Source organism: Copadichromis virginalis, linkage group LG20, assembly GCF_057382275.1.
Source record: "Copadichromis virginalis isolate Kocher_CV1m ecotype Utaka linkage group LG20, C_Virginalis_male_GT1.1, whole genome shotgun sequence".
Taxonomy (NCBI): domain Eukaryota; kingdom Metazoa; phylum Chordata; class Actinopteri; order Cichliformes; family Cichlidae; genus Copadichromis; species Copadichromis virginalis.
Genome location: NC_140637.1, coordinates 9,300,001 through 9,807,500, shown reverse-complemented (window position 1 = coordinate 9,807,500; position 507,500 = coordinate 9,300,001). Strand labels below are relative to the sequence as shown.

At 40.1% G+C, this 507,500-nt stretch overlaps 16 protein-coding genes, 1 long non-coding RNA gene and 3 other non-coding genes across 42 annotated transcripts in view; 11 read left to right on the top strand and 9 right to left on the bottom strand.

The window, feature by feature from the left end:
- nphp4 (nephronophthisis 4) overlaps positions 1 to 43,704 on the bottom strand; it is a 181,523-nt gene extending 137,819 nt beyond the window's left edge. For 3 of the 5 annotated variants that reach the window (XM_085444895.1, XM_085444896.1, XM_085444898.1), the window contains exons 1-6: positions 43,418 to 43,560; positions 43,161 to 43,343; positions 42,507 to 42,644; positions 15,842 to 16,011; positions 15,046 to 15,110; positions 696 to 845 (exon numbers count right to left, since the gene is read on the bottom strand). In XM_085444895.1, the coding sequence (XP_085301021.1) occupies positions 696 to 845; positions 15,046 to 15,110; positions 15,842 to 16,011; positions 42,507 to 42,644; positions 43,161 to 43,343; positions 43,418 to 43,438 (727 nt within the window). In that variant the 5' untranslated portion in view covers positions 43,439 to 43,560. Of the gene's footprint in view, positions 1 to 695; positions 846 to 15,045; positions 15,111 to 15,841; positions 16,012 to 16,717; positions 16,859 to 42,506; positions 42,645 to 43,160; positions 43,344 to 43,417; positions 43,561 to 43,667 lie in introns of those variants that run through there. The other 2 variants (XM_085444897.1, XM_085444899.1) reach the window with 2 other exon arrangements.
- Positions 43,634 to 48,275, top strand: dffb (DNA fragmentation factor, beta polypeptide (caspase-activated DNase)). Its single transcript, XM_085444909.1, has 7 exons — positions 43,634 to 44,644; positions 45,298 to 45,424; positions 45,537 to 45,722; positions 46,580 to 46,659; positions 46,757 to 46,930; positions 47,289 to 47,389; positions 47,480 to 48,275. Exons 1-7 carry the CDS (start codon positions 44,531 to 44,533, stop codon positions 47,727 to 47,729), a joined length of 1,032 nt encoding a protein of 343 aa, XP_085301035.1. The 5' UTR covers positions 43,634 to 44,530; the 3' UTR covers positions 47,730 to 48,275.
- Positions 47,926 to 51,549, bottom strand: lg20h1orf174 (linkage group 20 C1orf174 homolog). Its single transcript, XM_085444910.1, has 4 exons — positions 51,263 to 51,549; positions 50,299 to 50,370; positions 49,719 to 50,087; positions 47,926 to 49,035 (listed from the first exon to the last, which is right to left on the bottom strand). The coding sequence occupies exons 1-4, from the start codon at positions 51,272 to 51,274 to the stop codon at positions 48,895 to 48,897; spliced, it is 594 nt and encodes a 197-aa protein (XP_085301036.1). The 5' UTR covers positions 51,275 to 51,549; the 3' UTR covers positions 47,926 to 48,894.
- A 2,511-nt stretch (positions 51,550 to 54,060) lies between these two features.
- Positions 54,061 to 56,397, top strand: b3gnt7l (UDP-GlcNAc:betaGal beta-1,3-N-acetylglucosaminyltransferase 7, like). The gene has a single exon (XM_085444907.1). It carries the CDS (start codon positions 54,274 to 54,276, stop codon positions 55,507 to 55,509), a length of 1,236 nt encoding a protein of 411 aa, XP_085301033.1. The 5' UTR covers positions 54,061 to 54,273; the 3' UTR covers positions 55,510 to 56,397.
- A 9-nt stretch (positions 56,398 to 56,406) lies between these two features.
- cep104 (centrosomal protein 104) lies at positions 56,407 to 95,177 on the bottom strand. Of its 6 annotated transcripts, XM_085444902.1 has the most exons (23): positions 95,119 to 95,177; positions 93,971 to 94,097; positions 93,531 to 93,704; positions 93,055 to 93,193; positions 92,103 to 92,165; positions 89,440 to 89,516; positions 88,917 to 89,085; positions 86,401 to 86,556; positions 86,023 to 86,250; positions 85,001 to 85,216; positions 83,931 to 84,098; positions 81,147 to 81,320; positions 77,598 to 77,774; positions 72,981 to 73,181; positions 70,423 to 70,518; positions 70,056 to 70,143; positions 68,864 to 68,936; positions 68,561 to 68,669; positions 68,276 to 68,414; positions 66,345 to 66,412; positions 61,878 to 61,965; positions 60,933 to 61,003; positions 58,213 to 58,300 (listed from the first exon to the last, which is right to left on the bottom strand). In XM_085444902.1, exons 2-23 carry the CDS (start codon positions 94,081 to 94,083, stop codon positions 58,274 to 58,276), a joined length of 2,814 nt encoding a protein of 937 aa, XP_085301028.1. In that variant the 5' UTR covers positions 94,084 to 94,097; positions 95,119 to 95,177; the 3' UTR covers positions 58,213 to 58,273. The 6 variants fall into 6 exon arrangements, with proteins under 6 accessions (XP_085301026.1, XP_085301027.1, XP_085301030.1 ...); XM_085444900.1 differs by lacking the exon at positions 60,933 to 61,003 and having other exon boundaries at positions 56,407 to 58,300; XM_085444901.1 differs by lacking the exon at positions 60,933 to 61,003 and having other exon boundaries at positions 56,407 to 58,300; positions 95,103 to 95,140.
- Positions 95,178 to 95,637: 460 nt separating this feature from the next.
- On the top strand, positions 95,638 to 100,200 carry lrrc47 (leucine rich repeat containing 47). The gene is made up of 7 exons (XM_085444906.1): positions 95,638 to 96,259; positions 96,611 to 97,072; positions 97,174 to 97,290; positions 97,374 to 97,489; positions 97,939 to 98,041; positions 98,291 to 98,380; positions 99,720 to 100,200. The coding sequence occupies exons 1-7, from the start codon at positions 95,690 to 95,692 to the stop codon at positions 99,939 to 99,941; spliced, it is 1,680 nt and encodes a 559-aa protein (XP_085301032.1). The 5' UTR covers positions 95,638 to 95,689; the 3' UTR covers positions 99,942 to 100,200.
- A 180-nt stretch (positions 100,201 to 100,380) lies between these two features.
- LOC146684337 (L-rhamnose-binding lectin SML-like) lies at positions 100,381 to 106,398 on the bottom strand. 4 transcript variants are annotated; one of them, XM_085444494.1, is made up of 11 exons: positions 106,294 to 106,398; positions 105,653 to 105,715; positions 102,749 to 102,909; positions 102,353 to 102,385; positions 102,213 to 102,275; positions 101,743 to 101,878; positions 101,530 to 101,639; positions 101,403 to 101,447; positions 101,172 to 101,304; positions 100,868 to 100,971; positions 100,381 to 100,727 (listed from the first exon to the last, which is right to left on the bottom strand). In XM_085444494.1, exons 3-11 carry the CDS (start codon positions 102,777 to 102,779, stop codon positions 100,705 to 100,707), a joined length of 678 nt encoding a protein of 225 aa, XP_085300620.1. In that variant the 5' UTR covers positions 102,780 to 102,909; positions 105,653 to 105,715; positions 106,294 to 106,398; the 3' UTR covers positions 100,381 to 100,704. The 4 variants fall into 4 exon arrangements, with proteins under 4 accessions (XP_085300620.1, XP_085300621.1, XP_085300622.1 ...); XM_085444495.1 differs by lacking the exon at positions 102,353 to 102,385; XM_085444496.1 differs by lacking the exons at positions 102,213 to 102,275; positions 102,353 to 102,385; positions 102,749 to 102,909 and having other exon boundaries at positions 106,261 to 106,398.
- A 1,566-nt stretch (positions 106,399 to 107,964) lies between these two features.
- casp9 (caspase 9, apoptosis-related cysteine peptidase) lies at positions 107,965 to 110,878 on the bottom strand. 3 transcript variants are annotated; one of them, XM_085443321.1, is made up of 11 exons: positions 110,753 to 110,878; positions 110,501 to 110,651; positions 110,209 to 110,404; positions 110,037 to 110,102; positions 109,907 to 109,959; positions 109,642 to 109,818; positions 109,472 to 109,561; positions 109,118 to 109,265; positions 108,850 to 109,038; positions 108,658 to 108,767; positions 107,965 to 108,558 (listed from the first exon to the last, which is right to left on the bottom strand). In XM_085443321.1, exons 2-11 carry the CDS (start codon positions 110,630 to 110,632, stop codon positions 108,454 to 108,456), a joined length of 1,266 nt encoding a protein of 421 aa, XP_085299447.1. In that variant the 5' UTR covers positions 110,633 to 110,651; positions 110,753 to 110,878; the 3' UTR covers positions 107,965 to 108,453. The 3 variants fall into 3 exon arrangements, with proteins under 3 accessions (XP_085299447.1, XP_085299446.1, XP_085299448.1); XM_085443320.1 differs by having other exon boundaries at positions 110,501 to 110,878; XM_085443322.1 differs by having other exon boundaries at positions 110,037 to 110,093; positions 110,501 to 110,878.
- A 39-nt stretch (positions 110,879 to 110,917) lies between these two features.
- LOC146684335 (dnaJ homolog subfamily C member 16-like) lies at positions 110,918 to 117,789 on the top strand. 2 transcript variants are annotated; one of them, XM_085443319.1, is made up of 15 exons: positions 110,920 to 111,268; positions 111,615 to 111,796; positions 111,878 to 111,944; positions 112,479 to 112,803; positions 112,914 to 113,098; positions 113,215 to 113,319; positions 113,399 to 113,557; positions 113,869 to 113,999; positions 114,103 to 114,286; positions 114,409 to 114,588; positions 115,124 to 115,200; positions 115,369 to 115,449; positions 115,608 to 115,697; positions 115,788 to 115,958; positions 116,059 to 117,789. In XM_085443319.1, the coding sequence occupies exons 2-15, from the start codon at positions 111,624 to 111,626 to the stop codon at positions 116,504 to 116,506; spliced, it is 2,376 nt and encodes a 791-aa protein (XP_085299445.1). In that variant the 5' UTR covers positions 110,920 to 111,268; positions 111,615 to 111,623; the 3' UTR covers positions 116,507 to 117,789. The 2 variants fall into 2 exon arrangements, with proteins under 2 accessions (XP_085299444.1, XP_085299445.1); XM_085443318.1 differs by having other exon boundaries at positions 110,918 to 111,796.
- A 1,432-nt stretch (positions 117,790 to 119,221) lies between these two features.
- trnaa-agc (transfer RNA alanine (anticodon AGC)) lies at positions 119,222 to 119,294 on the top strand. Its single transcript has one exon. It is a non-coding gene; the product is annotated as a tRNA-Ala (tRNA).
- Positions 119,295 to 120,334: 1,040 nt separating this feature from the next.
- Positions 120,335 to 120,407, top strand: trnaa-agc (transfer RNA alanine (anticodon AGC)). The gene has a single exon. It is a non-coding gene; the product is annotated as a tRNA-Ala (tRNA).
- Positions 120,408 to 125,720: 5,313 nt separating this feature from the next.
- Positions 125,721 to 125,793, top strand: trnaa-agc (transfer RNA alanine (anticodon AGC)). The gene has a single exon. It is a non-coding gene; the product is annotated as a tRNA-Ala (tRNA).
- Positions 125,794 to 139,570: 13,777 nt separating this feature from the next.
- Positions 139,571 to 225,870, bottom strand: mtcl2 (microtubule crosslinking factor 2). Its single transcript, XM_085444865.1, has 24 exons — positions 224,506 to 225,870; positions 219,491 to 219,592; positions 219,085 to 219,207; positions 206,295 to 206,444; positions 171,618 to 171,680; positions 168,973 to 169,140; positions 168,693 to 168,846; positions 167,787 to 168,357; positions 162,659 to 162,959; positions 162,126 to 162,347; positions 159,753 to 159,890; positions 157,221 to 157,334; positions 156,839 to 157,069; positions 156,509 to 156,625; positions 156,261 to 156,428; positions 151,774 to 151,926; positions 150,969 to 151,085; positions 149,415 to 149,479; positions 149,130 to 149,292; positions 148,384 to 148,980; positions 147,996 to 148,263; positions 147,320 to 147,538; positions 145,818 to 146,248; positions 139,571 to 145,546 (listed from the first exon to the last, which is right to left on the bottom strand). The coding sequence occupies exons 1-24, from the start codon at positions 225,487 to 225,489 to the stop codon at positions 145,412 to 145,414; spliced, it is 5,754 nt and encodes a 1,917-aa protein (XP_085300991.1). The 5' UTR covers positions 225,490 to 225,870; the 3' UTR covers positions 139,571 to 145,411.
- Positions 225,871 to 229,374: 3,504 nt separating this feature from the next.
- LOC146684330 (uncharacterized) lies at positions 229,375 to 231,581 on the top strand. Its single transcript, XM_085444622.1, has 3 exons — positions 229,375 to 230,094; positions 230,411 to 230,546; positions 230,829 to 231,581. The coding sequence occupies exons 1-3, from the start codon at positions 229,499 to 229,501 to the stop codon at positions 231,579 to 231,581; spliced, it is 1,485 nt and encodes a 494-aa protein (XP_085300748.1). The 5' UTR covers positions 229,375 to 229,498.
- Positions 231,582 to 231,799: 218 nt separating this feature from the next.
- LOC146684329 (uncharacterized) lies at positions 231,800 to 234,755 on the bottom strand. 2 transcript variants are annotated; one of them, XM_085444095.1, is made up of 5 exons: positions 234,581 to 234,755; positions 234,155 to 234,246; positions 233,582 to 233,776; positions 233,417 to 233,493; positions 231,800 to 233,160 (listed from the first exon to the last, which is right to left on the bottom strand). In XM_085444095.1, exons 1-5 carry the CDS (start codon positions 234,729 to 234,731, stop codon positions 232,521 to 232,523), a joined length of 1,155 nt encoding a protein of 384 aa, XP_085300221.1. In that variant the 5' UTR covers positions 234,732 to 234,755; the 3' UTR covers positions 231,800 to 232,520. The 2 variants fall into 2 exon arrangements, with proteins under 2 accessions (XP_085300221.1, XP_085300222.1); XM_085444096.1 differs by lacking the exon at positions 234,155 to 234,246 and having other exon boundaries at positions 231,801 to 233,160; positions 234,581 to 234,669.
- A 4,484-nt stretch (positions 234,756 to 239,239) lies between these two features.
- On the top strand, positions 239,240 to 264,896 carry LOC146684328 (oxysterol-binding protein-related protein 2-like). 3 transcript variants are annotated; one of them, XM_085443478.1, is made up of 14 exons: positions 239,240 to 239,342; positions 255,279 to 255,652; positions 257,855 to 257,981; positions 258,517 to 258,592; positions 259,016 to 259,150; positions 259,464 to 259,561; positions 259,654 to 259,836; positions 260,006 to 260,113; positions 260,803 to 260,892; positions 261,197 to 261,317; positions 261,735 to 261,860; positions 261,960 to 262,083; positions 262,507 to 262,597; positions 263,310 to 264,896. In XM_085443478.1, the coding sequence occupies exons 2-14, from the start codon at positions 255,616 to 255,618 to the stop codon at positions 263,410 to 263,412; spliced, it is 1,419 nt and encodes a 472-aa protein (XP_085299604.1). In that variant the 5' UTR covers positions 239,240 to 239,342; positions 255,279 to 255,615; the 3' UTR covers positions 263,413 to 264,896. The 3 variants fall into 3 exon arrangements, with proteins under 3 accessions (XP_085299604.1, XP_085299606.1, XP_085299605.1); XM_085443480.1 differs by lacking the exon at positions 239,240 to 239,342 and adding an exon at positions 249,553 to 249,674; XM_085443479.1 differs by lacking the exon at positions 239,240 to 239,342 and adding an exon at positions 252,186 to 252,334.
- Positions 264,897 to 264,977: 81 nt separating this feature from the next.
- Positions 264,978 to 398,601, bottom strand: bsna (bassoon presynaptic cytomatrix protein a). 3 transcript variants are annotated; one of them, XM_085443476.1, is made up of 16 exons: positions 397,999 to 398,601; positions 357,832 to 359,214; positions 308,723 to 309,187; positions 299,651 to 305,023; positions 298,047 to 298,217; positions 297,593 to 297,843; positions 296,231 to 297,161; positions 289,445 to 291,938; positions 288,079 to 288,576; positions 286,393 to 286,745; positions 282,850 to 282,943; positions 280,956 to 281,087; positions 280,682 to 280,737; positions 279,540 to 279,669; positions 279,222 to 279,315; positions 264,978 to 274,580 (listed from the first exon to the last, which is right to left on the bottom strand). In XM_085443476.1, exons 1-13 carry the CDS (start codon positions 398,584 to 398,586, stop codon positions 280,697 to 280,699), a joined length of 12,774 nt encoding a protein of 4,257 aa, XP_085299602.1. In that variant the 5' UTR covers positions 398,587 to 398,601; the 3' UTR covers positions 264,978 to 274,580; positions 279,222 to 279,315; positions 279,540 to 279,669; positions 280,682 to 280,696. The 3 variants fall into 3 exon arrangements, with proteins under 3 accessions (XP_085299602.1, XP_085299603.1, XP_085299601.1); XM_085443477.1 differs by having other exon boundaries at positions 290,273 to 291,938; XM_085443475.1 differs by having other exon boundaries at positions 298,047 to 298,208; positions 397,999 to 398,475.
- On the top strand, positions 311,720 to 313,980 carry LOC146684327 (uncharacterized). Its single transcript, XM_085443482.1, has 4 exons — positions 311,720 to 312,186; positions 312,328 to 312,579; positions 313,148 to 313,237; positions 313,411 to 313,980. Exons 1-4 carry the CDS (start codon positions 312,057 to 312,059, stop codon positions 313,668 to 313,670), a joined length of 732 nt encoding a protein of 243 aa, XP_085299608.1. The 5' UTR covers positions 311,720 to 312,056; the 3' UTR covers positions 313,671 to 313,980.
- Positions 314,373 to 315,803, bottom strand: LOC146684326 (uncharacterized). The gene is made up of 2 exons (XR_014917117.1): positions 315,298 to 315,803; positions 314,373 to 314,642 (listed from the first exon to the last, which is right to left on the bottom strand). It is a non-coding gene; the product is annotated as an uncharacterized LOC146684326 (long non-coding RNA).
- Positions 398,602 to 446,576: 47,975 nt separating the features above from the next.
- LOC146684324 (helicase ARIP4-like) overlaps positions 446,577 to 507,500 on the top strand; it is an 85,797-nt gene continuing 24,873 nt past the window's right edge. Inside the window, exons 1-2 of one of the 3 annotated variants that reach the window (XM_085444337.1) lie at positions 446,577 to 446,593; positions 470,632 to 470,789. In XM_085444337.1, coding sequence (XP_085300463.1) covers positions 470,681 to 470,789 — 109 coding nt within the window. In that variant the 5' untranslated portion in view covers positions 446,577 to 446,593; positions 470,632 to 470,680. Of the gene's footprint in view, positions 446,594 to 470,631; positions 470,790 to 490,809; positions 491,026 to 494,958; positions 495,236 to 507,500 lie in introns of those variants that run through there. The other 2 variants (XM_085444339.1, XM_085444338.1) reach the window with 2 other exon arrangements.

Here is a 507,500-nt window from a genome sequence, read left to right as displayed (position 1 = left end):
AGTAACAATCCAGCCACATAAGCTGAAGGCAAACAATTTGAATTCACCCAGCTGTAAAAACCAAAACTCAGACTTACAGATATTCAATTCATTAGGGAGCTTTCGTCTTACGCTGATCTCAAAACATATCAATATTTTTCTAAAGTAGTTCACACAATGAATATTCATACGTATTTTAACTGACATGCTGCTTTGTACTCTTGCAGGCTGACATATTAACACAAACTCTGACGAGGAGTGCATAACTAAGTACACGTGAGTACTCCTCGCTATGTACTAGATGCGCCTGCTCCCAGTCATTCAAAACATGTACAGTATCTCACATCGATAAAAAAGAAAGCTTAGATGCTGTCCCTACTTGTGAAAACTGTCGTTTCCACAACACACTGCTTTCCTCCCGAGGTCCTTACATGCACATAAACTTATGTCATAAAGTTTATTGAACTCAAATAGGCACAGAATCAACTTTTCTTTCTTCAGTTTTGGTACATTGTGTGGTTGAATTTAGAACAGCTCTAGGCTTCATTTCTTTTGGTTGCATGAAGGTATGTCACAGCATGTAGCAGTCAAAGTTGGGTGAGTGACAATTATTGTTTGGTGGTGCAAGCAAAGGAAAAGAATGGGTTTCAGGGCGCAGCATGTCCTATTTAAAAGGCCCTTAAGATCCTAAAATTTCTCAGTGATGTAAAGTTTACCTGTCGGGGAAGCTACTAGTCCAGGAATGTTCTCTTCCCCGGATACAAGGACATTCTCTGGAAAGAGCTGCAGGACAGAATCCAGTGCAGGATGTTTTTTCAGGACACAGGCCAAATGTGCTCCTTCAATAATCTTCAACATATTATGATCTGCAAAAGGAGACATACAGCAAATTTACATTGAATGTTCTGCACGCATTTCATGACAAATAGGCAAACTCTTCTTCTGAATCCAAATGAGAAAGATATGCTGTTTTACCCTGTCATTATCCTCAAGTTCCCCAGAAAAATGTTATCCATCTCCTTGGCACGATGCAATCTAATATTTCTCCAGAAGCAGGGATTCACCTGACACCCAACACACATAGACGCTTTCATTTTTCAATATTCCATTTTTGCTGTTCGTGACTTATGTGCAATGTTCCATTACACTCCAAGCATCATTTTCCAGGGCTGAAACTGAAATGACAACAATTCAACTTGGAAAACACGCTCGTCCCGAGGGGCACTGCAGCGTAGATGAGACACAAGGTATGAGCAATAAAGCAGACATCGTCATCATTCAAGGAGGTCGTCCAATGACAAGCAACAACCCACAACTCCTGCCATCAACACAAAGCACAGATCATTTGGAAGGTGAGTCAAGTGGAGTTTGATGCGCTGCGTATGTTGGTTTCCTTCAAGCCTGGCAAAGCATTGCAATCTTTCTCTCTGACAGGGTTAATGACTGCACCTTCAACAGCATCAGTAACAATCAATACATGATGCTCCATTCACTTCAGTAGCTTGTTTCAAGACAATGGCATTGAGGAACCTAAAGGTAACACATAAGCAGTAGAATATGCATATTTTTGAAAGTGGTTGCTGGAAATCGCTGTGAAATCGATTGCTAAAGCTCCAGGCACACTGACCTAGAGGCTGGTCAGTGACCTGCAGTAATAACTGATCAACCCAGTTCCACCCCATCTGATCCTTGTCCTGTTTTTAATGCCCATATCTAACCTTTCATGTACGAGTGGTGACATATACCAGCAAATATATATATGTCTACAAATGGAAATAATGTTTTTTGTTTGTTTGGTTGTTTTAATGATAGTGGTCATGACTGGATATGACTGATATATAAATATAATATATAGTATATTTAAAGGGGCAAGATCTGGGTATTAGAATACAAACACAGAAAGTTTTGAAAAGCAGATGATTTACAGTCTTGTAGAACCGTAAAGTGTCAATAAACACTTAATCATATTTTACCAAATTTACAAATACTAAAAATTACCCTTATAGATATATTTTTTTATTTAGTTATTTACTTTTCCAAAATTATATAATCTTAATTTTAGTTTTCATCTTAGGCGACCAAAATGTTTTGTTCCTGGCTATTATTTTCATTTAGTTTTAATTAATTATCATAACCTTGTTGCTAACTCTTCACCCACCATGTCTTCAGCCTCAAACTATTCAGGAAAAATATAAAATTGAAAAATATATTTTTACATCACAAGTTGGATCCATAACAGAGTGCTACAGTGTTTTACAAACTCTCAGGGAATCCAGGGTTCAAGATGTGATTAAAATTTAATGGGCAGATCCAACTGAAGGCAGTTTAACTTTAACCTCTAACACAAATAGACTGTTTGACTTTGGTTTGCTATTGATGTTAAATTCTACCACTTTGCTTTGAAAAATAATAATTAAAAAAATTACCTTCTACGTTTTTTTTCTTTTCTTTTTTTTGATTTTGTAAATTCATCACAACAGTTAGAAAAGGCCAAACTACACTACAGTGTATGTTTCCTACATACAAGGTTAAAAATGCGCTCAGCCCTAACAGCACTGCAGTATGGTTAAAGATCTTTAATGCTTGCGAGTACTCACTCCGACAAGTAACCCCCCTGCAGTTTGGGGTTTTATAGGATTACCTTTGTGTCATTTCGGATCTTCCACAGTATGAGCCCTGCCAAAATATTCTCTGCAACTCCTCCTATCCTATTTATGGATACCCTTTTGTCTGCTCTGTGGAAGGCACAATGTTGTGTTTGAAACTCTCATCAGATTTGTACATTTCCTTTTTCGCCTTGCAAAGGAGTTGTGCAAACGATTAAAGACTGTTAATGGTATATGTTAATACAAATACAATGTCTGTGAATGTGCCCGCAAAAACTCAGTCTACTCTCTTCTTTAGACCAAAGCACCAGGCATCAAAATATGATGAGGCAGCACTGCAGTTATAAGAAAAACTACTCAAAATCCAGTAGTCTGGAAAAATTGCTGAATCTCAGCCACACAGAAGCAGTTTTTCCCCTGTATGCATCAGAGTTTGGAAAATAAAAAGAACAAAGTTCACTGGTATAAAAATCTATCACAAACATGTATATTTAAGCTAAAAAAAATTAAATTAAAAATAAAATAAAAAAATCAGCAAAACAAACAATGTTAGTTTTTCTCATCCAACTGCACAGAATAATATTTTTATGAAAAGCTGTTGAAGTCCCAAAAAGGATGGACAGAACGTCCATTTCGGATGTAGACTGCTTTTCATTCATTTTCAGGGCAGCGCTAGTACCTTTATCGCTAAAGTCATTGAAAGGGGATTGAGAAGGAAAGAAGATGATGGAGTATATCACTGTGTTCCCCTCCCTGTCTATGACTCATCCCACACAAACCCTTTAACTCTCTCTACCAGTACAAAAAAAGTGCTTATGTCAAAATCCAACAAAAAAAGATGAAGTAGAAGAAGAAGAAAAGGGGTTTGGGGAAAATTCTAAGATTGTCGTACTGTGTCAACTGTTCTACAGACGTTTTTAGTGGCAACAGCAGCTCTCGCTAAAAGGGTGTTTCTTACCATGAACACACAGGAGGGAGGGAAAAGTAGGATGGGCAGAGAAAGGAAAAGGGAAAAGAAACACAGAACTTTCCTGACACAGATGGTGCCCAGGTGTCTGCAACTTTTTCATCTTTTATTTCGTGTTATTCATTATGCATCAAGCTTGGGTTTCAGTCAGATGCTGTGCATAGATTAGAAAACTACCCCAAAATTTCCTTACAGCAGAGTGTGGTACCGCAGAGTCAGTTGAGCAGCAACTTGGCAAGAGATGTGAAACCGAGAAACTGGAGAGCGGGGGGAGGGGGGGGGGGAGAACAAAAAAATGGCTCGGCATCAAACAGAGGTAGTGGTTTTGGGAGAAGGTTGTGTAGAAGAAGTAATAAAGATGAGAGCTTAGGCATTACTGAAAGTCAAGCACATACAGGGGCACTTGTTAGTTTAACATTTGCTGGCTTTATATTCATTTTTTGCAGTGAATCAAACTTACTACATTAAATACATAATTCATTATGTTAGGTTACAGAGTTTTTCAGTACAAGTTAAACTATGTCATTTTGATTGGAAGAGTGTAAGAAACATCAGATCAACTTTAGTCGTTTTGTTTTTTAAGATGCTCATTTGCTTCAACTGAATGATAAATAGGTACCGCAGCAGCTTGTGTCTACAAATCAGGCTTAACTGTACTGCATTCAGGTTCAGGGTGAATCAGAGATCACGGTGTGACAGCGACAGCCATATAATACTCAGCAGTGTGAAGCAGGCGTGTAATGAATGACATCACTCAACTGTGAGGTGAGCTATTAAGGTAACTACCAGCGGGAGGGAAAGATACTGTCGTCTGAGACATGATGAAGAGGGAAATATTGTACACAAGGGTGTAGAGACCACCTGTGAGATACAAAGGGATGAGTGAGAAGAGGATCAATCGCTTTTGGGACCTTGTTAATTCTCTTTAATAAGTGCAATGTTCTGGCTGTATTTACAAGACAAGGTACTAAATCATTACCAATATGATTATTAGGATTTACTATAATTAGCACATCTGAATCATATGGACTCCTGCAGGGAGGCGATACACTGGATAAAAATCTACAGAACTACTGGTTTATCTGTCGAAACCAATTCCTTTTATTTTGACTTTTTTAATTTGTTTTCTTTGATCAGAATTTAGAGTATACTCTAAATCAAGATCTAACAGTTTCCTAATGTGTGTGCATTAAATCATAATGACATTGGTGATATAGCTAATTACTCAGGACTATTTGGCAGAGCTGTTCAGCAGGAAATTTTTCAGTATTTTGGGGGGTAATTTGAGCTCCCAGACTATTAACTAAGTAAATAGATTCAAATCCAAGTCATCTGGCAAGTCCAAATTTCTCTCTCAAGCCTCACATCAAAGGTTCTATTAGCTACTTGTCCACTCACATTACTTAAAAATTTAAAACATTTATTTTATCTTAAAATGAATTCTAATAGGCCTGTGGTGATTCATCAAGTAAGTCAGATTACAAAAAACTGATGCAAATTCTTTGCTTTGCTGGCTCGTTTCAATCCACACAAGAATGTACGGCTCAGTGGTCACTCTCACGACCCGATCCAGAAACCCAGTTGGTTCTACGCATGAGAAAAAAATGTCTGTATTACCTTTACTGTATTATGTGCACTGTCGTTTTATTAAAAAAAAATAAAACGTCATAATAACATATTTTTTAACTGTCAGGTGGCAGCATGGTGGCGCTGTGGTTAGCACTGTTGCCTCGCAGCAACTCCACATCTGCCTGGGGTGTTTCTGTGTGGAGCTTGCATGCTCTCCCTGTGTCTGCGTCTGGGTACTCCCACAGTCCAAAGGGGTTTAATTTATTGGTGATTCTAAATTGTTCATAGATGTGAATGTAAGTGTGAATGGTTGTCTGTCTCTCTGTGGGCCTGCAACAGACTGGCAGCCTGTCCAGGGTGTACCCTGCCTATGGCCCTATAATAGCTTAGATGGGCTCCTACCGTGCTGGTGCAAATAGGCACCAGCCTATCTAGAGGAAGTTGATCTAGCTGCGACCAGTGCTGTGTTTAATCAGTTACCAAGAGATATACAGCAAGAAAAACCTCACCATGATGATGACTTCAACCTAGCTCAATTTGAGCCTCAAGGAGTTGCATCCGATAAAAAGCATTGTTTAAGTGCAAACTAAACATAGCAGTGACAAAAGCAAACACTTTTGTAGCATTTACAGCAATAACTCTGCTGAAAGCACTGAAAAACCTCCTTTTTGGCCACAGATAGGATTTTTAAGTGTGTAATTGACAAAATCTGTCATGACACAACCTTTCTATCCTCTTATGCTCAGACATACACAATAAATTAATGCATCATGGCTTCAAATAAGGCTATGCTAATGTGAACACAATGTACCATCTGTGTGTCCTCTCATCACATTAACAGGTCCCCAGAGCAGCTCTCGATCCTCATTTCAGTTTTTCTTCTCTCTGCGTCTTCCCCTTTTCTCCCAGTTGGTTGAGAGGAGAAGCTTAGATCAGGCCAATGAGCATACTGCCTCCCTTCATGCTTTTATCCTTTAAGACTTTCAAAAGCCCCACGGCAACTTCCTTCCTTTCATTTTTCCTCCTTTTCCCATTTCCTGCCTCTTGACCCTGACTCCAGCACTGGAAAATGGGGGGTTTTTGACTTCTTTGCTGCCACCATTTTCTCCTGTCTTAAGCTCTCTCCAATTCAAATTGTATAATGAAACTCAATACGGAAGGACAATTGTATGCCTTTTATATGAACTGTGTTTTATAGACTAGAGCAGTGTTTAACCATTGAAGCAAACTTTATCTTCTGCTGGAAGATGAAATATGTTTATCTAAGGTGTCATGTTTTTAGAGTCATGAAACACTTTTGTTTGTCTTCTTTTAATAAGGCCAGGCTGCACTAGTCTTTTTTTCCCAACATCTGACCTTATTTATCAGATAATTTACCCTGATGTTCATTTCAATTATATGACAAGAATTAGGTGTCTTTTATTTACTTTGCCAGTGTTTGTTCAGCAAAAAACAGAAGAAAATGAATAAAACAATTCTTAAAAAAGAATTACATTTCATCACATTATGACTGAGGTTCTTCACCCACAGGTGGCGCTGAAAGAGTGAAGTTAAAGCCAAAGTAGCTTGGGCTGGTGTGAAAATACTTTTGTCATATTAATCTTTTGCTTTGTCTACATCTTTGCTCCACTGGTTTTCTGATATAAAGGTCACCAAGCCTATGCCTAAAATTAGTAACAATTTAAGTGTATGTGGTCTAGTAAAAGAAAAATCTAAATGTCAAGACAATTCACATACACTTAAAGAATAAAAAAGATGCTTGCTTACCCAGTATCACGGGTTTCAAATAAGTCTACAGCATTTCAGAATAATAATTCTCCCCTCATTTTATCACTGAACACTGTAGGTGCTTCACATTTAAATAACCCAGTTTTGCAATCCCCATAGACTGAATACAGAAAATGGACAAAGCCCCATGTGGCATCTCATATTGGTTTGTGATCTCAGTTTTGAAGCCTGTATTTTAGCTTATCACTATCACAATACTTAGATCATACGGTAGAGGACATAGTTATGCTAGAGTTTTGCTAGAAATCCTGGTTAGTAAGATGCATCTATAGACTGTATAAGTGCATCGCCAGACATATCTTGTAATTGCTAATAGACATATAGTTAAAAAACAAGAATTTCACTCACCAAAAGTGGAGTACAGACTTTTTATAAGGTATACAAAAGTAACCACACACCAATTTACATTATTTGACAGTTATAATAAAAAGACAGACACAACAGACATAGTTGAAAGCACAAGTTCACTGACCAGAATTAGCTCAGCTGAAGCCCAGCAGAACACTATCGCTACAGCTGCCTGTGTTGCCATCCATTTTACTCAACCAGAGGCAGACAGTCAGTGGTTATATTGGCACTACGACCTGCCATACTAGGCATTCATTATCTTTATAAAATTATGTTGTTATAACAGACTGTGAAACTTTTAAATACATCCATTAACCTTTACTTTCTATATAAACATACACAGAACACAATTTACTGTATGTGTGGGGGGTAAAAGCTCACATTTACGTTTCAGTGGTTTTAGGTGACAGTTTTCAAATAACTGATATTCTTCACTTCAACTTAAAGTTTTCTAGAATCAAAAAAAAATTACATGTTGAATGGGTTTAGAAACTTTCAGAGCATCAGTCAGCGAGGCCTGTCAGTTTTAAATGCATTTCCCGCCTTGCTTTGTATGCCATAATCTCGTAATAAGTTATATTAAAGAAATGAATCCTCTTTAATTAACTCAAAGTAATAGTGTGTTGGTCAAGTAAAAGCATAGCGTGACCATAATGTCATTTGAATGTGGCTGTAGAAATCTGTCACAACCTTAAATCCCATTTCTTTTTCTCCTGTCCAAAAGCACATGAACTTGAATTTGCTGACATTTGGATTGATTGGGTCCATTTTCAAACGTACGCTTCACTCACTCTTTCCATTGATCTATCTTTATTTTTATGTAGAGAAGAACCCCATGAATGCATTTTCCCATGAAAAATTGCAAAAAGGAAACAAAAGTTGCTACTGATTCATTTTAAGGCTTTATATTGTGATTTAGCAGACAATTCTCAGTAGATTGTTTTGATAAAGGCTGCATTTTGCCCCGCAAACAGTGGAAAGAATGCTTGTCCGGCTGAGTGTGCCTACAAATAAAGCACAAGTGGTGGCCTCAAAAAAGAAAATTAGGTCTATTCAGGGCCGTAGAGTGCGACCAATTTGGTCGCAAATGCGACCAAATTTTTCAGTGGTGCGACTAAAAATAAATATTTGGTCGCACACTGTTCCGGTAAAAAAAAAAAAAATCTCTGCAACTCTCCTTGTGGTCAACAACAGACACACATTATGCCCCTATCGTGGACTAAACCAATCAGAGATAGTCAGGGGCGGGACCTCTCTGATTGGCCGTGGTCTAGTTGAAAGTGCAGGTGGAAGAGAGAGCTTATAGCTTGAATAAAGCGATATCAATTCATTAACGGATTCCACACAAAGACCTAAACACAGAGCGGACCCGACACATCAGAATCAGCTTCGTCTTTCTCGGCTTTCTCACCCGACGGCCCGAACACGGACACGCTGTCGGAGCTTAGCGATTCTTCGGGTCCGCGCTGTGTTTAGGTCTTTTTGCGCTGATTCTGAGCTGCAGGTTTTGTCTCTCTCCAACCAAAATTCGCCGAGCCAGCAGCAAAAGAAGCAGCAAACTGCGCTTCACATTTGATCAATGTCGTCATGAATTCCCTCTGACTTTTGCTGTTTTGCTTCCACCACGATAAAAATCCCACTTCCTGCACAGCTCTCTCTCTCTCTCTCTGTACTTCAGGAACAGTTTCCCGTCTCAAATCTGTTTTCTGCATTATTCATTCGCTTATTACCCACCAGTCTACCGTTGTTTACAGCGCTTTTTCTTTTTCCACTTAAATGACCTCGGACAAGAAAGCCTAATTTCTGCTGTTCAATACTGAAGAAATATAAATTTCTTAAAATTATGCAAAATTGTAGAATATTGCAGAATATTTTTAAGGTTATCTGCTATTAAAAAGCCAGACCAGGAAAATCTCCTTCATGTTTTCCTGTGTTTTATTCTCATTTACTTTCACACAAAGGCATCTGCTGTGATTTTCACAATTCTGATGAAGTCTCATGTGTATCAGTACTGATAAATGATCAGAATTATAATATTTCTGACTGTCTGAGGCTAAATTGAATCAAATCAGGACTTTGAGAACCGTAATCGAATGGATTATAGAAATCAGTGATGATACCTAGCCCTAGTGAGCAGCCTAGGCCTGAGAGAAGTGGATGTAGCTGTGGGTAATAAGAAAAGATGAAAAGAACTATTGATAACTTTTTTGTTAAGTTAAGGCCTGATCTGTCTGAAATTCATAGCCAGTGCTCTGACACGGTGCCATCAATATTTGAATGCTGAAAAAGCACAATGTATCCAGAAAACACATTATATGCTGCAATAAATGCACTGCCCAAGTGTCCCCTCTCCCCACGGCCTTTCAGCAGCAGACAGCAGCAAACAGGTCGTCGGAGGAGGCCAAGATGATGATTAAGTTTAACATTTTTTACAATATTGACAAAGCACTTGAAGCACAACTTTGTTAGTTAATAATTTAGAAATTAATATTGTCTGTATGGACTCCCCCCCCAAAGAAAGTGCACATGTAAAACTGCGGTGTTAAGCGATGCGGTTGAAAAATTTGAGTGCGCCTAACTTTTGTGCCGGTACGCCTAAATTTTTTAAAGTTAGGCGTACCGGTGCGCCCATGTCAAAAAGTTAGTCTAGAGCCCTGCCATTGTATATAGATGGCTCAAAGTTTTCTTGATGTTTTTGAATAAGGCAGGTTCACACAGTATTTACACAGTACACACAATCACAAAGACATAAATAGAAGCAGTATAAGGTTTAATACATCAATAGACAAGAGAAAAAATACTACAGATTTTTTTGTTTATTGTAATTTTTTTTAAGCTTTTAGCACTTTCATCTTTTTTTCTCCCCCAAAGGGAGAGACTATGTAATTCCATTTGTTCATTTGTCTTTCCGCCTATCTGTCTGACAGATAGGAAAGATTTGATGCTCAAATTTTGTGTGATGGTATAAACCCATAACAGCTAAAGCTGATTACATTTTGGTGAAAATCAGGTCAAGGTCACACACCAAATGTAAAAAGCTTTATATTATCCACAGGTTTTTCATGGATCATCTTCAAACTTCAAACCAATCTACCAGGCCTTGAGGGCATGAGTACCTCAGGTGGCTTAAGTGGTTGACCTTGACCATTAGCTCCCAAGGTCAAAGTTGACCTTGGAAAAAAATTAAAGACACCAAATTAACTATAAGATATATGATGAAAGGCCATGGAGAGAGCTGTACGACATACTTTTTATTTTGATAAAAGTATTTGATAATCACACACTGCCTAAAACCATCACCCTTCAGCACCATGCTTGAGAGCTGGTATGAGGTGTTTGTGCTGATATGCTGTGTTTCACTTTCACCAAACATGGTACTGTGTATTATGGCCAAACATCTCCACTTTGGTCTCATCAGTCCAAGTGGCACTGTTGTAAAAGTCTTTTGTTGAGATACAACTTTGCTGCCAGATTCTTTTTTAGAAAGAACAGGATTTCTCCTGACAACCCTTCCAAACATGCTATTACAGTTCAGTCTTTTCCTAACTGCACTGTCATGAACTTTAACATTTAACATCCTAACTGGGGTAGCTCTTGGGTTTTCTTGCAATTTCTGAGCATTGCACAAACTGACCTTGGGGTGAATTTGCTGGGATGTCCACTTCTGAGAAAACTGTAGCATTGTGCTCCAGACCAGCAGGCTGTCAAAACTTATTATTTTATTCAGATGGTCACACTTACTGAAGATCAGTTAATCAAGTGTATCTATATAGCAACACCTGCCTGCTACTTACCCTTTTATTCCTAATGGAACCAGTAAGTGTGCTATTATTTTTTCACAAGACTGCATAGAGTGCATAGAGATGGAAAAGTGATGTGTTTGCTGTGTGTGGTCATTTCTGGACTAAAATGTGTGAGCCCTTAAGCTAGCAGCTTTTATAATTACTATAAGGAAACACCCTCTAATGGTTGCTATCAAGCAAGCATTAGAGGGTTTATAATGCTTGCTATCTCTGTAATATAGCAGACGTGTGGAAATTCAGCCATTTTTTATTTAAATTCATTCACTTTTATTCAATTCAACTTTTAACCCCAGACTCATTTGCAACACATCAAGACATAAAAAAAGATATTATCCTTCTCTAGAGCTACAGTATTTTCAAAAACAAAGTCAGGGAAATTACATAATGTGGAATTGCTAATGAATGAAGGGTAAAAAGTAGGGGTGGGTTTTTATAATCGATTCATCGATTAAAATCGATTCTGGCTTGGATAACGTAAAATCGATTCATTAAAATCCTGAATCGATTTTTTAATATAAATTTATTTTGTCCGAAATGCCAGAATCTCTGGTGACATCTCACAAAATTTCAAGAACCACCAAACAGTATATGAGAGCAGGTACAGGGATTCTGCACATAGACTTAAACACACAGCGCGACCCGCGGATCAGAATCAGTTAGATGTCGCCTTTCTCACAGTCGGGGCTGAAAGCCGACAGCTCGCTGATTCTGATCTGTCGGCGGGTCCGCGCTTTGTGTTCACGCCCTTTATGCGCTGATTCTAAAGCTGTTAGTTTGATCTCTCTCCAAACAATATTGACCGAACCAGCAGCAAAAGAAGATCCAAACGCTTCACATAAACATCGTCATGAATTCACTCTTTTACTGTTTTGCTTCCATTGCGATGCGCAGCTCTCTCTCTCTCCCTCTCTCCCTCCCCCCCCTCTCTCTCTCTCGAACAGTTTCGCTTTCTTCATTATTCGCTTGCTTGTTACACACAAGTCTACTGTTGTTTACAGCGCTGTCGGCCGCTGTTTTTTTCCCTTTTACATTCTTCCGAAAAGAAAGCCTCATTTCTGCTGTTCAATACTGAACAAATTTAAACTTTTTAATATTATTCAAAATGCAAAATGCTTAGCCGTGTGTCTAATAAAACCGCTGTAACGTCAGAGGTAATGTTCATTAATTAATGGTTTTCTTTCGTTTTTGATGTACTGCAGAATATTTTTATAAAATCCCAGGCCAGGAAAATCACCTTCATGTTTTTCTGTGTTTTATCTTCAGCTACTTTGACACAAAGGCATCTGCTGTGATGCTCACACCTTGGATAAAGTCTTGCGAGTGTCAGCTTCCTTTTTATAGATACAAAAATATGTAAATGTTCTGATCTGAATTATACTTCTGACTGTCAAAATTTCCCAGATTTAAATCGAATCGAATCGAATTAAATCGAATCGTGGATCGAATCGATTTGGGACCTTGTGAATCGGAATTGAATCGATTCTAGAAATCAGTGACGATACCCAGCCCTAGTAAAAAGAAACATCCTCTAGGGAATGATTTCTCATTATAATTCTTCCACACCATAAGACATGAATGGCCACTATAAGAACGTGCTTAATTCACTTCTGCACAAAATTTTTTTAGACACTTATTTAAAAAATAAAATAAAATAATAAAACCACTCCTAAGTATTCCATGTCACCCAGCAGATAGGGACTGCGGGTCTCTGTCACAGTGGATGAAACTAAAAGTTATTAAAAGTTAAGAAAAAAGGCTTTGGACACAAAAGAGCTACAGCAAAAGCAGCAGCAACATGGCTCTTAAAAGAAAGAAGCAACTTTCGACTAAATAACAGGCTTATGTTTAATAATTCAGAGAGCATAACAGTCCGTTTGAGAGGAGGTTTTCTAATATTCATGTGACATGATAGCCAAGACAGGAACTCTGGCTCTCACTGGGCACCGTGTTATTCATACTGTGAGGCACGTCTGTTTTGTAATTCATAGCCTTGGCTTTAAGTCAAAGACAATTCTAGATCAACCCAGTGCTTTAGCAGAAAACCCAAGAATTATCCAAAACAACTCTAAATCTAAGGTAAACCAGATAACCAAAACTGTCAGCTTTTACCAGGGAGCGAAAACCTGCATTTTGTCTCAAAGGGGGAAAATGGCCTTTTAAAAAAAGCCATTGAGGTCATATAGTCAATAATCCACTGACCAAGTGCTACCTAGGAAAATATTTTCAAGGTGAAGAAGGTGTCTGCTTCAAATGTGTGGCTTAAGCAGGCTTTAGGGTCGGTACAACTGCTGGTGTCAGAAACCCCGTTACATCACACCTCTCTCCTCTCTAACATCAGGTAGGGGATGCCTCTGTCAGCCTATATAAATTTGCAAAATTGATGACTAGATCGTCTACGCTAAGAAATGCCCACTCCGGGAATCAGGTTATGTTAGACTTTCTCTTTGTCGATTTTAAAAAGGTTAGGGTTATAAAAATTATGTCATAATGTACCTACAATTTATTTAATCTGTCTCTTTTTCCATTAGCACTAAAACAGTTTTGAAGTGGAAACATTTCTCCCAGGGGAAAGGATCAAAAGTTGGCAAAAGCATCTTAAAACAGGACTTTCCAAGCCTGCCAGGAGTGGCTTCACCAGAAGGAAATCCTGGAGGCTGCCCTTCTTTTGCACAAAGGTGCAGCTGCAGCCTTCTGTGACCCATGGTCCCAGACTCACTTAAAGTCTTTGAGTGAGGATTCTACCATGTAACGCTTGATGTTATGTTAATAAAACAACTGTCAGCTTGAGCACTGTCCTTGAAAATGATTCAGGTCAATTACTCGATGTTACTGTAGATGGACCTCGGAGTTGTAATCTGTCAAAAATGACATGCTTAAAAAAACTGTATATATTTTTTTAATTATTATAACTCTACTGCCTCTGCTGTAAAGTGTTCCTCTCTTTCTAGCCCTTGTTCTTAGTTTGTTACACACACACCTTTGTGGCACTTAGATGTGATCGACCAAATGGAAAATATTTCTGAAAGTTTGCGTCATGATCACTATTTTTAAACAAGATTCAAGCGCTGAGAGGCCATAAAAAAATCTTTATCATCATTACAGTGTGACGTCTGGCTATCTGTCACTGCCTTTTCTCTCTTGAACACCCTCTTTCATGTAAGCTGACCAAAGTGCTATCTTTATGCGATGGTACCTGGTTAAAAAAAAAAAGTTAAAATACTAGTTAACAAATGACACATCTTTGCGTCACTTTACATGGCAGAGGGCCCACGCAATGCTTCCTGATGTCCCATCATCTCACTATAATTACTATATCTCTGATCTCTATTTCGCATTTGGCTGTCATTCTCTATTATACTGTTTATCAGCTGTAACTTTTTATTCTAGCACCAACTGCAAACAACTGTTTGATTTTCCCCACCAAAGACTTCTTTAGTCATCATTCAAGTTTTAGTATCTCTGTGTCAGTTTAGCGGACCTAAAATAACTTCTGCAACTATTTTATTTTGCTTCCCTGAATTTTGTAGCTCATAGTACAGAGCATTTAGTTTTGTGAGTTAGATTTATGCAGATTGACTCTGTACAAAGAAAAAACTGACAGAACAGGTCACCACTACAATAACGGTAACCTTTCCAAAGGTTACACCTGATGACATAATCCCTTCAGATAGTATGAGCAGCAAATGAATCACAGGTATAACGCACTTTTTGAACAGCTCACATTTTTGTAATGTAGCAAAGTTCAAAACTGTTCAGCTCAAAACATTTGGTTGACAGCCGTTTCTCTAACCCAAACCCCAGCTAAAAATTAAGCGGGCGTCAAAGTTTTATGTCAAATACAGGTAGATTCGCTGGCCTGGAAGTAAATACTGCTAAAGACCACATGCACTGTGGTCCTAGCAGCTTTCATGCCAGAGTACTCTAGTGAAAAATACCTAAAGTGAATACACCTGATAAATAGATAGTATGAATAAAGTATTCTTACAGTCAACAGCGTCCTTTATTAGAGGGTGAAGCAAGGCTCTTGGTGATCCGTGATGTAGATTCAGCCTAGGACGTAAAATAACACCAACACCCATGACTTCACACGTAAAGAAAACTCCTATAGATCCCCACATAACAAAAACACACAGGCTACATATAATTCTACTACAGTGGAACCCAGACTTACGAATACCCCATTTAATGAAAAATTCAAGTTATGAAGGCACTTAACGGCAATATTTCTGCCTGTGTTACGGCAAAATGCCAGCGTAATGAAATCTGCTGGCTCTGATTGGCTGAGCCCAGAATGCCTACAATGCCTACAATGCCTTCCGAATCATGTGACAACCCCCTTGGCTTTCGTAATTGCGCTTCGCTGTTCCACTTGAACGATGCATTGTTGTTGCAGTTAGCAATTAGCCTATAGCCTATCGTTCACTCAAAAGGCGCGATGGGTGCTTTGACTTACGAAAATTTTCGACTTACGAAAGACCCTCAGGAACGAATTAATTTCGTAAGTCAGGGTTCCACTGTACTTACCAACATAGCAAACCCTAGTTGATTTAAACACCTTACACACAATAGTAGGTCTACATGGAGTAAAAAGCCATATCTATATGTTACACATGAATACTGATCTAAAAATTTGAAAGACCAAGCAAACTAGGTGAACTCTAAGTCCCTGGATAATATTCTGGCAGAAACTCTTTCACTCTAAATACACCTGCTCTTTAATAATCTCTTCATGAGAAAGTTCATTAATCCTTCGGCAGAGGAATTAAGAATGGACTAATCACCTTCTCTCCCCATCAGCAGCTGGGGTGTCTGGCCTGTTGGTGAAAAGCTCCAGGACAGTAAAGCCTCGTCCCAGAGCCTGGTGAGAGCAGTCTGGTCTGGGTGATAATGACACCAACTCCAGAACCAACAGTGTGCTGGGTAAAGTCAAAGAGGTATGGACATACAGTACCTAGAAAAAGAAACACAAGGAGTAAAACAAGATCCGAAATTAAGCCAAAATGAAAATAACAGGACCAATGATTTGTGGAAACCTGGTTTTGCCTCCTCTTACGTGTTGGCCATCATCATCTTGTTTAATAGTTTTTTTAACCTATGTGTGGCATCCAAGGTGTAAATTTCTATATAACACGGTACAAAGGCAGCAACCTGTCAATCACAGACATCTGGGATCTAAACTGTACTGCTTAAAGAAGACAACAAAACTTTCAAATCACTTAGCTGATGAAGAGTTGCATCTACAGGTGAAAGGTACCCCAACATCTTTCGTCCTCCTTATACTTCATGACTCAGCACATGGTTTTAAAGTAAATTACACTAAACACTGTATGCAAATTAGTGTTTACATTAACACTATATTAATAAACATTTGCTTTAAAAATGTATTTTACAAAATAACAGGTTACGAATATTAATGTAATAAGTGTAACAAGTAACAGAACAATGAGAACAATAACTAGGCAAGCAAGCAATTTTAATACATGTTTTTAGATGTATGTTCCATATTTAGCACAAATTGAAAGCATAATGCAGACAGTACTAAGCTCAAGAAGGTTTATATGACATATAGCCATTAAACTGTGTGCGTATGTTGAAAATCATTTCAGGGAAATGACCTATAAACAAGTACAGATGGTGTACAATCCCCTGGTACCTACTTCAGCTTGAAGCATCAAATGTTGCTGTCATTTGAGTTACTGCAGTACAAGGATAATCAAACTAGGAACAAAATACACATTTACTATTTGGACTACGAAACCAGGATCCCGGGGACACTGAGAATAAACAGCTAAAAACAAGAAACTGATTTACCACCTTACAAAAGTACACCATTAAAACAAATTGAAAGTTGCCATGACTACACAGAAATTCTACACATAGTTGTTCTGACTAGGATTTTTTAAAGGCACATGGCTTCCCTCTCCCCAGGTCATTAATTCATTTAAAAAACAGTGAAAAAAATACCATACCACATAAAACACACAGTGCAGAGATATTTAGTGTGCACCTGGTATGCATTCACTTCAGATCACTGTGAATGAAATCAATGTGGCTATTAATAGCCACTTCATATGGTAGGAAATAAAAGGTACATAAGTACAAAGAGAAAGAAACAAACAAACAAGCCAGCAAGCCCGAAACATGGTACACAGAATAAATACGTCAACATGCAATCAAGCTTCATTCTTGAATAATATTGACAGGAAAACAGCAACAGCTGTACGGGTTGCTCACAAGCATATTTCTTTGATTTATTTAATTGCTTTGTAATTGTAACAGATTGCTTGTCTTCGTTCCAATCACGATAGCATACATCTTGTTAGATGTTTTTCTTTATTTTAAAAAGACTTCAAAATTTCTACCATTTACCATCTTCGGATTCTCTGTGGTCACTCCAAGCACATCTGTGTCAGTCTCCATATTGCAGGTCTCTAAAAAGAATGAGCCAAACATCCTGACCAGAATACCTGATTGGCAAATCTAACATTCAAGAGGAGGGAATGTCCCCTGATAAAGAAACCATAGGATTATGCAGGTGAGGATGACCTTGGTTTTTTTTTTTTTATTTAACTAGTTCAGAAGGGACAGTCATTCAAATTCGAAATAACAGCCTACCTACAGCAGAGCCACACTGATTTACATGCACAAAGGCCTGAATAAGATAAAGAGGCCCACAAATTCTCTCTGATCCATTCGTCCCTGAGCACAATAAAGCCTGTTGTTTTTCAAAACCATAGAGAAGAACATGACGGCATCAAAAGGAAAAAAAAAACAAAACGGTATAAGTAGACATGAGCTATCTTGAAATATAGAACCAATTTCTCCCAGCCTACTGAGGCAGACCCTGTTCATCTTTAGACCCAGCTATCAGCCACCACTGAGCCATTTATTCAAATTCAAAGCCTCTGAGGCATTCCTATTTCGGCCACATCGCTTTTATCTCTATGCACGGTGAGTTTAAATGACTTCTTTTCAAAATACAAACACTGGTGAATGGTGAATACAAATGTAAAACATGGGAAGTAAAGGTACTCGTATGGTTTGGTTTAGTTATTTGTCTGCTTGTATCTACACCCACTAGTCTTTGCCTCATCAACAAGGAAGCTGACACTTACAGAATAGTGTGGTTCACAAACTGGTGTCTCTGCTAAAAAAGAAACTCCCTGTTGGAAGAAATTCAACAATGACATATTTCCCTTTGTTCAAAGCCTAAACATAGAAGCTGAGAACTGTTGAGGAAATCATTTTGATCAACAAGCTTCCAATGAAGAATTTTAGAGAAACTTGTATTAAATTTTAAAATACTCAATCTGTTTTAATCCAAATCCTCCCTTATTCTCAGAAATGATGGTGTACATTTCCTCACTGAGCATTTACTCTGTTTGCTGAGCTGGAATTCAGACAGATATTTTAGCAACAACAAACACTGGCTGAGCTGAGAAAGTAAAAATATCCCACATCCCTAGATGCATGTCATTCAGTATTCATGGACTGAAAACTTTACTTTCACTCAGTTTATTTATTTCCAACCTTAACTCCCAAATCAAAGCCTCATTTTTGAACGAACTTCTTTTGAACCTATCCCCAAGTTGTATAACAAGACATTTTGGGTTTTTTTTTTTTTTGGGGGGGGGGGCATATTCTATCATGTTCACCCAAGTTCCCTCCCACCGTGATACTGTAGAATCTGCATTGCGGTTAAAGACGCAGTCCCCAGTCTAAAAGCAATCCAAATATGGACATTGTTCATGATGAATTTCCAGCTCAAGCTTGAATTCCTTTTTCATACGCTCCAATGCTTTGATACAACTCCAAATTGATTTCAGTCCAGTCTCTGGAACAAAAAAAAAATCCCACTTCATGTCCCCATAGAGCAAATAGCTCCCATATTCAATTTGCAATTATTCAGATTTACAGACGAAATGTAGTCAGAGCTAAAAAGAACAGCCGTGACTGAACATTTTGAAACAGACAAGCTCAACTAAAGATAAAATAATAACAAGTGTTCTGACTGATACTGCTGTAGCTATACTGAGTCTTATTTAGGTCATTTTCTAGTACAAATTCACAGGTGGAGCGTTCTTCGCTCGTCTGTGTTGTTAAGATCCTGCCTCTATTATCACTTGCTTACAGGAGATACGTTTACCATCAATAATCAATAATAATATAACAATTACTCTTCATACAATAACGGTGTGATAGTTAGTACTGTCTCCTAATAGTTCTAATAGTTCCTAATAAGTTCTCCCCAGATACTCTGCCTTCCTCACACAGCTCAAAGACATCCATGTTAGGTTAACTGGTAATTTTAAATGGCCCTTGAGACTGTATGGTTATCGGTCTCTGTACATTAGCCGAGCAACAGATTGGCAAACTGTCCACAATTTACCCTGCCTCCTGCCCCAAGACAGCTCCGCAACCATGTATTGCATAATAATAGTGATGGCTGGATGGACTGTTTCTGAACAGAGCCAAAGTCCAAACACTGTATAAAATGTATATAAAAACAAAAGACAAAGACTTGAAAATCTTATAAACCCAAATTTTATTTACAGTAGAACATAGAAAACATATCAAGTGTTTGAACTGAGAAAATGTATGATTTTAAGAAAAATATTAGCTTGTTTTGAATGGCAAGCTCAGGCAAGATCAGTAGCACATTTGGGCATATCTGAAAAGGCATCATCAATGCTGAGGGATTTATACAGCATGTGCTCCCATCCAGACAAAATATTTTTCAGGTAAAGTGTTGTATATTTCAGCAAGAGAATACTAAACCACATAACCACTGCATGTATTATATGAGCACGCTGCTATCGTAGCAGTCTGGGGGTTGAACCGGTCTTCGTGCAGTCTTGACACTGCCAGCAGAAAAAAAATGTGTCACAATATGAAACAAAACATACGACAAAGCGTTTACACTCAACCTTCTGTCCATCACTTTGAATAAAAACACAGCCATCTCTGTCAGGGTGGGCCAAATAGTGACTTGTTTTTCCACAGAAGCTCACTTGCTCCTTTACTCCTTACAAAGGTAGCAGTGGCAAATACCAATAGAACTTGGACAAGTATACCGAGCAACCAATCGGCCAGTTGTACTGGAGGCTATGGCCTTTACTTTATCAAAACTTAAAAAGGACAAATTTGAACTCTGTATGTTCAGCCCCATATATGGATATATATGTGTATTATGTTCCAACCAGCAATTACACTGCCACATCTCTAAGTTTGTACTATCTACCATCCAACATAATAGCAGTTCTTTCCCCACAACTTTCACTTCAAGGCAGTGTTGTAAGATCTTGCTCACAACGCCATGGGAACACTGGGAGATGTCATTGAAAAAACAGCTTGCATCGGCAGCAACGCCAGGCGCAGCATATGTCGGCTCTAATGAGAGGTTATACTCTGCGGCAACCGTCAACAGAGCAGTAATCGATTCTCACAGGGGTAAATATTCAATGCCCATAACTTGAGTAAAGAGGGAAGAACAGAAACGGGATGACATTAAAACATCATCAGCGCAGAGGCATGTGGCTGGAAGTCACTGTCACTGCTAACAACAAGCTTGTCCGCAGCTTCTGGGGAGGTTTTCTGGGACCTCTTTGTGGGTGAAAGAGAAGAGGCAAATGAAACCATGAAAGACTGATGATGTGAGATTTAAGGCTATAGAAGAAAACACAGAACAAGCAACATGAATTGCTATATTATGGGATATGTTTATATTTAAAGAAGCTGAATAGGCACTAGTGACACATTTATGATCCTGTCTTTGCATTGTCAGAGTATAAAAGCTAAAGCTAATTCTTCTTGCCCCCCTGAGGTGGTCATTCAACTGTTCTACTGAGGCAAGCACTAAGAGGAATTTCATGGGCAATGCACAAAAGAAAAAGGCTACAAATGAGCATTGGTTTTGCAAACAGAGGTCCAGAGCAACTGGAGTATAATTGACATCGACCTGTTGTTCAACCATTGGAGGCTTCCCAAAAGAAAAGCAAACAGGGCATTTCCATTTAGCCCACACATTGGCTAGGAGCCTGGGAACAAAAGTGTAAGCTACCTGGGATTTAGCTAACCAGCCAGTTCCCTATGTCTGCATGCCTGTGTTATTCACATGTAATGCATGTACCTGTAGGTAGCTAAGCTGACTAAAAGTCATTGTTATAGCTAAAACACAATAAAAACAAAGTACAATGAATCACAACTAGGCAATGCAGTAAGCTAGCACACATATACATTTAACCCTAAACTCTAGATGTACAAGTAGATGTGCTGTATACCATGTGCTATTACCCTTGGACTTTCCCTGTTGAACTCAAAGTCATACAACTCAGCTCATGAAGATTTATGAAGTTAAGCAAGCACATGTGCTCAGGGAGATTCTTAGCTGTAGTGCTTTGATACAAGTTTTGGCAGCATAGCCAACGCCTTGAGGTAGAGGGAAGAGAGGGAGCGGGAGAAAGAGAGCGCAAAAGCAAGAGAAACGCAGCACATCATTTTACAGGCACAGAACCAGCGGGTGTAAGCATCACAAATCCTCTTGGTATGAAATTCTATAACTGTCGCTAGCATAGGAGAGATGAGAGATGGTGGTGCGGATGATAGAGAGGCAGAGAAAATGACAGTGTTAGAAGCTTCGGGTTTCCTTATGGCCAGTAATAAATGTCACTGATCGTTTCTGGGCTGGTAAGACTGGTATGTATATGTGTGACAGACAAAAAACACTTTCAACAAGAGGTCCTCACAGGTCCAAAGTCTGTTGAGTATCAACAGGACAGATATGTCAGCCATCATTCTTCCTTGTCAGAAAATGATCATCTATGTGAAGCACACTGGGCTCCAGCACAGAAATGATCTTAATCATGTTATGAAAAACGATCACCGAATCCAGCTGCAGTGGTTTTTGTTCCTGGATAAATGTGGAATTGAATAAATGACTAGCACTTATACTCTTACCTTTGCCAAAATAAGCTTTTGAAAATTTACATAGTTCTTAAAGAGTTTATTAAATCATCACCCAATGTAAGGTTTATATCAATATTGGTAATTAACTAAATCATCTGTGGAGTTTGCATGTTCTCCCTGTGTTTGCGTGGGGTTTTTTCAGGCACACATGCTTCCTCCCACATTCCAAAGGCATGCAGTTAGTAGGGATAGGTTAATTGGTAACTCTAAATTACCCATAGGTTTGAATGTGGGTGCCAATGGTTGCTTTCTCTATGTGTTAGCCCTGCGACAGACTGGCAACCTGTCCAGGGCATACCCTGCCTCTCGCCCTAAGAAACTAGGATAGGCTCCAGGCACCCCACAACCCTGACAAGGATAAGCGGAAGAGAATGGATGGAGTCTGTTATGTCTGTAATGTTTAATCCAACAGTAGGTGCGAGCTCTTTAATCAAAATGACATTTTTATCCATGAATTTTTAGTTTTAAACAAGGTTTTGATAGATTTTGTTAAATATTTGTGCCTTACTGTTTTCATGACAGGCGGCCTAATAAATTTGTTATGTTCTATTCTTTATAAAGAAAAGTTCTTTTTGGAACACTGAAGACAGAGGATGCAGCAAGCGAGAGCCTAAAGCTGGAGCTGATGAGAAAATGTGTTTTTTTTTCTATCACTTCGGCGATGGGTTTAAGTGAAGGGGGGGCCGGCTTGGATTGCATTCACAGTGGTAATAAATGCTGCATCCCAGGAGATGTGTAATGTGGCTGAAGTTGTTTAAAAAAAGAGGTTTGATATGTTATAAGGACAAAAAAGAGAGGGAAAAAAAACAAGTGAAGGACAGGCAAAAGCCGAGCTATCAGGCAAAGAGGACTGCAGCAATTACTGGAGAAATAGCCCAATTATGTGGAATCCCTCTGAGGAATGAGGTGACAGTGATGCGATTTCTATCCAGCAAGAACTTTCACAGGGCAGTAATTCTCAGTGTTCAAAAATCTTAGGCTATTTTACTACAGAAAACTTTAACAGCTAGTGAAATCACTTAAAATATAAGTAGACTAAATAAGAACTACATTTACTTTCTGTCCACTGAAAGTAAATGTAAATACTTTTGTTGATATGAATGTGTGGGGATGATCAAAATGTAGAATTTAATTGTTTTCTTCAAACAGCTTCTGATTTAAATCAGAATTTATTCATTATAAATTCACTATCAGGAATTGTCAATAAGGAATGCTAGAATAATAAACCATTCACGTTTGAGAAAAGTGTCTGGTGATAGGTTTCTTATTTTTAGTTTTATTTAGTAAAATTTAAAGTGATGAAATCCTTTCAAAATGACATCCAACGAGAACAAAATGTGAAAGTAAAATATATTGTATGTGAAGTCTTCTGGTAATAGAATGTCTATTGTGCTATGTTGTCTATGTCTACCATCTTGCAGCACTAAATCACATACACATAACTGTAACCAATCACATTATTCAAATGGTGAATGAAATATCAAGAAATGTTGAAGTTTTGGCCTGGATTTCTGGATATGTTTCTTACACTACTGTGAAAAAGTCTTAAACCACCCCTCAGTTCTGTTGTTAAGAAAGTGGGAAATAGTTGCAGCAATTCATTGAAATGTGCAACCATAAATGGTGGAGCTTGAATGGCAATATTTGGTATGACCACCTTTATTCTCGAACACAGCCTGAACTCTCCTAGGCCAGTTTTCTCATGATTCCTCATGATCAGCACAACATTCACAATCATTTTCTGACTTCAACTACTTCGGTTTGTCTGCCTCTGTTTGCAGCTTTGTCTCAAACTCCGACAAAATTCTACAACATCCCAGCTTCGCCAGCAACAGATCTCAGCACTCGCTCTAAGTCTTAGCTTGTCACCCAGGTTTTGGTCTCCTGACATTTTGTAAATCCTGTCTGAAATGCCTCGCAAACAAACTGTGGGCACTGTCTGAATCCTGGAAATGCATCACAATACAGAAGGAATGCAGGAAATATAAAACAATGAAAGAAAATAGAGGAAGTCTGCCAGACTTCAGATACAAATAGGTAAAGATTGAATTGACATGTCTAAGCCTGAAACAACAAAGTATGAGACAGACAGATTCTCTTTCTTTTCTTCTGTCTGAACACACACACAGAGGCAGTGCAGACCCCGGGGAGCGCTGATAGCCGAATTATAGGGACGAGCTCTGTGTGTATGTGTGTTTGTCTGTGGAGGGAAAAGAGGGAGTGACAGAAAGAGAAATGAGATAGGGATGGAGAAAGAACAGTCAAGTAAGAATCAAGTCAATACACAGCACACACAGTAGAAAGCAGCCACACACACACACACACCTAAAACCTCCTCAAGGCTCTCATCTCTCCCTACTGTCACCTCGGCAGTAGTTCTTGCGGCCCTTGAAATCCCACGATCACACATACACACACCCACAGTATATAGCTGCATATTACTGGGTGTGCCACTCTACTGTGTAAAGCTGTTAAGCAGCAGCTGCTCCGCTAGATGTTTGGTCCCCTTGGAGCTGAAATATTGATTAGTTCTCAGGCAAGGCAGAGCAGCCTGTGCCCCCACCGTCCCCATGTATAATTGAAGTGTATATCTTTTAGTGTGGAATGCCAGTCGGGAGAAGGAATTAAGCACAGAGGTAAGCTGAAGGACTGTCTATGCTGCCATGGCAGCTTCTTTATCCATCAATCATATAGCTTTTCAGACAGAGGGTTTTCATTAGCCTTCTACTTTGACTTGAGAAGGTGCCATACCCTATAAAAAGCAAACAAAGAAGGGAAGACAGGACATAGCAAGACCCACATATGTGTTGTACAGCTAGTCATTATCTGAGCTCTCTTTTGAGTCATTCTGGGGAAGCAAACATTCTTAAAAGGAATTCATTTCAATATATAGCAGATGTAGTTATATTTCCAGCAACAAAGAGAAAGAACCAAGAATGCAACTCAACTCATCAACACTTTGACTTAATATAGTCGCTCTCAAGCACATCCTTAACAAAACAAAAAAAAACCAACCCAAAAAAGCAGAATTGGCTTTAAAAATCAATTCAAAGTGATACTATTTTCCCCAAACATTCCTGTGCACTGTAGATAGCGCATAGTAGAGCTATTTTAAGCTACTCTCTTGCCACAAGGGGTCACCACAGGAGGTAGCTCCGGACATCCTTCTTCAAGCAACCCAACATGGGATACATGTCTCCAGCTGGAATGGAACCAGCAACCTTTCACTTGCCAAGTGAATGTGTTAACCATTGTAAGCATCTACTGATATTCTTTTTTTTAAATATCAAAAGACAGAAATTAGAAACACTGAACTCCTAGAACAGCCAGCTTCTTGTCTTTGAAAAATGGCAGTATCTGTCCTAAAGAAATTATTAAAGAAGTTAAAAACACAATAACACAGTAATAAAGCTGTTTATAATATAAACTGATTGAAGTGCCTTTAATGGTGCAGTCAAAAGGTGATGTATAAATGTCTTGCAACCAACTTCTCAGTTTAATACCTATGTGTAGTCGACTGAATATTCAAAACCACTGAAGCAATAGCAAAATATCTATCAAGGAAAAAGTTTTTCATTACTTCTTTAGGCCATCTACATGCCAGCAGCAGACCTCTAAACTCAATAAAACCTCTCTGGTTAGGGCAGTTGCATAAAAATACAAGATGACGAGCTCATGGGCTTTAAGTGAATGCCAAGCATAGAAAATAAAGGTGATAATTGCACCATTAAAGCAGACACCACCCACACATTTACTTTCTCATTTATTAATTGAAAAGGTTCATTAAATAAAGTATAGCCTTGCCAAATTGTTTAAAAAAAAAAAACCAAACAACAACAAAAAACCAAGTAGTGTGTCCACAGTGTTTTCTAAATGCATGTGATAATGACTTTGGGTAAATTTTCAGCTATGTGCCTTTAGCATAAGAGCAATGGCATTGTCCGTCTGAACTTCAGGTTAGACTATTTGGCCCACACAGAAAAATATCAAGGGTGGCTTTAGTGATCCCATTGAAAACCACTATGAGATTCACATTTTTGGTTTTAAGTGGAAAATACTTAATAGGTATCAAACACCTCAACATAAAATTCTATAAAGACACTCAAATGCCCCTCAAGATAATTTGCCAATGCTTTAGTGATCCTCTTAACTTATGAACCTCCTTCAACAGCACTAGCGTAAAGTATTTTGCAACCTCCCAATTTAATTATTGGTGCCACAATTTAATTCAGGATCAAAACAATTTGGGTTTGAAAAAAAAGAAAGAAAAAACAATAACAAGGAAAGCATTTAGGTTCCTACTATACTGTGCTAAACTTCTATCATTTGCCCACTGAGCTGCGAATGAAACATAACTGACTGCTAATTGTCATAACAGAGTATGCTGCATGTTTATTTCAGTGATTTTTCAAGGTTATTTTGCAAGTTATTTATTAAATATATGAATTTTAAAGTCTTCTTCCAGTGTGAGTTTTTTCCCAGCAATGCATTTTACTGCCCATTAGTAAGAGTAAATTACACTCTGCTGTCTTGTAATTAACATGTCTGCTTCAGCTTCCTGTCTGCAATACCAATACTGGAAAAAGCCATGGCTGTGTATAGATGGATATTTTTTCTTTGGCCCAGCAGAGCTTGTTTTGGTTTAATAAAATCTAAAACTAGTGCAAGTTATGGTCTATTTTTAGATATACACCAGATGCATCTTAGGAGCCATAATTGTGTTATTTCTAAAAAATGCTTTATTCTAAACATAGGACAGTAGTAGTCAATAGTATGTTGCCATAACTCATTATAGAGTGATCTAGTGAGAAGTTTTACCAATCTGTGGACATTTGTAGGGGCAGAAACAGTGGCATGTTTGATTCTGTTTGGTTTATGGGCTTACTTTTCATTGCATATATTGGTGTTTATTTTTACTTTAAGTGTTATTGCTGCAAAAATGAATTTAGCAATTCATTATTTGTTCTGTTTTTGTTTTGCAAATTTACATTAAATGAATTTGTAGCCAGATTCATGTATGAATTGAGTGGACAAAAACCAATCAATACCAATTTGCCATCAAGACAGGCCTAAAATTAAAATGCTCACTCTGCATTTATGAGGCAAGTGCTTTCTCAATTAAGTGCTGGCAATTTAAGGGCATCTCCACACAATAGGGACAAAACACCATGAAATTAAACGTGAAAAGCATAAAATCTGTTAAAAAGATTCATGCTGTGAGTTAAAAATTGTATCTGCTGTTTGTTAACACCAGATAAAATTTTATTATGCTATATAATATCATATTTTTATGGTCCTATATACTGAAATGGTATGTATTAAGCACACAGTAGTCCAACCTTTCTTACAGAAATTACATTTGGAAGTGGATGTCCTGAGTAATTGTCCACCTTTCTCAAATCTACCATTTTTGTCTAAAGTTCTAAAACTCACGAACACTCTAAAAAAAACAAAAAAAACCCTCTCTCAGTTAACGCTAGAAAATATTCCTCTGTATCACGAGTTATGACATCTGAAGTTCTGCAAGGATCAATCTTGGGGTCTGTTTCTTTTTTCTTGTTCCTCCCACCAACATAAAATCTTGTAATATCATTTATCTGTTTTTACCTTTAAATATTGAAAATCACTGTTCCATAATGCAGCTCAATGAGTACATTTTGGATATTAAAAAATAGATGGCTTACAGTTTCTTTTTCTTTTTTTTTCTTTTTTTTTTTTGTTATTCTCTTTTTATTAAACAACCTATATAAACACAAATAATCCAAAATAAACATATAATCAAGAACAGACGTAAATAATAAAAAAATAAAATAAATAAAAATAAGAAAAACAGACGGGTGTACCCTCTAGTGTGTATGTACTCGCACACACATATTCACTCACACACCCATATTCTTAAGCATACATACACATACCTACTTACATATGTGTTCACTTGTAGTCTCATACATACTAACATATACATATAAACACATAACGATTCAGAAATGTGGCATATATAGTTACAGAGATTCAAACAAGATCGGGTCTCCTTAACCGGATGTAGTGTTTCCATTTACCCCAAATTTCACTAAATATATCAAACTGGAGTCTTTTAATGAAGGTAATTCTTTCCATTTTAAACATCCCATGTACAGTCTCATGCCAATCACCCAGTGATGGAATTTTCACACTAAGCCATTTCTTGGTAATAATTTTACGGGCAGCCAAACTCAGGATACCATACAACTGCTTAGACATTTTATCTACATTTACTGAGTATAAATATCCAAACAAAAGTTCGTCCCAATTAAAGGGAAGCTGCATACCAAAAATAATCTGCAACTCTGAGTGGATCAATACCCAAAAAATGTTGATCCTTGGGCAAGACCAGAACAGATGAAAATGTTTTACTCCTTGGGCCCCACAATTTCTCCAGCAATTAGAGTGATTAAAATAATGTTTACTTTGTGCAGGGGTAATAAAAAACCTACAGATACTCTTCCAACCGTAACATCTCCATGTATTAGAACTAGAAATTCTCCACTGAAAAGCGCACTGCTCATACCAAATGTTATCTGATATTGCTATATTTGTTTCATTTTCCCATTTTTTTTTGATGTAGGTAGTATTCCACTTCTTAACCTCTTGTATACCCTTGTACAATCTTGAAATCACCTTAAGGCCTGTGTCAGCCTGATAAGCCTTGACAAATATACTCAGAACAGGTAAAGAAAAAAGATCTGTTCTCTTAGGTATAAAATTATATAGATGATGCCTAATTTGTAAGAACCTAAAAAAGTCCGTTTTACTTAACTGGTATTGATCTTTTATTGATTGGAAGTCCCTAAGAATTCCCTTATCGTAAAACATACAATATGCCGTTAAACCTTGTCCAGACCATTTTTTATATCTTACGTCTAATTCATTAGGTAAAAAATCACTGTCAAAAGCGCACCATCTTAAAATCCTAACCTCTTCAATCCAATCATTCTTATTAAGAAATTGTAACCAGAGTTTTAAAGGTAGGTTAATCCATTGGTTTCCTTGATGAATTTGTTTTTTAATAAGTGTCACATCCCCTAGAATTGCCTGAATTGGAGAATCTTTTAAGGTCACTGTTTCTAGTTCTTTCCATCTCGCTTGATAATCTACATTACACCAACACACTAATGTCCTCAATTGAGCAGAAATATAATAGTCTTTCAAACATGGGAACCCCAACCCTCCTTTGTCTTTAGCCAACTGAATAGTTTGGTACTTAATCCGTGGTTTTTTCCCCTGCCATATAAACCTAGAGATTATTTTGTCCCATTCCCGAAATTGTTTGTCAGTTATTTCTACAGGGAGTGTTTGGAATAGGTAGAGCATCCTGGGCAAGATATTCATTTTAACTGTATCTATACGTGATTCAAAATTTAAAAATGGTAATAAATTCCATCTTTTAATATCCTCATTTATTTTATAACTTAAAGGATTAAAGTTTGCATTGTATATCTTAGACAGATCTTTAGTAATATTTACTCCAAGATACTTCATCTGCTCCGTTTCCCATTTCAAATTGGCTTTAGCCTTAATTTCATAATTGGGCTCATAGTTAAAAGTTAATATCTGAGTCTTCGATATATTTAGTTTATAACCTGATATTGAACTAAAGATCTCCAGAAGTGACAATAGCTTGGGGAAAGTAGTGTTTGGATTTGTCAAATAAATCAAAATATCGTCAGCAAACAAGGAAATCTTATGCTCTCGACCCCTAATCTTGACTCCAGTAATAGTATTGCTTTGTATTACACTTTGACTCAGGGCCTCTATGAAGAGAGCAAAGAGTGAGGGGCTTAGAGGACAACCCTGACGTGTCCCTCTCTGTAGGTTAAAAACATTTGAAAGCGCCCCGTTAACTTTGATTCTTGCCTTTGGTGATTTATATAATGCTTGTATAATCCTGATAAACGATTGATGGAATCCGAATTTATCCATGACTTTGTATAAAAATTCCCAATTAACCCGATCGAAGGCCTTTTCTGCATCTAAGCTCATAAGGACCATCTGAATTTTATTTTTCCTAACATAATCAATAACGTGTAGTGTTCGGCGAACATTATCTTGCGTTTGTCTCTGCTTAATAAAACCAGTCTGATCCAAACTAATTATCTGAACTAGAGATGGCACGATACCACTTTTTTATGTCCGATACCGATACCGATATCATAAATTTGGATATCTGCCGATACCGATATGAATCCGATATAGTGTTTTTTAATCAACAAAACTGTTTTTTAAAATATCTTGCTGCATTTTGCAAGTCTGCAAGTTCATACTCAAGTTTAAAACAACAACTACACTAAAGCTATTCTGTTATACCTGTATACAAAAAAAATATTTCATAGTTCAGCAATACTGATCAATCTAATAAACTTAGACCTACACCATCCTCCCTATTCTGGTATTTTAAAGAGTACTTAGCGTAAATATTAAGCAATCTAACTAATAGGGTTCCAACTCCCAGCAACAACAAAAATAAATAAATAAAAAATAGGGAACCACCCCTCACGCTCCACCTCATGATGCTTAATCAACGTAATCAACCTTAATTTGATGCAGTGTGAAAAAAAAATGCACAGAAATCAATTATTTTTCAAGAAATATTAAATAGATTCAACATCTTTCTTCAACAAAATTGCAGACTGCACAGATGGTACCTTCCCAAAGGAAAATGTACTATAGCTTACTAGGGTATATATATTAGACTTAATAGTCACTATATACAGTAATTGACTTCTATTCATTTTACATCAAATTAAAACTTTGGGTGTCAGATAATTATTTATTAAAAGCTAGACATTTTAAATGAGAATAAGAAAGAAAAGTATGTCTTTGTGCCCCCTTTTCCCAGTTAATGCCCTATCGGCCCCCCTGGCTAAACTTTGCTAGATCCGCCCCTGCACAGTTACCAGCCGTCAGCTACGTAGAAAAAGATCCTGGTGTAGAAAGTAATATTAAATAAATTGTAACAACAGCTTATCAAGCTTAAACGTGCTGCTGTTGTTCAGCCGCTGGTTTCCTCTTTCTGGCTCAAAGTTGACCAAAAACAAACGAGAGACAGACTCGCGACAGAAAAGCCGATCAGCTGATTTAAGCAGTTTCACGATTGAAGTAGCAGCTGGAGAGCGAGAGGCAGTCGCTTGTTAAGCTTAACGTGGGAATGCTTTACAAACATTCAGAGATGGACTTACACACTTGCTTTACTTCTCTCGGGGATAACTTTGTCGGAGATGAAATGCCAGGTTGCTAGCGAAGCTCCACATGCTATCCAGACCACCGACAGGTCCCGCATGCCACAGCTGCTCTATCACGTGATGCATACTGCTCCGACGTTCTGAGGCGAGTTACGGCGTGTTGCAAGTTTTGTGAGGTGCTTTCGTGATATTTAATGGATCGGATTACATTTTTTATTTTTCTCCGATATCCGATCCAGTAATTTAGGTCAGTATCGGACCGATACCGATACGTAATATCGGATCGGTCCATCTCTAATCTGAACAAGAATATTTTCAATTCTTTTGGCAAGAATGTATGTAAATATCTTAAAGTCCTGGTTAAGAACACTAATGGGGCGGTAATTTCCACAGTCAAGCCTGTCCTTTCCTTCTTTAGCTATTATAGAGATAGAAGCCTCATTCCAAGATGGGGGAATTACTCCCGTCTTTAAAATATAGTTGAATGATGTTCTCATCAAAGGAATCAGTACCTCTTTCATTTCTTTATACCAGTCTGATGGGAATCCATCTGGGCCTGGGCATTTATTCGGTTTCAATTTTGTAATAGCTTTTTTAATTTCAAATTCAGATATGTCCTTGATTAGGGTTATATTCTGTTTTTCATTCAACTTTGGTAAGTCGAATGAATCTAAAAAAGATATCATACCTTTAATATCCACTCTAGGTTGTGTATATAGTTCTTTGTAGAATTTTAGGAAGGCTGACTGTATATCTTCAAGTTTATACACAATGTTATTTGTTTGAGGGTCCTTTATTTTATATATTGTATTTTCTAATTGTTGTTTTTTTAATTTATAAGCCAGTAATTTAGCAGATTTGCCTCCTACCTCATAGTATCTTTGTTTTAAAAAAACCAAATTTTTTTGTATTTCACTTGAAAAAATTTCATCGATTTCGTTTTTCTTCTTTTGTATTTCTAATTGTAAGTTTGTAACTGCGCTTATTTTATGGGCATCTTCAAGATATTGTAGTTGTGTCTGGAGTTTTCTTAAATGCTCATTTCTCTTCTTTTTTAAATTAGCGCTGTAACCTATGAGTTTTCCTCTTATCACTGCTTTTAGGGCGTCCCATAGAATACTTGGGGAAACTTCTTCATTATTATTTTCCGCTATATAATCTATTATATCTTGACTAATTTGTTCTTTCATCATGCTTAGAATACTTGTATTTAATCTCCAGGATGTAACTCTTCTTTCGTATCCAAGGACTACTTCCAGGTACAATGGGGCATGGTCTGATAAATCCATCACTCCTATCCTGCAATTGATCACCCTGCTAAAATCTTTTTGGTACATAAAAAAATAATCCAATCTAGAATAAAATGAATGAGGGTGAGAAAAAAAGGTATAATCCTTCTTGTTGGGGTTTAGTTCTCTCCATACATCTATGAGCCCTATGTCCTTTAAGATTAATTTGATGTTTTTGGTTGTTTTATTCAATCCCGGAGCATGTGGGTTTGATGAGTCCAAGGACGGGTTGAGGCGAACATTCCAATCTCCTCCCAAAATCAGAGTACCTTGTGCCTCTCCAACAATCAATTCAAAAACCTTTTTGAAAAATTTTATCTCTGATCCTGGGGGAGCATATACATTTATAAGAGTAATCAGTATACCCTCCAGGTACCCTTTGACTAACACAAACCTCCCCTCCTTATCACTGATTTCTTGGATGCATTCAAAATTTAACCTACTAGAGATTAGAATTACCACACCCCTTTTAGGACTCTGAGGGCAGGAAGAGGAATACTGATTAAATTTCCATTTCTTTAATTTATCATGTTCGAGCTTCGATAAGTGAGATTCCTGTATAAAGGCAACTTCTATTTGTTCTCTTTTTATTTTTGACATAATTTTACTTCTTTTAATATGGCTCCCCAGACCATTTACATTAAATGACACTATTTTAGTTACCATTACAGGGCATTGATGTACGACCTTATATAATTCCAATCTCTGTACATAGCCAAAGATCGAAAGGTACTCCCCCAAAACAGAAAAAAAAAGAGAAAAAAGAAAAGAAGAAAAAAAAAAAAAAAAAAAAACCCAAAAAAAAAAACATTATACAACGAAAACATATAATCATGTTGACTTCCAAAAACATAATCGCTATATTAGCTATATTTGGTGAGGGAAAAACTCTTCTGTCCACTTGTGGAAGAGTGCCCTCTCCGGCACACAGGCCGAAAGCCCAGTGGTCTGTAGGGTCCAACTTATTGTGCAAATAAATGACCCGACTTTAATGTAATTTTATATGCCCTCTTTATAAGATTAACTAATTATATAACAAAACAAGTAAATCGAAATAAAATTCATATTCTCAGTTCATCTTAGGTCTCAATATTCTTGAGTTTACCTCTAGTATAGTGCTCCGTCACACACTTGCTGTTTATCCACTGTCATCTTGGTGCCTAAATATCTGAAGGCGTTCCTTGAAACCCAGCTTTGGAGTCGAGTTTCCACCTTTCTTCTTCGTACTTGTTTGCCAAGTGTGCTGTTTTATTTGATCCAAGAATGAGTCTCTGTCTTTCACAACTTCTACCGATAATCCCCTCTTCACCATATCGATGGCTTACAGTTTCATACAGTTAACTAAGTTCAAAACAGAGGACATATTGTTTGTTCCTCCACTATTAACTGAGAGCTTGATGAATAACTTGGGCACTTTTAACTCTTTTTTTTTTTTTTATTAAAACAGCTATGTCCACATTCTCCCTCAAAATCATTAAGGACTGCTTACCAACCACTCTTGAGTGCTGCTGAAATTCATTTTAAAAGGAGTTGGTACTCCTCCCATGTGACCTCCAACCTTCAGATCTAAACTAAATATATACCTTTTTTGTCAACCTTTTAGAAAATGCTAATCTTTGGAACTGTGGCTGAAGCACAAGTTATTGTTGTTGTTGTGGTACTTTATGTAAATAGTGTGTACCATGAATTTTTAGGAACCCTTTTATTTTTTACTGTACTTCAATTTCAAATTCACTATATAAATAAAATGTACTTACTTACTTATAGACTTATCAACTGATGATTATATTAGCGCTAAAATACTGCTCCAGAGCTGTCATCCTCTCATCAGTATATGGACACCACTGAGTCATTTAAGTCTTTTAACTTTAGGCATTTTCAGACTGCCTACTGTGTAATTAATGTTTTCTCCCAGTCACTCTAACTTTGTTTACAATCTGTGGACTATAGTTAGAGCAAAGAGGGTAAAACATGTGGGCTAACTTTAACAAAGTAAATGAAAAACACAGTAAATGCAATAGTTGCTGTGGCATAGATATAGCCTCCTTTTAGAAAGGCTTCTATTTACAGAATTATGGATGAATATCAATTCAATATAAAAGCCAGTACAGATACTAACATCAATTATACCTATCACCGTGTGACGGTTTTGGGTTTTTCTTTTTTAGTCAGTCAGGGTATATTTTTTTTAATGGAATTGCATTTGAAAAATATACACTCACTGGCCTCTTTATCAGGTAAACCCGTTCAACTGCAACAAACAATTATCTAATCGGCGAATCACATGGCAGCAACTCTGTGCTGTTAGGCATGCAGAAATGGTCGAAATGGCTTTCTGAAGTTCAAACCAAGCATCAGAATGGAGAAGAGAGAGACTTAAAGGGATTAAGTGACCAGCAGCTCTCTTGTTGATGTGATTTTCACCTGGAGGTTAGGAAATAATCACTTGTTACAACCAAGGCTTGCAGAAGAGCTTCTCTAAACACACTGAACCTTGAAACAGAGAGTCTAGAGCAGCAGAAGACCACACCAGGTGCAACTACTGTCAGCTAACACACCATGTCACATAGCTTAAATCATTTAAAACCGGCTACTTTAACATTACAGTGAGTTCGCTGGTAGTCAAATGGCCTCCACAGTCATCAGCTCCCAATCCAACAGAGCACCACTGGGATGTGGTGGAACAGGTCACGTCAATATGGATCAATATCACAAATAAATATTTCCAGCACCTAGTTAAGTCCATGACACTAAGAATTTGGACAGTTATGAAGGCAAAAGGAGGTACAACCCAGCACTATCAAGGTGTACCTAATTAAGTGGCAGCTAAGTGCATATATTTCTTGCTATATGAATAAAATATACATAAACTGGTATGGTTACCAACATACAGGCCATGCAATCCATCATCAGAGAAAAAGTCTGGTAAACTGAAATGAATCAGTGGAATAATACCATTACAGATGTTTCCTTGTATTCAACCTAAAACAGCTAAAATTACCAGGGATGAACATAATTTATGTTAAGCTCTTCTCTTCTCACGGAGTATGTGACAGCTCGATGTCCACGGTTGAGTGGCTGGGAATCATGTGTGGAGTCATACGTGGCAGACTGCAAAACACTGTGCATGGCACACAACAAATACACCAGACTTCAAAGAGAAGTTTTTTCCCCCTCATCTGAGCAAGCCTTGCTGGAGTATGTCTCTGCTTTAAGAAAGCAAGGAAAAGTAGAAAGGGTTGAGGCTTTAACTGTGGCTTTGTTACAGCTCTGACAGCTTAAATTTGGCAATCTATTGTATGTTTTAGAAACTTACACTTTGCAGATGAGTGTGTCTGCTGCCTTGTACTCATTACTCAGAGCTCAAGTTTGAACCATAAGGGATTCTTCACTTTGAAAGTAGTTTGTTCTTAAGAGAAAAATGTTTCAAGAAACAAAAGTGGCGGAATTGCACATCTGATGTTTAAATATTTTCCCATCGGTGAAGCACTGTCTGCTTTTTACTTCTTTGAAGTCATGTAATAATGCGTGTGTGATGATGCGTATGCTGGTATAAAGGGTACTGTTTTTAGTAACATTGTGAGGAATAAACATGTGTGTGTACACACGCGTGTGTGTATGTTACTCTTAGTTTATAGCATGCAATGCCAAATAGCATTTGCAGACCTAGAGAAACAGAGGTTGCACGGACACGAACAAAGCTTGGCCTTTTCTCTCAAGCCCATCTGTCGGCCTGATAATGTTGCACATATGAGAAGAAACCACTGGCTCCCCGTGAAGGCAGGGAGTTCAAATGGAGTGATCACAGTGAGAGACAATGCAGAAAGATGCACATTTCTCTCTCTACCATTCTCTCGACTCCTAAATCTGTGCATCTGTAGCACAACATTGCCCTCTACTGATCACAGCGCTCCCTTTGCCTCAATGTGTTCAAAGGAGAGTTAAAATATCCCTATACCTCACAAACAATCTGAGTCATGATTTGAGAAAACCAACAACCGGGGAAGTAAGTGTAAGTTTGATAATTCAGGACATATTGAGTTGTACAACAACAAAAAGATTACAAAAAAATAAAAAAATTCTCAAAAGGGACATATTTGACACACAAGTCAAACACATCACAAAACAAGGTTCATTTTGATTCAGAAGGTCTGAAACTACGACTGGACTTCACAGTAGTTTCTGTTTTGCATGCATAAATCTTTTTCAGACCCACTGAAGGCTTGGCATGGCAATTAAAATGGCACTACTTTCAAAATAAAAGCCTAATAAGTCTGACCTAACAATTAAAAACAACCCACGAAGGAGCTGGCACAGTTGACAAGATGTCATTCCTCTATCGGGAAAGAAAGAGATGCAAAGAGAGGGAAAAAAATTAGTAAGCACTCTCTTTTTAATCACCGTGCATCTTAGCTTTTCACCAGATATTAAAACCAATCCATCATGGCTGACTGGGGGGAGGGGGGTGCCTTGCAATTTTCCCTGTGCCCCCGTAACATAGGAGAGAACCCCCCCGACGTTATTTGGATATCAAACAGCAATTTGCCACTCATAAACACCAGCATGAATGCAAGTGCATTGGGCCAAATCCAATAAAAAATTTAAAAAAAGCTAGCGGAGCTCTTGCGGCATGACACAGAGAGGGCCAGGCCCACTTTATCATCATGATAGGATATGATGTGGTTTATATTATTACCCTGGATGGATAATTGGATTTGGATGCTTATTGGGACACCAAGCGGAGTTTTTTTTTTGTACAGGCTATGACTATTACGGCGGATCAAAGTAAGGCCATTCACTGTGAGATATTGTTCGATCAAAAGAACATCACGCAGAGGAAAGGGGAGAAAACAGATGGTGACAAAACTGGAAATCATGAATGTGCCATAGCTGTGACTCATTGGTGTCTCTGCACAAAGACTTATGCAACACTCTGCATTTACCAGCCAGCCACAGTTCACAATACTCCTTCCATTAAAAGGGTTTCTCAAAACACCATGTACAACAGTCTAAACTCATGAGGCACCTTCAAATTTGGAAGCTACAGAGGAGCTTGCATTGCTCTGATGCAATCATAAAAACAGTGGGTCGCTGGCTTCCGACCAGGAGGCAGAGACCTTCAGATGTTTGATTGAGTGAGAGAACACACACATCCAGCTGTTCTCCAGAAATCTGCTCAAACATAGCAAAATGCCCAGTAAATTATCGTAAATATGATGCAGGGAGACAACATTTTCAAGGAATGCGACTACACAGGGGCACCTTATGTAGTTCACAACTTAAGGGCTTTTCAAAAGAAAGCTTCTGGCAGGTAAATGCAGTCACTCGTCAGACAAGAAGATAATACAGCCCCACCATCAGCAGGGTGACTATTCTGCATCAGAGTGGTTTTAGTTACTGCACAAACTGAAGGTGGCATCCCCAAGATTCTCTTATAGAAGATGTCTTATATGCAAAACTAAAAACCTGACTTTTCTGTAATTTAGAGGGAGGTACATAATTCCTGTTTCCAAAATTTAGCAGTTTAGCAGCTGCCAGAGATCTCTGGATTTAGATGGCACTTTCTTGTAACGACATTAGGGCTCTGTAGGGGTCATACCATCTGCTGAATGGCTCTGGCAGTACTTTTACCTCAAAAATTCTATGTCTAATCTTTTGAGACTTACACGTTGACTCTGCTGTCAGTCCTTTTGAAGGACCTTCTTAGAACAAACTCACTGCTTGCCAGGACCAGAAGCTCACCATTTTGGGGTACAATGCAAACTTGCATAAATTAAAATTAAAATGCAACATGCAATGTGGAACTTCAATATGGCATCCAGTCACAATCACCACATGTAGCAGTCTTTGCAAACTAAAATAATGTATTCATGTAATACATAAAAGACACATTACAGCCACTTCAGTTGTAAATCATTTAACATCCAGTGTTAAAGTAGCTGTTAAGATGAGATGGCTGACTGGCGGACTAATCTACAAGCAAATCTAACAGCACGTCGTGATTTAACAAGACCTCTGTTTTTAAATCTCAGTAATGGCTGAAATATAAAAGCTTGAACTTTTTCACCGCATGCACACTTACATTAAAAAAGCGATTTAAGCAGGTGGGTGGGTAGATGTGTGGATTGACGGCACAGTTACATTTGAAATAAAATACTGTTTTTAAATCGAGGGGATTTATCAGATTCAGCTCTGATCTTACTTGTGGTTTGAAAGTAGAAAGGAGGCTTGACATTACAAGGAAAATTCCAATGCTGCCAGCATTGATATAAAGTGAACCCTTAGTAAACTGCATGGTAGGGGCATTAGATGTTAGTGCATCAGTGGGAGCTTCTTTGGCAAACTATCCTCACACCTAACCAATAAAGCTCTGGTGATGCACAAAAAGCTACTTGTTGCTATCATGAGTTTACTCACAGTACAGGAAAGTCCCTGGTGGGTTCCTGGCTGAAAAGAGGATCTTTCCATTTGAATATATGGATTCTTTCATTGATCCACATACGAAAATTTGTCCCTGTCTTAAGTATTTGGAGCAGCGTGCAGACACCATGAAGCGCCTAGGGGACTAACTCCAGACATCATCCACTCAATCAAGATTTGACCTGGTATATTTCTCTTGTAGGAAACCCACCCAACGGATGAAGATCATCCAAGTTGCGGTGCACTTCAATATCAGTGCGGTATATTTTATCTTTTGTATCTCAAGTCTTTGGCTGTCACAACATTCCCTTCGGTATTTTCAATAAGAAATTGAAAATTTCATCATCAAAGCAGATCTTTCACAGAGTACACCAAGCAGCTTGACATCAAAAATACTTTTTTGTTCCCCGTTTTTGTTCCCCTTGATTACAGAGAAGAAAAGACTCAAAGACTCTGAACAGACTGAGACCATGTTTGGAAAAAAAGAAAATGAATCGTAAACACTAAAGTGCAACAAATCTGACCTTTGACTGAAACTGCATACAACTACAATCCCAAGTCAATAAACATAAAAATATTAATACATGTGCTAAATCACACCAAGCATTACATAAGTACTTGTAGCAATCTTAGTTATGTTGCACCCCTCTGCAACTCTGTTTTCTGGATTGACTGATTTTAACTTCGCCAATCAGAATAAGCCCTCACATGAGCCTGGTTATCAGCTCACTAAGTTAACCCAGGGTTTCCCATGCAGGAGACCAACTGGCTAACCAATTACAAGCATGGATAAGTGTACTGGTAGCAGATCAGCTGATTGTTAAACACACAATGCAGACAGAAAGCAACACATCTGCTACAGAAAAAGCAGCAGAGTGTGTGTGTCTGACAGCGAGAGAGAGAGAGAGGGAAAGCACTATACAACAGTTTAATACTAAAAGTCCTATATAAACACGTGAGCGCTTTAAGTGCTTTGCAGTCAATAAGACTGGACAAGATCTATTATAGTAATATACCATATTTGAAGCCTGGGAAGAGAGCTGGCAAAAATACTGATTGTATAATTTAACAGATTTATCCGTATCACAGCTCTATCATTAGGCCACAGGAGAATCTGATGGAATATAATTGAGTATTTAATTCAATTAATTTTTAAAAGACAGGTTTTAGCTTTTATTCTTTCAGCTGCAGTCTCAGTGGTGTTTTTAAGAGTTTGAGACCAACTAAAGAATAAAAATAAAAAAACAGATTTCTAATGTAGGACATTTGATACAAAAACCACAAATACAAAGACGCTCTGAATAAATGTGAGACTGAATAAATGTGAAAGTCTAGAATTGGAAGTTACTGGGGGAATTCTTACTGGGGGAAAATTCCTAGATATGAGATTTTATTTTAAAAAAAAAAACTTTATCCCATCCTACTACGTGGGTACAGTGGGCAATGGCTCGTCCAACAATGGTGTCGCTATTTTCCAGAGAATTGAAGGGTCAGGGGGCAAACTCAGGGTTAATTAAGAAGTTATCTGGATAAGACAAAATCCTGCTTTGTACTACAAGCCTCTGGTATCTTCTGAGACTCAATATCTCACTAGCACAACACAGTAGGATAACACTAAACGCCCACTGTATCTTTTTTTTTTTTGAGTAAACAAAAAAAGAGTGTTTTGGTTGGGAAGCCGGCTTCCAGGGTGCTGTACTGTAATTCAGTCCAGGCAGAAATGCTACCATGGCCAAAGACTCCTCACAAGTTACTTGGCCCATTTTATAGTTCACTGGGTCTTTTGCAGGTTTTGTGTATCAATTGCAAACAACCTCATGCTGATTTCTTAGCAGGACTGCTGATCTTGTTGATTGCACAAGTAAAATCCATGATGACAGTTATAGCAAGGTAGCAGACATGTTTGTTCTTGTTCACTTGTGTGCATGGGCAGATAACTAATGAGTTGCAACTGCGCGATTTAATGCGCAACTGAGTTGCACATTAAATGAGGCACCCTGCTATGTGCACTGTTAGATGTTAAGTTTTCTGTAGCTAGTACACAGTCTTGAGTGAAAAGAGTTGATTGATTTTTCAACCACATCTGTTCAGAGAGAGTGTGAAGCAGAGAAGGCTGAGCCAAAGTAGCACAACAAACCAAAGTCTCCACAATGTTACACTGGCAGCTTTTTTTTTTTTTATGATTGGTTGTCACACAATCATAGAAAGCAAATCACAGCATCTCCAAGGGCAATGGCTTACTCAAAACCCCCCAGCTGGTGCTTAGCAGAACTGCTGAACAGTTACAAATGGACAACTTTCTTTTTTGCCCTGCCGCTGTCGGTCTCATGTGGTCACTCACACTTATTTCAGCCTGTTTGGACTTCACCTAATGGCCCAGAAAGGGCAAAGCTCTCATGTCATTCGTTTCTAGATGAAACTAGCTCAAACACATTTGCTGGCGGCTGAAAATTCCATCACTTTGCACAGAGGTCATTCTGTCTGAACCTGACACTAAGAGTAATACAAAGTATTGAGAAACATGATGATGTTGCACTACTACTTTTGGCACCATAACACGTGAATTTCAGCAGGCAAACTTCAGTCTCACTGATATGGGGAGATGCGATCACATACTTCTGAGATATGAATCTGTCTGATCCTCCTATTGGTTTTGGCACTGCTGTTACAGGATGAGCTGTACAGTTTGTCTAGTTCATTAAGCTGAACAACTACACACTGTATATTACTCCACACAACTTTAACCTGGGCACACTATCCAAAGTGAACAAAATCAAAACGGGCTAGTGGGGGGTATTTTTGAAATAAAAATTACAAAATTGAAAAACTCTCATTTTTCAATTTGTATAATGTTGTTTTTTGGGGGGGTTTTTGGGGGGGGGGGGACTAAGCTATTTATTACACCACATTATATACAATTACCACTGTCAGACAAGTAAAGACTAGTTAATGAACGAGTAAAAGGTCTTTCTAGCAATACTGGACATAATGTGATTTTTCTATCAATGTAATGAATGACGTGCTTTTTCAGTTATTAGAGTTTCCAGGACTAACTGATCACTGCCATAAAGTGGCACACATCTGTAATACAATCATGATATTTTCTATGAAACTTTGTCTCAAAGTTCTCTCTAATACTAAATTTTTACCTCACAAGGAAATTAGCTCTTCTTCAACTTGCAGGATGAGAAAAAAGAATCGAAATCATCAAATGCAACTGGAATCACTTATTGGCAATCACTTCAGTTTGTAATTTGCTGTGCTTTAGCTGACAGGATCCTCAAGAGCATAGCAGAACTTAGGGAAATCAATGCTGCTAATTTAAAGACGGCTAATTGGTAAAGCTTTTGAGTTGCTTTTAATTAAATAACGGCTGCCCTAAATGAATGGAATTTATGGATGAATACACATTGATTTTACTACATAATCATCGACTCGCTGTTTGCCAAAATAACATGAGAGGGGTTTTTAAAAGAGCCTATATATATATGCAACAGCTGTATGCTGTTTGGAGTAAACTTGTTTCAGTGGGATGCCTGTTAGAGAAGAGTTACCTCATTAAAAGTGATCTTGTTGTTTTTTATTGTCTGAGGTGAGCTCTTCCATGTTTTCCCAAAAAAGTGCTGATGATTTCTGTCAAACAGCGTTGCCCGTAGTTGGTAAGTCACACTTTGTTCTCCCACTGCCTTCTCCTATGAGCAAAAAGGAAGCATATGCATCTTAGAAAAGTCACTGTTAACAAGTGAAGAGTTAAACTTAAATCCTCCTTTATGACTATTATCCAACTTCATGAAAAACACCCCAGAATGAGGTTCCCAATATCTGAATGCTCAGTTTTGCATCGCTGTAACTGATAATGCCAGCAAGTAGTGGATGTCAGATTCACTTTGGTACTGTTTGATGCTCTACATATAGACTGAATTTACTAATAATCCCATGACATTGATTGTGTGTCTGATTAAAAAAAATGTATGGTTGCCTTCAAATATAACATTTTTCAAAGGTTCGCGAGATTTCTTCAGGCGCAGTGTCACAGAGATGGATACTGAATAGGCCTTATCGTGACTTTTATTTTGACAGTCAATACAAAGTCAAGCTCACAGATTAAAATACATTGAATTTAGGTTTGCTAAACCTCTAGTGAATTGCTATAGCAGAGTTTTTTCTATGTTTTTAATTAGCACTGAAAGCTAACTGTAAACAGTCACCTGGGATGGGAGGTGAGTTGCAGTGACACGGTTGAGGGTGAGCTGGAAGCCGTGGGACTGGGTGAAGCGGCTTTCCACAGCCAGCCTTACGGTTTGGCTGTGCGGGGGAACCATCCGGTTCCTCTCAAACACTTGCTTCCAGTCGTCCGCCATGCTGGGTATGTCTTCTATTTTTACCATGTCCTTTAGTTAAAATAAACATTAGCCTGACATTGAACAAAAAAACTCAGAAATGTTGAACGCAACCAATGTTTTACTCTGAATTTAGTCTTCTCCATCCGTTCAGATGTTTAAGCCGTGGCCGCCATATTGAAATCAGATTCTATCATTTAGAACAAAGGGGGGATATGTAATAAATTATTTCATCAGGAGCGTTCACGAGGGAGAAACATTATTTGAAAATATACTTAATATACGAACTGTATTTTCTAATGCAAGTCTACATTTTATTCCCAAAATTTAAAATATACAGAAAAATTCGTATTGGCCGCCTATAATCGTTCATACCTTTCAGTTGGTATTTCCCGTCGTGCTGCGTCAGTTGCTATGGTAATACTCATCTTTCCATTTAGATCTTGTATGAACGTCAGCATCTCCAACTTAAAGTTAGTTTATTGCCACACTCGCAATATAAATGTTATTTTCTTTTTAAATATACACATGTAATAATTATCTTTAATATATTAGTAGAGTATAATTTGTAGGAGGAGCTGTAGTCTTAAGCTGATATGGCGAACACATGAGCAGCTAATTCAGGGGGGTGCTTAGACTCAGTTCCCCCAGAAGGACACACGCTGCCCATTCTCACAAAACACTGCTGTCTAAAACCAATAGACAGAAAAACTAATTATGCACTGAAAAGAAAAGAGAATGTCAGAATAATCTATGTATTATGATCTGGCAAAAATAGCTCCACTTTCAGAGATATATAGCAGAGAAAATCCTAACCAAGTACTGGCCCAGTGTTTGAAAGAGGAAGACAAAAACAGAACTGTGAGAATCCAATGAAAATTTCAAAAGGGATTAAGACAGATGTGTGACTTGTTATCATGTGTTGCATAACCTATATAAACTGTAACGCTAATAAAGCCATTTGAATTGCATTATTATTGTAATCATTAATATTAACAACGTGTACTTCATATCCAGTGTGTCTACAACACGCGGAATGTTTTCCCCATGAAGATATTACTGTAATGTAAATAAATATAAGTTACTTTCACCACCAATCACGCCACAATAGCAAAGAAAGTAAGGAAAAGCACCAGTAGGGGGCAATCACACACTTCCGCTGCTGCTCCGAGCCTCAAGAGGACAAGAGGAGGAAGAAGAAGGAAGCGGTAGGTACAAACCGAAAACAAAACAGCGAAATGTTCGGGAAAATTAAACCTGTGAAAATTAGGAGTTACAGTGAAAACAGGAAATACGGAATTGCCGCAAAAGATGTGAAGGAACTACTGAAGAAGGCCTGCAATTTGCTACTGGTGAGTCTTGTGGGAATTAGTTAGTTTTTAACAACTTATACGGCTGTTCCGCTTTTTTATCTGAGAGGATGTGACATAAACGTCATCGCTGCTAGTAAACAAAAGAAATTAGGCTTTTATTTTTCCTAATTAGTAGTAGCTCGATACGTGATTGGTTTGGTCCCAGATCATCTCCACTGTGAAGAAGATACGACATAAAATAATTTTCGCATCATTTTTAGAGAACTCTGTAAACAGGATGTAAGTGAAAAAGCAACAGTTATGTCACGTTCAGGTCAAAGTGACATGTAGCGTCTACGTTCATATTTCAAGATGCTTTTTTTATTCCGTTTATATTAAATTCTGTTTATGATGGGCTGGGAGCAGAATTCGTTCATTATTAAGTATGGCCTCGGGCACATTTTGTATAAACTCGCTGAAACAAAGAGAAAATGATCTGTTGGTGGAAATCTGTACTGCAGGGATTTGGTTTAATTGGAGTTTACATCGGATAAATAAATCCATTTAATCTGAGCAGACTCTCACAGATGGCTCTCTTATAAAATATGTCAAGTTTACAGATTAGTTATCTGGTCTAAAAAGCTTTCTACTTCTAGTCCACACAACACATTTGTCATTGGTATTTTTACCTGTTATGTTCTCCACGAGTCCAGGTGCCACTCTCTGGTGCACGTGTTTGCTTGTATGAGGACGGGACAATAGTGACGGAGGAGTTCTTCCCAACTTTGGCGGATAACACCGAATTGGTTCTTATGTCTAAAGGGCAGACCTGGAGTGGAGGTAGGAGGATCAACACCAGACAAGTTTCTACTGTAAACCTGTGTTTTTATTCTCCCAGTCAGCTAAACTGCTGGATGATTGTGATGTTGCCTAATCTTTATCTGATTTTTAGTTGTGTGTGACATCAGTCAGCTACTCCACACAGACCGGCATGCCGACAGCCTCATTGAAGCAGCGAAGGGGCTCCTCTCTGATGAGAAGTCTTCAAAGAGGCGTAAAATCCTGACAGACCTGCTACAGAACCTGGAGGATAGGTCGGAGCTGGAGAGCAGAGAGGAGGACGAAGACTGGTTCCAAGGTAGCAGCCTTCATCCTCTTGGAGAAGCACTCTTTGTTTTGTTTTAGAGTTCCTCAGACTTTTCCTGTCGTGGCTTCTTTTGAGGTCAAACTCCCAGCCTGTCTGCACAAGACTCAAAGATTACAGTTAGGCCTGTAGGAATTTTGACAGTGTTTTGTGAATTTGTCTCTATGTTCCACCACAGTGGATTTTAAAGCAAACAATCAAGATGTGATTGGAGTGCAGACTTTCAGCTTTAATTCAAGGGATTTAACAGGCTTGCTGAGCCTTGACCTATGAGGGTCATAAAGGGTGGAGGCTGCCCTGCCCTACTGCTTTCTGCTGGACTTTGCTACTTCTTCACATGTACTGTGAATAATAATATAAATTATAATAATTAATAAATAAATAGATTTAAATAAAAAAACTAACTTTTGAGCCTCTGAAAATGGGGCTTATGTATAAAAACGACTCGAATTCCCAAACAGTTAATGCAACACTTTGATCAAACCCCTTGAGATAAAGCTGAAAATTTGCACTTTAATCACATTTTGATTGATTTTAAAATCCATTATGGTGCTGTACATAGGCAATATTACAAATATTGTGTCAATGTAAAGAAATCCCTTTAAAGAAAAGCACTATAAGACATGTGCTACTGTTACTAGAGAACTGGGAAACCATGAATAGATTAAGTCAGTCATGTGTCTTTTTCCAGTATAAAAGCATTGTGAAGACTCAACACCATTATATTTGGGAAAAAAATGTTTGAGCAGTGTGACTACGTCTGTATAATTGATCACTTTTTCACAGATTTTTCTCTTGATGTGAGTCTAAATGAATCTGTTGAGCATCTTGTTATTTGTGTTTCTCTTCAGGTGTTGATTCTCGATTTAAAACAAAGTCTGCCTACATGAAGTACAACTGTGAAAGCAGGATACGCGGCTACTTGAAAGAGGTAAACTTGGGAGCCAGGTAACACTCTGTACCTGAGGTCTCTACAGGATTGCTCCACAGTCAGTTGTTCTAACAGTTGTGTTTTTTGTTTTTGTCAGCTGGATGATGCCACCAAATCCATACAGAAAGCAAAAGTGAGGGCAGAGTTTTTGAAAACCTCCCAGAGCCTCACAGAAATGCTGAAAACAGCCAAGTATAATGGCTGCTACTTTGACAGGACTGAAAAGCAACCAGATCGCCTTTGTACTCAGGAGGGATGGTTCACCTGCCAGGTACTACAAGAATACAAGCTGTGAGGTATTAAGAGGCCTAACAGAGTTGAATGGGCATGAGAAACAAATGCAGGCAACATGAGTTTTACACTGTCACAGACAGGCTTTTGAGCTCTGAGGGAAAGACTCTTGAATCTGTACAGAGTAGCTGGGATCTGCTCCAAATGACTTGTCCGAGGTTAGTTGTATGTGAACAGAAGAGTCGGAGACAAAAGTGCACTGTGGTGTGAGAATCAGGGCAAAGATAAAAAGTAGTGTTTAACTCGGCTTAACAGTCATTACATTTAAAATGTCTCAAAAATATGAAGTCCAGATGTGCTTCAGACTAAGTTCCTCTTCCTCTAAATTGCATCCTCAGGGATCATTTGATGAGAACGTGTGCAAATCTCTTCACTCTATCAACCCCTATGGAAGCCGCGAGGGCAGGATTGTCTTCAGCACTTGGAATTTGGACCACAGGTTCACGCCACCTTTAGTTTATTTACAAGATTTTTTTGAGGGGTTTTTTTTGCTTTACATCCTTCATACAATTCTTCAATTTGTTTCCAGGATTGAAAAGAAGAGGACAGTTATTCCCGCTCTGCTGGAAGCTCTGCAGAATCACAGGAGCACTGACATCAACCTGAACTACTTCTACCAACTCCTGTTCACGAGGGAAAACCTGAAGCTGGTCCACATCGTCTGCCACAAAAAAGGAGCTCACAACCTGCAGTGTGACACCAAGAAGATCTATAATAATGCCACCAAGGATCTAAAAGCAAAACAGAAGCCCAAAGTAAAGAAACGGCGCATGACTTGAAGTCCTGTGACAAATGAGTGGACTGGGATTTGTTTGATGGACTTGGTAAATAATTAACTCTGAAAAGAACCCATCACATCAGCTGGAAAGGTAAATTTGCCTTTGCAATCTCCTCGACGTAGTCGTGACATCAGCTTCTGAGCTCCAAACCCACCATGCTGAGCTTTAATTTCATATTGGAAGTGATCGACCACACTTAAGAAACCATGAAATTCATTTATTTGTTCACTGTATTGGCACTGTGATGTAAAGTACACAAATTAAGTACAAAGATGATAACGAATCATGCATTTACTGAGAATGCTGCATAAATGTGAAAAGCAAATTGACATAAATAAGGCAGTAAATATATAAAATATTTGGACGGTTTAGAACAGTCATGTAAAAAATACAGGCGACAACATCTAGTGCAATTACTGTTAAACTCTTGATTAGATTACATTTTCACTCAGGTTTAAATTATCCAGTCTTTCAGACTGCAGTCTTGTATGAGGAACCTTTGTTTTGTTTTTTTAAACAACACTCTTACAAATTTTAGAAGAACCCTCTCAGGGAAAATTAATTCATTACATTGATTATGTATTGATACAGATGTTATATATTTCAAAGCTGCCAGAAACGTGAGCACACACACGAGTTGAGGATGAAGAGACACTTGGTGAATGACTTTTATGCAGAAAACTGTTGAAGATGTTCAGCTTAAGCAATGAATTTGTGCTATTGAAGCTCTCAGTACAGATGTTCATGCTCCATCCCTCCTCATTACAGACGTGTAATCTAAACTTAGACTGAAATTGTCACTCTGTTGCTCTTGTCAGCATGTAACATCGGCAATTAATCAGTTTATTTGTATGGGAAAACAAAAACTTAAATCCAGCATTTTCTTTAGTATCTCAGAGGCTAATCTGAAGCTGCGCTCAGGATTTCAATTTTCTACACAAAGTGCTATAAACACTTATGTGAGCATACATTCAGCAATAATTTCACAAACATTACTGCATTTACTCACATTGGCCATTTTCATTTTACTATTGCAGTTATGACTTTTTAAAAATCTAATTACTGATTGAATGCAATGTTTGAGCAGGTAGTTTTCTAAGTGCTGAGAGGTTTAATGTCTTTTCACGAGCAGAACTTTCTCAGTTATAAGAGCGGCAACTCTTCACTAAGTGCCCACCCCGTTGTCTCGCTGCACACTGCTAAAATCCACCTCGTCTTCATCGCTGTCCTCTCTAGCGTAGTAATGTCGCCTCCTGTTCTTCCTTTGGGCGCGGCTAGAAGACGAGGATGATCTTTCAGGAAAATCCTGTGGGATGAATCCGTATTTAGAATTCATTTAATGCAACATTATTTTCACCAATTGTGCTGAAGATATAACTGCAGGAATGATGGGCCTAGAGATGTGGTGGGAGTGGGGGGATAAAAATCTATGTGTATTGATAAAATTAAAGTTATCAGTGAGTAACAAATCTAACTAGGGGTTGTTACTGCTCTCATATTACTCCAGCCCTGCTTATAAGAGGGTGAAATGTCAGTTTATTTAATGTTAACTGTGAGTGAGACCAGAAAAAGAGAAGGAAAAAAAAAAAAATCAGCAATCACATTTATTTGAGAAAGAATCCAAACCTCAAGGCGAACTTATAATGTATACGTTAGGGACTCCTGGCACAGTGAGGCTTTTATGTAACAACTCGTGGTCTTCTACTCTGCACATTATTGCCCATCTTTTGTGTTTTATTAGCAGGAAGAGCCTTTTGGTACATCCAATAATGCACCAATGTCAAGGTCCAAATGTATAACAAGTCTAACATATCTTTCAACTCCCATGTCTATTGCAAAACACCCTAGAAGTGCAGCTTTAAATGAATAGATATGGATGATGATTCTTCTGAACTGATCATCAGTAAGCAGACGTTTTCTTTACCAAACAAAAAAAAAAAACAACAAACAACCCTGTTTCCCCCAGGAATTAAAACAAACGTGCCTCACCTGTACAGCATCCAAGTTTCCAAAGAACTGCTCCACAGGAAGGATCTGATTACTGTCATCATCTGGGAACATAATTCTGCTCGTTTCTTCATAATCCATATGCTCAGGCTCATATTTGTCCCAGATGCTATTCATTACGCAGCTGTCTGAATCCTGTCCCACCATCAGCGTGTTCTCTTTACCTTCCTGTCCTTCATGCTGTGGTGATGCTGAGCACCTCCTCCTGCCAGAAGACTGGTGGCATTCACAGCTGATGCAGGAGTCTCTCTCCAGAGGACCAGCTGCTTTAGTGTTCCCAACTGCTGAGCTGCTCTCAGATGACGAGTTCGCCATTGGACTTTTCACACATCTCCTCCTTGCAGCAGATGTCTATGATACAAAAGTTAAGGAACAAAGTTAGGATGATGTTGGGGTAACCACAGCGGGACTCCACTGCAGTAATCAGATCCAGTTAATTTGGAGCAACTCACAGCTGTCCGGTGTAGGGGTTACAGCTGTAGGGGTGTAGATAACTATAACTCCTGCCTTTCTTTTTGACTCATCACACATCTGCAGCATTATGTACACAGACAAAACAAACCTTTCTGGAGTTTCTGGTCTCAGAGCTGCTCTTCCTCTTTCTTGGCTTCAAATGATCAACTTCACCAGGCATCTGCAAAGTATCATGATGTTTGTTTATATCAAGTACTTTATTAATGCAATGACATCGTGGGGAAAAAAACAAACTATGGTTTTAGTCAGCTGAGAGGAAGCCGTCATAATGCCAGCGTTTGCTCCTGCTAAGCAGAACATTAGCAAATGTTTTCACTCCACTCAGTAAAAGAAACTAAATTTATCGGACAGCTGTTTAACGGGGACAGTTTTAGAATTTTCGCTTGCATACAGATTTGTCATTTTCCATTTTAAACACTGTCTTAACAAAAAAAAAATTAAATAGTGGACAACGTCAATGGATAGCTATAAAGCTGGCTCTGCAGTCCCGCTGAGCTGCTTAAACCCTCCAACAGCACCCCTCTATCCTCCGCCGGCTAAACTCCTGCTAATTTACTGGCAAATTAAAGTCACGTTACTCGTCAACTATGACCCAGTTCTTCCAGTACATCCCTAATCCCTCCAGCGTTGCTTTTTCACATGTAGACGTGCCCGAGCTACGCCGAATGTAAGTCCATAAAAGGCAGCTGATAGTTGAACTGCTAAGACAACAACACCTGCTCAGCACAGCAGCTAGCTTTCGCCTAGAAAAATCAAAGCAATATCGTCGGAAAATAACCCACCCACCCCCAGTCAAAAATGCCCCGGGTATCATAATGTGAACCATGCTAGTTATGTTGCTAGAACAATGACTCCAGCCGTCTGTATCGGTACAATAACACCAACACGAAGGTCACGACGAAGCTAGGCGTCACTAAACACAACAAAAACGCCTAATTTCGACATCTCGGCAACAAGCTAATGCGGCCAGCTACGAGCTAACAGTAGGAGAGAAAAAAATAACTAATTTGACCTGCCTGCCGGTTTTCTCATTTAATTAAACATGTACTTACCTTATGTATCATTTGCCGGCGTGGATATTTAGGTTTTTCAGCTACGATATTGAAAGTTTACACCACCTTGGGGTTTTCTGGCTTTCCAATCGGCTGGCTTCAACTAGCGACTAAACAACGGCGATAATTTTACGACGTAAGCGCTCCCCGCCGCCTACCCGGTGTATTTCCTGCTGGTGAGGTTCACTCAGAGGTCTGCAGTTTCAATATCAGGACGTCCTCTGCGCCACACTACACCGCCATCGACGCCACCCCGTACTAAAGAGCATTAGAGAAAATAGAGAAAAAAATAAGTATATCTTAAAATGCACGTGTTATTTTATATTTATATATATAATATTAGATTTCTATTACAAAATATATATGTAATTAAAAGTAGTTTAGTTCGAGGGGTTTGTAAATGCTTTTTACTAGATCTATTTTTCTATGTATGTTATTTTCGTTTAGGTTTTTTTCCCCCCACTATTTTAATATTTTATTTTTTGACAAACTTGGCTTTCTCCACTTTTACGCCATCTCAGTGATTCTGCGGGAGTTGTTTCCACCCATCTCATGACTTGTGCTAATGAAAGGGGTTCTCGTGACACGCTGGTTCACAGTAAGCTCGTATTTCTCCGTGTTATTTTGAGAGATTGGACAATCATACGTAAAATGCCAGTTCACGCCATGTTTCAAAGTTTGGCTTTTGTTTAGCAGTGACGTATGAAGGAGGAGATTCCGGAAGTCGAATGCAGTTCCAATCGATGTCCACAAGATGGCGCAATAAGGTTTTTAAAGAAGCGTCTAATTCTTTTAGTCAGCCAACAGATCACACTGGCTTCGGTTTTAACAGCTATGTAATAATTTAGAACATACAGTTGACTCTGTCCGGTAACAAAACAATAAATAAACATAATTTAGAAATCATTTCATGTTCTGTCACTGACATGTGCATATATGCACTCAAGGAAATAGTCAGGTTGTATAGGGCTAAAAATTCATCTGTCCTCATGTGTTTCATTGATGCCTCTAAGGCTTTTGATCGAGTGAACCACAGAAAACTTTTTGATAAATTGAAGACACGGGGAGTTCCTCAATACATCGTGAGGATTCTCTCTTACTGGTACGCTCATCAGAACATGCAGGTTAAATGGGGAAGCAGTATTTCTGCCCCCTTTGGTGTCAGCAATGGTGTCAGACAGGGTGGGATTTTGTCTCCAATTTTATTTAATTTATATGTCGATGATTTGTCCATACAGCTGAGAGCCTGTAACACTGGGTGTATATTAGGTGAAGCACTGATAAATCATCTTATGTATGTAGATGACCTGGTTGTTTTTAGTCCAAGCAGTGCTGGGTTACAGGATCTTCTTAATGTCTGTACTGAATATGGTGTGCAATATGACATTGAGTACAATGCTGCTAAAAGTGCTGTTTTGATATGTAGAACCAAGCAGGATAAACAGCTAAATTTCCCTTTGTTTAAACTGGCACAAAAAACTCTTGAAGTTCATAAAAAGGTGAAATACCTCGGTCACTTTATTACTGAGCAAATGAATGATGATGATGACATATACAGACAACGATGTAAGCTCTATGTGCAGGCAAATACTATTGCACGCAAATTCAGCTTTTGTTCACTTCCAGTTAAAGTGGCTTTGTTTAAAGCGTATTGCACACCGCTATATACTGCCCCCTTGTGGTCATCCTACAAACAATGTAGCATGCAGAAGCTGCATGTTGCATATAATGATGCGATGAGAATCCTTTGCAGGATACCTAGAAGTGGTAGTGCCAGTCAGATGTTTGTAGCTGTGGGTGTTTGGACTTTTAAAGCACTTTTAAGAAAGTTAATGTTCAGTTTTAGAGAACGACTGGATGGTTCGAGTAACAGTATAATTTTAGCACTTACAGATCCGACAGTGAGTGGTTCCCGTTACTCATCCAGTCTCAGAAAGCACTGGTTAAAGTGTTTGTGTATTTATTGATTTATTTTAAGTAATTGTGTTTTATGTATATTATGGTTTTATATTTTTACAAATGCTTTATATACTTATTTATATACATATATATATTTAATGGTATACCTTGTGTTGTGTGTGTGTGTGGGAGGGGGGGGGGAGTTGTGTGTGTGTGTTTCTTGTCTTGTTTTTATGGACATGTAGTCTGCCAATAAAGATTGAATTGAATTGAATTCATCGAACAGTTCCAGTCAGGAGGCTATTGATTGCCTCCCTCTCCTCCAGAGCAACCGACAACAACACGCGGCAACAGATGGTGGGGCCCCACGGATCTCGGCGTCACGGACTCAGTGGGATTGTTGTACGTTAGGAGACAGAAAACACCGAGACAGCTCGAGGAGGGCTGTAGTCCAGTATTTCTCACCTAGCACTGGAATTAAAATTGGACTGTCAAACTTCTTTAGAAAATCATCATCGCTGTTCCTTTATAAACGCTGTGGTGTTTGTTTTATTCCTCACACGTAGATGGTTGTTGAATTATTTCTGAATCATTGCGTTGTATTCTAGTACTGTTTTCTATCACTTGTAATCATGAAAATTAACGCGGATTAAAGGAGCTACTGATATTTAATATTAAGAATAAGATAAGGTTGTGGTGGCTAGTGGATCGCAAAACCTGGTGAACAGTGTGTGTGTGTGTGTGTGTGTGTGTGTGTGTGTGTGTGTGTGTGTGTGTGTGTTAGACAGAGAGAGAGAGAAATGGGATATCTGCCGGTCCCAGATCAGTTTAGTTCATTAAGGGGAGGAGATATTTGGGGGGTGGGGTGAGATAGTGGTATCCTCCATCAGGTCTCCAGATAGTCTGTGTGGAGCCAAACCCTGAGAAGAAGCTTCGGGACGAACTAGACAGCAAAAGGGACGAATGTGTGACTTCACTCTGCGCTGTCATGGTCAAGAAGTGGCCAAGGAGACACTTGACTGAGCGCTCTTACCCGGTGTCTTCCTGAGGTGCGCTCAGTTGTGAAACATTATGAAGGCATCTGAGGGTCCCAGCGTGTCACGGTGACAGCAATGGATCACTTTTTTCGTAGAAAGCGGATCCCCGCTTTTCTGAAACCTCTGTTGAGTCTGTCTCTGATCTTTGCGTCTTTTCTCATGATCCAAAAGCTGAAACTGTCGGAGAAAGACGCAGTGGGGGTTAAACATGTGAGGGATCCGGCCTGGTGCGGCTCTGAGTGTTTTTCATTCAAGAAGACAGTTCTGACCAGTTCGGGGACCTCAGATTCTCCCGTGTCCGTCAAGGATTTGGAGATACAGCGGGTCCCGAATGTAACTCGGTCTTCTTGGGACGCGCAGGTTCTCAACTGTAGCGCGGACGCATCGGTGAGGACCCAGGACTGGTTCCGGCGCTTGGACCAGAGATTTCACCAGTTTGTGCTTCACAGACACTGCAGGTATTTCCCCTTGCTCATCAATCACCCGGAGAAGTGCGCCGATAGAAACGTTCACCTCCTTGTGGTGGTCAAGTCCGTTATCGAGCAGCACGACCGGAGGGAGGCCGTGCGTAAAACCTGGGGGAAGGAGCAAACCGTGAATGGGAAGAAAATTAAAACTTTGTTTTTACTCGGAAGCCCAAACACTGGCAAAGACGCCAAGAACCTACAGAAACTGATCGAGTATGAGGACCAAATCTTTGGGGACATCCTGCAGTGGGACTTCATGGACACTTTCTTCAACCTGACTCTGAAAGAGGTAAATTTTCTCAAGTGGTTCTATATCTACTGCCCCAAAGTGCAGTTTATATTTAAGGGGGACGATGATGTGTTTGTGAACACGCACAACCTCCTGGAGCTCATCGACTTCAAAGTGGAGCAGCGCAAAGCGGCCAACTTATTTATGGGGGACACAATCTCCAAGGCGATCCCCATCCGAAACCGACAGAGCAAATATTACATCCCCAAGGAGTTGTACGACAAGCCGTATCCACCCTACGTGGGAGGTGGGGGGTTTCTGATGTCCGCCTATTTAGCCCGAAGGCTCTTCGTGGCCTCGGAGGGCGTGGAGTTGTACCCCATTGACGATGTGTTTTTGGGGATGTGCCTGCAGAGGCTCCACTTATCCCCAGAGATGCATCCGGGCTTCAGGACATTCGGCATTACCAGACGCAGGGCGAGCACAATGAACACAGAGCCCTGCTTTTATAAAAACCTAATCGTGGTCCACAAACTGAGCGCGCAGGAGCTGCTCAGGATGTGGAGCGTGGTGCACAGCCAAGACCTGATCTGCGCACAAAAAACTTCGATATGATTGACAGAAAGTATAAAGTATAAAGTAAATGCATTCACTAAATCTGAGCTCACGGAAAGTCTTCTTTGGCCGATCACACTTGATGATCTTTACGCAATCTGCGGAGTCACGTTAATTTTTCCTTTACCGTTAGACATGGAAGATGAACTGAATTTAATACTGTGTGTCACATTAAAACGGTTGATTTGTTTTCAGCTGACTCGGCAGGTTAGCGCTCTCCTCTCCACTTCTGTATGGGTTGATTTTCCGTTTTGTAAAAACCACTAGAGCACAGCTTTTGCATTGTGAAAGCATCCGTGTTTCTGTGCCATTCCAGACTGTATTGCCTTAATCTGAATTTAAAAACGTATTTAGAGACGTAGATGTAATAAACCCACGGGTGTTCGTGCAGGTGTGAAAAAGACTGACTTGTTACATCTAAGTGTTTCCCTTAAGCTTTCTTTTCCGACTTCAGGATTTCATTGCAACGTTCAAGTGCAACATGCGACTACATGATTTACAGCATAGAACACACAGCTGCATTCATATTTGAATGATTATTTTATTGAATAGAAATTGTAAATTGTAAAAATCTAATTATGGGTATTTTAAAGATAATATATTGGTTCTGTTTTACCTTGTTTTGTAAGATTTACAGAGGCAGCCTTGAAACCAAAGAAACCACATGTGTAACACTGTAAATTCATGTGTGTTAGTGTCAATAAAACCAGAGCTCTCTTGTAAACACTGAATAACGTTGCAAAACTTGATTGATATGTGTTTTATATTGCTCAACAATAATCCTGGAAGTTGGACACTGCCCATTTTTTTAATACACAGGGGGCTCCTAAACAGAGCCGTGTATTACATGTAACTTTTATGGGGAATTTTGATTACATGGAAGCACATGTGCAATAATCCCTGAATAATGATTTATTTAACAAATACATCTGCAGAAAAAAAGAAGTCAAAATGCTGTTGACTACAAATGCATGAACACAACTTTTACATCTACTTTTGCTGCAGCTCTCAGTACAGAAGCATACTAAAGCAAGTTGTTTCCCCACTAATAAAACATACGCTCACATTAACGTTATTACCGTTTCCAGATACATCACAATCACTTTGTCGTCATCATAACACTGTGCAGCACAACAGGAGCACAACTGAAGAGATAATTATAAACCAGGCTTAATGTTATATGTAGGATTTAACTTTTTAGCTTGTGATTCTATCAGTTTGAAGCCAGTGATGTGATTCTGAACACTGGAGGGAAAACCATGTGGTGTACATACAGTATGTAGCATATTCATGTCCACTTCTTTCCTCATTCTAGCAGTGCTGTTTCACTCAGAGACCTACTTTGTCTCATTTTACTTCTACTTCATACTATCAGTAGGCATTGTGGAGGGAAGTAAGTCACTGCAGTGTGCTAGAAATTCAGCAGTAAAACATCATCCTTTGGCAAAGTGCTATTTCTATATAGAATTCTTATAAAAGGAAAGCAAATATGTAAACAGTTGGCTAAGTGTGAAGTCGACAGCAAAGCTTCCCTCAAAGCAAAGAACATCTTCTGCTTGTAACTAAACTGTGATCTCGTTCCGCCTCCTGTTACTGGGTGTGCAAGAAGGTATGAGTCATCGTCTTCTGAAGGGATGTAGCAATTAGACATATTTTTACTGAAACTGCGACGGTTACCCATAGAAGTTTCTCAACCCATTCATCTGGTGTAGTCCGATTCTACACAAGAAACTGTTGATTTTAGTTCCATGGGACAGCTAGCTATCTGCAAGGTGCATGGATCAGAGGATGAAATCTTAAAAGGTCCAAACTTGCACTAGCACATTTACATAGATGAAGGCAATAAGCCTCTTCAAACTCTACAATTTGAAGGTTAGGATAAAATAAATGTTTACATGCTACACTTGTTTGTTTGTTTTTTAGGTGTGAGAAAATCGTTGCGATAGCACGTTTATACGCGAGAGCTTGTACTGCAGTTTAAGGATGTATAAATTATAAATTGCAGATAACCACTCAGAAACTAATCATAAAACCTCACTACACTGGTTGCATTATGAGGGGTCAACTTCTAAAACACAAGCCTAAAGTTCTATCACCCTGTACACTGCTGCTTTACCTTTACACAAACTCTGTTTAAAATCCATCTTGTGAGTCACACAAAGTCACAGTTGGGAAGTGCGGTCCAACAGTGAGGGACTACCCATTAAAGCTGTACAATTCCTCTAAATGGCAGTGAAAAAAAGAGCCTCAAAACCAACAAATCCTATAAGGGGATTTCAGCAAACAGCACTCTGTGTGCCTATGTTTACTTGACAGGTGTGTGAGAGGCTAGAGGCTTGACGTGTAGTGAAAAACATTTTCTGTTCTGTGTGAACTTTGTCGCACATAACAGGATTAGAATTTACGTCATCGTCTCAACAATGGGTAAAACACCGTGTTGTAATTCTGTGATCTTATAAGACTTTAAATATATTAATGGCTTCAATCATAAAGTAATAATGGCTTTAAATATATTGCATATGTCAGTGAATACATCTGAAGCGTCTCAAAAGTGCCCGAATGTGGAAATAATGGAGTGGGTGGGGTCGTCTGGTACTGTTGGCTTTCTCCTGTTGAAGTGTGAGGGGACGTCTCTGGGCTTCTTCAGACCAGCTTTAATGCTTCCCTGGTGGATACCCTCTGGCTAAAGGAGCCAGTGATGGGATTCGGCTGCCCCTGCCCATGGGCCTGGCTCTGGCTCGGGCTCCATATGACCTGACCTGCTTTAGCTTGGTTCCACCGAAAGCTCTGCCTGGAAACACCAAAACACATATGCACAAACAAAATGGTACTTTACAGTAAACTGATAGAGGAATAATAAAGCAGGGAGCCTTTATATTCTTGCATGCACTTTGTCATTAACCTCCCAAGACCTGGCCTAAAAATATTATGTAAAAGTATTATGTAAGAAAGGGCTTTGAAAGAACCAGTAAACCTGTATCCTAGCTTATCTGAGTCATTAACACAAATATGCTGAATAATGTTTTACGTTATAATGCTACCAATAAAAATTAGCAACTCCCTTTGAGTCGTGTGATCTGATATAAAAATTTTTTCGAAAACCTGGTTCACTATTGTCTGTTTGATGTATTCAGAGGACCAGCTATCTTGGTGATAATGGTTAGCATCATCCTGTTTTCCTGTTTAATGCTACATACTGCAAAATGTAGGTACTGTCTAAATATTGAATTGATAACGACAGGGGAGCTACAGTTTAATGCGCTTGTAGGATAAATATTATTAATCATACTGATCAACAGGGTCAAAGAAGAAATCAAACTTTTATCTGATCTGTGTGTGTGTGTGTGTGTGTGTGTGTGTGTGTGTGTGTTCTTATTACACATTCTAGGAATTATTATACCACAAAACTTCAAAGCATTAAATAATATGTATTATGTAAATGTAAGGTGAATGTGATCATTTTATCATTGCCCAGGCTCTTCAAAAGCTGGTGTATCCTCCTTTGAGCTTTCACCTTCACACTCTAATGTCTGGCCCTCCTCCACTTCCTCTCATGACAGCGCTACGTTGCACAATTTTGAGTAAAATCCTTTCCGTCTCACCTTGTCCTCCACCACAAAGGACACCGAATGAAAGTAACTATGTGATTTTTAGTAACAGAATCATAACATCTGTAAAAACCTGTTAGCCCAGCCCCAACAAATGAGTTGTCAGCAGATAGCACAGGATTTCCTCTTGGCAGAAGACGCTGTAGATTACATAAAAGTTCTCAGTCGTGCCCTCCACAGAGGACAAGAATAAATTGTTCAGGAGACAGTGGCGTGTCTAGAAAATTTTTGTTGGGGGGGCCAGGTAGGGGCACAGATTTGGAGAAGGGTGGCAGATGTAATTGGCAGATAATGTTTAAAAAAAAAATTCTACCAACCGTTTTCCATAATTCAATAACCCTATAAACCTAATAACCGAATGCACTTTTAACTCTTATTAGAATGAGATTTTAACCACTACGGTGCAAAGTTTTTAGATACTGTGTTGATAAAGTACAAGAGATACAATCAGTGCTTTGTCAGTGTTTATTCAGCATTCAAGGACTTCAATATTTGCATAGTATTTTTACTGACATCTAGTGCACATATTTTTTTGGCAAAAACATTTTTGAATATTAAAATACGAACATTTGTAACAAACAATTGGCAAATTAGCCAATGCCAATGTAAAACTTTATCTGCCTGTTAAAAAAAGAAGATAATCTTCTTACAAACTGTTGTTTGATTTTGAAACAGGAAAAAAGTGGGGAAACAACTGATAAGACTAACATTTGAATAAAACCTGAAAGCAAGTAAATACTTTCTATGCTGCCTTATGGTAAACTTTAGTAATATTGATGTATAAAGAACAAAACTGGCTGATGATGAAATACAGTCAGCTGGCATGGTGACACTGCCAGTATTAACCTGCAGGGCTGGACTGGGACAAAAAATTGGGCATTTTGACTACAGACCGGCCCCCCAGGTATTAAAGCCATAAAGCCTTTGAATGAAAACAAACGCTGTTGTGACAGTGATGTACACTGTCTTTTTGGTATATGTATGATTTCTATACATTTTAAGATAGATAAAAACTTTGTTCGCAAGATTCAGATAATTATTTAATAAAAGCTAGATATTTTAAATGAGAATAAGAAAGAAAAGTATTTCTTTGTGCCCCCCTTTCCCTGTTAATGCCCTACCTGGCCCCCCTGGCAAAACTTTGCTAGACCCGCCCCTGCACAGTTACCAGCTGTCAGCTACTTAGAAAAGGATCCTGGTGTTATTTATCTCTCAGAAACAGTTCATAACTTCCCTTCAACTCATTCATGTCACCTAAAAGGTAAACCTGTTTCTCCATCACAGCTCTGATGATTCAGTAAGGACATCTCCTGGTTTCATCTTCATGTTTCCCTCTCACCAGATAACCAAACCGACATCATGACCAGCAGCTTTTACGGCTGTGGCTCCAGCAAACATCAGCTGATACTAGAAATTAATATTAAATAAATTCTAACAACAGCTGATCAAACTTAAACGTGCTGCTGTTGTTTAGCATGACATCCGCTGGTTTCCTCTTTCTGGCGCAAAGTGGGCGATAAACAAACAAGAGAGAAAAGCCAATCAGCTGATCATTGATCAGTTTCATGATTGAAGTAGGAACAGGAGAGGGAGGGGAGAGAATGAGAGAAGAAGTTATTTTTACACATCGGCCAGCATCTGGCCAATCCACCACCTGTCATTGTTCATGCCGTTACAAAAAAAAAAAAAAAAAGTCATCAGCCCACCGGGCAAATGCCCGGTATGCCCGAAGACCAGTCCAGCTATGTTAACCTGTTAATCTTTCGCCAAAAAATTGTTTTCTGCGGTGCCGTCTTTTGTGCTTGGCTCTCCTACCTTTGCTAACATGATGCTCATAGTGCAGAAGCCGATGCTACATTCACTCACACTTGGATATCTGAGTTTCACTGTGAAAACATAATCATACATTTGATATTTCATTGAATTTTATTGTTTTAGCTCCGGGGTGGCCAGTCTGGTTGGGGGGGGTGGCCTGTGCCCCCCCCCAGGCCACCCCGTTGGACACGCCACTGTCAGGAGACTTAACAAAGAAACCTGTAATACTAGAAAGGCCAGTATAAACAAAAAGGTTTTGCGATGTCAGCATAACATGGTGATGTCATTCTGATTAAATCAAACGCTTATTGTTTGTGCTATAAACCAGTGATGCACCTATACGCCACTTTTCCAAATGTGAGCTGGAAAGAATTTCAAAGACGGCCAGTGAGAATGAAAACATGAAGATCAACTGCAAAAACAGTCAACTTATGAAGCAACATTTTTCAGAGCAGGTCCCTGGTTTCATATGTTTCAAGTTATTCTCACGATGGTCATTTGGTGGTAGTAGCATGCCAAAAGATTAATAAAATGTAGGTGTACACTGTCAACAAAAAAAGCTCCACAGGACAGCTTCAAATGATCCATGGCCCTAAAGTGTACAGTGAACTAAAGGTTCTCTGGCATCAAATAATGTAAACAGTAATACGGGCTATTTTAGCATCACCACACAATCAGGTATGATACAAAAAAACAAAACAATCAATCACACATCCAAAAAGGAGGGTTCTAGCATACATCAATCTAAATGATACACTAAAGCCCATTACACTAGACTCCAAATTAATCTCTCACTATAATTTACATACATCCTTTTATCAACTAGGGGACAAAACCACAGTGGAAAACTGCTGAACGTGGGTGCTTTCTGTACCTGTCACAGTAAGCGTTGGGAAAGTGGCTAAAAAAGAAGAAAAAAAAACGGGATGTGTATGAATGCTTTACCTTGTGCTGGCTGGGTTCTTTGGGATGCCGCAGTCCTGCGTGAGTTTTGTTTACAGCCCTCTCTGCCCATGAGGTGAGCCTTCCAGGCCTGGAACAGGGACAAAGTAGCTCAGTGAGTTTGCTCCTCTCCCAGGCACTTTCACGACTGCGACAACCATGGGGTTACTGTAGGCCCAGTCAAGGCCTGAATGGCTGCCCTCCCTACCTACTAACACTGCAGTCTTTCATTGGGCTTACAGCCTCTCCTCCAGCAAAGAGAGTGCAACTTTCTGTGAGTTTTTTCTCCCTTATGTGAGGGCGTGAAGTGAGAAACTGCATGCAGTGAGTCAAACTTTTAATGAGAGCACAAACGCATCGCAGGAAAGGCTCAATAATACTTTGCACGTGTCACCATAAAGTTGGAAAAAATGATGTGTATAATCTATATCTCGTGTTTTGTTTAGGCTGCAAGTGATTTTTAAGGTTTAAGAAGTTTAATCAATAATTATTCTTGTGATTCTTTGTCTTTTTTGAATCGTTCTTAACTCATATTTTGTCATACCAACAGGACTAAATGGATATTATTAAATACACCTGACAAGCAAGCTGTACTTATGTCATTAATATTATTACAGTTAAAAATATTTAGTGAAAACTCTGAAACCTCTTTCCTCATTCTAGTAATTCCGTTTCATTTAGAGACCTTCTTTGTCTCTTTTTACTTTGACTTCAGATTGTCAGTATGTACTGAGGAGGGAAGTTAGTCACTGTAGTGTGCAGTAAAGCATCATTCTTTGGCAATGTGCCTTTCTACATAGAATATTAATGAAAGGAAAGGATATTTGTAAACAAAGGGCGATCGAGTCAAACTGTTGCATTTATCCATATATAAAAAGGACCATTACTACATTATGTTTACAACTTTGCTTTAGTTACATTTCCTTTTTTTTCCTTGGAAAAAATTAAACATCTGCTCTACAGATTCTGCCAAGGGAAATTAAGTAATATATGACATCCACAAACTTTCCCAACAGTCACACCTTTAGGTCTTTATGCCCTGGTCTATTAAGTGTCTCAACAATGTTGCTGCTAACTGAGGCAGGCGGGGCGAGCACACTTGCAGGAAGACTGTGTCTTTGAAACATGAGTTGCATGATTCATTAGGCCCCACAAAGACACAAACCAGAACGAAAGATGAATGAAACGGAGAACCAAGCGTTGCGTCTCCTTGTGAGACAGAGAATCTTGTTCGCTCCGTATCCGTATCATTACAAAAAGAAGGTAGAAGAACACTTCTCCAACTCCAACCCCCGACGCATGTGGCAAGGACTCCAGACCATCACAGACTACAGGACCACCAAACCCTCCCCCGCATCCTCTGATGTCTCCTTCTTCAACGAGCTCAACAACTTTTATGCTCGTTTTGAGCGAGGGAACCCCACAACCACAACCAAAGCAGACATGACGCCAGACCACCAACCTATGACTCTCTCCCCCACCGATGTAGGAGCGGTGCTGAGCAGGATCAATGTCCACAAGGCTGCAGGCCCTGATGGCATCCCCGGGCGTGTTCTCAGAGCGTGTTCTGGGGAGCTTGCAGGAGTGCTCACAGACATATTCAATCTGTCCTTGGCCCACGCTGTGGTACCGGCCTGCTTCAAATCCACCTCCATCGTCCCGATACCCAAAAACTCCAACCCATCTTGCCTCAATGATTACCGCCCAGTAGCACTCACCCCCATCATCACTAAGTGCTTAGAGCGACTGGTCCTAGCACACTTCAAATCCTGTCTCCCCCCCACGCTGGACCCCCACCAATTCGCATACCGCCGGAACAGGAGCACAGAGGATGCAGTCTCCATCGCAATGCACTCTGTCCTCTCACACCTGGACAACAACAACACCTACGCCAGAATGCTGTTTATAGACTTCAGTTCAGCATTCAATACAATCCACCCCTCACAACTCATCAGGAAACTGACAGACCTGGGCATCAGCTCCCTCATCTGCAAATGGTTACTGGACTTCCTGACCAACCGCCCCCAACATGTCCGGCTGGATAACCGCTGCTCATCTACCATCACAATGAACACCGGTGTACCACAAGGCTGTGTGATGAGCCCTTTCCTCTACTCCCTCTTCACCCACGACTGCAGACCTGCTGATGGTTCCAACACCATCATTAAGTTTGCAGATGACACCACGGTGATTGGCCTCATCAGTGACAACGATGAGGCCGCCTACAGGGAGGAGGTGGATCGTCTGGCTGAGTGGTGCGACAGAAACAACCTGCTGCTTAACACCGAGAAGACCAAGGAGCTCATCGTGGACTACAGGAGGAATGCTGACCCACATCCACCCATCCACATTAAGGGGACGGCTGTGGAGCGTGTGAGCAGCTTCAAGTTCCTGGGAGTCCACATCTCCGAGGATCTCACCTGGACGACCAACTGCTCCAAGCTGGTCAAGAAGGCTCACCAGCGCCTCTTCTTCTTGAGGACTCTGAGGAAGAACCACCTGTCCTCAGACATCCTGGTGAACTTCTATCGCTGCACCATCGAGAGCATCCTGACCAACTGTATAACAGTCTGGTACGGGAACTGCTCTGCCTCGGACCGGAAGGCGTTGCAGAGGGTCGTGAAAACTGCCCAGCGCATCGCCGGAGCACCACTTCCTGCCATAAAAGACATCTACAGGAAGCGGTGTCTGAAAAGGGCTGGGAAAATCATCAAAGACCCCAGTCACCCATCACATGGACTCTTCACCCTCCTGCCCTCTGGGAGGCGCCACAGGAGCCTCCGGACTAAGACCACCAGGTACCGGAACAGCTTCTTCCCCACAGCTGTCAGACTCCTGAACTCTGCCTCCTGACATCTGACCCACGTTAAACTCATGGACTGAACATACACACACCCACAATGGACAACTGTACCCTCAAACACAATAATAACATGGACTGAACCACCACTCACAACCACTAGCACTTTATATAGCCTCTGTAGAAACTATCTACACCCTCACTTATCTTAACTGCACTACTGTATAGCTCTGTGTAAATAATCATTCTGTACATTCGATAATCTTTAATCCTACAACTGTTTACAACTTGCATAGTTCCCATTTCTGTATAGCTGTATATCCCAGATTCTGTAAAGTTATTTATTTCATTTCATATTCTGTATAGTTTTTCATATTTATATCCTGTTCATATCCTGTACATAGCTTGTACTCACTACAGCCTGTACATACTTATAGTTATAGAATATTCACAACATACTTCATACCGTGTACATTATAACATACCATAATAGACCCATTTCTGTAATATACTCACATATCTATATTATTGCTAATATATATTGTAATATATCTATATCACTAAAGCACTTCTGGATGGATGCAAACTGCATTTCGTTGCCCTGTACCTGTGCATGTGCAATGACAATAAAGTTGAATTCTATTCTATTCTATTCTATTCTATCCACTTTCACCTTCCCAGACACACCAAAGAGAAGCATGGATGGCTGTGCGACTCCAAAAGCACTGAAATACGAGCACTGCTTTTTAAAGATGACACAAAACTATTATCCCTGTGTTTATATTACATTCAACAACTTCTATTCAAATGTGTATCCAAGGTTTATTTATATTTCCCATTTGACGCAGTGACTGTCAAATCTTGAATAGAAACAAACGGGATGAAACTTTACCTGCATAATACCGAGCTGTGAACTGTGTCAGCAGCCAAACTGCCGCTGTTTCAAATAAAATGTGGTCTATTTTGCAATTGTAGGAAGATGAGATGTGTTCATTGTCTATGTGTGAATGTGTTTCTAATCCACGCTGTAGGTATTATTAATCTCTGGTTCTCGTCCACAGGGCATCTTTGTTTTGTATCCCTCCTCTCGCCCTTCCCTAAGCCTGGTTCTGCCAGAGGTTACTTCCTGGGAAAAGGGAGTTTTTTTCTTCCCACTGTTGCCAAGTACTTGCTCAAAGGAAGTCATCTGAGTGTTGGGGTTTCTCGGTATTATTGTTTACCTTACAATATAACTTGCAGCTTTGCAGTGACTGCTGTTGTGATTTGGTCGTATACAAATAAAATTAATTAAACTGAATAATCTGTATCCGGTTAAGTTTTATCTATGAGCAGCTAATCAGAATCTTTTGTCTTTTGTTCTTCTGAGACTAGCAGGAATGTGAGGAATGTGATTGTACTTACTTCATCTTCTCAGTGAAACAGCCCATTAAGAACAAAGGCTTTGCTTTCTTTGAAGTCCTTAAAGGTCAACATTAGCTGTGCTTTACTTCAACACCTGTTTGCTGCTAAAGCCTCGTTTGTGAAAGGCTTCTCTGTTTTATTATATGTGAAGCATTTCTACTTCTGCTTCTGACAAAGAAGATTTCTGCATATGCCAATAAATCAATGTTGAAACTTGTTGCCATTATTTCATAATTAACTAACTGACTTGTGCAAGTACACAGTCTCACCTCCTCTCCGGGCGTGAAGTTGTTGTGACACAGAGGACAGTGGTTGGAGCCTTTACCCAAAACGGGGGCTGAAACACAAAGATGACACCTTCAAGTCAGCTCTTACAGAATTACAGAAAAGTTCCCATGAATGAATTTACAGTACTGAAAGAAATCTGCTTCAAACAAAACACAGCTTTGAGCACTGGGTCTATTTTGGGAAACGTATGCTTACGCACAAGTGAAAGTTTTGTTTATCTGCCTAACCAACAGGAACTACTGTAAACAAAAGGCTTGCCGTGTCAATTACTCATGGAACATTTGGAGAAGTGGTGTAAGCCTTGCAGTGTTTTATTGCAGAATATTGAAGATGCTGGCTTTGTGAACATGTGTAAATGCGATGGAGCAACGGTACCCAACTATGAAAAGAGAGGTTACAAACTCTCAGACGGAACGGTTCAATAATTTGAGTCAAACGCAATCAAAGAAATGTACAACCACAGGGTGCTAAACCCAAAGTCAGTGGAAGAAACCCAGAGAAAATCGAGTTAAAACCAGGAAGAAAAGTACACGAGGGGAAGCAGGTTTATCTATAGGGGAATAATTAATCACTATTTCAGGAAGTATGCCTTCTGAAACTAATAAAATGCTGAAATCTGACAGAGGACATTTTGCAGTAAAATAAGGAAGGGAAAATCCCAACACAGACATGGATTAAGAGAAACGTAACTAAAGGATAACTAAATAGCTAAGTTACTGTAAAACTGCAAAAAACAAAAACAAAAACAAAAAACAAGGAAGCTGTGGAGCTGGCTGCTTTGCAAACCTGATGTTTGCAGGCCTACGACAGACTGATCATTCACTCCAAATGATATGCAGCCAAATAGTCAAGACTTTATTTGCATGCTAGTTTGTTTGTCATGTTTCGGCTGTGTGCAGGCAGGAATTGGACCCAAACGCAAACTCACGAGAAACGGGATTGAACTCAAAATGGCAGCTTTTTATTACCGTGAACGTTATGATATGGCCCAGCCCTAGACCCAAGGGAAGCGAAACTCAATACATTCACATAGGACACAGACCTTCAAAGTAAAACAGGAAATGTAACATAGACGCAGACTTGACTAGGGGAGACAGAGCAACTAAGAAACACAGAGAACAATAACAGGGAGACACAGAGGGCGGCTAACTAAATACTCAGAAAACTAAAGAGAATACAAGAAAGCCAAACTAAGACACTAGACTAAAGAATAAACTGGGGCAACAAAGAGAACTAAGATCATAATACAAAAACTCAGACACAAGAAACTCAAAACACTGGGTCACCGACCCAGGACCGTGACAGTGCTCCAGGATTACAGAGTTAAAAATGTAAATAATGATGTAAATGAATAAATAAATAGTACATTTACAGAGAGCATGCAGCTCAGTAGAAATCTTCTTTTAGTGTGTATTAGTTATTATTATTATTGGACCTCACCTCCTGTCACCTGGCTAACACCTGACTAACAAATCCAGGGTAATATACAAGGTTAGGAAAATGACATGTTTTTAGAATGTAAATGTTTTGCTTTTGTTTTTATCAGGTCAAATCTTTGAACTGTTTTTTTTCTTCCCAGTTTATTATTTCATGTAGTTAAACCAAAATAGATCCAACCTTGAATTACCAAAGATTAAAAAATAGCTGCATTATATATTGTGGAACTGCTGCCTTATTACTATTATTGGATATTCACTGGTTCAGTTTTGATTTTATGAAATTGTCATTCGCTGTCATGTACAGTTTTTTTTTCTCAGTTACACTCATATAAGTGAGGCCTACCATGCACAGACCAAGCTCTCACAATCATTCCTGCCTACCATTTTGCCACCTAATAATGAAAGTGATAACAGAGAAATATTAAAAAAACCGAGTCAGTTTCCTGCTGCATGGAAAATCAGAGAGAACTCACGATTGCAGCCAGGACCCTGAGCGTGGTGAACCAGGTCCTCGCTGGCCACAGCCTCTGAGCAGAGTGGGCACTGGCTGAATTTGGACCTGTTTTCACATTCACCCAGTAGGTGCTCCGTAAGGCTGGCTATTTCAACTACCTGTGAACACAATGCAAAGCTATACTCAATCAACTTGGTAATGCAGAACAGATACTTTCAGCAGCTGGATCTAACTCTTTGACTTCAGCTCTATAACAGAAGTGAAAACCTAGTGAGAAAAATAAATAAAAAAATTAGCAGTCTACCTGTCGACATTCGTCGCAGCGCTGCAACATCGGACAATGTTTCCAGTAGTGAAGGTCCAATCCGTCTTCTGTGAAAGACTCGTCTTTTTTACCGCAGAATATACACAAGCTACAACAGAGTGTAAAGTTAGAGGATCAAATGGTACCAAAGTTTACCATAGGACAATTACTGAACACAACATGAAAGATAAATGAATACCTCGACTGGAAAAAGCAGTGAATACACACTAAAAACTAAATCTCTCAAAAATAAAGGCCATTTGAGTCATATATATATAGCTTACAAGATTTTAAGGAACATACTTGTCCAGACAGTTGATTGATTGTTGGACATTACAACTTTCCATCCTCTTGTTCTGGGACCCTTTTGTGACAGCTGGAAATTAATAAGACAAGTTATCTGTAACAGCCAGCACTACTGAATCAAAACCCATATTGTAATTCAGAATTTGCATGACTGATGTGTTATTCTATTAACCCTACAATGCCCTTTGTAACGTATTTGATACATGAGTTTCTGAGACCTCTATCTCATCAACATGATCAATACTTGCCATAATTTCAAAATGTTATGGACAAAACTATTTTTTTTGTCTAAAATTAACATTGTTGTTAACAAAAAGTTAACAAAAATGCCCAATCTATTAAATGCGATGCAAAAAATATATAATAAATATATAATAAAAATATGTCATACACAACATGATATGCAAAAAAAAGTGGATTTTGTTATAAGGGTTAATAAACATCTCAGTTGCAAAAAATCCTAATTTTCTGGCTATTTTTCGATGGGGTGGGTCTTACAGGGTTAACAGACCTTTGTGTTTCTACACACTTTAACAAACCCTACCTGTCAAATTTTAAAGCTATTCAAGCAAAGGTAATGCTCACACATGCTGATATCAATTTTTTACACCATTATTTCTGTATCTAAAGGCACAGCTGAAGTACTGGGGTAATAGGTCATACATAATTTAGTCAAGTGCGTGAGGGACACACTTTAGGTCTCTATCTCAAAATCTGTCAGTGGTATAACAATTAGATTATAAATTCTGAGGTCGTAGATGCCGTCTGCATACTGTTGTTATATGATGTCTTTTTTTTCACATATAACAATAAACTTGAATATAAACACTTTTTCTTTTCATTTTTAAGCTCTCATATCTATAAGACCATTGATCTGATTATCGTAGTCTTATGATACACAGTAAAACACATAAATGGAAATCTGTGTTACAAATTTCAATCCCCTCAAAGGCCTCAAAATTGTTCTTTTGTCAAAATTGCTGGAGGGTCAGGTAAATTACAGCTCAACATAAAGGTGACTTGAAAACACCTTTCCACCTACTGTTTGCATATGAGCAGGGCCTATTTCAAAACACTGAGCTTATCGGCACATCCTTGTCAGCACATAGAAACAAATTTCCCTTTTGTGCATTGCCTCAGACCTGCAGATGTGAGTAGGAACTGAAGTGTGATTTATGTAGGTACATACTTCCCTTGCCAGCTTTCTGGGAATCTTTCTCAGCTTTGTGAACTTCTCGTTTGGCTATTTGTCCTTTGGTGCTTTCATTGCCTCTCTCCTTTACAAGCAGACAAAATATATATATTTATATATATATATATGTGTGTAAGAACAGTCAACGTCAAAAAGCAAAGTTCCAAAAAACAAGACATGCAATCATTCGCCTTTAATTGAGACAGGGCATAAAGTGAGGCTATAATGTGTAAGTGTTATATGCATGTGAATTACTTGGTGTGTGACCACCTACGAGGTAAAAATACAGTCTGGAGTCATAAATAGAAATTAACAGTTGTTATGAGATGTGATATCATTGCAGAATGATGACAGCGCAACATACTGTGATCTCTTTTAAGGCAGCCAGCTGCTCCTGAAGAGAGTGGATCTCCTCCTTCTCCTTCTGTCCGTCCGGCTGACCCCCACCTTTCTTTAAAGTCTAGGAGAAGGTGGCATGCCATTAGTCCATTTCATATTCAGTTCTCTACCATGCTTACCTTCTATCAATTCATTTTCATTCTGTAATTGTTAGCTTTTTACACATTATTACCCTTCATTTCTTAAGTTATGGCATCTCTTGTTATTAAGGTCTAGAATTAAGGTTACACAAACCTAAAGCTCTTCAGATTGAGGCTTTAGGTGCTATTTTACATAGCCATTCAAATTCTGGGGTAGTTTTAATATTCTTTTTTTTTTTGTGCCTGTCCCATTTGGTTCTTTAGCCGTCAGAATTGTTGTCTGAAGACCAACAAGGATACCCAATGGATTTACTTTGCCAAATGGATCATCACGGCCTTGCCGTATTGGTCCATTTGATCAACCTTTGTTGTTATTATTTATTTTATTTTATTTTCAGTTGTTACAGATGGGACAGACATGACTGAGGGATAGGAAAGGGAGAAAGAACGATGAAGGAAAAGAAAAACAGAAGGGAAGAAGGACAGTGAGAAAGGGCACTTAAAAAGAGAAAGAAGAAAAAAAATCTCCTGGATCACCTGTTGAGAGAAAAAGAAGAGAAAACAAGCAAAAAAACCAGAGCAACATACTAAACACAACACCATCACGTTAATCTAGCTAAGTGTAAACAGCAGTAAATACTAAATATTGAATGTTGTTATGTAACAAGCAGGACCGACAGCGCATAATGTGCTTGGAAATAGCAGCAAATAAAGGTGTAGTTTATGTCTATGAACAGTGAACACCTGTGTGCACACCTGTGTGGCTCAGCGTGCTTGTACTCAAAAGGTTTCCCCATGTAATGGTCTGCAAGAGGGTGTAGAGAGCCATAGCCCCGTCCCCCAGGGCATGAAGCAGGCATGGAGGAGATCCAGGCTCCAGACATCCAGAGGCCCCAGAGTGCGAGAGCCCAAGGAGGACCACCGGAGGGGCATCCGTGCCACCTTCCTGGGAAGAGCTGAAGAGAGCCCCAGATGAGGGGTCACCCAGTAGCCACGGAGCAGAAGTCAGAGGAGGCTGCAGTGGCGTGCCCGCCGGCTCTGCTGGCAGCCAGCTGTGCCAGAGTGAACCGAGCCGCAGGCCCAGAAGCTGGAGGCCCGAGGGCCCCCTTTGCCCCGGAAGAGGCCTGACCGAGCAACAGGCACCAGGCCCCGCCAAATAGTCACCGGGAGTGAGCTAGTGCTTACCTGAGCGCCCAGCCCCGGACACCAAGAACCACCAACGCACCGACCCCTGAGGGCATCAGTTACCGGCAGACACAAACATGCATTCCCACCCTCATGCACACATATACAAATACTCAGCACTCACCCAACATAGGGATAGACATACATGGACACTGTACACACAATCACACTCCCCAAACAAACTCTATACCCCAGGTCCAGGTACCCTCACTTCTGGAGGGGGAAATGGCACCTAGACCCAGGAGATGTTACCCTTTCCCCCAGGGGTGGAGGCAAGCATATTGCCCCAGGCGCCCCAGCTGCAGGGAGGCCCCGCATCCCAGATCCCAATCGGACGGCCAACACCTCCTCCCAGCCCCCCCGCCCCGATGTCCAGCAGAGAACAGCGGTGTGTGAAGACCCCAAACCTCCCTCCTCTCGCTCATGTGTAGTGTTGCTGCGTGTTGTTCTAAGGTGCATTTAAAACACGGGAGAGCATGGTGCTGCTGCCAGAGAGCAGCAGGTGTTAGCACGGCCCCTCCCGAGAACCCTCAATGTCTACATGGATTTAAAATTGAGAGGTGGGCACCGGCACCAGAGGTGGGGTTGAATACAGACCGTCCACTGGACGCCGTTAACGTGCCCACCCTCAAGGCCCTATATGTATGTCTTACGAGAGTGTGAGTAATGTGGATGTCTAAGTCGTGGAATAAAATTGAGGCACAGGTGGCCAGAAGGGGATGGGGGTGGATGCCTCCCCTGCACCCTGGTGACACACCCGCACCCCAAGGCCTTAATTGTGTGGGTGGGTGTGTTGGAGCGGGAAGAGGGAGGCAGCCGGGGATGGGGAGGAAAAGAAGGGAGGAGCAAGATGCCCCTCCCTGGGGCCAGCTCCCCCGCTGACCCCAGTAGGCACCCCCGTCCTTCGGCACCCACCAAGGCAAGGGAGCCCGGGCCCATCCTACGGCAGCAGCCCCACAGGACCCGGGGCAGCCCACCCGACCCCACCGCAGAGGAAACTGTACCCACCCTAACATTCAATCATCTCCCAGACTGCACAAGACAGTAGACACCCAGGTTAAGTTTATTCTCCACCTCTCCTATACTCTCCCCCACCTGCAGAGTGGACTCCTGCAATGATGGAACAAACTCCCTGTCAGTTGAAGAGCCCCCTAGTTAGGCCGATGCGCCAGAGGCCCTCTTCTCTTTTTTTAAGAAGAGAAGATACCAAGTATAAGATAAAAATTTAATACCAGCAATGGGGAAAAGAAACACTTGCCTGAGTCTCTACCAGCTTTCCGTCAATCTTGGCAAAGCCATCAAAGAGGTTTTTGTAGAGGAAGTTCTTTCGGACTGCAGCATCGTTGGGTGGAAGGTAGATTAGGATGGCACTTCTCTCCTTTTGGTACACAGATAAGATGATTCGCACTGCTAGCTCTCGAACTGTTGATGTGCTGTGCGCCAATGCCGCTGTACAGAACTAACAGGGAACAACAGGGTTTCCACAAACATGAAAAGGTCTATATTATTATTCCATTTCTAATCCAAAATATGCCAAAAAAAATTATATAATACACTGAGGTTGAAATATTTAGGGATAATTAGGGATCATCACTTGAGCGACAAACGGCAGTCCATTTATGTGCGGACGTCACAGTTACAATTCAGATTTGAAAAACTATGTGAAAAATCTTTAAGCTGCATTTTTCCAAGCTAAAAACAAAAAGCCAACAGCAAAGTGCTCAAAACAGTCCAGGCTATACCATTTAAAATAGCTAACGTCAGCTATCAACATGCTTACAGACTGGCACAATGAACCATATATAATATCCATTTGGGTGGTCAATGTTTTTGTTTTAAGACATACCAGATTTCCAGAAATACTAAAAGTACCACACAGCAACACCAATGTCCAGTTTAGTACGTCCAGTCCAATGAGCTATCATTTAGACGAGTGAAATCCTAGTATTTTATTTGCTTGTTACTTAGAACATACAGTCAGTTGGTGCAGTTTAATAAACCAAGCCTGCTATCATTAGTTGTTAAATTAATACTGTAACCTGAATATGATCATTTTTGGTTAAAAAAGAAAGAAAAATATGAAAATGAGGTATCAAAATGTCCATAAAACAGTGTGTTGTCACTGTGGCTACATCCATCTTTTGTATACAGTCTACATGCAAAACACTACAGGACAGTGTTTGCATATTTGGAAGTGCGGAAGACAGTGGATGGATGGATGAACAGACAGACCTGGGCTAAGAGAAAATCATTTAAAATCTGATTACTGACCTTCTACAAGCTTACCTTGTTAACTGTTTCAAACCTGATTTCTTTGGGAAGATATTACATCTAAGAACCAAAAAAAGACTGTGCATTACCCCTTTCCTTCTACCATTAAACCTTTATACTGGAACACATACTTCTAAATGATATCTAAATGTATTCACAAAAAAATTAATAAATGAAAAACTCATCTGATTTGGAAAACCACCCCATTTAACAAACTAAAGAGAACTTGTTCGATCGATATCTGCAACAGATTCCGTCATCTATCTTTAAACATTTTTTGCATTTGAAAGCCACCTCAGGAGATACACACCATTTGTCTTTCTTAGAAAGGCCACGGATGTGTTAAGCTACATCCATATTTACTTACACTCTACAGTATCCGATTTATGCCCAGTTTAGCTTCATGTACAACGTTGTTGAGAGTCCTTTCAGAGGAGTGACACTCATAATATAAAATGAACTTATTATCCAGCATAATTGCTGTGAAGAGAGGGATGATAGAAAGGCCATCCTGCCAGTGGAGGACATTAACATTGAGAAGTAAAGTGTGTACAAAGGCCACCCATCCCTCGCTCAACCGGCTCAGGGACAGCATGCCATTATTCTCTGTTGTATCTTCCAACCCCTTTTTCACTCTGGCTTCCACCTCAGAGTAGATCACCCTAGTAACAGTGGAAGAAAACGGAAATATGTTAGCTAAACCATAGCTGAGCTGTCGAGGGGGACAGTCACAGGAGCCCAAAGACACAATAAACTAGAATTACTATCTAAGGGCCGTGAACACGTGAAGGTGTGGTTAACAGTAACATGTATGGAAGGCTTTGAATGGAAATAATATGTGGGGATTAAACATGTTTGTAAGTTTTGTGAAATATGCTCACATTCCAAAAAATGACTCTTCACGCTCAATAAACTTGAAATGAAATTCTGAGTAAAATGCTACTGAAATATACATAGTCAAATATGTATTTTTTCAAATAATTACTCATTATGGAAAATGTGCTTAGTATGAACTGAATGTATACCAATCAAGTAAATTTCATTTGACCAGATTTCATTAAATCTCACATTTTACGCTGTACTGATGTAACAGAATTGAAAAACTTCCATGAATGAGGATGGAGTTTTCTTTGCTCCTGAGCTGTGGCCTTAAAAAGTATTCTGAACTACTACAACAGTGAAGTTGACCTTTTGCATGTAAAACCTTATCACTTCAAAGTCTGTCATAATCAGTATCTGGGCTTTTTCCAACTGAAAATGACCTTGATATTCAACTGTCATCAGTTCATCCTTCATGTGAATTGAGCACTTGTGCTCGTGTCTTTTTAAAGGGAAAAAACATTTTAGGTGCTTCATCTGCCAGATTCAGTCAATTCAGTAACTTACCTAGCTGCTAGAGCAAATCAAATGAACATAGATAAGCTATGTATGTTTTGCAGTATCATTCAGATCTTTCTCCCTAAGTGTGACAGAAATACGATAACATGGGAAAGTACAGTACTGCAAGGAACGCTCACATGCGCAGTCACCACAATGATGATACGGGCTCAGCTTTGTGGTTTGTCATGATTGCTTTTGTACCCTCAGGAAGAGTGTAGCAGTTCTGTGTTTGCGCAACAGGGATAATTCAAGCAGCCAGCCTGAACACTCTATTCTTTCAAAAAGAAAGTTGCATTACTTATTGTTATGTATCAGACTGAAACTAAACCAAACCATTTCTATTTTTCTGTCTTCACCGTGAGAAATATTAACACCTCTGTTGCAATTTCTCTGATGATGGTTTGTTAAAAGTGCCCGATGTTAACAAGAAGAAGTCTGCGGGTAAAATAGCTCCAAATCTGATTAGCAAGGTGGATTAAGGGATATTGAAGGGAAACATCGGGGACAAGGCAACTAAGTAATAAAAATAACTGGCAATTCATAAATTTCTCATTGACTTTCAGTTTAAACATGCTGTCTGCTCGTGTTTTACATGAAAGCAGAAAGTGTGACAGTCAGGAAAGAAGCGCAGCGGTCCTGTTACATCTCAATTCAGGCAGAAAATATTTTCCAAGCAAACACATGTGGCAGTCAATACAAAAAAGGGTTAGGAGCTATGCAAGCATGCCCAAGCATGCAAACACAGTCCGTGCAGTTCCACCTATGTGGCTTTGGCTTCAATAGGTGGAGAAACTCAGAGGACAAACCTAACAATTTGCTCAAGACTAGAAGACTAGGGTTGAATTGGGAGTGGGACGGGGCGGTGCGCGGGGGGGGGGGTAAAGTAGGAGTGGTTAAAAATTACGCACATTTTTAACAGATTCATGAAATCCTTTCCATGAATCCAAGAGGTTTACTTCATATCTGAGTTCACACACTGGTTGGAAAAGCACCAGATTACAGGCATGCTTTTCTCTCTCGTATTTTGACTCGCTCAGCTAATTTAAAAGACCAGGATGTCTTGGAGAAACATGATAATAATGACACGAGGGAAGAAAAAAACTTTTGGAATGAGACACCTGCCATAAGTGTCTTGATGTAATCTCTAATCTCAGCCTCAAAGCTGGTCCAATATGATAAAACACTATGTTAAACTGCACAGTGGACATACATCTGAACATTAAGAAATTTTCACATTTCAGCACCGGCGGTGGTACGCGTACATCACAAATTCTGCAGTTTTTGCACAGTTTGTGAGCCTTTACCACGAGGTGCACACAGAAAAACGAAATCACTAAATACCTTGTTCATATTCGGAGTTTTCCTCAACAGAAATCCTTTAGCTAAATTAATAAAACTGACCTCATGTCATATGTGTCCCTAGACATACTGTCAATCTACCGAACAGCACATACTGTAATACTGCAAGACTGTGGCTTTTTCTTTTACTGTTGCCAGAATAAGTTAATAAAATTGAGAGTAACATTAATTTGAAAGTGACGCATGTCTGAACAAATGACTAAAGCCAGCAGCATTACATGTACTGGTTCTCAAAAAGGTTTCGGAGAGGAGTACGAGACAGTTTGTTGGCCTGCTTCAGTTTAACAGTTGGATAGTTTGCACATAGATATTAGGTCACTGCTGGAAACCAAAGGAGTGCAGGAGACGTTAAAGAGGGTGCCAGCAGTGACAACATTGACTCAGCTGACTGGACATTACTGAGGGCCTGTTTACGTAAATGAATGGCCACAGAAGGCCTGGGAGGGACTGCTGCTTTTCTGTAAAGTCGCACCATAACTACTGACCCAAATTTAACAGAAAGTCAGCTTATAGGATCTTTCCTTATCCTTTTCTACTTTGAAGTGGAATGACACAGATTTCCATATTTTATATAGTTTATATAGTACATATCATGCTGTAATTGCTCTTTCCAGACAGGAATTAACTATGAATTGAAACACTGCCTTAAAGAAAAACGGCAGTCAATTGTTTAATTATTTATCTGTGAATGTGTATCTTTTTATTTGAGCTTTTGAAATGTTTAATTATTTAAACAAAGTTTGTCCTACTTGACCTAGTAGGCTTTATTTAATTGCACACCCAAAGAAAACACATTAGTACATTCATATTTATAAGTGACATAATTATCACACCAAACATATTTATTATGGTTCAGGTTGTTTACCGTCATAACATTTTCCAGGGTGAAGCCAGAGTTTTCTGTACCAAGTTCAAGGAGCAGTTTCTCGAGTAGCTCAGCCCGACTCTCAGCCAGGCGAGAGGGAAAGTTGGATTTGAAGGGTTTCACCAGCTCACCAGGGATCATCTGCAGGGCCCTGACATCCTTCAGAACAGCAATTTCCTACATGAGGGACAAGAGAAATAGACAGCAAGTTTTAAGGGGGCGTAAATCACGCAATGTATTTGTAGACTTGCACCTGCAAGTCTTGTAGACTTGTAGTACAGAAGTAATGCAAGTGCTATGTACCTCAAACAAATTACAGTGTATGCTTGTGATGCTGCACACGGTAATTTGTCATTCAACATTGGCCTCTGGCATAGGCACAAGTCGTGACAGAAAATACAAGCTGACAATCGGAGTAAAACTGAAGAAGGGTCTTAGAAAACCCTGTCATTGTTTTAACCACATCAGGTGAGTGGAATGTATGTCGGAAATATAGGAAGACACGCAGAAAAGAAGTGTGCAACTGGCCCTCGACACACAAAGAACGATTCAATCAGTCCCTGAGTCAAGCTCTGAACACAATCCAGCAGAAGAGGGGCTGCGAGCTTAAGTCTGCGAGCTACTGAGCGAAAGGGCACCCACCCTTTCTTACTCAACACACGCCCATCCATGAGCACACAGGAACGAATTTGACTAACCAAATACACAAATATACAGTGTACGTCATCTGTCCATCCAGCAGCCAAGAAACATTTTCTTCTTTCAACCCAAAAGTCCAAATGAAAGCGTGCTTGTGCAATAAAGAGAATTTCATAGTTGAATTACAGTTAAAACAGAATAACTGACATCAAATGATTATTGTGCTGCATTATGTTTTGTTATCTTGTTTGTTATCTTGCACCAGTACAGAGCACAAATTATACCTACCTATACCACTCCACTTTGGTAATGAAATCACACAAGTGGTGACTTCAGCGTCTGGGGCCTGTCTGAAGGTTGTGCAGTTTGTTGTTTCTAGCTATCTAAAATGCAAAACTCCCCATAATTAAATTTATTTATAATTGACTGCTTTGCACAGATTCAAATTTGCCAAAGATTGCTTTGCATTTGCAAGTAACTCTTTCTAGCACCTAAAAGAAAGCAAGTTTTCTTCAACCAGTAATACTTGCTTTCATTCAGTGGGTGATTTACAAGACTCTATGCACTCTTGCGAAAAATACACTCTTGCTGCTTCCATAGCAAGAAGCTAAGTGTCCGGTGCTGCTAATCAAAGGCATTTAATGACTAATTGATTAACATCATCATCAGAAAGTGTGAGCACCTCGATAAAGCCAGATATTTTTGTGGTTTGTTGATCTGGAGCATTCGGGTGTGTTAATACAATGCCACAATATTCCCAGCAAAGTTACCAAAAGCTCAGACCATGCACTGCTCAGAAAAAATGAACAAAAAAGCAATAAATAAATAAATAAACAAGAGATAGATTATTCAGACTTTACAGGCCTAATTTAAATGTTCATGACAGTACAATTAGAAAAAGCTAACCGTGAGCTAACCAGAGAATTTACTCGCTTCAGATGTGGTCTAGTTATAAGAGTGATTTAATGTCATGGAGATCTCTTTTAAATATAACTTGTAAGCGATCGTTTAGCCTCCATTTGAGCACACAGACCTATCTTAACGGTTGTCGATTTACATGTCAGTGCATGTGCACTAAGTATATTTAGCAATTAATCAGTTTAATAATGAACCTGTGAAAACACTGCAATACTTTCCCTGAACAGTGCTGCCATCAGACACACCTGATTTATCACTGCATCACTGTTTCCATTCCTTAGTCTTGCAATAATCACTTTAACACTTAAAGTTACAGCATGTAAGAGCCGAAGCGTTTCACTAACTCAATGCCATTCAGCATTTTAAGAGTATGTCTTCTTTCTTTTTGTAGTGTTTAAGCACTGCTGACGTGTACACACGGAGCTTAGTAGTTTCTACTCATTTCCTGACCACTAATATTACGTGATGCAAGTTTATACGTTAATGTCAAATCATCACTACATGAATAGTTCAGGTCTCTCCATCCATGTCTACATCAACCGGGTTTATAAACAAACAAAGCAAAAACTAAATGCACAGCTTGCATCTCAAAGCCAAGCCAGGAGCTACAAAGAACCTGTAAGAAGGAATGTTGTCCTGCGTGCTACGTAGTGCATGCTTCAAGTCCACAATCAGTCACCACACCTTACATTAATTATGCATGAAACTGCTTTGTCCATTGTCTTCTTTTTATGAATGCCTTTAGAAATATTGGACAGATTAGTCATGGCTGGAGTTTTCAATGCTTAGAAAAATTAACTGGACTAACTAGACCTAAGTGTTGCTATGATGTTTTACCACTTTGCCCTTCCTTTTTTTCTCCTCAGTTTAAGTTTCATAGAAGTCATCTTCCACACTCCTAATAGTATTTCTACTTAAGGGGATAACTAATAATTATTTTAAGAAGCATTTTGATATATTTACCAGTATTTAGCCCCAACTTTAAAGTGACATTCTAAGAAAACATCATTTGTTCATTTTTACACTGGAATAAGGACCTTGGATGTTTATGCACAAAGAACAGAAAATATTATACTTTGCAACAACCAATCCAGTTTTAGGGAGATGAAACAGCATATTGTGCTAAAAATGGTGCCTCAATCCAGATATACAGAGGCATCACACAAAAGTAATACTTTTTGGAGGAGCACTGGGAGGAAAGTTGGATTGAATTTTGCACATGTTGGAACTCTTCGGTGTCTTTGATTATAGTGTAGTATTTATTAATACTAATTTGAAAATAACTTTGAATGCAGACTCATGGTGGCTGCCTAAATGAGAAATAAGCAAAGATTTTTACCATTGTGTCATTGTGTGGGAAATTTAGTACTCAACAGGGAAAGCTGTTTAGCTTTAACAAATCCCAGCTATAACATTAGACTGCCATATTTTCTTTATGTACCGTAATTATAAATGGAAAAAGCATGACCTAACTCAAGATGTGACGTTTCAACACACCCACATGCTAATCCTACTGCAGAATATTTTAGTGCTGGCTCACTCTACCATTGTTATTTGGTTGGATATCAAAGCAAAACTTGGAATTTACCAGTAACCTACCAACAACACAAGCATGGGAATAATGTGAGATGACTCATCAAAAGATTCTGAGAATCTGTAGAAATCTCTGTGTAACTTCTAGCTTCACTGTTGAGCAGCTACAATGTCATACCAGACAAGAATAGGGCATTCCTCTGGTGTAAAAACTGTGTAAAACTATGCATGCCAAAGGTTGTTACTGCTGGCATTCTTTTTTCTCCAAGTTCACCAGTTCATCCTGTGAGTTAGGTGACTTTTTTGTTTGAATGAATCATAGGTCAGTTGGTTTTTCTAACATATCATAAATAAAGGTTTTCACTTAGCAAACACACAATAAAAAGAAGATGGGAGAGAGCAGGGTGACACAAAAGACCGAAAGGTTGATGAATAGTGTTGGGTCTAACTGTACAATACCTGTATGAAGGCAGAAACTGTGGCCCGAACGCGAGTAGTGGAGTCTCCGGTCCTGGCAAGCAGATTAGGAAAGGTCTGCTCCAAGCAGTGGGTCACCTCAGCTCGGCCCAGTCCTACACCTGGGATCAGCTGGCTTAGCATTAGCCGCAGCAGCTTCAGCGAGGCATGTAGAACCTAAAGCAAGATCCTTTTGTAATGAAACTTAAAACTTGGTGCTCTTTCTAAAATCTTACTACAATGGTAGCACCATATGTACTCATATATCTCTGTATGGACCTACCGCCTCCCACCAATTAATGAGCAGACACAGTTATTAACATCTATGTTTGATATCTTTTCTCTTTTTGTTTTTTAAAAATATGTTAAAGAGGTCTGAGAGAGACACTGATGCTAAAATCCTCATAAAGAAGAAGAAAAGCCGCAAATTAAGGCTGTAAAAGAAAAAATATTCCAAATTAAGCAGAGTAAAGGTAGTGGAAGATTAAATTAAATTTAAAGTACATTTTGATCAGATTTATATGTTAAATTAATAAATAGTCAGTATGATTGACATTTTAAAAGTAATAAAAGTTATGCATTTTGCACTAGTGTATGTACTTGAAGACCTAATCGCTGCTCATACATTTGTAATTTATCCCTTGCAACAGCTAAAATAAAAAAAAATCTGATGCGCAACACAGGTCCTACCATTACACAAAAAAGTCGACCCTAATGGCCTAAATAATCGGCATCCCATCTCAAAAATGCCCTGCTTATCAAAAGCCCTTAGATTCCTTTATAAGTGCTGAACTGTGACTGTACCTGAATTTTAACATCAGAACAGTCAGAATTTAAATCATGCCACAGTACAACGAACCTTAATAACCATCAGTATTGTGCTACACTTTTCGTACAGTTAACATTTCATTCAGTAGATCATGGCATTCTGATTGAAAAGTTATGCTCAGTCAGTTTACATGAAAAGTCGTTTTTATGGCAGTCTTTCTCATAGAACTCTGAAAGGAGTCTTCAGATTTTTCAGGTTAGTCCATTTTTTCTTACTATAGGTGTTCCACAGGGATCCAGTCTTATATACCTCTTCTGTTTATGCCATATACTATCTCTGCTACCTATAGCAGCAGAGCTAGTATGCATAAACTACCATGCTTATAGAGTTTTTTAAAAAATTATTATGCCACTGACTATTGCAAAACTACAGTCTGCTTTTGATACATTTCCAAAAACAACTAGTCAATCATAAGCTGGGAGAGCTGAACTGGATCTAAACTCTGCTAAAACTGGGTGTGATCTATTCACAAGATTAGGTAAAAGTAAAGAGCCTTTGGTTTATATTCCAACCCTTCATCGTCAGAAATACTTTGGACTTTTTTAATGCTCTTTCTCTTCTCTATAAAATCACTATACAGTAAAAGGTTTTGTCTGTACTTGTTTATAGTGACACTGCATTGTAATAAAAAAGTGTGATGGTACTCCATATCTAAGAGAAAAGAGCAGTATTGCATGTTTATTTACCAAAAGCTCTGCAAAGATTTGCTTACATCTGCCTAATTTGGATGTCAGGTTTCTAAAATTAGCCATTCGCCTTGTTCACAGCTGAACAAACTGGTTTTAAATACATTAGAACATTGTATTAGATCTTTTAGAATTTGCATAAATATTGCCTGGGCACTGTGAGTGCCAACGTCTATTTAGCATATACATTTTATTCAATTCCACAATTGTGTATAAATTTAGGACAAAAAGTATGCAAATGTGTGTTTGGTTAATTGTCTTTGTTGTAACAATCCTTCTTGGCAATAAATCTTATACCATTTATTTATAAGCCTGTTTAAAATAGAAAAAAATAGAATAGTCCTTTACTGTGATTGTACATGTACAACAAAATTGTGGCATTTCCCTGAAACAGTGCCACATTTTGCTTTTATTAAATATCACTATTAGCAATTAATTAAAAAAAAAAAAGAACACTTACCTTTCTGTTGAAACAGACATTTCCTTGGCCTTACTGCGTCTCTCAAATAATTTAGATTGTGATGGTATGTCTATATTAAACTTGTGAATTTAAATTTATGAAAGTGTTTCTGTTCTTCACTTTTCTCAAAAAATGTCAATCAGAGGGGGGTCCTCAAATTTTGGCTAGTGTTTTTCTTGCATCACTGCTCTGTTTGGCTGGGCCGAAGGACTCATACACACCCACAGATACACACAAAACTGAAAGCCCAGGACAAGATTGGAAGTAAAGCCACTATAAATGACAGCAAAATTCATGGCATTGCTTACATGGCACTGGAGTATCATCTTTTAGCTTAAACGAAAGGTTCTCCCTACATCAATAAACCTGCTCTTACAAGATTTCTGCAACAACTACCCAAGGTTAGATTCAGAACCAGGATATAATAATATTTAATACAAACCAAGGTTGTTAAGCGTGAATTAAACAAGCCCATTTCTATGCAGTATATTAACCAGTTAACATCTTAATGGAGTATTCTGTGCATCAAAGTGACTAGGAATTATTGCAGCCAAGCCTTTTTCATCCATTTTTACCATTCCACGCAGAAGGATTACAAAGCCATCCTTGTCAACACTATTTGTTTAAAGAAGCTAGCTCTGGGAGGCTGCACGTGGTACAGGGGGAACATTGTTCAGGGGGTGGCTGTATAAGCGGGTGCTGATTTTTAACAATGTTAAAATGTAGGTTAGCACTGCTTGAAACCTATGTAGTATGTGTTAATTGGGCTTATTTTTATGTTAAGATTAATTTCTTTTGAGGAAATGACTCACAGATGTGACTTTATCCAAGAGGGCTTTTTTGACGAGGAACACAGCAGCTCTTATCATGTTCCTCAGCTCTTCCTTGGGGGTGGTGGGAGAGACCTCCAAAAGCTTCTTATACACAGAAAGCAGGGCGTCCACTCTGTAACACCAGGTTTTAGAATATACCCCCGCCACCTGGGAGTGAATGGCAGCAGATTTACCAAGAGGATGAGAATATACATATTAGTTACATTGGTATTGTAGCATGTGGAAATAAAAGTGTGTGGTATATGCTGTGAGATTTAAATGCAGCAAATACTCCAAAGGCATTCACTTATTAATTTAAAACAACTTTTTAAAAGGAAATGGCAGCTATTTGTTGCATGGTCATTCGAACAGTGATGAACTATAATTATAGTTAGCGTGCTAATAGCATCTGTATAAAATAGGCTATTTAAGTGTTTTCAAAAGAGTTCAAAATTTGTTTTTCCTATTATACTTATTTTTTTAACTCGAAGAGTACTTACATTATCCAGTGTTAAAAATAAGCCAACAGTTAGTTGGGTTTTCTCTCAAATATACATTGAAATCTTTCTGACTGGGCTACTTATAAAACTGACTAAATACTAAAAGCTGACAGGTTTTATTTTTGCACTGACAGTAAGAAAGTAAAGTACTCCAGTGACATAAAATAACACAATGCTCTAGGTTTGTTTTTCTTCTCAGTTTTTGAAATACACTATGACTTTAACTGACTTCATACACCCACTATGACCTTGGAACTGGCTTAACAACAACCAGAAAAAGCACAATAACAATAATAATTACTTTTTTTAAACTACTTCTGTTCATTTCGGTATGTACCCAAGGACAATACCCATGATTTTTTGCCAAAATTGTTGAAAACAGAAGCAACTGATTTGTGCCAAAAAAAGGTCAATGCCTTTGCTACACAAAGAGAAATTGTGCTTATGAGTGTAGTCACTCCCAGAGGCCCACTGAGATCCTGACATGTAGGAATATAAACACAGCGCAAAGTTAACAGCTATCGTTGGCTTAGCTAGCTGTTTGTTTCACATATGTTTATCTTTTCTTACCAGGCTTTCTCCAAAGACCTCTATTGAAAGACCAGCCTCTCTCAGCACCTTCTCTGTCAGGGGTTCTGGTTCTCCACTCATTTCAGTGCTCTGTGGAGTCCTTTGCACTTCTGATATCGGGGAGTGCTCCTCCGCAGGGCTCTGAGTGGCCTCCAGTGGCTGATCTTTCCTCTGAAGGGCTGGCAGCGGCCTTTCGTCGTAAGGCACACTGGTAACCTGTCACCAGAAGAAAGCAGAAACTGAAAAAATATTGACACCACATGCTGAAGAAAATATAATGTATATTATATTTTCTTACTACGGCGGTTTGATTTTGCTATACTGTTTAATGTCTCAGCATCCAAAATTATGATGGAAAGTTTAGAGAAAGCTGATCTGCATTTTCCCTCCTGAGAAATACTTTTGAAAAATTGATTACCTCTGCTCTTTCACTAACATTCATCTAGTGAAAAGGTCAATCATTCAACATAAGGATGACAATGAATATTGAACCCTCTCTGTTCAAGCCAAACTTCCAGCCAGCCGAGCAGAGTACTGTCTCCGGTGCCCCTGGGCCAACTGGCACACTGCTGCCTAGTGCAAGGCTCAAAGCCCTGCCTTGAGGCCAGGTTGGGAGCCGCTGCAGTCAGCCAACTGTTGCACGCTTTTAATTAAATAGTGAAACCTAAACCTGCACTAGGGGTAGTCTTAGTAGGTGGTGAGTAAAGCACAAAGGACCCCACTGGTCATAATCTCCTTGTGTGCCCTGGGTTTCAACACTACACAGGAGACTTTTTCTTAAGGTGCTTTCCTATTAATATTTTTTTATAATAACACAGGAGTTCATGGAATTCAGAACAATGTGCACAACTGGACCAATAAAAAAATCTTTGTGTTTATAATCAGTGAAGATTGTCATGTCTAAATAAGCACTGCTTATTTAGAAAAACTGTTGTTTTGATTATAAAGTATGTTTGAGATGGACACGTTTCATGCATTATTTCTATAACATCTAAACACATTTGATACAGGAAGATGCTTACATCGATTTTGAGTACAGCAGCAGGCGTACAAGGTGTGTCAGGTTGGCTGCTCAGGTTGGATGTGATAGATTCTTCAGCTAATTGTTGGTTTTTATGAATGTCTGGATTTTTCCCTTTGCTGATTGTGTCTGTGGATACAAGAGGCTTGGTATAGACTGAAGAACGACCTGAAGAAGACAGAACAGGAGGAGAGTACTGGGCCAGGGTTGATTCTGCTGCCCTCGTGACCTGGTGACATGGAAAGATAGAATAACAGAGATCATTTTAGATCAAAAAGAGCCATGAATAATGCAAGATTTCCCCCGCATATTTTCTCCATCTTTTACAAAACAATAACAGCCCACCTCGCTGTTACCAAACCAGTAGCTGTTGACATACCATTGTCATATCTAGCAGGTTGTGTACTTCCAGCTGCTGGTACACACTCTTCCTGTACTCCTCCATCAGCTCCTTCTTCTTTTTGGCCAGATCATAGTCTTCCTTTTCAATCGCACATCGCTTCTCCACATCGTATCTAGCCAAACGCTCCCCGACCTGGAAGTGCAAAGAATATGGAGGTAAAAGCAGCCCTGCAGCTACACTGTGACTCTACACTACAAGCTTGAACAGATGAGAACAATTTACGAGATAAGATTTATGTCAATTTGTACCTTTAGTGACTGCAAGTCTATGTACTGTTTGCTGCGTGCTGTTTTTTTCTTCTTCTCCTAAATTATAATTTGAGCTGTCAGGAGAGATAGCTCAAATTATAATTTTCCATCTTGTAAAGCTGCGCTATTGGTGAGAGATTTACTACACTTCAAATCATGAGCCATTATTAAAAAGAATTTGCATTTAGTGTTGAGGAGGCTATGGGTCTTTATTTATTTGTTTATTTAATTGACATGTTCTTTATTGGAACAAACTATGAGTGTCACCTGACAGGTTTTACAGGATGTAAAATTGACATCAACTTCAGAAACTCAGACATAACATGTGAATGAGGAAATTCTAGTGAACTAAATTCAGTAGCTAATTTGTTGCCAACTGAAAGAGTTTCATGAACTCTGAACTTGCATCTACTTACAAATCTAAGTGTAAACAGAAAATCTGCATCTTCAGTTTGATGGTTTTCATACGAGAACTCCTGAAAAACTTGTGCAGCTCAGGACGGGCAGTTTATACAAAGCTGACCTTTCTGACATGTACCACACAGTGGGAGACCGTCTCACTATCAGAATGACCCCATTTTGATTAGATAAGGGACCTGCCTGGACACAGCAGGGAAGAGTCAGCAGACATGATGCCCAATGAAATCACTAAAAAATGACCAGTGTTGTTCTCTTGTGTATATGAGAGAACATGTAACAGTGAACATGGAATATGGAACTGATAAAACAAAACTATTAGTGTCACCTGACAGGTTTTACAGGATGTAAAATTGACATCAACTTCAGAAACTCAGACATAACATGTGAACGAGAAAATTCCAGTGAACCAAATTTATTAGCTAATTTGTTGCCAACTGAAACAGTCTCATGACCTCTGAACTGTTTCGATTCAATTCAACTAAGATATATAAATATATGTGTGCATTCGTTCAACATGAGTGGTCTGGTAGTAGATCAGTGACCATCTGTGGAGGCATATCCATGAAGGGACGCACAGCCTTCTACAGGCTAGACAACGGCACCCTGACTGCCATTAAGTACCAAGATGTCTGTTGACAGATGGCAGTACAACAATGCCTAGTGTCATGAAAGAATTGATAGCATTGACTTGTCTGACCTAAATTCAATAGAACACCACTGGAACATTATATTTTGGTCCCTCTGCTGCCACCAAGTTGCACTGAAGGCTGTCCAGAAGCTCAGTGATGCCCTGGTTCTCCAAGGACAGCAAGTGCTGTCTCATTAGGAGGATGCCCTGATGTTGTCAGGTTTACATGCAAGCAGTTGGGGACCACACAACCTATTTAGTACTATTTTTAGCTGCTGCAATGAAATTTGGACTAGCCCGCCACATGTTTTTTCACTTTGATTTTAGGGGTGTCTTTGAATTCAGTCATCTGTAGGTTGATAATTTTCATTCCCATCAAAAAATGTGGCCTCCATTCATCCCCAGCTCGTTACCTTCTCCATGTCAGTTTAGACATCTCACATGAGTTTTCCCATAGAGATCTGATGTGTTTTCTCAGCATTTCTTAAATTTTTTTGAGTAGTGTATAATTTGACTGTCCAACGTGAAAGAAATACAGCAAGCCAAAACCTTCTCTTGTCTTCGTCTTGTATGTCCTTGCGTTTGTCAGATATCATGTGACATCATAAACCATTCTATGACATCCTGAGGGTGTGATGACAAGGGATTTACAGGATGACTACCTTGGCAACCACCGCTTTTATGCCATGCTAACAAGGTGTCTGAGTGGGTGTGTATGTTATCCAGTTACAGAATGGCTTGCAGTTGGAGATGGGAGAGAAAATATCCAAGTTCTCCCTTGCTGCAGCTGTCGAGCTTATTAAGAATTCATGGTCTGCATGGTAACGTTTTAGACAAAGGAGGTCTGCAACAGGAATCTGAACAATGTTTAACAACTCCTGTTACAAACAGTAGTGAAATAAATCTAGATATCTGTGAAAAAAGTGGTGCAAGTGAGTCCACAATTAAACTAAATTCCAGCAATACAGTTGTTGGAATTTTCTGGGAAAGCCTGTTGTTGGAAATAGATGCATGAAGTAAGGCGGGGCATTTAGCATATATTTGCTTGTCCATCTTTACATCTGTCTCTTCATATACTATGTGTGTGCTACAACAAAGACTTATTGCCCAAATTTACACTACTATCCGAATGCCATAGCTCACTGTACAGTACCTATTTATTAGTACCATGATCTAATTCCTAGCAGCTACAGTACCTTTTGAAGGTCAGCAATAGCCTGCTTTAAATTCTTGGCTTCCTCATATTTCTCTTGCCGGACCATCTCTTGTTTCTTTTGGTCCAGGAGACGAATGATGTGGGCAACTTCGGGGTCCTGGTACATATCAAAGGCCAGATCGTCCAAGGGGGAAATGGATTCACATTTGCTGAGTTGAAAACAGGACAGACGGATAACAAACATTGGAGAAATTAATTATATGGCTTGACACACCTGTCTTGTTGAAGCCGAGATCATTTCAGTGTATTATCTCTTAATTGTGCAATTCTTCACCAGCCCCCAAGGGATGCTTCACCTCTAGGTGAAACATCCCTTGGGGGTACATATTAAAAAAACATATATTTCAAAAAGTGTTTTTTCCCTGTACTGGCCACCACCTGCATCATCTACCAATGCACGTGACCTTCAGTTCCTGATTGGTTGTCTTCCAGACTAAATGGCTTTGTTACACAATGTTATTGTCACAAGAAAAAGAAACCAGGGTTCAATGACTTAGCCTCACCCCATGAAGGTCGACTCCAAGGCAGCCTCCAGCTGGGTACTGTTGAGGTAGTGTTCGATCAGCTGCTCTCTGCTTGGCTGGGGGTAAACAGATGGACAAATTACACACACGTGCGTACTGTGTTGAGGAAGACATGACTTTTAATCCCACTGGCTTATCCTAAAACTAATGATCCCTCTGTATCTTTAAAATGTGTTGATCAAACAAAAGTACTGCACCAGCAACCACCTGGATCTTACAATGGTATTAAGATAAGAACACTAACTCACTCAAATACACAAACACATGCAAACGTTATCATCACCCTCAAGGCTATGGCCATATGGAGACTAAGAGCAAACACTGCTTTTACCTTGAATACTAAGCAAGGCATTACACAAAACATTGCCACTGATGACATTCTTGCTCATTATCAGCAGAATTAAACTTAATAGTAAAGAAGACAGACTTTTTCACAGAATATTGTTCCTTCACAGTAATGTGTAAGAACAGTCATACCATGTTGCTCTTATGCTCTCAATAAGAAAAAATACTGCAAGAGAAAAAGACACGTTTGTGTTTTTATATGTCATTTTTCATAGTCTTTGCATGATTTATGTTTAGAATAGAGATTCTTTTTGGTCATATTTTTTAGTTTCGTGGGGCACCAAATGTTTTGTTTGGATTGTACGCCGGTCCAGACTCTTTTAGTGCAGAGACATGCTCTTGTAACAGTATGTCTCTGTATCATTGTCTTGCTGAAATATGCAAGGCCTTCACAGAAAAAGATGCCATCTTGATCAGAGCATACGCTGCTCTATAACCTGAGACGATGGCAGCGTTTCTAGATCATGTTCATGTATGGCTCCTTCTTTGCATAACAAAGCTTTAACCTGCACTTGTGGATTTCTCCACGAGCTGTGTCCACAGACAAGGATTTCTGGAAGTGTATTTAAGCCCATGCAACAATTTCCACGACAGCATCACATCGGCTTTTAAGCCGCGTCCCTTCTACACAGCATTCTTGAAAATTTCTGATGATATTAAGTCTTCATAATTTAACACTGAGGAACGTTATTCCACAATTTCTAAACACAGTTTTCTACAGATTTGTGAAAATGTGGCTCTCTGATGTTCTTTTTTTACCCAACCATGTTAATGACCAGTTAACATAATTAGCTGCAAAATGTTTTTACAGCTTTAACTTGTAAGTATCACTTAAAAGAAACCTTTTGTTTCTCCCGTTCCAACTTTGAGATGTGTTGCAGCCATCAAACTGAAGATGTAGGGTTTAAAATAAAAAAAAATAAAAAACTAAATCTTTTATATATACCGTTGTGAATAAAACATGGCTTTATGAGATTTGCCAACCATTGCATTCAGTTTTTATTTACATCTCACATACATCAGTTACTAATATTTATTTTCTACTGTGAAAAAACAAGTTAAACAAAATTAATTTTGATATTTTTATGACACTTTGCACAACCAAAAGCACAGGTAAAAAAAAAAGAAACATAAAGACAAATATGGTTTGGTATTGTATATGTTCGCTCATTGGTACACTTGTATAGCGCAGTGGGACCACTGCATAAAGCATAGTCATTGTTAATATTATTAGTAATATGTGGTAAATGTCTTTTAAAATGCACATTCTAAAAAAAAAAAACTACGGTAACAGAAAAATGGCAACCGTAAGTTTCAAAGGTTAAAGTTAAAGAAGTTGTTATTAAACTGATCATTGTAGTTGACGAGCTGCTGTGATTTTTTTTTTCCTTTTCACAATTTGGATTGCTAACAATTTAAAGCAGCCAAAAGTTAAGCTTTTTCTTTGTATTCACACCACAGTGTCTCTTCCATAACTTCCACCCATAAGGCAGATATAGGAGAACAAGATCTAGCCGACCCTCTGGGCAAGATCACTGCTGTGATGGAAGTGCTCAGAGTCGGATTAGTAGACCAACAATGCAAAGCTTGTTCACTGGAATCTGTGCGACAGTGTGTCCATGTTTTTCCATGTCTGTGTTTGTGTGTGTGTGTGTGTGTGTGTATTTTAAGGTGCTCTCACTCCTCCAGGAGCTGTCCATCTGCAGGACTATCTGATTACACTGACTAACTAAAGGCCTCCTGTTTGATACATACTGTTGCATACTGCCCTCCCTTTGTTTCTCATTACTAGATGCCTGACACATATATACAAACCTACGCACAAACACACACACACACACACACACACACCACTTAGGTAAACACGGGTGCATCCACCACATATAATCACATAGCACAGTAACAACACAAAATACTTCATTTGAAGATAAAGTGACTCAACAACTCCAATCCAATTATATTGAGTTGATGTTTATAAAATTAATAAGTAAATATAAGTAAGTCTGCACAGATTAAAACAATAAAAAGAGGGGAAAACTGAAGCTTTGAAACCCAGTTTATTGTTTAATGATGTTCTGTGAATGATAAATAAACGCAGACAACATGTGAGGAATACTTGACAAGTTCTGTTTGACAGACATGTTCATAGCTGTGGTTGGTTCAGCGTAAGCAGACGCATGATAAGAAATGAATCCTTCTCTGAGCGACTGTGACTGAATCACAGCACAACATCGCCACCTACTGCTGAGGGGATAAACATAAGTGAAGGGTGATATGTGAGGAGAGTGCTCACTTACTATTGTGTTAAAAGCATTGCCATCCAAAGCATCTCCCAGAACATTAATGGCAACCAAACCAACCTGAAATCATTAAAAGAAGATGACGATGGTGAGCGAACTAAAGTAAGTAAATCAAAAAGTAAAGGAAATCATTCAAAACAAAAATCAATAAATAAATATAATGAATGATAGGTAAGTGTGAAGCAAATAGAGGACCCATCTAATTACAGTTAAAGAAAATGCTCTCTGACAGATTATCTATGGTATTGAATTTAGCCTGGTACACAGACACCAACAGACCCAAGCACAGACAAGACCCGCCCTCCGTTAGGAATGTGTGGGGGTTCTGATAGGATGTGTCCTGCGATGACACAGCAAGGCACAGAAACTTTACGGTGTCGAGTTAAGGCTGACCCACACCTAGAGGAAAACATGCCCATAATTTCTGGTGTGTGGGAGTGGTACCCTTTTCTTTGTCCAATGGCTGAATGACACATCCATGGCGCCATGTAAAATTACTTGAACCTTTGAACGATTAATAATAAATTTTCACAACCTTTATTCGTCTTCACTCATAAGAAAAATTAACCCGACATATAACACCCCATATTTCCTGTTTTTAATGACACAAGCAGTTCAAAGTTCAATAAATAACGAAAGAGAGCTGTAGGAGTTCAAGGTAAATAAAATCATTATAATAATGTAAATTCTATAGATTTTTTAGAAAACAGGCTTCTTCGGGGATAGCATAAGAAGAAAGCAAAAGGATTCAATCGGGCTCTTCTCCACTAATGTAAATGCACATAAAGCTTGTGAAGTATAGAATATAACTGACAACGTGATTACAGCAAATTAATTCTCTGCATAAATAAGCAGAATTCATAAAAAATGCAAGCCTTAACCTTCTCAGACCAGACTACCCTTAAATAACTCAGTGGCCACAGTGCATTGTTACCATGTAACAGAGTACCTGATTATGGTGATTGTAACGGTTGCCATAGTTTCTGTGGAAGGTTATTCTCAGATATGTTCCAACGGCATCTACATGGACTGACTTCAGTTCCCGAGCTTTGAAGCCTGTCTTCTCATTGTCCGACAAAGACACATACCTATGTGAAAGTAAAGTTTTGTTAGTCTGGGTCAAAATTCCTTCTAAGATATTGATGTAAATGACATTTACAAGAGTAGAAATGATTACTAAATTTCAGTTTGGTGATTATATGCTATCAAGATAGTGCACGTCTCAGTGTGGTAATTCTATATATTCAACAGGAATGGACAGCTAGTCTGCAGAATAAGACCGAACCACAGAGCAAGCCTGCATCTATCCTGTTTCTGGTATGTTAGGTTAATAAACAAAATGGATCCCAAATGAAATGATTCATATCAACCTAACGTCCAACAAAAGGATGTGGAAATTAAGCCTGGCCAAGTCTTCAGTCTCACCCAAGTCTGTGAAGCTGCCTGGGGAACCCTGGAGAGCTCGTTTCAGGAAGAGTGTCACCAATATAGAACTCAACCTTGGTTGAGATCATGTACTGATGAGCCAATAGCTGCAGCTTCCTTACCCTACTTCTTTCAACCAGCTGGAGCGTGATGTGCTGAGGGTAGGAGCACAGCCTGCAGTAAAAGTGATCAACACATGTTTCTTTAAGTTGAAAAGTAAAAAAACTTAGAAGTCACAAGAAAAATGACAAAGGGTACAGCCTTTGAGTACTAGATGCTGGCCTTCAGTTTTACAGGAAATTTCCTCTTGACTACATTCTGATAACAACCAGTGTTGAAATTTTCCATCTTACAGATGAAGTAAACTTGTCTTATGCCTTTATTCAGATTAAAAAACTTGCCAGAAAAAAGTTTAACCTTTATGGTATTTTTTATGGTACCTGCTGGATCTCCAGCCGTTGACTGTAGGTGCATGCACCATGAGCTCCTTAGCACTAAAGTTGTCCTCATGACTGGAAGAGCTGACCACAGTGAATCCTATCTTCCTTGGCATCCCTCTGTTGGACACTGATAAAACAAACAAAAAAATGAAGTGTTATTATTTATACATATATGTCCTACACCTGGGTGTGCCTACCCTGCCTTTTGCCCGTGCAACTGGGATAGGTTCCAAGCTCTCCAAAGTATCCTGCAAGCAGCATGGACATACTTTGTGAGTGGCGCAGAAAACCACTTCATGCTGCCTGGAATAAGTTTAGGTTGGGTAGGGTAGGGGTTAACTGGTTTTCATGTTAGCTGGTGGAGCTTGTTTACACTTTCCACTGTCCGTTTTACAGATGCTGCAACCACAAATTTCAGAAAACAATACAAATTATACAAATTAAAAAATATATTTGAATACATTTAAAATTTAAAAAGCCCATTGATTGGGCTCATATATATTTGTTTTTGTGACTTAAATCACAAGGGAACACTTTTCCCTTGACACCACCGATCACCTTGATCAAAACATGTACGTATTATATGCATGCATCGTGTCAGCTGTTTAACACCTGTTAATGTTAACTGATGATCTTCATAGGCAATTAAAATTCGTACCTGGGTACTTCCATTTTATAATTCCCAGAAAGGCACCTTTGTTAATAAATTAGTGTCTTCCTTCCTATATGGGCTGTTGAGATTGTGACGATTTACGAAACATTCCTGTGTTAACTGCTAGGATCCTGAGTTTGAAACTGAAAATCAAAGGGGTTGTGTTGAATGTTGTCAGTGTATTTGCCCCACAGGTTGGATGTTAGCATAAGTTACCACGGTGATTTAGACAGATAGGTAGAACGCCATGTTCTTACTTTGAGCGCTACGTAGTTCGCTGCCTGATTAATCTCACCTCGTAGTACAACCCTTTATGGGTACAAGCTAACCGTTAACTATCAGCCCACATACCGTAGCTAACTAAGGTAGTCTAATGTCTAGGGGTTTTGAAATCTGATACATTTCCTGGTGACTATGTTTCTTTGCGTCCCACAACATTTTTCTACATTTCTGGTGTAAACAGCGTTTTCCTGCGTTTACCTTAAAGGTATCTTACCACAAACATCACCGCAATGTTGACAGCTCGAAGCCCCATGTCTCCATAACCACCGCTGACAACAACCACTGCAGACATGCGCAGTCGTGAACGTCGCAGTCTAAATGTATTGTGGTCAGTGTAGTTTTATCAGCAGCATTGGCTAGCGACGTTTATCATTTTAATTCGTCTTTTGCACGTTCTTTTGTATGTTTTTTGTGCGTATTTGGATACGGTAGGAATTTCAATAAATTCATAAACGTTTTGTATTGTGCTTCAGAACAGCAATAATACGGCAACAATAATAAAGGAAGTTTGATCTCACCTTCAGAATAAAGGCATAAAGTAGCAGTAGCTTCAAGATTTGTTTTTCAATTATCTTAGCAATAACATGACGACAGCAAAGGCAATAAAATGCAAAAGAGACTAAAACACTAACTCTTTGCTTAATTTCTTAAAGCTACATTTTGATACATTTACTAGAGTTTCGTACACACGCCCATACGTGTATTTCTTTTAAATGATATTCACTTAGTTTGAAAATTTTAAACGGAAGTTGTGAGCTTTAGCACACTTGCATCAATCTAGCAGCATGGATGACACGAAGAAATGGCCAGAAGTAGAAAAAGCAGCGACAGAGAAGAGGCGTGAGTTGGTTTTACAGGGGCCCGCTGTTGATAAGAGAATTTCCTCAAACGGGGGACTCGACTCCTCCATCTACTCTCTGACACTACTGAATTATCTGGAAGTTAGCCAGTGCCCCAGTCTGACAGAGATCCACGAGGATATCCGGCATCTGACAAACCTCCAGAGTCTCATCCTGTGCAGAAACAAGCTCGCATCCATCCCTAATGTCATCGGCAACCTCAAGTCTCTAAAGGTCCTAGACCTGTCAGTCAACAACCTTACAGTCTTACCAGAGGGGGTCACCCAGTTAAGGGAGCTGAACACGCTCAATGTGAGCTGTAACAACCTGGAGGTCCTGCCTGAGGGACTCTCTCAGTGCACCAAGCTCTCCTCCATCAACATCTCCAAGAATCGCGTCATCGGGTTTCCTGCTGACTTTTACTCTGAGAAACTGGACCTGCTCAGCACCGTGGTGGCCTCTGACAACTTAATTGAAGAGCTGAGTAGAGAGATTCACAAACTAGCTGCTCTGAAGGTGAACTCCATTCACAAAAATGTTGTTTTCCACCAATCAACAAGTGTAAACCTGCCTTAATTTTATTTTGCTCGACACATGGCTCACCACAATATGAGCCATGTTCACCAGGGCAGGAAAGCTCTTAACATATGATTTAAGATGGCTTTCACTTTTTGCTAATATTATATGCTGGATAAACTGTCACATTTTTAAACATGCTTTGTAAATAGAAGGTCCTATATGTGTGCCCGCTTGGTTGCTGTAAAAGCTTAAATTATGTACACTTAAACTTCAGGGTACTTTTTTAGAGTGTGAGACTCCTGTGACACTCTGCCCTTGTTTTTGTCTTCCTCTGGCCCATCTTTGCAGGTCCTGGATCTCTCCAATAATAAGCTGAGAGAGATTCCCTCCGATCTGAGTGACTGCCCCAAGCTGAAGGAAATCAGCTTCAAAGGCAACAAGCTGAATGACAAGCGTCTGGAGAAGATGGTCAACGGGTGCCAAACCAAGTCGATCCTCGATTACCTGAGAGGAAAAGGAAGAGGCAAACAAGGGGAAGATAAAGGTGATGCTGACGGAGGACGCAGCACAGACAAGAAAAAAAGGCAGCAGCAGAGGAAGAAGAAGGAGAAGGCATCAGATGAGCAGGATGAGGTGGAAGAGCTGAACAAGATGGTGGTGAGGGTTCTCCATGTTTCAGATGCTCCTACGGCACTTACAGTCAAAGTGAGTGCAGAGGTGAAAGATGTGAGACCCTACCTGGTGTGCTGCATAGTCAGAGGTATGAACCTAAAGTCTGGGAACGCTCTCAAACGGTTTCTGATGGCTCAGGTAAGATCCAAAACCTCACTATGATATTAATTCGGCATCACATCTGACATACCCAAATATGTGTTATAGAGTCCATAAAGAATAGCTTTTTGTTTTTCCAGACAAAACTTCACGATGACTTGTGTGGTAAGAGGACCATAGCAACCATTGCAACTCATGATGTGCAGCAGCTCAAAAGTCCCCTTATGTATGATGTCAAACAACCTACCCAGCTCAAGGTACAAATGACAGAGAAGTCTTGTTTGTTAAACACTCTTTAAAAAAAAAAGACTCCTAATTTCACATGTTTATTCACCATTAGATTGTTGCGCTGGGTCGGAAGGAGATGACCGCCGTCGAGCTTATAAGGCATCTTCATCTAGAGGCTGAAGAGCTGAGGAAGCAGAAGAAGAGGCAGAATGTTACAGGCCTCCACAAGTCAGTACTGCATGTGACCTTTCCACACAGCACAAGCTTTGTTAACACTGGGTCAAAGATCTCCATTAGTCAGCCTCATAAAACCTTTGTGTTCAAGGCTCGAACCAATTTTAAGGACAAAAAACAATTTATGTAAAAAAATCCAAGGGACTGTTTAGATTAGAGGTGTGCGAGATGTTTAAACACATGAGGGCAGCAGAGGTGTGTCAGACCACAGAATTGGTTTGAGTATTTTGGCCTTGAGCACTAAGTATTGTTCTGTTTAAAAAAAAGTCAGGGGCAGTGCCAAGACTTCGGCTGAGGTTTCAGAAATAAATACCAGAACACCTAAAAATGAGTTTTAAGTTCTGCAAGGTTAATGGTTTTAATTGCAGACAAACCTCTCGCCTATTCTGTTGTCTCTGTCACCAGCCAAACAGTTTTTTGTTCTTTTTGTGTTGTTTTTAAAGATACCTCCAGCTTCTGCAAGGAAAGCCACTCTATCCATGTCTAGTAGATGCAGAAGGTGACGTGATTTCATTCCCACCAATCACCAACAGTGAGAAAACCAAGGTGTGTACATGTGGATATTCTCCCTATCTTATATTAGTCATTTACATTAATATTTACATTACTTTTACAGAATACAATGGATTTGATTTTTAGAGAAATAACAAGTCAGCTTGCATTCTGTCCTGATTTAACGAGACAGAATTAAAGCTCATCAGAGGTGCTTATCAGCTGATGTTCTGTGCATCATTGTGCTGTTTTTATGTCTTTTCGTGATCTGACGGAAATAATTACATGAGCTTTACTGTACAGATCAAGAAGACGACCAAAGAGTTGTTCGTGGAGGTCACGAGTGCGACCAGCCTGCAGACCTGTAAAGATGTTATGGATGCTCTGATTGTAGTAAGTGCACTGCCTTTTCTTTAGTGAATGATAATTTATCTCTGTATCACAACACGAGACAGGGATGCACAGTTCTGACTGTAATACTTGTTAGAGAGACCCTGAAGGAAAAACAGTGTCCTGAGGGTAGCAAGAGGAAAGTCATTCAAGGTTCAGTTCTAAGTAAATTTAAGGGGAATGTTTTTGAGCAAGTGAAAGCCTCAGTCATGGTAATGTGCTTGGTAGTTAATGGAAAACCTTTTAGTAGACTGACACTGCGAGGATAATGCTACTGGTAAGGCCGGAATGGGGATTGATGATGGTACACACGTCTGGTTTAGGAAATCTGTTTAACAGAATCAGTTTTTTTGCAGTTTGCAAAGTCCACTAATTTTTTCTCCTGAGTGGTATTTCTAGGCCGTTAACACCTTGTCATGAGCGGTACTGTTTGGAGGAAATGAAGAAAGTTGAAGAAGAGAGCTCAGAAAGGTGTTGCAACCTGTGAGCAGTGTACAAAGCCGGACTTTCTTAATTGTAGAACTGCTTAAATACAAAAAGGAGTCAGTGCTGTGACATGAAGTGCTTTAAATTCCTAACAGAGGTTTTTGAGTAGAATGAATCAAAGAAAGCAGAGACAATCAGTGACATTAAGAAGTACCTTTACTTCTATGTGTGTGTGTGTCTGTGGAGCAGTTTTGTAGTGTTACACAGTATTTGCACCTTATAATTGGCGTTTTCTTACTACACACCTCGCAGAAGAATTGAAATTTTCCATGCTTAGGCTGATTATTTAATGTAAAGGCATTATAAAAAAATTATTAAAGGAGAAATTTTCGGTGAGTGTTATGCAGCGCATCAAGTTCCAGCCTTTTTCCAAAATGGACAAATTAATTTTCTTTATATAAAAATGGCAAATTGAAAAAAAAAATGCTTGAAGTCCTTGCAAATCTTTTGAAAGTAAAAAAACCAAACAAAAATCTAACGTGTATAAAAGAATTCACAGCCTCTTCTCAATACTTTGTTGAAGCACCTTTGGCAGAAATTACAGCCTCAAGTCTTTCTGAGTATGATGCTACAAGTTTAGCATACCTGTAGTTTTTCTCATTATTCTTTGGGGAAACCTCTCAAGCTCCATCAGGGTTCAATGAGATGTTGAGCGTCATGGCAAAGGCTGTGAATACCAATGTGTTTTTAGTTTTTATAAAGAATTTAAATCCAACCTTTTTCAATTTTACATTATGGGGTATTTTGTATAGACTTTTGAGGTGATCTGATCTCTCTCTGAGGGACTTCTTGGTAAAATAACAATCGAAAAAAATTGCATACACACATTTAACAGGCAGTTCATGTTTCTCTGCAGAAAATGGCAGAGTTGAACAAGTTCACAGCAGAGCATCAGGAAGAGGCGGGGTCAGATGGAGAAGGGGGTGGCCCACCAGTGCCTGCTGACAGCAGCGAGGCATCCAGCCAGCTGATCATCCAGCAGGTGCGAACGGTCGACCAGGACGGGAACCTGAAGGTGGTGTACCCGTCAAAGACAGATCTCTCCAACGACATGAACAACTTGACTATTATTTGGTAACAGTGCATTGGATTAAACCTCATGTTTGTACTCATTCACATGCTACGTGAAGTTATTTTAACAGTTTAAAGGATGGGGCTGTGTGAGCATTGAGGCTCATTTTTATGACTTTGACTTAAACGTGCTTCAAACATACAATAACAATGTCGAACAATGGTTTATTTTGAAAAACTCTGACATTGTTAATACATGTTGCTGATTCATGTAAAGCTTTTTGAACCATAATTACTTTAATAAATCCATTTCCAAATTCAGCGATCATGCTGTGCATCTGAGGCATCATTTTTAAAACGGAGATAGCCATTCATGTGGAAATGGTGGTTGATTTTAACTCGGGGTAGTCACTTTTTATTAGTGGCAGATTTTATTGGCTTTTTTCAGAATTCCTTTAAAAAAAAACAACTTTTCAAGTAAGTCATTCCTAAGTAGGTTTTAATAAACTTTATTTCTGATTGTAGATATTGACATTCTTGATTACAGCTGCTCATGCAGAATACAACCCAAACAGGAAAAATAAACCGCATCATTTCCTGTGCAGCAGCACAACATAAAACAAGACTCAAAGCTTTTATAGTATGCAAATTTGCTATGTTTATTGTGTTATGCAGATTGTACAGAGTTGACAAATATTATATATTTCCCAGTGAGAAACCACAAGAATAACAAAGTGTCCTATTCAAAATTTGAATGAGACAGAAATTTTAATCTTATATTTGTGAAAGTAAAGTAAATGCTTGTGACATGAAACTAATATCAGAGACGTTTATGGAGTGATGGTGACAGGATCTGCAAAAGAGTGGAAAACAAAGGTATGGTAAGATTGTTGCCATATTCAGTGTGTATCTTGCATTTCTCCACACCCCGACACAAAAACTCTTTATGGCTAGATTGGCTGTTTGCACTGACAGAGCTAAACAGGTACTTACAATCACAAACGTAAGACACCTCCAGGTACTTGTACGTGCCAAAGCAGGGGTCTCCAAACACTGAGCTGCTGGCGCTGATAGTACAGCTATTTTTCCCGTTACACCTGTAAACGTAGAATGGCATGACTGAAAAGGGCCATTGAGTCACTGATCCCATGGAATACATTACTAAATATGGGCAACATCTAGAATTATTTTCTTTTTTTTAATCCTCGTATATAAAACCTCCACCATCGTGGTTCATTCTTTGCCTTATTTCCTTCCGAAGTGAACAAGGGAACTTGTTTATGCTTCACTCACTGACCTCTCAGCGACTTTGGGAGTGGGGTTTGAGCAGTACACATTTTGAATCTGAGAGTCAGGCCGCCCGAAAGAGCAGGTGGTCTTGTCAAGGCGTCCGTAGTAAGCTCCGTAGACCAATATTACCTGCCCAACATCTATGCCAAAGAAGAGGAAAGAGGCACGGAATGAAAAGTAGCTCATTTGTAGGTTCGTCACATTGTTCCAACACAAATACAAAAAAACATAATCTTACCACAGTACAAATGTGCCAAAGAACCATCACAGGTCACTGTTTGAACTGTTAGAAAAAACCCAACAAAAATAAACATCAATCACATCACACAGACTGGTTAGCAGACTCATGCAGACATGTGACTGACTTGCTGGGAAGCAGGTGTAGTTGGTCGCCAGATATTTGAAGATGCCGACGCAGGGATCCGAGGTACGAACGACATTTGTGTTTATCTCGCACACCTTCCTGCCATCACACCTTTAGGAATAACAGTGAGTGTTATGTACGTAGTGTATATAACATAAAATATATAGAAAAATACCTGAAGACTCACTGGCAGTTGAGCACTAAAATATAATACCTTCTCTTAAGGATATCCACGGTGCCGATTTGAGAGCACTGTGTATTTTGAAGCTGATTCTGAGGCCTGCCCTCACTGCAGGTCTCACGGTCTTTACGTCCGTACAGTGCAGCCTGCACTATGATCGCTCCATTATCTGTTAAACACCAAGGAATGTCTTTTTGCACCCGAGTACAACTATACTGTATACTTTGTCCTTAAGCCAAGATTATATGCTCAGCCAAAACTGTAAAGCACTTTTCACAGCTTTATGAGCTTTCAACACATTTCTGGAAAAAATGTTACTAAGGCAGTATTTTTAACCTGACATCTTTATCATGTTATAACATTAACATTTTCAGGGTTATTTAAGCTGATGTTTAATGTACAAAACTACAATGCTGGTTGATGACAAATATTTATGCTTTAAAAATCAAGATGTGCTGTTTGTTGTGGATGCTGACACACAGTCTTGGATATTTTACACATACCACAGCTTAAGTGCTGGACATTGAATCCATCATCACAGGTCACTGCTGTCTCCGTGGAAACAACTAAAGCAATAAATATGAAAGATTAAGTATATAGATTAAGTATATAGAGAATAAATGCTGCACTATCAGATATTTACCTGATGATGTGAGCAAACAAGCTGTTGCAAGCACTGAAAACAAACATCAGTGTCTATTTTTATTATAAAAGAAAAAATTGCACTTTTTAAAGTTTGAAAAATTTCTCTATTATTGCAGAGAAGCATACATTATTTATTAATTTTTTATAATACATAGAACATATTAACAACAATATTAGTTTCTGCAGATTTTATTAAGTAAAGTTTGTAAATTGGTAACAACAGTTTCAAATCAATCAATTCTTCCCTCATTCTTTACTCCATAGGTAGCAAACACTGTAGTTTATTCTGTAATGACTGAAATCATAAAATAAAAAAATTTACCTCCAATGCATCCTAATTTGAATATGAACCCACATAATTGTCACACTGGCAGTGAATCATTTGTATACTCACGCAGTGTGGTGCAGAGTCTGAAGGAGAGCATGGCTGTAGAAGCTCCAGTCTCAAGAGGCTTGCAGAACTGATAGTGGCTGGGACGGTTACGCTGGTATTTATCCTGCTGGCTCAAGAATTGAACAAGATCTCAATCTTGCACAACTACTGGCTCTTACTTCCTGGTGAAAAAATGTGAACATGAGACCAACTCGCATTGTTGTTCAAGTGCAACAAAGGCAATGGACAATGACTTGTTGTCTTTGGGCTGTAATGATGATGATGGTAAGAACTTCACATAATCAAAGTGGTTTTTGTTTTCAAGCCCAACAATGGGCTCATTCATTATTCTTGAAAATGAATCTGTTCCGAACATATTTATTACAGCTGATTCCTGGAAGGAGTATCCATTTCCCTTCAGGTGTGGTTAGATTTCAGGCTTATGGCTTGGTGACACACTTTACTATGTTTACACGAGAGTTTAGGTTTTTAAGAGGTGGCTGTGTAAATTTGTAAAAGGTAAATGAGTCAGAACTTCAGGTGTTTAAAAGCATAGGATAAAATGTGTAAATAGGCGAATGAGGGTTGTAAAAAGCAATTTGAGTGCTCAGAGTAGAAAAGCGCTTTGTAATTAGGTCCATAATTTGTCTGACACATTTTACCTCTCTACACTACTAAAGTGGATTTTAAATCAAACAAAATATACAGCATGTTTTTAGTCCCAGTACTCCTATTTAAACATTTTAATTTATGCCTTTGAACACTTTCTGATTTTCTCACACAGGCTCAGATGGATATGTCAGGACAAATTTGCCTGTTTTTGTTTGCAACTTGAAACAGCATTTGCTTATGAAGCATCTTTGACATTAAGTAGTCACAATAACTTCAGATAGCTCTTTGAGTGGTTACAGTTTATTGTTTTAGTGAACTTCCTGCAGTAACACCTGTTACTGTATTCCTGTCTCCGCCTTCTTAAAGACCCAGAATTACCGCACATCTTGAATTACTGCAGCGAAACTGTACCAGGAAGCGTACATTAAGGATTTTGAACTATGATGTTTAAGTGTTGTCACTGCTAAGGATTCGTGGACACAGATCCTTATTTACTACGCTGCTGTTTACAGTTTAACTTTTCATCAGAACAAGCACTTCTAATTGTACTTTGCTCCTCACTGACAAAACAAGTCCAGTAAATTCACTTTTATCTTTAAGTTTAGGACAGTAATCTGTCTTAATTTATTTTGTTGTTTAGTTAGCATATGGGGAAAAGTCCTGTGGTTATCCATCCGTCCTGTTCGAATAAACCCAAAGTTCAGGAACATCTTCTTTAGATCTGTTCAGTTTTATTCATGTGGCACCACTTAAACAGTCAACAAATTTTGACTCAAATATGTTACATTGTAAGGTAAAGACCCCAAAGAGTTAATCTCAGACAAATGTTCACACAAATGTGAATTACATTCACTTCATTAATGAAGTGAATGCAGTTCAGTAATCAAAGGTGTTTGGCTATAACTGACTACATGTGTATACTGTATCATAAGTGGACAGACATGGATGTAAACCACACCTTAACCATTTGGCTGAGGCAAAACTACCACAAGGCAGTGATTCTAACTAAAAGGTACTCTGGATATTATTAAATGTGAACATGTTGTTAAATATGACATTTTTTGTTTGTCAGGTGTCCTGTTTGAAGAAAACACTTGGTAGCCACTTGAATGAATGTAAATAAACACATTTACATGAGGGCAACCTGATTTCAAGGAAATAAAAATGCTCAAATTTTTTATACATTTTTAGACATGAGTTTAAACGGCTGCCATTTTCTTTCTGAGTATTTATTACACGGCGTGCTGCGAGGAAAAGCCTGTTCTAACGTTTGAGTCTAAGGATTATTGTGAGCACCTAACAGCTCTTATTTTCTCTTGAAACTCTTTCATGTGATTCTTGTGTTGGTGGTTAAAGAGGTTTGTCCTGTTTGAGTGGTGGTGGGGACCAGTTTGTGGCATAATTTGGATAGTACAGTTTTCTGGGGCGTGTCAGACTTTTCATAACCAAACCATGTCCATGCAACAGGGGGAGCCCCTCGTTTAACAATAAGGTCCTCGATTTCTTTTGACTGCTCCTTCTGTTTGGAGCTAGCTGGTTCTGCCTCATCCTTGCTGGCCATGCTGGTATTCTCTGTGCCTTCATCTGCGTGGTGACTGTAAGCGCCATTTATAGTTACTTGATGTTTTTATTTGAGGTCATTTATTTGATGCATATTCTGAAATTTTATGTTTGAGAATAATGTATATCATTTCAGTTTATTTTGAATAGTCTCAACAGAAACTTGAGCTTTATTGTGAAAGGTTTATGTGGAAAATAAACAACACAATGGTTTTACCAGGGGCGATTCTAGGATCAGAGCTTTGGGCGTGCTGAGCACCCAGAGAGTGTGCTTTTGGAAAACATTTAAAGCTGCTGTACAGAATCTTTGAAACAAGCTAGCTTAAAACATTTTTAGAATATAAACAGAGCACCCTGCTTCTCTTTACAGCTCCTCACTCCACCAGGGCACCGTTTGGCACTTTCTGATAGTGTGCAAATGTGATGTATGTACTGCGGCAGTCATACAGACAACTGGATGGTCCAAAAGTTAGCCGACCTATTACTGGCTGAGGTTTTAGTAGAGTTGTGGCTGAACCACATAAAAATATATAATTAATTTTAATCTCCCCGATCAATTATAATGTTATGTTGGAATGTTGTTAAAGAGGGTCAAAAATGTTTCAACCCAGTTTGTTTAGCAGATTCTGTATAGCAGCTTTAATATAGGGAGAACACAACTTCCTGATTGTGTGAGTAAAATCAGGTTTTTTCTCTTTGTCAGTTTAACACTTTCTGTTTTTGCCTGTCACTGTTCCCTGTCTGTTTTCTTACCTGGTTCTTCCTGACCTTGTACTTTCTCCTCACGTTCCCCTCTTTCCTCTCTCCTTCTTTGGACTGACAATCATACACAAATAGATTGTATTCAATTAGATGAAAAATTACATTAATAGGAAAAAATAGTATTAAGATCACTAACAAAAAGTCATCTCTCAGTGTACTTTCAACCAAAAGGCAAATAACCAAACCACATGAACATCTAATAAAAGATAAATATTGAAACACTCATCCAACATTATTCTTGATTGACGGATCATTTGATTTTCCACTTTTACCTGGATGTGGCTCCTTTTTTAGAAAAAACTTCCTTATATCCATTATTAACCTGGCTATCTCTTTGTACACAAACACAAACACACACACAACAGACGTTATAAGGTTAATGGGCATCCAGTCAGTTAGCTAGTTAGTATCCATTTAAAACAGGACAGTGGTAAAAACAGTAGGCTACGGACAATTTTAAGTTTTAGATTTTATATAGGCTGTATACATTTCAATGGGAGCAACAGGACGGTCAAATGTTGCTGATTTTACTACAGAGCAGGACGGATTGTAGGGTAGCAAACATTGTCGGAAAACACGTTTTCAACACTGCAGGTTACCTGGGTGTAATGTTTTCATGGTCTGACTCCTACCTAACTATATGAAGAGTAACTGGAGGTTAAATGTAGCTAGTATGTCCTGTTTTAAGCCAGGCACTTACACCTCCGCTCCACTGTGCCACCATCGCTCTAGCAGCAACGGCGCTAGAGCCAGAGTAGGGAGGAGGCGAGCTGGAACAAACCATTATGGGAGGGGGGGGGTTAGCTATACTTTTGTTGTTAAAATGTTACGTCTCAACCAAGTACTGTATGCTTTTTATATTTTTAGTAGTGTTTCACACAGCAAATATTGTCAAAAAAGTAAGAAATCTTTGGGGGTGCTTTGATTCATTTTGGGGGTGCTGAAGCACCCCCAGAAATGGGCTAAAATCGCCCCTGGTTTGAAACGTTTTCCTTTTCTAATTGTATAGAGACCCCTGGTGGCTTTGGAGGGAATAAATTTCTTAGATGGTAAACTGAGATGCAAACGCCAAGTCCTGGATATTGTTGTAAAAACTAATAAGTAAACATTTGATTCTTATAGTACCAGACCTACATACTGTAATTTATGTTGCACACGCAAAAGCAAAAGTATGTTACCAAAATAGGGGGAAAAAAAGAGAAAGGTGTCTTGAGTTCTTTAAATACTTTTTCAGCTGTGTGAAACCATGAAAGGTACTTCCCATGGGAACAATTTGGACATGCAATGCATCTGATCATCCTTTCTGAGCAGTACACTTTCAAATCGTAACTATTTTTATTGTTACCGCACTACTGCGACTATTACACTTTCATTTTGTAAGAAAACCCTCAGCCTTCGAAGCTACCCTATTTTGCAGAACTTAAAATCTTGGGTTGCAGTTTCACACAGCCAAATTGCCCTCGAGTGTCTGATGCTGGCTTCCTGAGAGTTTTGATGAGTCTTGTGTGACTTTCTTGTATGTATTGTCTGTTTCAAATCCCTGCAAAAAGTTTAATGATATTCAAAACTGAGATGTAATGATTTTTTCTTTTTGAGATGTTTTTGGTGGACGTCTTACGCTTTACTGTTGCTATTAATTTCCCATCTTGAAGAAGTTGGATTTGTTCTATCCCAAACACAGCAGTTACTGTGGCCACATTCTCTATTAAATCTGGGGGGGGGGGTTTATTCTTTAATACACTCTCAACACACTGTCACACTCAAAATCTGGTCAAAAATGTTGAGTCTGCTGTAAGAGCTACCTGTAGAACTTGTGATGAAAGTAGGTGGGATCATGAGACTTCCAATCAGTTCAAATACTTACAAATGTATAGTTGATTTATACCACTTAACAAAATCCTTTTTTTTCCTAACAGGCATTACAACTTTAGACATTTCTATGGCTGAGTGTGGCCAGCCTGGGTTCGAGTCCGACCCACGGCCCTTTGCCACATGTCTCCCTCTCTCTCGCTCAGCTTTCCTGCCATTTCTTGACTGTATCTGTCAATAAAAAACTTAAAAAGGCAAAGAAAAGCAAAATTGTGTTTAATTATTATTTAACGTTTAAAAGAGGATTCAGTACTTCAAATTTGTTGAAGTCAACACTTTCTCATTCCTACATAAGCACAACAGACCAAACAAAGAGCAGTGAATGCTTCCACTCTCAGTGGAGATTTCATTTAATAATTGTATTCTTTTATAATTATTACAATAATTAATAATTTAAACTTTTACTACAGACAGAAAAAAAGAACACACAAGAATCTCACTCCTCCTTTTATTTGAGTCTGATGTGTGACTCATATCTAGTTCACGGAAAGTTATCCCAGCATGAACAAAACAGCATTTTATACATGATCAGTGCACAAACAGCCAGAACAGGAGAAAGAGCAAAAACAATGGAGAGTATAAGTTACACATTATTGGCTCTGTGAAAGAGCTGACGCACATAAGTAGATTGAAGGTTCGCAGAGTGCATGGAGTGCATCTTTCCTCTGTCAGCTGCTACTGCATGTGTGAATTAAAACAAAAATAACCTGAACAACATTTTCATAGTAATAGTTCAGTATTTTAAAAAGCTCATTTAGAATCCATTAACCCTCAGAAAACACAGAAAGGTATTACAATTACAAGATGTCATCCATTCAGTTATAGCAGATTCACAGCAGAGTCAGAAATCACACACACTGTAACTGTGCCGAAAAAGAAGTTACAGTGCTGTGAAACTGAAAGAGACTACTGCACTTATTCCATTACGTTTGGGTTCGAAAGTAGAGGAGTTTGCGGAGGAAGTTAAAGGAACCGGGCATTTGTTTGTATAGGCCTTTTGCAGAGTTTTGGGAGACTTCGTTGTTAACCTAAAACAAGAAGAGTCAATAATCAGACATCACTGTGTCTAAAGCCAAAATCTCTTAAAGTCCTCAGTTATTTTTTCTGATATATTAAGAGAAGCTCACCATCATCAACATTGTGACTAAGTCAACAGTGGCAGCGTTTTCCTCAAGTATACAGTCCAGTGTCTGGACGTACCACGAGCCCGACTGGGTCTCTCGCCAAGAAACATAACCTGTATTGGTCACATGGCCAAAAAGGTATTAAGGACACATAGATCTGAAAGGCTGTTTTTGTTTGAAAGAAAAAACACGCACCTGGAAAAGTAGAGTAGGACACCAGGATGTCACTCGGCGTGGGCAGGGTGGGTCTGGCGTCTGGTTCATCGGACATGCTCAGAGAGTCGCTGCTGGATGACATTGGAATAGCATCCGTCTGGTCATCCATTCCACCAGAGGATGGTTCGACCTCATCGGGGGACACCTCGAAGCCCATGTCTCTCTCATCTTGGGGACAAACACAAGCTCATTTTTACACCTCACTTGTTCCTATTAATTTTTAAACTGTGCGTTTTCTGACAGCTACCTCCTCCACAGGCCTGGATGAAGAACAGTTTAGGTTTGCCTTGCAAAGACGGGCAATGCTGGCCATTGAGGTAGTTTGTGATGTGCTGCACTGGTACGTACTGTCCGTCCACACCGTACACGGCACCAGGAAAGCGGTTGTGATTCACCTAAGGAAAGAAATATTAGCAAAAATCGTCTTACATGTCAGTCCAGTCAGATGTAGATCACATAATGGCATTTGCCAGTTAAATATTAAAATATTAACTGTAAAAAATATTAAATCCTGTGTATTTCCAGAGTATTCCAGCTGATTATTCTGAAGGGATGCAATGTTTTTTTTAATGAACATCAGAATCAGCTCAGCATGTCTTACCTCAGTGCCATGGGACAACATGATGACCACGCAGCAGTCATACTGGGAATGATCCTTCTTCGACAAAGTCAACAGCTCATGTTTGATTTGCTGGAATGTGGAATTAACCGTTAGGTCCGCAATCTTTAATACCCCTCAACACACACAGAGGCAGAAGACCCGATTCTTACTTTTTGTCTCAGGTTCGTCCTCACTTCCACGACAAAGTTGAGTGTCTTGAATCGTCTCTCCAGCTTTTCACAGTCTATGTTGGAGCCCTTGCGATTTTTCAGCATGCTGTGAGGTTCAAACTCCATGTTGTTTATGATGAGGCAGTAACCACACGGGCTCGCGTCCATTTTATAGCCCTAAGGCACAGAGAGGCGCAGAATAAAAAGAAAACAGAAAGGGCTGTCACGTAAACATGTAAGTGTGCAGCACGGAAATGGTGCTTACTTGAAGGCTGTCACGTCTTACTCTGCCCGGTCCTGGCTTTCCCCCCCCAGGCGCTGTGGCACACACATTAATACACATTAAGCACAAATAAACTTACAAGACTGTTATTTAAATGGATAACATAGCTTACGAGAACTAGAAGGGATTTCTAGCTTTTCAACATCTTTTCCTGGTTTGTTACCATCCACTGGAGAGGATGTCAAAGAAACAAAGGACACACAGATGAGTCAAATTCTTATCATCTGAAAGTGTTTGGCTCTAAAGACTCTCACATTAAATATTCCATAATGAAATACACTTACTAATTGGAAGAGGCTGGATTACAGGGCGGACAACTTGAGTGGGTGTTGCGGCTGGAGCTCCATTTTGTAGGAGCTCTGCCAAACTCTCCTGACCTGTCTCCTGAAGGCACTGCAGAAATAAGGGGAAAGCCCGACTCCCACGGGTTTCCAAGTCCTGGACTAACTGCCTGGCCTGGTTTCGTCTGGTCCCAGCGCTCTGATAATAGGAGACATAGTCTTAATTGAGTACAATTATGATATTTTTACTCCCCCTCTAAAAAAAGGAAAAGAAAACCACAGTCCCACGACCTACCTGTATCTCATCGATCATGTCCTGGGTGAAAATTCCTTTTTCCAGAAGGCCATCATAGAGTTTTGATGGATCCAAGTCTTTCACCAGGTTACTCCTGTTCCGCTGAAGAATATTCTTGTGTATTTCATCCATTGTCCATTTAATGCTAACGCTGGAGACACAGGGAAGAAAAAATCTGTAACTAAAAAATTGTTATTTTCGTTTTCGATCACGGGTTAATTCTGTGTCGTCAAAGGAGGAAAATGATCCTACTTCTTCGTAAAAGTGAAACGGGTACTTTGTTGTAGGAGTGTCGTTTACAGTTCGTATTTTTTTTGTCGGTTTCACAAGCTATTTCCTTGTTTACATCAGCGTTGCCTGTGATTGGTCCACTTACAGCGGATGAAGAAAAAAGCGAGGGTGTGTTAGATTTATTTACCCCGCGTTCGCTTCCGCGCGGGTAGCGACCGATGGCCAGCTGAAGCTTAAATCGCGTTACGACGAGCATTAAACCAAACGCACAACGAAGAGAAACGTAACCTGTCGACAAAACACTCAATTTCCCGAAATGACTTTCGACACCGGACTCCACCCCCTTTTTTACTCTCGCTCCAGCTTCACAGCAGCAGCAGCAGGTTATCGGCTTGCCCTGGAAGATTTGTGGGATGCTGCTGAACACACCCTTTACATTTCGCTGTCGCTTCGACTCAGCGTTGAGTCGGGGCAAATAAGGGGGCAAAACCTTCCCCCACTATGTGGCGTTGTACCGGCTGACTGCATCTGCTTCAGGTGACTAGAAACGTGGAGATGTCGCGTTGAGACAACCGCTGTAGCAACGCCACTAACACTAAGGGTTTATCCTCGAGGAACAACGTTACTGTCACGGCCCTGTAACATGACACCATAATTATATTTGATTTTCAGCTGCCGTATATCGCCTAGCTTGCTTGGGTGCTGTATGTAGCATGCTGTAATACTGTTTTTAGCATATCGTGCCTGCCTTCACCGTTTTCCCATCATCAGAAAGCTAATGGAGGGAAAGGTTTCTCAGATATGCAAGCCATCTAAAATATAGGTCCTAAACATTTTTTGCCCACTTTAAATGAATGGCGATCGCTCCTCTGATGTGTTGAAGGTAACTGTGATGGCACGGTCAAAACTGTCTCTGCCACTGGCCATTGTGGTGGTCCTCCATGTGCTGCTGGCGGGACTTGTCTATGCTGAGCCCGAGATGGACCCATACAAAATATTGGGAGTAACGAAGGGGGCAAGTCAGGCAGAGATCAAGAAGTTCTACAAGCGTCTTGCTAAAGAATGGTAAGTATTTCCTCACGACACTTCGGGCTTCAGGTTTTAAACCTCATTGTACTCTGAGCTAATAGAACTGATCTTCTCTAGGCATCCTGACAAAAACAAAGATCCGGGTGCTGAGGACATGTTTATAAAGATTACTAAATCTTATGAGGTTAGTTGGTTTTATAAATAATATTAATGGTGTGTTGCATATACAGATGAGGACAAAATGATTCCCAGGTTTTGTCAACATTTTCCCAAGCAAGAGATTATCAGCATGGCATTTCTAAAAATACTAGTTTTCTTAAGAAAACATAAATTATTTCCTAATGCACATAAGATTCGTATAACTTCATAAAACAAACAAACAAAGATTACCAGGGTCAATATTATTAACCTTCTGAAGAACTAACCTTTTTATTGAGTCATAGCACAAACCACTGCTGTGCAATGATATGCTTTAACTTTGTGATGCTCAAAGCTTGTAAAATCAAGTTAATACTGAGGCTTATCATCCAATTTACTCTTTCTGTGTGTGAAGTAAAATATTGTAAGCAACCAAAATACAAACTGAAATGTTTGGAAAAATTCTCATCCAGAGTGCTAATATTTTTGTCCTCATCTGCATTGAAGTAAAACTTGAATTAGGTGGTGTGAGTCAGTAAAAGCTAATAATATATTTATATTTGTTCTACCGCAAATCCAGATCCTGTCCAATGAGGAAAAACGTGCCAATTACGACCGTTACGGGCAGATGGATGATACTCAGCCATATGGCAACACTCACTATGGCCATCGCCACGATAGCTTTTACTTCGACGAGTCCTTCTTCAACTTTCCCTTTAACAGCAAGAATCACAGAGACTTTGCTGACAGCAAGTACACATTACACTTTAACCAGTACGTTAATGACGTTGTGCCTGACAGCTACAAGAGACCGTACCTGATAAAGATCACCTCCGACTGGTGCTTCAGCTGCATCCATATTGAGCCCGTCTGGAAGGAAGTGGTGCAAGAGATGGAGAGCCTAGGTTTGGAGTGAACCTATAAATCATCCAGAATTATCATGCATCCCCTTCCTGATGTGTAAATGTATAGAGTGAGTAATGATGTGTGTTTTCTTGGTATCCTGTTTATGCAGGTGTTGGAGTAGGTGTGGTGGATGTAGGCTATGAGAGACGGTTAGCCAATCACCTCGGTGCTCACCGCACTCCATCGATACTCGGAGTCATCAATGGCAAAGTGACATTTTTCCATTATGCTGTTGCGAAGGAGCACCTGAGGCAATTTGTAGAAGAACTGCTTCCTCAGAGACTTGTGGAGCGGGTAAATGTCTGCAGGTCTTGCAAAAATGAAAAAACAAACAAACAAAAAAACGACATTGCATCGTGAGGGATTTTTAGACTACATTTATTAAAAAGGATTTGTTTTCTAAACTACAGGTAACTGACAAGAATGACCTGCAGTTCTTGAACAGCTGGCACGAGCTCAATAAGCCTCATGTGCTTCTGTTCGACCAAGTGCCTGCTGTTCCTCTGCTATATAAAGTAAGTGTTTGCTCATTTTTATGCTACATGTAACTGAAGTGCATCAACATACCAATCACTTATCTTTGCATCTACACAGTTGGCAGCTTTTGCTTATAAGGACTACTTGCAGTTTGGCTATGTGGACCAGGGCCTTTCAGAGACTGCTAATCTGCAAAAACAGTTTAATATTAACACTTATGCTCCAACAATGCTCGTCTTCAAAGAGAACATTGACAAGCCGGCTGACATTATACAGGTAAATTAAAACAATACTTGAAATAAAGTAGTGCTGTGTGATACTGCGATTTTTGCTATGGCGCCAATACCAATATCAGTACTTTTAACCTAAAAAACACAATTCAGTGCGCTATATAGTGAATTTAGAGGATATTGTGCTAGCATCCATCCAATGCCACTATTGGTATTGATACTATTAACATTTAGGATCAATCCGATCATCTCTAAAATAAAGTAATTCCTTTATTTAGTTTCTTAAACCACTGTGAACTTCATGCAAAAAACTTGATTAAAATGTCTCTTCACTCTGTTTTTTTTTCTTCTTGACAGGCAAAAGGAATGAAAAAGCAAATTATTGATGAGTTCATGTCAAACAACAAGTTTCTCCTCGCACCACGGCTGGTCAATCAGAAGCTCTTTGATGAGCTTTGTCCTGTCAAACAGTTTCATAGACGCAGGAAGTAGGAAAACATCTGTTTACTCCTGATGACTCTAAGCAAGTTCACCGGTTTTGTTGCAAAATCATATTTTTGTCATTCACAGTAACGTCTCTCCTCCTTTCAGATATTGTGTCCTGCTGATCACGGGTGATGAAGAGATCTTTTCCTTTGGGAATCAGGCGTTTCTCTCATTTGCTTCTACCAATACCAGGGAAGTTGTGAGGTTTGCCTATGTCTACCAACGGCTACAGCAACCGCTTTGTGACATCCTCACACAAAACAAGGACAGTGTGCAGTCGCAACCACAGGTAGAGTGTCATATATTGTATTGAGAGTGTAGTGTCCTGTTGTAAGCTATACCTTTTTATAAATTCTTTTCTTGGGTTCCCATCCCCCATCTTCTTTTGGATGTGTTGGGGTGTGTGTTCAGGTGGTTATCCTTGAGCGACGTAATGCTGCAGGAAAAGCATTTTTCAAGCCAGTTACCGCCTGGAACGGCAGTGAGGAAGACAAGCAGTGTCTTCAAGAGGAGCTGGAGCGACTACAGAAGGACCCATCCATTCTCATCCATGACGCCATGCTGCCTGAACTCAACAATGAGTTTGCCTCTGTATGTTCTCTTTGAGTGGAAATCATGGGTATCAATCATAGATTGTATCTAAAGATGGATGTAGCCTCTATGCTTGAAAAGTGAAACCAGTGCAGAAATGCCTGAAAACTGCAGCTTTTTTAATGACCAGCAGGGGGCGACTGATTGGAAGTCTAATTATATGGAAGCCTTTGAGAAAACAACATTACTTCTAACTTAATTTATGACATCAGTAAATACTTCCCTCATGAGTTTGTGGTCTCGATTTTCAGTTTCAAGCATTTTTTTAAAAAAGCGTGATGTTTGTCTTGTAAATAACATTCTGTGAAAAACACAAGTTGAAACAGGATGTATTTTCACACGTGGCTATGATAGGAGAGTGTAATTTCCTAGGTTTTCAGAAGGTAACAAAGAGATTTCTAATTTAATGGATGATATTACCTTAACTACGTTCATCTTTCACTTACAATTTAAAGTCTGAACCCTGCAATCTGCAAAGATTCCTGTTTACCAACCATCAGTTCTACCAAGCCCTGTTAATGCTTTTGTTCTGTAGATGTTTATAATCCGATGGATCTATGCATCTTATGATTACCTCTCTGAAGTCATTGATGATATTCTGCATAACAACTGGTAAGTAGAACAAACTTTTATTTTTTATGAACAGAAGTTGTTGAAGTTTTGAACTGCTACTACGGCAGTGTTTAATTTGCAAACAGTGCACCCCGTACGTTCTCTTTCTGATACGGAGGAGTACACATTAGCGATTTAAATACACTGTGTCTCATTGATGACTTGCAGGCGTGAGATGATGCCCCTTCTGTCCCTCATCTTCTCTGCCTTGTTCATCTTGTTTGGGACCGTGGTCATTCAGGCCTTCAGGTTGGCTGATTTAATGTACACATTTTTTGTTTCTGTAATTTCAACAGTACAAAGAAAACCAGGAGGAAGGGGTGGGGGGGGGGGGGTAAAGCAGCAATGCTGTTAATCTCTGCTATTCCTGTTCATGACTTTTGGAATTTCTCTCCGTGTTTTTTCAGTGACTCGAGTGATGATAAGCAGACAAAACCAAAGGCAAAAGATGGAACAAAAGCAGAAAATGGGTCATCAGGGAGCAGTAGTACATCAAGGCAAGACTATAATTTTTCCTCTGTTGCTTGTGGGAGCGAAATGCACGAAAAATGTTTTTCAGCTCTGCGTTTTTTTTCTGTGGATTTTAGTCGGCCTCCCAAGAAGAGTTTTGTGGAGGTGACTGAGTTGACAGATATCACCTACATGAGCAACCTGGTGAAGCTGAGGCCAGGACACATGAACATAGTGCTAGTGCTCACTGATGCCTCCAAGAACATCCTCCTTAGCAAGTTTGCCAAGGAGGTCTATTCTTTCACTGGGTAAAACAAACATTCACTCTGGAGTAACTTAAATCCAGTGTATGTGTGAGTTTCTTTTGTGTGTTTATCATATTTCTAAATCTTGTTTGCACCCTCCTAGGAGCCTGACACTACATTTCTCCTTCCTGAATCTTGACAAGCACAGCGAGTGGATGAACACACTGCTGGAGTACACCCAAGATGCAATGCAGATTGATGCCGATGACGACGAAGGGGCAAACCGCAAGATGGACTACACCGGCTACGTGCTGGCACTTAACGGTCATAAAAAGTACCTGTGTCTGTTTAAACCCGTCTACACCGGGGAAGACCTTGACAGCAAGTCGTCCGAGGATGAAGGAGCCGCCTCTGGGGGGAGGTCCAGGTCCAGGTCCCGCGATGACCACCCACCACGTAAATCCAACCGAGCTCGCAGCATATCCACCCTACAGATCCACCACAAACTGGACCGCCTGGGGTTGTGGATGGAAAGGCTGATGGAAGGCACTTTGCCTCGTTACTACATCCCAGCCTGGCCAGGACTTGACAAAATCACCCCCAATAAATAGATGGCAGGTGAAAGACTTAGTATTTATCTACTGTAACACTGAAATGGTTTCATTCATTACTGAAGATTTTTTTCTTTTTGCACTTGAGATATATATTAAGTACAGATTTTTCCTAAGTTGGGCCAAAATTATAAACTTGGCTTTAGTCTAACTACTGTGGAGGAGGCCTTTTAGCGTACCTCCAGTACTCGTTGCATGCTGTATTTTTTTTTAAACTGCTGTTAGTCATATTTTTATTCAGGCAAATGCTGCTTCAGCCTTGTGAAGAGGAAACAGAATCACTGTGGTAACGTCTACAATCTGGATTTCATGGCCATAAATCATATTTACTCACACTATGAAAGAGGCCGATAGAAGCCTTAGAGTCAGGTTATAGTCTGTCAGAGCTAGTTCGCAAGACGCTCCAGGACTTCTACAGGCTTGGACTCAGTTATACACCTAAAATGTGGCACAAATAGTAGTGTAACAGATTAAATTAGGAAAGCTGTAGAGAGAAGCTCAATGTCAGCTGCCCAACTGCAGCGTCACATTTCACTTCTGCAAAGTTAGACAAACGGGGGAAGGAGTTTGAAACTTTCACTGATGAATACTGTGAAAAGAGATGCGTCAACCCAACATTAAACATCTTTGCATTTGTATGCATCTCACTCATAAGTTTATACATTATCTCCATCGTGCTGACTATTCCTGTGCAATATACATGTCATGACAATGCCTTTTACCCTGGACCTCGAGGCATGCTCCTTTTTTTTTCTTGTCGCTTTTTTGTTATGGGGTTGTTGATACACACAAGATTTATTCAACAACCTTGGCCTACTTAGAAATCTTAGCCAGTAGCTTTATGTAGCAAACATAATAAACAGGCTCTCCGTTTCATCTTCTGAATGTTTTCCAACTGGCTGAGGCTGACTAACATGCCATCTTAAATTACATACCCAACTGAAAGTGGAACTTAGGTTATGCTTGCCTAGTTTATACATTTTGTTTTGTTCACATTCAATGTAAAAAAAAAAACTGTTACAATACTTTTGTTGGTACATAGTGATGTGAATATTGCACATAACCATGTTATCTATACGACGTGTATTTTAAAAATGACTTTGTTTGAAAGATACAGTGAATGTTTTACACTACTGAGACTACAGTTACTTGTTTTTGATTAAGTAAAAAAGTGTCAGCTGTCATAAGATGTTTCAGGTGGTCTTTAATACTGTATTTATCCTCTTGTTAGTAGTAATTAAATGCATTATGTTTATGGATTAAAAGTCATTGTAATGTGTTGAGAGATTAGTTTATATTCCAGTTTAATGATCTGGGAGTACAGTTGCCCCAGGGGCTTCTTCTGCTGTAGCTGGGGGGAAGTAGATAGATTAGCTTATCAAATGCAAGAATCAATGAAATTTATGAATTATTTAAATAGCTACCAAAACCTCCCCCAAAAAACCCCAAGTTGTTTGCTAATAGTGCGCATAAACTGGTGAAATTTGTTTCTAGCCTATCACAGGCAGGAAGTGATGTACGCCTTGGACAGGTCTGACATTCATACTTCTGGGCAATTTATAATCACAAAGTAACCTGACCCCACTAACTGAATGTCTTTGGACTATGGCAGGAAGCTGAGGTATCTGTGTGCAAGCTGCACACAGAAAGGCCCTGGGCGCTTGGTGGATTTGAACCTGGACCTTCTTGCTGTGAGGGAAAAGTAGATAAAATTCTGAAGAAAGGCTTTCTTCTGTTTTGTATTCATTGACTGTGTTTAGGCTTGGTTAGGCTAAATGAAAGATAATGGTCTTGTTAAAAAACAGGGTTTCTACAATTTTAAACACACCTTAGAGGGTGTGTTTGGCAGAAGGTTTTGAAGGCATACTTTCAAGTGCATGTTTGAACTGGAAAATTTCATAATGCTTTTAAATCAGGTAAATCTAATATTAATATAATAATAGTTTCCATGTTGCATCACTTGGTTATAAATTATTATTTGTTTCATTTCAACAGGGAGCTTGGGCTTAATGTGGGCTACTGTATTAACAATCAGATTTCCCACATAACACAGCCTTTCATGAATGAACAGTGGTTGAGATAAGCAACAAACATGCATGCACACAGCAACAGGCATATGTGTAAGAAACTGGAAAATATTAACAGCGTATGCACTGTTTCACAGTGGATCGTGGCATGTTGAAGTGTTTCTGCTCTCTCTCATAGCACTCCTGTTACATTCAGGTAAATCTATGCATAGAAACAGAGAAACACACTCCTCACTCTAGTAGTCAGCCAAGAGGGAGGAGCCAGCGGTATCTCATGTGGCAAGGTAGTATTGGAATATGAAAATAACCATCTGTCAGATCTGTTGAGGTCATCCAATCCCTTTCCAGCAGATGTTTTTGCATGTCAGCAGGTGTGGTTCTGAATATGGATATCTAACATTGGCCTTCATTTCAACAGGGAGCATGCCAGGAAATAAAGTTAGTAGATATGAATTCTATGTAACATACCTTCTTTTTGCACATTAACAAGTCTCACTCTGCTTGCCATTAGAATGAATACAGGCTTAAGACTTCTATCCTTTCATTACAGGATATGGGAGAGTTCTCAAACATGCTTTAATGCGATTTCATACAAAAATACACACTTCCAGATACATTATTTTAACTTTCTAAAAGCTTATCTGACATTTAACCTTGTTTCCCCTGAGCTGCGTTGTTGAGAGCACCAGGGGGATTAGCTCAAATGGTAGAGCGCTCGCTTAGCATGCGAGAGGTAGCGGGATCGATGCCCGCATCCTCCAAAATGTTTTTGACTATAGTCAAAATTGTGGCTATTTAATTGAGCGTATCCAGATTAAAATTTGATAAACTGTGCAGTCCCAGCTCCATCAAATGATCACTTCTGACCGAAGGTCTTGCAAGACTTTGAACTGGAGGTGGATCTTACATGAAGGGTGACCCGACAACCCGTTTTAAAGCAATTTTAACTTTTCAAAAATATTCGAGTAAAGCTAGTTACTCTTACAGCTTTTGTGTGGTCATGGAAAGTCACATTTCCCATCTTTTTTTCCCCCTGGGCACTACATCAAGTAGTAATCAATAATCCCTGAATCCTCGAATTCTTAAATAATATCCTCAGTAAGTTACAAAAACAGTGCATTTCTGTTGCATGGTGCGGTTGAAGCATTCAGAATGCCTAACCAGCTTAATGCACTTTTAAACTTTTAATTATACACTTTTGTAATCATACCGAGCAGCATTTGAAAGTTATTCAGCAATAGCTTTCAGGTCCCCTCTAACAGCTGTGCCAGCACTCCCCGAGTCCGTATAATTGCCACTTCGCATATTTCACAGTGTGCCATAAGAACTCTTTATGCTACAAAATATGTGAGTTATTAGTAAATGGGAAAAACTTAACATCTAATTGTGTTTTAGTTTGCTTTGTTGTCTAAATGAGCCTCTTAACCATCAGTGTTAAACCTTTAAATAACATCACACACTGCAGTAGGGTATATTAGGGACACTGTGTGCACATTTCTTTCGAACAGTGAATCGATGACGCTGTGTCATGACAATGTCAGTCATTATGAAGAATATGACACAAGCACAGGAACTACTGATTAGAAGTGGAACGCTTGTTAAGTTAATGTGCATGTGTAGAGCAAAAATGCCAGTTCTGCCTTTTTGGCGCGTCTCATATTTGAACAGTTTCAAATGCGCATTTTACAGACAGATCCGCTGTGCTTTATTTATAATATGCATACGTACAATGGAATTAAAATGTATCAGGGTTTTGTAGTGTTCAGTTCATCATCGGGTCACAACCCGCAGTATCAAGTAGGGGGGATTAGCTCAAATGGTAGAGCGCTCGCTTAGCATGCGAGAGGTAGCGGGATCGATGCCCGCATCCTCCATACGCATTATTCTTTACAAATAAAAGCAAAGATTTTCCGCTGACACGGTCGTCTTACTCCGCTATCATTATAGAATAGAATAGAATAGAATTCAACTTTATTGTCATTGCACAGGTACAGGGCAACGAAATGCAGTTTGCATCCATCCAGAAGTGCTTTAGTGATATAGATATATTACAATATATATTAGCAATAGTATAGATATGTAAGTATACTACAGAAATGGGTCTATTATGGTATGTTATAATGTACACGGTATGAAGTATGTTGTGAATATTCTATAACTAAGTATGTAAAGGCTGTAGTGAGTACAAGCTATGTACAGGCTATGAACAGGATATAAATATGAAAAACTATACAGAATATGAAATAAATAACTTTACAGAAATCTGAGATATACAGCTATACAGAAATGGGAACTATGTAAGTTGTAAACAGTTGTAGGATTAAAGATTATTGAATGTACAGAATGATTATTTACACAGAGCTATACAGTAGTGCAGTTAAGATAAGTGAGGGTGTAGATAGTTTCTACAGAGGCTATATAAAGTGCTAGTGGTTGTGAGTGGTGGTTCACTCCATGTTATTATTGTGTGTTTGAGGGTACAGTTGTCCATTGTGGGTGTGTGTATGTTCAGTCCATGAGTTTAACGTGGGTCAGATGTCAGGAGGCAGAGTTCAGGAGTCTGACAGCTGTGGGGAAGAAGCTGTTCCGGTACCTGGTGGTCTTAGTCCGGAGGCTCCTGTGGCGCCTCCCAGAGGGCAGGAGGGTGAAGAGTCCATGTGATGGGTGACTGGGGTCTTTGATGATTTTCCCAGCCCTTTTCAGACACCGCTTCCTGTAGATGTCTTTTATGGCAGGAAGTGGTGCTCCGGCGATGCGCTGGGCAGTTTTCACGACCCTCTGCAACGCCTTCCGGTCCGAGGCAGAGCAGTTCCCGTACCAGACTGTTATACAGTTGGTCAGGATGCTCTCGATGGTGCAACGATAGAAGTTCACCAGGATGTCTGAGGACAGGTGGTTCTTCCTCAGGGTCCTCAAGAAGAAGAGGCGCTGGTGAGCCTTCTTGACCAGCTTGGAGCAGTTGGTCGTCCAGGTGAGATCCTCGGAGATGTGGACTCCCAGGAACTTGAAGCTGCTCACACGCTCCACAGCCGTCCCCTTAATGTGGATGGGTGGATGTGGGTCAGCATTCCTCCTGTAGTCCACGATGAGCTCCTTGGTCTTCTCGGTGTTAAGCAGCAGGTTGTTTGTGTCGCACCACTCAGCCAGACGATCCACCTCCTCCCTGTAGGCGGCCTCATCGTTGTCACTGATGAGGCCAATCACCGTGGTGTCATCTGCAAACTTAATGATGGTGTTGGAACCATCAGCAGGTCTGCAGTCGTGGGTGAAGAGGGAGTAGAGGAAAGGGCTCATCACACAGCCTTGTGGTACACCGGTGTTCATTGTGATGGTAGATGAGCAGTGGTTATCCAGCCGGACATGTTGGGGGCGGTTGGTCAGGAAGTCCAGTAACCATTTGCAGATGAGGGAGCTGATGCCCAGGTCTGTCAGTTTCCTGATGAGTTGTGAGGGGTGGATTGTGTTGAATGCTGAACTGAAGTCTATAAACAGCATTCTGGCGTAGGTGTTGTTGTCCAGGTGTGAGAGGACAGAGTGCAGTGCGATGGAGACTGCATCCTCTGTGCTCCTGTTCTGGCGGTATGCGAATTGGTGGGGGTCCAGGGTGGGGGGGAGACATGTTATGGTAATTAAAACTTGTATAAACGGTGGTATCTTAACTTTGACCAGGTAGGTCACCCAGTCCCTAAGAAGACCGAAGACCTCAGGCCACACATCTGCGCGTACATCCCAGAAGGAGAAGGGCCCCTGGCATGTTAACAGTTTTGATGCTATCATGCTAAAATGATGGCAGTTAAAATGACTGACTTATCAGACAGCTGAGAGACAAAGTCTTACAAATGAAAGGCAGTACTTGGAAAAAATATCCTATGAAAACATGTTTCTTTTTTTACAATTATATGAGCGCATATAATTATATAAATAAATAAATATATCATTACCATTAGCAGTTTACTATTTACCGCTGAAGACAGACATGTTTTGTTTATGTTTTACAGAAATAATAAAAGGACCAAAAAAAGAAGAAGAACAAAGAAATCACCAGGGCCATATTATGAATAAGAAAATGTCGTTTGTGTAAAAAAGGACTTCAGAAGGAAACCATTTCAGTGGTTAAATGCCGGTAATTTAGTTTTTAGGTTTGTTGTTGTTGTTGTTGTTTTTAGAAGTTTAGAAGAATGCCACACACGCAGACACTCGCTCCTTAATCAGCTGCGCACATATTCAGCTCACAGATCACGTGATCCCTTACTAATAAAAGTTGTCTAACGTGATAAATTGCTTAAACAAGGAAATTACAAATGTGGTTGCAAAGTTAAAAACAATTAGTTACTTTTTAAAAAATGATTCACAACCTGAATAGGTAATAAAGCAATAGATCTTTCAGCCCAATTCTATTTTTTCTGCATAATCCATCATATAAAATGTAATCAAATGAAAAAGTCTCTTTTTGAAACTAGTTTTATTAGTTTTAATCTTTTAACTTTACCCATGAAGCAAACATTAAATTATATGCAACATTCTCTGACTGGAAGAAATTTGTTTAACATTTAAACCTATTTTCTGCATATTCCAGCATATAAATTACATTTTTTTTTTCTGTGCTAGTGCAAGGTAAGTCCAAATAACATAAAAATGAATGCTGTTTCATCTCACTCACATCTGTCTGGTGTTGTGTTCATGTTTGGCTTCGCAACATTTGGTTGTATTCAGTCGTACATGTTTTGTGGAAATTCCTTCTGTCAGTTTATTTTGTTTTTACAGTCAGTGATTAAATTCTTTATATAATTTTCTCTCATTTCCTACATGAATATAATTAGCACAAATCCACAGACGGCCTGTCATATTTTCCGTCACAAGATGGCACCACACACCGAGTCAAATCAACTTCCTGTCAGTACGCAGTTTCCAAGAGACTGGAAGAACTATTCTCTAAGATACATAAAATTAAACGTAAATGATGTGAAGATTATATTTTAAAAAATTAATTGCAAAGTGTGTGTGTGTGTGTGGGGCAGAATATTTTACTGGTACAGGAAGGAAAAGCCCATACTATGTATTTATTGTTTTGTTTTTGTCTTGATAGAGTTTTATTAATTGCAGTTTGCTTATGGTTATGTTATCTTATATTTATCTAATATAAAGAAGTTTCATGTGCTACATGGTCTCTTGTCTTTTTTTTTGATCTATTGGTGTTTTTTGAACCAGACAGGTGCATAACACTGTGCTGTTTGTGTGCTACAATACAGTCTTGGCAGGCATAGCAACAGTAACTAAGGGCGAGGTTTATCATCTGATCATGCATGTCTCTTGTGATCTTCCTCTCTCTTGCTTACTTGTGCTCTCTGGCCCTCTGTATTGAGCTAATGCTATCAATACAGGCTTTAAGGTCATCCGTCAACATTTTCCTGTATGCTGGTTTGATTATCTGGTACAAAAAAAAGTAAGTGGAAGTGGAATCACACTGTGTGTCTCGTTGCTCTTATTAGTACGCTTTTTTATCTTATCTTTTCTTTAATGCAGAAGTTGGTGATCACTTGAGCTGGATTTCTTATGAGGTCATGTGTTTATATTTTTATTTAAAGTAATAATGACTCAAAGGGAAGTCACTCCCTTCCTCTTAGAGTAGGCATGTGTGTGTGTGTGTGTGTACATTTGGGCAAGTGACGAGCCTATGTTCAGTTTTAATTAGTGGAGACTCGTTGACTGTATCCTGTGTTTGTGCATCTGTTCCTGTTTGTGTGTGTTAATGTGTTTTCAGTTATATGGCATCAATAGGACCAGAAAGTGAAAGCTCATCCCTAAACCAAACGTGTTACATGAATGGTAAAAATCAAGTTATGAGTTACGCTTTGAAGGATGAATTTATTCTTATTCTCGACACTCAGAGATACCAGCTCCGACTGATTGTACTGCTAGATTTGTTGGCTTGACATTTAGGCTTTGACTGCACAGTTTGCTAACTGAATGAAATCACTGATTGTATAAAAATGTTTTCTACAGTCACTGCTTGGAATACAGGTAGCTCTTTTACTGTAAATGTAGTCATGCGAAAAAGAAGGTGCACCCCGTTTCAATCCTATGGTTTTACATATCAGGACATAAAACAATTACTAGTATGCTATCTGGTCTTCAGCAGGTCTTAAAATCAGGTAAATATGACCTCAGATGAACAGAATCACATGACATAGTACCCTGTGCCATTATTTATTTAACAAAATGCAGAAGGACTGAGTGGAAAATTAAGTTCACTCTCAATGCTACCGTAGGAATTAAGAGGATAAGTAGGAGCAACGTGCTGTTAATAAAATACACTCGACTACCTGATCACCAGCAAGTGTGAGCACCTTTGCAAACACAGAAGTTTTGGTACTTTGCTAGTCTGCAGCATTCAGGTGTGTGTTAACAAATTGCGAAGGAGAGACAACAGCAACGGCCAGCAATAAAGAAAAGAAACTGTTGCTGCCCATCAGTCTAGGAGTGTCATAAGTTCATTTACAAACAATCCATCAGAAAACATTCAAGACAGCTGCCAATTTTTTTAGGAGTGGCTATGTCAGGAAATTCGATGATCTGATGAACTTGTTGTAAATGCACATTATATCGAAGTGTAAGCATGTATGCCCACTCTGTTGGAAGTGAATGGTATAATGGTGCAGCATGGTGGTCTGGTTAAATAATTAAATAAATTTGTAATCATACCGAGCGACATTTAAAAGTTATTCAGCAGTATCTTTGAGTCCTCTGTAACAGCTGTGCCAGCACTCCCCACTTTGCTACAAAATATGTGAGTTATTAGTAAATAAAATATATATATCTCATTGTGTTTTAGTTTGGTTGGAATCTAAATATGCCTCGTCACAAATGACTAAACATCACACACTGCAATATGCATTTGTGACAATCAGATCCGCCGTGATTTATTCAAGTAATGTATTTATTTATGTGCACAAGTAGATTACTGAAATAAATCAGTTTGTGTTCAGGTCATCATCGTCTTGTAACGTCATCACATGGTCCTGTTTTTATTGTTTTTAACTTATGTGCATACATACACTTGAACATTACCTGTGTCACGACAAAAGGGGGGGTTAGCTCAAATGGTAGAAACAGATCCCCTGTGATTGAAGTAATGGTTTTACTTATGTGCATACATACATGAACGTAACCTGTGGCATTGCAAAGAAGGGGGATTAGCTCAAGTGGTAGAGCGCTTGCTTAGCATGCGAGAGGTAGCGGGATCGATGCCCGCATCCTCCACACGCTTTCTCTTTCTAAAATGAAAACATTCCACTGTTATATGTTATGGTAACATAGACATAATCTTTATGTCTATGGAAAATGAAACTTGTATAAACTGTAGTATCTTAACTCTGATCAGGAAGATTAGGCGCTCCCCAAGAGTACCAAAGACCTGAGGCCACACATCAGTACATCCATCCCAGAAGGTGAAGTGGGGAGGCCCCAATACATTCAGCTATTATAGTTCTCTATCGTTATTTTATAGTAAATGAAACTTGTATAAACCGTGGTATCTTAACTGTGACCAAGAAGATTAGGCAGTCCCCAAGAGTACCGAAGAGCTGTGTGAAGTTCCCTCCTGCTTCAAACGCTCCACCATCATCCCTATTCCCAAGAAACCCACCATCACAGGACTGAATGACTACAGACCTGTCGCCTTGACGTCTGTGGTCATCAAATCCTTCGAATGACTGGTGTTAGCCCATCTGAAGGTCATTACAGGCCACCAGCTGGACCCTCCGCAGTTTGCTTACCGGGGAAACAGGTCGGTGAATGATGCAGTAAACATGGGGCTGCATTACATCCTGCAACACCTCGACTGCCCGGGAACTTATGCCAGGGTCCTGTTTGTGGACTTTAGTTCGGCTTTTAACATCATCGTGCCTGAACTTCTCTCCTCCAAACTCTCCTAGCTCAGCGTGTCACCAGCTACCTGTCAGTGGATCACCAGCTTCCTGACAGATAGAAAGCAACAAGTGAGGCTGGGGGAGATCACCTCTGAAACTTGGTCCCTCAGTATTGGTGCCCCTCAAGGATGTGTCCTCTCACCACTACTGTTCTCCCTCTACACTAACGACTGCACCTCCAAGAACTCGGCTTTTAAACTCCTAAAGTTTGCAGATGACACCACCGTCATTGGCCTCATTCAGGATGGTGATGCGTCTGCATACCGGCAGGAAGTTGAGCGGCTGGAGCTGAACACTCTTAAGACTGTAGAGATGACAGTGGACGTCAGGAGACATCCCTCAACTCTGCCCCCCCTCACCATATCAGATAGCCCTGTGTCGACTGTGAACATCTTCAAGTTCCTGGGTACCACCATCTCCCAGGACCTGAAGTGGGAGACCAACATCAACTCCATCCTCAAAAAGACCCAGCAGAGGATGTACTTCCTGAGACAACTGGGGAAGTACAGTCTTCTACAGGAGCTTCTGATCCAGTTCTACACTGCGGTCATTGAGTCTGTCCTGTGCTCCTCCATCACAGTCTGGTATGGAGCAGCCACTAAACAGGACAGGAGCAGACTGCAACGGACTGTAGGGGCAGCAGAAAGGATGCCCCCCTGCCCTCCATCCAGGATCTGTACCTCTCAAGAACCAGGAAATGGGCAGGGAAAATCATCACAGACCCATCACACCCTGCACACAGACTTTTTTATCTGCTGCCCTCTGGCAGACGGTACAGAAGCCTGCAGACCAGGACCACCCGACACAGGAACAGTTTCTTTCCCCTCGCCATCTCCCTTCTAAACAGTTGGCCTGTCACACTGCTCCCACTGCCAGACTGCAACTGCACCTTATGTACATTCTGTAGTATTCATTCCACTTCATTTCTGTATTCTATGTATATAAGTTTAGATTGGTTATTTATACTTAGTTTACACAGCTTTGTGTATGTATGTGTATGCATGTGCAATGTATATATAGACACGTGTGTGTGTGTGTGTGTGTGTGTGTGTGATTTACATTGCTGTGCTTGAGAGCCTCCATCTACCGGAACCAAATTCCTTGTATGTGTCTGCACATATACTTGGCCAATAAACCTGATTCTGATTCTGATTCTGACCTGAGGCCACACATCAGTACATCCATCCCAGAAGGCGAAGTGGGGAGGCAACAGATGGACTGTCCATAATCAAAGGGTATCAATCCCAGAGAAGCAGAGCTACGGCCTACTCTGTAAGTTTCAAAGATGCATTTTTATGGAAAGATCCCCTGTGATTGAAGTAATGGTTTTACTTATGTGCATACATGCCCTTGAACGTAACCTGTGACACAGACCAGGAGGGGGATTAGCTCAAATGGCAGAGCGCTCGCTTAGCATGCGAGAGGTAGCGGGATCGATGCCTGCATCCTCCACACGCTTTGTTCTTTCCAAAGCACAAACAAAAATGGTCTGCTGTTATAGTCCTCTATCATGATGTTATAGTAAATGAAACTTGTATAAACCGTGGTATCTTAACTGTGACCAAGAAGATTAGGCAGTCCCCAAGAATACTGAAGACCGAGAGCACACATCAGTACGTCCATCCCAGAAGGAGAAGTGGGGACAGATGGACTGTCCATAATCAAAGGGTATGAATCCCGGAGGACCAGAGCTACAGCCTACTCTTTAACTTTCAAATATGTGTAGCCTGGGTAGCCACACAGGACACAATTACTGGGGTTCTTAATGTGCAGTTTTATTGTCAATGACGACTGAATAAACCAAAAAAATGTCCTTTGACCTTTACTTTTGTCAAACAGCGGCCATATGGACTTGTACTGAACATCGACAGCACGAGAGGTAACGTGGCAAAGTAACAGAATAACCGATTAAACAAAGATGTGCCAATACAATACGAGGAATAAAAGAAATGAAATGAAATACAAAACACAAAAATACGGCAGTGGCCTCTGTCTGTGCAGAACAAAATACAAAGAGCTAAATCACACAAGGCTCCTTTAAAAAAATGTGGAAGTGTTACATACATTTTTATAAACACTTACATTCCACAGAAATCTAAGCTCACTTGCAATACTGGAGCACACAGACGATCTCGCAACTTATCCCTTACATGGAGAAAATGGCCGCTCCACGCTGCACATACAGGTCCTTTGCATCATACATTTAAGAAATACATCATCTTGTTAAAATACTGACGTTTTGCCACTGCACTACAATTATACCAATATGTTTCAATGAGCTATGTGCATATTTAACAATTCCTTACCAACAATTTAACTCATTCACAACATTCCCGTTCCACATCCACAACAAAAAGAAAAGATGCATTTCTTGTTAAGTTTTTTTGGAAAACTGCAGTTAACCCTTAAGCAAATATTATTATTAATTTACCATTCGGCTACATATGCAATTTTACAAACAGATCCCCTGTGATTGAAGTAATGGTTTTACTTATGTGCATACATACAGTTGAATGTAACCTGTGTCATTGACAAGACAGGGGATTAGCTTAAATGGTAGAACGCTTGCTTAGAACGCGAGAGGTAGCGGCATCGATGCCCGCATCCTCCACACGCTTCATTCTTTGCAAAACAAAAACATTCCGCTATTACAGTCCTCTATCATTATGTTATAGTAGATGAAACTTGTATAAATAATTTAACTTTATTTTATCATAAGTGAGCTATGACCGATGAGCTAACACTTGAACTGAAATTATTTAGGGTTTGCTTGTCTTCAGATCATGATTGTGTTATAATGTCACAACATGTGGGGGGATTAACTCAATCCCTCTACCTCTTGCTTAGCACGCGAGTAGTAGTGGAATTGATGCCTGCATCCTCCACATGCTTTGGTCTTGCAGCGTGAGAGACAATTAATGTAAGTTTAATTCATAATAAGTGAGCTGTGTGGTACGGGTGACATGGATCTCATTGTGTTTGACCTTCCGTTGAGCTTTTTGTGAATGCAGATTATGTAGAAGTGTAAACAGCCACCGTCTTGGACTGAACTGAAAGTGAATGTAAAATTAAACAGTATAGTGGTCCAGTATAGTGGTCCAGTCCAGTGGTCAGCGCTGTTGCCTCACAGCATGATGGTCCTGGGTTTGGGTCTACCATTGGTAGGTTCCTTTATAAGAGGAGTTAGGATGTTCGTATAACTTTATTTTGTGCTTGTACTTACAGTACAGGCACTTACAGCTTACAGTTTTGGATTAAAAAAATTATTATATTACACTGGCATTATTGCATCCCCTCTGTGACTGCTCTTGTATAAGATATATAGACAATAACTCATAGGCTTCCTCTAACGCTGACCTATTTTCTGTTTTTCTATTTTGTTTTACACACACAGACACAGGAATCTACATCATTAATCTCAGCACATCCAGATTCTGCAGTGCTCCCAAATGTTTGTTAAATCCGTTCATTAGTTTGAGCCAACCCTCTACTGCTAGGTTTAACTTTTCAAAGTCAGAGAAAAACATGTGGCAAATTTAGATGTTTTGGCCTATTGTAATCCCACAGCCTGAGCTGGTATGATTAACAAGGAATCAAACAGCCCTGAAGTTAAAGCTAAACCTTATTTTGACTCTTGCATGGGGATTTTGAGCTCAGGTCAACTGTGTTTTAAGGATAATCCACAGAATCAACTGGTGTACTGTGATATTCTGGATTAGGCTCTTAAAAGGATCAGGACAGAAGGACGTGGATAGGTGCCTTTATTGAACAGCAGGACATCACACACTAACTTGTTGTTTCTTAGCGGTGCAGAAAACTACCCTTTTTTGTCGTTATATATTGGTCAACCAAGAACTAGCCCTGTAACAGGCACTTCTGTATTTTACCACTGGGGGGCAACAATTCACTCTATTACATTCCTCCCCTTTTAGATTTGTAATTGAAGTAAGCAACCCTTTAAAGAATGTATTTCACTGCCCCCACCAAAAAGAAATATTCTGTGGCCCTTACGAACAATGAACAAATGTAGCCATTACTTCCATTACTAACTCTTCACTTCTAAAACAACTGGCAGTAAATAACTAAAACATAACTCTACATTTTCAAAGATTCAGTCTCTTTGGGGGAACTCTGCGTCTCTCTGGGTATCTGCGTTCCACAGATGGGCTTTGGGTGGTTTCTGGGTTGGATACTGGTGGTTCATCGGTTGTCTGTTTAGGTGGTTCAGGAGGTAAGGAGTGTGATGTTAAAATCCCAGGTGGACTTGGTGGTATCTCTGGAACAACACCGTCCATAATCACTTCTGGCCGTCCCTCTGAAACCGGTGAAAATATAACTGGGGGTTTCTCCACAGTCTGTCTCCATGGTAACAGGTGATCCACATGTATTGTGCGTGTTCTCTGTCCCTCTTGTATCAGGTAAGTAACACTTCCCATTTTCTTCAGAACCGTTCCCTGAGTCCATTTTGTTTCCCCCCCCCTGAAGTTTCGGATACGCACAGCGTCTCCCTCCGAAAAAACACGAACAGGTTGGGTTTTGTAATCATGGTGTCGCTTCTGCTCAGACTGTTTCTGTTCAATGTGTCTGCTTAGTTCAGGTTTCAGCAGGCTGAAGCGAGTCCGGATCTGACGTTTCAGGAACAACTCTGCTGGTGTACGACCCGTTACAGTGTGCGGTGTACTGCGATACATGATAAGGAAGTTTGCCAAACGATGACTGAGTGGCAATGTGGCCTTACCATCTGCTTCCAGCACATTTTTCATCAGGGATCGTTTCAGGATTTGTACTGACCTCTCTGCTGCCCCGTTTGATGCAGGATGATAGGCAGGAACAGCTGTGTGTCTGATCCCATTTAACTCCAGAAACTGATTGAATTCCTTTTCACACAAGTTGAGGTCCATTGTCTGAAACAAGCTCTTCTGGAAGTCCATATGAAGCAAATAACCCTCTCAAAACCTCAATGGTGTTGTGTGAGGTAATGGATGGCATAGGGAACACTTCCAACCATTTTGAATGACTGTCAATGACAACTAAAAAGTACTGCTTGCCTTTTTCAGCGAAATCAATGTGAATCCGTTGCCAAACTCTCTCAGGCCACTTCCACGGATGGAGTGGTGCAACGGGTGGTGACTTCTGTACAGCCTGACAGACTGAGCAGCTTTGAACCAGTTCTTGTATATCACCATCACAGCCTGGCCACCACAGGTAACTGCGAGCGAGTGCTTTCATACGACAGATACCTGGATGTTCATGATGCAGGTCTTCCAGCACTTTCTGTTGGTGGAATGATGACCCGTTGTCCCCAAAGAACACATCCTTGTTCTGCTGACAGCTCGTGTCTGCGTGTAAAGTAAGGCTTAAGTGATTCGTCTTGCATATAACTTGGCCACCCATTCATGGTGTAGCTCCAGACCTTGCTGAGGATTGGATCCTTCATGGTTGCTCTCTCAATGTCTTTAGCTAATATTGGTAGCTCTTCCACATGTGAGAAATAGAAGATACTTCCCTCAGCGGCAATGTTGTCTGGCGTATTCCGAGGTAGACGTGACAATGCATCTGCATTAGCATGTTCAGCTGATCTTCTATATTCAATGTCATAATTGTATGCCATTAGAATAAGAGCCCAGCGTTGCATTCTTAGTGCAGCGAGTGTTGGGACAGCTGACTTTGGCCCTAGTATAGCCAGCAGTGGCTTATGATCTGTTATGAGGGTGAATTTCCTTCCATACAGATATTTATGGAATTTCTTTACTCCAAAAATTATGGCAAGGGCCTCTTTTTCTATCTGGGCATACTTTCGCTCAGCTTCAGTTAATGTTCTTGATGCGAAAGCCACAGGCCTTTCCTCTCCATTTTCCATGACATGAGAGATGACTGCGCCCAATCCATAAGGTGATGCATCGCAGGCTAACTTCAATGGCAGATTTGTGCTGTAGTGCACCAACACTTTGTTCTGCAGCAGTAGACTTTTTGCATCCCTGAATGCTTTTGCACATTCCATGGTCCAAATCCATTTAGCATCTTTTCTCAACAGGTCCTTTCTCAAAGGCTGAAGAATGGTGGATGGATTTTCCAAAAATCGACTGTAGTAATTTAGAAGACCAAGAAAGGACTTCAGTTCAGTGACGTTTGTTGGTTCTGGTGCATTTGCTATGGCTGCTACCTTTTCCTCTAAAGGATGCAGACCATCCCTGTCAATACGATGTCCCAGGTACTCCACACTGCTCTGAAGAAAGTGGCACTTGGAAAGCTTCACTCTGACACCATGCTTCTCCAGACGTGTGAGTACTTCCTCCAACCTCTTCAAATGATCCCTTTCAGATGAAGCAGTGATGAGGATGTCATCCAAAAAGCAGGTCACATGCTCCATCCCCTGAAGGATTTGATCCATCACAGACTGGAAAAGAGCCGGAGCACTGGAAACACCATAGCTGAGGCGATTGTACTTATAGAGACCTTTGTGTGTGTTGATGACCAGATACTTCTCTGATTCTTCATCTAACTGTAGCTGCTGATAGGCATGAGAAAGGTCAAGTTTACTGAAGGATGTTCCTCCAGCTAAAGTAGCAAACAAATCTTCCGTATTAGGAAGTGGATATCTTTCCTCTTCAACACACTGGTTGACACTGACTTTGTAGTCACCACATATCCTAATTGTTTTGTCTGCCTTTGGCACAGTAACAATAGGGGATGCCCACTCACTTTTCTCAACCTTTGAAATAACCTTCACCTTTTCCAATCTGTCCAGCTCCTTTTCCACAGCTTCTTTTAGTGCATAAGGAACTGGGCGAGCTTTACAGAAAATTGGTGCAGTGTTTGGTTTAGTGTGGATTCTAGCTTTAAATCCCTTTATGCAGCCTTGGTCATCCGAAAACACTGCCTGATGGCGCTGAATCACTTCTAGTACTCCTGGCTTTGCTTCTTTCTGCACCAGTACCTTGTGTACTGTGAAAATCTGTTTCCAGTTCAGCTGTAGTTTCTTTAACCAGTTTCGTCCAATCAGAGCTGGTCTGTCTCCCTGAACAACGATCAGTGGTAGGGTGATGTTTTGAGTCCCATACTGTACTGGTAACATAATATATCCACGCACAGCAATGTGTTGGCCTGAGTAGGACTTGAGCTTTAGCCCACTGGCTGGTTTTATAGGGAAATGAGTGAGATGCATCTGATAATACTTGTCTGATACTACCGACACTGCTGATCCTGTATCCAGCAGCATGGTGGTGTTCTTGCTCCCAAGCGCAACATCCACTGTGTATCCCTTCTCACTGGAGGTGATGGAGTACATTGAATAAACTCCAAAAAGTTCAGCTTCATCATTCCTACTTGAGCATTCATCCTCAGTTTCCAAATACTGAGTTTGCTGACTGAATTTTTTATTCCTGCAAGCACGTGCAATGTGTCCTATTTTTGCACAAACATGACACTTTTCGCTCCTAAATTTGCACTCACGTGCTGAATGCTTTCCACCACAACGATAACATGGTTGCTTCATTCCTGTGTCTTTTTTAGGTCCCTTCCAGTTCTTTGGCTTGTTATTGCCCTCTTGCCTGTTCTGTCCTTTCCATCCTTTGTTGAAAAAATTTGGAGCATTTGTCAAGGCATTTACGTGGTGAGGGTCCTGGCGTCCTGAGAACTCCATCGTATTTTTCGAAGCGAGTTCCATGGATACGGCAATCTCACATGCACGTGGAAATGTAAGATCCTTTTCTGATAGTAGCTTGCGCTGCACAGCATCAGAACGCAGCCCACTAACAAAACGATCCCTCAGGGCCTCATCCAAATATTGTCCAAAATCACATGTGGCTGACAACTGCCTCAGGGCGACAACATAGTCAGAAACTGCCTCCCCTTCTTTCTGGTTACGTTTCTGTTGAAAAAATTTGGAGCTGCTGCCTCAAAGCACACTGTGCGCTGTCTATCTTGCGTGCTGCACAATATCGTTTATTATTTAGTAAATATTGATATCTATGACTAGCTAGTTTATTGTGATGGTGCTTTGTTTTCTCTATTATTATGTTGCTCTTTGTTGTTTGCTGTCTCCTCTGTTTGTTTTTTTTGTTTGTTTGTTTTTTTTCTCCATACAGGTGACCCAGGAGTTCTTTTTTTTTTTCTCTCTCTTCCCCCCCCTTCTCACCGTCTCTTCTCCCCTTTGGTTTTCTTTCTTTCTCTCCCCCTCTTTCTCTCATTCATTCCCCCTGTCCTATTTATTTAAAAAAAAAAAAAAAAAAAAATGACAAAGGATGAACTGAAGCTCTGCCATCACGTAATGTCGCATACTGCTGTTTCTGATGTCATTTAAAAAAGAGAAAAAAATAAAATAAAATTTGGAGCATTTGTCAAGGCATTTACGTGGTGAGGGTCCTGGCGTCCTGAGAACTCCATCGTATTTTTCGAAGCGAGTTCCATGGATACGGCAATCTCACATGCACGTGGAAATGTAAGATCCTTTTCCGATAGTAGCTTGCGCTGCACAGCATCAGAACGCAGCCCACTAACAAAACGATCCCTCAGGGCCTCATCCAAATATTGTCCAAAATCACATGTGGCTGACAACTGCCTCAGGGCGACAACATAGTCAGAAACTGCCTCCCCTTCTTTCTGGTTACGTTTCTGAAAACGAAAACGCTCAGCTATCACCACTGGAGTCGGCTTATAATGCGCACTTAACGCCCCAGTCAGCGCTGCATATCCCATGGTACTCGGTACCCTCGGAGACACAAGATTCTTTAGCAGCCTGTATGTATCTGCTCCGATCACAGAGAGAAACGTGCACACTTTCTTCTCATCGGAAACATCATTTGCCAACATCCATTGCTCCAACCGCTCCAAATATGACTCAAAATCTTCCTTCGATTCATTATACTCTTCAACACGACCCACATGCATCGCCATGTTAGCTCACCAAAAGCCGTTCCGCTGCAGCCGTGAAGAAAACGTCTTGATTTGTCTTTTTCTTTACATGTGAACACAACCCTCCTACAGCCTCTGTCACGCTGTGGAAATCTTTAGAATCCTCGTCGCCAGTTGTGATATTCTGGATTAGGCTCTTAAAAGGATCAGGACAGAAGGACGTGGATAGGTGCCTTTATTGAACAGCAGGACATCACACACTAACTTGTTGTTTCTTAGCGGTGCAGAAAACTACCCTTTTTTGTCGTTATATATTGGTCAACCAAGAACTAGCCCTGTAACAGGCACTTCTGTATTTTACCACTGGGGGGCAACAATTCACTCTATTACATGTACTAAGTTGTGAAATGGGTAAATCTATACTTGCTGAAGTATTATTTAATTGGTTTATCTACTATTATTTTTGCACTTTCACAAATTGTAGCTGTGGTTTAGAATTTGAAATGTATTCTTAGAGTGATCCCTCATGTTATTGCATAACAACAGTATTAGAATTTGGTCTTTGAACAACACCACAGCAGATTTTAAAGCAGTTGAAACTGTAATTAACGAAATAAAGCATCAACAGTTTAAGAATTACAGCAACTTTTGCACAACTACTCCTTTTACTCAGGTTTGGAGAGATCGAGGAAACGTCTCTAATACTCAGATGCAAATTTCTTGCACTCTGTGCCTGGCGGAAATATGGGACCCATAACATTGAATGATTAGTTTAATGCTCTACCAGGATTTCAGTTTCTGCTTGTTTGTGGGTGTTTTTACCTTCATAAATTATGCTCAGTTGCCCTTTTTATAACTTAATAAGTTTGGGTTTTGTGTTGCTTACACCTTTTTGGGCAGCTATAAAACTGAATTCAACACTTGCAGACAACACTTGGAAGTCTGAACTTTAGTCTTGTATATTACTTCCCTTTAAATTGTGGCAGTATGGAGTAAACATTAAAAATCTTAATAGACCTGTCTGTGAGTACTTGGTGTTCATACAAACATATAATAGACAGTTTGGAATTATTCTCATCAAATGAAAGCTGGAACTATCCGCATACATCAGTCACCCTGCAAACCAGGGCAAAAAACCCTGCTAACATTATGTAATGTTTTATACCAGAAGAAAACTTAATATTGATTATTTGGTATGCAAACCTAAGAAGAATTTCCCTTTAATAATATCATGCACATCCTGTGTATAAGAGTGTCTGTGTTAAGGAAAGAAAGTAAAAAGAGACCATAACATTACAGTTTAAATCATTAACAGAATTAAATCATTTGTTTGAATGAAAGAAAACAAATTGTAATCTAGATATTGGAGTATCTAAATAAATTATCCACTAAAAAAACTCACTACCCCACACTACCATATGTTTGGTCAAAACAGGAAGTGGTTCCTTTGTTCTCGAATGTTGCTATAAAGAGGTCACTTCCTGTTTCTCCAGGACTGCTGGTGCTTGTTCTCTACTTTGTTTTTGCTCTTAGAGGATGTGTAGATGGAGGAAGAGGTAGTAAATCAGACTGAAAGGTACACCAAGGCAGATCAAGGATCTTAAATGATGGTACACAGGAACAGAAGTAATAAAGTGCAATATGGATGGATGCATTAACCCTCTACAGCACAGCGTTGCTCCAAGGCAACAGAAAGTTTTTTTTAACCCTCATGCCCAGTACACGTAAACTGAAATGCTGCCAACCAATCAGGGTGTTTGGAAAAGTGAAAAACTTCAGTCCAATGCTGTGTTTGAGTCACTATCAACTCAAGCATGATTTGAAGGTGGGGCATCCTTTTCTGACACATGGTCCTAGGACTGCATGGTGTCAGAAGAAGGTAAGAACGTTTGCCCTATCGTGTTTAAAATTACATAAACTGGAAGTTAAAAACTACGTGTGAGTGTAAGAAGATGCTTTAGGTTTTATTATGTTAGGTTTTATTAAGTGTTTTAAATTTTACCTTCTCAGAAATCCAGTTTCTCTTTTCATAGTGCGATAAGGGGTACTTTTTAAAGAGACTTTGATAACAGTGTGTTCGTATGTAATTATATGTTATTTCATGTATTTGTGCACATTTCACTAATGTGATCCTTCTTGCACGGTAAGAGACAATCAAACATTTCCTCCAAGTGGAAATTTGGCCCTAAATACAAAATTGCACAAAGTCTGTGCAAATCCAAAAATGAAGCAAGAGGAGAGGGTGAGTCTCTCTCCAGTTAATGCAATCTAGTAGTGACCAAACTAAAGGGGATTTGATGTGTCACCACGCTAAACTGTAATACATGGAACACCTGCCTGCTAAATGTGCACGTTAACATTATTCTTGTGAGCATGAAAGTGTGCTGATGTTATTAGTGCACTCAAAGCATAATTGTTCCTATATAGAGCCTCACAGGGATCCTACAGGAAACACTCTTTCTTCCTTACTCCCACTCACGATCTTCTTTTGCAACACTTTTCGGCAGCCCGAGAGTCCATCTTCACTTTCCTCTGCTTTAGTCGTACAAACAAGACTGATGGATTAGATTGTTTCACACATTGTTGAGGAGCTTTTTACTCTTTGTTGTTCCTCTTCCATTCCTTGGAGATATTTTCTTCTTCCTATCCTTCTGATCACATTCACATTTCATTCGATCTTATTTCCTTCCAACCTACACAGTGTTATTGTCACTCAGAGCCACATGGGGGTTTAAAGACAAAGGAATAGAACTCTTATAGCTTCACACAAAACTAGATCAAATGCTATGTTGTTTAGCAAGCAATTTTGGCTGTTTTTAAAGGGAGCAGGAAGTCAACTGCTGCCTAATTATTTTCCTGTATAATTCGAGCTTTTATATTGTGTGCATTTTCCAAAAGCTGAGTCTCAATAAAACACCATCTGTCCAGTCCACCTAATCAGATGGAGCACTGCTAAAGCTCTTCTGCATCCCCTACCAGAGATGATAAATACTTATGAATTTAAGCATGTCAGTAAGATCTGTTTTTTTTTCAACAATTTTTCTACACTCACAAGCCACTTCATTAGGTACACCTCTTCAATTCAGTTTTGTTTATAAAAAAAGAGCCCAGTTTATGTCATACAATGATCAGACTTCCTGATAGTGTTGAGAGGAATGCAACAGTAACTCAAACAAGCACTTACAACCAAGGGATGTAGAAAAGCTCTGAAGGCATAATGAGAACATTAAAGCAGATGGGCTGCAGCAGCAAATGACCTCACGTCTGACAGCTAAGAACAAGAAACTGAGGCTACAGTGTGCATGGGATCCCCCAAAAAGTGGACAATGGAAAATAGGAAAAACATGATCTCCAGTTCTGCTGCAACATTTGGATAAGTAGGATCACAATTTGGCATTAACAAAATAAAATGGATTAAAATGTATCAATGACCCTTGTATCAATGATTTGGCTTGTTAGTGGTGGTGTAATGGTATGGAGGATTTTCCCCCTTAGTACTCAGAAGGGGTTCAAATCAATACCAGCAAGATGTAACTAATGAAGTGGCCAGTGAGTGCATGTATATGTATGCATGCTTCTGGACATTTATGGCCAGTGTGGTCAGATGAGATAGCGCTTGATAACTTTGAGGCAAAGCCGGTGTTGTGCCATTTAGAAAAATACACAATAACAACAATATAGTGTCATTTATGTGCTAAACTCAAGATACTGTGAGGGGTTCAAAGTTTCACGTTACCCTTTCTGCTTCTGTAAATTCTTAAAATATTTGTTTTGAAAATCTTTTAATTAGATTTTTAAAATTTTTCAATTTGAATTCTTACTCCTAGAATTGCAATAAACAAGTACAATTCTTATATCAGGTCCAGTCATTCAAGTAAACCAGGAGTGCAGTTCATTAAAAACAAACCACTAAAATTAAATGGACATTACCTATAGACATTAGTTTCCTGGTGTAGAATTGACAAAAGCTGCAGCAGTGAGCATTTATAAGACATCTTATAAATCTTGATGCAGGCAAGATGCAATGCAGGCATCTTGATGTCTTTGACACTGGTGCCTGCATTGCATGATCTGACCTTAACTTGGTTTAATTTGCCTAAACTTAAACAAACTGAGATGGAAAGATCCACTTGATATGAAACTACTTCTGTCTCACTTGACTACCGGCAACTGAGTTTGTGTCAGTGAAACACTGCAGAAGTCAAAATGTGTATAGAAAAAAAGAAAAAAAAATGTACACACGACAAGAGAACAGCTCCTTTAAAATTCAACAAACATTTATTTGTGAAGTCTGTGACAAACAGGAGGCAGTTTTAATGTCATGTTTTACAAGCTACACTGGTTGGATAAAACAAAACAAAATCACCAACCCCTTTAAAAATCAACTTGGATCAAATTTTCTCATCTTCCTATTAATGTTGGCTGCCACATTTTATTCTCCATCAGCTTGAAAACGCTTCTATGTACAGAAGAAATGCTCAAGTGTGGCCTATAAAGGGAGAGAGCTACATACGTCCACAGTGACCTGGCTCAGATCAGCTGTTGATATTCAGCTTTTCTCAAAAAAAAAGAAAGAAAAAGAAGTAAGGACAAGGACAGAGTACAGACCTTTCTTTTCAAGTTGCAATACAAGGGACATGTTTTCTTACTGTGTACTCATTTTATTTTGCTTTCATAGCATTCCCCTTTTATTTAAGAATCAAGCAGTATTAAAAAAAGACAAGAGTATAGGCTATATAAAGCGAATATACAGGCAGTTTCTAGGTAATAGTTTAGCCAACATTATGAACAGCTTAATATTCACGTATAGATTCCCAGCATGTAATGATCATAAGAACAGATGGTACAGATTAAATGGAAACAGATTAAAAAAGCTGGGGAAAAAACAAAAACGTTGCTTCGACAGGCTTACAGACACACAGGAAACAATAAGACTTGCAGTTTGCATCATGCAACCTGTAAGAAGTCATCTGTCAATGGCTGGTGATGTGTGACCTGCAAATCTGTTCTGTAGTGGCTGAAATGCCTCATGCTTATAACCTGAGGGGGTGGAGCATAAGGAACACCTGATTGGCAGGTGAGAAGGCTGGAGAGGCAGAAACAACTGACTGAGGAGGTCAGAGTCAGAGAAACTGGAGACGTTTCATTTTATCATGGGACGGTTGACCTCAAAATGAAATTCACATCTGGCCAGTGGAACCAGAGGAAATAGTTCCAAGTAGTCCCTGCAGGAAGTTATTTATTTATTTGAGTATCCCACAAATGATTAATGAAAAGAGACATTTATGCATTTATGACAAGTTTTTCCAATCATAATTTGTCTCTTTAAGCACCACAAGAGAAGAAAATTAATTTTTATCATATTTAACATAAGGCAGAAGACATTTCTCCAAATCTTACAATAAGTTACAATGAAATAATCTAGGCAGGCCAGAGGTAAAATATATTCATTTCATTTTGCGGTGAACAGTTCTGCTCATAGAAAACCAGTTGGTAGTAAATGTCATCTAATATTCATGTCCAGCTCTGACATCCTGCATCTTGTATTTGTTCTAATAAAAATCAAATACAATAGCAAAAATATGAAAATACAATAAGTTATTATCATGGTTTAAATGAACACAAACCAATTAATTTGTTTGCATTTTTGTGAAAAACATAAAACTCCAGTAGTCCCTGTTGTTTGGCGAATGCAGCAACGTGGCAGTTATATGCACGTGCTTTGAAGATGTGCCAGGACGTCATGCTGTCCGTCAAAAAAAAACATTGAACTAAAATGTAAATTGGTCCACATTGTCATTCAGCTGTAGGTCTGCACACAAAAACCCCTCCTAAGGCTGCGTGTCATTTAGAAACTGCCGGACATGAATGCACAAGATGATAAATTAAGACGATTAAGTCCAGGTGTAACTATGTGTGGCGTCATCATACAGAACGTACTTAGGTGGAGCCAGACATTTGCAGAAAAATAAGCCTTAATTGAACCGAGACATCTTTGTAGAGGAAAGGCACTAAAGTTACCTTCTTGTGGACAGTGAGCATATAAGACAATGAGACTATAAGGCTAAAATGTCCAATGATGATCAATATGTTGAAGAAACCCGAATCAAAGTGTTTAATGACACGTGTCAGAGGTAGAACAGATCCCGGTAAACTTTCCATCTAGAAATTTTGTTTCATGTGTGTCATCAGGAGTTTCAAAATAAAAGCTTTAGCGTTATTTCAGTAAAGAACAAAGTCTTCCGGCCTGCTTACGGCATCCATGGCACTTTCACCTTTTTACGTGCTTGAATCTGAAACTCAGTGGAAAAGGTTTCGAGAACCGATCCAAGACCGTGATTGATTTTATAGTTGTGGAGTATGTCTAAAAAAAAAAGATATAGTGGCAAAGTCTCATATTAGTGCAGGATAATAGTTCCTTTGTGGTTTGAGCCTATTCATTCTAGTGTTTAGTGGGGCAGACTGTGGGATGACTTAAGCACTGGTTTGTGGCCGTTTCAGACATGCCACGGAGATTAATTTCCGACATAGTCTGCTCCTGTTAGATTCTCCACAGTGTAAGAGCTTCTGCCTTTTTAATGGATACACAGACCTCTCGTATGAGGAGCTCACTGAATGGAAAAGAAGCGCAGCAGTTTTATCAATGCTCATCATTACTAATATGTCTACACAGTCATCAGTGTAGTTAGCGGGTACAATAGCTAGTCACTTGACTGCTAACTTAGTCACAAATGTGTCAAAGCCAGTTTTAAGCATATTTAACCATGAATGGAAAAAAAATGTAATACAGGACTTCTATAGATAGTTGCACGAACCTCACTTTCTTGCCATTCGGAGCCTGTGGTATCTATTTAATATGTCACAAGTCTTTCCAGTATTTATTTATCATTCTTGGTCATGTTTCTGATCAACAGCACCAGTATCTTTCCTTTTTAGGTCTTGCTCCCTTTCTTTTGCTTTTCTCTTATTAAGAATATGTTTTAGGATTCAGTTCATTTCCTGTATGTGCTTCATAGACGTAAAATGACAGCGTGAGGGAGAGTAGGTCTACAGCAGTTCAGTTATTCTTTTATAATGAAGAGTCAGCATCGGCAGTTGGCCAGACGTTTATGCTAAAAATTGCTGTTGGCACACATTTCCACTATCAGTGCATCCTTCCTGCAAAGCCTTAAATTACGGAAATGTCACGGAATGTCGAAAAGGCTTGACTTTTCAGTCCACTTGGATGCACGGGGTTATTCATTTTCGGTGGTTTATCCAATCAGACTGCTTGGGTAGGACTGCATGTTGTGTAATGCTGTGGTTAAAAAGGAAAAAAAAAATCAGTCTAGCCTTGTGGTAATTGGGTCCGTAGCTTTTGAAGCAGCGCCTGCTTTCATGCAGTTGGGTTTGTACCAGTTGTGAGGGTTGGAGAGGAGACAGCAACATTTAGACTGTGGGTTTTCTTCGGTGTGTTATTTAAATACACGCACTGTTTGTGTAATGCCCTATTTTAAACTGCTGAGTCATTAGAAGCCGAGAAACGCTGGTCTACTGCTCAAACACGAAGTGAAAGAGACGCGTTAGAATAGATGGATAGAAAACTGAGTGGACTGCCTTGTCAAAGGGCAGCAAGTCCAGAGCAGACTTTAAACTGAGTAGCACCATGACAGAAAGACTAGAAACCGGCAAAATTTCAGTAAAACGTCCATAAAAATAAACATAACTAAACAAAAATAATTTACTCTCCATACAGTGCAGATAACCCTTGATATAAAAGTTCTGCTCTTACATCTGTTTAAGTACTTTATGCATTGTAATTACATGCATAAAAACAACCCTATTCATTTAAAAAAGGCCTGCTGGGTTTGCAGTTTTCTTTAACAGAGTCCAGTTTTGGTGTGAGCTGACTATTAATAAGTGATCTGACAGGCACTTTGAATATCTGTTTATTGATTGAAAAAAGAAAGACATGGCAAAAAATAAAAACAGAGATAAAAGCCAAAAAAACAAAATGTTATTCAAAACCCTGCCAAATATGTTTATGATTAAATTACATTATTTTCTAATGTTCAATCCACTAAAAAGTATCACTCCTTAATATTTCTGTTGCGAATGAAGGATGCGAATATATCCTTCAGAAATATATTTTATATTGTTGTAACTGTCAGTTAGGGGGGAAAAGGTGATATATGTATAAATTAATAATATATCTTTAAATTTAAAAAATCTAATACTAAATAAATAAAACAAATCTTTGAAATTATTTCATGATGAGTAAAAAATGTCAGTGCTGCTGAGAGTTTGTTGTTTACAAAACTGCATTTATGCTACATTTTTAAAAAACGTGTATGGGTTTCTACACTGCGTCACCAGTGCAGCCTTACAATGCAATGCAGGCGTGTGTCAGAGAGCAAAGGAGGTTAAGGGTGCTTTAAAACATCTGCCCTTCACCAGAAAGGGATTTATGAACTAATAAACCAGAAAACATGACAGCCACACACATCTAGCATGACCTCAAATAAAAAAACGGAATGCAGAAAAGACAGTGAGCAGTTTGAGCTCAGCTACACTGTTTCACTGATTCTTTAGTCTGTTGTTGAAGCTGCTTCAATATCACGTTTTTAAAGATTTATCGAAAGGTTCCTTCCAAAACCCAGCAGTTAGTATATGGATGGATTGGATTTGCTTTGCTAGGAAAATGGAATGCATTTAATGTGATGGTTTTGCCTCCGTCTGTGGCCTATTAGCTCTGAATATAGGTGTAAAAAGGTCAATTGTAATTGGTGCATTTCTATCTGATGCCATGCTCTTAGACTTTGGAATGGTCCCCAGTTAGTGTAACCAACTGAAATGTGTTGGGAAAGTGTGCTGTGGGACTGGACACCATGTCTTCATCACACCATCACTTGTAGGTTAAAGGAGGAATCTTGACATCAGCGAAGGTAGATCTCGATAATAACAAACAGGCACTTTTTTTGCCTGCGGAAAAAGAGTCAAACCAAATGATAATTTCCCAACTGGACTGTGGAGAATAACCTACGCTAATCTATGAGGTTTAAATTATGGCTACAATGCCAGAAAATCTCTTCGTATTTGTGGCCAAAGTTCTTTTGGAAACCAAGCCTAAGAGTATTTTTGTTGCTTAGGTTTGCTAAGAAACAAAAAATAGTAGGAGGTCGTCTCTGAGATCACTTATAGCAAGAAGTTTCTAGCAATAAGTGCAGTCATGCTGAGATATGCAGCCTAACAGTCTTTAAGTTCTTCCTTTAGGAAGGAAACGCTGTAAACGAGTCCTCGACTTAAAACAGATGCAGAATTTTTTTAGATCCATGTTGGAGACACTTGGTGGAATGTTACCGTGCTAATCAATCTAAGCGGGATAATTTCATGTGTTTATGACAAGGTTCGGTGAGTAACTGTCTCTGCAGGTACCATCTCTGGAGAAATCACAGCTCTTAACCAGATTGCATCTCGGAGACTGATGGTTTCAGAGTTATGCAGAATATCTCTGTGAAGAATATCTTGTCTATGGTTGTATGTCTCCTACAGAAACATCCGCACTTTCATTCCATATTTTCTTAACCTTGATTGTTTTTATATCTTAATGGCTGCTTGCTCAACAGCAAGGTGGCAGGTTGATATCATCAAGTTGGATCTTCCATTCTGTTGTAGTACCTGTCATTGTGCAAATCTGATGGGGTGTTTAGTAGCTCCAGTCCTGACATCTTTGTTTTATTTTGTAGCGTCTCTTTAGGTCATTGTTAGTTCTGTTATGTATGAAAGCATGTGTCTTTTCTGCTCTGCTGGTAGCTTGTATTGTTTAGATCTGATTAGGAGTTTTAGTCCCCCTGTCCTTGGCATTAGAATGGTACAGTCCAAGACAACTGATGCATTGCTCGGTGTGTTTGTGTGATTTCTTTTATGCGCATGTGGCAGTAGGTTTTTTTCAGCAGTCTATGCAGTGTGCTATCAGTGTGTGTGTTACGTTTGGCAGTGTGCCTACATGGCAGGTTTTAGGGGTGTGTGATGTGACAACAGTGAGTGTTTTCATGGCAGTAGCGTCTGTGAAGAATCGTTGTTTGCTTTCTGTACGTATGCGTGCGGCAGTAGTGTTGTCACTCGTTGTTGGTGTCTGCCTTCTCCTCTGTTGTAGGCAAAGACTCTTGTGGACGGTGCTTGCAGTGACGAGTGGATGCTCTTGATGGTCTGGCAAAGCAGGCAGACTGGGCAGCGCAGTCGCAGGGTGCATCCTGGGAAATGGAAAGATTGGAAATGGAAGTGTTATTTCTCCAAACATGGCGGTATGAATGTTTTTCCTGTTGCATGCTGTGTACAGTTTTTAATTAAGCTAAAGTGTTAAAACTGTACCGAGGCCAATTTAGCCTTGTGTCGATTGCATGTTTCCGAAAAAAATATTGGGGTTTGGAAATTAAACGAAGAAGAAAAAAACAGCATTGAAACTTTGAGCTTTTATTATTGATCTAAAACAAGCAACACCAAGGTATCCTACATGAACCTCACCTCTGTCCCTGATCCAGTAGCAACGGCGTTGCTCACGGTTTCCTTGCCTCCTCCCATGATGCTGATCATCTCCTCCCCAGCTGTCTGTCTCATAAACCTCTTATTAACGATTCTGGTCACGCTGTCGTTGCCTCCACCCAACCCAGCCAGCGTGCCAAGTCCCCCAACAGCCATTGACACGCACTCTGGCTTGGGCTCATCAACGCTGCTGAAGACACCCAAACTTCCAAGGTTGCCGAGAGATTCTCTTTGGGCGCTTTCCCCAGACAGGGGGGCTCCTCCAGGGCTACGGCTGCTGCAGACATTCCTGAAGAATTCCTGGACCACGCCACCGTACCGCTGAGAACTGGGGTCTGATCCACACACCGCCACCCCCGAGGGTTTTCCTGCGGCAGGAAGGTGCCGAGCTGGGCTAGCAGTCTGGCTTGGTCCTGACGCAAAGTGAGATCAACAATGGGTATGGCACTAAACAGGATCAGCTGATAGCTAGAAGCGTGCTTGATATTAAAAACATTTTCAAGATGTGATGAGCAGGAATTACTACTCACAACAAAAGTTTGTGCACTCCTTTTCCTTTCTAGTAATACATTTATACAAACGTTAACATCTCTTCCTAGACATAGAAGGTTCATGTTTCACACTTGAGGTTTTCCTTCCTTGCATATTGTTACTGGTACAGGTGACTATTGTCTATCTTGCCTCTTTCCTGCAGTGGATGTTTGCTGAGTTACTTTTTAACAAGCTACAGTATGCTCATGTGCTCACTTTAGATAAGAAGGAGACCTACAAGGGAAGCAGCTCGGTTTGGGACTTTCCGTACAGCGGAAATGTTAGCTGTGAAAGTTCTGAGAAGAAGCTGCTCTTTAAAACGTTTGCTGTTAGCAAATACACGCCTTCTCTGAATAACTAGGCTTTGAGGGAGTTAAGTTCTAACTTAACAGATGTTTTTATGGACTGAGTGTTACGTACTTATGATTCAAAATATCAGTCTTTCAAAATATATGGCTCCCCTCCTTGAGCGAGAAGCTTCTTCCTGTTAAAAGGGAGTTTTTCTTTGCCACTGTTGCCAAGTATTTGCTTAATGGCAACTGGAGCATTTCTCTCTATTGTTATATTGTAAAGTGTTTCTGTGTAAATTTCCCTGAGATAATGTATGATGTAACAAGTGACGAGGAAAAAAAAGGCAAAAAATAAAAAAAAGGTAAAAAAATTTAAAACTGCACTCATGTTAGCAGAGTTTACTCTTACTATTTCTCATTTGTGCTTTTTCTACTGTGAAAGAATTAAAATATCTTTTGATGCAGCTTAGCAACCAGCTGGTTCTCTGACATCTCAATCTGTTCACAAAACTGTATTAATTTGGTTTTACAGTAAAACTAAAAGTTAACAAGACTACATAACCCTGTGTCATTTTTTTAAAAGTGACTGTTTTTATTGGCACTTAATACTTCTGACCATCACAGAGTTGATGTACAGTATGTGTAGGTTTGTTAAGCGCTTACCTACGTCACCCCTCCACAGGGACTCTGTGCTCCCAGTGTGTTCCACAACACTGAATAGGCTGGAGAGGCCATCAGTGAGGCCGCTCAAGACGGGGCTGTCTCGGGTGGTGGTGGAGCGAGCCCAGGCTGAGCCTCCACCACCACCAATGGGTCTCTGCTGGAGGCTCCATAGGCTGCGGTCTCTGGAGGAGGAAGCCTCATTCAGTCTGGAGGTAGAGCCTAAAAACAAGGCAACAATGTTAGTCATCTCAAAACTTGAAAAGTATACATAAATAATCATCATCATCAGATCCTGGATACAAGCGGCGGAAATGGGCTTCCTCCGAAGGGTGGCTGGCGTCTCCCTTAGAGATAGGGTGAGAAGTTCGGCCATTCGGGAGGGGCTCAGAGTAGAGCCGCTGCTCCTTCACATCCAAAGGAGCCAGTTGAGGTGGTTCGGGCCTCCTGGGCGCCTCTTGGGTGAGGTGTTCCGGGCATGTCCCACTGGGAGGAGGACCCAGTGCAGACCCAAGACACGCTGTAGAGATTATATCTCTCGGCAGGCCTGGGAACGCCTTGGTGTTCCCCTGGACAAGCTGGAGGAGGTGGCTAGGTAGAGGGAGGTCTGGGCTGCTGCCCCTGCGACCCGGATAAGAAGATGGATGGATGGACATTAATAATCATAAAACAAATTTACCAGAAGACACTCTGCGTTGTAGTTTTGGTGATCCGTATTTGGGCGAGCAGCACGGCCTCTCGATGCGGCTGTGAACTTTATCGAGTGATGTGGATATCTGCCGAGTTCTTGCGGATGCCAAAGAGGAAGTGGCTCCTGAAGAGGGACGAGGAGACCAGACTTTGGAATGTAACCCGGTGCCTCTGCTGCTGGGAAGGTTCTCAGTTTGAAGACCAATGCTGACGTATTGGGTTGCAGTCTGTGTGGACCTGGTGGACACAGCGACTGCCTGTGTGGAGAAAATAAATATTTATTGATAACAAGCAAAAAAGTGAACCCCTATTGGAATCAAAAAACAAACTTGTTTTCCTTTTAATAACTAACTGAGAACCTTAATAAAAAGCATTACCTGACTCCCAGGTTCCTTGCCAGATTTTCTCTCCAAAGATGAAGAGCGAATGGCCTGTCGAACACAGTTGGTCATTTCCTTCATGTCGTCACTTAAATTGGCTGAAATCTCTCCGATCTCCAGGGTGTGATAAGGAGAAGAGGGCGACATCCCATCAACCACATTGTTAGCCGAGCCGCTAACAGTGTTACTGATGACGCTGGGCATCGATCTGGCAATACAGCTGCTTCTGCTCTCCAACAGCTCCCTGTGCTGGTTGGACAGGGAGCTCAGCCACTGCTCATAGGAGGACGAAAAGGAGGATGCAGGTTGACGCTGAATGTCCAGGGTTTCCACTGCAGCTACGCCAGCATCTGAGCCATTCACCTCCAGCAAGAAGCTCCCATTCTGAGTGTGCTCTGGCTCTTCGGCCTCCTGGTTCCTTCTCCAGTGATCAGTGCGTCTCACGGTGGGAGGGCTGTAGTAGATCCGGATGCCAGTGCGGTCTGGAGCAGTGTAGCTCCTCTGCACAGGCTCCAAGTCCAGCTGTGATCCTACTCGACTGCAGGAGCCGCTGGGACCATCCCATGTTTTACAGGTGTCAATGATCTTAGGGGTCTGAAACAAGAGACAAGAGAATAATAAGACAACTTTCTACTTACTTGGCTAAAACATTACAATATATACAGCTAATTATTAGGTAAATATAGTAAATAATATACTATAAGCTGCATGGATCCGTAGCTCTGTATAAGTAAGCTGTTAACCTCATTGGTTAGGCAGGTCCAATTTTTTCTGGTGTTGTCGCCCAGATCAGAGGGAATGAAAAGAGGCGGGGCAGCAAGCTGTATTTTCTCCCCCTGATTGGCTGTTCCGTTGACCTCCGAGCACTCCAGCTCTAACGTGGACTTGATCCTTTTCACCAATGAGCTGATGAGAAAAGAGAACTTATGCTTAGCTATCAAGACAACACACTGATATAATTTTTTTAAAATTACTAGAGTAATGGGCTAAAATTGATGATCTAGCTGAAATTGATCTATTATTGTTACCTTGGTGACCCCGTTCCGTTAGCAACGACTGAGTCCGGAGACGATTCACCGCTCGGTGGCTTTGACTTTAAGAAGAAAAGAGATCCAGGCTGTCAGTGAAAAGGAACTCGCTGGATCTGCTTTTTAAAGAGCTTATTAGCATTTAAATAACCTGCATCATCTACACAAATTATTCCTGTAACATTCTTTATTTATAGTTTTTTTTCACACCCCAAAAGACATCAATAGGTTATTCTGACAGGAGAAAGCGGAGACCTTGTCTGGTATAATATGTCTGTGGCAAAGTGTATCCAAACACACATACACACACACAGAAGGTAATGCTGAGTCAGTGTGTTTTACACTTGAGGAGTGATCTCACACTCAGGAGCTAATACACCATGGGTAAGATAAAAATGAGAGACAGTGGGAGGAAGGAAAAAAGGACTTCTGCAGGTGATGTGTTGTACAGATGTACCGGTGGATTTTCACTTTCAGCTGCAAGGCAGGGAAAACAAAATATATTTCTAAATATATAGAATATGTGATTCTAAGAGGACTTAATTATCATGTAATGTTAAAAAGAATCCTAGTAATCGTTACAGAAACTGGCCTAAAGGGGGCACTGAAACCAAATGTCAGAAATCTGTGAAAGCTCTGACACTGTAACACAAGCATGTGAGGTCTGCGTTTGACAGAGTGCGACACAGACACACAAATGTGCACACACACTGAGGAGATTTAGACAAAGGCAGGGAGCAGAGTGAATAAAACAAAAAGACAAGTTGTGTCCTTTCCAAAACGCCATGTTTCAAATAAAATAGGATCACTCGCTGTAGAGGAGGAATTAATACCAGGATGTTAGAAAGCAAAGAGAGCAAGAAAGAGTGCACACACCAGTTTAAACATCTAAAAAACAAAAAAGCAAAACAAAAAAAACTAAACACAGATGACAGGCTCCTGTCTGTGTGTCTGGATTTTAATTTCTGCCTGTGTGTTTGAAGAAAAGACCTTTAATGACCACTGATGCAATCCCTCATCATCCTTTCCCAGACATGCTGCAGGAGCTTGGCAGTCACTGCGCTGGTGTATAATCAGCAGATATGACTGACTATGTTTTCCCGGTGAGCTCAGCTCAACCACAGCAAGGCAGTCACACAAGTGAGGGTTCTCCTTACTCACATCATGACATTACCAGCTGTGTGGTTAAAGTCGGAATCAACCAAACTTGTCTGAGATAAAAATAACAACCCCAAAGATGGCAAATGTAGTCATCTAAACTTTAAGCCTCGGTGGTAAACGTGACCTGCTCAGCATAAATGAGCCGACTTAGTTTCCGAAAGGCATCTTTTTAAAACATTGAGACCAAAAATAGAGCTGACAAGACATTTAAGCTGCTGCAAAGCTTGCAAGAAAAACTGAAGTTCTTTGAGAAGTCGGAATAACAAATAACCAATAATCAATACTTCATCAGTGTACTCCTTATCTCTGACACGCACCTTCGTCCTTTTAGATTTTATCATCACAAGATAAGCTTTGACATTTTTCTCCCTAACACAAGCCCACCCATCATACCTTCCCCTGCTGCGCAGTTGCCTCTCTCAGTCGCTGCTCCCACTGAGCTCTCTCCTGGCTGAATCTCTCCAGCAGCTCCAGCTTCTCTCTGCCCCAGTTCCTCTCACCGATCTGGAGCTGATTGGTCCGCAGGTAGGTTAAAAGAGAAAGGCGAGAGGAGGTGGATGAGGAAACAAACTGGATGTGATGTTGAAATTATGTGAAAGTCTCCTTCTATTATTATTATCTTGCCTTTAAAGCACTTTGAGTGCTCGGACAGAGAAGAAAAGTGCTATATAAGAACCAGTCCATTTACCATTACCATTTGCCTTTTACTTTGCAACCTAACTTGGTCACCGACTTTGCATACGAAAGTAGCTGTATAGATTATATTTAACATGCACACACTCACAGCAGCTGTGCTGTGCATTTGTGTATTACTGTGCAGATAAAGCAATAAAGCAACTAAGTAAATTTCAGAGGAAATAACAAATAACACTGATCCGTACACCAGTTAGAAAGAAAACAAAAGGAATATTAAATGGAAAATTAAATGATGTAATAACACTACTAATAATTATCCATATTTGTTCATCTAAATAAGAACGTTTGCATTTCGTAGGGCTGCATCTCTCAATCTCCCTGCAAGGAAGAGATACAAGTGAAAGGAGTGGTTGAGCCAAAGCAATCAGGGACTGAATCAGAGCCAATGATGAAGTCTGTCAGGAGGCTAATCATAGTCATATAGCTGAGGTTACATCCAATATTTTTCTTGTAGTCCTTTATTTAAAATTAACCATCACTCAACAATTTTCTCAGGCATTACCTGTTTAGTTAGGTCCATCACTGCTGCGTAGGATTCAGCCAGCAGATGCTGATGTTCTTCGCGTTCCCTCTTCAGTGCCACCTTTAGGTCTGGAGGGTCCAGTGCGTCAGTGGAGGACATGGCTGTTGCTGATTTGCTGGCTTTGGTCTCGAGCTGGAAAGTCAGAGGGAGACATAGTAAGCACCAAAATATACTGATTTTCCTCAAAGTTCAGGGAAATAATAAAATGGCAATGGTGACTACTCCTTTTCTCAGTAACAATACACTCCAGATCCGTTCAACACTCCATCCCGACTACGCTGGGATTTTCTGATAGCTTGCCTTCTTCCCATAGTGCATCATGGTGCCAGATGTTCACCAGGCAAGCATGGCAAAGCAGCTATCTGATGTAAAAGAAAATTTGCTTGATCAGACCAGATCACCTTATTCCATTGTGCCGTGGTCCGGTTCCGCCCATTGTTGGTGCTTTCGGCAGTAAAAAGAGGTCAGTATGGGCACCTTGACTGGCCTGTGGTCATGCAGACCCATAAACAACTAACTGTGATGCACTGTGTATTTTGACAGCTTTCTATCAAAACCTCTTTTTTGGCGATTTGAGCTACAGTGGCTCATCTGTTGGATGGGACCACATGGGCCAGCCTTTGCTCCCCACATGCATCTGTGAGCTCTGGGCACCCATGATCCTGTCAGTGATTCACCAAGAAGAAGCTGTTTCTAGTAAGCTGGAAACACTGAAAATGACGATAGTCTGCTGCTTCCCCGAGTTCAAACTTTGTAACACACGCAGTTAATGGTCTTTGTCAAGATTCAAACTGTGACTCATTTTGACCACACTGAGATTTGCAATTGGGAAGTTCCAGCGTGTCTCCATGTTTCATCCACCTCTATTTCCCCGTTGCCATCGCTTCTGTCAGAATTCCTCCCTGCTATTCATTCTCTCCTCCTCTCTAAAGCTTTCTCACCCCACTCCCCGTCTGCCTCACCTCTTCTCCCTCTCTCCACAGCTTTCTCACCCTCTATTTTGAGCTCTACCACCCCTTTTTTCACTCTCCATAAATCTGGCCTTCTGTCACGGAGCCTGTAGGTGGGATAGCTTGAAATTTTTATGAGCAGTCCTGCTTCTTCTTTTTCTCTGTCTGAGCCTCATAGCTCACCACACTGCCGGTCCCATCAGTTTGACATACAGGCGCACACACAAAACGCACCCACCCACACATCTCCGGACCTATCAATCCTCCTTCGATTCATCCGTTTATGGTGCTAATGGAACTGTCAGGCCATCGCACATGCTAAGCCCAACTCCATGTCTCCAACGCAAAGTAGTATTTCTTGTTAATGATGAAGATGGCCTAACGAGCCCCACGTCTTAACGAGGTTTACTACTGAGGCGGTGAGGGGGAGGCTATTTCACAGGATGACTGGCATTTACTGGTGCATCAGAGCCATCTGGTTCATGACTCGTTACCCACAAGTTAGCAAATTCAATTTATTCAGCTAAAACTTTAATAATGAAACAGCAGAGTTGGATGAGAGAGCTGCTCTCGGCCACTCCTTTATTCACAAGGGATCCGCACAGCCGGTAGCTCTGCATGTTTGATTTAGAAGATTTCATTTATTTATTTTTTAGACCAGATGCAGCCCCAGAGGGATCAGTGCCTCCTCCCAGGATCAAACCACATATGTTCTGCTTGGTAGGCAAATGTGTAAATCACTACATCGTGGTTTATTAACCAGAATCCCCCAAAATACTTCAGATCATGTGTAAAGAATCGTTTTGGGTATAAGATTGTTTACCTTCACATTTCACACATCCATCATGCGGCTTTTGAGCAGTTTTATTCAATTTTTTTTTCCCACTTAATATTCAGTCTGAACATGTGTAACTGCTCATAGAAGCAAATATTTTCAGAAATACAACAATGGCCTCACTGTGTATATATGTGCTATTTCCATATTTACTAAACAGCAAAGTTATCTGTTAATAATTACCTTTATCCTATACCAGCCACCAGCTGTTAAACTAACTGATGTCTCTGTGGACTGTTTGACATCACTCATGGAAACAAAGCAAAGAAGCCTCTCCACCAAACAGCTCTTGTTGCTTGAATCAAACCAGACCTTTGTACCTATTATGCTTTTCTACTGAATTCTAAGCTCATATAAATATGGCCGTAATTACATATACTGATGTCAGATTCTGTAATAAGAATAAGTAATGCCTAAAAGCCAAAAGCTCAGGCTTCAGACTGCTCTCAGTTATATTTCAGACAGTTCTTTTCTTTTCTTGGCTCTACGTGATGTCTGTGAGCATGTGCTATTCAAACCCTCTGACTGCAAAAATAAATCTGCCTTGGGGGTGGGGCTTTAAAGTAGGAGGAGCTACACTGACTTGTTTTAGACAGATCAGCTAAGGGGATGTCTTATTTAAAAAAAACAAAAAACAGTTTGTCTTTTACTTATGAGTTGCACCTGCTTTTGAGTGGCAAGAGCGAAGGGAACTCAACAGATTTGATGAACGAGCGATCAGTGCTTCCCGCTGTGCACTCTGTCATCACGGAGATCGCAGGTGTTCATAACGTGCCCTACAGTCAGTCATTACGGATGAGTGATTAAGAAAAAAACTAAACGAGACGGCGTTGTCCTGCATGCTTTCGGGGTTCTGCATATGCTTTCTACCTCGCTGACAGTGTTTGTGTATTGACGCTGAATGGCGAAGCTATCTGTCAAAGCTGTTTGACAGATAGGACGGAGTTTGAAATTGACTTGACTCGTCCAATGAAGCAACAGCTGGAGGATTCACTACGTGTTGCCAGGAAGCCTTGGCAATGATGTGGTCGACTAGGTGCTGAATGTGCGCACACACACTCACACTCACACACATGCAAGCCAAATTGATGGCATACTTTACAGTGTGTGTTGCTGGCTGAGGAGAGATTGGTTCCAGCTGTGGCATCTCAGCCAGGGTAACACATACTTTGTTTGTAAAGGGCAGGAAGGGGAATAAGGGTGTAAATGTGTAGCACAGATGTTCGTTTGTCATTCTGAGAACATTTGTGATAAGGTGGAAAATGTTCAGATGCAATAAATGTTTCTTAAGTGTGCGCATGCTTTGGCAATGCAATAAATTGCCTCACCCGTAATGAATCACAGCCAGGTGGAGTCAATCTTTGATTAAGGCAGCAATCGTGTGTCAGTAAATTTGTTCTTGGGAAGCAACCTGCATCTACGTCACAGTGCTCTCATCTCCAGCTGCCAATCAGAGGACTTGGACACCAGCGCAAGACCTGAATCTCTCTCATCATGACAATGATTGATGCCTCCATCGGTCTTTGTTTGGATTCTTTTGTTTCTTTACAAACGGGGACCAAATCAAGCATTATTTTAATCTCATTTCAGGTCAAATGTGGAGTTTGGTGCTTTTCTGTAGATGCCTTTGAAATCACCGTGTGCTTTTATAGGTTCTAACAGAAAACTGCACGTGTGATGGACTTTATTTCCAAACTGTATTTGTAATTTAATGACCGTTTACAATTTAACTTATAACCGGGTAGCAATTACCACATGCATCGGGACATAGAAAATATGTTTTTGCAAACTTAGATCAGGACCAAAATAATAGTAATCGTCCTCTGTGGGCCAGAGCATGACAGATGTGTCCGTGTGTAAAGTGCTTTGTAGAACCTAGCTAAGGTTAAAAGTCGCTATATAAGCACGGACCATTCACCATTTAATTGCTTAACATTAAGAGGCCTCTCCGTCTCCTCTCATTTATCGCTCTTCCTTCTCTTTCCGTCTCAATTACTGGGCGGTAACACACAGCCAACGTTCTATCTCAGAGGCTGTTAATTAACAATATTACCGCCTCGACTGCTGTTATGAGATAGACGGAGAGACAATGAGAGAGGAGAAGGGGGAGGAGACATTAAAACCATTACTTACTGCCTGTAGACAAGACAGAAAGGCACAGGAGGGGGGAGGTGGGGTGGGGGATAAAAAGCTCAAATGGACAAACACAAAACATGCGACAGATGGAGAAGATGAAATTGAACCCTTAGGATGCCATTAATTTTAAAAACCACTTGTCAAAAAGACTATCGGACACTTCAAAGCAACACGTGGCCCAGCTGGTGTACAGTATGGTTATACAAAATGCTTGTGACAGAAATCACTCAGATTTAGAAGTAGTTCATTTTGACCTGGGGGCATTTCACCTACACCTAATACTTGCACTACTTTTTTCCTTGCTCAGTATTCTTTTCGCTCTACTCAACAGTCTGAGCATGAATAGCTCATGACTGTTAAACGCCAACATCTGTCTAATTTGCACTCCAAGCAGTAGAAATTAAACCAGCTGTTTACAGGACAGGAAAATTGAACCGTTACGATGCATTTTCTGTATTACTGGACCTCATTAACACGTTTTTGTTTAGCGTCCTAATGATCAGTTTGGAAACTTCTTTACAGCAGCAGCACTTCTTCCTCCTTACCTGTGTTATGAGGCTCTTTAGTTCGGTCCTCTCCACTTCCCATGATGCCTTGGCCTTTGCGAACTGTTGAGTGAGTTCCTGTGAGCCTTGTCTCTCTTGTCGCAACTCTCCGCTTAGGTCCTGCAGCGCGACCTTTAGGTCTGCCAAAGTGCTGCTCACAGCGCTCGACTGCAAGGGAAACACAAGTAATCCACGTAAGCGTGTGCGAGCATGCGTGTGCGCGTGTGCACGAGCTTCACTTGTCCGACCTTTATAGTCGGGCTGAGTGGCTGTTCGTCTGCAGGAGCTCTCTTGTCAGTCTGGTGGGTAGGGCTCGGCAGGTTCTCCTCTTCCAGTAGCAGGTAGAGATCTTTCAGGCTGTTTATCTAAAGAACCAATCACAGAACAGCAGCATCTGAGATCACATATTCCAGTATTTTAGAGGGAACCTGAAGCTAAATCTTGAAGCTTGGACATTTTAAAGAAAAAGTAGAATTACACACAGACAAGCTTCATATAAATAAATGTTTCTGCTCAAAACAACGGCAAACTGAACTATGGACCGGCTTCCACAGATTGCAGTTTCCACTCCCTCGTACCTCCAGGACGTCCTTCCACTCTGTGTCTTTCTTGCAGCCAAGCCTCCACTGTTTGAGGAAGCAGCGTAGTTTGAGGCTGAGCAGTAAAAGGGCCTGTTTGAGGTGCTGCGACTCCTGGACCAGCAGAGTCCTCTCCTGGCACCACAACTTCTTCTGAAGCCGCGCCTGGAGACCCAGACTCTGTAGCTGGAAGTCTCGTCGGAGCATGGCTTTCTGATGCTCCTCCTGGAGCTAAGAGAAACAACAGTAAACACACAGTAGCCCAAGCAGTCACCAAATGCCTATTCATTCTCTTAAAACACCTAAATAATTTGTTAAATCTTTAGATCCAGTCAGAACAGATCACTGAGACAATCAATTGTATTCAAGGGTGCAAACTGACCTGTGTGAGTTTAACAGCAATTTCTTTATGACCCTGCCTCTCTTTTTTCAGATCCTCCTGAGTTCCTCGAACCGACTCCTCCGCTTCTGAGAGCCGAACCTGAAGATCGCTGACCTGCATGGAAGACGGGACAGAAGAGTGAGGAGGCGTTAAAGGAGGCAGGGGAAAACAAACAAAGGAATGGCAATCGCAGTTGAAAGGGAAACATGTTGGTAGGATAACAGATGAAAGTAAGCAATCAAAGAGAAGGATGATGAATAAGATAAACGGACACCGTAATGGGAGGTAAGTGGTCAAGAAAGCAAATGGAAAAAAGTAAGAAACAGCCAAGAGTGAGTATCCTAATCCATATTACGGTAGGTTTGTGATACAACAGCCTTTAAATCACACATCAACTGTGGCGAGCTGCTGTAAGCCTACACACACACACACACTGGCTTGATCTCATGCTCTCCCCATGCCTCATTTGGCTGCTGAGTGAGTGCGATCCATCGACCTGCTTCTGTACCCTTAATGTCCTGTTTCACCCTCCACTGGGCTCAGCTTCCGCCCTCCATCACCCTCCATCAGGGGCACCACCCGGCCTTCACCTTCAGCTAGAAAAACTACTCAGAAACTCTGTTCCAACAGTGACTCACTCACTCACTCTGAAAAGGTGGCAGCTACCCACGGAAAATGCGCTACAGCATCAGAGGCTGATAATAGCAGAGCAAATCTTGTATCGAGGTTTGGGAATAATTTCAATAACTCATCACACTTTTATGCTTTTAAATATGGTGATTTGAATTGGAATACAATGCTAAAAAGAGTTTTCCAAGTATTTATTAGCCTTTTAAGAGCCTCTCTTTATTTGTGGGATCAGTTCCACTCTCATAATAACTGGATGATGTGCCTTGTTTAATCGGCTGAAAACCATAATATAAAAGCAGCATGTTATTAGGGTTTTATAATTCTTGATCACCAGCAGCTGTGCCTTAAGTCACTGACTTAAGTCCCCTGATGGTGTGACCTCATGTGTGATGGCAATAAACCAGGTACCGGTAAATCTATCTTCCCACTGTTGCCAAGTGCTTGCTCATAGGAGATCATCTAATTGATGGGGTTTTTTCTCTAATACAGTAGGGTATTTCCCCCATAGTATTAACAGCCTTGAGGTGACTTTTGTTGCGAACTGGCGCTATATAAATGTAACTGAGTTAAAAGTCAGAGTATTCAGGTGAAAAAAAGGCTAATTCCTGAATGCTAATAGGTGATTTTTTTTAATATATTTTTTGGTCAGAGCCATTCTTACTGCTTCATCCAGCTGTCTAATCTTTATGCTATGCACAAACAGTGAAACTATTTTTGGCTAGCTTAGCTTAGTATAAAGACAACAAACCCAGCTCCACTGCCTGTACAATATAAACAGTGCCATTTATTATTGTACAGCATGCAGTACAGTACAAAAGTCCTGACCCATCGGTCATGTTTTATATTTTATATTTGGAAATGGGAGCAGCGATTTACTGAAAGTAAAGTTCTTAAAGCTCTTCTTTGGATGTTGGCTGCTTTTTGTTCTCTGTCAAAATGATCTTGCATGCTTCAATAACACTGAGGTCTATTGTATGATCAGGTATCCTGTTGATATACTTTTACTTCATTCTCAGTGTGTTTGGAGTCATTGTCATGTGGAAAAATGAAGCTTTTGCTAATCAGCCACTTTCCAGATGATATTGCGTGGCGGATAAAATCTGGTGGTACTTTTCTGTGTTGACAATCTTATGACAACACCACTGATTAAAATGCTGCACCAAACCATGACAGCACCCCTACTGTGTTTTACAGATGGCTGTAGACAGTCACTGTAATATCTCTCTGTCTCATTTATAGATACTGATGTCAGTTTGAACTAAAATGTTTACATTTGGATGAATCGCTCCATAAGACACTATTATTGTGAAAGCAGCAAAAAAAGACCTCAAGAAACGAGGGGGTGGCTCGAGACTTTTGCACTGTACTGCATGTTTCTGCTGAATGCTGGCTTCTCCCCATGCTTTGTCACTGCTCTACTCTATTTTTACTATTTGGCATTCAATATTTTTCCGTCATTCTATTTTAGTCCCCCCCTTAGATAAAGAGGCAAACACACACAGGCTTGCTTATCACGGAAACACACCACCAAAAAGTCAACCAGACAAAGGTCTTCCTGTCAGTACCCCGGCTGACAGTGAAGTCACTGTTTGTTTACAACACTGTGTTGTTAGCGTGAGGTTGCTACAAATGTAAGGCACCAGTAACCTCAGGCTACAGTATGTCCTCGTACACCCACGCATGTGGAAAATCCAATCACATAACAAACATATTCAGTGATAAATAAATATTAATACTCAGTGTTAAAAGAGAGTAAGAAATCTGATATTAAAGCACTGGTTCCAGGCTCTAAGTAACTGTGTTAGCTGTCAGCCGCGAGATGGACCAGCTCTGAAATTTCAGGCCTCCTGCGCATCTTTGTGCATGTCACAATGTCACGGATTGTGCTTTTGAGCCTCTCACCTTTGCACCATCTGTCTCCTTCTCCTCATGTTGCAGCTGGATGGTTTCCTGATTTTGCAACTCGTTGCTGTCTGATTGGCTGTTCTCCTCGGTTTCATCATTTGCTTCTGGCTCCAACTGGTCCCTAAAATCAGGCTGCTGCATGCATGCATGGGCAAGTTAATGAAGAAAAAGAAAACAAACAGAAAAGAATCATAGAGGAGAGAGAGAGAGGGAGAGAGAGAGAGGGAGAGATGGGGGAGGAGGAATTGTGGAGTAAAAAAACCCAAACAAACAAACAAACAAAAACAAGCAAAACAGAGGAAATGACAGAAAGCAGGACAAACAAATACAACAATAAGAAAAAACAATACAACCAAAATGGCTCCTATCAATGTGACAATATTACATAAAAACTAAACAAAAAAACAGAACAAATAATGACTTATGGGACTCACAAGACAAAGAAGAGGATGTAGAGGAAAAAGAGCTTGGTCAGAGAAGAGAAGGAAAGAGTGGAGAAGAGAAAGAAGAGGAGGATGGAGGGTAGAATGAACGGCTGAGGGGGCACGACAGAGGGAAGGTAACGGGACGCAGAAGAGCATGAAGGATGGAGAGACGGGGGTAAAAACAGCAATGGGAGGGAGAGGAGGAAACGGAGAAGGAGAGAGGGGAGAAAAAGACGAATGGGAGGAGAAGAGAAGGAGTAAGGCAGTTAGGATGAAAGGTCAGAGCGGAGGGGCAACAAGGTGAGGAGGAGGAAAAACGGGTTTTGATGCAAGATGTGAAAGGAGTTGGAAGAAAGGGATGTGAGGGGTGCGAGGAAGAGGACGGGTGAGGAATTTATGTGAGGATGTGTGGAGCAGTGGCAAAAAGAAGGTTTGAGGAAAGGTGGGGAAGGGTGAGGTCAAGTGCAGAAATCGATCGGATATGGTGCCCGTGCAGAGAGAAAGAGGGGAGAGAGGGAGGAAAAGGGAGATCGGAGGGGGGTTGGAACTCAGAATTGGCCTCTAATGGAGTCTAAACATTGCATTTTACTAGTTTCACTTAAAACTACGTAGAATTTCATCACAGTGGCTTCCAAGCAACACCTCGATCAGATCAGAGTCGATACAAATTTCTCTCCATGAAGGCACAACAAAACATTCCAGAGGTCTCCATATTTTGTCTGCTAATAAGTTACGAAAGACTTGAATTTTAAACAAATGGGGGAAAAAATGGTAATGCAGTGGTAGAATTTACCCCTGACCCACCCTCCCACCCCAACATTACTGTTTGAGTCTCATCAGATTTTATGTAATTTTAAAATGTATTCCCAACAGTTGATGGCGGGAAAATAAAAACGACTCATCACATTAGGACAAGTCAGCCGAGTAAAGCCATAGCCTCGACTGATTCCAGTGCACTTTTTAAAAGAATCGTGGATCCCATATTGGACTTTTTATGGGCCATCTGATAGTTGAAAATACATTTGGTGCTGAGAGTAAATCCTCAGTGTGTGACAATTGACTGTGCGCCAAGAACTTCCGAGTGGAGCGTTTCAAATGAAGCATGATTGGAAATCTTCTTAGAGCGGCTTCACTTTGGCTTTCTGCTGCTTTCGACAAATCAGTTTGGACAACCTGGATTCTCACATCGTCCCTAATCATTTCAATAGCACAGAGTTTTTCGTTCTCCGCATTTTGTGTTTGTGACAAAAATGGATCGCTGTGCAGTAAATAGAAACTAATATAAATAAAGTCATAAACTGAAGAGCAACTAAAACACACAGAACACACACAATTATTCTATTTTTGGTTTTTTTTTAAATTTTCTGTTAAGAGATGATTATTCTATAGTCAGCTTCTGGCTTCTCTCTGTGTATTTGGTATATATTGATTAAACAGAACTTTATATAAGCTTAATAATGTCACTATATGCATGCATCAAACAGGCTCCATTTGAGGCCTAAAGCAGCAGCTAAATACAGGTTAGGAGACAACTCAACGGCATGCAGAGGACACGGATAACATCACGTGGAGAGGCTTACACTGGCAGCTCAAATCTGATTGCATCAAAGTCAAGACATCTTTGTTTTTCCCCTTATCTGTAGGGCTTGAATTACTGAAGTTAATTTAAAATGATAAGAGAGAAAGACATGAAATTTTATTTTAACGTTTGGGATGATTTGAGCGTGCCGTGTAAAGCTCATTCTTCACCGTGAGGAGAAACTAAAGCAGCATGTTGAAATGGAACTGGGAGTGCTGGTCAGCCAAACTAACAGTAGGCACTGAAAGAACAGAGAAATAAACTAGAACAGAAAAATGACAGAAAAGCTTGAAAAAACAAAAACATACGGAATAAAAGAAAAGCGTGATGATTAGTGAGAAAAGGGGAGTGTTCCTTTTCTTTTACCTTCTCCTCCACCCTGTTCTGTGGATCCTGGCCGTCTCCAGAGCAGGAGGTGGAGGTGCAAGGCGACTCCCCTTCCAACTCAAGGTCCCTGCCACCCGCTGGGGTCCTACCCAGGCTGTCTACTTTCTCCACAAAGGACTGAAGCTGGCTGTGCAGGGCCTGAAGCCTGCTGGTCAGAGCACCAACGAGAGGATGGTCGGCCAGATCAGACAGCCCTGAGATCTGAGGACGCAGAAATAACTGAACTTATCCTACAGTCATTACTGGCTGTGTGAGGGACAGGCTAGAGTTGATAAACGATGAGCTGCAGGGCTTAATCTGCAGGTGGCTGCACGACCAGTAGCAAAAAAATTCCAGAGAGAATGAAGCAGACATTTGTCTCCTAGGCTAGTGTTTCACACTCTTGCAGTAACCCTGAATCAAAGAAATGCAAAAAGCTCCACTTTGCCACTATTTAAAATGCTCATGAACTTACTGAGAAGCTGTGTCTTTTAATCTGAAGAACAACAAGAGACAAAACAGAGGACACGTACCTGGCTGTGAGGCTGCGGTTTCTCCAGATCACACGGCTCTGCTGCCTCACTGTTGCAGACCTTGTGAAAGATGGATGGGGATGAAGAGAGGCAGTTAGACTCGGGGGAGGTCAGGAGCTGTATAGCTGTAGAAACCAAGCGAGCCTGGTCCCTCATGGCTAGCAAGGCATCATGGTCCTTCTGCCCCAGGCACACAGGCAGCGATGTTGTGGCGTCAGCATTGTCCTCAATCTTCTTTTTCTGTTCCTTAATCTCAAGGGCGTCATTCTCACCCCCTACCGGCTCCTTGCGCTGCGGTGGACTGATGGAAAAACAAAAAGATTTTAGTATTAATAGCTGATATGTGGTGTATATATTTTGCACTTTTTGCAAAATATTTCAACACATATTGATGTTCCCTACAGGATAAATGCTTCCCTTTCAATCCCTGTAATATTGTTCTGATTCCTTTATTAACACTGTTTTGATTTGGCTGTTGGGCCTTAATGTGAAGCCGTCTGTCTGTCAGCTAAAGCCCAGCCCAAACTGACTCATGCAACCAGACAGGAATCCCCAAAACAGCAGCAAATTAAAGTGTTGCAATGGTCCAATCAAAGTAGAGACGGACGTGAACCTGATTAAAAAGCTTAGGAGAGCTGCGCAATAAGCCTGCAAACCCCAATGAACCGAAGCAACATCATAAAGAAGAGTGGGTCAAAATTTCTCCACAATGATATGAGAGACTGAGGAAGTCATACAGAAAATGATGACTTCAAGTTACTCCTATTAAAGCTGTTGTATAAGCTGCTGAATGATAGCAGCTTATACAGTTTTTCACTGGACTCTATGTACTCATATGAAAAACATTCTTTTTCACATGCTCAGATGAGCTACCATTTAACTCAAAACATTGTGCAGCACCGGCTCATAAAGTCTCTTAAGTCCAGTTCTAATGTTCACCCAACGCCCAAAACACGAAACCCTCACAGGTTTGAATGACGTCGCCTGTGTGTGCAGCAGCAGTGCCGCAGTGTGTGAGTTCATGAGCCTGCAAATAGTATTAATAGAGCATTTTGAGACATATTGCAATGATGTTACCTTAACAACGTCACAACATGTTTCTTATAATTGAAGGCGTGAGACTTTCTTCGTTTACATTTTTTAGTTAATGCACCAGTTCTACTTGAACAACATGGCTGCTCCTGTGATCGTTTCCTTATCATTATGTCTGCTCGTCTATAATTACGATCAGGAACCCCGTGTTTCGCCACAATGTTATGAAATTTGTGTAATTCCATTTAGGTAAAATTTGCAGAAATGCAGATTTACTGAAATTAAATAAAAGACTCAAAAAGTCAACTTTAGAGTTTTTTTGCATGTTATTTTCACAGTGGGACACCCTTAAGACCTCACAATTTTTTTTTTTTTTTTTTGGCCTGTCCCGTTTGGCTCTTTTGCCATCAGAAATGTTGTCTAAAGGCAAAGAAAGATGCCCAACGGATTTACTTTACCAAACTGACCATCCCAGCCTTGCCGTAATGGTCCATTTGATTCACCTTTTATTGTTTATTTTATTTTCACTTACTGAATACGGGACAGACTTGACTGGGGGAAAGAAGGGGAGAAAGAAAGAGGGAAAGAGAAACAGCTGAGAAGAGGGACGGGGGAGAAGGGCAAAAGACAAAAACCAACAGAACGGGCAGAGAAAAAAAAATGCATATATCAATCACCTGGATCACCTGCTGAGAAAGAAAAAAGAAAGCAAGCAGAAGAGAACAAGAGTAATAGAATAAACAACATCACAATGATATATGGGAATATGACAGTAAATACTAAATGTTAAACATTATTGTGCAGCACATAAGATCAACAGAACACAGTGTGCTTTGAGGTAGGAGCCAAAAAGGGTGTAGTTTGTGGGTGTGATCACCCGTGTGTACACCTGTGAGCATGGACGCGCTTGTTTTTTGTTTTTTTAAAAGGTTCCTTCATGTAATAATCTGCTAGAGGGTGTGGGGGGGCCACAGCCCCGTCCTCCAGGGCATGAAGCAGGTGTGGAGGAGATCAAAACTCCAGACATCCAGAGGCCCCCAGAACACAAGAGACCAAGGAAGACCAACAGAGGGGCAGCCGCGCCACTGTCCCAGAAAGAGCTGAGGAGAGTCCCAGATGAGGGCTCACTCAGCAGCCGCGGAGCAGAAGCCAGGGGGAGTTGCAGTGACGCGCCCGTGAGCTCCGCCGGCAGCCAGCTGCGCCTGAGTGACCGAGCCCCAGGCCGAGAGGCCGGGGGCACCCCACCTCCGAAGTGGCCCGAGCGAGCCCCAGGCTCCAGGCCCCGATAAGCGGCCGCCAAGGAGTGAGCCGGTGTGTACCTGGACGCCCATCCCCGGACACAAAGAACCACCAACGCACCGATGTCTGAGGGGGTCCGCCACTGGCAGGGGAAGTGGTGGTAGGGGGAGATAGGCCTCCAAACCTTGGAGGGCCTGAGATGTCCCCAGAGAGGTGGCGCCTGACACCCAACCTGACATATAGACACAGACATACAGCCACACACAGATACAAACATCCATTCCCACCCTCATGCTCTCATATGCACTTACTCCACACTCAACCAACGTGGAGACAGACATAAAGAGACGTTGTACACACGATCACACTCCCCAAGCGTACTCTACAAACCGGGTCTAGGTGCCCCCGCCCCTGGAGGGGGGAACTGCACCCAGACCCAGGTGGTGTTTCCCTTTTCCCTGCGGTGGGGGGAGGCAGACCGCCCCGACTCCGCAGCAGCAGGAAGGCTCCACACTCCAGACCGCAGTCGGACGGCCAACTCCTCCTCCTAGCCCCCCTGCTCCAGCAGGTCGCAGAGAACGGGGGTGAGAGAAGACTCCGAACCTCCCTCCACCCGCTCATTGTAATGTTGATGCATGTGTGTTCTAAGGTGCATTTAAAACCCAGGAGGGCATGGAGCTACCTGCCAGAGAGCAGCAGGTAAGCGCATGGTCCCTCCTGCTAGCCCTCAATGTCTACGTGTATTAAAAATTGAGAGGTGGGCAACGATGCCAGGGGTGGGGTGTACACCCTGATGGTACTTTGGACTCCGTGTATCGTGCCCACCCCCAAGATCCTATATGTATGTGTAATGAGAGTGTGAGTAATGTGAATGTCTAAGTTGTGGGATAAAATTGAGGCAGAGGCAGCCAGAAGGGGACAGGGGGGGGGGGGGGGGGGTAGCCTCCTCTGCACCCTGGTGACATACCCCTACTCCAAGGCCCTGCATGTGTGGGTGGTTGTGGTGGAGCGGGAAGAGGGAGGGAGACCTCACAATTGAAAGAAAACGTGACTCAAAATCTGTGAATCTGTACAGTGGGGCAAAAAAGTATTTAGTCAGCCACCGATTTTGCAAGTTCCCCCACCTAAAATGATGACAGAGGTCAGTAATTTGCACCAGAGGTACACTTCAACTGTGAGATACAGAATGTGAAAAAAAAAAATCCATGAATTCACATGGTAGGATTTGTAAAGAATTTATTCGTAAATCCGGGTGGAAAATAAGTATTTGGTCAATAACAAAAATACAACTCAATACTTTGTAACATAACCTTTGTTGGCAATAACAGAGGTCAAACGTTTACTATAGGTCTTTACCAGGTTTGCACACACAGTAGCTGGTATTTTGGCCCATTCCTCCATGCAGATCTTCTCGAGAGCAGTGATGTTTTGGGGCTGTCGCCGAGCAACACGGACTTTCAACTCCCGCCACAGATTTTCTATGGGGTTGAGGTCTGGAGACTGGCTAGGCCACTCCAGGACTTTCAAATGCTTCTTACGGAGCCACTCCTTTGTTGCCCGGGCGGTGTGTTTTGGATCATTGTCATGTTGGAAGACCCAGCCTCGTTTCATCCTCAAAGTTCTCACTGATGGAAGGAGGTTTTGGCTCAAAATCTCACGATACATGGCCCCATTCATTCTGTCCTTAACACGGATCAGTCGTCCTGTCCCCTTTGCAGAAAAACAGCCCCATAGCATGATGTTTCCACCCCCATGCTTCACAGTAGGTATGGTGTTCTTGGGATGCAACTCAGTATTCTTCTTCCTCCAAACACGACGAGTTGAGTTTATACCAAAAAGTTCTACTTTGGTTTCATCTGACCACACGACATTCTCCCAATCCTCTGCTGTATCATCCATGTGCTCTCTGGCAAACTTCAGACGGGCCTGGACATGCACTGGCTTCAGCAGCGGAACACGTCTGGCACTGCGGGATTTGATTCCCTGCCGTTGTAGTGTGTTACTGATGGTGACCTTTGTTACTTTGGTCCCAGCTCTCTGCAGGTCATTCACCAGGTCCCCCCGTGTGGTTCTGGGATCTTTGCTCACCGTTCTCATGATCATTTTGACCCCACGGGATGAGATCTTGCGTGGAGCCCCAGATCGAGGGAGATTATCAGTGGTCTTGTATGTCTTCCATTTTCTGATGATCGCTCCCACAGTTGATTTTTTCACACCAAGCTGCTTGCCTATTGTAGATTCACTCTTCCCAGTCTGGTGCAGGTCTACAATACTTTTCCTGGTGTCCTTCGAAAGCTCTTTGGTCTTGGCCATGGCGGAGTTTGGAGTCTGACTGTTTGAGGCTGTGGACAGGTGTCTTTTATACAGATGATGAGTTCAAACAGGTGCCATTCATACAGGTAACGAGTGGGGGACAGAAAAGCTTCTTACAGAAGACATTACAGGTCTGTGAGAGCCAGAGATTTTCCTTGTTTGAGGTGACCAAATACTTATTTTCCACCCTAATTTACGAATAAATTCTTTACAAATCCTACCATGTGAATTCATGGATTTTTTTTTCACATTCTGTATCTCACAGTTGAAGTGTACCTCTGGTGCAAATTACTGACCTCTGTCATCATTTTAGGTGGGGGAACTTGCACAATCGGTGGCTGACTAAATACTTTTTTGCCCCACTGTAAGTGTGGAGGCTGGGATGGGGCCTAAGTCTTGTTATCAGACTGAGGCCCAGTTTGATGGCTGTATTATGACAAATCTGGTTTTTGATGGTGACTTTCTCTTGATCATTTTTGAGTTCCACTCAGTTCCACCCAAAAATGTTGAAAACCGAACAGGAAAAGAGAAAATATGAAATTACCTGCTGGGGAGGCACTCAGCTGAGTCTCCAGCCTCTGCATCCGTCTCCAGAGCCAGTCTTAATGAAGAGGAGGAGGATGAAGAGGTGGGAGAGTGATAGGAAGCCAGATCACAGCGCTGTAGGTTGGACAGAAGCACGCGATTCTCATACTGAAGCTTCTTCACCTTCCCGCTTAGTTCTCCAATCTGAAGCGTCGCCAGTCGGAGCTCCTCCTCCTGAGTCGGGGTGTCAGTGCTGATAAGCACCGACCCTTCCTGTAACGTGTGCACCGGACTGTCGTTGAGCATCCCGTCTGTCAGCGACATTAATGAGTTGGACGACAGCGCGGATGCAGGAGGCGGGAGCTCAGATTTATAGCGGTTTATCTCGTTCATCAGAAGTTTATTTTGTTCCTCCATCTCAATGAGAGACCTCCTCAGCAGCTCTGCCTCTTCCTCCACAAACTGCAGGTGTCTCTGGAGCTCCATGACGTTTTCAGATGAAGCCCCGCCGCCAAGCACCATGGCCCCTGCTGTGAGGCCAAGCGCTGCCCCAAGACCGCCGCCAACACCACTGAGCTCTTGAGGACCATCTAAGGGGAAAAGCAATAAAACTTAGATGCTAAAACAAACAAGGGCAAAAATTAAAAAAAATAATAACATACTTTTGGTATCTTCCTTGAGTCTTTGCATTGTATACTAACTGGCTACTGACTCTAGCCTCATCTTTACTACACAGCTAACAAGGACATATCAATCTTATCATCCCAGCAGCAAAATCACTGAATTTACAAAACAGTCTCAAAAGCAATTTAACAATATAAAATGAAAAGAAAAAAATTAAAATAAAGAAGCTAAGGACCTAATATACATATAGAGATCAGATGAAAAATGGACCACAGAATAATTAAACGATGAGACAAACCACCTTGCGGGCCCTTCATGTCGTCCATCTCAGCCCGTAGCCCCCTGTTCTCCACCTCCAGCTCCACAATGCGTCGACTCAGTAGGTTAGCCTCCTCCTCGACCAGCTTTAGGTGGACTCTGATTTCTGCCTCACGGGTGTGGGGGGAGTCAGCAACCTTACAGATGAGATGAGCAGAGAAAAGTAATTCACCTCCTAATTCTTCATGCTTTAATTTTAGATAATGCAAACTGGCTCAAATGTCTCTGTAGCAAATTGTCAAGGAGCCCCATCGTTTCCTCACCTCCTCCACAGTGAGGGAGGCATTGATGTCTCCGTAGAGCGACCTGTACTTGGCCAGCTCCTCCTTCATGGCCTCGCTGTCCTTCACCAGTTTGGTCAGCTTCTTGCACATCAGGGCTGATTCCTCTTTGGCAAAGTGGAGTTGACATTTCAGGTCTGAACTGTCCTCCTGCAGCGACGGGACAAGACGAAAAGAGAGCACAAAGGTGACGATGCTATAAAAAGTGCTGCATCACAAAGACACCAAAATGCATACAAGCGCATTATGGAAATGTCAGAGGGCTGTGTCGTCATTTGAGTATCGAATCATCTGCATTAAAAATAAAAATTAATTCAGATTCAAAAGTGCATATGACCAAATGATGAAAATAATTAAATCACATACATTTAATAAAGGCACCGGTTGTTTGGGTCTAAGATATAATTGAGAGTCACCCTCAGACCTTTCAGTGTGATTGTAAAAATGCAACGGCAGTCCATCATATGATTAGAAAGTCATAAAAATATAATTAGCTGTTATTAAGCTGTGTTATATGTGTTACAATAAATACATGATAACGAAAAGATAATTAAATAATGCTCCATTAGTATAATTTATGCAAAAACTTTAATGGAAAAGTGAATGAAGACAAGTAAATGAGAGAAAAAAAGAGTAGATAAGGTTCAGTGAGTAACGACGACAGACAGTCGAGCTTTGACAGAGGTTATACAGAGCTGAACGAAGTGACACACACAAAGTCAAAGCTGCAGACACACTCAGACACACAACAAGAGAACCGGTCAGATCACTTCATGAACAGAATGCAACCTTTAGATCCATCCAGACTGAGACGTGGATGACATTAGAGGTTAAGGTGAATCATCTGAGGACTGGTTTATATTCTGATGTTGATAGGTTTAATATCTTGGGCTCTGTATTTCTGTCAGCTTGCTGGTAAAAAAGAAAAAAACTAAACAAGACAGTGCAACATTAAGGCCATGCTGGCTAATGGTGAAACATTATGGTCCCTTTTTCAAGGTCTTTATAGTCTCTCAAAATAACTATATAAAACCACAAGTGCTGTATAATAACCTGATTCAATTTTCCTGTGCTGTTATCCTAAACTCAGTACTAAGCCTTGTCGACCTGAGGTGACCCCGTGCAGCCATTCCTCAGATGCAGCTCCGTGGTTGTATTTGTTTTACGGCCTGTGGAGCGATTCCAACCACATTAAGCTCGACGAGGGCCGGCGAATTTACAGCCATTTATGGTATGTGGCTTGGAATGGGAGCCCGGGCCCGGCTTGTGTTAGCAGCCAGAGAGATGGCGGTGTAGATAATTACCTTCACTGCAAACACCTTCTGTGGTGATTTGTTAGCCTGCTGAGTTTTTATTCTGCATCTGTGTAGTTTGTTCTTGTGTAAAACCTGAGCTCCTACACCACTTACTTCTTTAGTCCCTGTTTTCACATTCTTTGGGCGGTGTTTAAACTCTTCTAATGACTCAGAAGATTAATGAGGGGGGATCGACTCAAAAACAGTGGAGGAAAAAGCTACAGAATCAAAAGGAAGGAGAGACTGAAAGTGTAATCTTGAGACTTGAGCTGTATTCCCCAAGCAAACAAGAACTGAGTAGATAAGGATTACAGGAAGTACAAACACCTGCAGGACAAGATGGAGAAGAGTAAAGATGAGAAGGAAGAAGGGAACTGCTGATCTGTCTGCTTCAAACTGCAAGCAGCCCGTTTGGATAGCTAAGAGTGTGATCCCCAGAGGAAATCGCTCAAAATAAGCAGAGACGCGCAAACAACAAAGTCATGAGTTGTAAGGCCAAAACACAGAAAGGATGAGAAGTTTCCTAACTTGACACATTCAGCGTCTATTCTGAAGCTTAAAACACAAGTGAAGGTTTGGACTGAAACAAATAATAAGACGTACGGAGGAGATGTTAGGGTTTTTCTAGTGGTGACTAAAATATCCGCATTCAAATTTATTTGTTTGCCTGTTTTCAATTATTAACCACATAAAAATTAGTCATCATAAAAATGAGACCATAACAACTCCTCATGGCATGTTCCATATGCATGTTACACTTTACAATATCATACTCTAGTGCAGGGTATGATTTATGTCTGGGAACGTTCATGGAGGGCAGCTTTTCATAATTATTTCAGCGCTGTTCTGTTTTTCCTGCTTGATCAGGGCTAATAACAGTCATAGCCCACCTGCAGCACATGTGATTACATTCCCAGAGAGGTGACAGTTGCCTGCGGCGATGCTGACACTAAAAGCTACACCACAATATGATACAGTTTAATATCTATATTTCATATCTTTAGCTGTTATCGTTAGCTGTGGATGTCTGGACAGGCAGGAATGGAGCTTCGCTGTAAGAAATAGAAATATCCTGAATGAGTGTTTATCTATTAAAGAAAGTTGTATTATATCACAGCCTTGCAGATGCTTTTGGAGGAGTTATACTCTGTGTTCGCAAAGAGTGGTATAGTTCTGTAAAGGTTTCCCTCCGTCCCTGAAACCTACAGACGTAACTTCTCATGCCACTTGCTCTCCTGCTATAAGTGTCCCAAGCTGCAACACATTGTGTCTCGTATTGATTTGTTAAACCTTCTGGAGGAAAACACAGACGTGTGCGTGCTTGGTTCTTACCTGTGCGGCGAGCTTTTTGTCAGGTTTGTTGTTGGGTCGTGCTCCTCGTTTCTTCTGGGAGTTCTGAAACAAAGACACACACAGAGCCTCATTAGTAAGTCTTGACACCATATCGACTGTGAACTGTTTCAATAAAATGAAGAACGGACTCAGGCTGAAATGAAGAGGAGAGAGCAGGGACTTAGGGCCATCAAAAAGTGGTAATCTCAACTGTCAGCATCAAGACAAAAACAGATTAGGATTGTTTTGTGCAGCAAATGGGACGTCATTTTTGGGTTCTTTTGCACTTTAATATCACTAAATAACAGATTTAAGTCAGTGTAACTGCATGAAGCCGCAGTCTGGAGACTTAAATCCTTAAATTAAACATAAATACCAGAAAAACAGCTACCCTGGCTTCGACCAAACGTGACCACATTGGACTGCGAGCATCTTTTAGGTCCACTAATTACCATGTCCTGTTGTGTTTGTTTAAGCTGTACAAAATCAATCTCTTCAGATTCCTATGTCAAAACATCCAAGTTAGAGACATTAAAAATTCCATTTACAGCATAGTGCAGTGTAGTTTTCCTTTCAAATGATTTTTTTTCCTTTCTTTTAAAACCAATTCAGAGTTTATTGAGGCTTAAAGGTAGGACTGAGATTGCTGCCACAAAAAGATGCATGGGTAGAACAAATTGGGTTTTCTCTACTACTACAAGAGCAGTCACAATGTATAAATGTCAAGGACTTAAAGTGTGAAAGGCAACAACAGAGAAAAAGCCCTTTTTACACACATAAAGAGCAAAATCAGACTTGTGGACCGGATAAGGACATTAGTCATTCCTGGTTTTTTTAAAAACGGTGTCAGCACAAACATTGACGTTGTATCTTCAAAAGTACAAAAGGTAATGGATGATGAGACATTGGCTACATTGGATACAAATCTGCTTTTTGGCAGATTTAGGCCTGCATTAGAATTAGAAAAATATATTTAAAATACTCAAAACCTATTTTTTTAAATTTCATCGTGACGGCACACCAGAGTCATTAAATGCTTTTCTTATCTGTCTGTGCTTGATGTGTACCTGTAAGTGGTAAAATATCCAGACCATCTTTGTTTGAGCAGCTCTTTTCTTGTCATCTTATTATCTTACAAACAATACAATATTGTATGTACAGCAGCAAATCTGAGCCTTAATCTGCCACTGAACATCATTCTAGAACCTTATAAGCCACACACACACACACACACACACACACACACACACACACACACACACACACACACACACAGAAATATGAAATTCCAAACACACTCTTTCATATGACACACTTCCTCTCCCTCTTGGGCTAAGCTTTGGATGTCACTGCAGTGGTGATGTGTATCATTTCTGTGGAGACTTGAATCAACACTGATAAGAGCGTGGAATTACAGCTGTGAGGTGGAGGTACAAGTGCTAGAATAAAGAGACACACAGACACATCATCCACTGTTTGTCCAACTATCTTCCCAGTGCATCAGACTATCATAAATCATCATCCTTCCCTCTCTTTACAGCCAATCATCACACATACACATGTACACACAGGACAGACGCTGCAGTGCAAGCAGCCAAGCTCATCTGGCTCACTCCGTTTCCATGGAAACAAGCTACTCTGCAATGAGAACTGCCGACAACAAAAGAAAGAAACGGAGGGATGAATAGAACAAAAAGGTGATAAAGGACGACATAAATATATAAACAAATGCTACTGCTTGGGTCATTTTTTAGATCTACAGTGTGTTTTTAATTTTCCCCCAAATGACCAGGCTTTAAGTGAATTATTAAAATGCTCCGCGGACACTATCAAGTGGAGGAAATTTCAAAATATGTTATCTTATAACCAGGTGTACTGCAGCGAAGCATCAGACTGAAGGACATTTATCTATCTGTCTCACTTCTTTCTGTTTTTTTTATGCATTCTGCTCTTTTATTTCTTCCAAATGATCGACTCATCATTCGTTGGGCTATTTCCTGATTTTTAATTTTTCATCTTTCCATGTCCTATTTTACTCTCCCAACCCATTTTATAACCATTTTATTATCGAGTGCAAACAGTGGTTAAAAGCTCTGAACTCACTGATCGATAGGCCTGCCTGATAATGGAACCATTGATTATGGCTGGAGGTTGAACAGATGTCAGAACTGTTGGATCAGGTTTTCAGCTGGGCAGCAATCACTGCGATCCACGAATTTCCAGCAACAGCAAACGCTGCTCTGTCTGACAAATTGTCATTGGAGTTGAAAATGCAGCAAATGAATAGTTCCTCAAACCTTTTCTGAGGAAAGGTGAGCAGCAATCTCCCGAGTTAAAAAGTGAGACCAATGAGGAAAAGGGCCAAAAAGTGCAGTTCTGTAAACGGCCACTTAAAGCTGGCTTCTAGCTGAGTTCTGATATGGATTTCTCTTATACCAGACAAATAAAAGGGGCTGCTGTTCCCACATGGGAGGCAAAATGACATTTTGATGTTAGAGACTTTTAGAGACACATCATTGATTACAGCAGCAGGGAAAGTATAGCTTTCTTTGCAATACATCTGGTCCATTCAGTTGTCCCATTAGGTAGTGATCTTGTGGAACAACCTAATATATATGATACAGTGTCACAGAGTAACTGCAGGTCAGCCAGTGTGTACAATAAGAGGAGAGAGAATTCTGGCATATTTTATTATTTACTTGAGTCCATTTCCTGTCTGCATATCTGTTATTTTCCAGTGTGCCTGACTTGTTTAAACCTGCTTTACCTGCTGATTCTTTAGCGAGCTGGGCAGGAGCACGACAAGCTCTAAAGAATACGAACTGATATGTTAGGAAACTGTTGCACATTTGCAATAATCCAACAGACTGTCAGTCATCTGTGTGATCCTCTGACTCTCTACACAACGGAAAACAAAAAAAACCAGCAAACAGTACAGGCTGGATTGCAGAAACTGATAAACCGATATGTCAGAGGTTCTTCTCGCTGCAATCTGCATCAATCTGACCAAACTATCAGTTTAACAGCTAAAATGAGAACTTCACTGTCTGAATCTGGAATAAAAGGATGGTGATGGCAGCTGTTCTTTTAAATATAGTAAATATATATGTTTCTGCTGATCATTGATGCAATGACATTAACATTAACTATGACAGATGGAAATACCTCAAATACCTGTGTGCAGGATTTTTATACCTCAGTCATTACCCTTCTATATAAAAAACAACCTAACAAATTTCTATTCCTGTTCCTGGCACCCTGGTGTATTTGATGTGCAAACCCTCATTTTCACATAAGCATGCTTTGAAATGTTCATTATTATTTTATGTAAACGCACACACACTGTGCCTGAGCCTGCTTCTCATGTTTCTCAGCCTGTAGGTCTACGGTTACGCTGCAGATACGGTAACAAGTCAACTTCCATGTTATCTGATAACATATTTAGGTAGAACTTAGATCAGATTGCTCGAATATTGAGTGAAAGTGTGTGTTTGTGGTTGCCAAGGGGATTGCGCAGGTTTCTGGAAAGAAAATTGATTTATTTGAAGTGGATGAAGCTCCAGACTCTCTCTCTCTCTCTTTGTTTCAGGCAGAGGAGCCGTCTCTGCATGAAAGAACAGGACATCACTACTGCACACCCGGGAACAAAGACTGGCCACAACACAGCACAATACGAGTTGCATAACCCGGGTGTGTGTCTGTGTGTGTGTGCAAGATAAGAATGGATGGTGGTGCAGAGAAATGGAAGAGTGACAAGTGGGAGAGGAGGAGATAATTAGAAAGTACTATCCCTCCTAGTGCTAACAAAACACAACAAATCATCAGCGCTTGCTGCTACAAATCATTAAATTGGCTCATTAATGAGGTTTGAAATGCAATTAATCTTGTTTTTTTATCTGTTTTGGGGACATAAACTGCCTTGCATTCTAAAACAGGCTAAATTAACACATCTTGCTCAAATCTCGCTATTTACCCACTGAAACAATCCAACAATGTCAACACCAAAACACAACTGTGTGCTTGTGATGTTGTGAACACATCTCAACATCATATTTATAGTTGAAAAATCCCTTTGCTTAATTCCTAGGATGCACAAGCAGCTCTTCCCGACTGCGTGCACACAGAGCAAAGCCGCTCCGAGCACAGCGGAGCAGAACAGATAATACGAAAGCAACACCAACGTTTTCCCAATCCCCAGCCCGCTCAGCTCATTACTACACGCTCACACTGTTTCTCCATACTTTGCAGTATCTCTCACACCCTCTTAACACACATTTCATGAAAACGTTCCAACACCCGGCTAGTCCTGAATTAGGAAATAATAAGCCCATTTGCTGTGAGCGCTTCAAGCATAAAGCCACTTTGGCTGCTGTGGTTATGACCATGAACTCCAACTTTTCTAAATTTCCATTTTTCTAAATTTGCTTATAACTTTCAATCACACCGGTGGTTTTACAGGTTATGATATTATAAACAAATTATTTCTGCAATTCGATGGTTTTAGTTTGAGTTTCCATTTTTCTCACTTTTTCAATAAGATGTAAACGGTGCAGACAATATTTTTAGAATCAAGATTCAAAGATTCAAAGTGTTTATTGTCATGTGTACAGAAGAAATAGCATTTCTCTGCGCAATGAAATTCTTCCTTTGCTGTCCATACACAAATGCCACACACAGTGGTATGAATTTTCTTGTGGTTTTCACTAGTATAGGGATAATATTTTAATAAGATCCAGAGAAAGAATTCAGGAACATTTGCTGTCACATATCTTGGTACTGAAAAGAATGAAGATGAACAGACTTGTTGACTAGAAGTATCGACGGGCAGCTCTAAATGTATCCTCCAACAGAGATTTGTTTGCTGAACACACCTTTACATCTTTACTCTTCTTTTAGATAAGTGAACACAGTGAGGTCCCGTATCATCGCCAATATTACCGTAAATAAAAGAAGCCTGGCTGGCCTTGAGGCCTCAGCAGATGCAAAGAAAAGATGCCTTGAGAAACCTTGAGGTCAGTGGCAGCTTCAAATCGGTGGGGTTCAGTAAAGGCTCGATTGAGCGGGACCTTTCCACACCTCTCTAAAATAGGAAGATCTACCATAAAAATCCTGCACACCAATTTTACAGCTCCAGTGAGCAATTGGGGGGCGGCAAAAACTGCCGCATCTGGCTTCAAAGTAAAGATGATTTGTAAGTGAAGTGATAAAACCTGTCAGAGCGACTCTGGCCTCGAGTAGAAATTTCAAGATCTGGGCACATTAAATTTGATGCTGGAAACATCATGGTTAGGCAACACATCAGAGAGCGATGGGAGCGCGTGAAGAAAAACAAACACATTTGTTCGTTCATTTCGTCACACTTGCTCATTTCTTGCTTCATTTCTTGCTCTTCTACTCTTTGAATGGTAAAATGAAACGCAGCAAAGCCCTGCGCAGTGCACAAACTCTGTTAGTAATGTTTGCTATAATGAAATATTCATTTTTGACAGCTGAAAGCTAATGGTGACACATTCCTGACTGTACTATAACAGCAAAAATGACTGGTTTGAGTTCTTACGAATGCAACTGTTAAATAAAAAAACATCCATTTTTCATATAAACATGATGTAGCCTCCCCTGCCTTAAACTGGGAGGTAAATTTCACACAAGCACACAGGAAAAAAAACACACCAACAGTGAAGAGGAGGAATGAAAAAGTGGAAAGCCAGTGTGGTTAGGGATGACTGAGCTTTCCAAAACTATCAGACTGGCACATTAACAGCAGAAACGCAAGGATCCAATTAACGCAAACAACGAAGTCGTTCATTTTTGAAATGTATTTTTGTTGTGTGACGTCTGCTTTAATCAGAAAAGGATTCCTGGGAAAAACTCACTCAAGGAACGTCTGAAACACCAAACGGCTCCAGTTCAGAAATCCGGCAATTAGTTGACGTCAGTGTGGACTTTATGGTGGAGTGTAAAACAAAGGTGCCTTTCTCTAGCACACACGCACACATACTCACTGCATGCTATCTCTGCTTGCACCCAGTTATGTCCTGCTTTCAAAATACAGCAGGGAAAGCAAGAGGAAGAAAAAAACTGAACAGAAGAGAAGCTGATGAATGAGAGTTGTATGTGAATGAACAGCCTGGTGCCATCACGGTGAAGAAGGCAAAGCAGACGACTGTATCATCTTCATAGAGATACAGGGAGATGTGGAGGAGGAACAGACACGCTGACTGAAAACTATTAATCTAACCGTTTCCGTCTGGTGTTCGGGATGTCTGGGCGATAGGGTCGCGACTGAGTGAGACAAAATGGTACAAATAACTTTTTTTTTTGTATTTCTCCCTGTGTGTTGTCTGCTAAACATGCAGTGGAAAAATAAAAGCTAGATATCACGGCAAAGCTCCTTCTGACCGCCGTGTTATGTAGCTAATAAAGTATCTGGTCAGTGTATGTTAATCTATATGAGCACATTAAACCTCTTATTAGGGAATTTTGCTAAATACTAGGATCAAAGGCAGAATATAATTTAAATTTCCAGGGTACTGTTAAACAATGGGAATCCATGGTTGCTTGTAAATCCTCACTCATGTTTGGTTTTTTAATGCCTAAACATATGAGCACCTGTATTTACAGATGTGTTTACCCCATCAAGAACCTGTTCCATGTATTTCCACCCAAAAAAAATAAATAAATTTGGAACCAGCATGACAAACCTGAAACTGGCCATCAGCGGGTGTGGGAGTGGCTTCTGAAAAGAATTCCAATTCTTGGTGGATTCAGCCAACACATTCTGCTAGCCACAATTTTTCTTCCCACAGAAATGACCCCAAATCCTGCTAATAAGAAATGTGGGTTGGCTCTCAAAAGGGATTGAAGCTGATTTGGCATCAGAACTGGCACCGAGACTAGTGAGTGTTGGTAGAAAACAGTTTATTCCTAACATCTACTCCTCACACACACACACACACACACACACACACACACACACACACACACACACACACACACACACACACAAACAGAAAAAAAGACCTAATCTTTCAGTATGTCACAATATAGCTTAACCACAACTGGATGCACACACCTTTCCATTGCCTCTGCTGATGAATTGTTTTGTCAAACATTAGCATTCATTAATTACAGCAGGTCTGATGGAAATCTCCTCTGTGCAATTTTCCTCTGTGCAATTAAATTGATCCAAACCCTGCTGCGAATTAGTCAGTGTTTTCTGGGAAATCACCGGAAGTTGAGCTCAAACACTCTCCTCCAGCTGCTGGAGCACCATGCAAAGGCTGCCCAGCTGCAAGAGCTGAGAGCGTCATTCATTCATGTGCTGTTGCTTTTGAATACTATTACTTAAAAGAAACAGTTATGTTGCGTCTTAAAATGTTCCCACAGTGTCTGTTGTGGCGTTTCGCTGTGCAAATTAAGGCTGACATGATGTAACGCAAGAGTGATTCAGCTCACATCCGCCTGTGCGTATCATTGAAGCTTAAGCCAATAGAGTGAATGGTCTATTAGCATTGCATTAGCATAGCATTAGCAGAGCAACAAAGAGCTGCAAGACAGATAGAGCTTGGATATGATACTCTGCAACACCAGACTGTACAGAAGAGAAAACCAGCCTCCTTCTCTTCAGTTTACGTTGGCTCTTCACAGACAGACAGACACACACTCTGAAACAGGCAAACAAAGGATCAAGAATTAAGGAAGATGAGGATGGAGAAGGAGGGGCAGAGCAAGGAGGCTTTGTAGGTCTTTGTTACTAAAACCACTGCTGACTTTCAGCCACTTCCATTACAGAAAAGCTGACAGTCTATATCTGCCGATGTGCGTGCACGAGTGTGTCTCCAGACGCTCTGCTTATTAAGGCAGTGTGTTAGTAGGTGACCTTGCGCAAATGAACAGCCTTCAAGTGGTATTGATCTGAATTATTCATATGTGTACAGTGTGCACATTGTGCCTTGACAGTGCGTGTGTGCGTGTTAAGCTGCAACATGGGCGTGCATAATATAAAGTCCAGCCCACTACGGGTGCGAGTGAAGGGATCTGTGTGTTTTTATGAGTGTGCCTGGTAGAGCTGGAAGCTGAACAAAGCAAGCACAGCCTAAGAGGAGGACTAGTGTGTTTGCGTGCGTGTGCGTGCGTGTAGTAGACATCAACCCTTAATGCCAAATACCTCTCTCACCTCCTTCCTTCCTTCTCTTCATGTGTCCACAGGGTCCTAACGCCTTAAAAGTTTCCTTATTCCATTGATTATCAATTGTTACAACCAATATTATTCAGTTAAACTGTGTGCTAATCACAAGCGCCAAATATGCCCCTCAGGAACTTGTTTTCTATTTCCTATTGTGCTCTTATTTTGCCTTTGGAGTAGACGGGCACATTTTTGGCATTTTCTGGATGATATTTGATCAAAATATTAAGACACTGCTACATCTACAAGAACACAAAGCAGCCACGGTGTAAACGTCCAGATTATCCTGATATATTGTAGTAAAAACTGGCAGCTGATGTGCCACTGCAATCTAGAATGATAGTTTATAACTATATAATATAACATCACTACAGTCCTGTACACAATATAAGGTTTTGTGTGTGCCCACTATAAGCAGTTTGCCCCAGTGCACTGATACCAGTGATACTGAATTGTATTTGTGTCTGCTTATTTTGTGCTTTTACTAGAAACCCTCCATGGTGATGTCAGAATTAAGTAAGACATCCAGACAGGTGCATCACAGACATCAGACTCTTAATATTTGATCGTCTGACCTCTTCTCCTCTGAGAAGCAAATCCAGGGAGCTAAGGATGCAGCATCCATTTACATCCCCCCGCCTCCCGACAAACGCCTCTGCAACCGCAGACCATAATATGTTGCCTTGGCGATGGCTTTTGCAGCCTGTCGCTAAGGCACCCTGTTGGCAACACATTAGTGAAAAGACAGAGAGACGAAGAGGAGGACGGAAGCGGGAGAAGGAAATGTGGGAGGGGTGAAGGGGACGGAGGGCAGGATGAATGATAAGCGGGTCGAAGAAGAGAAGAAGGAAAGAAGGAAAGGAAAGAAGGTGTTTCAAAACAAATCAGAAACAATAAAGTACAGGAAGCCCAGACACTTAAAAGGCTTTTGACAGCTTCACCTCTTCAAACCCAAACCATGACCGATGACCAAATACAACTGCCCCTCTTATTCTCCTGTTTATTTGTTGTCATTTAGTAAGCTCTTCGCTAATAAGGGCAGACAAAGAAACCATATATATCTACATAAACACCATTAACAGCACATTCCCTATGTGCGTCATGTAAGAATATAAAACATGTGACATGATGACGGACTGTCAGCAGTGGCACAGAGAGAAGGAGAGGCAACGACGAAAAGATTTACTGGTATAATAAGAATAATATGACACTATAATTCTGCAGTCATAATAATTGCATTAAAGGAAATAAGACAAAATTACAAGTGTCTCGTTGCAGGCTGTAAAGTGTTTCCCTGCCACACTTCTTTTTCCTCGCAATCATTTTTTTCTCTTCCAATTCGTCCTTGCGTTCTCATTGCAGAGAAAAAAGCTCCACCGACAATATTTCTCTGCATATATTTGGACATAATTTTTAAAAATGGCTGTCCAAATGCAGGCCAATGTGAAACTGTCATAAACCTGATTTATTGTTTAGCACAGGGAGCAGCATGGAAAAACCTTTTTCCAGCCTACTCGGTGCAACATATTATCCAGCCTGCAAACATGATTCTGGGTTTTGTGACTCTTAATGATGACTTGCCTAGTAACTCTTATGTTTAGTAGATGATTGCAAGCAAATGAGTCATCAAGTTTGATGCTTTTTTATGTTTTAAGAGTCATGCTGTGCAGTCGCTCTTGGACTGCAGGCGGCTCTTAAGTTGTCTTTGCAGCTTTATTTACACAGGAACATTTTCTTTCTTTAAGAAGTCATCTTTGGCTGCTATTGATCATACCCGACGCTTTATAAAAAACAATACTTTGTGTAAAACGTATAAGACGTTCCTGATGGAACTGTTTTAATTGTTATTTGCTACTTGAACTTGAACACCTGTCTTTTATGGTACAGTCACACTAGGGAAAACAGTGGTTGCAAGTCGCAAGGAGGTTGCTGTCCTGGGAGGTGTTAAGCTAAGAGGAAGTTGTTGTAAACGCAGGCTTTCAGTTGGTTTCAGTCCTCGTGTGTTCGTTTGCCATCTGGTCTGGTTAAACAAGCATTAAACATCATCTTTCCTCCCCCTTTTTCTCTGTGGCAGGCACCTGATCTGACAGCAAGTGTTACCTCAGAGTCACAGAGAGAAACCATATGTGAATGAGAAAACAAACACACACACACACACACACACACACACACACACACAGACACACACATACACACTCAAGCTCTTTCACCAACATACCGGGTCTCCATCTGGTGTGCGTGACAGAGGATGTCCCAGCAAAGCATAAAACAGCACCCAGTTAGATCCTATAAATAGAGAGCATCATCTACAGTTAACACCTCTCTGCTCTCCTGCAGCCAGGCCCTCTGCCTCACAGTTTATGTTTTCGACAGGGAATGGAGGAAAAGCCCAAAGTTAACCACGTGCACCTTATCACCGAGATTAGCATCAGACAGAAAGTCAGATTGCGGTGGGAAGGAAGCAACAAAGAAAGAAACTCAGGGATAAACATTACTGTGTGTGTTTTTCAAGGGTAAATGTCCTGAATCTTTAAAGGATCATTACTGCGGGATGATTATCTTGCAATTTGTAAGCTCTGGTTTAGAAGTACAAATGTTGCACAACTTGTATTTTGGGCACATACAATATGATCCTGGGAAGCTGAGTGGGATATCATTAGTAGCAAGCACAGTGTTACTAGTATGGATGCTCTGTTATAACGGCCCCTATAGACATGTCAAATTATATTAGCCCATCTGCAAATAAGATAAGATTCATCAGTATTGGTGACATTTCTATTTCTTCATAGACATATACACTGTTATTCTACAAGGTTTGGGCATCTCCACAAACATTTTAAGCAAATAAGGAGGTGAATTAACTATAAATTAACTAATGTATATGACACACATTCATGAGTGGTTTGCACTCATGCATATGGTCAGTAGCTTCCTGATAAGTGGGTTTCACATGTTTAATTAATCAGTATATCTTGTCATTTGCAGTTTCACACCTGACACACACACACAGACACACGGGGTGCGCTAGCTAACGGTCTGAGTGTACTGCATGTGTATGTGCAAGAGTGCAGAGTGAAGTGAAGCGTGTCTGACAGGCTGACTGTGTGTCCAGTAATTGGCAGCATGAACTCCATCAGTCTGTGGGAGCGATACTCCCTTTATGTTCGATGTAAAGATAACAGAGAGCGCAAGTATCAAATGAAAATTGCAGTAATAACGTCACATCTCTTTGTTAATTTTTTCTATTTGAACTGTCATGCGAATTTTTAAACACGCAAAGTGTACGCATTATGCTTATGAAAGAAAAATTAAAAATAATTCTATTTAACAGTGTGTCCGTCCCACAGGAGAAGGCCACAGGAAGCCATTGTGAGGTTCATAAAAGCAGACTAAGTGAAGCCCTTTGTGCTTTGAATAATAACGGGCTGTTTGATCTCACTGACAGCAGAACAAAGCCTGACTCTGATGGACATGTCGGGGTTCTGGTGACCTTTTAGGTGTGTCTGACAGTTCAAACACAACGACAAAGACCAAACACAGGCACCATCCGCAGGCACAAAAGTGGTATCAGCGCGATTACCAAAAGAGGACAGTGCTGAGATTATACACAGGCTTTCTGAGTTATTGTAAAACAGGGAAAAACTCAATCTGTCCAGATTTCGAGATACCTGGTTTAATTTCATCAAGACTATTCAAAATTCAAAGACTTTTATTCATAAATAATAAATAGAGCAATACCTTCTGTTTTAATTTCAATGCCAGTGAGAAACAAGCGCAAAACCAGATCAGAGCAGAGCAAATTAGGATTTAATGCCTTCTAACGTTGACCACTCCTACTGGGGTTATAATTTCATTTGACATTCAAGAAGATATCTGCACCATAAGCCTTAAATAACCTGTCCCCGGTGTTTGTCTGGGTTGAACTGTTGATTTCATTAGATTTAATTAACATCTTGATAACTGAGCTCACGCATAATGAAGCTGCAAAACACTTGAGGCGTGCTCTCATACCAGCTGAAACGTATCTTCCCTTAACTGTCAGAGATTTCCTGTGTTTGTCGACAGACATTAAACACACCACTCGTCTCCTAGCCTCGCCGTTCGCTCCCCTCATCTTTTTTTCTTATCTCCGTCTCCTTCCATCAGGGTCCCGCAAATCCAGGCAATCAGTTGCTGTGACAGGAAATCAAGCAGGATATGACAGGCTGATTGGAGCCTTAGCCTCACTTTCTGAGGAGAAAGAAATGTTGTGACCTTGTCCACCAGTAATAACTGCTTATGCGAGGAAAAAAAACTGCATGTGTTCATACCGTGCATATTTAGTATCCAGGAAGCTACTTTTAAAGTTAGATCTTCTTCTTCTTTCATGCTTTCGTGCATTAGGGGAAAAATGTAATTCCTCATTATTACCACTGCATACATCTTCCAGCCTTCCAGTGTTCTGGAGTGGATGTAGACTCACATGCTGGGTGCAGGACTGGCTCTTCTCACTCTTCCCACTCACTTTACTCAGCTTCTTCCGTCTTTCAGGAGTAATACAAATCGCAGAAATAAAGCCTGAATTATTCCTGTGTGCGTTATTAACAATGACTGATGTGGCATTTATAATTACATCACAAACATTAGCAGCTAATAGGAAAAACAAGTCTTCTCCACATGGCACAGTGTGAGCTTATTCAACCCAGTTACCGGCTCCTGTGACCTGATTATTGTGGCTAATGTAACTCACACAGATGCACGCAACCACACCCAAACAAACATTCAGTCGTTAGCTGTGAGTTAGAGAACGCGTTTTTAGCACAGTTTATCGACCCTGATGACCTGCTACAAGGACTTGGGATGTGACTGTCACCCTCGACAGGAGATGAGCAACGCTAATGAACACGGAGGGCATCAATGTGGAGCTGTTTTTATCGCGTGGCTGTTACTGTCTCCAAAGCAGATTTTGCCCACGGGACAATAAACTTTAGTGCGTCATAAATTACAAGGAGAGGTAGAGAAGAAAGGAAAATGAAGGCAGGGAAAGGCGACGAGAAGGACAGACAGAACAAAAAGGGCAGACTTGGAGAAAACAAAATATCATCAAATTAGTTCAGAGAGCTTATCAGATCGTCATTATAATTTACAATCACAATCATTTAAAAATATCTTTCAGAATGCTTCTTTATTTCACACAGGGGTTAAATGTCGATTGTTGAAAGCTGATTGCCAACTGGTTGTATTCTGGTTATATTCCTGCAAAAACAAAGCTGCTGAGTGTTTATGGCATTTTGCATCTTGCACCCCTGGAACAAATTCAAAAAGAAAAATTAAGTTAGTTAAAACAAGCAAATGTAAATTAAAAAACAAAAACGAATTAGTACACAAAAGTACAAATCTCTAGCAATGATGGCAGATAACAATGTTTCTATTTCTGATCCCAAAGTTTAACAGTGAAAGGATCTTTCAATCTTTTGCTAACCCACAAAAATCCATCCAATCTCATATAAATCGATGGTTCCTAATACCAAAGTCTTCGACCCACATGTTACATTTAAGGGCTGCTGTGCTTTTCTCTGTCTGGCTGTAATAAATTAAGCTGGTGGAGCCTCTGGCAGATGCACACCCAGGAGAGGAAAACGCGCATGCACACATATACACATCCGCGCTGAACCACTTAGCTCTGCTTCACCGCTTCGATCAAATCTACACGGAGACCAGCTGGGAAGAAATGCATTTTTGACCTCTGTTTGACAGAACAACACAAACGTGCCTTACTGAACCTCCTGCAACCTACAGAGGCAATCACCAGATTGTTCAAAGTACCCAAAGATAACTCGAAGAGTTTCCAAGCATTTTAGCAAATGCTTGGAAATCCTGACACCAGCGTCACTGATTAACCACATCTAACTTTCATTAGGTTAATAAAGCGCTGGGAGTGCTCAGGTAGACTAGCACAGTATACGAACCAGTCCATAATAAAGACAAAAGAGCGTGAAATAGACATCCAGTGACCTAAGATCTTATGGCATGGTGTGGGTAAAGACGCAGCCTATATGTTTGTCATCTATATTGGACTGTTTACCCTACAGCATTTTACATTTAGCATTGCACAGCACCTTAGGTCTCAGACTCTGTGTCTTGACACTCAACAGTCATCTTGGTAATGCCCCTGGATGGTTATTTGGTGCCAAGAAGAACAAGTCTCTATTCTAATGAATGACTTTATTAATTTATTATTAATGAGAAGTTTGGTTACTTCAGCCCTAAAAAGGGTTTTACAGGCTTTTCTCCCCACATGTTATATTTCAGCTACAAATGGCTCAAACCACAGTACTGATACAGTCAATGTGTCCAAGTCTTCTCAGCATACAAGCATTTGAAGCAATGTCATGCTGATTCACATTATATACAGTAAGCCGAGAAAAACAATTGGTACACTCACCTATGTATTGTCTTAACTACAGCCCTTAGATATGCCCGCCCCTACACAACTGAATTTAAACGGTGTGCTTGTATCAAAGCAGCTACATGACTGACTTGTTTCCTAGGTCGGCTTAAATTGGCTTTCGGGGTCAGGAGCAGGTCAGCTCCCATCTCTGGTGTTGCCTCATTCTCCCACAGATTTCAGGTCTTTCACAGGAAGTGTCTCATAGTGGCAACACGGATTTGTCTCCTCTCTGTTGTGCCCAGCAGCATCCTCACATGAACATTACACTGTCAGAAACCTTCAGCAGTGGGAGTTTAATAATCCACTTTCTGTCTAATTATAATCACAAAGGGTTTAAGTCCGGGCTTGTAGTTTTGCTGTGGGCAATTTCCCCCCCACTAATTATGAAGAAATCTATTTATGAGAGCACCCAGAGCCTAATTTGGAAGGAGACCATTAGACCATTTATAATAAGTCTGAAATAATAAATAAGCGGATGACTCATCAACAGGTTTTAGTTAGTTTTGCACATATTAACAATAACTGCCTCCTCAGCCTGGACGCTCATATAACAAGACTGCCTTTGAGACAGAAAGTGATTCTCTGCAGCAAGCTTCAGGGTTCAGGTTAATGAGCCATAACAGAGTGAATATTAGCCATTTAAACAGTGATGGTCTGGCCTTGTGGACTGCAGCAATCTCATAATTCCCTGCAATATGTGGGCTAATAGCTAACCCCGATGACATGAGACAATCAGGGAAACGCAGCTGAATCCAGCCATTCTGGACGGCATATGCTCTGTTCTGTAGGAGAGGACAAACCTGCAGTAAACTGACCTTGACAAGAGGACACTTTCAAAGGATCCCTTTCATATTTAAAGCTACGTCAGACAATTTCACTTCCTGGCAAACCTGCACAGCTTCAAGGAGGGATCGTCTAAAATGTTTTTGAAGTCCATCCGACAAATCTTAGAGAAAAGTGCCAGGGAGCAAACCTGAGTCGCACTCTTTCTTTATTCCTTGTTGAAAGGATTTAGATATGTTGGTCCAGGTTTTTCGCTCATGTTTCAAAGAAATTCTGTATTTTTCTCCTAACATACCGGTAACTATCTCAGTCAGCATACTCAGTTTATGCCTTTCTGTTTACATTTTCTGCATTTGATAACCTTTAATTGCATACTGTACTGGTTATTGATCTAATAACAGTCTAAACATTAAGCTCCCCTGCTTTCTTGCTGCAAAATAAATGACCAAATTCATGCCAGCCTTTGAAAGTGTCAATTTTATAACCTACAGTTTCCTAAACACAAAGCTCTGTGCAAGTACATTTTGTTTTTTAATGGACATGTGATGATAAAAAACAGCAATCATGTAATTAACTGCTCTAACATAAAAAATCAGAGCCTCCTTACTTTTTATTAAAGTGCTCTGAAGGCTAAAACCCACAGTGTGGTCACGTGATCATGATCAGCTGATGAAACCATGCACTCTTTAATGGTCCACTGGTGTCCTCTGCCATCATGCAAAGGCACGAAGATAAATCTCCTTTACTGTGGGATTACACAGTCACCTACTCCACTGAACATGTCTCTCCTCCACTCCTCAAACACCTCTCTATTATTTCCTATACACCACCTTATTTACATTTCCATCACCACATTTCTGTTTTCTTGACTTTCTTCTCCAAACTCCACCTATTTGTGTTCCCACACTCATCCTGGCTTCATTTCATCCCTACCTTGTATTCATATTTTTAACTTTTCCTTTATTTTCTCTGTTGACATCCAGATTCATGTCAAAGTCTTTTTAGCAGTACTTTATGTGCTTTCCACATCCTCATTCATTTTGCTTCCAATCAGCTCAAAAAATGACAAAAGTAACTCCCAGTCATCAGCCTATCACAGCTAGCAAAGAGCGAAAGGCAGGGTTAACCAGGTAGCCTGTCCATCACAGGGCCAACACATAGAGATGGACGCCAACTTAGAATCTCCAATTAACCCAACCCCACAAATGTATGAGGAAGCTGCGGTACCTGGATAGAACATGCAAACTCCTCACAGAAAGGCCCCCAGCCAGATGGTGGATTTGAACCTGGAGAAACCCTCCCACCCTCCGCCAAAAGTAACTTAACTCTGAAAAAAGCAACAGATCATCACTGAGTATTTTTGGCAAGGTATTAAGAAGGTGCTAATAGCTTCATTAATATACTGTTATTTTAAAACTCTGAGGACAGATCGTAGCCTCTGTCACATATCAGCTGGTGTTGTGCAACATTTCACAAATAACTTATTCGGTTCAGGTTTCTTTTTGAGAACTGCTCAGTCCTTTTACAATAACCGCATCAAACTTTCCATTCCCACCTGGTCACCTGGAAACTAAAATGCAATAAAACTGTCCAATGGCTGCTTACAAATACCAGTTCTCTGGATCACCTTTGCCTCTGTCATTTTTTTCACGGTTGAAGACACCAGGAGCGTCTTTTGGTAAAACGCTTTGTTTAGATCTAAATCTGCGCTCGCTAAAACAAACACTTCTAATAGTTCTGCTTCTAGCATTGATGTCACATGGCGGAGCACACAAAGAACTCTTTCTTCCCCCCCCCACCCACACTTTCACAATAACATTTAAGAAACCCACAAACGTTTGCTGAATGCCATAGCAGACACAAGCTTCAGACTGCCCTTTTTCTAAAAAAGAAAGAAAGAAAGCACAGAAGAAAAGAAGGTAAAATCGATTTCCTGATATGTATTTGATATCAGGGTGATAAGCTTGTACATCTAATACTTTAGCCCAGCTATTTCACTTTGCTAGCAGACGTAACGTGAAGTCTGTTGTACAGAATCAGTGAGAATGCAGGAACAAATTTCGCTGCTGGAAATTTAATCTGACGCACACTACTCACACAGCACATATTGGATGCTTATACATGCTTACACAGCCCCGTCTGCCTGCTCTGCTAAGTCAGGTCATGCAGCTACAGTCATTTCTTTCTTCTTTTCATCTTTTCCTTTTATTGACCTCTTTTTCCTCACCTCTTTCTCCCCTCCCCTCCCATCTCTGTCATAGTTCTTAACACAGCAACCCTTGGAGCCACTTTTCCCTTCTTGCTGTTGCACAATCAGCCCCTATACCACCAGTTGGGTCATCACATAATAATCCCTCTATTTCTTTTTCTCTTTCGGGCAGTCAGTGAGTCTGTGATTACATTAGAGTTCCTCTTCTCTGCTCAGGCGAGCTCCAGATACCCACCGCTCCATTCTGCCTTATTAGACATTGTCTGTGCACTTGGGTGATTGGGTAAGGCTTTCCGCCATGCTACAAGTGAATTAGTCAAACCTTTCACAGTGAAATAAACATGAGAAAGATAGTATTGCAGAACAATAATACTGCCTCGTCTTTTTCTTACATTAAGCCATTACTTATTTTTTATGCATGACAAAAGCACAGGGTAGAATGCAAACTGTTAGTCTCAACTCATTGTTCACATATTAGGTTTTTTTAAGCGCCTTCAATTAGACGAAAACTTTTATTAATCGTTATGGAGATGGGTTAGCATAGGAGCAAACAGGAACTGATTGAGTTGAACAGCTAATGGACTTGTGCATTAGCAGATCCATATCTGTTACAAGTGAGCAAACTATCTGTTGATAAAGTCTCTTTGATATGAAACATTGGTTTTATTATTGAGCTACACAAACCTGATAAAAATCATTCGCAGGCAGCCAAGAAAGACTTGTTTTGCCCCAAGGAGCTGTCAAGTGAAAACTATGAATATGCCCATAGTTTCTCGAGTTTTCTGTTTGGATGCTTTATTATTTGACTTTTACTGGCTTTACACAGCACACAAGAACAAAATGCACTTGAGACAAAAACAGCATTAAACAAAGCTGTGTGCTTCTGCTTTAAGGAAGGCAAATATTACAAACATTCATTTCAGAATTCGTATGCGGTTTGAGGAATTGCTTGGGAGACGATTTAATTATCACAAAGAAACAATATTATGCTGCAGCCTGTTTGGAGAAAGAGGTTATAATATTCAAATTACTCCTGCCACAGTCAGTGAGGCACTCAAGGAGGTTTTAGATGGTGATAAATGTCTTTGAATATAATCAGCATCGATCCACTCCCAGGTAAGACACACTCACACCAACAAACACAGCAGGTTCAGATTTATTCTCACTTTTTAAACCAAACTTGGCAAGCTGACGGATAAAAATGTTTCTGCTCATGAGGACCTTCATGATATGAACAGACTGCATAATTTGTGGCTGGAAAAACTAAGTAGTAAAGACGTCTCAAATCAATGCAGACAGCAGAAAAACTACATGAGCTTTCTACTTATGGTCAAAGTGAGACTGAGTCCATGAATGCCATGGATCTCAAGTACTTTGCACTTTAACCCCAATTATTTATGTTCTTAATTTAAAGGTGGAAATGTCAGGAAGGAGGAAAAGCAGAAGAGTAGAAATGAAGGTTTAAAAAACAAAGTAGTAAAGAGGAGAGTCAGTGAGGAGCGTACCAACCGTCAAAACACGAGACATCAGCACTGATCTAAATGAGCAAGTGTGTGTGACTGTGAATTATGCAACACAGCCTTACTATGAAATCCTCACACTGAGATACTACGAAGAGACATGTTAGAAGATCCTTTTTAGATCATGTAACTCATCGCTTTATAACAGCCCCGAGGCGGCAGCTCAAGTTTCTTTATCAAGATGTCACTGCAGGGAGCGGCCAATAATGAGCAGAGAACTGGGGAAGAAATGCTGTGATGTTCCAACAACCTGATGACACATGTTGGAAATACAGATATACAGAAAACATTTTAACCACAAAGTTAACAAAAAAATGAAAAATTACTATTTGATTCTTTAACTACTACTGAAAACAAATTTCTTTGAGTTGTTTTTAACTGTATCCCACAGCTGTTATCACCAATCAGAGAGTTCAAGGAAAAGTCAAACAGCCCATGAATATTCCTCCACAGCTGTGATCCCACAGTTTTGATGGATCACAAATATTTAACGAAAAACAGCTCTTATGGAAAATATTAAAAAGTCTGCTTGTTTAAAAAAAAATCAAAGTCAATTCATCTAGATCAGGAGTGTCAAACATAAGGCCCGGGTTCCAGGATTGGCTCAGCAAAAGGCTAAAACCTGGCCCATGGACAGCTTTGGACTTTTTACTGTATTTTCACATTTCTTTCTTTCTTTTTTTTTTTTTTTACAATGGGTCTATGGGAAAAAACAAAACAAACAAAAACATTTTCAGTGAATTAACATTTTTTTATTGACAGGACAGCCTATGGAATGAGCTATTACAACTCTTTCTGTAATTTTAAGCCCAAAGAGTCGTGCTTACATATTTCTTTTACTTCTTTATCTTGTAGAAAAACTTTGGGTTACTTAACATAATCCCTGGCTCTTTGATAACAGAGTGAGGTGTTTCACTATGGGAGTCAAACACTGAGCGAAATTTAAAGAAAAAGAACTGATGTGTATGGTTGAAATTGCACTTCTTTTTCTTATATTGAGATATCTCATGGATTTTAATGGTGTAGTTAAACTTCTTTCACTGGTCTAGATCACCTAAGATCAAAGTCGGATCAGAGACGATTTTGGTGTGCATTAAGCAGTACTGGAGATACTGATTGTCTGCCTTCTCTGAATATAATCAGGGAACTTCAAACTTCACTTTCCATGGCAGAAATATATTTAGGAAAATTCAGCAATTCCTCAGTCTAGAAATCATGACCAGGTGACTCAAAATAAATAAACAAATTAAATAAATAAATAGATAAAATGCACAACGTGTGACCTTCATGTGAAAATTTCACAAACATGTTTTTTCTCCCATCTACATCCACCAGTCAAATGAAGCTAACTAACTTGGAGATGCTAAAACTGTTTACATCTTGCTGGATGTCACTTTCAAGGCCCTCGCGTCATGAGTAGATGGATGCTTCGCTCTGCGGAACTGTGCAGTTGAGTAGTAATACATAAGTCTATTGACTGTGGGAAGACCATGTGTTCATCAATTTAAATGGAAAAACCTTTTATTCTCTCTAATTAATCATTTTATATTAAAGAAAATTCTGGTCTTATAATCGTCCTGCATTTCTGATGGCAAACAATCACAAATCCAAGTACAGAGCTATCCCTGCCAGGCTTACAGCTGCTGTGGGACATCACGGTAGCAGGGTAACCATAGCAACACACATGACACAGGCTATGTCGCCATAGTAACCGCGGTGCAGCCAGACTATCATCAGCGGGAGGTGCCAGCTATTCATTTTCCACGTCTCCACTTCCACATCACAACAAGGCCTGGCAGCACCGTGATGATGTCACCCGGGAAGCAGGAAGAGGGCGATGTAGAGAAGGGGGGAGACGTGGAAAGAAAGGGAGGAGAAAGAGGGAGGGAAACAACAGCAAGAGAAGAAGAGGGAGAAAGAAAGGGCATAGAGAGGAGGTTTTGGGGGGGAATGGATGGATCTTAGGAACAAAAGAGACGCACACCCTTGTAACCCTACCTGCATGTGTGCAGCCATGTTAATCTCCTTGCTGTGGTTTCGCGCAGCCACGGCTGAACAACGTCAATACCCAGCAGTCCTCCCATTTATATGCATCAGCACCAAGTCTCGACATTCATCATACAATAGATACTATACGGACCTCTCAGCCCCAGGCAATAAACACTTTAAACACTGTATCTTGAGCCAAGTCCTTGCAGCTAAGAAAACCTCAGACTCATTTTACTACATTTTTACATAATCCATGTTTGTTTTGGTTATTGCGTGTCTGTCATTTGTTTCCCCAGCTGTCAATCAGACGCTGGGGGTAGGACTGAGAAGCCTGTGGATTTCTGCCGAAAAGGTTTAAACTGGAGCTTTTGTTCCGTCTTTGTTCATTCATGGCCCTTGGAGGGCCATCTGCTAATACAAAACATTCAATTTCTCCATTTTCCGAGCCGCTTGTCTAGCTTAGAGTGGCTGCAGTCTGCAGTTGTCAATGGGTGAACGCTGAGGTATACCCTGGACAGATCACCCGTGCATTAAAAGACCAGCAGAGATGGATGACCACACCAAATAAAGATACAAAAATGAAATATATGGGCAGTTTAGTTCACTGATCAAGCAGACGATCGTATGGCACACAGCAGCAGCCCCCTTCTTTTCATTCCTACTTTTAATTACTCCCACTCTGATAAAGGTGAAAAATGCCCCCCAAGAGTAAATACAAATATACATTTTCTTGACTTCTTGTTCTTGATCTCAGTTGCATTTAGGAAAATTTTCCATTGCTACTATTTGGAACGAGACAAATAAATAAACCAGGCCAATATCTTGGTCAATACGAACTTATTGTAGTTTCTTAATATCAGTCTAGCTGTACTGACATTATTCAATAAACAGCATTCATCTTTTTTTTCAAATCTGTGTCAGCCTTAAATACTGGATTTCAGTATTGAGTGACTAAACTCGAAGAACACGATAACTTTTTTGGGTTTCAAGCTACAGCGACTGGTCTGCTCAGTCATCAAATCCTTACAAAGTGATGAAGTAATCTATTACAGTATTACACACTCCTCAGTTTTAATATTAAGATTCTGTTGTCTGTAATATTATGAATTACATGAAGTATTTGAGTTATTTGAAAATCACCACAATCTGTTTTTATTTATTTTTAAACAGGGGCTTTAAAAATCATTCTGTGAGCCACACAGTGTAATTATTAATAACCTCACTATGACTGGATATCGACTGGACTTCAGCTACGATCATGCTGCAGCACTACCGAACAAGAAATCTAGCGTATCGGGTGTTTTGGTTCTTCTTCCACAGAGGAGCTCATCAGAAACCACAGTCTTTCACTTAGCAAAGGGTGATGCCATTAAATTTTAAGGTACTCTACCCTTTTAAAAATTTAAATGCCTTTATTGATTTGGCTCTGCTCAAGTTGGCCTACCTCCAGCCAGTTTATCTACTGAACACTGAGATCCCAGCAGCAAAACCACAGACAGGCTGAAGCTGCAGCACGGTCTGTGGAGCAGATTGACAGCCATTCAAAGAGGTTTTTATTCCTGCGACGCTGAAAAAATTCTGAAATGTCACAGAGAAATCGGGTTTTGTGTCTAATCCATTTCCTGACAGAAAAAAATTGAACAAACACGCAATGTGAAAAATAATCCAGCCTTTTAGGATGTGGCAACTTTGTAACATTTCCAGGTAAAGTTTATACTGCTCTTACAGCTCCAGACCTTTTGACTTCCTGCCAAGTGAACCGATTTACTCCTGACTGAAAAACCTTGGAAAGAAATTCTGGATTGGTGTAAATCATGCAAACATCCCACTATCTATTTTTGCTTTTGTTCCAGTGAAAGATTAGATCTACACACTGAGGTGAGGATGTGGTACACCGGTTGTCAATATGCTAAACTAAGACAGTTTAGACAGTGGTTGTGAGAGTGGCATCCCGTTGGCCTCGAACAGCTTGTCTGTGCACTTTCACTCATTTTATATTACACTGTTTGTCCCTTCATGTGTTTCCCAGTAACTATGATGGTGTGATAGCGATCATTATGCACAATAGGAAGCTAAAGAGCCTTCAGCAACCTGTACTTTTCCGCATGCAACGTGTCAACACATCTTACACACCAAATGTGTGAAAACGGTCCCGTTAGGTGAAAATAATCAACACTTGGCATTTAATTAGAAGCAAAATCCCAAACTCACAACTCTACCAGATATAGATTCATGCATACACACGCCTTCAGCTTCTTTAGTCATCCTATAACTGTACTCAGACGGCAGAGTCGGTGTTCGGTAGCAGCATAACGCACTGCTGAGCAAATTACCACTGACATCAGGACACATAATTTATGTGTAATTCATAAACTGAGAGCTGCTCGGCATCAGTCTAATGTGACGCACATTTAGACGGCTAACACTCCCAAAAGTAGACTTCTACATAAATTTAAAAAAGGTGGTTGGAAACACTCGCACTTATGGGAAAGTAGAGTGCACAATGAAATCACAGGGGGAAACGTTGGATCTATATAGCCCCTATATGAGACAATCAATAAATCATCACACTAACACTACACAAATACGACCGCAACAGAATGCACACACAGCAAGTAAACCCTGCTTTGTGTGCGTCTGTTGGTGTGAATGTGTTGCATTTCCAGATACAATGGTCCTCCCCAGAGACCAGAGCGAAGCCTCTTCAGCCAACCCCAGTTCGTCCCTACAGGTGAGATAATCTGCACTCCAGTCAGCCTTTAGCAGCTTGAAACCTTTTAATGGGTTCGAGACAGGCAGCATCCCTCCTCCCCTCCATCATCCACCTGCTCTATTCTTTGTCCTGTCTGTGTACAGTGTGCTGTCTGCAGGCTATTTCCTATTCATTCTTCCAGTCTCACCTCCCACCTCATTTCATTTGGCTTTTCCTTTGTATACATACAGATGAGCGCATTAACTATTACATACTGTTCTTCAGTTATAGGGGCCAAATAATAAACCACATGTCATACAGACAAATGTAAGGTGAATTCCTGAACTGTTTCTTAGTATTTAAGCAGGAATTTGGCCACGTTTATATGTAAAAAAACATTCATTCTTTCTGAAAATATCCAAATTTTGGACATAATCTAACCCTTTGGAGTCCAAATTACGTGACCAATTTAAGACGACAAAGCAGCAAGACGCAGCCTCGCTGAGTCTCGGCTTCACTGTGTGTCGAAAGTGCAGACTCCAAACTATGTTCCGGTTTATAATCCTAACAGTGCAGTTATATGGATTTATTGACAGTCCTACACGACAAAAACAGACTAAATCCAGCAAAATACCCGTGCTTATGTTGTCTGTCTTGTGTATATATCTTACTCCGAATAACACATAAGCTGTTTAGGTGTTTTATGACAAGGATCACATTTAGTGTTATATTTTAGATCCTCTCAGTTGATATTTGGGATTCGGGTATTTGTTTTAGTTTGACATTGCAAAGCACAATTTGGTGCTGCTATCCGAAAGTGTGTGTGGGATTAGGCTTAGGGTTAGCACACATGGCTTAGACTTTAGAGGGTTAGGAAAAAGCAAGGAAAACTAGATTTAAATGAAATAGAACATAAATGATATCAAAGCATGAGAGACAGCACAGCTACATTGGCTTTAAAGGTGTTTCATTTGATACTTTGGGGTTTTCTGCATTTGTTTGAACTTCCAAAGCACAGTTAGCATAGGCCCAGTATCAATATGTGAATATGTAATAAAATAGGTTCTACTGTGACAGTGTTTGAGTAGATGAATAGTGCTGTTCTATGCGAGTGACAGTGATATTTAACCTTCTGATATTTACAGAGTTGTTGTTCTTAATAGTGTGACCATCTGCTGCTCTCAGGGAAACATTCAACTACTTACCTTCTGCTGAAAAATATAATAATAATTATATTTGACATTTTCTAATATTTGAGCTGTAGTTGCTCGTGTCCTTACTGACTATAAACCAGCAGCCTGAGTCAAATACTACCATCAATATTGGTGTTTTTTCACGGATGACGATTTCGCTCGTCTTTGTGGTTCCCGAAGGTTTGATCATTTTGCAAAATTTTTTTTGTTTTGCTTTTGTAACTTTTGGTAACGTTTGGAAGAGGTACAGAATACATCTGAAAGAGGTGATGCAGCGGTCATTTTCTGGTGATGCATTAGCACAGGAAAAAAGGTGTCCTGAAGTCAAAGGTGAGCACTTATCTGATATTTTACAACAGCTTTTAAAGGCACTCAGCCGATCGGAAATGCAGGTCAGAAAACAGCCTTTTCCTGACTCCTTTTTCCCGTTCTTTGTTTCTTCTCTCACTGCTGAGCGGAGAACAGCTGCCAGGCTATCACTATTCTGTCAATCTATTAATTTAAGTTAAATAACCGACTCAAAGTGAAATTTTTGAACAAAACGAGAACTATGAAGACATCATCTAGGATTCTAAAACTATGTAAATGTGCTTTAAGCATTACTGGCCTGTTTGTGGTGTTCTCCTCCAGCTTGAGCCCCCTGTGGGGTTGCTCTCAGTGAACGGGAGCTACAAATTCATCCCCTCCCTCTTTTGTCCTGACATTTATCCACCCTCTCTCCCTCCTTCGTTCTGCCCTCCAGTCCTCTGTTCTTCCCCTTCCCTCTTGAGTGTTTACACTGTTATTGCTCCCCAGTCATCTCCCAGCATCTCAATCCGTGACTCGACCAGCTCTCTGCCCTTCAGTGCGCAGGGGTATCTTCAGACAGACTCATGTTACATCTACTGAGGCATGAAATTACCTCTGCACCCCCTACGGGCCCCTAAAAGATGCTCCACTGTTGAAAAATGCAACACAAATATTGGCACTAAAGAAGGGGTGGAGCACGCAGGCGGAGATGAACACAATGCTAATCATCGGTTTATAAAAGCGTCAAAGCGAGGAGAAGTCATGTTAGCTCTGATCTCGAGTGAGATACTGTCAAAAAAGTTAATCTGAAATTGATTGGATGATGGTGGGGGATGATGACAGGCCGTGCAGTTATAAAGCGTTTGGCTGTTAAACAATGGGAGATTTTTCAAACATTTCAAAGCACGTGCTTGTTCCTGGTTATGATAACTAATGCTTTTAAGAGACCTACAGTCACATTATTCTCCACCATGAGTAACACCTTGTAATCCAGTGTAATCTGCATGCTGAAACACACTGTTTTACACAGAAGTTGCTTTAATAATAATAATAATAATAATAATAATAATAATAATAATGATTCTTGATAGTTGAGCAAAAACCCTATCTGCATTATGTAATTAGCGAAGTCCTTTAGCACTACTATAATTCTGTCAGTAACTTTAAACAAAACAGTGTAAGTGTTCATCCCTCAGTCAGTATGGAGCGCCCAGCTGTGGATGTCTGTGTGATATACAGGGAGAAGCGGTGATTCAGGCCATTACTCTTTGTTCGCCCTTGTACTGCTCTCTCGTTCTTTCTCTGTGTGTGTGTGTGTGTGTGTGTGTGTGTGTGTGTGTGTGTGTGTGTGTGTGTGTGTGTGTGCCTATAAGGGCTTTGAGTTCCCAGAGAACATTCAGCTCTCCTATTTTTCTATATTCTAGTACACGTATATGTGTGTGTGTATGTGAATGAGTACAAATGTATCACTCTCTTTCTCTGTGTATGTGTGTTTGTGTGTATTTGTGCATGTGACTTCTGTCTGTCCCACTGGTACCGCTGAAGTTCCCATCGACCTAGAAACCCTTCTGGCAAAATTCCCCCTCCTATCTTTCCTCGTCTCCTCTTCCTTTCTCTTTTTATCCATTTTTTATGCCTTCTTCCCACCAATAGCTGTGACGGCCAGAGGCGTTGTGTTTTCTGAGTATCCACCAGCCCGATGTTAATTTCATCCAACCCGATTCTTATACACATCAACACCTTGATGATATTTCTTAACATGTAGCACAAAAGGTCTTTACACCCTCACAGAGCACATTTTTGTCCAGTACAGTATAGTTACCGTTATAAAAATTATGCAATACTGCCGTACATAAGCACCACCTGCCATAATGGAAAGTGCAAGGCGAAGTCGGAATGGTGGAAGATTATTTCATATACGGGTTTGACGCCACCTGAACCCATGTGCCTGGACTGCAGTGATTTTGTTTTTTATATGTTTTTTTTAATATGTTTTATTTTGTCTCCCCTGTCCCACTTTTCCTCTCTTCTTCTCTCACGATATCACTCGCTTTTGTTCGCATTTTTAAACAGCAGTCTTATCTGCCATTCACAATCTAAATCCATTCCCTCTTTTGTTCCCTTTATCTCTTTCCATGCCTCATTCTCTCACCTGTCACTCCTCTGAACTTTGATTCTCTTCCTCTCTCTTCCCTTTTACTTTCAGTCTCTCCGCTTCTCTTTATGTCGCTCTAGTCTTGTGTTATGCTCTAACTCAGTTACGCCGTGCAGCATCCTGACACACTGTAAACAGGTTTCCTCACTCACAGAAAGACTGTCATCGCCTATCATTTTACTCTTTTTTTGAAAGTGTTCACCAAAACTTTTCTTCATCTCATTGTCTTCCTTAAGTCACATACACATACTCGTTTTCATATCTTAGTGAGGACATCTCATTGACATAATGCTTTCCCTAGCCGCTTAGCCGTGTGGGACTAATAAAGGTTATCTTATCTTATCTTATCTTATCTTATCTTATCTTATCTTACCCTAACCCTGACCATCAAAAATGAATGCCTAACCCTGACCCTTAGCCTAACCATAACCATAACCTAATTGTAAACCTGACACTAAAACCACATTTTGAGCCTCAAAAATCCCTTCAAGCTAATGGGGACAGGAACTTTGTCTCCATAAGTGACTGTTGGTCCCCATAAATATAGCAGTATGCCAATTTTCTGTCCTCACGAAGATGTCTAAACATGTACACACACACACATATACACACACTACCCTGTTTCAGGTGTGAAGTGGGGTTATGTGACTGATTTTTCTCTAAGCCTATCTTCACCTTAATCAATCACTCTGACCCAGATAAGTTCAAATGTGGACCACTTTGATGCTCTGACCCATTTAACAACACTTGTGTCCCTGAAGACAACACACAGCTTTCACTGTTGGCCTGACATGGAGTGTCGTGACTTGTTTGGTATGGAAAAGTAAATAAATACATTTTAAAAAATGACTAACATGTGTTATTAATATAGTGCTGCTGGGTGCTTCACTGTTTCCACAAGTGTTTCAGGTTATCTTCAGACAAAACACTAAAATTTAAGATATTAAGCCCGTATTGACACAAATACATCCCCAGTAACACGTCGACTCACATACAGGCACAAAAGCTCACTCCAAAGTCTCTGGCTACCCCTGCCCCACATCCCTCAACTTGCTGCAAACAATAGGCAGCACTTCCTGAAAGACAGGAATAACAGGGAACAGTTTCCTTCAGCAGTAAGTGGGGAATTAGAGAGAGTGAGTGGAGAGGGGCATTTAAAAGTAACAAAAAGGAAACAGCCCTGCAGGACTGAAACATACAGGCTGTGATTAGAAGTACTTACCACTCTGCTTCTCCTTCATTAAGCCAGACAGAAAACATATCAACTATATAAATGTGTAGGTCCCCATATACACAGAAGTCCCCTTACCATCATCAACTAGGTTCTGAACCCTCATATGCACATATGCAGACACACACACACACACTCTCACAGAAAGGGAGTATGATCCCTGCTGAATGACCTTCAAGGGAAACATGGGATTTAAACCCATGCAGAGAGGTAATGGTGTGTGTGGGTAAATCTGAGGAAGAAACAATTACAGAAAGAAAGAGAGAGAGAAATGCACAATGAATAAAAACAAGCACCAGAAAGAGAAATGACATGCCACATTTCTCTCTTCACCCTCCAGTCACTGAGGATTTTTTTTCCAATTAAGGCTGTTATCTCCTCCACTGCCAGCCCTCCTTACAAGACCCCACCCACACGGTATATTCCCCCTCCTCATCATCTCCCTTTTCCTCTTTCTGTCAGTATTTTTTGCCCTAATTTCTTCTTCTTTATCCTCCTTTCCATAATTTCTTTGTTTTATGTCTTCTTCTTTTCTTCCAATATACAGGTTCAGCCAACCAACCAACAAACGAACTATGCTGTTTGTATCCCCCAGTTTCACCTCCCTTCCGCCTGTCTACCTCTTCATCTTTCACCTTCAGCTCTATGTTGCTCCTTTGTGTTTAAGCAGCTTGGGGCAGAGTGGCCATGGCTGGAAAGGGAGCTTCTGTGTTCTTTTGGTCAGCTTGTATTGCACTCTGTAAACAAAGACAGCTCTGGGTTGGTGCTAGGAGCACAGCAGCACTGCAACATGGATACATTCCTTATCAAAAAAAGAGCCAATAAAGAACTGAGTATTATCCAGGGTGGCAAAACTTTAGATTTATGCCTTCGCCTAAACCAACAGACAGATATGCTGTTAATGCAAAATACTTCCAGGCAGTATCAGAAGTTGATCTGCTGATATCTGCATTACAAGGTCAGTGTCCTTTTATTTCTTCTCATCCGTCTCACCTTTGCCCTTCACTAAGCGAAACAGAAACTCACTAAAATTCAGTAAATTGGTGTTATTATAATGATAGTACCTATTTACAGTGAATACAGTGGCTCACTGAACGACAACATCCAGACAGCATAAATGGTATTAACCAGAAACAAGAGCTGCTTGTTCTGTTGATTGTTACAAAGAAGACGTAAATAAAGTGTGAAGGAAAGTAAAATGAAAGAAGGTCTCTGGTTGAATGACAGGCTGGCTTGTATTCAAAAGACAGAGTCTCTTGCAACCTCAGCTTTATTGTCTTTCTAACCATGATTTTTTTTCTTTCTTACATTCCTTCAATCAATCCTTCCCTAACATCCGATAACTCTAACCCACTCCTCCCTTCATCACATCTGACCTTGCCTCTGTCAAAGGTCAAGCAGCTGGAATGGATCGATGGGTTTTGGAGAGGGAAGGGAAGATTGCAGCAGCAGAGGAGGGGAGGAAACAAGACAAAAAAGGCGAGGTATGAGTGAGCGAGGGAATGAGGGCTTTGGTATGAAGGAGGGAGAGGGGGCGGACTGGCTTGAGTAGGAGGAGCAGGAGGAGCTGGACAGAGGAGAAATTTTAAGGGAGAGAGGAGAGAGATGGAAAAAGAAATCCCTGCATCAGCATTCCTCTGCGTCTCTATGGGAGCAGCAGGAGAGGAGGAAGGGAGGGAGGCAGGAAGAATAGAAGGTGATAACAAATGGGGAGATGCAGGAGGAGAGCAGAGGTGCAATGGAGGAGGGGAAGGGAGAGCCGGGCTGTGAGAGAGGGATGAGGGTAAAGGAAAACAAGGGTGGAGAAAATGAATGAGAGAAAACATTGCCCTTCTGCTTGTTTGACTAAATTAATTGTGTTTTACGCGTGTTTGTCTAACAGTGCGTATACATCTGTAGAAGAGAGGCAACTGATTTAATATAATATCAACCAATATTATCTATTTTCCGATCTATTAGTATTGATATTTATAACAGCTGATAATTAACTATCAGCCATTCCTACATTTACAATGGATGCATCCGCATATTAGCTTTAGCTCCAGTTTTTACACTGGGCGCCCTTCTGGACCCGACCCTTCAAAGGATTTTTTTAATTCGGTTTACTTCATGTTTATTTATATGCAACCAAATCATAACAACAGTTGTCTCAAGGCACTTTATACTGTGAGTTTTCATTTCAGTCTTGATTTTTACACCAGAGAGCACTCTGCAAACTTCCCTATTGGGAACGCCGCAAACACAACAATCATCTGAGCTGAGTAGATTTGGGCACAACATAATAAATAAATAATAATAATAATAAACTATGCGTAACAGATTTTATGTTTTTGTTTTATCTGGATTTATCTGGATTAAAAAAAAATCGGCTCATGTAATATCAGAGTTTTAAATCAGAAACTATTGGTATCAGTATCAGTCTTCAAACTCCTACATCGGTCAGACTCTAGCAACTATTAAAATTCTTACTTAACTTTTACATGAACCATTTTCTAAAAATACATAAGATAGGAGACAAATTCACGAAAAATCAACTGAACGATTTAATTTCTCCACAAAAATGCACAGTTTGAATCAAGACAAGGCTTTTCGGTATGTAATTATGAAAGTGATGGAAATATTATGATGTGGCCTTTTCAACCCAAATTGACATTTGGAGGTTTGGACCAAAGGGTTTGAGAAATTTGTCACTCTTTATAAATAAAATAAATTATAATCTGGAATTCTTCAGTGTGGGATTAATGAAGTCTATATCTATGCATAAATGACATTGCTTCCTATATCAAAATTGACATAGTTTTCTAAAATATGGCAGATCTTGACCTTCAAGTTACCAAATGGAGAAGGCTAACATAATAACACTAGTGCACCATCCAAACCTGCTGTGATTAAGTATTAAGTATGTCATAAAAGAGGCATCATTTGCGGTCAGTGAAACTAATATGTTACAAACATATAAGTAAAATACTGCAACTAATAATGTGAATGTACCTAAGGCTAACACACAACTGCCAAAGACTAGCATATAAGAGAAGATTTGGCAATGATAATATAAAGCACACATGCAACAGCGGTGCTTGTTTCTATCATTGTTTTTCGCTCTGCAACTGGCAAACTAAAAAATGATAGCAGCCTATAAGCATATTGACAACGATTGCTAAAAATGTGTTTTTATTATATTAATATAATACAAAAACATGCGCATACAGAAACCTACCTATAAGTCCAACCTCTAATGTATAGTTTTTACCATTTATAGCAACACATGATACATATAAAGCGAAAACTAAAAAAGAATATTGACAATTCAAACGAGATGTAACAATCAAATTACATGTTTGTCTGCTTCTAATTGACATTATTTCTGTTTATGTAGCTAAATCATTAAAACTGTTACTCTACAGAAACTAATCCTCCTGTTTCCAGTTTGGTATTGATGGCCTGCAGCAGCAGCAGCAGCAGCAGCAGCACAGTAAAGGTCTAGCCAGTGCACCGCACAGCTCTTCTTTTTAAAGAATATCGATATCAGTGCAGACCGTGGGCTGCAGTCACCACACAATCAATAATTCACAAACTTAATTTACAGCTGTGAAATACCAAGGCCTTTACTGACTGCATGCACTCCTGTCTGTGTGCTTAAATCCCTTTCTGTCCAGTGTGTTTATCTTCACCGTATAATTTTTTTGTGCATATCTGTGTATATTTTATCACTCTCTGAAAGGCGGCCGCTCTTATCACTCTCTTTTCTGTGATGTACTTGAATTCTTGTGTTTGTACTGTGCAGTCGAAGGTGAAACACAGATGAGTGAGACATTCCTTTGTGGATGAACATGCACACAAACACAGCTCTCTGAATCACATCAGCTATGTGAAGAACTCCCTTCACTGAAGGGTTAGCATGACTCTGCACAGCAGTCCCAAAACAAGGCTTATGAAACCATGTTAGTTCATAGCACATCAGGCATCCAGTCAGTCAACAGCCTGCTGTGCTAGGTGAGAAATAACCATGGTACTTTCCACTTGGTGAGACTTTGTAGCTCTGCTTTAGTGTATGATTGGTGACATAATACAATAGCCAATGGGCTATTTTGCTTTAGATGGATGAAAGCTTTCTTCCAAATACCAGGAACTATCAGGATCTTTTAATTGTAAAAAGTAAAACATTAAAGCCTGTGCTTAAAAAATGACAGTATAAATAACAATTATAACTCCAAGGGAAGAAATTTCATAGCAACAAGATTAGCATCCGGTTGTATCCATTTCTAATGGCCAACAATTAAGCTTTGTGGAAAACTGACATTTTGATAACTGAAAACAAAGGGTTGTGAATTTTTTCATTATGACTCATTACATTATTCAGATGACTCGAGAGCTGCTGTGTTTTGAAGGAAAAGCATTCAAAATGTACAGTAAAGAAAAACACGAACTGCAATATGAGATTTCAAACAAAATCTCATATTTGCAGGATATTAAACAAACCAATAATACTTTTACCAATTAAAACTGCTACAATATAAAAATCTATTCCACAGACTCATGCAAAGGAAGCTCAGTCTTTAAATCAAACCATTGGTGAGGGCTGGAAATATAAATCAAATCATTGAGATATTAGGGTGTTGCATCTCCATCACTGTGGATGTTAGGGATGGGGATGGCAAGCAAGCTATTTGAAATTCACTGAGGACTGTTCATCTATTTTTAAACACCCCCCACTTGTGGAAGCCTCACCTGGCAGAGTTGCACTGAACCTTTTTTTTTTTTAATTTTTTTTTTTTTAGAGAAGGTCAACTAAGATTTTTTGACATCTGTACAGTGGCATGAAATCTCACAGTGCTACACATATTTCAGTTTAATAGTAGTATTTAATGGTAGTTCAACAGAGGCTGGTAAATAGTGCAATATTGCAAACTTGTAGTAGTAGTACAAGATACCTCCAGGAGCTGAGAAAAAACAAGGGGAAATGTATATAATAGACAAGAAGCAGCTATTCAGAATGTACGTATGTGTATATCATCTGTAGTGGATGCACCACTACACTTCATCTGAAAGACAGCCAGGTGAAGGGTGATGAAACCCAGCCATCTTCCTTCAATCCACAAACAGCAAACGCCCAATTGTACCAAGGGAACACACAGTCCAGCCAGACCAGAGCAGACAGACCCAGATCCCCTGCCAGGAACCCAGCCATCCATCCCAACCCGAGCCACATCAGGGACCTGGTCCTGAGCCAAGGCTGTGACCATCAGACCATTAGACATTGGCAAAAGAGACAATAAGCAGAAAGAGGGAGGAATTGGATGCAGAACTGTAGCCTCATTTTCTGCTTTTCACTCACATTACGCTTCTCTCAGACCAAATCTATGTGCAAATACACTTACTCGTATTTTTTCCCATTAAAAAAAAAGGGCAGCAACATCAACTCTGTTATGTTTATTTTCACTTCACCGAGTCCTGACATCAGTTTCTATTCTTCCTTTTCATTACAGTTTTTATTGGCTACACTTAGTATAACAAAAAAGTCCCTAGAGTTGCAGCCGAGTGGCAGAAAGGAAGTGAACACCAGAAAAGAACAGACTCTCTGGAGGCTTCAAGACAAACTGAGCACAGTAAACAGTTTTCTTCAAAGGTCCCAAATCCACGACAGGCTAAATAGGGATCTGCCTGAACCTCAGTGTTTAAATGAAATTTCTAGTCAAGTCTGAACCTAAACAAACACACATCTTAACTTGTAGTCTTGTAATCTACTTCAACTGGCAAACCTTTTTTAAATGGTTTCTCAGTACATGGCTTCTGCTGGAAAGACAACAGCTATATGGTGATTATTGTTTGAAATGCTCCAGCCTAGACAAACACATACCAGCAAAGCTATAAATAGTAGTAACATTGATATGCTGACAGTTTAGTAGTAGTAGTGCAAAACTAATGCTATCTAACAGCCCTGTTCAGTCGGCCAACTACCCAGCTTGGCCTCTCCTGACTCAGATGCAAAGTTTTGATCCTACCTTGTCAATCTCCTGCTGCAGGACCTGTTTAGCGACCTCCAGATCCTGCAGGCGGACCCTCAGCTCCTCATTCTCCTGCTCAAGACGACTCCTCTTCTTCTCCACACTGTCCAGCTGGCTGTGGAGACGGATGGACACGTCCTTTGCCACCTGTGAGGGGAAGATGGAGGGGTAGAGGTTGGGAAGTTTAGCTCAGTGCGTCAGTCGTCACAATGATACCTAAATATCATACATGAAAGTCCGTTTGCCTCAGAATTTCTTTTACACGATCAGGTATTTGGGCACACAGACACATATTAGGACCCTGCAAGTTGTTCGCTTTATCAGATATTATAACAACATTATGCTGCCTAGCTAAAATGCTAAAATGATCCATTCATAGACTCCTTCAAGACCTTATCGTCTTCATCGGATCGTTTCAGTTTAATGACAATATCCACATAACATGAATAATGTGTTGTTCAAGTTATTAGGGCATGATCCATGATCCTAGGAAACACCTAACAAGGAACTAAAGTTACAGACATAATCATACTGTGGTGTGTACTTAAAATATTCTCAGCTGTAGCAAACCTAAGTCATATCCATTTAATTCAGACATCTAGGGTAAGAGTAGTTTCAAGCAATGTGTGTGTAAATGCATATTTTTCTCCAAAAGGAACCCCAGAGTGTTGTTATCTCGGATTGTAAGTTCACCAAGGTTGAGGGAGGTTACTTATTATGTTATTAATCTCTGTTCAGGTAAAATAGAACATCTGGGCTATGCAAATATCAGAAATGTTATTAAAATAGTGCTGGAGAAAAAAAAGAACTAGTTAAATACTTGTTATTTGGGCTGAGACTTAAGAGTGTATTATACATCAGGAGGAAGTTTATACAGGCACTACTTGGGGACAATGATGAGGGGACTTTTTTTTTTTCAATAATAATACCAGAAAAGATAATTAATAGCAGCCTAGCAGGGACTGATCTTTTATACATAAAATGATCTCATGAAAGTCTGATTGTGCCCCCCTCCCCGGACTGCCTCCCCCACCACCAAAGCCCTGAGGGCAGTTATTCATTAAAAGTTTCTAATGTCAGAGAGTGACACCAAAGTCGACACCAGCAGCTGGGGGAAAAAAAAAAATTAAAATCCCATGTGACAACTGCATTGCGGTTTTAGTAAAGCTATCATGCTGTTACAGTATTAAAAATCAGAACAACTTCTAAAATGAGGCGAGTTAAATAAATTTGTCTAGTTTGCAAACTTGCATGGCATGAAGCTGAATTAAGCAGCGTTTTGCTGTCTGAAAAACAAAGAGTGCCCTGATCTGCAACACCGATGCAAAACTGGTTCTTCAATGTGTTTTGGGGAAACAATACACAAAATTACACACCGACATCATCCCGAAACACTGTATTCAGTATTCACGTCATAGTCTTTACACAGCCAGTTAAGAGTTTGCATAGGGGCCCAGTGATATATCAGCTGATGATTGGTATTTGATAAATATCGAAAGGTCTGAAAATAAAGTGTGAAATATACTGATGTCAACGGCTGTTTTTCTGTTGTCCCATATTCATTCACATTCATGTGTTGTGGTTTGTTTGTTGTATCAGGATAGAAAGGGGAATAAACTGACAGCAAAAATCAAATATACAACCCCAAAATTATCAGTGTCAGCAGTAACACACAAACACTCGAATCAAGACTTTTTAGCATTTTTTTCATAAAAAAATGTCTGCACAAAGTATGATATCGCACAAAACACTGTGAAGAATTGCAAAAAATAAAAGGTAGTCAAATCCCAATTATGGCTTTCAGTATAGAGGTTTGTCAATTATCTAGCAGTGAAAATTACCAGAGGCTAATGAGCCGAAGCCCCGACTAAAGAGCAAAAACTATTCCACTGGACAGATCGCTGTATCGCATTTAATCAGTCATCGCTGGTTATTAAAGAAGACAAACACAGAAAAAATGAGCTTGTGCAGAGAAAAGGGGTCATTTGTTTTAATAAATATCAATTTCACCTTCAAACTGATTGCTTTTTGCTCAATTCAAACTAAATATGAGGGCTTTTATTTTAAGAGGCTGCATTACATTTGATCAAATTAAACTTTAATGGTTCCCATTGGGAACTAAGTAAAAGACTTCATCTAGTGTTTCGGGGGAAAATCTGTTCAATCATCACTCAGTAGTTCAAAAATGCACTTAAACCCCATTAACCTCCATACTGATTTAATCTAGTGGGATGAGGGTTTTTGTCTCCAATGGTTTAACAGTTTATACTGACCACTTTTCATTTTAGCAGTTAACTGGTGCAGGCTTCAATGATTTGTTATCAATGAACTCGTTGTATTTAATATTTAGCTGTGAGACAGGCAGGTGTGAGTTTTAAAAAATAGAGGTGTTTTTTGTTTGTAGTGTAAATAGTGCATATCTGAATAGAAGCTGCAGCACCAGTGGAACCACTATTAGTCAGAGTGGATTTATGTGGTTTCAACAATACTCCTGTTAGAGTTTATAAATGCATGTAACGGACTGTCTGCTTGTGCACTTTGTAAATGTGTGTGTGTGTGTGTGTATCAGGTGTCTGTTTGAGCATCACTGGTACAGTGCGTCTCGCTGCTTGTTTGAAACGACTCTCTTGAACACAGTTTGTAATTGTACGTCTGAATGTGTTTTTTTTACGTCTGTGTCTTTGTGGATGAGTTTGAATTGGTGCCAGGATGCACAATGCCCCTCTGTACCCTCACTCTATCCAAATGCTCTCGCAGCTCCACCATGCTCCAATTCATGCTCAAATGTGTGTGTGTGTGTAGTTTCTAATAGTTCCAGTGGTATTCAACTCATTTTAAGTCTTTATTTTAAGTTTTTTTCTGAACTTTATTCAGGCATCTCTCATCTTATTATTATATGAAGAGACTTTATTTTAGACAAAAGTTATTAACATGAAAATATTATTTTGTTGCTGTCTGTCTATCTGTTCATTTTCAGTCACCTCACATGTTGGGCTGTTTAAAAAAATATACCAATATAAGCTAACCAGTTAGCTATTGAACATTTAGTAAACTGTAATGTACTGTACAGCTGGATCCAGGAATATTTGTACACTGACACAGTTTTTCTAGTTTTGCTTCTATACATCATCATTATGAATGCTGCAACAGTCAATCAGGATGTGACTGAAATGCAAACTCTTTAATTCAAGGGAGTTAACAAAAGTATTGCGTACGTCTATATTTCTATATAACATGTCCTTGTATTTGTACACCCATACCGTGGTAAGCAACTTTTGACCGTTAGACTTAGAGTTGATTAGTTGATTAGTTAGAGTAGGGGTGTCAAACATAAGGCCTGGGACCAGAATTGCCCTTTCTTTGGAAAATGTGAAGGAGGGCAAAAATCTTGGACTTTTAACTTTATTTTCAGACGTTTTACAACTTTTCCTACCCATGCAAACCTCTCCCATGGCCCTTCATACTTCGTCAATGTAATTAAGTAATAGACAAACATTAAATGTGTTTTGTCTATCACAGAAATCTCTGTTTTGTAAAATTAGCCCACAGTAAAAAAAAAAAAAAGAAAGAAAAAAAAGAAAGAAAAAAAATACTTAAAGGACAGTCTGAGGCATGAGCTACCAGAACTTGATATCCCTAAGCTAGAGCAAAAACAATATATAAAAAACACAAAGCCCAAAAGTTTTTCACTATGCACACACACAGATTTATGGCTTATCCATCTCCCCCTTCCTTTGTTCCTCCTCCCACCCTCACTTCTATATTGTCCCCTTCATTAACACTCCTTCGTCAGCCTTTTGACTCCCAGTAAATGCTGCACTGTTCTTCTATGTTAAAGGGAAACGTGAAGGAATTTAATACCATTGAAGCTGTGGTTTTTACCCAGCAACAGAGCCATAGGATGTAATTAGAATTCAGTCAGGGTGTCAGCTGACTGAGAAGATGTGTGTCTGCGCACGTGTGTGTGTGTGTATACATGTGTGCATGTGTTAGAGAATGAAGGAGCGAGTGTGTGACAGGGAGGTGTGGAAGAAAAGCATTAAACCTACAGAAAAGGGCGAAAATCAGGCCGCAGGGGGGAAACAGTCACATCATTCTACAAGTGGCAGTTAGTCACCCAATCACTCTTTTTTTCATGCACACTGTGCGGTTATTTGTGTTTGATTGCGCTTAACAACTGGAGTCTTGTTTCTCCACAAACACACACACAGCTGCTTTCTTTCCATAACGGACATCTCTCTTTAACAACGACTCTATCCCTGTAGATCTTATCAGAGGGGTTTTATGTGCAGCCGCTTGTGTGTGTTTACGTGGCCGTGTGTGTATTTGCATGCACTTGTTCTTATCCTGAGGTACAAAGCATACAAAAAAAATATTTGGCACTCGCCTCTTGAAAGAGCGGTTTAAAAAAATTTGATCAGTCTAATTTAGACATACGCAGGTTATCTGTGGGTTTATGTTAAGGCAAAAAGTTGAGCATGTGCATACTGTACTTATCTGTGTTGGTGAAGGGTGAAAAAAGGTATTATGACAAATTATATATCAGTTAATAATTTACAGAAATCTTGTAAAAATATATTTACAGATAAAGAAAATATAATTTATGTCTTTACCTCAACTCATGAACAAACTCTTTTATTCAATATGTTTCTTTTTTTAACTCATGCACTGCAGCCCAGAACTGCTTGTGATAATGCAAATGCCCAGTGCAGATAACAAAATGATCTTTTACATGCCAGCTCAGTAATGTAAAGTCTGTGTGTTGTGTGTGTGTGTGGTTGCACCACTTTTCACTCATCTGAGAATTGTGCAGGTTATGATAATCTGATGCATCACAGCCCATGCCTGTCCTGGGTCCTGCTTCCTGCTGTGCTCTACCGCATATCTCTTATTGTCTGAGGTTTTCTTTTTTGTAATTTTGTCTCTGTACACCACCACTGCGTTTAAATCAAACAAATAAGTCTTTTAGCTTTAATTCAGGGACTTAGCTAAAGCATTGCATTAACTGTTTAGGAATTACAGCAATTTCTATGTCCAGTCCCCTGGTTTAGAGGTACAAAATTAACTGAGCCTTTGTCTGGCAAGTGCTTTAATTTTTACCTGATCAATTAAACAACTAAAAGATCTGGAGTTGGTTTAAAGTGGTGCGCTTGCATTTGGTAGCTGTTAACCAGAACTGGAACAAGACATTAATGTAAGTGAAGGAGGCCATTATTGGCAATGACAATGAGAAATAACAGCTTAAGCAAAATGTCTTCATCTGTTTCTTCCACTAAAATCCTTAGTTTACGTGCTAGCAGGTTGGCATGCTATATTTGAATTGCTCAACAGCTGAAAGAAAACTTTTCCAACATTGCTACAATGAGCCTATCACCAAACATTTTCTTGAAACCTACTCTAACTAAAATTCCAGAGCTTAACGGAAAAGGGTCCCTAGGCAAGCTCATTCTTGATTTTATGCTAGCTGGTAAGAAATCACCTGAACTGAATGGATGATAATGTACTCTGCTACACCGCACACGTAGCTCTTTAAGAAACAGGATTTACATGTGTTACACCACCTAATTTCCAAGAAAACATGACTGAGTACTGACCTCGGATCTACAGCTGTTCTACCTCACAGCATACAGAAATTAAAATAAGACTCATGCTAATATCGTGGTTCAGATAGCGACCGACAGGTTCAGTCAGTCCTGATGGTCTTTGAAATCACTCACAGTTACTAAACCACTTTGGCTTTGTCCATTGTTTTCCAACTTTGAATTTTTAAGTGCTGAACATGTGTGGGATTCACAGTTCCATTTCTGAATGCCACTTCACTCTGCTTTGTCTGCCTGCACTCCAGCGCTATAGCCATTCTGCTGTCAAATCAAATAGGAACATAACCATTTCTGCTAATGTAAAAATATGACAGTAACAATTGTTCAGTCTGTAGTTTTATTTACATCAGCACTCTGCAGCGGTTCAGCCTTCCATTTACCAATTTAGAAATCGCTGCAGATTCATGTCGGGGAGCGATGACTCTAGTGAAACTGTAACACTCAGCCTTGGAGTTGAGCGCATTGTTTTTTTTAATGAGCTCTGAAATATGCTTACAAAGAGTGGCTCTATGTAGAATTATTGACTGCCTACTGTTAAGCTGAACCCATCAGTTTATCTTGGATCAGAGTAATGCTGAATAAGCTTGTAGCAGCACATATAAACAAGGAGTGTTTTTGAAAAGCTATCTAAAACACCGCTGCTTGCTTGTAATTTCATTTCAGGTAACCCATTTTGAATGTTTGCATGCAGTAATTAAACAGTCGGATTTTTTATTTGACACATAATATGATACAATAAAAAGCCACGCAAATAACTGCAGTATATTCAATGGAAATTGCTGGCTTTTTTGACGTAGCTGGATAAACATACATTTGATCCTGTGAGAACAGGAAACAGCAGCTATTAATAAATGTAAACACGATGACATGCTGTCTAGAGAATGACCAGTCTTCAGTCAGTCCCAGTGTTTAAAGATAATATGAGGTCATTAATTTGAAATTTGAATATGAATTTGAATTGAATTACAGACTGGAAGACAAAAACTATTTCAGTTCTAACTATTTCAATCTAAAAGGACAGTTATTTATATTTCTAGGCCTTCAGTGATCCAAAGTGGATATCTTCACTATTGCTTCGAAAAGCCTAATGTTGCATCAGTGCATCATTTTGCATGAGTCCTGTCATCATTTACAGCCCTCAAAACACAACCATGATAATGATAACTTATCACAGTATGGAGGAAAGAAAACATCCCATATGACTCTATCATTTGTTTTTATTAAACTTCAAATATAATTCAAGGTAAAGGTGAGGAGAACACATTTTATTTAAGTCTGCTCAAGTGAACTGCCTGATTTTGATGGAGACGGTGGGTGACACAGAGGTAGCCCTGGTCTTGATGTTTACTGTTCACGATGCTGACCTTTTCCACAGTCGTCCAACATTCTGGCCCTTCAGTACCCACTTAGAGGGTGTTACGTCACAAGTGGTCTGCTTCGTGTCTATATATAAACCATTATGTGTGAAAGAAGAAGAGAAACAGACAGTGTTGTGACAGCTGTGCAGGCTGTGATCCATCTATCTTAGAAAAGAGGGTGTGAGAGAGAGAGCCACAAGGAGGGAGAGAGGTAGTGAAAAGTGAGGAATTCTCACAGTCGCTGGCATGCTGGGAATGTGTGATCTCGCCTCCAGTATCACCAGCAATCATTTTTAACCATGTTTTCATTAATGCATGCATACAAACAGGTATCTGCTCAGTAGGGGTGGGACTGAAGCTGCTGTAGTTCTTCACAGGGCACGTCCTGTTGCTATAAGCACTTCTGCTGGACTCTGTAACATCCAAAAATAATTCTACATAAGCATTTTACTGTTAACTTCCTGAAATGTAAAGCGTGACACACGCATGGAAACAGCAACTTCCTACAGTATGTGTGTGTTTGTGTGCGTGTGTATGTGTATGTGAGAGCAACACAAGAGGAACATTTTTACTGGAACTCACACAGTGTTATTAAACAGTAAAAACAAATCCCACTTTAGAAATTTTTATCACAAGCACACACACACACACAAGCACACACACAATGCAAATAAGATATAAGATAAATGTACACTGCTGCTTTTGATGATAGTGAGCATGTGTGCGTTTGGATGGCTGTCTTTTTGTGAGAACTAGTGTAAGGCTTTCAGAGTGACGACATCTTGTCTAGTCCGTAACTTTTCAAGATGCATTGAGGTTATAGCTTGTGGTTAGTTGAGTATATTTTTAAAAAACATGGTTCCTCTCAGCTGGAAGTCTGTCTGATGTTCATGCGTGAATGAGTGAGAGGCAGGATGACTCTTGACCAAGTGACAATGCATTTATAAGAACATCTACAGGAAGCACCCTCCCCCTAACACGCACGCACACACACATCTACTGTGTGGTACAAAGATAGGAAGTATTATAATGGAAAAAATGAACTGAACTAAATGACAAAACAGAGAAAAACGAGAAAAAGAATTCATAAATATTTGTCAAATTATTATGGTCTACTTTATATATCGTGTTGACATTACCGGGAGCACAGACTGCACACAGGTACCATATGTAGCATAAATATTGTACAAAGCACCGTAAAGCTGTCCCGATTTACACTCACTGCTGCAGAGGGCAGGGGTGTCTCCTTATTTGGGCAACTTAAAAGAAGTGTTCAAGGCCCAGGCCTAATGCTAAGCTATGCTAAACACCTTGTAAATCTCTCTCACAAAGGGAATCTACTCATCTTCTGAAAAAGGTAAATTCACCTTAAAAGTTTTGCCTTTTAAAACTTGTAGAAGAAGGAGGGGATGTTTTTCTCATTATCATTTAATATTTTAATATGTCATTATTAGTTCCTTAGAAGTATATAACCAGCTTTGCATTAAGCATAAATTGAAGTTTTTGATCTTATATTATTCTTTGCATTACAGTGATGGTGATAACTTTAATTTGATCTTTCTTACAGGTACCAGAATAATAACATGATTTTCCATTGCAGATGTAACCATGATCATTCCATACACATTGCAGTTTGTTGCTCATTCTAGAGTTGTGCTCAAGGTAATTAAAGGTTAAAAGCTACAGCCAGCGCGAGTCTGGCTGATCTATGGAGGGCAAAGGCTTTGAGCTTGGAAGGCCGCACGCGCTTACACAGCACTTATAAGATGTCATTCTTGGTGATTTTGTGCTTAGTCATGTTTTAATATGTTTTAAGTAGAAGTAGCTGATCCAGCAATATTCATTTAATATTATATACTTGATTTAGAGCAATACACACTGATGGTCTTAATAAATGAAAGAGTCCTTGTAGTTGCCATGTTGTGTCTCAGCAGGGTACAGACGGTTCCAGGAGAAGGGGGGCAGTTAGCGTCTGCCCTCGGGAAGGAGACAATGTTATTCTTTGTGTTAAATAAAATTGTCAACATTGATTGTATTACACCTGTCACTACGCATGAGGGGGCGTTCTAATACCCTGATTTCATAAAACTATGGAAATGTGTTTTTTGAGATGAGATCTGAGACTGTCTGCATACAGTGTCCATCTCCCACGTGTGTGATCATTAAATCATCGTTTGACTCAACCCGACCGGACCAGTGTTGTTATTGTGGGTTTTTCCTCTGGTGTCCATCTCCAATATTTTTGAACCATAACAAACTATATCCTTTTAAAATATTACTTGTTCTCAGGTGGAAATCATCTTAAAACAATCTACTTGAGATACAGTCAGATACAGTCACACCCTTAAGACAAGTGAGTGAATAACTGACTTTTTTCTGGAAATGTGAAGTACCAATGAGCTAACATCATGAGAATCCTAACAACTATTTCCTCTGTGTGTCCAGATGCCTGTTGCCTGTGGGAATGAGAGTAGTGAGTGAGTAGGACAGGAAATGATGTCAGGAATTCTCATAGAGAGTCTGATGGCTGTAGACCTACTGAACCCTTACAAACACACATATAAAAACAGGCAGTCACATGCAAGCAGACACCCGCAAGATTTCTAAATGGGCACAAATAAGAGCACATGATGTACATAAGGACATGTTTGTGTCAGAAAGTATTCACATGACAAACACATTAGAGTGAAGACACACTCTTTCTAGTTCACCATTTCTTTCACTTGTCATTCTGACTTTTTTCCATCTGACTTTCAGCCCACGTGCTCTCCCTAAAGGACAACTAAAGGCCTTGAGAATAGACTGAAAGAGGCAGAGTAAGGAAAGGAGGAGTACTTTTGCTGATTTGTTTCCACTTGCATGCGAGTGAGTCATCGAATCTAATGCATCAACAGTAGTTAAGCCAATTACTTTTGCAAAGCAGCTCAGGGCAGAGCTGCTCGGCAAATCAAGGTCAAGTTGGACCATGAAGTGCAAAAACACTGGGGCGCGTCAACCACAAGAACCGTAGCTCAATAAAACGTTTTATACAATAGGTTCGCACATTTCTCTGGAGCAAGAAGAAGAAGAAGCACTGAGATTTTCACTCATGTTTACTCTTGTTTAAGATAATCAGTATGACTGTCATACTTGATAGCTCTTTGGCATTGCACCAAGCTTTTGTGAGGCCTACTGTAAATGCAAAGAAACATGTATTTTCAACCCGCTGTCAAAACGAAACTTACATATAAGGAGTGAAAACCAAAGTGGAGCTTTTTTCTTGTATTGTTTGATTTTAGTTGAGTAATTTAAAAAGGTGAATCAGTGAATGTTTATTAGTTATTTTATGACCATCTTGCAAAGCCTCAGGGACTTACCACCCTTTACTTGGATCACTAGCTGATCTTATGGAGCAACAGCCACTCAATCTAAACTGATAGTTTTATGTTACATTGCACTATGAAAGGGGCAGTATAGAGCTACTACTTAATGCACTTCTGTGTACAAATGAAAACACTGGGCTTTTTTGAATCTGGCCTTCTGGACTTCATGCCTATTAAAGGATAAGAACACTGACGCCAGCATACCATTGCTACACTGGTAGATTTTGTGTAAAACTTTATGATGCATCCCCTTACGATGAACCATTATAAGGGTACTAAAAGAGATTTCATTTAAAAAAGGAAAATATCCAAGTAATTTTATGTCAGTAAATTATTGATTTTTAAACAGAGTATTTGTAAATTCAGTGTGGTTAAAAATATGGGAAAAAATCCTTAAAAAATTAATACAGAAAACTGCTTCATTTTAAAACGGTACATTGTGCCATACTTTTACTTTTACTGTGGGGATGAACTGGGGGATGTTTGTGCATCTTACTGCTTAATTAACTGTGCATTCATTTTTGAGGCAATACTCCACTCAAACCTATGAACATTTTCCAATTGAAAAATGTCCTTTGATTATTTTCACACATCTGATGTCAACTTTAGGGTTACTAAAATGTGCACAAAAATACAACAGTGCTAATATTTAGTTGTACAACAAATGGCACATTACAGACAGTTGGATGATTTTGGTTTCTATGACTTAGTTAATGGCAAAGTTGAAGAGTCTCCAAACAATTTCGCTTGTTTTTATAATTAAACTTTTATGCTCTGAGTCAGAAATTCAGAGCTTTTAAATCTGCAACACTGAAAACCTTTAAACAACGTCAATTTTTTTTAACTCCTATTAAAGCAAAGTGAAGATTAAAGTTTTCCAGTACAGCCTAATCACAGTGGAGTCATAGGGGTAGGTAGAGTGTGTGTTTTTAAAATACGAATAATGAAGCTACCAGAATAAACAGAGGAGTGGCTGATACACACTAGAGAAAGAGAAGCTTAGCCACGGCTTAATGCATGCAAACACACACACACACACACACACACACACACACACACACGAACACACATGCAGAACAGTATGTTGTAACTTGACCTGGCATCTGAGTCCTTGGCCCTGTCGGCAACAAGGCACAATCAGCCATGTGTTGTGAGAGAGAGACACAGAGAGGGCAGACTTGTCTCCCAGCAGTGTGATTTTTTTCAGCTTTCTGTGTTAACGATACCCCTTTGCTGATGCAATCAACAGATGCAGACTTAGCTCATTTTCCCCCTCAAGCTTTAGTCTTTCCATGCATCATCCCTGCCATCACTCCCCTCTCATTTTCTAAACATGACAACTGGCCACTGAATTCAAACAGGGACTCCCTTCTGCCTTTGAGTTGTTTTCTCATTGGCCAATTTGAATTTTCAAACACTGACCAACCACCCCCTTCCCTTTTAGTCACAGGATGTACACTCATCCCTCCCTCTTTCCGTCCTCACTTCCCTCCTTCCTTCCAAAACAACCAGATGGTGATACAGCAGCTAAGAGACAGACAGCAGCAGCGGGCGGGAAGCCCTTCGAGAGTGATTCCACGGTCTCACTCTCTTGCACGCTCTCTCTCTCTTAGAGGATAAAAAGCCCTCATTGTGTCGTCCTTCACGTGGAAAATGTTGGAGGAATGCTATAAATTTCGCACAGAGTAACGGTAGTCCAGGGTCAGTGTGACAAAACACACACACAAAGGCTTTGCCCTAAACTCACCGTGTTCCTGTACAGCTACTGCAAGGCCCTACCAAAACAGACTGTGCACATAGACACATTTATAGTGTCTAAAATGTATCAATTTTATCATTGGTGGGGGTTTCCTGACTAATCAAATTAATTGCCTGTATAAGTGGGTTATTACAGATAGCCCATGTTATAGGAAAAGGAAGGAAATTCTTCAGAAACAAAAGCTCGAACTCGATGCAGTTTTGTGACTTTCAGAGTGTGACAAAAACTGGGTCAAAGGAATCTCCATATACAGACACATCATCAGAAAGCATTACTGTATCCAAACATATCTTCTCTTATGTCACAAAAATAGTGATTGAAGACCGTTGCATAGCAAAAATTATGCAACCGTGTGCAGTGAACTTATGATCTTGTCGCCTTTGAAACAATTGCTTTGAAGAATGCAAGTCTACGGCAAATCGCAGCAAGCTGGATTCTCCAAGATTGACTGAAAGTGGTTGCCCAGAGGTCGAGCGTGTAATGCCTGAACCTCTGTATATTTTACTTCTAAAGATCAAAGATGGTAGAAGAAGTTTAATTAACTCGTTAGCTAATTAAACCTGACAGCTGTGTTTTTATTATTGAGTACCTTAGAGATGCTGGGATTAAAGACAAGACATCTAACGATGTTCCACTTGACTCTTTTTGAGACCAACTTCATTTGAGTCCACACATCTTTTAATTTCCAGCTCAATCTCCAACACTTACTTTTACATCCTGCTCTAGTGTTCGTATCAGTTCTCCATCCACTTGTCCTGTTTGGGCCACGCGGATAGAGCGTCGTTCTGCCTTCCTCAGCCGGTACTGCAGGATGCGGCAGGTCTTGTTTGCCTGAGGAACAGGGGCAATGTCAGCAGATCATGTTATGCATCAGCTGTCTAATCCATCTCTAGTACTTTGCTTCACTGCACTGTTCCTTGCAGCAGTCATGTGCATGTAGAAGAAATGCAGAAAACATAAAATGGCAGGAAAGAGCATTTGTTGCATTTATTTTTGGAGCCCAAATTTGCTTTTCAGATGTAAAATAAATGGAATTCTTTCTTCACGAGGTCATTTTTGCAAGATCTGCGATAAGTCAGGCTCATTAAACCAGTCTGTCTTTGTAACCACATACCTGCTCCAGCTGTTGCCGCAGTTCCTGCAACTGGTAAACGTCTTCCTCCATGTACATGTCCCTCATCTCCAGCATCTCAGATCTCAATTCCTCCATCTCATCCTTGGGGCAGTGAAAATGAGAGAGTATATAAGTGCGTCTGTTATTTTTACACATAGCTAAGTACTCCTCCAGTGTTAACCTGTGGAGAAGGTGTAAAGACTTCTGACTGAACATCAGGCTCTAAGTGGCTGTAAAGAGCTGACAGCATTATATGCACACACAGGATTTTTGTCATAAATGCAAGGCAATCATCACTGTCATCAGAAAATCACTCCATTAAACTTTCCAACATCGTAATGTAGTCCATCAATCACCTCTTGCTGCCATGTATGACTACATCTTCTTCTTTATCACCCTCATAATTGCATAACAATATCTGCAATATTTTCTTACATCAGATAAAAGGGGCCATGCAAAATAGAGAACTGCATGACCGAGTAAGATAATATGACAGTGAACTGTACTCTTGTTTTTTGCCTCACTCCGAAGGTAGTGCTAAGGAGACCAAAGGTCAGGGTATAGCTATTAGCACACCTTGGAGCAAACTCCAGGATGTGGCATCTGTGGATTAAGAAAATTCAAAATCTAAGCAGAGCATTTGGATAGTGTGGGACTGCACTAAAATACAACTCACAAATACTACAGACCAGTATAAATGTTTCATTCAAACCAGTGTTTTTATCTACCACCGTTTTAGTCACATGCAGATGAATTATTCATTTCAGCCTGACAGCATGAATTGCATCACACTTCTGAATCATATTTAAGGCGCAGCTCTGTCTGTGTTTCCAATGAAATCAAGTATCACACCCCATAAAAAAAGGAAAGTCTAGGTCACTCTGTTTTACGGCAAAGCACGACAATGTGCTTACAGAACTGTTAAATGAACGTGTGCTGGCAAAAATCCCTGCCTCTAAGTATGAGCGTGTTTGTGTGGGTGATGTGTTAGCATAATGAGCCAAATGAGTATGAGCGGCTGTAGTAATAGTAGTGCTGTCATGACTTACTACAGTAAAGAATGTGGGTCAGCTTCTGCAGAGCTCCAAGTGCAGCAACAACAAGCTGTGCGGGTGTGTGTGCATGTGTATTTTTGTGTGTCTGTATGTTTACTATGTGCACAATATGAAAAGCAAGGTGAGCAGTGTGTGCCTGCGTCTCCACTACGTACGCACTAAACTGTACAAGGATGAATCATAACCGTGTGAGCAGGTAAAGTAAAATGGATGGATTTAGTAATGTTTCTGTGAGTGGCACACCGCTGGCCACTGCTACACATCTGTGATAGAGAACAGAGTGAACGAGAGAAATGGAATGAAGTAAAAAGAAAGGAGGATGAAAGTTAATAGCATGAAAAAGAATCAAAGGGAAAGAGCAGACACAAGAACAAAACCCAAATTCTGAAACTGAGAGGAAAAGGAATGAAAGAACAGCAAAGCAATAAAAGGGAATGTAAATGGGAAACAGGAAAAGAAAAATCAGATAGGGAAAAAAACAGCGTGAAAACTATCTAGATGGAGAGGGAGATAAAACATGACAGCAGAGAGTGAGGAAGTGAGGACACGAAACCAGGGAATCATAAGTTAATGTGGTGAGAGACTGAGACTGAGGGAGAGAGATGGTCCACTGACCTGCTTTTCACAGCTAACTAAAGAAGAACAGTGAAGAAGGTCTCTGTCATGTGAGCGAGTCAGGAGAAGAAATCAACCAATCAGCTGTCATGTTAGTGAGTCAGAGTGGTTAATGTCAGAAATGAGTGTGTGCACACATCTGCTGTGATAACAGTCCTCCCTACCTGGCTCTGCAAATCTGAAACCCACCATATTTTGTTGTCAGTTGTGTACGAGGTGATTTAGCTAATTGCTTTCAGTATTTTGTCCCAGCTTTATGAGAGTGGCATTGTCAGGTTTTCATCTGACTCTCATATTCTTACATTCGTATGTGTATTCTATTCTATAAAGAAGCCTACAATAATACAGAGAAAACCCAAACAATCAAACAACCTCTTATGAGAAAGCACTTGGCAACAGTGGGGAGGGAAAACTCCCTTTTAACAGGAAGAAACCTCCCAGAACTAGGATCAGGGAGGGGTGGCCATCTGTCACATACAGCCCGGGTAAGAGGGCGAAGACAGGATAAACGAAACACGGCGGAAGAGAGCCAGAGATAAATGATAACTAATGATTAAATGTGGAGCGGTGTAAAAACAGAGTGAGTGAAAAGAAAAAAGAGGAGTGAAGATGAAACACTTGGTTAATAACGGGAAGTCCCCAGCAGTCTAGGACAAGTGCAGCCTTAAAAAGGGAGGATTCAGGGTCACCTGACAGAGCCAAAACTATAAGCTTTATCAAAAAGGGAAGTTTTGAGATTAACCTTCAAAGTAGAGATAGTGTCTGTCTCCCAAACCCAAACTGGAAGCTGGTTTCACAGAAGAGGGGCCTGAAAACTGAAGGCCTCCCATTCTACTTTTAAATCCCAGAGGAACCAGTCTCAGAGCAAAGTGTTCTTTTGGGTGATACGATGGGCCTGATTATACAACACCTTGTGTCTGAGGAGTTAAACATAAATTAAATATAAACACAAAACATAAACATAGTGGATCTGTATGGTTTTTATGTTCATTTAGGCAATTAGGCAGCAGATCAAGAAGCATACAAGCTGCTATTCTGTGCATTTCTATCACATTTGCTATATTTACATAGATCCTGTATGTTTATTGTTATTATTATTTTCAGATTAAGCCTTCAGGATCATAACAAATGATCAAATGACTCATTGAAGGCACCATTGCATTTATTACCACTATGTTTTCAACTATTTAACTCTACCACCAAGGTCGTCTTTTACAATTTAAATTACTCCTAATTGGTAAGTGAAAACAGCCATCTGCACAAGCTGCACAGATGCTCATCTGTTTGTTTAAATTGCAGTCACAGGACGGACATTCCTAAAAATTAAATCCAGAAAATCTCGTCTTTCTTTGTGAAACTGTGTCAGGTTAGGCATAACATGAAGAGCAGCACGTCCCTACTCCTGGTTTATTGTGTCGAAATACAGCATGTGGACTTGAATGATGATTCAACTGTACTGAGCGTAAGTTCCCCCCTTGACAAGGCGTGCGGTGACTAAAGTGCGTTCAACAATTTGTCAAACTGTTTGTCAGCATGGCACCTACAACCTGACGGTGTATGTTCATGGTGTAGGAAAGCAGGAATGTAAGTACAGGCGTCAGTAATGCTGCGTGCGCGGTACGTGAAACATCTAATCAGATATTCTTTTGTAGCTTCAACAGAAACACAAACAGTAAGGTATAAAGTCGCCACTAATGAGATTCAAACAGCTGCCAACTGTTTTGATCTCCTACGGTGATTACCAGCTGAATGGGAAACAGCTCGGCACCCAGAAAGAGTCTGCATATTCATAGGATGGCGGTGGAAGACTGGCAGGCTGGAGATGTAAAGCATGAAGGAGGAAAAAAAAGATGAATTTTGAAGCGGTGGAAAACAAAGAGAAGGAACTGGAGACTGAGCATTACAGCAAGGATTTATGATAAGTCTGAGAGCCTGATGCCTCTGCAGCATGTTGTTTTGATCGTCTGATCACTAACCAAGTGTTCCTCGCAGCTGCAACAACACACACAGCCAGACTTACTTCACTGCCAACCCTCCCGTGGGGCTTTGCCGTGGTCCAATGTGATATGATGCCCCATATTCCGTCAGCAGCCACACACTGCACCAAATATGCACCAACTAGGATGACGTGTGTTAATGATAAAAGAAAGGAGTATTTTGGGGACCAGGAGTGGGCAACCAGAAACTAAACCAAAGATCAAAACACCCCCAACAGTTAAAGAAACTCCTGGGGAAAGTGCTTTTTGCTTAGAGACAAGCGCTGCTAATCAATTACCACAGGCAATCAATGTCTGACAATCACTGGCTTGTCTGGTCACTGCCAGGTAGTGCTAGGGGATATGTTCCCTAGCTGATCCTTGCCTTAATCAATCACTCTGGAGGGAGGCTTGACCAGCAGCTCGATGTATATAATACATTTCACTGCCTGCAGATGTACTGTGGGAGCTGTGAGATGCCTATTCTATCAAAAACACTGATGAAATCAAATCCTCCTGTGAGCTGAGGTACTTTGGGATAATGCAACAATTGTTTAGTTATTGTTTTCAAGAGTGATGCTTTAGTGTTTGACAGACAACAGGAATTTGATACCGATGCTGCCAGTAGAGGATCTTTTTCTCTTTTTTAATATAAGAGTTTTGCACTTTTATGGAAAACCCCACTCAAAATTCACAACTTGCAGGATTTCCATATTTACTTCCACATTTTAGGTGTTGAGAATCTTTAGGCAATCACACAGCGCTCTACCTCTGTGTTAATACAATGCTATTAATAATGCCTTTAGGAGCAAAGCAGAATACAGCAGCAGAATGAACCGTACCTCCACTGTGCCAACATGCGAAGCACAAGTGATGAACACCAAGTGCAAAATCTCAATCCAAAGCACACCATTGTTAACCATTTACAGTATTTCACCGTTCTGCAACTGCAGATTTTCTATCAGAAACCTATTCTGTCACCAGGAAGCAGCATGTTGTGCTCATGCGTGGCCAGGGGTGCAGACAGACTCTCTATAACATCAACATCCTTGTAGTGAGTACTCTTGGGAGGCATCCAAAGGAATCTCTACACAGTGAGAAGCAGGTCAGAGTGACTTTTAGAGGCAGACTTTGGAATAAAACAGTATGACAGAAAGATGATTTGTTTAAGGAATGAAAAATGACAATGACGTCAAATTGCTAAATAGGCCAGGTGTATGCATGTGACCAACGTCAGGAGTGTTTTTCATGGGAACCCATGCAAAATCTGGTGTCACTGCTTGAAAAAAAAGAGACTAAAACCCTGTTTGTGAAGCACTATGTAGGTTAAGCAACTTCAAAAACACGAGCTGACATATGCCGAACTTACTTTGAGGTAATCATTCTCAGATCTCAGCTCTTCTATTTCCCTGACAAACTCCTCGTGCATGCTGTCCATAAACTCCTCTGTGAGGTCTGAGAAAGCCAGAGATGTGCTGGCGGGCACCCGGCTATCAAATGAGGTGACCGATCGCTCCTCGCCCGGGGATATGCTCCCTTCTCCCGTCTCGATACCGGTGGAGAGCCGGTCCTTCTCTCCGGAGGAGCAGGTGGTCTTAGCAGCAGCAGCAGCTTGTTGGCTGGTTCTGTCCGCCAACGCGCCATCCCTGAGCGGCTTCTCTAACTCCGGCCCGCCGCCCCTGCTACTCCTCGACTCGGCGTCGCTGCTCACAGCGTCCGTGGACAGCTTGTTTTCCTCAGAGGCGCAGTCCGACAGCTCGGAGCTGCTGTCGGTTGGGGAGAGCTTCCCCGGGGCGCATCCAGAATCCTTGGATAAATCATCGGATCCTATGCTGGCGTCCGACACCTTCCTCCGCGCTACGGTGCTTTTGATGGCCTTGGACGCCGAGCCCTTGGAGGACATGCCACCAGAGAGGGAGGATTTGCCGGCGGGTTTTCCGCCACCACTCTTCTCCCCTTTGCCGTCCTTCCCAGCAAGACTTCCCACGGGGCTGCGCCTGGATATGCGGCTACCCAGATGAATGGCTCCTGGCTTGACACTCAGGGTCGGGGTCCCAATCCCTCCTCGGATCTTCGTGAGCGACCACCCGGGTACATCCTTCGGTCTCGCCGGAGATGGGGCCCGGTTGATCTTCTTCTTCTGGCCTGGAGTGTGAGCGGACAGCACGGCAGAAAGGTCCGCAGATTCGGGCTGCTGACCGGGCACCGCGTGCTGCATCTGCCCGCTATCCGAGCACTCCGTCCCGCCTCCGCTTTCCATCTTCTGCCGGAGATGGAGTCTTCGTTCCTTGGGCGAGGCGAAGACGAGGTGAGTCGGAGAGTTGTGGACATCAACCTCCTTTGTTTTTGTCATTCATTCCGTTTAGGCAGATACGAGAAAAATAGAAACGAAACCTCCTATTTGCAGAAACAGGAGGCAGAAGTTAGGAGTGTGAATAAACAACTGCAGAGCCACACAAAAGGAGGAGATCACTCCGGCCACAATGAGGGCTTGCAACGCAACAGGACGAAGCGGGAAGTGGAGTCTAAAAGATCGAGAAAAGATAAATACAATCCAATTTTCCAGTTCTGTGTGCAGCAAATGCACCAATTATTCCGCTTTGTTCTGCTGGATCCTCCACTCCTGTCCTCGGGATCTCCCTCTCTCTGCCTCGATGACACAAATTAGCCGGTTCCTGCTCAGAGGAATTGTGGGTGAGAACAGACGGCAGTGCGGTGCCTATGGTCACCTCTCTCTCTCTCCTCTCATATAACGGGATGTAGCTCTGGAGGAGAGAGATAGTCTCGTTTCTGCAGCTCTCTGCCGCCACCAATGCAAGATATCAGAAAAACAGTAAGACACAGCAATAAATAAATAAATAAATAAATAAAATATTGTGTAGACTCCAGGGCTCGGAGGACAGGGCCCATTTATGCACACTTAAGTCAGCTTAAAATATTTTCATACAGGTCAGTAAAGCAGCTGTGTGTGTGTGTGTGTGTGTGTGTGTAGCAGCCAGACCAGAAACCTTTCCTTCCAAAGTAACAGATATTTAACATGCGCGCAAATCATAGAAGAAAGGTCACAACAGCATACAGCTGCATTGTGGGAGGTGAGAGCATCACCTGACCCCAAATGTGTGCATTAATGTAGAGTACACTGTAGGGCTCAGATTATCTGTCTCCTTCTAAGCAAACAAACAAACAAAAGATTCCTCTGACATCACACTCAAGCAAATCTTTCTTATTCTTCTTAAAGTTTAGGTAGATAGGTTTGTCGCAAACATCGCATGAAAAATAGTGTCAAAGAACAATATTTCTTTTGTTTTAAATAAAGCATGCAATTTATAGTATCCCTTCTGTTTCCCTCCTTTCTGTCACCTGTTTATCTTTTACTTCTCAGACTGTAGACTGTTATTATCCTGCATACTGTCCCACTGTTCCCCCATTATTTATTGCCTCCGACAGCTTTAAATTTGTAACCTTTGGAGATCCCTTTTCACAGTCCCACCATTATTCTATCACAACTAATCATTAAACCTTAAGCGGCTATTGATATCCTGTAATTAGCATGTGCAGTTAAATTTTACAGAGCGCTGAGTCAGGCAATTCTCTGTTTTGTTGTGTTAAAGAGATTGTATGGGTTTTAAGGCATGGCCGAAAAACCCACGAGACCCGTCACCAGTCAAGATAAACTACTTACAGATAGGCGGAAAATTAAGTGATAACATTTATCCCATAGTGAAACATTTCCTGATAGGTAGGGTCTCATTCAGAGGTCATCAGGGGGCTCACCGAACAGTTTGAAATGAGTGGAGCCTGTGCTACAGCTCACACAATCATCAGATCTTAACCAAACTGGATACCCATAGGAGGTTTTTCAAGTAACGTGTTAGATATTAGTCCACCAAAATCTTGGTCTAAAGCTGGACACCAAAATGTATTTTTTTAATAAGCCGTATTTGCTTGTGCAGCATGTTTATTAGCATATACAGCATAAGTAGGAACCATAAAGTTGATTTTTTAAAATGTGTTTGTGCATTATTTTTGATAACTGACTGAAGGGCCGTGTCATCGTCTGCCATAAACTGTATTTTTGTTTCAATAAAGCTACAAAGCAGTGCTGGATCTCCTGCCCTGTATGCACACAGTCGGAGATTTCCAGTAATAACCATCGCATGGTGCAATCTCAGTGGGCTCAACAAATGTGTGTAAACACTCTTCCAAGCAGTTAGAGCACATTATGACATTTAGCAGCATTTCTAATAACATTTATTCTCCAAGGCTCCTTTTTTGCCCATCCTGCGGGTGCTTGTAACCATCATCTGACTAAAGTCTTATCACAGAGACAATACAAACCATATTGATTCAGTCCATGCTGTCAGACTCAAACTCTGTGAATGTCTTATGAGTAGAAACTTGAGGACAACAAACACAGAATCGAAGCCATGAGAATAGATTTTCCCACTCAGGGATCAGGGCTGGTGAATGGCCATTTGCTATGTGCTGAAGCAGTGGGCTGTACTGTGTTTACATCTGTATAATTCATGTAAACACGCGGCTACAAAAATAGCACTATTGTAGGACTTTCTAAACTTAAACACATTATGGAGCAATTACGTTCTCAGTCCATCACAAGCAGCTGCTGCCACGTTTCACTCTGTATGTGATCTGTCATGTGTGAACGATCACATAGTTATCTACACACATTTGTATTTTTGACGCATTTGGATTCAGCCAGAGAAATTAAAAATCTCACTGTGCAAAGCAAACATGCATGCAACATTTTTACTGTTTTTGCACCCCCGAGAGGATATTTGAAACACATTCCAATGAAACCTCACACCTTAAAGGAGCATCCAGTGAGTGAGACCACACCAAACCTCTCTGAATGAAATAATATAACCGATTAAATGAAAGCACTGTCATTTACATATGATGGGTAGCGTAAAAGGTGCTAGAAAAATCACTTTTGGTTCAGCTGATCAATCCACTACCTCTATCCTAAATCCTGCTTGAGCATTCTACTATGTTCGCTTGTTTATCACTTTCTCTGGCAGCGGTCTTTAATCAGTATGAAGATACTGCCACTAGCAGACTGCATCTGAAATCATGCAGTCTTTAAATCATTCATTGCTAATGATCCTGCAGTGGCAGCCGCAGAATTACAACCTAGTATACTCTATTATTTTCTCTCACACCACAACAAAACCAAATATCTGCTTTAAAGGTCTAATAATGAACAGAAATAGAAATATTAAACAATATTTTACACTCCCAGTTAATCCATTTAGAGCACTCATTCATTGCAGAAATCTTGCCTATAATCAGTTGGAAAACAGTGGAAACAATGTTGTTTTATTTCCGGTTTGTTTTGGCAATAATAAGGCAAGAATAAGAACATGGTTAGCAGCGCATTCTGCTGAGTCAAGCTGACGGAAAAGATAAGAGAGGAGTCAAGAGCATTACAGGAAAGAAAGGAAAGAAACAAGATAACAACAATATGAAACCTATTTAAAACATTCTCTCGATTAGATGCCTTTCTTTTTTACAACAAACATATGACGATCTTTCATTTAGTGTCACAATGATCTCATATACAATACAAGTACAACGCTGTATGCCTGACACAATCCATCTGTCAATTAGTTTGCTGTCTACACACACACACACACACACACACACACACACACACACACACACACACACACACACACACAGCTGCTTTACTGACCTGTATGAAAATATTTTAAGCTGACTTAAGTGTGCATAAATGGGCCCTGTCCTCCGAGCCCTGGAGTCTCTACACAATATTTTATTTATTTATTTATTTATTTATTGCTGTGTCTTACTGTTTTTCTGATATCTTGCATTGGTGGCGGCAGAGAGCTGCAGAAACGAGACTATCTCTCTCCTCCAGAGCTACATCCCGTTATATGAGAGGAGAGAGAGAGAGGTGACCATAGGCACCGCACTGCCGTCTGTTCTCACCCACAATTCCTCTGAGCAGGAACCGGCTAATTTGTGTCATCGAGGCAGAGAGAGCCCAAAGCCCTTATAGGCACACACACACACACACACACACACACACTACCAGACCTATCCTTTTCCAGATCAGGCATGTGAGAAGGTTTGCTATGAATGGTTCTTTACCAGAGCCCTTAAACTGAGCCAGCTAAACCAAATTTAGCCATCGTGAATTTTATTATGTAAATATGTGACATGTAATATTAAAGTCCATTTCATACCAGGCAATTTTCTGTGCATTGCAATAGACTACTTGCACTAGGGCATGTGACGTATTTCCGTTTCCAAATAGTACCGCTTGTGCGTTTCCGGTACGTTTGCTTATCTATCGGTAGCTATGCTAATGTCGCTTCAGAATGAGTATAAAAAGGAAAGTATTTAAAACAGAACATTTTCAAAAACAGGAGAAGAAATACTCCGAGCATTGCTGTGTCCCACTTTGTTCAGCTTCAGCCAAATTTAACGGCATACTAAGTTTTCATGCCTTTCCGACCCATTCCGACTTGAGAAGACAATGGCCGGTAAACATACGCCGGGATCATTTCACGATCACCTCTCACACCAGGGTCTGCTGCAGACACTTTGCCAGTGATCAACTCATAGAGCCAACAACCCTCGATGGTCGAAGGAGGCTTATTAAAGGTGCTGTACCAACACTTTTTGAGTGGAATGGCTATAAAGTTGAACCACCGCGGCGTAGTGTTTGGGAGAGAACGGAGCGACGCCCTGAACTAGTTCCTCCTGACGATCAAGAAGAGCAAAGTCTTACAAGAGATCATGACTACTGCTCAGTCCCTGAGCCGTCTGCATTGGACATATCTGCATCAGCTGCAGAAGACCTGTCCAAAGACGTGGAGACTCTGAGGAAGGAAATACAGGAGTTACGTGTCCAGCGAGAATTTGGGTTACAGCGTTTTGCTGGCTCCGACACTGACATCCGATTCTATACCAGGTACATCTAAGTTCTATTCAAGCTAACTGTTTAAAATATACCAAGGTCACCATCAGTTAAATTTAGAAAGTTTTTCCAGTCTTAATGAAAACAAAATAGATATTTACTTTTTCTCTGCTGATTGTATGTTTTATGTAGATGCTTTAGTATTTAAACGATATCCTAATGCTACAGGTAAAATACAACACCAAATACTCTTAATCAGACTATTTTATACAGCATACCATTAGCATATTTGTCACAGTTCACATTATTTTTATGTCAGTGTGTAATGTTAATTAATGATTGACACGATGTATGGCTCTCTCGTGAATAGATTTCCAAGCTATGATCATTTGATGGCATTCTGGGTTTTGATTGAGCCTTGCATCTATAAAATGATCCGGGTTTCAAGAGCCAAGTCAGCTGCCAATCGGAACGAAGAAGTGTTGACACCTGCACGCACATCAACAGTAGGTTATGGGTTTGTTGGTAGTTAGAACTAGAGGTGTAATGTTATTGTATTTATGTACAATAACATTACATTATGTACAGTAGCATACATACACAGGTGTATGTATGCTAGACTCAGTATCCTTTACATACATACACCTGTGCACTACAGCACCTCATTGTTTACCCCATGGTACAGTATGGTATGCCTAACCATTACAAAACATTTAGCCAAGAAAAGAATAATTTTACTAGTTCATAGCTTAAGGAGTAACATTTTCCCTTTTGTTTTCACCTTCCAGAGGCAGCTGCTACAGCCAATTGACGAGTTTTTTCTTTTCCTGGTTTTCCTGTCAGTTGGTTTGAAGGAGAGGGACCTGGCACACCGATTTAACATACACCAGTCCACAGTGAGCCGCATTATTGCAACATGGACAAATTTTCTTGCCACTGCACTGGGGTCTCAGTGCATCTGGCTTACACGTGAAGAAGTGCAAGCTTACCTCCCTGAGGAATTCAAAGATTTCTCAGACACCCAGATGATCCTTGACTGTACAGAGCTGAGGTGTCAGACACCATCCTCACCACTTCTCCAAAGTGAAATGTACTCTTCGTACAAATCCCACTGTACGATGAAAGCCCTGGTTGGCATAGCTCCACATGGTCCAGTGACATTCATCTCTAATCTGTATGCTGGTTCGGTTAGTGACAAGGAACTATTCAAACAATCAGGCATTGCTGAGAAGTTGACTGAAGACATGGCAGTGATGGTAGATAAGGGCTTCCTAATCACTGATTGTTGTAAATGCAAAGTGTACTGCCCACCTTTTCTATCTAAGCAGAAGCAGATGCCAGCATACCAGGTTAAGGAGACGCAGGCCATAGCCAGACTCAGGGTACATGTGGAGCGAGTCATTAGGAGGATCAAACAGAACAAACTTCTTGATAGCATCATTACCATGTCACATGTTTATAATATCAACCAACTGTTTGCAGTGGCATGTATGCTGTCAAATTACCAGAACACAGCATTAGTTAAAAAATGGGTTAAGTGAGACAAGATGGATTTTTCCCAAGACACCAGTGCCAGTAACTTATGGAAAATGACCTGCAGCTGAGGCCACTACAGTTGCATTTCTTCCTTCTCAGCTGACAATACTTGATTACAGAACTGGTACTTGAGTGCTGATAGTTGAGTTTCAGTTATTGATAATTCAAATTCATTGCAAATGTTTAATGTTAATAATACTGTTTAATTATACTACTATATTACTATTCAGATTCAACAAAACTGTTTATCAAAATTATAAAGTAAATCACTAAATCGTTTTAAAATCATAAGTGACATTGAGCTTTTGGAACATCAAAAATACCATTTATCATTTTCTACAGTTCAGTTGTGTTATTGTCTAAATGTATATCAGTATGCTAGGCATGGAGTTTTAAATACTTACCATGTAAATAAGTTCTGCACAAATTCAACGTTTTAATGTGTGTTTTTAAAAATTAAATTGATGCCATTGCTTAAATAACAGTTTATTGATGTCACATAAAGGTAACATGTAACAACAAAAGAATTCATGAAATATATTGAAAATAAAACATCAGTTATTTTGTTCCAGCCAGCCTGAAGGATCTGTTTTTCTTTTTGCTATGTTTTTACTGTTCATTTTTTCAAACACGGGTATCTTGGCATATATATGTAAAAAAAGAAATAGTCTGCCTTTTCTCTGATTGCATTGTGCACATCTGTATCCATGTATATTCTTTGCACTAGGTAGTCCTCTTGTGCCCACACAACAAAGTCACACCACTGCATCCCACTGATGAGCAGTTGTCCTTGCACTTGCCAGTAATATGCGTGGCTCTTTTTTAGTTTAGGGGTACCACATTCCATCTGCACATATTTGCAGTCAATAAAGTTTTGTACATTGGGACATTTGAATTCGACGAAGCCAAACTGGGGGTATTCATTGGGGTCAAAAACAACACCATCAGGAGATGCAGCAAGCAATGGGGTGAATGACCAGACCACAGGGTGAGTAGTTAACATTCATTAGCCTACTATACTCTGCTGCTATTGCAGGCTCCATCTCAGTTCCTCTCCTCATGTCTGCTGTCTGCCTTGTTCCCTTCAATATACGCTCTGCTAGTGACTCGGCCGAGCTCTGGCCTCTGACGTGACACACCTCCCGAAACCTAGAGGCAGTCACTCTGGGCCTGCGGAGCTGATGCCACTCAGACGAAGAGCTTTGCTCACGTGTAGCTTCCTCTATTTTGTGAGCCATTTCCAGAGTTACAGACAAGCTTTTCAGATGCATATGCTCTTCTTCTGAGCACACAAACACACAATCTGATGGCAAGATGTCATACCCCTCCAGAGGCAAGTGCGGTGTTGGTGGTGCATCGCGGTGTAGTGTGATGTACCGGGTTGTCAAAACCGGCTGCTGATATGACAGAACACTGCCCTCCTGCACCAGCCCAAAGGCACTTTCCACAAGGGGCTTGTCAGGTCTCATGTTCATTGTGGTCACAAGTGGCCTGTCCTCAATATTAAATTTTGCATATGCCTCCGTTATTCTGAACAAGCAGGGATCTGGTAACGGACCCACCATGCCTCTGTAGAAGCCACTCCTAAAGAAAACATCAATGACAATAATGTAAGGAAGAAGGTTGTTATACTGAACAACAACTAAACTAAAAACTAAAAGGTGTAAAACAGTGGTGCATAAGTTAGAGACTGGGATGTATATGTACATGACTGAGTTAGCCGTCTTCAGAAAGTGTAATGTTGTATGTAAATTAATACCTATTCTGACACATGTATGTATGAAAAAAATAGCAACATACATTTGTAACACGTGAAACCAAATTTTACAAATGTAATTACCGTACTCCAGTCTGGGCCATCCTATTTGGTACCGGCTTAGTGAAGATCATGGAGTTGATGGGTCCTGGCTTCACACCCTAACAGAAGACACATTTACTATGGATGGTGTTGCTGTTCATATGTAAACATGGACTAATTCAAAAACTTTAACCTCATTTAAATTACCACTGTCCGTGGCTTGTGCCATTGCTGTTCAGATTCCGTGCAGCTATGCACAGGGGGGACAACCGGCACTCTGAGTTGTGAGTAGTGTGCTGTTTGGAAGAGCAGTGCCACTGTGTGATTGCACATAACAGCGCCTGCCACACAGGAGCACTGGCTATGTGTCAGTATCACCGGCGATGAATCCAGAAGCTTAATCTAAGAAGAAAGAACGAAAATTAAAAATGTAACATCTTCATGGAAGAGCCGAACAGGAACATAGTTCAGTGTTATGGTTACGCACCCTCCTGAATGCTTAGTGTTTCCTTCTCTCCCTATTAAAACAACTTAACCATGCTTGATAACTGTAATAACTTAGATTGTGTATATTTGCAGTATTAACTTGTTGTCAAATGTTTCTGATCACCCAAACACATGTTGATTTAACTATCTGACTAGTCAAATTAGGAGTGATAAAGCAGGGAGACAAGGAAAACATTCAAGTTGATGGGCCTTTAGGAATGAACTTAACTAATGCTTAAATGAACTGAACCCCACTGAACGGGGATTAACAACTTTACACAGCTTCCTGCCTACACTTAGTCTGTGTGGTGCCTCACTCTTCCTCATTGACCTGTAGCACAGGGCTCTCACACCGACCTCCCCTGACAACCTGTCTTTATTGGACACTGAATAAAGATACAAGTACCATTAGCATTATTTCTGTATTACTCATTTCAGCATGTCTTAAACATATATATTTTACACTTAGCAAGAGTAGCATTAGGTAGTTAACTACCTCCATAGTTAGCCAACTACCTAACGCCATTATAACAGTGTCTAACTACAAAAGTGACATTAGTTAAGAAAACCTCAACTATAGTTTAGGACGACATAAAACACCGTTTAAGAAAACATGTAATGTAGAGAACTGACATCAAATGAAGGACATAGCGGAGTAACGTAGTGTTTGCATTTGACGTTAGCTAGCGTTTCTTTGTCGGTTAATTTACGTTTTCTTACCTTCGTAGTTGTGTATATATGATGCAGCATATAACTTAAATCCTTTATCTAATTTGCTGGCGGGGGTAGTCATCACTCTGCAAATCCGATGAACATCGGTGATGTTCAATTTTGGGAGCTCTTGTAGGCAGCGAGTGTAGAACGTCGCCATGGTTTAACCGCACCGGAAGCACTGGGGCAGGATTACATAGAACGCGGAAGTGTTAGTGCAAGTAGTCCGGTTTAACATCAAAATTGCAATTTGGAGCAGTTGAATGGTTCTTTGAATCATTAATGAACCGACCCTCCATTGTTGGTGGTATACCACGTTCATTGAATATTAAGCAGACCACAAACAGCACCCATGTTGGCCCTCACAGAGCCCATCAAGTCGCCCCCTTCCTCGGCCCCTTCTTCTAATAACCAGTGTTTAGCCAGATAATGAAGAGAAATGCAGATTTCTGCAGTATTAAAACCCCACTGTAATAATGCAATTGGCTTTTATTGTTTTCAGCAGGCTCTTTGTTATAAGAACATCTTGACACATTATTTCCCAAATGTTTTTGATACCTCATTTTACTGCACCATTTACTCACAGCAGTTCAATACGGCAGTTTCAACAAGCTGTTCTGTCATTTGCTTACCAGTAAAATATTTTGTGATTAGCACTTTGAATGTTGCAGAGATGTCTTTTACATAGCATAAAGACAAATAATTGAAGCTGCACCGTTTAAAGTCTTTTCTGCCTTTAGTTTGTTGAAGTATTGCGATTTTTCTCTAGCAGATTTTTCAAGCTTTGTGACAGTTTTTACTCTTCAGTGCTCCTGGAGTGTGGTTTCAAGGTCAAAGCAACTCACTGTGCTCCTGGGCTACTTGGGCCACAGCATTTTATGGGAACACAGAACTTTATTGGTGACAGTTATGTTACATCATTAGCCAAACACATTTACATTCAGGAAGAACACAGTGGGGTACAAGATTCTTTTACAAATCTGCTGAGTTTGCATAATAAAATCAAAATGCAATAATATAAAGGAATATATTACTATGTTTTAAGGGAACAATGAAAGAATACCCTGCAATCTTGCACGGATATTGCCAAGAATTAAACGTCACATGAATATGTCTGAATCCAAGAGCATCATTGGTGTTAGTTGATGAGCTAATATTCAGTTCTTTCTCATGTATGGCATGTAGGTTGGCACCAGAAGTGCTTTTTTTAGGAATGATATCTAAGTTTTGCTTCATTATTCGCTTTCAGCCATTAGAAAGGAGAGCATAAATGAGGTGAATGGCTTGACAGTTGTGTCGCAAGACTTCACATCACCCCTCTGCCATCCAATCCGTTATGTGATTCTGGTAGGAGGTAACCCACGCAGACCAACCAGCAAGTGCTCCTTAACAATGAGCATATTTTACTAATTGTGAGTGAAAAACACCCCGATGTGCCTCACACTGACGTCCAGTCTGAGTGCCGGTCTGCTTTGCTGAGACAAAAAAAAAAGGCATCGGCAGAAAATTGCTGTCCTTGCACGTTATTTTCAGTTCAGTAATTGGAAAGCAGTGAGTGTGTGTGAACTAGAGCTGCATCAGCAATGTCACTGCTACATTCTGCCTGCTGACATTAGTACAGGACAGATATTCTCAACCATGATTTTCTTATATCATGAATTTTTTTATTTCATGCATTAAATGTAGGTGCACTCTCTGTGTAGTGATCACTGTGTATTTGTAATCAGTTACGCTTGCTTTATCACAGTGCTGCCGTAGGGGACCAAACTAACCTGGGTTTTCCCTTCCTTACAGAAGCTACTGCTTCTGCAATGACGTTGTCAGCCTTCACCAATTGTGGTAAATCCCCCTTTGAGAATTGTTGTGGAAATTTGTCTCCTGCAAGTAAAATGAGTCTCATGTGACCTGCTTTAGCTGGAATAACACGTTTGTGCTCAACTTACCTCCCTGCAGGGTACAGTAGGTGGCCTATATATGATGATATCAACTTCCAGACCTTCTGTTGACACTGTTGGATCTGCCTGGAGCTTCTCATAAGTGTGCCACATAAATAGTCCTGTACATTGTTCAAAACCATACGAAGAGCAACAGCCAAAGGCCTCCTTCTTGAATTAGTATTCAATAGTTTGGGTTCCAGACCTCATTCAAAGACCATTTATCTTGTAGTTAGAAGAGGATCAAAATTCCCTTATTGCTGGAATCACTTTGTCCAAAACACTCAGTTTCTATAATCATAAAGGGATGTTATTTCATGAATGATATTTTTCTGCAAATCAGCACAAGGAGAACATACACAGTACTGAGTAAATGTCTTTTTTATTTCTATTTCTTTCTATTTCTATTGGGAAAAGGATTGAAACAGGTATAACAATACACAGAAAAACACTATACATGCGAACAAAAGGAGTTTGTGCATTTCTAACCAGTCTATATTTGGTATGACCACCTTAATTCTCTCTCCCGAACAAGCTTTCTCATAATTTCCTGAAGCAGCCTTCAGGAACAGTTCTCCAGGCTTGAAGGGCGTTCCAAGTTCTGCCTGTCGTTTCATTCTCTGTCAGTCCCACAGTGCTTCAACAATGTTGATGTCTACTCTCGCACTGAGACAGTTTCTGATGAGGGTTTGGTAAATAATAGATAAATCAGCTGAAAGGTCAGAGGCACCTCACAAATTTTGTCTCAGGTCTTTGTTGGTCTGATCCATCCTTGGAGGCGCTTTTTATTGCTGAATTGGTCAGTATTAAGTGGGTGAAAATAAAGAAAAATCCTCTGAAAAGGATCAGGCACTAGGACTGAACTGAAAATGTGTGAAAAAGCAGCCAATGTCCAAAGAAAATCTTTGAAGGACTTTCAGAAAGCCTGGAGAACGACTGCTAAGGGCCACTTGAAAAAATAATCTAAAGTCTGGCTTCTTGAAAGCAAAATATGTAGTAAGGGCTTAAGACCTTTTCACAGTACTCTGTACAATTAGTTTCAAAGGTTTGGTTTCTGTTGGCTACTGACGAGTGAACAACTCAGGGAAAAACTTTATCTTTTACCTCCATCTAGTGGTGAGTAGGGAAACTTGGCGAGTACACCAGGAAGAAAAACAAAACTGTTTGACTAATTGTATGATAAAGATCAAAGCGTTTGCTTGACCACAGGTGAATTTAGAGGCAATTCATCGCAGCAAACAGGAAGCAAACTATTCAAATCATTAATGCTGTGAAGCAGATAAAGTCAAATGTTAAAACCAGCTGCTTTTTCTGTGTGATGCAAATTAAAGCATTCTTTTTCTGGTTTGTTCTTTTCAGATATCTTAAGTATTAAAATTACAGTCATGTAGCTTCTTTAGGCTCAACATAATGCTTTGATAATGGTTTTTTTTTTTTTTGTGAATTATACATAGAGGGGTGAGCAGCTGTATCTGCATGCGGTTGTGCACAAGCTGAACTCTTTGTCCCGCTGTGTGCCTGAATAGAAACCATTTTCTCCTTCTAGTCCACTGTTCTCTCTGCCTCTTCCCCTCCTCCTCATCTCCTGCAGTCTCTCATCCTATTCTCTGCCCCCCTCCCCCCTCTTTTCTTCTCATCACACCATCATTATGCAACTCTGGGAAAAGAAACACACTGATTGTTTGTTCTGAAAGAACAAATTACTACTGACAATTAAACTTTTCTCCATCCAACATTAAGATATAATGGCACTACAGAGTTCTTTTAGAAATACTCTTGATGCAACAGTGCATCATTAGTGCCTGGCCTGGTTTTGTGTCATCTGTGAAACAGTGTGGGCCTATGACCTGTGAGCCTTCAGTAAATGTTATGAGAGGATATTGTAAAAGCTTTATCAGACATTCAAATACAAGCCAACATGGGTACTAAATTGTAAATGTTTTATCATGTGCCTCGTTATTGCTCATGCCCCAGTTCTCCTCTAAGCAGGCTGCCTGCTATATCAAATAGATAAGCTGTATTACTGATGACAGTTGATACAATCTCTGACTAAGTTGAAGCCATATAGACGTGAAATGAACGTCAGATATTGAAAACCCTGTACTGCTAAAGCAGCTGTGGAACACAGTGTTAGTAAGCAGCTGTGCAAACCTGACCTTTGGTAGAGAAACCTCAGATGTTTTCAGAAATAGAATTATAATCAAAACATTAAAAATCGCTGGCTGATTAGGGTATCAGAATGCAAGTTGAATATGTCCTCATTTTGAGCATCAACACTGTCTCTTATCACAAAACATCCACGAACCACCATGAAGGGGCCTTTTAATTCCAGCTATTCTCAATGTGTTATTCATGGTAATGATACTAGAGATGTTAGACAGTATTTCTTATATATATCTGATATATTTCTTATATCTCAGACTTCTGAGGTGCGGTTTTTACACACACACGCACGCACACACACACACAGACACACACTGTTTGGAACGGAACATATGTGTGTCTGTGTGTGTGTGTTGATTTAGACATATTCTCGATTTAGACTTATGTTCTGTAATTTATAATAATGGAGAATAAGCTGCAGATGCTCAGCTTTATTTTTTTTTAAAAAGGAAAAGGGTGCCTGTTTTTTAAAAATCTGCTCTTTAGTGCGCATTGTCATTGGTTAAACGTTTCCTGGATTACATCTCATTGGCTGCAGACTGTGTCTGTCGTCTATCTAACGACGCCCCCATTTGCCAGCTACTTCCGCTGCTGTGTCAAGCTGAGGCTACACAGTAAATTCTTGTTCATCTTTCTGGACTTGCAGATACATTCAGCCTGCTCACGCCACTCAGGTACGATGACAGATATTCCGTTGGTCTTTCTATGGTCTTATGTTTTCTTTTCAGTGCCCTAAATTTTGCTTTGGCCTCTCTATTCAAAAAGGTGGCTAACCATGCTAGTTAGCCACCTTATTTTTCTTTAGCCCGCCCGCTAATGGTAAAGCGCTAGCTGTCAAAAAGCTCCGGCCAGCCTCGGCACTGTCAGTTTGTTGTGTGGGAACAATGATTTAAAAACATTGTTCTCATTTAGGAATATTGTATAGTTCGTCACATGTTAAATTTGGCAAGTTAAAGTGTATGCTATTATGTTAGCAAGCATAGAGTTTACAGTAGCATTTATTAGATGGGTTGTCAGAGCTGGGTGTTTTTCAAGTTGTCAGTGAAGGTTTAATTGGTAATTGATTTAGAATATAATTATTATTTGGGTATTTTTAATGTATTGTCAGTGCAAGCAGAACGATTAAGTTCCGTGTGCTGGTAAAAAGCTGCTGGTAAAAAGCTCTTGATGGTTGAGTGTGAGGGAGTCCTTCAGAGGAAAACATCTATTCAGATTAAAACCGTCACATTTTCTTCACCTGCAGCAGTTTATGTAAAGGTGCAGATTAAAGTCATTTCCTATCACGTTTCACTGCCTCAGCAAACATTGGTAATGTCTCCCCGCCAGGCTGACTTCTTCCCGATTACATCCGCATCTGACTCGCAAGAGATTAAACAAAGGTTTGTCGTTTAAAGCTGGTGTACTTTAGGTCATTGACACAAGGTTTGCTCTGACACAGTCATCTGTTTGTCTACTCTCCCTGACAGACATATTGCTCAGTGGCATTCATAGTAGTACTACTGCATGTTTCCACTGTCACTAAGGAACTTAATGTAAGGAAGTGATACTGTGTTACTGACGGTCAATCTGCTTAGCATTGTTTGTTCATTTGATATCGATCTTTTGTAGATATGTCAGTAATAACTGTGAGGCAATTCACAAATGTTTTGACTACCACAATTTGATAAAGTTGAACTGAAAACGTTGAACCAAAATAACATCATCTAAGCAGATGATGAACAAAAAGTTCCCCAGAATCAGAATACTTTATTGATCCCTGGGGGAAATTATTATTTGTTACAGTGCTCCATTATAAATCAACATTAAGACAAGACAGACAATACGCTAACTAAGAATAGTACAATACATACATACATACATACATACATACATACATACATACATCACTCATAAATAAATAGCTGGAAAAGAAACATGTGTAGTTGTAGCAGTAAACAGTGTGTTAAGTGGATGCGTTGTACAGGGAGATGGCCACAGGCAGGAAAGATTTCCTGTGTCGTTCAGTGGTGCTTTTCGGTAATCTCAGTCTCTCACTGTACGAGCTCCTGTGACTGACCAGCATGTCATGTCATGTCTTAAACTTTTTAAGAGTTTGTTAAAAAAAATGAGAGGTTTTGTTTTTGGTGGTGATGGTGTTTTTTTTGTTTTGTTTTTTTGCATGATGGTACAGTGGGGGTGGATCTTTTGGATCCTGTGGATTATGCTTTTTGGACTCCCATAGTTGCTATGTGTTGATCTTGGGGCTTTGGAGGCCCAGCCAACACTTTAGAATATTTTTCATGCACCTTGAACCATTCCTTGACAGGTTTTGTGGTGTTACAGCATGCATTGTCCTGCCTGGAGAGTGAGTGCTGCTCCATGGGGGTCAGTTTAATTATGGGTTTTATTTGTCAAAGTATAAAAGCTGGCATGGAAACTTTCCCAGCAGAACATTGCACTGAAAGGATGCTCTGTGTTATGTACTTCACGTAGTAGCTGTTTTATTGTTGCTAATCATCTTTTGTATGGTTAGGATTAAAGTGAACTTCCCTTTTTAAAAAAAATTGTTGCTTTATCCACAGGAGTATGAAGGTAGACACATTTTGTTTTTATCTTTACATGACATACTAGTCTGTCCTCTCTGGAATTGCAGTTGTTGTCATTTAGTTATGGGTTTTCCTCCCTAAGGTACCTTAATTACCCTCACCATGGTGTCTATGGCAATAGATTCCATTTGAAAGGGGAGCTTTACACTGTGCTCGTAAGTAAGTTTACTAGCACAGGTAAGGTAGTTACCTTAGAGTAATGTAGTTCCACTTGAGAGCTAGATGAGCAGTTGTCCTTGTTGAAACAGCAATTGCCTAATTAAAGTGTTCATGGAATAAATGCTTATGAGCGTTCAGTTGTGGAATATCTGTGTTTTGTTTATGTTTTGCTTTTGTATTTTTTTTCTGCCTCACATTAGAAAAAGTTTGTATGAGTACAATTTGTCTTTCAGCAGGATTGCACAAACGATTATTAGCCTGACCTTCATGAAGCTTGATGGAGCGGTGGTACGTGGGCAGAGGAAAGACCCATTGAATTTTGGTGGATCTTTTTAAATGAGCAAAATAGGGCAATGGCTCTGGTGGAGATTAGCCTGCCTAATGCTCTTGTAGTTGAGTTCTGTGGCTAAATTTAAGTGAACAGGAAGAAGATGTTGCAAGCCATGTCCCAAAAGTTGGGTTTCAGCAGTGTTGAAACCTAACTGTTGCAGCAATGGGACGGTCAGCAAATGCAAAATCAGTAGTTGTATTTGGAAAGCAGGGAGGAGTCTTGGTGTAGGTATGTTTTCAGTGTGATTTGTCTGTTAGCAAATGCTAGGTTGCTTCTGCTAAGCTAAATTTGAATCAATTTATTTAAGTGGAGCATGGGTGAAGACCCATGAAATCTTTAGTGCAGCTTTGTGTCTCTTTCTTTAAATTTCTAATTAATTGTTAAAAATAGATGATGTTGTTTGTGTATCACATTATATTGTGATATTCTGTCGTTCGTACAGTTGCATCATGTACACGAAACTGCACGATTTCCTCAAAAGTAAATTAAAGATCTTTCAGAAGTTTCTCTGAAGCAAAAAAAGACTGGTATATTTTTCCTTTGGTAATTTATAACTGTAGGTGCCCTATAAAATGCAATTAAAGTATATTCTGGTAATGTGAAATTGACTGGTTGTCTCTAAAATCCATTGGAAATGTGGCTCCACATACCTTTTTACCTAAATGCCAGAACGCAGAGAAAGTTTAAACCCAGTCACCTGAACCTGTCAAATAACAACTCAAGTGCAAACAATGCTGATCACAAAACATGCTTTTGTGCACATGTTTTATCTAAACTCAGGAGTGCCATTGTTTGTGTTAATGGGTGGACAATTCAAGGGAGTTTCCAGGCAAGATGCTGAGCAGGCTTTGTTTCTGCATACACTGTGAAGGTAAAACTCCTCCTAGCAGGTTCTTCTTCCTAGCAGGTATCACTGGTATGTGCTGACTCACACTGTTCAGTAGTGTTGTGTGTGAGAGTGTGTGAGAGTGTGTGTGAGAGAGTGTGTGAAACTATACGTTCAAGCATCCTGCCCAGAATGAGACAGTATCTTATGCCCAGTGGGGTTTACTTGACTTCAAGCAGGAGTAGAATAAAGAGAACAAGCTCCTCCCTTATATTTGAAAGACAAACAGACAGGATAGACTAGCGCACATGATTACACATATGATTGAGCTTAGATCTCAAGTGCAACAAATTCAATGAAACATTTGTTTGGAGCTACCTTTAGTCTTTAGAAACTTACCTCATCAGTGTTAGGGGTGTTACAAAAAAAAAAAAGAGTGGGGCAAGAAATTAAATAAAATAATAAATTGCATATTATTCATTACTTTTCTTAAAAATAATGCAGTGTTACTTTCTCTGATGGGTCATTAAGTAATTTGTTCCATTACTTCCAAGTAACAGCGTAACATGACATTAAATTCGTTGTCACATAAACTCATATACATAGAGCATCAAATTACATCTCTGTATCTCTGTTATATGTATGCTAATTTCTTTACATTTGCAAATGTACTCCACAGTTTTTGTGTACTTGTTTGAGACATTTTTTTCACCCCCTACTTCCTCACTTCTAAGGCTGAATGACTTATGCAATCTAGAGGTTACATGAGTCCTCAGTGTATTTCAGAAGTTTCACTGGGAGCTTTTGTTATTATACGGCAAGATTTTTCACTCTATCATTTAAATAATCTGTAAACATGTTTTACATTACAGTAAAGAGGAAGAAATGCAAAAGGATCAAAAAAGATCTGACCAACATGGAAAAAAGATTTGTACTTGATTCTCATAGGAGAGTTTACTTTTCGTCACACATTTGAGTTATTATTGCATCAGATGTAAAAGTGTACGTTTGAGGCTGTTTGGGTGTGGTTTATTGCAATTTCCTCTCTTTAAATGGATTAATGGTTTTAATGTTAGCACTTAGTTTTTCTAAAGTGCTCCAGTCAGTGGATGTACTCCGTAAGGTTAGTCTTGTGATTGAAGTAGACTGAATTTGATTTCATAGTTTCAGTATACTATAATAAAAAGTAATTTGTGAATGATTGTCAGTTAGACCGTCTGTTGGTCTTGTGCTCTACTTCCATTCGCCAGCTCTTTGGAGCTTGGAACGTAAGTTTGGATAACATCATAGAAAGCTCACGGCTCTCCAAGGGGAGATTGAGAGACCAGTGTTGGACTGTTAGAACAGCTTTGAAATTTATGAGTTGTTCGCACTAAAGTAAAAACTATCATCACTTCATGCGGAGACCCCTTCGACGCCAGCTGCGGCCTCAAGGCTGGAGATGAACAAAACACCCTCATAACGACTGTGTTTAGACTGTTCCCCCCATTCCATGCAAGGCCACCTGGGTTGGCTGGAAGACTGTTTACTTAGCCTGGCGGGGCGAAGGACACTGTCTCAGCTGAACTCTGGACACACACATACACTGACTCCCCCCCTCCCTTTCCAAACGCCTTCGATGCTTGTGCCCTACCGGGGAAGATGGCAGTCAACTGGACCAGCGCAGACATGCTGCAGGACCGGATGCGCTGTCTACACCGGCTCTCTCTTACCCTTTACCTGCCCCTGTTGCTTGTCTTGTGTTTCTATGGTGTATTGACAGTCATGTGCTTTTTGTGCTGAGGTGTTTTTTCTATTATCAAACTGTTCTCCCACTAGGAGCTCAGTCTGAGTAGAGTTTTGTTTTTTTTTCCCCTCCTCCTCTTACCTCATGTTATGTATTTTTTTTCCCCCTCCTCTTCTTACCTCATGTTATGTATTTTTTTTTTCCCCCTCCTCCTCTTACCTCATGTTATGTATTTTTTTTTTCCCCTCCTCCTCTTACCTCATGTTATGTATATTTTTTCCCCTCCTCCTCTTACCTCATGTTATGTATTTTTATTTATTTATTTTTTAAAGTTGGTCAGAAGGTTCCTTTGTAAGTACAGCATGCGCCATTAGCGTGCTGCCTGCTGTAACCCTAATTTCCTTCGGGATTAATAAAGTATTCTGATTCTGATTGTGATGAAAACAGGAAGCACGGAACACAAAATAAACTAATTTTGGTCATTTCACCCAGTTAGACTCTTGCTCAAATAACTTTTGCTCTACGTCAGTCTAGAGCTGGGCGATATGAGATTTTTTCATATCACGATATGTTTTTTTCATTTCAGGCGATAACGATATCTATCACGATATAAGCCAAATAACTATATTTGTAAGATTTAAATGTGCCGTTGCTCACAAGTAAAATGTGAAATATTTCTATTTCTATGCTGTGGTGTGCTGGGGGAGCAGCACAGCAAAGAAGGACTCATCCAGGCTGGAGAAACTGATCAGGAGGGCTAGCTCTGTGGTCGGCATGAAGCTGGACACTCTGGTGACAGTGGCAGAGAAAAGGACATTAAAGAAACTGATGGACAATGCCAGGCATCCTCTGCACACGGCCATAAACAATCAGAAGAGTCTGTTCAGTGACAGGTTGCTTCTCCCAAAGACAAGAACTAACAGACTTAAAAACTCCTTTGTCCCACACGCCATCAGACTGTTTAACTCCTCTCTGGTGGGGAGAGGGAGGGGAAACAGGAGGACAAAGGAGGGAACAACTAAGCTGTAGTGCCTCTTCACCTCACTGTACAATACCTTTTGTGCAATACTTTTGTAAATAGTCAACGGTGCAATAGACTCAATACTTGAAATGTGCAATTCACTTGTATTTTTATTTTTATTCCTATTTATTCTATTTATCCCCTTCGTATATTTTATTTATATTGTCTCTGTATTTATATATATGTGTGTGTGTATAACTCTGTAACTTCTGTCGGTGCTGTGCTTTTTTGGAAATCGAATTTCCCAGAGGAACCCACCCGAGGGATTAATAAAGTTCTATCTTATCTTATCTTAAATAATCAGCAGCTTGTTTTTATTTAAATATTTATTTCCCATAATAAGTTCAACAGGGTAGATGTACTTAAGGAACATGAGACTTTTTCAGATAAATAAAGGCAAATATTGCAAACTACACAAAAGGCAGCCGCTAAAGCGTTTAAGTTTCAAAATAGAACAAACGAAACAGACTAAATTGTCAATTCCACTTAGAAACAAAATATTAATTCTAAAAATAAATCTTAGTTTGTTTTACAGAAGAACAGACAAAACTGACTAACTTTTGTCAATATCAAATAAACTGAGAACTAAAAGGAAATTCTCAATCTCTCCTTGTTGTATAGCTGAGCTTTTCAAACAGTTTTAACAGTTACTTTAGTCTGACAAAAGCCGAATGACGAATTAGCGCTTCCAGTCAGAGACTGAGGCTACGTCCACACGTACACGGGTATTTTTGAAAACGGAGATTTTCCATTTTCGTTTTAAAAAAATAATCCCGTCCACACATAAAGGCAGAAATGAAGGAAAACGCTGCTATGAACATGCCAAAGCAGCAGGTGGCGCTAGATTTCTAACCGTGCCTAAATGTTGGCCAATCAGAAGTCTAGAAGCCTCGGTGGGAAAAAGTAAACAAAGCTGGGGCATAGAAGCAGAACCGAGTCGTATGTGTGGAGGGACAGTAACTGTGTGTATATGTAAGCATTTAAACACTGCAGAGAGTAGAATTAACAGTAACAGTATTGTAGAAATTCATTTCACCGAAACAATAACGTGGCGCAGTGTGACGCATGCACCAGTTTATTGTATTTCCAGACTTGCTTTCGGCACAATTTACAGTGCACGCTACTCTATTTTTGTCAGACTTGAAATAGCCGAAATACCTTCACACTACGGAATTTCTATGGCTCTTCCGTTTGACAATCTCTCCGGCATTGGAACCATCATCTGTTTTCTCTTCGGTCACGCTCGGTTGATTTTTCTAGTCGGCACACTCATTTCCTCCATTATGCGCTGGCTCCATTACCCGCTGGCTGCTTCCCAAACAAACACACGTGCGGCTTGGCACTTGTGCTGTACGTAACAAGTCACGCGACGTGACGCTGCGGCCGTGACGCTGCGGCTCTGCGCTACTTAATTTGGATTGGCTGACCTTTTTTTTTTTTTTTTTTTTTTGAGGACAAGAGCGGCGAGGTCTATCGCGATAGCTTAATTTCTCTATCGAGTAAAAGTTATATCGCGATACATATCGTTATCGTTCTATCGCCCAGCTCTACGTCAGTCTAGTACTGGCTTACAGTACAAACATTTGTGTTTTGTAAGATGCTTGGGCTTAAGACAATCACGTAACAGCCTTTCCTGTATACAGACATGTTTCTGAAAAGATAAGAAACTAAAACATCATGAACCATTATAAACTACTGATTCAAACTTGGGGTGTAAGAGGTTTGAATCCCTGATGAGATGGCTTTTCATTGTTAACCAATATGGACCTTAGAAAAAATAGCGACCACGCACATAATGGTGAGTTTGGATAAATGAAATCTTAAACTCACCATTAACCAAATACTTCGCTGTTCTGTGTTATGTCTACACATAGCAGAAGACTTCACAATGTATATGTTATGAATTGTAACTTTAAGTGCTTTGTTACCAGCAGCTTGTTGCAAAAACACATAATTTGCTCTCATTTCTTTAGTTGAATGTGCAAAAAATTTCAAAGATGACAGTTTGACAGATGTCGGTGCAAAAATATAATTTTACAAGTTAATTCTCAAAGAGCTATTGGCTGAAAACTTGGCATATCTCTGCTTGGTGTGCAGAGACCTGATACAGGACCTGGGAAATGCATCTGGCCTTTGAGTTGATCCACCCATTGTTTGCCAAATGAGATCTTTGAATGTTTTTCAAGAAGCCTAAAGAACTGTTCCTGGAGACTACTGACAGAAATTACAAAAAGGCTTCAGTACGAGAGTTTAGGCTGTGTTGAATGATAAATTTTGTTAGAATAGTGCAAACACTTTTTTTTTGTTGCCTTACACTGTATGTTCATGTGTATTTGCGCCTGTTTCAATAAATCATTGTACCCGTTTTCTAGCAAAATATAAATTCAATATGACCCAAAATGAGTGACTGAGACTATAAGCTTAATGGCAAAATGGTTAGATGCAAAAAAAGAAACATTTTCCAGTAGATTTCTATAGGACTTGATGTGTCCTACGTCCAGCACAAAATCATGAAGAGAAAGTTAGGAATGAGCAGGCAGAGTGGTTGGGGTCACCACGTTCAACAAGACCAAGCTAGGTTCATTCCTCCTGAGTAACTTGCTGTTTTTCAGTAGTGCACTACTTTCTGAGTGCTTTCTGAGTTCAGTTCCTTGGGTTGCTGCTTTGGCTTTAGTTTACTTGCAGCTACATCTACAGAGCACAAATGCCTATTAACACTCAGATCTCCATAGCGATTCTGTCCACCCCCCTTCTTTTTTTTTTTTTTTTTTTCTCCCCCCCCCTTCCCTTTCTGCACTCATTAGTGCACAGACAGCACACACAGCAAAATGCTGCTCTCTGTTGAACTCCCTCTAACACAGTGGCCTGTCTGTGATTCTTGTTCCCACTGTTGTCTCTCAGGCCACATTCACATCCTTCCTACTTCTCTCAGAATGGTAGATGAGACCCATTTCCTTCATCTTAACCTTGAGCCTTTGCTAGGAAAACTTAATCACATGACATAAATAGCAGTGTGGCATCTGAGTATTTAGATGTCTATATAAAGTGTATCAGATGAATGACAGTGAATTGCAGGGGTTATCCGTGTGTCCTTATAATATGCATTTGGCATTATTTGACCGAAAAGTTCTGGGAACTATCAAAGTGACATGAAATGACATCAGCACAGAGTATAATTTTGTCCTGGACCACAGGTTCATAGAAATAAGCCTCTGTGTCACAGAGACTAGTAACAAGAAAAAGTCCAGGACTGATCATTCTTATATGTGAGGAACTAATATTAACAACAATAGCTAACATTTAGTTCACACAGTCCTGCATTAGATAGCCCTTCTGGCTGTGGTAGAACAGGTCTCTTAACAGTGGGCCACATTTGGGTTATAGAACAGTTGCCAGTCCTGTCTCTATATATGCACAAACAGAACCAAAGCACAGATGCTTTCTTAGTTTCAGTGTGGACTTGCTGTCCTTGTGGGCTATCCTAACACCATAAATCACTATGAGGAAAAATTGGGGTGAGGGGTGGGGGCTCCTGTTTCATCACATTGAAGTATTAAACAGTTATTCTACACTTTAACCTGGCCAGTGAGAATGTTAGCCATATAACTATTAGCAGATATCTGATGGACAGAAATCTAGTCCCAGGGAAACAGAAGTTACTGTACTTAAAGTGCTGGTCCCAAGTCTGGATAAATGGCAGAGTAACCTTAGGAAGGGCAATTTGTACCAAATCAAACATGCGGTTCCATGTGCTGTGGCAACCCATTTGGAAGTAAGGGAACAGTGTAAAGTACCTCTATCTGCAAATAATAAAATGATAACGTTAATGTGGGAGCTAGGCAACAAATATTTTCAGGCCTACCTTTATAGATATTTGTATCTGAAAACCGTTCATTTTTCTTAAAGTCCCAGATTCAGCAACTAGACAAATGGTGGAAGCTTACCTTACCAATTCTATTTAATCAGCAAAGAAAGTATTGTGCCATATCACCAGAAGTACAGCACTACCTCAGGTGCAACCTTTCTCTAACGTTAGCCTTTTTTGGTTGTCTGCTATACAGTTTCTGCCATCAGTGGCATGTTTGTATGTGAAACTGACTTGGTATGTGGTATGTGTTTCAGTCTGTAGAGGTGTGTCCCCTGTTGAGGTAGGTGTGTGTAAAGAGAAATATAGAGGTGTGTGTATGCTGTATCAGTATGTTGCATGGCAACCTTGTCCTTTACTTTCTTTCACCTTGGCTCTACCTCTGCCAGTCTCTTGACTCTCTCTCTATGCGCCTTTTGGCTTTGGATGTTTTTGTCTGCGGTGGACAGCAGAGACAGACATTACTTGGCTTATGAATGGAATTTTGGCATCAGTAGGTTTGCATTTCAAATGATTGTACAACATTTGGTGACAAATTTTACAATCTGTAATTAATGAAGGACTCGGAGTGCGATTTGACACAATCACTTGTCTTGTAACAATTGCTTTAGTTTAAGTAGTGTCTCATGTTTTATCAAAATTAGAAAATCTAGGGATAAACTGTGCACGTACCCTGTGTAATATTTTAAAATGTCTGTCTTTGTCTTCAAAAGAGAAGATATTATTGGTCCTGTCACTATGTATTTATAAATCATTTTATCCAAAAAAAATGGATTAGTTCATGATATAAAGTTTTATTTTAGGTTTAGCTCAAGCTTTGATATGGGTACTGCTATATCTAATTTTGCAGGTAATTAACTAACTTTATTTAATTATTGATTTAGAAAGTTTCATAACAGTTTTATTTTACTTTCTCCTGATATTTCTGGAAAAATGGACACCGACAGTGAACTAAATCAGAAAGCTTAGTCTGTGGGTCTGTATTTGAAATGAGTTACATGAATGAGGAATGGGGTAAAGTTATCTCTGTTCCAAAGCTTTATCTCTCTGTTCTGTGTATATATATTTTTTTCATCTGCTGACCTTTTTTGTGGCTACATTTGGTGAGCTATTTTCAAAGTACGGAGGAGAGTGGTTGTGGTGCTCATATGGTGCCATGTCTGTCATGGTTACGTAATGGCTCACAAGGCGTGTGAGACAGCGAGTGATATGATCTGAGAGCTTGCTGCAGCCAATCGGATACCTCTCTTTTTCTCTCGCTGTCTGTGGGTGTGTGTGTTAGAATCTGTTTAATTTATCTGCACAATTCTGGAATGAAAAGTAAGTTCTTTTAAAAATGCAAGACTATCAAAAAGCAAAACAAAACTTCTAAACATGGATTTAAACTGAAATTCAAGTTTTAGTGTGTGCAGATAAAAACGGTGGCTTGTCAGTGATTATGAAGAATTTATTTTCACTTTCATCTATTGTTGCTGATGCTGAGAAGGAATCCTGGGGAAACATTTGTTCTACAAAATATAAAAGAAGACTAAATTAACAGTGTTGTTAATGGAATACATTAGAGCACATAGAATTAATAGATTAGACAGTCTTTAATTTCCAAGTATTGCACTCAGTTTACTACTTTTCAAATACACAAACCTAATTATTCAGGTCGTCATGTGCCTCTGAAACTGTGCTTCAGAACAGCTTTAAGAAGTAGTGCTAGTTGGACATCTTACAAAGACCAGCTACAGCCTGAGTGCAGTAGTCATACTTTGTCTCAAGTGCTGCATCTCTATCAAAAGAAATTTTCTTATGATCTGAATAGGTTTAACCAACCTTATAAAATGGGTCTGCTTTTTAATGGGTTGTGAACAAAGAGCAGTTTGAGAAATGAGCTTAGAGTTCGAGTCAGTGTTGTCTTGACTTTTCTGAGTGAGAACTATGTCAGCTTATTTCATCAAGTCAATAATGCAGTTCTATTATTGATGATAGTTTCCATCACTAAAGCACACACTCGTCATCTTCCTGTTTTCTCTGTGTGCCTTAGTGGAGCTAGGAAAATGTGATGGATATCCATTTCTGATATTGCCTTATTTTAGAAAGCTTCACTGAAGGATATTGATTCTGGTGACAGAGATTGTAGCACTGTTGAATTACAAACTGTGAAGTGGCCTGTCTATTGTACAAAACATTTAATGTCATACGCAAATTTTATTTTCAGTCATATTTGCTTTGTGCATGGATGTTAAGGTTGGGAAAACGTGTTTTGTCTGTCATTCTGTTGCTGTATACTATAGCTATATATAAGGTTCAGTGGTCAGGTATTTGGGGGGAATTCATTTGGTGATGTGAAGACAATGTGCGACATGCCTTTTAACTGACAGCTTTGTTCAGAATCTGCTGTAACATTATGTTCACATAGCTTCCACAGACCACTGACTATGAATGCACTGAAATATGAATAAAGATTATCATACCACGACTCAATCTTTAAGAAGTGAGTTAGAGAAGGTGGTGTTTTCTTCAATCATATTTTCGACACAAACCCTGGTAGACAAGTGCATTAGTCAGATTTCCTCCGGTTGGGATTCCAAAATGTCCTGCAGAACCATTTAAAGGTTTGGGAGTTCCCTAGTTTATGTGATTTGTGAGGCCACAGGAAATATCACGTTTGTCCTGTAGATCTCCTGACTGATATGATCAGCTGATACAGTCAACTCCCTTTTATAGTGGAATTTCTTTTTTCTTTGTTTGTTGCTTTTAAAAAATGTTGGTATAAATCCTTTCTAATACTGAATGTAGGAAAATGAGAGAGATTCTATTTATTAATTAAAAAAAAAATCTAGATCTTATTTAAGCCAGCCTTTCACAAGTTAGAAAAATGCTGAGTTGGACACAGAGTTAACTGGTAGAATATTTGAATAATAGTTTATCATCCATTCGGTCCACCTTATCAATTGTGGACGCAGAGGCCAAAGTTCATGTGTGTGCTGAAGGCGTTTCCTTTCTCTGGCAAGGGCAAAACCCATCCACTGTGTAGAAATAGGCCAGGCGAGTGTGTAGAAGGCCAGGCGAGTGGGAACAAGACTGAATTTGGTATTTTTATCTTCTAAATCAGTCAGCTGTATGAGACTGGATATTTCTTTTAGGATTTTCTTTATGCTTCAGGTATGTAAAGATTTTATAATTCTGGAGATGAGGTCTGTCACACTGCATTACTGTATTATTTAGACATTAATCTGTGCTCTCTCTATTACTTGCTATTACTCTCTCTATTACTTGCAGGAGGATCCCAATAAGCAGCAAGTGGGTAGAAGGGAATTTAGGTTTACTGTTTAATATACAATTATATTAATGTAATTAATATTCATATTTTTGTGTTTAGAGATGCTTTTTTTTTCTTAAGTGTAACCTGTAGGTATCAACTTTTTTTTTGCATATCCCAAAATAGGTTCATCTGAAACAATTTTATTATTATGCTTCACAAAGGCTGCTGTAAACACAGTGGATAACATTTGGTAATTTGGTTTGGCTCCTGATGGAAATACTGCTGTTAAAATAAATCAGAAAATTGTAAATGCAAATGGAACTTTGCTAATTTTAAAAGCTGTTAAACGGTGGAACACTGATTTAAAAACTTGATCAGTGGAGTTATGACCATAAGAATGAGTTTTCCATTAGATCAGGGGTCCCCAACTCCAGGCCTCGAGGGCCGGTGTCCTGCAGGTTTTAGATCTACACACCTGAATCAAATGATTAGCTCATTACCAAGCCTCTGGAGAACTTCAAGATATGTTGAGGAGGTAATTTAGCCATTTGAATCAGCTGTGTTGGATCAAGGACCCATCTAAAACCTGCAGGACACCGGCCCTCGAGGCCTGGAGTTGGGGACCCCTGCATTAGATGGATGGGGCCATGCCTTCATTAGTCAAAAATTTCTTCTAGCATGGGACTGTTTGTCCTACAATAGGCATCTACAAAAGTTCTTTTTCTGTGGCAGTAGTAGATAAAAGTGTCAATGTAATTTATTGGAAAATGGATTAAATAAAAATAAAAACAAAAAACGCACAGAATACAGTGGAATGAGATGTGTATGTCTTACACAAATTCACCTTTGCCTGTTCCCCTTCCCTCAGGATGTGTGTCTTGCTCATATAATATTAATATTATATGAGCATTTCGTTGCCTTGTAAATATTAAGATTGCATATAATTTCCTCCCACCGTCCAAAGACATGCAGCTTGTGGGGATAGGTTAATTGGATAACCCAAATTGTCACTAGGTGTGAATGTGTGAATGAATGTGAGTGCGAATGGTTGTTTGTCCCTGTGTGTTAGCCCTGCGACAGACTGGCGACCTGTCCAGGGTGTACCCCGCCTCTCGCCCTATGACAGCTGGGATAGGCTCCAGCGCCCCCCGCGACCCTGAAAAGGATAAGCGGAAGCGAATGGATGGATGGATGGATAATTTTAGTAATAGTTGTAAGTAAATATTGCATATATGTGTAACCCTGCCAATGGAGGGTGCCATCTAGATTACATCTGTCATATTGTTGTTAACACACATGCGTTTCACATATTCTATCATCCTTATAAATCAAAGGGGCCAATTTAATTTTCATATATCTGTCTGGTATTCTAGTTCTAATGTTTAGAGCCATTGGTGATAAGATAAAATGGATAAATGGGCCCTTGTTTACCTATTCCTTAGGGTGTGTGTGTGTGGGTGTGTGTGTGTGTGTCTCAACATTTGACATGTGGGGTGTGTCATAATAAAATGATGTATGCTATCTTATATTACTGGTAAGAACAGGCACATGGTAGTAGTGGTTGTAAAACTAAGCTGATTGTTTAAAAAAAAAAAAAAAAAAAAAAAGTGTCCAGATGAAAATATTCTGTGTAATGGTAACAAAAATCTTTTTACATATTGTGTGAGGTTTTTACATGTTAAATGGTTTTTAAATATGGTCGGCACAGTGAACAAATTCCTTTTTAAGTGCAGCTCGGGTTTTTGCTAATTAATTGACACTAGGGCTGCACGATTTTGCATAAAATGAGAATCACGATTTTTTTGGCTTAGAATTGAGATCAGGATTCTCTCACGATTTTCTTTTCCAGTATAAATATTTATTGCACTTATTAACTGCACATCAACTTCGTAACAGTTGAAACTGAACATAAAAACAATAAATAAACATAAAAACAACAAATGTCTCACGTTTTGTTGTTGCCGCAAAATGTTGTACTGCTTGAAATTCCGTCTCCACTGCGTGAAAACATCTCTGTTTTCACGCAACAAGCCATGATAGACAAAATTGTGACTGTGACAGAACAAGCAGACTTTGAGCGGATGGAACAGATGGTTAGATCTACTGTAAAGAGCATCAAGATAGTCCACTTAATGCAATCTTCTCTGCATGTTGTTTTTATTTTTGAAGGTTATCATTCCAGAAATGGAAGAAAATGTGTTAAAAGTTTGATTATTCTTAGTACATTAGTACTCAGAGCATGAAGGATGCAATGACATTGTGTGCAGCTTTCTGTAGCTCACAAAGGTCTCTGATTTGCTATTGAATTGTTGCTCTAGGGCTTGTGTGAATGTGTTTGAAGAAAAATCATATGATGGTTTATATTCTCCCAAATTGTTTCAACTCCAAAGAAAGTAGAAATCCCTTGGAGGGAGTGGAGGCTACGGCAATTTCAGTTATAAATTACCTTAAATTGCAGGATTATTGCAACCTAAGAACATTATGATCCCAGCAGTATGTTTACACCCTTAAGGCCTTTATACATAAAATTTGTATAAAATTTGTGCAAGTAATTTGGTTTCAAAAATTTTTCGACTTTGTTTTGGGGGGTTTTGTGCAAGTTGGTTGTTGTATAAAGGCATTTACAATTAATTAAATGAGAATAAAGGATTATACCCATTTTAAGAAAAAACAAACAAAAAATAACACATTTTTGGAGGTCTGAACTTTAATGTGTTAACTTTATTTTTCCACTTTTGACTTAAAAAAAGTGGAGGGAACAAACATGGCAAGTAAACACTAGTTATAACCTTTTTATATTGATTGTTAGTAATATATTTGTTTCTTCTTTTTTTCTTTCTACAGATTATTCATTTGCCTTGGTCAAAAGAGCCACATAAATTGAAGACTGGAAGTGCATCCGTTGTTTGTCTGCTAACTAAGCAGCTGATTTGCTCAAATTGACATCTGCTGGTGTCATTCCTCTGAGGACAGACCATCTGCTGAAAATCTGTGTGAAGCTGTATTTGGGACATTGTCTCGATATCAGACAAACATTGCTCTGTTGTTGTGGTGACACTCAAGCGAGACCTAGATTGACAGGTCTCCCTCCAGAGTAACTTTTCAGAGCAGCCACCAAAAGGAACATGTGCTAGAAGTTCAACATCTGTCCTAAACAACTGGTCAGCTTTGACTCTAGAAGATGAGCAATGACGATGAGTTCTTCGATGCCGTCACAGGTGGGTGCTTAATGTACATACTTATTGATGTGTTTCCCTCTAGTTGATCTTTTATTAAGAAAGGGGAAACATGCATGCTTCCTGTATTTCAGGACTGTATTGTGTTTTGTAGTTCTCACTTCTCCTTTGGTAGTTTAAAAACTTAAAAAGGGTTTTTAGAGGAAGAGAAATATTTTGTTTAGCGTTTTGGTATTTATTAGACCTGATGTATATATGTAATCGTTATTTTTCTTAGGTCTTAGTCTTTCTCTGGAAATTGCTACATGGTTTTTCTGCAAGAGGCTGCCACTCCTAATTAGATGGTCTGTTTTTGTTGTCGAAGCACAATGCTGTCCAGTGGAACTTAACCTGCCTTCGTCTGATGATTAGTTGAATAATTCAGAGGTTGGCTGTCTTACGACTATGATTAGTGATATCAACAACAACCTGGAGGGTGTGTGGTTCATACTTGTGTGCCTGTATTATATTCACAAAGAAATTTCATCTGGTAGAAACTGCCAAAGTTTGTGTCAGTGGGATAGTAGTGACTACCCCAAATCAGCATATTTGAGGAAGCCAGCTAGACTTCACTCTTTTTAAAAGTATTTTCACATTTCTTTTTTTGCTGATATCAAGCAGTACCCATTTACAATTACAAAGTACAGCCATGGTGACTCGCCTGGGGTTTGTGAGCAAGCATTCTTGGAAGCAGATACCTGGAAACTCAGGAGAGATGAACTTTGAACTGTTTACTCTAGGCAGATCTACCTCAAGTTTAGAAGACATCAAAACAATATAAAATCTCAGGATTAATGAAGTCAGCATGTGTAGGTTCAGCATTGAATGCTGAAATATGATTATAATATTAACTCTGAGAAATAAAGGCATGCAAACACTTTATTGTTGTAGATAAATTAGCAGTGCAGCCACTTATTTAACAGCTCGTTCTGTGCAAGGATAATAAGAGGGCAGGCAGGGTGGTGTTCTCTGTTAATAAATATTAGAATCACTGTTTTGTTGTTTGATTACCCCATGTTGACGTAGAGCCATTGCTATATGGCTGTCGTCACTTTAGCAAGTCATTTCCATTCAGGTATAAATAAAAGGGCTGTGTGTGTGCCTGCACCTGTCTTTGTGCCATTGTTATGATCATCTTAGTAATTTGAGACAGATGCAGAACAGGGGTGATCTATTATTTATGTGGTATCATCTGGCTTGGCTTTAGCATCTTTTTCTCTTCTTAATTTACCCTCAAATATTTTGTTGTAACTATTTATTTTAAAAATATTACTAATGTGCTTGATGATTTGCCCCGGGCACACCTTCATAACACCTACAGAAGCTTGAAATACATTGTTGAAGTGCAGCTTATATAATACATGAAAAGAGATTATCAAATATTTAAAGTTCCACAACCCTGGCTATGGGTCAACACTAATGTGTGACAAATAATTTTGTGTTGCACATCCTGCATTTAATGAGTCAGTTTCATACTGTGCAATACATTTTGTTTCTCAGGAAGTGGAACTTGCGACGTCTCAGTATCCATCCATTCGCTTCCGCTTATCCTTTTCAGGGTCGCGGGGGGCGCTGGAGCCTATCCCAGCTGTCATAGGGCGAGAGGCGGGGTACACCCTGGACAGGTCGCCAGTCTGTCGCAGGGTGTCTCAGTACTAAAATAAAATATTTTGTTGTGACTTATGTGACGATACGAACAATGCACCTTTGTACCTGACACCTGATTAGGCGTGTTTTCTGAGTAATGATAGTCATTAGTGTTTTTAAGCTTTTGTTAATGCACCACCTTTAATTGCCCACAACTCCATCCTACAGTACTACGTTGCAGATTATTCCAGCCCATTCTCATTCCCACGCCATGAACATCTGCCTTTTTGTTAAATCCACTGACGAGATGCAAGATATTCACAATCTGTCCTTTTTTTGAGATTATGATGGCGAATATGACTCCTTATAATATGCTCTCCTCCATGTTGAGCAATGATGCCGAAAGGTATTTGTGTTAAATGTGGCCCTATGTTGTCGTGGCCAGGCTTCCTTATGTGAAAGGTTTGAATTGAGACGTAGATTGTTATTACCTCATAAACAAGTTTACTGTTGTTGTCCCAGGTTTCTTAGTTTACAACAAGTGTAAAGAAGATGACATGGTGCGGATATCTATGACGTCGGTTTTCTTTGAATGCCACATTTCTTTTTCTTCCGCAGGCCTGGAATCGGACGAGTCGTGCGAGGGGCTGTCGGAGGCCAGTTTCAAAGATGCACAAGGGATTGACAGCAGCAGCCAGAAGAACAATGGATCAGTCCCACAAGAAAATGGCATCAAGAAACACAGGTACTCCTGCATTCCTCACCCACATTCCATCTGCTGTGTGTGTACTTGTTTGTGGATAAGTACTCTCTTGGTCAAAAACAATTGAGTTAAGTGGAACATTTTTGGGCAGGGTCACAATTTGTAATGGCTCAGTTTCATACAAAACGCATACACAGAAAGGCACACAATGGGTGCAGCAGTTTAAAGGTGACGTATTTTTAAACTTAAAAATAATGAGGGGGGGGAAGGGGGGGGGGGATTTGTTGTTGTTCACAGTGGGGGGCTGACTTGGGTGACCTATATGTGAAGGTGTGGTGTGTTTACTTGAGTTAATTTCCTTTTATAAATTTTAAGATGTCAGTGGAAAATTACCAAATAGGAATTTTAGGATAGTTAGGTGACTGGGTTTAGTTCCTGTGAACAGAGGTGAGATGAATTGGCTTTGCACTTGTTCTTATCTTCGTGCAGAATTTCTTTATCTTCTGCCCTGATAACAAACCTGAACGCACTATCTCTTATCTGCAACCTTGGATATTTCTTTTCTTCTCCATTTCAGGACATCTCTCCCTGCACCCATGTTTTCCAGAAACAATATCAGTGTGTGGAGTATCCTGAAAAAATGTATTGGACTGGTAAGGGAAAGCTGGTTATCAGATTTAAGAGCTTCTCTTCTGTACGTGAAAGGCTTTCATAGAGAGGTTTTCATAGTCATATTGGGCAGTATTTACAGTTTTTAATTTGCACACAGATAAACTGAAACAAGAAAAATGTATTACATAAAATTACTTGTTAAAACCACAATTTGAAAAATGTTTTAGAGTTCAATAGTATAAAGGGTAATATGTTAGGTAGCTTTTTTCCCCATTATAATTTACTGTAATTTCTTTCCATTTTTTCCCCCTTTATATGCACTACTGTGTTTAGTCATGTTGTATTTTAGGAGTTATTCTAGTTAACCTGTGGTTTAACTAGTGTTTAGTGCTTTGGCTGCTGACACAATTACAGTTTTTGTGATATAATAGAGTATATTCAGCTTTTATCTTAATGTTAAACAGGAACTGTCCAAGATCACGATGCCCATTGCCTTCAACGAGCCGCTGAGCTTCCTGCAGAGAATCACGGAATATATGGAACACACTTACCTCATCAACAGAACCTCCTCAATGTCCGACTCCATAGAGCGCATGCGGGTAGGGAGAGACGTGGACACACACGTCCTGTGTCATCTACCATGTTTCTCTGCTGTCACCCCTGACACTCTTCTCCACCCACTCCACCCTAGCTCCCCACAATGACATTGTCTTTACCTCTCTTGTCCATTGCTTTGAATGGTTGTAGTAGAGCCACCAAAAAAATTATCTAATCGAATATCATAAATGAAATGCAAATAATCTGGACATAGTATGGGGAGAAGGAAAAAAACAAAACACTAACAGACATACTCAAGAGATGACTTGGACACATACGCGCATGCTAACTTGGTCTGTAATTGTTTCTGTTTAGGCAGTAGCTGCTTTTGCTGTGTCAGCAGTTGCGTCGCAGTGGGACAGAACTGGAAAGCCCTTTAATCCTTTGCTGGGAGAGACCTATGAACTTATCAGGTACACTTGCTTTTTTCTCTCTCGTTTTTTGTGAGGTCACTTTGTTTTACCAGTTAGCTTTCAGTCTCTCTTTTCACCCCTGCTTCTTGCAGAGAGGACCAGGATTTCCGAATAGTGTCTGAGCAGGTATCCCATCATCCTCCAGTGAGTGCATTTCATGCAGAGAGCCTGGCTGGGGATTTCGTGTTCCACGGCTCCATCTACCCTAAACTTAAATTCTGGGGCAAGAGTGTTGAGGCAGAGCCTAAAGGGACTATCACACTAGAGCTACTCAAGTTGGTCACTTAAAATCTTTGCGTTTAAATTATTTATTCATTAATTGTATTCTAAAACTGATTTCTCATTGTGTTGACTTTTTTTTCACCTTTCCCTCTTAAAACTTCCTCCTTCATTCTTATTTCCCCTTTTTCTTCCTTTTTTCTCCCCCCTGCAATTTTCATCCAGGCACAGGGAGGCATACACATGGAGCAACCCTAACTGCTGTGTACACAATGTCATACTGGGAAAACTGTGGATAGAACAGTATGGCACAGTAGAAATAGTCAACCACAGGTATTTAAATGATGCTTGCATGATAGAATTTATTATTTTCTTCTCTTTTTTTGGGTTGTATGGAAGCCCCAAACGCAATTTCATTGTTCTTGACAATGACAATAAATAAATAAATACCAAAAAAAAAATACCGAACTAGATACTAAGAAGTGTTTAACCTGTATTGATCACAATGCTTCCCTATAACTAGAGTGAGGAAATGACTGCAGTCAAGTTCAGATGAAACACTGTAAGGCTAACAAATGTTTACCCACAGTTCTCCATTCCTGCCGTGCACCTTCCTTGTTTCGTCTAATACTAGACACCAGCCTGCTTATGGTCTGTGTGGCTTCACAGGCAAACAACGTCTCCTTCAACATTTATTTTTCTAGGAAAGCAGTGCAAAGCTTTTATTGTCCTTATTGCTAAGCGTGCTGTGTCTTATTCACACAGTTGCACAGATTCATGCTAGTAACTGTGAATCAGCCAGACCTTACTTGCACTGACTAACTGTTGTCAAAACAGCAGGGTTTGAACGTGAACCTCTTTTATACAAATAGCCATGCAAAGTGATTTATATGAACGTATAATTGCATGATAAATCCACCACTTTATAATGTCAAATAATGTTGCTTTGTCTGTTTAATTCACTATAATGAGCTCTGCCAGTGAAAAGATGTTAATTGGCTCTTGTCTCATTTTTCCTGCAGCACTGGAGACAAATGTGTGTTGAATTTCAAGCCCTGTGGGATGTTTGGCAAAGAGCTACACAAAGTGGAGGGATACATCCAAGACAAGAGGTTTGTGTTTACTCTAACTGGTTTGTCACCTACATTGTGAATCTTTCTGTCTTCAAACGTTTAAAAAGACATGCTAATGCATTTTCATTATTTTCAATCTCATTTTCCATTGTACTTTTCTTCTCCTATTATTGACCATTTTCTTTTTTACATTCTTTTTTTTTTTTTTTTTTTTTTTTTTTTTTTTGTCTTTTCTAACAATTTCTTCTCTCCACTTGCATCTCCAACTTTTTGTGTCTTGCCCTTTTGCTCCTTTTCCTGCCACATCTTCTTACTGTCGTTTTCATCTTCCGTTTCTATCCAGTAAAAAGAAGCTTGCTGTCATCTATGGGAAATGGACTGAATGCATGTGGAGTGTCGACCCTCAGGCCTATGAAGTACACAAGAAGTCTGAGAAGAAAGGAGACAACAAAAAGCAGAAAAATGTAAGAACCTGTGCAACTAATATTTTACATCTGCAATAAGAAATCATAAAAAAAACAACAGTGTAGTGCCAGTCTGTGGGCTTTCTTTCTTTTAAAAAATAAATAAATTCATCTAAGTCATATTTCCTTTTCTTCTTCTGTCTTGATTTCCTGTTATTGTCCACAGCAATCTGTGTGGTCGTATCTAGGTAAACTAACAAGCTTGTGTAGATCAGTGCAGAGGTTTTTCAGCTCTTCCCCTTTTAGTCTGCTTATTTATTTGTAGTTGTGTGCAAATGCTCCAAACTGCAGGTTTGGAAATAAACAGATACTGACAGAAGCTTTGATCTCGCTGGTAACTGTTTGTGCCTGCAGCGTTCAGTCTCTGCTGATGCTATCAATTGGTCCAGTAGTTACAGTGAGTTGTATCATTCACAGGATGAACTTGAGGGCGCTGAGAACGATGACGCAGATGACATGCCCGAAGTCCAAGAGACTGTGTCTGTTGTACCAGGAAGCACTCTGTTATGGAGGATAGACTCTAGACCAGCACACTCTTCTGTGGTATCAAAAATAAAGTTACACATCCAAATTGGTGGCCCAGAACGCACACACGCAAACACACTCATTCTTGACATCTTTTATTCTTTCTCTGTTTCCCAGATGTACAACTTCACAAACTTTGCGATGTGTCTGAATGAGCTGGAGCCCGGCATGGAGGCCATCCTGCCCCACACAGACTGTCGCTTCAGGCCTGACATCAGAGCAATGGAGAACAGCAACATGGGTAATTAGTTTTTATCTGATCAAATTTGAATGCGTCGCTGGCTGACATTCAATAACTTGTTTGACAGAACTGTTGTTTAAAAAGAAAACCAGTATGCTATGACTATGTGGATGTTTAAGACGACTTTTAGAATGATCACTCTGTGAAAGTAAAACAAAACACAACAACAACAAAAAACAAAACAGAACCAATAAAGAAAAGAAACTACAAATGTTTTACTTCTGCTGCTCAAAGCAAAGGATTGGCAATAAGTCAGTGCTTCCACCTGCTGGATGTTGATGGTATTGTGCAATCCAAAGTGAGTGAGTTCCACAGGTGCCTAAAGAAAAATGGAAACAAATGAAATTAAAGGGGTAAATAAGCACAAGACTTTTTCTTGTTTTATTACAATCTGAAACCTTTCAACTCTTTATTCTTGTGAAGATGAGGCCAGTAAAGAAAAGGAAAGACTGGAGGAGAAACAGAGAGCTGCCAGAAAAGAGAGAGCCAAGAGAGATGAGGAGTGGTCTACTAGGTGAGAAACGCACACTAACACATGCATTCACTTTAATAAATTTTTCTGTGGTAACCTTTACAACAGCTTCAAAATATACCAAAAGTAATGAAGTTTTCATGATGCTGTTAGATGTCCAGTGTACATGAGAATAGCAGGGGGATTGCAGTGGTGCAGAAACTGTTCTGGTTAGTTGTTAAGAGTAGAGCTGAGCCCTAAAGGAGAATCTGTTACCATAATGGTTAATCTACATTCCTACCCTCACCCATGGCCACAACATGGAATGTAGCTTTTACTGCAAGTGTTAAGAAAATATTATTTACATAATGGACATTTTGTGTTCCACTCTCATTCTGTTTAATAAAATTGAAGCTACCAACATCCGCTTACTTTATTACAAAGGCTGGAAACGGATTCAGTGAAGCGAAGTCTGTATATTTAAAGCTCACTAATCATTGATGAGATTTATTTGTTTATACCGTATGAAAACTGAGGTTTGTGAAGAAAGTTTTGAACTGAATAATGGATTAAAAGAGCTGCAGGCTGAAGACGCAGAAAGGAAGGACAGCTGTTAAGATTACAGATTGACAGGGAAATGCAGGTGGAAAATAATACACAGACTTCTTGGAGGTTAATTGTAAAAGTTATATCTAGAAACTGGTAACACACTTAAGACCAAAGCCATAGTAAATCCCTACGGAAGTGTAACCTGTGTTGATTTTTTTTTTTTTAGGTGGTTCCAGATGGGCACCAATCCATACACAGGTTCTCAGGATTGGATCTACACTGGTGGATACTTCAACAGGAACTACCAAGACTTGCCTGATATCTACTGAAAACCTACTTGCCTTTCTCCTCCTCCTCCACCATATCTATAACCTCCCGTTACACCCTCCCCCCTCCACCCACCCCCGGTCATTAACTGGAGATAAAATGATACAAATCATCATCAAGGCACACCAACTCAGATTGGAAATGCATACAAAGAAGCTGAACGTTGTTGACTGCCGAGTCTTCAGTAAAAGTGATTGTTTTGGGGTTTTTTTTGCGCTGACACACACACACACACACACACACACACACACACACACTTAAGAGAAGTTGTTATATTATTTCCAAGTCTTACTCTCCATCATCGACTAACATCTCCTGTTTCCCTGCTGAAGCACACTTTAGAGCACAATGGCCATTTAATTCCAGGTCAATCCCTCTGGCAGAGAGTTGGTAACAACTCAAAAACCTCACAGGTCCGTTCTGAATGTTTAACATCTTTGCTATTGAACTCTGTGCTCCGAGGATCTGCCCGCCAAGACTCTTGATGGCAGCATTTTAAAAACATTCACATGTCACAAATGAATTTTCCCAGTTTAACATGTGACTTTAGAGGATAAGGGTGTTGATCTGCAGCTGCTTGTGAATGAAACTGTTGTTCAGTCGTTTTTTTTTTTGTTTTTTTGTTTTTTTCATTCTTTTAACTAGTGAACTTAAGAGGAGTCCAAAAAGACTAGAAGTAAATATTACAGTGATGGTATATGCTCATCTATTGTGTGAACCCGTGTATAAATGCGTACAAGCACCTAAAAGCCATATTAACAGGAGAGGGTGTTTTTTCTGTGCGGATATGAATTAGAAAATATGAGCCTAAAGGAACTGGATTGTTATAAATCTCACTATCGTCATAGAAGAAACTTGTCGGTGTAATCCGAGTATCAAATGCAGCTCTAGATAACTGTGTTCTGTGGCAGGATTGGGTGGATGGATTCATGGACAAAGTGACATAAGCAGACATGAACGGGAAAAACTGGAGAAAAATGGCGACTACAGAAAAGTTAACGGACCGCAGATTAACTTGGCGTCGACTCGTATAATAGGACAACAAAACAAGCAGAAACGATACAGTGATGATTGTAGTCTTTTGTGTCTGTGCAGGCTGCTTCTTACACTTATGTGCCAAGCAGAAACACTATTTCTTAAAGTGAAGAAGGAGAGGAGGAGGAAAAAAAAAAAAGCCGGAACTCCTCTAATGAATGTTGGCACACACAAAAAAAGACTGTAGACGTTTTGGATTGTTGGTAGTGTCCCAACAGGGTCCCAGAAATTGGTAACTCGAGATGAGGTCCACTGTTGTGCAGTTTCCCTTTGATTTGTGTTGAGCTCAACAACAGTGTGACTCTACATTTAACCCATTCATTATTATTTTAATGCATCGTCACTGAGCAGGACTCACATTTCCCTTCAGATTCTAGGATACAGACATGTTGGTAAATGAATACTGGGATGAAATCCATCTTTTTCTTTTTTTTTTTTCTTTCTTTTCTTTTCTTTTCTTTTTTTTTTTTTTTTTAATTTAAATTTTTGTTGCTATGCTGAGGTTTTATTAAAAGGTTAAAGTTTTTAAACATTGTAATGCTTTCGATTAAAGCACTTAGGCAGAGCTCGAGTCACCCTGCGGTTTTGATAGAGTGAGAAATGTAGAACAAACAGGTTACAGCTCTCACATGTGCGTACTAACTTAACATCGTAACACACGCGCCTAATTTTGTTTGACAGATGCGTTCTGGTGAAGTCGATCCCTGCTCAGTACGTTATGGCACGCATCTAATTTTTAATCACATTTAGTTTTGTTTCTGTATTAAAAATCACATTTTCACATGAATATTTAGCTTGCAGCACCGACCCTATGCAACTTTTGCACGTGTCTGTTATTGTACCACAGCTTAACATTCCCCCCCCCCTCCACCCGCAGCGACACATTGAACGCACGCACACACACACCTTCACTTTTGAGTAGTGAGATGTACCTTTTTATATATTGACTTTGCAGCCTTAGTTTAATACATTCCAGATAATTTGAAACCTATTTGTACTACTTGTCACTACAGGTAGCCGTGTTGTCACATCTTCAATTTGACTTTTATTTGTATTATTTTATTTTATTTTTTTCAAAAATGGATTACCGTGTCATGCTTAGTGCCCGAGCTTGTCTGTTTTCCATTTTTAACTTGTGTGTTATTTATGGTGTTTTATGAATGAGTTTTTTTTTTTTTTTTTTTTTCTCTCTTGTAGCAAAATCGTTTCTTAATGTTTTGCTTAGGAAAGAGCAGAGCGCCTAATTGGGGCTTGAAGCAAACATTCACCAGCTGAACACTGAACCTTTGACTGTGGCTGTTACATCTGTCTGATTTACTTGCCAGTACAGTATCTGTAACCTATTCAGGACATGTTGGGTTAAATTCACCAGTACAATCCAGAACTTTACATTCATTTAAAAACAACCTAAAAACAACTTTTTTTTGTTTTGTGTTATTAAAAAGCTTATTGCACAAACACTACTCCCAGTGCGCCATCACAGAAGGCTAAAGTCAAGCACTCACCAAATTCTGCAGCTGTACATGAATCCAAACAGACACAATGATCTTGGTAATTTTTTACTGTAAACTACTAACTGGCGAAAACTAAACACATGTAACCGTCACGTTCATCAGTGCTCATCAAGCTCTACCAGTTATACAACTAATAAACGTTATTTAACTAATTCTAGGATTTTATGTTGCTTTGATTGTTGGCTCTTTCTATTAAGGAAAATGTTTTCTGTTGAATTTTGTTTCTCTTCGATTGTGTCATGTGGTTGTCGATGTAATATATGTGTAAAAGTGTTGCACAGAAGTAATCGCAAGCAAAATGGCATATTTGTGCAATTGATTTTATTTTTATAGTATTTAAACAGTTTTTGGTGACAACCAGAAGTTTTATTTTGAAGTCGGGAGGGGTCTGTAAGGGGTTGTATCCATACTGTGGACAGCTTGTTAGATTCTATGAATGGGGAAAATGTCTACTAATAAAATCCTAATGTCAGCTTTGGGACCCTTCCCTTCTTCTTCTTTTTTTTTTTTTTTTTTTTTTTTTTTTTTTTTTTGGAAACATGCATGAGTAAGTACTGACTTTGCACTCCTGTAGCATCCCCGGACACATGATGCTTACTAGTGGGTGCATATTTAACTGCAGTGGGCTTCTAACTCAGTTGTGACAACCTACTCATGTAAGACTGTGTGATCCAGCTGTATTACTATCAATGATGGATATAACATCGTTCTCAAAAGTAAAGATGATTGTGCGAGGAGAACCTGCGTGGTTGCAAACAAGTACATTTGTTTAAAAGTCAGACGGTTACAAAAAAGAAATTGGTTTATAAATGACATTTTTGCGCAGGCATGTTTCCTTGCTCCCCGCAGCACCAAGAAGACTCTTCCTAGTGGGCGTGTTTAACTGGGGATTATTTTCACTACTTTTTGAGTGCTGACAAGTACAGCGTTAACTCCAGTGGGCTTCTAACAGCAGTCATGACATCCTACACATGTAAGACTGTGATTCAGCTGTGCGTGGAGCCAATCACAGGAGATGTTGAGAGGCTACAATGGGGAAAGACAGCATACACGATTTAAACAAATCATGAAAAAAAGTGCACGTACTGTAAAGAAAACAAAACAAAATTAAAAGGCTTAAAAAAAAAAAAAATCCAAGTGACCGTTATTACTGGATGTCCACACAAGTAAATTTTTAAATAAATTTGAGTCACAGTGAGCATCTCAGAGGAAATGAAAATGATTTGATGGTGGTTGAGCACTAAACAGGCTACTGTGCAGATTTTATGAATCCAGTGGGAATTTTGCATATGTGTTTTGTGCGCAGAGTGAGAACATTTATATGCAAATATAAGTGAATAAGGCCCATTTTCTCTCATGTGCAAACATGACAATTGAAGCATTCCATTTTTCTTTTTAATGACTTGCATTTAAATTTTTCCGAGCACGGCCTCCATTTCAAGGTTCAAGGTTCTTTATTTGTCACATGCATAGTTATACAAGTATAACACACAGTGAAATGTAGCCTGACATGCTCCTCGACATGTGCAAAAATGGGGGGGGGCTGTATTTAATATTTAATTGTGCACATAGTGAGGAATACCTCTAAACTTTATTTAATACAAACAAATTCAGGTATAAGAATATGCATAAATCAATTATGTGTGTACACACTGTTAGTAAATGATAAAAAAAAACTAAACAAAACTGGGTTTAAAGGGTTTTTGTGTGTGCGGCGTGTTTAGGGAGGCTGACGATGCCACAGAGGGAGACGGAGTCAGCGCTTCTTACGAAGCTATTAGAAAACAATGGCCTGGGGACTGGCTTCACTTGTCTCCTGTTTAAGCTGAAAATCAACAGGCCTGCAGAAGTGAATTGCATCATTTTGCATCTTGAGAACATCAGCGGCATCTGTAAGGTCCAAGCTGCATGCCACAGCTGCCGTTAGAAGCCTGCTTCAATGATGTAGCTGTCAGCGCTTAAAAAAATCTCTGCAGGTGCCCACATGGTTGCATGGATGCACATGTTCATATTCCAAAAACAAATGGTAATACTCCAAATATTCCAAATATTGAAGATGATGCTTCAAAGCAGAGATCAACTGCCGTGCCAAGTTATGAACGATGGATCAGCTCAGTAAAGACACAGAAAAGCAACAGCTTTAAAAAACACAAAGCGTAAACATATTTTTAATGTATTTGTTTTTGTTTTTTTTATTTATATTTCCTGATTGAAATGTATTGTAAGGTCATAATTTGTCATTCATCACATTACATGGCATGATGCACCAGGTCTACTACACCCATTTACAGGAGGAATACACGGAAACATACACAAGGTTTTACAATGGGGAAACAGGAAGTTTAGCTCATTGCACTTACAACAGTGAATGGAACACTTTGTACTCATTTTTAGGCTCTCCACCTTTTTCTGTATTTTATTTTCAACCTTTTACTTCATTCAATTGCATTATTTTATAATTATTTTAGTTTTTTTTACACACACATTTCCAATGTCCGCTTCACCCTCTCCCCATCTCCATAAAATCCCCCCCACCCACCCCAAAAGTCACATGGAAGCCAGGATATTTTTCCCTTTTTTGATTTTGATGTTCTCATTTTACAAACACGACATGTATAGAAACTCTACACAGACCAATATGTTTATTTTTTCTCATATCCGAATACAACTTTTTTTTAAAATGAGTTTTAAACAGTCCGCATGAGCCAGCCACATACGCACAACGATGCATTTTGTCGTTTTATTGATCAAATCAACATCTGATCTTGTTCGTTATGTTCTCTCGTTGTTTTTATACACGAGTAGCACGAGTCTGGGCAGGGAGTTTCCGGCTTGCATACGCTCCAGCTTGTGTTGCCGTTTTTGGTGTGCAAACGCCTCTCTCGTGCCTCTCATGCGCGCGTGTGTGTGTATGTTTGAGATTTACATGGCATTTACATGTTGTTGGTGTCTGTTTCGAAGCGGACTCTAGCCGGCTCTCGTGTGATATTTACACTGGAAAAAAAACACGACATGGCAACCTGTGAAGTGGGAGGTCAAAGGTCGAAGGGGTTTGTGTGGTCAAAAGGGGGTGGGGGGGGAGTAGTAGGGTTGGGTTAGGGCGGGTGTCCAGGTCATGCACTTGTCCTTTTTTTTTTTTTTTACTTTAATGATTCATACAGGTAAAAGGTGACAATAAATGATCCCTGATGGTTTTACAGTGAAAGATGGACTCTCTCGTGGTTTCATTTGTTTCGGCATTTAGCTTCTTTTACAGCCTCTCACCCATGAGACATTTACACACACTATACATTTTATATATATATTTGTGTTTTAAAATCGATCTAGGGTCCTACTATACGCTCACTGTCTTCATGACCAACAGCAAGACCAGTGGTGACTGTTACTACACTATGCTCTGTACAAGCACTGCATGCTACCTTTTTTTGGTTGAGAGCACACACCCGCGGGAACGCACGCACGCACACACACACACACAGTCTGGATTTCCCAAAAGCATTTTAAGCTGCATTTAAAGACAGCTCAAGCAGAGACACTGTGTTTATAACTCTATGTGGCACTCTGTGGCACGTTCACGCCCAATTCAGATACAGATCAATGTCACAAAGGGTTAAAGGTCCAGATTGTCTGTGCATAAATGCAGCTTTATTGCTGAGACGTTTCAGATTCAAAGACACGTCGCAGATGTGGTGGAAGAAACCTCTCGTTTAGCTTCACGTCTGTAAATCTGCCAGAGTTCTCTATCCAACTACTAGAGTTTTGTTCCAAACGGTCATTTGAAATAATATTCCTGCTCCTGGCATTGAGGAAAAACTCCAGATTTTTCTGTTTGGAGGAAGTCCCTACAGCAGATTTCATTCACGATTTGGAACACAACCCCTCAGAGTTCTATGTATCTCTAATATTGTTTACATTTGTGCTTCAAACGCCATTGAAAAACCCAGCTGTGGCTTGGTTATTTTTGCCCACTGGTGATTGCTGTGGTCTGAACAGAAGTCCATTGCATTCCTGGTTATAGACGCACACCACGCAGAGTATAGACAGAGACCACGACTGGCTAGAGGGCAGTAACAGGATGGCTTTCTTCAATGACCAGTATATTAGTATAAAAGCCCTTGCTGCTATGCATATTTAAGTCACCTTCAGCGGCTGGAGCAAAAAAAGAAAAAGAAAAAGAAAAAAAGAAACCGCCACGAACACGTTTTCACAGTTCCTGGGATTTATGTGCTCCAAATATTACAGACTCTCTCTGACTGGCAGCAGCCACGATTTCACCGGTGTCGTAAGCGATCTGCTTTCACTGCGCCTGCACAAACACACCCATTATTATCTGTTGTCTTCTGAACATCTCCGTTGCGATGCTGCCTTTAATGTGTGCTTTCCTGAGGCAAAAGTGATTGAGGATTGTTTTATTCAACATTTTATTGGATTTTTTTCTTTCTTTTCTTTTTTTTTTTTTAAACAAACTTCCAAAAACATACGACATACTGTACAATAGTGGAAGTTGGTATTAACTTGGGTAACGTTAAACTCTCTCTCATATTGTTTGTTGAAGCCTTATCTTTTGTTGGTGAAGTCACCAATCCGACGGCAGCGTATCCGTGATCTCTGTTTGGGTTACACACACTTAATGTGCAACTTAGAATGAGGCTGAAGAACCGTGGTGAAAAAGCATATAGGCGACTTATGTACAAACACAGTTTCTCATCGATATATCTATAAATTTTAAACCTAAATCTCTCTTTTTCCTAATGCCAGCTCGCTTTCTATACCCGCTCCGTATGATAAAATAAACTCTTACATAGACGAATCATCTATAAATGATAAATGGTTCAGAAAATAAAAACAATATATACATATACTAGCTTCTTGTCAGGCCCTGCTCAAATAAGACTTCAAAGGTATTTATAGTTAAGGGATACTTTGATACTGCATAAATCAACTCTTTAAATCTGGATTTCAATAAATAGATTCTTTCATAACTTGCTCTAATAAGCTGCTACCAGTGCAAACCAAACATACACACACACGCACACACACACGCACCCACACGTACGCAAACTCCCCTGTTTCACTGCTTAAATTCTGCTTTGAATAGTGTTTAACTTCATAGCCTACAACAGTTTCTTTTGTTAAATATAATCTATAGGTTTTGTAATAATTATACATCTGAACTTTAAATTGCTATGTCTATATCCTTTAATTTTTGGTGCTTCATTATCTGAAAAAAACAAAACTACAATTGCACATTAGGTAGCTAGCTAATAAGAATTATGGGTCTGGTTATTAAATTAAAAAAGGGAGACCTTTTCTTCTTTACCCCTGAGCAGACACTTACCATTTTAGGGAATATATTGAAGTATATCATAATCTGTCTCTTATAATCTGTTAATTCTCTATTTTTCCTTTATGAAACTGGATTGCTTGGATGCGTTCATGACAACCGGGATTTTTGAGTCCCTGCTAAATAGTTTTCAAATATCTGCACCTGCTGCTCCTTCCATTTCAGCTATTTTTTTTTTTTGGTTTGTGTTCATTGGTAAGCAGGTTTTGACTCTTCTCTATGTGAGCTACTGATTGGCTGGAAAAAAGAAAAGTCACTTTGTATAAAAATATGAAATTGCACACTTCATCAGCTTTGCCTAACATTTGATAGAGAACAGCCTGATGCATCTAACTCATCAAGCAGCATATTTTGTTCAAATCATAGGTGTAATTTCCCAGCTGCCATGAATACATCTTTGGTTGCAGAAAGGTACCCCAAACATTTAGGTTAACATGAAAAAAAAGAAAGATCCATCTTCAGATTTCCCTTACAATTAACCAGTTTCATACACAAATTCACAGAATCCTCTTATATTAATCTACCACAGATATCAAAACAAATGTGATATGCAAAAAAACACGTGTGACTTTCCCCCCCAATCTGTGTGTTTCACTTGCCTTTTCCTCTTCGTGATTTTCCAAATATGATTCATTGCATAGAACGACTGGAGATGAGAGGTCGCCTCTTCTGCCCACCATATTTGTCGTGATTAAACTCGTGGTTGTCTTGTTTTTTTCCAGGGTTTTTTTTTGTGTTCCTTTCCCCTCCACATTAGATGATGGTTGTTAAATACACGCATACAGAACCCGCACACACGTACAAACATTAGGAACAGAACGATATAGAGGTGACTGAGGTTTTCTGCGCCGGGACGCATGCGAAGGTTCCCAGCGAGTGTTCACACAGACAATATACAGCAGAAGTTGGTTGGTTCCATTTAGTTTTGCTGAGGGCCTCGCGATGATTGGCCTGACAGAGTACATTTTGAGTACCTTACCACAGACCCCACAATACACTGCAGGAGCAACAGCAGGGAGAACACTGACCTGAGAAGATTCCTTGACAGCTGGCAGTCTCAGAGAGAGGGTTTTTTTGGGGGGAGGGGGGTAGAGTTGTCGATGCCACCAACGATAGAAAGTTAAAGGTGGTGGGGGGGGAGGCAAGTGACTTTGTGTGACACAACCAAGTGTGTTAATTTCTGGTTCTTCAGTCACAATTCTTTTCCCTTTTTGACACCATTTAGAGTGTGCTTTCATGTGCACATTTGACAGAGTGAAGGCGCATGCTGACAAAAACTCGAGTGCGAAGAGCTCGGATGAGCCTTTTCCAGCCTCCCTAAAAGGAGCGTTGAAGTGGCCGGAAGAATCGTCCTCGGGCACAAACAACTCCCCCTTCCCCTGACTCCCGACGGGAAATGACGTCAAGTTCAGCTCTGCCTCGGTGTGTGGACTGGTCTGCTTTTCGAGTGCCTCTGTGCTGCCCTGCAGTGCTTTTCGATCAGACTCCAGCTGGCTTATGTAGCAGTGTAACACTCCAAAACAGGTTACTGCCGGTCGGAGGGAAAGATCTGGGCGGACTTGTGGTGATCAGGCAAACTCCTGCTCTCTGGCACAGCAGTGTAAAGAGTGAATTTTGCGGTACTTTTAAGTCAGACATCGGTGGTAAGTTAGACAGATGGAGGCAACACATTTCTATTCCACCAACTCTTGAAATGACACATGATTGTGCTCTTTACTTCATCGCCTCTTGCCCTATTGCTTTTATAATTATTCACAATAAATAAAAAGTCAGGAAAAATCAAATGGAAGGGGGTAAAAAAAACAATAGAAAATGAAAAATAGAAATGAAAAATAATATCACAAAAAATTATCAAAACAATGTCAATTTAAAAAAATAGAAATTAATCTCTCTGTGGCCAGTGTTCCAGCTGATGTTACTACATAAAAAAAAAACAAAGGATGTGACGGATGATGTGTTTACAGGATATCATAAAAAAGTATGCCACTGTTACCTGAAAATAAAACATGTAAAAATGATTAAGGCGATACTGGTAACCTGCAACGTAAAACCAGGCAAATTAAAAAAAATAGATTAGAAAACTAAATAAATCAAAAGAAATCAACAAAAGTGACAACCACCTATGACAACACGAGCAGTATCCGAGAAACAAATTTTGCAGAGATTGCCACAAGCACTGCAGGCTAATATTGTCTTAATGGCTTTGCAATGGCTGGTTAAAAAATAAATAAATAAATAAATAATCCAACCATTTATAGCTTCATTCTACATAACGAACATAACAAACAACAACAAAAACTCAATAAAAGTAAATGCTCCTCTTATTCCCGTGGCCGGATTCCTGTGTGTTGCTTCAGTAATCTCTCTTTTTCGTTACTGTTTATGTCGATGTGTTTCCAGTGTCTTTATGGCCTCTGTTAAGTAACGATGAACAGTGTAAGGTCTTGGATATAAAGTTCCATGCATTCCAAATTTCTACATTTTCCTTTCTTCTCTTCTTTTTTTTTTTTTTAAATCCACTTCTTTAAAGACATGGCGTGGCGTGGATCGTTTGACAGGGACTGGAAAGAAAGAAGAATCGGCATTCAAGAAATGCAGAGAGGTGAGGAAGAGGGAACTGTTCCGATCTGGAATGTAGATAAAAACAGAGCAAACCGTGGAAAGAAATGCATGCCAACACGCTCCCTCTGTGTCGGCCAAGTCATTGTCATAGTCTTATTCATTCAGAGAGACGTTTCTGTTTCTTCATTTTGTCAGCAAACAAGAAGTCTTTAGTACCAGAAAAACCTGCAGTTCTCCAACGGTTTAATCCGTTTGCCCCACGCTTTCTTTACTTCGAAAAGAGACGGAAAAGAGGAGAGAGGGGAGTTTGGTTGATACTTTTCCTTGTTTTAGCAAAGGACTATGAATGCAAAGATTCCTGCATGCCACCAGCTTGGTAAAGCCAGCATTTCCTATACGCTGTTAGTGGGAATGAACATCAGCCCATGACAACAGAACTGCATCACCCATATACACCAACCATATTTCCGTCCACTGATGTTAAATCTACATGGAGGGCCTGAGTTGGTTCCACGTGTCTCCCTCAGCTGTGGAGATCTCCAAGGAAAACCAAAAGCAAAGACCAATTTTAGCTCCCAGTTGCTCTTTTGGATTTGGAAGAACTGTGGGTTGGTTGGTTCAAGGACTCTGCAATATTCACATCTGCTTCTTTGGCTGGGACTGTCGGATGGATGAAGAGACTCCTTCAGAAGATGGATCCTGGCTTGGACTTTATCTAAAAAAAACAAAAAACAGAAAAGGAATTTTATCAAAATATAGAACACACCCCGTTTGGTCTGGTGTCTCTGTATGTATATGTTCATAAAAGTCTACTGTTAGATGCATTAGCAGTGGTGCATCATTTGCTACCGCACCAATATAACCCACTGTAACTTTGCTTCACCTTGTAAAGCTTATTTCTTTCACATATGTACAGAATAACCACTATTTACAACATCACAGCTGCTGTCCTTTTGACATAGAAGGCACAGAGGGGACAATGGATTGAGTCCAGATCTTTTGTGTGAACTATAGACAAGGATAAAGCAGAATAGTGTTTCCCTGTGGATATACATTTTTAAATGTTAAAGACACACAGACATTAAAGGAATTAGTCTACACATTTGTACTGATGTCCACTAGAGGGAGTGTTAGTCTAAGGAATAGACTGCCGGTCTTGCTTGTTGAACAGATGCACACAAACACACAAGCACATAATAACAGTGGATAGTAAGCACGCTCCCTTACTGTATGTCTGCACATTAGTGAAGCAGAGGATTCTCACGGAACAAAGCTAATAATACTGTAGCAATAATTTAATACTCAGTGATTTTGCTAAATAAAGTCATCATTCTCACCAATTTGTGCTTACAGTTTCTACGCATTTCACTTTTGCAATTAAATTGACGTCACACCTGTGAGATTGAGGTCTTTCATTGAGAAAAAAAAGAAGTAGTGCTGAGTCTTGCTCAAGAAATCCTGTTTTCATTCACTCAGAACTCTTTCCTGCTTCAGCCTTAAAAGTCAAAGCAAATAACAAAACACTCCAGTTTATATGTGCAGCACAATGTAATCAATTAAATGCAAAACTCCTGCATGTTCCAGGCAATCCCTTCTCATTTGCATGTTCAGAGGAGAGAGGAGTAGAGGGAAACAAGATATAAGCATCACAGATGCTCAAGCCACCTCAGCTGGTTCTTTTCACTGTGGAGGACTAGCGGCTCAACTCTGAGTCTTGACTGAATGGCCAACCTTCTCCCCCTTTGGCTAAGAAAGACCACAGCCACCCATTAGCGGAAACACATCTCTGCTTTTTGTATTCACGGTGGTGACCGACAGCTCGTGTCCGTAGATGAGGGTATTAGCATAGATCGACCGGCTTCACTTTCACATTCAGCTCTCTCTTCCCCACAACAGATCTGCATCACTGCAGACACCACACCAATCCATCTATCACTCTCACTGAGATCCTTCTACTGTGGGCAACAACTCCCCCTAACCTGGGGTGGGCACTACACTCTTTTCAGCCTGAGAACCACACCGAGGTGCTAATTCTCACTCTCGCACTCAGCTGCAAAGCGCTCCAACACAAGCTGGAGGTCACTCGGTTACATCGACAAATCTTCTGGTAGAGTCCAAAACCCAAAGGGAATGGGTTTGACTTATTACTGGCCAAAGAGGCCAGATACCACATACTCCTGAAGCACTCACCACATGAACCCCCGAGAGATGTGATTGATTGCCTTCCCTAGGTCTACAAAACACATGCAGGGTAGTTGGACGAACTCCCACACACCCTTAAATATCCTTAGGGGATGACTAGCTGGTCCAGTGTCCTGTGACCACAAAGAAAACTGCATTGTTTTCTCCTGAATCCAAGTCTGACTAACAGACAGATTCTCCTCTTCAGTACCCTGTTGAAGGTTTTTCCAAGGAGGCAGAAGAGTGTGAGCCCTCTCTAAATAGAGGGATCCCCTTCTTGAAAAGGGGATCCCTCTATTTAGATTCCCACCACAGTCTGCCAAACGAGAGGCAACAGCCCAGACCTCAATTCAGTGTTCCAGAAGCATGTCAATCAACAACATCCAGAACCTTAAGGAACTCAGGTGGAAAGTCATCCATCTGACAGGTATGGCCAAAAGAGGCTGTTTAACTATCTCAGTGCCCTCATCCCACTCATCCCCAAATTCAGCTTCCTCTGTAGAAGATATGTCAAGCATGGCAGGTTTTTAAGTAATGTTACCAAAACATAATGACTGGAGCATCTACATCATCTGCAAATCAGATTAGCATAACAACAAAGGTTTCGTGTTATTTGCAAAATGCAAAAAATGAACTCATGCAATCCATGAGCTCCTTTTCGTAAGTGATAGTACCAATAAAAATGTATTTCCCTAAAAAGAAATGGTATCAAATGCATATTTGCACAATTACTGCCTTCCAGTTTTCTTTTCCACTGTGCCTGACCCAGATTAACTGCTCCAGCGTGCCATATATTTATATGTTTCCCAGCGCCAGACTTAATCTGTTCCAGTGAGCACAGGCACCCAAAGGGCTGGTACACAACTTGAACACACAAACAAGGACAGTGACTCACACAAAGATGTATTAGTACGAGCACACAAAGACACACTGACTTAGTAACTGGACAGAGGGAGGAGACAGAGAAATATTGTGGGATGAGGGGACACTATGTGGCCAAAGGTATCTACACACATATTTCTATTTTGGTCTGTTGACTGGTTGATGATCGCTTCAGTCCTTATTATTTCAGATCGGGAAATTTGAAGACTCAGGTTAAAAAGAAATCATATTTAAGAGAAAGTGAGTGGAAGGCCCTTTCTTGTGTCAACGTGGCAAACCAGAGGGCCACAAAGAAATGCTTCCATGCTCGTAGGAAACAAATAGTTTATATCATCAAGAACGTTTAGGCTGAAATGAAAGATTATCACGGACTCAAGCAAGTATCAGTGTGGCCAACCTATTTAGTGTTCTTGTGGCTCAATGGGAGCAAACCCCTGCAACCAGGCTCTTTCCAGAAGACTGGAAGCTGTTTAACCAAGACATGAATGCACATGGTTTTGTCATGAGATCGTAACATAGGATTTAAGTAGTTTTTGAGTCAATGGCAGCTATGGAAGTACATTTGACATATAGCAAAGAAAAAAAAATGCAAGGATTAGATAGCAACAACTGGGAGAAAAGAAAAACAAGAAATCAATTATTATTATTTCTCCATGGGTGTTGGAAATTAGACAGAGCAGTAACAGAACAAGAAATAGGAGACTTCTACAGTTGATGGAGAGAAAAGAAAATATCTGGTAAAAAGAAAAGCAAAAATGGGAGCACGCACAGAGAAAAAAGGGACAAAAAAATGTCTGACAGCAGGAGTAAAATGACATATAGAACTCCCTCTGCAGCATTTAGTCATGTGGTGTGTGGCTGCAGAGCACTTAGAAACACATGCATGCACAAAAAGTCTCACACGTATATGCAATCTATAGGCTCATTTTATTATCTTTTATGGCACACATGCAACACTGCACATACCCTGAGCAACAGTAGCAACATCAATGCCTGCCCATTACCCCAAGTTGCTACATCTGGTGAGAAATATTTACTTAAAAAATTGGATCGGTACTTATTTGATTATGAAAGGTACGAGGAGCTGGGATGGAGGTGGGTTGCAAAGTGGCTTGTAGACATGCAATTTTGAGCAGAGCAGATCAATTCATAAAGCATTTCTATGTGACATTCTCTCACTGGATGTGTGAAAGCGGGTCAGGCGAGCCATCAGCTACTTACACTTCAACTGTAGCATGTAACTCGACTTTGTGGTCTACCTAAATTAACCCTATGATTTTATATTTGGTAATGTAAGTTTATGCATATAAATACATGGTTAAAGTTAGAGAGAGAAGTGTGGTTACAATATAAAAAAGCCATAAAAAGCAGATGCCATTATTTAACCAAAACTACAATATCCCTCTAATATAGTTTTAATATTTTTTTAACTAAATTGTTTCCATCAGTGGACTAACAAACAGAACTGTGACAGTAACTCTGGCTGGAATAGTGCAGTCGTATAAAGTTATTCAGTAATGTGATTAATATGTGATCTAAAAACAGATGTCTGAAATTTATACACAACACATACTTACTGTTTAAAACACTTTAAGTACTTTTTCACTTACAACTATTGGTATAATTGATTTATATTTAGGTAGTGAGGTTGTTGCACCTTCTGACTTTTGTGATGTTGTCATCAAAGTATATATAAAAAACTCCCAAAATATACCTTGGCCTTTTTTAGATTCTGACGTGCAGTCATTGTGCAATGTCATCAAAACAAAGGAAAAAGATCAAGTATTTAGGCAAACATCTCATTTTATTAGTCTCACTGTCTCACACTGAGCGTTGATCAAAGACAAACACTGATAACGGTTTAGCTAAATTTCGGAGCTTTAGCTCTCTTTGGTTCATTGAGCAACAAAATGAGCTGCCAACCGTATTTGGATCCTATTTGGAGTTTGATGTTTTGTTGCCATTTCATAAATCAGTGCAACAGTTTTAGAACTGGCAGCTTTCAAGGTGCAATCCAAAATAAACCAACTGGTTTTAAGCTTTTTGAGAAACAGACAACGCGCAGATAATCTCCACATGACAAAGGCTGTATTATGGACGCGACAATTTACAGATGTACACATTTTTGCTTTTTGTGTGTGTGTGATAATTATCGTTATTATCACAACAGTGACTGACATACCACAAAACACTTGAGGAACTTGAGAATCTGAAAAGAAACATTTTACAGGGAGGCTTTCCACGGATGAAAAGATCTTGATGGATCAGTTAGGTAAAGTAAAAAGTAACTCACTGTCTGGCGTGTCAGAGAGAGCGGTGTATTCTCTCTTCCAGTGCGTGCACAAGCTGGTAACATGAAGCATCCAGAGGATTTCAGTCCTTGTTGGCTGCAAGAGGAAGCAGGAGTATTTTAGGCATCTTACAAAGTACATTATATTGTATGTACAGGGATTTTTTTTAGTCTTTGCACATTTGTCACACTTACATGTTTTAGATCATGAAATAAATTGTAATATCAGACAATGTTAACATGAGTTAGAGAGGTCAAATGCACTGCAATTTCAGAAAATACCAGCAAAAAGTTTAAGCTTTGTGAGTGTTGAGTACTCACCAGTTTGCTCAGCTCTCCTCTCTGTTCCCCGCTCTCTCTCTCTCCTTTCTCTCTCTCTTTTAGTAAAATAAAAGCAGGGGGAACGCAACAGGTTTTTCTGGTATGAGGCCTCATGGCTGTTTGAATAGTCCTGCAAACACACAAATATTCACTTTGAAAAGTCAGCATATCAAATTGCTAGTGCTACAAAAAGCAGTACATTAGCTTACAAATCATTCAGGGGGAGAAATTATGCACCGGTGTCTGCAGTACATTCATCCTTTAAAAAAATCCTTTTTGTGTAAAGGCCCAGTAAGCACAATTAAAGGTATTTACAAAACCTGCTCATCACTGTCTTATTTATTTATCATGGTTCTGCAAATTCAAAATGACTTGAATTTGCTTTTATGTCTCAAGTCAAGAAATCATTTTAAAACAAATACTATCTCTTCCAAATCAGTTGTCTCAAGTCTACAGCTCCGGTGGTCGTAGTGAGCGCAGCATATGTACATTCAGCTGATAACCTGCTGCGTACACAAACAGCCTGTGTGATGCAAAACTGTGGGTCATAGTAGCAATTAGCTGTCATTGTCACTGTTAAATTCTCACCCTGCTTTCACAGAGCAGCAAGAGGACCAAATATAAATTAGCACTAACACAATGACACTGAGACACAGACACACTGCTCACACACTGATTCATGAACACACTGGCTGTTCTGTGTAAAACCATTTTAAGCCGCCCACTCCCCACAGCCTGCAAGAGTCAACACATAACATGCTCCAGCTAGCTGTCAAAATCCCACCAGACTTTGAACTAGCAGCATCTCGCAGAGTTATTTTTATACCTAATGTCTGAGATGCACTCGTCCACTGAAGACAAGGAGAAATCTTTCCAGGTCTTTGTACATGAATCACTGACCAAAAATACAACTGCTGTCTGATTGTGTTGTACTATGACAATCAAGAAAAGCGTGCTATTTTTGTTATTCTTTTTTTCTGTATGTGCTTTTTATAAAATAAACTGTGCAGCGACAGGACAATAAATGAAAGAGAAATTCTATTATTTACATATTTTATACATTATCTGCTGTATCTTATGGATGCGTGTCTTTGTAAAGAGCATGTAGGAATGAATAGGAGCAAAAAAAAGGGAAAAAATACCTTAATCTTAGCACCTCAGAAGAAAGAGGTGAACTTCTTGCCAAAACCAGAGATCGCTGGAGGAAAGTGGACAAAAATGGAGAGTTAGATGAATGTTGCAGATTTCTCTGTGGGTTATTGAGCAATAAAGTAAAATTGAGTTGTAAAAGTTTCTTTTTTCTAACAGTTATTTATACTTTATTATCCTTTTTATCGTAATCAGTTCAGTACTAGATTACAACCAATTTTATGTTTAATGCGCTCTCTCTGTTTTCTGCTGATTCATTGGCGTTACCTTCTCCCAGTTTGCCAGCCTGCTCCGCGGCTCCTCCAGGCAGGATCTTAGAAAACATGCCTTCTCCTTCCATGCCCGGTTGACCTGCTGCAGCACTGCCAATACCACCAGGTCTAGGAGCAGCTTTGGAGCCTGGACAGAAATACAGCGAGTGGAAGAAAGGGAGAGGATGATGGGATGTGGGAGAGGAAACATGGCCAGAGACGAAAATACGGAAGAAGACTGAGTAGAGGAGGAATCTATATTTGTCCAGATTTCATATTCGGTGGCACCTGTTAGCAAATATGAATTTTATGATGGGATCTGGTGTCCGGTGTTGTGTGTCTATTTACCGAGCTTTAAAAATTAGGGCAGTAGAAGAACTGCATCGCTCATCAGTTGCCCTGTTGAGTTTTTTCTGCCCTTTAAGTTTGCTGATTTATTTGATTTATTTGCTTGCCTGCAGCCGTTCTTTGGTCATTAGGTCCCCTCGGATAGACCTACATAGGCTTCCTGTTTGCTGATTTCCTTCCTTAAGAAAAATTAGCTTCATCCCATTTTCAGCTGGATCTTCTATCTACTCATTCGTTGAGATGTTTAAATAATTGATTTTCCAACAAAATGGCAATTTCACTAAAATATTAATTAGCCTTTGATGTTCTGTCCCAAAACAGCACCAATCCAGGTGCTATTTTTAATTCTTCTTCTTTCGGTTTCCCTTTTACGGGTCACCACAGCGGATTATCAGCCTATCCTCCATCTCACCCTATCCTTATCATACTGTTCTTTCACATCAACATGTCCTTCCTTCCTGCATCCATGAATCTTCTACGTGATCGTCCCGTATATCCACTATCCCTCCTCTGCACATGTCCAAACCATCTTGCTCAACCTGAGCTGTCCCTCTGATGTACTTGTCCCTCCTGATTAGTCCCAATGAAAATCTTAGCATATTCAGATCTGCCACTCCAACTCGGCCTCCTGTCTTTGTATCCAAGCTACTGTCTCCAAACCACAGATCATAGCAGGTCATAGTGGCTCCACCCACTTTCTATTGCTTTGGCTGGTTGACCCCAGGTATTTAAACTCTTTCACCTTCACTACCTCTACTCCTGGAATCTTCACATCACAACGCTATATTGTGTCTTGCTTCTTCTGGCTTCCAGTCTCCTCTACAGTGTGCGCCTCCACCTCTACACACTCTTCTTCCTGCTCCCTACTCTCACTACAAATCACAGTGTCATCAGCAAACATGACTCCAGTGTCAGCTCATCTGTTAAGCTGTCCATCACCACTTCATTATAATGTTTTGTAAGGTTATTTCTAAAAAAGAAAAATGTGAATTTTCTGAATTTAAAGTTGAGCAATTAGATTCACATGATTGGACTAAAAATTAATGATTAAAAATGAAGAATGTTTTTAAAAAATCTTTCATGTCCCTCGATTTATCCATGTATGAAACAAGTTAGATTAGCTGCTCTCCCTTTAAGGCCATCCTCTCTTCAGTATAAAGACAGAAGGAAAACAACTGTCTGTAACCAAGTTTTAAGGGCAGCGACCTCAAACTAATGATCGATTCAGTATTGATTCATTTTAATAGAAAGTTACTAAAAATGTTAGAAAGGGGTAAAAAAGCATAGATATTATTTTGCGAGATGAAGATTAACACAAATACTACTATACTATTACCTAACTAACACATTATGTCCTGACTTGGCATATTCATGAGGAATTACTGCCATGAAGTGAAAGCCCTCCTGTGTGTTTTTCCACTGTTGGATTAGCTGCAGATTAATCTCAGATTAGATGAAAGAGTGCGCAGTGGTTACATAATTCAGACATAGTGGGAAGCAGTTGGCAAGTTGTGGAATTTTGGGATTCTGTGTGTTTTGTGTGTGTGATGAGTGTACAGTACCTATGCCTGTGAGCGGGGGCTGGGCAGTCTTTGAGGCCAAGACAGGTGCTGCTTTTGCTCCAATAGCTGTTGCTGGAGGTGTGTCGATCTTGGGCTGGAGGCAGAAAGAGATGGAGAGAGGGGGAGAGAAAAGGGTCAAAGTTCATCCATTTAGAAATACTGACATCCCATGTTTACCTTCTTTTCACTGCAAAAAGGTTGGAAGTAGAAGACAGTCAGGGAAAAATGTCTGTCATGTATTCACATCGCTGGTGGCAGACAGGAATTGGAGGAATGTGGGATTTAGTTCTGTTTACTCGAATAAAACTTGAATGAAAGAGTGAGACAATACGAGATAAAAAGAGAAGAAGACAGCTGAAGTGATAGATAAGAGACGGAGAGACAGAAGCAAGACTGGAGAGAAAGCTGCTCCCTTATTGTGTTGTATTGTGACAGCTCACTGAATGATGACTGACTGAATGATGACTTTCAACACTGTCAAGTGTCAGTCTGAGGGTTTTCTCTTGAGGTGGGGTTGATTCACAAACCCAGAAGAAGAAAAAAGTGAAAAAACATATCTACAGAGTCAATGCACCCTGACATTGGTTGTTAAAGTCCCTGGAGCCCTCCTGGGGGAAAAGAACACTCTTTTGTACTAATTTGAACTGTCCCCTTTTTAAGGGGACAAATGGACTAAAACCACACACTGGAGCTTTTTCTTTAACTTCTCACCCTTACACACTGATCAGACATAACATTATGACCAATGACAGGTAAATACTAATAACTAATAACTATCGCTTCATCATGGGGCTTGTTAATATTAGGGTGCAGGTGAGCATTTTGTCTTCAAAGTTGACGCGTTAGAAGCAGGAAAAAACGGCAAGAGTAAGGATTTGAATGAATTTAACAAGAGAGAAAATGTGATGGCTAGACGACCAAGTCAAAGCATCTCCACAGCTGCAGCTCTTGTGGGGTTGTTCCTGTCTGCAGTGGTCAGTATCTATCAGAAGTGGTCACAGGAAGGGACAGTGGAGAACCAGTGACATGGTCAAGGGCAGCCAAGGCTGACAGATGAATGTGGGGAGCAAAGGCTGGCCCATGTGGTCCGATCCAACAGATGAGCTTTCCAGCTCAAATTGCTGAAAAATCTAATGCTGGTTCTGATAGAAAGGCGTCAGAATACACAGTGCATCGCAGTTTGTTGTCTATGTTGCTGCACAATCACAGACCAGTCAACTGACCCCTGTTCACCACTGAAAGAACCATCAATGGACACGTGAGCTCACAACTGGCCCACAGAACAATGGAAGAAGTTTGTTGGCTCAGTCTGATGAATCATGTTTTCTTTGACATCACATGGATGACTGAGTGCGTGTTCGTCGCTTCACAAGGGAACACGTGGCACCAGGATGGACTTTGGGAAGAAGGCAAACTGGTGGAGTAAGTGTAAAGCTTTGTGCAATGTTCTGCTAGGAAACTCTGGGTCCTGCCATTCACCTGGATGTTATTCCCTGATGGCCGTGGCCTCTTTCAGCACGATATTGCACCGTGCCTCAAAGTAAAAATGGTTCAGGGATAGTTTGAAGACCACAACAACGAGTTTGCGGTGTTGACTTGACCTCCAAATTCCCCAAATCTAAATCCAATCAAGCATCTGTGGGATGTGCTAGACAAAACAAGTTCGATCCATGGAGGCCCCACCTCACAACTTACTGCACTTAAAGGATCTGTTGCTAACATCTTGGTGTCAGATACACACGCAACACACCTTCAGGAGTCCCTCGACAGGGTCAGGGCTGTTTAGGCAGCAAATGGGGAACCAACGCTACATTACAGAGGTGGTCATAATGTATGCCTGATCAGTGTGTTTGATACTTTTAAAACCCCTGGAAAGAATTACTACTAACTACCAAAGTAAAGTTTTATATAAAAATGCTTCATTTCATTTCTTTTCTTTTCATTTTTTTATCTTGAGTTCTGATGTTGCTGTCAATCAAATCCATATTTAATCCATTTATTCCCTTGGCACTCATCTATGTGACACAAAGTTGCCAGTACTGGAGCTGATAGGTTCAGTTGATTTATTTGAATCTGCTGTGTCATTGTGATCAGTTTGAAAGTTTCTGTGCTGTTGTGTCCCTCTCTCTCAAACCCCCACCCCGACACCCCACTGCTCTGCATTCAACATCTGAGAACTAAATGGACAATGGCCTCAGGAAAGATACACACCAGACCATTTCTGATATCCATCACAGTAACAGCTTGGATTATCTGAACACAGGAAATATGAACCAGTGTTTGGATCCCTGTCATTTTTATCTTTTATGATAGACTGGCTCCTCTGTTTTCTGTAAACTGTGTGTGTGCGATTTATTTAAAGCTTCTATTTAAAGCAATCCATAAATAAACCTGACTTCAAAGACAGTGAACTGTTATTTTTAATCCCAAAATATGCTGCATCATTTCCATTTCATTCTTTTTGCTGCTGCAGAACATAGGTGATGCATAATGGTGCACAATGCAGCATACAGAATTTCATTATTTACAGCCACTTAATCAATGCTTTTTAATTACATAATGGACCCAACATAAGAGTGCAAGTGAATGAGTTCACACGCTGAATAATTATCATACCGCTATTTTTTTTGTTTTGTTTATGGTTTCCTGTCAGAAGCATTTGCAAAACCCATCCCTGCATAATTTTACATCAGATTTTATGAACAATTTCACTTTTCATTTTTCCTGCTGACTTTATACTAATGTACCAAAATGAAAATCATGAACACCCTTCAGCTCTGAAAGCACATTATGAATGATTCTGGGGTAGTAATAACCGGCACGGTGATAGTGGCTTTGTGAGCTTGAAAGTCATTCATATATTTACTAAAGATTGAATGAAGAGAATCTCTGAACTATCTCAGGTTTTGGGTTAAATGTCAGAGTGAGATTTTTTTGCTTCAGCTAGAAAAATAGATTGACATGGATTTCTGATTATGGAGGAAATGCAGGGTGAGAATAGATTTTTGCAAAGAGACTTTATGAGTGAGAATTTCTTGAGCATCTAGCAGACAGTGAATCAGCTACGCTGAGTTATCAACTGCCTCTCTGTTAATCACAGTGTAAGATAAAACTTGCCAGCAGAGGCGAGGCAGAATTTCAATATACTATCTGAACTGGGAGGAGGACCAGCTCTTATCTCGGGGACTGTGGAGGGACAGTGGAGGATGGAGGAGTGCAAAGGAGACAAGTGGAGACAAGCTGAAAGTGAAAGGGCTGGAGGACTAAAACAAAATAAATTGTTACTGTGCAGTAGGATGGCATATGTAATGTGAATATTGAAAGATATTTTTGTAATGGTCATGAAATACTTCTTATGTTACTTCATAAAACCAAAAACATCCTTTTATGACATTTTCTTCAAAATGTCAAATACAAATGTGAATTGAACCATTTGAGTGCACCGAAAGATGCATATTTTTTATTTTTACCTCATACAGAATAGAAAACAAAACAAGCCTCAAATCCTTACTTAGAAGAGTCATCTTTTCTTTCTGGACTCACAATTGTGGATGTTGTGGTTCCTGTTGGACCTGTCTGCCTGGCTTGGCCCATGGGTCCACCTGCTGGTCCCATCTGCCCCGGTTTGGCCTGGCCCTGTCCCATTCCCATTCCCATTCCCATGCCCATGCCCATGCCTTGTCCTTGGGCTTGGGGCTGCTGCTGGGAGCTGTTGGTTGTTGTGGCACCGGGCTGCCCTGGTCTGGTTGCTGAAGTCTGGGCTTGCTGCTGGAGTTGAGCCCTCTGTCCCGGAGCCCCATCTGTCTGGGAACCCGGGCCACCTTGCCGTCCTGATCCCGTAGGCCCACCAGCAGATCCCTGAGCCCTAGCAGAGCCACTGCCAGACCTTGAGGAGCCTGAGTGGAAAAAAAGGGTGTTTTTTATAAACAGTTTGTGGCTATTGCTTGAAAATGGACTCTTCTTGCCAATAAAAAAACAGGACATTAATTCAGCACTGATTTTTTCTGCAGCTACTGCCTGAAGGCCTGTAACTGTTGTCAAAACTGAAGGAATGATTGGCAGCTGAAAGGATTCAGTCAACACATCTTTGACCTTTGCGTCATCTGTTTCTTGTCTTGTGCACACATTTCCAAGTCGGTTATGCAAGTTAGATGATTTCCGCTACCATCTTCCACAGAGAAAGTTATGCTTTTATAAAACCAAAACTACAATGTACTGATAAAAGAAGCGGCTTACTCTGGCTTTCTCTTATAAAGTACTTTCAGATTTTATTACAGTGTAATAGTAACTGACAGGAAACACAGGCATGAGATGATGACACACAACAATGTTGTGAGCATAGATGAAAGCAGTGATTTAATGACTGCAGTGCTAAGAAAACAGCCATGGTGCTGCCTGCAGATAGCACATTTCTTGGAAAACATGTGCCTGATATTATATAGTTAATTAGAAAATGTTGATCCCTGAGGGAATATATGAGTGTAAAAAAAGCATCAAACACAATCTGAACAACAGGGGTTATTAAATACTTCTACCTAAGACTTAAATGATTTAAAAAAGAACACGGTATTAACTCCAGTGCCTGCTGTAGTTTCATTTTTTAAGACACATTTATAAAAGTGACACAATCATGTGTTCAGTATTAAGGTTAAGCTCATGGATCAGCATTATTAGATCAGACACTAAAAACAAGAAACGAGCTTCATTAGTTAGGGATATATAATAGTGCAGGTGCTATTATGAAAAAGTTTTGAGATTTATGGCGAAAAGCAATATAAGTGTTTTTTTTATTTTAAACTAAACTAACTGAAACATACTTCAGTCTAATCTATATCGCCCACATAAGCAGAATCCGAATGAGATCTAATGCTGTTGTTCTCAGGAAAAGGACTTTTAGCTGATGCATCTTTTACTGCTTCTTCATTGTCTTTCATTATAAAGACAATGACATTATAACGTAGTGTGTAATATAACATTCAATAATATATAATTGCTTTCAATTCTCAGATAAATGTGCAGTTAATTAGAAAATATAAATCAATTGAACAGTCAGTCCAATAATCACATAATCAATAACTTAGATAAACTCTTTCTAGTCTGTACAATATTTTGCAATATACTTAAGTCAACGGGTTTCGAATACACTGTAATTAACCTATACATTGAGGTATAAAGTACAAAGACTGCGCTCTAATCATGTTTGACAAGAGATTCAACATTCGTATGTACCTGGTGGCTGCCCCTGCATGTCCACTGGACCCTGGGACTTGCTACGTGAAGACCTGTGTGGGTCGCCCTGTCTGGAGGAACGCTGGCCATGATGATGCCCAGATGAGTCGCGGGAGTAGTCGGAAGAGTGGTACCCACCGGATCTTGAGTCAACACGTCTTCCTGTAGATGAAGATCTTCCTGAGGGATCATGGCGCATAGATGGGTCTTTGGGGTGCCCCTTAGAGGATCTTGAGGACCTAGGCTCATCTGAATGACGTGAGGAGGAAGAATGGCGGCTAGAACTGCCATGGTGTCTGTGGTCGCGAGATGATGAGTGTCGCCCTGTGTGGCCATACTCATCTTGGGGCCACAGGTCCTCCTCAGGAGGCTCATCATAATCATGGTAGGTGTGTTTGACACTGTGCCGGCTCCTCCCAGAGTGGCTGCTACCGTAGTGACGAGAACTGGAGCGTGGCTTCTCAAACCAGTCGGTTTCTTCTTGGCCCAGATGGTAGGCTTTGGAAACCGAGAGCAGATCACAGTCAATCTCCATGTCGTTCGGAGACAGCGGCATGCAGGCTGAAAGAAGGAAGAAGGCAGGAGGAAGACCAACCGCATGCAAAAGAAAAGAGTGGGTAGGGGTAGACACAGAAAGAAGGGCAGAAAAATAAAAATAAAAGTTTTACATCCATGCACTTAACACTTAAAACATGTAAACTTCACACAATACAAGACAATATTACCAGAATAAAACAAACACTGCAAAACTGTCTGCTTTGGCTGCTGTTTTTGTGTTCATTTCAAATTAAAACCCAGTGACAGAGGAGGACAGATATCCTGCACTAAGACACTGTATAACTGCTCTGGCAAGACAAAGCAGGTATATAAAACAGTCAACCTCTATTTAATTGCTGATTTGAGACAATAACACCTCTTTGACGGAATAAATATCAAACCTATAGGGGGGGACTGTTTTGCAGTGTAGATCCAAACACATGTAAAAACATAAGTAAAGATAAAAACCTGTAAAGAAAAAACAATGCATTTGTGTCGTGCAAAGACCTTTCAAGTGAATCAGAGTGTAGCGAATGACGAAAACGACCACGCCGAAGAACCATGCGAGTTTGGAACAGACAGACGACTGGACGGACAGGCGGAAGGACGGACAGGCAGGCAGACAGACAGATAGCAGTCCACTGATACGAGAGCTCCGAGTGACTCTCAGGATGACGAAAACATTAGCATGCAACAGCTATATCTGTCTCTTTTTTACTTTCTTTTTCTTTGCTAAGTCTAGCCTTTGGGTGGGTGGGGGACGTTTAGATAAACGTTGGGAGCGGTAGAAGGTAGTGAGACTGTGTGGGATTTCATCTCCCACAATTACCTTCGCTGTCTGACACAGCGCAATGATAATCGTCTATAAAGTATGTATCATCCGATTTGTAGACGTGTGTCCGGGGAAGGTCCCTTATGTGGTCTTGAACATCTGGCAGCGAGTGACTGGAACCATAATGGCCATAATAGTATTTACATCTACCGCTGTGACTGTCATACGGGTCGGGACCTAAATTTGACGATCGCCCAGAACCCATGAACCTCCCCAAAGGACTCAGGGGACTCTCCTCTTCAGAGTATTGTCGGGTTGGATGGCGCCCCCTGTAGCCAGATCGATAGGAGCGGTCGTCCCTCTCATAGGATCGGCTGCGATACCCGGAGTAGTCCCTGGCTGAGATCTTGTCCATGCCGTAGCCAGTGGAGCGGGAACGGCCAGTGGAGGTGTAGTAAATTCGATCGTCCTCATCCACCGTCATACTATAGTATCGACTACCATGAGTGGTGCCACTGCCACTGTCGTAAGCACTCCTCTTAAAACCGTAATCCTCGATCAGCTGGCGTCCTCGAATGTGAGAGGAGGGGTAAGCCGCACCTGTCACTGAGGAATAGGAGGCCAGGTCTGCCTCCACATCCCGTGCCTCCTCAATCGGGGAAAACTTGGAGATTTTTTGCTCCATACTCCCCAGCTTCCTGTGCTTGCTGCGCTTGGATGACATGACAGCAGGAGCCAGAAGGGTTCTGGAGGACGGTGAAGGTTTCTGTACCCCAGAGCGGATGCTGCCATGTTTGTAGTCGAAGTCATAGAAATAGGGGGATCCCCCACCCATGCTAGCGCTGCTGCTGCCCCCTAGAGGTCCGTGCCTGTAGCTGCTCTTACCCCTGCCATGGTGGTCGTACAGCTCTTCCTGCATCGCTGCTTCCTCCTCGGGTGCCCTGCCATAAGAGGAGCTGCCAGTTCCCCCACGCGTCGTGCCAGTGGTGCTGCTGTGGCTGTGGATGTCGCCCGGGTAACGCCCACTGCCGCCATGATGCATCATGTCCCCTGTCATCGTGCCCAGCCCATCTTTTGCCGTCAGCTCGCTAACATCATCTATCATCATGTAGTTCCTCGGAATGTTTTGCTCTAAACCAGGAGCCCCATACATCCCATCTGCTGTGCTGTAGGTGGAAGGACTGTCTACAGAGTGCCCGTAGGCATTGGACACAGTGGAAGTATACTGTCCATATGAGCTGGCTGTGGTGGTGGTGTAGCCATAAGTATTAGCAGTAGTTGTGGTATACTGGCCGTATGAACTTGTGGTAGTGGAAGTATATTGGCCATATGTACTGGGGGGCATTGTTGAGTACCCACCGTAGCTGCTGGACACCGGTGCTGACCCATAGGGCCCATACGAGCTTGCCATTGTTGTTGCTGCAGTGTACTGAGCATAGGATGGGGCTCCACTGGAATAGGTAGCATCCTGAGCAGTAGTGGTAACCACAACAGTAGGGTTGCTAATAGTCTCATAGTTGGTGGGCATCTTGTGCTCTAGATCGGCCAATGAAGTCTGCCTCGGTCTTCCTGGATGAACTGTGAGGATATCAACTTGGGGCTGACCAGGGTATGGTGTGGTCTGGCTGGGGTAGGAGGACACAGCGCTGGGATAGGGTGAGCTGTGGGTGGGGTATGGTGGCTGACCGGGTGGTGCTGGCCCAAAACCTGTATGCCCTGGCTGAGGCTGAGGCTGAGGTGCAGCTGGTAACCCCATGTCTGTCTGGGGGTATGGGGGCTGAGTTTGGGGGTAGGTGTGAGAAGGATATGAGGTTTGAGGTTGATAGGTAGGTCCAGGAGGGGGAGCATGGGTTTGAAGGGGAGTGGGTTGTGGCAGTGCCTGTGACTGTGACACTGTTGGGTAGGGAGGCTGGTTGAATGTTGCAGACTGGTATGGTACACTTGGTTGCTGAGATGGAGCTGCTGGTTGGCTTTGGGGGTACTGACAAGAAAGGAAGGACGAGGTGGGTGGGTATTGGGCTGCGGTGTTGAGGTCACTGGTGAACTGGCTGAGAGGGGCGGTGCTTGGTCTGGTTGTTAGTAGCCCATTACTCTCATGTGACGCAGCTGCAGCTGCTAAACGTAAGTTATTCAACTCACTATCAGACATATAGTCCCTGGTGTCCCCCATACACCTCAGGTAGGCAATATCCCTTCTCTCCCTCTCCTTGACCAATGTCTCCTTCCTTTGGTGGATCCCCAGCTCAAGGTATCTCAGCTTAGCATCAATTTCTTTCTCTTCTTCCTCTAGTTCAGCTTGCTGCTTTCTCAGCTTGGTTGACTCTTGCTCCACGGCCTTGAGCTCATGGGTGAGGTCTTTGAGGAGGCTGGCTTTCGCAGCCAGGCCAGACCTGGAGCTGGGCTTGAGGCTGGGCACGGAGGGCAGGTAGACCTGTTGGAGGGCTGGTGTCATCATGGGCAGGTGAGCTGATGTAACAGTCTCGTCTGGAGGAGGGCTAGGCAGGGTTCGCTTGACCTTGCGGAGCAGTGAGCTCTGCTGTAGGGCTGCCAGCTGGAGAGAGAGAGACAGAAGAGAGAGAAAGAAAGAAAGAGAGACGGGGGAAGGAGTGGAAGAGGAGAAGAATATGGGGGGGGGGGGGGGGGGGGGGGATTGGTGATGTAAAACATCAGATGTGGGGAATGAGGAGATCAGTGTGATAACAGTGGTTAGGAAGATCAATGGAATAGGAATGGGGGATGGAGAAATGGGAGGTGCGTGTGTGTTGGGGGGGTAAGTGAGAATTTGAGATGAACATGGCGAGGTATGGATAATGGGGAAAATCAATAGCAAAGATAGATGAAAAAACAGGTGAAGCAATTAAGCAGAGCAGATGAGTGAGATGTAAAAAGGGTTGAGGAAACAAATAAGGTAAAATAAAATAAAATAAAATAAGAAAAATAAATTAATGTACAGGGTTATAGGTAAAGGGAGAGAGTTGGCGGGAGAGATGACATGCACAAAATATGAGTAGAAGAGGAGGAAGGGAGGAAGAAAAACTCAAAAAGAGAAAAAAAGGGGTCAAAGAACAGAAGAAACAAGGAAAGGACGCAACGACAGGGCCATATAAGGGAGACAAAGGAAACACACATAGACAAAAGGACAAAGACAACAGGAAACAAGAGTGGAGTTTGTGTTAGCAGACATACAAAAACAGTGAAATGAGTGGCAACTGTGATAGAGTATTCCATTAATTTAATAGCTACTAATGCAATGAATTTCTCTTTCTTTTTTTGTTTTTACAGTTTTGAGTTGATATTTTCAGAAATTTGGGATTTATACCTTTATCTTAATATTTTCTTAATAATTTGTTAATTCTTATAAAATAATTAGTAATGATGAGACCAGTAAACAACCTAAGTTTAATTAAAGGTTGTGGAGACAGCATGTAGTTTTGTTATGCTAAAATCTATATTCTTACTTAGAATGCACCATGGAATAACAAAAAACCCCAACATAATAGGCATATGAAGTACAGTATAATGAAGCAAATGAATATACTGGAAGATATAGCTGGATTTAAAGGCTGGCTAAATGAACCACCATGGCTTTTACAATTTTCCACTGTAAAATCTACTAAAAATAGAGAACAAAAATTAGGATTATCATTGATTTTTGATTTAGCTGTAAATTTTGACTGCTTAATATTGAATTAATAAAATGCTGAATTTGTGTGGGCTTCCCTGTCAAAACCAGTCAATGATGTGACCATCAAAATAATCTGTGTTTATCTTTGTCTTTATACTGTGTGTAAATAATATATCATCCCATTTGTTCCTACCAAACATATATTGAAATTGTAAATAGATCATAGTGTGTTGTGTGTTATTTTTCATTTCAGTCTGTGTGTAGGCGGAAGCATAAAGAGAAATCCCCTCTGGGACCTATTATTTTCACAATCCTAACATGGAGGCAGTGAAAAATACACTATGAAACACTTTTCAAAGGGTCAGAAGAATACAATGATATATATATATATATATATATATATATATATATATATATATATATGTAAATAGGTACAGTTGGGGTCAGAATGACATTTTAGAGGATGAATGTCATTTTGGATTTTCTCTTTCTACAAAAGATCTAGACAAAGACCCAAACTTAACCCTGAAAATGAAAGGAAATATCGCTATGAACTGAGAGAGTGCTTACTGCGAAAGAAAATATCCCTGCTTCAAAATCTTAGCCTTCAAACAAGACTGAAACTTCCAAATCCTTTCTGGAGAAAAGCTTTAGGGTCAGTCGAGACAAAGATTGAGCTGTTTGGCCGCAATCGCTACAGGTTTGTTTGGGCGAGTAAAATTCAGGAGTTCCGATCTAGGAAAACAGTGCCGACTGCAAAGCATGGTGGTGGTAGCATCATGTTTTGGGGCTGTTTTGCTGCCAGTTGTGCTGGTACATTGCATAAAGTGGATGGTATAATGAAGAAGGAGGACTACCTCCAAACTCTTCAACTTCACCAATGGTTCAATGGTTGATTAACATTAAGCTTCTGGTATGTCCTATGTCTGAAAATTTTTGGACTATGCTTCGAAACTGGGTCCATGCCAAGAAACCAACCAAATTAAATAAACTATTCTAATTCTGCAAGAGAAAAGTGGTCAGATATCCAGCCAGAATTATGTCAGAAGCTTGTTGAAGGTTAAAAAAACATGCAGTCATGATGCAACCAACTGAGGAAGATTCAACCAAATATTACTGGGGGTGTATATATACTTTTCAATTTTCAGTCCAATTCTTGTTCTCTAAAATCGTGAAAGATGTATGATGTATAATCATTTTACTGAATTCAACAAAATCAATAAAAGCCCCAACTTATACATTTGCATAAATCCATGACTAGCATATGTAAACTTCTGACCTCAACCATACATCACAGCATTAAAAAAAAAAAAAAAACAATAACTCTCACCCAGGGAAAACCGGATGGGTAGTTGTTGTTACCCAAAACAAGTTAAGTAACATCTTTGCCACATTTCAACAGAGTTGAAAGTTGGTTGAAAATTGAGAGGTGAAGAGTTGTTCTTAGGGTATTAGGGTGTGTGTCTTTGGCTTTACTAGGGTAGATTTTACACTCATTGACACCAGCTGTCATTGTTAGGACAATTTGGCTGAAACAGAAGAGTTAAAATACTGTTTCAGTCTGAGCTGCTATTAATAACGTAACATAAACTTCAAATGAACATAATGTACACTAAAGCATTCTTAAGTAATTGCACTTAAGCACAAAACAGTCCTGAGATCTACTAGTCTACAGTCTGTGCACGAACATTCTAGTAGCATCTGTATCAAATGTGACTGTTCACATATGTTTTATTGGTCCTTTTTTTAATTCTATTTTTTTTCCAGACAACCATTATACTGTCATATTGTAGCACAGTGTTTTGTGGTGGCATTAATTAATTCCCTAAGCTATTGTTGTTAATTGATTTTCAGGTATGGTTGTTGAGACAATATAGGTAAGTATGTAATGTCCATTTAAAAGAGTTATTGCTCCTGCTATGCGAGCAAGGGAGTTTCTGTTACCATTGAAACAGTTTAAATACACAGAATGGGTCACAATTATGGCTTAATGTTTTTGTTTTTTACTCTTCAAACCCCAGTAAATAATAGGGGTGGCTGTAGCTCAGGAGGTAGAGCAGGTCAGGCATCGACTGGAGTGTGAATGTGTGTGAATGTTAGGCAGAAAGAACTTAGGGCATAGAACAAAAATGTGCTTGTATGAATGGGTCTGAATTGGTGAATGAGGCATGTTGTATAAAGTGCTTTCAGTGTTCAGGTAGAGTAGAGAAGCGCTATATAAAACCAGTCCATTTACCATAATATGTAAATTGTTGAAACAGCATAGACCTTTATAAATTTAGTCGGAGATAAACTGAAGTTTTGTAGTTTGATCAAATTTAGTTAGTTTGTGGGCAAGCTGCTAGGCTCTTTATCAGTTTTTAAAATCAAGGCCCAGAGTAACTCAAGAGACCTCAATAATAGAGCACATTTTGACTTTGCATGCCAGCTACTGCTGAGGTGTTACTGGTTTCAAACAGAAGATGAGGTCGTAAAACTACAAAACAATAACAAAATCTGAAAAATAATCTAACAAAGGGAATTACTCATCATAGCATCCACATGAAACATTCATAGCACTCAGAAAATGAAAACAAGGGCAACATCGAATGAAAGAAATGGTTTCAAAGTTACACAGAGGCCATTCAGTATTAATGCCCTTGCTAGGTTTTGACTCAAATAAACAATATAAAACTGAGCCTGTTGTTGAGAGCAACGTTATTAAATGTGCTAACTGGCCCGCTGCAGGAGTTTAAAATGTACCAATTTATTTATTAATTGTTAAAAATATTTTTCCACTGTTTTAGTCTATCATTTGATTTTACTGTTTTATATGCGGCTTATAAATCTCTTCACTCTGAATTAAAATATGAATGTAGCATGAAGGATGTAACATATGAAAAGTAATAAATAGTAAGACAAACTTTACATCTTTTGGATACTACTGTAACCTTTGCATACAGAATCACCATCTGTGCATTGCTTTATTTTCAGCTATAAAGTTAAAATAACAGGATTTAATGTTCATCCCACTTTCTTTTCAACTAAAACTTTGACAAAATTTTAGATAATTTTGTGTGAAAGTTAACCAGTGCTGTCATTTTTCCTATAAAATTTGTACTTTTTAACAATATCCAGTGATATTAGTGGTTATCTAGACTGTATCCATCTGAATAACATCATTAACTATAAATTTCAATGGCTTTTAGTGTATATCACCATGGTTTGAATGGCTTTACCTGGTTCTGAAGTGCTTGTTGTTGATACAGGGACAACCTGGCCTTCGTGTGCTCATCTGTGGTGGGGCTTAGAGACTTGGGATCTGACATTGACCTCTGAGTGCTCTTGATGGGTCGGGGCACAGAGGGGTGTCGCTGGGGAGATTCGGCTGTGTAGGACTTCTGCTGAGGTGTTACATGGGCCTTGTTCAGTCGCTCGCTTGACAGAGAAGTCTCTATGAGGCGGTGAGGGGACACCGGAGAGACCGGAGAGTAGAGGACTTGTGGAGATTTGGGGGCTGTTTGCTGCTGGCGAATGATGCTGGAGATCGATTCATTGTGGAGATGGTTGTGAGGCTGGTAATTAATGTCGAGTGGGTCAGGACGTCGGCGCTCAAATTTGGCAGCATTTGCGGCAATCTGCTGCTGGCGTTGCTGGGTGAGAAGGTCAGAACCTGACTGTTGTGTGCCAGTACCGACAGAGGACGAATATGGACTGACTGTGGTTGGTACACTTAGCTGTGGAGCTACAACTCCCTGTGACTGGGCTTCTGGATCAGTCTGGCAAGCTAGAGATTGTCCTTTTTGAGTTCGCTCTGGTCCAGAGATATAGTGCACAATCTCTACTTTGTTAGGGTCTGGTACTGTCACATGGATTGCTGGGGAGACTCTTCCTAGGTGCTCCACTTCCGTCTGGCAAGACATTTCCCTGATTGTCTGAACGCCAATATTGGAGGAAACCATCTTAGTTTTGTCAGTTTTGGTATCAGTAGCTAAGGTGGCTGTAGTGGCAGTGCTGCTGCCAGCTGCACTGGACTCAGAGTGCCTTGAGAAACGCGAGCGCCTTCGGCGGACCGGATGCTCTGTCTCAGCCTTGTCCTCGTCATCATCTGTCTGGACAGAGCAGTCAACGCTGCGACCACGCCTCCTGGTGCGATGACGCATCATGTACCTGGCGATGGAGAAAATACACGAAAAACAAAAAATAAAGAACTATATTTAGGTTGCTGTCAAGTAATTTTGTAAATCTACTGGCAATATAGGGTATGAAAAAGTGATAACTACAATGCAATAAAGTGCTATGAATATAAATTGTTAACACAAACATTTATCCTCATCCTTTTTGAGTGTGAACTTTTTTATGTTAGTATGCTACTGTATATACTATTGTTCCAACCTTTCCTTCAAGTGATTGATTTATTCTACATGGTATTATTCATAAAATATTAATAAAACCTGTTTCTCCTTGGGTCTTAAATTTAATTACAGACACGTGAAGTAAATTGCAAGGCTATTAAAATAACCTTTGCCTATATACACACAGTTTCACCTCTTACACCCCTCCTCTTTCCCCGTCACTCCATACACTCACACACTGTTTACCTCTCCTCTCCATCTTCCTCGTCAGTCTGCACACAGCTATCCACAATCCTGCGGGGGGAGCCGTAGAACACCACGCCATCTCCATCCAAGCTATCTCTAGTCAGTCTGCTCATGGAGCTGTGTTTTCTCATGTTGGTCCTGGCCTCCATTTGCTCCTCCTGGCTCCTCAGGCACATCTCTGACGAGGAGTTGGGCAGAGAACGGGAGCCCATATGAGAGTCTGCGTAGGGGTGCAGCGGCTGTCCATCCAGCTGTACAAAAAAACCATGGGGTTTTAATATTGCTATAAAGCAGTGATTCAAATCAGAACGACAAGGTTGTGTAGCTGCACTTCACAAACACATTTCTTCAAGATAAAAAGGTACACATATCTGTCTGAATGCAGAGTGTCACATGCATACACAGCTTAAGAGCCAGCTACCAATGTTTTTCATTAACCCCACCCCACCCCCACCTGCATGATCTGGGTGACAGCAGCGGTTTTCTGTCTCTTCTGCTCTTCAAGCTGCTGCTGGAGCTGCTGCTGTAAAGACTGGATCTGATCTAGCTGGGACTTCTGCTGAGCCAGCTGCTCCCGCTGTAGAACAAGTTGTTTCTCACGTTCATGCTGTTGCTGCTGCAGAACCTAAACAAAAAGTGTCGGTGGAGATGGGAAGAGAAAGAAGGACATATGGGCAAAAACACAGACAGAGCGAGATAACATAACAGAACAGAGCGTGGAGCATAAGAGGGTGGAGAGATGGAATGGGTTGATGAAGGAGAAATTATGAAATAAGCAAAGTGAAGAATAGTACCAGAACAAGATGAAGAAAAAATTTAAAAACAGAGAAAACAGCGAAAAAGAGCCAAAGTCATGATATCTGGTTTTATTCAGGATGATAAAATTTCTAAAATGTAGCCTAAATCACAAGATTCCCACATGTGAATGTGACATGAAGTCATTCTTGTGCTGATGGATTAGTTTTGACAATGGTTCCAAGTTAGTCAAACTTGTATATACTGCAAAAACCAAGAATGGAGGCGCAACATGAATGAAGTGCAGCATTTACTGGTAATTGCTCTTACCAGTCATACAATGCTCTGCAGAAAATATTTAAGGCATTTCTTTTACTGCTAAAATGACAGGCTGATGCAAATAAGCAGTTAGGGGTTTTTGCTTGCACTGTAAATTATGAGATGCATTTTAAACATTCCAGTTCTAGTTTATTCTCATTAAGGAAGACTTCCACACCTGTTTAACAGACTTAAGTTGAAAGATTTTCAACTGCTTGTTCTATTAAAAAAGAAGAAAATTGTCACATTAGCCCTCAGGTTTACTGTGAAAACATCATTGCAAGGCCAAGAGCTCAGAAAGCAATATATTATAACCAACATGTGTGACTGATTTTCGATAGTTTTGCAATATATTTTGGTTTATTTTGCTTGATTTTTATGATTTTATGCAAATTAGTCCGCTGAATGGAACATTTAAACCACTTTTTTGGCCTAAAAATCAAAGTAATAAATGAAACATGAGACTTTATAAACAGGTATCCTTTTGAAACACACATACAACAGACATCAAACAGACACGCAAACATCATGTGCAAAATTTTAAAAAGCCCAAACAAACACAGCATGCAAACTCATCATTTATAACTAAGGCTGCATAAAAATATTTATTCAGAAAAAAAGTCATCACTTTTGAACAGAATTTTAGCACTACATTTTAAAGAAATATCTTATGGACTTAATGTATCTGATTAACTGAAAATGCTTGTTTAATATACTTTTTAGAAGAACTGCTAAGAGACAGACATTGAAAGACAATATACTGTATAAAAAATTAGCTGTTTTTAATGTGTCTTGTTAAGTAGGCACAATACTGAAACACTGAATAAAAGCATTTTAAATGGGATTAAAAAAAGATAACTCAACCAAATACACCACAAATAACACCACCACAAAACTAAACCAAAAAAAAAAACCCAATATCCAATCCAAACACAATAACCACACAACATCAAACAAGACATTAAGGATCAAACTCTGCATTCCACCTCCTGCTTCTCCCTCTACCTGTTCCTTGATGTTCTGCAGCTCCTGTAACTCTCTCTGCACCAGCATCTGCTCCTTCTCTCTGTGCAACTTCAGCTCTAACCTTTCCCTTTCCAGCTCTTCTTGCAGGCGCAATTGCCTGAGTTTCTCCAGCTCCACCCGCTCTCTCTCCATCTGCAGAAGCTGCTCCTGCTGGCGGTGCAGTCTCTCTGCCTCAGTTTCACCCTCTTTGTGTATGGCACCTGGTGGAGGGAAAGGAGGAAGACCACCTGGAATTGGTAAGCCAGCAGTAGGGGCAGACAGGACTGCTGGAGGTTGGGTGTAACCATGTGTTTGTGCAGGACCTGAAAGTGGGTAAGCATGTGCAGCAGGGGCAGGCTGTTGTGGCTGCTGAACAGTTGTTACTTGTTTCTGTTGTTGGCTACTCAGGTGTGCCTGGGACAGGTTTATTGGCTGCTGCTGCTGATCAGCTGGTATGACAACTGTTCCTTGCACTGAGGTGACCTCTGCTGATAAAGAGGACACTGTCGCACCTTTGCCAAGGTAAACTGGTTCATCCTGGACCACTGAGCTAGTTGTCATGGGAACACCCACTAGGGCCCCTGCAGTTGCTGAGGTTGTTGTGGCAGCAGCACTTATGTCAGTGGCTGATGTTGTTTGGAGAAGGCCTGGTGCTGGATAACGGACTGCAGCTTGTCCAGATAAGGGCATTCTGGGGCTCATTGGTAGCCTGCTAAGACTAGATAGGGGCACTGGTGTCATGTTGGCAGAGAGGTATGGCCTGTAGACTCCTCTTATTAGTGGTCGAAGAACAGAGGCAGGCTGGGTTGTGATGGGAAGTGTAGAAGCAATGGGGGTCTGAATAGTTGAGTAGATCATCCCATCTGAGGATCTAATAGCAGCGGGGTACATGGCTCTTAGACTCGCCTGCCTGGCATTGATAAGATTAGTTAATGCTTGACTGTGAGAGATTGGCTTCCCATCTAATCCAAAGAGAAGGTTTTGCCTAATGCCAAGACCAGCTGCAAGTCTGGAGGCCATGGGCCCAGTACCTCTGCTCAAACTGCCAAACTGCATCAAGTCTGGGTTGCTTCCATAGCGATCCATGGAATTGAGTGCTGCACACATTCGGCTAATCTCCCTTGCAGTTGTGGCACTGTACTGAGCCAAGTTAGCTTCTTGGAAGTTAGCAATGTCACGCGCAGAATAGCCATAATCTGAACTGATGTTGGACAAGGAATTGTATCTTCTGATAGGCAGTGTTTGTGCTGCAATGTCTCCTCCATGCCGTAAATCTGTATAGGAACCATACTGCATCCCCACATATCCTCCATAGCCCTGTTTCATAGCAGTTAGATCCATGGCAAGTTCTCCTGAAGCTTGGAGATGTGGTTCCACTTTAGAATGGTAAGACTGTAACCCAGCTTCAGCAAGGTTTGTATCAGACATCGAAGGCTGGAGCCTACCAGGAAAAGGTAACGTGTAGGCCTTACGCCCATCCATTGGATACTCATGGTACCTTCCAGGTTGTCTTTCTTGGTCAGACTCATAGGTGAGAGGTGGGGCAGATGGAGGCCTTATGCCTTCTTTCTCAGGAGCACCAACACAGGTTCCACCAAATGGAAGTCGATAAACAATATCACAGCAAGCTGGTTGGTTGTCAGGCTTAATTTGGCCTCCTGTCAGATCTACAGCATCCTGTCCTTCTTCTACCTTGACGAGCTGAGTCACAGCCCTGGCTGGGTCTGGCCCCCCATCCATTTGTACAACCATACTATGTGGCGATTTACCCCCTGATATCAAACCAGGAGGACTGGGCTTTCCCTTGAGTTCAACTGGACCAGCGCCATACAGTTCAGGGTTAATGATTGGTGATACAGCACTGACCACAGCTGAAGCAGTGGTTGTCTGACTGACGAGCAAATCTTTTTTCAGTAAAGGTGAGATTGGGCCAGTAAGGTTGTACCTGGCTAAAACAGATGCCTGTTGCTGCTGTTGTTGCATCTGATGGTGGTGTTGCAACTGTTGTTCCAGGAGCTCTTGTTGTTTCTGCAGCTTCTCTTGTTGTTTTTGAAGCTCTCTCTGTTGTATACTGAGGTCTTCCAGTTTGGCATCAATTTTTGGTATTGATGGGTCAGTTGGAGGTGAAACCGGTTTATTCTGGGAGAGACAAACTGCTGAACCCATGCCTTGTCCCAGATCCACTCGGTTTTGATGTGGATCACCATAAACTGTTGGTTGTTTTGGCTGGGTCATGAACATTGAAGCAGCTACGGTGACACTCACAGTGGTTGGTGTGGTGGTTTCCTGTGTGTTCAAGTTCATAATCAGTGGCTGTACAATCGTTGAATGTCTGCTACCCTCTGGTCCACCATGGTATTTTCTGCTTTCTGTGGCTAAGGAGGTGAGATCCATTCCTTGGTCAGTCATAATAATAGGAGCTGGTTTAGTAGCTGTTCTAAGGTCCACAACACTTCCACCATGAATCATATGGCCCTGCTCTACCCTCGAAGTCCCTGGGACTGTAGATATCCTACAGAGGGAGATATTATCCATTGAAACAGACCCTCTGGTGTATATGCTGGCTGTGGTGACCATGCTTGTTCCGACATTTACTTTCTCCACTCTTTGTGTACGATAAAAGCTCCGTGTAGGAGAGTGGTGGTAAGGCGGTGTGTCTGGAGGGCTGCCACATGGAGAGTAAGTATCAAATGTTGATTGGCGGCTAAATCGGGTAGGAGAAGACAGCGGGGAAGTTGCAGTATTGACTGTCGTTGGCCTAGCTGGGCTTGAAGGAGGGGAGTATGGGGCATCCTGAGAGGATTGCTGTCGATAGAGCCTAGGGGAAACTGATCGATGTGATGTTTGGGTTCCCTGAGCCATTACTGGTGAAGTAGGACCAGAGCCTGCTGACTCCATTCTCAATGCTGAACTGAAAGTCTGTGTAGAGAACTCAGCTGTAGCTCTTCTTGAAGGAGAGCGAGTGGGACTCTGCGGTGGTGGTGGTGATGGTGAAAGAGGAGGACTGGTGCTTCTGTAATAAGTAGTATACTTGGGAGAACGGGGCTCAATAATTCTCTCAATAGAAGATGTTGAGCTGTCTCGCACTTGGATCCCCCTGGTCTCCCCTACCCTTCTGGTAATGACTTCTCTTTGACTGTAGGCTTGGGTAATCTCTGCAATCTTGCTGCATACGCTTGAGACTGTAGCTGAAGATGCGGATGTACTACCCATATGCCTGCGACCTATTTCAGACTGAGTGGACGTAACAGTATGGCTTGAACCAGTCTGAGAAATAGTTACTGCATCTCTAGCATAAACACCATATGCTGCAATAGTGGTTGCTGCCACTGTTGGAGTTATTCCATTCTTTCCTGCTTGGGTTTTGAGTCTATCTTTGTGTCCATCCTTTGCAGAATAGTGCTGTGTTACTCTGACATCAGGGATTCGCCCTGCAGTCTCAGCAAAGGACACAGGAGCTGAGATCTGGGTGGGACTGGTACCTGGTGTAAGGAGAGCATTACTTTGCTCTAGTAGCTTAGCAAAGGCTGAGCCTGTATCTAAGAGCTGTTTATCTGGGTAAGAGCTCTCAATTTCAATCTCTACTTGCTCATCTGTGGCCTGTTGCATCTTGGTAATGTTCTGAGATGTTTGTCTAATCTCCTCATAAATATCAGTTTCTGTCTCTGCTGCCTCATTGTCATATCCTGTTTGATCTTGCTCATATTCATACTCATCATCATAACTTTGCCCATTAATGTCCTCCTCATAGTACTGCCCATGTCTTCCATGTTGCTGTTGTTGCTGTTGTTGTTTCTGCTGCTTTTGAAGCATTTCTGCCTTTCTCATCATCTCCTCATAGACCTCCTCAGCACTCTTCAGAGGTTTGGAAGTTGAAGATGGTGCTGTGGTGGTGGTTGCAGTTGTTTTCTCTATCGGGGAATAGAGTGACATGAAGGTTGGCAGATTATACTCACTTCCTGACTTGTAAAGTTTGGACTCATATCCCTCTGCCTCTGAGTCAAGACTTTGAGGCGAATATTCAGAAGCAGAGGAACGATGAAGCTCTTCCATTTCTGCTGCTTGTCTCAGCTCTTCTGTTGGAGACGCATCCTCAATAGGTGACAGATTGCTAGGTGGGGTCTTAGATCTTTCTCTGCGCCTCTGAGCCCTCAGCTCCTCTTTATCTCTCTTGGTCTTTCTTGCTGTACTTCTAATTCTCTGCTGTTCCACTTCTCTCATCTTTTCCTGTTCTCTCAGAAGTTCCTCTTCCTCTCTGAGTTCATCCTCTTCTGAAGAATCTTCAATGGTAGGAAGGAGAGGGCCATGAGAGCGGTGGCGTGCTTTCCTCTGCTGCTTAGCCTCCTCCAGTCTTTGCCTCCTACTGGGGCTACTGTCACTATCTTCCTCCATTGATGAGATGGACGTAGGAGATTGTCCAGAGCCATATGAGGATGAAGTGGGTGGCAGAGTCGAGGAGTAGTCACCACGAGAACGTTCCTCAGGAGATCCTGTCAGACTCTCCATCTCTAGCTCTGGTTCCCGATCAAGGCTTAAGTCGTTTTCATTGCTCAGCTCGATGTCTCGACTGTAGCTATTGGTGTTATTGAGTTCAATTGTTTTGAAGCGCCTCAGACCTCCTTGCGATGCCATCACATCTTCCTCACCCTCTTCTAGTGAGCCTTTATAGACATCAGTAGAGCTCTTAGTCTCCTCCTCAAAACTACTGGAATGGTGCTGAAGGCGTCTCTTTTCTTTCCCTGAGTCAGAGATTATGTGCTTATGGTGGCTTTTCTTGGGTTTCTGGTAGCCATATCCTTCGTCTTCCTCATCTTCATCTTCCTCCATCTCTTCCTCCTCCTCCTCATTGTCTTCATCAGCACTCATCTCCATTATTTGTCTCCTCATGAACTCCTCATCGGTCATCTCTGTGGGCTCAGCTTCCTTTTCTTTCTTTTTCTTCTCCTTCTTCTCCTCTTTCCCTTCCTTTCGCTTACCCTCCCAGTCTCCCCCATCTTCTTCTTCCTCAAGTATATCTTCCAGCTCCTCATCAGAGTCATATGCATCTGGCGGGATTGACAGAGAACGTGGGCGTTGCTTCCCTCTGTCATCCAAATCTCTGTCTCTGTGCTTCCTCCCCCTTCTGTCTGCCTTCTCTTCAGAGAAGCTCTTCTCTAGTAATGGCCTCATGGAGCTTTCCAGCTTGGTGATTTCAGAGGGACTTGGTGGGGAGCCCCGGCTGCTGATTCCCCTTTCACTCAGCTTCATCTCTTCTTCCTGGATTAGACCTGTGATTTCACTGTGGGAGCTGGAGATACCATCAGATGAGTAGCCAGTGTCACTGAGACTCTGAGGGCTGCGTGACAAGTCGTGGGTGCTGTTGTTTTTTGTATCCTACAGAGAAAAGAAAAAAGAAAAACAAATGGATTAGACTTGGGGGAGCTAAGGTTTTTAGTTTTAATGATAATTTATATCAATTTTACAATGTGTTGAAACTGGTCAATAATACCAATCTGCATAAAAATTAAGCCCACTTAAAATCACTTTCTGATTTTAGATGCAAAATTCATACTTTTTTAAATTACAAATAAATACGAGTTTTAAAAATGGTATTTCTTATTTAGAAATTTGCAGTAATATATAATAGTCCTATTTGTATGATAGCCATAATATGGTATGGTTTCAGTTTATATTAAAAATATCATTATGATGCTTGAACCTGTACGCCAAAACTGCAGTTTTCAACTTTCATTGTCTTGTAAATAAAAGAAAAAAGAAAAAAATATAAAAAATAAAAATAAAAATTAATGAAACTGATTTCATATCAACTGGATTTCATTCACGAGATCACTAAATCACCATGAAGACATTTTATGTTTTTCCATTAAACTTAGTTTTAAGCCAGTGGGCTGAAATGGAATGCTTTAGTTTAAATCAGTCTAAAAGAGATTTATTTATTACTACATGCTACTCATGTCTTATAATTTAAGGGACACAATGCCTATTAGAATTATTCAGAATCAGAATACTTTCTTCATCCCAGGTTGGAAATATAAATAGAAAAGAGAACATGTACTGAAAACAAGTAAAAACAAATAAAAAGAGACTCAATGGTAAAATAAATATCAGTCATTACATATTTAGAAACTTTACATTCATATAACACAAATAGGTTTGCGCATACTCATTTTGAATCTAAAGAAAAAACAAACAAACAAAAATATATTACTATCAGGTTCACTAGCATTAGCTAACACGTAGCTAACATGTCTAACACTAAATCCTAAATAAAAACAACTTAAATATAACTTAATTTAAATATCTAAATATGTAATAAAAATTGAGAATTGAGTCAAAACACTTGAATTTTACTCTACATCTTTGAATCTGATCTGATTTATTCATTTGTCTCAAGACAAATAACATTATTATGCAATAATCTTAATGTGACTTATAATTGTTAGGTATGTTGAGCCATTGATGGAAAGAGGTTAGTCAAACTATGTTTTTCATGTTTTTTCCTTTTGATGATGAGCTCAAAGTAAGATTGTATAGCTGACTTTAATATCTGAACAAATGAAAACTCATTCATCAATGGCTCTTAATAACAGTCATTTATAATCTCAAAGGAACCAACCTGGTAAATGATTGGGGAGATGGAGAAAAGGATGGAAAACTGGTAAAAATCATGAAAAGCTCTTAAGGTGGTTATAATGCATCTTTACTTTGAGCTCTGTATAATTTAATTACTTAGCAGCTCTTCAGATGATAAAGTCCAGCGCTACCTTAAAAATGACCACAAGAGTGCTACATGAACTAAGGGCTTGGAGATTTTACAGATTCATGACATGCCAATTTTTAGAAGAATTGGAACAGCAAGAAAAGGTTCTTCCTGCTGTCTTTGTTCTTCAATCTCTGTCTCTCCCCAAGGTAATCCAATGCCTTGCTGCCACTTGCAGCCTCAGCATACTGTGAAATGGGAATCAATGACATACTTTCCAAATCAATATGGACGTCCAACACTTGAGGAAAATGGAACCGATTTAGCTTAGAATTACCTATTATTACATCTATGCAACAGTTATTTTGCCATGTAAAGTACCCATATCTGCAAACAAAGTGATTATCATGTCAGTGTTGCAAGTAAATGTATATGTATAAGCACCAGTCTGAATAGAAATATATAGGGACATTTTGTACAAGAACTGAAAACATTAAATAAGCTTTGCATGGGCAGCACAAAAGCCATATTAACCGAGCAAGAGATACAGTACAAAAAATATGACACATCATGGGCACTAGTCACTTTTAGTGACAATATCATCTTAATAGAGTGTGGGAAAATGAGACAAGGCAAGTATCTCAACCCTCTGTAAATAAGTGCAGAGTCAAAACTGATGTATTTTAGTTGTCACTACAATAATAATAATAATAATAATAATAATAATAATAATAATAATAATAATAATAATAATAATGAACATTCCCATTTTAGAAGTGATCAAATATGACTGCAAATAAAATATGTATCATAAATCAGAAGGCTCATTACAAAGCTTTAGCATTTTGACTCCTCTTTAAAAAAAAAAAGAAGAAAACAACCATAAGTTGTATTTATGGATCAGAGACCAAATTAAAAAAAAAGATTTCTTTTGAATATTTAAAAACAAGAAACATGTAGCAAAGGATCCAAATTAATAGTGGTAAAATAAGAAGTTCAGATTTACTTATCTGAAGTAAGTAACTGAAACTCAGAAAAAAACATTATATAATGTTTACATTGGAAAAAATAAGTATTGAATGTGTCAACATTTTTCTCAGGAAAAACATTTCTAATGGGGCTATTGACATGAAATTTTCACCAGATGTAGGCAGCAATCCAGGTAATCCGCACATACAACGAAATCAAAACAAATAAGTATTTAAATCAAGTTATGTGTAATAAAGTGGAATTACGGAGGGAATAAGTATTGAATACATAAAGAAAAGAAGCATCACGTGGCTGCATGGAGGCTGGAAGGGCAGACAATTAAAAACTTCTCAAGTCAGTCTGAAGCATACATGTGGTGTAAAACGCAAACACACACACCCACACACACTGAGTTTGTATCCAGAAAGGCTAAAAGTAATCCCAACCCTGACCCTTCTCCCATGACTATGTGAATATGGAGAATCAGCTTATAGAAGTTATTAGTTGTTTAGCTGCATTCATGAACAATAGCAATGCAACAAGCATAAAAGCATGGATGTGAGTGACACAGCTGCACAAGATGCTGTAGGCCATCTACAGTAAACCAACATAGTCTCTAGTTAATGTGAAAAACCTTTAGATAACTATACCTAGCAGTTTTTCTGTGCGAAGGACAAGGTCAAAGGAACTTTGGCCTTTTTTAAACTCTAGCTTTAGTGCCACAAAAATGAGCAGCATGGAGAAATCCTCTGCTAAAGCTCTGCAGGTCTGAACCAGAGCGCGAGTTTGATTTAAAAAAACCAAAAAAAAAACCAAAAACATAAATGTGAAGCTGGACCATACCTCAAAAGTCAGTTTTTACTTATATGCGACCCAGATCTGTTTTTTTACATTCTTGATTACATGTAAACTGAGTTCAATTTTATAAATATAGTGTCAAATCAGAGCCAAAAGTAGCCTAATGCCCTGTGGAAGCTGCTATTTCTCAGTTTTGCCTGGGGTAAAATAAATAAATGGTCATAACTCAAATGCAGGTCTGCTTTTATTCACTGCAACCTCAGTCCGAACAGTCAAATCAAAATTCATCACTTCCATGGCCTGAGTGTCTTGCTAAGTCTATCCTGGCATGTCTCTCTAATGGCGATACATCCTGAAATTTTGGAGGAAATCAGTTTCAGTGTAGACAGACATGCCTCAAAACCCTCCTGGCTCTAAGTCTGTATCCACATATTTCTGTACAACTGCACGATGACTTTTGCATTTTCTTTGTGTCTTTTTGCATAGTTCACATTTGAATGTGATATTGGACACATTTAAAAAACTCAAAAATCATTTGTGTTCACTTTTTGGTCATTTTCCTTAGTTTAACACATAAATTGGTGACATGCAAAAATCAGACTTACATCATAGTGCCTGGACTTCTTAATGTCCTTGATCGGTGTGATCTGCTCTCCTTTCTTCTGGGAGGGCTTGGTCTCTTTGGAAGTTTGGTTCTCGGGCTCAGTCTTGAGCTTTTCCTCTGATGGTTTTGGCTGTTTCTCGATCTCAGTGGTTGTTACTGGTGTCGTGGATGGTGCTGTAGTCTTGGTCTCAGTTGGCTGTTTGGCAGCTGCGGGTGCAAACGGGCTGCTAACGACACTTCCCGCCTGTGGCTTCTGGCTCTGTGTTTGGGGCTGGCCTGGCTTGGTCCCTTGCTGGGTGGTAGGTTTGTGGAGGGGACTTTGCTGACTGATTGGTGTCTGGTGTCGAGGCGAGCCCGTGGGTTGGTGCTTGGGAGACGGATGAGGAACAGGAAGTGGAGGCTCATCAAGACCTTCTCCAGACATCAGCCGCTGCGTCTGGCAGTTGAGACATAACCACTCTTTTTTCTGAAACAGAGAGAAGACAAAAAGACAAACATGTAATTTGTTTTGTGTGTAATTGTGATACAACCTTAGCCTTACTGCACCAAAGATCGCTTTATGTGGATTAACTAATATTGTTTCACATTCATAACCTGGTTAATATTCTTAACTTTCAACTCAGCATTCACTTAAATAGCAAACTACAGCAACAGCCTCAGACACACATACACTCACGTACTGTGTACACTGAAAATCTTATTTCCAGACAGAGCTGTCAGAGGTGTAGCGGCTAAACTGAGCTGATGCACGTTTCTAAAAGGCCAAGTCGCTCTAACAGCTACTCCCTGTTTCATCAGATCAACTCTACTCGATTTCACACACTGTGAGCCTGAGTGGCAAAAAATGAAAGACTTGGTGCACAACAGTGTACTTAATCTACCTCGTAATTTGGTCTTCTTCATTCTGACAAAGCCAAACTAGTAGCATACAAATATATTTCGAAAATTCACAATATCATAAACATTACTCCAGAGACGCAACATTTTATTAGAAACTCATCACCTTTCAAGATAATATGACAAAGAGGTATTTACAAATTTGCTTGCTGCAACAGTTTTTCATTTATCCACCTGGTGAATATTAGTTTGTTATTCCCTTCTTCTTAGTAGTGAAGTACAGTAGTGCAAATGTTGGTATTGTAAGTAAATACAAAAACTGTTTTGTCAATACCAATACAGATGCTGATACTATAAAGGCAGCTTAAATAGGAGAGAGCAGTGTGTCATGATTTATGCGACGAATTATCAACAATTTGTAAATGCTGAACACATTTTAATGACCACTAAATCACTATGATTTTTAATTTCACATTAATTATTTAATAAAACAAAACACCTTTCATCTTATTCTGTGTTTTAAAACTGGAGTTTTTGGAGACCCGAAATGTAAATGTACCTGTCTAAAGCACTTTAGGTCAACTTCTGTTGTTTAAATGCAGTGTTGGGGAGTAACGGAATACATGTACTACCGTTACGTATTTAAAATACAAAATATGAGTAACCGTATTCCATTACAGTTACTGTTTAAAAAGGTGGTATTCTGAATACAGTTACTTTGCTGAAATAAAGGGATTGCACGCCGGTCTTTTCCTGTTTCATATGTCAGGCTATGCTCTCTCTATTTTTGGTAATTCCGTGCCGGTGAAAACCCAAACAAAACACGCATTAAGAGGCTGAAATGCCTGTGTCTCAATCTCACGTCTCATAATGATGTGAAGAAATATTTTTTTTTAAATTATTTAATATGAAGGCAATAGGCAGAATGTTACAGAAATAGTCCTAAAGAATGTAGCCTCATGGGCAGTGTAGTCCGTGCTGCAGGGAGAATAGACTGCCATACCCGTTATGTGTCTGTGTGAGTCTATCAACTGCAAAGGATTTTATCTGCCTCTTTAGCTTCTACATAAATAAAATGTACTCATGTAGCACTTTTTATAGACAGAAGAATCACAAAGTGTCAGGGGCTGGGTCTGTGACGTTTTGAGGCTATTTTGTATTTTAGATTTTCTTATGTTAAGTTTGTGATAATAGGTTCTTGTGTTATTAATAGTTAGGATTTAGTTAAGTTTTATTCTGGTTTTTGTTTCATCTTTGTCTCCTTGTTTATGTGTCATGTTTCCTGTCCAGTGTGTCACGTGTTTCATGTCTGTGTTGTGTCCACATTGTCAAGCTCGTGTGTCATGTCTACATCTCTCCATGTTTCCTGTTTTATTGTGAAGAGTCCAGTGTTAGAGTCTAGTTAAGTCTCCTTCTGTTCTTCGTCGGGTCGCCTGTTTATCTTCATGTCATGTCTCGTCAGTCCACAGAGTTTTTGCTACTACTCAGGTTCAGGTTCATGTTCATGTTCAGACTTTTTTCACATTTATGTTTGCATGTTCCTCTTCAGTTCCATGTTCATGCCTTATGTCTTTTTTTTCATAGTTTAGTTTTCCCAGTTTAGTTTTTAGTTTAGATCTTGCCCCTATTCGCCTTGCCTTGTTTTGTCTTCACGTTTTTTCAGTCAAATAAACGACTAGCTTTTTTTTAAACCTTAGTTTGTTTCTCCCGTGTCTGCTATTGTGTCTGTTCCATAAATACACCGGCGTGCTTCATAGTGTAACAGAAGAAACAAACGTATAACATCAGATCAATATGAAACACAATAGAATGCAACATACAACACAAAGAAGTAGCACTAAGTGGTGTTGTAGTGTCGTGCGGCCTATTGCTAACTGCTCCAATTAGCTAGTTGCTAATGGTGAATTCTACCCCATGAGCATTCAGAGGGTTTTTTCTTAGAGTTCAAGATAAAATTAACAGTCATCAGTGGCAAGAAATGATGAGAGTGACTAAAAACAATAAATTATCTACCTGTACAACACATAAATGAGGTGTAACACATTATAAAGTGTTTTGTCCTATGCTAACACTGACTAATAGAGTTAGCAGCACAGCAATACTACAGGAGTGAGGTCTAACGGTGTGTTCACACCGAACGCGATGGACGCGAATAGAGCGTCAGGTTTACATGTAAAGTCAATGGAAAGGCGCGATGACGCGCGATTGCGGGTCCCGCGAAAATTCGGAAGCAGATTTGCGTCGCGAAAACGCCAAAACGCGTGAAACGCGCGTCAGTGTAGCGCGTCAGGCGCGTTTGACGCGCGAATAAAACCACGCGCGTGAGTTTTTGTGTTGCACTTTGTGCATACGCGCGTTTCGCGTCTACCGCTCGAGTTGGAAAAATCTGAACTCCAGCGTCAAATCGCGCCGCGACAACCAATCAGGAGCCTGGTGACGTGGCTCTGACCTAGGTCAAAGGGGCAGATCCAGCCAAAGCCCTTCATTCTTCATTCAGTATGGAGGAAAAGCTGATCAGCGCCGTGGCTAACCACCCCGAGCTATATGATGCCAGCTCCTATTTCTACCGAGACAGGAATAAAAAGGACCTAGCTTGGAGACACATAAGTGAGGAGATCGGGCAACCTGGTAAGTTCATTCCTTATTCTTTTTAATTTTCAGACTGACCCGATGAAGCCGTGCAAAAGCTAGCAAGCGCGCCTACTGTCCCGCGATTTTCCCACTGTTGTACAAATACCTTTCCGCTAACCAGATAATGCGTTTATTCAGAGGACATCTGCAGGAGAAAGTGGAAGAGCCTCAGGGACACATATAATAAGGAGAAGAGGTCAGAGAAGGAGAAGAGGAGTGGGTCTGCAGCAGGATCGGGGAGGAGATGGAAGTTCTTCGCGGTCATGGGGTTTCTGGACCCCTTCCTCACCCCGCGGGAGACCAGCGGAAATATGGTGCGGACCGTGGAGAACTTCTCCCCCGAGGACCAGGGACAGCCCGAAGAGGCAGCAGGGGAGTGTCAGTCAGAAGGTATGTTTACAATTAATTAATGTAGGCAGTTAATTTATGCGTGTTGTCATACAGGAATATATTTTGTTTATTAATAAACAGTATAAAGTAGTCCCGCTGTTCATCCGTCACTGCCTCGCCTTTTCGCTGATTTTTTTTATTGCACCGTACAGCTTTCAACGATGCGCATTGCATTCTGCAGCCCAAATGACAAATCTCCTCCGTGTCGTGTCTCCTGCGCTTGCCAAACTTATCATGTTTGGTTTTGATAACCATCACTTCAAATAGAAAAAAACAGCACAAAAACACTCATAACTATGACCCTCATTCGGAAATAGACACCTGCACCAGGAGCAAAAAAGGCGCACAAAAGTGGCGCCGCAGACGGAGAAAAAGCGCGGCATAATACTTTTACGTTTTAAAATCGACAAAGGTTTGCACTTTGAGAATCAACTTGTGAGAACTGTGACTACTGTTCATGTGCTGCAATAAATGGGAGACCACTGTATATAATAATAAGTATATAATAATATAATATTCTCTATGACTATTGTCTTCAACCTGTTAACATTTAATATTGTCTTGATAGAGTCAAGTTATCATGCAGCAGAGTCCTCCCCTGTTGCTTCTCCTGACTCCCCAGTCCCTGGTCCCTCCACTCCTGCTGCTGCACCCACAGGTATGAACATCAAGCACTGATAGCTTTTTACTTGCTTGGATTCCCTTGTGATCACCTTTACTAAATATCTACAACCAATCTGTTCATATCCTGTTTTTTTTTTCAATTTTGAAAATGACAATCTAGTAGCAGCCTTCTCATTTCTTTGTGGTGTTTTGTTCTGTTTTTTACAGGCCCACAGAGGAGGAGAGCTCGAAGGCGGTCGAGGGAAGGGTCCCAGGATGGTCCATCGGCGGTGGAGCTGGCTATCCTGGAGTCCCTAAAGAGGCCACGCCCGTCTGCAACAGAGTATTTCCTCCTCGGCCTTGTTCCTGCTCTGGAGAGCATGCCGCCTCAGACACGAGAATTCGTGAAATTCCAAATTCATAAATTAGTTTTTGACAACAGCACAGCTGTGCTAAATTTGGAAACATTGGACCCTAATGATCAGTAGTTTTCTGATGAGGCAGCAGCTCTCCAGGGCAGAAACAATGTTCTTATTCTTCTCCTCCTTCTCCCCTGAGGCTCTTCCACTCCAAGCTGGGTCCTTTTTATTCCTGTCTCTCTGTAAATAGTTAAATTTTATATATTTATGTTGAATCTTTTTATTACTGAATTTATATATTTTATCAAATAAACATTTATAATGACAAATGTCTCTGTTCTACTACACAGCAAATATTGGCACCCGACTTGACACAAGTAGAATTTATTTCATATTATACTAATGACAAAATATACTGATACAGTGGGATGCAAAAGTTTGGGCAACCTTGTTAATAGCCATCATTGTCCTGTACAAATCGTTATTTGTCACAATTTAAATTGTCAGTTAAATACATCATATAGGAGACACACACAGTGATATTTGAGACGTGAAATGCAGTTCACTGGATTTACAGAAAGTGTGCAATAACTTTACACTAAATAAAGCAGGTGCATATATTGGCAACACATAAAAAGAGAAATAACATAAATATGTAGTGTATATCAATGTGTGTGTCTCCTATATGATATATGTAATTGACATTTTTTACTGTAACCGATTCATACAGGAAAATAATGACTATTAATAAGGTTGCTCAAACTTTTGCATCACACTGGTTATAGGAACATAGTGAAGACAAGTTACTTAAGAGAATAAAGAGAGGTTAGGTTATTTTGGAGTAGAGATCCATTTATTAAGAAAATTTTAAAAAGGAGAAAGTTCCCTTGTAGTTGTGGAACATGGATCCTGAGTTGGGGGGTGCCTTCGTCTGGACGTGCTTCCCATCCAGAGCTCCACAACAGAGGGGGAAGTTCCAGCGCTCCTGGAATCCCTCTGCGATGGACCGCCAGTCTTCAGTTGAAGGCACAGCCGTGAAATCGTCCACTAGACAGTCCCAGATGGCCGTCGCTACCTGGGGGATGATCTGGCTCACCATACCTATGACACCACAGCCATGCTATCATTCAACCACTGATAACAGCATAAATCGAATTAAATTAAATCGGGACTTGATGAGACCATCTGAGTATCACTAGAAATATTATAAACAGTACCAGTTTGCTATCGGTAAACACCGAGAGCATTCACTGTTAGCATAGCACATCCATGTTAGCAGTGTATAAACGATACACTGCTAACATGGATGTGCTATGCCATCAGTAAACGCCGACAGCATTCACTGTTAGCATAGCACATCCATGTTAGCAGTGTATAAACGATAGTTTATACACGCCGACAGCATTCACTGTTATAGCACATCCATGTTAGCAGTGTATACACGATACACTGCTAACATGGATGTGCTATGCCATCAGTAAACGCCGACAGCATTCACTGTTAGCATAGCACATCCATGTTAGCAGTGTATAAACGATAGTTTATACACGCCGACAGCATTCACTGTTATAGCACATCCATGTTAGCAGTGTATACACGATACACTGCTAACATGGATGTGCTATGCCATCAGTAAACACCGACAGCATTCACTGTTAGCATAGCACATCCATGTTAGCAGTGTATAAATGGCTGGTTTAGCATATATTAGCACAGGTATCAATAAAGGACTACCGTATTGACCACTTTTACTAACCTCAGGCAGACGGACAGGCGCTCTGCAGGTGGGATTGAGCGCCTGTAATTGGTGTCTAGGCGGGCGATTCTGGGACCGACACGGGAAAGCAGGTCCTCAAACTGGCCGGGTGACAGACGATGATATCGCTGGAATCTGCCGTCATCCAGGCGCAGCTCCTGGAGCAAATGGTGAAACTCACCAAACTGCTCACGCGCCTGGAGGACCTGATGGACCCAGGTACGGCGAGGACGTCTTTTACGCTGCTGCTCTGCTCTCCACAGTACATAGAGAAGGGAGACTCTCTCTTCAAGCGCTAGCTCGATAGCTGCCATCTTGCAAAACCAGGTCTGGCACAACTCCCTCCCACATTCCTCCCACATTTCCGGTTCACGCGCGTCAAAATATGATATTTTGACGCGCGATGGATTTTTCTTGGACACGCGTTGAGACGCGAATGTACACGCGTCAAATTAGGGGCGTTTGGGGCGTTTTATTCGCGTCCATCGCGTTCGGTGTGAACACACCGTAAGGCATAAAACTGAGAAGAGGGTTAGTTTTAAATTTACAGTTGCATTTCAACATAATATATAATACTTATGCATTATGTATTTTTGATGATCTCTCCAGTATCTAGCTCACCACCCACCAACGCCACCAGCACCTTCTGTTTATTCTGTGCCAGTGTGTCTGTTTCTGTCCATGACAGCTAATGGAGTTTGGGGCTGAAGAGCAGCTGTATTACTCATGTAATGAATAATTGACAGAAGCAGTTGTTCCTCTTCAACACTTATCTATCATCTCTATTCTTATTCACCTCCATCGAGTCCTTTCTCTTTCTCTACACCAAACTCACCAAATCTCTTTCTACAGAAACTCCATTCTCTGGCTCATTCTGCCTTTAATAGCTCTCTCCCGCTCTCAAGCCTCCTGTATTTGCTCCATCCCCTGTCTTTTTCTGAATCCTTTTGGGAGTTTATCTGCGATTAGATGTCACACAAAAGACTCCATCTCCCTTAGATTTCACAGTGACAGTGCTGCTTTGGGCCGAGCAGTGAGCACTATAATTGGCACAGGATTCACAACATTAATAAATATAGTAATATAAGCTGATCCGACAGTTTTGAAAATGCTAGCCTCCAGTTATCATGACCAGCTAATTACAGTAAGAAAAACAATTAAATGGTAGAGGAACTAGAAGCTGAACAGACAACAGGTTACATCCAAGTGTTTGTTTTTCTTTTTTCTTTTTAATCATTTATCTTTTGCCATTTGTCACCAAAACTTCTTTTACAATATAAAATTCACAGAAAAACTCACATTTCAACATTTAATTTGAAATGACTGAATAATGCAGCTTAGTATACGTGAAATCTTAATATTAAAAAAATTTGGATCAGTCATTTAAAAATGAGGGGGAAAAAAGATCAAAAAAGTATGTGCGCTCAATGAAACCTAAAATTTAAATTCATTTGAATATCCTATTCCCACCAACATGGCTTCTGCATAAAAAAAAAGAAACAGATTATCAGAAGATGGAAAATCTTTTTGCGCATTAGGGACTCATAGCATTACAGAAAGAAAATATTTTGAGACGCTGTCACTGGCATATCTTAAATGCCTTCAGCAATTATAACTGAACAAAGTAGCTGATGAGGAAGTTATCTTCTGATTGGCTGCCTCGATGCTAACTGTAACTGAAAATGAGTTTATATCCCAGTGATTATACAGGAGATGTATCACTGTCAAATCTTTAAGCTCAACATAAATGAAGCTTAATTGGGGTTCAGGTTTAAACTCCTGAAGAATACATTCTGAATACAGTACAGTACACCAAATGAATGTAAGCCGATGTAATGCCCTCTGACATGATGGAAACACAACTCTGTGTGTGTACATCCCCTGAAGCACCACATTGTACTGTAGGTTCTGAAATGGTTGAATCATTTTTCAACCCTAAAGTGAACTCATTCCCTCCTTTTCTCAGAGAGAGTATATTCAAGATGACATTACAGGGAAGTTTGTGTGTGTGTGTTTTCCCAGTGGTGCCCACTTAGCCTATATAGCAAAAACAATCTGGCCTTTTCTACTCCTGTCAATAACACTCACTAAAATGCTCCATCAGTGCTAATTCATGCCGCAGAGCACTGCTGTTTTCTTTTCATGTGTCATTCTGCAGCACATTCTGAATCTTCTCTTTCAGAATGTCTGTCCTTTTACAGCATGTTGAGCATAGCTGGATTTGTTTTTGTCCTATACCTTCCAGCTCTCGTCTTTTTTTTTCTTGTCTACCTTTCTGCTCTTTTTCAGTCCATTTCCTGCTATTTTCAGTTACTCCATCTATTTCGCACTTAATAATAGGGAAAGAAATGGATTTGCCTTTTATTCATACCCACCTGTCACAAGCAGCATTTCCCTGCCACTGGATTTTATTCGCAGAAAATCTGTAGCAGTAACTTACTATTGCTTTTACTTTGTCTTATCCAAATAGAGGTCTAGCAATTGCACCTTCATGATGGAGAGTAACAGTACTGTCCAAAACTCTCAGGCTCACACTCATTTCTAAATAGGTGCAGCTATTTATTGAAACATACATTTAAAGTAAGACTTGGCGTAATTCAAACGAGCTTGTAACTCAATATTTGGTATGATCGCCTTCATTCTTCCAACACAGCCTGAATTCTTTTAGGCAACTTCTTTGTCATTTCTTTAAGTAGTCTTCAGTTCTCAGGCTTCTTGAAGGACATTCAAAGCTCTTCTTCGGATGCCTTTTATTCTGTTCGCTGTCAAGATGCTCCCACACCGCTTTAATAACACTGAAATTTGGATCTCCATGAAACCTGTTGATACTGATTTTCAGTCCAGTTCTTGTTTCCCTTCTATAAAAATGTCATCTTGACAGCCATCCTTCCATTCAGTCTGTTGGGTTTGGTGCTAGTTTTTATGCTTGAACAAGTCATAGGTCAGTGTTAAGCGGCTTCACAAACAAAGCACCATTCTTCTGGCTCTCTTCCACAGTGTGTCTTTGTCCTTTCTTCCTCCCCTCACCCCCAGGCGATCACGGCAGATGGCCGCCCCTCCCTGATCCTTGTTCTTCCGAAGGTTTCTTCCTGTTAAAAGGGAGTTTTTCCTTCCTACTGTCTTGCTCAAAGAGAGTAATTCGACTGCAGGAATTTTCTCTGTAATCTTTTACAGGCTTCAACTTATAATCCTTAAAGTGACTGCTATTGTAACTTGGCTCTGTATATATAAAATTGATTTGAAAATTGGAAAAAAAAGGACAGGTACAAGGACTGGACTGAAAATGAGTAAAAGAGCAGCCTATGTCCAAAGAAAAACTTTGAAAGACATTCAAGAAAAGCTGGAGAAATATTATCCAAAGGCACTTTAAAAATGACAAGAATGTCTGTTTCCTTGGAAGAAAAAAATTTAAAAAATGAGATGTGGGTCAAGATTTTTGCACAGGACTGTATTTATCTCTGACTCTGGCCAAAGCTGCATCATCTATCGGCATGATTTTCTGTCGCTCCTTTCTCCACTACATAGTACTGCTACTATATGTCTGTGTGGACTATTACATTTACATGGCTGGTTCAAGGCTAGTCTTGCTATTCATAACCAAACTTTGCATATATTGTAAAATGATGAGTTACGAAAAATTGCCACATCTTTTATTCCACAGCTACAAAATATGACTAAAGGCATTTGATGAATTCTGTTATGAGCTGTGATTTAATATAATACACTGGTTACACTAGCAACACTCTTACTGGTCCCGAAATTCAGTTTGTACAGAAGACATCGATGTCAAATATCTCTATATCTACCGAGTGCGATTAGTTTATTGTTACAAAGACATCCCAACCTTCAGAAGCACTTCTGTCAGTTTCTTAGTCAGTTTCATGATTTTCTTTTTCCTGTTTTACTTCTCCCACATTTGCACCTGAAGTTTCTATTTTTTTCTTTTCACCACACAGTCATTAAACTTGTATCTTCTCCTTCCTCTCTCCTCTCTGCCTGTCACCCTCTGTCTCTGCTTCTCTCCCTCCAACAGAGCAAGGGCTATTTTTACCCAGAATGCCATTGTTCTGCTCGAGCGCACACTTCCTTAGCACAGGCTTCCGCTTTAGGCAGCACTCTGCTGCGGCACACATACACTCATATCCTCACAGAAGCACAAATGCACGCATGTAGACACGCAGCTCACATCAATGCAAAATGGAGGAGGCCTCTGTAGCTGAAGGCTTACCAGAAAGAGAGAGGGATGACAAGCAGAAGGAGGAAGAAAAGGAAAAGAAGGGAAGCAGAGAAGCTCATAGGGCTGGAGGGGTGAGGAAAACGGGAGAGTGACACAACGTGTGCACATATACTGTAATTCAGCTCAGCCTTTAGTCATGTGGTTCCCTGCTGAGTCTGATGCAACTGGCTTCAGTTTGTGGCAGAGGAGTACAACAATGTGTTTGGGTGTTTCCGCCCCATCAAATCCCTCATCACCCCCAAAAATAAAGAGATAAAAAGATTAAAGAGATCAAATAAATAAAAAAAAATCACAATTACATGAAGATGGTCGAAATGAAAGTCCAATTTTGGAATAAGAACAAGATTAAAAAGAGCTTTTTTGCAAAGTTGGATCACTCCCATCACACCATAGATGCCACTGCTATGTCTGGCTTGGTCTCATATTTGTGGACAGTCAGCTGACCAGTGATGCTATATATTCCATACTCATCATGACATAGGAAGAGCATAGTACTTCATCCAAATACATGAGCCACATAATGTATCCACCTCTTCTTCATGAACATCATCTTGAAGTACTCACTGTTCAATAAGGGAGTATGCTGAAGCAACACAGCTTAACCTCAGGTCGGACTCTCCGATGAGCAGCAGAGACAGGTTATGATTGACAGCTGACTGGACCTTTCAGTTGACTTGCAAAGTAGCGTCAGAACCTGCTGAGCTATGGAAGTACTTCCTTGCTCACTTTATCCTTACAAATCAAACACAACATAACTCAGCTATCAACGCTCTATTTTCTTTGAGAATAAAAACATCTTAAATTCTACCCCCCACCTGTTTTTTGGACCTAATTTTTGTACACACCAAGTAAGACTGGGCGATATATTGCGTTTTTAAATATATCGATATATTTTTATACGAGATATGAGACGTGACAATATCGTTTATATCGATATAGTCTATGTTACGTTATAATTATACTTATGGAGCTGCTAGTTTGCCTTTCTTTCGTCCACTTTTGTCTCTACGCTGCGTTACTCTGCCTCGCCTCTCTCCTTCACTGAACACACCTCCCCCTCCCCCATCGCTTCACCTGCAGGCAACGACAAGATGGACATGGCAGCTATCAAAGAGGAGCTGGTCGGTAAAAAGAAAACATTTGGATATTACTATTCAACTGCTGGTGGAGGTAATCTTGTTAAAATGACATTAACACCATAACTGCATTAATACGGCAAATCTCTGTTAATGAGTTACCGCGTATCGCCCCGTGCGTGGGGCTCGACAGCGTCAACGCGTTGACACAACGGCCTAAAATCCTTTCATTTTCTCAAAAATCGACAGTGCGCCTTATGTTTGCATCCTGGTTGTGCTTACTGACCATGACCTGACCACGGCGGGCAGCAATCTGTCAAAAAATGTTTTAGTACGACGTTGATAAGCTACGAAACCGCACCGCTTGATGGTTGTCGGAGCATTTTCAGGATTACGGCCTTAGTCAGGAGCCTCGCGGAGTAATACGTACTGTGCTTCAACGTAATATTACTGGATTGTGTGTGTATAAGGACCACAAATGGTCCTGTTCAGAGACATGGTTACAAAGAGGATTTCAAACTCCAGGCAGCTGCGAAATCTGTCTGTCTTTGTTATTATGCTCAGCGTCTTTTAGTTTACATTTTGACTGCACAATTGTGAGCTTTCAGTTATGCACAAAAACAACATTGTTTTATTTTATTTATGGAGCATTATTATTTAATAAATGCTGATAATTTATTTCGGAGTAACTTTTTCATGTGCATCTACGCTGTATGTTAATAAAAGTGCCTGTGTGAGACCTGGGACACAGCTTTGACTAAGAACTCTCTTTTTTGTCCTCACTTTATGGCTTTAAAAAAATATCGAGATACATATCGTATATCGCTATCCAGCTAAAGAACATCGAAATATGAATTTTGGGTCATATCGCCCAGTCCTAACACCAAGTCTTGAACCCCAAAGACACTCTGTAATGATTTTTGGGCAGGTTTCACTGCTTGGTGAACAGGTTGCATCACCTCTCTCATTGAGCCTGAGCAGCCTGACTTTTATATGGCAACAAAAAGCTGATTTCACAGGAGCCCTCCCACATAAACATTTTTCCTCCTGCAATTTTCAGAATAGCTTTCGATTGTCCTCCATCTCCATTCTAATTCCTCCCTCTGGAGCTCCATCTCCTCTTCAGTTTCTACTTCGTCTCTGAATTTCTTGCTGTTTTCTGCACCTCATCCTTCTCTCCTGTCTGCTGTCCAGCGTTAATATTTCATGTGAACAACTGCACACACACACACACACACACACACACACACACACACACACACACACACACACACACACACACACACACACACACACAAGGGGAATATGACTGCGAGCAAATAACTGAGAAATAAACAAATAGCCAGAAAGTGAAAAACTATGTGATAGCAAACATTATGATCACACATGCACTTGTGGAAATGACAAACACTGTGCACATATTAAACTTAAACTTTCCATTACGTCAGTACTTTTTAGAAGGTGCCTCTTTTTTCTTTTTGTGTCCTCTTGTTAAATTTCAGATTTCGTAAGACTCTCACATAAGTTATTTTGGATAATTCTACAAGTCCCAGAGACTCTGGTTTCATTTAGATTTCCTGTTGTCAAGCCAACAAAGTGAAGTGAATTAAAGTGAAGCGAGCTCAGAAGAGAAAATAGGATGAAATGAGTATGACGCATTGCATCATAAAATTGTTTGGCTGAGACTAATCTAAAAATAATAATAATAGTAAAGAAAATCCTTGATTAAAGAAAAATGTCAGTGTGTTTATTTTTATTTTTTTACATCCCCTTTTGGTCGCTTCATACAACATGTACACCAAACATTGGAGCCTCCTGTGAAGTGAAACATGTATGACAAATCAGTCAAATGTAGATCTTTTGTTAGTGTTGGATTGGATTAGGAGACGAAGAAGCAATAAAAGGTGGAGAGGAGGGAGAAGGATAAGTAGAACAAAGTATAGAAAAACATAAAATATGAGAAATTAAGCTTGAGGAGGAGGGAAAGAAGGAAATGAATTAACGGTTGGGGATGAAAAGGAGGAGGAGGAGAAGGAAACAAAAATAAATTAGAGAAGGGAAGGGGGTATGGAGGGGGTGGAGGAAAGGCTCACAGGGAGGACAAACAGGTGGAGGATGAATTATAGGTGCTTTTGTGGTTATGTAACCGAAGCAGGTCTCACTTTCACTTCACACACATTTTAAAACATTTTATCATTTTATCATCACAATGGAGCCTCTTTAATTATGTAACCTTATTCTGAGAGGTGACGGAGTGAGTGCATAAGGCTGTGTATGAGTGTGTTTGTGTCCATGCGCATGCATATTGTGTCGCCGTCTGTCTTTCTCCTCCTACCTGTTTTCTGTCTCTGGCCAGCTATTCTTAACAGAGCCAATAAAACTTGAGACGAGGTTGATGTGCCCACCTCATTCCTCTGCTGCTGCTACATTTTTCATATGTTGCCAATTTATAGCTGCCATGATGATGATTGTGAAGTTACCTAAAGCTAGGACTGTAACCACTGTAAACAGAATACAGAGCCTTTAGACAAATTGGCAGTTTTCATCAGCATCTGGCTGTTTTCAGATTTGTGAGGATTTTTTTGAGAAATTTCTATTATATAGGCTACCTGAATTAGCCTTTCCACAGAGAAGCAGCTATTATAAAGAGTTCTAGAAGCTAAACATATACTGTATCAGGCTTATAAACTGTAAATTTGTCAGCTTTCTTCCTCTGAGCTAAACTTTATGCCCAAATATGCTCCCTTGAGCATTCATTTTCTATTTTCTACAGGCGAAACCCATATCCAGTATTTTCCAGTATTATACAATGTTTTGTTCCCTTGAACGAGTCATGTATTATTAAGTGGAGATTTCAGACTGAAATACAGGCAAAACATTGCATTTGTGGAAAATTTGGGATTTTATCATACCACACCAAGATTCTGTCTTACCTGTGCAGGCAAAATCTCTCCAAACCAGACAGCTGAGGCAAGCCTCAGAAGTGAATGAGATCTACTGCTGATATAAAATCATGGCCATTTACACACTTTTGCATTGAGTTTGAGGAGAATTGGTTCATAATGACTGTTGACCATCCTCTGAGTTCTTTCTGGTCATATTGCATCTCCTCATAGTTCGTAGTTCTTTCCTTTTACAGAGCTTTGTGACTTTACAGCAAAGAATATTACCGCCCATAGAAATGAACAGGACCACTCATCCTTGGGCCTGCAGGGTGGCTGTAGCTCAGGTGGCAGAGCAGGTCAGCCACTAACCAGAAGGTCAGTGGTTCGATCCCAGGCTGCCTCCTGGCTGCATGCCAAATATCCTTGGGCAAGATACTAACCCCGTGTTTGCCTACTGGTCAGAGGGCCCGGTGGCGCCAGTGTCCGGCAGCCTCGCCTCTGTCAGTGCGCCCCAGGGCAGCTGTGGCTACAATGTAGCCAGTGTGTGAATGTGTGTGTGCATGGGTGAATGACTGAATGTAGTGTAAAGCGCTTTGGGGTTCTTAGGGACTGAGTAAAGCGCTATACAAATGCAGGCCATTTACCATTTGGGCCACTAGGCCCCCAACCACTGTGCAGCTCCAGTACATTGGATAAAGGTTAAGTACCATTTATCCAATTTACCATTTTCAACACCAGTTTCACCTTGTGGTTGTGAAGTTCCTGTCTAGATTCACTCAGACAAGCCGGTGATTTGAACTAGTAACCTGACTGTGACTAACAGCTTAGAAGTGGAAGACTTTATGGCTGGCAGATGGACATGATGTGTTTACAGTCTGACCCACAAATCTGTCACAAGAGCTATTTTAAACAGACTCACTGTCTCATTGGGACCGTCTGACACACAGAGATAGGCACACAAATAAACACCAAATGCAAAAGGGAACTCTGTACAGTCTGTGCAGCGTAAGCATGTTTCCCTGCACAAGTTTGTGCACTGTATGCATGTGTGTGTGTGTGTGTGTGTGTGTGCGTGCGTGCGTGATTGTGTTCGTGTGCACATATATAGAGCCTAGAGGCACTAGAGGATTTTGACTCCTGCAGTAATAGGTTGGCAGGTAGCCAGGAGCAGAGCAGCACAGAGCTACATTGGTTCTGGCTATCTCAGCTCTGGGTCAACACAGAAAATCAAGACGGACAACTAGCTCCAATAACAGTTTGTGTTCTGGGAACAAATAAGCCACCATAAAACTTTTTTTAACATATAATAAATATTGTATTTCCCCAAACGAATAAAAGTTCAATTTAAAATTGTCTTCAAAAAATAACATTAGATATATCACTACATTATGAAATAGATTATCACCATTACACCAAACTATCACAGATGTTTTTAGCCTTTTTAGTTTATTTTTTTTAGTTTTAAGGCATTTTTTGGCAGCTATGTTTCACAGGCTGGAAGATACATTTCTTTTAAATTAAAGAAAATAAAAATAGAGTTAAAAGAAAAATGAATTCAGAAGAAAGAAAAATGAATGTTAAACTGGGCGTGAAACACTGCATGCATTAAGGCTAATTTACACCATGGAGCCTTCCATTACAACACTGTCATAGATTTATTGCTGTCTGTGAAGCTGGATTTGAGAAATAAGTGTTTAAAGATAAGGTTATTAGCGCATGTGTAGTTCCATCTGGAGCCAGTACTAAATGTGACATCTCTGAGTTTGCTAACTAGTGACAGAACTGATACCTCTGTGGTATCACCTGTTAGCTGTGATTTTGGGGCTTGTATAGCACTTTAGAAATGAGGACAGTGTGGAGAAGAGCCTGTTTCAGTCTGTTAATTTTAGCAAAAGCTAACCGATCAACGCAAAATCTGATCACTGACATGCACATATTATCTTACAGGTAGACTGCTTGCAAGAAGTCGTTTTTATCTGGAGTAACATTTTTGATATTGCATTGAAGCTAAATTTTGCAACGTGCTTTCTGTGGACCTGAGTTCTCGTGGCTAATCTGTCTGTCCTTGATATTTATTATTGAGTGGCTTGTATATGTTGTGCTATTTCTTAAATCTTAACATATTGTATTGTTAAATAATCTAGTCTGTTTTTGTTACTGTTACTGTACTGGAGCAACTGTAACCTACATAATTTCCCTAGGGATTAATAAAGTATGCTGATTCTGATTAACTCTGATTACATACATGACTACAGAGACCTAGAAGCTGTAAGTCCTATTTTTTCTTGTTTTCATCATTACAACTACAACCCAAATTACCTCTTGGGAAAACAAAGTGAACTATTTCAAAGTTTTTTGCCTTGCTGTTTGTACAGAGATTTGAACCTTGTCATCGGTGTTGGGGGCTGCTGGGTATTATTAGGATGGAATTGATCTAGCCTTGGTTTTAGTGTTAAAAAGACTGCAGACTTTGAAGTACTGAATTGTGTACTTTGAAGTGCAGAAGGCAGTCCTCACTTGGACAGGAGTATTATGGGTAGGGGAGATTGCTGGCTCATCCCGCAGGGCAAAGAAAAAGACACAATCAGACAGTTGCTAGAAAGGGAGGTGGAGGGAAAAAAATCTTGAGGAAAATTTAGCTGAGGGCTTAGAGCGAGGAGAGAAGGAAAGTCTTCCACTGTGAAAGCAGTGAGTGAGGCAGAGGGGGAGGGAGGAGGAGGGTTAGAAATGGAAAGTAAGTGGAGGTGGGGGCGGACATGAGAGGAGATGGAGTGTTGCAGGAAGAAAAAAACACACGCAGACAATAGAGAGAGAGAATGATCGAAAAGAAGTAAATGAGAGTGTGCTCAGAGTAAAGAAAGGGGCAGGAAAATAAGAACCTCGCTCAGCTCTGGTTTCCTCCTGTTTGCTCCGTGACTCACTAGATGGGAAATACAAACGCAGCAGTAACATGAAACTGAATGTCGCTGGTAATTAAACAAAGTGAGATATCTCTTCACTATTTTGTAGTGCAGAGAGGGAATTGTAATTTAATTTGAACGCATATAAAATCACTACACAATAAACACAACATTTACAGCCATGTGTAATTTTCCGCTTAAATATCAAATTTTCATTTGAGACAGCTGATTCAGGACTCAGGGTGTTTTAGCATAAGATCAAAGCCTTATTGTAACTTAACATCATACTCATACTGCTTGAGGAATAAACCCAGCATTTGTTAACAGCTTATTTAGTAATGTGCATCTATATACTGCACACTTGCATCACACAGACACAGAGATCACACAAATTGAAATTTTCAGGCACCAAAATGGGAACATATAGACTTCCTGTATGGGTTGTTACATGTAGCTCGTTTAAGCACATAGTAGGCCACATTATTTTTGAGATGACTGCCTTTAAAATGCTCCACAATCCAACAACACCACTAACACCATTGAGAAGTTTAATGCAGTTACTCAAAATACCGTACGTGAACCTAGCAGGGGCTGTAATTGCCTGTTGGCAATCAGCTGTCAGTCAAAATGACCCAAGTTGGAACTTTAGGTCTAAACAAAATTAAAATGGTTAAATTATTAGAAATCCCTTTTCTTGTCTTTTAAATAAAGCTGTAAACCATTTCCTGGAAAGTTTGTATCATGGGAGCTAACTGGGAGTTACTCACGTGTAGGTTCAAGAAACTGCAGTTTTACTTCCATAGTGGCTATTTTTTTTCCAGCTTTGCTGTTTAGGAGTAGCTAATGTGGTCTGAATCATAGTAATTCAACGAGAGGAGAAGGACCAGGCTGCAGGGATCTGATAAGCTAATGTCTGTCCCTAAAGGAAATAACTTTATTTATGTATTTATTTTATTTTTCATTTTTAGTCCTAGTAGTCTTCTGCATGAATCAACACAAGCTAGAAGACATCACGTGAAGCATTTTTGGACTTTCCACAGATGTCTCTGGTGGGTGCCACAAAAGGCTTTAGACATCTTTTCTCACATATGCCGTTATAATCCTTGTAAGAGCTGTGAAAAACATGTGAAAAAAAATCACAAACGACCCATTGTCTGAATAGTTTAGTAGTTGAAATTTAGTAAAGTAATTTGTTTACTGTGTACTTTTCTTCAAATAAAAGTTTTGAGCCAGTTTTGCTGCTTTTGAAGAATACTTCAAGCTCATCACTGCCCATCAAATTCTTGCAGGAAGAAAAAGGGAAATCACAGAGGCACAAGGAGGGCAGAGGGAGTAATGCGCAAAAAAAAGGAGAGGAGGAGGGACACAAAGAGTGAAAGAAATGGAAAAAAGAAACCAGAGAGTGAGCAGAGATGCAGGCAAAATGTCAGACTGAAAGATGGAAGCAGCAGGAGGGGATAAGGATATTAGTGAATTAGAAAGAGAGATGAGAGGAGGATGAGGGGTTAGAAGAAGAGAGGGGAAGAGAAGAGAAGAGAAAAGAGAGGCAGACTACAGTGAATTAGTTCTGCCTCATCAAACTGGCAGTTCTGGCTTAGAAATGCTTTGGGGCCAGGATTTCTGTGAGGGTGCGTGTGAGTGTGTTAATGGGCTTGTGTGTGTTTTTTCTCCTCTTTTTTTCGTTTGCATATACAAGTGTGAGCATGTCTATTTATACTGTATGTGTGTGTGTGCATGTGTGTGTTTGGATAAAAGAATGTGTACTCCTTTTCTGTTTGTGTTTGTGTGTAAAGAGCATCACTGACTCCCCCAGAACAGAACTGATGTGATGCTGACATTTAGACAAAAACACAAGCTCCGTCTTTTAAAAGAGCATCTCTGAGAGTGAAGCTCGCGGAGAGCTGACAGGGTCAGACATGACTCCTACTGCTGCTGAGTACAAAACACAAAGAAAAAAAAACCCATAAACTGTACCTCTCACGTCACAACACCTCATTTCATCTCCAAGTACCCAACAACATCCTGCTCAGAATGAGCTTTTTAGTGAGAGCAGAGCCTCATTACTGGCCTAGATCAGAAACTTGGTCTAATTAGGCTGAACTATGATTCAGGAGCTTAACTCCAAGTGATGGATTGAAATATAAGACCAAATTTAAAAAAAAGGAATCCCTATCAGCAGTGAGTCAGTACTCCATTCACTGAGCCATCACTGCTATAAGAAGTAGGGAAAATAACTTATTGGTGCTCTGATGCAATAGTACCTGACATCTGGGCAATTGAAACTAACGCTCAAAAAGCTTGCCACTTCCAAAATTGCTGAGAGGGCTTTTCAAACGCATTTGCAGTTTCAGACTTATAAGGAATGTGAAGGTTCAAAGAATTTGACTGTCGTGTATTATTTGTTGCCAAAGTTACCCAGTTCACACAGGAACTCTTACGCAAACTAACATAAAACTGATTACAGTCAGAGTTAAAAGAATATACATAAAAGAGCATTGCTTATATTACGTGTATTTTTAACATTTAATTCTCAGCTTTAGCAGTATTAATAGATCATATAAACTCATCATATAAACACTGATTGCTCACTCATTATTAAAATGAGAATAACGACTGAAAGAATGTGTTTACTGAGTTAACAGCATCCCCACATGACCAAACAGTGATACCTCTGTATTTAAAGTCCACCTGGTTCCCAGCAGTCAAACAGCATGAACACACACTCACTCACAAATAGACAAGAACAGTGTGTAAAGGTCGGTGTTGTCCCTGCTTCACTGCTGACTCACCTCCTCCATCCCCAGCGTCTGACTCTTCTGCATGTGTGTGCGTGTTTGTTTTGACCCTGACTTACAGCGTGCTTAGTCAGCCTCTAAAACTGCACGCGGTCTCCTTGCATACTGTGCACCCAAACAATATCTGGGTCAGTCTGCACCCTGTCATTTGTACAATGTGGCATCCTGCTCAATGGGAACTCAACAGGAAAAGCATTATTCACATTGTCAGGACTTATTCTAACTGAGTTAAGGCTATGCAATGTAGGGGACAGTAGTTAAGACCTGGAAAAACACAGAACTTGTTCACTGCCTTCAAAATTTATCAGTCATATAAAAAGGATTTAGCAGGTAACGATGATGCCATTATGATGCTTCAGATTGGGTATTGTTCCATGTAATTGTAACAACCCTGCGGGTCCATTGCTACATACCACATCACTGTCACTTAGTGTCACTGTCACTAAGACAACAAGTGCAACTAAAACTTGGCTTTCAGGGTCTTTGTGTAATGGCTCAGTCACAATCATGGGAATCCTAGTAAAATATCATATGTGTCTGATGATAACACCTCTGTCATGCAGCTTACGCACTGTAGCTGCTGGCTAAAGTTGGGAATTGCTGATTTTATCTCCACCAACATTACCAATAACACAACACACAAAAGCTATCCTATTAGCAGCACATGCTAACACATGCCTAAACGTTAAAACAACACATACATAACAATAACAAATTTACTACCTATATGTACAGTCACACAATTTACCCTCCAATCCTGTAAGATCTCTCTGTAGGAGTGTGCTCACAGTGTGCAGAGTATACTCTTAGAGGCAGGGACTTAAGATGAATCATGCTACAGCTGCTGTTTGTCTATTTATACATCTTTGTTTTTTTTATTTTTTGTTTTTTAAAACCTTCTATATTCAGACTAGCCTAATTTATTTGTTCAGATTTCGATCTCTCTCAAATCTCAACTCTTCCCTTCCAGTGTTTCAGTGTTCAGTAAGTCATGCACATAATGCGGCTTTCCCTTTTTTGAGTAAATACACAAAGAGAAAACTACTGTGCTTTCAGTTTTAGGTCTGTGTGTGAATGTGTACTCACTGCCTGAGTGTTGGAAGCTCTGCTGTAGCTGCAGGGAAACACAAATCACTACATGGTGATTATTTGTCATCTCTGAGCAGTGATGACACATGGTCTGTCTGTCGCTGCAGCTCTGATGGGCATCGATTAGGTGTCAGTGTCAATTCTCTGCCCCCGCCATTTGTTCATTTTACACCGGCAGAAAGGCCTAACTAGAAACTGGTGTCCCACTGTTGCGAGGGCAGCCAAGTGTGGAGAAAGAATGGAAGACAGAAAGGCAAGGAGAAGAATTTGAATACACCTTATAGGGAAATTCTTCCTGGATCACCCAGTCAGTCTAATGTTCTGATATCGCCGTAAGAAGCTTTACAGGGTGAAACAAACAGAAGATGAGACAAATAGACAGTAAACAAGTCATCAGATTAGATTATTTACACCCAGCAAAAAACGCTTACACCATTACTGTATTGGTTCCTATGACTGTCCAAAGGTTGTCTCTTGTATTTGTGTTTTCCTTTGATCTAAAGAATTGCAGTGAAGTGGCTGCTTGCAGCTTATTAGCCAGTAAGCCAAAGGAAAGTGTTATATTGGAGAGTGCAGGAAGATAACTTTTACTGACAAATGCCAGTTACATATATGACGATTTTCTATTTGCAGTGCTAGATGCAAAATACCACATTGAAATTTGCAGTCTTTCATTCTCTGCTAGCTTTAACTTCAGCAAAGAAATTGGTATACGATGCATTTAACAACCTTATTACAAACACTGGAAGCCAGTTATCTCTGTAAAATGTGCAGTGCATGAGCTAACCTTTTCTTTTTCATTGTTTTAAATGGATTAGAGGTCTACGACTTAGATAAACAACTGAAGAGCTTAATGTCAAATTATACAGAATTGGATAGCCATCATTAAATATCTAAAACATAGCCAGTCAGGAGTTTTAGCTGAGGCAGCAAGTACACAGAGAAGTCACCCTGAAGTCCCTGCGATCTGTTTTCATCAAAGACATTATAACTCAAGAGGGACAGCACAGCTGTAAAACATGATGAGAAGTCAAAGGTCACAGAAAGTAAACAAAGCTAGGTGGATATCTGTGAGGGAGGGGGGGGGAGAGGGTTTTTCCCCCCAGCCTGCAGGTTTATTTCACATCTAGCTGGTTATCATAGTCCACACATAGGAATAGTGCAGATAAAATAAAAATAAGTAGACAGCAGTTTTTTGCAGACCCCAAACCAAACTTAGAATTTACTAGAATTGACATCATACGGTGACATGCAGCCACACATACATCACATTCCACTACACTGTTATTTCTCTGTATCCCCTGGGAAAGCTTGATGTGAAAGGTACTTTCAGCCCTATGGGAAACTTACTTCCTATCAACACACACTCCAGCAAACACACACACACATGCGCGCACACACACACACACACACACACACACACACACACACACACACACACACACACACACACACACACACGTGGAAAAAACTATGTGGATTACTACCTGTGAGAACTGATTGGTCAGTTATGGGGCAGAATCCATTCCCATTGGACCAAGAGAAGCCTGGATTGTAATGTGATTTGCCAAAGTGCTCCAGGGGGTGTTTTCTAATTGGTTTATGCTGGTGTGTACAAGAGTGTGAATTGTTCTGTGTGTGTGTTTACTGGGGAGGCAAAATCAATTTGCCCTCCTGTCCCTTGTGGGTCACAGAGATAGTGAAGCTGTTTCTCTCTCACTGTCGTTTGCTATAAAATTCTCTGTCATGTCATTTAGTTTGTTTTATACTTGGGTTAAATGTATCTATTGGGAATTTTAAAAACATCTTTATGGTTATTTTTAAGTAAGTTTCTATGAAATTGCACACTGCAGAGTTTAAGTATACCGAAGAGTGAAAAGCAAAGCACGACAAGCAGAAGAAGAAGGCTGTAGTGATAGCTGTAGCTATACCAAGTCATAGCTACAGAAAGCAACAGGAAGAAGGAACACAAGAAACTCAAGAAATAGCAAGGCCAGGGAAATATATTCCATCATTTGTCTGCAATGATGCATCTAACGACAAAATCCCAGCTTCCTTTACAAACATCACTGATATTGCATGCACTTACATGCACAAGCAGACCAGAATTACACTGAAAAGTGACATGAATCATGAAATGATCATTTTAAAGATGTATCATCCTCTCACCTTGCTCCTCACACTGTGTGAAAGCTATACATCTGTTAATAATGTCAGCCTTGATATGGAATTTCTGTGGTAATAGTTGTAAATTTAAACAACAGTGCAGAGAAGCGGCCGCAAGATAGCTCAATTCGCTCGTTATAAATTAACATTCTGTCATCATAAAAATTAGTTAGGTAATATGCTTTAAGGCATCTCATTAAATTTGATCTATTAAGGACACGATGCCAGATATTCATCCAGGCAGCAGCACAAAATTGGCTGAGATCAGCACCATGGACAGGGGCAACATCCTAAGCGCAATTCCCACAACTCACCAGCAGGGAGGCACACAGCTGCTGCTCATATAAGTATGTATGTGGGATTTACTGTACTGTGGAATTATGGAACTGCTCATTGCTACGTGCTGCTACTTAGTCTGCCATAGAGGGAATGAAGGTGCACATCAACATTTAAAAATGATACAAACCATAATCCAGAGGGAGAGAGAGGATGGGATGGGAGAGAGAGAAATGTGATGGGTTTTAATAGAAGAGGGAGGAATAAGAAGAGACACAGAGAGAGAAAGATACTGTGGAGAGGGAGAGCGCAGCAGCAGCAGAATACAAACCACTGAGCTGCTGGTTGCAGCTGGATTTTTCTAGTTCCACACACTCGCACACCCTGTCATTTTTCCATCAGCTCAGAGGACATTACACTAACTTACATCAATATCCTGAAGACTGACGCTAACCCTGTAACTAGAGCTTGGGTTTAAATGACTTTGTCAGATTGCACAAAAGAGAAATCTGACATTCTGAAAAATAAATAAATAAATGAAGACGAGACTTCGAATGAGTGAAAATCTCCATTTTAATATTGGCCACAGTGGATTTTACTAACACACACACCCACACACACATGCACTTCAGCTCTGTCCTTTGTACTCTCTAAGCCTCTTTTTCTCCCACTTTTACTTCCCTTTCTGTTGATTTCTCACTCCCCTCTTTATCACGGTACAGTCCGAGTGGAATCTTTTTGCTCTCTTTCCTTCAGCCATCCATCACTTTCTGTCCCTCATTTCCCTCAACCTAACTCTCTCTCGTGGTGTTTGTGAAAACCGATATTGCTTAGATTTGTCACCATAAATGCAACAACCCATTAGCACGTGTGTGTTTGTGCACGCAGGCACGTCAGGGTGTGTATGTGCTTTGCATGTATGCTAACTGACTTCTGTGTCTGCTTGCTCTGTTTTTGTTGGAACCATTATTGGTGAGATTTGTCATAATGAAATAGAGGCGGTGTGTGTGAGCTTGTCTGTTGACTGGGGGCTATGAGCCATCATGAGACACTGCATACACAAACACACAGACACACACACACATACAGGTCTTTAATCATCATGTCTCCTACTGAGCTGAGCAGATGAACAACATGCTTTTAACAGATCAAATCCAACAGCCCACATGTGAATCACAGACTGCATCTAGTACATGTGCATATGGGAGTGAGTGTTATATGCACTTAAATGTAAATGTCATGGAAGAGTTTAATAGTAGTACTGAGTTCACTCTTTCGTGTTATATCTGAATGCATTAGAGTGGATCTGATACTTAGTAACTAGAAGAAAAGCAGCTGTGTTTATAATGTGACTGTGTTCACTTCCGACTGGTTTGGCACAGACATGAAACAGGTGAGGATCAAATGGATGACCAGACTAACCTTTGCGATGTTTACTGCAGCTTTTAGTCAACTCAGGTTCACACTGCTTTGGAGCAAACCTCTTAACCTCAAACTATTTAATGATTTTAGAAGCTTTGCTTTTCATTCATAAACTGAATATCTCTTCTATCAAATGATTTTCATTCACTCATTGACTCTGCGTTCTTATTTTCAAAGCGTTTTTTTTTTTTTTACTGCTAATAAACTTCCAGCAAAGATGGTTCAGATTTAAATGTTTCCTATGGCTAAAAAGACTGCTTCTCCTGGTAGTGTCTGCCACAAATGCACATAGTATTGAGTTTTACTGGCAGTAGTATCACATTGGATTAAAAACAAACAAACTGCAAAACAGAAGCAACTGGACTTATTGGCAGATTATACACTTGCTTTTTTCCTTCTTGGCCAGAAATTCAATTATTTGAACATTTCGGAGCACCCATTGGCATACGGCCCATGAAACAGCAGGGAAATGTTGCAAATGCCTTTAGTTGCAGAAAAGGTTGTCTTAAAAAGCAAAGTCCACAACTAGCAAATAAAAGGCAGGATATCAAAAGGCACAAGGTAATAGCTTGTAAACAGTGACATGGGAACAAAGTCTACAAACTGTCAAACCAGCTGATTTTCACTGGTGAATAGGAGATTCAGCTTTTACTAACCAATCACTAAAGACCAACAAATGTCCCAGTGGTGCTGAAACAAGCTACCGCTGGCAGTTTAAAATATATTCAGGGTACTGTACCATGGCTAGTCCCAACCATGGTGCTAGGGTTTTGTTTTGTTTTTTCCAAGAAGCCAAACAGTGGAGTATTTCAAATGTATTTCAAATGTATGCTGTTGCAGGAGATAAGCATAGTTTCATTCCCTTTCATTCTTGGCAGAGAAAACCAAAGGGGGTAACAGTTTTAAGTTCTTATAATAAAAACATACCACAAGTCATGGATGTCAGTAAGTGTCATGAATCGCTGTGTGGCAGGCAAGCAGGAGTGGTGGACCCAAAATGCAGAACTCAGACACGGAAGTGAAACTTAAGGCGCAGCTTTATTGCTGGGAAAAACCTCGTACAAACTAAACTCACCAAAAGAAAACCAAAAGTCAGAACAGAGGAACCAAGGACTGAAACACTGGAAAGAAACACTAAACTGGAGCAGGAGACCAAACACTGGGAACATAGAAGCAGAACACACAGCTAGTTGAGGGTACGACGCGATGCTGAACAGAGGGAGACGCAGACAGAAATACACAGAGGGTTAACGAGGAAAGTGGGAACACACGGGGAACACAGGTGACACTGATAATCATAACGAGACAGGGCGGGGTGAACTGAACATGACATGTACGGGCGTGAGAGTCACAAAGTAAACAGGAAGTGCACAGAGGTTCAGACAGGAGGAGAGAGAGCACGGGGAAAACACAGACATAACGGGCTGGGAAAACATGAAACAACCACAAAGGGAGACGAGGGCTCATAAATACATAGAGGGCACACAGGGGGAAGAGAGAGCACGGGGAGAACTTAGACATAATGGGCAGGGGAAACATGGAATAAAACATAAGGAGAGACGAGGGCTCACAGATACACAGAGGGGCACACAGGGGGTAAAAGCCATGAAGGGAAAACACTTAGGGAACAACACAACAGGGCAACTCAGAAAACATGGCCTAAGCAAGGAACAAAATACAAACATACAAGAAAACTAAGAACACTGGGCCAACATGGCCCAGGACCATGACAGTAAGGCTTCAGTCAATAAGGGCAGATTTTAGAATCACACTGACTCAGGAAACTGGAGTCACCTTGCTCCTGTCCCTCATGTGACATAATGTTGTTCTGCAGAGCTAGAGGAAACTCAAGTCTAGCCAGCATACAGCCCAGCTGAATAAGCCATGCTGCACAAAACTGCATTCATTCAAACCCACCGATTAACTTTTTTTTTCCTGAAATTAAATTTTCCTTTTCCTTTCACTCTGCCCTGGCTGCCCTCCCTGAGCCTGGTTTGGTCAGTTGTTTCTTGCTGTTTAAGGGGAGTTTTTCCTTCCCACCATCACAATGTGCTTGGTCATGGGGGTCATCTGATTTATGGGGCTTTATAATTAATTATGGTAACCTGATAGTTGAAAGATTTATAATTCTCTAATCTATCACATCTAGCAACTTAAACTTAACAGTTTTGTGCTCTCTGTTTGCTTGACACAGTCTAATTTATCAGCCCAAAAGTGTCAACACTTATAACCCCATGAATTCTAATGCCAACAGCGCACAGAGGCAGATGGAGGAAAAGAGGACAGAGAAGGAGAGAAAGTCTGAGTGGGTAGAAGAGAACAGCTGCAAGGGAGGAAGGAGGGAAAACGGAGGAGGTAATGGAGCAGAAATGCATAAAGCTTCAGTCTCAGGGCAGGACTGCCAGCAGAAAAAAACACCCCTATAAACACCAACATAGTGGCACAGACTGTGCCACTATGTTGGTGTTTATAGGGGTGTTTTTTGCTCAGTGGATGAGTCCCAGCCAGACTGGCTGGGACTCATCCACTGAGCAAAAAACACAGGGGGGATTGAGAAGAAGTAGATTGATCCTGCTGGGCGTCCCCTCTATTTTAGTTCTTTCTCATTCAAAGTTGACTCAGCATGTAAGTCATTCCCTGTCTTTCTCTCCTTCACTTTCATTTGCTCCTTTTTATCTCCTCCTGTGACTCATTGCTTCTTTCTCACTTTTGTCATTTTCTTTTTTTTCCACATTGTCTTGCTTCGTGCATGTCCGTCACTTTCAGGAAGTCATTTAAGTTAAATAACATTTGATCCATGTTTCAGCTGTGCATGTCTAAATGTGATCCCAGTACAGGGTCTATCTGAACATGTTTCTTTCTCCATGCATCCTGGATGTAAATCTAGGAGCCTCCGTACCGAACTGCGCCTGCGCATGTACACAGGCTTCAGCAGTCGGCTGTGTGAACAGTCATCTCTTTCTGGGTGCACGTGAGTATGACTGAGTGATGGACTGTTTATATTTGCATCCACACATATCTTTATCTGTGTTTGTGTGTCAGCGTGTGTCACATCTTTATAGCTGTCAGTGTCAGCAACGGGCAGCCACACATACAGGATTTGACAGCTGATTGGCAGATGGGCCACCAACATTTGTCATGGCAACCACAGAGGACACTGTCATGCTGTCAGGTGGAGTTTACACAGACTACTGAAGTTATTAAGGTTTAGAACTAGTTTTTTAGCTCATAGTTGCCTACAACTGACTGGCTTATAAATCATTAATAAAAATATGACTTTGTTACTCAGCGTCAAATAATCACAAGGATGGGGCTTATTTTATAGTTTAAATTAAAAAAAAAAGACAGGCAAAGAGGTGTTGAGTCAAATGTGTGTCACTATCTTGAAAAATATGGTATCAACTGCAGAAATCCATGAAGTGTACGTTTTTCTTTTTCTTTTCATTGAAAGTGAAACTTAACTTAGCTTTATGCAGCGCTGTAGTTTCTGAAAACACGAGAGCCTGTGCCGCCAAGCATCTGTCTTTCAGCAGTCTCCTTGAGAAAAGCAATGAAACCCTACAAGCGAGTGACCCCATGCTCTATGACAAATTTGTTCTCGGATATATAGCAATATGTAGCCATATGGTGAATTGTTTTCCTTCCAGTGACCTATTGAGCACCTCCAGCTTTTTGGATCTTAACCCGTTCAGTGATGAATGGTGTTTGATAATACCTGTTCTCCGTCAGACATAAAACTGTTCTGTACAGTAAACAGTTGATGAAGAAAGGAAAAATAAAGGGAAGGAGGGAAAACTGACTTCTGATTTGAATAGAGCAAAGCAGAAATGGTGGCGGCGTAAAGATTATGTATTTATTAATATTTTTCTCTACTGTTACTTTTTTGGTTTCTAAGTCATTACAACAGAGAAACTTTAACCAGCTGAAACATCAACAATTAGGGTAGGTTCAGCTTATTGGTCTTAGTGGTTGGTTGCACGTTTGCATCATTATTATCACTTTAATGCTCGCGTTAAAATTTAATATAAGCATTAAATAATATAAGGGTTTAATATAAGATTTGACATGTTCAGGATTGTGTCAAATCAATCGGCTGCTGTTCCCTTAAATAAAGAAAATCTGTGTTCTTCATCCAGCAGTGACACATAATATTGTGAACCCCCTCTGGTGCAGCACAGACAGGTGTGTGAAGCACATTGGAGCACTGAGATAGAGACATACAGCAAGAGAATGAAAAAGGGTGTGAGTCAATGTTCTCCTTGTCTATCACAACCCCAAAATATACTAGCACCACACACACACACACACACACACACACACACACACACACACACACACACACACTAACTGTAGGAGTATAAAAGGAAGACAAATTGAACAAATAAGGGTGGTCGTACCATAAAGAGAGAGAGTAATACAAAAAAAGACAGATGAGTCATTCACCCTGTTCACTTAATAATTAATGTGAGTCATGACTGTGTGTTTGTGTGTGCGTGCGTCTCTTTGTACTGTGTTCCTGGGTTTTCTTTTAAGATCAGATTGCGTTATTGTATGTGTATGTCTTTTTTTTTTAAAGACATGAGTCATTTTCTTTTGCAGACCGTAAAATGTGTGAGAGCAAGATAACAAAAGAAAGGCCGATCAACATGTTTGTCTTTGATATGAACACATCAGAGAGAAACAGAAACAGCTGTAAAAACTGTAAGAGGAGATGTTGCTTTTTACATCTCTCTAAGTATCGGCACAGTATGGTGTTTTCAGTTTACAGTGGCTGCCAAGTTTCCTGCTTTCAGAGCTTATTCGTTTCTTCACTAAAACATGGTAGTTTTGAGGATAAAACAGGATTCAGGCCCCTCTTCTGTGGAACCAGCATCCAGTTTGCATTCGGGAGGCAGACACTATCTCTAAGATTAAGATTAGGCTTAAAACTTTCCTTTTTGCTAAAGCATATAGTTAGGGCTGGACTAGGTGACCCTGAATCCTCCCTTAGTTATGATGTGATAGGTATAGGCTGCTGTGGGATTCCCATGATGCACTGACTATTTCTTCTTCAGTCATATTAACAGGCCTCTCTGCACTGAATCATACTTATTATTAATCGGGCGACCGTGGCTCAGGGGGTTGGGAAGCTCATCTGTAACTGGAAGGTTGCTGGTTCGATCCCCCTGCTCTCTCTGTCCTGGTCATTGTGTCCTTGGGCAAGACACTTTACCCTACTGCCTACTGGTGTTGGCCAGAGGGGTCGATGGTGCGATCTGTCAGTCTGCCCCAGGGCAGCTGTGGCTACAACTCTAGCTTGCCTCCACCAGTAAGTGAATGAATAGTGGAATTGTAAAGCGCTTTGGGTGCCTAGAAAAACGCTATATAAATGTAATCCATACTTATTATTACTCTCTGGCTCTCTTGCACAGCATGTCTTTCATCCTGTCTTCCTTCTCTCACTCCAACCAGTAACAGCAGATGAATTGAACTGAACTGAATTCAATTGAACCAAGCAATGCTAAATTCCCTGGTGTAACACACGTGCTGTCATTTGAGTCCCCTTTGTATCTAAGCAAGGACTTTTCTCAGTCCTCTGCTTAGGAAACACATGCCAAGCCCACAATCGTGCTAATAAAGTGCTCAAGAAATGGCAAATGCTGTGTTTTGATCAGTACTACATGAGCTAATCTATTTAATCCCTGTGCATGATCTTCATAGTGGCTTTTCCCTATAACACCCACCCCAAAAAAGAAAATCTTATGTAATATACATATTTAATACTTCTAGCAATCCAGCTAACTCCAGAGGATTAAACCACACACGTGTAAGAGCGCACAGTGTTGAATTCAGCACCATGCGCATGACAAACAAAATGCTGATGAAGCTACCAAGAAGGTTTAGGGTCTAAAGACCTCCCGTCACGCATTCATTTCTGTCTTTCAGTGCCATCAACCTGCAAAGCAACTGCAGACTCATTGTAAAGTCTGTACATTTCTGAACCAAAATTCTGTGTTATGCAAACGGTGTGCAAACCTGAGGATAACAAGCTCCGTGTCACTTTAAGACATTTTCACTCCACTCGGCTGTAATGAGTCAAGAAGTCTCAACTCTGCAAATGTCTCAAAGAGAATTCTTCATTAAAGCTTAGCACCAGACCCAGTTACAGTAATGGCATTTTTTTTTACATTGTCTCATTGTGCCCTTAAGCTTCAACTTGGTAAAACAGGGCTCAGCTACTTTTCCATCATTGGCAATTGGCAAAGCTGTTACTGAGGTTATGAATCTTAACAACACTTTGGTGCTTTATTATGCTTCTCTTTCAATGGTTTTTATGTGTGGCAATCCTCATTTTGCCTCATGGGCCTTTTGTTTGTCTAGTCAGTGGTAATGGCACGCCCCGAATCTCATGGTTCTATGGTTTTTCTAGTGTTTTGACTTTGGGATTAGAATTTTCATTATTTAGCTTTGACTTGTATGTGGGTTTCACTGCAGTTAGTGCTCGCAGTGTTTTCTTTGTGTTTTGTTAATTATTATGGTTAGGCTGAGTTTTTGATTCATTATGTTAATTTTGATCTTTAGTTCTCATTGTGATATTTAGGCTCCAGCCTAAATTTTGCTAAGTTTTTGAAATACAGAGTGAAGTTTTTTTTGTTGTTGTCCTTTTTAAAATTAAGCTTCAGTTCCTAGTTTCAGTTTATTATTTATTATGTGTTTTGTTACCTCAGTGTTTCTGTTTCCTGCTGTATGTGTTGTGTTTATGTGTCAGTGCCTTTGCCCTCTTGCATGACAGAATATTAGGGCCGCATTAAGGAAAAAATATTATTGTTCATTTTGAGAAATAAAGTGAAATGTGGAGATTAAAAATGTGTTTTACGTCAATTGCCACAGCTGCTATACCCTCTATAAAATGCCCTGTGTAGATGAGTCAGTGAAACAACTTGATCAGCTGTCTTGTGTCCTGTGATACATCATACATTCTCTTTATTGCGCGAGTGTGTAACCATCGGTATCCTTTGTCAGCAATTTCAGTTTCCTCAAATCCGGCCAAGTCTTCCAAGTTTGTGTGGTTTTTCCTTCTGACCAGATGCAGCTTTCTTGCATCATCTTTTCAATGTTGCGATACCCGTCACCACATTGTTTTTGTGCGATAAAAGATAAATAATTTCCTTGTAACTAAAACTGATTCTTAAGGATGATTGACTAACTCATCTACACTAGGAATTTTGTAGAGGGTATAGCGGACAGCCCAGTTGTTTGATTTGAAACGACAACTTTAATCTCGAAATTTTAACTATAGTTTCTTAATGTGGCCCCAATACATTCTGTGTTCCCTTTAATTAATCTGGAATCTGCACTAGCGACTCGATCTGTTCGTGCATTTGTCTCATAGTTATTAACTGTTTTACTTTGAAGGCTGGTTTTCTTTCATGCCTTGTCAGTTTTACTTCCTCCTTTGTGATTTCTCCCCATTCCCTCAGTCAGTTCCCAGTTTATTTACGGCCCCATTGTCAGCATGTCAGCATACTAAATATTAATCTAGTTTAATAAAGGCAGAAAAATATAAACCTGATATTCAGTGAAAGTTCCTAAAAGTACATTCAAAATTCAGCTAAAAGGATCCCTAATCATTTAAATAACATATTGTTTTATAATGTACAAAACTGAAGTAATAACTTTTGTTGGAAACTTAATTCAGTGATGGAAAGTTCAAGATGTACTGTTACTGCTAACAGATGTGTACACAGTTCAGGACTTATACTATAGAAAATGGGAGGAGTTGTGTAAAATAAACCTTAAGTATATATATTTTGTTATATATTTTTAAATGTAATAATAGTAGTTGAAGACTGTTTTGTCTGTTTATGCTGGTGTGACCCTGATAGACTTTAGTATACTGAAGCCTGCATTTTGAATGTACAGAAGCCGAGGTTTTATTTCAGTGTATTTTTCACTTTGTGGAATCTGTTTGACAAAAAAAATCTCAATATGGTTCTAGATTTTTAAAAAAAAAAGAAATCAGCTTTCGGTCACTCTTTCCACCCCAGTGAGGGAATACCCATCCTCTCTTCAACTGTCCCTGTACCTCTGGGTTTTACTGGAGAATCGCATTGTGCCTCTGTGCTGGGAATCTCTTTCGGTGTATGTGAGGGGTTCACTTGATCAGCTGTGTAGCCCAGGGGAATGAACCGCTCTCCTCACTGACCCATTTAAAAGCAACATGGCCGACGGAGAAGTGAAAGTAGGACAGGAAAAACTTTCAAGTATGCTGCATGCAGGCAAACATACGGACACCGCACACTTATCTCCTCAACTCTTTCTGATCTGCCGCTTGTGCCAAAGATGAGCACATTGATTTTTCTCACTGTGCCTTTGTGCCTTAAGTGCAAACATAGTTTCATATAAGAGCACTGCTGTCAAGAGATCAAGTTCCCTTTTGTTGTAAAGAAAAATAACTTTCTACATCCCTCTCTGTGGTTCCCTGAGGGACTCGCCGCTTGACAGCTCCCAGGAGGGCTGGTGTGCCTCCACTTTGACAAAAGCCTACACCCAGGCAGCGCCATCTGTATAAAACTCCATCGTGCAGGAATACACTGACATGAGTTAAGAAAATACTTTCATAGAATTTCTGTCCTTTATAAGCACGTGCATACTGGGCAATACGTTTGTTAAGATAAAGAGAAAATCTTCTAGATTAGAGTGATATAAATTCTCTCTCAGGCCACACAAAACATGTTTTAACTGCTATAGTCCCAGTGGGGGAAATAAAAAAAGACATTAAAATTACTGCTCCTGATGAAGGACTACTTTTTCAGATACCTATCAGGAACAATTTATAGAGAATGTCTTCACACACTCCTGAAAAATTCAGCAACACACCTTTTGGAACAGTGTGTTTCCTTGCAAAAATCCCCAGCCACTCCTGTGTGCTTATAAGGAGGGAGCAAACTCACTGCCCTCCTCAGACTCTTCTCCTTACACAACAGTCTTTCTGAAGTTCTCTGTTGCACCTTTGCCACTCATAAATCTACATATCTTGCTATAACACTTAGAAGAAAAACAAGCTACTCTCTTGTGACAATTGATCTCCACAGCAGGTAGATGTGTGTGTTTGATTTGTCCCTCCTAACACAGCCCCAAAGGGGATTTGTATCTCTGCCTGGAATCCAACTAGCAACCTTTTACTTGGCAACCACATGCGTTGAACACAGCTGTATGCATCTGTATCACTGAATATTAGCTGAACTTTTTCATCCCCTTTGGTGCTTCTTAAAAATTTAGTACTGTGCAATAAGTTCAGTCCCACATATTGGTAAAGATTAATGTGTTTAATCTGTATATTTACTCTAATTTAAAGAAATCTAATAGCAGAGAGACCTCAAGCTATTTTTATAATTTTAATGTTACCCTTTGTTACAATTTTTAAAAAAAGCACATTTTCTTTATGATGCCTAAATTATACAGCAATTCCTTAAAGACCAGGTCAGTGTTGAAGGTGAAATAGCAAAATTCAAACATATTATTTGATAAATGAGTCTGAGATTTTGAGTGTTGGCATCCTGGTTACACAGGTGCACAGCAGTGCTTATGTTTTAAGGTCTCCTGTGTTTATGGGGCAAAACTGTATATGTTGCTTTTTGAGTTTTTGTACATTGCTGTACGCTTTACAGCAAGGCCTTTGTTTCCAGCAGGGAGCTGTATATTCACCCAAATGGTTACAGCCAGAGAGACTAAGAGAGATGAATGTGTGAGAAAGGGGGAATGTGAAAGATGTAAAAACGCATAGATGGAGCTGTAATTCACCCACAAACAAGAGCTGCTGGAAGCAAAAAGTTCGTACTGAGGAAAAGTAAAACAAATAGAAGGAAGGGGAGAAGAGTGGATGGAAGGATGAAAAAGGGATGCACAAGGGTAGGAAAAGAAAAGTGCATAGTTTGGATGGTTGAGCATTTGAGGAAGAGATGGAGTAAGTAGAGGAGAGGGTAAAGGCAACATAAAACTGCACAGGAACTGGCCGGAGAGGAATGGTGGAGAGAAGTAGCAATTAATTCAAGAGAGAGCAAACAAATGAAGAGGGTGAAAAAGGAGATGTGCGTGTGATGTGTGTGTTTGAAATGGAGTGAGGTGCATACATACAAAAAGACCCAAGTGATATCAGAGTGCGAGTGCTCGACTTGCAGTCTGTGAAGTCATTTCCACACTTGCTGTATTTTAGGAATGAAAACCACTGTTGGAAACCAAGCACGGGTTTATCAGCCTTCAGTCTCATTGCGCTAACAGAAGGATCTTAAAATGGCACTTGCCCCTCCTACCTCCTACCTCACTGAAGCTTGTGAGGCAAACCAAGCACTTGGCTTCAATTTACGTCATCTGCAGGTATTTAAAGAACCAACTGTGACAAGCCAAGTTAGCACGCAATGCCACAGACGTGCCTCTAGACGCAAACTGATACACAAAGCTAAGCTTTAAGCTTGAGATCTGAATTGAATGCATACTGTAGGTAAACAAAATGCATTTTGGATAGCATTAAAAAGTACATGCTCACGGTTTGAGAGTCAGGTCAAGTTCAGTTGAAACAGTTTGTGATTTTAACAGGATTTGACAGATTCAGGACAGAACTACGTAAGCAGAGAAGTTTTAAGTCATTAAACTAACATGAAGTAGTCGACCGAAAACTTTAATATATATTCAAATGTTAAAGGCATCTCAAATTCCTCATCATCATCATCGTCAGCATATTCATTATGAATCAGGTTTATCCTCATATCATCTATTTTATTAAGGCATTAAAACAATGTGGTAAAATTTGCTTTTTAATCCCAGTTTTATGTTAGAAATGACGACAAAAAGGGAGACTTTGGTTGAGTTTGTTACAAATACCTGTAACTACTCAATACTACTGCATTTGTGATTATTTGTGTTACAGTTTGCATCAGCCTTCATTTTCTTTTATTCAGAACAGCATTTTTGAATGGGGGCTTTTTTCTAATAGTGTTCAGCAGTCGTACAATAACCAGAATAATAACCAACCAAGAGAACAGCTAAGACACAAAACAATTCCTTGACAAAAATATTCAGTGACTATAATCCACTGCGCTGCATTTAATTGCGTACAGTCAGTTCTTACAGAGCTCCACGTAGTCCTGGGGAAATCTATGTACACCTCATGATTCAGTAGCTTGTAGAACCACCTTTGGCAGTAACAGCTTAAAGTTTTATCTGTCACTTTTTCATTGTCTCACATTATTGCAGAGGAATTCTTCCTGCTCTTCATTGAGGTTTGCGGGTTTTGTTTATGGACAGCTCTCTTAAGATCCAGCATCGGGAAAAGGTCTGGACTTTATTGGGCCCTTGCAGCATCTTGTTTCTTTTCTTTTTCAGTCATTCTGTTGTAGATTTGCTGCTGTGCTTGGAATCATTGTCCTGTTGTATGACCTAATTTTGACCAGGCTTCAGCTGTTGGACAGATGGCCTCATATTTGACTCTACAATCACTTTGGTATACAGATGAGTTCATGGTGGACTCAATGGCTATACGGTGCCCTGGTCCTGTGGCTGCAAAACAAGCCCAAATCATCACCCATCCAGCACAGAGCTTGGTATGAGGGGTTTGTGTTGATATGCTGATAAATCAAGTACATTTTATTATAATCACCTGGCTGCTACTTACCCTCTTATTTCCTATGGAAGCAGTAAGGGTGTAGTTTCTTTATTTTGCACATGATTTTATATTTGAAAGAGTTTAGAGAAGCAGGTGGCTTGTGTCCTGATTTAAGTGACTAATTTAGCCTTTAATTTCCCGAGAAATTAAAAGAAGTCAACAACACAAGCAAAAGTAAAAGTTACTCGCCTTGCAATTCTCTAATTTCATGTTGTATGACTTCTTTAAGATGATGAGTGGACTAAATAAGTTGCAAGCTCTGACTAAGTTAGCAGTAGATCTAGCAGGAAAATGAGGGGGAGAATAAAAGTGAACTGAATCATCACTTTTTAGATTCACCTGGTAATTATGTGGTATGTTGTGAAAACATTTTCCAAAGATTTGCCGAGAACAATGCTGCTGCAGAGGCTCTCATGAGGCAATCAAGCAGTTTTAAGGTAAATCTAATAAATCTTTTATTTTGTATCTGTAGCCATGAAAAATAACCAAAATAAAATGCAGTCTCGGTGCGTTGGTGGTTCTTTGTGTCCGGGGATGGGCGTCCGGGTACACACCGGCTCACTCCTTGGCGGCCGCCTATCGGGGCCTGGAGCCTGGGGCTCGCTCGGGCCACTTCGGAGGTGGGGTGCCCTCGGCCTCTCGGCCTGGGGCTCGGTCACTCAGGCACAGCTGGCTGCCGGCGGAGCTCACGGGCGCGTCACTGCAACTCCCCGTGGCTTCTGCTCGGTGGCTGCTGAGTGAGCCCTCATCTGGGACTCTCCTCAGCTCTTACTGGGACAGTGGCGCGGCTGCCCCCCTGTTGGTCTTCCTTGGTCTCTTGTGTTCTGGGGGCCTCTGGATGTCTGGAGTTTTGATCTCCTCCATACCTGCTTCATACCCTGGGGGACGGGGCTGTGGCTCCCCACACTCCCTAGCAGATCGTTACATGGAGAAACCTTTGGAATACAAGCATGCTGATCCACACAGGTATGCACACAGGTGTACACACGGGTATTCACAGACGCGGACTACAGCTTTCTTGGCTGCTGCCTCAAAGCACATTGTGCGCTGTCTATCTTGCGTGCTGCACAATATTGTTTATTATTTAGTATCTACTGATATCTACTGCTAGCTAGTTTATTGTGATGGTGCTGGGTTTTTTTTTTTTATTATGTTGCTCTTTGTTGTTTGCTTTCTCTTCTGTTTTTTTTCTCCATACAGGTGACCCAGGTGTAGCAACTGAAAATAAAATAAATTCATAATTATAATAAAGGTCAATCAAATGGACCAATATGGCAAGGCCATGATGATCCACTTGGTAAAATAAATCCGCTTGGCATCTTTCTTGGTCTTAAGACAACAATTCTGATGGCTAAAGATCCAAACGGGACACAAAAAAAGAAAGAAAAAAAAAAGAAAAAAAAAAGGAAAACAGTTTGAGCAAGTGAACGCTGAATTTACACATAAAGCAGAACAATGATCAGGAAGTTGCCAGTTTGAGTCCCACCTGGGAAAATCTGGGTGGGCGAAAGAGGATGAAAAAAGAAGTCAGGGAGGATGAGATGAAAGGAACAGATGGAGAGGAGGAGGCTGGACAGAGGCTGGGAAAGGAAGAAGAGGGAAGAAGGAAGAAAGCACAGGATGGTGAGCCTTGTATTATTAATTGAAGGGAGATGTCTTGAAGTGCAGGAGCGAATCGTCTGTCCATTTGTAGCTCAGTCATTCCTGCTGCTGCTCTTATCCTGTATTCTGACTTCATTCTAAATAAAGAAACATGACTCACTCTATCTTTATTTCCTTCCACTGATTCTTCTATTCCAAGCCTTAAAGTACATGTCTGCATCCTTTAGTGCATGGGAGAGCCTCTGACTGACATGAATTGTCAGAGACCAATTTTGACACTTTTCTAGCTGAATTCTTGGATGAAATGCAAAAATAACAACTGTGGTGTAATCAGGTATCCTTGAAAGAGTCAGATTTAAACAACAGCTACTAAACATAACTGGCATGACATCTTTCCTCTTTTCAACCATGTGAGTAAAATTATACAAAACAAATGAACAGTAGAATTATCTCAAACATCAATCATTTAAAAAAAATAATAATAATAATATTTTTTGGTAGTTTTTTGGTAGTTCCAGGAAATTCTACCCGAGACACCTCAGAGGTCTCTCAACCTTAACACGTCACCACATGATCTTCAGCTATGTATTATAAACATATTCAATATTTTTCCAAACTGTTGTTTTATACCAGAAATTATTTAACAAATTGTTGCATTTTATCTGCTAAGAAAACAACTTACTTGATTCATATTTGTATGGAGTGTATCAAAAAGAATCATTGTATTTCAAAAGCTTATATGTTTAAAGTAACTGACATAGATGCTCGTGGTAAATGTTAAAACATGTGGCTGAATATAATATAACATATACACAAAACTTCACAAGTGCTCAATGTGTCTTCTGGATGCACGGCACACTTTCATCCATATGAAAGTCAAACCCGTCCCATACTTTTGCGAGTATGTCTGGAGTTACAACATCCACTGCTGTGAACGTGAACGTTATCATTGATTGGCTGCCAAATTAAAGCACTTTTAAATCCGATGATTCCTTTTTGATGATACATCCTGTATATTTGTATTTGTTTGACTCTGACTCTAAGCTCTGCACAGGATTTGCTATGTGCCCAGACCTTGTGTATGTATGCATATGGCAAATAAAAGATGTTTTTTTTATCTTATTTTTATACAGTTTTTGCAGCTGTTGGTGTCAAAGTGCATGTGTGCCCTGTCTCTGCTGTCCAAAAAGAACACTGAGAACAGAGGTGTTTCGCTACAGCAGCAGAGGACATGTTAGTGTTTTCCTACACATTGTATCCAAGACTAGCACTTTTAACTGTGGGCGCTGTTTCTGGTCCAGACATTTACAGCCTTGCACGGTGTGGCCTTTGGGGTGAAGGCTAAAACTGTTCATGGATTGTAATCACCCTCTCACTCCCGTACTTATTATCACTGATGTTTTATCTCCTGACTAGATTTCCAACAGCAAAGGTTTCTGTTGATCCTTAAGATATTTACTCAAGATACTACTTACAGGTGAAGTACAATTTAAATAATACACTAACTCACAGACATGACAGACACACATGTGTGGGCAAGTGTGTGTCTTGCGCTACGGGTGTGGGCGTGGGTTGTCTGGCGCAGTGCTTCTTCCTGTCTGGGCTATTTTCATATGCTGATCAATAATTCAGCTTAACAGACCATAAAAGTTGGTGTGACACATCCAAACACACATGCACGACAACACACAAACACACACGCCAAATGGATTACATACCTTATGCTCTCCCATACACATTACTGCTTTTTTAACTATGTTTGTCACTTGTAATTAAACACACACGCATGTCTGTGTGAATGCACAAAACACACACACACAAACAAACACAGGTTGACGGACTGACCACAGAGCCACAGTGGATTATGTAGATGACGAGGATCACAAGAATCAATTTAGCGCTGTTGTGTGTTGTTGTGTCTGCGAGTTTCCTTTTCCGAGCGTGCAAATCTAAATTGGACGTGGCCATCATCTTGCAGCAGAACACATTACTTTATGGCATTTATTTGTTTGGAGTTGACTAAATGTCAAACAATTAATGGGACATTATGCAGCTTCTGTCTTTTGTTAAATTTTTGTCGTGCTGTTCCCTCGCTCCATTACCTCACCCCTCCCTGGGTGTCTACTCTCTGCTCATCATTTTACAGATTGTTATTCTCCATTTATTTTAACCAGTGGACCAGAGAGGAAGGGGTGGGGGTGGCAATAAGTGGAGATAACAGGGAGCAGCTTGAGGAAAGAAAAAAGGTAGGGAGACTAAGAAGAAGAATAAGAAGAAGAAAGATGAGCATAATGAAACACTGTTATGTAAAATAAAAATAATCCTACTCCGGTAACCTTAATGACCCGGGCAACCGTACAGACAGCAACCTTAACAATGGCCCGGTTTAGCTCTGTGGGGGACTCCTCACACATGGGCATGCACATAACTACAGATGAGCAACTAAGAAATGATCCACGTTAACCTTTTGGTCATTGAGGTGCGTGCATTAAGCACAGTGATTTGTCCAGCTGTGAGAACCTGAGAAAGACACCATCGACACATTATGGATTACACGGCAGCAGCAGTCTATGAGTCCTCAATAGAAACTAAGTGTGTGATCCTAATGAGAATAGCAAGAGAATAATCAGCTTTTCAACTTCATACTTTAAGCTGTCAGTGTCTAGTTGCATGTTGTGCAAGCGACCTATTTTCCACACAATAGTAAAGTAACAAGCACACGTCAGTTGCTTTTCATGTTTAATTCTAATTTTTTTCAGTCTGGCTGCTATTCACGTCATCATTGACGGTCACTTGCTATTTGGAAGCTCGTGGTAACTCTGCTCAGCAACAAGAATCAAGATCAGTGTTGGGTGCTGTAATTATATGACAAGTTTGTGAAGATGTTTGGGGTGGCTGTTGCTCAGTGGGTAGTCACCTTATTGGAAGGTTGGTAGTTCAATCCCTGGTTGCATGCCAAATATTGTTACACCAAGTTGCTCTCTGTTGGAGTGTGAATGTTAAATAGAAAGTACTAATGTGCTTGTATGAATGGGTGAATAAGACATGTTGCATAAAGTGCTTTGAATACTCAAGTAGAGTAGAAAAGCACTATACAGACCGCTTACCGATAGAAAAAATCTGACAGTAAAGTACAAACTGCCTCTCTGGGCACATCTATGAGCTCTGATTTCTCCACGCACCTGTAAATGCAACATGTTCTATGAAGATAGTAGCAGGAGACCCAGACCGGTGCAATTTAAATAATACACTAACTAAAGTAAGTGTATGCTGACCAAGAAAAAGCAACAAAAGTCATTACAACTCATCCTGCTCTCTACATCATGTTTTTGCTTGTATACTCATGTTTTTATTTTATTTTTTGAGTGTTTGCTTCCTGCACTTGTGTGCTTTCACCTACTGTGACCGTCTATTGTGTCCTGTTTAGTATCATCTTGTCTTGTTATCTCTCGGTTCCTAGCAAGTTTTCCTAGTGTATTTAGTCTGCCTGCATTTACGTCTGTGAATTTGTCTCATACACTCCTGGAGTCATCCTCATGTTCACTCTCTCACTGCATCTAAGTAAACACTGTAATGTGATTTTTTTGTCTGAGTTGTGCGTTTGAGTCTTATTTTGCCTTCATCGGTTGTTAGAGAAGTTCATATTTCAAGAGGTAAAAACAACAGAGATGAGGCTTCAAGTTTTATTTATGCCCAATCAAATTCTGTAGTGCTCCTCGGGCCGGCTTGGTTCTCATAAGCTTAAAAATTAAAAAAGAGACATTGTATATGTTCTTCTCATTAAGACAAGGATGTGTGGCTTATGTGTTGTTTAAAACAGGTTTAATAACTGCTAAATACATGACAATGCATCCAAAACATAATGATTAACAGTGGTCCATGCATATTTTCATGAACAGTAATGCGGACATAATTCAAAGAAAAAAAGACATCTTTTTTTAGAATTAACCAAATTTTTATCTGTTAATATGCATTAATAGGTGCATTGTGTGAGGCATCTGGTTCAAATCTATGCCAAATGAAAACATGTCTGTCCATCCACTGTGGCGACCACTTGAGAATAAGAAAGTACCATCTTCTTTCTTGTTGGCTTTTGTGTGGAAGTAATCAGTCTGACTTTATCATGAGACTCAAGCTTAAGCATCTAAGCTTACAACGTACATCGCCATAGTATCTGCAAGATTAAGCACTCTGATGATGACGGTGTACACACAAACAAACACACAATACACTGTGTCTGTCACCGCAGACAGACACGCACAGGCAGACGAAGTGTGTGATTTTGAATACTTTCTCTGCACTCACAATCAGTGTTGGTCAAGTTACTTGAAAAAAGTAATCAGTAACTAATTACTGATTACTTCCCCCCAAAAGTAATCCTGTTACTTTACTGCTTATTTATTTTCAAATGTAATTACTTACTTAGTTACTTAGTTACTTTTTAAAAACACGATTTACAACCTGAATAGGTAATAAAGCGATAGATCTTTCAGCCCAATTCTACTTTTTCTGCATAATCCATCATACAAAATGTAATCAAATGGAAAAGTCCCTTTTTAAAACTTGTTTTATTAGTTCTAATCTTTTAACTTTATGCATCAAGCAAAAATTTTATTATATGCAACATTCTCTGACTGGAAGAAATTTGTTTAACATTTAAACCTATTTTCTGCACATTCCAGCACATAAAATAAAATATTTTTTCTGTGTTTACGCTCAGTCTTTCAAATAAATGCAAGTGAAAAAAGTAATCAGATTACATGGGCAGTAACGCGTTACTGCGTGCACAACACATGTGCACAAACACAACGCAGCAGATTAAATGTCACAATCCCTAATCAGTTCTCTTCAGATGTGCAGATGCCCACAAACACAAATGTGACCTCATACACACACATTCAGACACACGGTCAGGTGGATGGGGTGTTGTTATCCTAGTAATTGTTCCGACGGCAGTCGTGACAGCCGAAAAAGTCTGAATGACAGACTGGACAGTGAAATAACCTCATTCACTCATTCACTAACACCTGGTCTATAAGCAGTGTGTGCGTTTGTGTGTGCATGTGTGGGTGTGTGAGTAGGTATCACCACGAGGAGAATGTTTGCACCACTAGAGACAAAGCTACTGATTAGTATTTTTCATGATGAAGCAAGTGATTTGGAACGGAGAATCTTGGAAAAGGGGGCTGGAAGGAAGGAAGTTTGCAGAAATGCAAGGAAAAGAAGGAGGAAAGAAAAAGCCGTGTAACTTTTTACTTTTCTTTTTCAGTAGACACTGCCTCCACCTTACATTTTTCATCTCTTTTGCTATTTATATATGTAAAAAAACCCTATTTGAATAATTAATAAGTCAAACGAGCGCGACCTCCATGTTTCTCTATCCCACAGTGTTCCTGTCTTTCTTGAACTCATCTGAAGTGTGACATCAGTAGCTTTCATTTTTTTTAGTAAAGGCAAAAAGTTTTATTTTGTTAGTGGCTTGATCAAAAAATGACTCAAGCAGACACATTTATTGTTTGACAAAAGGACATTTTACATTCATCTCCAGATTATGGACTTTGATCTGAAGAGGTTGTAACATTGTTTAGGTTTTTATGATCTCATTCCACATTGTGATCCAATAAACTATATTGCCAAATGTATTCAAATCAAATCAAATCACTTTTATTGTCACATCACATGTGCAGGTACATTGGTACAGCACATGTGAGTGAAATTCTTGTGTGCGAGCTTCACAAGCAACAGAGTTGTGCAAAATACAATAATGTAAACAAGCAAAATACAAGAATGGCTACATCTGAAACTAATAAATATATGTACAATATATAATAGTATATGCATTTCTGGATGTGTATACTAAATATTTTCTACGTGTGTGTGTGTGTGTGTGTGTGTGTGTGTGTGTACACATATTTTACAAATTAAATAGAGTAAACAATAAATAAAATATATAAAAATATATATTCTGTCATATATATTCTGTCACCAATGCAAATTATTGAATTCAGTTGTTCCAATTGCTTCCATGGCCACAGGTGTATAAAATTAAGCACCTAGTCATGGAGACTGCTTCAACAAACATTTGTGAAAGAATGGGTCGCTTTGCGGCGCTCAGTGAATTCCAGTGTGGTGACGTGATAGGATGCCACCTGTGCAACAAGTCCAGTTGTGAAGGTTTCCTCACTACTAAATATTTCACAGTCAGCTTCTAGTGGTATTATAAGAAAGTGGAAGTGATTGGGAACGACAGCAGCTCAGGCACGAAGTGGTAGACCATGTAAAATCACAGAGTGGCATCAGTGGATGCTGAGGTGCATAGTGCACAAAGGTCACCAAATTTCTGTAGAATCAATCACTACAGACCTCCAAACGTCATGTAGCATTCATGTAGCTCAAGAACAGTGTGTAGAGATCTTCATGGAATGGGTTTCAGTGGCAGAGCAGGTCCATCCAAGGCTTATATCACCAAACGCAATACAGATTTGGTGGATTGGGGATTATGGTGTAGTACTGTTTTTCAAGAACTGGGCTCGGCCCCTTACTTCCAGTGAAAGGAACTCTTACTGCTTCAGCATACCAAGATGTTTTGGACAGTGTCATCCTCCCAAGTTTCTGTGAACACTTTGGGGATGGCCCCTTCCTGTTCCAATATGACTGCACACTGCTGCACAAAGCGAGGTTCATAAAGACATGGTGAGCGAGTTTGGTGTGGAAGAACTTGACTGGTCTGCACAGGATCCTGACCTCAACCCAACGTAACACCTTTGGGATGAACTAGAGTGGAGACTGTGAGCCAAGCCCTCTCGTCCAACATCAGTGTCTGACCTCACAAATGTGCTTCTGAATGGTCAAAAGTTCCCATAAATACTCCTAAACCTTGGAAAACCTTTCCAGAAGAGTTGAAGCTGTTATAGCACGGATTTATCGCTTTAAACTGTGGTAACACTTTTATGACCTGTGATGTAATAAAATTATGTTACAGCCCAAAATTTCCATTTGCTGTTCCAATATAATCTAGAAGTTTTACACATATAGGACTTGTTTGTCAGAGACATGTATCCAGTAAATCACAAAGAGTTAAGATAAACTGTAAAAACCTGCAAAGTCAGCCCGGCGTGAGCTGATGGGAATCGTTATCAGGTATAGAAATGACTGTACATGCAGTTCATCTGTGATATCATCACTTCTTTGCTGGCTTCTCTCCTCATCCCTCTTTGCTTCACTTGCTTGATTTATTACCTTCTTCTTTGTCCTACTGTTCTAATTACTGGTTTTTGCATGTGTGTGTGCGTGCGTGTGCACTAGTGCCTGTCTTCCCTCTGGACTAAAAGCTGTACATGATTCAGGTCTACATGTCTGGTTTCCTCTCAGCTGCTGTCAAGCTCTCTTTCTAACTGTTTGCACCATTGCTCTGTTCTTTGTCCCACTTTATTCATTTTCCTTTTTATTCCTCCTTTGTTTCTATGAATGTCTCTTCATCCATGTCAGTTCCACCTTGAGTTCCTTTTAATCATTTTCTAAGAATTTCTCTCCATTAATAATGTACCTTTTTGTCCATTTCTATTTCTACTTTTTTTCTGTATGCTTATAATGACTAATGTTCATGATGATGCCCATCTTTTCTCCTCATAATTTGCCTTTTTGTAGAGAGCTCAGAAGTTAGTAGAATATGCTGTCACCATCATCTTTGACTCTAATTGGCTTAAAGAAATGATTTTATATGGTTGTTATATCACTTTTCTACTCCTCCTCTCTGTGTCCACCTTCTCTTTTCTCATTTTATGCACTTTTTAGGACCTGCAGGCCTTAACCCACATTGCAAAGAAACACACATCTACTTGCTATCTACAGGTAGTAAGTCCAAGTAAGTCCACTTATGAATAAGCGTGGTATCTTCAATGATATGGCCCATTCCTTCTTGTTATTGTGTTAGTGTGTATTTATCACCGTCCTGCATACTATAGTAAAGGCACTTATATATAGCCCTGTGTATTATATCTAGGTCTATTATGAGGCAAGCACTTCACAGTACTGTTAAGTACTAAAGACCTTGGAGGCATTAAACTGCCTCAAAGTAAATATGCCATGAGTCTCTGTAAATCTGCCAGACTCACTGACTTCCATGCATCCTTGCTTATTTTCTTTCATGCATTTCCTTCATCAGTCCCTTCCTTCCTTTCAGTCTGACTTCCTTCTCTGCTTTATTACTTACCTTCTCAACTCTTACACTCCCCCCTTCTCCTTCCATTTCTTACATTATTCTTCTGCGACATTTGTTCCTTATCTTTTCCTTCTTCCTCTATTTCTAACTTCCTGAAATACTTGCCATCTTTTCTTTTCTCTTGCTTTCTCTCCTCTTTTCAACTCTAAGCCTGCACTGGATCGATAAAAGGGAAGGTGAGAGGGCGGTTGGCCTTTACGCTTGTTTCTTTATACCATGAGCAGAGGTACTTTGGGAGACACAAAGACAGCGAAACAGAAAAGGATGTCTATGTTTTGTGATTATGGGTCTCCTAGGAACAGTCTTTTCTCTCCTCTTGTGTTTTGTCTTCAACGCGTACCTCACTGGATTGCTACATATTATTTTATTTCATCATTCATTCATTTTAATTCATCGACATGTGCACGGCAGTCCATCTAAGGTGACATGAAGAAAAGAAAGAGAGATCAAGGGGTGCTGATGTCACAGTGGATTATGATACATAAAAACTCCAGAATATTGTTATGAATCTCACTACTGTACATGTAGATGTTTCTGTGTTACAATTAGTATGATTACTAATCTTTATTGAGAAAAGTGGGTTAAATACAGGCTACTGTAGCCCAGCGGGACAGCGGAGAGAGGCAAAGAAGTGGTACTTAATTTAGATAACGAGATAACACATTAACTAAAGAATGAACTTCTGAATAATTTTCGAAATTTTTGTTTAATGTAAATTTATGAACTGAAACAAAACCACGTTCAATTAGATCAAATACAAAGGTGAAAGGAGCACATACTGTCAGTACAAGCTGTGCACACACAGTTTATGGTTTTCTTTGGTCAGTATACCCGAGTTAGATTTTATTTATTTGTAAGCAGCAAGTTTTAACATGATCGAATTTTCTTTATCGTGTTGCCAGGCCACACTCCTGACCTCATGTTCTACCTTTGGCCATTTTAAACTGTGCCCAGGACAGAAACAGCTGCATTGTGCTGCTAACACAACTTCAGCTCTTTGCAAACATCTGCACAGACAGCATGCTAATGCTAACCTAGCCAAGAACCCAGAGTGATGTTAAAGCTGCGCAAATGCCGACCCCAGCCCTGAACTTAACAGGTAACAAACTGATAAGAAGTCAGGCTGTAGCCTCTGTTTCTACCTCTTCATGTTTCTACAGTAGAATCACTGTGACGATTCTACTGTAAAGTCTCTTTGTGCTGGTTTTCATATTTGCTCTATGCTGTCAGCTTTGTGTTTATCTGTAAATACTGAGAGAAAGATCACACATGTGTCCTCATTAGAGATTTGTGTTGGTGTGTGGGGCTGTAGACTCTGGTTTATATTGTTAAATGGTAATTATGAGACAGTGTGCTTCAGGTCATTTTACAAAGAAAACGTTCTCCTGGGAGTAATTAAGTAATCTATTACATTACTTTTAAGAAAATGTTCTTTGCAATATATGTAATACATTACTTTTTCTGAGTTACAACCCCAACACTGATCACAACAAAAAGGGGAAATACCTCCAGCATGCACAAACATTTGACCACAGAGCATGCAGTTCATTTGCATGAATGCATTGTTGTTGATATGTTGCTTAGTGATGGTCAGAAAATAGACGACTATGTATAAAAATCAGTATCATTGCTAAGTAGTTAAACCCATTGCATTTGCACTTTAGTCCCATCTCCAAATACTTATGGATGTAACTGTATGTGTAAACATTCAGAACATCCAAAAAATAAAAATGGAAAGGGGGAAGTTAGGGATTAAAACGAGATATGGAAAACTCTAGTAGAAGTAACGAAAAACTCATAAATAAAAACAATTAATGAATTCAGGAGGGACATCTAAATTTATACAAATGTAGCAGGTGTAGTAAGATGGAAATGAAGAAACGGGAATAAAACAAAACAACATCTTTGTTATATCATAAAAAGAAAACGAAAATGTAAAATGAAAACCTGAGTGAAAAAACAGATCATGATAAAGGATAAGGCTTAAGAAAAATATGTATTTTTTAGAGAAACTGAAACACGAGCTGCACATCTAACGGCATCCACACAGTGAAGAGGATTAGGTTCAACAGTGGAATGAAGAACATTATCTGCTTGTTGAATGTTATTGATTGTTTGGTGAAAAGTAAATTTGACGGCGTTTGTACTAGTAGAGTTTTTGTTCTTGTATGTCTGCAATAACATGTGTTCAGTGTGATGTCTGTAGGTGTTCCGTTCCTCTTACCTCCACCAGATGTGGTGTTGGGTTGAAGCCGCACAAGTTACACACTTGGCTGTGACACTGCGTGCAGGTATTGTAGTTAGGTGGGTCGGAGCTACTGATGTTCAGCTCTGTTTTACAAAGAGGACAGTTCACTTTGGGTTTCACAGGCTCTGGAGCAACCACAGGTGCTGCTGCCACAGGCTCCTGCTTCTGCTGCACTTTCTGCTGATGAGTAGGTGTTTTCTGCTGTTGCTGTCCTTGTGGTTGTGTTTTTTGTCCTTGCTGTCCTTTCTGTTGATGAGCAGGTGACTGCTTCTGCATTTCTTGTTGTTGGGGCACGGTCTGCTGCTGTTGCTTCTGGGTTGGCATATGGGGTCCACCCATAGGACCACCCATTTGGCTTGGTGCATGAAGACCTCCCATTTGGCTCGGTGCATGAGGACCCCCCATTTGGCTTGGAGCATAAGGACCTCCCATTTGACTTTGAACATTAGGACCACCCATTTGGCTTGGAGCATGAGGACCCCCCATAGTGAATGGTTTAGTACTGGTGGTCCCTTGTTGTTGCTGCCTGTTGTCAGGTGTTGCATTACTGAACACCACCTTGCCTCGTGCAGGGCTTGGCTGGGTGGAGGCGGTAGGTAGCGGGTCAACATTGATCAAGGTACTAGCCTGATTAAGCAGTGATGCCCCAAAGCCAAACAGTTTGGTCAGGCCATCCTGGGCAGGAGGGGCCTGACTCTGAGGTCTGTGGGCTGGGGAGGATCCAGCACTTCTGGTCTGGTCGTGGCGTGCCATAGATTGGTGCATTGGGGAACCACGACCCAAATCTGGTTGGGAAGGTGCCTTGGTCAAACCAGGGAGGGGTACTGCACCAGGGTGAGGAATCCGAGGACCCCCTGGTTGGCTAAAGCCTCCTGTGGGACCTCTAATAGTTCCTGGAGCTCCAGGACCGGTCTGGGAGTATGGATCAGATCTCATGCCCTGCTGAGAAGGCCCTGTATGAGACTGGGAGCCACCAGGGCCTGGATGTCTCTGTAAGCCAGGGGATGTATAAGACTGAGTCTGGGACCCTAGCTGTGATGAAGCATATGACTGCTGCTGAGACTGTGGATACTGCTGCGACTGGGAGTAGGGCTGAGTCTGGCTGTAGGGCTGAGACTGAGGTTGCTGTTGCTGCTGCTGCTGCTGCTGCCGCTGGGTGGGCTGACTCTGTGCCAAAGATTTTGGCTGCGCTGCTGCTGTCGGCTGTGTTGGCTGAGGCGCAGGCTGCTGAGGCTGGACAATCGGCTTGGCTTGGTGGGACGGAGAGTGAATCTGCTGTTGGCTCTTAGAACGAGGCGTGGTCATATCAATGCCGAGAGCTCTCTGCATCTGACAGTTCAGACACAGCCATTCCTGGACCTGCAGGCAAAAAAAAAAAAAAAATACAAAAAAACTAATGAGTATGCTTAAAATCCACTTTTTCAATTTGAAAAACCATTTTACTTTGTCTCTGTAACAATAATGCATACATAGTTTTTGGCAACAGTTTGGTCGAAGTCTTTCATTGGCACTATAGAGTTAGTTCTGAGTGAAATATTCGCATGGTGACTGTATTGTGAATACGTCAGTCAACTAAATGGAAATAGGTTCAATGTAATTTCCTTGACCACATCTTTGGCATTACCACTGAAACGTAAATCAGGTATCTGTCAGTTTGAACAATTCTTTGTGTAACACTGGAAGGGTCAGTAAGGCTCAAGAACGTTAATGATGTAGTGTTACCATTGAGCTATCACTATAATTAATTCATATTTTCTTTCAAAGGTGATTACTATTGATTCCTCTGAATATTATTGATGACTCAGACATGACACACTAGTGTTTCCTAGTTTCCTAGTTCCTAGTTTCCACCCAAACCACATAATCTGTGTTCATTCACCCGACTTGCACATGAAATATGATTCATTAGTCTTTCCATAGATGTCTTATGTAAAGACAATATAGCAGTTATCAATTAGAACCAGAGGGAGAGAAATCAACCACAAACTGACTGCAATGCTTAATGACAGCACGGTAGAAACTGCAACCGAAGTGAAAAGAATTGCATCCCTCACATGTGCCAAAAAACATAATCCACACAGACACACAGGTATGCGCACATGCTACCATACAGATACAGCATGAGCACAAAGGAGATACAAACAGATGTACAAAGAGATACAGTCAAATGAAACAAATATGCAACACTCCTCACCATCTAAAAATAAAAATAAAGCATCACCCTGCTCCTCCTCCTCCTCTTCTTCTGTCCTCCTCCTTCCTTTTCTTCCTCCTCCAGATGAGAGCTGATACTCCCTTGTGTCCGGACCTTGCTTGCTTCTCTAATTTCTCCCGACTGCGAAAACAACCCAGCTCCTCTCTCAGCTGTGCCAGTCTCCTCTTGTCCTGTCTTTCCAACTGTAGCTTTGCATTCACCACTGCTACCTTGCTGCCATAAATAGTGCTATTTTAGCTCCCCTGCAGTCAGAGCAAAGCTAGTAAATCTCTGCACGTTTCATGCATTTCTCCCATCCCCTTTTCTTCCCACAATGCAATGCGCAGATGTACTGTGTTACCCCACCCGCTGTTCAATAACACCCCCCTACCCACCCATCCCTTTTCTAATTTTTTTGCAAAGGGGTACAGTGGAAGTTGGCTCCTTGAATTTAAAGGGTAGGATGTGCAAACATTGGGACAGGAGAGAGAAAAAAGCCTGCATCACTCACATACCCTAACTAAGCAATTTCTCCCACTGTGCTGCTTTGCTGTCTGGCATTTTCTAGCTTGACAGCATTACTGATCCCATGTTCCGTTACAGCTACATCGCTACACCCCGACATCGTCTGTTCCTCCTTAACATATTCTCTCTTTAGCTTTCCTACCTAGCATCTGCTTCTTCTGTCTCTGTTTTTCTTCTTTAATTCTCTCTTCTTTCCTCCTCTTGTTTTCATCTTTATCCCATTTTTCTGTTCTCTTTCTGATCAGTTTGAAAATGTAGGTCTCGTTCCTCAAATAGCTAAAGTGGAAAGAAATTTAAAAGTCTAATTTTGCTGTGCACGGTCCTCCTATGTTGTGTTGTCATAATTACATCTGATGAAGATGCAGAGGGGGAGAAAGAAGAAGAGAAGTGGATAAGGAGGAAGAGAAGGGGGGACTGATTTTAATCCTGTCTCCCTGTCTACCCCTCTGCTTTAAACACTACATCACAAGAGACATTGGAAGGAACGAGGGATGCAGTGAAGAATGGAGGGATGGAAAGAACAGGGAGGAGATGGAAAAAGCAAACAGTGGAGAGAAAGAAGTCAGCAGTTTTTTTAATCCCAGCAGCTCTTCAGCTCTCATCATGTCAAGCTTAATCAACAGCACAGCAAAGCAGAATCTGAGCTTCCACGATGTGGTTAAAACCAGTGAATCCTTTGCACGTGCACCTGTGCCGTAACAGATGAGGAACAATGTCTTTGCTAATTGTGCAGGAGTTACAGGTTTTGTTCAACAATTTACACAAAAGTGATGATAACTCTGCCCTTTTTTTAAACACAGAAGAGAAAAACCAAGTGGAAACTACAATGGATACTAAGTCTGGGGTGTACAAAACAAACCTCACTGGGTACATTGGTTTTTGTACATGCAAAATTACAAAGGGTGTGATCAGCATGCTCTGAACCAATCACATCTAATCATTCAGACAGAACTCTACCAGTGACAGAGAATCACAACAAAAAAGCTCGGCTTACAAAAGGAGCTCACGACTTTGTCGCCTGCAAGTTGGTTGGCATGATATTGGCCCCATTCTAATTCAGACTCTACCTCTTCCTCCCTGGACACTAACACTGCATTTGTGCCGCTCCAAACCAACTATCCTTAAGTGAGAGAAAATCAAGGGCATCGTAATGATGCTGCTGTATTTCAAGTCCCCATTTCATTAAAAGACCTTGGAGCTACACTGGTTTCAGGTTCTGTTTAGTCATTTCCTGTTTTATTATGAATATTTATTTCATTTAATTCTACTTCTTATGTTTGTTTTTTAACCTCTAGTTTTGTCCTCCATCTGTCAACAGTAATCAAATTTGACTCTTATGTAGCTCTTCGCAGGTGTCACATCATCTTGTTACTCCTTGTACTCGACCTAACTAGGCTTTTCCTTGTGCATGAGTGCATGAGCACTTGTGCATGAGCTTTAGTTTCACATAGTAAAGCATGAACAGTTGTAGACGTAGATCTATCAGAGGTTTTTAGTAAGGTAACCTCTTGAAGTGCAACAGGAGGAAATGTCTTACAATCCAAAGATGTGCACTCGATATTATCCATTTTATATAGCGCCAAACCACAACAACACTGGTGTCAAGGTGCTTCATATAGTAAATGCTACAATGCTAAAATCCAATCAACAGCAGGAATTCAACCTTGTAATTACTGTATTTCTTAATTAATACACTAACTATAAGGTTACTGTAGGCGTGAAGGCCTGCAGACTTGAAAAACAGACTCATGTCTGTGTTCACAAATTTCTACCAGTCAGCTTGCATGTGGTGTGCTGCTTAGCTCAGACCATTTCCCAGACCCACAGAAGTTATCAAAAGAATAAATAGCTGAAAATGTATTTTTTTTTTGAAAGGAGGAAAATGAGCCCTGACAATCTCCAACAATGCTGACTCTGCACACTCACACAGGAGGAAAAATGGGAGGGGGGCGGGGGGCTTCTCTGCATTGTAGCTTCTTATGCATACATCACAGAAACATGAATCAAGATTTAAATGGAAGAGCATACTTATTACATGATATAAATTGCAAGAGAGCTTTCCTGTTCTCAAGCATTTTCAATAGCACAGCACATTTGACCTTCATATGATAGAAGAATTGCTTTCAGTCTAATCTTTGTTAGCTCTTGGTGCAAATATGTCTGCAAGAACTGTTTCTCCTGAGGCTGAAGCGCCAATAAAACTTAAAGAATAGTATAAAGAACAGCTTTATTACTGGAACAACACGTTTCGGCCTGTGCCCTTCGTTATATTACAAATACACACATTTATATACAGAACATTTTGCCTAATAACAGAATATGTTGTTTACCAGTGCAAAAAATGAATCATAATATGTTTATTAAGAAGAATAACATAACCTAGTGACCTGTTGTTAAGGTGTGGTGAATTAAAAACATATAAAAGTACTGTAAATGCCACAGACTTATTTACAAGACTGTGAATGATGTTTTCCGAGAAAAACAAGCACACTGCAGACTATAACTGTAACCTCTTATCTCCACTTTGAGAAGCACAGCTCTCCTCAAGGATTCTGATTTCCTCAATCACATTTCACTTTCTCTTTCTGTTGCTACCACTCTTATTTCTCTGTAGACACTTCACACCTCCACCCACACACATGGAGGTCTCAGCTCCTCTTGCAACAGTCATTAGCCTGAAGGTCAGGTCTGTCTATTTAAGAGGCTGATCTCTGTCAGTATTGTGTCTCTACGACACAATATGATCGCAGTGAAAACAATTGGATTCATCTTTAACAGGGCCAGAGGTGTCAAACAGCTGAACAGATGCTGTAATGCAGATAGGGAGACTCATTTGATGTTGCCCAAATGAATACAGATGTTGCAGGTGGTAAGAAATAGATAAACTGTGTTTACTCAAATAACCAAACTATAGCAGACAGTTAAATATGAGCAAGAAAACCATTTTGGCAATTAAGAGAATGAATTGGTGAATATGTAACCCCCCCATACTTTCTGGTGAACCATCAATCAATATCTTTAATCATTTACAAGTCAGCACGGTGAACGCAGAGGCATCTGTTAGTCCTAAAGGAATAAAAAGAATAGGAGCCAGGGCTAAAAAATTAATTTAGATTAAAGATCTAAATAAGAAGATTCACAGCTGGGGAGGGAGCATAGAGGGTTAAACAATGAAGTCATTAGAATGGCATGCCAGTGCAAAATCCATCAAAATGTGGCTGGGACAGATGCACGAAGAACATACAATGAAGCTCTACTTTTGAGTACAGGAGTCAAGTGGAAGTTCACTGTGACTCTAATTTGTAACTAACTAGCCTGGAGACACAGACAGAGAAGACAAGAGGAGGTGGGAGGGTCAAGATCTAATCAGTGAGCTAAAACAGCATAGAGGAGGAAGTCTGTGAGGTCTTCATGGCTCTGCCTTTCTCACTATCGCACATCTCTGTTTGTTTTTCTCCCGCTATCTCCTAATTAATGAAAACAGTTAATAGGAACTAGACAGATGAGGCTGAATAAATTCATTAATACATTTAATGTTGTTATCCTGTTGATTTGCAAGGTTCAAACTGCCTGAATTACACAGAGTACTTCACATGTAGAACACAGCAATAGTAATATAAATAATATATATGTATACACACATGCATACATATACTAACCTTTAAAAATGAGCCTATGTTCTGTACTCAGTCGAGAGTACCTCAGTGAAAGCATGAAACTGGCAACTGAATATGAACTTAGTCACACTGAAAAATGCGCACACATAGGGGACACACTCTCATGCACACTGACCAGCTGTCAGCATAAAATATTCATGCTACCTATCTCCAAACACTACTGACCAGGTGTTACCGCCGTTTCACAGAGAAAACTCCACGTGTGATTCACCACATCATCTGCCGCAACACTGCCAAACATTTCTCGACATTTCTCTTTTCAGCACAGTAAAAGTACCTCATCGATCTGTATTTGTTATGAAAATGTATTTTAATCCAAGAGATAGTTTAGGTGAACACCCATGCAGTACTCCGTGACTGTCTTGAACCACACTCAATCCTGAGTACGTAACCTGGAAGCTGTCCAGTGCCAGCAGTCACAGGCCTATGCTAGTGGCAGCAGCTTAAGTGTTTGGATGACAAGTGCCTTGTTCAAGGGCATCTTACCAGAATTAATGCAGACTCACAAGAGCAGAAGCCCCACCACCTTGTAATAGGTCCTACAGTGTTCTTTCATTTGACCACCTTGGAGATGCTAAAGGAATCGAGGATTACGTGCATGCATTTTAGCACTTTAAGAGAAACTTGCGCGTGTATGGTATACTCTGTGACATATACAGGGCTGGACTGTGAAGCAGGGCTGAAATAAACACCAGTGTCTCAGTGCTCCTATAACAATCTTTGGCAAAACGACAGTATTTGAGAAACCTAGAGGACAGAATCCACTGGTAGTCTCAGTCGATTTTATTTCATCATGGTACTTGTCATAATGTTGCCTTAGATAAGCTCACATTGAGGATTTACTCACCCACATGATGGTTTTTCAGACTGATGGTTTTTCAAGTACAGTGGCATGACACTTTTTCTCAAACATCCCACAAAATTTGCTCAATTTGCTTTGATGCCACGGTTCTTGTCCGCAGCACTGAGGTATGAGTCGTCACATGAATTAAACCTGACTTCTAAGTTGAAGCTGTTGTCTTTGTGGGAGTATCTGTGAAACTGTACCATCCCCAGTAAACAGCGGGGGATGAAAGAGCACAGCAGGAGCAGAAGTAAACTGTTATAGCTGCGCTTTAGAATTATAGTAGCTAAAATATTTCATTGTGCAAAGAAACAGTGCAAGGGTCTATTTAGGATTAAACGTATGGCATGGTTATGTTTTGCCTAAATGAATCTGAGATGAGCTGTAATTGTCTAGAGTGGTGACAAATGTCACATTTGAGGTAAAGTAAATGAAGGCTATGTCCACTGTTTGAAGCTGTTTGGTTTTTTGTGGTTGTTGAGCTTGAGCTTATGTATATATTGTGCACCTCTATCTATATTCACACACAAAGTCCATTAAAATACAGCCTAACATGCATGTGCAGGATTCATTTGCACCTCTACTGAGGGTTACATACAACGCTTTTAATAGATCTGTCAATCTGCACAGTGTGGAGCTTTACAGGCTGAAGAATAGGAGGGAAGTAGACAGAGACGGAGTGAAAATACTCTCAATGTAAGCTTATCATAGTAGAAGTGTTTGTGGAAATCCAGGGAAACACTTAAGAGCAATTTTACCTAATATTGTGAGTTTGAAAATCTAAAAAATACATTTTCAAATGTTTCCATTTATATTTTAATCTATGTTTAATACTTTCATTCATATTTGAATCAACTTTACATCCTGGTGCAAAACTGTGGTAGCCCTTTAAATTATAGTTTGGTAACAATGTGGTAAGAATGGGCTAATAAGGAGGAAACAAGAAGGGGAATAACAAGTTATTACCACTTAGTTACTAAGTAATTGTCTTGTATCAACCGTGTTAATTGCTGTATAACATTGTGTTGACATGTTCATCTTTGGGTAATAATAGGCAACAAACAGTACTGTATTTCTCATACTATAAGGGACACTGGATTATAAGGCACATTAAGTTTTTCTATTACGCTGCAAGCAGGGTTACAAAATGCAAAACTACCATGTTTCTACTTTATTTCACAGTAATATTTCCTATAATTCAAAACCAAAATTCAAAAACATGTTTGTGTTTGCTAATTGGAATTTTTGTTATCATGAATTGGCTATTTTATAATACATAATGTTATATTAGTTAAGCTCCTGTGTCAGTTTCTCATTGCTTCAGGTAAATAGCTTAAAAGCTACAGAGAAAATTTGTCAGTGTTCATCTTATGAAAAAAACAATTTTCCTTTCAATAGTAAGAATTTAATAAAAGAATTTATATTAAATAAATAAACTGACAGATTAGATACTAGAATTTTAACTATACTGATTTATGTACCTTAATGAAAACTAATACCTTATGTAACTAATACAGTGGATTTTGAAATCTCTGTGTATCATCAAATTTTACCATTCAGTTTATATGTAGGTGTGGTGCAAACCAAGCAGCATGTGGTGCTGTATATTACAGCACCACATGCTGTAATATACAGCATGTGGTGCAGTTTCTTATACAGTAGATAAATACACGGAATTTACTGAGAACCTTCTAAGATACATTTGCTCTCAACATATGGAGATTAAGAGAGATGCCTGAAAATAAGAACACTCAACACATTAATGTAGCTACTTCATCTAAAAGAATGACTACATGGTATGGGAATATATTAAATGAAACACAGAGGCATGCTGCCACTGTATGTTCCATGTTTATCTCCAGTTAATCATAGAGTGGAGGCTCTTTTGCACAATGACTTCAGTGAGCGAACACTTTGTCTGGCTGCTCACGGTCATGGCAACAGGCTAATGTTTCGATCAATATTCCACGCAGATAGCGGACAATCCTGCAAGTATTCCTGTGGTGAATCACACAGATTCCACAGCTAATTATGGAAACACACCAGTACAACACAATGACACATTTCACTGATACATTACAATTCCTACCCCTTGTCAATAACCTTCACCAACACAACCACCTGCCTGGTTTATACTCAACTCTTAAAAGCCCTCCGAAAATTTTACACAGACTTATTAGATGTCAGAAACAACAGAATAACAAGGTGAACTCTCACATCACATGTTAAAACACACAAGGCTTAGCGAATAATTACTATTTTTTTACTGCTAATAAGTTTAAACTAAAACAAAATGTAAAAAATAAATGCTAAAAACATTGCACCTTTTCCCTCACCAAGTAATAGTAATATAGGAATTAATGTTTGAATTTGCTTTTTAGCATTTAGCTGCTTTACTTTCAAAGACCCAAAACTTTCACTGTCATGGCCTATATTGCACTTAATTAGAGTGGAAACATTGATATCCATGATTTAGTACACCTGCACACCTGAGGTTATTTTTAAAGTGAGATGATCACCATGCTTTAAAAATCTCATCCTTGTATCAACAATTGTTTTTTTTTTTAAAACTACACTTTTGTCATCTTGTAGTAACATTATATATCAATGACAAAGATTTATTCTAGCATTAAGCACACATCACAGCACTGACTAAAAGATTGATGGCATCAACATTAAAATAAGCTAAGGAGTTTAAGGAGCGGGTCACGTGTTTTTCTGACAGAAATGGGACACTTTGACAGATTAGATACTAGAATTTTAACTATACTGATTTATGTACCTTAATGAAAACTAATACCTTGTGTACCTAATACAGTGGATTTTGAAATCTCTGTGTATCATCAAATTTTACCATTCAGTTTATATGTAGGTGTGGTGCAAACCAAGCTCTTGTTATCATGAATCAATCATCATGCTCTACCCTAAAATGTAGTTAAAACATTTATTTATTGCATAGCCCCCTCAACAAAGCTCAGAGCTGTTGGGCTATGGCAGGGGTGGGCAACTCCAGGCATCGAGGGCCGGTGTCCCTGCAGGTTTTAGATGTGTCCTTGAACCGACACAGTTGATTTAAATGGCTAAATTAGCTCCTCAACGTGTCCTGAAGTTCTCCAGAGGCCTGGTAACGAACTAAGCATGTGATTCAGGTGTGTTGACCCACGGTGAGATCTAAAACCTGCCAGGCCCTCGAGGCCTGGAATTGCCCACCCCTGGGCTATGGGCATGCATTCCCTTGGGGTATTTTGTGGTCTCACCCTAATAGCCTCAGTTGCTGTGGACATGCATTATCATTTCAGGCCTCCGTTTGCCCCCAGATGCTGACTATATAGAACCTGGAGTATTTGGAGGCCAGGTCAGCACAGTTTTTGTGGGTCACGTTAATATTTGTTGAACCAAATCTTCTCCCAGCTTCTGTCCCAACTTTGTCCACTTGCTTCTCTGGGGTACATGGGGAGTACATATTTCATTACAGACTAATAATAATCCTAGGTCAACAACGCACTACGTATAATTCGTTCATTTTGTCAAACTGTCATTTCTTAAGTTAATAATCATAATAATAATAAATACAATAAATGTAATCTGTAATAGTTTGTTAGCTATAAAACCTAGTGTCAGTAGATTGTGTCCTCCTGTTTGTTGAGGTCATTGTAATCGTAAAGTCTTTATAGACTTTGGACACGGTGACACAAACCTTAAATTGTACCATTTGAATACAGAGAGAAAGACTACCCCTTCATTCAAGATCTAATAACACCACAGCTGACAGTTCATTCCCTGCTTTGTCCAGATGAATGTCCTATACACACACACACACACACACACACACACACACACACACACACACACACACACACACACACCAGCACAATTACCATCAGAAAGCTTCTGGCCAAGAGAAAGTCATAAAACACGTTTCACTTCTTAGGTTGCACACCAACACACACACACACACACATCTCGAGGACGATTCATCCACAGCCTCTCCTCACTGAATAACTCCAACTGGTCGATAGTATTGACCACTACCACACTACAATATAATGCATGTTTCTTAATTAAAATCTGGCTCAGCACTTCGGGCCCAATCTAATATGGTCACAACCTCAATGTGAACGTTGTGTGAGGTTGAGTGTGTGACGGTTTGGGTTATGATGTTAGTCACAAGGGACAAGGTTACTACAGTATAAGGGGCTAGAGAGCATCAGTACTGTGTACTGTGTGGGTCGGTGTGTGTATAAATGCACAACTTGTGATTAAAACCTGCAGTTGAAACTCTGCTGTTAAATCAATAATAGATTTGAGTCAGACTGAAGAACAATACCGCGGGTTCTTCAATGGACAGCTGGGTGGGAAAAAAGAACTCATAAAGCATTTGGAAATGTTTGGAAAATAAAAATGCAAATGGTCAGACTGAGCAGAGGAAGAAGCTGAATAAGAGCAGGAGGATTAGAATGAAAAGACAATGACAGGAAAAGGAAAGAAAAACAACGCGTGCATGAAAGAAAAATCAGGCGAGATAGGAGCGCAAGAGATAAAAACACAGAATAGAGGAACAGGGTGGATGATGGGATTTCCAATGCATTTTTAATCAAATGATAAAGAAAGTGGTGTTTCTTGTTTGTTTGCTAGAAATGAATTACACAAACATGAATGATAACACAATCTGTTTACCTCTCTGTCACACCCATGTCCTCTGATGTTCTGCACACAAAAAACTGTATTTGAAACTAAATTTACATCATGTTGCACCAAAAAATGAGTTTGGCATAAAAGCTTTTTACATAGCTTTAGCAATGCTTTATCTATAGCAACATTACAGAATAATAAAGACGACATCGCTTGAATATTATAAATGCTATATAGTGTTGAAAGTGCTGATTTTTCATACTTTTCCTAGAAGGGAAGAATGACTAGCCAATAAAGTTTCTTTAATTGATTTAACGTGTTAATGTTTCTGCTTTGATTAAATTTCTTTGATGATTTAAAAAGCCTCATGAGACAAATTATTGAGGACATCGCGCCAAAGGGTGTCTGCAGTCTTCAAGACACAGAGACCGATAAGACATCTCTCCAACCAGGAAGCTAGTCAGACAGCCAGATGGTGCAGACCTGTTTGCAGAGGTATGACAGTGTGAACGAGTTGTATCACCTTCCCCTCAAACAGTCTTATCATGCAGTGACAGCACCCAGCCGTCCTTTTAAAAACCACCTACGGCCAGTCTTTCCCTCTCCATCAGCCGCTGCTTTCTCTCCTTCTCTCTCATCCTTTTATCGACATCCTGCCTTCTGGTGTGTGGAGGTGTGATAGAAGTGGACATCAGTAGCGTCTGTATATTTTTGAGTTTGTTTTGGACTCTGAGGATAATTAAAAGTGTGCAGACATACACAAACGTGTGTGTAAAAGATCACTAGTATAGAATGGACCACCAAGTGCTGTATAGTGTGTCCTGCTTTTACATAGCCGACTGGCTAATCTGACAAGTATGTCCTGGCAAATCAAACAACATATAGAAACAAAATAAATAAAAAAAATACTCCACAAGACGATCACAAAGTTACAGTATAACACATAAGGTCAATGTTGGTCTCTTTAACCCCCATCTTCATTGTCCTATGACCTTAACAAGTTAGCAAATTTAACATAAACAGCAACATTTCCTTAAGACTGGAAAAAGGCTGATTTGCAGTTTTCATTCACTTCAGCAGCAACAATTTGAATTACTAATGCAGAGCAATTTCAGTCAACTGCAACTTCAACAGAAAATAACAGTGAAAAATGTATTTTGCTCCAGAAAGAAAAAGTAGATAGACTATGATTTTAGGAAAACCATCACAACTGCAATGAGTAAAATTTAAAATATAAATTTGTTTTTAAAAAAGGAAAATTTGTAATACATCAAAATTTCTCAAATGAGATGATAAAAAAAATGCCACATTTCTCATCTTTTTTCATTTAAAGCACGTCGTTACAAATTCCTTGCAGCTGTACTCAGACTTGTGTGTGTGTGTTATTGTTAAGCTGAGTGTTTATGGCAAGCAGACTAAAGTTTGCATGTTTTTGATGCTTGCATGTTTGCTTTCCTAAGCGTGCACATGTGTGCACTAACGCATTTTTGTACACCAAGTGTGTAAGTGTGTCCAGGTGTGTGATGCTAGCCCAGGGCCCCTCTCTCTCTCTTTCAGTTCTCGACTGGCTGGAGCCTCTCTGCTGCTCTGCTCTCATGGTTAATGCATGTGGAGAGAGAACTCTTGTCCCTCTAGCTTCTCCTCTTCTCTTTACTTCCCCAGAATAGAACTGATCCTCACCATACATGAAGGAAGATAACTCCCATTCCTTTCCCATTCCACACACAGCAAAGAAGAAATTAAAAAAGCACAGAGTCAGAGAGAAGGAGTGAGCGATAAGCTGACAGAGAAAAGGCTGGGGAGATAGGGAGGAAAGGGAGACATATGAAAAGGTAAGGTGGGAAGAAAGAGTAAAATAAGTCTCAAGAGCAGAGACATGAATGCTTTTAGATTCCCTCATCCCTTCTTCTATCCATGTGGAACTGTGCATAATGGCAAAACAGGATATCAAATAACTGCAATGAGCAACACTGAAACTGCACGTACCGAGTCTCAGGAAGCAACCAGTTAACAATGGAGAGAACACTGCAGGGGACACATGGTTCGACTCTGTTGGTGCTAAGTGTTACAATAAACAGTGGTGGCAAGCCAGGGAAGGATCATGCCCCTACATGAATGGCTTCTACTTTTCAATCAGAGCCACAGCAAGAGAGCGAACTGAGGGGTGACAGTCTAAAGATCTTTTCAGCATATTCTGTCATTTAATTTTTAGAGCATGCTGTCATTGTTTGCTCATTGTTTAACAGCAATTTAATAATCATCCACCCATCCATCTGTGGTCTGGAACATATCCCAGCTGTCACAGGACGAGAGGCAGGGTACACCCTGGACAGGGTGCCAGTCTATTGCAGTGCTGCGACTATCATTTATTCTTAAAAATAGCCTCGGAGAAAGCCATGATCCCTCTCTATGTGTTAGCTCTGCACAGACTGGCGACCTATCTGGGGCGTATCCTACCTACTGCCTGATGATAGTTGGGATAGGCTCCAGCCAGCACAATATCTCTGTAATAAAGAATGATACTGAACTAACAGCCATCTTTATGATCCAGGTTTCGTTTCCTGTTTTTCTTTCTCCGGTAGTTTCCACTGCCAAGCAGGCTTGGCTTCAACCAGTGCCAAGTTAAAGTGGCACAACAGACACAGACACACAAACATAGGGAAGCTATCAATGTGAGACTTCCGCTGGGCTATAATAGGAGATAAATCTGAACTGTCCTAAGAGTGACACACACACACACACAAACACACACACACAAACCATTTCCTGTAACTACTATCTGCTATTTAGAGGGAAATTTATTCAGCTACATCAAAGAGGGCTGCAGGTAGATTGGTGTTTACTGTAATGATTTCCCCTCACTGGAACCAAACACCCACAAACATAAAAACATGCCATTTGGCACTACATACACTAAGCAATGGGGCTGCACAATTAATCAGATTTTAATCTTGATCACGTTTTTGGCTTCTCACAATTAAATGAACATGATAGAGCGATAATGAAAATGTTAATTGTGCCAACACAATTCAAAGTAAAAGCAAATCCAGCACTCCCTAAATGACTCCCTCCAGATGGGCCAATCATGTTGCACCATGCAGTTTTAGGTTTCTTGGACAAGTCTGGATGAGTAAAACTTTAAAAGACAGATACACAAGAAAATTTAAATTGTCTGGCAGAGAAGAAGAACCTGTCCTTTGAAATGAATCACCATCCATTGTTTGGAAACACCTCTGCTTTAGTGCAACTGACATTAACCAAGAAACCATATGCAAAGAGTGCTGTAGGTCTGCACCACAAAGCAACTTGACTAACTTATTCAAATGTTTGAAAACACAGCGTAAACTGCAGTATAATTAATGCATGAAGGTCAAGAAAAACAATGCGGCGGTTGTAAACAGGAATTATCCAACATCAACTCAAAGAGCCACAACTCATGAGCGTATTCTTCCAGCTCACAAAGATGCATTGAAATCACCAATCAGTCGCCTTCAGTTTGGCCAAAATCCAATAAACACATTGAATACGTAAGAACTCAGGGAAATGGTCAACATACTTGACAAAAGATATGTAAATTCAGGGCAAATAGAGAGGGATCTCACAGCTGTCGAGTCTCTTCAAGTTTCATTCACATCCATCGAGCAGGCACAATGAATGGAATCAAAGACTTTGCCTTTTGCTTCTAGGAGATGCACTCAGATCAGGTGAGGAAACACCTTATTTGTCAGCAAAGATGTTTTAATTAACAGGAATGCAGCACAGTGTGAATGTGAAAGAAGTTCCCTGTTGATTTAATTTTTTGTTAACTAGCACTGAATTGAGGCGAATGAGGATTGCGGATTTTATTTTGAAAAGTTAGTTTACATGAAAGTGCAATAAAAGCATGTCTCACTCAGATCTCAATATTGTTGCAAATAATGATAATATACATTTTGTCCATAATCATGCAGTCGTACTAAACATGTCACTCAAAATAAATAGTTGATATTAGTGGTGCAACGGATCACGGTTGATCCGTAATCCGAACCGATCCCACTCTACAGTTCGGGACGCACGTGATCCGAAGATTCGAAGTATGTGTATGGTGCGCGTGGTCAGTCTGTCAAGCGATAGTTATGGCCAGCGCTAGCAGTCCAGGTGGAGGAGCAGAGGAGTTTGCAGCATTTAAGCAGCCCTTTGTTCCCCAATCCGACCGGGCTAAAGCTATTACAAAAGCTACTGGGGTGTTTAGCTGCAGACGGGAGGCCGTATTCCCTTGTGCAAAACAAGGGGTTTATGATGAATGTGCTTGAGCCACGCTATGATATCCCGTTGCGCGTCCACTTCAGTGACAAGATCGTACCCAGGCATGTATGAGCAGGAAAAGTTTAAAGTTATGGCTGAACTGTCCCAGGCATCTTCTGTTGCCCAACTACAAATGGGTGGACCTCGAGGTCAACGGAAAGCTACGTGACCGTGACCGCTCATTATAAAACAGCAGAGTGGTAGATAAAAACCCCTGTACTGCCCTATACTGCACCTTAATTTGTTTTTATATAATTCTTTGGAATGAGTCTTGGGTTGAATGTTTTTAATAGGCAAAAAATACTTAAATAAGTTAATAAGTAAATGTTAAAATTTTTTCTTTTTTTCTTTTTTTGCTGATCCGAAAATTGATCCGATCCATGACTTAAAACCGTGATCCGATCCGAACTGTGAGATTTTTTTGATCCGTTGCACCACTAGTTGATATGCAGTCCTACTTTCTATCACCCAGACATAAAAAAGCGAATACATCCAGTGCTGTGTGGGTTTTGGCTGAAATCTGACAGTAGACGACCAAATCTATGAATGCACTGATCCAGATACAGCTGCAGGAGTTGGCTTTGCTATTGAGTTTCTAATTGTTCCATTATGGGGGGTTGCAATTGGCCTTGCAGTGGACAGAAATCTGGTAAGCTTTTGAGTCAGTGTCAACACCTGCCCAAAGCTTTTCTGGTTAAAAAAAAAAACACACAGGAAATTAGCAATACGCTGAAAAGCTTCAACATTAGTTGCCATAACATCATCTGAAGTTATTAAAAGCGCTGACATCAGAAGCTGAAATAGCGACTTTCTATCTTCAGACAGAGGTGCTGAGATCCCAGTGCATTTACAGCTTCATGTGTTGATTGAGAGTTTTATCACAAGTGAACCAAAAATAAAGGGGTTGTTGTCATGCTACCTCTTAGTCTATTCCTCAGATTGTTTTCACACTTAGGTTATTTATGTGATAATGTTCATTAGTCAGTGTATTGTAAAAAAAAATAGTTGTTTGTTTAGTATTTTCACTGCTTGAAGTTCAAACTGAAGAAATACCTGAATGAAGATACTGTATTGATTTACATTCTTAACATTAATTAAACTCTGTTATTTATGCACGGAGGACTATTATTATTTAAGTGAAAATACAACATTAAAAAAATATGTAAATTATACAAAATACACATTTACTTTAAATAAGATTAAGAAAAACAGAGCTGTGTCTGCTGATGTTTTGTTTTAATTTTTGCATTAGGACCCTGGCTTGGCACAAAAGATTCAGTGGCTAAACAAACAAGTGCCATCTTTGACTGTACTACATAAACAAAGATCATTCAGATATCAAGTACATTAAAAATAAGCTGCTGAAAATGCTTTTTTTCCTATGTGTATAAATCGTGTTTGTCTGGATTTGTGTTATTGTACTTAGTTGTATGTTTATGTTTCAGCATGCGTTCCCTGGTGTGCCTGTTCATGCTGTTGCCATCACACTCATTCCCAGCAGGTTCCTTCGCCTCAGTGTCTCAACATGTTCAAGGAGCTTCACACGTGGGAACACAAAGCACTGCCTGCTATCAAAGCATACACATCCTCAAACATGCATCATGGATACAATGACCTTTGCTGTGGGTAACCTGGTTTCCATGGTTGCCTGCCAAAGTGTGAAAAAAACCCCTGAGACCTCAGAGTACAGCTGAGGAAGATTAAAGATACACGGAAAAATTACAAAAAGAAGTGCAGGTTTTTATTCAAAGCAGGACAGTGTGCTTCTGTTTGACTAATTGGAAAGAGCAGCACAGTAACCAGTGCCGGGTTAGAGGTGGTATCCCCTCTGGGGACACTCACAGTCAGAAAGAGCCTGATGAAGATAAAACATGTCCTACAAAATATGTGAAGAATATGTGAACTCAGATCATCCTCTCAAGGAGGCCATTGTGATTCTGTCATACTGAAACATATTAAATAAACTTAATAGCAGGACATGAAATCATGTATTTATAACTGGTACTTTAATAGTCTAATTGTGAACTTTGTATCTACCAGAGGGCTCATCTATAGAGTAATGTCTTTTATGTTTAGGAAAAGATTTCTGGCAATTCTTATGATTATATAAGAGCAGGCCGAACATTTCTATTGGTCTAAATGCACTGAGTTGATGCCATGTGATTGGATGATTAGATGTTTGAGTTAACGACCAACAGATCAGGTGTAACCAATGAAGTGGCCAGTGAGTGCATATTTAATTTAAAATAGTGCAGAGGTAACTTCTCAAATGTGGAAACTAGATGGAAAATAAAATTAATGAATAATTTTCGAATAATAGAAATTATTAGCAGTATAAACAAAGTGAGGCGTGGCACTCTGTGAGGGACTGTGTTACAAATAGTCAAAAAGAGTTCAAGAAAGAGAAAGAAAAGGGAAAAATCATATTAAATTTTATAAATATTATGCACATAATCATGCGTATGGTGTTACAGTGGTGGAAGCTTCTATTAAAGATTGCCAAAGTCAAAGTTTCAAATTTTGGAGGTAGACCAAAAAAGCTTTTTTTAGTTGAGAAGAAGAGTCTTTTGTACTCTGTATGTAAAAGTCTTTACAAGATATTTCATTCCTTTAGCATCTTTAGAAACCAAAACCATTTCCACTTCAATTGACATTTTAGCATATTTCCCTCACATACACCGTTTAACAGGGACAGCAGTAGAAATCATGTCCCAAAATAGCATCATGCTGCAGTGTTTTTGCTGTCCACTCTCCTACTTCCAGGGGTTAAAGTGGACAACAACACCTTCAATTACTAGATAATTACATTTGACAGGTAGATTAATATGAATACTGTTGAGTGAGGACACGTAGCCTGGAGTTGCTTCCAGCTCATGGTTATGCCAGTTATTTCTGAGTAATTTTTTTTCACCAACACTGCCTGCCACTCTGGGTTCCCCCACCTGCCAAGTCTGTTTGTAATGTAACCTCTACTTACTTCCAAAAAATGCTTGAGAGCTCGTATATGTATATTTGGATATGACAGTTATCATTGCCAATCAAAATGGGAAACTGAAAGGCAGTGCCCACAAGCACTTGGTTCTATTTGTAAAGGAAAAGAAAGTGTTGGAAGTTTTTTATATTTCTTTGTAGATCATGGCCAACGTGCTCCAGGCTAAAGAGACCAGAACCCATCTGGTTTGTGTCAGTTCACCATTCAAAAGCCAACATTCATAATGGCATTGATGCCACGTGGCACGGGCAACTTGTCACATCTTTGAAAGCATTAATGAAGCAATATTTGTTGACATGCACACAACATTTTTCGTCTTATGTTTGTTTGTTTGGTGCTGTCCTGCAAAAATGTTGTGCATGCATTGGTATGACATGAAAGAGTCTTATCAGACATTTTTTTTAAAATCTGGTATATTGTGACATGAAAAATATACTAACGGAGACCGAACTGTTGAGGAGCTTGAATTCTTTCCAAGTAAGCAATAGAGGAAAACACTTCAAGACAACAACTGATCTCTCACATGGGTGGTGTTTAAAGAGGTGACGCAAGCATGCCCTATCCCAAGTTTTTGAAACGTGGTACTGGGATCAAATTCAAAATTAGTTTATATTTTTCAAAAAACACTTTAACACATATTTTGTGTTGTGCTTGTGCTGTCTTTAAATGACCACATTCGATTTTAATTTAGATTTAAATGTCACAGAGCAACTTCTTGGGGAAGTTGGAGGTATATATTTCATACACATTTCTCTACTCAAGTAAATTTGTTTGTAGGCATGCTGTGTACTCTATGTACTTCCATGTGTGTGTGTGTGTGTGTGTATGCGCGTGCACATTTCCACTGAGCTGTCAGTGTTACTGGAGGCATTCAAATTGGATTTTTGCTGCTTGGCGGAGGTTTATGCAGACACTGGGGCTTTTGATTCAGTGCTCACTCACGGACAGCCATGCATGACAGACTGTTTCCTTAAGAGAGAAAGGAGGAGAGCGGCAAACAGAGGAGGGATACCAAAGATGTGTGGCGTGAGACAGTGAGAGGCCAGACAGTGAGCTAGAGGAGTAGATAAAATGTGGAAGGCATATTAGAAAGCAAGAAATGGGGGCCGAAGCCACCAAGAATGCAGGAGGAGGACAATGCCAAGTGATGGACAGAAAGAAAAAAATCTGCTACGTGATTAGTCAGAAAAGAGCGTAAATTATATTTTCAACACTTACTGAAAAATGCTTTACCCACATTTCAGGTGCTTGGAAAGGTGACTTTAAAAGAGGTGATTACTTTCAGTGCTTAAAATGAAACTTAATTGCATGTCTGAATTCATAAAATCATTTTTAAAAATCCTTCCTGGCAGTGATAATTATTTGTGACTTCTTTTTCACTCTACCATATGATTGCACTTAAGCCAGTGTCTGCAGCTCATTTAAGACTGCTGCTATTGAAAGGAAGCTTTCAGACAGCTTAAACTGGGGAAAGGAGCTTGCCGATAATGATTTCCTTAAACAACAAGCTCCTTTACAACAGCAATAAACTGGACGAGCTATAACGGAGCTATTGTGTGGATTTTTTTAATAGCAATTTAGTTAGCAACTTGTAATATGCTCAACAGCATCGTGTGGAAAACACTCTCAAAATAAACTCAATATAAAGCTTTCATTTCTGTTGCAGCACACTTGTAAATATTTTGGAAAACATTGACACGGAACGATTTATGGCTGTTTGTGTTATGGTTACTGTAAAGGTAACGCTGTTGAATAAATCCACAGGTTAAAGACCTGCCAAATCAGACTTTAACTCTTTAACACAACATCTCTTTTTCTTTGGTATCTAATATTAATACAACGAACATATAGACATATAAAGATGCATACTTACATAGGGAAAGTAGTCTTCAAACATTGAAAGAAAAGACCCAACCGTGTAGTGATCAGCTGGCACCAGCCATCATATTTACATTAATTCAATGTTGTCTAAATTATTGCCATTATCAGCCTTCTGTGCTGATGAGAATATATCCTCTCATTTAGGTCATTCAGGTCGTGTCCATCATTACGGGGAAAACAACCTCTTTTTCCCCCTTTTTTGGTGGTTATGAATAACTCCTTCCATTCCTCTGGGGGGAAAGTGCCATTAGTGTGATAAATGCATTCTGTTATTACCGAAAAATGTGAGAGGTAATTACCAAAGTGTCATTCCTGTAACCTGTGTCATTAGCTTTCCTTTTTTTTGCGTGTTAGTAATGTCATCATCAGGATGGTTACCAGGATTAGAATAGCCACCAGTGTAGATATGCACATTACTGAGATGGGTGCAAGTACTCATCACACTGTGGGTTTGAGTTTGTCATGCGGCCTGGCTGGCATTTTATCTATTTATACTCTACTATTGAATAAGATTTAGACATTACATTTTGGTTTACTTGCAGAAAATTACTCAAACTCTAAAACATTATTAGAAAGCCTTGTTCCAAAGAAATAAAAGAAGAAATTCTCTAGGTCTAAAACTTTTCCTAATGCACCTACTGTAGTGACGTGAACTTAAGAAAGATATTATTACCTTTACAGCACGGTTTACCAACCAACTACCATCTTAAGAGCTTCCAATTACCTCTCACAGCCTTTGAATCTGTCAGTGAAAAACATTGCCACTGATCTTATTATATGACGCCAGGAATTTCCAAGATATGCGGTCACAATTTTGCCTCTATTTATGCAGTTTTTCCCATTTATCAAAAATTAAACTTTAAAGTGCTCCTATGTGGAGTGGGTGACTCAGGCTTTAAATTACTAATAATTACTATCAGATTAGATACGCATTTACAGCAGTATCAATACCAGTGGCACTGTGCCTCTTTAACCTGACACATAATGTTACTCAGTTCTACTACTACTAATTACCCAAAAGCAGCATTAGCTCTATGTTATAAATAGCACAGTTATTAAATACAAACACAGTTATTTGGACAGCATGGTGGAATGGTGGTTAGCACTGTTGCCTTACAGCAAGAAGGTCCTAAGTTCCTGAATTCCACCATCAGGGCAGGGTCTTTCTGTATGGAGTTTGCATGTTCTTCCCGTGTTTGCGTGGGTTCTCTCCGGGTAATCCAGCTTCCTCCCACAGTCCAAAGACATGAGGTTAGTGGGGACAGGTCAACTGGAAACTCTAAAGTGCCCGTAGATGTGAATGGTTGTCTGTGTTAGCCCTGTGACTGCGACCTGTCCAGGGTGTACCCTGCTTCTCACAGTCCCAGATTGGAGCAGGCTGCCTTACCAACTCTATTTGGTCAGCAATGAACTTAGGGTGCCAAGTCACCATAGGTGCAGGACTACCTGAGGCAACCTGAAAATCTTTATATATATATATATATATATATTATATATATATATATATATATATATATATATATATATATATAAAATAATGCCTTGTTTAAAATTCTAGTATCATCTCAACCCTGCTGTCAGTTAGTTAGCTCACAGTGAAATGGGCTTAAATGTTACCATAATAACAGTGATGATTTCTCACTCCCCCAAGCAAGTTTGAAAATATATAAATTTACATCTGCAGCAGTGCAAACAGAGATATTCTTGAGACAAATGGCAGCAGCAGCTTGCATGACTGCTTTATTAAAGCAAGGTAGAATTAGTGTTTTATATGCCTCATACTAGAGATGGACCGATCCGATATTACGTATCGGTATCGGTCCGATACTGACCTAAATTACTGGATCGGATATCGGAGAAAAATAAAAAATGTAATCCGATCCATTAAATATCAGGAAAGCACCTCACAAAACTTCCAACACGCCGTAACTCACCTCAGAACGTTAGCACGTCGGAGCAGTATGCATCACGTGATAGAGCGGCTGTGGCATGCGGGACCTGTCGGTGGTCTGGATAGCATGTGGAGCTTCGCTAGCAACCTGGCATTTCATCTCCGACAAAGTTATCCCCGAGAGAAGTAAAGCAAGTGTGTAAGTCCATCTCTGAATGTTTGTAAAGCATTCCCACGTTAAGCTTAACAAGCGACTGCCTCTCGCTCTCCGGCTGCTACTTCAATCTTGAAACTGCTTAAATGATCAGCTGATCGGCTTTTCTGTCGCGAGTCCGTCTCTCTTGTTTGTTTTTGGCCCACTTTGCACCAGAAAGAGGAAACCAGCGGCTGAACAACAGCAGAACGTTTAAGCTTGATAAGCTGTTGTTAGAATTTATTTAATATTTCTTTCTACACCAGGATCTTTTTCTACGTAGCTGACGCTGGTAACTGTGCAGGGGCGGATCTAGCAAAGTTTAGCCAGGGGGGCCGATAGGGCATTAACAGGGAAAAGGGGGCACAAAGACATACTTTTCTTTCTTATTCTCATTTAAAATGTCGAGCTTTTAATAAATAATTATCTGACACCCAAAGTTTTAATTTGATGTAAAATGAATAGAAGTCAATTACTGTATATAGTGACTATTAAGTCTAATATATACCCTAGTAAGCTATAGTACTTTTTACTTTGGGAAGGTACCATCTGTGCAGTCTGCAATTTTGTTGAAGAAAGATGTTGAATCTATTTAATATTTCTTGAAAAATAATTGATTTCTGTGCATTTTTTTTCACACTGCATCAAATTAAGGTTGATTACGTCGATTAAGCATCATGAGGTGGAGCGTGAGGGGTGGTTCCTTATTTTTTATTTATTTATTTTTGTTGTTGCTGGGAGTTGGAACCCTATTAGTTAGGTTGCTTAATATTTACGCTAAGTACTCTTTAAAATACCAGAATAGGGAGGATGGTGTAGGTCTAAGTTTATTAGATTGATCAGTATTGCTGAACTATGAAATATTTTTTTTGTATACAGGTATAACAGAATAGCTTTAGTGTAGTTGTTGTTTTAAACTTGAGTATGAACTTGCAGACTTGCAAAATGCAGCAAGATATTTTAAAAAACAGTTTTGTTGATTAAAAAACACTATATCGGATTCATATCGGTATCGGCAGATATCCAAATTTATGATATCGGTATCGGTATCGGACATAAAAAAGTGGTATCGTGCCATCTCTACCTCATACTGTACGAGGAATGTTTTGTTATTGCATACAGGATGGTACCCATGTAATGGAGTGCCGTAATTAATCATATCTAGTCTTATTTCCCCTGATTACCCCTGAAACTGACTCATAACACTGCTGTGGTGCCAGGGCTCGAACTTGAGACTGGAATAATTTGGTCGAGGAAATGTTTTCTTTCAGGCCTTTCAATGACTTTTAATACGTGGTAAATGTTCAAAATGGTCTGTTTTAACCAAAAACATGATACAAAAATTCAACTGAAGTACTCTGTTTGTCAAAGTTTTATCAAAACTGCAGAAAGTTGGTGACCTCTGTGCACCATGCGCCTCAACATCTGCTCTGCTCTGCTCTTCTCTTTGTTGCTTTGGTTCCCAATATATTTCATTGAGGAAATTTCACAGCTGGACTTGTTGCACAGGTGATATCCTATCACGGTACTGCACTGGAATTCACTGAGCTCCTGAGAGCGAACCATTCTTTCACAAATGTTCGTAGAAGCAGTCTGCATGCCTAGGTGCTTGATTTTATACACCTGTGACCATGCAAGTGATAGAGTCAACTGAATTCAATGATTTGGATGTGCAAGTCAATACTTTTGGCATTTTTATTATATGTTATGGATTACCAAATACAATGGAGGCACAAGCACACACATAGAAAAACGTGTGAAGGGCAGGTGCTTTGATTTGAGAGGACAGGAGAGAGAAGCACAGTCTACAGATTTCACCAAAAGAAGCGAATTAATCCAAAACACACACACACACACACACACACACACACACACACACACACACACACACACACACACACACATTTCTATTAGCAGCCCTACATGCACGCTGAGTCTAAAATTAGCACTCAATCTGTTGAACAACAAACAGGCTACAGGGAGGAAGACATGCTGCCAAAAGGTTTAGCCGAAAGAAAAGACAGGGACAGGTGCAGGTAGACAAGACTTAGTCAGTATTAACAACAGTGCTTATAAGACATAAAACTTTAACACATGTTTTAGTTATACTCATTATGTAATACTGATAAATAAGAAGAAGAATTATAATATTTGCACATTTAAACAAAATAGACTGGTGTGAACTCTTGTTATGGATCAAATTCGGATGCTTTTTTTACTGATATGTTAATGTTCATGCAGAAAAGGTTTAAAAATGCATGATAGTTTGTTTCACCTTTTTCTGTTGTTATTTTGCTTTTTTTTGGCATTAGCTGCAAATCTCTGTTTACTGCTATCTTGGCAAAGTATTTTAGCCCTAAAGGTAACTTCCTGTAATGAAACAGCTGCATGAATACTGTAAATGTACAACAATTTCATAGTATCACAAATGAATTAATGACAGTTTTTGCTGTCAAAGCATTTTTTGTTTGTATTTTTCAATGAAAGATGTAACAAGTGAACACAATTTAAGAAAGATGTAAAACACATTACTGTAATACTCCACCTAATTAAAAAAAATGAAAAAGATTTTCTATTCCTTCTTCTCAAGGCACTCAGATAAAGGCCTCAATGCTTTTAATTCTATTTTGAATAATGGAATTCTCTGAGTCTTGTCATATATCACATAGAATAATAAAATGGAGTCAGCGCATCAGTTTGCATGACTACATCTGGCACAGTGTATTTTCCAGCAGATGAATGTCATTTGGAATAAAATAATGCAATTTAGCTGAGAACGATACAAAAGATAAGGATCATTAAAAGTGAAAATATTTTATAAGATTTCAGGAAATTGGTCATTTCACTTTTCCCACAGATTTTTCAATAAAATAAAGAAAAAAACAAAGAAAAAAAAGAGAAAGAAATCTGTCAATAACATCTACAAAGTGGTAAAGTAAAAAATTAACAGCTTTGGGCTCCATGAATGAGAAACACAAAGAATTACCTGATTTTTGTTTCTGAAAAAAATGAGATCCATATATGAGGACATTTGTTTTAAATTTTAAATTTCGATAGAACAGTGGCAGTATATTGTCCTCGTAAGTGGATATCAGGCCCTTGTAGAGCAAAATTTAGTATTTTGGTCTATATAACCCAAAATGTAATGTCCACATATGTGGACACCAGGTCCTAGGAGATTAATGATGCTGTGTATTGAAGTTCTAGGATATTGCCCTATTAGCAAATTTTCAGTTGTTGTTTGTGTGTGTCTTCCCTCAGTTTACTATACCTAGCAAGATTTTCTGTGTTAGGCAAGTGACAAAGCTATCATGTAGTTAGGCAGACTGAAAAAGCTTTATAATTGTACTGACTAACAAAGGTATAGTTGGCAACTTGTTTTCATGTTAAAAAGTATAATATTTGTCGTCTTCTGAAAAAAAAGTTTACACTTTGCAGGTTTTGCCTCAAGTACTTTATTGGAACTAGCCTGCCATACCACCTCAGAAGGTGTAATCAAAGAGCTACACTTTATAATAATAATAATAATGAATTGGATTTATATAGCGCTTTTCAAGGCACCCAAAGCGCTTTACAATGCCACTATTCATTCACACACTGGTGGAGGCAAGCTACGGTTGTAGCCACAGCTGCCCTGGGGCAGACTGACAGAAGCGAGGCTGCCATATCGCGCCATCGGCCCCTCTGGCCAACACCAGCAGGCAGTATGGTAAAGTATCTTGCCCAAGGACACAACAACCAGGAGAATCGAACTGGTGACCTTCCGGTTACAGATGTGCTTCCCAACCCCCTGAGCCATGTAAAGTTAATAATAATATAATATTTAGTATAACTAAGTTAAACTGTATGATGCAGTGTGCGGAAGAAGATAGACTAATTGCATGAATTCTAATGTTCAGTTTTTAAAGTAAAGCTATGGAAATATTACCCGTGTTACCTAAGTAACCTATTTCTTTCCAAGGTTTCAAACGGCTGTTTAACAAGAGACTATATAACGTACATCAACCAATGGAATTCTTTCTTATTCCAGAGCAGGTTTCCGATTTTTGTTTACTTAAACTGCAATAGATCAAGAATTACAGACAAAGTTCTACGATATTTGGTCTATACAACCCAAAATATGATGTCCACATATTAAGACCATCTGCAGTGGTTGGTTTACAGACAAACCAACAGGGCTGAGCTGCTGAAGGAAGGCTGTCAATTTTTTGTGTTTGTTTTTATCCCTTTTCTTTTAAGACTTCTGCTTACTGCAACATTAAAAGCCAAATTTGACTGTTTTTTCAGTCTAATCGTCAGAACATCTGGAAAGGTAACAACCCGCAACACATTAGCAAATAATCTTTATGGATTCAGATGTGAACCAACACAGCAAGGCTTTTTAGCATATTTCCCCAGGTGTACTTTTTTTCAAGGAATGACTAACTCACATAAATGAGCTGCAAATACATGTTGTGTGGGTGTTTCACTATCCCCCATCTATATTCATAAGAGCTGCAACACTCGGGGTTTATCCTTTTAATGTGCTAAACTGACAACTCCAGTACACACCGCACAGCACACACAAAACATCAAATGAGCAGGAGTTCATCTGGTTCATTCCTAGATGCTATTTATCCATTTTAAAACAAAAAATGCCACCTGTAATTTTGCTGCAGGCATATCGGAAACACAGATGGTGATGACTGTAATATATTGGGTGTGCTGGGAGTGCTGTTAATTTCCAGCTTGTTCTGAGTACTCCTCCTGCCACCAGAGGGCAGACATGTGTTGTAATTGTGGAGTGATTTGAAATTTAAAAAGCCATTATTTCTTGAGCTCCCATTTGTTTTTTCTGGCAGTTACGATACCATACATGGTGACAGATGTCTGTCAAGAACAGATTTAGCAAGTGCAGTTCAACAGCCATATTCGTCTTTCACGTGCCGCAGTCACAGCTATCTGCTAAGCAGAGAGCAGGTTGGCTAAGTATGTGGATTGATGAGGAAGGCAGAGAAATCTACAAGAGTCTGAACTGGGCGGACAGGAAGAAAGAGGACCTCACTAAGATACTGAATAGGTTTGCCAGCTACATAAAACCAAGGAAAACTAAGCTAATTGCTTGTCATTGCTTCAACAGGCAAGGCCAAGTGAAAGTTTTGACCGCTTTGAATAGGATTAGGGTTGCTTTTAGCGGACTGTGAGTATACTGACTCAGATGACAGGGTAGTCAACGCCAAAATTGTGGGACTTAGTGGAAAAAGACTGTAACAAAGACTACTTGATAGAGGTGAGGATCTGACACTTCCTATATGAATTGTCTCAGAGACAAATGCCAGTGCAAAAGGAGTTGTACATCCTGTATCAGACAGCCTGCAGCACTGAAAGAGAAAATTGTGCAGAAACTACATGAGATGGAAAGAAATCGCCACATTGCTAAAGTTGAACAATCCATGAAATGGGTCAGCTCCATGGTAGCAGTCACCTGAGGAGGCAAAGTAAGGATTTGTTTTGATCCTAGTATTCTGAGTAAAGTCCTCAAAAGAGAGCATTACCCCATGCACGCTATTGAGGAGGTTGTATCTGTCGTGCCAGGTGCACAAATATTCTCAGTCCTGGATGCAAACTCTGGATTTCTGTAGCTAGAACTGGATGAAGAGTCTTCATTCCTCACAACCTTCAACACTCCTGTTGACAGGTACCGATGGCTCAGACTGCTGTTTCATTCGCAAGACTCAAGTGCCATATGTTGGACTCATTGCAGATGGTCTTAAGCCAGACCCAGCTAAAGTTGAGGCATTATTTGCATGGCTTCACCCTCTGATAAAAAAGGTCTAAGGTGTTTTCTGGGGTTTGTCACATATTTCACCAAGGTTAAGGGAGTGAGGAAGATGCATCCCTGTGACATTTACTGAAAAGCAACATGGAGTTTGCTTGGCAGCCAAATCATCAGAAAGACTCTGATAAGTTGAGGAGATAATTTAACCATTTAAATAAGCTGTGTTGGGTCAAGATAACACATCACACATCAAAACCTGCAGGATTCTGGCCCTTGAGGCCTGGAGTTCCCCACAACTGGTCTAGGTTTCTAACAGATGCAGAAACGAGCTATGCACAAATAGAAAAGGAAATGCTGTATATCGTCCACGTTTGCACCAAGTTTCATCATTACATCTTTGGTAAACAGGTCACAGTTTTCAATGACCAAAAACCAATTCAAGACATTTTCAATGAAGGAAAGTGAGCAGCAAGCATACACAGAGAAAGAACTGCAAGTTTTGCCTGAGGAAAGCGGGGAGGATCATCAAAGACTCCAGTCACCCGAGACTGTTCAGACTACTTCTGTCAGGCAGGAGGTACTGCAGTATCCAGTCCCGAACCAGCAGACTGAGGGACAGCTTTTTCCATCAGGCCACCAGACTGCTGAAAACTGACTACACTTCATAGACACTTCTAGTGTTGGGAAGGTTACTTTTAAAATGTATTCCACTACAGATTACAGAATACATGCCCCAAACTCAATGAGAGTAACGTATTCTGAATACTTTGGATTACTTAATATATTATCATGCCTTTTACATCTACATGAATGTACTATTGCTGTGTGATTTATTACTATTACTGAGGGTTACTCGCCATACCAATACCAACTAGATTTTTAAATCTTAATATAAAATGAGTAACTGGGCTCGTCAGGCACTCTTTTTAGCTGCAGTGGTTATTATTATATTTACATGCTTCCATCTCCCGTTTCTGCTTGTACTTTTTGACTGTCCTTTTTCTCTCTCCCTCGTGCTCACAGACACATAACGGGTATGGCAGTCCATTCTCCCTGCAGCATGGACTACACTGCCCATGAAGCTACATTCTTTAGGGTGATGCCCGTAACACTCTGCCTATTGCCTTTATGTTAAATAATTTTTTGAATAATAATTTTTAAAAGTATTACTTCACGACATTATGTGGGCCGCAAGTAGGGGTGAGATGGGCCGCGAGATTGAAAAACACGCATTAGAGCCTCTTATTGCGTGTTTTGTTTGTGATTCCACCGGTGTGGAATTACCAAAAATAGAGAGGGCATAGCCTAACATATGAAACAAAAGGGGTTACATGAATAGGATGAGGGACCTATGGATTCTTCGATACCCAACATCCACAATGACGGCGAAACAACTAGTAGCTCAGTGTTCCAACATTCGAAAGAAGGGACTGCTCTCACAGCTAGAGATTGACGAGGTACAACATAAATGCTACGGCAAGGGGCAGCCAGGACGCCAGGTCAGGGGGGAGAATTTGCACCCGAAATTGGGTACAAAGCCCCAAGTACTATAGGAGAAGGATCGTTGAGTGCGAGAGGAACTGACCTGAAAGATAGGATCATGGCCAAGCTTGAAACCTGGATCCCCCGTAGCCGGTTACCAAGATTACGTGAAGTACCCTCAGAAGGTCTGCTCGATGATGTTAATGCAGCACTATGAATGATACCTACAGCCATGATTACCGACACTAACAAGCTGATCTACAATACGGCAGCAGTGATCAGTGAGATGCTTGGCTACAAGTTGAACAGCCACAAGGAGCAGTACCCTCCATGGAGAAGGAGGCTAGAGGGCAAGATCAAAGTAGCACGGAAGGAGGTTAGCCAACTAACGGAGTTGCAGAAAGGTGCGACAAAGAAGGTGCATAAGAAATACAGCAAGCTGTCCATACCTGAGGCCTTGGAAACTGCCAAGCAAAGACTCACAGCCTTGGCCAGCTGCTTGAGGAGGTACACCAGAGAGATAGAAGGCAGGAGAATAAACCAGCTGTTCTCCACAGAACCAGCAAAGGTGTACTCTCAGTGGCAAGGGAACAATAAGAGAACAGCACCACCAAGGCTGGAGATGGAGCAATATTGGAAGAGCATATGGGAGAAGGACGCAACCCATAACGGCAATGCTCAGTGGCTAGTGGATCTGAGGGCAGACCATAGCAACCTCCCCAAACAGGGTCCAGTAACCATCACGGTGGCGGACATCCAAGCAAGGGTCTCTAGTATGAAGAGTTGGACAGCACCAGGCCCCGACATGGTTCACGCCTACTGGCTGAAGAAGCTGACTGCACTCCACGAACGTCTGGCAGCACAAATGAACCAGCTGCTAGTTGACGAGAGACACCCGGAATGGCTAACCGAAGGTCGGACGGTCCTGATCCCCAAGTACCCCAAGAAGGGACCGGTCCCATCCAACTACCGACCAATAACCTGCCTCAGTACTACATGGAAGCTCCTGTCAGGCATCATATCGGCTAAGATAAACAGGCACATGGGTCAATACATGAGCGGGGCACAGAAAGGGATTGGCAAGAATACCAGAGGCGCAAAACACCAGCTACTCGTAGACAGAACAGTCAGCCGAGACTGCAAGACCAGGCTGACCAACCTGTGCGCTACCTGGATTGATTACAAGAAGGCCTATGACTCAGTGCCCCACAGCTGGATACTGGAATGCCTAGAATTGTACAAGACCAACAGGACCCTAAGAGCCTTCATCAGGAACTCAATGGGGATGTGGCATAAAACACTACAGGCCAACTCCAAGCCCATAGCACAAGTCACCATCAAGTGCGGGATCTACCAAGGAGATGCTCTGTCCCCACTGCTGTTCTGCATAGGCCTGAACCCCCTCAGTGAGATCATTAACAAGACTGGCTACGGATACCGACTACGGAACGGAGCAGTTGTCAGCCACCTCCTGTACATGGATGACATCAAGCTGTATGCCAAGAGTGAACGAGACATTGATTCACTGATCCACACTACCAGGATATACAGCAATGACATTGGGATGTTATTGGAGAAGTGTAGTCGAATGATAACAAAGAGAGGGAAGGTAGTCAGAACTGAGGGGATCGAGCTACCAGAAGGCAACATTGATGAGACAATGAACATCCAAGAATACATTGGGAAGATGGCCCCAACTGACCGAGTGCTCAGTGAATACCTCAGGCAGCAGAAACCCAAGAAAGAGGAGGGAGACGAGGAAACATCATGGAAGGACAGGCCCCTGCACGATATGTACCACCGGCAGATAGAGGAGGTGGCTGATATCCAGAAATCCTACCAGTGGCTGGTCAAAGCTGGACTGAAAGACAGCACAGAGGCACTAATCATGGCAGCACAAGAACAAGCTCTGAGTACAAGATCCATAGAGGCTGGGGTCTATCACACCAGGCAAGACCCCAGGTGCAGGCTGTGTAAAGATGCCCCTGAGACAATCCAGCACAAAACAGCAGGGTGCAAGATGCTAGCAGGCAGGGCATACATGGAACGCCATAACCAAGTGGCCGGCATAGTATACAGAAACATCTGTGCCGAATATGGCCTGAAAGTTCCGAAGTCAAAATGGGATACGCCCCCAAGGGTGGTGGAGAATGACCGAGCTGGTGGTGAAAAAAATGGTGGTGGCTAACCAACCGGACATAGTGGTGGTAGACAAACAGAAAAAGATGGCCGTAGTGATCGATGTAGCAGTTCCGAATGACAGCAACATCAGAAAGAAGGAACACGAGAAACTGGAGAAATACCAAGGGCTCAGAGTAGAGCTCGAGAGGATGTGGAGGGTGAAGGTAACGGTGGTCCCCGTGGTAATCGGAGCACTAGGTGCGGTGACTCCCAAGCTAGGCGAGTGGCTCCAGCAGATCCCGGGAACAACATTGGAGATCTCTGTCCAGAAGAGCGCAGTCCCGGGATCAGCTAAGATACTGCGCAGGACCCTCAAGCTCCCAGGCCTCTGGTAGAGGACCCGAGCTTGAAGGATAAACCGCCCGCAGGGGCGTGCTGGGTGTTTTTTTGATTTTTTTTATATATACACATATATATCTGGTATGCATATTTAGTAATCTGCATACATTCTTTTTATTGTACATGTATTCATACCATTCCTTGCATATTTATCATTCCATCCATCCATCCATCCATCTTCATCCGCTTTATCTTAGGCTGCTGCCCCGCAGCTTAATAAGCAAAGAGGCCCAGACCTCCCTCTCCCCAGCCACCTCCTCCAGCTTATCCGGGAGAACACCAAGGCGTTCCTAGGCCAGCCGAGAGATATAATCTCTCCAGCGTGTCCTGGGTCTGCCCCGGGGCCTCCTCCCGGTGGGACATGCCTGGAACACCTCACCCAGGAGGCACCCAGGGGGCATCCTTGTCAGATGCCCGAACCACCTCAGCTGGCTTCTTTCAATGTGGAGCAGCAGCTGCTCTACTCTGAGCCCCTCCCGGATGGCCGAACTTCTCACCCTATCTCCAAGGGAGAGGCCAGCCACCCTTCGGAGGAAGCTCATTTCTGCCGCTTGTATCCGCGATCTCGTTCTTTCGGTCACTACCCACAGCTCGTGGCCATAGGTGAGGGTAGGGACGTAGATTGACCGGTAAATTGAGAGCTTCGCTTTTACACTCAGCTTCCTCTTCACCACGACGGACCGGTGCAGCATCCGCATTACTGCAGCTGCAGCCCCAATCCGTCTGTCGATCTCCGGCTCCCTTCTCCCATCACTCGCGAACAAGACCCCGAGATACTTGAACTCCTCCACTTGGGGCAGGAACTCATCCCCGACCCGGAGTGGGCACTCCACCCTTTTCCGGCTGAGAACCATGGCCTCAGATTTGGAGGTGCTGATTCTCATTCCCGCTGCTTCACACTCGGCTGCGAACCGTTCCAGTGCGAGCTGGAGGCCCTCACCCGATGAAGCCAACAGAACCACATCATCCGCAAAAATCAGAGATGAGATTCTGAGGCCACCAAAGCGAAAGCCCTCTGCCACTTGGCTGCGCCTAGAAGCAATGGGCCAGACACCCCATACTCCCGCAACACCTCCCACAGGACACCCCGAGGGACACGGTCGAATGCCTTCTCCAAGTCCACAAAACACATGTAGACTGGTTGGGCAAATTCCCATGCACCCTCAAGTATCCTCGAGAGGATAAAGAGCTGGTCCAGTGTTCCGCGACCAGGACGAAAAACGCATTGTTCCTCCTGTATCCGAGGTTCGACTAGCGGACGAACTCTCCTTTCCAGCACCCTGGCATAGACTTTCCCAGGGAGGCTGAGGAGTGTGATCCCCCTGTAGTTGGAACACACCCTCCGGCCCCCTTTCTTAAAGATGGGGACCAACACCCCGGTCTGTTAGTCCACAGGTACTGCCCCTGATCTCCACGCAACATTGCTGAGGCGTGTCAACCAGGACAGCCCTACAATGTCCAGAGCCTTCAGGAACTCGGGACGGACCTCATCAACACCAGGGGCTCTGCCACCAAGGAATAGTTTAACTGCCTCAGTGACCTCGCCCCCGGAAATTGGCGGGTCATTCCCCTATTTATCATTCCATATTTATTTATTTATATATATATATATATATATATATATATATATCTTATATTTTGTACACCACTATTGCTTGTGAAGCTTGCACACAAGAACTTCCCTCACATGTGCTGTACCAGTGTACCAGTAATGCGATGTGACAATAAAAGTGATTTGATTTGATGAGTATTCTTAGTTTTGTATTTTCTTTTTTGTTTATTTTTAAGGGTTTGTGGTTAAAGTCTTATAGTTTTGATTGTCTTTTTTCTGTGTATTCTTTGTCTGTTTCCCCAGTCATGTCTCTGTTTATTCTCCCTTTGTGTTTGTCAAGTCTGTATGTCTCAGCCTTAATGGTAGCATCCTGTTTTATTTTGATAGTTTCTTGTCCCGCTTGTATTCAGTTTTGCTTCCCCTGTCTGACTAAGTTCACTTGTGCCTTCTTTTGCCCAGCTGTTTTGCATCTTCCTAGTTACCTCGTGTGCGTATTAAAGTCCTCAGTTTCCCTCTGGTCTTCATCATGTCATTGTTGTACTCCTCGATGTTGTGTACTCACCTTGTGTTTTCGTTAAACTTGCTGGTGCTAGCTAATAAAGCTGCACTTTGAGTTTACTTTAGTCTGAGGGTTCCTGCATTTTGGGTATGCTCTCCACCTACCACACAGCACGCCTTGACAATATTTTCTGTTACTGAAGCGTGCAGAGGACTTAAGCCGTGAATTGATTACACACTGGATTATGAATTCAAATTATTTTCTTGTAAATCAGTAAACAGTCAGTTTAATTTTCACCATTCAAATTTTTTCTGTTGGAGTTTTTTTGGTAACTCATTGAAGTGTTATTGAGTATTCATAATCAGCCACTTTGCACGTACAGTGAGTGAAAGCATTGGGTAAACTGAATCCGACCAAATTAAATCAAGCTATCAGAACTGAATGGACTCCTATTGATAAGAGAGTTAGAACAACTAAAAGAAACTTTGATTAACATGAAAGGTTAATCGAATTAAGAAATTAAGACATATATGTATGTAGACTTACTGGTCATTTAATCTAGCTAATTTTAACTGATGCCCAATGCCGGTAAACTATCGTGTCCTAAATGTCATGCAGCTACAGTATCTGCAACTAGATGGTGAATCACTGTTGAGAAACCCCATAAATCTGTGAATCTTGGCCTATCCTTTTTGTTACCACTATTAGTACAAGGTCACGGATACAAGCAGCGGAAATGAGTTTTCTCTGAAAGGTGGATGGGCTGTTCCTTAGCGATAGGGTGATGAGATTATTCATTTGGGAGGGGTTCAGCGTAGAGCCGCTACTCTTCCACATCGAAAGGATACGGCTAACTCCATCATCTCCTGGGTAAAGTCTTCAGACCAGGCATGTGTTAGCAGCCAGAGGCCACAACATAGACCCGGGTATGCTGGAGCGATTACATCTGTCAGCTGTCCTGGGAAACACTCGACATTTCCCCGGATAAGCTGGGGGAAGTGGCAAGAGGAAAGTTTGGGTTTCCCTGCTGCCACCACGACCTGACTGACAGATAAGCGGAAGAAAATAGCTCGATGTTTTCTTGATTTGTTATGGTAAAATGGCCTGTATTTGTATAGCGCTTTACTAGTCCCTAAGGACCCCAAAGCGCTTTACACAACCAGTCATCCACCCATTCACACACACATTCACACACTAATGTGTTATGTTAGATTTTACCTTGTTCAAGTGGTTGTCATGAATTTTCAACAATCTGCATCATTAATAATGCACAGCAAGTCGCGATTTATTCATCTTCCAGATGTTCTCATATTTTAGAAATACATGAACATATATTACATTTATATTTTTTCATATCATATATATAAGTATTTTTCTTCTTCGCTGTCTGGATCATAACATGTAATGTTGATAATGCACAATGCAAGGTGACGCACAGTTAATCAACATGATTCGTTATCGAAGAATGTCATAAATGGCTTAAAACGCCTTTCTTATCAGTTTTTGACATTTTCCATTAAACGGTTTTGACATTTAACTAAATATTTTAGTGTTTCTTAGTTTTAGACTAGTCAATTAGTCTACTTTTTTCCCCTCATTTAGTTGAGTAAGAATTTAGTCGCTTTCCTAGTGTGCAGATGGGTAGGTAATTATTACACTAATGCAAAAGTGCTATACCATTTGCAAAAGAAATACAGCCCGCTGACATGACAATATAATCCACAGTTTGTATATTCAGTGCATGATTCCAAATGACTCATCATTGTGCACAAATGCCAATTAATGGCATGAAAGCCAAGTTTCATAAATGCCACCTTCTTGAATTAGATACATCGATCATAATCTCTCTCTCTCATCCTGCTCTTTGGCTGGATAATTGATGTCTCTCTCCTGGTTTGGTGTTCTCAGTGTGAGATCAGATATGCAACTTGGAGTTCTCTATAAGACGACTCGCTCAGTTAAAGTACTTTTCTGCATTTTTTTGAATAAAACAATTTGGTTAAGCCTCAACATACAGGTGTAAAGAATTAAAACTTTGAGCGAGAAAATGTCTTGTGCTTTTTTGTGCCATTTATTTTTCCTGTCTTCTCCTTTTCCTATTAAAATATAATTAATCATAAAATATAAAAAACACGCCTTTATTAATTGTATTCTAGCTTTCATGTGGTATTTTCTGTTCGTAAATACCCATAATAAAACATAGCTGATTCCTAATATAGCTAAAATAATCTCTTTCCTTGCCTGGCTGCATCTGTTTAATGTTAAATTATGCAAATCAAATCAGAACATAGCACAGCAGATATGGAGCATAGCCCTGCTTGTCGGATTACTAGGGTACATGGTACACTGATTAGAAGTGATATTAGTGGATAATGTTTAGATTAGGTATTAATCTATATCTGCAGACATAACATGGCTGGATCCCTTCACACACAGAAGTAAAGGAAGAGTTGTTTTTTTTTGTATGAGTCTAGATATCTCAGTGGAAGCAGAAAACCTTCAGTGTGTATTTTTTTTTCCTAAAAGGGTGGGAAAGAAATGTGTGGATTTCAATATAATAAACCCGAAAAATATTTAAGGAGTGACAGACAGTCGTCAGTGTTCGCTTTGTGCATTATTGGATGTTATGGAGCATATTTGTTTAATTATGGCATTTAAATGTTTTATTTTTTTATGCTTATGCTTACTAATCTCATGCTGTTGTTAGTAAATAAGTCATATTAATATTGTAATTTGCTTTGCATTAATAAGGTTTGCAGGACAGAACTGTGGGACCATTGACTTGCAGGGACATTGAAAACAGTGAGAATGTTAACAGGAGAAGAGAGCTGATCCATAATTCATACAAACCCAAACAACAGCAGGACCAGAGAATTAATCGGTACAAGATGGAGGGTTTGTGACTCAAATGCAGCAAACAGATGCAACATGTTTTCCCTCCATCTCTACCATTCTACAGATATATAGAAGATAATAAAGGGCTTCTTCACCTAAGTATATTGAGTTTTATGCTGTTGAGTTATATTTTCTCTACAGCAAATCTCTGTTGGTTCCTTCAACTGATTAACATCACAATTTATTGCACAGGTTTAACGCATGAAGGATGTACGTGTGTGTGTGTGTGTGTGTGTGTGTGTGTGTGTGTGTGTGTGTGTGTGTGTGTGTGTGTGTGTGTGTGCGCGTTTTCCATAAAGGGCTGTTTGAGGTTAAAGTTAGGGTGAGTGCCAACATCAGTGAGTGTCCACAGACAGTATGCGTGTGACAGTCTGTCTATGTAGTGTTGTTGTATGTGTGAAGCTATGTGAGTGTATACATGTGTATTTTGTGTTTTTTTAATATATAACAAGTCTGTGGCTTATCAATCTCTGCCTTTCCCCACTTCATTAGCTTCATTAGCACAATCCACTGTTATCAACATGTACTACTCACTCTCTCTTTCCACCAATTGACCTTAGAACTGAAGAAGCTTCTCGGATGAGAGGTGAAACGTCTTCAAGCAACTTAAAGAAGTCCAGACGCTTTTCTTTGCAAGCTCCTTTGACCACTCTCTCTTTCCTTCACATACACACACTGGACCGCAAGTAGAGGATCTGCAAATCTGATCTAAGTTTCGTACAAAAAATGATCACATACAAGCCTGACAGAAGTTGCTATCCTACAAATAGAGTAGGAGAGCTCAAAAAACACACAACAGCGGTAAAACCTTGACAGGCTATGCTGATAATTACTTAACATTAACACTGTATCCTTCACAGGAAGCTGACACCCTGCATATAAGCTCTAAAATCATCTTTGTTCTGACTATGTATTATGCAACCACCAGCTCCAGGCTAACACATTTTAAAGGATGTGTTTTGTGACGTAAAAGTATGACGACACAGCAAGTGTTAGTGATAATGAACAGGATTCCACATTTACTAAGCTGTATTAGTTTCCTTTTTTTTAAAAACAGAAAGAAGACTTTTACTTGCCAGCACAAACTGTGAGTGTTCTAACCCTGAATATAATTAGCCATTTACTATGCTAATTTGTTAGCATGGAGCAATGGGGGTGAATGATGTACTAGGTACATACTTCTGGTTTCAGTGTGCCAAAGCAAATGAAAAATGAGTCACAACAACACAAACACAGTTGTTTGTTTAATTCAGCGGAGTGTTTGTTGTGGTGTCTGTGAATGAGAAGCGCCTGTATCTGACAACAGTGGGAATCAATGAGTGTCGGCATGGCTAATATATCAGAGAGAGCCTTATGCTTTTGAATCTAGTGAGGTTGTGCTCTCTGTCTAAAGTCTTTCTGCTCAGAGATGTTGATATTTGATATTAGTCATCAGATGCTGACAAGAGGCTGATAGTTTGACCCCATCACCAAAGGCGAGCATCGACCTCTCAATCAAAACGAGACTCTTAACCTTTTTCCTCCTCCTCATCCCTACATACACCTCTGAACATCGCACTAATCCATCCTTTCAACTTGTCTTTTGACTGCAAAATACAAGAATCCTTGGCCTTCTGTCTTCACATCACACCTAAGTTGAGTCTCATTTGTGACCCATGTGTCATGTCTTAGCACACTAATGGAGATTCTGGCACCAAGGAAGTGCTGTCACTTGATGAATCTACATATGCACAGTCTATCACAAATAAAGTTCTTCATGCAGCCTTTGTACTGCTTACTCAAACTGCTCACTGTTTTTATATAAATGACATGTATTTCTGAGAAAATATAACTTTATTCTTTCACACTTCCGGGCCCAACACTGCCCTCACCTTAAGCCATTTCTCCCATTTCTTTGATCACTGCATTTACTCCCTTCTTTCGGTCACTCACATCAGTTCAATCTGATCCAATTCAAATGTGTTTTATTGGTCAAAAAAGAAGTGCCTCTTCAAGCAAAAACTTCTCTCACTCCCTCTCCATATCTGTACTTCTTTTCATTCACTGACTCAACAGGCCAGAAAAAACATCTGAAACCATCTCTCTGTTCGATCCATTCTTCAACATTCAGAGTTTAACTGCGTGGCCCCCTTTTTTTCTGTTATTTCTAAACATTTAAAACTGAAGGATTGCCTTCTGTCCACCAATAGTATTAATTTGATAATTACCTAAACAATTAGTAATGAGCCTGATCATATTATTTATTCTATTGATGCATATATAGTGATATCTTAAAGCAAACAAATGGTCATGCAAGCACCTCTTGACTGTTAAATCTGACCTACCTCAGTGAGGTGGGGGTTGGGGTTGAATCCACACTGGTTGCAGACAGTGGCCTTGCACTGGGTGCAGGTGTTGTAGTTGGGTACAGCCGGTGGGTTAGACAGCTCTGTGGTGGTGCACACTGGGCACAGCTTGCTGCTCGGCATGGGTGCTATCTGTGGCACTGAGTATGGTGAGGTGGGTGTCACACCACGGTCAGGAGACAAAGAAGGAGACCGACCTGTCCTGGAGCCGCCGGAACCACTGAAGTCAACTTGGAGGTTTCGGCGAGAGGCATGTTGACCAGGACTTTGACCTCCATGACCCCCCATGCTAGACCCAGCTGGACCGTGACCCATCCCTTGACCAGACCCTGGGCCCTGCCCCATTCCAGAGGCCTGGCTGGACTGCATATGTCTAGGAGAGGTAGGAGCTTCGTGAGTGGCCAGGCGGTAAGGCTCACCAGCTCTTGGCCCTATTCCTCCACTGCCCATTCCTCCTCCCATTCCCCCCATTCCTCCTGCTATTCCCCCCATTCCTCCTCCCATTCCCCCCATCCCTCCTCCACCTAATCCTCCCATTCCTCCCATCCCTCCTCCCATTCCCCCCATCCCGCCTCCACCTATTCCTCCCATAACTCCTCCCATTCCCCCCATCCCGCCTCCTCCCATTCCTCCCATCCCACCTCCTCCCATTCCACCCATTCCTCCTCCTCCCATTCCTCCCATCCCACCTCCTCCCATTCCACCCATCCCTCCTCCTCCCATTCCTCCTCCTCCATGGCCTCCTTGTTGCATGCCAGGCTTGGGACTACCCATTGAACCCATTGGACCCCTAGAAGAGACAAAGCAAAGGAAAAAAAGTCAAAATCAGACGTTTCTGTTAAAATCTCTAAAACAGAAATTCATTCAACCTTCCCAAAAAGTGACAGCACACTGGCACTGCAGGTTAACTGATATTTAAGGAATTTGGATCAGGATATTGTTTCTTACACTCACCATAACCAAAATTATACTAAGGCACAAGTGTCATAAACAAATAAACAGTGGGCTTCTCTGGAAGGCAGTGTTCCAGCAGTAAACATTGTTGCAAATGTTTTCATAAGTAGCTTACATTGTCTACATTAATCTAGGTTCTTAAGCAGAATTACATTTATTTGTGGGTAACAGTCGAGATTACATTAAAATATGCCCAGTTAACACATCTACTGTATGGCAGTCCTTCCAGGATGCTTGTATTATCTGTATATAGGATAATAAGTTCATGGCTGATTATTGCTGGGACTAAATCACTCTGTACTGAAACACCAAAACATTGCCATTTATTTGTTTCTATTTCTTGCATATAGGTCAGACAAAGACAAAACTTTTTGTCTACAAAGGCAACACTGTATGTATTGTTGTAATAAGTAAGAAAAAATAATGATTATTGCTTTGGTCTGAGTTTACTTTGATTTTCTCTTGTCTAAACAGGGTTAAAAGTAAACATGCAGGCTTAAATATAAAGATGCATTCACTTAAAGCTTTTAATTAGTCAGGCTAAAGACTCTATTTTTAACTTGGAAAGGCCAAGGCCAATTAACTTCTCATTAGTGATCACAGTTGACTACAGCTGGTATTTTCTCTTTGCAGGCATAAAAAGGAATTGTTTAACAGCACTTGGTAAACTGACTGCCACTCAGAACAATTGAAAAGTCAAATAAACTCAGTGAAGATCTAAGAATGAGAGTTGTAGATTTACTCAAGTTTCAAATGTCTCTTGGAGCCATTTCTAAACAACTGCAGCTTCCAGGATCATCAGTTCAAACAATTGTCCATAACTACATGTTATTTGGATGTCATCGCTTTGCCAAAATCTGGAAGGACACCCAAACTCTCACCCTCAGATGAGAGGAAATTGGTTAGGATGTTCAGGAACAACCTGGGAACAACTACTCCTCAAGCCTGCCGTGATTTAGAATCTGCTGTAACACCAGCGCGACTGTCCACAGTGAGTTTTACATCATCATGGACTCAAATCAAATCAAATCACTTTTATTGTCACATCACATGTGCAGGTACATTTGTACAGCACATGTGAGTGAAATTCTTGTGTGCGAGCTTCACAAGCAACAGAGTTGTGCAAAATACAATAATGTAAACAAGCAAAATACAAGAACGGCTACATCTGAAACTAATAAATATATGTACAATATATAATAGTATATGCATTTCTGGATGTGTATACTGAATATTTTTCTACGTGTGTGTGTGTGTGTGTGTGTGTGTGTGTGTGTGTGTGTGTGTACACATATTTTATGTGTACACATATTTTACAAATTAAATAGTGTAAAGAATAAATAAAAAATATATATATATACATATATGTATATATATATATGTATGTATGTATGTATGTATGTGTATGTATATATATATATATATATATATATATATATATATATAAAAAAACACCCAGCACGCCCCTGCGGGCGGTTTATCCTTCAAGCTCGGGTCCTCTACCTGAAAAATCTGTTTAGAACAGCGTACTATGTTGCAAAGAGTGAACTACCACTGGCAAAATTTAGCAGTCTTTGCAAACTTCAAAAAGCAAATGGCCTAGATCTTGGTTCCACTTGTCTCTTACCCGTGACTTCAGTGGAAATTTCAAATTCAGGATCTGACACAGACTGATTCATGTCCTACACAGTTCTTACAAGTTCATAGAAATTTCTGTTCAATTAGAACCAAGTATTTGAGTTGATGATTGTAATTTTTATACAATGTTGTAATTTGTTTTTCAACAATTTTTTGATTAATGTTTTGTTTCCTTTACAATATTATACTTTAATGTATAATATTGTAAAGGAAACAAAACATCAATCAAAAAATTGCTCTCTTTTTTATTCAGGCTACTTAAATTTATTTTGGGCTACCAAAAACTGAAGAGTCCCTGCCCAAAGGGCTACCAGGGATTTTGAAATTTTGAGAGGCCTGAGATATATTTATTTTTTTAATTACTTTTGTTTCAGCAACATTAAATTTAAAAACTGTACTTTTGAGTTAAAATATATATTTATAATTTTAATGAATGACAAATTAAAAAGGCATGAACATTTTTTTTGTATCGAAAAAATATCGAACCGTGACACCAAAGTATCGAACCGAACCGAACTGTGAATTTTGTGTATCGTTGCACCCCTAATATATATATATACATATATATATATATATATATAGATAGATAGATAGATAGATAGATAGATAGATAGATAGTATGACGTTCCCCACAATGAGTACATGTTAATTTCTGACCACAACTTTAAGCCTCATGGTTCATTCAAATATATTTTCTGCAGCTGTGGAAAAGAAAATGAAATGAGCAGCGCTGGGATACCAAACACAGCTTTGTTTTGTTTTTTTATTTAAAGTACTATTAAATGAGTGGATGCTACAGGAGAATTAAGCCTATAAATTTTTACTGATTCTACCAGAATCAATTATCTCTTCACTGCCAGAGAAACAATGGCAGCAGCAACTTTAAAAACCAGCAAAAGAATTATATATTCATTCACTGGACTCTGAACATCCACAGGCATAAACAAATTAACAGAACAGAGCTGGCTGTAGCTAGCCAACACACACACACACACACACACACACACACACACACACACACACACACACACACACATCATGATTCTGTAGTGAATATTTGAAGTGAGTCTTACTGACATGTACAGCATTAAGCATTCAAAGAAAAAAATATTTCTGACTTTTGGATATTTAGTGGTGAAGCATTAAAACATTTTTGCATGTGAGTCTCAATCCATCTATCCATCCATCTTCTCGAGGTTTTGGGGGTGGGAGGGGTCGGAGGCAGCTATCTATAGCCTATCCGAGGTAATACGCAGTACGCCTTAAACAGGTCGCCAGTCTATCTCAGAGACAACAGAGATTCAAACAATCGTTCACGTTCACAGTAAAACCTGTGGGTAATTTTGAATGACCAACCACCCTAACATGCATCAGACTGTAGGATGAAGTCAGAGTACTTGGAGAGAAGGTGCACAGGTAAGGGGATTTTAACCCAGGGCCTTCTTGGTATGAGGTGACAGAGTTAACCATTCCAGATATAAATACTTTTTCTTTAATTCAGCTAATGTTAAGCACATTAACAAATTAAGACAAGTGAATCAACACGTAATGGATTGCTAAAACACTAACTTTGTGTTCATGTCTTAATTCAAAACCCCAAAGAGTTGCTGCTCTTACTAGCCTCCAGTGTGTACACTAGTGTACAGTATGAAGCGTTCACACAACGCACCCCACAACGAACACAATGCATGTGCAAAGAATTATGTTTTATTCTGTTTATTCTTTTTTTATTACATGTGCTGTTATTAACTGAACGGGTTTTGTTCAAATGAAAAATGTTGATTTACTCTGAGCTTCAGCGTCACAATGGAGACTGACAAATGTTTCCGTCTATTTCTCCTCTCATCGAAAAGTTTTCTTCTTGTGGATACTCCGTCTGTGAAGAAATATCTGTCTGCCTCTATTTTTTCTCCAGTTTTCTATCTGTGCTTATTTTCTATCATTGACCTTTGCAATTTGTAAAAAAAATTCTCTTGCTCCTGCTCTTTTTGCTGACTGTCTAACATTTTGTTGCCTGTCTGTCTCTACCCATATCCTCGCTCCTCTGTTGTTTTGTTTTTCCGCTCTCTTCTTTTGTCTTTTGTCGATTCTCTTCTTTTTTCTCTCGCGACATTTTCATTTCCGCTCTTGAAAGGGAAGTGGCCCTTAAGCGACCCTTTTTGTCTTTCCTACACAAAGTCTGTCGGTCAAAGAAACAACCTTTTCTATTCTGAAGTGGAGATGAAAAAACAAACATATTTACCAGAAAAACAGAGACACTGAGTGTCAGTGTGTATTTGTGTGTGTGTTTTATAGAGAAAAGGGTGACTCAACAAAAACCTACAAGTTCATTCACCAAGCAGAGACTGAACAGCACAAGACTTAAAGCTGACAGAGAAATGGATTATAGGACAGCAAACATAGGGTTGATTCTGATTGTATTGAGCTATCACTACATGGTCTGTTTTTTAAACCACTCTCTAGTCCCTTAAAGCCAGTATATTTATTGCCTGGTATATACCCACAACACTGGCCCCTAAAAAATCCATAATTTAATAATAGTATGGTGTATACAGTACAAGCTGTTTCAAAATTTCTTCCATAATAAAAAAAACATTTCAGGGACATGAGACTTAGCACTGAGTGGCATGGCAGCTATCAGTAATGCTCCAAAAGGATAAAAAAAAAAGAGAGAAGTCATTAAAGTAGTCATTTTCCACATCTTCCTGTACTCTTTTCTTCTAGCTAGCTATTAGCACCAGTAAGCTGGACTGCTCTAGTGTATTTACAGTCCTCCTGTGAAAAACTAAGTACACCCCATGATTGAGTAGCTTGTAGAACCACCTTTAGCAGCACTAACTGTTTCCTGTATAACTTTATCAGTCTGTGGAGGGATTTTGGCCCTTGCTTCAGTTAATTGAGATTTGCAGTTATCTGTTGATGCACAGCTCTCTTGAGGTTCCACCACTGCATTTCAATCAGACTGAGGTCTTTGACTGGGTCAAAGCAACTCTTTGATTCTTTTCTTTCTCAGCCACTCTGTTGTAGATTCGCTGCTACGCCTGGGATCATTGTCCTGAAGCATAATCCAGTTACAACCAAGCTTTTGCTTAGATGGCCTCATATTTGACACCAAAATATCACCCAGTCATGAACGTTTGTCATGCTAACTGATACATGTAGAGATGTAAGTTTTAGGTGTTTTTGCACTTTCTCTGAGCATTATATGTTCTAATCTTGGGATGAATTTCCAATCCTGGGTAAACTGTGACAAAACGCCAGCACACACCAGAATACCTATCAAAACTTCTGCTTTTATACAGGTGATCACACTTGCTGATGATTAAGTCAGATGCACTGGATTAGCATCACTTTGCTGATAATTCCAGTGAAAGCAATAAGGGTGTACTTAGTTTTCCTTTTCCATGTGACTGTATATCTTTGATGCTTAATATTTTTCTGCCTTTTCACACTTTATCTTCCATAAATGGACCACCACTGTGCAATACCAATTCTATGTGCAATAACTCAACTGTATATACATAACACTATTTATTACATATTACTTACGTCTTGTATATTGTACATTTTATATATATATATGTTTTTCCCTATGTTAATACTGTCCATGTGTACATAGTGCTGCAGAACTGTACCCCCCCAGCATGTTTACACTGAGTAGGAGATGCTCTGTATCTCATTGTACAACTGTATAGTGACAATAAAGGCATTCTATTCTATTTTATAAGCAGAGCAATTAATTTAAATACATTTTTAAAAGAAAAAAAATGAATTGTTTTCGTATCCTTAAAAATCACTATTTGAAAACAGTTTTTCATGCATACTTCAGAACTAATAGTAAAAAACCCAAAAATGTAAAGGTTAAGGAAAATGTTGTTTTCAAGAAGACAGCATCATGAATTGCTGTGAGTGTGGTCGACATAGGTGACAGTCCAAATAATAGGAACAGCCTTTCTCTCTGTGTGTTTACACAGTTTGGCTTTGCATCACACTGGAGACATTCATCACTGTCGCAGCCAGCCTTTAATGACCCAGTACAAATGCTTGTTCAGTCAAAGTGATTTCACCCACTCCCATTATAACCCTTAATTTACTCTGATTGTGGATGAGAGGGCTAAAGCTTGTCTGCCAATCATACATAAGTGACATTGACAGAGACAGATGAATTCAGAGGGGAAGACACAAACAGAGAAATGAGATGAAAATGTCACAGTAAGCAAATGTTAATCTGAGTGGTACTTCTTCATAAGCTGGAGTATGCCTAAAGGATGCATCATTATTGTGGTCACTTTTCAGACTGATTAGTAATCAGATCAGCTCTATATTGTCAGAATCAACTTTGACTAGTCTGGACTAAATGCTGACAGGCATTATTCTAAATTAATTTTGAGTCATTTTTTATTGCTATTTTTGACCTACAGCTGCTTAGCTGAGGCTTTAAAAAAATCAAATCTTTTAAAGACAAACATCTACAGCTGTTTTAGACTGGCTAATTCCACATTTTAGGTGTTAAACCTATTAAATGAGTACCTGTTGTTTTTTTTAGCAGTACTTTATGTGTTCAGTGGTAGTTTATGTAGATTTACTGTTTTATTCATAAAAATTGGATTTTTGCTTCCACTACACTTCAACTTGTCATCTAAGTGATTACATTTTGAAATTGTACTTTTACATTGTTCACTGAATTATCAGCTAAACCACTATTGAAAATATGACTGATGACATCAATTCATAATTCAGACTTCATTTGCAATCCTAGAAAACCCCAGAGGAGATGCTTTCACTTGCTATTGATCTTAGCTCTAGCATCCTTCTCTGCCACTTTATATGCAAAGCAAATAGAGCTTCGGGTGGGATTTACCTGATCTTATTCTCCTTAGATTGATCCATTCCTTTTGCCATCTCAGTACTCGAAGCAAAACAACTCTATTTGGATTGTTGGTGGACCCAAATTAAACATCTATTTCCTCCTTCTCCTTCATTCCTCTCCTGCCTCCATTTCTTCCCACTCAGGGCTATGGGAGAATTGCTTTTGTACGGCCCATTTATTTCCATCTGCATCCTCTTCTCTCCCATTATTTTTTTTTGTTCTTTCCTCTTCTCTTCTGTTCCCTCTTTCTCATCCCCTTCTCACCTTTCAGCATTTCCTCTCAGTTCCTGACGCATGGCTCAGACTACAGGAGTTTTGGGCTGCTCGATCCCAAATTCACACCCTCTGATATTTATAGGGGGAACTGGATCCAGAACCTAAGTCAGTGTGGATGCTCAGACCAGATTATCTCACTATATAGGTAATGAGGCAGTCTGCACAAAGACAGTGAGGTCTGAAACTGAAACTGCATGAGACAAAAAGCTGCTGTAAAGGTGCTGAGCTTAACTCTACAGAGTTAAGCTCAGCAGCTGTAGTAATGTTGCCTTTACAGTATTACTCTGAGTAATGCTAACTTTAGCTAGCATACTATTGTTGTATGTGAGTTGTGGACTGAGTTGAAGAGGAGCGTGTGTGCACCTGCCTTGGACCTTCCCTCCCATTCGGACCTCCCTCCACCCCCTGGAGCCTCACTGTATATATGTATATATCCTCACTTGGTGCCACATTGTAAATAAATCCCTCACCTTCTCTCTAAAACTTCAGAGTCCTGCGAGTGAGTCCTCTGCCTAATAATCTGTGACACCTGTATTGTCTGCATCTCCCCAAACATGTTCTCATCCACGTTCACGAAGACTCCGGCTCTGTTTTATCCCATTCAGAGTAAAGCTGTTTCCCACAGAAGCCACTTCAAAACTGTGTCTGTCCAGTTCCACCCACTGTAGTTTACATATATGACAACCTTCCTTTGCTCCTCCTTTTTCCTTTTGTTGTTTCACATTTATGTTCTCTTCTTTGGAAAAACTCTCAGTAGATATGAATATTAGTTTGGCAAAAGTTCTATAATTGTTTACTAAGTGCATTCTGTGCACATTGTGGATAAACTGGTCTTTGATGAGAAGCTGATGGGTGATAAATTATGATAAATTAACAGACTATTACAAACTTCCATCAGTGTCTGCAGTAAGTGATGGTACCTGCAGTGTCTTAACCATTAAACAGGCTAATGTAGGAGACGGATACGACTGGCTTCTCAAAATATGTCCGCTGTAAACATGCTTCTGCAGTCAGCAGCTAGGAGACTCGACACAGACCCAAGATACAGTGAAACAGTTATCTAAATATTGTGTTTCCTGTCTGTAAGCCCAGAAAATAAAACGACGAGGATGTTCAGTCTTTTAAAATCAGTTACATTACAGACAATAGTTATGTTAGGCTGTGTTCTGCCAGGGAAAACTGACTATGTCAGAATAACAGCAACATAAAAAAAAACTAAGGTTGACAAAACATAACTTAATCATATGTTAATCCAACAGGTTATTTTTTTAGTGTGGCGGTTCACATGCTGGACATTACCTGATATTTTAAAAATAAACTGAATGAAAAACAAGCATCTATTGATTCTCATGTGGGAGAACGACACCTTGGCACACCAAAGCACTTTTTGTAGGAAGTGAACAACAAGAACTTGGCAAATATCCACACAACTACCCACGCACAAACATTTATATTAGAGCCTATCATTGTTTTTAAGAGTGAGTGGGCAGCTTCGCACGCTATTATCTGTGTGACAAGACAGAGTAAGTCTGAATTAAACCTCAAAAAGTTGTTTTTAGGTCATCTAAATTCAATTTTACAGACAGACAGACAGATAGATAATATAGCATTAAATTACAACAACAGATGGCTCAAGGTGCTTTATATTGTAAGGTAAAGACCCTACAGTAACACAGAGAAAACCCTGTAATAATCAACAATCAGACGACCGCCTTTAAGAAAGCATTTGGCAAAAGTGGGGAGGAAAAACTTCCTTTTAAGAGGAAGAAACCTATAGCAGATGCACAGGACAAACAGGTCACTGAAACTAAAAATTTGCCTTAAATTGCTGATTGGTTCAGTTAATCGGTTCTTATGATCAGCTGGCCTAAACTATTCATGCAGTTTTGATAAGATTGGGCTTCATGTGATTTGGATTTTTGATGCTCACATCTGTGCCAGAAAGTGAGATTTGTAAAAGGCTGGTGTGGTAAATTCACAGTGCAACTAATGAGACAGTTTCTAGATGTACATAGATGTAAATAGCTTGAAAGTGTTGTTTATTTTCTTAAGAAAACAGGTTGTGCTAATACCAGTCTTTGTACGTGGAGATTATATTTTGTGGCCATCTGTTCACAGCAATGTACTCAACAAACTAGTTGTTCAAAAAAAGACAGTCAGTTCCTTCATTGTACATGCAAACATTAACATCTGTTCATCTAGAGCTCAGGTTTTGCAGTCCTACCGTGACCAGTATTTAACATTTTGACCCATGTTTGCAGGGAAGGTGTGCAATGCTATCATGGAAAGTCACCATAAACAGATGAGAATACTTTGGCTTCCACTTTATGATTAAAACACATCTAAACAATGTACGCAGCTGTATAAAAGCAAATGGTAAATGGACTGGTTCTTATATAGTGCTTTTCCAATCTATCTGAGCTATCAAAGTGATTTACTTACCTCATTCACCCATTCACACCCATTTGCACAAGCACTTTTTTCTATGCTCTTTCTAAGTGCTTTCTATCTAACACGCGTTCATACAAAGTATCAGAGAGCAACTTGGGGTTATTATCTTGCCCAAGGATATTTGGCACCGCTAACCAGTTAGCTTTTTGTGATATTTAAATTCAGCACATCAAAATCTATACGAAATAGAACGTTTTTCAACACAGACCTCGGATACAATAATACATCTTGCAGTCAGTGATAATACTATCTAAGATATGTCAGTTGCTTAACCTAACAGTATGCTATAACCTGTGCGTATTAAGTCTCAAGGCGATAATCTTGTCTTTCATGGTGAAAATGCTGTCCTGTGGTTGGAATTTACGATTTAAATTTTAAAAAGGAAGTAAGAAAAGTATTCATGTTTCATGTTTTAAATTAATCCCATCTCATGAAAATATCCTTTGAGATTGGTGTTGATTTGGGTTTGTTTATTCATACCAATAAAACAAAACGTTCTCCAACTTTTGCATCTGTGACAGCTTAAGGGTTTACCATGTATACTGCTTCAAATTCTGCAGACAGGGTAGTTTAATCTCTTAGCATGTACTCACTTGATAAAGACAAAGCTTTGACTTAATGAGGGAATGGCAACACTTTAAACAGCTGTGCCATTCTCTGTGGGTGTGGGGCACTTTCACATATGCACATTTGGAGGCATATATTCAAGTGCACCATGTACAGGATGCATATTTATGCAAATTTACAAGCATAAAAACATTACAGTAAAAACACAGTAGCAGACGAAGATCATTTTTACCAATCGGAGTCACTCTGAGGTAGTACACAGTAAGAGGCTTTGCTGCAAATGTGGTTGTAATGATCCCACACAGTGCTGAGAAAAGGCCAAAGCAGCCTGGATTTAAACATCCTACAAGGCTAAATAAAGTGATGTCAAGGCCTCCTCCCCCAAAAAACTGACACCTACTCTGGCTTCAGCTAAAGAAAGTTGTAGATGGTTATGGAAATATTACTGTTTTATCCTGAAACAGACCTGAAGGACAGCAGAAACAAGTTTGCAGCCTTGTACAAAAAACCTGCCGCGCATAGGATCATTTCAGCTTATTCAAGTCCTTGAATTGGACCTCTGGTTTGTGGTGTTGGTGCCTTTGAAGCATTTTGAAACTCTTTTTAAATCATCTGATAAATGTCCAATATGTTTGATACAAAGATGTGCTCTTATTTTTTGGATGTTTGAATTTGTATATTAAATATTAAGTCGCAAATATCTGAGTAAGTGTGAGAAATCCAGACAGTCTAGCTTTAACTTATCCAAATTTGGTCACAAAAAGAACATTTTAAAACAAAAATATTTTAGAAAAAAGTACATAAATAAGAAGGTGGCGGTAAAAAAGATCAGACTCTAGGATTCTATAGACCACTCCACCAATCAATAGGCGATGTCAGGATGGCTACAGTCTATTGTATAATTATGATGTGTTGCCATTTTAGAGCAGCAGTGCAATTAATTACTCATATATGAGGAGGGTTGACCAACCTACTTTCAGTTTCAGGTATTGTCAATAGCAACTACTCCTGCAGTTTTTGTATTTAAATATAAAACACCACGTTATAAAAGAATAATCGTTACGCAAGCCAAGAAAAAGTCTTCAGGAACACCACAGGTACAATAAAAATTCTCATTTAAAGCACATTCACTGTGATGCCGTGCAGGCATCTCACACTAGGAACCTGATAGTTGCTGTGATTTACAGCAGGAAAGGCTCGAGACCAGCACTTAGGGCACTAAATGGATTCTATGATACCCAGGTGCCTGTCTATGCATGTACACACACACAGCTACTGTAGTGGTTCTCATCAACCAGTATTTCTCCATCCATTCAAATCTGATAGCATTAACCCCGGACACATGAATGAAGATGCTATAAATGATAACCACTGCTGCATCACTTAAACATGTCTATGAAAAGAACCAAACCAAAAGAAGACAGATGGGATTAGTCTGTGTTTTCATGCATTTATACAAAGATGTAGCATACAATAGACCAAGATTGCTTGATTGCAGTTGCTGCTGCTAAGGGTGGTCCAACCATTTATTAGGTTTGGGGGGAAATCAATTTTTCACACAGAGCCATGTAGGTTTAAAATGTTCTTCCCCCCTTTATAATAATACATTCATCTTTGTCTAATATTTAAATTTCTTTGATGATCTGAAACATTTAAGTGTGACAAACATAAAAAAATGTTCGTGCGAAATCTGCATCTTACTCGAGCAATCCTCCACCTGAACAGTGTGACAAAATGATAGTAACCCCCTGCACACCTGTCTGAATTTATCTCTCTGCGTGAGAAAAAACTCACACAAACCATTTTCAGCTGTTGGAGATGCCATCAGCATAACAATGCATAATAGACTGTTCATTATAACCCTACAAACACAAACAGAAAGACACAGCAGGCTTCATCTAAGCTAAGGGCTTGGAGTAAGGAAGAATCCAGTAGGCATAGGGGATTTGTACCTCTGTGTACCTACGCCACAGGTAGCCACAAACCTTTCTGAAACCCTCTGTTGTAGCTTGTGCCATAACCTGATGTGCTCCTCCCTAGAAATGTAACTACAAGTCACCATCAACACTTTCTGACAACAGCATTGGCCATTTGTATTTATTTATTGTGGCCTCTATTGTAGGCAAATATCTAACCAAGCAATCAAATGACAGCATGATTTTCCTGCACAGCCCGAAAATGGTCCAAAAAAATAAAAATATCCAGTGAGTGGTACTTCTCTGGTGAAGGAGTGGAAACATGTTGCCTGGTCTGATTAATTTGGCATAAACAACACGACAGCACAGATCCTTCCTACCTTGTAATAATGGTTTAGGCTCTTATGGGGGATATTTTCTTGGCACAGTTTGAGCCCTTAGTTCCAGATAAGCACTGTTCAGATTCCACAGCCTAACATTGGGTAAAGCATCGTTGGGGTGTGGTGGAATGGGAGATTATCATCATAAATCTGGTCATTGTTAGGTACAAGGGGTTCCTAATAAAATGGCCAGTGAGTATATACATAAATGTATAGCTCTGTCACACACAGCCACACACTGTACTGTTGTAAAGAAAGAAAAGTTAAATAAACTGATTTCTAAAAAGGACAAAATGATAATATATGTATCTTATATATTTAGCTTACTGTCTATTTGAAAAGCTGGCTGGCCATGTGACCTACCAACCTGCTGTTTAACAAGCTTAGCATATAGCAGGATCCTTGCTATATGCTCTCTTAGCGTAGTGAGTGATTGATTGGGCAGCAGAATGACTGATGAGTGAAGGATTAGCATGCTAGCTTTTTGACTGACAAGATGACCCACCAGCTTACTTAAGATTAACTGACTAAATGACAGGATAAACTTGACTGAATGCATTTCAACCTGGATTTCCTGTGGACACACTGCCTTGTAAAGCCAGTAAACTATCCCAAAGACAGGTGATAGGTGAAGTAATATTAACAGTCGCACTGTGGCCTTCTTACTACTCCTCTTACCATCTGCCATCAAATATAGGCAATATTGCCACATTAAGACCCAAAATAATAATCTTATATATATCACACATCTACACAGGGAAAGTATTCAGCTATGTTGCCTACAAATTACCTTAAACTAAAACAACGTTTTCAAGATCAAATGCATTAATCGTAACATCTTTTCAAGTCTGCTGAATTTCTAACACACGTTGTCTACTGCTCTCAAAGTAGACAGCAGGGAAGTTTATGTTATCGTTGTTTTGCACTTTTCAAGTGCAACAAGTGATTTTGAATTGTGTATTTTCATGCAGGCTCAGATATTAACTGTATTAGGAAGACAACTAATAAATGCTTGACTGCTTCTTTACCTGACATTCCAGCTTTTCAGTTATATTATCAACAAAATGTTCTGCTAACTGTTAGCGAGCTATCACTAAATTGAACTGATTGTTTCAAGTCTCTGACTAGATGATGTAGGATACTATTTGACTTGCCAAGTCTCTCACTGATGATTCACAGTACAGCTGTGATGTGATTTCTCCACTAATGACAAGCTGCCTGTCTGCGTGAATGAGTGGCTACCAACGTACCTGCTCGGCTGACTAGCTCTGCTTTAGTTGGCTTAGGCACCGACATGAAAGCAGCCATATTCTGACAAACAGAAGCTGGTTTTAAAGTGATCAAAGGGACTGAGACACGGGACAGACGAGGGGAAAGAGAACAATTATCAACTTAGCATGCTGCTGCACACTTGGAAACCTCTTGTATCCCCGCCTCACTTTCCCCCTCTATGCTCCCTCAGAACGTAACGTATCAACAAAGACACATATTTATATCACCTGTGCCATGAAATCAGGGACCAAAACATTTATTTAGTATGAACATTGCAAATCTCATCAGTATTATAATTTTGCCAAGGGTCTGAATAAGTCTAAAATGTGACTAAAATATTTTAAAGAAGGATGAATAATCTCAAATCTCAACTCTATATTGATCTGTAATCTGAAATGACCACAAGCAGTTTTTTTTATTAAAAAAATCATGGAAAAGGAATGAAAAACTATAGGTTTTTTTTCACAAGCTACCTTTTTTTTCTTACATTTTGGAATAAGAAAATCCCACAGCACCAGCGGGGTTTAAAGTACTTTCCCACTCACGGCAGAGTGAACTTCTAAAACATCCTTACCCATTTCCTCTCCACTGTAATTGGAATTCTTGTCGGCAGTGCGTTGCCTTAAGGAGAAGCAGTGAAGGAGTGCATAAAAAGAAGACACCCAAAAACCAAGAAGAAAAGAAAGAAGATGGAGAAAGTTTGTGGACCCATGACAAAGAAATATTCAACTGTTACCAAAATGAGTAGAAGAGATGATGCAAGGTATGAAGAGGATGGTGGGGCTCCACCTACATCTTCCTCACCCACATCATCACATTATGGTAAAACAAAATGCAGCCACACCTCTCTTTCTTCTTCTCTTTACAGTGTTTGTCCTTACTCTCCCCGTCTCTCTCTCGCCGTATGATCTTTATTTACAAAGAGGCTTATTTCGTTTTAATACGACTCATTTCATAATTACCCCCATTAAACAAACCAACAGGCCCAAAAGGGGATTAACAAAAACAAAGGCAGCAATGTGTTGCTGGTTAAAGGTAAGGTTACATCCACCGTTCGAAGCAGATAGTTTACAAATATTTAACGTTTGGTGGGAAAAAAATAGATACGGCTAGATAAAGTATTTAGTATTTAGTATTTATTTATTTATTGTCATTGTCAAGAACAATGAAATTGCGTTTGGGGCTTCCATACAACCCAAAAAAAAGAAGAAAATAATAAATACCCCTTAAAACCCAAGTGTACATATTTAACCCAGTGTGACTCCAATGCAATAAGACAATCCTTAGCAATAATGTTCGTAGAAATTCAGACAAAGACCTGAGAAACATGACAAAATACAACAATGCAACCCATTTAATATTATTGTACTGTGAGATATGATATCAGATATGATAGTTATCTATTTAAGAAAGAGGGGGGGGGCAGGAGGGGGAAGAGAATAAAGATATGATGCACCAATGCAGACCAGTTCATTGCTATTAAGAAGTTGGATATGGTTATTGTCCGTGAGAGGGGGGCAGAGAGTTCAGGAGCCTCACAGCCTGTGGATACAGGCTGTTGGCCAGTCTGGATGTTCTGGCCTGTATAGACCTGTACCTTCTCCCTGAGGGCAGCAGATGGAAAAGGTGGCGCGCAGGGTGATGTTGGTCCCGTAGGATACTGTGCACCCTCCTCAGACAGCGAGTGGGGAAGATATTACTGATCTCTGGCAGCTATAAAACTTTATTGTGCCAAATAAATATTTATAAAAATTCCCTTTGAACGTTTTACAGCTACATAATTTTTTTTTTTAAGGAAAGTGAGACCAGAAGAAAACCCAAACCCAAGTAAAAATGGATTAATGGGGAGGAAAATTATTTGAATGGTTTCAAGAGCTTGATTGCTAAAAGTGAAAAATTTGAAGTCTAATCATTTCAGTCTGACTGTGCCTGCAAGGTTTTATGGTCAAATTAAAAATTACTTATCGTGGGGTTTTTGCTTCTTTTTTAAAAAAAAAATAAAGCAATCAAGGCTCATTTGAGAATTTAAAAAAAGAAATGCAGTCATGTTGTAATCAGCAAGCAACAATTACAAGCATAATTTAACTTTAACTTAAATTTGGAAGTCGTTGGTGATGTGATGCCAAAAAAAAGTTGTCTGTTTCCATGGCAACCTGGCCCTCGATCACACATAACAGAGTTCTCAGATTAAAACTGTGTCTTTGGCAACGCTTCTTGATGGTGTCATATACACTTTGTGTTTTGTTTTTTTTCTACACGTGATCATCAGTGCACTTCCTTTAAAGACCACTTCTCACTATCAATCGTAATTTGCACCAACCAGCCGTCTCTGTGAACCATGCCACAGCAGCAGCAGGTTATTTCATGCTGTGTGTGTAATAAACGGATTAATTTGTGCTGCTCAGACTCAGAAGGGCCAGTAAATGGGGCAGAGTGATATAAATAGAGAGTACCTCACTCTAGCGATCTGTATTGCCTGACACAGGTTGCTGCAAAAGAGGTAAAATACCTTTTTTAAACCATCATCAACCTCATCAACCTGACGGTACCGTAGCCTTCCTAATTGTGCATCTTCGCCACGATTTGGCCCTTAATCTTTTACTGTTTACCGTCATTCTTTCAGTTTCCGGCATATCTGTTAACTTTGCATTTAAAATTTGCCAGCATTGCCAGTTACTCTTTTCCTCTTCGTTATCTTGAATTGTGCAATTATTTTCATACTCTAACCTTCAAAAGTGTTGTTGTTGCATCTCCACACTGCAAAGCACAGTTATGCTGTTGCTAATTTGATGTTTTTTTCAGGCTTTTGGGCATCAAATATTTACATTTTTACTATTATTATTTTTTATGATTATGTGACTGTTCTTCTGGAGTTAGTTGCCCTGATTTGCTGCCCTCTCACAGTTGTAGCAGGCTGGTAGATTTAAAAAACAACCCTCAAAAAAGTTGCTTAATGTTTAAACATAGATAGACAAATTGTTGAAGTAGTACACCTGACTTGATTTCATCACATTATTAGCCAACTGCCTCGCAGGGGCAAGGACAAATTAGCAATAGGCTAATTCTTCTTACCAATACACGCGTTAGCTAAAGGCTTTGGTGTAACATTATGAGTGTGTGCTGCATTTAATCAGCCTGTTTTAGATTTAGGTGAGTGGTTCTGAAATAAGATCTTGGGTTTTAATTGTCTTGCAAGTGGTCTGAAGGGCAGGGAAATCAGTGAGTACTCAGAGGGCTCTGTCACCTTTCAATACAAGCAGCATAAAATCTATAAAGGTGAGACTGGAGTTATGAGGTTGCTGTGTGATGGCGAGGATATGCAGCCTGTCCTTGGCAGAGCCACAGCACAACAGAACTGCTGAGCCACAATATGTCCTGCTGGATTTGCCTCCCTCTCACTCTTCCCTTTATTTTGCTCATTATCTGTCATGCGGGACTGTCAAACAAAATCAGGGACAAGCAGGGAGACTGCTCAGAGAGGCCTTCAGAAACATGGAGGTATTGTACCAAAAGTGAAGTAGAGCTGAAGGGCTCAAAGGCAGCTGCTCACTTCACAGCCCCAACGTTCGTTGCATTTGTCACTTGTAATTATTCCTTTGCCTCATGCCTTTGCCTTTAGATACTTTTTTTTTAAATGGTTACTGGGGCAACCAGTTTGCACTCCAGTATTTATTCATGTATTTATTTATTTGGAAAAGATATTAACTAAATATATTATTTAAATACAGAACAGACCTGTTAACACCTTTGAAGCTTAAATTCCTTACCAAAAAGATGAAACCTCCTACGGATATAAAGCAACAGAGCACCAGCATTACAGCATTTAAACTTTGTTTTAGTTCTGTTTCGGCTCACGCATCTGTAGATGCTAAAGGCTCCTAAATTACCTGCTTTGCTTCAAAAAAATTCAAATGAGAGCGGTAAGTGTAAACCAGCGAAGAAGAGCAATTATCAGAAAGAAGGAAAATAGAGCTGAGAGGAATCCCTGAGTTACTGTTAAGTTTGCTCTTTTGTTACAAGTCGGGCATCATTAAATTCAACATCACATTTTTTTATTGTATATATAATGAAATATATAATTTAACTGTATATACAGTTATGTATATGATTAAAGCTCAAAATCCAGGAAAATTAGGAAAAAAAAATTTCTCAGATTTTATAGTAGAAATAATGTGGCTGACCGCTGCTGGTTAAATAACTTGTTATATAGAGTCGCCCAGTTGTTGTTGTTTTTTTCTTTTACATTTTAACTGTTTGTAAAGAAGAAAGCCTCTAAATGTTTTACAACAACTCTTGCAATAGTGACTGCCAGAATCAGAGCTAAAGTGAATGCTATCTTTGCTACTGGAAGCAAAACACTGTAACACTGTCACTAGGTTTATTGAACCATAACCCTTAGGTGAACTAAATAAACCTACAGAAGGTTAATCACCGGGAGGGCAAGCAACTTATCACTTTTAGAGGCGCACATAACAGATATAATAGACGCTCTGTGGCTCACAGTTAGCACCGTGGAGTTCCCCTTAGTCTTTTATGGCTTCTAATGTTGACTGTCTGTTAAAAACACAGATGTTTTTCACACAGTTTGTGATCTCCTCTACTGATGACTCACTCAGGAGACTTTTATGTCTTCCAAGTGTTGTAAGTATACCCACCACTGTTAGTCACTGAACAGCGTCTCTACAGGAAATGAGCATGACTTTACTTCTATACTGTAGTGCACTGTAAAAGAAAATTGTAATATAAAAGTATTTTACTGTGTATTTTACCGTTTTGTACTGTTCTTCTAGAATATCATTAAATTTACATGAATAGACTGTGATTTTACATTTCAAATGTAAATTAACGTAAAATCAATGTAAATGTAATAAAACATAATTTTCTTGTTTTTTAAATGTATCTGTCTGTACATATGCATATTTATATTGTTAAAATACATTCACAAATGTATCATAATTTCACAAATATTTGTCCGTTATTTGAAAGATTGAACTGTTAAATTCAAATGTAATGCTATGGAAAAATATATAAAATGATTCTTATAAGCTTTTTTTTACATCAAATAATTATTATTAATGTTATTTAGGGCGATCGTGGCTCAAGAGCTGGCAGTTCACCTTGTAATCAGAAGGTTGCCGGTTCAAGCCCCGGCTCGGACACTTTTGGTTGTTGTGTCCTTGGGCAAGACACTTCACCTACCACCTGCTGTTGATGGCCAGAGGGGAATTATGACGTGGAACTATAAAGCGCTTTGAGGGTCTCATAAAGCACTATATGAATGCAATCCATTATCATTTAAACCAACTGTTAACTGTATATTTCTGTACATTTAAGTATTATTATTCATATTGCCACATTCATTGACCTTGTTTATAGGTAATTTCATTGTTTAATCACATTAAAATATTCCTAATTTAATGTTTAAAAGTACTTGAAAAAGGCAAAATCCCATGTAAAATTAGGGCAACAAACTGTATTGTCATTACTGAAAATAACCGTATTTTCATGGGAAAGTTATTTCCTGTTATTTTATGGTATTATTTTGGTGCCCCAGCTGCCAGAATATCACTGTTTTTTTAGGATTTTTTTTTTTTACGGTGTGTCGTTTCAGAAATGTTCTGCTATTAATGGCAAAGAACTTCTCAGGTACTGCTTCTTCTTTTTCATTTAGCAATATGTTTTAAAGTATAGTTTGATACAGATTTTAACACAGCACCTGTGGAACGTTTGAAGACATTTTAGTGGAAGTGGCTGTAAATCTGAGATTTACAAAAAAGCATTACATGAGTTACTTCACACCTTCTGGAAGTTGTAAAATATTTGTTACTGGTGCGAGCTGGTTTCAGGATGAGAAATATGAACTTGTGTTGCTCTTGAACTGAAACCTTTTTATCTCTTCATGAACTACACTCTTTAGATCAGCTTGACTGATACAGTCTGTCTGTCTGACAGAGTGCTGCAATCCATTTTATCAGTTTTCCTGTGCTGTTTCTGCTCTTTCTATACACACTCTGTTTTGGGGTTTTTAGATGCTTTGCTGTGTTTAAAAATCAATACTGCTAAACACATTTTAAATGGTCAAAACCCACAGCTGACCACTGTTTGCTATATTTGTCAGGGACACACTTAAAGTGTTTCCAAAATCAAACAGAGTATAGACGTTTTTGTTTACCCAACACCGGAACTGGATTGGCTGATTACTGGATTCATGTACAAAATCCGACAAGTCAGCATGACAATAGGAACAGAGACTATAGCTTCCTTTGAAGCTGCTGAAAACTGCTCACAAACCTTTGAACACATCATCCAAAGTGACCTAAATTCAAAAATCCCATTTTTTCTTAATTTCATGCTGATAACAATAACATCCCCTTTGAGTGCCGTTCGCATTGCCAACCCCCCCTACTGAGTCCAAATGACTGCAGGAAGCAGAATCGTACTGAAAATTAAACTGAGCCATTCAGATGAAGCTGTCGCTCTGCTCGTCTTCCTCGTAGGATCAACATAAGGTATGTAAAACAACTCATTTTGACAAGGAGAAATTAGTGATTTGGGGTTCAAACTTAATTAACAGCATATATTGGCCATGTTTTACTGACAGAAATTCAGTTTCAGAATTATTAATCTTCATTCATAACTAAGACTATTTTAGGAGTCTTTTTTATTATATTGTATTGTATTGTATTCATTGTATACATTCCTTTTTCCAGATCTTGCTACTATGTGACAGGCTGTAGCTATGTGGTTGTAACAAATGCTTAAGCAGCTTCAAGCTACAGGCAAAACCCATCAAGCTACAGGCAAAACCCATCAAGCTACAGGCAAATGACATACAGGCAAAGCACAGGCGCCAGCGCAACACAATTTTTGGGCCATTTTCTCCAGCTAGCGCTCCAGCAAGCAGTCAGCTGAGTGGATGCAGTGTCCCAGTTAAAAGGGACTCGTGCTGGTTTTGTAAGGGGGTCAGTAGTCCAGTAGTTTCTAGAAGCTATTCGGATATTCTAGTAATTGCTAGCGGGTATTATTATTATTATTATTATTATTATTATTATTATTATTATTATTATAATTATTATTATTATTATTATTATTGTTGTTGTTGTTGTTGTTATTGTTATTGTTATTATTAATCATCATCATCATTGACACACTAGTCAATACTATGATTTTTATCTTAGTGAACAAAATTATTCAAAAGTTAAAGGACCTTGACTGCGTTTATTTAAAATCAGGCTTCTAGTCTATTCTCAATTGATGCAAACTCAAAAGTAAAGAAAAGCTGAAGAGTAACTGAACTTCAGATGTACAGTTTATTTCTGGCCATTGGAGAGAGTCAGTGCTTTGATCAGTTATTACAGTTATCTGTTAATTGTTGCCAGGCTGGTGTGGATTATTCTGTTTCTGTTTGGTGCAAATATGTAATGTTTTATTAGACAAATGTTACAATAACCCATCTGTTTCCACTTAAACATGAGAGCAGGGTGCTGGATGTCAGTATTAGCTGGCTCATTAATTGTTTCCTGATGTTTCAGTTTCTGGCAGAGACACATTAGCTGTGCAGTTCAGTCGTTGACCCTGCAGATGTTTGCAGTGTACCTGAACACAGTTCACCTCAGAGCCAATCATTTTGCTAACATCAGATCATTAAAGAGAAAGGATATCTTGGCAGGTTAACAAGACCTTCTAACCTGTGCTCAGATCCCATCACACTGACCACCTCTCTGTGAAACCAGTAGCTGTAATATTCCTCCATAAGAGAAAAAAAAAAATCAAAACTTAAACTTAATCGTTTTGAAACCCTTAAAAAGAATCATGCTTATATTTAAGACTTTATCACACTGGCAGGCAATACATACTATCACCAAACACTTGTTCAACACTTGTTAACAGAAGCATCTAGTTATCTGCTCAATCAGTCACATGGTGACAACGCATTTAGACATGTGGACATAATCAAGACATGAGCTGAAGCTCAAACTGGGAAACACAATGGGGAAGAAAGACGATTTAAGTGACAGCATGGGAGAATTTAGGATAAACAACATAGAACCAACATCCCTTGTATTAACACTTCAGTCTGGTGATGGTGATGAAATGGTATGGGGGATATTTTTTGGCACACTTTGGGCCCTGTACCACCAGCTATTGTTAGTGACCACGTCCATCCCTTGTCCAGTGAGTGTATGTACTCTGTGTTTCTGTTACATGGCTCAGCAGAGTTTGGTTTCATCGCCTTTGTCAACTCAAGTATTTATAGTAACTCCCTGCCAATATATATTAAATTGGGCATTCTTTTCTGTATTCTCTTCAGACGCAAATTAATATACAATGCAAAAGATCTTTGATATCGCTCAAATATCTTGTTCTGTTTCATTCATTGTAGCCTCCTCTAAATGCTGAGAGCTGAGCTGAAATCCATTTCCTCAGATGATTTCCTGTCTGAACTAACCAGAAATGACGGGAGCAGTTCACAAAGTCTGCAACAAAGACATTTTTGAGCATCAGAATTATTCGCACGGTTCCCTTGTTTGAGGAATGATTTGGTCACTTGTATGTCAAAAGACATTTAGATGTCAGCTGTGAACAAAGGCCAAGTTTTGTCACTGAGTTAACGAGTTAGAAAGATGTGATCACGATCTTGAGCAGTGTATTGGCTTTAATTTAGCCTACGGTTAGGGCCATCTTCATACTGCTAAAATATCCAGATAATGTGTTTTGATGCATGAATTTAATCATCTGTATAATGTTTTATTTTGTTTATTTATATGGACTGAAATAGACGATCAGAGCTGATCATATTGCATGTCCAACTGTAAATATTTTAAATACATTAAGTACAGCTTCCTTTATTGTGTTTTAGGAAATAGTGCTGCAAAGAAATTATTTGTGATAGTTAGAAACACTCTGACTTATACTTTAAAGAACTATAAAGGAATATGAGTGCGGGGTAACTTTAGCAGATTTTTTTAAAATCCATCTATCTGCACTAAAAAGACATTTCAGTAAGAAATTCAGGTAAGTAATTTCTTTTCAGGAAAACTGTGATTTGTCATTTCTGTTTGTTCTTTTAGCATCCATCAAATTAATATCTTAGCCATTGCAAGCCTTTGCTGTGGTAGAGTTGAACACTGTTTTAGATCTAAATACCCCAACCTGACATTGTTGTACAAACTTGGAGTGCTGGCTGAGGTGGTTGAGCCAAAGCTGCACTCTGCTCACTACATGAGGTCAGGGCAAACCGTGCTGGTGTCTCTTACAAATCCCTGCTGAGCCCTAGAAGGGGATGCAGTACTCTAGGACTCACAGCCAAAACCAGGAAATCTCTATAATCTGGACTTTTGATCATCCGTTCACAGAAGCTGAAAGGGTGTGATAAATTCCAACAGACATAGGCTGCAAACAAAAATTGTATTAAATGTTTATGTTAAAGATAGTCTAAGTGCAAATTTGCTATGTCACTAAAATTTCTTCACTAGAGTTGAGTTGTAGTTATACATAAAGTAAACATAAGCATAATACATTACATAGATTAGATTTATCCCAACAAACAAACATTTTTTTACTGTTTAAAATTTTCTAACACTTTAGGTTCCGAAAAACATGTAAAACTTTACCCTAAAGTTCACTTTTTACTGTGTGTGTTCATATAGGTATACAGTACATACTCCTTACAGCCCTTTGGATAGTGAAAGATGTGGTTTATAAATAGATTTTACCTTCTTACATAGAAATATCCTACACCAAATTAAAGCTACCACATATTTTAGAATTTGTCTTTGTGGAATAGAACTGTTGTTGTGTGGTACATGTACAGTATAAAAACTAACAAAAGGCATTTCTAGTTGTGTCTATGTGGTGAATATTCAGTACTCTTAAGTTTGTACATTCAGTGCATTCCTCATTAGGTGTTTCACTTTAACATTTTCACTTTTTAAGTAAACACTAATTTAAAAATGTATATATATTCATTTAATCTGACTCACATGGCATTCCAATCAGCCAATCACCTTATTTCTCTGTTTTTCAGTAGATAGCAAAAATGGTACTCAGGCACCAGAATTAAAACTGACAATCTCTTGCATGAGCCAAAAACATTTTGTAGCTTTGGGTTTGATTAAGCAATGTGAACTCTGTATCTACTAAGCAGCAATCACCAAGTTTCCAAAAACTGTTTTTTTCCCAAATTTTCACTTGATGTTGGCTTTAAAATGGAATCAATACCCATAAATCCACATAATAACATTCCCAACTTTGTTTTCGTAAAACAGCTAATTTTCCAACTTCCTGACAGCTGCATAAAAGTGGAAAATACCCACTTTATAGAGTTATATGTTAAAGATACATATAGTTAAGTAGCAAACATTAATAAGTCTGAATATAAGCATAAGGCATGGATGCTTTAGGTACCACTTGAATGTTATTTTATGCTGTTCATCCATTGGTTGTACCAAAAGAAAGTCTAACTCTGGCTCTGGAGTTTCTCTGTAAGTGCATTTAGTTTTCTCACTCATCCAGGTGGCCACGTCAGGATTTAAAAGAAAAACTAGCATGACCAAAATGCCTTCCACAAACCAACTGGTGATGTCTCCATAGTTGCCTAATTCAATCTTGTGTATACAGTAGAGTTTAAGTACCAGTTTATGGTCAAACCCAAAAATATGACACTTTTTTTCTACAGCAGTTTTCTTAAAATGCAATTAAATTAATCAAAGAATTTAAAAACAACAACAACAAAGTAACAGCTAATACTTGCAGTTCATGTTTCTGTTGTCAGTGGTTTTGTACAAATCTGAATGGCTAAAGGGCATGATGTCAAACTTTTTTCCTAATCAGCAGTGCTGATTTTCTAACACTGGAAAATAACTCAAAATGTTAGAAATATTCCAGTGTTAGAAAATCAGCACTGCTCAGTGTTAGCCATTGTTAATCTTCAAAACTGACTAGGTTACTTTTAAACATATAACACTGTCAAAAGTGTTAATTTAACACTCAACACTGTTGTATTTAACACTCAGAGGTGTGGACCCATATAGACACTCTCCAGTGTTAATTTAACACTGGAGATTTTGCTGTGTAGTAACACAATCACTAATGCCGGGTGATTTTTACCCGATATAATATAGCCAATAAAAAGTAATCAAATATATCAAAATATGACAACACATGACAAATTAGAGTGGTCTTCTTTTACTTTCAACACTGCCATGTCTAACAAAATGAAAAAAAAAACCCTCCTAAAACAAAATAAGGACTCTGGAAAGCTGGTCTTTGGTCCACCCATTCCTGGGACATTTGAGACTTCCCTGGTGAAGGCACAGGCTCCTCGACACGCAAACAGCTGCAGGAGAGAGAAATCATGTGAATGTATTTGCTCGGGTGTAAATCACCCAGCGATAGTGTTCTAGGGTTAAAAAAATCCAAGAGCTAATCCATTATCCACCAGTGTCTTTCAAAGCCTTCACCCCTCGTCCTGCAGATACGTGTATCATTTCTGTTCAATCTATTTCTGGGTTTCATTCATAAGCTCCAGAGACACCATCTATTTGCTGAAAACTAATACTGTCTTGGGCTCTGATATTGTGCTTATTGCCATCTTATCTCCAGATGCCGCCACCCAAACACATTTAGTATTTGGAGGCTCCTGCAAACATGGTCTCCTGATAACAGGTCGTGTAAATATAGAGAGCATCTGTCTGTCCCTTATCCACCCTCTCACACATTCACACATATACAGTTTGTAAAAATATCATTTTTCAAGTTCACACAATCATACACCTACACATAAAAACTCAAAAACACAACTCTATTTTTATTCCCACTTGGCCACTGACACATTTGCGTTAACATTTGGAGGTCATTACAGGGGAAATAAGGTGAAGCTAGACGGCAGATTGCAGATTTGGAAAAAAACCACCAAAAAAAAACATGCAACATATCTTCTGATGGCTGCTTCTATTCCATGTCACAAGGCTCAGATCATCTGAAACTCGTGTCTTGAAGATGATAATGAGGTGACTACATTCAAGTGGCCTCCACAGTCACCACATTTCAATCAAATAGCACCTTTGGGATGTGGCAGAATGGGAAATTTGCATCATAAATGTGCGGCAATTCTCTGATGCTATTATGTCAACATGGAGCAAAATCTCTGAGGAATGTTTCCAGCACCTGTTGAATCTATGCCACAAAGAATTAAGGCAGCTCTGAGAATAAAAGTGGTTCTAACTCAATACCAGCAATCCATGCCTAATAAATTGTAAAAGTATTTCTGAGAGTTCAAGTTTAGTTTTAAAAATTCTTCAGAGCAACGAATGATTAAATGTAATCAAAAATATTCATAATGACAAAAAAGTCAAATGCTGCATGTTTGGGTACCATTGAATGGGCCATTATGGGGTCTTTTTTATAAAAAAGATCTTGCCTCACAAGTTTTACTAAACAATAATTCTGAATTGATTTCTATGATGTGCGTTTCAAGGCAAAAGATTTTTTACGTAACCGTTAAAAATTATTTTCATAGCCAGCACCCCATGAAGGTAAAGTGAGAACTACAGGGTGAATAAGAAGCTGTGGAATCTAAGTGTTGGCTGAAAGTCACAGATCAGCAAGAGAAGGACAGAATATTCCATTTTTTCCTAAGCTGCTGGAAAGCAAGCAGGAGGTTCAGACATCCATATTAAATTACACTCATACCTCAATTTAAGTTTTCTTGTGGTGTTAATAGGGATGGGTACCGGTGTCCGGTGCCATGATGGCACCGGTTCTGACATAAACGGTAGTAACCAGACCGAAAAGCAGCGCACATTTCGGTGCTTTATTTCGGTGCTTTTTTTTCCTGAGCTGTGATACACTTCTAGCCAATCATTTTACGTTTCCGAGGATAGTAGGCGGGTCCAGGTACGTACGTTCTTTTAGAGCAGAGCTACAGATTAAAAATGCCCAAGGCGAAGCGGTCAAAAGTCTGGCTGTACTTCACAGTAAAATATGCAAACTCAGCAGCCTGCAACAAGTGCTTTAAGCTGATACTGTGATACTGTCAAAGGAGGTAACACCTCAAATCCGATGAAACACCTGGCGACGCATAGCGTTTTTTTTTAAAAGCCAAGAAATGCGGTGTATTTGATAGCTTTCTGCGAGACCTCACACCGAGCGCATCTACTGCGCGTGGGTTGCCTGTTATCAGACCCGGAGTTAGCAACATCCCCAAAAACCCGAAGAATAGAGTCCTGGCCCCTAGCCCTGCCAGTGTAGCAGAAATGATGACGGATGATGACGGCAGCAGCAGCTGTTCTTCTCTGCGTGAGTAGCTTAATGTTGTTCGTGTGTAATTTACTTTGAGTAGGCTAACCACGTTATTACATTAATGCATGTAAGGTGAACTAGCAAACATCATCATAGCTACATGCGGCTGTCTTCTTGTTTGATGGCAGATACTCCCTTCACCCTGGCCAAAAAGGCTAAAATGACCAAAGAAAAAGAGGGAAACGGCTAAACATGAGAGGTTTTTGGATAAAGTTTTTAAGCACTGCTTCCAGCCAAGAGTGATACCATATATGCCCCATAGCTGCAGAAAAGGCACACATTGTTATCTTTTTACAAAAACCAGCTGAACATGAGAGGTTTTTGGACCAATTTTGTGTTCTCCATTCTTTAAGCACCGTTTGAGCACCGGCACCGTTTCAAAAGTACCGATTTGGCACCGGTATCGGATAAAACCTAAACGATACCCATCCCTAGGTGTTAACAATAAAAATTAATTTTTTGTCTTTTGTTTCATGTTTAGTCATGTGATATTCTATGTAGATGTCGTAGAGCTGTTTTTGTGGGGTTCCTGATCGTTTGTAATGATGAGTCTTTCCAATATTTCTGTATGATTTCCCTTTATTTATTTCCTAATGTTTTTCCCTATATAAATCAGTGTTTTAGTAGCAGGTTAGGAAGACAAAACTCACATTTTAAGATAATAAATCATGAAAGAATTTCCTCATTTATTTGCTAATGCTGTCTCGGTGTTCACATGCATCTGCATATGTTTATAATAGTAGCCAGAGCCAAACTAATCACAGAACAGGAGCAGCTTGTTAAGCGCACTAGTTTCCTATCAGTCTTCCAAAAACATGATAGAATTGCCCATAATGCGCATGTGCAAACAACCAAACAAAACCAAACCAAAAACAAGCTACTAGCCTCTCTGCTTGATAAACATCAGGTTTAGTTCATGGAACACAGACATGCCCATAAAAGAAAGAGGATCTATATGATGGCTTGGAGGTAGGCAGGTCATAGACTACTCATGTATGGTGTGCCTAACTGCTCTGAACAGCTGGTTGTTGTTTTGTGACAAACAAATGTTGCCTTTGGAGAAGCTGCGAAATGACTTCCGAAGGGCAAACTCTGCAACCTCAAACCCCATAACATAATCAAAGGGTGTTTCTCCCATTTCATCATTAATTTTTTTAATTTTCATTTATTGGCAATTAAAAAATACTGATACAGATATATAGGCTAATAGCCAGGCTCTAATCATCATCAAACATCGATTTTACCCTCACCAACAAAAGACTTAAAGTCAGTCTTTAATCAGTCTACTGATCAGAAACAAAATCATATCAGCACTTGTTCCTGTGCTTATGTGTGAATATAATCATGTTACTCTGAGCAGCAAAAAACTTTAATATTAAAGTTAAATATGCTTTACATTCACACTTAACATGCCAATGTTGCTTTTCTGGTGAAAAAAAGACACATACACATGCAAACACATCTTACATTTGTGACTCTCTTAAAAATGACAATTATCCTCAAGTGTGCATGTTCCAGAGAAAGTAAAAATACAACAGTGTTCACAGACTCTTTCTCCCTCCAGTGTACACACAAACGCACACACAACAAGTACACACACAGTCTTGCTCCCACTTTTTCCTCACTTTCACAGGTCTTAATAAGTGTTGAAAGAGAATCAATTTTGATGACTGCCAGTGCTCTTAACAGTTACTGCATATATACACAAAACACTGATGTAGTCATGCACAGCACACACTTAAAATAAATGCATACACATCGCAGCCAAAACATGAGTGTGAGTTGAGTCAGATGCAATATGAACACGTGATCCCACAGCAAGGGAATGGTCTGTTCCATATGTGCTTTAGATCTCACGTTCTCTCTCTTCTTCAGTGTCTTTACTGAGTTCTCGCACTCCTCTTCCTTTTGCCATCTGGACAGCAAAACCCATCCCCCTTTTTGTCTCACTCTGTGCCACTTTTTCATTTCATATCTTTGACACATTCCTTTTTTCACTCTATTCTAATTTACTTTATTTAAAATGCAACACTGCAGAATTATCAGCTATCCGGGGATACAGATTTGCATTTTTTTTTTATGTACTATCATTTTAATTTTGTATTTAAGCCTTCCTTATACTGGCTTTGTGACTGATATGTTATATTCTCATGAAAACGGTGTGCACAAATCTGTTTGAGAGTGTCCTCTCTAGACATGTGATGCCATCTCTTATTTCAGCAAGTTATCTTAAGTGACATCCATCTGTCAAAGTCCTCCAATGGCAATAGTGATTATTAATGTGAAAAAGTAAGTAAATTTTGGTGATCGCAGGATGTATCCTATTACTCAGGGATGAACGCAGGGAATTTTAAACCTCCTAACCAGTGGCATCACACATGTCATAAAAGTCAGCAAATAACATTGATTGGGGAGAAAGAAAAAGGCAACATTTTATGACTCTACAATCTGACATGGAGACCATGATAATGGACAAAAACATTGTGCAGCATTGGAGAGTGGAGCACAAGTCTTTCTTTGTCTTTATGAAGTGATTTTTGTTCTTTAACCTCACTGCCATTGAAAAGTGCAACTAATGTACCAGTTATTCATAGTCAGGTCCAGACATCTGAAATCAATAAAGAAATTAGTTTAGCCTCCCACTTATTCTAATGCGAATCTGTCATTTTAAAGCAAGTGAAGTGAAGCCTATTGAAGTAGTAATTTACAGGTTTTACTCCTAATCAAATGGTCGACTGCTTAACATGTTATTATACGTTGTGTTTATATTGCTGATTGGAGGACATTACATTTTGAATTTATCACAGTCTTTTGCTTCCTTTAGCCTCTGTATATCTATCTATAGATAGATAGATAGATAGATAGTGTGTGTGTGTGTGTGTGTGTGTGTGTGTGTGTGTGTGTGTGTGTGTGTGTGTGTGTGTGTGTGTGTGTGTGTGTGTGTGTGTGTTCTGTCCACTTAGTCTCAGTATCTTTCTCTCCTTATCTGGACCGGGAAAGAAGGGACAGAGTCATTTATAGGCTGGTGGTTTAAAAAGGGAGAAGTAAAAGAGAGGATAGAGGGGAAGGTGTTTAGTCAGAAGAGGAAAAGGGCAGCATGTGTGCACAACAACAAAAATGCACTGAAAGATTAAAAAAAACACTCTTGTTCCTATTTTATGATGGAGTATGATAAGTGAAAGGGTAATGCATTTTGTGAAAAGACCAAGACTTAAAAAAGCTTAATTTCTGTCCCAAAACTAGCAAAAACAAACAACAACAACAACAAAAACCCAACCAAACATCCAAAGACCAGCACAATTACATAGCCACATGTAGTTTATTTTTAGTCTGTCCTACTTACACAGTCCTGCTACCTTAAATAGACTAAAAGATAGCTGAAAATAGCTTTAAAAAGGTACTTTTTTCTCCTGTTTGCTTAACTTTTGCTAAATCTTACAGTGGCCAGACATGGCAGGAAAGAGAATTAAGATATATTCCTTTGCCTTTCTGCTTTACAAAAAAATAAATAAATAAGAGAACTGAGGAGTATACCAGTTTGAAAAGTGAGGGGAAGTGAGAAATAATCTGTAATCATGTGAAATTACAGAGACGGAATGAAAAATATAGACATATGCAACAGAGGGGCAGAAGCAGTAGGAGAAGGAAGGATGATAGGAGAGGACAGCACCCTTTTTTCTATTTAAAAGATGCAAGTATGCAAACGGTGGAGAGCACAACAAATATAAAGAAAGAGGGAGAGGAGGAGAAAAGGGGGGAAAGGGATCAAAGCATGCAAGTGTGCAGAGGAGATGGAGCGAGAGAGAAAGAGATAGAGAGAGAGAGTTATGGGAGCAGGCAGTGAGGCAAAGCAGCGCAGGAGAGGGAGGGAAGTGTGAGAGAGAGTGTGTGTGAGTGAGAGGGCGGGGGTGAGCAAACACGTGATTCAATCTGTTCACATGGCCTTGTATTACGCTGTTATAAATACTTAATGTGAGGCGCAGCATGCAAAAAAGAAAAGGAAAAAAGGCCTTTTATATAGAGTGATTTTGAAAATGTGGGCAGGAGGCCTGAAATCCAAAATCAGCAGAAAATGCATAAAAGAGGCAGAGGATGCACGACATCACAGCAAACTCCCTAAAGTAGTGTAATGCACCAGTAACACATCAGAGCACGTTCAGCTCTGTTGTCATTTGTCGGAAACGAGCTGAAGCTGTCATCTGCTCTCTGAGTCCCTGTGTTATATAAGGATAGTTAGGCCTGCACTTCTCTGCTTTCCTCTCCTATAGAGACATGAATCAAACCCAGGATGTGTCCTAAATAGAACCTGCACACACAGATCCCAGTGTGTGTATGCGTGTGTGTGTGTGTAGACCAGCTGCAGCCCTATAGTCGGGGACTATATCCACAGAGTGTCAACCTGATTAGGTCTCTGTGCACTCGCTTGTCTGCAGAAGGGTTTTTATGGATGAGGTGATACAGTAAGTTGGGATTCCTGGATGGTGGCAAAAACAAAGGAATGTAAAAAATCTGTTTTTGCTCAGCCAATCGCATCGTGTTATGTGAGAACAATGTGTCACAGAATCAGATATTACTGGTCCATCATTTTTCATCTGGTAGTAAGTAAAGCACAGACAGATTAGGTAACATATGGGGTGTGTTTGAGCACTGCTATCGCATGCTATAGATGTTTTATGGCGTCATTATTATGTAGAAGATCTACAGTATGCTGAACTAGGACACAAGATTATGTGTTTTCATCCAAGAGGCTAGATTTAACTTTGCTTAGGCTCTCTGTCGAATGTAATCTAAATATCCGCTGCACTCAGATATATATTTCATTCAGGCATGCACTGTGATGCAGTGATTAATGCTATCACCTAACAGCAAGAAGGTTCTGGCTTTTGAACCCGCTGGTCATCTGGGACCTTTTGCTTCCTCCCACTGTCCACAGACATGGCATTTCAAAAACTTGTCACACACACAATATCCTTACATTAACCAGCTGAAGCCCTGAGTAGAAAATCTAGTGAAGTCAATACTGCACATCTGCCCAGGACATGATCTGGACGTGCTTATGATTTGATTTGGTTGGGTAAGATAAGAAGCACCGACTCTGTGAGAAACGGTGGGGCTGCTCATAGTACCAGTAGGCTATACTACGCATCATCAAACACACGCCTACATAGAAAGGCAAGCCCCTTAACGTACACGCACACATGCACGAGCCCCGCACACACTCACACACATTCGGCATACTCCCTTCGCCCATGCGGAAACAAGCGAGGCAATGAAGACGCTTCGAGCACCCAGCTGCATCCCGTCTCCAACGTAAAACACCAAGACGTGACACTGGCACGCCTCGTAAATGAAACCACGCAGCCTCTGAATTACACAATAATTAGGAGGGAAGAGCGAATAAACATGCCTCGTGCAATACACTACGCCAAAGCACAACCCGAGCCAAGAACGAGGAAATACTATTAGGGCAGCACATGACACCGCGGAATAAAATTATCTCATTCTTGGTGACAAGCGGTCACACAGACCAGAGGGGCACGGCCGTCGTAAGGTGGTATAACACGCAATGTCAAACCTATTTGTGGAAATCAGTCTACCTTACAAAAAGAGCCATTCAGTGCAGCTCGTAGTGTTCAGCACCGCGGACAGCTCAGTGATTCTTTTATTTATTTTATTATTTTATTTCACCCCTTACACTCTGAGCATTTCCTCTTTAAAATCCCAAATCCACAAGAGTGGTGAAACACTTTTTAACACCCACGTAATCCCATCCCTGTAAAAAAAAACAAAAAACAATCGCAATCAAGACGGCATCTGCTCTGCTGCTGTCCATCAGCTGTTTCCGTGTTACGGCGCAAATTCGGAGATGCGCTGCTACCCTGAGCACTTCACCCAGTGCTGCTGCTCCTGCTGCTCCTACCTTGTCATTCCCATCCCGGGGCCTCCCATTCCCATTCCTCCACCGGCAGCTGCTCCGTTGACCGGCTTCATGTGCTGTCCTGGTCCCTGCGAGGGTCCTCCAGGCATCATCGACCCCATCATCCCAGCGGATCCCGGCTCCCCGGGCTGCCCGCCGCCCTCCATGCTCGCTTCGTTCCCCATCTCGGTCTCGACTCAGGAGACGGGAGGGGTGTGGAGAAAGGTATTAGGTCAAATCGGCGGTGTCGCTTTTTTGTATCGCTACGTTTTGTGTTTTACTTATGCAGTCAAAACAAAAAGAACTAAGAAGGAGGGAGAAGAAGTGAGAGAAAACTGAGCGGAGCGAACTCAGCGCTGTTCCTCCGTCACCGCCATCATTGTCCTCATCCTCGTCAGTTTCAGCACCAGCAGGCTGCCTCCTCCTGACGTGATGACGGGAGCGTGCCGCACGGCCACGGCGGCTGTGAGAGAGAGAAAATGAAAGCGCGAGCGGCGAGAGAAAGCGAGATTAGATTAGATTTGATTAGATCAAAGTTAAATGAGTCCCGTGGGGAGGAAACAGGGACGCACGGGCGAGATTAGGAAACAAGGAGCACCGGGGAGAGGAATTAAAAGGGGAGTACCTTTTCACCTCCTGTTGGTGAGCATAAGAAAAACAAGCACAGATATGAAGAGATTTCAATTACATTTTCCAAGCTCATCTAGGTCTAAATAAACACCGCTTGAATGAGCTTTATTAATTGTAATGCAGAATTTTTCACATTAATTAAAGAAAAAGATGGTAACATCGTGTAGTTTAAAGTTAATCTCCCCTAACCTGTGGACTTAATCAGCCTGTAGACAGAAAAATACCCTAATCCATCACATTTATTAACAAATGTGAATATTTACACTGCAGTGTCGTGCAAGCATGCAAATAACAGCGACTTAAATGTGGAAATGAGGATCACTCTGCCATGTATAGATACGCTATGCAAGAGGAGCCTGGTTACCTCTGTGTGTGACCAAAAACTACGTAAAATGCCTGGTTTATTACGTAGAATTTATTATGTCACGTGAGGTGCGAAGACACAAACGCGAGGTCGCACTTTCTCGCTGTGGACGCTGATGCTGATGCTGAGGGGAGGGGCAGTGGAGAGTGCAGTAAGACATGGGAGCGCGCGCTCACGTGACACTTTTTCCCACTCTGAGAAGGGCACGAGGAGGTACGCGAACGCGCAGAGGCACCAGGAGCCACTGCACTGGAGTATCACGTGTCCGAAAAGGAAAAAAAATACTCCAGAGTGTTGCACACCCGCCGGGCACGCGCTGTTTATTGACACCCAAACAATTCTGGGCATGAGGTTAATGCGCTGGAAAATTTGCCCGTTATGACGTTGGCTTGTTGGACTTTGGCTACATTAGAACAGGCTAGTAGAAGCTCTTGTTAGCTGTAACTGGTAACAGTAGCCTAAACCAGAGATTTACAGTACTGCGCAAATGTCTTGAGCCACAGCCTCACCTCTTTTTATTTGCTAGGAAAATGTGCAAACGTACATTAAAATACAGTATATGAGGCAACAACAGAGTTTGTTCAGTTGTAATGACTTTAAAAAGGACAGGCTTTAAATGTTTAGCTTTCATGTCCTCTTCTATTCCTCAACACAGCTTGAACTCTCTTAGGCAGCTTTCTTGTAATTTCTTTAAGTATCTTCAGGAATAGTTCTCCAGGCTTCTTGAAGGACATTGAAAGCTCTCATTTGGATGTTGGCTGCCTTTTGTTCTGTTCTCTATCAGTATAATCCCACACTGCTTCAATAATGTGCAGGTCCAGGCTCTGGGGAGGCCGATCCATGACTGACAGTGTGCTCTTGTGTGTTTTTCAGGTATTCTTTTACTGCATTGGCAGTATGTTTGGGATCATTGTTGAGCTGAAAAATGAAACTGCAGCCAATCAGACACTTTCCAGAAGGCATTTCATGGTGGATCAAACTCTGATGGTACTTTTCTGTGTTTTTAATACAAGCAATTTTGAGACGATCTCCAACACCACTGACTAAAATGCATCATTAAACCATGACAGCCATGACACATGGCTTTAGATGCTCCCTGTTCACTGACACTCTCTCCTTAAGTCCTTGCTACGTACTTATTTGGATTCATCACTCCATCAACCCTGTCGCTGCTGATTTTCAGTCTTGAGTAATTTAGCTACCTTGGCATGCCTCTTTTCCCTGTTTCCCTTCACTAACATATATACATACATAAAACTACTATTTTATACATTTTAAAATTAATATTTCATAAAATATCAATTTTATCAAGCATTAAATATCAAACATAAAATTGATCTGTTATGTGTAGACACAAAACTGGTTCATCACTTCAGGTAGGTGCTGAATAATTCATAGGTCAGTGTTTAGTGAATTAACAAACAAAAACCAAAAACCTCTGAAAATGATCAAGTACATTGACTGGACTAAAAATTAGTTAAAAAGCAACCCATGTTCAAAAAAAACTGTGGCTTCTTAGGATAAAAATAAATAGAAATTAGGGGTGACTCAAGACTTTTGCACAATGTTGCACATGATTTATTGCCGCTTGTGGTGTTTAATCCAGGTGAATATCAGCCCCTCTTTTTTAAAAAATAATCAAACCCTTTGAAGAAGAAATAATCCTGAGTTTATCTATGATTGTTGCCTCCTCTGGATGTATTTTTATGTTGGCAAGCTCATCAGAATGTACCAAGCTGTTGCTCTAATGATCACGCCATCACTTTGATAGATTTCTTCAGTTTTTTCTGCATTTTGGGTCAAAGGTTTTCTAAATGGAAATTAACTGCAGACCTCTACGCACTCTACTGTCGAGGGAATAGCAAACACACAGCCCACAATACTCTACAAAACAGCTTTTGGGTTATTTGTCCATGCACATTTGAGTCCCTGAAAAAAATAAATGGCCGTAATTCCTTAATGTTCAAAGCAATATCGTTGTTCAGCCTCTCTAATTAAAGCTGAGTGTCTGGACTTGATTGTTTCTTTACAGGTGATTTTTTTTATCCATCTCAAATTCTCCAAATTCAAATGTCACTAAGTGATGTCACTCACTTAGTGTCCAAAAAACAAGGACATAGCATAACAAACAAAAACATATTTAAGAGACTGAGGGGGAAAAAAGAGGTACTAAATCCATAAAACAATAACAACAAAGCCTTTAAGATAAGAGCGTCTCACACCCAAAGCTACTGGGAAAAGGACCACTTTCTGTTCTAGTGCCAAGTATCTCCCTCTGAGGCCAGACTTTATAGAGATGAATAAACCCTGCCAGCAAACTTCAGCGCTACACACTGCACAGTATATCTTCCAGCACAAAGGAAAGAGACAAAGTAGTGCTGGTGCTGAAAAGATAAAGAAAAAACAATTATCCTCTGAGCTTATTTTAGCATTCACATTCCACCATTAATGCTATTGCCTATTGATATTTTTCTCTGCTTCACACTTTCTTGTTTTGTCAAAACGATTCACATGGCAAAGAAAGCTTTGTTGCATTTCAGTCATGTGGTGTTATTTTAATAGAAAGATTTATAATGGTTCACAGAGCTCCATCGGGAGAAGTAAGACATCTTTGTGTCAAGGCATTAAAAAACAGGAAAGTGCAAGCTGATAGGTAAAGGCTCTTAAGCTCAGGCAATCCCAGAAGACCCTCTTCTCAAAACTTTACTCTTGAATGAACAATCAGTAACACATTAGTCATTGTTATTTCACTCAAAGCAGTCTTCCGCTTGAATACAGAGACAGTGACATGTGAACTTTAACCTTCCTAGCCTTGAATGTCATGGTCTGCAAGTACAACCTGAATAAACTATTTGCATTTTCATTTGCTCTCACAAAACAAAAAAACAGTTGCCCATCCCGGACTAACTGGCAGAAACCTTTAAACTTACTGTGATCTAAGAGTTTCTTTTTACTTGAATATTAGACCAAAGATTAAAGCATGTCACTGAAATCAGCAGAACAACAAAGAAACAACAAGGACATCCAAGACTTGCTGTGCAAAGCATTAATGGTCCTGTAGCAAAGAACAAAAATCTTCTGCATGGCTGCAGGCACCCAACACATGAACTAACCTTTAATATTACTTTTTATTTCATGGATTTGTTGCAGTTACAGGATTCTTCCTGTAAAGTTTGATACTCGAGTGCAATGATTTAAAAGAAAGTAGAACGAGATCTGTGATTGACTGTAAACTTGATCTGTCTTTGACTTGTTGACTAGTCTCAGTTTAAATTTAGGTTTTTTCTGTCATGCAGTTTTACTGTGTTTGTGGATGAGGAGTTAATCTAACACAGAGTCAGCATTTTATTAAGTTTGAATATTTGTACCTCATTAAGCTACTGCTTTTTTAGGATACTTTGGTGCTAACATTACCCTATGTGGACTGGTATGTGCTACCCTTAAAATTGCTAATGCTCACTTCAGTGCGGTAGAAGAATTTGTTTAAAGTGCGTGAACAAAAACACCCTGTGCTACTACAGCAGGAAGCGTCTTTGGCTCAAAATGGCAAAACAAGTTTGACCCACTGGCTGAAACACCAAGCTTTAAATCAGCTCCTGAGAAAACCAGGAGACGTGTCACACATCACTGGACCTGTTTTTATTTAATCTATGGGAACAAGCAAGGTGAGTGCAGAAAAACATCCATACTCTCGATTTTATAGATTTTGAACAAATGAGAAATGATAATGAAAAGAGATCAAATCTATATTGTGTTTAAGTTAGTATTGCTTTTAATTATGAGTCAAGACTATTGAACCATTAGGAACTGATTTATATACTTTGTTCATGGCTTTGAGCAGATAGGAAGTCAAAAACCCCACGGTTATTTGACTTTCCTTAAGTTATTTGAATATTTTCAGTAGACGGACTACAGCAGCAGGAGACCACACTGGGTGACATTCCTGTCAGCTAAGGACGGGAAACTGAGGCTACAATTCACTGTAGGTTCCAGAAAATAGGACAATAGAAGATTGGAAAGTGTTAATTTGTGCTGCAACATGCAGATGGTTGGGTGAGAATATGTAGTAAATGAAATGAAAACATGGATCCATCCATCCTTATATCAGCAGTATTGTTGCTGACCGTTTTCATCTCTTTATCACCACAGTGAACCAATCTTCTGACGGCTGCTTCTCCCAGGATAAAACACTGTGTCACAAAGCTCAAATCATCTCAAACGTCTTTATTGAACATGACAGAGAGTTTAGTGAACTCAAGTGGCCTCCACAGTCACCAGATCTCACTCCAGTAGAGCACCTTTGGGATGTGAGAAAGTGAGAAAGTCACATCATGGACGTGTCAGCCAACAAATCTGCAGCAACTGTGTGATTCTGTCATTTTAATATTGACAAAAACCTTTGAGGAATGTTTCCAGCACGTTGTTGGGCTTGTTGCGCCAGGAAGAATTAAGGGCAGTTCTGAAGTTTAAAGGGGGGTGTAAGCTAGCACTGAAAAGGTGTAACTAACAAAAGAAATGAATTGACACAGTTAAAGAGAGCTTTCCTTTGGCGTGTCAGAATGTGTGCTGGATAAAGACGTCTATCAGACCTGCGATGTCTATAATGAAGGAAATGAAGACCATAGTGCTCTAATTACATGTCTGTTAGTGAAACACTGTATTTGGTGTCTTGGTTGTCTGCGAATGGCCACTGACTAATAACCTCCAACAGCTTTTTGGTCCACAGGCTTTAAAGCAGGCAAACGTCTGCTGAAAGGAGGCTGACCACAGGCAACATAAAAACAGGCTGGGAGGATTTAAACATTTGTCATTTCTACAGCTCTACAATACTGTAATGGCAGAAGTCCAAGCAGTCTCTTTTTAATCTGCCATCATGAACCTTCTGATGAATTGTTGAATCCAAAATGCACTTTCTCAGCCAGCGTTTCCGGCTCCAGCAGAGCACCATTGCTTCTGAGGCAATCTGCAGCGCTGAAATCGATCCCTTTGACAGACTGACGCATTGACGCTACTGTTGAAGTAAATACTTAAGGAGATTAAAATGAGCAATGTGCCAGCACTTCACTCCACTCTGCGCAACAGACCGAGAAAGGGAACCCCTATTGGTCAAATGTGAACAGTTGATTGAATGACTGATGGGAAGAGAAGACCCCAATCAGCACTTTCAGAGCCCAAGTCCAGAGGACACAACCCAGGAGGCTTCTCATATCATTTATCTCTTTCCTGGGAGTCCGCCCTTCCTCTGACTGTACCTTTACCCTTAAAACAAAAAGCACCATTTATTCTTCTGCTGTACTTATTAAAGGACTATACCACCTTTTCTGGCCAAAGGTTTTCTGAGGAAATGACTCATAAGAATCAATTTAGCTTTTTTGGGTAAAATATCACTTTAATAATGCTGCTGCAAGTGTGTTTTAAATACTGTGGACTGGATGAATGGACTTCACTGAGGGGTGTAACATTCGAGGGCAACAGCGCAAGCCACAAGTACGCGGAGTCTAAAAACAACAGCCATGCATCAGCTTTATTTTACATTTTTATTTTATCTTCTCTTTTTTTGGATCCTTTAAACATCAGAGATGGTTGGGCCTCAGTAGATTGAGTTGCTGCCATCCGATTGGCTGATTAGCTATTTGCAATAACAAGCAGTTGAACAGGGGTACCTAAAAAAGTTGCCAGTGAGTGCACATTGCATTTCTTTCAAAAATAACACAAGTCCTAAGTTATACAAAGCTTTGTGTGGCAGTGTAAAACTTTCCATACATTCTGTAGAAGTGGGGTTTATAAGAAGAAATTTATTCTACTCCTAGAAAGTTGTAAAAAATAAAGTCATGATTAAATATCGCATTCATAAATTGGAGGCACCCTTTATGGGATTACATCCCCCACATTTCTTTCCATTTGGTATTCGGAGAATTGATAAAATGAGATTTTCACCAGCATTCTGTGGTAGTTTACCTTTCCCATAACACATCCCGTGTTTCAAAATGAAACTATAAAAGGGAAACGCCGGGCTTTGGTTTGTTTGTACCTCAGAATGCCTTGCAGCAATACGCAATGAGTTCAAGGAAACAACAGAAAACGCTTCTGGTTGTTTTTCTTTACTCTTTCCCCCATGAAAAGACAATTTGATTAAAGCTTTTTTTTATGACTATTATTTCACAACCATTTAAACTCTTCAAAGTCACATGTGATTTTTCATGAGATGGTAATTTACTACTCAATTATATATATTATTATAACACACGACAGGAATGATATGGAGACGTTGTTCTTGCGTCTCGTTTCCCTTTCATTAGTAATTCTCTTTCTTCTCCCTTTTTTTGCCCTGCGGAAGTCATGATAGAAGGAATGAAGCAGTCCTTTCAACTTATCTGAGTGTAAAGTTGAACATGAAATTAATTATTAACTTAGAGCTAAAGAATTTAGCTTATACTTCTGATCCCTTTAGAATTTATAGCCTTACCAATCATCAGCTCTTGCCTTTATATTTCTCAGCTATCTCACAAAAAGGCTGAACTACCTTTTTCATCCTCTGAACACAGAGTTAATTACCGTAATGTGCGTGACGGGAAAGATTCAGTCCTCGTCAGCAATCTGTTTGGGTGGTGTCCCAGCACATCCTGCAGGACAGCAGAAAGAGCTAACTCTGTGCTGATAGCAGAGACACAAAGGTTAGAGCAAGTGCGAGTAACCAAAGGGAACGCGGAGCACAAGCACAAAAACTTGAATAGCTGACGAATCTTAATTACGTCCATTTACTAGCGCATGCCAACAAACGCGCTAATATTTCAGCCTTTAGAGCATGAAAGAAAATGCAGTAATCTGTCAGATGATTGGTTTAAAAGACAGATAATAATACACTTTGTAATCTCAGATAACATGTTACAATTACAAATCTTAAAAAAGAGTAGTGTAGTGTGATTACAAATGAGGCATTTTTATCTATCATTTTGTTTCATGCTCTGACTGCGATCACAAGGCTGAAACGTTACCGTGTTGGTGGCATGGACTATTCAAGTTTTGTGATTGTACTGTCTTTGGGTACTTAGTATTAGAGTTATATGACTTCGGTTTAGCACAGGGGTGGGCAACTCCAGGCCTCGAGGGCCAGTTTCCCTGCAGGTTTTAGATGTGTCCCTGAACCAACACAGGTGATTTAAATGGCTAAATTAGCTCCTCAACATGTCCTGAAGTTCTCCAGAGGCCTGGTAATGAACTAATCATGTGATTCAGGTGTGTTGACCCAAGGTGAGATCTAAAACCTGCAGGACACCGGCCCTCGTGGACTGAGATTGCCCACCCCTGGTTTAGCACCATGTATTGGGAAGGCAAATCCTCTTCAGAGGCTGATTTAGAAATTGTGCTTTTATTTTAACCAGAAAATTAATAATTGGTTAGGAACTAATGTATGTGTCATAGGCCGGTCTCTTTCACAAAAGAGCCTGCTTAGTACATTTAGGAGGCTGACTATTTGGCAGAAAACGGGAGCAGGATTGGTCCTTTTAAGCAGAGAGTGACGAGCTGATAGATGGCAGGAATAGGACCTCCCAGGATGCATGCCTGCTGAGCCATCCTGGGAGATCCTATTCCAGAGTTTTTGAAAACACCAAACTAACCAGTGCAATGTAAACACAGTTAACCACTGGTGTTTTTCCAAAAAGTGATCACTTACCATGTCTACTATCTCTAGACTTTTCCTTTTTTTACTTTGCCAAAAACCGATTCCAGCTTCTAACTTGTAACAGGATTGTTGTTTCTGGCTCTAAATGACTTGAGATCCTTCATGGGAGATATGTTTGACATACTTCTGACAGATTATAGGCCAACTAGTCTGTTATAACTGTTTGAATTCCTGCAATCATTTTTGGCATAAACCCACCCGCAAATCAGAAGTGCCATTGCTTTATATGGGTTATCAAGTCTATCATAATGTTTTAAGGTACCTCAATGTATCTAAGCAAAATCCAAAGCAGAAGGGCCTACCTGCCTTGTTGCTCTCTGTACAGATTATATAAGGACAGGATGCTTTACAGACAACAGATGGAACAGCTTCTCATTTTATGTACACGCACTGTGATAAACTTAAGCCTGCAGTAAATGAAAAATGGCTGTTACGGGACCTGTATTGGATTCACCATAAGGCCTCTCAACAAGACTCTGTTTTTACATAAAGCAGCATATGGCAGGGCTGATAAATGAGCAGCCACAGTTACACGTGATGCCCCACCCCAACACACACACACCCTGCAGAACACAAACAGGAGAGAAGAAAGGGAGGCGCAGGCATACATCATACATGTTGATATAACATATACACAACACACACAATTCACTTTTCATTTTGTTTGCCTCAGACGCTCTGAGTTATTATGGTAGAACAAGCACAGCTGCACCCGCAAACGTTAATGAGTGCCCCAGTGGGCCATCGGGCTGAGCCAGCACGCACAGAACCAGGACCGTGAAACCGAACACCTGCACGGCATGCAGCCTTTGTTTGTAATGTCCTACTGTGCAGCCATGCAATTACCTTACAGCTGACTTCAAAACTGAAATATGACTGTAATACATTCTTGAAGCAAACATTGGACATGAGTTATACTTTTCTTTAAATTGGGGTAAGGAAGTAAAACTAAAATATACAGCATTATTCAGTGAGTGGCCCACGACTACTTCTCACCTCACCGACCTGTGGTGGTTAGTCTCTGAGTTCAGGGCCCAGTATGTTTGACATATAGATTTACTCACAAAGAATCAAACATGCAATTTGTTATGATATTAAAAATATGCTGGTTTGTGTTTCATGGTTCTTTATTCTTGCAATGTACATAAAAATAGTTTCAAAGTAGTGAACTGTAGGAGCTTTCTAAGAGGGAAAAAAAAGATCTCTGGACCATTGCACTTTAGGCAGTATTTGTTTCTCATGAGTTGCATTTTGGAGCCGTGATGTCAATTGTCAGAACACTGTATAATCGGGAAGATTTTCCTTGCGCTCCAAGTATGAGCCTGCTTGTCATGTTTCTAGTGTGAACACACTACATATAGTGTTTAGAGGCTGAGTATTAATACCTGGTGAGTGGCTCCATCTAGCGTGTTAATGAGGGAAACACAAGGTTAAAATTCCAAACGTCTGTGCCTGAACTTTCCGTCTTTCTCCGATTTATAGATGTTTTCTACAGACTCTATTTTGACTTGTCACGGTGAAGGAATCACCATTAAAATTTATAGTACGGGTTCATTTCTATGAGTGCTCCAGTGAGAAATAAAACATGCAGAAAATCTCCCCTACCTCACACTGCCTGATTGATTCACATAACATTCTCCCTCTCCGTGGTTTTCAAACAGTTTGGGCTATCTGAATGTGTGTGGTCTCCTCACCAAACAAATACCCTCTAAGCATCACTGTTCGCTGTCCCTCTCTGAGCCTCGTTCTGCCGGAGGTTTCTTCCCGTTAACGTCACCAGGTACTTGCTCAAAGGGAGTTGTTTAATTGTAGGGCTTTTCTCTGTTTTTTGTAGGGTCCTTACCTTGCAATATAAAGTGCCTTGAGGCAACTGCTGCTGTGATTTTGCTATATAAGTAAAACCGAACTGAACTGAACCACAAAATACAATCTCTTCCCGTCTTTACACTTCATGAGCAATCTGCACTAAATATATTGCTTGTACAAAATAAAATAAAATTCTCATTTCACTCAGTTGAACAGAAAAAATATCAATGTTCTTTCAAATAAATTAAGAAAAGAAAAAGTGAACATAATGTAGGAAATTGGTGCAAATACCTACCTTTGAATTTCAAATGTGATTCAATATGAAATAGTCAAAGCCTACAGGTTCAGCTGAAGAAAGAAAGAAAGAAAGAAAGAAAGAAAGAAAGAAAGAAAGAAAGAAAGAAAGAAAGAAAGACTCGTATAAACCTGACACCCCAAGTCTTAGAAAATGGATGGACACAGTGTAGTAAATTGTTTGCAATTTTTTCTCTACTAAGATCTAGAGGAGATGCCTTTTCACAAAATATGGAGCAATGGATCACCTGTATGCTTGTATACGTCCTTTAACTTGTATGGCTACAGTCATTTGGGTCAGTACAGCCACTGGATACCTGAAACATTGGAGCCCGTCCCATTTGTCATAGGCAAAAAGTGCAGTACACCCTGGACAGGTTTCCTGTCTATTGCAGAGGTAACATGTAGAGACTAATAACTATAACTACTGATAACACAGCTAGGTCTAGGCCACCATCAGTTGCTGCTTGATTGTGGGTCTCTTTGCACTTAGTTTTGCCTTCAGTTATTAAAAACCATGCTCTGTTGGGTTGAGATCAGGTGACAGACATCCCATGTCTTTGCATTGAGAAAGTCTTGGGTTGCTTTCACAGTAAGCTATGGGTCACGGTCCGTTTACTGTCCGATCAGTTCAGCAGCATTTGGCTGAATCTGAGCAGAAACTATAGCCCTGTACACTCCACAATTTACCCTGTAACTTTTATCAGCAGTCACATCATCAGTAAACACCAGTGACCCACTAACTGGCAGGCATACATGCCCCTGCCACAACATTGGCTCCACTAGTTTGACAGATGATGTGGTATGCTTCAGATCACGCGCTGCTTCTCTACTCCATACTTTTCTCTTCCCTTCAGTCTTGTAAACGTTAATCTTGTTTTGATATGTCCAAAGAAAACATTTTCCAGAACTCTGAAGGCTCTTTTAGATGTTTAGATGTTGCTTTGTTGTAAAGCTTCTTTAATTCCACTCATGAAGGCGTCCAGATTGTCAAGCTTGACAATGATACACCTGCCTCCTTCTTGATTTGGTTAATGTCTTGAAGTTTCTTTTCTTAACCACGGAAATAATTTCCAATCATCCACTTTAGTTGTTTGCTGTGGCCTTTCCGGCCTTTTGGCATTACTGAGTTTAAGATTGCAGCAGATTGTAGATTTGGCCACTCCTGATGTTTGCTATCTCTCAGATGGGTTCATTTTGTATATTTCAGTCTAATGACAGTCTTCTTCATGTTCATCTCTTTGGGGCTCATATTGGGAGTTTCAGCGAAAAGCTGCCAAACGAAAATTCAACATTTTGGAATCAACTCTTTTATCTGCTTGATTTGCCATGGAATATTGATAGAGTGCAGGTCTCAACTAACAATCAAACCGCCAAACAGATAACCCAATACTTCATATACTTCATTAAACCACTTTAATTTAAGCTGAAAGTCTGAACTTCAATCACATGTTGACTGTTTGATTTCAAATTCACTCTGGTGGTGAACGTTGCAAAACTTGTGCCATTGTCCAAAGACTTATGGGCCTAACTGTAAAATTTTTAGAAGAGTAAACAAGGCTTCAACAAAGTGAAACCAGACTTTTCACCGTATATTAAGGAAATAGAAAATAATTTCTGTATTATAAAGCTTCAAAATATATCACTGTCTATAATAACAATAGGACAGTTTGTAAGGAGGGTCTCTTAGCGTATTTTTGTACTTCTTTGATCTTATGAAATTTGTTATTTATATATGGTAAAACACAGTCTTCATAACTTTAGTAATAATAAATGTATATTATTAATAACATTTTTAGTTTAGAGTTCCAGAAAGTCCTTTATAGCTATAGTTAATATTAGGATTTCTTGCCTCTGGTTTTTAGGACAGGATACAGCTGTTAGTCAATTTAAACACATTTTAAATTAAAAAGGTGTTGATGGGCTGGTGTTTTTAATGTTGAGAATTTTTAAATATGATATGTGTATTAAATATAATTTATTTATTTTATTTGTTTTTGGTGTGCAGTATCTAACCATTTCTTTACAGATCATCACACCCTTGTGTGTCAGACCTTTGCTTAAATTCCATAATCTGGTGTTATGCGGACCATCTACCAAAAGAGGGAGCCATATCAATATGAAAAAGAGCCATGTTTTTCCATCAGTCCAGGAATGTGTGAAGCAGACCACCTGCTGATCAGTTTCATAACGGAGAATATTAACCCCGTTTAATGTATAACATGTTTAGAAGGATTAGGGAGAAGCTGGAGAGGCAGACTGTTCACATGCATGGTCGAGTTGACATTACAGTCAGCTGTTCTCTTTCAAATGAGACACCTGACACATTTTTGAGTTTCAGTTTTGGTTTTGCAGAGATGATGATACATATTGTCAACACGAATCAGAGTCTTTTAGTCCAAAATAAACAAAATCATCTGATCGTGAAGTCACTGATCTATGCTCAGCCAGCTTACATATTGTATTTAAATTGTTAAATATTAAAAACACACATACAAAAACTTAAAATCTACAGAAATAGATACTGTAAAGCAAAAAAAAAACTTGCTCTTTTTTTGAAATCTGTATTCTGGTCAACAGCTGGAGAAAGATGTCAGGGTACAGGTCTGCTTCAGAGAAGAGTCCCGACTTACTAGATGATACTGATGTGCTGGCTTGAAATCATCTGCTCCACTTTAATCATGAGCTCTTCTTATGAAGCAGCCAAACCAAGGCTGACCTTTGGGTTTTAGAATGGAAATGTCGTTCTTTCTAAAAATCCTCCTGATTTAACCGAACTAAAAAACAAAACAACAGAAAAAATCCACATGCTGTTAACTTGTTATAGCTTGTTATAACTGGTTTAGCAGTCAGTAAATAAGGTGAAACCAGAATGCAAAATATTATGAAAGAACCTTTTCCTGTTTATGGTGCATGCAATTTTTTTTTTTTTTAAAATGCTGAAAACAGTTAAGTAGCACAATGGGAAAGAGACCAGCGGCTTTGTGCATACCGCAAAATTCAAACTCTGTTAGATATGCAGTTATTCAGCTGGAGAGTTTATTTAGGACATAACTCCACGTAAGTGGGCCAGACTTGTGCTGGCATGGCTGCGTGAGCTTGGCAACATTAGGCTTGGTGCACTGATGCACCTACTGTGGCATATCCTTTCTATTAAAAACATTCTCAAAAACAATATTTAGGGCATTAAAATTAATGTTTAGAAGTTAAAATATTGGTCCAATATTCAGGTTTCATGTGTTGTATATGGAATACCTTTATTCAGTAATCACACTACACAGTTGTGATACTATCATGAGAGCACATTCTGTCCAGATCTAAAAAATCAAAAAACAAAAACAAAAAACAAAACAAAACACAATGCAAAGAGCTGCACATTCTTTAAGCTATACAGGCACCTTTAAGTAGTAGCATCAAACAGTATTTTATATGATTGGCCAACTTTTACAGACTTTTTGTTGTCACTGTCCCAGCTAGAAGCATTTTCGCTGGTATCCAATTCAAAATGAGCATTAAAAATATAGCAGACAAATACAATTTCGGTTTATATATATATATATATATATATATATATATATATATATGAGACACTTAGAACTTCAGAGGCCAGCCAGACTGATTGGAAACGCTTGCATGCATGGGCGCTTATTCGGAAATCATCGGACATCTGAACAGGAAATTGCATTATGTTAATACCAGTTTATTAAATTAATTTCTTGATCTTGGCCATCTTAGGTAAGCTATAAGCAGGTTTTACACATCCAGACGTTTTGCCGATAGATTATTAAATTTTCAAAATTATATTTTGGGGTTTTTTTGTTTGTTTTTTCGCTATATATCAGGCTTTCTTCTTCTTTGTTTTTGCACAAAGTATGTTGTTGTTTTTTTAAACAACTACTAAATTATATTTTTGGATGATGCAACAAAGGCGAACAAAATGAACCGCGTATTACGCATCAAATAACATTTGACAGTTTAACTTTCATGCAGTCCTTTCCTCTGCTAACCAGCACTGGAGCCCACAACACTTTGGATGCTCGGGCACTTCCGGAACTTTCGTAATGGCTTTTTTTTCCCTGTACAGAGCGCGTGCAGGGACCAACAGGACCGACCCTCCTCTTTCAGTAAGAAACCGATGAATGGGTGAAAGCGGCCAAGCCTGCCCTGCCTCTCATTACCACTTCCTAAATAAAAGCTTTTTCCCCCCTTTTTTTTTTACTTGAAGGGACTCATCGCAGAGACGGGGACGGAAGGTGAGAGACACACGCCGGCTTTAATGTCCGCTTTCGAATGTTTTCTTCCTGCTAAAAGCATTTTCCCCTCTCCTGTTGGGCTATTTTGGAGCGTCAATTAGGCTCCAGACAATAGAGGAGCATGCTGCACTTGCACCCCCCACCCCTTCTTCGCTTCCTCCTCCTGTCTGCATTGCTGTTGCAGCCCCCCCTCTTCTGTGTTATGAAACAAGCAAGCACGCTGCTTTCATTTTCGTGTTAATTTTTCTATAGCAGGACTTCGGAAGAAGTAGCCGACACAGAGATGCAGTCAGGGGGACACATTAAATAAGAAGCGGATAGGTGTTACTTAACAGTTAGGCTATGAAGGGAAAGCATAAGGAAAGTGACTTATGTAAAGACTTATGTAAACTGAGGCTTTCTGTTTATTAGGATGCCGATTAGCACCATCAGCAGCTTAAGCGTTAGTATTCCCGGGATCTTTCACAGCCACTTTTTAACTTCTCCACTTGCTTTTCAGTTCGTTTGTCACACTTGTGCACAGCTTCAACCAAATGACATCACTCGAGACAGTTTGTAGGACTTTGCACAGCTCCATCTAGAGACACAAAAGGCTTCCACAAATATACAGCAGTGAGCATCTGTAAGCACTGGAATATACCAGTTGTCTTAACACGGAAGTTAAAAGTGCAGAGGAAAGTGCATCTGCGCAGAAGTATGGCAGTTTATTTAACTGTACCCACACACACCACTGTGCAAAAGTACAGAGGATTTTATATTTTTTGTTTTCAAGGAGCCACACTTTCTAATTATTCCTTGAGGAAATAGTTCTCCAGGCTTTCTGAAGGTCTCTCAAAGTTTTCACTCAATTTTCAGTCCGGTCCTTGTACCGGACCAGAGGGTTGCCATTTAACACCGGGCTATGAAGGATTAAAGCACAACAAAGGATACCTAGATCACTAGAAGAACTTGTGTTGTGTTTATACTTAACGGACAACTTAGCAATTTATTTTATATTTTAAGGTACTTGGTTACCAGCAGCCTGCTACAAAAACTAGTTCCTTCAATTTCTTTGATTCAATCTGTGGAAAATGCCAACAACATGGTTTGACAGACATAAACATAGTATTTTTTGCAACAAGGTTATCCCCAAAAAGAAAGTAACATAGCATGAGGTACAGCAGGGGTGTCAAACTCAAATACACAGTGGGCCAAAATTCAAAACTGGAACAAAGTCGCGGGCTAACGTTAATATTTATTGAAATATATTTATTCCTCCAGATATAAGAATGAATCTTTTCTTATGGACTCAAACACGTTTTGCTGAAAAACTGAATATGGAACAAGCAAAGCTTAATACTAAACAATATATATATTAGCTGTATAATACCAGTAGGCCAGCTCTAATAGTAATTTGGTATGGCTTTGCGGGCCAAATTTGGCCCGCGGGCCAGAGTTTGACACCTATGAGGTACAGTGTCTCTAAAGAATCTGTGGAAACTACACAAGTGGAGGACAAAAGAAGAAGTGGCCTAAAAAAACTATTTACAGCAGATGAACAGTGCCTGCAAGTCATGAAAAACACTTAAAAAATGCAAGACCTGGCTCATGACCTTAGACATGCATCTGGTCCTCTGTCCATCCAGCGACTGTTCACTGAAGCCTCATCAGAAATGGTCTCAGTGAAACGTTGGCTGTCAAGAAGCCATTCTTAAAGGAAACTGGGAGAAAGGGCTGAGGAATGCCAGATTACTCAAGAACTGAACTAGAAAATAACATCCTCAAGGGCTCTGTCATGGTTTAGGACTGAATTTCAGCCGGTGGTGTTGGAGATCTTGTTAGAATTATGAACACAGAAAAATACCATCAGATTTTGATCTACCGTGAAACACCATATGAAAATTGCCTGATTGTGCCACAGCTTAATTTTTTCAGCATGACCATTATCCCAAATATGCTGCCAATGTAGTAAAAGCATATTGGGACAGAAAAAAACACCAGAGAACACGAATCAGTCATAGACTGGCCTCCCCAGAGCCTGGACCTGAACGTTATTGAAGCAGTGTGGAAACATAGTTGACAGAGAACCGAAAAAAAGGGAGACAACATCCAAAATATGCTGGCTCTGGATAGTGTAGTGGTAAGACTACGCCCCATTCGGAGCGGGAGTCACAAGTTCGATTCCTACCCGGTATCCAGTAAGGGTCCTGGCTAGACCCCCCATTCTTAAAACAAAGCCCTGGAATGGCGCGGCTATGTCTGCAGCTCAAGAATTTCACTACATGTTGTACCCTGTATAATTGTGTATGAGACAATTAAAGGTTGTTTACTTAAAAAGAGCTTTGAATGTCCTTCAAGAAGCCTGGAGAACTATTCCTGCAGACTACTTAAAGAAATGACAAGAAAGCTGCGAGAAGAAAGAGAGTTGAAGCATACCACATTTCTACTTTAAAGCTCATTAGAAGTGCACAAACTCTGGTTTTGCAACCTGAGCTTATGGAAGCCTCTTTACTTTTAAAAAAATTCTATCAAGCTCCTGTATAAATCTTAAACGCTTCACTAACTGGCCGTCAAGTGTTGTGTTTTTTTGGGGGTTTTTTGTGGGGGGTTTTTTGGGGTTTTTTAGTGAAACTTATTGTGCTGCTGGTAGAGATGAATTTGAAGTACCGTTTTGAAGGTTACATTGCGTCTTTTCTTACTTAAGACTGTCTGGAATGATTCAAACTCAAGCTTTGATATGATCAGGTTGGCAAACTCCCAGACTTGTCAAATCTGGCCGTGTATGTGTTTGTCCAGTTTTGGCCTTTGTTTCCTCTCTCGCGCTCTCTTGAACAAAATACTGTTTGCAGGCTTGCATACTTCAAACACAGGTCAAGATTGGTTAATTACATTTTTGCGGGGGTTCTGTTTAGATCCAGATTCTCAGTATAATTTTGAAAGGATGATCTGGGGGCGCTCCTGTAGTGCTCTTTTCATCCCTCCAGTCACCCTTACATCACTCGGTCTGTTCCTGCTAATGAGCTCAGCAGGCAGCTCAGTACAGGAACACATCCCTAGAAACAGCACAGGAGTGATGGGAGCAAGGTGGCTACCGCTGGCCTGCTTGACATTTATGTATGGTGATGGGGGTTGAGCACCAGATGAGATTTCATCTGCTTGACGATATAAGGGGAAGAACTGCCCGCACTAGCATGATAGCGCTGGTGGCGAAGTCGAAAATGCACTTTTAGTTCTCACTTATCAAATGTTTCAAAGCAGTTAGGGTGAGATGTGTTCATGTAGTTAAAAAATAAACAATAAAGGATGGAGGATATTTGTCTACTAAATGTACTTTCTGCAGATGAATGTGCCAACAAGGGAATCGGGAAAGAATATCTGTCTTTGAGTTATAGAAGAGGGCATGTGTGTCATGCTCACTGCTTCCCATACTGAGTCCTAAACAGCGGGTGAGTGTTGTAAGTGTCTCTTTGACCTACGCTTCTTGTAAAGACGGGGGACAAAAACCACAATGAGATAGAAAGTGATGGATGCCGGGCAGGGCGCTCTGACCTGGGTCAGATGCTAATTTTCAGAGTTGAGTGAAACATCACAGCAGGGAGTTCGGATTAACTAGAGATTTGGTTTTACTTTATCTCTCCTTGTGGCCAGAAAATGTAAATCAGTGGAGCAGAAATGGAAAGAGAACGAGTGAAAGAACGACGGAGCTGAGGGACTGAGCTCCGGTGCTTCTCATGTTTTAGGAAATTCGTAATACCAACACGAGTGGGGTGGATGAGCCACTGTGTCTCTGACCTACTGTAATAGTTAACCTAACTAAATGTCATTTTAAAATCTTTAATAGAGGAATTGTCAGCAATTTCTCTTTTTTACTGTGACACATCAGGATTGATGGAGGAAGTGTGAAATTTTGCAAAAGGCTCATTTTTCTTCTTGTGGCTAATTGAGTGTAAAGAACAGAGGGGCAGATGCAGAGAGCGACTGCTGTCTAGCTTACAGCAGTGAACATGCTGAGTGTTACTTCTGTCTAAAACTGCATGCGGAAGAGTGGTTTGAAGTCTGTGACTGTTCTCTTTATGTATGAGCGTAAAAACCTCAGCCAGTGAAAAGAAATCTGGAGACAGGGATGTAACTAATGGCAGCAGCAGAGTGGCTTCTCCCGAATGATGTCGCCCATCAGAATAAAAAACCCTCAGCATCAGTGGAGTGTAAGAGTAGTACTAAGTACTCCTTTATACTCAGTTCTTCACGCCAGTTGTAATGGTTTTGAGGGCTCTGTGGTGTGACAAGCATATCGATGCAAAAGCGTGGCGAGTGGCAGCAGTTGTGATGTCACCATTCGTCAGAGTGACCATGACAAGCTTAAACCAGACTTGTCATAAAACCAAAGCACTTAAAACTTTGAGAGACTTTGTTATACCATCTTTATTTGTGTAACTCAGGCTGCTGAAACATTATCTCCAGTATGTGCAGGAAATAGCAGTTAACAGCCAGTCAAAACCAGCCAGTACGCCCAGAGTTGGTGTGAGAAGGCAGGACCAAAGCGGTGGAGATGATTGGGGCACGTTATGAGTGTCTGTATTTGTATATGTATGTTGTTATGATCGGATTGGTTTAAATAAGTTAAGCAATTTTAAAATGTTTTTTATTTATAAATGTAAAATATCTCTAGCCAATCCACAAAAAAATCCAACGTAGCCGAATTCTGCAGTACTCAGCAAACCTTGGTGTGGCCATAGGGGTATGCTATGAAGAGGGATTAGTAGGTTATCGAGCTATGTCGAACATGTAGTCAGAGTTTTCAGTGTCACAAACGTCATTCTCTTTTTACTGGGTTTAAAATGACCAGAAGCACCACGATTTCACTAATTATTTTACTTACAGCATGTTGTAAGTGTGATAGAGATTCTCTGCTGGGAGAACATGTTTTTAGGTGCATGTTAAGCTGTAGCTTACTACTGCCTAGTTACTGCTCATAAGCCTGTTTGACACTGCTGGAATTGCAGCTACTACTGCACAAAACACACAGTAAGAATACCTGTTTAATCAAGTTCACTTTGATCTTCCAACGAACTAAAGCAATTTCAAAGTCTCTTCTATTAGGCTGTGGGACAGGAACATTTAATGTTTAAATGTCTCTACTTTAAAGTTTCAGACTAATGTGCAGCAGTCACATTAGAAATAAATAGCTCTGAGAGGGCACTGTGATAAAATAAATATATTCACTCAAATTAAAATGTCAATTTTACTGCACTGTGCAGTCGATCACCAGATTAAGGATTTTCCTCAACATTAATCTCTTGTATTTGCAACGGTGTTGGCCTTGACTGTTAAAAATTTTATGTTCTTTATATATTTGTGTCACTGTTTTACTATGATCAGCTGATAATCTCTCCGACTCATAGGGATCATTTTGTGCAGGAGAAGAGTCATATGATGCTTGAAAGGGCGCTTTCATGTGGGCCGCACAGAGCCTGAAGCGGAAAGTCCAGCTTAATAGAGAAAGCTGATAACCACCATCGTGATACCCGTTATTTCCAGCTGGAGTTTTGGGTTTTCTTGAGTCAGCTAATGCAGAGAAAGCCTGGCCGTGTTGACTTTCCTACCCTTCAGGCCTTTACACATTCAGTGGGGAATTAATTTGAAGTCCTGCCTTCATGTTCCTTAAGAGTCTGATATTTCTCATTTTCAAAATTCGATGTCATGTTTTGATTTATTACACTGTGTCTTGTCTAACAGTATAATTAAAACAGGGGGATGGGGTGGGGGTAGCAGCTGCATCTGGGCTGTTAGCTGTAGCAAGGTAAACAGTTGAGCATAGGGGTTGTCTCCTGACTGCTTTTTCCTTTAATGGAAAGTTACTACCGAGCCTGTCTTGTGGAAAAATCCTACACACCCCTGAGATGATCCCTTCAGGGCCTCATCCTACTAAACTTTTAATGATTTAACATCTTCTTTCTGAGCACCTGCTCAGTTGTAAGTTTTACTCCCAGAGTCAAGGATTGTATTGATGAATGCAAGTCTGCTGTGATGTATCAGATTTTCAGTGCTAGATATCTGAGAGGATAGAGTCTGTTCACATCTCTGAGTTTTCATCGGCCACTTTTTCCTTTCTTTTCAGTAACACACTGTGAACTCATTGGAAGTGGTCTCAGTTTGAATCTCAGTGTTTGTAAACTGCATTTAAATAATGGTGAAGCTATCCACTGCAGGATTTCTGTCACAGTTATTAGAGTTCATTCATTTATTTCGTGACAAATACTTGGTGACATTTTCAGATTACAAATTATTGTAATAATCCCTGAAAGGAAATTGTTCTGCAACAGTTGCTCAAATGTCAAATTTCTTAAACTGTACAGGTGCTGGACCCAAAACCTCCTTGCAATTGCTTTGTTTGCTAGCAGTCACCCGTAGTTTGTGTGGTAGTATCCGACTAGTCTGTACACTTTATTTCTCATGACCAGATGCTCACAAGTGGTCCCTATGGGTCTGTGTTACTGCGGTCTGTGTGACTGTGGTCTATGATGCTACGGTGACCCACAGGGGTTAAAAATGTACTCATTGCTCTGTTAAGTCTCTCCTTCTCTCTCGAATCCATGAATTCTTGTACATATGCAAATATAAACTACACAGCTTACTAAAGCAAACAATCTTAAGATATGAGAATTTCAAAAGTTTTGGTCAGATGTGGTTCAGTTTAGGATCCGCAGTATTGCAGTGTCTATGACAGCCAACCCTCTTCAGTGTGTTTATTAGTACAGCTATACTTGTGCATCTTCCACTTAACCCAGTGGTAAAGGTTGAATTCGTTTGCAGGATGTTGAAGATTCCAAGAGACCCGATACTTCTTGGGTGTGTGGGTGTGTGGCAGTCCAGGGAACAGTGTTTGTTAGCATTGTTTTTATGTTTGATCTGTGACCTCTGATAAGCAAGCTCTCTCTTCTCTCCTCTCAGTTTTTTTCTTTGCGCATGTCTCTGCGTGTGCAGTGGTTATGATACCTGCTTGTGTAAATGCACCTATTTATTGTTGACATTAGTCATTTGTTGTCCAGTATCCATAGCTACACCTGCTGCATGTCTATCATCTTGTTTACTTTCTTCTCTTTGTTCTATCTAAATTACAGCACTGTGTGTGTGCATAGCTAGATGCTTGGATTCCTGTTTGAACATGATTGTAGGTCAACATGTGATTTGAGGGTTGCTTTTTGTAGCCAAGATTAGGAAACTGGCCTACTAGAACAAAAGGAATACACATACATCCACTGACATGCCTTTTATTATTTACACTTATTCAGCTGCTTGTTAATAGAAGCAACTGAATAAGTGTGTCCATATGACAAGATCTCAATCCAATAGAGCACCTTTGAGATGTAGTGGAGAGTTTCATCATGGATGTATAGTGACAAATGAACTGTGTGATGCTATCATGGACTGGCATGCATCTCTGAGAAATGTTTCCAGGGTCTTGAATACGAGCCATGAAGCATGAACGCAGTTCTGAAGGCAAAAGGAGGTGCAACCCAGTACTAGCAAGGGTTGTGATTATATAAAATTTTGCTCTATACCAAAATTTAATTAACTAATGGACTGATAATTTAGTACCAGCAGTTCTTATAAAAGACAAAAGAAAGTAATAGTAACTATTGTCTGCTTCATGATTTAGCACTTTCTTTGCTAATTGTTTTTTTTCCCCATTGGTTGTGTGTTGTTTGAATAACATAAGAGACTTTAATAGAGTCTGCTTATTGCAGGGATTTTGCTTTTTTCACTTAAAAAAGCTCAGATAAGTGTTAATTCTTACTTTTTAAACTCTTTAGACTTTGTTTTGTTCCGAAGTTGATTTTTCTCACAGGTGAGGAAAGTTTCCACGACTTCAGTGTTGAGTGCTTTTCAGCTCTGTTTGACCAATGAGTAGAAGAAGAAGGGGAATATTAGATGCCTTTTAATAAAACCACATTTTACATTAAAACAAATAATAAAAATGTTTGCTCTTTTTAATTCAAGTAGTTTTTAAAAAAAAATATACTGTTCTGATAAGCAGTTTGTTTCCCTTTAGAATCGCATTCAAGTTTCATGTCTGATAAACATGAGAGGAAATGGATCTTGGCAGAGGTGGATGAGAAAATATGATTGGATTTCTTTTAATAAACATTTGTTGGCTTGCCAGAATGGCTTTAAAAGATTACGCCTTAAAGTCACAGACCATATAAAAGATGGATGTAGCGACTGTGGCATAACCTGTTGGTTTCTGAAGACCTATTTTCAAACGTCTTGCTGAGCGTTGCCACTGTTGTCATCTTGGTTGCAAAATAAAAATGCATGTGACAAGGAAGGGTGGATTTAGGTATGAAACCGTAGACTCATTGACTAAAGAGCAGGGCGATATAACCACAAATATTTATCACGATATACATTTGAAAATTTGCGATAACGATATAACTGACGATATAATTGACACTAGACAAAATACTTTACAACTCCTCAACTTTATCAGTGCAAAAAAACCCCATTAATGTAAACAAGCAGCTGTTTTTTATGTGCATTAAAGTTATATAAAAATGTGACAGTGCAAATTCCTTGCTGACAGTTTGTACCACATAAAATCATTTCGAGGTCAGTAAACACAACCAGAATTCATACATAAGGCACACGGGATTATAAGGGGCACTGTCGATTTTCAGAAAATTCAAAGGATTGATTTTAAGTGTGCCGTATTTTCCAAACAACACGGTAATAACGACGTCCCGCTAGCATGCTCTACCAAAAATAGTGCTTTGTTGTGTATCTGACGGACTAAAGCTAAACCAGTTCCACACCACTGAAGCTGCAGCATTTTTACAAACCAATTCTGGTTCATCTGTTTCATTTAACGATCCACTTTCGCTCTTCTCATTCTGCATCGCCGCCATGTGCGTATGTAAACAAAGGCACTGCGCATGCGCGTTTTACCCATATTCTATCGCGATATGTCATTTTCCTATCGTTGCCCAAAATTACACCGGTATTACCATGAATGGTATGATATAGCCCAGCCCTGTTGTCAATTACAAGTGGTTAACCAATGAGTGTGCAGTTTCTACCAGAGATAATCCACCATTTTGAATTTTGGATGTTGGCGTTGGAGTGATGTCACTCCTGGGTTGACGATGTTCCTGTAGTAAAGTTCTACAGGATATCAACCCCCAGCAAGTGATAGGTGACCACCCTCACCCCGCAGCTGGTTGTGGTAAATGGTTGACTCTACCTAGCAGCCTAGTTCTTCCTTTTAACAGCAAGAGGTTTCTTCCTGTTAAAAGGGAGTTTTTCCTTTCCACTGTCGTAGAGTGCTTGCTCAGAGTGCTTGCTGTTTGTTTATCTGGGTTTTCTCAGTATTGCTGTAGGGTCTTTACTTTACAATATAACGTGTCTTGTGGCAACTGTTGTTGTGATTTGGGGCTATATAAATAAAATTGAATTAGATATAATACAGGTCTTCAGGCCCTTCCACATTGGATTGGTTTTTTGACGCAGAGACTGTGTACATGTTTTATAGTGTCTAGAAGAATTATTTTAAAAGAATTTCATTTTGCTTGTGATAAAATTTAAATTGATTGCTGTTAAGGTTCTGAGTCATCTTAACATCTTGATTGCTACAAACACATTTAAATGTGTTTCACACACATCGATAGAATCCTAGCTAAATATCATTGCAGAAACTTTTCCAATCATAGATGTTTTTTTCACAGTGAAGAAAAAAGTGATTTTCTTCTTCCTGTTGTCACCTTTTCCCTTTTCTGGACTTTGGTCTCCAGTTTTGTCTTGTTTTTTTCATGCTGAAGCTATCATGGCTTTTCCAGCAGTTTTTTAGTTGCCTTGTGCTGAGTGCCTTATAGGTAGTACAGATAACCTAAACAGAAGAGACCCGTCCCTGCTAGTGTCCGCACATGAACCTTAAACAAACCCGGTGAACCTACTAAATCCTTCCTTATTGGCTGAAGCACAGCCAGCTATATCCAATTGGATGCCATTGTGGCCTGCTGATATGTGATACCTCCCATGCTGCTCCTCAACCCTTTACCATTTTAAGTGCCTGGACCTTGGTCATGAGAATATTGATTAAGCTTGAAAATCTTTATATTATTTGCTGGTGACAATAGTATGCAAATAAATACAATATTTGTACTTAAATACTCTCCAGCATAAAAGAAAAGGTTTTCCATGCTCATTGTTTCAATTCTAAAAGCTCTTTAATGAAATGTGATCATATGTGGGTGTAGGCTGTTTTTTTTTCTTGTTTTCTTTGCTGTAATGCAAGAGGAGATCAGGTGGGCAGGCATTAGATGTAAGTAACATTTGGGATTGGCCCAAAGGTTTAAAAATAGTCAGTGAAGCAAGCCTGTGCGGATCATTCCATTGATCCAGGTCACTAAGTTGTGAGTGTGACCTCGAAGCTAAAGAATTAAAATGAGGCTAATCCTGGACAAACTTGTACATGTTGTGGGTATTTATAGGCTCAAAGACAGAATTAGAAAAATGGTTGCTGTGTGTGCAGGTTCAGATTAAACCAAGCAGGGTCCACTTGTTAATGAAAAAATACTGTTCATTCTTACTGACTGAAAACGTTTCCTTTTATTAATAGTACCTGCATTAACACTATAATTTGAAATTTAGTGTGTACTGCATTGAATTTTGCAGTATTGTGCAAATAAGAAATAGGTGAAGTGATTAATTGAACCATGTCCAAACAAAGGGCAAAAGCAGAGTTTTTACAGGTTTAATGAGCCTGGAATTGATATTTGATATGACCACCTTTGTTCTTCAACATAGTCTGAACACTCTTAAGCTTTCTTGTATTTTATTTAAGTATGTCCAGGAATAATTTTTCAGGCTTCTTGAAAGACATTCAAAGCTCTTCTTTGGATGTTGACTTCCTTTAGTCCTGTTCTCTGGCAAGATGATCCCACACTGCTTCAACAATGCTGAGGTCTGGATTCTGTGGAGGTCAATCCATGACCGATGGTTTTCTACTGTGAGTTTTTCTATCGAGATATGCTTTTACTGCTCTTACGTTCCAGATGGTATTGCATGGTGGATCAAAATCTGATGGTACTTTCCCGTGTTCATAATTTAGTCAGTTTTGGCAAGATTTCTTGTCACTGAGGTCAATGCAGCCCCAAACCATGACAGAGCCTCAGCTGATGGTTGTAGACACACTTTCTTGCACCCTTCTCTTAACCAGCTTCTTTATGTTTGGATTCATCTCTCCATAAAACCTGTGATCACTGATTTTTTTTTTCAGTCCAGTTCTTGTGTAATTTGGCATACCTCAGCATTTTCTCCCAGTTTCTCTTAATTAGGAATGGCTTCTTGATGCCCAACTGTACACTGAGAACATTTCTGATGAGGCTTCAGTGAACATTGAAGATCCAGACGCATCTCTTGGGTCCTGTGCAATGTCTGCTGAATTTTTCTCCATTGCTTTTGAGGGCATGACATATTCTTCATCTGCTGTCAGGCCTGCCACTTGTTCTTTTGTCTTCCATTTGTTTAGTTTCAACAGGTTCTTTAAGGACACACTGCATACTATGCCACATTTTCAGCAATTAGCTCTTTGGGTATTATCGTGTTGGTACTATTTTTATGTCAGTCAAACTGTTTTATCTTTGGCATTTTTTGCAGACTGAACAAAACGAAATGGCAACAAATTATGTTTTTTCTTTGATTTTTATCAAATGCTGCTAGTAACAAAGCCCTTAAGATACAATTTAAATTTGGTTCTTTGTTAGGTTGACTGTTATGTGTAGACACAGAACTGTTTCATCCCTTGACTTGAGGGATTTTTTATGCTTGAAGTAGCTTGGAAAACTTTGAAAGTCCTTCAGAAAGCGGGGAGAACTGTTCCCCAAGACCACAGAAACAATCCAAGAAAATCTGGCTCTTTAGAAGCAAAATATCACTAAATGAGGGATGGCTCAAAACTTTTGCACAGTCCTGTAATTAGCATGTGTTTTGGCAACACAGCCATATAATGCATAGCTGTGTCTGGTGATGATGACGCTAGTGTACAAAGTCAAAGGGTCACCAAACAGATTTCCAAAGGAAGACGTAAATCACAGCCTAACTGTGAAGTACACCCAAGTACATCCTCTAAACAGAGCATCCATAATGATCACTTTACAGAATAACATATTCTATTTATAAAAGCATCTGCACTGACATACATTGGGTAGAAAGAACTTTGTGTGTGTGTGTGTGTGTGTGTGTGTGTGTGTGTGTGTGTGTGTGTGTGTGTGTGTGTGTGTGTGTGTGTGTGTGTTTGAACTATGTGTCATCTTGTTTTGGATGAAAGCAACTTGACTAGATTGGTAAACCCCCTGCCTCCCTCCCCACCACCACCACCACCAGGTTTCAGTATTGTGTAATTCTGTTACACAAGCAAGGGGTTGTGATGCAGATCTTCTAAGTCTGTAAGCCACTTCAATATAAAAGGAAGGTGTTATACAATATCCATTTTCAGAGCCGTGAACCGAAGCGTTGGTGGTCTGATTATTCTTGCAAATGACCTGCATTTGGGGAATGTGCGGTGCACGGTCAGCTGACATCAGGGCAGTGCGTCATCAGTGTGTCGGGTTTTGAGTTTTTCAAAGGAGGAAACTGATCTGTTGTTAGAAACGCTTCAGTCTTTTGTATCCCTTTTCTGTGAAACACATGTGATGGAGAGGTACAAGTGAACAGCTTTCAAAAATACAAAAGCCAGTGTCAGCCCTTTCTAATTTAAGTTTAAATGAAGAGCTTATATACAAGTTTTTTTTATGGGAAAGCTTGACTCTATGTAGTTCATGTTACCATTCCCCCCTCCTTCCCTCTTTAAAATCTGCATCGAGCCTCCTGCAGGGTTTATAATGAGCGCCTGGTAAACACTGTTCAGCACTGCTGACGTCTGAAACCAGGGTGCAAGATCACTGCGTTAGTATGTGTGAGCTCTTGTTACATCCTTTTTTTGCATGTGAAACCAGTTTGAGTGTGAGAGTCCTCATCACATTTAGAGCACATTTTTGAGGGTTAATATTAGATTTGGGCTACGATTACTCTGGAAAATAAATGTGTCAGTGAAGGGCCTTGGTATAGAGTACAAAAGTGTGTGTGTGTCTGAGAGAGAGAGAGTTTGTGTGTAAAGTTTAATAAGAAAATGTGATTTTTCATGCGTACGAGTTCTGTGAAAGAAAGGGATGGAGAAATTAGTTTGTGTGTGTGTACAATGTCTTGCATCTTGGCATACATCTTGTATAACTTAATTTTTTCTTCTAAGCTGAACAGTGGCATTATTAGCCAGATCTTATGTAAGCCAGCTTATGCAAGCAGCTGTCTTCTCACTGCCCCCCTCCTTTATCATTTTAACTTTACTCTTGCATGCGCACACTCTCAGGGGATTTCAACAGCTAATTACACGGTGTCTCTGGGTATGTAGGAAAGCATTCTGTACTTTACAGGTTTTTTTGTTCCAGTCCAGTTCTTGAGTCATTTTGAATACCTATACTGTTCTCTTTTGTCCTCTGTCTATTCAAAGTCTTTACTTTTCTTTTTAATAAATACTTGACACTATACCAGGATGTTTTGTTTTAAGCTGTTTGGAAATTGCCTTGTTGGTGTAAAAATGCACGACGTCAAGTTATGTTATCTTTGGGTTTTGTCAGATTCAACCAAAGAAATGGGAAAGAATTATAGAAAATTATGAAGGTTTTCATGCTTGAATGATTCATAGCTCAGTGTCAATTGGCTTAAAAAACAAAACAAAACATCCATCCATCCACTCGCTTCCGCTTATCCTTTCCAGGGTCGCGGGGGTGCTGGAACCTATCCCAGTTGTCATAGGGCGAGAGGCAGGGTACACCCTGGACAGGTCGCCCGTCTGTTGTAGCGCTAACACACAGAGACAGACAACCATTTGAACTCACATTCACTCCCGCATTCACACCTATGGGCAATTTAGATTAATCAATGAACCTATCCCCACAAACTGCATGTCTTTGGACGGTGGGAGGAAGCCGGAGCACCTTCATACCAGCACCGTGTGGCACGGTGGTTAGCGCTGTTGCCGCACAGCAAGAAGGCCGGGGTCTTTCTGTGTGGAGTTTGCATGTTCTCGCAAAAAAAACAAACAAAAAAAAACATTCCTCTGAAAATGATGAGATACAATGACTGGACTGTAAATCAGTGAAAAAGCAGCCAATGTCCAAAGAAAAACTCTAAAAGTTCTTCAGAACTGCCGATCAAAACCACTTCAAAATATTTTGGTTTCTTGGGAGCAAAATATAAAGAAATGACTCTGTCGTTAACATTTTTGCACAGTTCTACATGCTACAAATATTTTAAAAATGTATGTACTTATTTATTTGCTTGTGTTTTTAATTAGTTTTGCTAATATCTGTTACATGAAGATAGAACATGACTTAGAGATATTTAAGTACAGAGTTTCCATGTGATTTTTTTTTTTCACACCCAGAACTGCATAATACTGGGGAATTCAAAATGCCCATCATTCACACATTTATTATGTTTCAAAAAGTACCATATAAAGATTCAAAATATCATGTCAGATTTGACCTCTGACCTCTCGTTGAAGGTCAATAGATTGATCTGAAGGTCAAAGTGATAATAATGGTATAGTATGTGTTTGGAAGTAGTGCAAAGCAGAAGACTTCGTCTGAATAGTCTGTATGCAAGAGGCCTGAGTGGCGGAGGTTACTCAGACCATGGCTCAAATTGGTGAGGTGAGTGGGCAGGGGTTGAGTGTGGGGGGGGAGGGGACAGTCTGCATGGCCCAGGGGAAGAAGCTGTTTGTGAGTCTGAAGGTGTAGGACCGGATTGATCTGAGGCGCCAACCAGAGGGCAGCAGGTCAAACAGGTGGTGAACGGGGTGCTGAGACAGGAGGCTCTGGCGATTGCCTCCAGGGGTGGCAGAGGGCAGCAAGTGATTTTTTTTGGGGGGGGGGGGGCAGTGTTAATTACCCTTTGACCAGCCTTCCTGTTCTCAGTTGTGGACCCTGCGGACCAAGACCAGCGGCAGCTTCTAGTTCATATTAGTCCAGGTTGAGCTCCTCTGCAATTTTCAGACTGCTGTTGGGGGTTGGGGAGCTCTTGCGTTTGTAGTTGGTGAGGGCTTTGATGCCTCTCCACAGCTGGTGGGGGTTGTTGACTGTGAGGAAGCTCTCTGTGCTCCTCCTGTAGCCCTCCTTGGCCTGTTCAAAGCCCCTCCTCAGGTTGACTGTAGCAGTGCTGTACAGAGAGCTGTCCCTCAATATGAAGGCTGAGTTACGAGTCCTGATCAGAGCCTGTACCTCACTTATCATCCAGTTTTTTTCAGTTATGAAAAACCCTGATGGTTTTGGTCACTGTCACATTCTCTACACAGCACTTAATGTAGAAAAGGACACGCTGAGTGAAGGTCTACAGGTTCTCCTGTTTTTTTCAGGGCACTCAGGCGGACATGCACCAATGGTGCGCATCCTGCCCCAAGTGTACAGCTGGTGAACCAGTCGACCATTCCAAAAGTGCCTTTAGGCCCACTATCATTAATGGAGGTCCCATTTGAGCACATTGGCATGGACCTCATCAGGCCATTTCACTGGAGTGCACGGGGATATCGCTTTGTATTCGTTTTAACTGTTTATGCAACACAATATCCTGAACCAGTGCCACTGCGCACCATTTCCCCAAAGAGTGTGGCACAGGTGGTGTTTCAGGTCATCTCCTGAGCCAAAAGAGATACTGGCTGATCAGGGCACATAAGTTCATATCTCGCACACTAAAAGAGCTATATGAATTACTGGGCATTAAATATGTCGCTGGTAAGACCCTCAGCTGTTTGCAGTGTGGGAGGTGCCTCAGACCTCCATGGGATTTCTCTGGGATTTGAATTTGGCAGAAAGCCGCCGGGGGTGTTGGACTTGATTAAAGAAAACTGGGAGAAAGGTCCAAGCCCGGCTAAAAATGAAATTCAATATGTTTTGGACCTAACAGCAAATCTGCACACATTTGGGAGGTTATGACGGGAAAATTTGCGTGAGGTATGGCAGTTTGATGCTTTCCCCATACCCCGGCTCAATGAGCTCCTGGCACAGTTAGACACAGCTCACTTTTTCACGACACTGGATTTAACCAAGGACTACTGGCAGATTCCCTTGTCTGCAGAGTCTAAGGAAAAAACGGGTTTCTCCACTGAGTACGGTTTTTACCAATTTGTCATACTTCCATTTGGCTTACTCAGAGCCCGTGCCACCTTCCAGCACCCGATGACCAAGTGCTGCATCTTACAGGCTGCTTATGCTGCCGCCTACTTGAATCACATCATCATCCACCTTAACACTTGGCTGAAGCATGTGCAGCAGGTGGCCATGGTCCCGGAGTCCCTGACGCAGCGGTGGCTCATGGCAAACCTGAAGAATTATGCGGTTGTACAGAGGGAGGTACAGTATCTGGGGTACCACTTGGGAAGTGGACAGGTGTGTCTACAGGTGGATAAAACAGAAGCCATCCCATCCTGGCCACATTCCAAGACCAAAACAGAGGTGAGGCGGTTCTTGGGGCTGGCTAGTTATTACTGCCAGTCCGTGCCCGGCTTTACAGATCTGACTGGCCCCTTGACTGATCTCACCTGAAAGGCTGCCCCAATTTGTGTCACAACGGGACTGCACGGACTCACGCGCAGGCTCTAAGTTTTGAAAACACAAGAGTCTTTATTACAGCAACACCAGGTGATCTATTTACAAAGGTGAGGGGAAAGCCGGGCTCTGGGGGTCCACACACAAATGGGAAAGATGCAGAAAGTCCACACACACTCCATCCACGCCTCACGCTCCTCTTCACACTCCACGTACACTCGATCGCTCGGGAAACACAAGGGTTGGTCCAGGGAATCTGTACGCAGAGACACGAAGGGATTACAAAGGAAGATCGCTGAGAAACACTCTAGAGTGAACTGAGCTGGGGTTACACTGACGAGGGTCGGCAACGGTCCAGCGACGAGAAACACAGAGCTGCCATCTTAAAAAGGAGCTGGAACACTCTCAGGTGATGAGCCACAGGTGCGTGATTGCGACCAGGTGCGTGGGCCAAGGGCAGGAGCCCACAAGTGAGCTCCGCCCAGGCAGAGGGAGGAAGGAGAGAGAGGAAGGGAGAGAGCAGGAACAAAAATGAAAATACAAACATATGTAGCCATACTGAGCCGACCAGGTAGGCACAGGGACCCTGACAATTTGGTCCAGTGGATGGAGCAATGCCAGATGGTGTTCGTCCAGGTTAAGACACGACTAACTTTTCTCTCCCTTTTATTCTGCAGACTGACGCCTTGAACAGAGGGCTGAGGTCCGTTTTGTCCCACCAGAAAAGGGGGACGGGGTTCAATTATTTATATCAGTAGGAAACTCTTTGAGCAGGAGGCCAGGTACAGCACAGTAGAGAAAGAGCGCCTGGCCATCCGGTGGGCGGTCGACACTCTTCCTTATTACCTCCTGGTCGGCCCTTTCTCCCTCTGTTCAGATCATGCCCTGCTGCTGTGGCTCCATCGCACAAAGGATCCCAACATCCGGATCACCTGGTGATATCAGACTCTCCAGCCTTTTAATTTCTATGTGGTCCATAGGCAAGGGGTGCAGGTGGCTGTAGTGGATTTTCTCTCCCGGCAGGGTAGGCTAGGCCAGATGGCTCCCTGGTCTACGTCAGGCGATGGGGGTATGTGGTAGAGTGTGGTTTGTGGCTCAGCTGCAGGGGAGGAGTGGAGCAGTGGGTTCAGGGTGTGTTGTCAGGGGAGGCTGACTCATACAGCTGACCCCCATGATCTGATCATGTCTCCCCATTTGAATATGTCACTGGGACCAGATGACAGAACTGTGCGTGGCGTGAAACAGGAGGACAGCTGGAAAGCTGTTGCAAAGACAGTCTGTAATAAAAGCAGTCAACCTACAATGCTATGTGCGTGGGCACTTTATCACAAGAACGAAGAAAAAAAAATGAATACATGCAAAATATAATACAAATTTTTTTTTTAAATGAAACACGGCCTAGAGAGTGAGCTCCTTTGTTGGAGTGCTTCTTGTTATTTTTGCAACCTTCAAGATAAGTTATGCTAAATGTCCAAAATATCAAAATGTTTTAAAACAACAAATGCGTTGTAAGGCTTTTAACAATAAGTATGAAAATAACTTCACCCCCCCAAAAAAGTGTAAGATGATAATATCTTTTAATAACAACTGCATTGGTTCCACGTCTTTTTTGTAATCTCATGTCAGTCCAGACCATAGTGTTGTTCGGGGGGGTTGTTTTGTTTTTTAGCAAGAGAAATTTAGGCTACTTCATCCCCTCCCCTGTGGTCATGGGGGTGGTGTTTGTAGGACATTACACAGACTGCTCCCCTCCCCCTGCCTCTCCAGCCAGGACCCCGTCTTTGTTCATCTACACCGTCGCTCTGTATCTTTTATTTGTTTTTTCTGTGCTTTTCATATTTTCCCATTAAGAGCGTCCTCTTCCCATATTCACAGAATTTAGATTACCGCTCGCTCTGTTTGGCCAAAAGTAATGCTGTCCTCCACAAAGCCTTATCGGCTGAATCATACGTCCTTGGAATCCCTCCTTGGCCTGCTGTTTGAGGTTACGTAAGGTAGAATTGTACAGAAAGAGGAACACAAATGGCTTTTCTTTTAAATTTTCAACCCTGCGTATGCAAGTACTTTCAAGAGAATTTCAACCGTCTCTGTGCTTTTAAAGGTTCACAGCAGCAGCTTTGGTGCAAAGGAAGAACTCTTTCCACAGATACTGAATTTGAAAGACTTTTGCATTCTTCTCTTGCTTTGCAATACTGACGAGGAGGTGAAAAGAAAAAAACATAAAGGGAAAAAACAACACTGAAAGTTTTGCAAAGAAAAAAGCTCTGCTTAAACTGCGAGTGTTCTATCATCTTTTTGTGCATTCATCTCTTCTTTCAGGTGGTACACCAGGCTTTAAATGACGATGCACGCACATGTTTGAGTTGCACGTTAGACACTTAGACATTGTGGTCTGCAGCAGTGTTGCTCCAGCTGCACAGTTTCATAAGATTTGTATAAAATTTTGCTTCTCCAACATTAGTGTAGTCCATTGTGAGTCATATGAATGGGCAAAATTGACCACAGTCTGGCGTGCATTATCCACTGGGGGCAGCAGGCATTCCTTTAGCAGCTAAAAGAAACAGAAGACTAAAGGCAGTGAATTGCCCTCTCTGACAGCTGGAAGTTGACTCACACATTGGTGTTTCATCTGTGGTGTGTTGGGGTCAGATCACTGCCAAGCTTTGTAAGACATGCAAGTTAGCTTTGACAAACAGTTATAAACAGCAGCACGGACACCTGAACAAAATCTAGTGCAAGAGTGCTGCAAAAAAGAAAGAATCCTCCCTTTGTGCTCACCTCAGCTAGGCTTGAGGCTATAATTTGTGGGAAATGATCTCATTTTAATGTGAGCCTGTAATTTTGTAAGTATCCTTCACAGTCCTAAATCAATATTCAGGGTTAGGAAAAAATGGCTGAATGTGAGTTTCACAACGTTAGTACAGGCCTGTTGCATAGGATTGCATTATATTTGAACAGGTGCCGTCTTGTCCACCTTCAGAATGTTAAAACGGGTCATCTTAGGTAAGAAAGTTTCTTGCCCAGTACAGCTGGGGCTGCTTAGAGTAGCAGACATATACTGCATGTGTGTTATGTAACAGTTATTTTATAGCCTGAAGGCCTGACATAAACAGAATAGTTTGGCCTCCTTTCCACTGGTATATAACGTTACATAAAGCTTGATGGCATTGAATCAAGTGTCCCCTTTTTAGGGGGGGGGAGGAGCTGGATTCGACTTCTGAGTAATGAAACAAGCTGTACAGTATTTCTGCTGGAGTTCATGTGACCTACTTTTAAATATAAGTAAAGTACTTTAACTTATCTGAATTTGAATCTACAGCCCGGCTGGGACCAATTTTTGTGGCATTTCTATGTCCCCGTGTTTGTATGGTTTCTGTACGGCTACTTCGATCTTTTCTCCCAGCCCGAAGACATGCATGTTAGTGTAATTTGTGATTATGAATTTGGTGTAGGTGTAAATGGTTGTCTGACTCTCTGTGTAAGCTCTGCAACAGACTGACAACGCACCCAGGGCGTACCCTGCATCTTGCCCTATGACGGCTCTGATAGGCTCCAGTCCCACTGCAAACCTGGAGTGGATGTGGGAGAAGATCAGTGGATGGCTAGATGGATTATTATCACAGCTACTCATTGGTTTTAGTGCCAAAAATGTGGTATATTGCACTGTCACATGAACAGAACACCTACGAGTCTATGAGCAAAGTAATTCTGGTCCTCGTTGTTCACCCAGATTCAATGCAGCTCTTAGAAGAAAGATGGGATGGTGGGAAAAAAGCTAAATTTGACTCTAAATGAAATCAACAGGGCAGTGCTTTCACTTTTACGCTCTGCTACAGTAAATTAAAACATCTTTGCCAACAAATGAAGCATTTATTCACTCGACCTTTAGGGCATCGCTTAGAAGCAAAGTATAAAGTCTTACTCAATTCATTGTACCTGCATGGATTGATGTGAATAGATCTTTTGAATTTAAAATGAATACAATTGTGCTCAGAATATAGGATAACTAAAAAATAAATATGCCATTGCAGAATGCTACTAAATCCAAGGCAGCACTATCTGGAAAAAAAGGCTCACAGACTTTAGAAAAACCGGAGGTGGTGACACGTCTTTCGCCCAGTATGTTGAACACTTACCCGAAGCCTTCGTTACTCACCGTGTCTCTGTGGATGTATACCCTGACATGCTGCAGAGGCTCACTTTTATGGAGATCTGAGTAGATGTTGGATAAAATCACATTAGCAAGCATTGCCCTGTGTTCTTGGCCTTCATGCATTAATTATACCGCAGTTTGTGGTGTGTGTGTTTTTTTTTTTCACATGGTTGAATAAGTTATTTGTGTTGCTTTGCCTTGCAGACACACCTCCACAGCACTCTCTGCATATGATTTCTTCCTGGTTAACATCAGTTGCACTAAATCCAAAGTATTTCCAAACAACAGAGGGTGATCTGCTTGGAGTGACAAGCTCTTTGACTTCTGCTGTGCCAGGCATTTAAATTTAATTGTATGCAGCCTGGAAACCTCAGGCTGCATGGTACAGGGAACAGCTGTGATTGGCATATGCAGGCGCTTATTCAGGGAGCGTTTTACTTGTTCTATTGGCAGAGTATGCTTTTTTTAATTTATTTTTTATATTGCACGATCATGCTCTTTTAATTACGGGAAGCCAAAATTGTGATTGAGATTAGAATTATATGTTCTTTCCAGCTCTGGATTCTTGTGATTCGTTTTTTCTGTTTCTGGTCTTCACACTCTGCTTTTAATGATTTTACCTTTTAACACTCAAAGAATCTTTTTTTCTGTACTGAAGACAACATCTTCAGTGTTCGTAATCACTTAAAATTGCTGTCAGACTGAGGCTTTCGTAAAAGTAATGCTTTTAGCAGTCTCATGACACAGGCTTTTCCACGTCAGAATCCTGTCTTTTTTTGATAGAGTAGATGCACAAACGGTGTGTTCTGCTCCAAGTACCGCATGCTTGTTCTCATTTTAACAGCAGTGTGATCTTCCAGCAGTGGTTAGTTTGGAACAACTGTGTCGTCGTCTCTGATGCATACATACTTCTATACAGAAAATTATGCAAAGGAAGCAAATTTTGAAATTACCTGAAAATAAACTCTTGCTCTATTGAAGATGGGTACATTGTCACTTGCTGTGCTAATTACAAAAAGGCATTATGCCCTTTACGCCCTTTATTTAGGGGAAATATTAAGTAGAAAGAGTATATGGTGTCTGTGTGAGTGAGAGATTGAATATTGGTTGCATTGTCACTAGAAAGTCCGAGTGAGAGGGGGGTCGTGTGGGATGTTTGGCCTCAGGTCAAATCCTATCCTCTACCAACTGTTAATGCTGGTTTCTGTTAACCATAAAGTGTGTCTGTAAGTTTCAGCAGGAAAGTGCATTTTCTGTCTTCATCAGTGGTGCAGCTGTGACTGCCGGTGTGAGTCCTTGAGCTGATTTGAGGAGCTTTCATGGGAAGATGAGCTGTAGATTTCATTTATTTCTTGACTGATCACGAGTGAATGAGATGCAATGAGAGGATGATGATCACTGTGGTTTCCACCGTGCTGCTGTCAAATCAACTGCACTGCAATTTCAGTCTTTCCCATCAGAGATTTAGGGGGAAAAAATCAGCAAATTCTTTGCTTGCTGGTTTTTAGGCCCAGCAAACCAATCCATGATGTTTAGCTTTGCTTTATGAAGCTGGTAAATCGACCTGTGGGACCAATAAGTCGGCTTGGCTGGAGCTACCTGTTGTGCAATGTGCTGAGTAAAGTTATGCAAGGTGAGCTGGCAGATGATCAAGAGTGAGCCTTGCTGTGATAATGCTGCGTCTGGACTCGTCTAAGTGGGCGCGCGCATTATTTAAAGCCTTCATCTTCATCCAATAGAGAAAAAAGGTCATGGTTTTAGCTTGTGCAGCTAAATGCAGGTTTAGGATCTATTTTTGCTGGTCAAACACTTTTGTGAAGCCTTTTTTTTTTTTTTTCATAATATTGCTCAAGATTTCTGCAGTAAGGATCATATCTGTGGCAGTGAAACTTTACATAGGGGTTAAATATTCTTGTTTGTAGCAGAATTATATTGATATACCGGTAAAACAAAAAAAGGGGGAAAAAGAGAGCAAAACTTTGCTTTTACTGATCCACGCCGGGTAATGAAAGGCACATCTGCTCTGTGATCCTGTGAGCAGCGTTGGTGTAATTTTTCTCCCGCTCCTACAGAGAGATAAAGAGAGCTCTTTATGTCTCTCTTTGTGGCTTTTTCTCACTGGCTTTGTCTGTCTGCACTGTAGTTCTTTCTTTCATTTGCAGGTCAAGATCCTTATAATGTCTCTCTTAAAAAGCTCACATCCTGTCTTCTTAGAAAATTTAAATCCATGTTCTCATTGCCTGATTTTAAGATAACATTGTATTTTTCCACACCTTCTCTTTCAAGGCTACATGATTATGGCCAAAATGATTATCACGATTATTTAGTTGTTTCAGACATTTACATTTTTTTTGTCTGTCTTTCTTTTAACTTAGTGTTCATCCAGACTGCAAACTTGGATGTAACGGCTGTGATTGGCACGTAGTCGAGGATTTAGGGAGCGCTTGATTTGCGTCTGTTTTGCATCCTATCAACGAAGCATGCATTTTCAGTATCGCTCGATCATAAATTAAAATTTGATGAATTGAGCAGCCTTACTCTCTTATCGTTCAGCATTTTTTTAGTATTTGAGCCCCTTACCTGCCTTTCCTGGACGTAGCTAAAAGGGTTTAAACAGTGGGGCACTAGTTTTTTATATTTATTTATTTATTGGGCTGACATGAAATAAGCTGTATTTTCTGCAGACATTTTTATTTATTACAACATGATTATTCTAGAAGAATGGAAGATATCTCGAAATCTTCTGATCAGTAGCCAGGAGCTGTTTTTTGCCTGACCAGAGAATAAAAATGACCAAGTTACATCCCATATTTTGGAAAACTCTGAGATTGTGTGACAGATTTTACCCTTTATATGTGTTTTTAAGCACCAGATGAAAACTGGACTGATACAAAGTCAGGTAGGGCATTTAAAGGATTTAACTACCTGCTGATTACAGAGCTAAATAATCTCTTATCTAATGGTTTATTAGTACTGTGTAATGTGTGTGTGTCTGTACATATAAAGGATTGATGACGTTGTGTGTCACTAGGGCACAAAATGCTGTAGGTAGATTTGAACATTTCAGAAAACATAAAATGACCTGTGTTGTGACGCAGCGAGGAAGGTCGATGATTAAAAACAATCATCCCTTACATCTTCCTTTTCAAACTGTGCTGAGAGGCACAAGGAGCAAAGAGCCATCACTTTCTGTTCCTTAAAAACTGTGTTCTGTCAGTTTGTGTGTGTGTGTGTTTATAGTTGTTTATTGTGTGTTTTCTATATTTCAGGTGTAGATTTGCTGGCCATGCTGAGGTAGCAGCGGCCTTTTAGGTCAGGATGTCTGATGATGAAATCGAGTGGTTCAATGGGAAGGAGAGAGAGATCTGCTACATCAGTGATGCGGACGAAGACAATTATCGAGACGATGAAGATGAGGGTCAGCTGGGTGAGTCACGTTAGTGAATGAAGACCATCTCACCTGCCTGTGTTTTGTTGCATCTTATACAAAGATGCAAGTGAGTCGGGCTCAGGATCAATGGGTTATTTCAATTTGAATAAACCAAAATTATCCTCTGAATTTATAAATGACAAGTACAAAAAGCCGTTTTACCAAAAAAGAGTAAAGTGAAAAAAAAGAAATGTGTGTGGACTGAGGAACTTTGATAAAAGAAAGCATTTTGCTTTTATTCCTTACTGATCAAGAATTAAGAGCACATTACAAACGACTGCAGATTCTTCAGTAAATTTCACAGATTTTTTTTTTCTGGGTAAAATAATTCAGTTTATATTTAATAAAACTAAAAGACTGTTTGTCAAAGCAATAAACCTCAAGTTTTTACAGTTTTCAGTCTGAATGGCCACGCCTGTAATTGTAGGTCCTTTAAGTTTAAAAAGTTGAGTTACCCAAAAAAAGCAACAAAAAACAAGCCCCAGGGCAGTTATTATGAAGCCCTAAAGTAGCTTTAAAGAGTAATCTGTAGCTATAAACATGATTTATTATGTAACATAGGAGCATTGTAACAGAGGAGTCTAGTGGGATTGACTCACTTTTGGAGCCAGGCTCAAGTGGCCTCATCTTTCAGAGCCGTCTGAATCTACATGATTGTGAAAGTCACCTATAAATATAATGACTTGCAGTTTTTAACAGAATCTAACGACGATGCCGCCTCAAACAGAGTTTGTGGGTGGGCAGAGAAAAGTTTAATTCTCTCTTTTGTTATTCAAGTCTACATCTGACACAAATGACAGCAGCTACTTTCTCTGCTTTGTCATCTAACTCACATGTAAACAGACACATTTTCGCGGAAGCCACCAAATAACTGAAGTGACCCAGCAGCTTTATTCTCTGTATGTGACCAGACCGGCTCTCCTCAGCAGCCTCTGCTGTTCTGTCCTCCCTCAGGAAACAAACCAAACTCTCATCTCCACCTCTTCTCTTATTTCTTCTTTTGCCAGTATGTGTTACATAACCTGGTGAATCATCTATTAGCTCTATTAAATGCAGAGGTGTGTGTGTTTTGTGTGTAGGAGGCATGATTTAAACTTTGATTGGATAACTTCAGTGACATCACAAAGGGCAAAGTTACAGTTTTTTACAGACGCTAGGACACATTTCTCAATACTTAGGTCACGTTTGCAAAACTCCTCACACAGTGAGCACAACAGAAGTCTATGTGGGCTAAACTGAGGACCAGTTATCATTGTTTTGGCACAAAATGCATTCAATGACTACATCTCTCAAATTTCATGAATTATCTTCTCACTCAGACACAACAACTGCCAAAAATCTTTGTACGTACAGGACGTTTTGCATGTGCTTACATACTGTTTTCAAAACTGTTAAACTTATGGCCAAAACAATAACACAATGCAAAACTTGAAAAGACAGCAAAATTCAACAGCAATATTTTATTGAAACATATTTTAAATCTAAAAATGCAGTTTAACCAGCCACAGCTTATTCTCATTGTAGATGAACATCTACACAGGTGTTACTCCTTCAATTTTTCAACTCCTTCAATTCTGGCATGCCAGCAGATTCTTTCCTAGGTGTATTACCCTAGATGACATAAGATGTGATGTGGATGAGAACCTGTGGCCAAATGGAGAAGACCGAGTAGATTAGCATTACTATTGTATGTGTATCAGTGGATGGTGTGTATACAAATTCTTGTATTTTGGGATTACTTAGTGCAAAAAAATAAAAATACATAAACAAATATTAACGAATTCTGCATGATGTCTGATTCATTCCAGTAACATATATTGAAATTATAAACAGAGATGTGTCCTTGTTTTACACAAGAAAACACTATGTAATGCTACATGTTGTTAGTGTTTTTCAGGTCATTGTTTTGTGGGTGACAAAGTGTGTTTGTCGGCTGTCAACCTTTGCTAGTGTTCTGGAAGAATGAGTTTATTTGAGACCTGAATGAAGTGTTTTGGTAGTTGTAGTGCATTTTGAATGTGAAATAAACTGCTTTGCCAAGCTGACGGTCAGTTAGGAGGATTGTGTGAAGAGTTTTGCAAAAGTGACCTAAGTATTGAGAAATGTGTCCTAGCGTCTGTAAAAAACTGTAATGTTTTTTCCCTGCAGTATTTACATGTTTTAGGATTTCTACCGAAATCTAAAAACTCATTGTTCACTGATGTGACGTCTTAATTTGTTGTTGTAAAAGCAAAGACAAAGAATGGGAGATTAACTGAAGGAATCACAGTGTCCTTGAATTTTAATTCTTCGTTTTCCTTTTTTCTCTAATGTGCTTGTGTGTGTGTGTGTGTGTGTGTGTGTGTGTCATTAGAGGATGCGCCTGGGCTTGACTTTGATTTTTGTGGGGACTTACCTTTGAGTTTATGGTTAGGACTTGGGTTTAGGTTAAGGATGAGATTAGGGAAGGGATCATGTAAATGTGTGTGGTTGACTCCTTTTGTCTCAGTTTCATTTTTATTTACCATCCAACCATAATGACTGTATAGTTGAGCATACTCAAAGCTAACCAAGTACCCACTGTGTGTGTACACAAACACTACACTACAGGTCTCCTTCCTTGTCTTGTGAGTGCCTTTGCTCTTTGTTTTTTTTTTTGCCTTCTTTGGTTTCTGACCAAAGACGGCAGGTTTTTTTGTTTTGTTTTTTGCAGCGAACCCGGAGCCTTTTCGAAACGATGACACATTTTAGATATGTGATGCAGTCATGTGACCAATTAAACTAAGATAGCGGAGGGCATTATACAGCACTTGTTTTGTTTGCTCTCAATTTTGACAGCCCTATTAAAGATTAATATCAGTCTGTACATGCTCCAGATAGCTTTTCTTCAAATTCAACTTTGTACTTTTGTGTTACTTGGAGCAACAACTCCACCTCAGTGTTAGTCCATTTAAAAAACTCGGTGCTTTTCCTCAACATTTTGTCGGAAAGTAAATAAACGGCTGACAGAAATGAGGCAGGCCGAATCTTCTTGCATTTTACGCATGTGCAGTACTGGAACGTAAGCATTTTCAGCCATTTCAATGTGGACGCACAACTCTGTGAAAACAACTGAAAACAATAGTGTGGACGCAGAGCGTTTTCAGATGAAAACGCTGTTTTCAAATTTATCCGGGCTAGTGTGGACGTAGACTAAGACAGCTGGGATAGCCTCCGCGACCCTGACAAGAATAAGCAGAAGAGAACTGAATGTGAAATAGATGCAGCGATTTTTTGAAACGTGCAAGTGTCATGTAAATACAGTATATACGGCAAAAGCAAAGTTTGTACAATTCTAATGAGCTTGAAGATCAATATTTGTATGACTAACTGCAGCACAGCCTGAACTCTCTTAGGCAGCTTTCTTGTCATTTCTTTCAGGAATAGGTCTCCAGGTTTCTTGAAGGACATTCAAAGCTCTTCTTTGAATGTTTCTGCCTTTTGTTCTGTTCTCTGTCACACACTGTTTCAGTAGTGTTTAGTCCTGGGCTCCGGGGAGCCAATCCAAATTTTCACATTTGGATTCATCATTCCATTAGACCTGTTTTTAAGGACAGGGCTGTCAGTTACTGTTCATCTCTTCATCATATACCATGTTTTTGGCTCTTTAGAAATAACCTTGTTGGTTAAAAAATGCTATTTTGTGCCTGTCATACTGGCCTTTTACCTATATTCAACTAAAGTACACTTTTGTAACAGGCTGCTAGCAACAAGTCCCTAAGGGGTACAGGTTAAAACTGGTTTTCAAATTTTTTTGTTGTGTAGACACAACACCGGTTTATCTGATGAGTTCAGTGACTTTTTTATGCTTGAATGATTCATAGGTCAGTCTTAAGTGGCTTTAAAAAAAACAAACAAAAAATAAAATTCCTCTGAAAATGGTCATGTACAAGGACTGGACCTAAAATGAGTGAAAAAGCAGCCAGTGTTGAAAGTAGAGATGGACCGATCCGATATTACGTATCGGTATCGGTCCGATACTGACCTAAATTACTGGATCGGATATCGGAGAAAAATAAAAAATGTAATCCGATCCATTAAATATCACGAAAGCACCTCACAAAACTTGCAACACGCCGTAACTCACCTCAGAACGTTAGCACGTCGGAGCAGTATGCATCACGTGATAGAGCGGCTGTGGCATGCGGGACCTGTCGGTGGTCTGGATAGCATTTGGAGCTTCGCTAGCAACCCGGCATTTCATCTCCGACAAAGTTATCCCGAGAGAAGTAAAGCAAGTGTGTAAGTCCATCTCTGAATGTTTGTAAAGCATTCCTGCGTTAAGCTTAACAAGCGACTGCCTCTCCTGCTGCTAATCATGAAACTGCTTAACGATCAGCTGATCGGCTTTTCTGTCGCGAGTCCGTGTCTCTAGTTTGCTTTTGGCCTACTTTGCACCAGAAAGAGGAAACCAGCGGCTGAACAACAGCAGCACGTTTAAGCTTGATCAGCTATTGTTAGAATGTATTTAATATTACTTTCTACTCCAGGATCTTTTTCTACGTAGCTGACGCTGGTAACTGTGCAGGGGCAGATCTAGCAAAGTTTAGCCAGGGGGGCCGATAGGGCATTAACAGGGAAAAGTGGGCACAAAGACATACTTTTCTTTCTTATTCTCATTTAAAATGTCTAGCTTTTAATAAATAATTATCTGACACCCAAAGTTTTAATTTGATGTAAAATGAATAGAAGTCAATTACTGTATATAGTGACTATTAAGTCTAATATATATACCCTAGTAAGCTACAGTACTTTTTCCTTTGGGAAGGTACCATCTGTGCAGTCTGCAATTTTTTTGAAGAAAGATGTTGAATCTATTTAATATTTCTTGAAAAATAATTGATTTCTGTGCATTTTTTTCCACACTGCATCAAATTAAGGTTGATTACGTCGATTAAGCATCATGAGGTGGCGCGTGAGGGGTGGTTCCCTATTTTTTATTTATTTATTTTTGTTGTTGCTGGGAGTTGGAACCCTATTAGTTAGGTTGCTTAATATTTATGCTAAGTACTCTTTAAAATACCAGAATAGGGAGGATGGTGTAGGTTTAAGTTTATTAGATTGATCAGTATTGCTGAACTATGAAATATTTTTTTGCATACAGGTATAACAGAATAGCTTTAGTGTAGTTGTTGTTTTAAACTTGAGTATGAACTTATACAAAATGCAACAAGATATTTAAAAAACAGTTTTGTTGATTAAAAAACACTATATCGGATTCATATCGGTATCGGCAGATATCCAAATTTATGATATCGGTATCGGTATCGGACATAAAAAAGTGGTATCGTGCCATCTCTAGTTGAAAGAAAAACATTGAAAGCCTGGAGAAGTGTGGCTCAAGACCACTTCAAAAATAACAAAGTCGAGTTCCTTGGAAGCAAAATATAAATTAATGAAGGGGCGTCTCAAGACTCACTCGTACTGTGCAAAATCTTCCGTAACATTTGTTGAATTCTTACATTTTGTCAATTTAGAACAAAAGCTAGCATCTGTTTAAAAAAACAAAAACAAAAAAACCCCCAAAGTGATCATGTCATATTTTTTATGCCTTTTTTGTCATCTTTAAAAGTTTAGAAATGATCTTTCTTGATTTAAGCAGAGTGAGAATTAGACCTCTGTCATATCTGTATCCTACAAAACTGGACTTTCTTGAACACCCACTTTGCTAACATGAGACTGTTTGGATTGATATTACGTTGGCTGTGAGCACACGGAATGCCTTAAAATAGGTGTTTAAAATTATTCGTTCAAAAATAATAATAATAATAATAATAATAATAATCAATTGCATTTATATAGCGCTTTTCGGGGCCCTCAAAGCACTTTACATTTCCACTATTCATTCACTCTCACATTCACACACTGGTGGAGGCAAGCTACAGTTGTAGCCACAGCTGCCCTGGGACAGACTGACAGAAGCGAAGCTGCCATATCGCGCCATCGGCCCCTCTGGCCATCACCAGTAGGCGGTAGGTGAAGTGTCTTGCCCACGGACACAACGACGGAGACTGTCCAAGCAGGGGCTCAAACCGGCAACCTTCCGGTTACAAGACGAACACCCAACTCTTTGAGTCACGATCGCCCTTTTCCTTAGTGTAAGAAGCTTTATGGGAGCTTCATATCCACATACTGGTTAATTCAGGTGGTTAGTTTAGTTTAGCTTAGTACATTACACCTAGTTGTTGCTGTTAACTAAAAAGCAATTTCTCTCGCCAACCAATTTTGTGAATTTTGTTTTTAAAAAACAGCCATTTAAATATTTGTTGTGCTTTGTTGTTGTGTATTTATATGCTAAGTGAAAATGAAGCTACCAGTTACACAGTTTATAGCAGTGTATCAGTATTCACATCTTACACTCAAGCAGAAAGTAAATGAGCCTATTAATTTTTCCTTTTTTTGTTCTTTTCCTCCAAAAGCCTGAAGCACCATTCAACAAGATTCTTGCTGTTGCTTAACAACAGCAAGCTTGGGTCAGTTAAACTACACTTAAGTCTCAGCCGCAGCTCTGCTCAGTCTAAATGAGTGAGTAAGTAAGTGTGAGTAAGTAAAGAAGATGTTATATGTAGTTGGCTCTGTTTACAAATGTAACGTTTATTCCGGTGGTCAGTGGGGAAATTCCTTTTTGGCGTGTAGTGGTGAGTACTGTATCTCTGCAGGTCTTCAGCTCTTTTAATAATTCCTTGAATGGCCATGTCTGTCTTGTGGAATCAGAGATCTGGGAGTGGGTAGAAGCGCATCGTGCTCGAAGTTTGCAGCCTGTGGAGACCTTTTTGGGCTTCTCATCACTGTGAGTCAGTGTTGGATAACCCTGTAATGTGACAGATTGCTTGTTATGTTTGGGCCTGAGCAGCAGCAGAGAACTAAAACACACACACACACACACACACACACACACACACACACAGAGGCTGTACATGTTGTCCTAATTACATCAGAACTCTGTTAGACTCTGTAATGGCAGCTCTGCAGTAATATGGACTCTGAAAGAGTGTCTGTGTTTGTGAGGCAGAGGGCAATGATGATGGACACTTAATCATCCACCAAAGGAGGTTCAGGTCTTTGCGCGTCCCTGCTTGGTCAGGTTTATAAAACATTTTACCACAACAGTTGTGCAACACTTTGTATAACTGACCCAGCATATCAGCAAAATTGGCAGACGCCGAAGGCGACAGAACTGGCTTTGTGAGGTTACCTTAGGAGGTCCTGATGGGTGAAAACAAGTTTGTTTGGAGTTTGTAAGCTGTAGCTGAATGTACAAGACTTTCTTTTTATACTCTTGAAAGCATGTGCTCAACAGGTCACCATGACTCTCCTTAACATAGGTGACTTGTTTTCGAGTTGGAGTTGTATGTACATGTATGTTGTAGGTTAGGATGGACAATGTTCATGTAGCTGAAAATCTTTTGTTACCTTTTAGTGTATTATCTATCTCCTGCCTAAAAAAGTGTCTTCTTTTAGTCGTGCGATATCGGATCGGCACCTCAGATCGGTCCAATCCCGACTCTAATGGATGTGTGGCGTGTTTGCAGCTGATGTAATCCAGTTCTTTCTTGGTTCGGGCTATCGACCCACAGGAGAACTGTCTGATGGAGAAGACACATTTCCATGTTTATCTTCCCCACTTTGCAAGTCTATTTTGCTCCTGTGACATCGTCACCCCCCCTGCTGCTTCCTGCGTCTGTCCCATAGTTACCATAACAACTGTCACCAGGACGCCGGCCCCCTCATAGTTGTGACAGTTTACTCCTCCAGGTTTGACATCCCCTTTTTTCCTCCTGTTCTTCTTCTTCCTCCCCTGTTTTCTCCTATTCACACTCTTATCTTTATGCTTTTGTCTCTTCTCTTCAACTAATTAGTGTAACTTTGTCCTCCTTATAGCTTTATGTTTTTAATCCTTGCATACACTAATAATTTAATTATTAGTTCTAAAGCATGTAAAAGAAAATCTACTTTCAACCAGCTGCTACAAAGTTTCTCCATTCATGTGACTGGTTCAGCACACACTGAGCAAACACTGAACAAAGAAAGGGATGACAGAGTGGGTGTGAGTTTAATAAACACGTCACAGGACTATTAAACAGAAAATATGTCAATACCGATGTACAGATGGAGTGTAGAATTAATCGGCAAAACTTGTCGTTGTTGTTATTGATCACAGAAATGATTCATTCTTGATATATTTTTAGGTGAAATTCACTGTTGAGCTACTCTGTGCAACTTAGTGAAAAATCTCTGATGTACATGAATTTTTTTTTTAACTTTTAATTTGCTTTTTTGACTGCATGAACTGATGAATAATGTGTCTTCTTTCTGGAGAAGTTTGGGTTGTTATGGTGATCACATCACTGGTACCACATAAAACACACATACAGTTGGGATATTACACTTTCAGCGTGGTATTTTTAAAAAAGTGTCATTTGGAGTCATTACATGAGTTTAAATGCCCATGAAAATAACTATTTGTGCTTTAATTTAGCAGTTTTTATTCTAGTATGCTTCCCCTATGTAAAAGTGAAGTGAAATTTATTTTGGTCAACAACAACAACACAGATTATCATTTTACATAAAAGTACTCAATCAAAAGTACACACATAATAATTTAAATATATACCGTAGTTTTCGGGTCATAAGCCGCTACTTTTTTCCCACACTGTGAACACTGCGGCTTATACTGACGTGCGGCTAATGCATTTCTTTTTTCATGCGGCCAAAAACATTTTGCCTGGTAACAGCAGACCAATAAAATTGGTAAGTAGTATATATACGGTATATATTTTTTACCGGTTGTTAAGAGACGTTGTAATGTTGTTTGTGCACTGTTCCGTAAAAAAACCATAAGCAACGTAATTTGTGTGTTACTGATACATACATACATACATACTACACTGTTCGAGGAAAAGAAGCATTTGCAGTATGTATTTTTGTATGTTACCATAACGTTTATGTTGCCATGTTTATGTTACCTTACGGATTAAATTAAACGTTAAAAATCCTCACGTGTAATATTTCTGTGTAAGTATCTCATATTACGAGTGAAACGCATACGGCTTAAAATCCAGTGCGGCCTGTACAAGTACAAAATTGATTTTCTTTCTAAAATTAGAGCATGCGGCTTTTAATCAGGTGCGCTCTGTAGTCCGGGAATTACGGTAATTTATTGTAAAAAATAAATATTGCTTGAGAGAGATGGAAAGTCAGTTTTCATAGCATACCAAAGAGAGGCAGATGGGGAGAGAGGCTGTTGTTAATAGGCAGGTATATAACGACATTTCAGTATTTGTTTCGGTGGAAACATGTTTGGTAGAGACAACAAGCAAAAGTCTCTTCAGATTTTCTTTTTTAAAGCTTCAGAACAGCCTCTGGGTCAAGATTGGATATTAACACAAATGAATGAACAAGACTGGTTTAAAGCAGTATTGTATTTGCAGGTTTTTACGTGCTGGATTTGTGATAATTAGACCTTTTCTTCTGGCCACTGTGATAGTTTCACTAGTTACATTTTCAGGTCACTCGAAGGTAGGGCTGCTCGATTATGGCAAAAATGATAATCACGATTATTTTCACTGAAATTGAGATCTCGATTATTTGACGATATTTATTTAACAATAACAGTGTATTGAATAATGACTTTAAAGATTGTCAAAAAATAATATAAAATAGTGTGCAAATACTGATAACAGTGCAAATGTTGCAATATAAAAAATAAATGAAAAATGTAAACATCTATGTTTAGTGAACTTTGCAGTGTTGCTCTGTGGTGCAGCTACGACACTGTAGCAAAGTTTACACACTATGTCTACTTGTTCCACGTCTGACTCCGCGAACCCATAATGTTTCCACACCACTGAAGTTTTTTTTACCTCTCTTTTCAACCAACGGTAGTCACTCTCCTCTCCAAATAACTTCTGCTTAGCTTTCCGAGCTTCCCTTGGGTCCTCTTAATTGTTGTGACACGTGTTCAAAATGCAGAGAGGTGCGCTCGATTTGCCACACGGAGCAGCGCGAGAGTAAAGCATGAGGGAGGTGCTAATAATCGGCTCAGTCATTTTTAATGATCGTTGAAAGCCCAGATCATAATCTAGATTAAAATTTGATTAATTGAGCAGCCCTACTCGAAGGTTCGTCTCATTTACTTGAGCCCTACCAATTTCTATAGCCGCAGCTCACAGTGTAGTCACACAAAGAAGGGAAGACTGAAACGTTTGGTCACAGAGATCCTATGATATGGATTTTATGATTTAAAAAAATGAAGTGACAAAAGATGTCACTATCATATCAATCTATCTATATTCTTATAAAACCCTGTTTATAGGCGTAAGCACGATTTGTATAGCACCAGCATAAAATCTTTTATGTAAAATCCATAAATATAGTTTTGAAAAGCACTTTTAATCAGTGCAATTCTTTCATTACTACCTTTTGGGTAAAATGCTTAGGCTGTTAAAAACAGGGCTTAATGAAGAAAAAGGAAGCATGCTGACCTAGAAAACTAGGAATATATGCACATGAAAACCCAAGAAAGAGAAGAGAAGAAGGTTAAAAAAAAGTATCTACAGAGGCCATTCTTCAAAAAGTGACATTGAGAAATGGACCTGGGGAGGTGGGACCACTATTCTAAAATAAAATCACCATCTTCAGCAGCATGGCGCTGCAGGGATACCTGTTCTGGGTCAGGGTGTGTGTGTGTGTACGCGCGCGCACGCACGTCCGCTCATGTGTTTTTTGAGTCTGTGTGTGAACAGATTGCGGTGTGTGCGCTGCATGTTGTTAGCTCTGTTGGCAGTTCTGATGAAGCTGTCATGAGGTTTAGTCACATCTTTCATAAGACTTGCACACACACACCAGAGAGCAGGGGAGTAATAGTCTGTTAATTAGCCTGTTGCTCCCCTGCATGTGTGTAGGCGTTGCTAAGCAGAGCACGCTCCCCGTCGCTGTAGTTCAAACTGAAGAAAAAGAGGTAAACGTGTTTCTTTGCGGCGATTGTTGCAGACACCTGGTGGTTTAATCGGCTACCTGATGCAACACATTGCCTGTTTTTTTTTGCCCACGCTAGATAAGTTACGCATCAGGTAGCTTTTTTTGTAAGATGGACTGTGACTGTAGGTTTTCATTTCCAACGTCCGGAGAGAAAAACAATGGTACAGAGGGGAAAAAACAGCTTACAATACGGGCAGCTTTGGCTAAATCATGAGTCTAACATGCTATACTGGAAATCAGAGAATCATCACAAAGCTCAAATTAAGATTTTTAGCCTCATTTTATTTTATGTTATTAAACCAATATCAGCTTGCTAGCTTGCCTGGTCAGCATGATGTTATCATATGTCACATCTGTTGACTCTATTCAAGGTTATACACCTATTTAAATGAAACTAGCTGTCACAAAGCTGATGATACATGCAAAAAAGATCATTACTAACATGTCTGGTTCTTTGTAACTGCAGTTATTTTTTTAATTGTCACATTCAGGTAGCATCCTATACAGTGGTGTTGAGGCTACTCACCATTACACTATTACAGTACAATTATTCTTTCAAACTGGTGGATCATCCCCTTTTAAAGATGTTAGATGTTCATTTTGCAGCATTAGCAAAGCAATAACAATAAATCACTGGTTACATAAAGTTGCTTGTATATAAATACATGCATTTCCCTCTGTAGTTGAGTAAACTGTAATACAGGGCTTGGATTTTGTTGAAACTAAACCATGATTAAATTATGTTGTAGGATTAAAAGTAAGTAGTTGAAACAAACATTTGTCAGCGAGAGAATGAGCACAATATCTGCAGGAGGAGAAAGGGGGGGGAATGAAATTACATTTCATAACATCAAGTGTGTGTGTGTGTGTGTGTGTGTGTGTGTGTGTGTGTGTGTGTGTGTGTGTGTGTGTGTTTGTGAGACCTGATTAAGGACAGTACAGAATGAAGTGTAGGAGGTGATACAGTAACACCAGCTGGTCTACATACTGACACACCAGACTGCCAGATCCGTGTGTGTGTGTGTGTGTGTGTGTGTGTGTGTGTGTGTGTGTGTGTGTGTGTGTGTGTGTGTGTGTGTCAAAGAGAGAAACAGACTTTGTGCGTGAGCAGACTTGAGATCAGATAACAGACTGGCTTGATGTCAAACTGATTATAAGTTACAATAGCTCATTAGCAAAACCACCTGCATGTTTGTTTTGAATTACGTGTTAGCTGTGGTCCCCGAGCTGCTATAATCTGAACGCATGTTCAGAAAAACTCATCCCTTTTTAGTCAAGAGTGCAGAATCCAAAGATTGGAGACTGATATCAGGGGTTCATGTATCTTCTAATCAGAGATGGGCAGTAACGCGTTACTGTAATCCGATTACTTTTTTCAAGTAACGAGTAAAGTAAGGGATTACTATTGCAAAAACGGTAATTAGATTATGGTGACTTTCACGTAGGAACGCTGCGTTACTGCGTTACTAAAACCGTGATTTTTTTTGCGAGAATGTCTCATGACAGTGACGTAAGCGAGTGCGATGTTCGTGACAACAGCTGTCTGCAGATCAACAGTGGATAATATATCGAGTGCAGGAGAGAGTATGAGCGTGCAGCGTTTAAAGCGTGGACGTACTGACCTTACTTTAAGTTTGATTCCATAAAAAGTGACAAAAACATTAGCGTCCATTGTGCGTGGGAAGAAAACTTCTTTTTCCAGCGAAAAAACCCCCTACACTTCCAAGCAAGCACCGAGTGCGCTACCACGTAATGGGAAACTCACAGAGAAATTCTTCCACTGACCGCCGCGGCACACCTGCACCAGGGTTAACCTCCGCCTACCCTGCTCCTGCTTTACAGGTGAAAATAGAGCAAAAGGGTCTGAGCGCTGAGTCTTTGACTTTATTTATTTTCTGCTGTGTTTTACTTGCATCTATTTGAAAGAGTGAGTGTAAACACACAAAAAAACAATTATTTTATGTGCTGGAATGTGCAGAAAATGGGTTTAAATATTAAACAAATTTCTTCCAGTCAGAGAATGTTGCATATAATTAAATTTTTGCTTGATGCATAAAGTTAAAAGATTAAAACTAATAAAACAAGTTTTAAAAAAGGAGACTTTTCCATTTGATTACATTTTGTATGATGGATTACGTAGAAAAAGTAGAATTGGGCTGAAAGATCTATCGCTTTATCACCTATTCAGGTTGTAAATCGTGTTTTTAAAAAGTAACTAAGTAACTAAGTAATTAATTACTTTTGAAAATAAGTAATTAGTAAAGTAACGGGATTACTTTTTGGGGGAAGTAATCAGTAATTAGTTACTTAGTTAAGGGGCAACCGTGGCTCAGGGGGTTGGGAAGCGTATCTGTAACCGGAAGGTCGCCGGTTCGATCCCTGGGCTCTCTGTCCTGGTTGTTGTGTCCTTGGGCAAGACACTTTACCCTACTGGTGATGGCCAGAGGGGCCGATGGCGCGATATGGCAGCCTCGCCTCTGTCAGTCTGCCCCAGGGCAGCTGTGGCTACAACTGTAGCTGCCTCCACCAGTGTGTGAGAGTGAATGAATAGTGGCATTGTAAAGCGCTTTGGGTGCCTTGAAAAGCGTTATATAAATCCAATCCATTATTATCATTACTTCTTTCAAGTAACTTGACCAACACTGCTCGTAATAAATAAATAGGAAAAAGGAAAAAGTAACAAAGAAATAACAAACCATATATTTCTGACAATTTATGTTCAAGGTCCTGAAATTAGACATTTAAGAAAAAAAAAACCCATCATGGCTTTTTGCTGCTCTAAAATCTTAATTTTGCCCTAAATTTCCAGTTCAAAATGGTTTCTCTGTGAAGTCAAAGCTTTGTTGTGCTGAGATGTGGGTTTCAACTAAACTAACCTTTTTAAACTCAGGCTATTCAAGGAGAGATGGCAGGCAGGTCACAGCTTTCAGGCAGTAAACACATGCTGGAAATCTCTTCTGTAATTGGGCTTTCTGGTCGTGGTTCAAGTCTGACTAATAAATTATAAGGATGTTGAATAAATCCATCTGTGCCAAAGTTAGTCTTTGCATTAGTAAGAAGACTGATTTGACTTGATAGCATTTACAGCACATAATAAAAATGTGGACTTTGTTGTGTAATTGCAGCTATTGCTCGACATCCAGCGTTAGTAGAGCTGGCATATCAAAGAATGAGATGAGAAGGCATTGGACAGCGAGAAAGAGGGGAATCAGATTTCCATCAAGATCTTGTACTGATGATGGAAGAGTTTGTCAGCTGTGTAAAGTCTTCTCCAGAAGGTCTCTAAATTCTAAATGTGTTGATGGACATGATGTCTGGTATGACATGCCCCGAACACCTCTCCCAGGAGGCATCCTAATCAGATGCCCAAACCACCTCAGCTTTCTTTTTTCGATGTGGAAGATCAGCAGCCCTCCAAAATTTCCACTGATGGAAAAAACCTGGGTGTATTGAATGACCAGCTTTTTCCTGAATGAAAAAGCAGGGAAGCAAAAATCCATTGATGGAAAAACCTGCTCATTCAGTATATTCAAGATGTCAGCTGACCTCATTTTTTGGGCACATAACATTACAAAAGCTTGACCTCACCAACTGAAGCTAACCCAGAAACAAAACACTGCTCTCGCAGGCTTGTAGGCTGGGCAGTAGGAATGATGGGTGCCTCAGGCCACATTAAGTTTTCCCTTTGCCACTGACTCCTATCTTTATGCTCCTTATCAAAGTGAAGCTGTTTTTCGGATTAGCCTCCCTGATAAGCGGTTTTCTGAAGGCTACACAGCTGTTTGGTACCAATCTCTTCACATTGTGTGTGGAAATGCTTCTACTTTCACTATTAAACATAGGCATAAATTCTACTGCTGATTATTTACAATTTATTTTATATCTTATTAGTATTGATATATTATTTACGATTATATATCTCCGATCATGATCATTCAGATCGAATGATCTGAAAGATGGTTGTTCACTGCTATCCTTCCAGGTTTTAATAATATATTGGACAGTCCCAATTTTCGAAGTTACAGCAATCTCAATCGTTGTTTACTTTGCTTAATCTAGACCGATTATTTCTAAAACAGAGTAACATGTCGTGTGCAACCACAGGAAACGTCTTCCGTATCAACTTCATCAGTAAGGGTTAAATAACAAGGTGCCAGCTGAAACTTTAAATAATCACATATTCAGTGTAAGGCTTTTACCTAATTTAGTTACATCCAGGTGTGACTTTTTTTTTGCCTGATATATCTTTGGATTTAATAATTTTCACACATATCTAAACCATGTAATGTCTCACTTATTTACAAAATTGGAAATAAGCTGTCATGGCTTCATCAAAGATGAGGATTTCCTGGTGTTTTTACATTATAAATGACCAGAGTGCCATAAGAGGGCAATTTAGGAATTTAGGAAGTCTTGGTTAAATTAAAAGAAAGACCAAAATGAAATGTCTTTGTAACTTTTTAGGCCGGCACGTGTTTTCAGAACCACTCCAGTGTGTTTTTGCATTGATTCTACATGTCTCCCTTTTTTGGTGGGAGATGATGGTGATAAGAGTTTTTTTTCTTGTCCTTTCGAAACAACAGCTGACAAAACAGTCTAAGCACCAGGTCCCTTTGGTCCCTGTTCAAAGTTCCTCCAATCTTTTTAAGCTGATGTGAATTCATTCATCGTTAGATAAATTGAGTAGTTCCCGTGTGGCTACTAAACTATTCTTGTTTTACCAAGTATCATTTTAATGAATTAACAAATTTCATATTTTAATTTTAAAGTCTGAACCAAACCAGATCTAATCCTTGAGTGTAACATAGCCTAAACAGCCCCTTGGAGGAGGTAATCAGAATCAGAATCAGAATACTTTATTCATCCCGAGAGAAATGATGGAGAATTAATCGTTCTTTTATATTCCTCAGCAGGATTGATCCCTCTAGTCACAGGTCCCTCTCTCCAACCTTAAAGAGTTCACTACGCTCAAAAATTAAAGTTCATAGACATGCTGCATAACCGTGTCTAAAGGCAAAAGTGTAAATTGCCGCAATTAAAAGAAGTGCAATCACAGCCTCTTCATGGCTATGTCTAACTGCTCTGATTTCACCCCAGGATTCTGATTTGAAGTGTGGTTATTCTTGAGCCAAACTTGAGATCTTTAGTTTAGTTTTTCTTTTTTATGTTTTGGGTTTTTTTGCACTATGATGTTTCAAATATATGCAAAGGCTTTTGGGCACATCATGTGTTTCAACATATTTTTTTAACTAAATTCTTTGTGACATGTCTAACAGCACAGTTCTTGTGTCAAATTTTAGCTTTTTTTTTTTTTTAGATCATCTCATCCACTTATGGGTGATGATAATGAAAGGATATGCATTGCAATATCTTTTCATGTCATGTATCTGTGGCAACTTTGTACAAAGGAAAGGTTTAGCCAGTTTATCAGTGTTTGGCTCAATAATAAAAAGCCATTTCCGACTTGAATCTATTTGTTGTTAGTTGACCATAGTCTACCAATAGCATCATCAGGTCTCTGAAATGGCCCAAACCAAGTTTGTTGTTCAAATAAATGTTTATATTAATCTGCCAATCAAGTCACAGAAACCTTTACGGTTTGCTAGGTTGTTAACGTCAGGGCTACTTTACGACCAATGTAGCCAACCATTTTGCAGCAGCATGACACCACACCACACCATTTAGAATAGAATAAAAAGCCTTTATTTTGTCAACGTACGTGTGGACAAACAAAAATAATGTCATAGTCTTTAGCAATATTTTACAATGTCCTGAGTGGTGAGAGTGCAGATCTAGAGTTCAGTACTTTGATGTCATTGTGATAGAAGCTTTTCTGTAATGTGAAGGTGTGGAGTGCCAGGTTCCTGTTGGAGCACCTTTATGACAGTTTACAGTCTTTATCCCTGTAGGCAGACTCATTTCCTTTGTGTATTAATCTTGTGGTGTCAACTGAAAACACAATGACTAAGTTGATTTTGTCGGTTGGTTGGCTGCGATTAGAGAAGTGGGCCTAGGGTGCATCCCTGAGGAGCACCTGTGCTATATGTCAGAGTAGGGAAGTGATGGGTCCCCAGTCTAGCAGACTGTGGTCAGATTTGTTAAGAAGTCACTGTTGCAACCTCTGGTGGGCCTGTGGCTTCTGAAGAAGATTCTGTCTGCTGTGATCTTCGTCTCATCCTAATTAGCTTTTGTTGCAACATGATGTCTGCTTCTCAGATATGTTGACTGGTTCTTAAAAGGAACCAAAATAGAACTGACTTTGCTCCAACTCTGAATAACAGGTAAATGGGAGACACTGATTACATTGAAAGTTTAGGTACTGCAGGCTGTGCTGATTACATCAGTAAAGCAGATAAGTGGATATCTCTACATGGCTAGCAATCATATGCATATGAGCCTGCATATGCACCTGCCTCATAAGCCATTTTCACACAAGACCTTTTGGCAGTCTCAGGGCTGGACATTTTTTCACACATTTTCCTTTCTGTAATATAACTCAGAGTAGGAAACGGTTCACTTCAGGCACACTCCCACTACTGGAAATACTCCATGTGGCTTAGAAAAGGTGAGTTTTCAGAATAGAGCATGCAGGAACTACACATGATGCACATATGCGAGCAGTAAATGGAGGAAATTATTTGTTGCACCATTCTCAGATGACATCACACAGATTTGCTACTAGGTCAACTGAAACTAAACTAAAACTAGGGTAAAGAAACATTTAAATTAACCAAAATAAAATAAAATAAAATAAAATAGAGTTTTGAAAATAGCTACTCCAGAACATATTGTGTACTCGCAAAATAAATGAAGTAAAAAATCATCTCGCTTATGTGATCTACCTTTAAAAAATGCTGTGATTATTTTAAGACCCATTCTGAGCTTTTGAAAAATTTGTCTCTATCAAATGTCCTAATGAAGCCGACAGAAGAAGAAGAAAGACTAGCTAACGTCTGATTAGACTTCAACGGGCATTTTCTTTCTTGAATCCACCTCGGTTGGTTGACGCACACAAGAGTTTTGACTTTCAGCATGTGTATAAAAATGGTGATAGAGCAGTGTTTATGCAAAAAAAAAAATCGGTGTGGATTTAGACGCCAAATGCATGCAGTTATCTTCTTTGTTGACTCTGGGACTCTAATCTTTTAACAGCTATAATCTTCCCCTGTTAGCAGAAGCTTGTGATTTCTCTCAATCTTTCTTAAACTTGGTGCTGTTTACTGTGCAACAACGCTGTCTCCAGACTTTGCACTGAACACACATGCATTTAGTGTGAGACTATAATATTGGGTGGATTTAAAAAGGCTGCTTTTCTTCTTCTGTTATGTAAAATGGGTCATGCAGTGTAACATTATGGCATAACAAGGTGGTTGATATATTTATTTATTTATTTATTTATTGTTAAAAGCGTTTAGAATATATCCTCCAGTCTAATTTCCTGCTGATCAAACTACTCGGGAATAAAAAAAAAAAAAAGATTATCTGCCAATCTGCTTTCATGATCGACATAAATACAACGCCTTAAATGGTTCATGACATCAATCCAACGTATATCATTCGATTTTCCAAACACACAAAGGATCTCAGTTTTTCATCTAGCTCCTGGCCAAACAGAATATGAAGATGGAAAACAGCGAGGCACAAATGCCTCTCTCTCTCCTCCCTCTGTTGGTCAATCTGGGTTATGTAAACAGGGAAGTGCAAGCTCGGGTAGATACTGTAACTGTGGTAGTGTGGCAAAGGTGACCGTGTGCGAGCGCGAGCGTACTCGTTTGTTCCCAGGCAGTCCTGGCTTCACGTTCCAGCTGTCACTACCTGCTCTTTCTCTCCTCCCCCACCTCGCTATTTCCAATTCTGCTGCCCCTCCCCCCCAGACTTCCTTACAATGTGGGTTAGTATGTGTAACCATGTGACTGGGCTATGACCTTTCACCTTATGTGTGTGTGATCTGTGAAGGGTAATCCCACACGACCTCTTCCCTTTCTTTTCATCACGCTCTTCCACTTTTCTTGTCCTTTAATTACACATCTAGCCATTTTCTATTCCATCCCTTCTTTCTTGTCCTCCACCCTGTCAGGCTTGTGTTTTTCTTCCCCCACCTCCATGGTTCTTACTTCTCTCCACAGTTCGTCTCATCTGCACTGACAGTGTTTGCATTTATGTGTCACTGAAATTTACCATTTGTTGCAGTTGCGGTGTTTACGATGTGTTTATTAGTGTTAATGATGTGCGATGCTGCCCCGAGGAGCCAAAAAAAAAGAATTTTCCAAACAGAAAGTTGTACCACATGACTTTATTCATCTCCTTGTTTCAGCTTTGCATCTTGCAGCCATAGTTTGACTCCAGCATCACCCTCTCTATCGGTTCATATTGATCGCCTCCCCTCTCTGTCCACAATCATAAATCAGGCTGAAGTGGATTTGTGATTATATGTTACCGTTTTAGCTTGTCAGATCTGTATTTACACATTTATTACTACTAAACTAGGCGCCAGTCTATCCCAACCAATAAACAAATTCATATTCGATCGTATAAAATGTGTGCTTTTTGGACACCGAGAGAGATCCTCCAATCTAATGTTTCTGACATCAGTTTTGAAGGATTTCATTTTCATTGGGGCAAAACAGAATCAGCACAATAAAAACTGCCATAAACTATCAGATCGTTCACTCCTCCTCTTCCCCCTTTCCCGATCTCTCATCCTCTTCTTTTCCTCTCATCTTCTCCTCTCTGTCCATCTCTTCCTGGTTGAACCCCATTACCCTTGTTACCTAAGGCAGCTTTCCTTGAGTGGGTGTGTCCTGCTGACATCACACACTGGCTCCTGTGTCGGTTGGCTGGGGGAGGGGAGAAGCAGAGAGAGGCGGGAGGAGGTAGACCGGAAAAGCTGCGCAGTGGCGTTGCGGGGGTGTTTCTACGTACGGCGGTCAGGGGCAGTTTTCAACGACTCATTGTTTTGTAATTGTCCCGATGGTCTTCTGTCCTCAGTGGAGCGCCAGTAAAGCTGCGCGACGAGGCTAGGTGTTGGGTGACTCACACACACACGCGCGCGCACACATAGACAGACACCTACACACACTTTGACACGCTCGGTTCAGACAGAACAGAGGAAGTGTGTAAACTGTATGAAGAAGGAGCACACACACAGATTGGAATAAGTTTCTGAGAGTGATAAGGAGGAGGCATGAATCTCTCACCAGACTAGGATACAGAAAGTTGCAGCCACATGACATGGGTGAGTAGCTGAAACCTTTTGACTGACTGGTTCAGTGTGAGATTCCTTCTACCGCTTTCTCTCTCTGGTCTCGTCCCCACACGTGTGTTTTGTTCTGTAATCTCTCAGTCAGCCCAGTAATATCTCCTGCTCTGTCTTTTTATCAGTACGAATGCAGACACATTCTATCATACTGACCTATATGTGGTGCCGTGCCAAGTCTTTAGCTGGGCTGTTGAGGCAGAGCAGAGCTCAGAGGTTTCATAAGGCATGTTATGAAATAGACACAGGGGTTGTCCTTGTTCCTGTTCCTGCCCCCCAAAAAAGTATCTTTGCCTCAAGTTTCAAGGACTTCTGTGTCATTTTATTTATGTAAGACTTTCTTCTTGTTTCTGATTCACTTTTTTTTTTCTTGAGGTTGATGTAAAAGTGTCTCGTCCCAAATCAGTTTTTGTAAAGTATAAGTAGCTTCCAGTCTTTGGGGTAATAGAATAGAATTCAACTTTATTGTCATTGCACATGCACAGGTGCAGGGCAACGAAATGCAGTTTGCATCCATCCAGAAGTGCTTTAGTGATATAGATATATTACAATATATATTAGCAATAATATAGATATGTAAGTAGGGCTGGGCCATATCATACGGTTCACGGTAATACCGGTATAATTTTGGGCAACGATAGAAAAATGAAATATCGCGATAGAATATGGGTAAAACGCGCATGCGCAGCGCCTTTGTTTTCATACGCACATGTCGGAAAAAGCATGGCGGCGAAAGCAAATCGTTGAATGAAACGCAACTTCAGTGGTGTGGAACTGGTTTAGCTTTCGTCCGTCAGATACACAACAAAGCACTATTTTTGGTAGAGCATGCTAGCGGGCCGTCGTTATTACCGTGTTTTTTGGAAAATACGGCACACACCCTTGGCCACTGTACTAGTGTATTTCCATTGTGGGGGTGTTTACTGTAGGGGGGAGGAGACCAGAGGTTATAACTGTAACTGTTGTGTGGAGTTCTAGAGATCAGCCTTTAGAATAGGACTGCAGTGTGCTGATCTCCAGATGCATCTGTAAGAATAATGGGTAATAAAAGGATTGTGTAAAACATGGAAACATCTCAGCGTGATCTCTACCAGGACCAAAAGAATCGCAGAGACCGGCGTTGTCTCAACAATTGTCAGCAAGGAATTTGCATTTGCACTGTTAAATTTTTATATAACTTTAATTCACATAAAACAGCTGCTTGTTTAAGTGAAAATACATTGATGTTTTGTTTTGTTTTTTTGCACTAATAAAGTTGTGGAGTTGTAAAGTATTTTGTCCAGTGTCAGTTATATCGTCAGTTATATCGTTATCACAAATTTTCAAATGTATATCGTGATAAATATTTTTGGTCATATCGCCCTGCTCTAGTAATAAGCCATCTAATCCAGGATGAAGGGCTTCCTGTAAGTTTTTATAACAGTGTTCCCTCAGGTCTGTTAAAAAAATGTAACAAATTGGATTCATTAGCTGTAGAAAGGGTTAGGGTTAGGGTGTTAGGGGTTAGGGTTAGGGGTTAGTAGAGTAAACATTTGCTTGTTTACTCTACTCCATATGAATAGATATGAGTTTGCCACTCAGTGATTTCAACAGTGTTTCAGATCCACAAATAAACTTCTCATATGTTTCAGTGTGCGTTTAAAAATGTGTGGAAGGTAAAACGACACATTTCGAAGGCGTTCTATTACTGAGGTCACTCTTAGTATAACAGTAAACAATCGGTTTTAAGTATTGGACTGTCTTTATAAAATACGTGTGATATAATGTGTAACAGTTTTGAGTTTCTTAGCAGAAACCGCATATAAAGTAATAATGACGATCTTATAACACATGTAAGGGTTCTGATGGATGATGTGAGCTTTGATCTTATTTTGAAGGCGTTTCAGAGATGCTCACTCATGCAGAGGCATTCCTCTACGCTCTCTATTCTGTCACACACACACACAGTGGGGTCACCACGGAATCCCGACTCTGTCACTTGTCCAGCACTTAAAACAATCTCACGTGGGAGCGGGGAGATGCCTTTGAACGGGTGTTGTTTTTGTGTGGAACTGTGTGAAGTTAATGGTTCACTAAAGTATTTATTTAGTCTTCAGTGGCTTCAGATCTGTTATAAACAGGTGGGATTTCCAAAACTTTAGCACAGATTTAAAAAGAACTGTTGATTATTTGAATTTATTGACTGAATACTATTAGAATATTCAGTCAGTGAAGTTAATTTCACTAATTTCCATGTTTCCTTCAATATACTACAGCAGCGGTCCCCAACCCCCGGGCCTCGGACCGGTACCGGTCCGTGAGTCGTTTGGTACCGGGCCGCGAGAGTTGAAATGTATAGTTTTCAGGGTTTTTATCGGTTTTCAGCGTTATTTTGTTATCGTTTTTATCGTTTACTTGGTTTTCCTGGGTCTTTGCACGTGTGTTATGAATAAATCTTCTTTTTTTCGGTACCGGTACTAGTTTTATTTTATTGTATTTATCCGCGACACCTTAAAGGCCGGTCCGTGAAAATATTGTTGGGCATAAACCGGTCCGTGGTGCAAAAAAGGTTGGGGACCGCTGTACTACAGCATCAGTCAGCGCTTAGTATATAAATAGGTGTATTTTGATGGTACACATTAAAAATAGAGCGCAATGAAAATAAACATATTCTCTTATAAATTTGCAGCAGTTTACTTCAGCATTGCTCTCTCACCTTATTTTGAAACACCTTTATTGTGCATTGCCTCGATATTTTTTATGTCCAATCATATCTCTCCATGATGTATTCCTCAAGATCGGGGATGTCAATCATAAGGCTTGGATGCCAGAATCCAATCCAGCCCATTGGATTCTTTTGGAAAATGAAGGAGGGCATATTTTTACTTTTTAGTGTATTTTAATAAGTTTTGCACCTTATGGGGGATAAAGACCTCCCCACTGACTGTTCATACTATACAAAAAGTAATTAAGTAATAGATAAACAATTAAATAGTTAGTTAGTTGCTGTGCTTTCTATATTGACTTTAGAATTTATTTATTTTTAACAAGGAGTCAAAAAAAATTGACATTTTCTATGAATTAACGGAAACTTTCTGTTTTCTAACTACAGGATCACGTGAGTGACCAGGATACAGGATATTGTTCTGTAAATTTAAACATTTATTTCTTACAATTTAAGCCCAAAGAGTCATGCTGACAGATTTCTGTTATTTACTACAACAGCTTTTTTTTGTCGTGTGGAAAAACTGAGACGCATTGTTGAAATTGCATTATTTCTTATATTATGATATTTCAGGGGATTAAATGTGTAAACTTCTTTTCACTGACAGAAACTGGTTTTTCACCAGTCTGCCCCACTTAGGATCAAACTAAGCTATGAGTTTGTGACCCACAAAGTAAACTGATATAGAATTAGAGATCAGTAAAATTAGACTGATCTCGAGGGATCTGTTTAGTGCAGGAAAGCCAAATGATGCATCAGAACGTCTCCTTTATGTGAGTGCACCTTGGGCCTTGAAGTGCGGTAAAAGTTATAATGGCCATTATCACTCACTAGGTGTTTAAAGTTTGAGAGTCTGTGAAAGTCACTTTGTTGTAATGCGTGTTAATCCTCTGACGTGTGGTTGTGTGTACATGTATGTGTAATTTGATCTTTGAGGCAACAACTTTTACAAGCCTTGCTGAGATGTTGTAACGCCTTTAATCATCAACGAACACTTAAATGGTTCCTGCTTCTGTGTATGCTTTGTATTCCTGACTCTGTTTATGTGGGAGTGGTTTAATATGACAGTTTTTTTGTTTTTTTTTAGCTTTAGTTGAGCGAGGGGAGGAGATTGAAGGGTGGTAGGAGTCCCCCCTCAGCAGGGCCCCAGCTCCAGCATGAAGGGTTATGTAAGTTTTCAGCTGCCAGCCTTCCTAGCTGCCTCTGCCTCACATTCACATTGTTATTGACCAGAAAGGAGCACACAGTGGTGGACCAGTAGTCAGAGAGTCAGTCAGTCACTGAGGTAGTCAATTTAAAGCCCACCTAAGTGTAAAGCCAGGCTAAGAGGAGGGAAGATCCACCTCCTCCTTACTTCTTTTTAAAAGTTTTTTTTCCTTGAAAGGGGAAGCAATTTTGAGAGTGTGACAGGGAGGCAGAGGACACCAGCTTTTCCTCTGTTTCTGATAACCATGCTGCTTCTGGATGAATCGGAATCATTTGCAGGTGGGTGACATAATTCGCCTGAACCGTGTTGAGGTTGTGGAAGCGATTCATCTTTGGGGAGAAAGTTAGAAAGAAATGAGGGGAAAATATGGAGGTGCGTAAATGTTGTATGCGCTATGAATGCTTTAAGAACAGGAAGAAAATGCCACACAGAGAGCTTCACGCGTACGCTGAAGTTTATCTGATGAGATAACGAACAGTGTTACTTGGCTGCAGAGGCGCTTCCTTTCTGCATCCTGTTTCAGGAGAGGCAGCATGAAGAGAAGCCAGAGAAGAGGTGCACGGAGGGGGAAAATGAGTTAGAAGCTGCAAGATGATGAGAAATGGGGAACTTTGATGTTATAAAACCAGCTAAGAATTGACTAGAATGTGCAGCAGTTGTTGATTGAGGGTCGTTAAGTTACTTAACATTGTTGTGTAACACTGGATCTATACCTCCTTAGGCGTGTGCAGTCTATCTGAGCACGCTTTCTATTTACTTTTCTGGTTTCATCTATTTTTCTCTTCTCAGTCACCGTCTACAATCGCTGCTCTCTCTCTGCTCGATTCGTCCCATTTTTCTTATCTTCCTTCCATCTTTCAGCCGGTCTTTCTCCCACTCGTGTCCACTGCCTCTCTCTCTGTTGTCATCTCAGTTCCTGCCTCCGATTGGCTGTCTCTACGGTTACCTAAACCAATGCCAGTGCTGTGATTGGCGGACGGGGGTAGGATCGGGCCATGCTGGAAGTGTGAGCATGTGGAGGCAGGAAAACATATGGTTCAGCAGACCAGTGGGTTAGGGGGGTAAACGGCTGTAGCTGGAATGAATGAAAATGAAGGCTCTGAGTTCGTTCACATTTCTTCATCTGTTTATCCAGCAAACACAAGATAATCAGAAACTTCAAATCTTGTGTTAGATCAACTTTAATAGTTTGTTTTCAGTCAGATCAGGATTTTAAGTCTTAAATTTGTCTTAATTTGAAGCTGTCTTCACTGAATTTAGATGTACAGTGCAATGATTTGTGAGTCTTGTTGCACATGCGCTCAGTTTAAAGTTGACTCACAGATATTAAAAACATGTGATCGTGTGGATGAAGTAGGATCCAGAGTGGCCCTAAAACCATATTCAGATTGTCCTTGTTCTGCTTTTTATTAGTTTTTTAAGATCCATGTACATTTGCAAACAGTGAACGGAAATCTTGGTCCGGACGTCTTTGCACGTATGCCAAAACTTCCGATAAATTAGACACTGCCCTCCAGGGGCACTTTAGGCAAACAATGGCTTCCCGCAGTGTGCCCAATAGGAATGTAACTATTCAAGGTAAAGTTATGCGTCACGTCAGTCATTGTTTCATTTTATGCCCAATGTTCTGCAGTAAAAAGACAAAACAGTGCAGCTGCAGGGATTTTTACACGTTTTAACAGCAGTTGTTGAGATTAAAACAGGTACTGTTAAGGTCTCCAGAAAAGGTCACCAGCTCATAATTCAGGATCTGCCTGATCACGTAAGCGTTTTTTTTAGACTTTAAAAACAGTGCTTTAATTTTGCTTAGCGAGCACCACGGCCCACTGACTCTCCTCTTGTTCCCTTTTGAAAAACGTTCACAGAAAATCCTTTATGGAGAAATAACTGTCTGCATGCTCGTAATTCATGGGATCGCTCTGGGCGTTTGGCTCACTATGAAAAGAGACACTAGATACCTCGTCATGTCTCTGATTGTGCTGTGTCAAATAGCGACGAAGGGTAAAAAGAATAGGACACACTGTTTTTCCCTAAATCTGTTGTGCGTGCGTGTATTTGAGAACAGTGCGTCCGTCAGTGGAGAGAGGGTTTCCGTGAAAAGAAAACAAATTTGACATTTTAATAGCAGCAAAAAGTCTGTCATACAATAAAACAGGAACAGGCTTGTACTGATTGTTCTTCCATCGTTCTGCACTGCTTGCTCTGTTCAGCTGTAATTGGCCTCAGCATGCCGGGGAGGAACAACCCGTCCTGTTCAGGCCAGCACTGGAGTCAGGGCCAAGCACCAGGAGCACGTGCAGTCTGATTGCTTTCATAACGCCCCGGTGCTGAGGATGGACACACGGCTAATGCTCTCTTTGTCAAAAAGCAGTTTTTATTAAATGTTCTTTCATCTTCCTGGTACAGCAGATTTCTTTGTCTTTATTGTAAAATTTCCCCTTCCAGGTTCGAGTGACCTCTCTTTTTCATCTTTCTCCCATCCACACTTTTCCGAGTGCCTCACTCCTCCTCTCTCTCAAGTCTTAAAGAATTTGACCACAGATTAAAGCAGGTAGCAGATTTCCTTTTAAGAAATTTATACCCCATAAACTTGAGATCTTCTTTAACTTTGTGTGTATCCTCTGCTGCACTTCCAAGTCCTGTTTTACCTCATCTAATCCCCAGTTATTCTCTCTGTCTCATTAAATGGCCGCAGTGCTGTATAATGTTACAGTACAAAAGTCTTTTGATCAGATAGCGAACGTCATGGGTGTGGTGCCTGCACTAAGCCAATACCGGTTACATTATTTCACATTGCTACTAAATATTGGCTAGATTACAACGAGCTTAGAAATCTAAAGATGCTTTTTCAGTCTGCAGTGATCATTTATTCAGCTTCTTTTTGACAACCTGATTGGTAAATGTAAAGAGACACAAGTCCCTGAAATGATAAACAAATAATTATAAAACAGCCCTATGATAGATTGGCGATGTTTCCAGTGTGTACCCAGCCTGTCGTCCCGTAATAGGTGGGATTGAATTAGTGGAAGATTAACGGATGGATTATAAAATGTGATTTGTTTCAGTCTCTTTATAACGACTTCACAATCATAAATTTTACTTGTATTGATGTGTAATTAAATAGTCGTTATGGGTTGAAGAGAAAACAGTGCTTTTGCGGTGTAGCTCGAAGCGTTTCACAATATGAAATGTTTCTTGGTACTGAAAGAGGAGTAATGGGAAATGGTTACGTGAGTTTTGCTCTCTTTCCACCTCCGGAGGAGCTGTGACCGGTAGTTCATTAGCTGAAATGTTTCTCATTGTGTGCCAAAGTGTTAAGATTTTGGGTTTCTCAGAAGATATCTCACAGGGTGTTCAGAGGCTGAAAGTACACACTGTGTGCAAACTGTTGCCAATAAGGGTTTTATGTAACAGGCTATAGTGTGACCAGCACGAACCATCCCGACGTTCTCTCCTTCTCCTCTGGCTCCTCCTCCCTCCTCTGCCTCCCTCCCCAGCAGCAGTGACACACTGGCCTACTAACAGCCTGTTCTACCTCGTCTCACCCCCTCTGCTGTGCCGTCTTTATCACATGGCCGTTGTCTCTCCACCTCCTTTTTTTCCTCTCTGTCTTCTCGTCTCACCGCCTCATCGTTTCTCTGACACACTCGTCGGAATCGCTGCCAACAGGAACATTTCATAACTCACCTGCATCGCTCTAATAAAGCAGCCTTAATAACTCATTCAGGGCAGTGTCTTACATAAGAGAGGTGTGCGCGTGCGTGTGTGTTGCTCAGCATTAGTATTGAGATTTTATTTTCGTCCTCATGGCAAGCACGTAACCCAGTTAAATCTCGGTCAGTCTTTCGGGAGAACAACTTAAAAACTTTGAGAAACTTTCCTGCATTTGGCTGTAATTTGGTTGGGTGGGGTCAATAAACCACAACAAAAAATTACAGAGTCAGCGAGTGAGACAATATTTTTATTTGAACTATGAGCTTATAAATTGCTCTAATTTGGCAGGAAGTTCATGATGTATTTGCACTGATGATCATTTACAGATGCCTAGATCTCTGATTTGGTCACATGACCTTATAAAGGTTTAGAACTGCAGAAGTAGAAAGCATTTACAGTCTATATATCTACCTGATATCATGGCCATGATCTGTTGCTAGTGAGTGAACGACTACAAAAGCATATACAGCGTGCAGCTACTCCTCCCCTGCACTGATAGGAGCCAGTTAAGGTGGTTCAGACATGATGCCTCCTGGATTTCTCTTAGGTGATGTGTTTTTGATGGCTGGCAGGTGGTTAATCGGAAGAGGAAGGTCTGGGAATTCCTGGTTAATGTATGCTCTTACCTGGATAAGCAGATGCTGATAAGGTGGATGAATAGATGGAAGAAGACATTATTCCATCTGTCATCAACTATGGAAAAAGCAGAAATAATACCCTAGCTGTAACTGTCAGGCCAAGTTTAAGAGTTTTGCATTTTTTATAGTTTATAGTTTGTCTGTTGGTATGTTCTTCCAAGCAGTCTGTCCACCAGCGTCACTGTCTGTGCTCCATCCAGCCACCTTAAATAATCTCTGACACTCTCCTTGCCTTAAGAGAACAGCACGGACGCTGCTGAACAGCAGGAGCGAGGTGGAAAATCATGCCGACATACTCATCACTCTGTGTGTGTGTTTCAAAGTCTAGATGTTCTTTAAACGTCGCTGTGAGACCATCAGCTCTTGCGAGTGTGCTCTGTGTGCTTGCAATGCGTTACATCTTTTAATGTGTGTGTGTGGAGGACGTGAGATTCTTGTGAACATGCTGGTTGTGTAACAGCCAGAGGCAGCAGTTACATAAGCGTCCCTTCTCGTCGGACCAGCCTTAGCGGCAGTGGCCTAGCTGTCTGTTGGGGAGCAACTTTTTCCCTTTGTGAGACTCGGACTGCGTAAATGAGAAAGCCAGGAAGTCACTTAATAAAGCAGGTCGTCTTATTGGACCTCCACCTGAACACAAATAGAAGTTTTGTCTTTTCTATACTTTAACTCTTTACACAGCAGACTGACCTTGTCAACATATTCATCAATGACACATCTCCAGTTTGGATCCGTCATTTACGTTTCCACTCGAAACAGTATGTTGAACTGGAAGCTGTTATTTACTTCTGATAACAATCAAACTTTTTGTTTTGAGTTTGTCGGTTTTTCACATATTTTCCATCATGTTCTAGTTTACTAGGAATCTCTGAATAGTTGGGCCACAAGACAAGCCTAAATCACACTTGATGGTATAATTTAGCAGCCATTATATGAAGGTAGATCTTATCTCCAAGCCTCTCTGAAACTGCGATTTTTAATCTCAATTCTAAAGCTATGTTTGCAATACCAACTCAGATTAACTTGAAGTGAAAAAGAATAATGGCAGTTAAACAAGTAGGAGGATGGTTTCATTTCTTTTGTTCAGAGGGTCTTGGATTTCTGGCAGGTTACTACTAAAAGAAAAAAATATGAACCTCTAGCATAGGAAATAAGAGGGGTTTTTTTTAGATTGATTTCTGCATTTTGTCATTTAAAAATGTGCAGTGAAAGATTTCCTTCACTTCACTTGCGGTGCTCCTGTATTTTCAAGTGAAATTCTACAAATTGCATCGGCTTTCAGTTAGCGTGAAGCAAAATCTTAGCCCTGAGTGAAAATTGGAGGCCAAAAAAGGCCATCAGCCAAGAAACAAGTGAAAATAAACAAAAACTTGTACCAATTCTCACCATTTTATCTCTTGCCTTAGCCCCCAGTTACATGCGAGATCAATAATTGGCCATCTTTCAATTGGGCCCCTTGGCAGATGTGTATTCCCCAACGTCTTTGCTGGTACTGGAATGCGACTGTGACCACAAAGAGGTATATGGTGCTGCACCTAAGACGTCCTCGTGATTTCTTTGGTTGATAGCAGAGGGCTTTGGTGAAAATGTGGAAACTAAGAAACCAGAACAGAATAGAGACCATTTCTTCTTCGAAGTTTAAGGGGCACCAGTTGAAACGAGCTGGCTGCTGAGGTAAGGCGACACATTTACTTTGAAGGTGAACGCATTATGCATTATGTTGTTTGTATTACACTTTTTCAAGCTTTACTACCACTCTGCTAGTGGGTTAGCAGGTGTTTGCAGACAAGTTTTCCATGCAAATTACAGGTGACTGCTGCAGGCTGCCGGTGACCAAAACAATCACCAGCAAGTTTTTGCTGCAACAGCCTCGCCAACACTCAGCAACCAGTTGGGGAATGCACATTTTCCCCTCAAGACTGGAGGTTCCCACGGGGGTAGCGGATCAGTCAATAGGTCTGTGTGACTGAAGCCTTATAAGTTTTCTGTGATTATATTTGGATCTACCCTGACAAATTCATCTCTATTTACACATAAGCGCTTATTAAAAAAAATATCACCCGAGCTTTTAGTTTCTTATATTTGACAACCTAAATACCCTCCATGCATCCATCCACTTATGCTTGTCCTGATCAGGATTTCTTTAGTAGAGGATAAACCTTCATCAGCATCATCAGCGAAAACGTACAGCACATTATTGTTTGATATGAAGCATCGTGCCAGTAATCAGCTTGCATGTCAGACCGATGGAATTACAGCTTCTAATGACAGCAGAAATTGTTTTATAAATGGATCTCAGCATGGGGGCAATTGTGTACAAGTGAGACTCATTGATGAGGAAAGAAATCCAGCGAAGGAGGAGGAGAACAAGTGACAGGTGAGTGCGATGAGGTGGAAGCAGGATTAGATGGGAAGGGGAGGGGTGAGAAAATGAGAAGCAGGAAAGGACAAGTGTGAAGATGGTGCATCTCTGATTTCATGCAGAGCTGCATTTGGAGTGGAGAAAGACTTATAATACACACCTGCAGAATAATGAGCTAGTAAAGCAAATGTAGACTCAGGTGTTTAGTACGCATTCTAACAAAGGTTTAATTTTTTTAAAAAGTAATGAAAAAATAGTCAGGAATAGTCATGATAATTAAAAAATATCAATGCATGAATTGCATTTAAAACCACTTAATTTCAAATAGCTTTTCACTTTTCAAATAAATAAAACTTGCCAGTTACAAAAAAGCATTTTTATTTAAGCATGGCTTACTACTTGCTTCTTGCCTCTAATTCTTGTTGCGTCACAAAGTTGCCCTGTTTTACAGGCATTTTAAAAGTCTGTGATGTTACACAATTTATATTGCAGTTTTTCCAAACATGTTGAATAACTGCAAGAGAATTTGTGGTTCTCGGTAAAGGGGATTAAAATTGATTCTTTTTTCCACCAGCACTTGTCCAGCTGAGCCTCTTGGGACAGCGTTAAATGAGACGATTAGATGAATCATTTAGATGCTCTGTTACTATAAATATTCTATTCTTCTATTTTCTATGTACTTCCTGGAATACCACGTTTGAATAATAATACAGTTTGTCCTCTCTGTGTGTTTGTGTCTCTGTGCACGTAAAACGTGTGACGCAGAGGATTCTCCACCGCGTAGTAGTAAATATGTGCCATCATCTGTAATCTGCTTACACAGACAGCAGCTGGCCAATGACGGGTCGCGACACAGACAGATTGTCCACTTCAGCCTTTCTTTCTTTCTTTCTTTTTACGAGGCAAGAAAAAGATTGAAAGCTTTTTTTTAATGTTTTAATCTTCAAAGGACATTAGACCCTAAAAACATCCTCAGGTCTCACCATTCCTTGAATGTCTGACTTGATGGAAGTTGGTATGTAGGTCAGAACCTCATATTTCCTGTGTGAGGCTGTGTTTGTGTGCATCTCTCTAAGCTCGCCCTCAGATGTCTCAGGTCATGATTTATAGATGCAATTGAATCTCATGCAGGTGTCGGATCTCAAACTAAATTGGGGTCATCGTCAGTTCATTGTTAATAGAGAAGCTCGGGAAAATGGTACTCGACGACTTCGGAGAGTACCAATCTTTACTCCCAGTTTTAGTTCAAGGTCCAGATTTCTATCCATCTTTTTTTTTGCCAGAGAAGTTTTTTTTGAGAAGCAAAGACAGATTACAGAAGAATCTGCAGTCTGCCATCTGTTTTTCTCACTTATGGGCAAAACCTTGGCATCGCTAACTTGTCAGTTTTTTCAGAGCCAAGAAAACAGCCTGTACTAATGACTCTAGAGAAAAACAAGACTTTATGAGGGGACTGATGCGTTATACTGCTGTTAGTACATATTTGTAGGTAATTCTCTTTGGTTACTCTTTTTAACCCTGTAGTTTTAACCTTTCCTGTTCTTCTGCCTCCTCACTTTAAGAAATTGACACATTAGGAGTTGCCACTTACTTCACATAAACACACACACACACACACACACACAGAGTTCTTTGGCACACTTATGTTTGTATGTTCGGCAGCATAGTGCGAAGAGTTATATAAACACTTACATGCATTGATGTGGTTACATAAACTTGGTAAGCAGAAGATGTTTCTTCTCTGCAACCCCACTCAGACACTCATACGTGTCACACCAACCATGAATCTGTTGCCGGTGGCCTTGCATTCTGTTGAGGCTCGTATCTCTCAAGAACATGTTGTGTTGTCTTTTGTGAGGAGCGCTGGGTCTCGAGCCCACAGGGAGTGTCCAACTAAGCGAATTAATGGCTTAGAAAATGTGCTGCGGGTGCTGCTCACTCTGTGACGCTCGCTGGTCCCGGTGAGTCAGCATTTCATCAAGACACTGAATTACTTTCTTTCCCAGCTCTGTCGTGACGGAGGTTGAGCTTTCACCACGTTTCACACTTTGCTTTGACTAATTTTACCCACATATTGTCACAGTTGTTTTCTGCTCCTCGTGGCTTCGCAGCAAACTGATGGTTTAAATCAGTCACCTAGCAACAGTCAGCTCTCCAACTCTGATTCTCACCTTGAGATAACGCCTCAGCTGGCCTTCTGCACAAGGGAGGGTTTTTTTTTAATTAGGTGGGCGGGTCTTGGACGCTGAATTTAGATCAGAACTGAAACTGTGTAGTTACTGCATTTGAAGTGTGTGTGTGGGGGGGTTGCTATAACTCATGTTCTGAACTGAAAGAGTTTTCAGATTCTCATGAACCAAGCAATCATTTAATTAAAACATACTGATAATAAAAGCTGGTGTGACGCTTGGGGTTACGCTCTCAGTGTGTGACAAACTCTGTCGTTATTGCGTTAGATATGCAAGTCTACCACATCTCATGGACCTCCAAAACTCTTACAGCTATAACCACATGTTTATGCTCTTTTGAGTGAGCATATTTGGTCTGCTATGTGTATAGTAGGGGTGCAACGATACACAAAATTCACGGTTCGGTTCGGTTCGATACTTTGGTGTCACGGTTCGATATTTTTTCGATACAAAAAAAAATGTTCATGCCTTTTTAATTTGTCATTTATTAAAATTATAAATATATATTTTAACACAAAAGTACAGTTTTTAAATTTAACCCTAACCCTTGTGCGTGTTGTTTTTTAGCTCGTCATATTGCAGCCACAGAAATTCTTTTGTCCATGAAACCATAAAGCTGCACTTTCTTTTTGCCTTATAGTCTGATTTGTCATAACGTCTCCGTTTTGTGGTAAGCTTTTCTTTGGCTGTCACTTCTTCACCCTGACCTGTCTTATTTGGCTCAGCAGAACTAAAATATATATCTGTCTGTGAAGGTTCTCAGTCATCCAGGTCATCGTAGTGAAATATATATCCTGCCGCACTCACATAAGCTCAGCGATTCTCTGCGCGATCAACCTCTCACATGTTTAAGCTGCGGGAGATTTCACTTGTCATGTTTGCATAGTAAGCTACCAATTAATAAGACGATGTCAGAGGAATTGGTGCACAAATTATCATCACTCACAGATCAGTGCTGTCGCTCTCTATACACAGTTCGCGCGATTGCAAAGTGAAAGCAAAAAAACAAGCGCAAATTCAAACACGATTTCAATATGTCACATATTGACAGTGGCTCACCCAATGACATAATTACCCAGCTACATTTCTGAAAGAATGCAAAAGCATTGACATATATTTTTCCTTCCTACAATAGCCCGACAGGCAGGGCAGAGATAGCCCCGGGACGTCGGGCTAGCGATATTGCGAGCCCTGTATCTGATTGAGGAATCACTCATCTTTGGAAAAGAGAGTTTATTACAGAGAAATGTCTCTTTCCAAAATAAAAGCTATACTATCCGCTTCTTCTGGGCTATATTCTCAGCAGCATATTAAACATATCAGGTCTCCATAAGGAGAATCCTGTGCTAACAGCTGTCTAAATGACTCGGCTAAAGTTTGTAGCATGCATGCTTGTTGTTTTTGTCTTTGCACTAGGATGATGTCGGTGTAAATGTGCAGTCATATTCGTTGTGTTCCCACTAGTGCTTTCAGGTTAATCTCGTTGAAATAACCTTAACGCCACAACACGGCAAATCTCCGTTAACGAGCTACCCTATACAGAGGGGCTAGACGGCCAACACGTTAACGAGCTAACTGCGCTAACACACTAGCTCCCACCCATGTAATTGAGCATTGCATGGCACATCCAACATACTGTTTTACTTTAGTCCATGACTCGCTTACCTTCAGGGTCATACGTCACATGAAAACCAAAATAATTCCAAACGCCAGATCTGAATGAGGGTGGGGAGGTCCACTTCTGTCTTGCTAGCTTGCCCTGCGCTCTTCCTTCTGACCATGCTGTCTGTGTTGAGTGCTCAGTGAATCTGCGTTCGACTACTCCGCCTAGGCTGCACTCTCGAGCCTAGGCGGAGTAGTCAAATGCAGATTCACTGAGCGCTCAACACAGACAGCATCGTCAGAAGGAAAGTTGATAAAATAAATTACAAATTTTGTATTGTTCTTTTTTTTTTCCTCCCCTTTGGTTTTCTTTCTTTCTCTCCCCCTCTTTCTTTCATTCTTTCCCCCTGTCCTATCCCACAGTCATGTCTGTCCCGTTTGCAACTGAAAATAAAATAAATTCATAATTATAATAAAGGTCAATCAAATGGACCAATATGATGATCCACTTAAAATAAATCCTCTTGGCATCTTTCTTGGCCTCAAGACAACAATTCTGATGGCTATAGATCCAAACGGGACACAAAAAAAAAAAAAAATTGAAAAAAATTGTATTGTTCGATACATATGCGTACCGAACCGAAAGCGCTGTATCGAACGGTTCAATATCGATACAAATATCGTTGCACCCCTAGTGTATAGATATGCTGGTATGACTATATGTGTTCTCCAATATGTGCCGATTTTAAATCTTCCCAAAATAATGCAGAAAAGGGTTTGTTTGACATGGTGCGATCTCCTAGTTTGCCCATCTAAACCCTTCAAACCCCACTTTTTACAATCACAGCACATGCCATGTAAACCTCTGTCTTCAATTGAAATCATTAGGTTGCGAAATAAACTGTACATCTAGAATATCATCCACTATTTAGATATCAAGTTGTTTTATTTAATACCAATTGGCCTTTCTCCTACTCATGGCAACACTAATCTTTAGTGTTGAGATTGATTTATGTTCATTTCATCAGAAATCATAAATAAAATCTTTAGTGTGCTGAAGTGGAAAGTAGCATGGAAATAATAAGCCACCAAATGGTAATATGCTACTCAAACTGGATTTCCTGCTTCCTTGTAACTGACAGGTTATTGGTTTTTAGACATAATGGAGAATAGACCTGAGAAATTGAATCTGTGAGCAGTTTGGCAGGAGTTGCTGATACTGGAGGGAATCAGGTGATGAGGCACAAAGCAAAGGCCATTTGATGCAATTGCGATCCATATTGCATTATGTAATATGTTTGTGTCTGACTTCCTGCAGCCGATGACATTTATCTTCGCCGGCTATTTTGATTGGAGTGCTTCCAAACTCGTCCTCACAGAGTTATGAGCACAGCACTCAAGACGCAAGTGTACGTTAGCAAAGCATGATTCAGGAGAGGCTTTTGCTTCCTCGGGCCCTCGGCAGAGAGTATTGAACAGTTTATCTGTTATATAAGTTATTTTTGCACATTTATGCGAGCGTGTTGTATAACCTGTCGGGCCGTAATGCGACGAGATTCTCCCCCCATGTGTGCGTTCGCGAGTCTGTGTATGGGTCTGTACATCTTCCTGTATATATGAGAGGCACTTCATCGTGACAGCTTCCAGATTGCTCTCTGAAACACGCTGTTACAGCTGCACGGTGCTCTGTTTTCTGTTCATGTTAAAGTCCCAGCTCGGCTTTCACCTTGACATCTCTAATTTGTCAAAGTTGAGTTTAAACCCACAAAAAACAGTTAATATTCTAGTGACACGATGAGAGGATATAGAGAATGGGTAAATATTCTGTGGATGTGCAATCTTTTTCCCTTCCCTTAGAAACTAGTGACATGGCTGAATAGCAGCTTGTGTTCAAAGCTGCTACTGTTAAAATTCCTTCGGTTATTACTTAATAAATCACAGTATCTCTGCAGTAAAGTTTATTTTTGTAATCTTTTAAACAAACGTACTTTATTCTTTGACACTGCACTAAAAAACAGTAAATGAGAGAATTTAATTTTTT

Excerpts from the sequence above, each read along its gene's own strand:
- dffb (XM_085444909.1), top strand. The coding sequence starts at position 44,531 with ATGTTCGGGAAAATTAAACCTGTGAAAATTAGGAGTTACAGTGAAAAC. Across the intron at positions 46,931-47,288 it reads AGGGATGGTTCACCTGCCAG|GGATCATTTGATGAGAACGT; the intron begins GTACTACAAGAA and ends TTGCATCCTCAG. Across the intron at positions 47,390-47,479 it reads ACTTGGAATTTGGACCACAG|GATTGAAAAGAAGAGGACAG; the intron begins GTTCACGCCACC and ends ATTTGTTTCCAG.
- lg20h1orf174 (XM_085444910.1), bottom strand. Across the intron at positions 50,088-50,298 it reads AGACCAGAAACTCCAGAAAG|ACATCTGCTGCAAGGAGGAG; the intron begins GTTTGTTTTGTC and ends TTTGTATCATAG. Across the intron at positions 49,036-49,718 it reads GAAACTTGGATGCTGTACAG|GATTTTCCTGAAAGATCATC; the intron begins GTGAGGCACGTT and ends TTCATCCCACAG.
- b3gnt7l (XM_085444907.1), top strand. The coding sequence starts at position 54,274 with ATGGATCACTTTTTTCGTAGAAAGCGGATCCCCGCTTTTCTGAAACCT.
- cep104 (XM_085444900.1), bottom strand. The coding sequence starts at position 94,083 with ATGCCAAGGAAGATAGGATTCACTGTGGTCAGCTCTTCCAGTCATGAG. Across the intron at positions 92,166-93,054 it reads GTTACAATCACCATAATCAG|GTTGGTTTGGTTGCCATTAA; the intron begins GTACTCTGTTAC and ends TAATGATTTCAG. Across the intron at positions 86,251-86,400 it reads ACCTGCTAGATATGACAATG|GTCACGAGGGCAGCAGAATC; the intron begins GTATGTCAACAG and ends CCATGTCACCAG.
- lrrc47 (XM_085444906.1), top strand. The coding sequence starts at position 95,690 with ATGGATGACACGAAGAAATGGCCAGAAGTAGAAAAAGCAGCGACAGAG. Across the intron at positions 97,490-97,938 it reads AATGTTACAGGCCTCCACAA|ATACCTCCAGCTTCTGCAAG; the intron begins GTCAGTACTGCA and ends TTGTTTTTAAAG. Across the intron at positions 98,381-99,719 it reads TTATGGATGCTCTGATTGTA|AAAATGGCAGAGTTGAACAA; the intron begins GTAAGTGCACTG and ends GTTTCTCTGCAG.
- LOC146684337 (XM_085444493.1), bottom strand. The coding sequence starts at position 106,048 with ATGCCCATTAACCTTATAACGTCTGTTGTGTGTGTGTTTGTGTTTGTG. Across the intron at positions 101,879-105,652 it reads ACAAGGTCAGGAAGAACCAG|ATAATGGAGCGATCATAGTG; the intron begins GTAAGAAAACAG and ends GGTGTTTAACAG. Across the intron at positions 101,448-101,529 it reads CTACACCTGCTTCCCAGCAA|TTCAAACAGTGACCTGTGAT; the intron begins GTCAGTCACATG and ends TTTTTCTAACAG.
- casp9 (XM_085443320.1), bottom strand. The coding sequence starts at position 110,632 with ATGGATGAAATACACAAGAATATTCTTCAGCGGAACAGGAGTAACCTG. Across the intron at positions 109,819-109,906 it reads TAAGACGTGACAGCCTTCAA|GGCTATAAAATGGACGCGAG; the intron begins GTAAGCACCATT and ends TCTGTGCCTTAG. Across the intron at positions 109,266-109,471 it reads TGTTGTCCCATGGCACTGAG|GTGAATCACAACCGCTTTCC; the intron begins GTAAGACATGCT and ends TTCTTTCCTTAG.
- LOC146684335 (XM_085443318.1), top strand. The coding sequence starts at position 111,582 with ATGAATGGCGATCGCTCCTCTGATGTGTTGAAGGTAACTGTGATGGCA. Across the intron at positions 115,450-115,607 it reads GTGGTCATTCAGGCCTTCAG|TGACTCGAGTGATGATAAGC; the intron begins GTTGGCTGATTT and ends GTGTTTTTTCAG. Across the intron at positions 115,698-115,787 it reads GGGAGCAGTAGTACATCAAG|TCGGCCTCCCAAGAAGAGTT; the intron begins GCAAGACTATAA and ends TGTGGATTTTAG.
- mtcl2 (XM_085444865.1), bottom strand. The coding sequence starts at position 225,489 with ATGACAAAAACAAAGGAGGTTGATGTCCACAACTCTCCGACTCACCTC. Across the intron at positions 206,445-219,084 it reads CACTAGAGCAGGATGTAAAA|GTGGCAAAGGACGTGTCCAT; the intron begins GTAAGTGTTGGA and ends TTCCCCTCACAG. Across the intron at positions 148,264-148,383 it reads GCAAGGAACCTGGGAGTCAG|GCAGTCGCTGTGTCCACCAG; the intron begins GTAATGCTTTTT and ends TTCTCCACACAG.
- LOC146684330 (XM_085444622.1), top strand. The coding sequence starts at position 229,499 with ATGAGTATAAAAAGGAAAGTATTTAAAACAGAACATTTTCAAAAACAG. Across the intron at positions 230,095-230,410 it reads GACATCCGATTCTATACCAG|ATTTCCAAGCTATGATCATT; the intron begins GTACATCTAAGT and ends TCTCGTGAATAG. Across the intron at positions 230,547-230,828 it reads CACCTGCACGCACATCAACA|AGGCAGCTGCTACAGCCAAT; the intron begins GTAGGTTATGGG and ends TTCACCTTCCAG.
- LOC146684329 (XM_085444095.1), bottom strand. The coding sequence starts at position 234,731 with ATGGCGACGTTCTACACTCGCTGCCTACAAGAGCTCCCAAAATTGAAC. Across the intron at positions 234,247-234,580 it reads ATATATACACAACTACGAAG|TGTCCAATAAAGACAGGTTG; the intron begins GTAAGAAAACGT and ends ATCTTTATTCAG. Across the intron at positions 233,161-233,416 it reads ATGGCCCAGACTGGAGTACG|GAGTGGCTTCTACAGAGGCA; the intron begins GTAATTACATTT and ends TGTTTTCTTTAG.
- LOC146684328 (XM_085443478.1), top strand. The coding sequence starts at position 255,616 with ATGAGCAATGACGATGAGTTCTTCGATGCCGTCACAG. Across the intron at positions 255,653-257,854 it reads GTTCTTCGATGCCGTCACAG|GCCTGGAATCGGACGAGTCG; the intron begins GTGGGTGCTTAA and ends TTTCTTCCGCAG. Across the intron at positions 257,982-258,516 it reads AATGGCATCAAGAAACACAG|GACATCTCTCCCTGCACCCA; the intron begins GTACTCCTGCAT and ends TCTCCATTTCAG.
- LOC146684327 (XM_085443482.1), top strand. The coding sequence starts at position 312,057 with ATGGAGGAAAAGCTGATCAGCGCCGTGGCTAACCACCCCGAGCTATAT. Across the intron at positions 312,187-312,327 it reads TGAGGAGATCGGGCAACCTG|AGGACATCTGCAGGAGAAAG; the intron begins GTAAGTTCATTC and ends GCGTTTATTCAG. Across the intron at positions 313,238-313,410 it reads TCCTGCTGCTGCACCCACAG|GCCCACAGAGGAGGAGAGCT; the intron begins GTATGAACATCA and ends TGTTTTTTACAG.
- bsna (XM_085443476.1), bottom strand. The coding sequence starts at position 398,586 with ATGGGGGGAATGGGAGGAGGGATGGGAGGAATGGGAGGATTAGGTGGA. Across the intron at positions 286,746-288,078 it reads CATGCAGGGGCAGCCACCAG|GCTCCTCAAGGTCTGGCAGT; the intron begins GTACATACGAAT and ends TTTTCCACTCAG. Across the intron at positions 281,088-282,849 it reads GCCCCCGCTCACAGGCATAG|GCTCCAAAGCTGCTCCTAGA; the intron begins GTACTGTACACT and ends ATTTCTGTCCAG.